General features: G+C 40.6%; 6 protein-coding genes, 1 long non-coding RNA gene and 1 pseudogene across 10 annotated transcripts; 2 read left to right on the top strand and 6 right to left on the bottom strand.

The window, feature by feature from the left end:
* Positions 1-23,792: 23,792 nt before the first annotated feature.
* LOC139014606 (insulin-induced gene 2 protein-like) lies at positions 23,793-24,139 on the bottom strand (annotated as a pseudogene).
* A 1,079-nt stretch (positions 24,140-25,218) lies between these two features.
* Positions 25,219-25,737, bottom strand: CETN1 (centrin 1). The gene has a single exon (XM_070421562.1). It carries the CDS (start codon positions 25,735-25,737, stop codon positions 25,219-25,221), a length of 519 nt encoding a protein of 172 aa, XP_070277663.1.
* Positions 25,738-74,733: 48,996 nt separating this feature from the next.
* COLEC12 (collectin subfamily member 12) lies at positions 74,734-251,386 on the top strand. The gene is made up of 10 exons (XM_070420537.1): positions 74,734-74,891; positions 93,297-93,347; positions 215,487-215,609; positions 222,878-222,976; positions 224,210-225,256; positions 232,181-232,669; positions 233,527-233,663; positions 235,782-235,891; positions 242,889-243,034; positions 249,928-251,386. The coding sequence occupies exons 1-10, from the start codon at positions 74,885-74,887 to the stop codon at positions 249,945-249,947; spliced, it is 2,229 nt and encodes a 742-aa protein (XP_070276638.1). The 5' UTR covers positions 74,734-74,884; the 3' UTR covers positions 249,948-251,386.
* On the bottom strand, positions 229,838-287,052 carry LOC139013987 (uncharacterized). Of its 2 annotated transcripts, none has more exons than XR_011472177.1 (4): positions 286,902-287,052; positions 278,722-278,838; positions 236,597-236,781; positions 229,838-233,957 (listed from the first exon to the last, which is right to left on the bottom strand). It is a non-coding gene; the product is annotated as an uncharacterized lncRNA (long non-coding RNA). The 2 variants fall into 2 exon arrangements; XR_011472176.1 differs by lacking the exon at positions 286,902-287,052 and adding an exon at positions 286,533-286,585.
* On the top strand, positions 286,672-318,047 carry THOC1 (THO complex subunit 1). Its single transcript, XM_070420538.1, has 21 exons — positions 286,672-286,744; positions 289,170-289,243; positions 289,336-289,396; positions 290,586-290,652; positions 295,832-295,950; positions 296,377-296,425; positions 296,823-296,918; positions 297,637-297,719; positions 300,050-300,123; positions 304,024-304,132; positions 305,400-305,531; positions 306,149-306,249; positions 307,887-307,953; positions 308,152-308,202; positions 308,286-308,356; positions 308,997-309,092; positions 309,637-309,702; positions 313,303-313,386; positions 316,327-316,474; positions 317,220-317,295; positions 317,646-318,047. Exons 1-21 carry the CDS (start codon positions 286,691-286,693, stop codon positions 317,939-317,941), a joined length of 1,974 nt encoding a protein of 657 aa, XP_070276639.1. The 5' UTR covers positions 286,672-286,690; the 3' UTR covers positions 317,942-318,047.
* On the bottom strand, positions 317,872-366,288 carry USP14 (ubiquitin specific peptidase 14). Of its 2 annotated transcripts, none has more exons than XM_070420539.1 (16): positions 366,063-366,288; positions 361,982-362,127; positions 357,256-357,288; positions 352,050-352,154; positions 351,264-351,367; positions 342,299-342,357; positions 337,385-337,515; positions 335,943-336,023; positions 335,326-335,411; positions 334,569-334,683; positions 328,374-328,439; positions 328,126-328,218; positions 326,895-327,023; positions 322,334-322,394; positions 321,855-321,962; positions 317,872-320,982 (listed from the first exon to the last, which is right to left on the bottom strand). In XM_070420539.1, exons 1-16 carry the CDS (start codon positions 366,076-366,078, stop codon positions 320,831-320,833), a joined length of 1,485 nt encoding a protein of 494 aa, XP_070276640.1. In that variant the 5' UTR covers positions 366,079-366,288; the 3' UTR covers positions 317,872-320,830. The 2 variants fall into 2 exon arrangements, with proteins under 2 accessions (XP_070276640.1, XP_070276641.1); XM_070420540.1 differs by lacking the exon at positions 366,063-366,288 and adding an exon at positions 365,727-365,804.
* A 15,336-nt stretch (positions 366,289-381,624) lies between these two features.
* ROCK1 (Rho associated coiled-coil containing protein kinase 1) lies at positions 381,625-519,585 on the bottom strand. 2 transcript variants are annotated; one of them, XM_070420534.1, is made up of 33 exons: positions 519,193-519,585; positions 491,479-491,560; positions 474,586-474,686; positions 473,638-473,775; positions 470,533-470,708; positions 469,602-469,686; positions 466,539-466,683; positions 465,847-465,985; positions 464,281-464,372; positions 461,327-461,486; positions 457,317-457,377; positions 452,021-452,109; positions 449,403-449,451; positions 443,340-443,475; positions 438,822-438,913; positions 438,035-438,281; positions 428,269-428,375; positions 426,682-426,832; positions 420,001-420,161; positions 418,472-418,656; positions 416,844-416,913; positions 415,761-415,855; positions 406,507-406,672; positions 405,369-405,462; positions 404,246-404,334; positions 401,417-401,605; positions 399,316-399,475; positions 391,414-391,484; positions 391,123-391,211; positions 386,648-386,726; positions 386,226-386,487; positions 384,285-384,492; positions 381,625-383,114 (listed from the first exon to the last, which is right to left on the bottom strand). In XM_070420534.1, exons 1-33 carry the CDS (start codon positions 519,283-519,285, stop codon positions 383,111-383,113), a joined length of 4,065 nt encoding a protein of 1,354 aa, XP_070276635.1. In that variant the 5' UTR covers positions 519,286-519,585; the 3' UTR covers positions 381,625-383,110. The 2 variants fall into 2 exon arrangements, 1 of the variants encoding a protein (XP_070276635.1); XR_011472175.1 differs by lacking the exons at positions 381,625-383,114; positions 384,285-384,492; positions 386,226-386,487; positions 386,648-386,726 and adding an exon at positions 391,933-391,981 and having other exon boundaries at positions 391,126-391,211; positions 519,193-519,578.
* A 17,843-nt stretch (positions 519,586-537,428) lies between these two features.
* PLP2 (proteolipid protein 2) lies at positions 537,429-537,880 on the bottom strand. The gene is given in 2 exon segments (XM_070419510.1): positions 537,429-537,451; positions 537,454-537,880. Coding segments are annotated over 2 exon segments (450 nt in total).
* Positions 537,881-543,556: the final 5,676 nt, after the last annotated feature.

The following is a 543,556-nucleotide window of genomic DNA, read 5'->3' as shown; positions in this document are numbered from 1 at the left end:
TTATGAAACAAAGCAGCCGCACACATTTTCTCATAGTTATAAAACCCATCAATATATAAATCATTCATAGTTACATGTTTTTCTTCTTAGATAATAAATTTCCTTTTAGATTTAATTTCATATACATTAATTATAAACACTTAAAATGCAAATGGTTAAAACTTTACAAAGGAAAGTTAAGTGAATTAAAACAACTGTATGCTTTAATAAAGTTAAACCTATAAAACGTTAGATTACCTTAATTCTTCCCAAACACACACAAAAACCTTCCATTATTTAGTCAACATTAGGAATGTCTTTTAAATATATAATAATAAAATAACATCAGTACTAGTAGTTAAAAAGTTATCATATTTTACATACATCTACATCTATTATTTGAACTCTTCTCTTTCTATTATGACCCTATTTAGCAAATGAAACTTTTAAATATATTTACCACTAACTTTGCAGTATCTCTCCAGTGAGGTTACCACCAACTCCTTGAAGGACCTTCACTTTTCTCTAATTAATTTTCATCCGTGTCAGGGATTTAGCCTTGTTCTATGAATTTGATGACACAGTTTTTAATCCTATTAACCTAACATTTTGAGATTAAGAATATGGTTTAAAATTTGGTAGGACTTAGAAAGAAACGCTAGAGGGCGCACTGTGCACACGATCAGGAACAATGACCTCAAGTTACTTTATTTACACAAATGTTTTGGTAGGACTCATTAAAGCCATAAAAATATTTTTTTAGTTTGAAATTTATGATATGTATATTCCTATATAGACAAACAAATTTACTTTATTGGAAGCATAAGCAACAATATGAAAGAGAGTATGTAAACTCTTAGATAAGACACTGAAGATTATTTAGTTGTTTGGCATTTTTGGATTAGATGCAAACACATTTTAACTAGATAAAGTAAAAATTTAGCACATAAAAATGCAAGAGGCCCTGGCTGGTTTGGCTCAGTGAATAGAGTGTCAGTCTGCGGACTGAAAGGTCCCAGGTTCGATTCTGGTCAAGGGCATGTACCTTGGTTGTGGGCACATCCCTGGTGGGAGGTGTGCAGGAGGCAGCTGATCGATGTTTCTGGCTCTTTATCCCTCTCCTTTCCTCTCTGTACAAAATCAATAACATATATTTTAAAAAAATAAATTAGTTTAAAAAAATGCAATAGGTAAGTATTTCAGCCTCTCTACAATTTGGTAATTGATTAGCTGAACTGATAATGTGACGTCTTAGTAATTCATTTAAAAACAACTTAGTTGTTAGTCACCATAGCCAGGTATAGACTCTACAGCGATGGGTCCCTCTGGCTACTGAAATGTGAAGATTGTCTTGGGCCCCTATGAAGGTTCTGAGGGATTAGCCAATCCATAGTGATTACGTGCCCAGTACTTTCTAAGCGGGTTAAGTTGACAGTTCTGAACCGGTCTACCTGCTTTTTGAGGTCCCTGAGAAGTTGGTCCCTGTGTTTGAGCAATCTGTAGTCTGGAGTTTATGTCTGCTCCACTTGGGCACTGGGATGGGCAATTACAGGACACACACAGAGGCCAGCTCACACCCCATTTCGGCTGTTTTAGTTGGAAACCTCTTACTGCTATTAGCGAAGAGATCAGCTCAAAGCAAAACTTGAACTATGACTTTAAGTAACCTTATTGAGCAACAACAATTCACATCTATAAATAGAGGTGTTCTGTCCTGAGAGATGACCTGATGGCCAATGTAGGAAGCAGCCCTGTAGGTATTTTTCTCAGGAAGAGAGAACACTGTTCGGGAAAGGTCAGTGATAGAAGACTATCCAGCTCTACACTGACCCTGAGGACTCTTTTCAGTAGTTTGCTGTTGTCCAAGTTTGGGCCTACTTGAGGTCATTCATGGCTGACATCTGCACACTCTTTTTCAGCAAACCCACATTTTGTTGAAAATGGGGTCATTTAGGCAATTCAGTGGCTCGCTCTCTACTGGCAGGCAGACTTTTTCTGTAATCCATGTTCCCCCTTTATTTTATTTTATTTTAAGCTATATATATGTGTATATATATATATATATATATATATATATATATATATTATTGATTTCAGAGAAGAAGGGAGAGGGAGAGAGAGAAACAGCAATGATGAGAGAGACTCATTGATTGGCTGCCTCCTGCACGCCCCCTACTGGGGATCGAGCCCACAACCCAGGCATGTGCTCTGATTGGGAGTCAAACCCTGGACCTCTTGGTTCACAGGTCGATGCTCAATCCACTGAGCCACCACAGCCGGCGGGATGATAGCTTGAAGTTCAAAGCTCAGCATGATCTGTACAGATGTCTGCCACACCCAGTTCCCTCATCAGCGTATCATTTTTTGTTCGTTTATGTAAATAAAAGCACATGCTGACACATTCCTCCCCCCACCCCTGCAGGTCTGTATTTTGCTTCTCGCTTGGCCTCCTGCTCTGAAGACCTTCACAGCAGCACGCAGCTCGCTCTTGCTCTCGCTCTCACTCAGAGCTGCCTGGTGTCCCAGCAGCCCGGGCGCAATAACCCAGGCCCACCCCGCTCTGCCCTGCGGGCTCTGCCCCGGGAGCCATGGTATATGTAGGTCGCTGTGCAGGTGGCCGGTGTGACCGAGTTACCGAGCTGGGGCTGCGGGCCAGCTCCCTGTGTCTCCCTACCTGTGGGGACAAGACAGATCCCTCCCCGATGCTGCTGCTTCCACACCCACCTTGGGGTGCAGCACCTGCTCCCAGCCCAGGCGAGTCCAGTGCCTCGGGTCTGCGGGCGGTGCGCTCATCTGCGGGGTGAGAAATGGAGTGTTAGTCTCAGTTGCATTCCTGTTGTTGGGAACGAAGAAGAGCCACTGGACTGTGTGTTCGTGGAAGAACAATCCGGACCTCTGGTCCAACATCCACCCGAACACCCAGCACCGGCTTTGGGAGGCGCCTGGTGAGAACGCCTGGCGCACCGACCTCCCCTCCGCCTCGGGGGCTCCCTCTGGATGAGGCGGAAGCGCACAGCACGAGGAGACCCGCTGAGGCCGGCTTATCTGCTCCTGTTTGGTGTCTGATGCGTGGCCCAGGGGGCTTGGCCGATGCCGGCAAAGTGAGCTAGTCAGGCTCAGCCAGGGCGATCCAGGGGCGCCGTCTCAGCACCCGGGCCCCTCCCTGCCCAGGCCGGCGTCCCTCTCCTCTGAGCGGGGTCCCGTGGGCGGCCTGCTAGCCGTGAAGACCCTAGAGTCTTTGTGTGGCCCCAACCTCAGCCCCTGTGCTCCCAACCACCTTTGTGGCAGCCACAGGCCCCTGCTCTCCTCAGGGGTGACCTCGCCCAGGGCGCAGGCTGCCTCTGCTGGCGGAAGCCTGAGGGTTGGAATTACACAAACATTTTTTTTTTTCTGTTCATCAGATTATTTATTCACTTGATTTTTAGATTCACTTGTTGATAGATGTGTATTTGTTGTTCATAATTTGTATCTTTACCTTTTTCTTCTTCTTCCTCTTCTTAAAGGATACCTTTCAGCATTTGGTATAATACTGGTTTGGTGGTGATGAACTCCTTTAGCTTTTCCTTATCTGTGAAACTCTTTATCTGACCTTCAATTCTGAATGATAGCTTTGCTGGATAAAGTAATCTTGGTTGTAGGTTCTTGGTATTCATCACTTTGAATATTTCTTGCCACTCACTTCTGGCCCACAAAGTTTCTGTTGAGAAATCAGCTGACAGTCGTATGGGTACTCCCTTGTAGGTAACTGACTGTCTTTCTCTTGCTGCTTTTAAGATTCTCTCTTTGTCTTTTGCTCTTGGCATTTTAATTATGATGTGTCTTGGTGTGGTCCTCTTTGGATTCCTTTTGTTTGGGATTCTCTGCGCTTCCTGGACCTGTAAGTCTATTTCTTTCACCAGGTAGGGGAAGTTTTCTGTCATTATTTCTTCAAATAGGTTTTCAGTATCTTGCTCTCTCTCTTCTTCTGGCACCCCTATAATTTGGATGTTGGTACGCTTGAAGCTGTCCCAGAGGCTCCTTACACTATCTTCGTATTTTTGGATTCTTTTTGCTTTTCCGGTTGGATGTTTAATGCTTCTTCGTATTTCAAATCTTTGACTTGATTCTTGCGATCCTCTGGTCTGCTGTTGGGAGTCTGTGTAATATTCTTTATTTCAGTCAGTGTATGCTTAATTTCTAATTGGTCCTTTATCACAACCTCGAGGGTCTCATTAGATTTCTTGAGGGTCTCATTAAGTTTATCAGCGGTTTCTAGAAAATTCTTGAAAAACCTTAAAAGTGCAGTTTTGAACTCTATATCCAGTAGTTTGCTTTCCTCCATTTCTGTCATTTGTGTCCTGTTTCTTTGTCTCCGCATTTTTTTATGCTTCACTGTGTTGATAGAGTGGCTTTCTGTGCTAGGTGTCCTATAGGGCCCAGTGGCTCAGCCTCCCCAGTTACCTGAGGTAGACACTCTTGGTGCACTCCCTTGTGGGCTTTGTGCACAGTCTTGTTGTAGTTAAGCCTTGATTGTTGTAGGTAACACTGGGAGGAATTGACCTCCAGGCCAATTGGCTGTGAGAATCAGCTGTGTCTGCAGTGGGAGAACTTCTGTGCTGGAGACACCCCTCCGGGGAAAGACTTGCTTCAATGGGGCTTTGGTGCTCATTGAGTCTGCCCCCTGAGTGTGTCCTTTATGGATCGAAGGAGCTGCAATCTGGATGGTCCCACTCTGACCACCAGGCACACTGGCTCCTGGATCTGTAGGGAGGTGCTAATCTAGCCTCTGCCTGAGGCTATCCAGCAGGAGCCAGCTTTGACTCAATGCAAGTTGGCCTGGGGCCTTGGGCCAGCTGCAGTTTGTTAGGTAATTATCAGATTGCAAAGGGCCAGGCCTTTCATATGCAAAAGCCTCCATGCATGGCTTGGGCGGGGCGGGGTCCCAGGGGATCCACAGGGCGGAGCGAGCAGTTATGGCTGCTCTCGGTCCTGCCCTCAGAGGCCCTGCTTCTCAGTGTCCCGGCAATCGCTGCAAGCACCCCCTAGAGAAAGCTGCCTTCGAGTTCCGACCGATGCCAGACAGTCCCGTTTCTCCCGTATGAGTCTGGGTCCCCAGAGACTCGCCCAGAGACTCGCCTGGAACTGGAGCTCAGAGCTTGAGACTCCCTCCCAATTGAAAAAGACAACCGTGTCCTCAGCCACCAGCCCTCTCCGCGTGTGCCTCTGTACCTCTGTATTTTACTTCTGCACCGCACCTCCTCTGAGTCTCGGTATGCTTTTCTCTTTCCTTCTAGTTGTAGAATTTCCTCTCATCCAGCCTTCCTGTGGTTCTGGATGATATCCGTTCCGTCTTTTAGTTGTATTTTTGAAGTGGTTGTGCGAGGCAGCAATCTCCGGTGTTTACCTATGCCGCCATCTTGGTTTTCTCTTACACAAACATTTTTAATGAAAGCAAAATGGGGCAATGGGGTCTCGGCCATCGGGGATGGAGCTCAGGAGAGGCAGGGCGGGCGCTATGCCTGTGTCATGGCAACTACAGCAGCCTGGCGGCAGGGGGGAGGGGCTGGCCTTGGGGGGCCTGCGAGGAGCCCAGGCTGCCGGCTCCATCCCTGGGCAGGAGTGGAGGCTCTGGCCCAGCTGGTTCTGCAAACACCTCGAGGGCAGGCACCTGGCGGCTCCCAGAGCCTCCTCAGCATAATTACTTAATCACACCGAGCAAGTGAGCCCTGTGAGCCATGAGCCCCTGGGGACTCCCGCCTTGTATATGGCTCTGCACTGACTCCCTCACTGAATGTCCATCTCCATGTGCACTTTATCCAACTTCCAAGCTGGCGCACATCTCACTGCTGCCCCGTGCCTCTGTGGCTTTCATGTTGTTCTGCTTTGGGAGCAGAAAAGACACCCGGGCATGAGAAACACAGATCTTCCCATCGGGAATCTCCACGTTGGCATTGCCCGTCCTCTGTCTCAGGTCCGGACAGGGTCCTCCTACGCTTTCCAGCAGAGACAGGGCTCGTGGGCGGCCTCGAGGGAAGAGGGAGGGACCAGGGAGCTGTGAGCCCTGAGAGCCTCGCATGTGTGACGAGCAGTCTTCCCCGGGGGAGGCAGCTGGAGAATGTCCTAAGGACTCATTCACTGCCCGCCAGCCTGGAGTGCCGAGGTCAAAGGTGAGGAGTGATTGTGAAACTATGAAAACTCTTGGCTCTAGGCCTGCTTCCCAGCCCTCTGTCCAGAGTCTGTGTGGGCTGTCCCCTGAATGGGCGCTCACAGATCTCCCTGCCCGGCTCTGCCTCTCGGTCACAATGATCGTGGCCGTCATGAATATATGGCAGACCTGTTCCCAATGCCTTCCATGTATTAGCTTATTGCATCCTCACCACAGCCCTGTTCCCACTCACGTTTTACATGTCAGAAGCCTGAGCAGGGAGGGAGCCCCCAGGGCCATGGGGGGAGGGTGTTGGGCGCTGGGATTTAGACACAGGCAGGGGGGCTCCACAGGCCTTGCTCTTAATCACACCCTAAGCAGCCTCTCCACCCAGATCACTAGTTATAGCTGCTCTCTCTGAGTTCATTCACCCATCCAGCATCTAGCATTCATCTGCCCATCCACCCACCCAACCATCCATCCATCTGCCCATCCACCCACCCACCCAACCACCCATTCATCCATCCACCTACCCACCCATCCACCAACCCATCTATCTATCCATCCATCCATCCATCCACCCACCCATCCATCTATTCATCCATCCATCCACCCACCCATCTATCTATCCATCATCCGTCATCCACCCACTCATCCATCGACCCACTCATCCATCCGTCCATCTGTCCATCCATCCACTCACCTATAGATTTATTATGAACAGATAGTATACGGGTTACTGGGTAGGCTGAAGTCCACATTTGGCAAAGGAAGGAGACACACAGTTTTGCTTGTATTAACACATGTTAGACTGCACGGGTGGAGATGCGTGGACGGGAGGCTGGGGTCTGGTCAGCATCTTCGGCTGCGGGAGGGTGCTCCCCCAGCACCTTCATTGTGGGCCTCACTATGGACCCTCCTCTGGCCGTCCCAGTTGTCATCTCTCCTCTTCTCTCTGCACTTTACCGGGAGGCCCTCTTCTGGCCCCCGATGTTCACCTTAGTTCTAAACAACGCTGCATTTTTGCCGAGTCATCAACTTCATTTATGGGGGAAACTAATTGGGTTTTCTGGGACAAATGACCCAGACCAGAGGGACAGAGGGGTTGATGGCACTGACTGGTGAAATGATCACTGAACACATCCGGTCCTCCACACGCTTGGCAGCTGCTCGGGGGCAGGTGAAACTCACTGCGGGACGAGGCTCTGTGGCCCATGTGACCAGGAACCCAATCGTGTTACCACCAGCGGGAATTCAAACGTCAGCACTGGCTGTTGCCAGGAGACGGCGTGAGGGCCAGTGCGCAGGCTCTGTGCTCCCATCGGTGCAAAAGGAAGCAAACCAGCTCTGACGGATAGATAATCAGCGTGGTGGCCGGGTTTTCAACAGCCAATGAATGCAGCCTCAAGGATGAGTCTGTAGAGCCACGCTTGCCGCTCAGGTCTTGTTCCTGCATTTGATCTGCCTGAGCCTCTGTGAAGTGTCACCCACAGGACGCAGTTGGCGGCCAAAAAAAATCTCACGAGAGAAATAAAAGCATAATCTTGACTTTCCTTCAGATTTGAAGACAAAGACACTATTTACAGCATCTGTGTCACATTACTGTCCAGGGATCCTCCTTCTCCGCCCCGGTCAGAGCTTGGTCAGCAGCAGGGCTTTCTGAGCAGTAACAGCTGATGTTTGTTAAGTGCGTGACAGCTGTTCATGCTGCGCTCCCATATCCACGACCTTCCTGACCCCCGTGGTCCATGTTCCCCCTTTAAATGTAATTTCTGAGAACAGAACTTTATTGCTAGCTGGTACTGATTACTTTTTAAAATATCTTGAAGCTTTTAAAAAGAAATAATTCCTTCCTCTAATTATTTCATCTGTTTTCACAGCTGTCATTTTGTACTTAAGATTAAGCAATACTTCCTACAAGTCCAGTTACTTTCATAATTATGACATCATGGCATTCAAGATTTAAGTGGATTATAAAATATTATAAATATCTAGTTGGTAACTAAGGAGACCTAGAAGCAAGGCCATCCCAGTGAAGAAAGAAGGCAGCGGAAAAAGGCGTGTGGTATCAGCTGAGAAATAGAGGAGTCAGACAGATGGACTCCATAATGTCAGGCTAAGCTGCTAAGTTCAGCCTTGAGCAGAGTTTCTTAGGTGTGTGGCATAATGGACTTGCTAATAAGTCACCTCTGATTAGATTTGCTCCCCCCCCCCCCCCCCCCCCCCCACACACACACACTTTGCTTTAGGCCTAGCCAGACAACCTCTGGGCTTCGCCTTGGGACACTTCCTTGGCAGGAAGAATGGGCTGAGCCTGTTTGCCCACCCAACTTGCTGCAGGCCCCGATGGCTGGGCCACATATTTATTTCTTTCCCAATATTTGCTGAGGGTCTGCTATGTGCCAGGCGCTTAGATGACAGTATACAGCTGCTTAGTCCTCGTCCTGACCTTTTCCCCCTTGCCCCACCCGTAGATGTTTCTATTCTCCAGGGTTTTGTTCTTGGGGGCAATGCCAAGGTACCCTCGGTGGGTGATGTGACACATAGCTACCCTTCTACTGGCTGTCTCTCTGACCACATGGCCCACAGGGATTTCATTCAAAGTTCCAATCCAGCCTTTTCTCCTCAAGCTCATCCTGCCATGATCTCTCCGTCACCAGACCCAGGCATTTGGGAATCATCCGATCCAGTGGCCAACTAAGCAGACTGCCAGACGATGCATTGTATCTGGGTCCGTGGAATGTAAAGGCCCGTGAGAGTTCATGGCTTTAGAAGTGCTGAGCTTTGTTATTGAGCAAGCTAGTGCATGTAGAAATCAGCAGACCATTAGAGTGAACGACTGAAATGATATATCATTAAAAATCACGTTTTCCCTTAAATTCTGGCTACATTATTATGACCCTGGCAAATGTCTCAATTTGGCTCTCGATCTCCATGCAACATGATGGAAAAAAAATAGCATACACATTTGATAATAACTGTAGCCTATCCAAATAACTATAGGGGAGTAAATCCTTCTATCAGTTGCACAGTAACATTTCACTCTCTCTTTCTGATCCATATTGGCCAAGTAGTTGCAAGTCCAAATTAAATAACAAAATACAAACAGGAGCATATAAATAATATCAGAATATATGACTTGACTTGTTGAATTTATCCAAGCAAATCAGAGTTTTTCTATATGGAAAAAAAATTCCTCTTGTATACTGACTCTACAGATTTTTGGAATAAGAGACAATACACCTAGAATATTATAATGGGAAAAATTATAGACATACCTTTTTAAAAATTTTATAAGCAATGTTGAGTGAAAGACACCAGATACAACATATACGATGATTCCATTTTTGTAAGTCAAAAGTCAGCAAAACTAAACTAAACATATTGTTGCATACATAAATTGTAAAACCATTTTTTAAAGAGGAGGGAAGTATTACCACAAAGTCAGGAGAGTAGTTATATTTGGGGGGAGGCAGGGGGCAAGAGGGTACACACAGGAAGATTCTGGAGTACTGGCAGTAGCTTTTCTGAATCTGGTTTGTGATTACATAGATGTTTGCTTTATCCATTAAAAGGCACACCTGTTTTATGTTATCTTTTATAAAATTTTATAAAAGTTATATTTTATAAAATTTTAAAGAATGGAGGACCTGTACTACCAAATGTTAATGCTAATTAAGGCCATAATGATTAAAAAGTGTGGGGAAAACAAAATAGGTCTGAGACGCCAAAGACACCTATGAATATTCTTTGGCAGCATTACAAATCAGTGGGGAAATAGTGGTTTATAATACTAAACCAATTGATCAACTTTTAGCAAAAATTAAAATTAAACCTCACTTCACACAATATCCCCAAATCAATTTGAGGTGGATCAAAATTTCCTTTTGAATTAAAGATAAGTATAAAAGTGAAACAATTTTAACGTGTTAGGAGAAAATAAGGATAAATAAGTATCCATCTTTGGAGTGGGGAAAGCACACCTGTAAAGGTCGAATCCTAAAGAACACTTCTACATCGAAACACCATGAACTCTATTAAAAGGCAAATCACACACCAAAACAATAACGACATAACAACAAAAGATGGGCATCTTAATTTATAAAGAACTTATAAACCAATAAAAATCACAAATCCTCCGAGAATATAGAAGATTTGAATATGCAATGCCACCCCCAAAAATATATATATAAAAGGTCAGTAAACATAAAAAACACTCAACCTTCATTAAGTAATCAAAGAAACCCCAATTTTACAGATAATCCTTTTCTGCAACTATTTAATTTGCAAAGATTCTGAACAGCAATTTTCAATATCGTTGTTTGATATATTGCTAGTGGGGATGTAAAAGGACGCAATCTTTGTGATGAGTGATATATATCAAGATTCTCAAAAACTTACCTTTCACCTAGCAATTTCACTTCTAGAAAAAGATCTGGAAACAAGTCATTTTGTACAGATGTGATCATCTTTTAAGATGTTGATAGCATCATAGTTTACAGTTATAATTAACAATAAAACTGTTAAACACTCAGTTGATTTTAAAATGGCACACCCATAAAATGCAATAGTCTGCAGCTATTTAAAATGCAAAATATTTAATATGAGAAAATGTTTACAATATATAGACCAGACTATGAGTTAATGTATAGTGTGCTTATGCTACTGAAAATATGAATGGATAGCTATGCATAGAAAAAATATGTAAAATATTTTACACATATACCCAGGTGTTCACAGAACCTCTCTCTGGGTAGCAGAATTACAGGGATTGTGTGTGTATGCATGTGAACCCTTCCACATTATCCAACTTTCCAGACATAACATGTATTATTTCATTCTCTAACAAAAGCACATCAAATAATCTTATGTTGTGAAATCATTTAATATTCATTTTGCAAACTAAACATAATGAAATTGTTAGCTCAGTATAGTTTTAATTTGCTTTTCTGGGGGTAAGGGGGGCACGATCTGGAACTGAGCTTTTACTCTCCATGTTCATCTGACCTAAATGTATTTTCCATCAAATTACAGATATGAAAACTCTCTTTTAAAGTAAGTTAAATTTAATTAAGCACCAGTAAAACATCACCATTAGAAATTTGAAATTGCTCTAATTAAAATTTCATTCTTGCTTTCAACAGTGTTTAAAGGCTCCAACATATTTAAGAAATCTTTGATAACATAAGGGTTAATTTCTCTGGAGACAATCATATAGTCCTGTAAATATGTACATATATAGACTGAGGTTTCTGCAGCCTTCATCTGTATGCTTCTGTGGGGGTGGGGAGGAAGAAAACAATGTATTGGCAATAATTCAATTGTAGCTTAAGAACAAACACCCCCCCCCCCCCCACTCGCCACTGAACTGAACCTACCGTCTGTTAAGAGCAATGAACTCAAGTCAGTCAAGCATAAGAACAGCTACTCTCATCAGTCATCTTAGACTTTCCTGTAATTCATGTTACTCTGGGCAAAGCTGGTCATTTGGAAAGACCATCTACTCTCCAACATCAACTAAAAGTACGGAATTAAACACAGTTTTCGGCTGAACAGGTTGGCACCCCCGATCCCTGCGTTGTTCAAGGCTCAGTTGTACCCCTTATTCATACCCGGAAGAAAGATAACATTCTTCCACGGACAGACGGAAGAAAACAGTGAAGCATTTTTCCACGAGTGTCTTCCTCCGTGTTTCCCATCCAATATCTCAATAGCGCCATGCAAACATGCATAGAATCCTTTAGACTGCTCCGTGCAGTACTCGAAAGAAGGGGGAACTATATCGCCCTAACTCATAGGTGATGCCTGGGACAACGAAATATTTCACTGTCATAAAAGCTATTTGATAGAGGTAAAAAGAAGGGGGAAAGCAGTTCCCTGCCTTCATTCTTCTTAGAGAAAACAATGCCCTTTACTGTATACTAAAATATCAGACAACACACAACATACTGCAAAACTTTAACACAATGTGCATAAACACGGTGTTCAAATAGTAAACTTTCCCAGTACATGCAAGTAATCTTCTGAAAGATGAACTGTTTCATAGCTACTGTTGTGGAACTTTATAGAGTTCTTCCCCTCAGCATCTGACACTGATCTTGGCACTTGGTAGAAAGTCTGGTGAAGAAACGGCATCTCAATCAGGAGAGGACCCCATGCCCACCTTCAGAATTCACCCCCAGAGGACGGACGGGCACCTGCAGCCCTTACTTCTCGGGACTTCCTCCAAGTCTCCCCTTCTGGACGCCGGCCCTTAATACGCATCTTAACGTGCAGTTTGGGGGCTAAGTTGTGTGCTGCGAGCGTGGCTTGCATCGCCCCGTCGCTGTTCCTGCTGTTGCTGACCTGCCGAAGGCTCTTCTACAAGGAGCAGCTGTGCAGGTGGGCGGTGCAGCGCAGGAGCCGAGCTGCTGCCGGGCGGTCCTCGGCCGCCGCTCACACTTGCCTCTGGGAGCCGGGACCCTCTGCTCCGCTGGGGACGCCGTTCACCAGGTGAAGGGGGCGCTTGGGTGTTGAACTGGCGGGTGGGGGCGCTGGGCTCACACGTCCAGCACCTCCTGGTCAAGAGGCTTCCTCCGCGGCCCACTGGGAAGGCCTGTGCGGTTCGGGCCTCGTGTTTTCTTCTCAAGGGTGTCCACCGGGGTCTGCAGCTGTGGCCCCTGGGAACCTCGGAGAGAAGGGACTGTCGGAGCTGGAGGAACCCCCTCCCGCCTGCCTGGTGCTCGCTGGGGACACGCTGGGGGACGCTCTCTGGCTTCGTGGGGAGGTCACTGTGTCCCAGCCTGGAGCGCCCCTCCCTCACCTCTGTGACTAGAACGCACAAGTCCCTCTGTGAGGCTGTTTAATTAAAAATAAAATAAAATAAAATAAAATAAAATAATATATATATTTAGAGAGAGAGAGAGGAAGGGAGTGGGAGATAGAAACATCAGTGATGAGAATCATTGATTAGTTGCCTCCTGCCGGCCCCCTACTGGGGATCCAGCAGAAACCCGGGCATGTGCCCTGACCCGGAATCCAACCGTGATCTCCTGGTTCACAGGTCGCTGCTCACACTCAGCCCCAGGGCTGGGCCGAAGGAGGTGGTTTTAGAGACACGATCTTATCTACAGACCAGCCAAGAACTCTCTATCGAGTACAGTGGGGCACTGACTTACGAGTGTCCCGACTAACCAGTTTTTTGAGATACCAGCTGTCTCTCAGCTGATTTTTTTGCATTGAGTTGATAGAGTAATTTGAGTTAAGGAACGAGCTCGGTCTCGGAACGAATTAAACTCGTAAGTCAAGGCCCCACTGTATCTGGTCAGAACCCTGGCCCTTATCTGTGCCCAGGTCACCTGCAAGGACTCAAGCACATCTTGTAGATAGATCAAGTTGCTTACCAAAGCTCTTTGGGTCATTGCCATTTTTTTTTTTGGTAAGGGAACATTTATTGGGTAAATTATAGGGGAAGAAAAATAATTCCTAGAAGAAATGGGCTTAGGAAACAAGTGATAAGAGGTAAAGGAAGGGCCCTTGGAGTTTGGAAGGAGGAAGCTAATGGGAAGGTGCCTGGGGCCAGGAGGAGGAGGGGGAGGGGAAAGGCAGGGGGCTCCCAGGAGGGATAGTACCCCAAATTTTTATCTGAAAAGTAGATAAGAAATTAGTAAAATTTTGATGTTGGACAAGTTGTTAGCCAAAAAGTCACAGAAGTGTCATTTAAAAAAAAATCGGAATTGTGAATTGATATGTTTTTTTACTGCAGGTGAAAGTGAATAATTTTTTAAATAATGTGTCTATATTAAAAAATATATAAAAATTACTGGAGAAGCTGCACCTGCCACATTTCCAGCAGAGCCGAACATGTTGGTTAAGGAGACGGATACCATCTGAAGCAAGGCTTCCATTACAATGACACCAGGCTCAAGAAGACCAATAGAACTCACATCCATACAAGCTCAAAGGAGGCACCAGGGCATAAAACATGGAAGGAGAGATGAACCCTTTGCGTGGCAACGCTGCAGGGCATATGCTAAAGCCAGGCGCAGTGGACAGAGCAAGGAACATAATTTAAAAAGTGGGTGGCAGCCATCTTTTTTATGGAATGCATTTCAAGAAGAAGGGTGAGTACGAAACAATAAGATACTTTGAGAGATCACATTCACATAAATTATTTGACAGTATATTGTTTTGATTGTTCTATTGTATCAGTGATTGTCAATCTCTTACTATGCCTAATTTATAAAGGGAGGGGTTGCAATAGTGTCCTCTTGTGGACATTTTGAGATCTGCACCCTAGTAAGGGGAGAGTTGCAATAGTGCCCTCTTGTGGACACTCTGACAACAGCACCCTGGTAAGGGAGGAGTTGTAATAGTGCCCTCTTGTGGACATTGCTAAGTGAGAAAATGGTGAACAACTGAAATCCTTCTGCAGCAAGTCTATCCGCAAACTTTTGGCTAAACTATAGAAACTCGATATGCAATAAAACGACCTGGTTCTTGAACCAGATAAACTCTTTTTATTAGTGAGAAGCATCATAAAGATACTGATTTATGTGTCTTTTGTGTAAGTATTGGAAATTTTCAGCCAGTATATACTATTTATAATTTACGAGAGATTTTAGAAAAAAATTGGCAAATGGATTGCTTTGAATATTAGTAGGGAAGGCTAATGCTACTGAAGCAAATTAAAAAAAAAATCCAACTGGTGACTATAGTAACAACACGCAAGTGATAATAGGCCAAACAACAGCTTGCATATTAGAGGAATGAATAAATCAGTCACCAAACTTAAGATTTGCCCATGTGATATGATCTAATGGAAATAGTTTAATACTTATGATTAAAATCATTAATTTCTTTAAATTAAAATTTTTTTCAATTACATTGGTATACAATAGTGATTAGACATTTATATAACTTATGAAGTTATCACCCCCATAAATCTAGTATCCATCCGACACCTACATAGTTATTACAGTATTATTGTCTATATTCCCTATGCTGTACTTTACATCTCTGTGACTGTTTTTATAACTGGCAATTTGTCATCTTAATCCCATCCCCTTTTTCACCTTTTCCTCAACCCCTTCCCATCTGGCAATCATCAATTTGTTCTCTATATCTATGAGAAATCATTATTAATTTCTATGATTAAAGCAGTCACTGACATTTTGGGTGTTAAAAATAAATCATTTAAACAATTTGAAATACCAACAGTTTTTAAAGTTTTAAAAAATGTACCTAAGCATCTTCAGTCAACATCAGGCACCCTGTTAGACATTTGACCTAGAGTCTCATTTAATCCTCTCAACTTTGTGATACGAGTATTACCAACCTCGTTTTACAGATAAATAAAACAAGGGTCAGAGAAATTAAACAATTTGCCCAAGGTCACAAAACTTTTCTTCTCTTTGCTAAAGAAAACCAGAAGTCTATCTAAGCTAGATCTTTTTGTTTTCTCTACTACATCAGATAATTACCTTAAAAAAATAACAAAATTAGCCCTAGCCAGTTTAGCTCAGTGGATAGAGTGCCAGCGTGTTCGGAGCCTGTCAAGGGCACATGCTCAGGTTGCTGGCTTGATCTCCAGTAGGGAGCATGCAGGAGGTGGCCTATCACTGATTCTCTCTCATCATTGATGTTTCTATCTCCCTCTCCCTTCCTCTCTGAAATCAATAAAAAATATACATATTTTTTTAAAGTTAAAAAACCCACAAAATTACTTAAAGACATGTATAAAATAGTATTCTGGTAATGGTATTATTTTGTTTCTCTCTCTAAATTTGTTGAATTTTGCTAATTAAGAGTGAAGTTAAATAAGAAACCTTATACAGCATTATAAGATCTATAATGATGCTTTTTGTGTATTGTAGAGGTACTTGCTAATGTTACTTGTTTTGCTAATTTGGTCATATATTTCAATTTCTGAAAAAATTGCCAAAAGTTGTTAAAAGGGAACAATGGGCATATTTTTAAAGTTTAGTAAATCAAAACAACATGGGCACATGCTAAAGATTAATTTAGGATCATTTACATATATGGCATCCAACAAAGAAAGAGGTGCTTTTTTTTAAGTGTAGAAAAAGGAATGCAACCTATTTCTTGCAAGGGCATATGAGTGGATCTCATATCCTCACACATGGCTTTGTTTTCAAATTCTTGAAAGTGCAGAAATTCTTTTAATTTAAAGGTGAGGCCATGGAAAATCTGGAACAGCTGTAGAAAACTGTAGAGGAACGCAGTGCCACAGCCACTTTTTCAGCTTGCGACACCACCCCAGGGAGATCTGACCCTTTACTCACCACTGTTCTAAATTATCAAAGAGAGGCACCCCTGTCCCCGTTGCTACAAGCGAGATGCTTCCATGAAATTGTCTCATCAGTTGATCCGCCTAAAGCAGTGGTTCTCAACCTTGGCTGCACATTAGAATCACCTGGGAATCTTTTTAAAATCCTGATTTCTGGGCCTCATCCTCCGGAAATTCTGTTTCTTTGTTACTAATGTTGTGGCCCCACCCCATAACAAAGGAACAGAATTTCCGGAGGATGAGGCCCAGAAATCAGGATTTTAAAAAGATTCCCAGGTGATTCTAATGTGTAGCCAAGGTTGAGAACCACTGGCCTAAAGGATGCTGGGTGTAGAGAGGAACTCAGGCAACCATTTGGACTCAGGAGCGACTCCAGGCTGCCCAAGGAAGAAGGCTCAGAAACGGGCTCAGTTCTGCTCATTGGACAGTAAGACTGAAACAGCCGCATCTCAACACGCTATCCAAGGGACCTGGCAAAACATATCGCCATGACTTCCTTCAAGGTCACGCCAAGTTTAAGTGATTTTTACTGCCCCACATTCCAACGTGTCCTTCCCTATCGATTCACTTCCCCTGGTAGTTCATCATTCTATAGTTATGGCATTTTTATTAGGTAACAACATCTCATCTCTTTTCAGTAATTGCGCTGCTACATTATTTTTGGAAACTTCCACCAGGCACTGAGGGGTTTCCATCAATGTTGAGGGAGGAGTTTGAAAATCCTGTTCTCAAAAGAGACAGGTTAAAAAAAAAAAAAGTAATCTTATTAGGATTTCTGTTTGCAATGTCCAGAGACAAGTTCCAGGGGGAGAAAAGCAGATAACGGAACATTGCGTTGTCCACGGGTAAGACCAGTGCATTGAAAGTAGGTTAAGCTGCTGGAGTAATCCGCTTTCTTAGCCATAAATAGTGGACACAGCTATTTGTTTAATCAAGATCAGTGGACCAGGACTGTGGATTGAAACCACTGGGCTGAGAACGCCAGAAACTATCTGAGCTTTGATACCTGCGAGTGATTGTTTTTTTGCCTGGGGTGGGGGTGGCGGTGGTGGTGGTGTGTGTGTTGCCAATACTTTCATAGGGTTCTCTCCCTAAACCTACCTCTCCCTCCGGGCTGTTTTGATAAGGAGAAGAAATAGTGTGGAATAGCTGTGGAGGTCCCTGGGTTTTGCAGCAGCCTCTGAAGTAGCCGCCAGTGTTTGTGTGTTTCCCCCCAAGAACGGAGTGTTGGGGGAGGGAGGGAGGGGGGGCTTGCTCTGCCCACTCTAGAGAGGCTACACGTCCACGGGGTCCACCCTGCCTGACCCCTCGGGAGAAGCGGGCGGGAGCAGTGACCACAGACATTTCTTCCCCACCCCCCTCCCCAGGGACGCCACCCCCAGGGGGCAGCACTCGTCTGCGCTGGATGCGCGCGAGTGCTGCCCCCTGGAGGCACCTGTGCCGCTCACTGGCCCTCAGCCCCGTGAGCTCAGCATCAGTCCGCACCCCAGGGGAGAGCCGGCCTGTCCAGGTGTCCAGGTGCGAAGGGCGCAGCGCTCCTTCGGCTCCAGCCAAAAGCTGACCATTGCCAAGGAGTGTGGGCCTCATGTGGAAAAACATCCCGTTTTCTAAAAGAAGCTAGAAACCGTGATTCTTGTATGAAATGCCTGATTTTTCAAAACTGGCAACCTAACTCAGTTAAAGAAAGACAAACAAAACAACAGGTGATGTAGACAATTCCTTGTGCAAATGAGAGAAAAGGACCCCTCTGAGCGGGTCCAGCGGGGTGTGTGTGGGGGTGGGGGTGGGGAGGGGGGCAGCCAGAGCCTGTGTGCCAGCCCGTGCGCCTCCTTGCTGCTCCCCGGGCGGCGCTGGCCTAACGGAGCGCGTCCTGGCTCAGCGTCAGCCTCTGCTGCTCGCCGGCTGGGCGCTGCCTGCAGGGACCCGGGGTGCACGGCGCAGGCCGCCTCCTGCAGCCGCCCAGTGAGTCATGTAGCCGCCAGGCTACAAGCCAGACCCTGCCCCGGGGCCTCCGGCTCACACACCCTGGATGATGGAAGCGGCAGCTCGAGAGCAGAAAAGCCAACACCAATTGCAAGCCGACCCTTGCTAAGGGCCCGTAACGTTTAAAAAGGTTCCCACTCTTACTCTCCAGCCTCCTCTGCATGGCGGACCTTGGAGCAGTGGGCAAGTTTAGACGGTCTTTTCCTGAGGTTTTTTCACTTTATATGTGAGAAGGATTTACTTATTTATCTACTTTTATCTTTTTGTTTTTGTTTTTGGTACGCTTCATGTATTTTGTTTTAAAAGCTTACCTGTACTGGTCTACTTTGTGTCAGATCGCTTTATAGAAATTATTTCTAATTCTGCCCTGGCCAGTGGCTCAGTTGGTTGAAGTGTCATCCTATACACCAAAAGGTTGTGGGTTCGATTCCCAGTCAGGGCACATACATAGGTTGTGGGTTCGATCCCTGGTCAGGGTGTGTGGGGGGATACAACCAATCTCTCTCTCTCTCTCTCTCTCTCTCTCTCTCTCTCTCTCTCTCTCTCCAATAAAAATATATCCTTGGATGAAGTAAAAAATTATTTTTAATTCTGGCAACATACTGACAAGGTAATAAAATCCCCCCTAATTTGTAGAGAAAGATTCTAAGATTCAGAGAAGTAATTTCCCCCAAACCAGCTAGGAAACGGCTCTGTGCTGGGCCTCAAACCTAGGCCTGTCTCACCAGGAAGCGGTTGCCGCCCTAAGATGATATGATGACTGTTACTTCTCCCTGAGCTGGCAGAGCTCTGTCTTTTCTCCTGAATACAAGAAAATACCCTATGGGGTGCCTTCTCCTCCCCGCTTTTTATTTCTTGGTAAATGCGAGAACAGTTGTTTTACAAAGTGAAAGATGGGTCTGTGCAGCTCTAACGTTGAAGATGACAGCACCAGATGTACATATCCCAGTGAGTGTTGTTCCCTCACAACACCGGTTGCCTTGGTGATTAGATGCTTCTTCCAACAATGCTCACTCAGAGGTCGTCCGTCACTACCTTTCCGGTGCCTCTTTTGGAGGTGCCTTCATAGCCAGTTTACACACCATTCACAGAAATTAGGCTCATTCTTTCAGTGGCATTTGCTGTTTGAAACCTCAAATGATAATATCCAGCTTCTCCAGCCACTCTGTTCATAAGCTTTGAGCACAAATAAATTGAGGCGATTTCCAAAAATGAATCCCAGTCTCAATGAAGTTAAGACTTGCCTCCAGAAGAATATGCTGGAGGTTTTTAGATTGTCTACGCAAAAGGAGTTCCAAATATTCTGAGTCCAGAAGCACCATCGGTAAGTGTGTGACCTTTGAAGGGGACACACGCACTGTACCGGACAGGTCCTGACAAGTTGTTTAAACTAAATAGGGTGTTAGGATGGTGGATAGTATTTAAGCTTTGAGTCTGGACTCAAGAGCCAGAGAGATTGGGTTCAAATCTTCCCTTCCCCACTTGCTAGCTATGTAGCCATGCATCAATTCCTTAATCTCTCCATGCCTCAGCTTTCTCTTCTATGAAATGGAGACAGCAATAGAATAGGTAGAAGCTCCTAGAACAGTGGGTGGTATGGAGTAAGTGCTATTTAAATGTTGGCTATATATTAAAATCACACATATCACCTTTATCATCACCCTGAATTGTAAACATATTAGGCAAGATCAATAATAAGTCAGGCACGTTTTCTATAAGTAATCATCATCAACTGTAGTAATAAAATATCCTTATGTTGGAAAAGTAATTTTGTTTGGTTGTTAAAATCAAAATGAAATCTGTGAGTCTAAAGGCTCTCTCTCTAAATACGTTTCATTTTATTTTACATCCAAGAAGCCCATATGAAAATAGAGATGCCTGGTATGGCATCCCAACATCAAAAACCTGAAATACCTGTGGCATCTTGGGAAAATATTAATCCAATCCATACCTCTGCACATTTATGATAGGAACATAACCAACATCAAAATGAAAAGGGAACCCACTGTATGGGAGAATGTATATTTGGCAATGATACATTTGATAAAGGGTTAATTTCCAAATTAATATAGAGTATTCATACAACTCAACAAAAGGAAGACAAACAATCCAATTAAAAAATGGGCAAAGGACCTAAATAGACACTTCCCCGAAGAGGACATACAGAAGACCAAGAGACATGAAAAAATGCTCAAAGTCACTACTCATTAGAGAGGTGCAAATTAAAACGACATGCGGTATCACCTCACACCTGTCAGAATGGCTACCATCAACAAATCAACAAATAACAATGCTGGTGAGGATGTGGAGAAAAGGGAATCCTAGTGCACTACTGGTGCCTTCACCACCCTATTGTCTGTATCTATGGGTTATGCATATATGCATACAAGTTCTTTGGTTGATTACCTCCCACCCACCCACCCACTCCAGCCTTCCCTCTGAAATTCAACAGTCTTCTGAAATTCCATGCTTCTATGTCTCCAGATTTATTTTAGTTCAACAGTTTATTTTGTTCATTAGATTCCACATATGAGTGAGATCAAGTGATACTTGTCTTTCTCTGACTGGCTTATTTCGCTTAGCATAATACTCTCCAGGTCCCTCCAAGCTGTCCAAAGAGTAAGAGATCCCTCTTTTTTACTGCTGCATAGTATTCCATGGTATAAATGTATTACAGCTTTTTAAACAATATACTTCTAAATAGCCCATAGGTCAAAGAAGTCTCGAAAAAAATTAAAACATATTTGGAACTAAATAAAAATGCAAGCACTACCTATCAAAATGTGTGGGATACAACGAGAGCAGTGTTTAGAGGGAAATTTATAGCATTAAATGCATATATTAGAGAAGAAGAAAGACCTAAAAGAAATCATGTAATCTGCCTCCTTAGGAAACTGAAAAAAGAAACGATATATCTGGGATCAGGTCTTGCTAGAGGGCCCAAGTAAGCTGCATGAGGAGGAGGCACCCCATGCCATCCACCAAGTTGTGCCAGAGCTTCGTCCTCAGCTCATACGTACGACCACATGGGTAGTGGGTCCCCTAGGAGCAGCTGTTGGAGGAGTAAAAAGGCTGACTTGATTCCAGGATGGGTCACCTTGGCATATAATGGACGACAGAGGGGGACCAGCGAGAGCAGTGAAGGGGGAAATCTTCCATGTGCAGAAGTTTTGGTAGTGCACTTGGTTATCCACTTTGTATGGAAAGAGTAGTGGCCTGGGATTGGAATATATATGGACTCAGACAGTGGTGACCAACCAGAATGTTAAGAATAAAATTCCCTTTGCTGTCCTTGGCCCTATTGGGGCATTTGCTTTCTTGATAGTAATACAGCTCTAATACTCTAATATTTTCATCCTTGGCCCTGTGCGCCTCTCTTTCTCATCTGTCCCATTTATCATTAGAAATCAAGGGCTTATCACTGAGGTCCCTCCATAGTCCCATGAGCTTCTTTGGTCTATTTCCTGCTTCTTTATTGGGACCACTTGTAATAACCCAGTGAAAGTTACTTTTAGTTATTCCCAAGCTTTATAGCTATGTTTCCTCATTGGCAAAAATGTGTCTATAAATTCCCTCTGAAGTCTTATAAAAATATTTTTTTAATTGATTTCAGAGAGGAAGGGAGAGAGAGATAGAAACACTACCGATGAGAGAGAATCATTGATTGGCTGCCTCCTTCATGCCCCCTCCAGGGGATCAAGCCGGCAACCTGGGCATGTGTCCCGACCTGGAATTTAACTATGATCTCCTGGTTTATAGATCGATGCTCAACCTCTAAGCAACACTGACTAGGAACTCTGACTTTTTTTGTGTTCTGCCTTTGTAAAGACTAGGATACATGTCTGACCCAGCCAGACATGTATGATTAACTTCTCTTAAAATTCAAAGGTCTAGACCTGCTCTAGTCATTTCCCCTCTCCCCTATACCTTCTGTCCCCCAGAGTATAAGCTAACTGAGAAGCAAGACTAATCGTGCAGTAAGAGTTTCTTCCTTAGCTGTGAGTGGGACAGAAGTATTCCGGAGCCCCCTTCCTTTGTGTGGGGTGGGTTGCACCCTCAGGGGAACTCTTAGGTACCAGGCTGCAGCCTCCATGGTTAACCCCAGGTGTTTGAGCAGCCTGACGGCAGGTTCCTGATGTTCATTTCTATCTTCTGAGGGGCCAGGTGCCAGGCCAGTCCAGCCCAGCTGGCTGAGGCTCTGACCCTTACTCCTAGTTTCTGCCGACTTTCTTTGTTTGGGGTATTTCTACCTTGATCCATATGTGCATTTGGGGGCCAAAACTGGTCAACAGGATGCCAGAAACTCCCTGCTTTCCAGAATGCCACACTCCTCTTGCTCTCAGATCAGGCCCTTCACACCGATGCTGGCCCAAATGGTACACGAATTCTCTACAACTGCACCCGAGTTCACACTAAGACCTTGAACCTGAACTATTAGCATTTGCAGCCTGGGGGAGTTCCCTGCCTGGTGCCAGCCGCCTCAGCAAGATTCTCACAGTGAATGCCCACATGTCCATCACTTAGCTAGTCCTCCTGCTTTGACAAATTAGTCCCCGTTAATGAGAATTAAGTCCAGAGTAGCAGCTCCCTGATTAGATTCCCCACCCTCTGAAGGGTAAAATTGCTGGCAAAACAAGTGACAAATTCTCTAGAATTTCAGCATTTATCTTAACGGGACTTTGAGGATTTAATTTAGGTCTAGTTGTGACAAAAATACCTTGCCTATTTAATAGTTTTGCTGTGCATTATCAAAAATTAGTCTAGGCCTCCATCTCAACATATAGGGTGTCCCCCCAAAATGTATACACACATTTTGAATAATTATAAAAGCAGTGTTTATTAAAATACATTTTATTTTCAAAATTGAGCTATTGGCTGTTAAAGTGTGTATACATTTTTGGGGGACACCCTCTGTGGGTGTATATATATATATAAAATTTTCCCATAATTATATTATTTAAATTTTCCCTGACTTCAGATTTATAGATATTCAAAAGGGTAGGTATCTTCTTTCAAAGCAAGAAAGGTTTAATTATTAACAGAAAACAAATAATATTAACACATACTCAAGCCACAGTGAAATAGTTTCCTGGGATTATAAAACAGAGAACTACTTATATGCCAGACATTCTGACATCAACTATATACCAAAGGTGGAAAAATATCAGGTATCAAGAACCAATGTAGTCTAAGAATTAGCAGGTAGATAATGGCTTGTAATAAAGCAGTAATTAAATGACTACAGTTATGTTATAGTCGTTAACAACTAAACACTTGTTGATCTTTCCAAGGACAGATAAATACCTTAAAATGTATTCTATTTTTTTTTAGAATTTTCTAAACTAAGATCTTACATTTATAAATATTTACTCAAAATCACTAGCTAACTTATACAAAAAAAATATATTTTTGCCTTCTTCATTCCTGATGAGATTTTTCTGCGATAACTTTACATTCAGACATTGCCAGTTGTCGACCAATATTTCCCATTGTTATGCCTCCAGCAAAAAATATACATGGTAACCAAGAGCAAACATAGAGAAAATCTGGAGAAACATATTGATAAACACCATTATAGACTAGCAGTTGAGAGACCAAGGTTGCCAAGAAAGCAATTCCTACTCCAAGGCCAAAACGAGTTCGAGATCTATCAAAAGTCCACCACAGTCCAATGGAGAGTGCAGCCAGTGTGAGAACTGTATGTTATCAAAGTCCCCTTTAGCGCTGGCATGATTTATACCAACAAAGGCGGCTACACATCGCATTACACTGGAGCACTCTCTCTTTTTTATTTTTTTTAAATTTCTTTCTTGATTAAGGTATTACATATGTGTCCTTATTCCCCCATTACCTCACCCCCCACCCCCTCGCTCATGCCCTCACCCCCCTGTTGTCTGTGTCCATTGGTTAGGCTTATATGCATGCATACAAGTCCTTTGGTTGATCTCTCCCCCTTACCTCCACCCTCCCCTACCTTACCTCTGAGGTTTGACGGTCTTTTAAATTTATGTGGTTCTCCTAGATGCCTGTCAATGCAGGGGTATAATAACCCAGTCACCGCAGAAATCCCCCGCCTCCACCATCTTCTAAAATCATTAGCTAGCTTAATCTCTTCAGTAAATTACACCTCACTTGGGCCGATATTAAATTTTACTTTTATTCTGTGGCCCACGGATACATTCTGGCTCTGGACAATCCACAGTGGATGATTGACACACAAATGAAGAACCATTTGCATGTGATGCAGTCTGGGAAGAGTCTAAGTTGTACAACCTAGCACCACCTAAAGGCAAGCCTATAGTTCAGAACAGTGACTTTCCTGAGCTCAGTAAGTGGCTGAACTGATTTCCTTCAAATCAGTACTCAGTTCAGTGAGAAGCAATGGCTAGGATACCTACTGGCTGATTCCCCCTCATCATGCTGGAACAATGACTAGAATTTAAGGAATAATATGTGAAGTGAGATCATTTAAGACCACCAAAGAACTGACAAGGGAACCGCATGGCTGTTTGTCCCCAGAAGCCACCCTGGGTTCAGTTTCGATGGACGTCCACCAAAGCAGAGCCAATGGTGGGCAGACTGAAGATTCGGGCCCCCCTGTTTAAAAACTTCAACCTAAAGCACCCCAGGCCTGCTCTCGAGAATGAAGAAACAAAACTCACATTGAAAGCATCTTTAAAATTCTATACTTGAGCCAAACATTTGGGAATAGAAACATCTAGACAAATTGGAGGCAAGAGGGGGGATCGAGCTCTCTTCTAACTCAGGGTTTCACAAAGCAGAAGCAGGGAGCCCAGCAGGTCAGCAGGTTCTCCGCGCGGGCGTGAGGGGGAAACCGCTGGCTTTAATAGAGGTTGGTCTTCTGCATGATGCGAAGGAACTCTTCCTCGTTCACTTCGCCGTCTCCATCCCGGTCCGCTTCGTTGATCATTTCCTGCAGCTCCTCGTCGTTGAGGTTTTCCCCCAGCTCGTTGGCCACGCGCTTCAGGTTTCTGAAAGAGATCTTCCCGGTTTCATCATCGTCAAAGAGCCGGAAAGCCCTCAGAATTTCTTCTTTGGTGTCTTTCTCGGCCATCTTTTGCGTCATCACGGCCAAGAAGTCGTCGAAGCTGATTCTCCCGGTGCCTTCCTTGTCCACCTCGGAGACCATCTTCTTCATCTCTTCCTTCTTGGGCTCGAAGCCCAGCGCTCTCATGGCCACTTTCAGCTCCTTCACGTCGATGGTCCCACTCCCATCGGCATCGAAGAGGTCAAACGCTTCGCGAACTTCTTGCTTCTGGTCCTCAGTGAGCTCGGGCTTCGGGCCCGCCTTTTTCTTCTGGCTGGTAGAGGCCACACTTGGCTTCCTAACGCTGGAGGCCATCGTCCGTCCGGCAGCGGTTACCTTTTTAACGGTGGTCCCCCTGCTCGCGCCCGGGCGCCCCCCACCTGGAGCGCGGGCGCGGCCCGGCCTCATTCGTTCCCAAACCCTGTCCCTGCGCTCTCCCGGGAGGCCCTGCTCACCAGCCTTCCGTGGCTGCGAGATCTTATTTCGCTCTAACCCACAGCTCCCTGAGTGATTACCCCGTTTCCACCAGCGGAGACCCGCTCTGGCACGGGCTGCCTGTCGCCACAGTTGTCCTCCATAGCGCACTGGCACTTGCTCGTCTTTCCAGGCCATTTGTCAGAATCTGCAGAACCAGGTGTATAGGGTTATTGAGAGTCCTCCCTCCTTTTCCATGCTAGTTAAAAAAAAAAAAAAAGCCCTCTTGGTCTGAGACTACTCGAGGGTAAATTTAGGATAATCAAGATTGGGTTTGATCCCTTGGCATTAAATGTGGGGGAAGAAGGCGGAGAGAATATTAAAAGTCACACCATGTGTTGCAATGGACATAAATGGAAAACAGATAAAATGGAAAAAGTTATGTATAAAATTTGTAGAAGTTTGTCTCCTGACATTACGCTCCACAATAATAACACTTCACTGGTTTATTTGGCACACACTGGAATAGGAAATGTAATATCCAACTGCGTGATTTACTCCCCGTGTTTCAATTTTATATACTCAGTGTAATTGCACTCGAATAGTGGTCATAATTTCATTCACTAGGCTTTTGATTTGCAGAGACGGGTTGGAATACTGCATTCTGGTATTCAGGCATTTTAAAAAAACCCTCTAGCAGCACATTACTCTCACTGTTTATCATCCAATCATGTCGGGCTGAAACCCACTCTCTGATTGCCCTGCTTGGCAGTGGACACGGGCAGATGATGCAGAGCAGGTTGGGACTCAAAATTGCCTCCTGAGAATGGAGAGGCAAGAGGAAACTGGAAGCCTTTTAAATAAAAAGAAAGGAAAAAAGTAAGCCCATAAAGGAATTGCCTTTAGAATTGCTCTATATTTCTTTAACTTTTATTAACAGTTAAAAAAAAAAAGGTGACTTTTTTTGCATTATTAAAAAAAATCTCAATTTATCTCTACTTAACCTGTTACAAGAGGGCATTTTCAAGAATTGTTGTTGCTGTTGTTGTTGTTGTTTTTAACAGTTTTTGTATCACCAGCATCTAGAAGAGTGCTTGACATATACTAGGCAAATTAATAAATATTTTTTGAATACATGAATGAAAATTAATGTTGGTCTTAAAATACTTCTGATTTGTCAAAATAAACAAAAGTCCCCAAAGATTTAATTATGCTAGGAGTATTTTATAAATTTTGTGTTGTTCTTATTTTTTAAACTTTAAAAAATTATATTTTTATTGATTTCAAAGAGGAAGGGAGAGGAGAAAGAGATAGAAACATCAATGATGAGAGAGAATCATTCATCAGTTGCCCACTGCACGTCCCCTACTAGGGATCGAGCCTGCAACTCGGGCATTTGCCCTGACTGGAATCGAACCGTGACCAGGTCCTGGTTCATAGGTCGACACTCAACCATTGAGCCACGCCAGCTGGGCTGTGTTGTTTTTATTTATTTTATTTTGAGAGACTGTGTTATTTTTAAATGAGTGACCAGATTTTGTTTACATGGCATGCTTAATTAGCCAGGTCTGACTACCTGCCCTAGCCCATATGTGACTTAATGGACAGAGGGCCTGGGCACAGGATTTCTAAAGGTCAAAGAATTTTACTTAGAATCCTCACCCCCACCCCCAGCACTTGTTACAGAGGTGTTAATGCAGAGTGGACTTGGGCAAGTAGGCACTCCAGCTGCCGATTTTCCAACACTGCCAATCCTGCTGCTTTCTTGACCAGGTCAAAAAACCTGGGATCTTATCCTAAACCCATGCTTTATTACCTCTGTGCCCTTGAGAAAGTCAGTGAACCTCCCAGACTCAGTTGAAGCATCTGCAAAGTGGGTATAATAATACAGCTTCCTGTGCATGTTCAGGGAGCTACTCCAGGGACAGTCCTCTAGTGGGTCAAAAAGGATGGGAAATTGTTAGTTGAAGCTGAATTCCTCCCAGACATTGTTCATTTCTTTTGACACTGCTCCTTGCCCAAATTCAAGCCAAGCTATGCTGTGTTGGGAAAAAAACTGAAGGATAGAGGCTGCCTTATACAGAGTTACATTTGGGACAAGCTGAGCTCTAAGCACAATGGTTGTCATGGTTTCCAGATGTGTGCAATCAACAGTCACAACGTAGGGCCACCAAGAGCTCCCTTTTTTGGAAAAAGCGCTCTCAATCAGAGTCGGCTCTTGGTGGAGAGTTACTTTATGTTCATGATCTGTCATCTGGTGTAAAAAGGGAGGAAAATTTACATTGATTGCATGCCTAGGATTGAACTTGCTCCTCACATTTGCTGTCCTTTTTCATCGTTGCCATCATTTCCCATTTTGCAGATGGAAAAAAAAAAAAGAGGCCAAGGAGAGGTTTGTAACATATCCAACGGTACTCGGCCAATAAATGGTCACTCTGGGATTTAAACCTTGGCCTGTCTGAGTCCAATGCTGAGGCTTTGTGTGCATCATGCTGCCTTCTCCAAAAGTTGATACTATTACCAAAATGTAGTATCACTGGGAGGATGTGATACTGACTTCCTTCCCTAAACCTAACAAGAATTTAATATCTTGCCTAGAAATGTTTTAACAAGATTTTGTAGGATCTCAGACAGGGTCCCATTCTGGGGCAATTCATGGAGAGAGAGAGCAGTATGTGTGGCATTTACGTTCGTTCATCTTTAAATCTGCTTCACGTCATTCCCTGCTTTCAGCGCCAGGTATAAGTTTAGTGGCAAACGGTCTGGGCAAAGTGCACTTAATTGGCATTAGTGAGAGTCTATATTGCAGTGTGAAAATCAGTTTAATTGTTTTAATGTCACTTTTCAAGTTCTAATAAGACTGATAAAGTAAATGAGATGTCCTGGAAAAATCGATGGATAGGAACAATTTTGTTTCGTTTTGTCTTGTTTCTTGCACTTAAAATTCTTCGTACAAGAATGTCCTAGGTAATATACCAAATCAGCAGTTGATTATCTGAGAGGAGGGAAAAGAGATGGTTGTTTAAATCTGGTCATGGAAGCTTAACAGCTGGGAGGGAGGAAAAAAGAGGTGCTGGAATTTCACAACAGGGTCTGGGGTCAGCTGAGACGGAGAGAAAGGACCCATACAGTTTGCTTATTCTCATTGTTTGGTTTTCTATTTGACTTGCATGGCATGAAAAATGCGAGCCTCGAGAGCCTTTTAAAATTTAAGTTGCACTCAGCAAATTCAGCAAATTCCAGGTACCACCCAAGGCAGAAAACATGCATAATAAAGTTTCTTTATTGCTACCTACTTACTTTCCAACACATGTAGAACAGAGAACATACAAATGCTTGACACTTCTACTAAGCAGGACAACTGTGCCAGGGTGGTGGAGGGGTGACCCCCCAACCAACAATAACAGAACGAAACGATTTATTCTTGAATATGTGAAGCCATTTACAAGAACTGGACTGAGCAGCAAGCGTTTTACAATCCCGGTGGTCTTTGAGTGAGATTATGAAGTTCAGTACAGTGACTCAGCCCAGGACTTTTTGGCAAGCCCAGGAACAGACTTAAGTGTCCAGCCAAGGGCTACATAATTTCTCATTCCACAAACCCCAGAAATAAAGAAATACTCCTCTCAGATATAAAAGCAGACTGTGTTTTAGAAAAGAACTTACCAGAATCGCACTCTGCTTCCCAAACTTTCACCCAAATACTCCTGGTAGGAAAGGAGATCTAAAGCACTTCCTTGGGACCTAGAGAAACATTTGGAAAAAGCCCCTAACAGCATGAACTGTCTTTATAAGCCCGTGTTTTCTCTTTAAAAAAATGAATTGTTCTGCTCTGTCGCACATTTGCTGGTTTTATGATGGTTTCGAATGACTGACCATTGAGCAAATTTAATTCCCTTGGAAAAAAAACGCACTGTGCGTATGTTGTGACTTTACGTGTATCCCGAGGACGTGACCAGAGGTTAGCAGCACTTACATTCTTTAGAAAACTCGATCTAATGTGGAGCTTGAGGTGAAAATAAATAAATAAATAGATAGATAGATAGATAGATAGATAGATAGATAGATAGCAGCGATGTTCTCCTCCCCACCCAACCAAGTTCCTCTCCCCTTATCCACCATTTGGATTTGGGAGTCAAAGAAGCGAGAGGAAGGACCGGAGGAGCAGAGAAAGGAAGGTGAATGGATCTCCGGAGCATTTTGAACGTGAGAGGTGAAGGGAAAAGAAATGCATCCCACAAAAGAACGACTGCGTGCTCATCCCAGAGCCTAAATTAGCCAAGGAAGCTGCATGTTAAGAGTGTGTTTAAGGATTGCTTTGATGGAAACAAACGGAGAAAAGACACAATCTATGTTGATACAAATTCAAAGCAGAACCTCGCAGGATTTATGATCCAGCAGTTCACCACGCTGTAAGAAACGTGCAGAGGGCCCACCGAGTGCAGGCGTACAGAAGAAAATGCAGAACCAAGAGGCCTGGGAGTGGCTTACCTGGATTTTTAAAGTATCTCAGAGGCTAAGCTACTGGTTTACTCTTGGGTCCACCTTCTTTCATTCCCTAAGAGACTTCAGCTTCTAAAGCTGACTCCTCTGTTAAACTGAGGAAAATTTTCCGCTCACTGAAGGTGGAAAGGTCAAAAGCCCTCAGGGGCGTTAGTAACACAGAATGAGCCAAGTAAGCTGCATGTTAAGAGTGTATTTAAGGATTAGCAGAAACCTTGAGAGTTTGTGCCCTTTTAAAATACATTGAAATTCAAATTAAAAAACAAAACAAACAAATGTGCAGGCCCAAGAAAACAGATCTTGTGGAAAACAGGTCAGGCAGAACTTGGCCTGTGGGCTGCATGTTCTTAACTCCAGCCCTTGTATTGGCCACTTCTTCTACTGGGGTTCAGATAGCAAGGATACATTTTAGAGAGAATGACATTTTAGAGAGAATGACAGAGCCAGAGGGAGAACTGAATTCTAGCCCAAAGTCTCATCATGCCTAGTGCCTTTTTTCTTAATATATTTTTATTGATTTCATAGATGAAGCGAGAGGGAGAGAGAGATAGAAACGTCAATGATGAGAGAGAATCATTGATCGGCTGCCTCCTGCACACCCCCTACTGGGGATTGAGCCCACAACCAGGGCATATGCCCTTAACCAGAATCGAACCTGGGACCTTTCAGTCTGCAGGCCAATGCTCTATCCACTGAGCCAAACCAGCTAGGACATGCCTAGTGCCTTTAGCACAGCACAAATATCTTAGTGACAGATAGAGCAAGCTATAGAGACAGCCCCCAGGGGAAAGTGAACTACTGCAGATACAGCAATTATTTTGTTTAGTTTGCTCCCCCAAACCAGCTTGGAAGGAGAGGAGCCCTCTCTGCTCACCATGTCACTGTGTCCTTTTCACCAGCGCCCCTTTGGGCCTAGAGAGCCCCTGTGATTGGCAGTGAGGATACAGTCTTGGAGGCTTCCCCTGAGGTCCTGTGCACGGAGGGATCTGTGTAGCCGGGACTCCGACTTCCTGTCGCAACAGCCCTCTCCTCCCCAGCTCGTTGGGAACTGGGGAAACCAACGGAAAATGACAGTGATGTATGCCTTTTATGAAGAAAGGACTTGCATTAACAAAACATTCTAAGAAGTGGATTTCAAATAAAAAGCAGTTCCATGACTGCAATGTACATTTAAAAATAAGCTTCTGAGCTAAATTACAGTTCTACTGCATTTCAAAGTTTAGCAGTTGTGTCAGCAAACAAAACATCAAAAGAAACCAGTAGGTCATGTTCATCTCTTCTGAAGCAGCAGCTAGAAATCCCTTCTTCAACACGTAACCGTATTACAGCTCCCTCCTGCTAAGCCTGCAAATAGGAAAGGGGGTGCAATTAGGGCCGGAGGAGCCGATGTCGCTCTCATCCTGTCCAACTGGCACCTGACCATCCCCATGGAGGCTTCTCATGAAGACGTGGGTTAAACATCTTTTGAAACTCAGTGGGTTCAGCACCCAGAATTGCTGGCCTTTCTACTTTCCATCATGTTCCCCATTTGCTACTTTGCATCTGCAAAGCCCTTTCCAAATTCCTTTGGTTTCTGGATCATCCTTATCTGAAATCCATGTTCTTTTGTTTTTTCCCTTTGGCAACACTCAGGATTCCTTTTGCCCTGAATGCTGTGCATGACACAGAGCTTCGAATGGGAAACTGGGTCATTTCTTGTGCTATTGTTTTCAATTACACCTCATACACAGTGTTTCCTGCCAGGGTGATCTCAGGCCCCATGGCATCAGTGGGAGCCCATAGTTTGTTCATTTTAAAGTTCCCCACGTCCTCTAAGAACAGATTTCATACAGGCGCTTTGAAAAATAATATTTTAAGGATAACAGATGGGAATGAGGCAAGGGGGGAAAGAGGAAGCAAGTGAGCTCTCAGATATAAACTCACACTTCAAACTCATCTACCAAGTTCAATTGAAAAAGGCGGGAGGATATGCATGTCACCACTGACCTGTCTCTGTGAATTTATCAACAATTGTGAGTAGTTGGTGAGTCCTAAGGAAGTGACAGACCGTATTTAGACTCTTTCTGCGTTAAAAGTGAACATCCTAAGTTCCCAACACAGTCGAATTTTAGAAACTAAAGCATAAACAATATATTTTATGCTTACATATTTTATTCTAAATGAAGGAAAGGATGCTTTAGAATTTGATTCATCAAGGATTAATTTAGAATATACAAAAACAAATACATTTGAATTCAGTATGTGGGCACTCCAGAAATTTACAAGGCTAGGATTAATGCCTAGATGAATGTAATAAGATTAAGAGCATTTTCAGGAATTGTATTCATTATCTTAGTAGAAAGCAGTTGTGGGGGTTCAGAATGAGTCTCCCCAAAAGGTGCCACTCTGGCATGCAAATTATTTCTAGCTGAAATAACCTGGCCTTCCCTTTTACTGCCTAAAAGAATTTAAAACGGAGGGCCTGCTCCAGGAAGGGAGCTGTCATCATAGGTAACTATAGTCTAATCTGAAATAGGTACAGTAGACAGGAAGGAACCTAGCAAAGCCCATTTGATCAGAGTCCTCTCTGTGTCCCATTTTTTTCAAGAAGGCCCAGCAAACATTTATTTACTAAACATTAACTCTTTCATCCCCTTGTAAATTTGCCTTACTTCCTTGAAGTCCTAGACTCCTGCTTCCCCTTCCTGGTCCTGAATGACATATATACCTCATTTTGCCTCACTGTCTTTGGAATTTTTATGCTAACATATTAAAACTTGATCCCCCCCCCCCCCCCCCGCCTGTTAATCTGCCTTATGTTATTTTAATAATTGTACCAGTCGGAGGAACGAAGAGGGAAAGGGGAAGGTTTCCCCATCCCCAACACTGCTCACGGTTTTTCCTGACTGTGTTCATTCCACCTCTGCCAGCACCTATGGCAGCCCCGATGAGGGGAGATATTGCAGCTATACAGCACATTTTAATCTGAAATGAGGTGTCTAAATGATGCTGGTGGTATCTATATATATAAAAGCCTAAGCAACCGTCCGACCATCCGACTGGTAGCTGTGACACACAATGACCACCAGGGGGCAGACACTCAACACAGGAGCGGCCAAGCTGCCATGACTTGGCAGCTGTGGTTCTTGGGTGACGCATCTGGAACCAGAGAGGAGGGAGCCTGATTCCGGGGTGCGTCACCTGAGAACTGTCCTCTCGCAATCCACAATCCGAGACCCCTCAGGGGATGTCGGAGAGCCGGTTTCAGCCCGATCCCCACAGGCCAGGCTGAGGAACCCCACCTGAGCAGGAATCCATGCACAGGGCCTCTAGGGTGCATATATAGGTTTAGAACCATATGACCCATGTGCACAGAGCACAAGTGTGGTGGTGGGGAGGCCTGAGAGTGACTCAGAGCCTTTGAATGTCAGCCCCACTAGCTACAGGATCTCAGACAAGCTAAGCTTCAAATTCCTATAAAATGGGTGGAAAAGCAGTTAGTTCATAGGGTTGCAGTGATGACTTTTAATGAGATAAACCATGTATTTAATACTACACCTGGCCCTCTGGAAATGCTCAGTAAATTTAGTTCTTTATGGTTTGCAAAGCACTTCAGTAGACACATACTATCTGTTCCACATCACAGAAAGCCTACAATGTTCATTTCATTATTACCATTTTATCAGTGAAGCAACCCAGGTCAGAGACTCAGCTGTTTTCCTGTTCACACAGCAAGCGGCAGAGCAAGGACTCAACCCGTCTTCCGATCTCCACTCCAATGCTCTCCCTGTATGGTCCCCCCTTTTAAGCATAAAGTAGGGGCACTTATTTTAGACCTTTTAAGTCCCAGAGAATATCAAAGCTTAAGGCTTTATTTATTTCGATTTAGGCTAACAGGTAAAACCTGGGTTACTGAGCCAAACCGACCTGGGTTCAAATCCCAGCTCCGGTACTTTCAGGTTGTGCAACTTTGGACAAGTTGCCCCACTTCTCTGTACCGATCTCCTCCTTCATGGTGTGGCACAATCTTCCCATTGGTCACTATATGCATTTTGAAGGAACATTCTACTGTATTTAAGGCTCTGTCAAGTTTAGTCACTTATTAGCTATTAGCTATAAAATTTAATTATTTCATGGGTGTATTTTATATGTAGGCTATTTCAGTTCTCCTTAAGAATTGGTGTGATACATTGATATAAATTAATCGTACTTGTATTAAAGTACCATCTTTGCATTGCTTCAGCTTAAAACATACTTTTCCAAGGCAAGAATATGTCTACTTAATAAAGTATTTAGAGGAGCCATGTTTCAGTGCCCATGCCACCCAGTTAACTCAATGATTCAGTACCAAATTGCTGGACCTTTCTTTGGTGTCATGGACTGAGCCGCATGGTGGTGTCGTTTTCAAAGTGATTGTCATGGCTTTCAACTGATTCCTGACACCTACAATTTTTATTCACTGTCTAAAAAATCTCTCCAGTTTGATGTTTACAAAGGTATAATTACCAGACTTTCCTTTGGTATTTGTTTTTAAAAACAGCTGGTTAACAAGTGTACAGTCCAAGCTCACCTGGCTAATCAGATAGTTCCAGGCACCAAGCTCCTTTGATATAATTGCTCCAGCCACCCCAGGCTGTTTGCCCTTGGTATGTGGTCTGAGACAGCTCCCACCACAGGCATCTTAGCCAGCAGGATGGGAGAGGTATCATGCCCCTCATAAGCACCATTTCAAGTCCTCTCAGCCCTACCTAATCACTACTATGAGGCCCAGAGTTGTGCAGGTTTTGCCAGTTTACACAGTTGCATCCTGGTAGTACCTCACCTTGGCCCAGGCTCCAAGCCTCTCGCTTTTTCTTATGGGACTTCTTAGACATTACAACAAGTACAACCCAATAGTGTAGGAGACTTTTGACCAATGACTTTGACCAGTGGCAGATGAATATCAATGGATATCCCCCCCTTCGGTCTCCTCATCAGAAGATCCTATGGAATTGAGCACCAGTCACCTATAACAGTGCCAACTCAGTAACTTATTCTTTTTTTTTTTAAATATTTTACTGATTTTTCACAGAGAGAAAGGGAGAGAGATAGAGAGCTAGAAACATCGATGAGAGAGAAACATTGATCAGCTGCCTCCTGCACACCTCCCACTGGAGATGTGCCCGCAACCAAGGCACATGCCCTTGACCGGAATCGAACCTGGGACCTTTCAGTCCGCAGGCCGACGCTCTATCCACTGAGCCAAACCGGTTAACGGCCAGTAACTTATTCTTGTATTGGCTCTCCCTCCTTCCTTGTGACACTCTTCTATATCACCCTTACTCCTGCCCCCTGGAATCACTTCCCAAATAAACATACAGTCAGGCTTTAACTTCAGATTCTACTCCCAGGGGAGCCCAACCTGAGAGAGGAGAGCAGAAAAGAGTTCCATCCCTTCTGCTCACATCCATTAACCACATGTAGCTGCAAGGGAGGCTAACAAGTGAATTCTTTATTCTGGGTGGCCACACGACAAGTTCAAAAATCTATTATTATGGATGAAGACTCTGCACATGACTCATGTGCCTATTCCTCTTAGTTAGACAAATGTGAGTTTGCAAAATACATCTTGGAGAAACCAGAGGTTATGACCACTGAACTAAGAGACCTGAGTTTTTGTCCCTATTCTTCAACTTATTTTCTGTGTGAACGTGGGCAAGTTGCTTACGTCTTCTGCACCTATATTTCCTCATTTGTACAATGGGGATAGTAATAGCTCCCTTTTCTGGGTGTCTGTGAGAAAACTGAGATTGCAGTCAGGAAATCGCTTTACGACATATAAAAGATGATGTAAATATAGGTTGGTTTTGGTTACTGTATAAGTGTAAAAAATAAGCCAGTGATGAGATGATTCGTTCTGTTCTGTTACTATAGTACCAGACAGATACACCTGCCTGTGATGTAATCCAGTTCACCCCATCGGTGGGTGAACGCGCCAGGCCCACCATCCTGGGAACGATGGCCAGCATCCTGTGAACATTTGCTGCTTAAAAGTTTGTGCTGACGTGTGCTCTTGCAGATGATCTCTCTTCATTTCATCATGATTTCTTTCTCTTCCAAAGTTCATCTACTTCTGGAGTTTATCCTTTTAAAAATAAGTCTAACGAGAAGAAAGGAGATGGTGGGGGGGAGTGACTCATGATTCTTGTTATATGAACCTGAGGGACAAAACTGCATTCTCTCTCCCCATCAATAACCTAAACTTTCAAACATGTAGGAATAGTTAAGGATTCCTTCTGGACTATTTTAAGGAGCAAATTTATTAGTTCTGTAGCATCTCGTAATCCTGAGGTATTTAGGAAAACGGCATTCTTTGGATTCTGGAACCCTGGCTGTTTCCTTGAGCTACTTCAAACAACACAGCTTGTGCTGACAGGGCACTCTGTGGGCCAGCAGTGTTGTTGAATTGTAAGTAAATAATCTTGAAACAAATCCGTGGTTGACACACTGTCATATTATGTTTACTGCTCCAGAGGGGGGATTTATTCTGAGGATATTGAAAAATTCCATTGCTGTTTGAGGGAAGTGACAATCAGAATCACCCATAAATTAAAGTGACTGCCCTCTGTACATAGATATGGTCCAAAACATTGCACACACACGAAAATGTCATAAGCGAAATAGAACAGTGCTGGATAAAAATATATAACGTTGCTAAATAAAAACAGATACGGTGGATCTGACAGATGTTTAAATTGCCAAGTTTGGCTTCAGCTAGCATCGTGCTTCTCCCAGGACGAATAAACATGGGAGTCCTGAAGTAGAGCAGAAGAAGTAACTGCAGTTCAGCTGCATCCTGCTTTGTTTTAGCATAGATTTCATGATGCGATTTAGGTTGCTTTTTAAAAATGGTATAATGTCTAATGAGCCAGATATTTCTCTTTTTCCGCAAGAAGAGCATTCATATTTCTAAAAACCAGGACCTTCTTTGCCATCTCCATGTCCCCCATGCCTGGTCCACTCTGGGGTTGGCCTGGTGGGTGTTGGTGAGAGCAGCTGTTTATGAAGTAGGGACAGATACTCAGGTGCGGTAGCCATCAACCACAGTCCTTTATTTCAGCAGAAACTTCTCTAGGCTAACTCATGTAAGTCACAGCAGCATGTAATTACAGAAAATCAAGAACAAAACTAAGATTAAACTACAATATCCCCCTGTGCACATAAGAGCCTCCCTCTGACACCTTCTACAATCTTTTAAATAGGAAGCATGTTCTTCTTTGTGATGATTTTTCCTATGTATAATGATGGTCTTAGAGATATGAAGAATAAGTAGGTTCTTCCACCATGTGGGATATTCAGCAGAGGGACAGTTCAGCAGGTGGAATGAGCCAGAGCACTGCAAACAATCACCACACTGAGGACGCTGCCTCTATAAACAGGGGAGGAAGGGCTCCCCTCGCCCTGCAGGTCACAGAGAGTCTTTAGAGGAGGCCCTTCTCCAGCCCATCTGACGGAGTGACTGCGAATCGTCCAGGAGGACAGATGAGCAGCAAACTTGTAGGTAGAGGAAATAACACGTGCAAAGAATGGAAGCAAGAAAGTGAACAGCGAGTTCAGAGCCTCTTCTGCCTTCGTGGCATCCCCCAAGGGCTCCCAGACTGCGAGAGGGCTTAGGCCGGGCTGAGGGACCCTGCTGAGTGCACGAATTTCATGCACTGGGCCTCTAGTATTAGAAAAAACACCATGATTGAACTAAAGGGAGAGAGGGAGAGGAAAATAAAGAGGCAAAAAGGGAGAGAGGACGCTACCAGTATCTTCTTCCCTCCAGTTTCCCTGAAATTTGGGCTAATCATTTTCTACACACATCTCTCTCTCTCTCTCTCTCTCTCTCTCTCTCTCTCTCTCTGTGTGTTTTTACCATATGTAAATTTGAACCTTTAAACAATTTTTTTGCCTATTTGTGAACTTTTCATATAAATAGAATCACACTGAAATATTCTTCTGTGACTTTTTCTACTTCAATGTGATTTTTTTGAGATTCATCCCTGTTGATGCAGATTTACTTGTGTAGATCACTCATTTTCACTGCATTATAGTATTTCATATGAATCTACCATAATTTATTTATCTATTCTATTATTGGTGGACATTTGGCTTGCTTTTAGTGTCCTTCCCCCCCGCCAAATGCTCCTAAGAATATTAATGTACTGGTCCTTAGTGTATATGTTCAAGAATTTCTAAGAGTAAATTGCTTATGTATGCATATTCATGTATGCAAATTTGTTTTCTAAAGGAGTGTATCATTTTATATCCCTACTAGCTCTTTACAGTAGTTCCTACCATACTATGTCTTGTCTGACTTTTGAATTTTTGTCCTTTGGTACATTTAATGTTTTTCCCTGATTGATAATGGGTAAGCATCTTTTTATATGATTATGGGCCATTTGTGTTTTCTCTTTTATGAATATCTGGTTTTGCATATTATTATTTTTGGTCTTTTTCTTGATGATTCATAGGAATTCTTTACATATTTTGGGTACTAAAGCTTATTCATATATAGAATGTCTGCAAAGAAGGCTGCCAGCAATTTCCCATCTCTGCAGGCGCACAATATCTTCATCAAGAGCTAGGGTCTATGCCCTGGTCAGTTTGGCTCAGTGGTTAGAGCATCGGCCCGTGGACCAAAGGGTCGCTGGTTTGATTCCCAATTAAGGGCACATACATGGGTTGCAGGTTTGATCCCTGACCCTGGTGAGGGTGCATGTAGGAGGCAACCAATTGATGTGTCTCTCTCATGTCAATGTTTTTCTCTCACTCTCTCTTGGTCTCTTTCTCCCTCTCCCTCTCTTTTCCTCCCTCTCTTCCACTATCTCTAAAATAACCAATGGAAAAAATATCCTCAGGTGAGGATTAACAAAAACAAAACAAAAACAAAGCACAAAAAAGAGCTAGGGTCTATAGCTTCTCTTCCTCTTGGATCTGAGCTGATCCCATGTCTTGCTTTGATCAGAAGAATGCAGCAGGAGTGATGTCATGTGACCTCCGGGCTTAGGCCTTCTAGAGGCCTTGCTGCTTCCATTTGCTCCTCTTGGAAGCCAGCTGCCATATGGAAAATTCTGGCTATCCTTCTGGAGAGGGGCCATATAGAGAGAGAGGCTTTACAAGAGACTGTGTAGGAAAAGAGGCCCAGGCAGCCCTTAGCCGTTCCAACCGCCTCAACTCATACGCTGTACATATGATGAAGTTGCCTTGGAAGTTCCAGCCCCAGCCAAGCTCCCAGCTGGATGCACGTGTGACCTCAGCTGATGCCTCTGAAAGCAGAAGAGTTGCCCATCTGAGCTCAGCCCAAAATTCCTGACCCACAGAGTCATGGGCAATAAAATAATTGTTTCCAGGCAGCAAGTTTTGGAGTAGTTTGTTACACAACAGATAATAGAAACAATTTATTGTATATGGTTCTAAAAATCTTTTCCCATTTTCTGGCTTTTTACTCTCTTTATAATATCTTTTGATTATCAAAGGTTTTAACTTACACTATAGTTGAATTTTTCAATATTTTCTTTTATTGTTATTGTTTTTTATGTCTCATGTGAGAAATCTGTTCCTACTTTAAGTTACTATATTTTTTACTGAGAGTTCTAAAGTTCTATCTTTCACATTTAAGTTCCATAGTATATGTTGAATGGGGTTAAGTAGGGGTACACTTTCATTTTTACCCCCAATGGATAATTGTTTCAGTATTATCTATTGAATGGCTTATCAGTTTCCCATGTATGATGGTCTGTGGTTGGCCCCTGCAGCTTTATAATAAGTCTTGATCTCTGGTAGGGAAAAATTCTTTTCTTTTTCATGAATGTATTAGCTGTATTCTTTTTTTAAAAAACATGGACACATTTTTACTATACTTAATCAGGTTATTCAAAATAAACCCTTTCTTTTCTTTGCTGTTTCATTTATTTATTCATTTATTCATCCAGTAACAGTTTATTATATTCATTGCTCCTTCTTTTGGCTATATTCTTGGCTATTTGGTCTTTTTTTAAAAAATATTTTTATTGATTTTTTATAGAGAGGAAGGGAGAGAGATAGAGAGCTAGAAACTTCGATGAGAGAGAGACATCGATCAGCTGCCACCTGCACACCTCCCACTGGGGATGTGCCCACAACCAAGGTACATGCCCTTGACCGGAATCAAACCTGGGACCTTTCAGTCCACAGGCTGATGCTCTATCCACTGAGCTAAACCGGTTATGGCTGGCTATTTGGTCTTATAAATTTTAGTATCATCTTATTAAATTCCATCATAAATCCTCTTTGGGATTTAGATTGGATTTTCATTGACTCCATGAGTTATTTGGGAAGAGGGATTAGTCTTTAAATATTGAATCTTTTTATCTACAAACATCTTATTTTTTCATTTAAAAAGTATTACTTAATGTATTTGCTAAGTTTTATGATATTTTACATATAAGTCTTACACCTCTCTTGTTGGACTTATTCCTAGGTATCTTATATTTTTTGTTAATGCTAATGGTAGTTTTTTCTTTTATTTGAATATTCTATTAATAGCTGATGAAAGGAAATGCAGTTGGCTTGGTATATTGATTTAGTTTTTGGGAATCTTGAAAATCTTATTCTAATTCTAATAATGTATAAATTACTTTAGATCTGCCAAAACCGGTTTGGCTCAGTGGATAGAGCATCGGTCTGCGGACTGAAAGGTCCCGGGTTCCATTCCAGTCAAGGGCATGTACCTTGGTTGCGGGCACATCCCCAGTGGGAGATGTGCAGGAGGCAGCTGATCGATGTTTCTCTCTCATCGATGTTTCTAACTCTCTATCTCTCTCCCTTCCTCTCTGTGAAAAATCAATAAAATATATTTTAAAAAAAATTACTTTAGATCTTCTATGTAAACAATATCATCTCTGAATGACAGCTTTATTTTCCCCTTTCTAACCCTTATCTTATCTTATCTTTATTTTTTAGTCATTCTCCCCAGAGATTTAACATTCATTTCAGTCTTTTCTAATAACGATTTTTTTTGTTTTGTTGATCCTCTTTAGTATGTCTTCCCTCCCCCATTAATTTCTTCTATCTTTATTATTTTCTTCCTTCCACTTTTTTTCCCCTGCTACTCTTTTTAACTTCTTAAGCAACATGCTTAGTTCACAAATTTTCAGCCTTCATTTTTTTATTAATATAAGCATTTAAGGCTACAAGATTTGTCTATATCCCTTTAGAATATTTTAATATTTAATAATTAATAGTATTAATATTTTAAACATTTGTTAATGTTAAGCAACATTTGTTTTCACTTTAGTGAGACATTAAATACACTTCATATTAAAATTTTATTTTAATAGCTTATGATAAAACTACTTAAAAATCTGGTTCTAAGTTCAATTTACTTCTATACTTGATTTTAATTACATTTATAACTAAAAAAGATACCTCACAAAAATATATAAATACAGCCCTAATCGGTTTGGCTCAGTGGATAGAGTGTCAGCCTGCGGACTCTAGGGTCCCAGGTTCGATTCCGGTCAAGGGCATGTACCTTGGTTGCGGGCACATCCCCAGTAGGGGGTGTGCAGGAGGCAGCTGATTGGTGTTTCTCTCTCATTGATGTTTCTAACTCTCTATCCCTCTCCCTTCCTCTCTGTAAAAAATCAATAAAATATATTTAAAAATATATATAAATACAAAAATGAAAGATGTGTATTATTACATATACTTACAAATGATGATTTTTGTGTTTTTTTGTCTTGTTTTGCTTTGTTTTAGTTCAAGCACCAATTATGCAAGCTTTTGTTAATATTTGATTAGAAAATACCCATCTTTCCTGATCTAAGAATGAATTTATGCTTTTGACAAATGGTTTAAAAACCATTGACAATCTTCATTTATAAGAGTTAAGAAATAATCTTTTCCTAAGTCTAAGTAGGCAGATAAAAGAGCTCTAAGGGATGAGACACATTTTTTAGTTACAAAAGTTACATAATGGTGGAAAGATTTCTAAACTTACTCTGCAGAGACGATTATTCCATGTTTGTTTTTCATCTTTGACATAAAACATTTTACTAAGTTTCGGTTCAGCTGAAGCCTCTTACTACCTTATGGTATTCTATTACATTTAATCTTAATCACAAATTTTTTATGTCAAAGATCTTGATAGTGGATCATTTAAAATTTTTATTTATTATTATTACATATTTTAAACACACAAGCAGGTAAAAAATTGAGATGAATGTCTACCATCCCTTTATTTATTGATTTTTATTTGAAAATGTTTTTGTTAATCCTCGCCCAAGGGTATTTTCCATTGATTTTTAGAGAGAGAGAAAGGGAGGGGGCGAGACAGAGAAACATCAATGTGAGAGAGACAGAGGCCCGAGATACAGGCCCTCGATCAGAATCAAACTCGGGACTCTTCAGTTCTCGGGCTGATGTTCCATCCACTGAGCCAAACTGGCTAGGGTCCGTCCCTTTATCTTTGACCCAGGTGGTCACATACCTAAGTAACTAAGCATTTTATTGTCACTGCAATGCAGGACACACATAGTAGGCACTCTATAGGTCATGGATGGTTGCATAGAAGGAAGGCCTTAATTGTTTGGCTTCTATAGACTGTAATCTGAAGGGAGGGACAGTTTCTTATCTCTGTATGCTAAGTATCTAGCATAATGCCAGCACGTAGTAGGTGCTAAATATTTTTTGAAAAGAAAGGAAGAAAGGAAATGAAGGAAGAGGAAAGTAGAGGGGAAGAATTGTGTATGTTCTGATCTGGATGCCTCAGTTAAAAGGAATGCTTATTGGCCAGTTTAACTTTGACCTTATTTAAAGCCGTTTCAGAGCTTATTTTTAATGAGAGCCTTCAAATAAGATTCCCAGGATAGCAATTACCTCTCTCTATGTGAAAATGTTTTCCCAAGGGATAGAGGAACTAGTGAATTCTATTTTCATAGAGTCTCAAGGCTACTCCTAATAGCCTATGGATTGGAAAATATTTCTTTGTCTTTGATGTTATTCTTTTACTATCTCTTAAAAGATAAAAAGCCAGCAGAGGTTTGTGGCTAGATTTTTACTCCTCCCACCTCAACCCTGGAAGTGTGCGGTGGGGTAGATGATGTAGTAAAACTGCCAGTCACTCAGAAGTGAAAGGGAATAAAGCCTGGCAAATAGTGGCTGCTAACACTCAGCGCTGCGTGTTCAGATGGGAGGTGCACGCTCTCACACCACACTTCACCTCATGCCAGGTTGTTCAATCAATGCCCCTGACAAAGCTACATGGTTACCTGCCGTGAGACTCTAATACTTTTAGAAACCAACCTACCGTGAACTCCTGCTGCGAAAGTATCCAAATAATTAAAAACATTCCTTTATCAAAGGACTCTCCTGACAGTGGAATCCATAACTTCAGCAGCTTTTCTTTTCAAAACATGTAGATGAAAGAGATGGTTGTGTTTTACGAAGCACCGACAACTTCTTCTTCTTCTTCTTCTTCTTCTTCTTCTTTTAATGAGGCCAAACATTGCTTGAAACCTTACTTGATGAGAATCTTAATAATCATAGATGGGGGCACCCAGCTTTGGGATAAGACGTAAAGTCTTTCTCCAAGAAGAAGGAATGGTATAACTGTGCTACATGAGATGTTTGTATTTTTTTGTTTGGATCTTGAGGAGCAGTTTTTGTTTACACAGGAAGTCACTGGGCAGGAAATCTCAGCAGTAGGTTTTGGGCTCAGATCTCTGAAGATTAGGGAGAAGGGAAACAGAAGTGCCTGAATGTGCTCTCGCACACAACATCGTCATGTCTTATTCATTGTGGAGGAAATGCAAACAGGCTCAAGAAAGCCCTAAGATTTAAGACGGGACACATCTGGAAGGAGAGGTCAAGAGGAGGATATGACGAAGTTCAAGTGAGGGAAATACCACCCTCTGAACATTTTTCCCCCCTTTATTGATTAAGATATTACAAGTGTGTCCTTATCCCCCCAGTGTCGCCTCATCCCCCCAATCCTGCCCTCACCCTCACCTCCTGTTGTCCACATCCATCGCTTATGCTTATATGCATGCATACAAGTCCTTTGGTTGATCTCCCCTCTTCACCCCCATCCTCCCCTACCTTCCCTCTGAGTGAATTTTTTTTTTTTTAAATGACAACCATTGCAACAGCAATAGCTTCTAAGATTGAAGCTATTGAAATTCACCCAGACAGGTCCAGATGGTCTGAAGTCCTCTCAGAATGAAAGGGCCCTGCTGCGGGTTTAGAGATGTTACTGGTGAGATTAGCATGCTTCTGCAGATATCAGAAAGAGCAGATATCAGATATCAGTAATGTTTTATCCCTGGCTTGTCACCCACAGTGAAAACTGGATGACCTGGAGAAGGGATGTTGTCATGGCAACAGAAAGAGATAGTCATCAGAGAACCTGGAAAAGGAAGCTTCTGTTTAGCACACCAAGGAGTCCTGGGTTGTGTGGCAAGTTGTTCTTGTAGCAGAGCAGAATATCCAGCTAGATGAAGACCTCACTCTGCGTTATAATCCTCCATTCTCCAAGCAAATTTGCAAGGAAAGGTCAGGGAGCCAAGTATGATGCTCTCCACGGCAAACACATGTGTTACCATAATTGAGAGATGTGTTACGGTTTATAAATTAATTTTCTCAAGTTTGGCTACTATAGACTTTCATTTTCCAGGCTCCGACATCCCTGAATGAACTGGTTAGAGCAAGGTTTTGAACCAAAAGATAAAATCTGAGACCCAGCCTCCAGGCCTCAGTGACTTCATGACCTCAGCTGCTTATAAGACCCCCAACTATGCCAGGCACAGCTCTGACTCCAGCCACCTCGAGTGCCCAGGAAGGACTAAGGGACCATATTTTAAAGCCAGAAAGATTACTCAGTTCATCATCAATTCTCTACTTCGTGTCTTTTCTGACCTTGGATTTCAGCATTCAGCATTGGTACCATGAATATCCCACCTTCTGTTAGTCTAATTTACCACTCACCTTATGAGGCATTTTACTGTTTATAAAGCCTTTCACATTTACAATCTCATTTGGCCAACGCAACCCCAAGAACTAGGTAGTATTATCCCCATTTCATGGATGAGAAAAATGAGGCTCAGAGAAGCAAGGTTACTTGGCATGATCACTCAGCTAGTGGGCAGTGGAGCCTACATGAATGCAGACATTCTGGCTTTATTTCTGTTATGATATGTTGGCTGTATCCTTAAACCACTGATAGACAAACCATTTTTTTTAGCTTTATATTCCTGTGAAAATATTTAAACATATACTTCAAATATACATATTTATCTTATATATTATCTTATATATTTATCAAATATACATGTTAACTTATCTAGAAATTATAAAATGTATGACAATGTTATATGTTAAGTACATGATAGAACACAAAAAACAGACATTTTTAGAGTAAAAAAATGAAATAAATTAAGTTTTAAAAATAATTTATTTTATTTCTTAATTAAGAAAATGAATTTTGCTCTCACTATAATTATTAATAATGTTAATTTGTAGGGAGCTGTGATAGTCAAAGCTTTAGTATTTATAAAAGTCTTTATTACTTAGTGATTTTCAAGTCCGGTCTTCAAGTCAATATATTTTGACACTCTAAAATATAAATTCTTTATTTTGGACTGATTTTAGATTTACAAAATTGCTTAGATAGTGCAGAGTGTGTATAATGCCCCCCCACCCCCAATCCCCTACTAACATCTTACAGTGTTGTAATACATTTGTCAAAGCTTAGAAACTGACATGGGTGCATTATTGTTAAGTAAACTCCAGTCTTATTTGGAATTCACCACTTCGATGTTCTCTTTCTGCTCCAGGATCCAATCCAGGGTCCCACATTGCATCCAGTTGTGTCTCCCAGTCTCCTCTAGTCTATGACAGCTTCTCAGTCTTTCCTTGTTTTTCATGACCTTGACAGCCTCCAGAAGTAGCAGCCAAGAAGCCTGTAGAATGCCCCTCAATCTGTTTGTCTGATGTTTTTCTCATGATTAGGCTGGGTCGATTTTTGGGGAACAAATACTGTAGACGTAAAGTGCCCCTCTCATTATGTCATGTCGAGGGTACATGATCGCCATGGACATCACAGGGAATGTTAGCCATCACTTCGTTAAGGCAGTGTTTGCCAAGTTTCTCCTCTATAGAGTTACTATTTTTCCTACTCAGTGCTTTGGAGGAGAATCACTAAGTCCAGCCCACCCTTATGTCAGAGATATGGGCTGGGAATTAAGTTCTACCTCCTGGAGGATTAGTGTCTACATTCATTGTCTGGAATTCTTCCATGAAAGAGATTTGTCTCTTCTTCTCCCATTTATTTATATCATTGACTCATGAATATTTATTTTATAGTTTGGGTTGGAATCCAATACTATGCTATTTATTTTGTTCAAAGTTTTGCCCATTGGGAATTATTTTAGGTTGTCTCTTCTGTCCCTTTGAGATGCCACCATACTTTTGTTTGGGGGGGGGGCAATTTATTAATTTCTGGTACTATAAGATGGTCCAGGTTTATCTTGTACCTTCCCTGCCCCAGCCCTGGAAGGCCTGGTTCCTTTTTTTTTGGAAATCATTGTGTGCTCATTGCTATTGAGATGTCATTTCTTCTAGGCCAGTGTTTGGCAAACTCATTAGTCAACAGAGCCTAATATCAACAGTACAACGACTGAAATTTCTTTTGAGAGCCAAATTTTTTAAACTTAAACTATATAGGTAGGTACATTGTTATTAACTTAATTAGGGTACTCCTAAGGCTTAGGAAGAGCCACACTCAAGGGGCCAAAGAGCCGCACGTGGCTCGCGAACCGCAGTTTGCGACCACTGTTCTAGGCCCATTCAGTAGACAGAACTAGGTTACATACAGATCTATAGAATAACTCATGTTTCCATACTTGCTTTTTAACAGACAACATACACTAAAATAGAAGAATTGCATCATTAACTAAATTTTCTAAGCATGATACCTAATTTTTAATTGTATCCACCAGTTATACAAAGCTTTTTGTCCCAATTCATCTAGTAAACTAAATATTCCCTGGTGTTAATTGGTTGGTTCTTACAAACTAAAAAGTGTTGCATTTCTATATTGTGCATTCTAAAGTGGATTCAAAACTGACTGAACCCTTAAAAAGAAGCTAGAAATTCTCCTTCCAAATTTTTAAAAAGTGCAAATAACACAGTTTTTATATATGACACATATAAATTTTGGCAACAGAATTCTATAATCATGGAAATACTTGCAGGCATCCATTTCACAGTGCTTTTCCCATAGCACAAATTTCATTCAGACAATATTTACTTTCTCACTCATTGGGAACATGTCACCTTTATCATGAAGTGACAGAGTAAGAGTATTTTATTTATTTATCTTTTTTTTTTATCATGGTAAAACATATGTAACATAAGAGTTACCACTTCAACCATTTATAAGTATACAGGTTAGTGGTAATATCCACATTGTTGTGCAACCATCACCGTCCATTTCCAGAATGCTTCATCTTATAAACCTGTACTTATTAAACAACTAGAGGCCCGATGCACGAAATTCTTGCACTGGGGTGGGGGAGTGTCCCTCAGCCCAGCCTGCACTCTCTTGCAATCTGGGACCCTTTGCTCCTAACCGCCCGCCTGCTCGCTCCTAACCGCCCACCTGCTCACTTCTTACCACTTGGCCGCTCTTTAGCGCTGCTGTGGAGGCAGGAGAGGCTCCTGCCACCGCTGCTGCGCTCGCCAGCCATGAGCCCGGCTTCTGGCTGAGTGGCACACCCACTGTGGGAACGCACTGACCACCAGGGGGCAGCTCCTACGTTGAGCGTCTGCACCCTGGTGGTCAGTGTGCGTCATAGCGACTGGTTGTTCCGGTCATTCTGCCATAAAGGTCGCTGGGTTTTTATACATACAGACAATCCCCCATTTCCCTCTACCCCCAGCCCTCTAAGAAAGCACCATTTTACTTTCTGTCTCTATGAATTTGACTACTCTAAGTACCTCATATAAATTGAATCAATAATTGTCCTTTTGTGTCTGACATTTCACTTAGCTTAATATCTCCAAGATTCATCCATATTGTAACATGTGCCAGAATTTCCTTTCTTGTTTCAGGCTGAATAATATTCCATTGTATGCATGTGTCACATTCTCTTTATCTATTCATCTGTCTATGGACATTTAACTTGTTTGTCACTGTTTGGCTATTATAAATAATGCTGCTATGAACATGGGTATACAAACACTGTTTGAGTCCCTGCTTTTACTTCTTTTGGGGATACACCCAAATTTGGAAATTCTATGTTTAATTTTGTGAAGACCTCCAGACTGGTTTCCATAGTGGCTGCACTATTTTACATTTCCACCTGCAATGTACAAGAATTCCAATTTCTCCACATCCTCACCAACACTTGTTATTTTCTGTTTTTGTTTTTAATAATAGTCATCCTAATGGGTGTGAAGTGGTGTCTCATTCTGGTTTTGATTTACATTTCCCTAGAGATTACTGATGTTGAGCATCTTTTCATATGCTTATTAAAGACTATGTCTATTCAAGTCCTTTGCTCATTTTTTAAGTAGGTTGTTTGTTTTTGCTATTGAGCTGTAAGAGTTCTTTACATATTTTGGATTTTCATACCTTATTTTATATATATACTCTGTTATTTTATTGGTTGCCTTTTCACTCTGTTGAGAGTATCCTTTGATGCAAAAATGTTAAATTTTTATAAGGTACAATTTTCTTATATTTGCTCTTGTTTTCCATGCTTTTGGTGTCATATCCAAGAAATCATTGCCAAAACTAATGTCATAAAGAATTCTCCCATGTTTTCTTCTAAAAGTTTTATAATGTTTAGGTCTTCATTTTATTTTTAATTAATTTTTGTATATGGTGTAAGGTAAAGGTCCAACTTAAAAGTACTTACTTTAAAAATACAATGTTAAGTAGCAAGTTACTGACAGCTATTTCTCACGACAGTAAACTTGAAACTGTTTTGTTAAAAAACATGTAGAACTTAGCTTCACATTTAACAATTCTTTTTTAAAACATTTTTAAATTACAGTTGACATTCAATATTATATTAGTTTCAGGTGTACACCCCAGTGATTAGACAGATAACTTACTAAGCGATCATCCCAGTAAATCTTGTATCCATCTGACACCATACGTAGTTATTAGAATCTTATTGACTATATTCCCGATGCTATACTTTACATTCCCATGACTATTCTGTAACAACCAAATTGTACTTCTAAATCCCTTCACCTTTTTCATCCATACCTCTAGCCCCCCTCCCATCTGGCAACCATCAAAATGTTCTTTGTACCTATGAGTCTGTTTCTATTCTGCTTATTCATTTGAATTTTAGATTCAGTTGTTGATAGATATGTATTTATTGCCATCTTATATTTCATATTTTTTATCTTTTTTTTTTTCTTCTTAAGGAAGACACTTTAACATTTTGTGTAATACTGGTTTGGTGGTGATGAACTCCTTTAGCTTTTGTCTGGGAAGCTCTTTATCTGTCCTTCAATTCTAAATGATAGCTTTGCTGGGTAGAGTCATCTGGTTGTAGGTCCTTACTTTTCATCACTTTGAACACTTCTGGTCAATCCATTCAGGCCTGCAAAGTGTCTGTTGAGAAATCAGCTGACAGTCCTATGGGAGCTCCCTTGTAGGTAATTAACTGCTTTTCCCTTGCTGCTTTTAAAATTTTCTTTGTCTTTAACCCTTTACATTTTATTTGTGATGTGTCCTGGTGTGAGCCTCTTTGGGTTCATATTGTTTGGGACTCTCTGCACTTCCTGGATTCGTATGTCTATTTTCTTCATGATGTTAGGGAAGTTTTCCATCATTTTTTTCTGAAATAGGTTTTCAATTTCTTGTTCTTTCTCTTCTCCTTCCAGCACCTCCATGATGCAAATGTTGGTACACTTGAAGTTGTCCCAGAGACTTCTTACACTGTCCGCATTTTTTGGATTCTTTTTGCTGTTCTGATTTGGTGTTTTTGCTTCCTTGGATATTCCAAACCACTGTTCTGGTTCTTGGCTTCATCTACTGTACTGTTGATTCCCTATAAATTATTCTTCATATCAGTTAGTGTATCCTTCACTTCTGATTGGTTCTTTTTTTTGTAAACATAGTGTATATGAACCTAACAAACTGTTGGAATACAGGTTCCGGTGGTAGTTTATATTAAATATTGGGATATCTTATTTTTTCTTATTTTTAAAACAGAATTTTAATATAGTTGGAGAGCTTATTTTTTTCTTCTCACACGCCAAAGTACTGCTGCTCTAGATGGCACAGAAGAGAGTAGGGGGGGTGATAGCCTGAGTCTGACTTTCAGTTTGCTTGTCCTGCCCTCTCCACCTTGGACAATTGTCACAACTGCACTGGAGGATGGGCAGATGAGTCCCAGGCCTCCCTCCCCTGGAACCGCAAGGGGTTAATGGGGCCTGAGTGATTAATGGAATTGGTGGTAGTGCTGCCCTCCCAGTTGGCACTACCACCAATTCCATTAATCACTCAGGTCCTATTAACCCCTTAGGTTCCCAAACCCTCAGCCCAAAACAGCTTGCTGGGAGTTCATCTATTTGCTTAACCTTCCCATAAATAAATATAGAAGACTCCGAGTTCTGGGGGCACCTGTCAGGATTTACAGTAGGAATTTGTTCACTGAAATTGCCCTTGGGATTGGCCTCTCCTTGTCAGTGTTGATAAGCATTCAAAAATTGCTAGGTGTTTTTGATTAATTGACATAAGTAGAAAGCTCTCCTGCTGGAACCTATGTATAGTATTTTGGCTGTCTATATATGTGACAAAATAGTGACAAGCCTTCTTATGGAACTCATTAGCAATAGCCCATGCAGAAAACTGCACAGTCAGAACGATGGCTACTTCTGTGTGTGCTGCTACGTATATGTGTTCAATGACATTTTTGAATCTGAGCAGGCTTGGAATTATTCTATTGTCATGCCTCTAGGCCTGCTTATACTTCATTTAAAGGACAGCCAGTTTTAGATAGTTTAGTGCAAGCATATTTATTTAAACTGTCAGACAATCCATTGACTCATGCTGGATTTTCCTCAAACACTCTTGGTACTTTTCTTATACTAGGATCTGCCAGGACACATATCAACACCCTTTCCCCCCCGGAACAATGCTGACACTCTTCTGGCTGAAAAAAATAACTTTTCTCATTTTGACTTACTCAGTTGGCAGATCCACCACATCTACAGGCCAACTCAAATAGAAAAGAGAAAGGGGGCACATGGAAAGTATAAGGGGATAAGAATTGTTTTCTAATTAATCAAGATACGCATATCAGCACTTCAGATTTTACCCCTAAAATAGCACTGTGCTCCACAGACTGACATGTGGGGCTCCAACCAGGAAACTAAGCCTTCCTATAACAGCAAAGAAAAAGATGTTGATGTAAAAGTGCAAAATAAGTTGAGATCTTAGGTATTGCTCTCTACTATGAATGCACTCTGGTGGGTTAAATACTACATTGATTCACAAAAATCTATTTTCAAACCTGTTATTACCTATGTGGAGATCATTTTCCCATGTGTTTTCTGATAAAAGTCACGTTCAATAATACAAGGAAGATACGTGAAGCACAGACACTTCCGTTTCATACATGATACACATAAGCAAAAAGGTAGAGGTCTGATCCGTTCAGGCTGGGGGATCAGGAACAATTTTGGGGAAGAGGGTACATGTGGGCTGGGGCTTGAAAGAAAGAAAGGTGGAAGGAGGGCATTCAAGGATGAAGCAGTGCTTTGGGCAATAATGAGGGGAGCAGGTAAAGAGGCGCAGAGAGTCGAGAACAGCCCATACGACTGACTGACCAGGCTGCCTGGAATGTGGGGTGTGTAAAAAAGTCTAAGAAGGATTGTTGGAACCAGTAGGCAGCTGCCCTTCGTGTGGGGGTCCATTGTAGGTTTTTGAGTAAAGGAGTGAAGTGTATTTCTACCATTAGGACAGAGGGTCCTAGTATCATGGCTCCTCTGAGGCCGAAGAGAGACCAATCTGACATGAAGAACCTCAGGAAACTTAGTGTTGATTTTATGGAGTTAGGCAGAGGCAAGGCAACATTCCAAGTTTAACTCTGAGAAGTGCATTTTGACAGAGCATCATATATAATACCATCTTATTTTCTAAAGGCACATTTTAAAATTTGCTCTCTGTTTATCTTCTCGTCATCATGAAAAGTCATAGGAGCATTGTCAAGAGAGGCAAGCCTGTCAGCATGACCTTCCCCCAGTTAGGAGATGTTTATCTTTGTGTCATCCAGTAACATTTAATTCTTGGGGACACTTGTCTTCCCACTTTCACTACCTGAACATTGTCAAATCCAGTTTGGAACCAAGTATCCCTAACATCTTGGCACCAAGGCCATTGCTTGGTTCTATACATGTTTCTCCCAATTTCAGCTTTAGTAGATCGGATCCCAAGCAAAATCACATAAATATGCCTTACTGAACAGGGAAATAGGAAAGCAACAGCATACTAAGATGAAATTGATTATGCATCAACACCTGCTAGCTCTATCCATTGATATTCTGGATATTGTGGCATCTTCTTAACATCCATTCCCCCTGCTCTTGGTAACCAATCCAATTTTATTTAAATAGCCACCTAAATATAGGAATGTACTTTATTTATTTTTTTAAATATATATATATATATATATATATATATATATATATATATATACACATATATATATATTTTATTTCAGAGAAGAAGGGAGAGGGAGAGAGAGTTAGAAACATCAATTATGAGAGAGAATCATCGATCGGCTGCCTCCTGCATGCTCCCCACTGGAGATTGAGCCAGCAACCCAGGCATGTGCCCTGACCAGGAATCGAACTGTGACCTCCTGGTTCATAGGTTGACACTCAACCACTGAACCATGCCGGCTGGACTATAGGTGTGTGCTTTAGAAGAAAAAAATTGCACCTTTGCATTGAATAACTGAGTGTGTGGCTCATCTTATCATATAATCTCAGCCTCTGGCCATCACTCCTAACCAAGGATTGTCACAGGGGCCTATTTTGGGTAATAGAAAGTGAGGAAAGCTTTGCTTGGGTCTTCAGAGGCACTTCTGAAAGAATTAGATGCATCAACAATGATGGGAAAGCCAGGAGGAAACTGAACCTTATGGGAAACGATAGTTTTAGATACGATGATTTTTTATTCTCTCATTAAACAAATATTGCATCACCATTATGTGCTGGGAGTCATGTTTCTGCCTTTACTACACACAGACCGACCAGCCGGAAGCCTAGCACACAAATAGATAATGGCAATACAAAGTGGTGAGGGAAGTTCATCATGATGTGCACAGTGTATTGAGAGAGAACCCATAACTGAAGGTGTCGGGGAAGGTTACTGGCTACTAGAATGAACCTGAAAGCAGGGTTGGGTGGGCAGGACAGAAGGGGCGCTGAAGGTACGTGGGACTACATGAGCCAATGCATGAGGTACTCACCTGAGGCATAAGGAGTTAAGATGTTTAGAAGCAGAGGTGCTTAGCTGAGCCAGCCTCTGCAGGCGCTTATCAAGCAGGTAAGTGACCATCCTTGATGATTTTACCAATGGAAGTGTCTAGACCAGTGGTTCTCAACCTGTGGGTCGCGACCCCTTTGGGGGTCAAACGACCCTTTCACAGGGGTCGCCTAAGACCATCGGAAAACACATATATGATTACATATTGTTTTTGTGATTAATCACTATGCTTTCATTATGTTCAATTTGTAACAATGAAATTGGGGGTCACCACAACATGAGGAACTGTATTAAAGGGTCGCGGCATTAGGAAGGTTGAGAATCACTGGTCTAGACAAATAACTCAGACCTCCAAAATCACATGCTTTTCTTCTAGGGGAAAAGAGTTTTAGGTGGGGAAAAAGAAATAGCTCCTACTGTGTGTCAAAAAGTGTGTTAGATGTTTTACATATTTTGTCTCATTTAATAATCATAACAATCCCCATTATTAAAAATATGCATTTGAAATTCTGACAGGTTAAATCATTTTCCTAAGGTCACACAGCTAGCAAGTGGTGGGTCAGGGATCCGAAGCTAGGTCATCCTGGCTTCAAAGCTCATCTTAGTTTTGCTTATGTAGAATCAGCTTGAAACTTTGGTTTGAATGAAACCACTTGGTATTAATTATAAGAAGGAGAAATTGGCAAATGCTATTTTAAATGCTTTGAACAATTCTCTGGAGAGCACATTTAATACCCAAAGGCAAAGCAAAAATGTATATTAATAAGAACACAACCATTCAAAAGGCAATTGTTCACCACGAGTTCCAAAAAGAATAAAAGGAGGGGAGTTCAATTTCCCCAATTTTTCATGCCAAGTGCTCAGACTCCAAGTTTCCCTCACTGCTCTTTCTTCACCTCTTCTCCTTACACGTTACACATTCACGTTCTACGTTACAGCTTCATTCCACAAGATGTAAGTGGTATTTATAGGAAATGCTGATCACTGCCAACAAGTGAATACTCACATTAAACACGATTTAAAACAACCTTCTCTCCAGTTGTTTATAATAACCTCTTGGAAGTTTGAAATTAAAATCTGTAACCCATCCAGCCTTTTTCCCGCCTCGTATGTTACATAAAGCCAAGAACTTACCCTTGAACATACTTCATCTTCCTGGCCCACCACCCTGACATGCTCTGTAGCTAATTATCTCAATCCCTAAATATTAGTCCTTTCTCTTGTCTTCTCTGGTTTCCTGGACATGATTCACCCTCCCTGGGTATTTCATTGTTTATGTCAATGAACAAACTCTTTGTCCCTTGAACAGACTCTTTTCTCTTTCCTTGCTCTATTTTCCCTCAACACCTTTTCAGCAAAATGTGCATAGAACTTATCTTCTTGCATAAGCAGAGATGCAAAAGTTGAGAGATTCTAACCTCCTCATGAAAAAGACAAAGCCATGGAGACCCAGAGACATGGTGAGATTTACCTCAGTTCACACAGCCAGAAAGAAGCTGAAGCAAATCAAGAAGGTAGGACCTTGGATTCTAGTTCAAGGCCCATGCACCACCCTGCACCATCACCACCAATTCACATCCAGCTACTTGTCAGTTTGGTATCAGAATATATCTGCCCAAAGAGGAGAGTAGGTTCCACTTTCATTTTTCAAGTGACACATAGCATCGTGGAGGTCCATGGTGGTTTGTACCATGACCCAAACGCTGCCCGTGTGCTCGTTATTCTGCAACAAGGGCTTCTAAACCAGGCTGTCTTCCCAGAGCTGTCCTTGCCAAGCTGTTCACCAGTGTGTGCCATCCCTCTTCCCAGTACATTTTAAGGGGACAAGGTTTTAGCCTAAACATTTCAGAGAGAAAATTATAAAGGCACCGTTTGTGAGGGTGGGTGGGCTGGGTGGGCCTTCGAAGGCAGGGCCCAGAATTGCTACACTATGCAAATATTTTATTGTGGAGGATCTGGGAGAAATGTGGCAAAAAAAAAAAAAAATTGCTTTATTCCAATTGTCTTAAGATTCTTTGAGGCTTTTGGAATGAATAGCAAACCACTCAGAAAAAGGAACCACGAGAGGCAGGGTTTTCTTTAACGTGGCATGCAACACTACACAAAGCTACCTTCACGACACTTTGGGACACTTATGTCCCGACTCCTGCCCTGTGTGGACATAGTCTCCTCTGGGCCTTTTATAGCCGGAAATGCTTGTATGTACTTGGAAACAGAGGGTGAGCGTATTGACATCCAAGGAGGTGGTGCTGGTACAGAAGGAAAGGCTCCAGCTCCTGGGTTTGCTAGACCAGGACGTCCAAAACTCAACCAGGAGGAATCAGAAAATCTGAATAGGCCAATAACAACTAATGAAATGAAAGCAGCAATCAAAAAACTCTCAGCATAGATTTACAGGGGAGTTTTACCAAACATCCAAAGAAGATCTAACACCTATCCTCCTCAAACTATTCCAAAATGTCCAAAAGGAAGGAACACTTCCAAGCTCTTTTTATGAACCCAGCATTATCCTAATTCCAAGGCCAGATGAAGACACTACAAAGAAAGAAAAGTACACGCCAATATCCCTGATGAACATAGATGCTAAAATCCTCAACATCATATTAGCAAATAGGATCCAGCAATACATTGAAAAGATCATACACCATGACCAAGTGGGATTTATTCTGGGGGCGCAAGGCTGGCACAATATTTACAAAGCAATAAATGTGATATATAACATAAACAAAATGAAGGATTAAAATCACATGATCATATCAATAGATGCAGAAGCATTTGACAAAATCCAACACCCCCTCTTTTTTTTAAATAAAAACTCTCAGCAAAGTAGGAATAGAAAGCCTCAACATAATAAAGGCCAGATATGACAAACTTACAACCAACATCATACTCAATGGGCAAAAATGAAAAGTGTTTCCCTTAAGAACAGCAACAAGACAGGGTTGTCCACTTTCACCACGCTTATTCAACATAGTACTGGAAGTTGTAGCCACCTGGCTTAATGCCTGAGCTTATTCCCATATGGGAAAGTGGTTTGCAAAGTGCAGAACTTTCTGTCTAAAGTGTAACTGTAATCAGATGATGGCGAGGAACGTCAGGTGTCGGGGACCTGGGTGTTAATTCTTGCTCTGGTTGTATAATAACAGGAGACAATCGCGTAAGCTCCTCGGGCTTGTTGACTCATGGCAAAATGCAGAGTTTGCCTAAGTCTTTTCTAAAGACACTTCCAAAATGAAAATTCTATTATGTTAGAAAATAATCTTTACATTCTACTCTTGTTTTTAGTTTTTCTCATATAATGAAAAGACTGAGCCTTTGACTTTATGGGCTATATGTGAGGGAGAGTGGCCATGTGGGAGGGAGTGTTGGGAAGCATGAGGGAGAAGGAGAGGAGGGTGGGGAAAAAGGGAGAGGGAATTAAAAAGGGGAAGTGATAATACAACGGAATAATATATTGGAAAAACATACCGCCCAGAATTGAAGACCCCTGATTACATGTTCTGAGAAGACAGGAACCCCACATGTGCAGTGGATACGATGCCTTGACAAGCCCTGCTTTGGTTGTGGGTGAATCAGACTTAACTTCCCCCTACCCTCATCTATACCAAGAGCTTTTTCGGCATGCCGAGACCTGATTTTGGTAAAGTCTTTGTTTTTTCAATTTGTTTCTCTGAGAGAGAGAGAAGGGGGGGGGGGGGAATGACGTTTATCTATTTTAGATACAGTGGCTTTGATGAGTGAAAAACTTGTTGGGAATAATTACAGTCAAATCCACATTGAACTACGAACAATTTTCTACTGAAATAGATTTCTTTGTACTGTTCCTAATTAAAGTTCTGTCTCCTGGGATTTAGCTTCAAAGTTTGTATTTTCTCCTTGTGGATGCCGAAACATCATGTTATGATTAGTAGCTGGAAAGTAAAAGATCTGACTGAATCTAGCTGGGTCCTCACAGGCGATGGACAGTAGGACATCAGAGATGACACTATTTGGTTAGGAAGTTCAGACAAACCAGTGCATTCATGCAAATGCAAGAAAAGGGGAAGGAAGGAAGGAAGGAAGGAAGGAAGGAAGGAAGGAAGGAAGGAAGGAAGGAAGGAAGGAAGGAAGGAAGGAAAGGAAGGAAGGAAGGAAGGAAGGAAAGTGGGAGGGAGGGAGGGAGGGAAAGAAAAGCAAAGAAAAGAAAAGAAAAGAAAAGAGAAAAGAAAAGAAAAGAGAAAAAGCTATTCTTTGGAAGTGGGATTTTTGTCATGGAAACTGTTTTCCTTTTCTGGATTATTTGTTTTGAACATTGTCAATGTTTAAGATTCAGTTCATTTTAGTTTTGTAACGAACTTTGCATAGTTGGTACTTAGTTTCCTATTAATGCTCTCAATCATGGGAATGTGACTACATTGTAGGTTTCTGATTCTCAGGGGCTGTATTTCAAAGCCCTGAGTTTTCTGCTGAAAATCCTGCTCAGAAGGACTGACTTTGACGCCTCATTTTGCCATTTAGTCATTAAGGCAGCGTTCTGAAGCTTGACTAATTTTAGGCATGTTTAAATGACTTTAATCTTGTATTATTCTAGTGTATAACTCACTAAAGATAATTAGACAGGTTTTATTACTAATGGCCTTCTTTCAGATGACAGAAGGGGAAGGATTCTGCATACGGACAAAGTGCAAAATGAGCTTAAATCTCTTCGAACATCATCACCTCTGCAGAGACTTCTGGACTCTCCAGGGAAACTGTACCCTTCTTTTCTCCCCTCGTCAGTGCCGCTTGCACTACGTTGAGACAATTTGGTATCTGTCTGTTTCCACACAGGACAGTCAAATCCCCTAGGGGCTTTCTAGCTATCCTCAGCATCTAAACACTGTCTCTCACAAAATGGATCATCAAGAAAAATGCATTAGTGTGTTGAAGGAATGAGTGACTCCTGACGATGAGTGACTATTATCTGAGTCAACTTTCTCCATACGAGATTTGTCTAGCAGTCTTTGTTTTATCTCTAGCTTGATCTGTGATCAGTGAATAAAATAATGACGTCATTTGAAGTTATGCTTAGGCACACCTTTTATCTGATAACCAAGATTTCATCCTGTTGAACCATAGCGAATTTAATAAACATCATCACTCTTCCTTATCCAACTAAAATGATGCTTTGAATGATGCTTTTCTTCAAAAGTCGGCAACAGTGTTTCGAGTCTTGCCTTCCGGTTCTTTTCACAATATGATTTGTGTTTTTGCTTCTTTGGTATGTGGTGGCTCCAACTGTGAAGATTTATATTGCCAAGGTTGCTCCAACTTCGCCATCTGATCAACCAGGCAGGACGTATGTCAGGACCAGGGTCACAAAAGTGGCAGAGGGTTTGATGTCATGTCAGGGAACTCACCTGAGAGTGAAATTTGGTTTGCATCTCTAAGCAGATTTGTGTAGGAGAAAATGGGAGCTGACCGTTGGGGAGAAGCAGTGGGTCATAGAATCAGGCAGATCTAGACTCAGCGCTGAAAGGAATCACTGAGTCCACCCAAGCACTGACCCCTCTAAAGCGTTCCCCCGCTGGGCTTGTGATGAGTAGTAGCCTGACAGCCAGAGCCGAGACCAAGCGCTAAGGTTAGCTAGCCCTTGAAAGGGTAAGCAGCTGATCAGAAACCAGTTCTCCAAGGGACATATTATTGCCCTGATTTTACACTTGAAGAATGCGAGATTCAGGGAGGTTGAGCAATTTGCCCAATGCCACTAGGCTGATCAACAGCATAACTGGGATTCAGATTCCGGCGTGCATGACGCCAACGCTCATGCTCTGACCCCTGAGCTAGTGACGCTGAGCAGCTCCCTCCTCCTAGGGCCACCCACTTTAGAAGCATGTGTAATTTATTGTTTTACACAGCCCTTTTATTCAAATAGTTATTTTATTCAAATAGCACCTTTGTTGAAAGATAGCCAACAGAATATCGAGACACTAGTAGTTATACCTGAATCATTTTGAATGTACCACCCCAAATTTTATATTTATAAATGCTCAGCAAACACATGAAAGACACCTCTTTATGCTGCGAACAACCAAAGTCACTGTATTAGAAGATCCAGAAACTTCATAAATGATTGCCAAAGAGGATTTCAACTAAATGAATATCCATTCTTTTAAAGAGGTAAGAAAATATGATTATTTACACATTCTTAAGATAGTCACTTTATCAAAAAGATTACAAAACACTGTTGAAGGGGCTGAAAAAAATGTTTCAAATGATTTTTAGCAACAACAAATTTTATCCTATATAATAAAAGCCTAATATGCAAAGTGTCTGGTCAACCAGTTGGCCATTCAATCAATCAAAGCATAATATGCTAATGATATACTAAGGCCACTCAACCACTTGCTATGATGTGCACTGACCACTAGGGGGCAGACGCTCCAACTGGTAGGTTAGCTTGCTGCTGGGGTCTGGCTGATCCGGACTGGGGGAGAGGAGCTGGACACGCCTTGGAGCCCTCCCGTGGTCTCTCCCCAGCTGGCCAACCTCCTGCGTCCCTCCCCAGCCCTGACCATGCACCAGTGGGGTCCCTTGGCCTGGCCTGTGCCCTTGCACAATCCCGGACCCCTTCGGGAATATCAGAGAGCCGGTGTCAGCCCGATCCCACAAGCCAGGCTGAGGGACCCACTGGTGCATGAATTCGTGCACCGGGTCTCTAGTTAATTTATTAAAAAACATGAATAAGAAAAGAAAGAGGGAGAAAGGACTGTTTTGTTTTAAAAAAATTCAGAAAAATTTCCAGACTTAAAAAAACTTTAATGAGAAAATATCCCTCTCTCTCTAACACACACACACACACACACACACACACACAGATTCTTTTAAACATTTTCACATTTTTGGATATGAGTTGAAGTTGGAAATAATACACATTTAATTAGGGAAAATTACGTGACTATATTCTAGTAATCTTATAGTTTTATAGCCAACAGAACTAAAATTGCATTCAGGGCTAAAGATAAAAGCCAGCAGAATTTAAATTTTATTTTTAGAAGAAAGTCAGTGCATATAAAGACTAATAAAACACTCCTAATGAGCACCGAAGTTTTCTATCTTAGAATATTCACCCTCAAATATCAAACAGATCTCAACCATCTTTGAGAACAATGGAGGGAACACAGTCAAATCCATCCATTCTGGCAATTCACACCAGCCACCTGAAATTCTCCAGTTCACATCATTTCTCCTACTCAGCAAGGAAACTGGAGCACTGCTGTCTACAGTCACTGCACCTGCTTCCAACAAACCCCCATGGGGATCCTGCTGCTCAGACAAAGTGGAGAAGTGTAAAAGCAAACACTCCAAGGTCAGACAGTCATGAGTTTGAGTTGTAGTTCTGACCCTAATCACCTGTGGGTCCTTGAATAAGCTACTAAACCTCTCAGAGCCTCAGTTTTCTCATCTGTAGAATGGTAATAAATCCCTGGCCAGTGTGGTTCAGTTGGTTGTCATCCTATGCACCCAGAGATCGCCGGTTTGATTCCCAGTCAGGGCACATGCCCAGGCTGTGGGCTTGATTCCCAGTAGGAGGCAGCCAATCAATGTTTCTCTCTCTCTAAAATAATATATAAAAACATAATTTAAATGGGAATAATAATAATCATACTCACAAAGCAGTCAGCAAATTGTTTGCTCAATTATATAATCAATTAATGTTAGATAGCTACCCTTTTTATTTCTAGAAGGAAAGACCCTAGAAGAGTGTGTGTCTTTATTTTTCACACTAAGCAAAGTGTGAATTCAGCCCAGAGAAGTGACTGGGTGCAGGTTAACTGGCTGTATTCTGGCAGCCCTCGGTAGCTTGGTGGTAACTGTAGACACTGCCTGGGCTGGATCTGAGTTTGGGAAGGAATGGGGTTGGTGAAGGCCAGTTCGTCCTCACTGACCTACGTTATCAGTGGGTTGGCATTTGCTTTTTCCACGGAAGATGCCTCATTTCCTTTATAGGAGTTTGCTTTGTAATTGCTCAGTGCTTCTCTGGCTCATGCTTCCTGAGTGTTTTCCATCAGCACTTACACATAGCATTTTTCTTGCTTAATTGCTTCCCCCAAACGCTAAGATCCCACTGTGTCTTGTAACTACTGTGTGCTTGATTCCTAAAACATGAATGTTTGCTGAATGAATGGCAAAGTTTAGTAGGCCATGAACGACTTGAACCAACTTTCAGTTTGCTTAGATTGCGTGCTACTTACAGGTGCTTGAAATCTCCAGCACAAACCTGAAAAGTTTGGGGCAGCCAAGCCAGGGAGAAATTGAAATACAATTTCTGATTTCTAAAATAGTTCAATTGTACCACATTAACTAAGATCTCCATTGATGAGGTTTCAAAAATCTTTAAAATAATAACAATAACATAAATCCAAACAACTGCAAATAAAAGATTCTCATTGGAATTAAACTATAATTGGGTACTTTCAATAAAAATACAAATACTACATTAAAGTATTAAAAGTAATTGTGTGCAATATATGCTTGAAGTAAGGTACATTTACCTGATAGTCTTCTTTTACCTTTTGTTTTTAGTCTAAAGCAACAGCAACAAAACAAAAACCCAGAATAAACTAGAAACATTTATTAAAGCAACCATCAATTATACTACCATTATATTTTCAGGCCTCAAACATTTAAAGATTTACTGATGTTAGCTATAAATAGTAATTTACGTGTGAATTATAGTTAAAATACACATTCAAGGCATAACAATGGCAGAATGATGAACCTGATAGAACTCTTACAGGTCATCCAATCTAACTCCTTCATTCATCAATGAGAAAGCAGAAGACCTAATGGGAAAAAAAGGTTTATGTGCATTTAATTAAAAAAATTTCGCCCTCTAGTGTTAACTACAACAATTAAGGCTTGGCTAGAACAAGACTGTGCACAGAGACCACAAAGGGGTGCACCAAGAAAGCATAAAAGATGCGGAGACAAAAAAACATGACAGAAATGGAGGATATGGAGCTAAGAATCGCAATTTTGAGGGCTTGCCATAAATTTGTGCAGAGCCTCACGAAAACTAATGAGACCCTCGATGCTACGATAAAGAAATTAGAAAGTAAGCATACACGGACTGAAATAAAGAATATTATACCCAATAGCAGACCAGAGGAGCACAATAATCAAACCAAAGATTCCACAAAAAACACCCAATTGGAAAAGCAAAATGAAAAAAGAATCCGAAAGTGTGAAGATAGTGTAAGGAGCCTCTGGGACAGCTTTAAGCGGTCTAATATCAGAATTATTGGAGTGCCAGAAGATGAGAGACAGCAAGATATTGAAAACCTATTTCAAGAAATAATGGCAGAAAACTTCCCCCATCTGGAGAAAGAAATGGACTTACAGGTCCAAGAAGCGCAGAGAACCCCAAACAAAAGGAATCCAAAGAGGACCACACCAAGACACATCATCATTAAAATGCCAAGAGCAAAAGACAAAGAGAAAATCTTAAAAGCAGCAAGAGAAAGAGGCTCAATTACCTACAAGGGAATACCCATACGACTGTCAGCTGATTTCTCAACAGAAACTTTGCAGGCCAGAAGGGAATGGCAAGAAATATTCAAAGTGCTGAATACCAAGAACCTACAACCAAGATTACTTTATCCAGCAAAGCTATCATTCAGAATTGAAGGTCAGATAAAGAGCTTCACAGATAAGGAAAAGCTAAAGGAGTTCATCACCGCCAAACCAGTATTATATGAAATGCTGAAAGGTATCCTTTAAGAAGAGGAAGTAGAAGAAAAAGGTAAAGATACAAATTATGAACAACAAACATGCATCTATCAACAAATGAATCTAAGAATCAAGTGAATAAATAACCTGATGTACAGAATGAACTGGTGATTATAATAGAATCAGGGACATAGAAAGGGAATAGAATGACTATTCTTGGGGGGAAAAGGGGTGTGGGAGATGCGGGAAGTGACTGGACAAAAATCATGCACCTATGGATGAACACAGTGGGTGGGGAGTGAGGGTGGAGGGTGGGGTGGGAGCTGGAAGGAGGGGAGTTATGGGGGGAAAAAAGAGGAACAAATGTAATAATCTGAACAATAAAGATTTAATTAAAAAAAAAAAAGGAAAAAAAAAATTTCAACAAGCATTCTTTGGGTGCATACTATATGTCAGATTTCGTGTTAGATATTAAAAAATAAAATGTTATTTGTTCTCAAGGAGGTTGCAGCCTAGTTGGGAAAACAAATGTATGCAAACAATGCCAGTTAGAGGCAAGGAAGAACACGCCACCCACCATAAGTCCAGAGTAAAGGTGTGAATATACAATTCTATTCCAGGGAAGTGAAGAATGTACACAGACAAAGATAAGATCACCTCTCAGAACAAGAATTCATTCCAAATGAAATTAAATAAATGCGATAATCTTTTAAAAAAAATCTTTAAGCTAAGTATCAGGATTGTTCACAAAGCTAAATGAAGGCATCATAGACATACTAACAGTATGAACTATTATAACACAGATAAATGAAAATAGGTAAATATGAAGAAGAAAATTAGAAATCTTGAAACTGTACAATGTATTCATTCAAATTTATAGAAGTCATTAGAAGAGACAATTCCTATGTGGATACAAGAAACTAAAGAATTAGTTTAAGTGAGGAATTCACCCAGAATCCAATGCAGAGAGACAAATACACAAATAATATGTGTTATTTAGAAATATGCAGGTAGAGAGACTTCAATGTAAATCAAGTAGACATTCCAAAAGAACAGAATTAACAGAATTTGAGAGAAAGCAATATTCAAAGAGATAAATGGCTGAGAATTTTCCAGAAGAGCAACAAGAGATGAGTTCTTACATTGGAAGTACACTGCTGGTACCAAGCAGGTAAATACAAATAATTTTGTACCTAAACACTATAATTGAAACCACAGAATCTAAAGGATAAATAGAAAATTCAAAGATCCTGTCAGAAAATACAGAGCAAAGGTGAAGAAATAGCAATTAGACTGATATCAAACTTGTTTTCAGCAACAATATATATATGTCAGAAGCTAAATTGTTGAGAGAGAATACTTAGCAAATTAAAATTCTATGATAAGTGGAGACAGCAAGTAGAGTAGGAAGAAGTCTGCTTCCCTTCAGTACTCATGTGATGGAAATTACATAAATATAGTAGGAAATACATAAATATAGTAGCTACCAGACACCCCAAAAGAATAACAAATATCTACCACAATTCTTAATTCAACCAATGGCAAAAAGTAAGAAAATTACAGATAAGTTAGTATTCAATTCACAAGACTGGAAAAGCAACAGAGTTAAACCAAGGAAAGGAAAAGAAGAAAATAATAAAGGTAAGAGCAGAAGCAGAATAGAGAAAGAAAACAAAATAAAAATATATATAGACGAGCAACGCCAAAGCTGTTTCTCTGCAACAGGCAAACTTCTAGCAGCTAGAAGGTACCACTAAGACCAGGAACAAGAAGAGGTACAAATACGGAGATGAGATTTTTAATAACCATAAGCGGCCATTACGAACTTCCCGCCAGTAAACTTGACATTGTACATGAAAGGGAAAGGTTTTGGAACGTCTATTAAGCAATCGTATATTTGTGTCTTGAGCTCAGAAAAGTCCAGGCAGGAAACAGAGGTCATCAAAAACGCACCGTTGTTCAAGTCTTGGGAGCAGGGCTGATGGCAGAATCCTTCCGAGCATCGTTCTTTTGAAGCAAGGTAGATACGTGAGAGGTGTCACAGTGAAGACCAAAGGAGTGACGGAGTTAGTGGGAGAATCAGAGAGATGTGACGACGCCTTTCGGAGGAGGAGAGAGGTTCAAAAGTTGTGTGGTCAATAGAAGAGAAGTTCGATGAACCAAGGAAGGCGTGAGTGCAAAGTACCCATTGGATCTGGCCGTTTCAATGGCTTGAATGACCTTAGTTATAGCCGGGCCAGCGCCACCGTGTGGCAGCAGACATGTAGCGGATGTTTAAAGAAGAAACAGATTCTACCTAGACCCTGCAAGTGTAGAGGACTTCAGGAGCTTGGCTCTGATGAAAAGTGAAGGAAGTAAAAGAGGAGTCGACAGGAAGAGAGAGAGAGAGGAGGGAAAGAAGCAATAATAGATGGGGGTGGGGTTTGAGAACAGGTGGAAGGGGAGCGCTGAATGGCAGATAAGATATCTTGTCCTGTAACAACAGAGGGAAGTGGTGCAGCCAGGTGCTGAGAGATAAGTTGTAGCAGGCACAAAAACAGGGGAGTGTGCAGGAACTTGGAGGGGATTCCTGCCGGATAACCTCTGTTTTTCTGTGGAGAGGAGATAAGGTCATCTGCTGAGGGTAAGGGGGTGGGTGTCAAGCAGGGTCCTTGAGAGAAAGGTCAGAAGTAGCTGGTAGAAAAAAATGGGGAAATGGGCTGCCCAGAGCACATACAAGGGCTTTGAGGGACGTGTTGGGTGCCAGCAGAGCTATGATCTGGGCTGGGACCAGGCCCCTGGGTGCTCACTGGAGGGCATTTTCCTTACAGCACATTAAAATCTAAGGTTCTAATATGTTGTAAAGACTTTCACAGATTTCATTAGCCATACTTTCTGCATAGAAGAGATTAAATAGAATTTAGTTATAAAATTCAGTCTCAAGTTTTTCATTCAGCCAAACTGCAGTTACTGGAAAATCATATTCAATTTGAGATGTGCTTGTTTTGAATACATTCAAAAGGATCTTAACCTTGATTGTCTTGGTCTTTAAAAGTTATGGAACTCTTCTGTGCTTTAGCTTCCATTATATTGTATATACTAAATATTTTAATTGTGTATGATTGGAAATCCACAACTTTTTAAATTTATAGAACAGATAAACTTAATGGGCCATGTGAGAATTTCACTAAGCATAAAAGCAATTAACAATGAACAGCTTTCAAATTCAGCAAAATGTCTATGAAAATAAAAGATCATATTTAATAAATTATTTGTAGTTCTGTTGCTCTTATTTTTAAATTCTTGCCCAAGGATATGTTTATTGATTTTAGAGAGAAAGGAAGGGGAGGAGGAGCGAGAGATATCAATGTGAGAGAGAAACATCAGTTGCCTCCTGTACGTGTCCTGATCTGGAATCAAATATGAAACCTAAGTATATGCCCTGACTAGAAACTGAACTGGCAATCTTTGTGGTGTATAGGATGATGCTCCAACCAACTGAGCCATCTAGCCAGGTCCTGGTGCTCTTTATTTTTAAGTAAATCTCTTAAGATATTGATGTATACTATTCGGATGTGCTAAGAAAGCACATTCAAGGTAAAGAAAAATTTTTAACTCAAGAAAAATGTATTGTCTCAATGAAAGATATAAATAACGAAAGTGGAAGGAATTACTGGATCTTAACCTTAAATAAAAATGTAGTGTAAGGTATTTGTGGGAGTCAATAACTCCAATGAAAATGGCTAGTTATTTATAAGAAGTAAGGAGTAAAATTAAATTCTGCCAGTCTTGAAACACTATAATATCAACAGAGAGTACCACATAGGAATAAAACTATACTGTGAGACCTCACCAATCTTGATCCACTTATTTGGAATTTGTAACAATTTTGACAAAAGCTTAACAACAATTTACCTTTTCACCATTATTAATCAAATTATAATATAAACAATATTTATAAAGTTAATGTTTAAATTACTTTAGAGAACAAATTATGTTCAAGCACTATACTTATTAACAATGTACATGTGAATTATAAATATTTTAATCTATCCTTGAGGTCGTTCTCTTTAGGATATCTACTATTTTTGTTCTTCTTTGATTTTAAAAATTAAACCGTCTCTTTAAATTAATTTTACTACTCTTCCCTACTCAGCCAAATGGTTACTTCATATAAAATAATTGACAAAAGGTATTTTACCTATGTTCAATTTGGTCTTCTATTTTACTTTAAAAAGCAAAATGAAAGATAATAAATTAACTAATTAGGAGAAAAATTAGTGCAATTTACTGAGCTTCTCCTAAGTGGTAGGTAATGTGTGAGATATTTTAAATTATTATCTCTAATATCTCTTCAAATATTGTAAGATAGTTATTTTTGCCCTTATTCCTCAGATGAAATCGATACTCAAAGTTAAGTGATTTTTCTGAAGTCCCAAGTATTTTCTGAACCTAATAAATAAGATAATGTGTATCAAGGGCTAAGCATAAGGTCTAGAACATAGAAAAACAATAAATATCAGCTATGGCTATTGTTATTACTATAAGGAAGAGCTCATTTTAAAGGTAGGTGAGGATTGATGAACATAAAACAGCTCCTCTATCTTTTGGATCTGTTTTAATTGCATTTGAATATTAATTCATTTATTCATTCAACAAACATTTACTGAATGTTTACTATGTACCAGGAATGTGAAACATGGACAAAGGTATACTTTTGAAGTAGTCCAATATTTTAAAAAGTGATCAGACACAAGTAAATATATATATATGTATATATATATATGTATATAAATATATATACAAATCAGTGATCAGCTACAAATATATATATTTGTATATTGTATGCATATTTGTATATATATATATATATATATATATATATATATATATATATTTGTAGCTGATGACTGTGAAGGTTGGAAATTCAGACCTATTTTGGATGGAGATATCTACACATATTATATCTCTATCCAAAATAGGTCTGAATTTCCTATGTTCACTTTTTCTATGTGTTTATTCTGTACTTAAATAGTATTTATATGTATTTCATGTTAGAGCTTTTGAGCTGAAAGAGACCTTGGAAATGATTCAATCTAAAAACCTTTCATTTTACAGTAAGAATACTTGGGTCTAGAGTTGTTAGAGGCCCATCCTAAATCAAACAGGTACCTAATAACAGAGTCAAATTCTACTGATCACCAGACTGTGATTTTGTTCACATGAACACACTTCATTTTCACCAGAACAAATGAATGAGAAAAAAAGGAAAGATGACACCGAAGCAAATCCCTCTCATCTGTGTTACTACAAAAGACACATATTAGGGCAAAAAATCCTATATAATAAAACCCTAATATGCAAATTGACCAAATGGCGGAACGACCAGTTGCTATGATGCTCACTGACCACCAGGGGGAAGATGCTCAATGGAGGAGCTGTTCCCCCTGGTGGTCAGTGTGCTCCCACAGGAGGAGCGCTGCTCAGCCAGAAGCCGGGCTCATGGCTGGCGAGCGCAGTGGCAGTGGTGGGAGCCTCTCCCGCCTCCACTGCAGGCAGGTGGTAAGGAGCAAGGGGTCCTGGACTGTGAGAGGGATGTCTGACTGCCTGCATAAAAACCTTTTAAATGTAGGCCCATAGTCCAAAATGTCCAGGTGTTATATATCTGAAGCCTAATAGGAAAACAATCATGGACATTTTGGAGTTGGAACAGAATAACTGGTCATCTTCCCAGGTCACGATGAGAAAATTTTGGCTTACCCATTGACTTTCCCGGGTCCCCAAGCTGAGACTGAGGGGACACATTTTCTATATGCTTATTGGCCATTTTTCTTGGCCCTTGCCTTTTCACTGAATGTAAGAAGGGGTTCTAGAAACAGTCCTGAGCCTGGTGGCCTTGTAGTAGGTAAAGGGGAAGCAGAGTTTGGCACCCCAAAATATGCCTTTGAGGATATTGACTATTTTAGCTGTGTTTTGTTTTTGTTTTTTAAAAAGAAAGACTCAGGAAGAACCTTTGACCTTCCACATAACTGCCTAAAAGGAATTTAGATAGAGGACCTGCTCCTGGAAGGGAGCTATCATCATAGATAACTATAGTATATGAAGTAGTGTGTGATAGACAGGGAGGAATTGCGCAAGGCCCATTTGATCAAAGTTCTCTGTGTCCCATTGTTAAAGATGGCCCAGCAAACATTAATTTACCAAAAATGTGCTCTTCTATCTCCATGAGACTTGCCTTCCTGCCCTTTGAAGTTGCAAACCACCACCACCCCTTAGCTCATGGAGGCATATAAGCTTTAACTGCCCAATTTGTCATCAGGTCTCATATTCTAATGGAACTCCTGCATGTACACATGTAATATATCTTAGTCATTTTCTTTTGCTAATCTATCTCGGATCAATTTGATTTTTAGTCCAGCCAGAAAAACTCAGAAAGGTGGAAGGAAATTTTATTTTCCCACTGCCATATGGACTAGAGGAAAAATTTCAGACTGATGCTCTGAATTGTGAAACATTAAATGGAATTAAATACTGGCTTTTTGGACAAACAGGGAAAGCAGCTCTCAATCAGGGACCTCTTTCAAAAAGTTTGTTTAAAAACTAAAGAAATAGAAACACTGACAAGACCTATAAGCTTTTAAAGCAGGGGTCCTCAAACTATGGCCCACGGGCCACATGCAAATACAAATATTGTATTTGTTCCCGTTTTGTTTTGTTACTTCAAAATAAGATATGTGCAGTGTGCATAGAAATTTGTTCATAGTTTTTTTTTTAAACTATAGTCCGGCCCTCCAACGGTCTGAGGGGCAGTGACTGGCCCCCTGTTTAAAAAGTTTGAGGACCCCTGTTTTAAAGACCTAAAAGCTATTTCTTTATCTCCCCCCTCCCCCCCAAAAAAACCTTTTCATGCAGATCTCAAGCATAATTACAGCTCAGAGAATGGAGACATAGCATCTGGTGTCCAGTACAAAACCATTAGTCTTGTTATGGGATCATAACATTTTAGTGGACTTGCTTAACAGCAATGGGTTACTCTGGCAAACCAGGTTTATTCTTTGTCAAGTGTAGAAGAGAATATGAAGTGACTCAGATGACCAAGCCGTAGAAGCCAATATTCTTCTCAAAAAAACAAGCTCACTCTCCTGCCGTACGCAAAGTTGACTTTCAGAGCATGGGGTATCATCTATGGATGGCTGTCCTAAGGGGGTGGTCCATGCATTTCGCTTTCCCTGCTCTGCATTTAGGTGCCTCTTCCCAATGTTAATCCCTCTTCCATTTATTCAGTCTTTCATTGACTATTAATTGCTAGAAGCTGTGCTTGCAAAGATGAAGACATGGCACTTCTCTTAAGAAGCTCATAGTCTACCGTGATGATTTCTAAGTTTAGTGAGCACGAAAATCAGCTGAGGAAGCATCCCCAGCCGCTCCCTGAAAGATTCTAATTCGGATCTCTGAGGCAAGCCCAACAATCTTCTCTTTCTGAAGACACCCATGAGTGATTCTGACATAAATGGCTCCCAGACTCTGTTGTTCAACCCACGGGTCTGGAGGGACAGTGAGCATTTCCCATGTTCATTGGAATCTCAACCATCCTTCAGGGCCAAGTCTAAATGAAGCTTCCCCAGTTAGAAGTTCTCACCTTCTTTCCTTCTCTAGCACTTTATCTGTATCTCTCTTGTGCCATCTTTATTGCACATCCTCTCTGAAATGCCTTGTCTTACCTACCAGGCTCTTGGATGGAGAACTGTCTGACTCATTGTGTGGGTTGCGTTCATGCACAAAAGTTTTAAATTCTTATGAAATCCAATGTATCTATTTCTTCTCTTGTTGACTGTGGTTTTGGTGTCATATTTTTGGGTGGAAAACACGGCTCCCCTTTAGGATTAGGACTGAGGAAAAGGGAGGAGGGGAGGTCAATTGGGCTTTCCCACCAGTAAAAAGGTAGTGCTTAGCACAAGGTTGGAGTGAGTATTGAATGAGACGATGTTACCCCAGGTTTTAAAAAGTAATGTGAATGCAGGGCCTGCTTCTGCTGCTGGAGGTAGGAAGGCTTGATTATGACCTGGAGGCCCTGGAGCCCATTTCCACTGATGAGTTCAAGGCATCTTTGCAGCTTTGACTCAGTCATTTCGAACCATACATTCTCCTCTTCTTTGCCTTTCACTTGTCTACTGGAGCCCCAGCTCAGGCCCCAACTCCTCCCAGAGCTCTTGACTAGAGAAATCTTGGTTAGTTGGTCTGCTTGTAACCACAACCTTCAGCCCTGTATACTCCAGAGAGGGCTCAGAGGAGGTGCCAGGCCGTTACCTTTGGGACCCAGTGGCATTAAGTACCTTCACATCATTGCACAACCATCACCACCATCCAGCACTCCCTTCATCTTGCAGATATGAAAATTTGTGCCTATTTTGTTTATCCAATCATCCACTGGTGGACACTTTGGTTGTTTTCACGTATTAGCTATTGTGGATAATGATGCTATGAACATAGGTATACAAACACCTACTCAAGTCCCTGTTTTAATTATTTTGGACATATATCCAGAAGCAGTATTGCTGAATCATATAGTAATCCTATGTTTAATTTTTTTGAGAAACCACCATATTGTTTTGTGCCACACCGGCACAGCCAAGGGTGATCCCGAGTCGGGGGTGAAAGGATTAAGGAAAGACAGACAAGAGAATAATAGCTGGGTCTCGGTGGGACGCTGCCTCCCTGATGAGGAGACAACGACAGCGCCCACAAGCCAGCGCCCACAAGCCGTGTCTTTATTTTATAGCAGATGTCACAAGGCAAAGTAGGGGCGTGATCACGTTGTTTACAGCATTCTCGTGAGTTTCAACCTCACTTAACTACATGCACCCGAACTCTATCACAAGGCACGTGGGGCTACGTGTTTGGACCATAGGTTCAAGCTTACAACCACAGCCGTTGGCTATAATTGTGCTGGGAGGGCCCTGCCCTCCAGCTGGGACTTGCACGTGGCAATGAGAGGACCCTGTCCTTTTATTAGTTCGAGGCTTAAACCTGGCCAAAACAACGTAACCGCACTCCACACTGTTTTCCACAGTGGTTGCATTATTTTATACGTCTACCAGCAATGCTCAAAGGTTCTAATTTCTTCACATCTTTGCCAGCACTTCTTTTCTGTGGTTTTTAATTTTTTATTATTTTTTATAATAGTCATTCTAATAGGTGTAAAGTGGTATCTCATTATAGTTTTTTTAAAGCATAACCTTTATTATTATTGATTAAGAAATCAGGTGGGGTTTTTTCCATTGATTTTGAGAGAGTGGAAGGGAAGGGGACAGAGAGAGAAACATTGATATTAGAGAGACACGTCGATTGGTTGCCTCCCACACAAACCCTGACCAGGGTAGGGGATCGAGCCTGCAAACAAGGTACGTGTCCTTAACGGGAATCGAACTCAGAACTCTTCAGTCCTCCCGGTGACGCTCTACCCACTGAGCCAAACCAGCTAGGGCTCATTATAGTTTTGATTTGCATTTCTCTAATGATTAGTGATGTTGAGCACTTTTTATATGTTTATTGCCCATTTGTGTATCTTCTTTTGGAGAAGTTTCTATTTGAGTCTTTGCCCATGTTTAAATTGAGTTGTTTGTTTTATTGTTGAGTTATAGGAGTTCTTTATATATTCTACATATTAACTCCTTATCAGATATATGGTTTGCACATATTTTCTGTAGGTTTCTGAGAATATTTGCAAACCCCATTCTGTGGGTTGCCTTTTCACTCTGTTGATAGTATCCATTCATTCACAAAAGTTTTTAATTTTGATGAAATCCAAGGTATCTATTTTTTCTTTTGTTGGCTGTGTTTTTGGAGCCAAAATTCTCTCCACTTTTCAAAGAAACTGATGGACTTACTCCATCCTGATATTGGTTAGTAAGCTCTGGGCTGAGAACCCATATCCCCGGCTCCCTTCAGGGACTCTGCCAGGCAAGGCAGGTATCTTAGTGAGAGCTGGAGCAAGTCTCAGAGTAACCTTCAGGGACCCTGTGGTTTCATCAATCGCTAAAGTGAAAAGGAAAAAAAAAAAGTGCCAGTTTTTGTATTTTTTCTTTGCCAGTCATGTACAAGTTTTCCCCTAATGTTCAAAAAAGAGAGCTTCTGGAATGGACAGTCTGTGAAATATTTTAGAATGTATTCATTTCTGGGCACTGCCTTTTACTAGAGCAAAGAGTTTCCTGTTTAGAAATGAATCAATGGGTTGGTTACACCGCGTTACCAAGCCCTTAGGAGAGGAAATCTGTAAAACTGTAGCCAGAATTGTAGTGCTTTTCGTGAAGTTACTAATACCTGGTAACCTTTCATTTATCTCATAGCTGTTGAAGAAAGTTCCTCTGCACCCCCCTCCTCACAGCTCCACTCACCACTTCGTTTATGTTTTAAAGCAATAACGCAATGGGTTTGCATGGTGGTGGTGGTGGTGGTGGGGGGGGGGTTCTAAAAGAAAAGATAACATGATGGGCCACAATGAAAGGAATTTGCCATGAAGCCAGATCCCTTTCCTAGTAAAACAGGGTCGACGGTGGTAAGGATGACTTTTCCAGCCGAGGGGAGTGTGGTGCGTGTTTTGGTCTCTGCCTCTGCCTCTCTCCTGGAAGGTTCAAGAGTCGTAATTCTGCTCCGAGTTCTGCAGGGACCGCGTTTAAATGCCTTCGGATTTAGGGACAGCCCTGCCCGGGTGACAGCGAGCACGCTCCTCCGCAGCTGCCCTGTCTCCTTCGGTCAGCGAGCGGACTGGAACTTTGAACCCCGAGGACGTCCCCCCCCCCCCCCCCCCCCGGGTTAACCCTCCCTGCCCCAGAGCCATTTGGGGACAACCACATCCTGCCACCCCCGTGCCACTGCTGTCCCCCAACTCTCTCTCTCTCCACATCCTGGGTAGATTGGGGTCTAGAAATAAGCTCAGGAGCAGCACCTTCCACGCACACCGAGCGGGAGCACCAGACGGCCCAGGAGCCTTCGCTCCGCCGCGGGTCCAAGGGAAAAAGAACCCGGGAGAGCGAGGGCGAGGAGAGGCGAGGCGAGAGAGTGACTGGGCAGGAGCGACTGCAGGCACGAGGGCGGGGCGGGGCGGGCGCGAGGGGGGCGCGGGCGCGGGGGCCGGCGCGCCCCGGCGGGCCAGGGGGAGGGGCGCTGGCGGGCGCGGCGCCTCCCGCCCGGGGTGAGCGGCGCGCGCGGCGGCCCCGCGGCACAGAGCGCCGAGCAGGGAGCGCGGCCGGCGGGGGAGGGCTCGGGCGCAGACGGCCGACGCGCGGCGCGGCTGCCATGGGCGCGCAGTGACCGCTGCTCAGCGCGAACTTTCTTGGCCGCGCGGAGCTCCCAGGCTGGCGGTGCGTCTCCTCCGTCACCATGAAAGGTAGGGCGGCGGCGAGGCGGGGGCGCGGGCTGCGGACGGCGCTGGAAGGGGAGAAGGTGCGTCCCTGCACGCACTTTTCTCGGGGTCGGGGCGGGAGAAGAGCGGGCGCCGGGTTCCTGCGTGCACACTGGGGGCGCTTCGACCTCCGGGGTTGGGGCTTGGGAAGCGTACAAGTATTCCCCGTCCCATCGTGTCTCTTCGAATTAGTCTGAAGCCCGAAGTCGTTGTTTACGGATTCCAGTTCCCAACTTTTTAATTGAAAAAAGATGCCGAGGAGAGTTGGAGGCATCATCCGTCTCTCGAGTCCGCTTTCCGCTCTGGGGCGCTCCCCGCTCCCCGGGGTCCGTTTTCCTCCCCGGGGTGGCCGCGTCTCCATCCCAGAAGCCGGTGGCTGTGCGGCGGGCCGGGTGTTTTCTCCGTGACTCGGGGATGTTCTCGGGGCGCCCTCCCCACATCTGGCAGTGATTAGGTGCCCGCGGAGTTCAGCTGGCTCGCCAAGTGCGTTTGGCATCTTTCTCCACCAGACCCACCGCCTGGAAAATAACTGCCCTCGGTGATTCCGCGTCCCTTCCATGTGCCCACTTGTGGAGTTGGCGTGCCCACGTGTGCTCAGGGGTGACACGCACCATCCCGTTCATCGTCCCCTGGGCGGTGTCCAATGCAGGCAGGTCTAGGGAGCGACAGATGGGATGTGCCTTTAAACAGAATCACCAGGGGAAAGGGCTTTGCAGAGCACCCCTCAGTGCAGTAGAAACAAGATTTGTCAGCAGGACCCTGATTTGTTTGTGAGAGAAATAATGACAACGGAGGCACCAAAGGGAATCATTTGGGGCGAGGCCGGCGTGGTGTATGCACGAGACTCGAGTTCCTGGTTTTGTGCTCGGATAACACGTGTCAGTCCCTGCGTGGGCTGGGCTGGTGCGAGGGGGTTGGGTGCGAAATGCCATCCGACCCGCGGTGACCGAGTTTCCAGCCACCCGCGACCCCGCGATGCGATCGCTGTCTGAGGGAGGTGCCCAGGGAGCCCCACGCGCTCCAGACGTAACTTCTGGCTCTAAGTTGCTCTGAAAGGCAGTTCTTGCTAAACACTCCAGAGCGGTATGATCGACCAGTTACCTCTCCTTCCGAGGCGGTACGTCTCCAAATCCGGAGACCCCGGGAAGGGCTGGGGCGGGGGCCACAGAGCACCAGGTACGGAGTGGCCCCCTGGAGGGGAAGAGAGACAAAAGATTATGGTACAGCTCTCTGGCTAGAGAATTTCAAAACGCAGTGTGTGTTCTTCCTCTCTCCCTCTCAGTTTCTCTTCTCTCATTTACATTTTAGGAAACACACAGTTTCTTAGCTAGCACTGACGAGAGGATCCTTGCAGAAAGGAGAGAGGACACCTGGCTCAAAGTGACTCTGGGGCTCCCTTACCCTCATTTGAGCCAGAAGTTAGTCTTCTCGTTGCTGGTCACTGAAGCCAGTAGTTTTTGAATCCTTGGAAAGATACACTAGCCGCTCACTCCTTAATGGTGCCTAGGTATTAACTCCCAGGTGGACTCTTAAGTCCTGAAGACGGTGTTTTTGACTGGGTAATGACTTTTTGCACTTTGGGTACTTTTCATCGTAATTTCAAGTCTGTAATAGAAAACACCTAAAAATTCTAAACATGTTTTTGTGATAGTTACACTGCCTTCTGGATCAGCTTGCAGACCTCCCAGGAGAAGGCTCTTGCTTACCCCCTGTGGTCTGGCCACTGCCTCAGTGGGGGAGGGGGAGTCATGGACGGATGAATCCCTAGTTAGACTTGCCACTTTGAACCCCTCTTTAAAAATGAAATGTTCTGTAAGAGGTTCGCTTACCAACTATTGCCATATAGTTTTCATTCATTTGTCTGTTTGTTGAGGTGGGGAGTAGAGGGGACAGTAATAGTTTTTTTTTAGTACCTACTAAATGTATGATACCCTCTATAAGCACTCTATCAGTTAATCCTCTCAGCGACCCTGTGAGGTAGTAGGTATTTTAACCCTCACATTTTAGATGTGGAAACTGAGTCCAGAAGAAATAAGATCTGGCATTGAGAAGGATGGTAGTAGGCCTTCTCTTTAGATGCCTACATCTAAAGACAAGCGTTGCCAGTTTCCCGGTATTGCTTGGAAAGACGTAGGACACCAGATAGGCTAGACGAGAATCTCGGATAACTAAACAGCCAAGTAACCCTACGTTGGTGCAGCAGCCAGGACGGGGTGGAGACAAGAAATTGGCCACAAGCCTTCTGAAGCCAAGCACAGAGTGCCTTTCTAGCCAAAAGGGAAAGCCGCCTTTACCAAGTGGAATTATTTTGACAGTTTGCCATAGGTAAACAACCCAAAAATTTCCTTGGTTTTGTGATTAATGGTGCATAGGTATTAACTCATTATGCTTCAGAAAGGCAGTGTTTCCTTAGACTTTGATTTTCCTGAATGACAGGTGTCAATGACAAGCCTTGCAAATTCTTAAAATTAAAATATTAAGTGAAAACATTATTTTTTTAAAAAAATATATTTTTTATTGATTTCAGAGAGGAAGGAAGAGGGAGAGAGAGATAGAAACATCAATGATGAGAGAGAATCATTGATTGGCTGCCTCCCGCACGCCCCCCACTGGGGATTGAGCCCGCAACCCAGGCATGTGCCCTTGACTGGAATCGAACCTGGGACCCTTCAGTCTGCAGGCCAATGCTCTATCCACTGAGCCAAACTGGCTAGGGCAGTGAAAACACTCTTTAGCCAAATAGAAAATTAGTGGACATCTTAGAAATTATAGAAGTTTATTCCAAGGCAAAAATTTAGCTCTTGTGTGCACCAGATGCCTTTTTATAAGGTACCTATTTGACTTTATAATTCTCTTGTTTAGATCTTAGACATGGCCTTTGTAGTAACCCAGGCTTCTGGAATGTAATTCCCTATCTGCTATGAGCCACAGCGCCACCTATCCATTGCATTCAGCAAATATCTGTCTCTGTTCTCTTTCCTCCATCCCTGGAGTCACAAGTACCAAAATAATGACATCATTATATATTTTCCAGAAGAAAATTACTTACCCCGTTGCTGCAATACTTGAAGTCTTCCAAACTGATTAAAACATGTAGTTGGTTTTAATTTGCTTCCAATTTTATTTTCAATTAGCTGTACTGTACCATAAATCTCATAGTTTTGGATAAATATTCACATTTTTTAAAGAAGGAATCTGACTCCTCTAGAGTTAGGTGTGTCATTACTAAATTACATTTTTGGTTCTAAAAGTTGGGAATGTTGGTGAGTTTCAATGCAGCAGCACTTGTTGCCTAAGAGACGGCTGAAAACAACCGCCAGCACATGGGACCACAGAAGTCCAAAACACTGTCATAATTTAACACAGGGAGGAGGTTGGCGCCATCAAAACACAGTGTTCAGCTGCTTATTTTTGTGCTTTTTATACAAAACTTTCTGAAATACTATTTGGCAATAATACTTTTACTAAATACTTTTAGTAAACTTCTACTTTCTGTTGTGTTTTGGGACTCCTTGCTTTTCTAGTGTCTCTTAAATTTTTTTTTTAAATTTCAGTTTATGTTCAGTATTATTCGGTATTAGTTCCAGGTGTACAGCATAGAGGTTAGACAATCATATATTTTACAAAGTGATTCTCCCCCCCCCCCCCCCCCCCCGATATTTTCAATACCCACCTGGCACCATACTTAGTTATTACAGTACTAGTGGCCCAGTGCACAAATTCATGCACGGATGGGGTCTAGCTGGCAGGCCCCAATAGGGGCAGATTGGGGTCAGGCCTGTCGGGAGAAGGAGATGGTAGGAGATTGGCCGGCTGGTCTGCCCCAATCGGGGCCCAATCAGGGCTGAGCTGGCTGGGTAGAGGGGCTGTGAGCGATTGGCCGGCAGGCCCCAGCCCCGATTGGGGTGCGGGGGCTGATCGGGGGCCAGTGGCCTGGGGAAGGGGCCATGGGTGGTTGGCTGGCTGGCTCTGCCCCTGATTGGGGTGGGGGGGGCCGATCTGGGGTAAGGCCGGGTGGGGGAGGTCCTGCAGGAGGTTGGCTGGCTGACCCCACCCCCTATTGGGGTGGGGGGATGATCAGGGGTGGGGTTGGCTGGGGGCAGGGGCTGCGGCCAATCGGGGTGGGGCGGGGCCGGCTGAGGGGAGAGGCCACAGGAGGTTGGCTGGCTGCAGTGGGCGTCATAGCGACTGGTCGCTCTGGTCATTATGGCGTTATGGTCTATAAGTATATAAGTATACTTATAGATTATAAGTATATAATCTATACTTATTGCAAAGTATAGATTCTTTTCTGTGGTCTCCTGTGCAGTTTCTCAAGATTGTTCCCATGCCCCCTGTTCACTATGGCTTATCCACCGAAAATGGTGTGCATGGGGAAAGCTGGCAGATGATAGCTTCCAAGCTATATCATAACTAGGTGTCTCATTTTCTGATTAATGCTTGTTCTCATTAAAACATTATTTCAAAACAGTTGATGCAACTACTGCCAAAGCAAGTTAAATGGCCCCTGAAATATTAGTTTTCAAATGGGAAGACTGACATTTAAGTTTTGTGATAGAAAAGGTATATTTTGTCTTGAGTCATCCCAGCATGGGATGACTTTTTATATATATAGATTATATATATAGATTATATATATATAGATTTTTATATATATAGATTATTAACTATACTCCCTATGCTGCACTTTACATCCCCATGACTATTCTGTAACTACCAATTTGTAATTCTGAATCCCTTTACCTTTTCACCCAGTTTCCCAACCTTCTTCCTTTCCCAGTGTCTCTTTAAGATTTCTTGTCCTTAATTGGGATAAGCAAACAAGTGTGTACGGGCTGACTGCATTTAACATGGGAAGATTCATGTTTTCTGAAGGGAAATGAAAACAAAATGAGGCCTTTTCCCCTTCACTGATTGGGAATTGGGGCTGCCCTTCCTCTGGAATGCAAATTTACAATTACAATCTAATTATACTTTTGACTTTCCATTAGTTTGGGGATGCTTGACATTCTTAAGCTGAGGTTTAATTATTGCAAAGTATAGATTCTTTTCTGTGGTCTCCTGTGCAGTTTCTCAAGATTGTTCCCATGCCCCCTGTTCACTATGTGGCTTATCCACCGAAAATGGTGTGCATGGGGAAAGCTGGCAGATGATAGCTTCCAAGCTATATCGTAACTAGGTGTCTCATTTTCTGATTAATGCTTGTTCTCATTAAAACATTATTTCAAAACAGTTGATGCAACTACTGCCAAAGCAAGTTAAATGGCCCCTGAAATACTAGTTTTCAAATGGGAAAACTGACATTTAAGTTTTGTGATAGAAAAGGTATATTTTGTCTTGAGTCATCCCAGCATGTGAGTGATCTCTCAGGGGGGCAAGTCTCTGACACACACGGCTCCCCGTGGTGGGAAGAAGGGTGAAGCTCCAGAAGAGGAAGCCCAGAGTGGTAGCAGAGCCCAGCCTTCCTGCTGGCAGTATAGGGTGAGGATGCTTTGGAGCTTCAGCTGTTGAATCAGAGTGAAAGGAGTCACGCAGTTTGGGGACTGGGGACAGTATTCTAGGTCTTTGAAGTAATCATCCCGCGAAGAGCAGCTACCCCCACTGTGGGGTAGGCTCCACCAGCTGGTCCTACACTTTCCATCTTAAAAAAAATCCTCACCAGAGAATATATTTATTGGAGAGAGAGAGAGAGAGAGAGAGAGATGAGAGAGAAACATTGATCAGTTGCCTCTCATACATGTCCCAACCCGGGATTGAACCCACTACCTAGGTATGTGCCCTGACCAGGATTTGGACATACAACCTTTTTTGAAATGTAGAACAACGCTCCAACCAACTGAGCCACCCGGCTGGGGCTGCCTCTTCCATCTTTTGCTAGTCTGCCACTCCGAAGGCACAGCCTCTCTCAACTTCTGGAGTTCCTGTCTATGGCTTTGAGGCAGGGAACAGGGATGAGGTTGATCTGAACTGGGGTTTGTGCTTACAAGCAACTTTTTAGGTATGACTGATGGGCCACTTAATATCTGCACTTGTTATTTTTTCCTTTAATAATAGCTAACATTATTGATTACTTGCCATGACAGGCTTTATTATTTCCTCTATTGTACAGATAGGAAAACGTAGGCTCAGAGAGCTTGAGTTAGCTGTTTCAGGGTACTTAACTAGTTAGTAGGGAGATTGGTATTCAAACTCAGACAGTCTAAGTCCAGAATCCACTTGTTACACCTCTAGCCTAGTCTCCCTCTTAGCAACACCATAATGATTCACTCGATCAACACACAGTGAAGTATCTACTGTGTGCTACATTCTGCTAGATCTGAGTGAGCAAGATAGAGAAGCTTCTACTGTCTGGATTCAGATCTATAATAACCTGACATCAGCGGTCTGAAGAAATTGATGTGCTCTTCAGCCAGTCACTAGGGGAGACTCTCTAGTTGGGAGTTCTTGCAAAGATAAAGCAGATTCCAGGGTTGCTGCTGGATGTAGCATTCATCTCCTGGGAGGTTTTGCTATGGCTGATTGGATGAATGTGGATGGCCCACTGAGGCCATCAACTCTAAAAACAGCCCCTGCAAGATCCTTGCTGACAGGTTTACAATGAGACAAGAAACATTCTCAGAAGTGCCATTTTTTTTCCACTATGAAGTGCCATTTTTAAGAACAGACTGTAACCACCAGTAGGTGATCAGTAAAATAGAATAATCCTATATAATAAAAGGCTAATATGCAAATCAACTAGACAGCAGAATGACCGGTCGCTATGATGCACACTGACCACCAGGGGGCAAATGCTCAACACAGGAGCTGCCCCCTGGTGGTCAGTGCGCTCCCACAGGGGGAGCACCACTCAGCCAGAAGCCAGGCTGAGGGCTGGCAAGCACAGCAGCGGTGGTGGGAGCCTCTCCTGCCTCCGCAGCAGTGCTAAGGATGTCCAACTGCCAGCTTAGGCCCGCTACCCCAGGGAGCAGGCCTAAGCCATCAGTTGGACATTCCCCGAGGGCTCCTGGACTGCAAGAGGGCACAGGCCGGGCTGAAGGACCCCCCGAGTGCATGAATTTCGTGCACCGGGCCTCTAGTATAGCGTAATATAATATAATATAATATTATATTATAATATAATTAATATAATATAATATATAAACATCTTAAATAAGGGGCAGGGAGGTTTAGGCACTCTTAATAGAAAGTGCTATCTTTATTGCTAACAACAGTTCCTAAGCAACCATTCAAACCTTGAGGGAGGTAACTTTTCATCAAGCAGTTATTTGATTTCTTTAAGAGAATGATATTTGAAGAGCCCAAACCAACATAGTACCTTAAAAAGGTCTTGCCAATTGCTTAAGGGACCTTCGTAATTACATAGCAGTGAAAGCCAATGTAAGCAGAAACTAGTAATCCCAAATTAAGTTTCCAAAGATATGCTTAGAGTTCTTTTAACCCCTGAATTTACTATAATTATTCAATCAACACTCTTAAAAATAGAAAAGAAATGTGTTCTTCAATATGGGAGATTTAATAAATTTATTGTACTTGGATGTATTAAACATGACTCTCTGTGCTTCCTGAATGGTTTGGGACTATAACTCAGTATCACATGAAGTCATATTCAGTAGCCTAAGTTGGACTTTTGACGTTCTGCGTGAAAAACTAACTTGTTGGTTCTGTGGAAGTAGCCAAACTTCTTTGGGCCTCAGTCACTTCCTTGTGACATAGAAATGTTAGGAAACTAGTTGATATTTATATAGCAGTTTATTATTCAAAGGTAAAAATTGTCCAACTTTAGAGTTGAAAATATTACTTTAAAATATAACCATTTCATAAAATGTAATTATATGTACTGATTCCAGGAGTTGAATCCGGTGATTTTAATGTGATGGCAAAGAGTGTGGGCTCTGAATCCAGAGGGTCTGGTGACCACGTGCAAATTACTTAACCACTGGGGCCCCCAGGGTCCTCATCTGTCAAATGGAAGAATAATGGCATCTACCAGATAGAGCTGTTTTGAGGATTAAATAGGTTAGTGTAGATCAATTGTTTAGAATGGTATCTAGCACTTAATGGGAACTCAAGGCATTTCAGTTGACCTGCTGTTTCCCTCAGGGAGTAATATAGTTGCCAACTATGAACCATTTATGGTAAGTTTACCATGAAAACAAAAGTTCAGTTTTGAAATGAAAGTAATTTTCAAATGACAAATGTGCTAAAACTGACCGCAGGGACAGGAAGAGCTGTGCTCTCAGTGGAGGACAGTGTTAAAATTGGTCCATCTCCAGTTGCCGTCACTGGTGTTATTGCCATTTTTTCTAATATAGTAAAAAATCAGCCCTACTGAAAACGCAGGGACCATATTTATAGTGAGGTTTGTCACTCTAGTGAAATGGTACAATTTTCTCCTTTGTTATGATAGTGGTATAACATTGGTAAATATATGTAAATACATTTAATACAGCTAGGAGCATTAGTTTTCCAGGAGCACTGTTATTCAGGTGCCTACTAATGATGACATAATATTTTTATAGATTTGTATCTCACATCCCGTGTCCACCTTTATCCAGTTAGGATATGACATCAAGGAATTAAAACATCAGACAAATTTGTCTCTAGATAAATGTTAGGACAGATTTATGTATATGTTTTCTTAACCACTTGGCATCATGTGGTTATTTAGTTGGTATTGTGCATTTCCCATCAACCTGTCACCTTACTATTTTATTTATCATTTATAATTGGGCCACCAGGCCCTAACTAGCTTCCATTTATTCTTTATCCAGGATGTTATTTAAATATCTCCAAATGTTTACTGTGTGTATAGCCTCTGAAGGAACTTGCAGGCTGGTAGGCAAGATGAGATTTATGCATAAACAACTGGAATCCAACGTAAAAGTCAAAAGTCCTATTTGAGGTTTAGGCAAACGTAGCTGGTGGAACCAGGAAGAGAGGGCAGCCTGGCTGAAGACAGGGTTATTCTCATTTGGAGGGGAGATTTGAGCTGATTCATTAGCTTGAATTATATTTCACATTTCAGGTTACATTACTCTAATAGTAATTTGATAGACATGAAAGGGGCAGGTGGTGCATCAGAGCCACCCTGAAACTGTCAAGCATGACATTTCAGCGTGGGAAATGAGAGAAAACCCAACTCAAAGTTTTCTCAAACTCTGTCTACTAAGCTCTATTTTGGTCCATCATTTGTAATTAATTACAGTATATTGCTTTGGCATATTTGTTTGGATAAACTAAATGTAAAGTTAAGTGATTTCAAAACAAAACAGATGTATAAGTTTTGTGGGTGTTTTTTTTTCTTTTTTTAAACAAAGGCCACTTGTTTTTTTCTGTGCCTCCAGAGAAATGGATGGCATTGGTTTTTCTTGCCAAATGACCCGTGTCCCTTCAAGGGCCCTTGTAAAATTTGAGGTGAGTGTTCAAGTCCTCATCTTGACTCTCTTGTTATTAGCCTGACCAACATGATTGGATGAGAAGGTCCTTCATTGAAGAAAGGGAGGTCCATCGCCTCCCCTGTAGTTACACATGAAGGATGGATGTAGGGGTCAAGGTTTTGAGTGTCCTATTTGTTTCTTTTTAAGTGTTGAAGTTGGCTGCTGGGGGAAGTTTGGTTTAGTCCCCACTACCAATTTGGAATAAAAGTAACAAACAGTCCTCCTCAATTTTGATGGACCGTAACAGAAGGAAAAAGATACTATATCTCTCTTTGTCCTAAAAACAAGAATCTGCTATTTTCACAAGCATCAGAATTACAAATTATGCCAGAATATGGAGTCATTTTATGTCTTTATAATTTTGACTTAAAAAACACCCAAAAAGTAATCCCATTGCAAAACATGAAACTCAGAAAGTAGTTGAGTAATTAACATAAGTCCCTTGGAATATTTGAAATAATCTACACTTATTTAAATGGTTACAGATTCCTTTATCCATTTAGGATGGAGCTGTTGAATGGGAGACAGGCCCTATGAAAAATATCCTGAACCTCATGTATTTTATTACATGCACTGACTCATTCACTGGCAGAATATGTCTATGGCCCAGAGATGCCAGTGGGGTAGCATGAGGTTTTATATGTGTAAAGCTGTAAAACCAGGACAGGTATTATCAATACTGCCCTTAGGGTTAAATCAAGGTTAAAGTGTGTCTGTCTTCAGTTTTTACAGCCCCAAGTACATTGAGGTAAATTTTCTTCAATATCACATAGGTATTTCGGTGTCAGTTAGCTACGGCCCAAATTGAACCCACCCTACATATTTCTCTTCCCTGCTTGTTGCCCTCCCCCAAATGCTAACCTCAGACTGGAGCTCTGTGTCTTTTGAAACTAGACGACTAAAGTAGTCCTTACGCAAACCTAAAGCTATTCTGTATTTCACGGACATTCAAGTTCTGGGATATTTATTTTGGACTTTAAAGCACAGCAGCTGCTATCTCTACCTCTGCCCCCTTATTTAACACACACACACACACACACGCCCTCATATTTATTGTCAGGTGCTTCCATTTACCAATACACTTTTCCATCCCAACAACATGTGATGGGAATTATTAGTCCCATCTTATAGGAGACTGAGAGGCAGATGTGAGCTTATGTTGTCAGTACAAGGTAGACCCATTCTTCAAACCCAGGTCTTTAAGTTCCAAAGCCCAAGCTTTAGCATTACATCAGCATCTGGCCTTAGAAGAAAATTCCTCCAAAATAGCATGGCAGCATCTGAAGTGATCCCTGAAATATTTAGCAATCCTGTGATTGTGGGGGCCACAGTTCCCACAGACAACCACCTGAAAGCGACTCCATGGGACACTGGCCAGCGGAGAGTGGCTGTAGACTCGGGGATCCAGATTGCACTGAGCATGTGGCCCTAGGGGTCCAGGGGCACCTTCTTCCCTCCTCACCAAGAGGCCTTCCACAATAGGTAGTGGTGGTGGGGACAGATGGGGGGCAGCTTGCAGGAATGCTCATAGCAGAGGGTGTCCACGGGCTGGTTGGAAGCAGTGATATATTTGAGCAGTGGATGGGAATGTACTGTTTTGTTCTGACAGTGATGACTAGACAAGAGCTGGAGCTGCCTCAAGGTAGAAACAGTAGAGAGTAGCTGGTGGACATGTGCACATGGATGGCAGCACTGAGCTCAGCTGGGAAGAGAGGTCTCCATTCAGTCTAACCTCTGTCCAGGGTCCTTCATCTTGGCTTCTGAAAAAGTCTGAACGTGTTCTGTTCACTTTGGCATGTGTCGGAACCTGCTTTGTGCCTGGTCCTTAAGGCTGGAGGTCCCGACTTGTTACTCTGTTGCGTCAGGCTGAATTCCGTGCACTGGCCCTTTGGAGAGCAGGAAGCCTTCTCTGCTCATCAGCGTGTGTTGGACCTGGGCGCTTTCCTTTGCCTACCTTTTATCTTCCATTCACATTACCTTGTTTTGTTTGCTTTACTTTATTTTTTATCAAAGTTAGAGATGTGCATAGTTTAAAGAGTCCAATAATATCACAGATTTATTATGAAAAACAGTAGTTTCCTGCCCAGCCCTCCATCATTTCATCATTTACCATTCCCCAGAGACAACCCCTTGAGAACATTTTTGGCATTTCTTTTTTTTTACATTTACTTTTCTTTCCATTATCTACTGATGCCTAATAAACCAGCCCCAACCCCGTGGCTTAAAACAACAGCTGTTTATTTTTTCATGATTTTGCGATTCGGGTCAGGCTCGGGAGGACGGCTGGCTTCTGCTTCCCAAGGTGTTGCCCGGGCGGGACGGCCTCACTCCCATGGAGGGAGCGTCAGCGGGGTGGACAGAAGGCTGAGGGCTCCCTGCTCTTTATCTCCTTCCTTTAACAGTCCCTCATCCTCCAGGGGTCCTCTCTCTCCAGGCGGCCTCTAGTCCAGCAGGGTAGACAGCCGCTTGCCAAGGGAGCGGAAACAAGCTGGAAGGCCGCTCAAGCATAGGCTCCAAGGTCACCCACTCTGGCACATTCTATCAGCCAAAGCAAGTCACAGGGCCCTTCCAGGTTGAAAAGGAGTGGAAATGGACTTACAGGTAGAGGGATGGAAATAATTGTTGGTAGCCCTTCATGCAGGCATTCTCCCAGGACCCATATCATGACCCATAAGTGATATGCTTCTGGTACGCTTCATCATCATTATTATTATTATTATTATTATTTTAGTTTTAGGCATTATATATTGACTTCCCTTTAGAGCAGATGAGAATTTAGTCCTTTCACCCTCCATCTAATGGACACCTGTTGCCCTCCATCATCCCAATATAATTGTGTCCCAATCTTGATTGGCTTAGTATTCAGTGTTTGCCTTATTACAATGATGTAAATGCTATTCACAGCAGACTCGTATTTCTTTCTTGTGTAACTTTGTTTCCCCTGGCGTTAATAATCCTCTTATTTTGTTTGTTTAGTTTCCTATGTATGTATATATCATCATTCATCCCAAATCGCTTTCCTAAATTGCTGTGCAATGTGTTCAAACACATTGGGTATTCTCCCATTTTCATCTTCTTGAAGAAATTTTTTCTGGAGCCTTATGACCTACTCAGAATTAGGGTTAAGATTAGGGTACATATATGCGCGCGCACACACATACACACACACCCCTTTCTAGCTTTGTTCCTATTTTAATGGAATGCATTCTCCAACAACTTTCTGAAAACAGTGTGCATGAGAGGTACATTTTTGGAAAATCTGTAAGTCTGGAAAGTTTTTTCTGTTATCTACTCATTTAATTGAGATATTTCTATGTTGGAAATAATTTAGCCTTGGAATTTTGAAGACACTGATCTATTTTCTCTTAGCTCCAGTTTGCTGTTGAGACACGTGAAGCCGTTCTTTTTGTTTATTTATTTTTATTCTGTGGTAATCTTTCTTTTTTCTGTCTGGAAGCCTTTAGGGTTTTCTTTTTGTCCTTGTTGTGAAATGTTACAATGACGTGCCTTGGAGGAGATCTCTTTCCTTTCTCTGTGCTGGAAAGTGATGGGCCCTTTCATTCTGGAGAACCATGTCTTTCAATACTGGAAAATGTTCGATTATTCCTGCGATGGTTTTCTCCCTTGTTCCTTTTTCTGTTACTTGAATATAAGATAAGACCCACCTGAATTGATTCTCTAATTTTTTCTTGTCTTTACTCTTTTCTAGTTATTTGTCTTTTTTTTTCTTTCTGGAATATTTCAACTTTATCTCCCAACTCTTAAGTTTTCGTTTCTGTAATCATATTTTTTATTTCTGAAAGTTTTTCTTTTTCTCCGATGGTTCCTTTTAATTTTTTTAAATTAAATGTATTTGGGTGGCAATGCTTAATAAGATTATATAGGTTTCAAGTGCACAATTCTATGATACATTATCTGTATATTGCATTGTGTGCCCACCACCCAAAGTCAAATCTTTTTCACTCATATGTGGGTTATAAGACTGAAAGCAGCAAATGAACAAACAAGATAAACAAAAAAACTTATAGACACAGACAACAATATGATAGTTACCAGAGAGAAGGAGGTAGTGGAGTTAGAAAAGGGTAAATGGTGATGGATGATGGTTCCTTTTTATAGCACCCTGTTATTATTTTAAGGATATTTTATTTTCTCTTATCTCCATAAAGATATTAATGGTAAGATTTGTGTGTGTGTGTGTGTGTGTGTGTGAAATCCCTTGCCATTTAGTAGGCACTCCTCATTTCTCCCCAAGTCCCCAGCCCTAGGAAACCTTTAATCTGCTTGTTGACTCTATGAATCCACCTAATGTAGAGATTTCATATAAATGGAGTAATACAATATGTGGTCTTTTGTGACTGACCTCTTTCACTTAGCATAATGTTTTCAAGTTTCCTCCATGTTGTAGCACATAGCGGTATTCCACTCATTTTAATTGCTGAATAATATTCCATTGTATGGATATACCACAATTTATCCATTCATTAGTTCATGAGCTTTTGGGCTGTTTCCCCTTTTTTTACAATAATGAATAATGCTGCTATAAACATTCATGTACAAAAGTGGGTGTGGACACACGTTTTCATTTGGATGTATACCCAGGAGTGGAATTCCTGGATCATATGGTATCTCTGTGTTTAGCATTTTTGAGGAAGACTGTTTTCCAAAGTGGCTATGCCATTTTGCATTCCCACAAACAGGGTGGGAGGGTTCTAATTTTTCATATCTTCACCAACACTTATTATCTATTTTATAATAGTCAATTCCTTCTTAAATATATGTTCAACCAGTCCTCCAATTTTAGCCTCCTTTCAGAGTTATTTGGGTCCCTTTTCAGAATTCTATGGTATAAATCATTGCTTCTTGGCTTTCTCTGTTGCTAGTAAAAGGTTTAGTTTCTTGGGTCTGTGTGGTCATTACTACCACCGTGTGGAGGGACCCACAGGCTAGGTTTTAGTCTTGGCCTGGCTACTCACAGGCTGTAAGACCTTGGGTCAAATTATGTTAACTTCTCTGAGCCTCAGTTTTCTCATCTGTAAAACAGAGAAACACAATGAATGGGAAGTACCTGATATTCAGTAGTTGTTGACTAAATATTCATTCTCTTATCTTCCCCAAACATGGTGGTCATTCAAAAAAAGAAAGAGTTCATCTCTGTCCATCAAGAATTCATCAGTTAGTGGGAGAGATAGACATAAGAATAATTCTAACCTGCTTAATTTTCAACAACTATTGAATGCCTGTAATGTCCCATTAATGTACTAGTTGCTGAGGGTTACAATGTGACAAATTTTCTGTTTTCAAATGGCTTCCCATCTGGTGGAGTCAAAACCAGAGTTGAAATAGAAGGCAGACAGTTAACTGCTGTCACACTGATGGAAAGGAAGTATAAAGGAAGGAGAGGTGATGTCTGACTGTAGGGATATTGCACAGCTTGGCCCACAATAAAATAAAAATCACATTTTGAAATAGGCAAGCCATAGCTAATAGGTATTAAAGTGAAAATGCTGAAGTACATCTGTGGAAGCCAAGAAAGTCCCTGCTTGTAGACATAACTCAAATCACACACATTTTGTTATTAGTATGTGAAGGTTACCTCTTTGCTGCAGACAAACTATCAGAGCAGGGATCAAGTTCTGATCATTACACAACTTAGAGGCCTTAAATCTTAGCCCAGACCTTGCTCATGTAGGAGTCACGTGGCATAGGTTGTGTCAGAGACAGATTTTGAAAAGTGGCAAGTTGCTAAAATGACTGCATATTCTCTAGGGAGAATATCCTTATTTGAATATATCACCTTTGCAGGCCCCCCGTTGCTATAAAGACAACGCGGGACACACGTAGCTTAGGCCTACACAGTGTGAGGAAAAGATTTCGAGAACAGAAAATAACACTGCACATAACATTAGGCTGTTTGTCTTCTTCAGACCTGTCTGTCAGCCATTGTGGGCCCCGTCATTGCCTTTTGCCTTCTAAAACGCCCAGGCATTAGGAACGCCTGACTTCGAATTCTCCCTCCTGTGGCTCTTGTAGCCTGAGGAGGGTTCTCCACACATCACAGGCCCCATCAGCTCTTGCCTCTCCCTCATTCTCAATTCCCCAAATGCCCAGCTCCATCACCAGCCTGACCTGGCTGTTTATCAGCTGAACAGCTGGGAAAATTTGGCAGCAGGGCTCTGGGGGGACACCTATGCTGATAAACTCTTATACCAAGTGTTACCTGCCCAACTCTACTGCTTTTAAGGATATTGAAAGCATGGAGTAAACCAAACAAGTTTTGTTTATCTTTCTCTCTCTTAGCACTTCTCAGAGTCTCTAATAATTCAAAATCCATTATGAATCTCTAAAAAAAAGGATATAGTGTGCAATGTTTCCCAGTTCTCTTTTTCACTTCAAAAAAAAAAAAATTAAGAAAAACCGATTTAAGACACTTCTCTATGAGACCTTCCCGATAACCCCAGTCAGACATTATTTGTGGTACTTTACTTGTACCCCTTATGTCTCATGTAATTTTCTACCTAATTTTAGAGTCGGATGAGAGAGAAATTTGTATTCTTTTAGTGGCTGCCATGAAAATTCCTAATTCTTTAGGGATGAGGATTAAGACAAGAAGCAGAAGATCCTACTCTAGTTCTATGAGGGGGTCGTCTGTAAGGCCTTTGTTTTCTTGCACCCCCTAATGAGTTTGGGCATGTTAATTTGGAAGGCAGAGCTGGAATGCTTTAATAACAAAAGTATGAGGCATTTGAAGTTCCCAGGGAAACTGCAGGAAGGAGAGAGGAGTCAGTCAGACTAAATGCTGCATGGGAAAAAGATCAGAGAGGAAAAAGGAAACAAACAAACAAACAAACTAATGGTGGGCCTGCTGAAAAGAAGCTTTGGAGGAGGGCAGAAATGTCTAATGGGAAATTCGATGCTATTTTTATTGGGAATGCAGCACAAACTGCTCTTTGGTTCCCACTGTGAAATCTTCAGTGGTGCCTCCTTGGCCCACACGGTTTGCGTGTGAGTAGGTTCTTTTGCAGACTTGGCACAGCAGCGGAGGGGCTGGAGCTGGCAGGGGAAGCTGACGTGTGGGTGGCATCGGCCTTCACTTACGTTCATGTCTCATCAGCTCCCCCAGGCTGTAAGCCTTTATTGAATGAATGAATGAGTAAATGCATGGCTTTCTAAGCAGAAGCAGCAGATAAGGATTTCTCTTTAACTGAGACTAGACCCAGCTGCTCAGCCATTAATAGGATAGAATTACTTAGTAAAGTAGGGGATTAATATGTATTTTGTGGAACTAACCAATTACTGGGTCAGTGAGAAAGGTGCTGTTCTCTTGGTTGTAAGCATGTTCTTCCCTGTAGAACAGTGGTTCTCAACCTTGGCTGCACATTAGAATCACCTGGGAATCTTTTTAAAATCCTGATTTCTGGGCCTTATCCTCCGGAAATTCTGTTTCTTTGTTATGGGATGGGACCACAACATTAGTAACAAAGAAACAGAATTTCCGGAGGATGAGGCCCAGAAATCAGGATTTTAAAAAGATTCCCAGGTGATTCTAATGTGCAGCCAAGGTTGAGAACCACTGCTGTAGAAAGAACTAAAGCTTTAATCTTTAACATCAGAAGACTACTTTAATTATGAACACCTGGCCTTCAAGAGTCCAAACACCTCACCCCTGTAATTTGATAAGGAAACAAAGGAAAATACAAAGTTAATTCCTCTCTTACATGTGTTTTCATGGCATTTTATAACAAACCAGTGTTCTGAGGTTCTCCACATTGTATTGCAGATAGCGTACATCTTTGGTTTCTCCACAACACTTCAAGGTTCAGATATAGCCAGGCCCTATGTCCTGTTTGGGGGCTGAATAGATGATCACAGAGGCTTTATTTTCTCCCTACGTGCCTCTCTTCCTTGAAAGCCTTTCGGCTTCTTGATGGAAGGGACCATGTCTCACTCACTTCTGAAGCCCCACTGCCTGGCAGCCTCTGGTTCATAGTAAGTGCTGAATCAATGCTTTTGAACTGAATTGCATGTGGGGAGAAAGCTGGGTGCAGTAATGGTGACCAATTCAAGAATAATTGGAAAGGCCTAGTCTTGACACCTTTGTTTGTCATCAAAAGTGACCTTTAATTGCACAATTAATTGCCGGCACCTACACCTGGTAGAACTAGAAAAGGAGACGTTCTTTACTGATGTGACAAGGAATTGCATCATGTTCACAGTAGAAAGGGGACTTAGGCTTCTTTGGTAGAAAGCTTGACTGGCATAACATCTCTCTCGTTTCCACAGCGGCTCTGAATTTAGGAATTTCCACAGCCGGTCTACCTTTTGAAATGCATTTACTGGGAAACCACTTGTCAGTCCCAGTTATCCAATGGAAAGGGAGTGGGGAGGGATTTGGTTGTCATTGCAGGAGTCAGGCTGGGCTCCTGAGATGCCACAGTTGGTAGAAGAGATGACCACAGAGCCCAGCCAGCGTCGGAAAGGGAGGGCTATAGGCTCAATCATTGGAATATAACTTAACTCTTCGGATTTATTCATTTAGTCATTCATTCAACAAAATTTGTTAAGCCCCTGCTCTGTGACAGGCACCATTCTAAGGATAGGGGATTCATTTTTGAAGCAAGACAGAAAAAGTTTCTGCTTACAGGACTCATGATCACACACACACACACACACACACACACACACACGAGGATATCAGAGAGTAATAAGATAGGATGGTGTGACGGAGTGGCAGGGTGGTGGTTGGGAAAGGCATCTCAGAAGTGTCATCATAAGGAACAGGAGGAAGACCCTGTGTTCTTTCTCAGAAAACATGGTGCGTTCCAGGAGCGGAGGGAAAGCCACTGTGATTAAGGGGCGGGGGAGCAGGTGGAGTCGCACAGTTGAGCCCTGCACTGACCCTGCACCTCTGGGCCTCACCAGGCTTAACGCTGTGTTTTTTCTTCTCCTGCAGACGACTTTGCAGAGGAGGAGGAGATGCAGTCCTTCGGTTACAAGAGGTTTGGTGAGTTCTGACACCGTTTTTTCCTTCTCTGTGCTTGATCTGGGATACAGTAAGACCATTGCTGGACCCTTGACACATGAGTGTGGGTGGCTCTGAGGCCCCATGTTGGTTGGAAGTTGAGTTTCTGTATAACAGGCGGATGATTTCTCACAACGCTGAGGGCAGTGGAGCAGGAGCTGTGCTCAGGCATGGAACGCTTATGGGGTTCAATGGGTACAAACCCGCTGGCGTAAAAGGCAAAACATGGTGGGAAAGGTAAACCAGTGACAAGACAGGAGCAAAAATACATGGAATTTCTGTTTCAATTTTAGAAAACATCTTCCATTTTTCCTCAGGCCCCATGCTCATAACTCAGTCAATGTTAGTAGACAGTGAGAAGACTTTTTCTAGAAACCCAACTAAACACATGTGCTCTGTGGTAGGCTGGATTATGGCCCCCCAAAATGTCCACACCCTAATCCCTGAAACCTGAATGCTACCTTGTATGGCAGCACGTGCTTTGCAATGTGATATAGTTAAAGAACTTGAGATGGGGAGGTTATTCTGGGTTACCTGGGTGAGCTCGCAATGCAATCCAAGTGTCCTTATAATAGAGATGGAGAGGGAGATCTGACTACCTAGAGGAGAAGGCATATGATGATGAAAGCAGAGATTGGAGTGATGTGCTCTGAAGGCAGAGGACGGTGCCATAAGCCAAGGAGCGCAGATGGCCACTAGCTGAAGTGGCGAAGTGACACAGGTGAAGCTGAAAAAGGCAAGGAAATGGATTTTCTGTCCAGAGCCTCTGGAGAGAGCACAGCCCTGCCAACATCTTCATTTCAGCCAACTGAAGCTGACTTCAGACCGTGGCCCCTAAAATTCTAAGAGAAGACATTTGTGTTCTTTTAAGATGCCACATTGGTGGTAATCTGTCGAAGCAGCTCTGGGGGACTAATATGCGCTCCTCTGCCTCGGAATCTGCCGATGCGGGGGCCCTTCTCTCTCCGACCAGGCTTCTCGTATTTGGCAGTTTGGCTATGAACTGCCAGTGAACATTGCAGAATTCCAAAGGTACTTCAAGGGAACTGAGGTTTTCTGTCCATCTTGTTTCTGTGCCTTGGGCAGAGGAAATGAAGAAGGTTGGAGGAGAAAAAGAATGTGTGTGTGTGTGTGTGTGTGTGTGTGTTAGAGACAGAGAGAGACATACACACACACAGAGACACAATATGAAGGAGAATGAATCTACTTCCTGTTGCTTAACAAACATCCTTGCTGGACTTTGATAAAAGTTAACAACCCCCAGCTGCTCTGGCTCCCTCACTGCTTTAGCATTTTTCCTTCTGGACACACACTTCTGCATTTCTTTCCGGGGAAAACTAGGGCTTTAAAATGGGAGTACAGAGGTGCCAAGCCCATAGCTCCTCCATTCATGTGCTGGCAGAGTGGCTTATGCTCAGCCCCCCTGCCTTCCTCCACAGTACACAGTTCTGTGTCTACACAATTACATATTTCTGGATAGGTACCCTGTGTTCTGCTTTCTGATGGTGGGTTCACTGAAGGTGGCAGCAGGAGTGGAAATGAAACCAGGAATTATAGAGGGAAGGAAAACAAAAACAAAAATGAAAGGCAGAAATAAAGAGGAAAATCAAGCTTGTCAAAATAAGGCAAAATAAATGTTGACATGCTTACATATCTTGGAAATCAGTAGATTTCAGATCTGTAGTTGGAAATCAGTAGAAATATGAAGAACCAAGAGAAAAGTTTGCTTTAAAAAAGAGTGACCTTTAGAGAAATGTTATTTAAAATTTGATGACCATGTAACTAAGCTAGGTGGGTGGGGATTCGGTGAAAAAAACAACAAACTCACAAAAAATAGTAAGTTGCTGAAAGAATTTAATGTGTGGTGGTTAAATTATGTGTGGAAATCACACGGTGATGACTCAGAGGAGACATGATAACTTAAAATATTTGACAACATAAACAGAGAGGAGTGAAAGGATGATACCAAGTGGTACAGGTAGGAGAAAGGGATGAAATTAAAATGGGAAACCTTGGAATAGGCTGTGAAAGAGATGTTCTGATGTTGAGAATTCTTGGATTCAGCTTTTAGGTAAAGTGATGGATATCCAGTCTAGGGATAGATTAGATTTTTGGAGATGGAAGGGCCTTTGAGATTATTTAAATCAGCCTTTAATTTTACAGATAAGGAAGGTGAGGCCCAGAAAGATTTTCTTCTCAAGCAGATTAGCAGGAGCTCGATTGGATGCTGGGTCTTCTAACTCCCAGGCTAGAGTAGTTTGGGGGAAGGGTCCAGCAGTAAGGTTGATGTGACCTGTCAACTTCTATGTCCTAGAAGGGTCCCTGTAGTTCCAGAAATCTTAACATAGGCTGGACACCCAATATGGCCCCACCAGGGAGGTCTTGTCACCTTTGTAGGACCTACGACTCTGGACCTGGTTTTATAGAAGATAAATGGGTTTTCATTTCCTAAGAAATGGCCAGAGCTGGTCATTAAAAGCAGCAGAACCCAAGAGCCCATTCCTTCAGGTATAGTCAACCTTAATCATTAAAGGGGGACAAAGTTGGTGTGAGGGGTGGTAGGAGAGACGGGCCAGTCCTGTAGGCTCTGCTCCTACTTACTCTTGTGATTGGAAAGTCACTTCAACTCTGTGGGCCTCAGATGCTGCCCAGTGAGCAGTGACACCTGCCAAGGTAGATAAGTCTACCTCACAGGCCTTTGGTGAGACTAAGAGAAATACCAGATGGACAAGTGCTTTGAGGGGGCAGCACTATAAAAAGAAAGGTGACATGATCACTCTCCTGAGATTTGGCACTGTCACCACTTTGGACATTTTGGCACAGCTACTGCTGAACTTCAGAGTGTGTGTGTCAGGTCTGAAACCTCATTCCTGAAGACATGTAAAGGTGTGATTTACCTCTGAATATGGTAATATCGATGGCTTTTATTTCTGCAAAAGTAGACTGGATAACATAGAGGGTTTAATTATTGTCTCATTTTCCATATGTCTCATTTATGCAAATACAATGATGAATTTAGGCTCCAGATGAACCAGAGGTTACTTATCCCCAGGACAAAGGGGCCACTGTTTTAGCAAATTGTGACCTGGTAGCTTGTTTCCAAGGTTATTCATATATAGTTATTTAGAAGCATTTACTACATAGTCAAGGCTGTTTACGTAACAATATTGTACTTTTGGCCAGGTGGTTCAGTTGGTTAGAGCATTGTCCCGTACACCAAAAGGTTGTGGGTTCAATTCCTAGTTAGGGCACATACCTAGGTTGCGGGTTCGATTTCTGGTCAGGTCATGTACTATATAGAAGGCAACTGATCAATGTTTCTCTCTCACATTGAAAAAGAGAGAAACATTGATGTTTCTCTCTCTCCCTTCCTCTGTCTCTCAAATCAATAAAATGATAATGTGTTTCTTCAAATTCAATACAATCTATATATATAAAAGGCTAATATGCAAAGTGTCCCCTCAGGAGTTTGATGGGGAGACCAGGAGTTTGATTACTCGCTATGACATAAGCTGACCACCAGGGGGTGGCATGGAACGAAGGAAGACCCCTGCTGGCAGCAGCTGGAAGGAAGGAAGGCTCTGGCCAGCAGCAGGAAGGCCCCAAATTGGCCCTGATCGCCGGCCAGGCTTAGGGACCCTACCTGTGTATGAATTTTGTGCACCGGGCCTCTAGGATTACAATAAAGAGCAAAAGGGGTGATCTCCAGTGACCTAGTGTGGTGTGATATTATTTCAGAACCGTCATCCCTTGTCTATTCCAGGATTCATTATTGCACTTCGGTCTGAACCAGGTCTTCTCTTTTTCTTCAGCCTCTTTATGTGTCATGCTTGTTAACCTCTTTCCCAAAGTTCTAGGCATGTGTCTGAAGAAGAGATAGAGTTAAATCTGATGGGTTTACCATTTATTATCTCCTCTGACCAAAGCTTTGATGAGGGAAATTTTGAAAGGTTAATGAAGTGAGCATTTTCAACATTTAATCAGGCTCTGAGGGTCAACGTTTCTTGGCCTCAGTATGCAGAGCTAATTAATTTGGGATGTAGCTATAGTTACAGTGTGGCTGAGATCATGCTCTGGAACATGAGGTGCCAGTATATTAATTTTTATGTTCTATAGATAGAATATGATATTTACTACAATGATATCCTTCTGCTTATTTCCCAGTTACTGTAGTTCTCAAAAATAGCACACGTGGCTCTTGGGAATGATTATAACGACTCCAGTTCACGTTTGTGTATCACTTTTATTTTACCAAAGGACTTACAAACGTATTTTTCCTTCACAACAACCCCATGAGGCTAGCAGGCCAGGTGTCATCTTTCCCACTTGATGGCTGCTTTTCATCTTTTCTGGGGGCAGTGGTTAAGTGTGTGGACGCTGGAACCAGGTATGTGGTTTTGGATCTGAGTTCCAGCACTCATCAACTCTGACCCTGGGCACATTGTTGTTTAGAATTGTAAAGTCTCAGTGTGGAGTCTCTGGAGGGTGGGTGGGTGGGAAGTAATCAACCAAGGACGTTGTATGCATATATGCATGACCGGTGGACACAGACTACAGGGTGGTGAGGGCCTGAGGGGTGGGGCCAGGGAGCAGGATCGGGCTGGAGAGGGTTAATGGGGGGGAAAGGCGAGACATAGGTAATACTTTCAACAATAAAGAACTATTTTTAAAAATAATAAAAATAATAATAAATAAATAAAATTGTAAAATCTCAATTTCCTCACTTACAAAATTTGGGTCATAATAGGCCTACTCCCTAGGGGTGTTATGGAATTAAGGGTGATATTGGATCAGTACAGGACCTGCACATGTGGCATCCCACAGGTGTTGCCCGTTACTCTGATATTAGGCTCTTCCCTCTTCAACTGTTTGATCCTGCTGCTTGAACATGGTGTCTAGGATTCAGTACGTCCCTGGAACCTTCTTATTTCCAGCAGCCTCATGGATTCTTGTTCCGTCACACTCCCTGCTTTACTGCTGCGAACTGAGAGAGGCAAGGAGGCCTGGGGACAGTGGCTGTCTGCCCCAGCCCCATGGTGGGCAGTGTTGATATAATGACAAGCGCCACCCTGGATGTCCTGGGCCCTCCCTCTGGAGTCTGCTTGCCCCTTTCTCTGCCGCGGGGGTGGGGACGGACTACCTTTATTTCACTGGTTGCATGAGGGTCTCGGTGTCTTGTGTTATCTTTGGGAAAGAATAGGATGTCCAGAGTCATACCGATGGAGGAGCAGGAGATACTTGGTTCGGCCTGTGACAAGCATGGGTAGATGTGAGCAGCTGGAAACATTTGTTGTTTGTGTTTGACACGGTTGCTTCCTTGGGGCTCAGCTATAGGGAGTATTTATAGTTATGAGAGAAAAATAATCTGAAAAATTGCAAACCGTGAAACAGCAACAAGTAAAAGGAAGTATTCTGTATAGAGTAGAATTCATCTTTTGTAAAAACGAAGTGGAAAAATTGTAAGAGAACTGCTGAAAAATTATTTAGGGGTGATAGCCAAAGAAGGGTCTCCAATGCCTTTCTCTAAGTGTATCCTTGAATAGTTTTGTTTATTCACAACTTCACAGGCCTCCCTGAACCAATAGTTTCAAACAAGCTGGGCTTTTTCTTTTCCCTTTCTTCCCTTGGATAATAATTTCAGATTAATAAGAATATTTTTTTAAATATATATTTTATTGATTTTTTTCACAGAGAGGAAGGGAGAGGGATAGAGAGTTAGAAACATTGATGAGAGAGAAACATCAATCAGCTGCCTCCTGCACACTCCCCACTGGGGGTGTGCCCGCAACCAAGGTACATGCCCTTGACCGAAATCGAATCTGGGACCCCTTGGTCCGCAGGCTGACGTTCTATCCACTGAGCCAAACCGGTTAGGGCAATAAGAATATCTTTTTAACAGTTTAACCTGCATAGTGCTGGGCATCCGGAAGCAGCCTGAGACATCTGTATTGAAGTAGAGCCCAGCCCTGTTCCAGAACCCTTCCCCCCGCAACACACACACACATACACACACAAACACACACACACCTTACCCTTTATCCCCTCCTTCCAAACCCATCCTCCATACCAGTGACAAAGATAAAATCATTGAGCTGTTTCTTGCTTAAGCAGTGGTTCTCAACCTTCCTAATGCTGCGACCCTTTGATACAGTTCCTTATGTTGTGGTGACCCCCAATTTCATTGTTACAAATTGAACATAATTAAAGCATAGTGATTAATCACAAAACAATATGTAATTACATATGTGTTTTCCGATGGTCTTAGGCGACCCCTGTGAAAGGGTGGTTCGACCCCCAAAGGGGTCACGACCCACAGGTTGAGAACCACTGGTTTAGAGGAACTGAATGTCTAACGGTGTAGAGGACTACTTGGGCTTCTGAGAAGTAGCAGCACGGATATGCTTAGCCAAATAGCTAGAAAGAAAGGTTCTTTGTTAGGCACATGGTGAGTTTCTGCTTTCAGTGCAGAGAGGATTGAAGAGTTTACCAAGAGGATGCTGAACTGTCTTTGGGAAGCTGCTCAAGATAAACACTTGGATGCCTCAACTTGTGGTTGTTTGGGCTTGGGGACCAGGCTGCCTGTCTCTCCTCTCCTGGGACCCGTCCCAGAAGGCTGGCTTCATCTCTGGGTTTGGAGAAGGCGCCGCTTTGAAGTTATCCACCTCCAACTACAAAGGAGAGCTGCACGCATTCCTCTCGCCACAGCCCTTCAAGACTGACACCAGCAGAGTTCACCCCTTTCTCTGATAAGAATGCCAGGAATTTCCATCATTTCCTGTGGGGAAGGACTAAATAAGCCCAGCGTGAGGCTGTCCTTTCAGCAGCACCTTTCCCAAACATCTCTAGATGGAAAGGGTACAGCATCAGGCAGAGGACTGACCCTGGGCAGATAAATTAGAGGCAGGGAATGAGGGTCTGATTTGGTGCCTCAGTGGGATTTCTTTGAAATGTTCAAAGCCATTGGCATCTTTTAGTGGGGGGGTTTTGTGTATGTGGCTGTGCAAATCCTAATGGAATTGGTATTTCTGGTTCTATAAGAATTTCATGTCACATGGCATGCAGAGAAGTAGATGCAAAAGAGATTCTCAGGCAGAATCACCTTGCAGGGGGTTTGCAGAAAAACAAGTAGGCAGGGCTCCTGAGACCTGAGAAGGGGAGTTCTCCGGCCATCACTTTCCTTTAAATAATTAGAGGATGTTTCCCGATTTTTTAAAAAATATATTTTATTGATTTTTTACAGAGAGGAAGGGGAGAGAGATAGAGAGCCAGAAACATCGATCAGCTGCCTCCTGCACATCTCCCACTGGGGATGTGCCCGCAACCCAGGTACATGCCCTTGACCGGAATCGAACCTGGGACCCTTCAGTCCGCAGGCCGACGCTCTATCCACTGAGCCAAACCGGTTTCGGCTGTTTCCCGATTTTTAACATTATAAATGCTAAAGCGATATTCACAATCTCCCTTGACAACAGTGTTTCATTTTTCCCCATCAAGAACTTCTCATTGTTAAGTCAGATGCTCCCTGCCTAGTCTTTCTTGCTCATCAGTAAAAATTTGTTCACCACCACATTCCCATGGGACTATGGTTTTTTTTTTTGTTTGTTTGTTTTTTTTACCATTTTCATGTGGAAGAAACCATTAAGCATCCTTTCTGTGCTAGGCAGTTTCCCACTCATTAGTTCCCTTCATTCTCCCAGAAATCCTTTGAGGTGGGAATTACCTGCCGTTTGCAAATGAGGGGACTGAAGCTGACCAGGCTGAGTGGCCAACGTGGCCAACGTTTGATTCAACTTCACCTCAGTCCCCATTGTTCTTTCAACTTCACCTCAGTCCCCATTGTTCTTTCCACTCGGCCCATGACTGAGAGGCACACAGACATGTTCTTCCTCAGAGCATCCCAAAGTTTTGATGGGAAAAATCAATGATTATAGATGTATGTGGGTTAACTCAACAGTTGCTTATACATGGTCTTATATTTCATTATTTCAAAATATGTGTAGATTGAACACTTGAGCCCTGAATTTTCAACCATTTCAAATATAATCCCCAGCCCCACCCCCACCCCTGCCTTCCCTGGTTTTCATTCACTTACACATCCTGGTAAGAGTGTGGGATGGAGAAGAAGGGCAATCATTTGGTTTTCCTACAATTCGGTTAAAGCTGAGTGTATTTTGTTTTTATTTTTGGAAAAATTAAAGAAAAATATCTCCTTGGCCATTTTCTTGTTACGGCAGCATGAAGACATTAGGTTGTTTCCAGCGTTTGGTCACTGGGGGTAGGATGGGAAAGAGTTATTCCTTCTGCTAGCAACTCCAAGCAACTTAAAACAGATGAACTTGGAAAGTTTCCTTGAAACATTTGAGTTGTTCATTTGGAGGCTCCCTGGGAATGGGAAAGATGTCCTAGAGCCATGGGTTTTGAGGGAAGACCAGGGTCCTCAACACAATTGTGAACTAGAGTCTCTTTTTCTCTCTCACATTGCCTGTTGGTGCCCTTGATGTTGCGGATGGTGGCTGGTTAGGAAGCAAGGATTTAGAATGGAATAGTCCCAGTTCACATGCTGGCTTAGCCCTTTACCAGCAAGATACCCAATGTCTATAAGCCTCACTTTGCTCATCTGTGAAATGGGAATGGAAATAATACCTTCTTTACAGGGCACATGGATTATAAAACCTGTAAGTTATATATATGAGGGGCCAGGTTATAGTAGGTTTGCACTCAACCATGGCTGTAATTAAACTGCTGACTATTCTCTCTTTTCTCTTCCCTTCCCCAAGCCTCATTTCCCTGGGTTGGTGTTGCCTCAGTGCTTCCTTTATGCTCTCTGATCCTTCCCACCTTCTGTCCTCCCTTCATCAAAATCTTACTGCCCTCACTCCTGTATTCTCTGTTCTGCATCCAGGCATAATCAATATCAAAAGAGTCTATTTTATTTTATTTTCTTCCTCTCCTTCCTTCCTTCCTTTCTTCCTTCCTTCCTTCCTTCCTTCCTTCCTTTTTTAAAATATATTTTTATTGATTTCAGAGAGGAAGGGAAAGGGAGAGAGAGATATAAACATGATTGATGAGAGAGAATCATTGATCTGCTGCCTCCTGTATGCCCCCTACTGGGGATCGGGCCCGCAACCTGGGCATGTGCCCTTGACCAGAATCAAACCTGGGACCCTTCAGTCTACAGGCCAACACTCTATCCACATGCTGTTCACATGCTGGCTTAGCCCTTTACCAGCAAGATACCCAATGTCTATAAGCCTCACTTTGCTCATCTGTGAAATGGGAATGGAAATAATACCTTCTTTACAGGGCACATGGATTATAAAACATGAGCCAAACAGGCCAGAGCCTTCCTTCCTTTCTTTAATTTAAAGGTTTGGTGACCACCAGCCAAGAATACATATTAAGGAAGGGAACATACACTGGGGGCTAAGAGCAGCTTCCATGGAGAAGTGGCATAGCATCCTCTTGGCTAAGAGAATGTACGCTGAAGCTGGGCTGCCTGGATTCAGTTTCCAGCTTTGCCACTTACTGGTGAGATAGCCTTAAACTTTCTGGTGCCTCAGCGTCCTTGTCTAAAGGATGGGGGTAATGACATACTTGTATGGATATTGTGAAACTGAACGAGTTCATACTTAGAGCAGTTCCTTGCACAAAAAAGAACTAGATAAATGTATGCATTATGAAAAGTGACATAAGTGGTCACAAGGTGGCTATAGCAGTTCCATAGCAGGTGCATGAAAGACAGTCTTTGTTTCAGTGTGTTTTTGGGAGCAAGAAAACTTTCCCAGAAGGCCTTCAATAGGCTTTCCCTCGCATGTCATTGGCCGACATTGAACCACTGTCTTTTCCTAAATCTTTATGGACAAAGGGAAAATGCTGGCTCTGGTTGGCTTGGGAGAAATGTTTAGGGTAGAATATATAGTGAGGAATTAAGCACTCTGACCACTGTTATTATGTATAACTTAATACCCATAATATATCCTATCTATACTAATAAAAGGGTAATATGCAAATGGGTCACGATGCCCTCACAGTAACAACCAAACAGCAGGCTGCATGGGGCGACTAGGTTGGCAGAGGGGTTAGTGAGGGACAACCAAACGACTGAACAGCAGGCTGCGTGGGACGACCAGGCCGGCAGGGGGGTTAGTGAGGGGCGACCAAGTGACTGAACAGCAGGCTGCGTGGGACGACCAGGCCGGCAGTGGGGCAGTGAGGGGCGACCAGGCCAGTGGACATCCCTCGAGGGGTTCCAGATTGGAGAGGGTGCAGGCTGGGCTAAGGGGACCCCCTCCGTGCACGAATTTTGTGCACTGGGCCTCTAGTCCGGTAATTGGAAACTGTGGCTTGTGAGCCACATGCAGCTCTTTGGCCCCTTGAGTGTGGCTCTTCCTAAGCCTTAGGAGTACCCTAATTAAGTTAATAACAGTGTACCTACCTATATAGTTTAAGTTTAAAAAATTTGGCTCTCAAAAGAAATTTCAGTCGTTGTACTGTTGATATTTGGCTCTGTTGTCTAATGAGTTTGCCGACCACTGCTCTAGTCTATAATAATAAGAGCATAATATGCTAATTAGACTGGCATCCTTCTGGACGACCTTCCAGATGAAGCCGGGGCTTGGAGGGAAGCCTGGGTCCAGGGTGCTGGAGGGAAGCCAGGGCCGGCAGCTGGGGGAAGGAGGCCTACTCTTGCACGAATTTTGTGCATTGGGCCTCTAGTAATATAATAAGTACATATTATATATAATATTATACATATTTATAATTTTTTATATATTTTTTTATATTTATAATTTAATGTTAAATTAGACAATGATTATTTATTATTAAATAACAATATAATTCAATTATAATAAAATCTAATATATTTATAATTTTTCCACTTATAAAATTTCATGTTTTATGTAACAATTGAAAAGTTTAGTTTATTCATACAATAATTACAACTTTACATTTAAATGATTTGTAATTTTGTTACAAGTGGAGCTACAAGCCTGGCCAGCCAGCGTGGCTCAGTGGTTGAGCTCAGTCCAGGAACTAAGAGGTCACAGGTTCGATTCCTAGTCAGGGCACATGCCCCAGTTGCGGGCTCGATAACCAGTAGAGGTCGTGCAGGAGGCAGCCAATCAATGATTCTCTCTCATCATTGATGTTTCTATCTCTCTCCCCCTTCCTCTCTGAAATCAATAAAAAAATTAACCGCCCCCCCCCCCCCCAAATAAATAGCACTACAAGGCGTTGGAGTCTCCAGAATCTAGAGTGCTTAGTTTTTGACAGTTTATAACAAGAGAAAACTTCAAAAACAAGAAATCAGTATGATAGTGAAGGGAATGAATAGATGAATAAAAAAAGTTATTTTGCTTTCATAGAACTTAGTATTCTCAATAGTGTTAAGTAGATTTTTAAGAACAACTTTTTACAGAAGAGGAACTTAGAAAAAAAATGGAGAAAGTCCCAAATCTTAGTGAATACAATTCTTGCTACAGGAAATATGGTATTTCGAAATTGGTCTCCTGTTCTGAGTCATAACTATGAACACTTTCTGCCTCTCTGGATATTTCATTTTTATACATTTTTGAAAACTGACATTTGGCCCTGATTAAAACAAGCTTCTCTTTTTATACATGAGGATAGTATTTGGGGTGTGTGTGAATATTTCCATACAGATCAATTTCTTCACACACTGCAGAAGATGGAGGCCTTTAGACTTGTCAGGAAAACAAGGGAGAATAGAACTAGAAGTCTGCAAAAGTTCTGTCAGAAATCCCGACTGCATTCTTATTCTAAATGCCTAAAGATGCCCTCTAGTCTCTAATATATGAAATAAGCTTTCTAACACACCATTTTTGTTCTGTGAAGCAGGAAAATGCATAAAATCATTGCTGACATTTTAGAGTTTGAGTCTTTAAGCGCAAGCATTCCAAGAAGTATAAATGAGAGAGAATCATATTCTTCCCCTTTGAGTTTTATTTTGTATGTGTAAGAGAAAGTCCTAATTGCCCTAGCTGGTTTGGCTCAGTGGATAGAGCATTGGCCTGCAGACTGAAGGGGCCTAGGTTCGATTCCGGTCAAGGGCACGTACCTCGATTGCAGGCTTGATCCCTGGCCCTGGTCAGGCTGCGTTTCTCTGTCTCTCCCCCTCCCTTCCACTATCTCTAAAAAAATCAATGAAAAAAATATCCTTGGGTGAGGATTAACCAACAAAAGGAGAGGAAATCCTCATCATATCTCATATTTAGTACTCTACTGGGGCCATTTGATAAGGAATATCAAGATGTCATGATTGCTCTACCTCACGTGTTATATAGAAGTCTTACTGTTGAATTGCTTTTGGAAATAATTGAGGGGAAGTAGGAATACTTACCATTCTTTTTTTTAAACATATGTTTTATTGATTTTTTACAGAGAGGAAGGCAGAGGGATATGAGTTAGAAATGTTGATGAGAGAGAAACATCTATGAGCTGCCTACTGCACATCCCCTACTGGGGATGTGCCCACAACCAAGATACATGCCCTTGACCGGAATCGAACCTGAGACCCTTGAGTCCGCAGGCTGACGCTCTATCCACTGAGCCAAACCGGTTAGGGTGGAATACTTACCATTCTTGTGAGCATTTACTGACTACCTTCCATGTGCCATGAACTGGGGTACAAAGATGAATAAAACAATATCCTTGATCTTGACTATTTTATTTACTACCCTTTTTATTTTACAACTAGAGGCCCGGTGCACAAAAATTTGTGCACTGGGGGGGGGGCGTCCCTCAGCCCGGCCTGTGCCCTCTCTCACAGTCTAAGACCCCTCGGGGGATGACCACCTGCTGGCTTAGGCCTGCTCCCCGGGGGATTGGGCCTAAGCTGGCAATCAGACATCCCTCTGGCAGCCCGGCAGCCCTTGGGGGATGTCCACTTGCCAGCAGAAAGCAGACCTAAGCTGCAGTCGGACATCCTTAGCGCTGCTGAGGAGGCAGGAGAGGCTCCCACCACTACCGCTGTACTGGCAGCCATCAGCCTGGCTTGTGGCTGAGCAGAGCTCCCCCATGTGGGAGCGCACTGACCACCAGAGGGCAACTTCTGCATTGAGCGTCTGCCCCCTGGTGGTCAGTGTGTGTCATAGTGACCAGTCATTCCCAGTCTTTCTGCTGTTAGGGTCAGTTTGCATATTACCCTTTTATTATATAGGATAGAGGCCTGGTGCATGGGTGGGGGCCGGCTGGTTTGCCCTGAAGGGTGTGCTGGATCAAGGTGGGGGTCCCGCAAGGGGGTGCCTGGCCAGCCTGGGTGAGGGGCTGATGGCTATTTGCAGCTGGCTACACCCCCTTCAGGGTGGGGGTCCCCACTGGGGTGCCTGGCCAGTCTGGGTGAGGGGCTGAGGGCCGTTTTCAGGCTGGCCTGCGACTAAAGCTCCCAGCCTCTCCTTTTTTTCTTTTTTTTTTTTATTCTGGGATTTATTTACCTTCTATAATTGAAACTCTGTTGCCGTCTTGCTCGCTCTAGCTCTGAGGCCATGGCTGGCTGAAAGCAGGTATCTGGGGTTTGTTTAGCTTCTATAATTGAAACTTTGTTGCTTTTGGAGCTGTTGCTTTTGGAGCTCAGAGCTGGGCCGTGGCAGGCAGGGAACCTTGGCTTCCTCCATCACTGGAGCAAGCAAGCCTCCTGCTCACTTCAGCTGCGTGGCTGCCGACCGCCATCTTTGTTGGCAGTTAATTTGTATATCTCACTGATTAGCCAATGGGAAGCATAACGGAGGTATGGTTAATTATCCTTTTTGTCTTTTATTAGATAGGATTAATTTTTCAAAAATTTTCTGGAAAACAAAAGGTATAAAAATTCTTATGAAAACAAAAATTTTCCCCTAAAAATGCCCATACAAGGAATAGCCAAGTTCATAAGCCTTGTCAAAGGCTTCCCCCCAAACATCATAAGTATATATAGAATAGAAGACTGCCATTTTGGGGATGGGAGTGATATGAAATAGGGTGTTAGAGTCACATGTAAATTCTGCAGATGGGAGTGGAAAAGAGAGTAAAACAGATGGGCAACAGGGGGGAAGTCCATTGGCCCAGGGAAAAGGTGAATGAAGTATTAATGGGAATTTGGGGAAGAGATTCAAGCAAGGAATATCAGCCTTAAACAGTGCCTTTTTCTTGGGAAATGTATACACTTTGTGAGGTTTGCTGAAGCAAGCAAGACTCCTGGGAAAATGTCATTCTTACTCAATGCAATGTGAAAATGATGTGACATTTATTAACCATCCATAATTTGTTGGGCATCATGCACAGTAAAGAAGGGAGGTGTGGCCTTTTGCTTTTGGGAATTTCAGATTTAATGAAAAGCAGAGTTTTCCAACAGTGGTGCATTTGCGTAAAAGAAAAATATCAACCAACCCTACATATTGCTTCCCCGCCCACCCGCAGAATTTCAAAAGGCACAATAGAGGGCACCATATGCCAGATTGAGTGTGAGCCACCTCTTCTGACTCCAGTGGTGTTAAATTCAGTAGTGGCAAAACTTCAGTGGTTTTGGGTAAGGTTGGGACTCTCCTTTGCACCCTCCTCTCACCGTCTGTGCAAATGAAGACGGTATAGATGCAGTCCCTTTCCCTTGCCCCACAGGAAAGGTTCAGGACAAGATGTGAGAATTTGTTTGATATAAGCCCGTGAAATAAGGTTGGAAGGTTATTTCTTTCTCCGAATGCTGCTCATGCCATCCAACCACAGCTGCTCCTAAACTGCGGCCATGTGAATCTGCTCTACTAATTAACAGCAGCTAGCTATGTTCATTTCAAACACAATTCAAAAAGTGAGTAATAAAATAATTTGGTTCAGAAGCCTTCACTCTTTGTTCCACTTTTGATAGATCAACATGCACCTCCTGTAAACAAGGAAGCCTGTGAATGAGGATCTCAGAGGGCCCAAGTGACCTCAAACACGAGCATTGCACCACTAAACCTTCATTCATTGTGGAAGGAGGGATAACAAAACTATCTCTGTTAGAAGGGCACTGTGAGGATGAATTAATGGAAGTGAAGTGCTTAGCACAATGCCTGGCACTTACAAGTACTCTATAAATGCTCATTATTAATCAAGAGAAAAAGATGAAGAAAGAGAACTAATTTTTCTTAAAATTCAGTACTTAATTTGAGCTCTTTCCCTCCTTGTCCATATAGGTATGTGTGTGTGTATACTCTATATGGGCACATGCAACACTTGAAATGTGTATTTGAAGATGTCTGAATTGGAAGCGTGAAGATCAGAAGTGTAGTCTTTCTTTGGTGCATATTAACTAACTAGCAGTGTTAATTTTGCAGAATGGCATAAACTCTGTTGGTCTCATAAGCGCCCTTCTGCAAACTAAAGGGGTTGGAGAAGATGATTTCAAGGACTTCTCTAGGTCATGCATTGTTAAGGGTTTGCATCTACAATGTGATCCAAGGCTCTATTCTGCTACTACTTTCAATTAAATATATATATGTTTTTACTCTTTCTCTTACTTTAACAACTCAGAATAAATATAATAAAGATTTTAGTACCCTCATTCCAGATATATTTTCCATGTTTCTGATAAAAAATTTAGTTGGCAAAAATTGGCAGATGGAAAACTCTCTTCTCATTAATTTTGTTCAAGATATTAGTGATCTCATGACTCGTAGTTTTCATTTGGTTATATTTTCCTTCTTTCATGTAACCTCAGAGGCATTGAAGCGTTTTCTAAGCTTACGTGTTTTGAACTCACTTTATTCTAGATTTCTACACTCAAATATGGAAGATTCTGTTCCCTCCAAGCTTTATAAAACCAGTGGGTAATTATTCAAATACATGTGTCTGCATATTTAATAAAAAGCATAATGTTTCCATTAATAATCTCAAGAAAATTTGGCAGTTTCTCTCAATTCAGTGATCTGTTTATATTTATCAGATTATGAAATTTTCCTTTGTGCTCCTCTTGTTAATGCAGGACATATTGAATGAAAACAAATCCACTAGCTACCAACAAAGGAAAAAAATCACTTTAGCTTCGCCCTTTATTGAGAAGAAGACTCATTGGGAGCTGTGATTTTCTCACCTTGGGTTAATTACCAAGTATTAGATTCTACACGAAATAAAATGAAATAAAATAAAAGAGTTGCCAAAACCGGTTTGGCTCAGTGGACAGAGTGTTGGCCTGTGGACTGAAGGGTCCCGGGTTCGATTCTGGTCAAGGGCATGTACCTGAGTTGCGGGCACACCCCCAGTGGGAGATGTGCAGGAGGCAGCTGATCGATGTTTCTCTCTCATCGATGTTTCTGACTCTCTATCTCTCTCCCTTCCTTTCTGTAAAAAATCAATAAAATATATTAATAAAAAAAAAAGAGTGCCCAGTGGTCTTCTGTGTTTTAGGGCTTTTTCCTTCCTCTAAGATTGTGGTTATGTAAAGTGGAAACAGTTTTTAAAAGCTTGTGAGTTAGTCCTATTCCCAGCTGGGAAATTATTAGGTCAACTCCTTCCTTCTCTGCCTTTTTGTAAATAGTTAGCCTCACTTTGAAAATTGTGAATGAGTCAGCAGTAGAATGTAGGGAAGACGAAAGGAAGGACAGACCAAAGAGTGGGGTTTTTTTCCATATGTGTAATTGCAAACACCCAGAAAAGGTGGATTGTCATAAATTGAAAGTCTTTTTTTTTTTCTTGCTGAGCACTTGGGGTGGATGTAGGTACTCCCACAGTTGGAGAGAGCTGAAAATTTTGGAGTTCCTGGGGTGCAAAAGGAAGGAAGAGGAAAGAAAAGAAATAGGGGAGGGAAAGAGAGAGAAGACTGGAAGTTGAAGAAGGTTCAGCAGTTTCGGGGGTTGGGGGTGTGAGGCAATCCAACTTCATTTTCTAGGATTATAGGAAATGAGCAAACCCTTGCATCTTTATAATTACTTACTTTTTAAAAATGTATTTATCCTGCCATGGTATAAGTTCAGTGCAGACAGAGATAGTGTCTCTTTTGTTCACCATTGCACCTAGGATAGTTCCTCAGCTCAACAAATATTTAAGAAAGGAAGAGTAGTATGTTTGTATGCTTCTAATGTATGTTCTCCTCCTTATCTTAAATCTTACTAAAGCTCATGCCCTGGAAGGCTTCTCACCTCAAGTGCCTGTGTGCAGTTGAAGAACATTTTCTGAATTTGAATTCAGGGGAGACAGGGGCCCAGGCTCCAAATCAAACAGTTAATCACAGCACAGACTGAATAAGAAGGACAAGGATACACTAGAGCAGTGGTTCTCAACCTTCCTAATGCCATGACCCTTTAATACAGTTCCTCATGTTGTGGTGACCCCCAATTTCATAAGTTCTGCGCGTGGGCCACGAAGTTTCAATCACACTGTACATGTGCGCCCACACGTGGTATTTTGTGGAAGAGCCACAGTCAAGGGGGCAAAGAGCCGCATGTGGCTCTCGAGCCTCAGTTTGCCGACCACTGCCCTAGGGGAAATTTTAGGAAGGATGGTGGTTACTAATAGTCATCTGCACTTCAAGGTGATTGCCTCCCTCCTAAAATCTAGCGGCAATTAGTGAAGTTGTTTTTAAGAGATTTGTCTTTCAGAGATTAGAAAGGTTGCAGGCACCGTGGAACCTGAGATTGGGGAAGAAAAGTTTCTAGATGTGAGGTAGGAGCTCAGAAAGGAGAGTGTGAAACACAAACTTTCCAGAATTAACTATTTAGTTTAGGCCTGTGCCTGTCTCCCTCTCTTCCCAGAAAGCAAGAGAGAAGGAGCCATCTTTAAAGGGCTGGAGGGAGCATTTGATGTCAGGGGAAACTGTCTTCAAATGTAGGTCCCCAGAGTCACAGGAGGCTCCAGATCCTACTGCACAGAGCCAGAGGTGGACGGGCTCCCCTGGGCTAAGCCCCCTGGGCCCCCACTGGGAAGAAGGACTCCTCAGCCACATTCTGTGGAAAGGGTTAGCTTTCACTAGGAATAGAAGTGAGCTCTTATCATTTGTGTGAGTCTTGGGCCTTAGATGAGGGCTCCCTGAATAAAATACAACACCTGATATGAACCTATCTCACACCCCTCTGCTAGACCCTGGTCTTGAACTTGGCACCTGTATTTATGGATCTCACAGATCTGACATGGGAAGAAAGACATCAATATATTCATACTATAGTTGGAAAGATGCTTGAAAGGAAATAGAGGATATACTAGTATAGAAGACCAGATTCTGAAGTCATTAATTCTGCCGAGAGGGGAGGAACCTGTGATCAGAGAAATCAATAGAGAAGGATGATTGTTTAAGTGAGGGGCATGAAAATGAGGAGTCCCCAGGCAGTCAGTAGGAGAGAGTCTCAAGGCAGGAAAGAAACAGAAGGAAGATAGAACCTTGGGATTGAGGAACATGAAGTGTCTGTCTTCGTAGGGAAATGGACTGAGGTCTGTACCTAGGAGGGAAACGCATATGTACCCACAAACAGAGGTGACACCCCAGCTCTGGGATCCAGTATCCAGTGACAGTCATTAAAGGCTATGCCTGTTGGGCACCTACTATGTGCTGGGTGCTGTGGAGGATTCAAACTATAAATCTGGTCCTTACGATCGGGATGTTACAGCCAAAAGTTACTCACATGAAACAATAGCAAGCCATCCAAGTCAGTAGAGACGTGTGAAGACAAGAAGGAATCAGGAAAGAAAAGGGGAAACCATCGCAGTGGTCAGGGGCCCTGGGTGAGGAGAGGTAGAAATAAGCTCAAGAGTGGGTGTGGGGATGGGGAGAAAAGGCCCCCAGAGAGGGAACCAGAAAACCTTCCCGCCTGGAGCTGCGGGTGTATGATAAGTAGTGGGGGGTGAGGCCAGGTTAGGGAGCTGAAAGCGAGGCAAAAGAATTTAGACTTGATTTGATTAAAATAACCGGACTTGGAAAGTGTTTTAACAGAGCAGTCTGTGTGGCAACAGCAGTATTGAGAGCGTCTGATGTGGTGGGACAAATAGTGTTATAGAGAGAGTAGAAGTTAGGAACAGGAGAAGAGAGCCGTAGCTGTCATCAGGGAATAAGCTGATAATGGACTTGTGACAACGGGAATGAAGTGAGAGAGATACTCTAATCTGTGACTCCAAGATGTCTCCGACTCTCACTGGGGTCACTGATAGCATCTGCCACTGAGATTCAGAGGTCAGCCAGGCCAGTAGCAGAGCCACAGCGGGGCCCTGACAGCGCCCAGCACCCCCAGAGGAATCCAGGCCCATGCAGTGTTCACGACACATGCCCCCAGCTATAACTGCATTGAGACGATTAGGCAACTAATTGTTTTTCTGTGTGTGTGGTTAATTACTTTCCTAATTTTAATAGATCTTTTGGTGGTTGGTTATTGCCAAATGTCTTAAATATCACCATGTATATAGTCAGGCACAAAAAATAGCACTTTCTACTAATCAGCTGTCACTTCAGGGTGTGACAGTGTGATGTTGGAAGTATTTTTGATTTGGGGGAAAATAAAACGACGACAAACCAAGCCTAAAACAAAACATTGTAAAAACAGTATGAAACAAATCAATGAGGATGATACTCTGCCAAGAGTACGTTGCTTTCTGGAAGAGCTGATGCTGAAAGCCAGCGCTGAGGTGGGCAGCTCATTTGGGGAACCGAGGAGGAGGAAGTGGTGAGCAGGGCAGTGGGATGGCAGGAGCAAGCGAGGCCTCTCCGTTTGAGCCTGTGCTGCTGCAGAAGCTGCCGCCCTCTCCCCAGGACAGCCCTCTCCCACCCACCCTCCTGAAAGCACAGCTATGGGAGGAGCTGGCTCTTCCGTTGCTGCTGAGGAGGCTACAATCCAAGATGTTGCACTTTCCTTCATAAACTCTGGCTAGGGAGACATTAGCCTGGGGCTTCTCTGCTTAGCCTTTTTCCAATAGAAGAAACATACAGGCTTCAACATTTCAGTCATTGTTTACATTGGATGGAAGCATATATTCGTGTATATGTGGTCACATCTCAATCTCATGTGTGTGGCATGCAGGGGTCTCAGATGTCAGGCAGCATCAGTTATTTTTTTTATATAACAGCTTTATTGAGGTATAACTCACATATCAAACATTCCACCGATTTGAAGTACACAATTTGATGAGTTTTTCGTGTGTTCAGAGTTGTGCAGCCATCACCACAATTAATTCTAGAACATTTTCACCACCCCAGAAAGAAACTTTGTACCCTTTAGCTGTCACTCTCTATTTCCCTCCAACTACCGCCTACCCCTCCCCCTCTCTACCAGCAATCACAAAGTCACAAAGCTGACTTACTTGTCTCTATGGATTCCCCGGTCCTGGACATTGCGTATAAATGGAATCATATAATATTCTTTTGTGTCCGTCGTGCTTCACATAGCATAATGTCCTCGGGGCTCATCCATGTTGTAGCATGTGTCAACACTTTACTCCATTTTATTGTCAAATAAAATTACATTGTGTGGATATACCACATTTTATTTATCCACTCATCAATTGATCGGCGTTTGGGTTGTTTCTACTTTTTGGTTATTATGCATAATGCTGTGAACGTTTATGTACCAGTGTTTGTGTAATTGTATATTTGCACTTCTCTTGGGCGTCTATACAGAAGTGGAATTGCTGGGTCATGTGGCAACTCTATGTTTAAGCTTTTGTAGTATTGTCGGACCTCTCCTTCATTATTGAGTATCCCCATTTCCTTTATTCTAAAAGGGGGAAAAATCAGCTTGAATTGTGTTGCTATCATACAAGGGTGATGTGTATTAGCTAAAAGGAATAGAATTGAAATGACTTTAGAGTGTTTTTAGATGTGGTGTCATTTCTTTACATCTCAATATATGTCATTTCACTATACTTCGTTTGGTACCATGTGGAAAAGAAGTCCTGGTTAACATTTCTATTCTCCCCCTTCTCCTAAATCCCCATTTAAGTTAGTGAGTGTGTAGCCAGTGCAATGCTCTACCTGAACTTTGTGTGGCAGCTTCCACCTGAACGTGGCTTCTGAGCCCTTGACAATGTGGCTGGTTCAAACTGAGATATGCTAGAAGTCTAAACTCCACCCAGAGCTGGAAGACGTAATATGAAAGAAAGAATAGAAAATATCTCATAATAATGTTTATATTGATTGCATGTTGAGATAAAAGTATTTGGGGCTTATTGGGTTAAATAAAATATATTATTAAAAATAACTTCCCTTGTTTGCTTATTTTTTACTTTTTTTAAATGTGGAAGCTAGAAAATTTAAAATTACGTATGTGGCTTATATTATGTTTCTATTGGACAGTGCTGTTATATACTATCTTCAAGGCTTATTTTTTGAACTACTGGGAAAGAAAAAAGTTAAATATCCTTTGGGTGAACTCAGATGATTATTAGCAAATCTTTTTATAACTGAAGAAAGACACCTCGTTGAGAACTGAGTCAAATGAGTGCCAGTCAGCTTTCAGCAGTAGGGCCTTGACTGACCAACCAGTCAACCTTCCTTCAAAGTTAATTCATCACCCACCCAACAACATAAGACAAAGCCTTAACAGAAGCATGCCTGCAGAAACATCAAAGCAAAGTTGAGTGGTAACTGGGTACAGCTCCTTCATGACCCTCCTTGCAATGGGCTGGCCTGAGACAATGCCCCTCTCTGCTGTGTAACTCAGGACTACAAACTAGAGAAGAAAAGATGAGGCAACATTTGTGGCAGACTATTTGGGAGATGTTGGGGGAGGTTGGTCACCAGGTTGTCCTTCAACAGATATGTGAATACCATTTAATCATAAATAGAGAAAGGTGGCCCCGGGCGTCTCATCTGCCCTTTATATTGAAGATCAATGTTCAGATGACCAGGAAAGCTAGGTGGAAGGCATAACGTACTTTGGCAATCCTCTTTTGTAAAACACACATTTTTGTACTGGTGTTTTTCATCTCAAATATCTGGAAATAAGGTTACCACTAGTGGTTTCATGATTCAAAACAGAACAGACCTGTATTTTGGCAGCATCCCCAGGTAACATAATTTAGCTTGACTCCGGACCTTACGAAAGATAAATTCCTGAATTCCACTCCAGTGGGAAGGAAACTTCTTTCCCTTTGGCTGCGGCTTTCACTGATGCATAAAATGAAACTTGGGGCAGCAGTTGAGGGGGGCCTCAAGAGGTGAGACAAAGTCCATAAAACCTTAGGGCATGTAGTGAATAAAGAATCCTGATCTCTCCTGTGGCCCATCCCAAGTGACCATGGAAGAAGAAGAAAAATTGGTAGGAGACAGCCAGGATTTTATTCTCGGGCAACAGTGGAGAGACTTCATATGTGTTTAAATGACATCTCTTGTCAAAAAAATTTTTACTATTTTATGGATACTGCTTACTTGAGCTCACTGCCAACTCAAAATAGCTGAGTATTTTCTTCTTTCTCTTGAGGCGTTCTTAAGTGAAAGATTCGGCAGGCTAATCAATCATCACTCATCACTTGCCCGTTTTAAAGGGGAACCTCAGGGCAGTCCTTCTGGGAAATACCGAGAGGTCATTACGGTTTACTGAGCAGCAGGATAATTAAGAGAGAACAGTCCAACAAACCAATTCGTGTGTTGAACACATGTTCTATTGGATTTCCAGTTTGATTTCAGGGCCAACCTTATAAGCAATGATTCTTTTCTGAGAAGGTCTTCCACATCCCTTTTTCCTTCTATACCCTGCTTCCTCATGGCTGAGAAACATGGGAGAGTTAGGGAGTTGTAACCTGGTCCCAGCTGTACTTCCACCATGAAGCTTCCAGAAGGTGGAGAAAGGAGTAAACAAAATTGTACCAGCACATGGATGATACTTGCTGCCCTGGGTGTGCAGAGAAAGCTGGCCCAGGCTTTCCTAGCCTGGACTTCATCTTAGCAGAGTTTTAAGGTAGGTAGATCTATCTTAACGCCCCTCACGTCTCCACTCAGGTTTTATATACTGCGCCCCATCTGTCTCTTCTAGGTATCCAGCCCCTTAACCCCTTTGAGCTTTCCCAGTGAGAAAAGCTGTTTGCTTTATGATTTCACTTATAAATTCATTCAGCACATATGTACCAGGCCCTGTGCATGTTCCCTCCTCCCAGTGGTCATTCATTCAAAAGTAGAACTTTGAGAGAGGGTGCTGCTTAATCCTAGAGAAGGACACATAACCAGTGACTTGCTAGACTTAGTGCAGATTGACAGACAGAGTCAGTTTTGTTGACGTCCTTCTGATCTCAAGGATAATCCCCTTCCTGTCCCCCTCCCCGCTCCACACTCACATCTTCTCAATTGTTTGGATAAGTTCAAGATAGGAAGGATTTTCCTGCCCATACCTAAGAGCCATCCTGTCCCTAAAAAGTCCAAGTTCCTCATTAGAGTAGGGGTGACCCAATGCTATCCACCAGTTATTTAGATAGCAAGTAAGAACTCTCTGAGTACCCACTGTGTGAAGTGAGAACTCCATCAGATGCAGTGGTGGAGCAGAGAGGAAATTGGGAGAAATGCATTCATCTGGAAAAGAGAAGTCTTGGGGAGTGATCATATGGGGAGAGAATCTGGGATTATAAATTCTGCTAGACAGGAATTTAGATGGAAAAGGTAAGGAGGGACTTTTTAACAGGAGGAACTGACACCAGGCCACCCCATAAGGGAGTTATCATCAGCTCCTAGGTCCTGAGCTGCCACCCATTCACAGAAGTGAGGGCTTGCCTTCAGAAAGTTGGCCCGACAGTCAAGGAATGATTAGCTTTGGCTAGAGGAGAGGCCCAGCCTGGATAATTCCCCCCTGGCCCCCTCCCCAGGCCACACTCACATCTTCTCAATCGTTTGGATGAGTCTGCAAGACAGGAGAATGGCTCTAAATTACCAGAAATCTGTGTCTGTTCACACAGAAGACTCGATCCAGTAGCGGTTAAAACGATCCTTGCTTTCTTAACATGAAAAACAAAAAATATGTCCTCAGTGGGATGTTTTAAGGATAAGTTAGGAAACCGATGATAAGGTTTGGGGTCCTGACAAGGTCGTCTGAGAGCATTCTTAAAAATTATTCATTTTATAGATAAGGAAACAGAGCAGTAAAATAGCTGGAAATGGGACCGCCCATAAAAGGTCACAAGTGAGCTGAACATTTTTCTCCTTTTTTGACTCTTGGGCTTGATGTTTATCTGACATCCATGGTCCTCCTCTGGTCTGCACTCTTTTTGGCAGGGCCCAGTTGGTCCCTCGGCCACAGAGAAAATGTGGTGCCTCTGGCAAACCACATATTTATGTAGCCTTAGACATATTTACGTAACTCCGTCAGAAGAACTTTGAAAGATAAATTTCCAATTCTGCAAACTTTACTGTAACTTTTGAAAACGACCTATATCCTGCCAGTAAGATATGCCATCCCCTTAATCATAAGCTCTAAACAGTCAAGGATCCCGTTTTTGTTGGCAGGGATGTTTCAAAATGCTGAATGAGGAGGGCTTGTTTTCATTCTACTCCACTTGGTGTAGAATGCTGAGAATAGCAAAAAGTAGGAAACAGCTGAGAAAGCCCACAACTGTAAGGACCAGCAAGGTCTTCATGGAAGAGCCGAGTCCACTTCATTTACACCTTATTTTAAGTAAACACACACTGAGCTTTATGGGCATCCATTTCCCCACAGCTCAGCAAATTCCACCAAAGGATGTTACAGATCCTAAGAGTTGCCCCACCTTTCTTTCAGAGATGAGGACTTTTAAGCAACATAATTCTAGTCCGCTTTCTGAATATGTATGCCTCAACTAAACACTGTACTTGGCTCCATCAGCATGAGCATGTGACATAGACATTCTTCAAGGTAGGGTTTAAAACATCTGCAGCCTAGAAATCAGCAGAGTTCCCCGATGGGGGGCAGGGGGAGGGTGTTAAATCCAGAGTGTGCTGATCTGTTTCCTGTCTTTGTTATGATTTCTTCACTGTAACTGAATATCCGTTGGCGCTGCAGTGACTGGCTACTCTGGTGCAGCTGTGTCAGCAGGCCAAGGACTGTTGGCTTAGGGGGCTCCATTTGCGTTTACACAGCTAGCTTCCATAATCCCCATCAGCCCTATTAATTCACAGGGTAAGCCACTCCTTGTCTGCAGATCAGCGGGCCTCGGTACAGTCCGTGCTGTTAAATATAATCTAATTAAGGGTCATTAAGAGGAAGAGCAGTCACCTCGCTGCACTGATCCTTGCCAAGGGAAAACTCACGAGGATACCAGCAAACCACCATCCTATCCAAGCGCCCAGGGAAACTCTGCTGAAAGCAGTGATATTTAAGAACTTGAGGGCGGTTCCAGGCTCATCCTGGGAGAAGCAGAATGACTAACCATTTGACCAGAGAGAGGGGAGCTGCAGTCTCAGGGTTGTGCAGTACGTGGGCATGGCCGCATCCATCTTCCCTACCACCTGTATTTTATTTTTACTTTCTGGCTGGAAAGCTGATCTTGCCATCCCAACAGCCTTTGATCCTCATGTGTGATCTCTCCAGAAGCAAAACAGTGAGCAGCCGACGGGTGACCACTGCCCACAGCCCACAGCTCAGTCCGTATCTGCTCTTCGTTGGAAGAGAAAATGTGCCTTTTGGAAATCTTGAAGATTACAATAGTTTATTCTCAAAACACTACGTAAGCCGCCAGTGGGTTTCCAGTAAGCTGTGAGAGCATTTAACCCAGAGTGGGTTTGTGACCTTAAGCTGACGTGTGGGAAGGCTCCAGTGAAGTGTGGCGAACAGATCATTGGTAACTCAGAAGTCATTCTGCTGTTTCCGGTGCTGCAGGGAGAGCCTGGGCAATATTGAGTATTTCTCCAGAGGAGGTTTCTGAGTAGCTTTCCCCTCTTTGTGCAAAGCTATGTTGTGAGCCTGGCTTATGAGCACAAGTTGCTCACCATTGGTTCAAACTCCCCAAGGGTTTCTGCCACTCTTAAACCAGCAAGGGATTTGTGTTTTGTATGAAGTGTGTAGAACTAAGTCGCGTGCACTATGCAAATCAATAATGTTTTATTTCATTAAGACTTGAACACAGAGTAACACAGCATTGTAGTTCTGCCTTGAGAATTGGAACCGAGCACTGCTGCAGTGGGCCCACCTCTATGAGACGGGGTAAATGGGGAAGTCAGATGGTTTTCCTCAATTCTGTGGCTAGTTCAATTCAGAAAAGTAGTAAAATGCTCCATATGATGTATTGCAAGGCCCCTCTTAACCCAATCAGCCTTCAGCCACGTGCTCTGTAATCCCACCTGAGGGCTGACATATGGTCTAATTTCACACCCTACTCGGATGTGCCTCATACACTTAGGTATTGTGTCATTTAAAATAGGTTGCACTATTTTTATAACATTATAGCATACAGTGCCTTTCATTTCTATTTACCTTCCACTGTAGCTACCACACAGTCATGGAATGGGAAACAGTGATTTTCAACGTTGCTTCTGCCTCGCTCACAAGCACCATCTGAAGGATGTGTGGTCTGTGATCATAAAAGGTGGCCCTGCTGGTGGGGAGAGGGAGGGTGTTTGGACGTCAGTAAGATCAGGAACATTTGTGATCTTCAAGTATGATTCTAGCCAACATGTATCCTTCATCTCTTTGAAAATAAAACTCAAAATTCTGAGTAGAGGAAGCCCATTCTGGCCAATCTCATTGGCTTAACATTGACTTATTCAGACATTCATTGAGTATCTGTTGTATGCCAGACTTTGTTTTAGACTCTGGGAATACAGTAGAGAACAGGATAGAAACTATCTGTCCTCAAGCAGATGAGGGAGATAGATAGTAAACTTAAAAAATTCAAATCGTAATAGGTGCTCTGGAGAAAAACCAGGACAGGGACTAGGGAGTGATGGAGGTTCATGGCTGTTTTAGATAGGATGGTTGGGAAAGGCCTCTAGGAGGAAGCGACATTGGAACAGAGACAGGAATAGTGATGGATGCTGTGATTTGGAGAAAATGTTACAGCCTGAGGGTATCATAAGTAAAAAGTCCCTGAGTTGGGAACAGCCTGGTGTGGTCCAAGAACAGAACTAAGACAGATGTTACTAGACTAGAATGAAAAGGAAATGGAGGAGATGTGATCAAGAACGGGAGGGGCTAGCCCTGGCCAGTTTGGAGCGTAGGTCTGTGGACCAAAGAGTCGTGGGTTCCATTACTGGTCAAGGGCATGTGCAGGTTCCATCCCCAGCCTGCTTGGGGTGCATACAGGAGGCAACCAATGGATGTTTCTCTCTCTCTCATTCTCTCCCCCCCCCCCCCTTCCTCCCTTCTACTCTCTTTAAAAGTCAATAAAAAAAAAAAAAACTTGACTGAGGATTTAAAAAAAAAAAAGAATGGGAGTGGCTAGAACACGTTCAGACCTGTGGGCCATGGGGAGGACTGTGGAGTATATGGAAAGCCTTTGTGGGGTTCAAGTAGAGAAGTGACATCTTCTGACTATCTCATAATGACTCCTCTTTGGGAAAGTGATTATGGGGTATGGAGGTTGGGAAGGCAAGTGTGGAAATGGAGAACTATAGGAGCCTGTGTCAGTGGACTAGGTGGGAGGTGATGGTGTCTTTGACTAGAATGGTAGTCCTGGAGATGATGAGAAGCCATAGGAATTGGGGTGTATGTTATAGGCTGACTGAGCCTGCTGATATGGGTGGAAGGAAAAGAGTGGGGTGAAGGATGTTTAAGTCTTTGGTCTAAGCATCTTGGTGAACAGTGGTACATTTATTGACACTGGGAAGCCTACAAGGGGAGCATATTTTGAATATTGTATTAAACCTGTCAATTTTTAGATACTTATTCTACATTGCATGCGTCTGGAGCTCATTGGGGAGGTTGTGACCGCAGATAAAAATTGGGAGCCTCAGTGTAAAGCCAAGTGATGAGGTGCAGTTATATTAGAACAGAATGTACTAGTAGCTAGAGAAGATGAGGGCTAAGGACTGCACCCTGGAGATTATTTACAGTTTGAGAAGATGAGGAAGAAGTAAGCATTCTATTCTGCAGAGTTCAGCACATGACGCTGCTAATACATACCCATTTCCTCACTACCAGCACACAGCTCTGTGCTCTTTATGTGTGCCAGGGAGCAGAGGAAGGCGGGACAGGGCCTGATAATTTTCCTCCTCCTCCTTCTTACTGATCTTCCTCATTTCCCTCTTCTTCCTCCCTCTTTCTTCTTATTCTTTCCCCCTCCTTTTTCCTTTCTTGATTATTATCCAAATTCTAGAGTTCCCCAACCTGGCCAGGAGTGGATTGTGTTTTTGTGTCTCCTAGCACATTCCTGTCTTTGCTGATCTCTAGATCAAGTGACATTGATCATATGACAGTAATTCAGAATTCTTGCTTGCTACATTCACTGCCCCTTCTTAGTAAGGGAAGTTGGACTGGTTGGAGGTGGGGGAGAAGAAAAATAAACCACCAAACCCCAGAAACCTCTCTTTGTTGTTCAAAAGTTCTGAGTATCAGAAGATGGATTTGGCAGAGTATAATACAAAAGAACTCTACTTTCCTGCTGGTTTTCGGGATGATGTCTTTTGCTTACATTCCTTCAACTTGTAGAATATTCACTTCAAATTCCCATGGGTTAGGACTTCTAACATTGCGTCCCTGAATGGCACTGTTTAGTGGGATAAAGTCATCATCCTTACCTCCCTCTGCAGCAGCCCCATTCTCCCTTAGGGGCTCATGCGGCAGGAGGAACAGATGTAAAGTTCAGTAGAGAAACCCAAGGCAAAAACAAAACAAACCAGATATTAGTAGAACACAGTAATTTTTAAAAACTAGCAAATCTGCAAGTCAGTCCTAGAGATCCGATCTTTGGGTCCTGGCTTGGATTGGGGACATTTTTGGTTTTGTCTTCAGCACTCACACAAAATTCTGCCAGAACCAACACCTGGAAGCAAAATATTTCTTAAGATTTTTAAGAAATTTTCTTTGATGGTGGTGGTTGTGAGGAGGAGGAGGAACATGTTGAAGAGAAGCAATAACCAAAGCTTTAAAGGAATAAAAGATGGTAATGATGCTGATGATAACTAAAAGTGTTTAGTGAGCATTTACATATGCCAGGCACTATGCTATACTTTACCTGCCTATCTCAACTAATCCTTACTATAATTCTTCAAAGGAGGAACTAAAGGGAGGGATCAGATTTAATTGAAGGGGAAGCTGAGGTTTCAAGAGGTTGTATAAATTGCCCAATGTTACAGGCTAGTAGATGGGAGAAATTTAAAACCAAGTATGTCTGATTTACCCAAGCTCCTAAATTGAATCATATATACTGGAAGCAATAGTGTACAATTCAAGGTTTTTTTCTAACAGTCTCTGAGTGTTGATGCCAGTGACATTTGTTCACTCAATGATACCTATTTTTAACACTAGATTACGCATACTGGGGACAATCAAAGATATGCAACATTATTCTTTTTCTCAACTTAAGTGAGAGAACACATAATCTTAAAATAAAAATTGAGAATAGTATAAGGCAGTATATAATGAAGTGCCTAATGAGATATATAGACAAATATTACAGATGCTCCAGGGAGAGTAAGACACTGTGTATTGCTAAGGTCAAGGTGATATCTCTCTTCTATAATATAAGTATATTTTAAACTAATGGTGTATAAAACTTTATCTTCAGTACTATTTAAGATGTACCTTCTACCAAAATGAAAACTTTGTTTATACAATCCCATTCTCAGAAATTCTCTTGTAACATTTGTCTCAATAGGGCATTTATCTCTAAATCCATGGAAGACCTCAAATGATATTGTTTTGCTGTTGTGTATATAATGCAATTTCCTGAATGAGTTCAATGATTAGCATTTACCGAGTGTCTTCTATATGATGGGCTCTGTGTGAGATCAATGGGATTCCAAGATGAATGAGAAGCAGTGCATGTAGTTCAGGAGCTCAGGAGGTAGGAGCACATATATGAGAAGGGCAAGACTGGATGGTGAGAGACCAGTGAAGAGTCTATTGCAACAGCCCATACGGTAAGGGCCTATATTCTTAACCTAAAGGTATTAGCTGGAGGGATTGAGAGATGCTGATAAAATCAATAAATACTAAGGAGGTAAAATAAATAGGGTTGAGTGTTGATGCATTTCAGAGGAAAGTGAAGTGTCAAAGATAACCAAAACTTCTTACTGGATCATTGGTGGTGGTGTCACCAGCTCACTTTTATTTTTTGGGGGGAGGGATTATGTTATATACATGTTGAATTTGAGGTACTTGTTCTGAGTTGAATTGTGTCCACCCAAAAGATGTTGAATTCCTAACCCCCAGTATGATCTTATTTGGAAATAGGATCTTTGGAGATGATCAAGTTAAGATGAGGTTCTTAGGGTGGGCCCTAATCCAATATGAATGTTGTCCTTATAATGAGGGGAAATTTAGACACAGAAGACACACAGAGAACGTCCTGTGAAGATGAAGGCAGAGATTGGGGTGATTAGCAGAAGCCAGGGAATATCAAAGATGGCCAGAAAACCACAGAAGCCAGGGAACACATGGAGGAGAGTCTCCATCACAGCCCGCAGAAGGAGCCAGCCTTGCAGACACTTTGATGGTGGACTTCTGGCATCCAGAACTGTGAGAGAATAAGTTTGTGTTTCTTAAGTCACTCAGGTTTTGGTACTTTGTTACAGCAGCAGCCCTGGGTAACGAACACAGATTTTGGTATCCCAAAGTGTGGTGTGTGGCAGCAAATACCTAAAAATGTGGAAGTGGCTTTGGAATTGGGTAATGGATAGAAGTTGGAAGATTTTGGAGGTGCATGCTAGAGAAAGCCTAGATTGCCTTGAAGAGACTGTTGCTAGAAATTTGGGCATTAATCACAGTTTTGGTGTGAGCTCAGAAAAAAAGAGAGGAGAGCAGTAAGCGAAAGCTTCTGTCATCTTAGAGAATGCATATGTCATGAACAGCATGTTGCAGACATAAGAATGTTAAAGGCCATTCTGATGAGGTCTCAGACAGAAATGAGGAACATGTTTGAACTGGAGGAAAGGTGACCCTTGTAATGAAGTGGCAGAATTGGCTGACTGTGCTCTGTTGAATGGAAAGTAGCCTTGGAAGTGATAAGCTTGGATATTTAGCTGGTGAAATTTCTAAGAAAATGTTGAAAGCACAGCCTAGTTTTCTCTTTGCTGCTTATAGTCAAATGTAAGAGGACAGAAGTAAATGGAAGAAATAATTGTTATGCAAAAAAAGAAACAGAACTTGAAGATTTGGGAAATTCTCAGCCTATTTATATTGAAAAAAAAAAAGAGAAACTGCACTCTGGAGAGAACCCCCAGGGTGTGGCTGGACAGCTATTTACCAAGCACAGGCCTGGGGGGGTGGGGGGCGGTGGGCGGGGCCACCTCCTGAGTTCCAGAGGTCTTGGCCATTATCCTGGGCTCAGGGAGTGGGCTGCCATCCTGGTGGGCCTGGAAGACAAAACATCAATCCATAAAGGATCCTTATGAGAACGCCTTTCGTTGTATTTAGTGCCCATCCAGACAGTTCAGGATAATCTCATCTCAAAATCCTTAACTTAATCACCCCTGCAAAGACTCTTTTTCTAAGTAAGGTAACACTAATTCTTTTTGTTTGTAAATATACTGAGTATAAAATATTCCTTCAATAAAAATAGCTTTAAAAAAACTATAGAATTTATTCCTCTGTACAATATAACAAGAAGCATTGCTTTATTTTTACTAGATTTAGGTACAGCATGCCTAAATTTCAATTACGTATTTAAAAAATCTTTTAAACGCATTAAAAAAGGGGGTTTGTAATTGTGTAATCTGGAAACAGAATTTGTTAAAAAAAGATTTTCCCCACAAATTTCTTTTGATTACTTTTATTTATTTAATTGTTGTAATTTATGCTTATTTTTGCCCATTAACGACCTAATTGGCCTCACAGACATCTCAGTTTATTAAAAGTTCACCATTAGTTGAATATTATCTCCCATTTGGATTCCACAGGAATTTGGATCATAATTGTGAAGTTTGGGGTGGTGTGTGTGTGTGGGGGGGTGTTGTTGGGCTGCCCATATATTATGAAAAAACATAGAGCGCAGAGACAAATTATATTTCAAGTTCATTTAGTTTGACATAGCAGAGTCTGCACGTAAGCATTCATTCACCACATACCCATTGAGGTTTTTAGGAAGTCAGTCTGTTTACTCTGCATCTTAAGTCAAGGGTCCTATTTTTACACAAGGTTTGCCAAACCGAGCTCTACTACAGCAGTGTTTTGCCAACACAAAGGTTACAGGATCAGGCCCTCTGTGAGAATTCATTTGCCAAAGCCAGTGGTGTTTTATCTAGACAACCCCAAACTCCCCAGTTCATTTTGGAAACTCCATTGTTTTTATCCCATGATGACGATAAAGTGGTTAAAAGAAAGAGATGCAGACAGGCTCCAGCGAAAGACAAACTCTGTGGCCGCCACTTGGGTAATTTGGAAGCGGCAGAGTTACTGTGCTTTTTGTTTTGTTTTGTTTTGTTTTTTTTGCTGTTTTTTTTTATTTTTTTTGTTTTATTTTGTTTTGTTTTTATCAGTTATTGTTTTCAGTCACAGCAGTGCTGCATTTCACATTGAGCTTTTCAGATACATATTTTTATGCACATTATTTCTAAAAATCAGATTCTCCCTGACCCGCCCCCCCTCCCCCCCCCAAATTACATTTTATCTTAACTACTGGCTATTTTTGAAAAGAGTCCTAAAAAAAAACTTGGTAATTATCAATAATGAAGGTTGGAGTTTTTCCTCCCTGTATGACTACATTATAGTTATGTTTTGCTAGAGGGAAAAAAGTGATCTGTAGCCTTATACTTAGTAAAAATTAGAGAGGACAGTACCTGCATTTACAGTTTTACCTGTATGTTTACTACGTATTTGTAAAAGATGCAAGCACTAGAAGCTGCTTCTTCATAATGTTAAGTGTATGTGGAGGGGTGAATTTCATGAAAGGAGAAACTGGGATGAGTCCCCCCCCCCCCCCCACTTCTGACAGTGGCTTATGAAGAGCAGGATACCAGACTTTCAGCAGGCGGGGGTCACGCTCTGCTGTTTTTCCTGGAGTGCCTCTATGCTGGGTGGATCTGTTTCATTTGGTCTGGCGAAGTCATCAGATTCTATTAGAGAAGCCAGACTGGGTGGCCTCCATTCAGGACACCAGGCAAGAGCTGTGGGTGAATTTCCAGAAGTGGTTGCTTGGCTCTACCTCTGTGAGAAATGGAGAAGGTTCATGCTGCCCTGGGGGAAGGGATGGGGTGGAGGCGGCCGGGAAGGGGCAGGGATATGTCATTGCCTTCTGACAAGTCAGATCCTGCTCAGAGGAGCAAGGTCTCACCCCATGTAGGAAGGTGCCACAGGGACAAGTGTCTCTTAGATAGTACAACCATGATGGACCCTGAATTATGTGTAGAAAAAGAGGATTTACTTAAAGATACCCTTTTTGTTGCTTAACAAAGGCTCTATGCCAAGGAGAACATCTGAATGGATGTGTCATCTGCACAATGTGAACAGTTTGTCATAGGGAGGGTGTCAATATGTGACTTCTGACTTAAAGGCCATGTACTTCCCAGGAGAAGGTCACTCCCTTCAATCACATGAGCCAGAGGAACCCATAAATAATCAGCATCTTGACCATGGGAAGATAAGCCAATACAAATAGTCAAGAATATCAATGATGGTAACCTGTCAAAGACTGACAGCTGTCAGAGGGGAGGAGGCTTAGGGGGGCTGGATGAAAGAGGTCAAGGGATTAAGAAAAAAAAAATATATATATATATATATATAACAAATAGACGCAGACAGTAGTATAGAGATAGCCAGAGGGAAAGAGGGGTGGAGGGTCCATTGAGGTGGGCAAAGGTGGGCAAAATGGGAGCAGAAAGAAACTTTGCTTGGGGTGATGGGCACACAATGTAGTGTGCAGATGATGTTTTATTGAGTTGTACACTTGAAACCTGTATGGTTTTGGGAACCAATGTCACTGGGAGCCTTATAGTCTGAAGATAAATGGGTAAAATAACGCAGGATGGTTAGGGAAAGGTCAAATAGAATATGTGAATGCAATAAGTGCCTTTTTTATTGTTTTTAGGAGTGTGCAGTAATACAAATGAATGGCTAACAATGTTACAATGTGCATTACGATCAACTGGACTTGCTCTAATAAGACAATAATTTGCAGCCTACCTGGTGTGGCTCAGTGGTTGAGCCTCGACCCATGAACCATGAGGTCACAGTTTGATTTCTGGTCAAAGCACATGCCTGGATTGTGGGCTGGATCACCAGTAGGGGGTGTGCAGCAGGCAGCCCATCAATGATTCTCATCATTGATGTTTCTATCCCTCCTTCTCCCTTCCTCCTTCTGAAATCAATTAAAAAATATATATATATATATTTTTTTTAAAAGACAATAATTTGCAATTAACAAATAGTTTCTGCAAATAGTGCTAAAATTTTGAAAGGTTTGGAAGTTTTTAGAAAAGAAGTGAATATTATATTTTTTGCATTTTGCATTTGAACTTATTCACAAAACTTGTTTACATAGATAAAAACGTAAGTGTCAGAACATTCTGACAGTTCCTCAAAAGGTTGAACATAGAATTTTCACATGACCCAGCAATAGGTATGAATGAAAATGTGTCCACATAAAACTTGCACATGAAATGTCCATAGCAGCATAATAGCCAAAAAGTGGAAACAACCTACATGTTACTAATGGATTATTCAGCTATAAAAAACAGTACTGGTGCATGCTTCAATATGGGTGAACCTTGAAAGTATGTTAAACAAAAGAAACCAAACACAAAATGATTCTATTCATACAAAATGTCGTAACAGACAAATCTACAGAGGCAGAAAGTAGATTAGTGGTAGCTAGGGGTTGGGCAGTACAGCAGCTGGAGGATTCTAATGGGTGTTTGGTTTCTTTCTGGGGTGATGAAACATCCTCCAACGGATGATAGTGATGGTTGCACCGCTCTGAATATTCTAAAAACCATTGAATTTAACACTTTAAGTGGGTGAACTGTATGGTATGTGAATATAACTCCATAAAGCTAGTTCTGTTAAAAAAAAGATAAATGTCAGTCCATCTCTATCAGAATTTTCATGGATGTGAATAATTGGCATTCAGATGAATATTTTACAAGGTAATGTAGGTGGCATCTGCAAGTTAAAAGGAACAAGGCTGAGAAATGGTAGCTATAACCTAGGAGAGACTGATAATGTTTTTTCCAGGGCACTTTGGAATCCCCACTAAATGGAACCTGCTGACGCATGCTTTGTGCCGCATAGAAGAACAAGTGCATATTCTCGGGCTCTCTGGCATGCGTTCCATTCTGCGTTCCACCTGAGAAATATTGCCCTTGTCAGGTTTGATTACTTTATTATATGTTCACCTCAGAGTGCAAACATCCTGTGGGAAAACCATTTCCAACTAGAGGAAACGAACTATGAATGTGGTAAGGAGAGGGTAATGAGTCAGATATGGCCTCTGTTTAAAAATAATATGTAAGAACAAATATCTTAATAAACAAAAGCAGCTTAAACCAACAAAGTAAAAACAAAAGATAACACATCTGGGAGGAGGTATTTTCCTAGATGTAGAAAAGCGCTGTGCATGGTCCCCTTTCTCAAACCTTGCATACCACCTAGGGAACTGCCGTCACCGTCACCGTGGGTTTGAGACCCAGTGACATGATTTCAGGATATTGTTTCTGACAACTCTAAATTTCTTGCTTTAAGGTAGTATGGAAATATTATTTGTTAATCTCATTTATATATAGATAAGTATTTTTCAAATAAAAGTTGTTTTCCCATTGGGGGAAAGATAGTTTTCTTGACTTTCATACCTATACTTATATTTTAACCTCTTCTTTCCCCTCTGAATTCCGTTCCCCACTCTCTCCCTCCCTCCATAAAAAACAAAAAAACGAAACAAAAATATTGCTCCAAAGAAAGTTAAGAGTGTCAGGATTGGAAGCCACTTCTCTGAATATCATCTCTCAAAAATAAATTATTTTTTTTACATGAAATGTAAATATGGTCTTAGATTTTCTATCTGCAGGCTTTATTAACTGTACAGATGGTATATTACTTTTAGGTTTGGCTGCAGTTATGTCAGCACATTCACCTGCCACAGCTTTTTCACTGGACCAGCCTCTAGCTATAGATTCTAGACTCCACCCCCGCAGTGACCTCCAAAATGCAGCATAAACGTCTTTGCTTGGTTTTTATCTGAAAAAGTGAAAGACATTTCAGACGTAATACTGTTTAACATATGGTTAAACACAGTGTGTATATATAATTTATAAATAAAATACATATACTTAGGACACTTGCTTATTACTTTTTTTCTGATAATGGTGTTTGATCAAAGGGTTTGATGCGCACTCTTTTTTCTTTGCCTTCTCTTTCCCATCACAGCCCTTATCCTTAGGCTCGAGCTCCACGATTCAATTTTATTGGCTCCCCTTCCCCTCACCCTGTACCATTAGGCTGAGAGAATACAGGCACAGATCTGGAGCCAAGGATACCTTAGCGTTCACAAACTAACACATTCCCATGAAAACCTGTGAGGACAGCCACACCTCCAGAGCCAACTATTCTTAACCACTATTTCAATAGAACGCCCAAGAGGATAGTTAAACAAAAAGTGAGAGTGGTTTTGCTTACTAACCAAGAGACGTGAAAATGAAATACAAGGTAATTGAATTTCTTTTGAGTTGACCTTTGGTTTCTTTCAGCCATGAGAAAATCGATGTATCCATTTCTCCAGATTTGGAGATTTTAATCAATAATTTAACTTCAATCTGAAGATACTTGAAGTTAGCTAAATATTCATGAAGTACATACTGTGTTTTAGGTGCTGTGGGGAAAAATCAGAAAAGTACTTGTTCTTCAAGAGCTTTCAGGTCAATGATGAGAACTCATTTAAAAAAGAGCTTACAAAGCAGTTGGAAAGAGAATATGCATATACAGAATATATATACACACATACATACAGGGAGGGGCAAAAGTAGGTTTACAGTCGGGAGTATGAGAGTTTATTCTTGTATTATCATTTATTTATTACTGTATTATTTATTCATATTACAACTATAAACCTACTTTTTTATCCCTGCATATATATATATATACACACACACACGCACACGCACACACACACATAGAAAATTACTGAACAATCAGGATTGCATATGAGACAACCTTGATTTATCAGTGAAAAGAGGTGACTCTTCCACCAGCAGGTAATGACAAAATAAACTCTTGTATTGACTTTCAGCTTTCAGAGAGGTGGCTCTAGGATTGTGTAGAGGAGCTGGTATTAAAGGTCCTAGGAGCTTGGAGAAAGCAGTGGTCACTCTGGGCTGGAGTGCTCAGGAAAGTGTCATAAGCAAGATGAGACTTGAACTCACGTTGGAGAAGCAGTATATTTAAGAGCAAAGGGCAGGAACGCACAAAGCAGTAACTAAGCCTTCCTTCCTGAAGGGTGCTGAGTGCTGGATCTGTGCTAAGCATTGGTGTGGGTTTTCTTATTCCGTTCTTCCAGGCCTAGTTATTTGCCCAAGGTCATGGCAGTCAAGTCCCAGAGGTAGACTTCTGCCTATAATCCTATCCATGAGGCCAGGATTCTGTCCTTGATGGGGACAGGGGAATTGTTGGACATCAGCCTAGAAGAAGTCTGGAAGCTGTCACATAATGGAAGGCATACTACAACCTCTGTTTTAAAAGCATTAGCTCTGTTGCAGTTTATAAAATGGATTCCCGATTCGAATCTTTGTATTGAAAGAAAGATTTGAGTCAGGAATACTTGTGAGATGATCTATTGCTAGTTTGAGGTAAGCAGGAAGAGGTGATGATAAGATTTCCAGATAGAAGTATCTATAGAGTTGGACTCATTCATAAGGAATTCAGGAGAGAAGTCAGGACTGAAGATAAAGATTCAAATGCCTTTTACATAGGCATCATAATTAAATACATGAATTTATAACCTGTCTCTGATGGAAATATGTGGAAATGGAAAATCAGAGAGCTACACTTTAAATACAGAGGAAAGAAAGTGGCAGCTTACCTTTTCTTTTTTTTTTTTTTTAACATATTTTTATTGATTTCAGAGAGGGAGGGAGTGGGAGGGAGAGCTAGAAACATCATGATGAGAGAATCATTGATCAGCTGCCTCCTGCACCCCCCACACCAGGGATTGAGCCTGCAACCTGGGCATGTGCCCTACCTGAGAATCAAACTGTGACCTCCTGATTCATAGGTCGACACTCAACTACTGAGCCTCTGTGGCCGGGCAGCAGCCTACCTGTCACTTTGTAATCTCTTCTTCCCTTTCTGTGTCAGTCTCAGACCTACTCCTCAGACGCCCCCAGCATTGAAGAATACAGCATTGGCATACAGGCTCAGAATCCCTTTTCATTCCCCAGTGATGGTCATCGGAAACAATATTTTTTATTAGATTCTAGAACTTCATTTTAAGAGAGTGAAGTGATAGAAGAGATTAGAATGCTGGAAGAGACTTCAGACACTTAACCACTACTCCTAGTTCAAGACTATATTTAAGCATTACATTTCTCTGCCACTTTACCCTCTCTCCTGGACCTCCAACTCAGTGGTCGCCAACCTTTCGGACCTCACAGACCACAGTGGTCCACGGACCACCGGTTGGTGACCACTGCTCCAGCAGATGTGGGTGCCTCCTTTTTTGGTGCTCCAGTACCACTCACCCCATTCTTTTATTATGGCATTCATTGTATCCAATTATAATGTTTGTAATACTCTGTTCTGTAGACTCTGGCAACTTGAGGGGAGAGATTTTGGACTCATTCATCTTCATCCTCGTACCTGACACAGATAGATGTTTAAGAAATGTTTGTTACCTAATTGTTCTTCCAACCCCCTAAGGTATTTTATTTTTCTTACAAAGCTGGGTAAGGAGCATCCCTAGTTTTAAACCTATTGATTGAAATGAAATTGTTCTTCTGAATCTGATACGACTTTTAGAGCATTTGACCAATTACATTAACCCAAGAGATATTGTTGGATGTTTTCCTGTTAACAACTACAACTATATAAAGAAAAATATTCTTATTATTTGTCCCAAAGTGAGCTTTTATTGGGGCATGTTCACTGGCAAAAGGAAAATAAAAACATGAGGCAGAGTAGGCACCACTTTGGTTGGTGTATGCATATGGACAGTGTCCTCTTGTGTCCATTCCCAAGAATGCCCTAAGCTACAGTCTGTACCCTGCGGAGGACAAGGACTGTGTCTCCTTTGCTCACTATTACATACACAGAGTCATGTAGTATGACAAACACTTCTAAATGAGCCCTGAATGATTAAGTCCAGTGTTTCCCAAAGTATGTTCCTTCAAAATAATCTTCAAAGATGGTCCTTAAAAAATGCCCTTCGATCCTGTCAGTGTAGAAAAAGCTACATGGATAGCCTTCTGTGGAGACGCACAACATACGTTGCACATCAGAATGTGTGTGGCATTTTAAAGTGAAGCCCCCACTGTAGGGGGCCTGTTTAACTTAGTCTAATCCACCATTTTCCAGAAGCATTATGTAATTGTGAGTAATTTAACCTTTCTAAAACTCAGGTATTTGATATGTACAATAGTGATGGTAAAATCTATGGTGTATAACTCAAGAAATGTTGGAAAGATCCAATGTGAAAATGCTTTTATGTACAACTCTATTCAAATGAAGGTATTAGTACTGTTCCCTAATTATTATTAGGAACTGCATGTGCTGTTCTCCAAATAGATGAATTTATGATATGTGAATTATACCTCAAATAAGATAGAGAGATGGTAGGTAGGTAGGTAGGTAGATAGAAAGATAGAATTGGAAAAGTGGAGGGGAAAAGAATTTATGCTTGTAGAGACCATGAGGTTTAGAAAATTTGAATTGTTGTGGCTATTAGAATGTGATTCTCTCATCTCTGTGTTCCAGGTTTTCTCTCCCTTACTAGCCTAGATACCTCTTTGCACTCATTTGCTAATTTATTTATTCATCCATTTGTCCAATAAATACTTAGTAAACCTTGAAGATGATGTACCATTTTTTTAAAAAAATATATTTTATTGATTTTTTACAGAGAGGAAGGGAGAGGGATAGAGAGTTAGAAACATCAATGAGAGAGAAACATCGATCAGCTGCCTCCTGCACACTCCCTACTGGGGATGTGCCCGCAACCAAGGTACATGCCCTTGACCGGAATTGAACTTGGGACCCTTGAGTCCGCAGGCCGACGCTCTATCCACTGAGCCAAACCGGTTAGGGCTGATGTACCATTTTGATTAGTATAGACATATGAACAGTGAATATGAAGAAAACAAAATATTTCTTAAGTTGTTCATGGTTTTGAGGAAAAGGCATACATAGAAACAACTAATTATAAAACAGTGAAGAATGTACCAGTGTGGATGTATGTACAAAGAATGCGGGGATAAGGGTTAATTCCTCAGAGCAAGGGCATTGTCAGAGGAGGGTAGAGAAGTTTGAGTGGGTCTTGAAAATGTTTCCCAGAAAGATGAGGCAGCCAGTTAGGGCAGCCAGTTCCTATCCAAAATTATTATTCCTGCAACCTTTATTGTTCCGTCCTGCCAGTTGCTCCCTAACTTGCCATAATCATGGCTACATCGCCTAACTCTGAAGTTCTTTTTTTTCTTCTGTGGCTATTCAAAGAGATTCAATGAAAGTTTGTAGATGTGTGGTGATTGGGACTTTATGGAATGAAAACTTTTGATCTTCAATTGCATCTCCCTTTTTTCATAAAGTGCAGCTAAAGTCGATATATAAATCTTTAAAGTATTGAAAGTAAAATGACAAATGTTCACTTCAGATTTTAATATGTTTAAACATAATAAATAGTTGACCGAAATGCAGAGTATATTAAAATTTGGAATGAATTTTAGCTTCATGATATAGTACCACTTTATATTTAAGGCTAAGCTATCAACATAGAAGAAAAGTTAGGAAAAGTAAATTATTAATTCATCTTTCAGCCTGGGTTGTAATAGCATGAGGTCCATGCTGGCACTCCAACTTTACAACATCTGAAACCACTCATGTATACTTTTTTACATTCAATAGTATCTCTATGACCAAATTAATTCCTTTTTACATTATTTAAGAATATGGCTTTTATATTACAATCTAGCACATATGTCATCTTATCCCCTTTATAATTGTTTTAAAAGTTAAACTCAAAATATATCCAAGAGTTCAAAGTTAAAGTATAAGTGACTATATACATGTAACATATGTGTATAGAGTATATTTCTTCAGAAATATGTGTGCTATGGGATGATAGTTCAAGTTTTAAGTTCTACTTTCCTTAGTCTGTTTTATTAGTTGCCAGAGAAATATTAGGGATTTTTAAAAACCCAATTTGTAGCTCTAACAGTCCATGAGATGAATTAATAGATGCAAAAGATCTTAGAAAAGTATCTGGCATCTGGTAAAGGCTCAGTAAAAATGTAAGCTATTGTCATTACTATTATTTTTCCAAAGACTTTTCTTTTAACTCAAATACTGTCACATGAAGTATCACCATCTGGGTTGACTCAAGCCACTTATCCAAATCAGAATAAAACTTTTAGCCCTGGAGTCATTTCCTGTCCTTTCTAATTGTACTTGGGAATATACCAAAGAGAGATAACTCAACCAGCTATCAACTGAGCAAATGATTGCAAGTTCCTCATTCCATGTGTGTGTGCATATACCACCATCACAATGAAAACCAACTTGAGAGTATGAGACAAAAGAGACTATGGAAATAGACTTGAAAAAAAGAATCCAGTTTAAGCAGAGAGTCATGGGACAGGTCAAAATGGGCAGGGAAAAGAATTTTAGAGAAATGAAAATGCTGTGCAGGTGGCCACCCTGAAGCTAATTTAACTTGGGTCATCTATGATCTCTTCCAGCTGTGAACATGTGCATTGTGGCCCACTGGTCCAGATGTTCTTCCTTGGTCTTTATGTTGCATAGCACATAAAATTGAAACAGGATTGGAATTTAATTCTAGGCCTTTCACAGTCCTATCATCAATATTTAATGGAGCTGTTCTCTGAAAATATAGAGTCTTGATAAGAAAGGCCCTGGTTTGGGCCAAGACAACCTACCATATCATCTAATTTCTCCGAAGTGACTGCTGTCTCCCTTCCTCCACTGCCCTACTACCCCCATCTCTGATTTTATTCTCCTCAGAGAATTGTTTCTCATTTTAGAAGCTCCTAGGTCATGTAATTGTGTGGTTATTTCTAGTTATGAGCTAGAAATCTCTGAAAAACACATGTTGTATCACTTACCTTTTATGGCAAAATTAATTAATTGGTAGTATTTATTGAGTAATGTGCTAGGTATTTCAACATTGGTGACTCCCTCAGCCATGTGAGGGATACAAATAAAATATAAAACATAGACCTTGGCCTCAGGGAATTTGCAGTCAGATTGTGGAGGAAAGGTGAACACATGTAAGAGCATCGAAAAACAATACAAACTCTTCCAAAGCTGTTTAGAGGAAAACAACATGCCTCCGTGTAATATCCACCGCTGGTTGTGACTTTAGGTTCAGGCAACTCCCAGATAGGCTGGAAGTTAGGCCTGAAAATACCAACTGAACACAGAGGAGACCTATGTAATTGTCTAGAGCAGTGGTCGGCAAATTCACTAGTCAACAGAGCCAAATATCAACAGTACAACGATTGAAATTTCTTTTGAGAGCCAGATTTTTTAAACTTAAACTATATAGGTAGGTACATTGTTATTAACTTAATTAGGGTACTCCTAAGGCTTAGGAAGAACCACACTCAAGGGGCCAAAGAGCCACATGTGGCTCGCGAGCCTCAGTTTGCTGACCACGGGTTTAGAGCAAAACTACATTTATAGTGTAGGATCCCAAATCTCAATTCATTCTTTTTTCTTTTATTACCTGAAAAATAAATATATCTAGTGAAGAAAGACCCCTTTCTCAAGCTAGTCTCTGGCAGAGCAGAATTGTAATCATTAAGTAGGGCTCTTTCATGCAGTCAAGTAACTTAACCAAGAAGCGGTGTTCCAACAAAGAGTTGATGGCTAGCTGGACGTTACATGTTTTGTAGTAATAGTCTGGCTGGCATAACTATGCACATTAGTCACGGATTCTGACTTAAATTCTCTCCAGGGACAACACACACACATAGAATACCAAAGAAAGGTGAACAGTTATTAATAATAGCTGACTTTAAAAAATCCAACTAGAGTCTTTTGCGGACATTTGCTGTGAGTAGCAGATGAAGAGTCTAGACTTAAGTCCAAATTTCTGTTATTTGTTATAAATAAGAGTGCAGAGTTCCAGGAAATTCTTCAGACTGACCCATCAAAATAATAGTCATTATATTTCAACATTTTTGCATGTTGAAAACAAATGAGTTTCTTCAACTTATGTGTAGAAGGTTACTCAATATATGCAATATTCAGATTTTGTATCATTAGGGGATTTTTTTTAAAGGAGGCAAAATTATACATATAAAGTAAATGTACTTAACTTCTCATCCTTTCTCTAATTAGAAGTTCAACTCAGTAACATTTTAGTGAACATTAATAGAGTGTTCATTATGTGCGAGAGAGTGTGCCAGGTGCTAAAATCTTTTTTTAAAATATATTTTATTGATTTTTTACAGAGAGGAAGGGAAAGGGATAGAGAGTTAGAAACATCAATGAGAGAGAAACATCGATCAGCTGCCTCCTGCACACTCCCCACTGGGGATGTGCCCACAACCAAGGTACATGCCCTTGACCGGAATCGAACCTGGGACCCTTGAGTCTGCAGGCCGATGCTCTATCCACTGAGCCTAACCGGTTAGGGCTGGTGCTAAAATCTTTAAGAAGCTCAGAATCCACTTAGGGAAGTATAAGTAAAGAGAATTATAATATCAAGAATAAGTGCTAAGTCAATATAAAAAAAGCTGCTAGTTAAATCAAAACTACAATGAGACACCATCACACACCTGTTAGAATGGCTGTTATTCAAAAGACAAGTACTAACAAGTGTTGGAGAGGTTGTGGGAAAAAAGGAACCCTCCTTCACTGCTGGTGGGAATGTAAACTGGTATAACCACTATGGAAAACAGTATGGAGGTTCCTCAAAAGATTAAGAATAGAGTTACCATACGACCCAGATACCCCTCTTCTGAGTATCTACCTGAGAAATTTGAAAACATTTATTCGCAAAGACATATGCACCCTTTTGTCCATTGCTGCATTATTCATGGTGGCCAAGACATGGAAATAACCAAAGTAACCTTCAATAGATAATTGGATAGAGAAGATGTGGTACATATATAATGGAATACTACTCAGTCATAAGAAAGATGAAATATTGCCATTTGCAACAACATGGATGGACCTTGAGAATATTATGCTAAGTGAAATAAGACAGAAAAAGTTAAGAATCATATGATTTCACTCATATGTGGCATATAAATCTGAAAGCAACAAATGAATGAACAAACAAGACAAACAAACAAAAACTCATAGACACAGACAGCAGTGTGATGGTTACCAGAGGGAATGGAAGGGGTAGTAAAGGGTAAAGGAGGTCAAGTATATGGTGATAGAAGATGATTTGACTTTGGGTGGTAGGCACACAATGCAATATGAAGATCATGTATCATAGAAATGTATACTTGAAACCTACATAATCTTATTAATGTCACCCCAATAAATTTAATAAAAATCAAAAAAGCTGCTAGTCAAGATTAGGGAAGTCAATGAGACAATAGGATTGACATTCAAAGCTGAGCAAATGATATGAGCATCGGCCTTGGAAAAGGAGCCCAATAGTGCATTTCTTCTGGGAATGGCAAGTGGTTGGGCTCACTTGAGGGATGTGTACATGGCTAGTATGAGAGATGAAGCCGGAAAAAATTGTTTACACCAAATCAGTGGGGAGCAGTGGGGATGATGTTTGCATTAAGAGCCATCTGAAGGAGTCTATAGGGAATGGGTAGCCACTGTGTGATTGTGGGGGAGAGTGGGCTTCAAATGTGAGCTTTGGGAAGATAATTCTGTTGGCAGTATGAGTAGGGAAGTGATTAGAGAGAGGAGGTATCTGAAATAAGGATTTGAGTTTGACAATACATTGCATCATGGCAGGAGATGGTGGCCGTTTGAGCTGATCAGGGCAGTGACAAAGACCTGTCTTGATGGCCAGAAGAGGCCTCGTAGAGGAAGAATGGGCCATGTGTGGCTGCTCAGATAATATAGAAAATGGGAGATAGAAACACAGACAGCAATCCAGATCTAGTTCATAGTTGGTTATGGAGATTTGTCATGAAAATACTGTGTACTGCATTTATATTTCTGGATCATTCTCAGTCATTATTGGTTTATATTTTTAAAAAATGTCGGCAGTTTTAAATGTTGTGTATGTTCTTTGTTTCTTGCATTTTCAAATGATACTTTGAACCACTTTTCAGTTTTTGGCATATTTCACAGTAGTTTGTTATCAGTAGAAAGCATATATTCTAATAATTTTTATTCTTTTTTCCCAGCCTATGAGTGTAGTTTAATGATTTATGGATAATATTTCAGAGGTGATCTATTATTAGTAATAATAACTATGGCCTCATATTTGTTGTAATGACTCCTTTGGGATATGAGTTTGATTTTTGTAGTAGACTTTGCAAGGTACTTAGTTCTCCTCTTCTCCTTTCTTTTCTCTCTTAATTATATTTAGAAGATTTCCTGCTGTCATAAGCAGTTCTCTTCTTCAGCATTTTAATAAGCAGGACAGACCCAGATTTGATCAGACCAGGCCTGTAAAGTCTTTTGTTGTCTTCTCTAAGTGGTGACTCCTAGAACTGATTGGCTTCTGGGCTGAACAACTACTTGACTTCAGGGCCTCCTGGGAATGCCAGAATCTTCTAAGAAACCAGTTGTTCCGTTACCACAAGAGTCTCAGAGGAGAAACTGGCAGCAGCCCTCAAAGAGCCTTCAGACTATATTACGTTTCTTGGGCCCATATCAGTCCTGCCTTAAATGAAGCTGCAAGCATCTTGGTTGGGGTAGGAAACCAAAGGACAGGCAGCCTTTCTGAAGTGCTGAATTTCCAAGTACAAGGAAGAAGGTGCTCCTCCTTGGAACTGAATGTTAAATTTGAAAAATGAACCTTGGCTGGTGTTTCTCAGTAGTTACAGCATTGGCCCACCCACCAAAGGGTCACAAGTTCAAGGGCATATACCTGGGTTGCAGGTTCTATCCCTGACCCTGGTCAGGTGCCTGTGGGAGGCAACCAATCAATGTATCTTTCTCACATAAATGTTTTTTTTTCCTCTCTCTTTCCCTCCCCTCCTTCCCTTCCTTCCACTTTCTCAAAAAAAAAATCAGTGGAAAAAATATCCTCTGGTGAGGATTAACAACAACAAACATTTTTGAAAATTATCTGAGCGCAGCCAGTTCTGCTGTCATGCAACAAACCGCCTCCCTAAAAGCCATCACACTGTGCAAAGCCATATGTGGTGAAAACCATGGGCTTATGGGAAAGGGGGCACTAAACTGAAAAACAGTGCCAGTAACATATGTTAAATAAGAGATAAGGTCTTGCCAAAACCTGTTTGGCTCAGTGGATAGAGCGTCGGCCTGTGGACTGAAAGGTCCCAGGTTCGATTCCGGTCAAGGGCATGTACCTGGGTTGTGGGCACATCCCCAGTAGGAGATGTGCAAGAAGCAGCTGATCGATGTCTCTCTCTCTCTCATCGATGTTTCTAACTCTCTATCTCTCTCCCTTCTTCTCTGTAAAAAATCAATAAAATATATTTAAAAAAAAAAGAGATAAGGTCTTAATAAACATGTCAGCACAGTTTTACATGTTAAATAGTTAAGCAATATATAGATACTATAATAAACATGGCACTTCATTCTGAAAAGTTTACTTGAGGAGGGAAGCACCAGAAGGTACTCAACTTGTGAGTTTTTGTGAAGGGATGGAAGGAAGGTTATATCTGAAATCAGATTGGAAAGTTCTAAAGCCAGAGTAGGTGGGTGTGGCTCATAGCACACAGTGAACTGATGTAGCTGGTTGGTATTTCAAGTTCATGTATGTTTTGTGAATTCTAGCATGGCTCAGTTCAGGTGGATGACGTTTTCTGTATTCACTGTTTGTTCTGGAAGAAATGGTGCATAGGCAAAAAATGAAATTCATGTTATGCTCAAATTGTTCCCTAACCTATCAAATGGGTTGGAAGGAACTTATATTTTCAAAACAAGCAATATAGCAGAACTGACTGTAATCTTACTATTTATTTATTTATTTTTACCCTTTTAAAATCTTTATTATTGAGAGTATTACAGATGTGCTCCCTCTTTCCCCCCTTGCTCCCCACTACCTGCTTCCCACTCCACCCCAGGCCTTCACCACTCTATTGTTTGTGTTCATGGGCAATGCATATATGCATATAAGTTCTTTGGTTAATCTCTTCCTACCCCCCCCCCCCCCCCCGAGATTTGTCAGTCTGTTCCATGTTTCCATGCCTCTGGCTCTGTTTTATTCTTAAGTTTATTTTGTTCATTAGATTCCACATATAAGTGAAATCATGTGGTATTCGTCTTATTTAGCTTAGCATAATCATCTCCAGGTCCCTCCATACTGTCTCAAAGGGTACTAGATCCTTCTTTTTTACAGCTGCATAGTATTCCATTGTGTAACTGTACCACAGTTTTTTATCCATTTGTCAACTGATGGGCACTTGGGCTGTGACCCTTTATTTTTTACTTAAGGACACTGAGATCCAGGGTAAATGAGGTTTGTTGCCAGGATAGTAGCTGAGCTGAGTGTGGATTCCTGGACACCAGTCTCCTTTTGCAGTAGGAATATCCACCATACTCTGGTGCCTCTCTTGCTATATTTTATAAATCCCTGGTATTATTATTGTTATTGCTGATAACATTATTTTAGTACTTAATTTCTAAAACTGATTTGAGAGAGAGCAAGAGGGAGAGAGAAAATATCAACTTGCTATTCCACTTAATTATGCATTCATTGATTGCTCCTTGTGTGTGCCCTGACTGGCAATCAAACTTGCAACTTTGACATATTGGGACAACATTCTAACCAACTGATCTACCCTGGCAGGGGCTAGTACTTAATTGTTTTAATGTAGGTTCCAGAACTAGCTCTTTAGTGTAGATACCAGCACTTAACCTAGTATCTGGAACTGAATAAATATTTGTTAGTAAATGAATGAATAAGTTAATGAAGTTAGTGAATGGACATAACTTTATACTCCTCAAGACTTCTTGGGTTGGTTTGGAATTTAGTAAAGTGATTAAGAGTATAGGGTTATTACAGACCACAGGCAATTTATCTAACCTCCCTATATAATTCCAGTATCTCATTGGGTTCTTGTAAGACTTGTTTGCATATATATATATCAGTATGTATACACACACACACACACACACACACACACACCCTTGGCAGAGTGTTAGCATATCACCATCATCATCATCACCATCGCCACTACTGTTGCTGCTTTTCCAACATACCCCTCTGTATATTGGAACCACAGACAATGAATGTGAAAGGAGCCCTGGTACTTTCCCTGAGTTCTGGCTCAGTTTTCATAACTACTTACTGGACATCTCCACCAACATATGTAAAAAGACTTCAAACTCAACATGTCCAAAATCAAACTCGTTGTCTTGCAGTGCGCCCCTCCTCGTGAATTCCCATTGTCCTCAATGCCATCACTATTTACCCATGCTAGAACCTGTTGCTCTTTGCTTTCTCCTTCCTCTTCCACATTTCATGGGTCATTTATTTATTCAACTATGATTTTATTGGGAGCTAACAATATGCCAGGTACTCTCCAAAGTGCTTCAAGAAATAAACAAACCTGACCAGGTGGCTTAGTTGGTGGGAGCATCATCCCTGTACCCCCAAAGGTTGCGGGTTCGATCCCAGGTCAGGGCACCTAAGGGAGGCAACCGATACATGTTTCCTTCTCTCTCTCTCTCTCTCTCTCTCTCTCTCTCTCTCTCTCTCTCTCCCCCCCTCTCCCCCCTCCCTCCCTCCCTTCCTCTCACCCTCCCACTCTCTCTCTCTAAAATAAATAAAAATGTCTCCTTGAGTGAGGATTAATAAAAGAAGAAAAAGAAACATAGATAAGATGATCCTTGTCCTGAATAATCTTCACTGTACTAGTATTATAAGACAGATGCAAACTGTGAGGTGACTGATCCAAATCTCACATCAGTAGGCCAGGTCACAATAAAATATGTTGATCAGCTATAAGAGGCCACATGGTATGGCCATAGTTCCTATATGTTGCCACCCACTTAAATTCAAAGTGGGCAGCCATTTACATGCAGTTGATGAAGGTTATAAGCAAGGGGTTGTTGTATATTTTTAAAAATTTGGCCCCTTGGGTTAACAAAACATATTTGTCAGGAAAACTAGTTTTATTACTCATTATATTCTTCACTTGGGGTCCTAAAAATGTTCTCTCACATGATAAAAACTTTACAGTAAAAAGTTTCTCCTCTTTCTTAGAATAGTCAGTTCTTCAGTTGGATTTATGTCAGTATGATGATTATTTTTTGTAGTGCTGTAGAGGTAGGTTGAAAATAATTTAAAATGAACTTTTCAATTAAAAATTCTTTTTATAGGCTAGCTTGAGTTTATAAATTTAGCTTTGTTCATTAATACTCATATTCTTAGTTGTTTGTGCAAATAAAACCTTAGAGATTTTTAATTCACTATAAGTGAAAGAGAGGATTCTTTTTCAAAATGTAATAAATTATTCTATTTATTATAATAAATAAAATTTTAATGAATGTATAATTAATTATAAGAAACAAATTTATAGTTAAGAAAGTAGGAAAGAACTCTGGAAAACATAATTTTTCAAAATAGAGATATTTAATGGGCAAAATTATCTAGGTACAGAGTCTGCAGTTCTCCAAAGGATTTATTTATTCTTTCACCAAATATTTATTGAGCAACTTGCATGTGCCAGGCCTTATTCTAGAAGCAGGGGATGCAGCGGTGAGCAAAAAAGAGTGCTTCCCTGAAGCAGTTTACATTCTATTGGGAGAGGCAGAAAATGGAGGAATAAACAATAAACCTATGATGTCAGGCAATGGTGAGAACTTTGAATTAAAATTAGGGCAATAAGGCTTAGAGAGTGAAGGGTGCTAGATAAGATAGATGGGGTTGTGGGGGATCTCACATAGATTGCAGGGCTTCTGCCTTCTTGGTTCTTCATTGGGATGTCATTAATTCACACAGCCTCGAATTAGACATTCAAATCCACATCTACCATCATGCAGTCCAGCTTTCCCTTTCACTTTGGTGCATATTCTTTGCTGGCTGGTGTTGGTAATGAATTGCATGAGAAAATAGCTTGCATTGTTTACTATCAAATCAGCCAGCTATAGAAATGGTTTAGTATAGTACACATTGTTCTAACACTAATTTAAATACTTTGACATCTGTGTCATTACCATGGAGAAGGCCAAATGCTTTTGTTAAGAAAACACACACAAACACATACAGAGCATATGGTTAACTAACATCATCTTGACATGAGCAAATTTTTAGTCTCAAATTCTGTGGCCTCATGATCTCAGAGGGATTTTCCTCCTTACTGTTCAGGAAAAATTACTCCCCACTGCATTTTAAAGAATTAAAAGTCTCACTAGTATGTTATGAATATTCACTCTGGCCTGTTAAAAAAATTATAATTACCTCCAAAAAGGGAGATTTAATGACCTTTGACATTTTTAAAGTAAAACTTTCCATCTGGTTAAAAAATACCTTTTTTAAAAATTCCTTTACTCTGTTTGTGTTCCCTAGTAAATGTTACATTCATCCCTTAGAGAATCCGCTCTAGGGCCAGTTCATCTTGGCCTGATGTAACTGAATCCAAAGGGAGAAAAACTTGAAGTTAATGGAATCTTAATGGAAAGCCATTATATTATATTTGGTGTCTTAATGATTATTCTCTCAAACTATATTGGTTTATAGTTTTTAGTTTAAGTCTCAAAAAAGACACAGTTTTTAGTTATTGAATTAAATGCAATGCTGTGTCATTTTGGGAACAATTATTTAAAGTAATTTTTTAAATGAATTCCATCAGACATGTGTCTATGCAAATCAATTGGATATAATTTCTAATCAGTTGCTTTTTTAGCCATAAGAGCAGATTGCTGAGAAGTCTATGGTATGTGTTGTGATCCATTTGATGCAGTTACTCACTTTTGGCCCTGTAACAAAAAGATGTGATTTCTTTACTCTCTGAAAATGGGAGAACTGGAAATCAACCTCTTTGGCTTGTTCTGGAAAGATATGGAAGGTATGAATTTTATTGCTTAGGTTATTTTTTATTTTATTTTTGAAATTCAATGCAAGATTTGTAATAATTTTTTAAAGTTTTATAGTGTAGTTTTTAAAAGTTTTTTTTCCATTTAATTGAGGTATAATTGACAAAATTGTAAGGTGTTTAGTGTACAATGTGACAGTTTGATTAAATGTGCATTGAGAAAGGATTCCACCATTGGCCTAGGCCAGTCCATGGAGAGACACAAAGATGAATCAGACAAGATCTTTCCCCTCTGGGGATTAATAATTACATAGATAAAGGCTTGGCATCCTTTTAGTCCCAGCCATAGAGTTTCACTTTTCTTCCAAAAGGGCTGCTCAGGGATCCATTGAAGAAGCTTTTAAAAGGCTGGGCCTGAGAGAACAGGACAGCTCTACCCAGCACTTCCACCTGCGTGTACTGGATTCTGGCTTCTTTACCAGTTTTAAAATGGTATCACCACCCCCCCCCCCCCACCACCACCCCTTTGAGGCCCAGGTTTAATGACAAAGGGCAGGGGCCCACATATGATGCTTACCTGTCTCATGCACACTGTCTTTGTTAGCATGTGGACACAGCTAGATTTGTCCTCCTTTTCACCCTTCTGTCCACCCAATCTTTCTTACTTTACAGACAAGAACCAGAAAGGTTAAGTGCTTAAGGTCATATTGCTTGTCAGTAGCTGAGCCAGGGCAAGAATGCACATCTTGTAACTGTGGGGCCAGTGCTGTTTCCAAACACCATCTTCCCTTGGCTTCTTGCACTGTGTGTGGGAGACAGAAAATATACAGTGCACCCCAAATTGTCTGTCAGTGAGATATTGATCAACATCACAAAGGAGAACGATTTGAACATCATAGTGTGTGAACCACAGACTGCCATCCTCAGCTGCTTGAGAATGGCTCACATGGCCACCTCTGTCAGGGACCTTGTTGCCCTAGCGAATTATTTAGTTTCAGATAGCATAGATCCCAAGAAAAAGTCAACAGCGATGGCCTCAGAGAGAAGCAAGAATGAAGTGTTCTCTCCCTTACTGACGGTGGGACCTTGAGTAAGTTATTTAAACTTTCTGAATCTCTGTCTTCTTATCTAGAAAATGGGGATAATAAGAGAGCCTACCTTATGATTGTGAGAATGAAATGTATGAAAAGCCCTTAGTCAAGGCTTATAGTTAAGTGCCCAAGAAATGTTAGTTGTTGTTAAAGGATAATTATTTTAAAAGGTAAACTCATGACTGCCACACAAATATCAAATGAACCTGTGTCAAGGATTTATGTAATTCATTAATTAATGAAAGAAGCAGTAAGATCTTACAGCTAGTTCAACGGAGAATCCAAAGGGCAGGCATATCCATAGGAAATCAGGAATGATGACTGAATTGGCTAAGTAAATGCAAAGCTGGCTTCTTCCACAAGGAGAGGGAAATCAATTGCGCTTCCAGTGGACAAAGTTTCTTTGCATGTCTGTGGGCAAGAGTCATTTACATTGCTTCAGTCTACAAATTACAAGTTGCAAAATAGTCTGAAGACTACAAAACACACAAGACCTCATAGAATCAGGTATCCTAGAACAGGTGTGCTAGGCACCTTGTTTTTCATTGATAACTCCCATCAATTATTCTGATCCATTTCAAAAAATTTCACAGTTACTTCTCACACAGTTTTTATTACTGATGATTCTTTTTTGTATCCTATGTGACCTTGAACAAGTCACATACCACTTTTGTGCCTCCATTTTCTTAGTTGTAAGTCAGTGTATTTAAGATTCACTGCACGAGGTTATCGTGAGAATTAGGTAAGGTGATATGAAGGAAAGTACTTTGTAAAACAGAAAATGCTTTACCGGAATGAGATGTGATTATGTTATTGCTCTCAGCTTAAATTTTGGTTCATTTTTCTTTAAAAAGAAATCATAGAACAGGATGGAGTGGTGAGTGCTTTAACTCACCAGGTCATTATTACTCCAAGTTGTAAATCACATGGAGAAGTCTTTAACTGAGTAACAGTGATTTATGGCATTACTGCTAATCCAAAAGCACTTCTCCAATATTCACCCACATGTCCTGATGGCTCCAGAGAGAAGTAAGTGATGTCAGGAATGGTAATGTTGATGACCATGGGGGCCGTGTCCCTAATTAAACCTGTAAGGACTGTATTTTACTCTCCTCAACCTCTCCCCCCAGCGCTGTCATCCCAGAATCTCCCCCTGGTTATCACATAAAAAGAGACTCATTTAACCAGCCTGTGGAGACTCTAAGGAATTTGCAGGAATTGGGAAGGGAAATCTTTGGCCCAGCACACTCCTTTCCTGGCCCAGTTCTGGGTTTTGTAATTGAGAAGGGATAAGGAGAGTTTGGATTGAGTCCAGGACATGACACGGAAAGCATTGAGAGGAGATGAAGGAGCCCTGAGTGGGAGGGGCTGGGACCGCTAGCCTGGAAATAAGAAGATGGGGGCATGAGTCTAAGTATGGACAGATGCTTCCACAGAGGCCCGATTTCCACCAAGGCTGGTACAGGAGAAATTAACTTCCACAACAGCTCAAGGATTTTGTTATGGACACTGACGAGCTTTCTGCCTAATGTGGTGAATATTATGACACATTGATGAAGATTGCATTAAGTTCTTCTTTAGAGATTTTGAAGAACGAAAATGGGTCTCTCTTAACCTGAAATATTACAGATTTTGCCCCTCAAAAGGCAGAATCCTGATTCTGATTTGAAAAAGGAAAAAAAAAAACTGAGACAAGGGAACCACACCTTGATTGTCCTACCTTGTTTGTTATGAGTGAGGGAGCTTGAGTAACTGAGCTGGCCTCCCTGCTTACCTCGTCTCATTCCCTGTGCCCTGTGAGGGGTCCCCTACATACCCTGCTTATCTGTGACAACGTTTGCTACACTGTCTGCTAGTTGTTGGTGATTTACTGCCTCTCCTTAGGCTGAGCTTCTCAAAGACAGAGCCCTGGTTTTCATCTGCATGTCCCCAGCCCCTGGCAGAAGACCTGACACACAGTAGGGCTCAACAGGTATATGTTGAATGAGTACATTGATGAATGACTCCTTGGCAGGCTGAGGTCAGGTCAGCAGAAACCTCAATGCCAGAGACACTGACAGGAACCCCATTTAAAAGCTGGGTGAGCAGGCCAACCTTTGGGCTTGAGCGCTGTTGAACTGTTCACCATAACATGGTAAAGGAAGCCTGAGTCCAGATTTCAGCATTCATAGTGAGACTATTTTCAGCTTTCTCAGAGACAGCATCTGTAAATAATCAGGCAGAAGCCTTTTATAAAATAACATAGAAAAACCTCAAAGACTATTCTAAGGCTGCAACATTTAAACAAGATTTTTAACCCAGGGGAAGGCCAAGATCAACATGGAGCTTCCTGCACATAAAAGCCTGGAATTTCATAGCAGTGTGGGGGCAAAAGCTATGACCGCATTTCCCCCCTTTCTGAATTATATACTGCTTAATGTTCATTTGAGCAGAGGGCCGGGATGGAGACGGGCCTGTGGGTTACGTTAGTCCTGCTACAACCTTCACTCCTTCTGTAATACAGTATCCATGGTGACGGTGGTGGGGCGGGAGGAGTCACCAGGCTGGCTGGACTGATGGAAGGCAAAAGGTCACTTGTAGGTCATGCCATGATTTAAGTATTCAGTGTAATTTACAACTGGGCTTTCACTCTACATAGAAAAATGATCAGGGACATTTGTTGTATAATTTTTCTCTCACTAGAAGATGCTGTTCTTAAAATTGAGTTAGTGGCAGCTATAAAAGCCCATCTGTAGCACATTCCAAAGTCACTTTCTTTTTCTTCCCAATTGGAAAAAGGAGCAAAAGAATGTCTTCTGCCCTAACCGGTTTGGCTCAGTGGATAGAGCCTCGGCCTGAGGACTGAAGGGTCCCAGGTTCAATTCCGGTCAAGGGCATGTACCTTGGTTGTGGGCACATCCCCAGTAGGCGGTGAGCAAGGAGGCAGCGGGTCGATGTTTCTCTCTCATCGATGTTTCTAACTCTCTATCCCTCTCCCTTCCTCTCTGTAAAAAAAAAAAATCAGTAATGGACACTGATGTTTCTAACTCTCTATCCCTCTCCCTTCCTCTCTGTAAAAAAAATCAGTAATGGACATTATATATATAATGTCTTCTACTAAGACGAGAGGGAAAGGATGGCACTAAAGCTTGTTAACAAGTGAACTCTTCAGCTCTCAACCTGCATAACTATCTCCTGGGGAGGAGAGACGGGTCTCTAGGGTCACTTCTTGCCCTGTTCCTGAACCAGGGGCCACATCAGCACATTCTGACTGAGCCAGTCTCAGTTATAAACGGTGGAAAACAGAGCTCCCAAACTGTTCTTACATCAAGCCAGCCCTGTGTGTGTGTGGCCAGTCTGATGTGAAAGCTGCCCAAAATTTCTCAAGTTACTTTGAAAAGTCACTTCTTAAGGTTCTTCTGGGGAGACATGCATTGATACCGAGTTGTTATGTCTTGTTACCTGGGAAGGCTGATATTTGAAAACTATTATTATAGCACCTGATAGTTTATACAATTTTAAAAACTGTTTATAACCAAAAGGATTTTTGAGGTTATTTTCTAAGAAAAATAATTGTATTTGGAAAAATAGCACATGTGTTTATTTTAATGTATTTTGGACTTGAGAGTAAGGCTACATCTTCATTTTTGTACTCCTACTTAGCACAGTGTCTGGAAGATGGTCTACTGTAGGCCAAATAAATATTTTTTGAATGAATGAGTGAGAAGAATATTTACAAAGCAACAGCCGCTGGGATGGCTGGCTGTGAGTGCAATGGTGTCTTCTTTTTGAAAACTCTGATAAATTTGTATAAACAAAAAGATCAGAGTGAGAACTTAAAAAGAACATTTAGTATAATTTTCAATAATGTATACTTCTTAACCTCATGACTTCCCTATCTAAAACAGTACATGAACACACACCACAACATCTCCATGGTACATACTTAGAATATAATACATAGGCTGTGTGTGTATAAGTGTGTGCACATATATATGCATTTTTATTTTTTTAAGCTATGGAAAATATAGATTACTAATAGTAGTTCTCTCTAGAGAGTGAAGTAAAATCATGAAATATAAAGGGAACTTTCACATTTTACCTTACATATTTCTCTTTTTTGAAATGTTCTTATAGTGAGTATGCTTTGTAGATCTCCAATTCTTAACACAGCATCTGACACTTAGTAAACATTCAGTCAATGTTAAACACATAGGTGAATCAGTCAATAGAGTGGCATACAAATTATACTAAAAAAATTGGCTTTGAAAGAGTTAGAGGTGGAATGATGATAAGAAAACTGAACTGAAGATTTAGGAAAAAGAGAACATCATCTAGATCTCTCACTCGAAGAGGCCATTAGAAATAAAGGAATAGTTTTGGGTTGCCATTGCCAAACTGCATATTCTTCACTTTTAAAAACAAAACTGTGCCAAACTAGCTGCTTAACTGCCATTGGTAAGTAACACAGTCCTAATCGTACATGTCCTTATGGGTTTATTTCTTGCTTGAAAAAAAAGTCCAGTGGCCTGATAAGAAGGCCACTACCCTGGTGACCTGCTCACCTGATAGGGCTGGACAGGCATGTGGGCTGGAAGGCCTTTGTACTCACAGCCATATTCAGGCAACAGATGGTTTGCTAGATCATCTGAAGAACTAATGAGACCATTCTGGAAAGGAGACAGCAATCTGGTGGCTCAATCACCAGTGAATTGCCTGCGTTGACCAGATAGACTAGTGATGGCGAACCTTTTGAGCTCGGCGTGTCAGCATTTTGAAAAACCCTAACTTAACTCTGGTGCTGTGTCACATGTAGAAATTTTTTGGTATTTGCAATCATAGTAAAACAAAGACTTATATTTTTGGTATTTATTTTATATATTTAAATGCCATTTAACAAAGAAAAATCAACCAAAAAATGAGTTTGTGTGTCACCTCTGACATGTGTGTCATAGGTTCGCCATCACTGAAATAGACCTTCCCTGTAGCTTCATGTCCAAAAATTGACATGATGAGAGAGAATTTTTAACCCCAGTCCAGCTGTTATGACCCAAATGCATGAAACCCTTTCTTGGTCCCTTATGAAGGAAATGAGTTGACGATATTTAAAATGCTTGAACGGCAGCTTGGCGTCTATTTGAAGAAGCTGGTAGAAAAATCCCAGTGGCTACCGTAGGCAATCAGGAATAACTTCAGTATTTTGATCAAGTGACGAAAGTGCTACTCAGCTTAGTCTGGGTGGCAGAGTTCTTTTAAATGTGGCCACAGCACAGACTTCTATGCATTACTCATGCTGTGAAGTAGGTGATTTAAGCCACTGACTTCCTAAATTAAAGGCACCAAAAGGCAGACATGTAATTCTTTTAATTACACCTCCAAATTTCTCCTACATTCCACTGAGTCATTCATGTTTGCCTCCTGCTTCAGCAGCCTACCAGCAGGAGACAAACAGAAGATCTGTAAAGGGATGAAAGACCTCAATTCATTTGTTTTCTCTATAGTCTTTCTCAGAGAAAAATAAAGACACTGTGCTTGCACGTTTAGAAGATATAAAACCTGACTTCTGCTCATAGTAGAGAATCATAAAGCATTTTAAGATAGTAGTGAGTGCCCGGCCTGTGTGGCTCAGTGGTTAAGTGTGGACCTATGAACCTGTGGACCTAGGAGGCCATGGTTCGATTCCCAGTCAGGACACATGCCACGGTTGTGGGCTTGATCCCCAGTGGAGGGCATGCAGGAGGTAGCCAATAAATGATTCTCTCTCATCATTGATGTTTCTATCTCTCCCTCTCCCTTCCTCTCTGAAATTACTAAAAATATATATGGGGTGGGGGGTGGTAAAAGAAAGCTAAAAAGAAAAAGATAGAAGTGGGTCACACCTTTGTATATTTTTTGCCATCTGCTTCCTGCTAACATGGATGATTAATAATCCATATTTGGTTTATATCACCAGGCAAGAAGGTTGAATTTTATCTTGTATTTCTATTGAAGTATATGCTTATCACCTTTTTTAACGTAGTTTTCCTAACTCAGCAATAGAGACAGGCTTCACTTTCAGAAGCTATGTAGCCCATTACAACTTAAACCTTTGTATGCTTTCTAAAACTACACAACCATTTCGATATTTTATTTATAAGAACTAACTGAAGTGGGTGCTTAGAAAGCCACACAACTTTTCTTCTGCTAGACTACAGGAGAAACAGAATTTGGGGATTAAGTAGCTGAGATTCTCTTTTCCTGTGCTTCCTCGCCTCTTTTCCTTGATAAAGAGATGAGATGACATCTCTGTCCTCCCTTCACAGTACAGGTTTTCTGGGTAGTTTTCTAACCATGATGGGAGACTTGCTGACCCCTCTGCACTTGCAAACCAGGCTGCAGACATGAGGGCTCCGGTCAGGACGCAGAGAAAAGCCTCTGTATACTCCCACGGTCAGTAAACGAGCCTCACCTGACCCACCCCAAATCCCCACCAGCTAGTGTTGACTTCAGCTAAGTCTTTGAACATATAACCCTTTGAGCGGTGGTCTAAGAATGCCCACGTTGGCTATGGTATGGTCAAACAAGGCCATAGCCTTTATTGGGATTTCGGTGGGGAAAGGCAAGGCATGACAGAATAGTTTAGGATCCACTAGTTTGAATAATTTCAGAGGGCTTTGGGCTATAGGGTGATCTCCAGTTGCCTGGTACCTGGTCCTGGGATGATAAAGATAGAGAAATATTGCCTCCTGGGGTGTAAGGACCAGATAGAGGAGGTCTGGAATGGTTAGATTGCATCTTAAAGGCATGCGCACAGCAGGTCCCTTTGCTATCTAAGAATTGGCCAGCCCCAGGAGGGGCAGTCTCTCTCCAGCTAGAAAGGTTTTTTTAAGATGTCAAAACATCATAATATACAGACAATTTAAAGTATGTACAATGCAAATGAGTTTAGCATATTTGTTTGTCTGAATCTTTTAAAATGATCTCTTGTGGAGTTGCACAGTTATTTGCCAAATGTGTTCTAGAAGTAATTTGTCTTTAGTGGTCTCCATGATTTTGAATAAATGGTACTGTATTTATACAGTCTTTAAGTTATCATCTAATAGTGAGTTTAACCTGGATCTTGGGGGTAATCCAGAATCTCTTACCCTCACCCCAAAACTTTTTGAGGGTTTCTATTAGAGTTTTAGACTTTTTCTGTTGTATTATGCAGAAGAGATTTAGCCTCTATAGATTTTGTTGCTTTACAAAACTTAACGAGGCTTTCCCCTATTTCAGTGTACTTGGAACTACTGAGAAATCATTCCAATTTGCCATAATTTCTCAGACACTAACTAGCAGCTAGCCATAGGAAAATGTTTTCCTGTTCTGACACTGTAGCAACTTTGGGCTGAAATTTTATTTCAGTGACACAGTCTTATAAATTTCCATAAATATTTTATCATTTCATGTTTGGGTGATTTTCTAGTTGTTTATTGCTGAGAAACCAACTACTCTAAAATGTTGTGGCTTAAAGCAGTTTATTATTCTTATATCTCTGGAGCCTGTGAGTTAAGGTTTCAGACAGTAGGTACAGCTCACCTCTGCACTACCATCCTGGGGCTCGGCTGGGGTGACAGAAATTGCTGAGAACTAGAAGGCCCTATGGGTAGATAAGCAACTCTCTCCTATTGTCTCTCCAAATGACCAGCGTGGGCTTCTTCATAACATGGAAGCCTCAGGGTAGCAAGACTTCTTACATAGTGGCTCAGGGCTCCACGAACAAGTCTTCAAGAGTCAGGAGGTAGAACTCCAAGGCTTAGCTTGGAAGTTGGCATGGCAACTTCCTTTCTGCCATATTCTGTTGGTAATGTTTTCAGGGACACCCTTACCCCGACCCCGAAGATTCAAGGGAAGGGATTATAAACTTAACCTCTCAGTGGGAGGAATGCAAAGAATCTGTGGTCATTTTTAATTTACCACAGGCATTTAGCATATCTACAAAAAGGGGATTATTTTTATCTCACCCTGCACTTTCCTTGAAAAGGTAGATATTCAACTGAAGTTCATTTCAGAGTTCTTTCCATATAAAGATTGTTGATGGCAAACTTTTGATGGAAAAATTTTGACCTCAAACTCAAATTATGACTCCACAATGATCTAAAACAGCGATTCTCAACCTGTGGGTCGCGACCCCTTTGGGGGTCGAACGGCCCTTTCACAGGGGTCGCTTAAGACCATCGGAAAACACATATAATTACATATTGTTTACAGTAGCAAAATTACAGTTATGAAGTAGCAACGAAAATAATTTTATGGTTGGGGGTCACCACAACATGAGGAACTGTATTAAAGGGTCACGGCATTAGAAAGGTTGAGAACCACTGATCTAAAAATATGAGGATATGCAAATGTGTATTTCTACATTTATTAGATCTTCTCCAAAGAATTTTCAGATTCATGCAACCCTCATTTTATTGCACCTCATTCTATTAAGATTCACAGATATTGCATTTTTTTACAAATTGAAGGCAGGCCCCTCCACTGTCAAAAAATATGACTGGCTTTATTGCGATACTCGCTTTATTTGCAATGTGCTGGCGCCAAACCTGCCATATCTCTGAGGAATGCTTGTATAATATCTGATCCCTACATCAACTCTTGGGTATTATTATCTTTGTTCTGTCAGTGAGGAAGCTGAGGCTCTGAATGGTTAAGTGTCCCAGATCACATGGCTACTAATGGTGGCAGAGGTCAGAGCAGAATAGATTAGCTGTATATTTCCAGGGATGGCCTCCATGAATTCCTTACTATAAGGTGAATTCCTTAATATAAGCTGAAGATCATGATAGACTTTTAAAACATAATCGTTATTTTGGATGTTTATCTCCTACAGGTGTTTGTGTGGATCTTTTACTTTCAAGGTATTTTCACACCTATTACTTTGTTCCACCTGCTGATTTCATGAGAGAGAGGTATTGTTAACAGCACCATTTTTCAGATGGGGAAACAGAAGTACAGAGAGGTTAAGTAAGTTGCTTAAGGATCACATGGCTAACTGGTATTGCTGGTGCCCAAGCCCAGAACTTCAAACTCAGAACCCTGTGATTCTTGCTGTCTGACCCTTCTCCCCCATTTCTTCATCCCCAGCCCCCAGTTTCTTGGCCTTGAAAGTTCAGAACTGCATACAAATGGCTTGGTTATATAGGGTAGGACCCATCTTCTTCAGGGACAAAAATGGGGGCCTCAGAAGACTGAATAAGCCAGAGTGGTTGGAGAAAGGAAAAAGGTCAGGGTAGCGCCGGCATCATTAGAGGAAATGGGGAACACTCTAATCGCAGGAAGTTTCAGCTCTGTCTCCAGGGACAACTAATATACTGTTAGGATTTCTCCTGATGCATGTGAAATCAGTTGCTACAGCAATGGCCAATGTTTCATGGAACTTGCTGACAGCAACAGACCTTAGAAATGAAATTTCTCCTTTTTAAATCATGCTTCTGATGGTGATAGTAATGAACTTGGCTCCAGCATTTCAGCACCTCTACCATGTTTGCTTTCCACCATCACTTCTTCCTGGCCAGAAAGTAGGGCAAGAACGGTCTCTGCTCACGTCACTGGACAGACATGTTGACAATGGCCTTGGGAACATGGCTCATCTGTGGCCATGTTCTGGGGGAAGGGGAGCCAGGCTGATGGTGAAGAGGACAGGCAATAATTTGGGCAGATCAAAATCTCACATCTGTAGATGTCGCAAAAACCAGGAAAAATTATTTGGAGTTTTGTTGAGGCAGAAGCCACATTAAGAAATTCTTTCATTTTTCCATTTAGATGTAAGCAGTATCTCTGCTATTGGCTACAGGACACATTTCCTAGCTCCACATTCCTTCCCCACTTCCACGCTGGCCCGCTTTTTCCTCTCAAGCTCCTTCTTGCATTAGAACCTTTGCACTAACTACTCTCTGTCTCCAGTGTTCTTGGTATGACTGACTGCTTGTCACTCAGATCTCCATTTAATAATCACCCCCTGCCTTCCCTGAGGACCCAATCTGAAAGCAGCCACTTTGATTCTCTGCATAGTACTGATAACTGTCTGATAGTTTTATGTTACTTTATTTGTTTAGTGTATGTCTCCTCTTTACCCCTTTATGCCCATGTCAGAGGCAAATCTACAGGGGTAGGGACCTTGTCTAGGTCGGGAACCATTATAACCCTTAGAACAATGGCTGGTCCAGGTGCTCAACAAATATATATAAAATGAATAAATCACTCTTAGGGACTGCCGTTCTTTAAACCTGGCATGCTTTCTCACACAGCCATGCTCTTGTACGTTCTGAACCCTCTGCCTGGAATTTCTTCCCCCCTCCCTCTTCCTCTTTTTCTACCCCCTCTCTCCCCCTTAGTTTGCCAAACTTCATCTCATGCTGTCCAGAATGCACGGCAAGACAGATCTCCTCTTTAATATTACTTTTTTAAAAAAACACTTTTTAAGTACAGAGACCTATCAGACCTCAATGTCCCCTGGAACTGGTGCTTCCCCGCCACCCCTCCAGAGACGCACCTGAACAGTGTACCTGCCTTGTGAGGGAGCACAGTCGGGCCTAGAAGAGTCTCCAAGTCTCATCGTGTGGATGGAAACTTGATCTGAACTCCCTGCTCTTGGTGGAAGAGGTTCCCCACCAGAGAGGAGGCACAGACACCACCTTCAATAAGTGGTGGGATTTCTCTATAAAAACGAGACATTTAACCTAAATGTTGAGAGAACATTTAGAGAGGCCTGGCAGTGACTGGCCTATACATCTCTCCTGGCCTGACTCATCTTTGTCTTCTTTCTTTCCTCCACATCAGATAATCTCATAGAACCCAGTTCTGTTTAATGTTTCAATCACCTACAACAGTCAGCATGTGATAAGTACTTCACTAGATGTTCCTGGCTGGTCTTTGCTGTTTTCAGTTTGCTCTTGCATTTTGATGGAACAGTTCCCAAACTGAAATTTTTTGTGGTTCAACACACGTAACATGTCAGGCTTGAATTTCGATCTGTTGGGCCTTTGGGTTTCTTGAAGAAAATAGAAACTGGAGGATCCAGACAAAGAGGTTTAAAAGTCATCTCTCCACAAATATTTCACCCCCATCTACTAGCATGATGATAATTCATTTGAGGGCAGTGAAAATCAGTAGCCTGACCAGGAACTAGTGCTATTGATTCTCATTTCTCATTTGTTTTACTTCAGTCTGACTTACTTTAAGCCTAACATATTTGATACCACAGGATTGAATAATTGAAGAAAGACAGACATGAATTGCATTGTAATTTGGTTCATATGTCACTGTGACAGGCAACTAAATGAACCTCATGTTATTGTACATTTAGTCAGAAAAGCTGTGCATTTATTCAATTCCTCTTAGTTCCCAACAAGCCAGTTCCTTTTCTCTGGTGGCACAGACCTGCTTGCCAGTGCCTTAAGGAGCTTCTAGATGTCTAAATTCAGAAGCCTTTACATTTCAAAGAAGCACCAGATAAGATAGCCCCAGTGTATGTGTAGGACAAGAGAGGCAGCTTGTACAAATAAGTCACTTCCATGGATATCTATTATAGGGGATACAAAGATTAGTATAAGACAGTCCTACAAATAATTTTAATTCAGTTAGCCACAAAATATAAGAGTATGTTGCGCAAATGTTTGGCAGTGCAGAGAAGGTCTGGGACAGGGGTGGTAGGGCTAGGCCTAACTTTGTGGCTGGAGAGTACAATTCACAGCCAGGAATTATAGTGATTTAGCTACTCTCTTCTCTCTAGGTCAGTATCAGAATATCACAACAATATGAGGAAAAGGCAGCAGTGCCAGAAGATAGAAAACCTAGGTAGCAGCTCTCGTTCTGCTATTTACTAATTTTCTGACTTTGGGTTGTTTGGTCATTTAGCTTTCTTGAGAGCCTTAGATGCCTTGTCCATAAAATGGAGATGGCAGTAATACATCACACAGAATCATTGCTATGATCAAGTAACATAATGAAATATAAGTGTTAATAAACTGTAAACCTTCATGCCAATGACTATTGCCCTCATCTTGTCTCTACAGTGTATGTCATTCTAGAGGAATTATCATAAGTAATCACTTTGTTCCAAGGTTGTACAAATACATGTTGAATTCAACCTTTGAAAATCAAGGCTACTCTCTCATCTTTGTGACAGTAGCTTTACTAGGTGCAAAGCAGCGAAATAATCTATGTGAAATATCCTGTGCTCAGATAATGAAGTAGTTTCTGCATTCCCTCCTAGGGAACTAGAGGGTAGTGAGTACATCTGTTTGCTGCGGCCTGCAGGCTGGATATCTGGGTCCAAGACTGGAGGTCAGAGTCCCAGGTCTCAAGTCTGTTCTTGGGCAAGTCGTTCCACTTCTAGACCTCCAATTCCCAAATTCAGATTAAGAAATCAAACAAGTTGATAGTTAAGGACTCTTCTATCTTTTTTTTTTTTTTTTTTTTTTGCTAAAAGTATTACAAAGCGTATTACATATGTGTGTCCCCCCCCCCCCGCCCTTGACAATCCCCTGCCCTCCCCTACCCCCCAGTGTCTTATTTCCATTAGTTATGCCTATATGCATACATACAAGTCCTTCGGTTGATCTCTTACTCCCCTCCCTCCTGCCCCCCCAACCCTCTCTGGCCTTCCCACTGCAGTTTGACAATCAGTTTGAGGCAGCTCTGCCTCTGTATCTATTATTGTTCAAAAGTTTGTAATGGTCTTTATTATCCATGAATGAGTGAGATCATGTGGTATTTTTCCTTCATTGACTGGCTTATTTCACTTAGCATAATGCTCTCCAGTTCCATCCATGCTGTTGCAAATGGTAAGAGTTCCTTCTTTTTTACAGCAGCATAGTATTCCATCGTGTAGATGTACCACCGTTTTCTAATCCATTCATCTACTGATGGGCACTTAGGCTGTTTCCAGATCTTAGCTATGGTGAATTGTGCTGCTATGAACATATGGGTGCACATATCCTTTCTGATTGGTGTTTCTGGTTTCTTGGGATATATTCCTAGAAGTGGGATCACAGGGTCAAATGGGAGTTCCATTTCCAGCTTTTTAAGGAAACTCCATACTGTCTTCCATAGTGGCTGCACCAGTCTGCATTCCCACCAGCAGTGCACAAGTGTTCCTTTTTCTCCACATCCTCTCCAGCACTTGTCGTTTGTTGATTTGTTGATGATAGCCATTCTGACAGGTGTGAGATGGTACCTCATTGTTGTTTTGATTTGCATCTCTCGGATGATTAGTGACTTTGAGCATGTTTTCATATGTCTCTTGGCTTTCTGAATGTCCTTTTTTGAAAGGTGTCTATTTAGATCCTTTGCCCATTTTTTGATTGGATTGTTTATCTTCTTTTTGTTAAGTTGTATGAGTTCCCTATAAATGTTGGAGATTAGGCCCTTATCAGATATGACATTGGCAAATATGTTTTCCCACGCAGTGGGTTTTCTTGTTGTTTTGTTGATGGTTTCTTTTGCTGTGCAGAAGCTTTTTATTTTGATGTAGTCCCATTTGTTCATTTTCTCTTTAGTTTCAACTGCCCTAGGAGCTGTATCAGTGAAGAAATTGCTTCTGCATATGTCTGAGATTTTGTTGCCTTTGGATTCTTCTAGAATTTTTATGGTTTCCTGTCGTACATTTAAGTCCTTTATCCATTTTGAGTTTATTCTTGTGTATGGTGTAAGTTGGTGGTCTAGTTTCATTTTCTTGCATATATCTGTCCAATTTTCCCAACACCATTTATTGAAGAGACTATCTTGGCTCCATTGTATGTTCTTGCCTCCTTTGTCAAATATTAATTGACCATATTGGTTCGGGCTAATTTCTGGACTCTCTATTCTATTCCACTGATCTATATGTCTGTTCTTGTGCCAGTACCAGGCAGTTTTGAGAACAGTGGCTTTGTAATTACAGTTTGATATCTGACATTGAGATCCCACCTACTTTGTTCTTTCTCAGGATCGCTGCAGCTATTTGGGGTCTTTTTTTATTCCAGGTGAATTTTTGGAGAGTTCATTCTAGATCTTTGAAGTAGGCCATTGGTATTTTAATGGGAAGTGCGTTGAATTTATAGATTGCTTTGGGTAGTATGGACATTTTAATGATGTTGATTCTACCAATCCAAGAACATGGTATGTTCTTCCATCTGTTTATGTCTTCCTCTATCTCTTTTTTCAACGTCCTGTAGTTTTCTGAGTAGAGGTCTTTTACCTCTTTAGTTAAGTTTATTCCTAGGTATATTAATTTTTTTGGTGCGATGGTAAATGGGATTGTTTTTATAATCTCTCTTTCTGAAATTTCACTATTGGTGTATAGAAATGCCTCAGATTTCTTGGGGTTAATTTTGTATCCTGCTACATTGCCAAATTCATGTATTAAGCCTAGTAGTTTTTTGATGGAGTCTCTAGGGTTTTGTATGTATAATATCATGTCATCTGCAAATAAGGACAGTTTTACTTCCTCTTTTCCAATTTGGATGCCTTTTATTTCTTCTTCTTGTCTAATTGCAATGGCTAATACTTCCAGGACTATGTTGAACAGGAGTGGTGAGAGTGGGCATCCCTGTCTTGTTCCTGTTCTTAGGGGAAATGGTGTTAGTTTTTGTCCATTTGAGGACTCTTCTATCTTTAAAGGCTTGTGTTTCCATAAGAGCTTGGTTTCAGCTTGCTTGTTTTATTTTGCTTACTTTCTTTTACTAGTTTGCAAGACCCCTCTGGAGCATTCAATTAAAATTTGTTTTGAAATCATTGTACATTCATTCAGATGCAGTTGAAAGAAATAATACAGAGTGATCCTGTGTGCCCTTTACCCAGTTTCCTCCAATGGTAAAATCTTGCAGAACTATATATAGTACGATATCACCACCAGGATATTGGCATTGGTAGAATCAAGATACAAAAAATTGTTTAATATCACAAGGTTCCTGCATGTTTTCCTTATATAGAGAGCTTCACTAACTTCCCTCCCCTCCACCTTCTCTAATCTCTTGCCCATTTCTATCTTTTTGTCATTTAAGAATGTTGTATAAATGAAATGTTGTATTTCTTGGTTGTCTTTTCCCTCCGGACTGAATATGATTTTTATGGGTGAGCAGTATTCCCTGGCACAGATACATCACAATTTGTTTTGCCATTCATCCATTGAAGGACATCTGGGTTGTTTCCAGTTTGAGCGTATTATGAATAAAGCTAATGTAGACATTTGTGCACAGATTTTTGGGTGAACATACATCTTCCTCTCTCTAGGATAAATGCCCAGGACTACAATTATTGCTGGGGGATAGAATTGTTGTATGTTTAGCTGTTTAAGAAATTGCCAGACGATTTGGCTGCACCATTTTACACTCCCACCAGCAATGTAGGAGTGATCTGGTTTCTCCATGTCCTCACCAGCATTTGGTGGTGTTACTATTTTTATTTTATTTTAGCTATTCTGATAGGTGTATGGTGGTTTTAATTTTATTACTCGAATGATGATGATGTTAGATATCTTTTCATTTGCTTATTTGCCATCTGTCTATCTTCTTTGGTGACATGTCTCTTCATGTCTTTGCCCATGCTCTAATTGGATCACTTGATATTTTTGCTGTTGAGTTTTTTAAAGAACTTTGGCAGAGAAGGGGAGGGCACTGCCTCATTGCTGCTTAGGCGGAGACCAAAGTCCAGGTCCCCCACTTGGCCTTCACTGACACTTGAGGGGTGTCATTATTGCTAGTTATCATCATGCTCCCTATTAAGCATCATTTCTGGGCAGGGGTGCAAGTTCCAGCTCTCCACCTGGTCTCATTTAACACCGCAGTGGGGTTGGCCTTGTTATTGCTAGGTTGTGGTGAAAGTCCTGATTCTCCACTAGGCGTTCTCTGACACCACCCCAGTGCGGATGTTGAGTCACCTCATTACAGCTTTATGAGGGTGGACCTCTAGGCTCCCCACCTCGGCTTTGCTGGCACGGGTGGAAGTTGGTTCACAATTTTTCGTGTGGCATTTGGCTGTAGCACAGCATTATTTATTTAAAAGTTGATTATCTTGTTAGGCTGCCTCTTCCCTTGAGAGAGCATGCTTTGGGGGATACTTTTTTCATCTTTTGTCTGTACCCAGGTTGCTGGCTTCTTCAAGTCTAAGTGTGGGATACATGAGACAAAAAGAAATAAGAACAACTCACCGTGTTGTTTCATGGGTCCTGAGATCTCTAGCTCGTCTGCATTCTTCTCTTCACCTTTCAGAGTCTCATGTTTGTTCTAGATCTGATGTCCAGGGTTTTAGTTATACTTAGCAGAGAAATGAGGGAAAGTGTGTCCACTTCCTGGAAATGGAAGTCCTGGAGCTTTCATTTTAATCAGCTTGGTTTTATAGGCTCAAGGTTTTATGAACATGAGGCACCGCTTAAACCAGAAGGACACCAAACCACCTGCAGGAAACATTTGTTTTTAGGATTTATGTAAGAGGAAAAGTGTCTACCATATGCTTGGCACTTTATGCATAATTTCACCTAATCCTCAGAATAACATTACAGAGAGGGTGTTATTAACCCTGATTTACAGAGGTGAGAACTGAAGTTTCAGAGAAATTAAGTAACTTGTTCCAGATCACACAGCTAGTAATTGGCAGAGCCAGGATTTGAGGCCAGTTGTGCCCACATTTTTCTCCTACCACATGCTTCAGTCATCTTGTGAGCTCAGCTAGCACAGAGATTGTCTTTCCTGCTTCTTTTGCACGTTCATAACTAGTAAATCCCATGCCACTCCAAATCAATTTTAAGTCAGGCAAAATTTATTCATTTTTTTTCTTTTTTTAGTTATGTGTAGACATGTAGTTATAACTGCACAGAGGGAAGCCTATACTTACAGTAGGAAATGAATGACTACCTTTTGGAGCAAATTAGTGAACGAGTCCACAATGTTACTATGTTCAGTATTCCTATATAAAGTGTGCCCATGACATAATAGGCTGATTCCATAAGTGAATAAATACATACAAAATTGTAAGTAAAGCAACTCTTTGGCACTCTTTCTAAGAACACTTGTATTTTGGGGGACGGAGGCATAGCTTTTAGAGCCTAAACATTTATCTGCAGGCATAATATCCAGATAATATTCTTTCAGTTGTGAAAAACGTTGACCTATGTAAGATTAATAAGCTGATAATTGTGTACCACAATGATGTCTGGAGTCAGGCATTTTAACCCCTATTTTAGAGTGAAATAAGTTGTGGCAAAATTATTCCTTAAGGATTTCTGTTCACATGAATGAGTTTAGACCTATTTACTGTCTCTGAAATTTGATTTAACCTTAAATATCTTTTCTTCTTCTCTTTTAATTTTCCCATTTTTTCGTTTTATTGATATTTGACAATACTTGAATTCCTTGGAGAGTTTCAACTTTGAGACATCTATGAATAATTCAAGTTTAATCCTTCATTCACTCCTTTCCACATTCAAAATATGACAACTTATTTTCTGTTTATGAACTACATGAATTTTTGGTACAAGATAGTGATTAAAAGAAAGACAGCTACGGGCTGCGGACTGAAGGGTCCCAGGTTCGATTCCGGTCAAGGGCATGTACCTTGGTTGTGGGCACATACCCAGTAGGGAGTGTGCAGGAGGCAGCTGATTGATGATTCTCTCTCATCGATGTTTCTACCTCTCTATCCCTCTCCCTTCCTCTCTGTAAAAAAATCAATAAAAATATTTTAAAAAAAGAAAGATAGCTAAATGAAGTTCAGTATGAGATATATTATTTATTGAAAACATACATAGGGTTACATGTAAAATGAGAGTGTTTCTGATTCTCAAATTTTATTTTATTTTTTTTGTTTTTTTGTTAATCCTCAACTGAGGATATTTTTCCATTGATTTTTTTTTTGGGGGGGGGGGGAGAGTGGAAGAGAGGGGGAAAGACAGAGAGAAATATCAATGTGAGAGAAACACATGGATTGGTTTGCCTCTGACCAGGGCCAGGGTCCAGGCCCGAGGAGCCTGCAGTGAAGGTACATGCCCTTGATCGGGATCAAACCCCGGACCTTTTGGTCTGCAGGCCGAGGCTCTATCCACTGAGCCAAACCCGCTATGACTATGGTTCTCAAATTTTAATACTACTTGATGCCTGCAGCGTTTGGAGGAAGAGACCGACATTTGCTGGTATTCCATCAGGGGTGCAACACTGTACTGACCTTTTAATAAATTTCCAAGCCAAGCATGTAAAAGTCTCGGCCGGCGGTCCACACGCCTTGTTTAAATGCGGCCGGCCACCCGGGAGTTCGATATGTTTGCGCCAGTTTGGTTCAGTGGATAGAGCGTCCGCCTGCAGACTGAAGGGACCTGGTGTTGATTCCAGTCAAGGGCATGTACCTCAGTTGCAGGCTTGTGTGGGAGGCGACCAATCTATGTGTCTCTCTCACATCGATGTTTCTCTGTCTCTCACTCTCTCTTCTGCTCTCTCTAAAAATCAATGGAAAAATATTCTCAGGTGAGGATTAACAACAAAAAAACCTACAAAAAATTCATTTTCTAGGTTAACATCAGCAACCAACTCCTCTGTTCATCATTATTTGTCTGGACATCTGAACATTTATTGTATTCTTTCCTTCTAGTCCAGAGCTTCTCAATTTTAACTACACTTCAGAATCATCTGGGGAGCTTTTAAAGCATAAGTCAGGCTCTACCCTACAAAGATTCTGCTAATTGGCCTGGGATGGGGCCCAGGAAGCTATTTTTAAAGTCCCGAGGTGATTCTGATGTGTAGCCAGGATTGATACATTGCAGTCTCATTGCTTCCTCTAATCTCTGACATCATTCCTGATTTCATAATTTTATGTGTCAACTTGACTGGGCCATGGGTGCCCAGACAGTTGGTCAAATACTATTCTGAGTGTGTTTGTGCGGGCATTTCTGGATGAGATTACCACATAAATCAGTAGATTGCATAAAGCAGATTGCCCTCCCTAATGTGGGTGGGCCTCCTAGAATTCATTGAAGACCTGAGTAGAACAAAAAGGCTGACCCTTCCTCCAGTAAGGCCCTCCTGTTCCTGCTTGTTTTAGCTGAGACATTGGTTTTTTTTCCTGCCTTCAGACTCAGTTGAAATATTGTCTCTCCTTGGATCTTAAGCCTGCTGACTTTTGGACTAAAACTAAACTTTTGGCTCTTCTGGGTCTCCAGCTTGCTAAATGCAGGTCTTGGGACTTCTCAGTCTCCAAAATTCTGTGAGCCAATTCCTATACATCCTATTGGTTCTGTTCCTCTGGAGAACTCTAACTCATATACTCCCTTTTAAATTAAGACTTTTAGAAACCATTTCTGTTTCTGACGTTTTTCATATTTTATGTCCCTAGAGACAACACAAGGAAAGTTCTTTGAAAGGAGTTTGGATGGACATCTCTCAGATTGCATCTCAACATTAATGCAGGGCAGATGTGGCTCAGTCAGATGGCCAAAACTAAACTTGAGGTCTAGAGTCCAGCACTGAGTAGGGAAGTGACTACTCAGAGAGACAAGAGAAAGATGAACCAAAGACAGGGGCAAGCCAGTCCTGAGAGCATTAAAGGCCAGGCCAGTGTCCCATTCTAGTCCAAGGGGCACGCAGGGAGCCAGAGAAGAGGGCAAAGCCAAAGGATCAGAAGCCCAACTGAGGTAGCCAGAAGAGAATGGGATGGGGTGGGGTGAGAGAGATGGGAAGATAAACCAGAAGTCCCCATTGTTGCATATCAGTGAATCATTGGTATTGGCCATACATGGATCAGCCTGAGTGAAAGGCCTGTGTAGGGGTAGCTAATTTTGCATTCAATTTATACAGCCTCATCCTTAGTCCCATTTTTATATGTGGCTCCATCCTGTCTTTTGAACATTTTGTTTTATTTGGTAACATGAGTTCATGACTTGGTCAAAAAAGCCTTGGTTTACAACACCATAAACCAGTTCCCCATAAATTTCTATCACACTGGTAATATCTTTAAACATATGAAATGGTACTTTGGGATTCTGTGTTGTTAGAGTAAATTTTAACTTATTTTAGTGTCTTGTAAATAGCAGGGAAAGGAATAATATTTCTGTTTTATCATTTTTTTGCTACATTTTTTCTAACTTTGAAAAACAATTGCCAATAAACAAACAAAGCCACAGGAATTATTCCAGCTCAAGAGAATAAACAGATTTTGTGGAATCAAAAGAAGTCACCAAAGTTCATCTAGCAGTGCTTTCTTTCATCACTATGGTACAGACAGCACTGGTACGTAGTTACCCTGGTATGCTGGTGCTGCCAGGCGCGAAGATGAAGGCATCAGAATTTCCATTTCATGCTAATTTTCAGGTGGTTTTGCTATTCTCATTTGCTCTTAAACAAACAAACAAACAAACAAACAAACCAGGAATACATTTGGGAGAAAAAGGAAGATGCCCTGGGTTGAATCTTGGAGTTCTTCCAATTCCAGAAGCAAAAGAAAACCTCTCCCTTACATACCATAGGCATGTGAGAACAGAATGGGGACATCCCTGTTCCAGGTTCACTTGGCTTCAGGTGCCCACTGACCTGGTGAAATGGGCTGCAGAGACCAGGGTGGGCATTGTAGATTGGAAAGGATAACTTTTCTCTGACTTTTGCTCAAACCAGATAGTTTCCTCCACTCTCCACGTTGGTTAGATAATGGCAATACAACTGTAATAATTAACTCCATTTCTTTTAGGTTGAAAGGAATTAGATGGATGTGTTTTCTGTCAAAGCCTTCTTTTCAGAAGACTGGATGGTAAAATGTCACTGAAAGGAAAACAATTGCCACCAACAAAACACTGTTTGCTTAGTGTACTGTTCTTTTACGCATGTACTAGTGAGTGGGTATTGATAGTGTTAGCACACCCAGTGCTGTCTGCATTCTGGGAACTGAAGGGGGTGGTGGTGGCCCATGGGCACTGCTAGCCTGGATTTTTCCATTCTGGCCATCACAGTCTTGTCTTTATGGTCACCTCATGTCCACCTAATTCATATATCTCTTTATAACAAATCCCAGAAGGTTTGTTGTTTTTTAGCCCAGGGTCGGTATGAAGACAACAAAGGGATTTCGTGGGAGTGATAAAAAGACACCCTGTGACCAGTAAGGACTTTATACAGTTTTCCGTTTCCCATGAACACCCGCTAAACCATAATGAAGATAAAGTGGGTTCAGCTGTTTTGTTACCAGTCTGTCTCATGAAGGACTTGATGCCCTTCGCCAGTGGAGCTCTGGTCCAGTCGGTGTCCTTTCTATCACATCTTGTCCCGCTTGGTCTGGTTTGCACTTCTTGCTTCAGGGTCTTTCCTAAGCTGGTCACAGAGCTCTTCGTCCTTGTCTCTTAAAGTCTAGTCCTTAAGAACCAAATATTTAAAAGTCCTCTCAGTAGGACTAACATTCTTCTGAGAGCCAACATGGGAAGACAAAAACCTCTTTGGAAGGTCAGAGAAATTTAACCCTTGAAGGAGAAGTGAATATAGACGGCTCAGTGTCAGGAGCATGGACACCTTCGGACAAGTCCTGTGAAACACTTTAGACCAGGGGTCCTCAAACTACGGCCGGAGGGCCACATGCAAATACAAATATTGTATTTGTTCCCGTTTTGTTTTTTTACTTCAAAATAAGATATGTGCAGTGTGCATAGGAATTTGTTCATAGTTTTTTTTTAAACTATAGTCCGGCCCTCCAATGGTCTGAGGGACAGTGAACTGGCCCCCTGTTTAAAAAGTTTGAGGACCCCTGCTTTAGACCATCTCCCAAACCTTTAATCCAGGCCATGGCTGCGTAACAAATTTGTGCCCAATGTATGTGCTTCCTGCTTCTGCGCACATGCCTGACCCACAGAGAGGCTCCCAAACATACACCTGCAAACAAGGAACAAGCTTCCATTGCCGCCCAGGTTGGGTGGTAGGTAGGTTCGTTATACCAACCTTAGAGATAGCCCTAACTCAGCTGCTGCTAAAACCCTTTATCACGTGAAGGTTGAATATTTCCCAGGGCAAGACTTCTGGATCTTTCAGATCTCTGCCAGATTTCCTAACTGCAGTAGAGGAGACCAGGGAAATGACCTCCTCACCTCACTTCTGGTTAGCCTTTGTGCCATCTGCCACGGTGAACTGTCATAAGTCCCCTCTTTTATACCGTTATATGGCAGTTTGGCTCTATCATCGTCTGCTAGGATATAATTCTGAGTAGAATAAATTATAGAATCACACAAATGAGAACTGGAAGTTGGTTCTAAAGCAGTGGTTCTCAACCTTGGCTGCACATTAGAATCACCTGGGAATCTTTTTAAAATCCTGATTTCTGGGCCTCATCCTCCAGAAATTCTTTTTCTTTGTTACTAATGTTGTGGCCCCACCCCGTAACAAAGAAACAGAATTTCCGGAGGATGAGGCCCAGAAATCAGGATTTTAAAAAGATTCCCAGGTGATTCTAATGTGCAGCCAAGGTTGAGAACCACTGTTCTAAAGGCTGTTGAATATACCCAAACACTCAATGCACAGGTGAGGAAACCATCAACTGTGGTAATGCCACAGTTTGACTCAGAGTGTTTGAATTGCGCCTTCTGGTGCACAGCTCTTTCTAATGTCTTAGAATGGAGGTCTTTGTCAGAGCCTGTTAGCTCCTCTACAAGCTTCCCCTCAGGCCCTCTCAGACCTCGGAGTTCCAGGTTATCCTGTAGCACAGCTTGTTTTCAGCCTTCCTGTCCTTCCCTGGGCCCTGAAGAAATAGGGCTTGAAGCCTGATATGAAGTCTCATGTAACACATTGTGGCCCCTGCCACATCCCTAAGAATTCTATTAAACCAAATGTTTGAGCACATTCCCTTGAGGTACAGTAAGTCCTCAGTTAACATTGTCAATAGGTTCTTGGAAACTGTGACTAAGCAAAACGATGTAGAAGGAAACCAATTTTACTATAGGCTAATTGATAGAAACAAGAGATCAGTAACTATAGCATATTTCTGGTCACAGAAGCATCACCAAAATTCTAAATAAAGACCCCAAACACTTATAATATTAAACATTGAAATAAATGTGAGTCATACATACATTTAAGAAACATTAATAAAAACAAGATAATGAATTTTCAACCTGCTTATTCCAGTTCAGGGTCACAGGTGGTAGGACCCTATCCTGGCATCTCAGGGCACAAGGAGGAACCCGCCCTGGACAGGACACCCTTCTGTCACAGGGCCACTCACACACACCCACACTCACCCAGACTGGGACAATAGAGACACCAGTTAACCTCACGTGCACGTCTTTGGGGTGTAGGAGGAAACCAGAGTACTTGGAGAAAACCCACGCAGACGTGGGTTCAACATGCAGGCTCCACATAGACAGTGGCCTTGGCCAGGAATCTTTTTTTTTTTTTTTTTGTCATCAACATAATAACGAAAATGACATTGAACAAAGGGACCTTATTAGAAGACCTGCTGTACTTGGGAGAGTATCTCTAAGGGATAAAACTGCCCAACTTCATAAACAGGAACACTGAGATGCCAAGAGGATGCATTGTGGATCTCAGGCCAGTGCTGGCACTGGTCCTGCCTATCCACCCAGAGGCTTTGAGCCCAAGACAATCACAGAACACTGAGGACAAGTCCTTGGTAACAACCAGAAAGTATATTTTTTGTTGATGATAATTGTACTTTCATGAGCAACTAAGGAGCCAAGGACTGTTTGGCTTTTTGAAAACCTGGTCTGTTTCCCTTGGAATTAGGGTTAAATCCCTGTAAGGAAGCCAAGGTAACTGCTTTGCTTTGAGTAACAAGAGTTGCTGGAGATGTTACAGAGGAATTATTTAAAAGACCGGCCAATATGGACAGTTACAGATCTGAGGCACTGGTATGCAAATAAAAATATTTGGTTTTGCTCATGAATAACTAATTTTGGACACCTAAATACTAGCAGGTTGAAGCAAGCCTGAATGCAGATAGTAATGAAAATGGTATATGCAGTTCCTAAGTGAGAATTACTAGGTCATGATCAGAAGGCGTTCATGTGTTACATTCCATTAGCCCTTCCGTGGCTCTAACGAGATTAATGTTCCCATGTAGATAAGTCCCAAGGAAATAAAATTCCACTTACTAATCTAGTCTTGGTTTCACTAGGGGTAAAGAATGCATCTAAACAAAATAAGGAAGGAAAATTTCTTTTCCAGGAAGCTCAAACCATATGTTCCCAGATGCTGCCTTGCTCCAAAACTAAAGGAAAGAGGATTTGGGCTACTTCTTAAAAAACAGCAACAACAACAAAAACTTCTAAAATTGTTATTTCTTAAAACAGAACAACAAACTCTCCAAAATAGTAAATGTTACCAGAACAATAATAAATATTGGCACAAGTGCCCATCGTTAGAAACACGTCAGTCATGTCTTAAATTGCACAACCGACAGCCCTGCGCGCAGGCGTTTCTGCGATGATTGAAGACACATTCCGGCGGTTATAAACATCCATCACAGATTCAAGTATGCATCCCAGGATTCCAGAACCACAGCCTGCCAGTTGTTGACAATTGGTGACATACCAAGTATTACGGAGACCTCTGCGAGATCTCTGGGTTTGCACGATACAGCTGAAATACTACTCAGTGTAAGAAAGTACCTGGGGTGAAGTAACCCTCCAGGAAGCCTAATAAAAAAGAAAGGAAATGTGCCATTTCAAGCAAAAATTGCTTTCCTGACGCATGGTCAAATCATACATGAAACACAAGGGCCTCTCCATGCCGGAGGAGTAAAGCTCACTTCCCCTGCACCCCCGGGACTCCCTTTCCCCTTAAGTTTTATTACACGTTTAAGTATACATTACTGGTCATTCCAAGTGCGTGAACTTATGGCAGACAAAACGGATCTGTTTACACTGTAAACTGTTGAACGCACAATTGGCATGATGGAGACTAAAAGTTGCTTCGCTTTTAGAGGGCACCGGCGCTTCACTATCCAGTACCCAGCGATGTCCCAGATTTTCCCTGGACCTTTCCCATCTTCTAGATACCCACTGGCCACTGTCTGCAGTTTCATTCTCACTAGCACTACCGAGACACAGAGGGAGTTGGAAAGGGTGAGCCGTTTATACTAAGAGGAAGCTGGAAGTCCTTGCTGAAGCTGTGTCCTGGGCTTGTCTATAGACTCTGGCACCCTTTAACAAGGGCTGACTAAGGATTGAGCCAAGGAGGGGGTTTGTTATAGGCTGAGCTAGTCCCAAGCGAACTGTGAAACAGATGGATATTAATCTCCCCAGTGCTCCACCATGATGCTCACACACCTCTACCCTGGTCCGGAGTGGGGACCAAATCCTTGCAAGCACTCAGCATCTGCCTGAAGTTAAAAGCTCTAAGAGCATGAAGTACAGCTCTGCCCTACAGCATCTGCATTCTAACCAGAATTAAAACTCAAGCGAACAACCTGCCAGAGAGACGCAGAGAGAGCTCCAAACGAAGGCAGAGACCATGTGTGTCCAACTCCCGTGTATCCCCAGGGCCTGACCCTTAGGAGGAGCTCAATTAATTTTTGCTAAATGGATGTGTAAATTAGTGGATGCCATGACATGGGATGGCAGAGCGTGGCCTGCCACTGGGCTGGTTTGATAAGACAGGACTCCAGCTAGCAGAAGCAGCCCACGCAGGGGGGCAGAATGCCCACCAGGGAGTGAGGAGAAGTGCCCTTTCGAGTGAGCCACTCCCCTGGCCACTTCCCTGCCCTACACACCAGGTCTCTAATGCTGGTGGTCCCCCCTCACCCCCCCCGCCAATCATCTGAAGTTAGGTCCATCAAGTAGCTGCTTGGCCTGAGACAAGCAGGATAGAAAATGTTTTCAACCTCAGAATCCATGGTGCATAATCTGGGATGGCAATTCAGGTTTGGGCTTTTGGTTGGTTGTTTTTAATTTTTTTATAATTTGTATTTATTGTTGAAAGTATTACAGATGTCCCCTTCCCCTACCCCTCATTGACCCTCTCCACCCCACTCCTACGTCCTCCCCAGGCCCTCACCACACTATTGTCTGTGTCCATGGGTTATGCATATATGCATATAAATTCTTTGGTTAATCTCTTCCCTCCCCTCTCTTCCTTCTGAAATACATCAATCTGTTACATGCTTCAATGTGTCTAGGTCTGTTTTGTTCATCAGTTTATTTTGTTCATTAGATTCCACATTTAAGTGAGATCATGTGATACTTGTCTTTCTCTGACTGGCTTGTTTCACTTAGCATAATAATTTTCAGGTTCCTTCATGCTGTCTCCAAGGGTATGAGATCCTTCTTTTTTATTGCTGCATAGTATTCCATGGTATAAATGTACCACGGCTTTTTTATCCACTTGTCTACTGATGGGCACTTGGGCTGTTTCCAGGTCTGAGCTATTGTAAATAGCACTGCTTTGAACATAGGAGTGCATATATTCTTTCTGATTGTTGTTTTAAGCTTCTTAGGATATATTCCTAGAAGTGGGATCACTGAGTCAAATATTTTTAATGTTTTTTAAATGTTTTGAAGAAACTCCATACTGTTTTCCATAGTGGTTGTACCAGTCTACATTCCCACCAACAGTGGACAAGGATTCCTTTTTCTTCACACCAGCACTCATTGTTAATTGATTTATTGATGATAACCATTCTGGCAGGTGTGACGTGGTTTTAATTTGCATCTCTCTGATGATTAATGATGTTGAGCATTATTTCATGTCACTTGGCCATCTGTATGTCCTCCTTGGAAAAGTGTTTATTCAGGCTGTCTGCCCATTTTTAAATTGGATTATTTGTCTTCCTTTTGTTGAGTTGTATGAGTACTTTATATATTTTGGAAATTAACCCCTTATCAGATATATCATTGGCAAATACATTTCCCCATACGGAGGGTTCCCTTTTCATTTTTATGCTTGTTTCCTTTGCTGTGCAGAAGCTTTTCAGCTTGATGTAGTCCCATTTGTTTATTTTTCCACTGAGCCACACTGGCAAGGTCTATTGGTTGATTCTGACTAGGGGATCGAAACTGCAAACTTGGCATATCACGACAGCGCTCTAACCAATTGAGCTACCTGGCCAGGGCACTTTGTAAAGATACATATTTTTATTGATTTCAGAGAGAAAGGGAGATGGGGAGAGAGATAGAAACATCAGTGATGAGAGAGAATAATTGATTGGCTGCCTCCTACATGCCCCTTACTGGGGATTGAACCCACAACCCGGGCATGTGCCCTGACCGGGAATTGAACCATGACCTCCTGGTCCATATGTTGATGCTCAACCACTGAGCCACACTAACCAGGCAGACCAGGGCATTGCTTTGCTTTTCATAAGCAGCGCCTTGCATTGCTGGTAAAGTAGCCTAGTGGCCCTGACATGCTGAAACGCTTGGCATTTTTCTGGGCCTATTCTTTTGTCTTAAATTGGTAACAAGATCAGAGGAATTTGGGTATGTTTAGGTTAGGACTTAGGTCTGAATACCACATATAGACCAGCTTTTAATTCCTTCTTTCCTTCTTGTATTAAAGTCCATGGGCACTTAGAATCAGTATATAAATGCCCCCAAATAGCACAAAAGGAGGCAGCATGTGGGACTTGAAGTCAAACCTTTTGGCTCAGATTCCTCCCCAGGAAAACTGGAGACTTCATATGTTTCAATCCATACTTTCAGCTGGCTCCGACGTTAGTTTTCTTTATATATTTTTAATATAATTATTGCCTTTAAACTTCATTATGGATGCCACTGAGTCAAATAGTTCTGTGTATAAGCTTAGAGTTAATTTATGGTGAACCAGCTCATCTAACTCTTCCACAGTTTGAATCTTCTTTTCCCATGGTGAGATTTTCCTGTAACTGGCCCAGCTACAGTCAGCTGCCCACCCTTTCCCTAACCCCTTCCCAATACCAGAGCTGCTTCTGCCTCAGAGAGAGGCTCACGCACAGAGAGGAGACCTGAGTCAGAAGGGCTGGTTGTTTCCAAGCATCAGAGAAAAGTCTTCGCTGGCAACACCTGAGAAATCTGCTGACGTGTTCTCACCATAGAGGTGGGTGGAAAGGGGAATTTGCTGCTAGCTCCTTTCATCTTGATGGTAGTTGCTTGTCTTGGATAAAGTAGCAACATTCCTCTAAAACTAGAAATTGTGACCCTTGAGATTGAAAATGTATGTAGCAGCTCTAAATTTCTCAAACCCAGAATGAGGTGACAAAATCAATTTACTGAAGTGTTAAGATTGTAGATATTGCTGGATGAGCAGCAGCGTGGGCTAATGGCAGGGGCAGCACATCCCTCTCCCAGCGTCCCCACGCGTCCCTGAAGTGCCTGGGGAGGAAAGAGTCTGCTGTTTTGTTTTGTTTTTTAATCCTAAAAAGTTAGGTATATGGCCTTTGGAGGCATTTAAGGTATTTGGGCATATTTAGTGTCTGTAACTTCTCTTTTCTTGTTAGAAAGTGCTCTAAAGGAGAAATGATATAGGTGTGGAATCAGCTGTGAAACTATAATTTTTCTGGCAGCCCTGAAACCCTCCATATTTTTTTCCTGGCAGGGTAACATGGTGTTAACCCTAAATGAACGAATGGGTCGGTCTTCAGTCTTTTGTCTCCACGTTCTCAAATTCAAAGTCGGGGAATATTCTGTGCCTGGTTTCTTATACTGGTTAAGTGAATTTGCCAGTTGTGTTATCTAGTTTTAACCTTCACAAAATGGACACGTGGCTTTAAAAGACTCCTCGCAGCGGTCGCCAACCACTGGTGGTCCGTGAGGTCCGAAAGTTTGGTGACCGCTGCTCTAAAGAAACCTTGGATTAAAGGCAGTGCTCTAACAATGCAGTCCCTAAGAAAACCAAACAGACTAAAATGGAAGAGGCAGCACTTCTGCTACTTCTATGCAAAACGTTTGCCGACCACATTACAAGGTTACAGTATTACAAGGTAGAAACAGTGACAATCTAATTTGATGTGCTAAGCAGTTGGCCAAAAAAACTCAAAATTAAAAAAATACCCTCAAAATTATTGAAATGTCACTGGGGAGAATGGATGAAAACTTACATGTAAAATTGTTATGATAAATCTCACTCTATATTTTGTGTCTTGAACTACTTAGCAATGATAGTATCCTTTGTAGATAATATATATGTTAACGAAGAATAAATAAGGAAATTGGAGGATATATGTTCAAATGCCTGGACCTCACTGCTCTAAGGAAATGGTATCTACTAAGGTTGGTCAAAGGTTGGTGGCATGTTCAAAGGTCGGGGGTTCGAAGGTGGCATGTTCCGAGGACAGGCCTGCCTGCAAACAAAGTCTGAGGAGCGATGGAGGCTAATGATGTGAAGTAAAGAACCTAGAGGACAAACTGTACAAACTGGGAGGAGAATGGGGGGTCTCCCTGTCTTTTCAGAGAGATGCAGAACTTAGGGAATACCCCAGGAAAATGGACACAATCTCACCAAAGGAAAAGTTTCACCTCAGAGCTGGTTCTAGAGCAGTCCGAGTATTACATGGTCATCTGCCAGAGGCCCACTGGGTATAGAAAACTCAGGCCCGCCTCTCCGTCCAGCCCTCCGGGTGGTTCGGCCTTCAGAGAACACAGGCAGAGGTGCATGGCAGGTTTTGATTTGAACCTTTAGCCTCTTGCATTTAATCATCCTGGTGTAGCCTTTTCCCGTTAAGGTTAACAAACTTAGAGTGTCCGTCGCTTTTCAGGGTTTCTGGGAAGGGGAGGGCCTGTGAGCTCTTGCCAGTGGTGCAGATTCTGCTCTGTACAAAGGCTCCCAGAAGAGCCGGTCCTACTGGCTGTGCACCTTTCACTGACTCGTGCAAAGCACCTACATGGCCATCACCTGCTGTGAATTTTGGCAGAATACAGTGGGGCCTTGACTCAGGAGTGTCCCAACTAACGATTTTTTGAGATACCAGCTGTCTCTTGGCCGATTTTTTGCATTGAGTTGATAGAGTAATTTGAGTTAACGAGCTCCTTAACGAGCTCGGTCTCAGAACGAATTAAACTCGTAAGTCAAGGCCCCACTGTAGAGCCAAAAGCAGAAGAAAAAAAAAGATTCAACAGACAAAATGCCAATTCTGATGAATTTTCACTTTCACCTGGGAGTGTGGCTTTGTGTAGGCCCAGGTAAGGTAGGTTCATGTGCATTCACTTTCAGTGTTGTGAGAGAAACGGCTTGAAATCAGATTAGGTGATGGAGAGAAGCCCAATGTGGAAAATGTGTTGCAATCACCAAGATCCATCCCAGAGACGGCAGGGATTTAAAGAAGAAAGAGCACGTCCATTTTATTTGTGAGCAAGACTTCTTGAGTTGTTGTACAAGTGCTGTTTGGTTCCAGAAATTAACAAGCCATGTGTCTCTCACTCATTACCTGCTGTCACTCCTTCCCAAACACACTGGCTTTTGGGTCTCACGTGCCCTAGCGGAAGAAGGAGAAGCGTTGGTTGTGACTCAGGCTGGGAAGTGACAAGAGAGCTCACTGGAGGCGGAAAGGGCTGTCATTTCCCTTCCCAAAAGTGGGAGCAAAGTCATCAAACCAAGCAGCTCTGAGAGCCCCGACCAGCTCCTTGGCATTTGGCCGCGCTCTCCATCGCAGTGTGCTCTGGGCTGCAGAGGGCCTGTAAATTGCACAGTAATGGCTGGCTCCTCAGCAGAAATAAACATGTGCTTTGAGTTTTCCAAATGAGTCAGACGCACGCTGCGAGATAAATGCTGATAGCAAGCAGATGTGACGTGCTTTGCGAGAAGGGTAGACAGGGGACCGTGTACTGGCATCATCCACACTCTTCAAGACGATAGCCTGACACTTAATGGGGTCTGGTCCCTTAACAAGAAACATTGGGTGGTGGGTGATCCCCCCCACCCCCCGCCTTCTTTTTTTCTCTAAGAGGAATCTACATTTTTAAGCCTTAAATGTAAACGTGTCCTGGCTCCAATTTGTCGGCTGACTCTAATCGCCTCGGAACTTATATAAACTCTAGGTGAGTAATTTCCCCAAGTACAGTGCCCCCTTGGAATGTGTGTGCTGTGAACTCAGATTAAACTTTTAACCTCACATTTTTCTGGGAAGGATTATTATCCGTGTTTTTATTGTTTAAAAAAGGCAATCAGAAACCGAAATATGTCTAGTGCTCTTTCCGCGGTTGAGTTGGTACTTGTTCAGGAGCCTTTCCCTTGTGCTGTACATGCTTGAGGATTATGGACATACTTGGGCCCCCAAAAATGGGGTGTTGTGCCAGAATTGAAACTAAAGGCACCAACACTCTTGTCTTCCTTGTGACACAACTGAATTGTGAACTGTTTGTAGGGCCCCGTGTTCTCCCAACGCAACTGCAGAAATCCTGAGTATCTTTGTGGATTCGCGCCATGTCCCACTTGCCAAGTAACATACATAACGTGTTCGTCAGCAGAGCAGGAGGTCTGAGTCCTAGATTTCTGCTACGTTCTTCCATGCTTGGCTTTCATTCACCTCATCTTCTTCCAGCAATTGGGTAAACAGATGCCAGGCTCTCTGAGAGTGTTTGCCGAAGCAATCCCAGATGCCAAGCTTGAAGATATAACATCTCTTTGCAACCTTAGTCCCTGGACCCATTAATCACTGGCTGTTAGCTGAGTGTGTTAGCCCTTCATTTCAAGGTGTTTTTGTTGTTGTTTTATTGAGTTGGCATCCGTGTGGAAACAAGTGGACTAGCTTATCCTCCCAGGAGCTTCTGGTTGTTTGTACTTAGTTTGTGGTGATGACTATGAGAGGCAGCTGGCTTGGTCTCCTGGGAAGAACAGTGGGCTGGGAGTCAAGTATATTGGTTCTGCTGCCAGCTTATTGTGTAGCCTTGGGCAAGTCAGCATATCAGACAGGGCCTCCGCTTATGCATTTGTAAAATGAAGGTGTTGGATTCAATGGTCTTCCTGTTGAAACATTAATACATAGTCCCATTAGTTTTACTGTAAGGCTTCAAAGGAACACCAAAGCAAGAGGAAAAAATAGGAAACCTTCAGGGTAGAAAGTAACTGCTTACCATATTGAACATTGCTCTACAATGCCCTTTTAATATGTTTTGGTGCGACATTCTGCTGTAGACACTGCGATACTACTTTCACGTTCTATTTCATCATCTAATGGGGATTTTGGATTCTTAGACAAATGAGAAACACACTGCCTGTCAGTGAAAGAACAAGAGAGAATGCGGGAGCATCGTTTTCACCCCAGTTTCGGGAAATTGATTGGACAGTTGGTTTCTGGTGTTCACTTTCCTCAGCGCTCACATGCATGTTCACACTCCCATACCCCCAGATGCCTCCCACCCTCCACTTTCTGGGTCCCTCTTCTCTGTCCTGTGGAGTCACAAAACTGAGTCAGGTGCACCTTGCTATGTTTCTGACTTCATTTGATTGGTTTTCTGGTATTAGCCTCATCGATGGCAAACAGCTGGAATTGGCCACATACCAAATGCCAGAGGCAAATATTGGGGGTGGGGAGAACATCTCAGTCTTCCTGTCTTCAGAAGGAAGGCTGAGGGTTGGGGTCTACTCTGAGGAAGCACTGCTATGGCCCAGTAACCCAAATGCTGGAAGACACCTCACCTGCACGTATGCCTCCAGCAACCACTGCCAGGCAGCCCATGCAAATACTGAAATGCATTTTGTTATCAACCTTGGTAACAAGCATCCCAAAGGTCCCGAGTGTAGTGCTAGAACAGATGTATTCATTTACTCATTAATTTTACAGCCTTATTGAGCATCTATTGTAGACATCCCTAGAACTGTTGTTAGGCACTGCAGATACAAAGATAAATGCAAATGGCAGTGCCTTCAAGGAGTTTCTGACCTGGCAAAGGACACAAATGTGTACATAGTCTGTTAGAATGTAAGTGCTACACTGGTGATATGAGGAACAGAGACGGGAACTATTAGTTCTGGGAGGATTTCACTTGGCTAAGAAACAGGCAAAGGGTGCTCCAGGCAGAGGGATCTGCATAGGCTAATACAGAGCATCATGAAAGCCAGTGGCAGGGTCACGGCATGATGAGGGTCAGTGTGACTGGCTCACAGATTCATGACAGAAACTGTCAAAAGACAAGGCTGAAAGGGCAGATTGGGATCCGGAAGAGCCTTATGCCAAGCTGGTGAGTTAAATACACATTTGTTCTCCAAAGATTCCGGGGAGTTTACAACGACACACAATACATAAAGAAAGAGTTAAAGTGCAGGAGATATAAGGGATGAAAACTAATATGAGACCATGACCAGTGTTTTGTTCCTGTACAGTCTATGTACAGTTAGTTCTTAGAAGAGGTATGAAAAATGGACTCTGAGCTTACCAGATGCCAAAGCAAAAAGGGAAATGTGAACCTCGTTGTGCCCATGTGAAAGAAATAATAAGTGGCTTCGGAGAAAGAGGCTTTTGCTGGAACTAAGAGCCAAGGGAAATTTCTCTGCTGATTCTCATCAAAGGCTCGCTGTGGGGATATGGTAGAGATATCAACAATATCCCCACACTTGCAATTTTTATAGAACTGTTTCTTGTAATATCTTCAGTGCTAGCCAATGGCATACTGCCAAGGTGTAATTCAGTAAAAGCAACTCTACACGGGGCCAGAGCAATTCAGCCTAAGCCTGCTGCTCTTTTGATTGTTTGGCTTGATGGGCAGATACAATTTAGGGTATCTAGAGGAGTAGAAGTTTTTCATATCTTTTAGGCAGTCATCTATGAATATTACTTCTTACAACGGGACTCTTAAAAAGTATTAGACAGCAGGCAGTGAACTTGAACTTCTGCTCATTGGCAGAGACCTCAGGAACAAAGGAGTTTGAACTTTGAGTTATGTAACAAAGAAAAAATAACTTTTCCAAACATGTTTTCTCATGGGAGGAAAGTAATTGGTCATCCTGGACTTATAGTGCAATCCCGTGGCTCAGCTCAAACCGACCTGGAATTAGAGCCGGGTTGTGAAGGAGAGTTTCCTGACTTGACTGCACTTTTCTTACTTTGAGCTTTAGTTGAAGGTGGGTGTATAAAGAGCCCGCACATCAGACAAGGAAAGCTGTGAGGGCCGAGCATCTTTTGAGATTTGGCCCTTTTCCTTAGCAGCAGCAGCTACTGTGTGAAGCAGACACCTAGGTCCAAAGGCTGGTATATATGCATTTGTTTGGTTCGGTGTTTTGTCTCAGAAGGCTTGTGGTATTCACCATTTAGCACCCAAGTGAAAAGAGTGTATAAATTTTTCTAAACATAAATAACAAACCCCACATATGTATACAACATTGTATGATTTGTAAAATACGTTCCCATCTAATATCTCATTTGAATTGCATAAAAACCTTGAGCAGAACTGGTATAATTATTCCCTCATACAGATGAGAAAACTAAGGCTTAAGCAAGTTGGCATGGGCATGGGGTGGAAGAGCAAGGATCATAACCTAGGTCTTTTGATGTAAGTACAGTTGTTTTTCTACCTTTTCAGGCTCACCTGACTTACCCAAAGGAATAGTGAATTGTAGGTCATGATAACCAGGCTCAGCAGCCACCAGGCTTCAGTAGTGCCTGTTGGAAAAAGAATTCCAAACACTGCAGGTATGCAATGCTCCCTACAGTTAATTTAGGAGGAAAATTGGTTCCTTAGGCAGAAATACTACAGTGGTGCATCTGTGGGAAGACGAGCACTCTCTGGTTCCTGGACCCCATAGATGACTCAAGTATACACTAGCCAGAAACAATCCAAGGATTTGTTCTTTCAGCCCTCTGTTTACCAAACAAACAAAGTGTGTTGCCACATATGAGTGTGTGGACAGGCAAGATTAGTTCACAAACATTTTAGAAACTTCAAAAATCTCACCTGTTGATACTCAATGACCAAATCTTCCCAAAGGTACTTACTCACTGTAAATATAAGGATAAACTTGAACTCTACATGTTGTAATCATTGCTTTTCTGAGTACCCTACTTAAGTAAAAATAAACTATTGCCACTTCCGTCTACTTTTTCATGAACATCTAACGTGATAATTCATATCTAGTTACTTTTGTGTGCATTGAAGAATTTGTGGGTATAGACTGTTTTCTCTTGGTTCCCGCTGAAAATGCAAAAACAGAAGGTAAAATTCTGACGTTGATGCCACCGCTGGCACAATGCACTACATTGTAAACTAGTGTTCCCAAAGACAGGACTCTCCTCCAGATCAGCAAGAGTACTGATAACCAGAGCCACAGGCGCTCAAAGGAGATGATCTCAACATAGCACCAATATCCCCAATTTATAGCCAGGGAGGAGATTCCAGACCTCAGTATCGTAGGAAGACCTGGTAACGCAATACATGTTGTGTATCCATTAAAAAACTGAGATACTTCTGATACAGTTACTTGGCAAAGGTTCCCCAAAGTAGTCTATCCCCAAGTCCATCAGAGCAAAATGTCCCAGAATGTTCTTTCCTGTTCTCTTCTCTGGGCACACACATTAACACTCCCCCCTTTCCAGCTGGCACCTGCATGCACTCCTAAAATAAGAGAATAGATCATATCCAAAGTCTCTTCCAGTTCAAAACATTGGGAGTTTACAGAGACTGGGTCTCTGAGATGAAAGTCACTACACACCAAAAGCCTTCTTCTCGCCAACCTCCCCAAGGGTTAGAGTTTATGTGAAGTCAGTGGGAACAAGACCCTCTGACAGCCAAACCTGAGACTGGTTTGGAAACCCCATTGTTTAGAAATGGCTTTGCAATAAAACTAGAAATTCAGGTTAGAAAAAAGAGTGAACCAGTTCCCTATCGACACACAGCTGCCCACAGCCAGCTGCAGTTACTTTGGCTGTGGGGACGATGTGTGTCCCACCAGTATAGCAGGAAGGAGTGTCTCATGTGGTCTGCTGCTAAGCTGTGAAAGGGCATTAGGAAAACAGACTTCTTAACTCCTGTGCACCAAAGGAGTCATTGCCTCCGTTATCTTTTTAATCTTTGAAGAAAAGAGTCATTTGCTGAATGATGCTTAGTGCCTTGAAATACTGAATGGAACACATTTAAAAAATCTGAGCCCCAGAGAGTAGTTTCTGCTTTGAAAGATTCTAATCAAGTTTCTCATTTGTCTCTTTTTCAAAAACAGCTCAGAGGCAGTGAGTCATAAGCCATCTCTGCTTCCATTACAAACCAACAATTGGGCAGCAGGACTGGCTTTTCTTCCCAGATTTTGGGAGCACCTGTGGCCCATTCTTGGAAATGCAGGTGTGATTGGGAGCAGCGTAGTGCTTAGACAAAGCACTTAAGGATCCTGGGAATGACTTAAAGTTGAGATGCAGCCTGTTCATTATGAGTGTGAAAGTGTGTTTGCTCAACGTTTTGTTTTTATTTTTGCTATTAATGTTAAAGAAAATATTCCATCCCTGGCCAGATGATTCGGTTGGTTGGAGCGTCGTCCTGTACACCAAAGGTTGTGGGTTTGATTCCCAGTCAGGGCACATACCTAGGTTGCAAGCTCAATCCCTGGTCAGGGGGTGTATGGGAGGCAGCCAATGGATGTCTCTTTCTCCCTCCCCCTTCCCCTTCCTTTCCCCTATCCCCCTCCTCTTCTTACCCCTCTCCTCTCCCCCTTTCTCCTTTCCTTCTCTCCTTCTCCCTCCCTATCTATCCTTTCCTCTCTCTCTGAAAATCAATAAAAACATATCCTTGGGTGAGGATTTAAAAAATTCCATCAGGATCTTATCATTGGCCTTTCACTTAGAACAAAGGCTACTCCTTAGGAAGCTGTAGGATGAGGTTTGTGGATACTATGGCAGAAAATGAATTTGCATTTGTGGCCGGATCTGTGAGTGTGATTTTGACCACAAATGATATTTCCACATCCATTGGTCAGACTCAGGGGTTAGCAATTTCTCAGAAGTGCTGAGCCAAGTTTCCAGTGCTGTTCTTCAGGCTTCAGTCTGTGGGTAGCATCCAGTGAGCTTGATTCTCTCAGGGAGCAGGGGGAGGGGCAAAGGATGAGTATTCTGAATTTGTGGAGGGAGACCAGGGTTGACCTTATTTGTGACCTGGTGGTTGACTTTAAGAAGCCCAAGGGACTTGCTGTTACAGTATCTTGGAGAGCTTCCATTTTAGTGTGTGTGTGTGTGTGTGTGTGTGTGTGTGTGTATGTGTATATATATATATACACACACACATATATAGAGCAATATCTCATTTTTTTTAATTGCTGCCTACTAATCTATAGCATGGCTGTGTGTGTGACAGAGAGCTATGTATATACTTTGCCTTTCAAACATTCTTTCCTAATGCCCCTGAAATAACTTTCTTTCCAACGTTACATTGGCTGTTAAAGTCTATCAATAAATTCAGTTATCAATAAGCTCATCTTCTCTGTTGTTAATACCCTTGGGAGAGTTGTGGTGAGTTGTTCCATCTTCACACTAGGTTGTGAATGGTGCAGTCCGGTTGCTTTCCTTCTGACATCTGGCTTACACGCTCCAGGAGATGGATTGTCTGCTGTAAGAGGAAGAGGTATTTGGTACCAAGGAGAATTGGAAAGAGGGGCACCAAAGTAAGGAGCTTCTGTCAGCTGGCAGGCTTGTGAGCACAGCTGAGGCAGGGAAAGGGTGTTCAGGAGGAAAAAGAGCAATGGAGGCAGGAGGACTCCAAAGATAAATCTTCTATGTTGAAAATGTAAACAGTTGACCCTGGTTTGGAGAGGGAAGGTGTATGCTCTCTCCCAGGCTTGAAAGAAAGGGAGTGATGGTAGGTGAGAATTTTATAAGAACAATCAGTTATTGCAATTGCTGATGTATCTACTCCTCTTCAAGTGTCCCTGGGAATCAGATTGTGTGGCAGAAGCTGGCTTTAATGTCACATTAATCCATTGGTAACCCATCATTGCCAGGAATACCTTCAGTTGTTTCCCCAACATGCTCTCTGGTTAATCCATGTCTGTGACATACTAGCTCTCAGACATGCATGGCCACAGCCAGCTAATGAAATGGCCTCAATGTATTAAAACTGGGGTTTACAAATTTCATTGGATGTGAGGTTGACATTTGGGGAGACCCCCAAACCCACACACACAAAAAATGGAATAAATCTTTTCATAAAGACCTGGGTGGATGCCCACTCCTACTTGGAAGCCACCTGAGCATACACAGTAATGATGGCACCATGCTAATTAAGCCATTGCTGATGATCCAGTTAGGCCAGTGGTTCTCAACCTCGGCTGCACATTAGAATCACCTGGGAATCTTTTTAAAATCCTGATTTCTGGGCCTCATCCTCCAGAAATTCTTTCTCTTTGTTACTAATGTTGTGGCCCCACCCCATAACAAAGAAACAGAATTTCCGGAGGATGAGGCCCAGAAATCAGGATTTTAAACAGATTCCCAGGTGATTCTAATGTGCAGCCGAGGTTGAGAACCACTAGTTTAAAAGGAGGCGATATATGACTAGAATAAAATAGTATAATATATAGTTTACTGTGTCTTGCCATTGTGGAAGCCAAAGGCTACTAACAGCCTTAAAAATTCCCATTTAAGTTTGATTTTTTTCAAGGTCCAATTATGTAGATAGCTTATTACCAAATTCTTTTTGTTCTTATCCCTTCAGTTGAGACTGCTTTACAGTTCATTAGCCCCTTGACTAGAAGGTAGAAATGAGACAAGGGGGAACTCACATCTGTCTGCCTAGCTGCAGATCTGGTCAACTATTTTGTGAGGAAGATCCTGAAACTATTGGCTAAAACAGACCTTTGTGTTCCCCATGGATGACATTTTCCTTTGATTTCCCTGATCCCCAATATTGGAAAGAGCTGAACTGAATACTTCTTGATCGTGTAAAAAGTAAAGTCAGCAGGATCCTGCTTTATATGACATTGACTTTGGCACATGTAAGGAAAAACACTGATAAACCCAACAGGTTAGTGAAGCTTTTTAAAACTACACATGGTTGCCGAAACCGGTTTGGCTCAGTGGATTGAGCGTAGGCCTGCGGACTGGAAGGTCCCGGGTTCGATTCCGGTCAAGGGCATGTGCCTGGGTTGCGGGCACATCCCCAGTTGGAGGTGTGCAGGAGGCAGCTGATCGATGTTTCTCTTTCATCGATGTTTCTGACTCTCTCTCTCTCTCTCCCTTCCTCTCTGTAAAAAATCAATAAAATATATTTAAAAAAAAAAAACTACACATGGTTTATATACAATGGTTACACTCATCAAAACAATATTTATTTAACTGTAAATGCTGTAACACAGATTCTGAATTTTCCTAGAGCATATTATTTTTAAGGGCTATGAAAATGCACAGTTGTATAGGTTGTGTCTGAATTGATGAATGTACAGTGAGAGCTTGACCAATTCTCAAATATTACATGGGAAAATATCACTGAGGGATTGCACTATGGCATGGAAACCTTCAAACATTTCTTAAGTGGAGAGAAGGAAATCACAATATTTTACTGGTAGACGTTTCATTATGAGGCTTAGAATAGAGGCAGAATTTTCTGTGCCTCTTGTGGTGAAGCATGGATTGGGGAGTGGGTGTGATGAGAAAGAGGGGATGAGAGGATAAAGAAAAGCAAGAGAAAAGGCAATAAGGGTGCTGTAGCCTCTGCTAATATTTTGGTTTTTCTAAGGCATTCCCAGTCATTGCCATATGATAAATTCCTCAGTGCGTTCTTTACTTTCTTGTCCTGATGCAAGAGAACACCAGCTTAAAGCAGGACATACCTTATCCCCCTTGGAAAAAGAAATAACAAATAATTAAGACCACGGCTCACAGGGACCCAAGTTTATTGGCAATAAAAGGCAGCTGTGCTGACAACTCTACCAATTAATCTGCCAAAAGTGAGCATGTCACTGTGTTAGAAAACAGGACTGGAAACATCTAGGGATCTATATAAAGCCTAGTCTTAAAGGACATGGGCAGCAGCATGGAACCACTCATCAGCACATGAAGTAGACTTCTACATTCTGTGCCTAGAAAAACTCCTTATCACGTGGAGCACCCCTCAGGCCTGGCCTGGCCTCTTCCAGAGGCTCTGACTCCTTAGAAAATGCCAGTAGGAACAGAAAAAAAATGTGAGATATTGAATATTTTGAGCACTTCAGGCACTTTCAGGTATGTTATTTCACTGGATCTTCACAATTACACTAGTAGGGAAGTATAGATATCTTAGTTTCCACAGGTGGGGAAACAGAGGCACAGAGCTTCTAGATTCAGGTCTCCCTGGTTCCCATATCCATTTTGCCATAACAACACGCACTTCCACATGAAGCATCAAGAAATCCTTGTTCAAGACCTGGCTGTCATGAATTGATGGTGTGACTTTGGGCAAGCCACTCAACTTCTCTGGATCTCAGCTTTGTATCTGAAAAAATGAGAGGTTTTCTTACAAAACTAAGCATACTCTGATCATAACATCCAGCAATTTTGCTCCATAGAATTGATCCAAAGAAGCTGAAAATTTATGTCCACACAAAAACCTCACACAGATGTTCATAGCAGCTTTATTCATAATTGCCAAAACTTGAAAGCAACTGATATGTTCTTCAATAGTGAATAAAGTGTAGTACATCCAGATAGTGGAATATTACTCAGCCATCAAGCCATAAAAAGACATGGAGGAACCTTACATGTATATTACTAAGTAAAAGAAGCCATTCAGAAAAGGCCACATGCCAGTACTGTATGATTCCAACTGCATTACATTCTGGAAAAGGCAAAACTATGGAAACAGTAAAAAGGTCAGTGGTTGCCAAGGGTTATGAGGGGAGCAGAGGGATGATCAGTTAAAGCACAGAGGATTTTTAGATCTTTGAAACCACTCTGCGTGATACTATAATAGTGGACATATATCACACATTTGTCCAAACCCATAGAATATGACCCCAAGAATGAACTCTAATGGGAACTAGGACTGTGGGTGATTATGATATGTCAATGTAGTGCATCAGTTGTAAGAAATGTACCACTGTGGTGGTGGGGGAATTTGATAATGGGGAGGCTATGCTTGTGTGGGAGCAGGAAATATATGGGAAGTCTCTGTACCTTCCCCTCAATTTTGCTGTGCACCTAAAACTTCTCTAAAAAAAATTCGTCTTAATTTAAGTTTTTGTAGAATAAGAGGATAGAAACTCTAAGGTCTCTATCGAAGTGCTTCTCCAACTTTAGTGAGCATAGGAATCACCTAAGGATCTTGTTGAAATGTGGACTCTGATTCAGTAGGTCTGGGAGAGGCCTGCATCTAACAAGCTCCCAGGTGCTGCTGTTGCTGCAGGTGCCAACAGCATTCTGAGCACCGAGGTCTTACCACAGCATTATTTCGGGGATTCTAGCATGGCGGCTCCCATAGCTTAGCCTTCCAGTCATCACTACACACCTGCATTTGATGAAGTGCCTGGTTGGTACTCAGTAGTGTTAGATACACTGGATCTAGTTAGTACAAAAAAAAAAAGTGGCTCAAAAGGTCACGGTGGAAGGGAAGTCCTGCAGTTCCCTGAAGGAATGGGCCCTCTCCCACACCCCCACCCACAGCAGGTTCCTTGGTAATCTTCACTTTCTCCACTGGTGGGCTTATCCACCCTAACTTCACCCCCACTCATTCTGACGGACAACCCAAAATGAGATCAGCCTTAAAGGATATCTGGTAAATACCATTAGGAAGCATGTTACTCTTCCAAAGATTTTATTTGTTTTCCAGATTAAATCACATCCTCCCCACGTACATACATTATGACATATACTGTTTCTTCCTCCACTCCAACACCCCTCTTAGCTCCAGTAACCCATAGCTGACTGTGGGAGCATTTTATTAGCTGACTGCGGTAGCTTCATGCATATTTCCTTGTGCTGTGAAAGTTACTGCTCTTAGGAATGGTTGCAGAGGCCAGAGGCCCGACTTTCATTATCTCTATGGGGAAACATATTCATAAGCTCAAGACAAAAAAATATGGCCTCAATCCAACATTTTTTTTATTCCTGTATTTTTTAATTCCATTTTAAACCACTTGTTTAGAATTGGATCTAATTAGAGTATTCCAGAAATAAGGGATTACTGTGTTGAACCTATAAAGAAGTGGATGCAATTTTTTGAACCTGATCTTTAACGCCCAGTAGGACAACACTATGTATTTTTGTACAACTGTCGAGGGTCAAAGGCAGCCCCAGACATTTGACCTAGATAAACAGATTACCATACACTTCATCTGAAAATATAGGGATAATTAACTTGGACAACCATGTAAACAGCGGGGGTCTCCTCCGGAGTGTCTGCCTTAAATCGGCAGATAGCCTCCTGCAGAGCTGCCACAGCGAGGCCACTCGGTAAAGCTGCTTTTTACAGCTGTAGTATTTCGAGTTGTCCTAATGAACTGTGTGGTATGTGGAAAGAACTTTTGGACATTTCAGTGTTCTTGGGCTTATTCCTGTGTCCTAGCTCACTCAAGTTTATCCATTTGGTAAGGTTTATAATGGATTTGTTCTCCTGATCTAAACAAAGTTTTTTCTTCATTGTGCAAAATTGGTCATATAGTCCATTAGCCCCTGGAATCAAAGGCACCTGGAATCACAGTTATACCAGACCTGAAAGGTCATCCAGCCTAACCCCCGTCCAGTGTCTGATTTTCCTTTAAACACTTTCTGCCCAAAGCTGGCCCCAGGCTAGTCTGTGCTCACAGGCATCCAGCTATGAGTTGGAAGTTCCCTCAAGGCCTCCAAGCCTTTGAATTCTCCTTGTAAGAAAGTCCTTCCTGGGATTGAGCAGAAATCTGTTTCTCTCTAGTTCCCACCCTTTGATGTCACATGACGGAGCGTCGGGTACTTTAAGTACCATTTATTCTCCCCAGAGTCTCCTCTTCTCCATATCCTTCGCCAGCGCCCCTATGTCGGAGAGCAGACTCTTCACTCTCCTGGTCACTGTTCTTTGAACAGGCTCCTGCTTCTCTGCAGCCTTCCTCAGGTGAGTGGTCCAGAGCTGGTACCATCCTCCAGGTGGCACGGGGCCAGCCTTCTAGAGCAGTCGTTTCCAACCTTGGCACATTGGCATCGCCTGGATGATGCCCGGGCCCCACATTCAGAGATTCTGATTTCATTGACCTGGGGTGTGGTCCGATCATCAAGGTTTTTAAAACCTTCTGGGGTATATCAAATGAAGCCGAGGTGAGAACCACTATTCCTTTACCAATCAGAGGCATCGATGGCTGCACGAGCTCAGGGTAGAGAAGGAATGAGAATAGGGGGAGAAGGTGCAACCTGTTGTTGAATTGGTGGGTCTCTCCGTAAGCTGGAACTCATACTTGTTTCTTGGCTTTTAGGTTTTGGTCTTGAATTTTGTTACATTGATACAAAACGAGTACAATCATAATTTTAAGTTTCACGGCTGAGCCAGCTGAGCTCATGTTATGTTTCATGTTTTATCATATTCCTGGCAGATATTTTGTTTTGCTCTCTGGGATGTTATGATGAGGCTTTCAGGGCGTTGGGATGTGGGAGGATGCACATCTCTCTCCTGAGATACCACTCCCTCCCCAGCCCCATCACACTGCATGTTATACATGGAGTTATGGGTCACTAACTCAAATTGAACTTGCTGCTCAAACTCCTACGTCTTTTCCCCCCTCATGCTACTCATAGGCCATTACTCCAGTCACATACAGTGGTGGGCAGAAGTAGGTCTACAGTTGTTCATATGGAAAATAATATAAGTAATATTAATACAAGAATAAACTCTGTCTTTTGCATTCTCACAACTATAAACCTACTTTTGCCCCCTCCTGTCCTTTGCTAAATACTTTTTTAAACTCACCTTTAATACTGATAAAGGCTGGTTGGGAGGAGGAGTGGTTAGCTGTGCCACAGCAATGAGCTTCCCAATCGACTCCAGAATTAGCTGGGAATTCCCACAAGTTTCACAGGCAATGCTAGAAAACTACAGTTCCCATGTGGACACTGTCATAAAACATACGTATACCCCCAGACACCCCCAGAAAGGAATTGCATTTGAAAAGGAGGGAAACAGGAGGAACTACAATACATTGGACCAATATGTGCCACATTCGCTGTGTTCATTGTATATGCATAATCTTATTTAACCTATACAATAATCTGTGATATGGGCGTAATTATGCCCAAATTACAGATGAGAAAACTGGTGTTCAGAGAGGCTAAGCACTAATAAGTGGGTGTCAGGACGGAAATGTGGGTCATTCTTTTTCTACCACCACATACTGGTAAGGCAAGGAAGGCCCTTCATCCATTGGAATTTTATCATATTGGGTTCCCTCCCAAGTTCCAGCCTTTCCAAGTATTTCTGAATTCCATTTCATGCATTTGCTAAGTTAGGAGAACCTACTCAATTTGGATGAGATGCAGAACACTTAGAAGATTTCCTTCCTTTGAGCAATTTACTGTATAAAGTAGATAGACCATATACTTGTGAAACTAATTGATCCTATATTCTCCATTCTGTGCACAAAAAGTAGAAAGAAAAAGGGATTTTCTTCTTCTCCAGTGTGTCTGAATGATTTGTATACGTAACTTGGAACAGGAAAGGTGATTTGTAAGGCAGATATTTGATCATTTAAAGATATATTTTGCCCTAGAAAGACTTTATATTCTGGCCATCTGCAATGCCTATTTAACCCACAGTGTGCCTGCCCTGTGGTAATGAAAATACTGTTCCAGCTCCATTGTGAATGTGCTATAGAGTGTAGCAGTGCAGTCCTAATTCCTAGCAAGGCTCCTGTCTCCGCCATGGTGGCAGGAGCTGTGTTTAGATCTCTAGAAGATCACAGACCGGCTATGCTTGTTTAACATGCCCAGATGAGTTCTTGACATTTGTAAGTTCAGCAGTTATTTTCCTGATGAGAGGTGAACCGTTTTAATGGAACACAAGCTACACCAAATTTCAGAACTTCGTGGTTCTGTATCATGACACATTTGAGATTTAGATATCCCCTTCTCCTGTCAGTTTCGTGCCAGACTTATTGGGAGCAAAACTATGTCTCAATACAATGGACCATTTCAAAAATTCTCTCCTACATAAATAGCCACTTCTGCACGTTTCTGCACACGCTTTGAAATGCGAGGGGGCCCTTCCTGCACTTACCTGACTTGCTCTGAATCTGATTTCGCTGCCTTTGCCATTTATGAAAGTCTCAGCTCCTTATCTCAGCACCCTGGACATGCTGTGGCTCTTTGGGAATTTAAATGGAATTTGATTTCATTTAAAATGGAATTCAAGTTGATGGAAATGACGTGTGACTGTTTTATATACAACCACGAGGCAGGGGCCGTTTTCCTGGGAGGCTGGAGGGGGACCAGGTGTGAGACTGCACAAGACCCCGAGCCTTTCTCGCTCTGCTCTCACTCACTTTGATCTGCTCTCCTCTCTCGTGCAAACATATATATTCTATCTGAGTTGAAAGCTGAGATTTGCGCATACGAAGTCTCTAAGCATTTGAAGGCATTCATTTCCAAGTTTCCAACTTGATTTCTGATATACCACGCACTTCATTCCCTCACATCCATCCCAACCTCGGGGCCCTGGTCAGAAACTTTGCAGCAGGGTCCACACTAGAACCCACAACCCTAGAGATGCAGGAGGGGTGTGTGTGTGTATGTATACACATGTAGAATTCAAATGAACCTGAATAGTCTGCATACGTTTAGGGTACTTCCTGTGCTCTAGGTACTGATGACAAAAAGATGAAACGATACAGTTCTGGTGTCTATTATGAAAGATAATTCATGTGATGGGATGGCATTCAAGTGCAGAAGGAGAAGGAACCCCTTAGAAGTCAGGCTCCACAGAGGAGCTAGAGTTTTGAGATGGTTTATGGAAGATGAGTAACATTTGGGCAGGCAGGCAGGCAGGCAAGCTGGGGAGGGTATTCCAGGCCGAGGGAAACACACGCACACACGGGGGAAGTGAGACCGTGTGTGCTCTGGAGGACACAAGCGCTGAAGTCTGAGCTAAGGGGAAGGGGGGGGGGGGGGCGGTGAGGGTCCCATCCTACAGGCTTCAGTGCGACACGATGGAGTCTCTGTTTTGTACTCTTGGCAGTGGGAAGTTACTGACAGATTTCAGGCTGGGGAAAAGACATGGCCAGACGTGCTGGGCATCGAAGCTGAGTCATACATGCTAAAAATAATCCAAATCAGAGGGAAGTAGGATTCTTTCTTCATCGTCGGAAAAGAAATAAACAAAGCTCTTACCCCAGCTTCGAGTAGAAATCTTTGCTTTTTCCTCCGGAAGTACAGCTCCATCTTCTCCTTTGTGGTTTCTGTGCTGGAGCTTTCTCAATCTGGTCTTGCAAGCAAAGGTAGCAGATGGCTCTCGTCCTGTCCTGGGCGCCGTCGCAGGCATGCTCGCCTGTCGGGTTTGATGAATGAACTCCTCCCTTGTGCATCTGACCTTTGCATCGCCACCTTCCCAACTGTGTGGCTCGAGACTCTCAGTCGGACCATCCTGCATGGAGGTTCACGAGCCCCCTCGGGAGCAGACCACTTCTCTTAAATCACTTGTCAGAGGCACTGAGAGGCCGCTACTTAGTGGAACATTAGAAACAGTGTTAGTATTTTGAACTCTGACCTGAACAAGTTGTGATCACTCTGAAGTTGAGTCTTCCTCTTCAGCCCTTTGTTCCTTTTATTTCTTCCCTTTTCCCTCCTGGTTTCCTCTATTTCCTTCACTTTTCCAAAATGTGTAGGTTGCATGGACCTGGGTGGGAGTAAGTGAACTTTTCTGCTAATAACTTTTTCTAACGAAGATCGAGTGTTGTGACGAAAAGGTTGGACAATCCACCCAGCTCTAGTTTACCGAACAGGGTGACCCCCGGCTTGGGAGTTTGCACCATGTCCCACTCAGATGTCACCCGTGGGCATTCAGGGTTCTTTCTGGTGGCTTCGAGGTAAAGTTCTCGAGGGCATTCGTGGAAAGAAAGAGCGTGAGGAAGTAGAACCACCCAGAATGAAAGGAACAGCAGAGGAGAGCAGGCATGTGGGGGAAGAAAGAAAGGTAAGAATCAAAAGGGTAGCAATCTAAGAGTGAAAAGGAAAAGGGAAAATCTGTGGGGAAGAAGTCCACAGTGTCAGAAGAGTCCTGAGAGAACAAGACAGAATATGGTTCTCTTTGGGACTCAGAATTTCCCCACAAAGGGCAATGGCAACTGCTCCCAGGCAGGAGCGAGTCATATACAACCTAGGCCAGTGATGGCGAACCTTTTGAGCTTGGCGTGTCAGCATTTTGAAAAACCCTAGCTTAACTCTGGTGCCATGTCACATATAGAATTTTTTTTGATATTTGCAACCATAGTAAAACAAAGACATATTTTTGATATTTATTTTATTTATTTAAATGCCATTTAACAAAGAAAAATCAACAAAAAAAAATGAGTTCGCGTGTCACCTCTGACACGCGTGCCATAGGTTCGCCATCACTGACCTAGGCAATCATCGCAAAGACTTCAGTGGCAAGTTCCTGGAGGGCAGGACCTGGGTGCCGCTGGCCTTGTTCTTCCTCCCTGATGCCCTTCAGGACTCGCTGCTGGTCATCGGGCTGAGGGGCCAGTGGCAATGGCCTCTGCGTGTTTTGGTTCACAAAGCAGTAAAACACTTGGGGTTTTTACGTAGCTTCACAGGAATGAAAGAGTATTCTCCAAGCCCTGGCACTTGTCCCTGCAGCTACTCTCCCTGAACAGTGGAGCAACTTAAAATAGCCGTTCTACTTTTATAACAGTTTTGTTTTTAATTCAGAACGGGGCGTGTTGTCCATCTCCTGGTGTCCCATCAGCCCTGTGTGGCCAGGCTACCACGAAGCAGGGTGCCCTCCAGGAACAGCGCCAGGCAGTGAAAGCTCTGTGTCAACAGTGGAAAGTGTGTTGGATATTCCACCCACAAGTAATTGCTGTGGTATTTTTAAATGTTTCTGTCGGGATTTAGGCAGGGCTGATAGTCAGCTGTGGAGCACCGTGGTATCACCGTTCTGATTGACCAGTGCTCATGCCAGAACATTTATTAAATATTTAGAATGTCAGCCCTGGGTATGGGGTTTGGGCTGAAGTTGTACGCAATCATATATTCTCTTTTTTTTGGCTCAACTGGTATTTGGGATATGGGGTGTTTTCACAGCTAAATTAAACCACAGCGCTCTCAGCAGGGAAGGAGTCCAGGCCCCGCCCACCCACTCACCCACTTTTCCCAACCCTACTCCTCACCAGGCTCAAGCACAGGAGTGGGGGCTCACACATGCCCAGCTTGGGGTGCCCCTTGACTCCACACCCCCCCGCCCCGGGATTGCTCACTGGCTTTCCTGTCTTTCTTTGGAAGGCAGTGCTCCAAGTTCAGTCTCTAACGAAACACAGGATTAAAGCCTTTTGAAATAAAAAATGGGTTTTCAAAGCAATGGCCAAGGGTTCCCTCCACTACAGTATGGGTCCAAAAGCCCAGCCCAGCACACATCTCCCAGAGGCTCGGGAAAGTGCATTTCCTTTGTGCAACAAGCCTGTGCAGTCTTGGATGCTGAGGAGCAAGCTTTGCTGGGGGGAGGGGGGGCGGGGGGAAGAGGGGGCTTCCCTGCCGAGGGAGAGACTGCAGAACACGGGTTCGCCCACTCCTGGAATACTGTAGCATGCATTGTCGGTCCAGCTAGGCCATCCGAGCTTGCCGGGGGTCTGGTCTAACTCTTTAGGAGTTTGGCTCTTTAGGAGTTTGGGCCACCAGCCCGACGGATGGGCATCAGACCCCTTGGGCTCACACGCGCCGAGTGCATCGTGAGCTGGTTGCTCGCCTGCATCTGGAAGCCATTAGCACTGAAATGGTTTCAGGCACTTGCTGTGCACTCGGTGTTGCAGGAGGCCAGCCCAGCCCAGCCCGGTCCTAGGAGCCAGGAGCCTCTTGCTTCCTGTTGGATTTCCAGTTTAAAACCCAGTGAAGCCCTGCCTCCCAGGCTCCCCCTGGGTCCCCTTCTCTCCCTTCCCTTTCCTGCCCTTTTGGACCCCGAGAGCAATGACACTTGCGGGGAGATCCTGGCACCTCGCCTTGCTTCATTTCTTGTCCACTTTATAGGTTTGAAGGGAACGGGCTGTAAATAAGTCACTTTTTAAAAAGCCCCCAGGAATGGGGTTGCATTTGACACTCTCTGCTGTGTGCATTTTGTAAAACGGAATGTCTCAGAAGAGTCCTCAGAGGAACTCGGGACTCACGCCCCTAGCCCAGCACTTTTCAGCAGGTGTGCTGCAAGAACTTTTAAAACATGCAATACCTGCCTACTTAGGGCAGGGCCTCTTTCCCCTTAGATTGTCAAATAAAAAAAAATGACAACACAACAATAGCCATCCGGTGTGAACAAATCAAAACTATACCTATTTTTTTTGTTAGATCAGCAAAATATATATTTTTTCGTGTGCCTCAGAATTTTAGTCATTAGTTTAAGTGTGCCATCAAACGAAGGTTGAAAATTGCTACATCTAAAGTCATGATAACTACATCGTAATAGTTGTTACCAGTGGTACCTGGTAATGTGCTAGGAGCAGTACTGGCCTTTCTCCAATCCTGACAGTAGCCATGCCAACAAGGACGCTGAGTCTGGGCGAGTTAGGCAGCTGATAAAGGAAGCATTGGATTCTCGAGGGAGTCTTCCCAATCCCCAAGCCCACCCTCTTTCTGCTCCACAAGCTTGTGGCCTAGTTTAGGCCCAGGTAAGGTGGAAGCCCCCGGAGGACAGAGGAGCAAAGGAGGAGCACACATCTGCGGTTCACACTGGAGAGTCCAGGCATGGGTTTTTCTAAGGAAGCAAAATGATCTTTTGAAAGGAAACTCACGCAGTCTGTCAGCTTCTTGCCAACTCAACTGCAGTACAACCTGCCAAAAACAGCCAAACCTTGTTTTGGGTATGAAAGCAGCTGTTATAATAAACTCCTTTGCTCTACCTCTTCTTCCTGTTATGGTGGAATGACTGTTTAAATGTCACCCATACACGGATTTTCTGGGGTCATGAAAACATTTTTTTTTAATTGGCAGGCTCTATTACATTTTTTGGTGAAGTTAGGAAGTAAACAGAATGCCACACGCCATTTCAGATTCATACAGTATAAAGGTCTCTGGGTTCTGGAGGCTTTATTCCTTACCCCCTACTCCTTGGGCCTGGGCCTTCTTGGGCTTTGAGCTTGTTCCAGAATGATTGGATCTCTGCCTCTTCTACCCCAGGACTTCCTAGCAGAGTGGGGGGACTGAGTGCACAGCATATAGAGTCAGATCTGAGTTCGAATCCTGGTTCTTCCAACCATTAATGTTGTAAGCTTCAGTAAGTTACTCTGAGCCTCAGTCTCCTAATCTGTAGAATTGGCACAATAACTACTCATTAGGTTTGTCATGAAGTTTAAAACAAAAATAAAAAAGAGCAAATATTTACATAATTGTTATTATATGCCATGTGCTGTTAGGTGTTTTGCATGTATAACTCTCAACGTACAAGGTACTTGCATGCAGTACCTCTCCTTGTGAGGAAGGTACTATGTCCTATCTAGCCCCTGGGGATACAGTAGTGAGTGCAACTGATAAAAATATCTGCTTGAAACTCACATTCTTGCTGAGAGAGGCTAAAAGATAAGTAAAATATAGTAAATGCTGACAAGTGCTATGGAAAAAAATAAAATAAGAAAGGGGGATGGCTAATGGGAGGGAGGTGTTACATTTTTTCAAAAGAATGATCAGGGAACGCCTCTTTGACAAGGTGGCATTAGAGTAAAGACCTGGGGAAAAGTGAGGGATCCATGAGAGTATCTATAGAAGAGAGACCTAGGCAGAGGAAACAACAAGTGCAAAAATCCTGGGGCCGTGTGTCTGCTGAGGTCAAGGTACAGCAAGGAGGCTGGTGTGGTTGGAGTAGAAGGAGAAAAGGGAAGAGGAAATGAGGTCAGGGTTGGGGGCTTTTTGTCTCAGTGAGATGAGAAGCTACCAGAAGAGCTTTGAGCAGAGGAGGGACATGATCAAGATGGAGCCAAACGTGTAGGAAGGACATTCTGATCTGTTCACTACAGCTGCTGCTCCCGCTGTTGGTTCCCACAGGGACAGTTGCCAACTTTTTGAGACTGTTTAAGTAGGACATTTCTTAACGGGACATCTGGGCTTTCACTGTCAACATTGTACTTGTTGATTTTAACAACAGATGAACTTTTCCCCAACTTCCCCTGCCTCTGCATCCCGCCTCCTCCCTTCTGGATGAGTCTGAATTTTGCTGCCTCTCTGAATTGTATTGTCTTGATGATGCTACTTAACTCGCTGTATAGATGACTGTGGGCTACACTCACGATTCATAATGTGTTGCTGTGTGGAATTAATTACTGGGACCAGGGACTAACAGATACATATTGCGTGGTCCAGGCAACCAGGAGAACCAATGGAGAGGAAGAGTGGTAGATGAGATGTTTGTCAATGGAATTGCCCCCTCAATGTGACAACCAGAGAACTTACTAGCACCTATAAATTCTTTTGGCAAAGGATATCTTTATACTTCCTGTGAGAGGCGAAGAATCACGACTTCTGTGAGTGGTTTCTGGGGCCCATGGATCTCCTAAAGTCGTGTCCAAATGTATGTCTGGTACAGTTTTTTGGAGAGAGGTCAAAGCTTTGATGTTGCTTGTTTTTTTAATGGCTTCATCACAATTGCAGGCCATATTTGGATAACCTGTGTGCAAGCATGTGAAAATGTGTACATTTCAAAAAGGGGTTAAAGGGATCTTTTACTTTCCTACTATTAAGAATCTGTATTATTTATATCTGACAAATATTACTTATGGTGTGCCCAAGATAGAAATACAAATTACGGTCTTTTAAAAGGTGTAGGATGTACTTTTGAGTACATCAAGGTGCACTATCGCTCCAGGTCTGTTTTGCCTCCTTGCTCAGTATCTCAGTCACCAAGAATTCACCCGCTGTATTAGATCATCTATTCTCATATGCTCCGCATTGCCTTTGAAACACCTCCAATTCTAGCAATGCTTTACAGACCTGCACATGAGCCAAGTGGTTTAAAACAACAACCTAGGCTGCAGGTATTTGGCCGCCCCCCGACTCCCAATCCCCTTGGATCCTTCATGGAATAGGCCCCACATGCAAGACGAGGTCCAAGCTCCGAAGGGGGAAGAAGAAAAGAACTTAACGGGGAAGTGTAGTGTAGTGACCTCTCAGCAGTACAATGATAGAAACACATGTTCCTTCAAGTCAAGCTGGCACATACTGGCACCCTCTGGTCCCAGAGGCAGGGGGAGCGCCCGGCGCATCTGTTGGTTGGTGCTCCCCTGCAGATGTCCCGGAAGCACACCAGGTGGAACTCGGTGGGGGCGCTGCTTCCCTGGCACCAGAGCTCTACCACAGAAGTCGCTTCCACCCCATTCAGAGAAGCCCTCAGGGTTTCTTAGCTGGGACTCAGAGAAATCTACAGAAGGATTTGTCGAGAATGACTGATCCCACGCCCTGGAATGCAAACCCTGCACAGTTTATGGCACATAATTATATACAATAAACTATAAAGGACATACGGTGGGTTTTGATATCAGGTTCCAGTTCCTCCTCACTAAGGAACTGGTGAAAACCCTTCATCAGTGTGGCTGAGGAAATCGTTCTGGTCTTGTCTGAATCCGTTGCCGTATGTCCACACTGCCCTTTCCCCCGCTGTCTAGTCTCCCTGGAGATGTCTGCTTCTCAGGACAGAGTCAGAAGCATCAACATGCCTCTTATTTACCACCGTGGAGGGGGAAACGTGTCACCGTCAGAAACATGACACCAGCTTATATTCGATAAGTAGATAAGATCAGCAACATAATTATGGGACAAAAATCTGTTCATTCTTCAGTTGCATAGAAAATTGTGTTCGTCATCAAGATGGAAATTTTAAAAGAGAAAAGTGTCCTCGCTATTGATTCAGTCTGTGTTCCTGTCCGACCACCACTGCCAACACTTCCGTTTTGCTCCCTGGTCCCAGGAGAGCCGTCGTCTGTGCTCCTCTCTAACTTGAATATACTGTTAAAAATAAACAGGCATATTAAGGATTATGAGTTTATTTTGAACAAAAACCTATCCCAACCTGGCAGCAGGAAACCAGAAGAGGTTAGGAGCACTCTACCAACAGGAGCCCAGGAAGACTTCTATAGAGCAAGGGTGGGAGCAAAGAAAGGCATGATTGATTGGCTATCTTAAGGCCTAGTTGGCTGTTTCTAATAGGTTGTCCTTAAGTTTCGATTTTGTAACTTTGAAGCATTTACCGGGTTGGGTTTTGGGTTGCTTATATAGGCCTCCAACGCGTTAGAGCCACCTGAGTCTCATGGCCTCCTTGTTTCATTAATTTAACAATACCAGTCTCCCAGAGGGATTCATTCTTTTTCTACAGAGCAGTAAACTCTTGTTTCCTTTAAAGATGGGAGGAGGTTTAACCTCTTTTGCCAAAGCCTTTTCCTTCTGGAAGATGAGACTAAAAAATGGATCCCCTATTAATAAGGCATCAATACACTTCCTGTGTCACAACATTACATGTCCCCTTGGCAGAAAATAGTTTGAGGTATAGTATACTTTTTATATATATTATTGAATTCAGAGAGGAAGGGAGAAGGAGAAAGAAATAGAAACATCAAGGATGAGAATCATTGATCACCTGCTCCTGCACGCCCCACACTGGGGATTGAGCCTAAGCTCAGGCATCTGCCTGACCAGGAATGGAACCCTGACCTCCTGGATCATAGGTCCATGCTCAACCACTGAGCTACATTGTCCGGGCTTAACTGCCCAACATTGTGGGAATGTATCACCCAGTGTCAGTAAATAGCACTTCCCGGTGCACCCTACAAAATGATGTAGGTAGGAAACTATTTTGCACCTCCTTCTGTACCAGTTTAAGGGTTTGAATGGTCTGCTCCCAGCTGTGGCCCAGGGACTTCTGAATCCTGGCACTTGACTCAATAGAAATGAGGCAGTGCAGTAAAAATAGAGTCAGTTTGGTATCTTTAATTTATTACCTATTTTTGTTTCATGAGGACAGGTGGAGGGAAGGGAGTTGAGATTGGGGAAGAACTCTGAAATACATCGACCAAAGAAAAGTTCTTTCATTGTTCAAAGTGCCCCAAGTGGCTGGGTGTCTGACAGAGGGGTGGAGCCGTAGTTGCTTGATTTTTACCCTAGGTGTCCAAGTAATTTTATATGACCTTTGTGCTCCAGTTTACTTTCCCTTTACTCTCTCAAACCTGCTCTTTAATACTAACAGAAATAATCCACATCCCAGGGAGCAAAGCACAGACACTCCCCCTCGAACCTCCCAGCTTGTTAGGACACAAATGACTCAATGGTAGGACCCTTCCTTATGGTCTATGCATGAGGCCTATTGTTTATTTTCATTTCCCTGTTGCCACAGCTCTCCCCTTTCTCCTATTCTTTCTAGATAATCACAAATCTTTGCTCTTTTCCTTTAAAAAAATTTCTTTTTTTATTATTTCTATTCCCTACCCTGTGGTCCTTTCCATCTTACCCTGGCCTATACAGCAGAAGCCTTTGAAAGAAGGAGCCCTCGCTGAGCCCCAGGGCCCACCCAGAGCCCTGCCTTTTCCAGCTCCACTTAAATAAACATTTCTTTTAGATGATTTGTGCCCAGTTGTGATGTCTGTCTGGGAAGTAAGCAGGAGTGGAACCAGACGGCTCTTCCCACCAAGCTCAAAGCCAAGAAGAGTTACTTGTATGCAGTAGTCCTATAGATGACATTCAGTAAATATATATTCGCATGGTCATTTGGGGCTGTGCATACCCTAATAAATTAGTGCTTCTAATTTTATAAGCACTGTCATAACCACGGTTGTAAGTAGGATTTTTCCTTTTACTGTAGTGTATGTTCCTTTGCTTTACTAGGTGTTGTTTATTAGGTGTTGTTTCCCCTAAGTGCTGTATAAAGTGACAGATTGTTCCAGGGCAATAGTAGGTTGTATTTACAGGTGGTTGGTTGTCTTTACTAGCGTTGCTGCTGTAACACAACTGCTTTCTGGCAGGAAGGAACATTGCATAGTAACGAGCTATAAAGTCATTTTATTCCTCATTTAGGAACGGGCATGTTGTGAATCACTGAATCCTCCTTTTTCAGTTCCTCCTCGGTGCAAGCATAATGGGAGGGTGAGGAAATAGCACTGCTGGGGTGTCACCAGTAGGACCTGAGCTTCCGGTGGCTTTCCCAGCAGTGGGATTGAGAAGTTTCACTGTCCCAGAAAAGAAGAGCCCTCCTCTGGCCCCCTTCTAGAAGGGGTGTGTGTCCTTGGTCTGCGGAGCCAACCAAGATCTGCTGGTATCCCATTGTGTAGTGGCCAGTCGAGACAATTACTTCTTAACTGGGAGGGACCTTAGGATATTTTAAAGAATAATAAGCAATGAACTCACAGTTTATTTGAAATTACATACAATATACTAGGAATTGATGCAAACAAATATATACCGCAAATCAGAAATAAAATATATGAGTGACTGCCATTAAGGTGATTGTGATACCAATTCTAAATTCCACCCACACGAGGGCAGTGTAGAAAACCCTGAGCTAGGTGTGGATTCCACAGCGCTGTTAAGGACTTGGCCTAAGCCTCTTCTTTCAGCCTCTTTAACCTGTTTATAACCCTAATTAGGAGCTGTTTGGCCATTTGGGAAATAAGATTCATTTTTCTGAGTATAAAGTACAATTCAGTGGTTTTCCCCTAAGAATTTCATTTTGGGTGAGATTGTGTTTATGGAGATTCTGCATCTCTGATCTCCATTTAATAATAGGCCAGAGCTGATGTGGCAGTTCCGTGCTGTGAAAGGTGAAGTTCAAAAGGCATTCTGCCCCCACTAGTGGCAGTTCAGCTGGTGTGTTTCTAACGTTCTGAAATCAAATCCCCAATTTGATTTCTGAGTCTGTCTCTGGTCTGATTGTAGCTGTCACAGACACTTGTGCATCTCCTGAACATTCAGAGGTTTCTTGCTCCTTTGGACTCTTGGATTTTTTTCTGCCTAGCAGGTTGGTTTTTAATTCCTGCATGATTTTAGGTGGTGTCATTCGCTACTCCTTCCTCTATGGCAGTGGTTCTCAACCTTGGCTGCACATTAGAATCACCTGGGAATCTTTTTAAAATCTTGATTTCTGGGCCTCATCCTCCAGAAATTCTGTTTCTTTGTTATGGGGTGAGGCCACAACATTAGTAACAAAGAAACAGAATTTCCGGAGGATGAGGCCCAGAAATCAGGATTTTAAAAAGATTCCCAGGTGATTCTAATGTGCAGCCAAGGTTGAGAACCATTGCTCTATGGCAGCCGTGGGCAAACTACGGCCCGTTTGAAATGAATAAAACTAAAAAAAAAAAAAAAAGACCGTACCCTTTTATGTAATGATGTTTACTTTGAATTTATATTAGTTCACACAAACACTCCATCCATGCTTTTGTTCCGGCCCTCCGGTCCAGTTTAAGAACCCATTGTGGCCCTCGAGTCAAAAAGTTTGCCCACCCCTGCTCTATGGTGATTCCTCCACCTGAAGCCAAATGTGTCTTTCACAACTTCCTGTCCTTAGGCCAATTCACCTGCGCCCCGCCTCTCACCTTTGCCACGGTACCTTCAGGTGGATGGCAGACCAGGCCAGTCCTTGTATAAGTTGCCTCCATATGAGAAGGAAATTCATTTTCCAGGTGGTTGGCCAGAGTTAAGTCAAACCTGTACCTATGTTATGAAGTTAACAGACAGATGTCACTTGAACCCTAAACATTGTCTGCTTCACTGGGAAGCTAAGATTATCTCACCCCACAGCGATTATGAATTTGAAATTTATTAAGCTTCCGTGAAAGTTTGGAATATCACTAATAAGAAGGCATATGAGATCTCTATAACAGTGTACCTACCTCTCTATAATCTCAATAGGGGAGAGAAGGTCTGTATAGTCTCTACCACATCCAGCGATCCTGAACTTCTCAAGTGATTACTCCATCTGACAGAGCGGTTGTTTGATTTGTTTAAATTGTCTCGGTTCAGTTGGGCCAGATTGGTAAAGTCACTGGACATGGAGCTGTGAAGACATATAAATAATTGGCTCTCACCAGTCAGTGTAAGCTGGCTCCAGCACACCCCCGAGAAATGATGGCAAATTGGGGATTTGACTTTTGACTTAGAAATCCTTTTTTAAAAAAGATCTCTACTGTCTGAAGAAAGTCACTGTGCCTGTGTGTATACAAATGTATGTACTTACCCATCTCTTTATCTAGTTATCTCAGTTTTAAGCAGTTTTCTAAATTTAACTCTGTCATTTATGAACTGTTTACAAAGGCATGGAGGACTTAATATGCAAACATTTTCTCATTTACTTCACATTCAGTTATAATTCATTGCATGCCTTCTGACTTTTTTGTGTAGTAGTTTTCCATTTTTATTTTTCCAGTATCATTTTTTTTTTTACTTCTATAATCATAGCTCTCTGCTCCATGAAGTGATTTCTCTCTGTCCTTTTTCCAGTTTTAATAACAAGTATGAGTAACAAGCTCATGAATGGGCTGCTCTTCACTGAATCTGGAGGCCACACTCTCACTACTGGGCTGTAAAATAGATTCAATCCATTTCCCTTTCTATTTATTTGCCAACTTTTCCTCATTTGGGTCACTTCAAGTCAAGTGACTCATTTCTTACCAAGATTCAGACCTGAGGCTACATTCAGTGCAGAATAGATAATTCCTTGAAAACACCAAGAGTAAAATCCGCCCCCGATCTTGGCTCACTTTTCCCCTTAATTTAAGTGTCCTCAACTATAGCCTTCATGTGATGAGAGTAAAAAACACCTACTTATAAAGGAATGAGGAATGTCTGTTGGGCTGATTGGTATTTTCATTTCCATTGAGGCCCCCCCCCCTTTTTTTTTTCATGAAACCACTAGTTCTGCTGGTTTTTAAAAATCAAGTAGGTATGTGAGAGATAGTGGATTTAGTCTGTTTTGCTAGCACCTGCTCCTCAGCATAATTTCTACATGCCCTGACAACTGTTTCAGTGATAAACAAATACACTATCATTAACTGAGACTTGCCCACCCTGCTCAGCTCAGTAGGGTTCCCATCATCGTATTAGCTGCCCCCAAATGATACTTTTTAAAGCAAGAGCACTCAAGGCAAATGTTGGATTGGGGGTTTGCTTTTCTCATCTTTGCCCTAATACCGTGGTCGGCAAACTGCGGCTCGTGAGCCGCATGCGGCTTTTTGGCCCCTTGAGTGTGGCTCTTCCTAAGCCTTTAGGGGTACCCTAATTAAGTTAACAACAGTGTACCTACCTATATAGTTTAAGTTTAAAAAATTTGGCTCTCGAAAGAAATTTCAATCGTTGTACTGTTGATGTTTGGCTCTGTGGACTAATGAGTTTGCCGACCACTGCCCTAACAGATTTAGCTTTATGAGTGCCGAAGGACACAAAACGTAGCACGCTGCTGTGCTGCTTTAGATCTTGGGGTTTGGTTCAGTCTGGGTCTAGAGGACAGCTTTGCATTCCTTTCATTAATAAATCCCATGGCACTCCCCACCTCCTGCAGTGGAAGCTCTTCCTTTTTGGCCCGGGGTTCTTGATTGTTTGGGAGGAAGGTGTTTCCAGTGTCTGCATTTTGACTGCCAGGCCACTGGGCTGAATGTCTGTCCCAGGACATCCACACTCCGGCCTGCAGGATAGTAAGGTCCACACGTCACTTGTCACCTAGAAAGCTGGACACAAAGTGTAAGAGAAGGTGTGAAATCCCTGCACCTGAGAGGTGGGGGATGCTGGCTGCTTACAGTTTCCATGAGGGAGATTCACTGAGGAAATGACAGCGCACTTTCCCCACTGCAAGGATCTGTGACTTCAGTCAGGGATTTGTTAAACTGCACGACATGCAGAGTATTAGTGCTGGTTTGTTTAGAGAAATGTGAAAGCAATACTGAAGAAAAACACAATTCCAAGACCTATACGAGGTAATGGCCATGAAGATGGCATTTAAATGATCTGAAAACATACAATTAAGCAAAGATTTATGCCATGCAAACCACATAGGTGCTGAAGGCACTCAGGCCCAGCTGGACTTGGGATGAGGCCAATTGATTCATTGAGGCGAGAATTTGTAAAGTTTTTTTTTTTTGTTGGTTTTTATTGAAATAACATTGGCTAATAACATTATATAAATTGAAGGTATACAACATTATTTGATATCTGTATATTCTATTGTGGATCACCACCAAAAGTCTAGTGTCCATCCATTACCATATATTTGACCCACTTTACCCATTTCATTGTCTCTCAACTACTTCCTCTTGGGTAACCTCCATTCTGTTGTCTGTATCTATGAGTTTTTTCTTGTGTTGTTCATATTTTTTAAATCATTTTTTAATTTTTCAATTACAATTGATATTATATTGTATTGTATTATATTATATTATATTATATTATATTATGAATATACCCCTAGTGATTAGATCTGATATAACTTACTAAGTGATCATCCCAATAAATCTCATACCTATCTGAAATCATAGTTATAGGATATTATTGACTATATTCCCTATATTGTACTTTATATCTCCATGAGTATTCTGTTACTACCAATTTATACTTCTTAATCCCTTCACCATTTTCACTCAACACCCCTCCCATCTGGCAATCATCAAAATGTATCTATGAGTCTTTCTGTTCTGCTTGTTCATTTATTCATTTTTTTAGATTCAATTGTTGATATATATATATATATATATATATATATATATATATTTATTGCCATTTTATTCTTATTTTTTATCTTCTTGTTCTTCTTAAAGCAGACCTTTAAAATTTCATGTAATACTGGTTTAGTGGTGATGAATTTCTTTATCTTTTACTTGTCTGGGAAGCTCTTTATTTCTCCTTAAATTTTAAATGATAGCCCTGCTGGGTAAAATAGTCTTGGTTGTAGGTCCTTGCTTTTCATCACTTGGAATATTTTTTATTTTGCCAATCCCTTCTGGCCTGTAAAGTTTTTGTTGAAAAATCAGCTGTCAGCCTTATGTGATCTCCCTTATAGGAACTAACTGCTTTTCTCTTGCTGCTTTTAAGATTCTCTCTTTGTCTTTAACCTTTGGCATTTTAATTGTGATGTGTCGTGGTGTGGATTTCTTTGGATTCATCTTGTTTGGAACTCTGCAATTCCTGGACTTGTAAGTCTATTTCCTTCACCAGGTTAGAGAAGTTTTCCACTTATTTTTTTAAGAAGTTTTCCACTTATTTTGTTTTCAATTTCTTGTGTTCGTTCTTCTCCTTCCAGCACTCCCATGATGTGAATGTTGGTACACTTTAAGTTGTCTCAGAGGCTCCTTAAACTATCCTTATTTTGGGGGGGGGGGGCGGGGGGGGGAGACTCTTTTTTCTTCTTTCTGTTTTGATTGAGTGTTTTTGCTTCCTTATATTCCAAATCATGGTTTTGGTTCTCAGCTTCATCTACTCTACTCTTAGTTCCCTATAAATTATTTTTCATTTCAGTTAGTGTATCCTTCATTTCTGACTGGTTCTATTTTATGGTTTCTATGTCCTTTTTTATGCGATTGAAGGTCTCTCTACATTTATCTATTCTTCCCCTAAGTTAATTAAGCATTCTTGTAACCAGTGTTTTGAACTCTGCATCTAGTAGATTGCTTGTCTCCATTTTGTTTAGTTATTTTTATGGAGTTCTGTTCTGTTCTTTAATTTGGGACATTTCTTTGTCTCCTCATTTTGGCAGCTTCCCTGTGTTTGTTTCTATGTATTAGGCAGAGCTGCTAGGTCTCTCAGGCTTGGTAGAGTGGCCTAATATAGTGTGTGTCCTATAGGGTCCAGTGGCACAGCCTCCTCATCCACCTGTTCTGAGCACTCCAGGTGCTCCCCCTTCCCCCCAAGTGGGCTATGCACACCCTCCTATTGTAGTTGAACTTTGATTGCTATTGGCATGTCAGTGGGAGGGATTTGCCCCCAAGCCAATCTGTTGCAAGGATTGGCTGAGACCACTGACCACCATGGAGTGTCAGCTCTGCAGGGGCCCACACCATACAGCAGGACTTACTTCAGTGGGCTTTGGTGCCTGCTGAGTCTGCCCCTTGAGTGTGTTGCTTATAGAGGTATTTGGTGATGCTTTGATGTGGTTTGAAGCTGTCCACCAGGTGTGTTGGCTCTGTGGCCTCCCAGGAGGTGTGGGTCAAGGTCAGCCACTACCTGTGTTCTTCCTGGATCACCTGGCATGAGCTACAAAATGATCTGTAGATGGCTGCTACTTTTGCTGTGCTTGGAGGTACCCAGGAGAGGCCAAGCTGTGAACCAAGGCCGGCTTCCCCTAGTGCCACATGAGAGGCCACTTAGCAAGAGGTACGAGGTGTACCAAGGCCAGGTGCTGCTTATTTAAGAGATTTTAGGAAAGTCTGAAGCATGAACCAAGACAGGTAATTCATATGGAAAAGCCACTGGAAACAACTTGGGTGGGCCCATGTGTTGGTGGGGCAGGCTCATAGGGAATCACTAGGGCAAGGCGAACAGTGTTAGCCAGGTTGATGGAGACTCATATATGTCACCCACCTGCCTGCTCTGTGTAGGGATAGCTCTTTAAAGGGACAATGGCCTCTGTCAGTACTTCTATCTGGAAGAAAGCTGCTCACCTCCACCCCCACCCCACACTTCAGTTCCTCCCCGTATGTCCCCTATGCCTTTCAAGCTGCTCCCCCAGTGCTGGAACTCAGAGGGAGTGCACCTGAGTAAGTCTGTGCACAGGCCCTTTAAGAAGAATCCCTAGGACTCCAGCAGTCCTCCATCTCACTCAGCCACAATCCCCACTGATTTTATAGTCAGAAGTCATAGGACTTCTCTTCCTGGCTCTAGAACCCTGGGCTGGGGGGCCTGGTGTGGGGTTGGAACCTCTCGATCCTCAGGGAGGACCTCCGCAGCTGATATATCCCTCCCATTTTTTATCTGCCACACATGGGTGTGGTGCCAGCCCTTTCACATCTTCCCCATTCCTACCTGTCTCGGCGTGGTTGCTTCTTTATATCCTTAGTTGTAGGATTTTTGTTCAACTAGATTTCAGGCAGTTCTGAATGATGGTTGTTCTATATTTTAGTTGTGTGTTTGTTTGTTTTTTTACGTGGTTGTGGGAGGATGTGAGTACCGTATTTACCTATTCCACCATCATCTTGACTGGATTAATATTTTACATTTTTGTTTCATATCTTACGTCTGAGTAAAATCATGAAGTTTTTGTCCTTTTCTGTCTGACTTATTTCACTTAGCATACCACCCTCAAGAGCCATCTATGTTGTTACAGATGTTAATATTTTATCTTTTTTTATGGCTGAAGAGTATGCCATTATGTGTGTGAGTGGTGAGGATATGTGTGTGTGTGTGTGGCATTTTCTTTATCCATTCATTCTTTGAATGATACATTAAAAAATATAAGAGATAACAAGTGTTGGCAAGGATGTGGATAAAAAGGAACCCTTGTGCACTGTTGTTTGGAATGTAAAGTGATATAACCACTGTGGAAAACAGTATGGAGCTTCCTCAAAAAATTAAGACTAGAACTCCCATATGATCTAGCAATTCCTTTTAAACCACTTTCAGACCACCTTATTTAAAATGCCATCAATCTCTCCCATATGCCCTTTTTCCTATTCCTTGCTTTATTTTTCTCCATAGCATTTATCACCTTCTAACATATTAAAATATCTTCCCTCTGGAATATACGTTCCATTAGGGCAGAGATTTTTATCTGTTTTGTTCACTATTGCATCCAGTGTCTGGTACATAGTAGGTTCTCCATACTTAATTTTTACATAAATGAATAAATGGGATGTAGCAAGAAAAAAGCATAGTCCCCTAGCTGGTTTGGCTCAGTAGATAGAGCGTTGGCCTGTGGACTGTAGGGTCCCAGGTTTGATTCTAGCCACAAGGGTACACGCCCGGGTTGTGGGCTCGATCCCCAGTGGGGGCGTGCAGGAGGCAGCTGATCAATGATTCTCATCATTGATGTTTCTATCTCTCTCTCCCTTCCTCTCTGAACTCAATAAAAATATATTAAAATTTAAAAGAAGAAAAAAGCATAGTGAAGTGGGCAATGTTTGGGGTCTAAGTAACTCTGGTGGGCAATCCAGCAAAATGGGGGCTGGCCCATGTGTGAGTGGGTGGATGATGGGGTTCATTGGGCTACAGTTTCCTCTCTGGGAAGATGGATGTTGGCAGAGATGACAGTTGATACTCCTCCTGGTCCCGAGGTTCCAAGAACCTGCATGGTCAGAGGATGCTAGCTGTTGAGCATCTCAGAATCTACTTTGAGCCACCAAGAGCTGATACTATGGCAGTAAAGAATGACTGTGGATTTCTGAACCATGGGTCAAGCTGATATTTGTAAAAAGAATTGGTTTGCCAATGTACTCAAACAAGGTTATTTTTAAAGGGGGTAAAGAGGGTAGAAATAAATTAAATATTTATTACCATTTCATGAGTCCTTCTTTCATGTCCTTCCTTTCCACTCACTTATCTCACTCAACTCCTGCAGACTTGAAGCACCAGCAAGTGTTCGGGTCCCCTGATGAAGGAACCATTAGAGACTGGCTTCTGAGGCTCCTATTTCTGCTCACTAGAACTTCAGAAGAAAACTCAGTAGGGACAACCAGCTGGTTTTGGTTTCCAGCTTACAGTGAGCAAGGCCCCTGTATGTCCCATAGTTGCCTTGACATTGTAAAGCTACCTTCATCCCGCAGCCTATCCCATTCCAAAAATCCCATCCCCAAGGGGGGATGATTTCTCTGAGGGGCTCAAAGACCTTACCAGCCAAATCTCCAAGCCAGTCCTGACCTCTCACAGAGATAATGAGTATTTATTAGGATGGAATTAACTTGCTGCTAAAATATGTCATCGTAGAATAGTAAGAGAGAAATTACAGCCTGTAGTAATAGTTAACTTACTGGAACTGAGTTCTATTGTTTTTTTCTGTCAACATTTGAAATAATGTTTCTTCCCCCCTTTATTTTGACAGAACACTCCTACAAGTCTAACCTGTCAGCTGTCTATGGTTTGTCTTGTTAGGCATCCTTAATCTTGCTTTGTTCTGCTTTCCGTTTCTGGAAGTCAATAAGCTTGGAGAAGCAACGTGTGATAAATCTGGGTTCAACTCCCAACCCAGCCACTCACTGGCTTGTGTACTCAATCTCTTTGACCATCACTTTCCTAAAATCTATAAAATTAGGGCTAGTTCCTACTTTGCAGGGTTATTAAAGGAATTGTAAGTAACCAGGAGAGGGTGCCTTGCACATACCAGGTCCTTAGTTAATGGCAGTCTTCCCCAGCAATCCCCCTTTGCATTTGCAGAAATAGGAAACTCTCACCCACTAGCCAAATGTCCATTGGCCTTCCTCCAAATACCTGTGAAGTACAAGTGTCCCTCTCAATTAGACAGCGGCCTCTGATGGCCCACGCTGGAGCTGAAGGTTCAGGAGTCCTTTTAATGAAAAGGTTCAGTGCCTAATCATAGAAGGACATTGTTTGGCAGTGCCAGATAATGAAGTGGTCAGGGTTGCTGAGAGAATCATCAGGCTTGTTGAGAGCTCTCTGTGCCCACAGAATAACACGAATAGGAAGAGGGCCAAGAGGAAGGGGCTAGCGGGGAGAGACAAATGTGAGAGATGTGATGGTTCAGCTCCCCAGTGAGCAAGATTTCTTTCCTCAGAATTGAAAGCATTTGTGTACAGTTCATATAATAAAGGATTCATTATTATAAAAACCACAAGGAGAAAATAATGGCGTTCTTCTGAGACGGTATGTGTACTGGCAGACACTCTTAGTTCTGAGTGGCATCATTACATCTGGCTTTTGCCTACAATTCCTTTTTAGTAGGGAGGGTACAAATTATAAACGTTAAACAGGTAATACACACTTTTTAAACATTAAAACCAACCCAAAAAACCATAAACTATATCCTTGGTACATGTGCACCTTATTACTATAAGCTTAGAATGAATGCTGAAGATTTCAAACTCATAAAACTCTCTTCTAAATATTTTTTTCTGATTTGAGCACATCTCTCTGAATAGAGATGCTGTGAGGCTTTATTTTGCACAGAAAGCTATTTCATTAACAATTCTTGTCCTGCTTTTGCTTTTATGATTCTCCACATTGTTTGGGAAACTTGGCATAATAAGGCATCCAGGGCTGGGAGTTGTATTTGGGGATCTAAATTACTCATTAATAAAAAACAACAACATTTTTTAACTAACTAAATTCATATCTCATCATTTAGTAAATGGCCTTTATAATAAGGAAAAACTTAACAAAGTGTTTTATGTGTTTAACTTTGTTCTAGTGCTATTGTGTAACATCCAAATAACTAACCAGGATGTTAACTCTTAACGTTTTGTTGCTTTTGAGGGCATTCTAATTATAGAAATGTATTTGAATCATCAGCTTTACTGTTATAGCCAAATCATTCTCATGGGTTTATGGGAATATATGCCACCAGGCAGTAGATTAATAACTATGAAAAAACCACATGAAAAGGTCACTGCAAATCTCAGATCAAAGCCTGTGTTTTTCTGGATTTTGTAGTTTACCAGCTTACTGAAGTTTATCTTCGGTAACATGATCTTTATGGCAACATCACTGAGCTCTAGACACTTGTGATAATTCAAACAGCCAGAAGTGCCCCACACTTGCCCATAATGCCAGCCTTAGCGTAACAAGCATGTGTCCGTTTGAACAGATAAGCCTTCCTTTGGTGATGTACACGGCAGAAAAATACGATAATGAAGGAAACTCTTTTGTTCTCCTAAAAGGTTGGAAAAACAGACTGGATTGGAGCCTGGACCACAGCACTTGGGAGGGCTCTTTATGGAGAACCACAGCAGAAAGGAATGCTCCTTGCTGGGGAATTCTTCTGGCCATCTGCACTGTCATTCCTGCAGTGTTTCAATTATTCTCTCCAACCAGCTAACAGTCCCTGATCTGTGTGTCTCCTCCTCGCCGCCGCCCCCTCCCCCACCCCCCCACCCCCCCCCACGCTACCACCACCAGTCTTCTTACTCTAAACCTGGGCTAGAAACAGGGCCACAGGGCCACACAGGGGACTTTGAATTTGGGCACTGGGGACCGTATTGTCAGCTATTCTGGACTTCCGTAGAACACACAAGGAGTTAACCAGAGTGATTTTGGCTTCACTTGGCCCCGAACTTTTTTTGTATAATAAAGACTTGGACACGGGAAAATACATTCAGAATGTGAGCCAAGAATTAAGTTCAATGGGAGGTAGTTCAAGAGGGATAACCAGTGGAAAGGCATGGAACCTTCAGGCACATTCTGCCTGTGGCCTGCTGAATTACAAATGTGCTGTTTGGGCCAGGTTTTTTTTATAACCTAGATCTCTTGGTGGTAAGGGGCAAAACTGCTTCACTTCCTGCACTAGAGCCTTATCCGCAGCACTCTGCAGATCCTTTCCCTTGCCCTTCCTACCCCACCCCCTCCAGCGGCAACAGAGTCCCCAGTCTCTGGAAAGTAATGCTAAGAAAACAAACACTACAAAGGCTGCTAACAGGGGGATATCTCTCTTGAATGTTTTTTTGTGACCATCTAGGTTCAAGGAGGAGGAGTCCCCCAGCTACGTGAGCCAGCAGGGTCTCTTTGTAGTAGGCATTCCTACATCGCCCCAGCGGAGGGCAGAGAGGGAAAGATAAAACAGAATTCTTATTAAAAATAAGTCTGGGAGGGGGGAGAAAAAACAAGACAGAAAAAGTGTGTCAAGTGGAAAGGGAGGTCAGATGGTGCCATCTGATATTGATTAAATGCTGATACAGTCAGCAATGCGAAGTGCACATTGTGAGGAAGTGACTGTTCTTCAGAATGTGAAGCAGTGACAGCTGGCTGGGAGTGGATGTGTACACACTGCCGCGTGTACAAGACGTCCAGTGGAACACAGAGTGAGCGCACATGGCCAGGAGAGAGGAGGACACCCCTGCATTGGGAGTAGCTTCTGATTCTGCTGTACCTCACCGGCCTCACTTTCCCCATCAGTAACACAATGTCGCTTAACCAGATGCCCTCGAAGCAACCTTCTAGTCCCAGACCTTATTCTCTACCATAATCTCTACTCTGATTAAATCTCCTGAGGTTCTTCTGATAGAACATAAGAAATAGCGCTGGAGAGGTGTAAAGAACCCACCATGGTCCTAAAATCCAAAAGGAATGAAACACCCCCGTCAACCATAAAATTACCTCCCAGCCTTTTCGCACTCCCGTGGCATCCGTGTCTGATATCCTTCTGGGTTTTATAGTTGCTACTGAAGCAAGTTTATTGTTTCTGAACATGAAATGTGGTATGTTCATGGGTCTACCTGTACTTCTCCCTCCCCCAATTCCAAAAATATATTCACTCTAACTGGATGTGAGGAGTCGGTTTCATTTTAAACTGCCAGGTTAGGAAGAGCCTAAGAGCTGATGGGTGTGTGTGTATTCATCCTTTAGTGCAGGATAAGCTGTTGAAAGTTTTTGTTGTTGTTTTCTTTTCAGCATTGTCATGGGGATAGCGGTATTTCAGTATAGGTGAGGCTGATTCCAGTGGGAGTGAGAGGGGAAGCTTCTGCTGAGATGGAAGAATCTCACCCTAGGATGGTGGCAGTGGAAATGGAGAGGAAAGACTGACCAGAGAGAGGCACCATAGTGTAGTGGAGAGGTCATGGCTTTTGGAGTTAGACTCAGGTTTGAATCCTGGTTGTAATGTCTATGGGATGTTATTTCGGCCCTCACTACCATTCCTCCTTGAAGGGTTATTATGTGGATTAAAGACACTGTATGTCAAGTACCTGATACAATGTAAGCAGTGAATGAACATCAGTTAGCTGTAGATGAGATGATCATGATAAAAATATCCCACAGAAAGATTAGCAGGGCCCAGTGACTGATTGAACTAGAGATTAAGTAAAAGAGAAGACTTCAGGGTATCTTTGAGTTTAAGCACCTGGAGGGATGAGATTACTAGTTTTTAGAATGGATGGAAATAAGAAAGTTAGGTGAAAGTTTGAGATATGGTTTTGCAGGGCTAGTACCAAGGTTGGTTTTGGACATGAGAGGTGGTGCTGAGACCTCCAGGTGGCAATTAAAAGAGGATGGAAAGGAAAATATGTAAAAGAAATGGGAAAACTGCGATGCAAAGAAACTGATTTACTCTAGATCTGTTTGAACAATGAGTCTGATTTTACAGCTTCACCTTCAAGGAATTGGTTAACCAAAGGTTGATCCAGTGTGGTCATCTTCTAAACTAGACCTCTGCTCTTCGAAGTGTGTTTCTCTAACCAGGCATCACCTGGATCTTATGTAGAATCTTACCTCCTACCTCAGACCTGCTGAATCAGGCCTGCATTGGAACAGTGGGATTCATAAGCACTTTACGGTTTGATTGAGAAGCACTGTCCTACAGTACGGTCCTCAGGCCAGCAGTATCAGCATCCCCTGGGAACATGTTAGAAGTCCAGATTCTCAGGTGCCTTCTCAGACGCCTGCATTAGAAATGCAGTGTTTTAACGAACTGCTCACGTGAGTCTGATGCACCCGAGTTTGAGAGTCACTGCTCTGAGTCCTGGGACAGATTGAGCCCCCGCCCCCCCCCCCCCCTTGGGTCTCTGGCCCAGAACAATGGCGGGATTGGTTAAACCCTGAAAGTTAAATTTGAATCATTGCTCTATGCTGTTTCTCTCATCATTTTGCATTAAACACAGCTGAAGAACTCTTTTCACTGAAGCAGGGCACTATGGGTAAAATTACAAACCCAAGGAGAGAAACTTCGGTTGTGGCTTAATCCTCACGACCTATCTATCAAAAGTTATTGAGCACAGTTACGGAAGACGAGCCCTTTATGTGCGGTTGCTCCTGGGGGACGCTGTTAGTAGACACATAGGAAAACAGGTCGGGGAAAGAAGGAATCTGCTGGTGCTCCTTACAATGTGATTTTCACATTAAAATGTCCACCTTCTTTGTCTTCTGTGTTTCTAATCAATCCGATGGGAAGTTCCCTGTTACGGGTTTCTGGAGTCACTTGCAGAAGTGATGATGGTTTCTCATTTAGATTAGAATATTTTTCAAAAAGTTCAACTGTGAGCAGTCAAAATTTACCTCTTCTCATAAAAAAGATCTTTTTCTAGTTATTTCGTAATTCATATTTAAATAACTGTGATAACTTATATAAGGGTCTGTGTCTGTTTACTGTATATGTGTAATATGTAAAAATGGTTATATATTGAGCATTTTAATCTTAAAATTAACTATGTTTTCTGCTATAGGTTATAGTACCTTTAGAGCTAGTGGCATGATAGTACACCAGTTCAAGGGCAGGGGTGGGATCATAATTTGTAGTGCTTGCCAATTTCCATGGTGTAAATATTCCCTCCAAGACTGATTTCAAGCTACCAAGAGTTTAACAATCAGCTCCTCAAATTCCTAAAAATTTAGCAAGAGCAAACCAGTAGCAACTAGTTCTAGCGTACCACTGAAACAAACATCTTCAAAAGACAAGTCACTTTTTTTTTTTTTTTTGGTTGGTTGAGTTTGAATTGCTATAGGTATTTGGGTATTTTAAATCTTTTGTCATGTAGAGATTTTTATTTAAATTATAATCATAATTATCAGAGTGGAATTTGGTTCAAAACTATTCTATGAGACAAAGTTATGTGTTATTTTCAAGTCATATTAAATACAGTTATAACAGCATGGTGATATTTAAAGTGCTTGTAGTGCTAAAGAGGTATGTTTAATTTTAAAATACCACTCATCCTGTAGTAAGGCATATGTAAAAAATTATTTTTAATCTTAATATTTAAACCAGAATGTACAAAGATACTTTTCTAAATGATGTTTTTGGTCATTATTATTAAAATTTGACCTCTCTTACAGGTATTCAGGAAGGAACACAATGTACCAAATGTAAAAACAACTGGGCACTGAAGTTTTCTATCATATTATTATACATTTTGTGTGCCTTGCTAACAATCACAGTGGCCATTCTGGGATACAAAGGTAAGTATTCTTTCCTTTTTCTTCCAAATAGTAAGTTTTCCTTCATTAACATGATAAAAACCCATGTTTACCAGTATGAAGTATTTCATGAGTACAACTCAGATGCAAAACTAAGCAACATCCTAAGTTCCTCCTGTGTGTCTTCAGCTTCTTGGAGCTGTGGGATCTGGAAGGAGAGAGTAGTAATTCCTTTTGACTCATTTTAGCAATAACAATGATGTCCCTCTCTGAATTATAAAGATTTTTCCTCTTTGTTGTTTTTTCCTACCTATTTCCAGCTACTCCCTCTTCCTCTATCAGTTTCATCTTATCTCTGAATCCAGTGGGAACTCTGGAGTCAGCACACAGGAAAACTGTATTGAAGAAGAGAAGCCAAACACAAGATCTCCAGAGATAGGACTTATTTCACCCAGGGATTGGCCAAGTAATTCCCCTTTTCTCTCCTCAGCACATTTACTGTGGTCACTGTTGTTTGTATAGCGCCATAAAAATATTGCCCTGTGGAAATTAAACACTGAGACCGCACCGCCCCTCAATTATACTTCATGGGACGTTGGGCAGTCTTTCAATGTGCCTGATTTAAGGTCACTGGAGGCTTTTTGCCTGAATCCTCCAGACCTGCAGACGAAGTGGGTTTCCCCTTCCCAAACCCCATACCCAGTCCAGACACCACAGGTAGAAGGTGTCATGATACAGAACCACGAAGTACATAAACGCTTTTATAGAAAACAGCCATGGAAGCCTTCCCGTCAAAGACACGTGAGACAGATATGGGGTCTGCTGATCTTCAAAACCTTCACTCATCCACCATCTCAGCCTTCCCTCAGGAGTGACAGGTTAACAGTGGAGAATCCACACATTCCCTCTCATTTCCTTGGCCTGTAGACTTGGCCTAGGAAGAGAAAGATTCAATGTAAACTCTCTCCAATTTGTACTCCTCCCACCTCTCTACCAGTGTTTAGTGGTTTCCTGAGAAAACAGTGTATTGGAAGGAGAATGGGTTTTGGTCCTAGATCAATTATTGATTTTGCCATTTGTGATACAATTATGAGTGTTTGTGAATGCTGACTGTCGTGCCAAGCATAATGCTAAGTCCTCTGCATAGCTGTGTAACCTGGGTATAAATCGTAACCTCTTAGAGTTTCCGATTTCTTATATGTAAACCGGCAGTTACAATGCCACCTTTTAAGGTGACTGAGATGAGCAAAGGTGATGTAATTAAACCACCTGTCCTATAGCCAGTCCCAATAGATAAGTGGCTGTATTCCTCTGTTCCTTCTTTCTTTATGACTGCATTTATACAGCTGTAGCCATTAATATGGTACAGTATGTTAAAAATACATAGTGTAGTCAGAAGTCCCCACCTCTAGGGACATATTCATGGAAAAGTTAGGTGCTTCCTGTAGTATGTTGCTGATGAATTTGAGCAATGGCAATTTGGAAAATCACCAGGTCATTGTATCCATTTGTGATGAGTTACTCTACCCTAGGATTAACCAAGTGATTAAGTGCAAGGACTGGATGAGGTGAAGGAGGAGACCAAGAGGGGGACAGGAGGGTTTTTATGTCCTAAGTAATTCAGACTGTCCTCCTTACTAGGTTATTTATTCCTCACTTCTCCATGACTTTTGCCAGCAAACCCAGATAAAGGAGGAATTTGGAATCAAACAGCCATTTAATGAATGGCTTTAGGGCTCAGTACTGTGTGATATGAAAGTAAACATTTTCTGCTTGAAAGGGAGATGAGAAAGGTTTGAAGAGCTTGTCACCATATGGTATTTTGTAATTTTTACTTCTGCAAGGAAATACGGTCTAGGGTCTTTATGCCTTCAGAATTACATAGGAAGATCCAAAGGAGAGGCTTTCTTCTTCTTTTTCTCTTTTCTTTTTAAAGCACACGTATTTTCTGCATTATAACATTGGAAAGCCCTTGTCAGCTCTGGTTTGCTTTGTGTGTTGGTCCATTTGCCTGGAAAACCTTTTCTCTGCTCTCCACCTAAATGGCTCCTTCCTCCCCTTCATGTCTCACACATCCTGGGAGAAGCCCCTGAGGGCTGAGTTAGGTGCCCTCCTGTTTGTTCCTATAGCATCTTTTATTTACTTTAGCCCCTGCCACACCGTATCATTATGGCCAGTGGGCTTGTCTGTCTTGCCACCCCAACTGTAAGTTCCATGAAGAAAAGAGACTACCTTTTATTTGATATATCTCCCACCAGCGCCTAGCCTCATGGTACTTCATAGGAACCCGATGAAGTTTACTGAATGAATTAATGAGAGCATGGACGGTGAATGAATTGTGGAGCAGAGTTGACTTCTGTTAAGGCAATCAGTCAATGCCCAAGGACCTCTAAGCCAGTCTGCTCTTAGGGAATTGCGGCAATTTGAAGCCCTACCTACAAACCTGAAACCCTGGGGACTGGCTTGGCCTGCTCTGGAGGCTGTGGTCTGACCAGGATGAAGGGGGAAGAGACAGAGGGAGCGAGAGAAGTGGAGGCAAAGTGACCACCGTCTGGCTGGTCTTTTACCTCCTTCAAGGCCCTTATCCCTCAGGCCTCTACTGACAAAAATAAGATAAAACAGCATGCGATTCTGGTTTCCAAGCACAGCCTTGATGAACTAAAATGTTGATGTTTTCCAGATGTGTTTTCTCTTGTACAGTGAATCCTCTTTCTTGCTGATAAGATGCTGGTGACTCCACACTGTAAAAGGCAGAAAGATAAGACTTGGTTTTCCTTTCACAGATCTCCCTTTGAAGTCTAGAGAAACTCAATTTTTTTAAAAAAGAAAGAAAGAAAAAATATTCAGTGAAAGAAGATATTTCTCTGAAGGAGGATTTGAAAAGAAAGAAAATAGAAACTCCTTATTTGTCAGAGTTAGCAAAGACAACTCCATGGTTTCCTGAAAATGTTCTTTACTTCTTCTGTATGTCACTGACACAGCTGCCAGTTAGGACGTCACTTAAGTTCCTTCTAGAGAATCTGCTGAGCCAGTCAGAGGACTGCTGAGTCACCCACACAGGTCTGCACAGTGACTGTGACCATGAGGCTCGTCAGCTGCTTTCCAGAAAGCAAGTTCTTGGACGGTTACAGCATGGTCCTCTGCCCTGTGCTTTCTATCACCCATCAATGGAGCTTCTGTGGCAGAAGCCAGCTCTTAAGTTCATAGGTCATGTTTCTTCCAGAACATTCCCTGAATCCTATTCATTTGTCCTGCCCAGAAGGCATCCATCTGAAGGTAACAAAGAGATAAAGAAAGAGGATAGAAATCTGAGTCTCTTTCAATAAGGCTCTCCTTTAATTCAACGTTCCTATTGTAGAATGTCTACCTTGCTAAGCGCTGCCCAAGTAGCAGTGACAAAGTAGACTTTCAAAATGTGCATCAAATGTGCACACTGTAGCTGTTGTTAGAGTCTAGGATAATACCCTACAACCAGATTTTCTTTATTTTTGTAATGAAACTGAAATAGTGTTCAAAATAGAAATGTCTTAATTGCATTCGAGGAAGTGTAGTTGGTATTACTGGGAAGTCACAGGTACCAATGTCGGGGGTGGGAGGGGGTTTCCCCTCAGTACCACAGTCAGTTTGGTGTAGACTCTCGTGAGCACCAGGCAGGAGCTGTGCTCTGCTCTTGTTCCCTGTCCTCAGACTGGGCCATGAGCTTGTCTTCTCACTGTCTACACTATGTCACATACATAGCGATGCTTAGTAAACATCTGAGGATGATGACTATAAAGAGAAGACAAACAAGACATAATCTTTCCCTTCCAGGGATTTTTTCTTGGAGAAAACCATATTTAGGGAAAAGAAATACTAAATCAGAGGCAATGTGGACTTACAGAGAAAGCAGGGATTGTGGAGTTAGATCTCCTAGCCACTTAGTCACTTACTCGCTGTGTGACTCTGGGCAAGTCACTGAATATATCTGAGCCTTAATTTCTTCATCTGTAAAATAGAAGTTGTGGATTAACTGCAGAGATGGTGCAGTGCATCTTGCAAAGGATAGGCACTCAGTAAATGGAGGCTGTTATTATTGCCATTCAGATAAAAAAATCAATTGGTATGGTATGGAATCAAATAACCAGGGAAGGCTTAGCACAATGGGGTGACAAGATTTGGAGTGGACCTTAAAAGATGGGTGAAATCAAGACAAGGGAAAAGGAGGTTAGTGGCCCAAGCCAAAGGATGATACTATAATCCTTTTGTAGAAAAGGTATTATTGTCAGATTATCCTAGAGAATTAGGCTTTGGGTACTTGAAGAAGGACAACTCTCCAGCTATAACACTAAAGGCCTGATGATCTGAAGAAAAATTCTCTGTCAAGAAACAATCTCCCATAAAGGGGAGCCCATGAAAAATCAGACTGCTGGTAACCCTTCTATGCTTCATGTTTGTTTTCTCCTATGAGAACAGTCTACAAGCTGAGGTCTACAGCTCTAGACTCGGAGTTTCTAGGGTGAGAAAGGATGGGTCTGCCATTCTTAGACTTTGTGCTACTAAGTTGGGAGTGAAAACCAATGAAAATGCTGTGCGCTGTGACAGCAAGTGTAGGTTCTGGATCTCCATCAGCATAGTGTTTTTATGCAGAAGCAAGCTGCCAGCTTTGCAACTCCAGAGTTTGTAGGAGCTTTATACCCAGATCCTGTTTTTAAACACAGGCACATGCCCCAGTGCATGGAACCAGTTCATTAGCACTTGTGTGTAGGGCAAGTCACTTCCTTGCTGCACCGAAGAGAAAATTAACAGGTTTTGTTTTTAATGAATATATATTTTTATGCTACGGAAGTCTGCATTATCTGTCTGTGACAGTTCTGTGTTTCTTAAAACTAAAATGGAAGTAAAATTGGAGAGGCTAGAAAATGACTGCCTGTCAGCATATTTAGAGGTTTCTTTGGCTTCCAGGAAAAAAGGGCAGGACTTAAGATCCTGTGTGTGGTTTGAGGACAGACGGAGGCATATGTTTTGATTTGAGGATCAGAACTGAACCTAAACTTACAAACATTCCCTATTTTTTAACAGTTTAGCTTTGCTAAAATGCAGAGGAAACATTTTGTTGTTCAGAGTTTCCAGGGATTAGGAGTATGGATGCCCATCAGGCAACCCTAAGGTGCAGATTATCATAACTATACCTCTCTGTCCATATAGTCATTTAAAAAAAACAATAATTATTCAACTAGATGTCATACTCATTGCCAGTGCTGAGGCTTTCGGGGTTTGGGTGGTTTGTACATTTGTTTGCATGACCTCCAGCTCAGCGAGTTTTTCACAAGCCTCAGCAGTCAGCAGGCAGAAACTCATTTATTTAAATAAATGGCATAAGTAAATATGAGTTGGACACCTATAAGTACCGCACATTGAGCTAAGAGCTGGAGATAAAACTGAATACAAATGTTCCTGACTTAAAGGATCTTGCAGTAAACAAGCCAGGACAACACAGTCAAGTAAGTTCTGTAATAAGCAAGGGACTGCTGGCCAAGAAAATTCAGCAGAGCTCTCCCACAGGCAGTGAGCTGAGTCTTGAAGAGCAAGTAGGTCTTAGCTTGGTGAAGAGGCCAGGGAAGAACATTCTAGGTGGAATGAAGGACACGTGGGAAGGCTAGGGTGAGAAAGAGCATTTTGGTGCAGTGTACACATGTCATTATGGCCAGACTGTAGAAGCTTAAGGGCAGCTCAACAGGCTTCTCCAGGGAAGGTGCCAGGAGGCAGGGGGCCGCTTCACACTAGGTCATTCAGACACATGGGACTGTACTTCCACTTCCTGATAGACACCAGGAGAATCCTCTCACACAATCATGTGTGGGTGGAAACTTGATGAATAAAATGAACTAGACCCATTGGCTCACAATTAATATACAAAGGATAGTCATGATTTAAAAAATAAAGTTTTTTTTAAAAATACATTTTTATTGATTTTAGAGAGGAAGGGAGAGGGATAGAAAGATAGAAACATCAATGATGAGAATCATTGATCGGCTACCTCCTGCATGCCCCCTACTGGGGATCGAGCCCGAAACCCAGGCATGTGCCCTTGGCCGGAATCGAACCTGGGACCCTTCAGTACGCAGGCCGACGCTCTATCCACTGAGCAAACCGGCTAGGGCTAAAGTTGTTATTTTAAAAAGCTATTGAGGGCAAGAAGGATGGACTTCATCTTAACTTGCTAGATGTTGGATCTCACAAGTGTCCCTTACAGAGAAATCCTTTCTTATTAGACGTTACAGAAAGATAAACTTGTATTCATAACCGTAGAGAGTTACTGCTTCCTGAGAAAGAATAATAACAGGAGCTTTTATTTAACACTGCATCAATAACTCCCTATCATGTGTCATGAAGAGAATGCTTTTTAAAAGGTCTTCTTTGTAAACTTGGGCATCTAAATGGGAATTGATAAAGTACAGATTCACTCGTCACTAAAGGGAAGCAGATTTTCAGGTCTCAGTGGTGGAACTCAAGACAGAAAGTGGCAAAAACTCTGGATTTTGCATCTCGTCTATAAAGACTTTGTATATAAATGAGCTAGGTGTTCTTTGCCATGAAATCTCCTACTTCTTGAGTCCTACTGCCAGAGGTGGTTGGGAGTATGATGAGTAATGATCCCAGTGTTATGGAAATTAAAGGTGCTCCTCGACTTATGAAGATCAAGTTACATCCGGATAAGCCCATCAAAAGTTGGAAATGCATTTAATACGCCTTATCTACTTTACATCTGCTCAGACCACTTATATCAGCTTACACTTGGGCAAAATCCTCTAACACAATGAATACACTGTGCAGTATTGGTTGTTTACCCTGGAGATTTCATGGCTGGCTGGGAGCTATAGCAGTATCATGAGATATCTTATCACATATTGCTGGCCCAGGAAAGACCAAAATTCTAAGTACAGTTTCTACTGAGTGCATACACTTTTGCACCATCATAGAGTCAGAGACCATCTATATAGGAAACAATCTAGGTAGAGGACTTGTATAATACATAAAAATTTACAAATCAGTTTCAAACAACTTCTAAAACTACGACAGCAATACCGGAGCATGAGAAGAATTAAAATCATACAATTCTCAGGCATACCAGTAAATTGCCACTGGGTTTTAAGATAAGTAACTCACTTATTTTTCTGAAAGAATGGCTTTTTCCACATACAGTATTTGATTTCATTTATACTCTTTGTTTCAGTCTGTTTTCTTTATTCTGTAATGAAATGCTCTTGTCAAAACTGAAAAATAAAATTTAAGCAGATATGTGTACTAATGAATTGATTTCCAAATCTTAGTTGTAGAGAAAATGGACAATGTTACAGGAGGCATGGAGACATCTCGCCAAACCTATGATGACAAGCTCACAGCAGTGGAAAGTGACCTGAAAAAATTAGGTAATCTGTTTGAGAGTGAACCACAAAGTCAAATCCCCTGACTCTACTTTGTATAAATTACTACAGCTTTTTAGAATGATGCTACTATAAACTCACATTCACCCGAAAGGACATGAAATTTTTGTGTTGTGTGTTGAATCTTTCCTCATGATTTAATTCAGACTTTTTTTTAAAAAATATATTTTATTAATTTTTACATAGAGGAAGGGAGAGGGACAGAGAGTTAGAAACATCGATCAGCTGCCTCCTGCACACCCCCTACTGGGGACGTGCCCGCAACCAAGGTACATGCCCTTGACCGGAATCGAACCTGGGACTCTTCAGTCCGCAGGCCGACGCTCTATCCACTGAGCCAAGCCGGTTAGGGCTAATTCAGACTTTTAATTTTAAAAATAAGGACCAATTTTGGAGTTGAATCCCCCAAAGAACACTATTATGTGCCCAAAATATCTGAAGGCCAATCCTGATCAGAAAGAACCACAAATACAAAGCTCATTTATAAAATGCTCAGTAAATTCCTATTTGAATCATAGAAGAATCTCTGCATTGAAGAATTACAGGGATTGATTTTAAAAATAAATGATTCTAACCTATTGTATCCTTTGATTTTTGTTTTCATTTTTAAAAAAGAGATTTTGGTGACTTTAACAAACATTAGGTTATTCCCTTCTGACACCCTGCCTGATGGTTTGGAGCAGTGGTTCTCAACCTGTGGGTCGCGACCCCGTTGGGGGGTCGAACGACCCTTTCACAGGGGTCGCCTAAGACCATCGGAAAACACATATAATTACATATTGTTTTTGTGATTAATCACTATGCTTTAATTATGTTCAATTTGTAACAATGAAATTGGGGGTCACCACAAAATGAGGAACTGTATTAAAGGGTCGTGGCATTAGGAAGGTTGAGAACCACTGGTCTAGAGTCAGGTAAATACTCATTCCCTTTTTGAAAAAAGAGGTTAGTCTTGGTCTCAGCACCCTTTCCAGTTCCCCAGGACCCAATTTTAATATATTTGTGGTTACACTTGAGACCCATATAATTTTATTTACCAATGTCACCCCAATACATTTAATTTTAAAAATAGATATGTGGATTTTACTAATGCAGAGCAGTCTGCGTATACCACAGATTTCATATCTAAACCACAAGTTAAGTCTCTTTAGAATCTTTGACCTCACCTGAACACTTCTCCGTATCACCAATCTAAGTAACAAACATATCTTATTCCAGGAGACCAAACTGGGAAGAAAGCTATAAGCACCAATTCAGAACTCTCCACCTTCAGATCAGACATTCTGGATCTTCAACAACAGCTTCGTGACATTACAGAAAAGACCAGCAAGAACAAAGATAGGCTGGAGAAGTTACAGGCAAGTGGGGATGCACTGGTGGACAGGCAGAGTCAACTGAAAGAAACTTTGGAGAATAACTCTTTCTTCATCACCACTGTAAACAAAACCCTGCAGGCGTATAATGGCTATGTTACGAATCTGCAACAAGACACCAGTGTGCTGCAGGGCAATCTGCAGAGTCAAATGTATTCTCATAATGTGGTCATTATGAACCTCAACAACCTAAACTTGACTCAAGTGCAGCAGAGGAGCCTCATCACTAACCTGCAGCAGTCTGTGGATGACACGAGCCAGGCTATCCAACGAATCAAAAACGACTTCCAAAATCTGCAGCAGGTTTTTCTTCAAGCCAAGAAGGACACCGATTGGTTGAAGGAGAAAGTCCACAGCTTGCAGATGCTGGCTGCCAATAACTCTGCCTTGGCCAAAGCCAACAATGACACCCTGGAGGATATGAACAGCCAGCTCAGCTCATTCACAGGTCAGATGGACAACATCACCACGGCCTCACAAGCCAACGAGCAGAACCTGAAAGACCTGCAGGACATACACAAGGACGCGGAGAACAGAACAGCCATCAAGTTCAGCCAGCTGGAGGAACGCTTCCAGCTCTTTGAAACAGATATTGTAAACATCATTAGCAACATCAGTTACACAGCCCACCACCTGCGGACGCTGACCAGCAATCTGAATGAAGTCAGGACCACTTGCACAGATACCCTGACCAAACACACGGATGACCTGACCTCCTTGAATAACACACTGGCCAATATCCGTTTGGATTCTGTTTCTCTCAGGATGCAACAAGATACGATGAGATCGAGATTAGACACTGAAGTAGCGAACTTATCAGTGATTATGGAAGAAATGAAGCTCGTGGACTCCAAACACGGTCAGCTCATCAAGAATTTTACAATACTACAAGGTGAGTGAAAATTCTGAATTTATTTTTGTACCAGTTATCTATTGCTGTATAACAAATTACTCGAAAACTTGGCAATTTAAAACAAGGAACATTTATTTTCTCATAGTTTCTGAGGATCAGGAATTCAAGAGCAGCTTGACCAAGTGGTTCTGGGTCGGTATCTGTCATGAGGTTGTAGTCAGGGTATTGGCCAGGGCTGCAGTTGTCTGGAGCCATAACTGGGCCTGGAGAACCTGCTTCCAAGACGGCTCACATGACACTTGGTAGGAGGCCCTCGTTCCTCACTATGGGAAACGCTTGAGTGTCCCCACATGGTAGCTGGTTGCCTCCAGAGCAAGTGACCCAAGAGAAAGAGAAAGAAAAAAGCCACAATGCTTTTTATGATCTAGCCTCAGAAGTCACTGACCATCACTTCTCCCATATTCCGTTCTTCAGGAATGAGTGACTCAGCCCAACCTTCACTCGGGGGGGTGGGGGTGGGGGGGGCGAATTAAATTCCATTTCTTGAGAAGAGGTGTAACTAAGAACTTGTGGACAATGCTCAAAGGTGCTCCATCAAATATTTCTTGAGTAGAAGATTGGTTAATTTGGATTTTATTAGTGCCTAGCTATTTCAATGATATTATAAACTGGACTTCTTTGGAAGCAAGATTAATTCTTTTAGGTCACACAGTTATCATTAAGAGATTCCTATTTCCACTGACAGAAACATGCATGGATGGCCATCCCAGCAAAGATTTGAGAAGAGATTATTAAGAGGATAATTTGTGAGCTTTCAGGGATGCAGCAATCATTAGAATGCAATCACTAAGAAGGCAGGCGAACCTAACATTTCTTCACATTAATAGGCTTATTAGCTTGATTAGAGTAGTGCAATGAAAAATAGCATGCCTGTATTTCACCAAGAACAAGATAGAGGCTCTGCCCTCTCTATGGACCACCCAGCGCCTTTCCCCATACCCTTCCTTCAGGCGCGTTTTCCTTGCCTGCCTCTCTTCTAAGCTCCAAGGGCTCTTCTGTTGCCTCTGTAACTTGTTTCCTGAGCCCATTTCTTCTACTGCTCACTTCTACCTCTTACAAAAACAAGTAACAAGATGGAGAAATAGGTGCTGGATTATAGCACCGTTAGATGTATTTATTAGTTGTATTTTCTGTGCTGCATAGCAAAACACTACAAACTCAGAAGCTTATAACACCCATTTCTTATCTCAGTGTCCATGGGTTCGGTATCTGGTTAGGTGGGTCCTTTGCTTAGGGTCTGACCAGGCTGCAGTCTTATGGAGGAGCTACAGTTTCATCCAAGGCTTACCTGGGGAAAGATCCATTTCCACACTCCCTCAGGTTCTTGGCAGAATTTATCTCCAAGTCAGATTGAGGTTCCTGGGTGTTTTTTTTGGGGGGGGGGAGGGGTGCATCAGCCAGAGACTACTCTCAGTGCCTAGAGGCTACCACATTCCATGTGACTGACTACCTGAAAACATTGCAGTTTCTTCAAAGCCAGCAACAGTGTCTGTCTCCCTCCAATCTGCTCAGATGGAGTCTTAAACAGTGTAACCTAGTCAGGGAAGTGACATCCCATCACCTTTGCCATATTCTGTTGATTAGAAGCAAGTCACAGGTTCCACATTCAAGGGGGAGGGATTACATAAGGGCACAAGTCATTGGGGGTCACCCCAGGGTGTGTCTGCCACACTGGTTGAATGAAAATAAAGAGTGATAGTTAATGGGCCCCTGTGCGCCTGGAGGCAGGTCTGGATGGCAGATGGCAGGGTCCTGTTCAACAGCTTTGTCAGTGACTAGTGTGAGGATGTGGATGACCTGGTAATCCAATACTTGTTGACATGAAACTGTATATACTAACTAATGGATGATAGAATCATAATTCAAAATGATCTGGAAGGACGGAAATGTAAAACAATGCCAGCAAAATGAAATAGGGAACATGTGTAAAGTTCTGCTTGTAGATGGAACCAAACACAAATGTTAATGGGTAGCATGGCTTAGAGGAAGTATGCATGGAAAGCAAGGGGGTTTTCATTGACAGTAAGCAACAAATGTGTCTACCAGGGAAGCTAATGTGATCTTTGACTATATTAAATAAATGTGATATCCAGAATGAGGGAGATGAAACTCCATTCAGTATGGCAAGACCACCCCTGGAGGATATGGTATACTTTGCAGAGCCCCTTTTAAGAGGGACATTCATAGACCAGCATGCTTAGAAAAGGAACCATGAGCTGTAAGGAAGGATTGAGGGACCTGGGAATTTTAATCTATAAGAGAGGCTGCTTAATGGGGAACAAGGCAGCTATCTGCATGATTTAAAAGGCTAGCATGTGGAAGGGATTTTCTTCTTTTTAAAAAATATGTTTTTATTGATTTCTGAGAAAGGAAGGACGAGGGAGAGAGAAAACATAGATCGGCTGCCTTCTGCATGGCCCCACTGGGGATGGAGCCTGTAACCTGGGCATGCGCCCTGACCGGGAATCGAACTGGTGACCTCCTGGTGCATGGGTCGATGCTCAACCACTGAGCAACACAGGCTGGGCATGTGAAAGGGGTTTTAAATGACATCCGAGGAGCTCCAGAGGGTGAAACCAAAACTAGTGGGTATTCACTAAAGGAAGACAAATGTTGGTTTTATATGATGTTCCTTATAAAAATTGGTGATGCCTGAAAATGTAATGGTTTCTCTGAGCAACAGGAGTGCCTGAACTCTAGAGGGGCTGGACAATTGTAGGTGGGAGTCATATGAATAAGGGGTGGGCTTTCAAATGATAGGAAAGTTCTTCCATGTTTGATCTATTTGTTTTTCTATTTCTCAACCTAAATTCAGAATGAGGGAACATCTCAGCAGATGTGCAACCTCATAAAATATGAATTTTCTAAATAGCTCTTGGAATTGTAATACCTTTAGACAGTTTTGTCTTGGTATCTGGATATTTATTTTCTACTTATAAATTTCATAGTTTTATTATTCCATTAGTTTGTTAGCTTGTCTTCTACAAGGAAATTTCTGGCATATTTAATAGCATGACTTGTCAGCTAAGGAGGTATAGAAAAGCTCCTAGTTGAATAGTCAGACCCTAGCTTTAAATTAGCTAATGTTTCTGTTATTTTGATTATTTTTATCAGCTAATATTAAGTATGAGTGTACTGAGTGCTTTATACAAATCATCCCTCACAATGCACACTCAGGGGGGAAGTTCACATCACATCCTGAGCTATTCCTCGGCAAGCTGTGGAACTGTGTAAGTTGCATCCTCCTAGTACATCTGCTCTTCTGAGCGAGGCATGAGAGTTAGTGGGTGAGAACAGGAGCTCTGGAATCGGATAGACCTGGGTACAAGTACCAAGTTCCTCATCCTCTCTGTGCCTCTATTTCCCCACCTGTGTCTACCTTTTAGACTCAGGAGGTCTTAATGCAATAATGTCAATAAAGCACTGACAGGGGGCTAGCTAATATTCATACCCAAGTTCAGTTCCTATCCAAGATTCCCCTTCTACTGTAGCACCAGCCAACATATCACAGTAGAAAACAGTAGTTTTATGTGCACAAAGAATAAAATTGTACAGACAGGGTTAACATTGATTTGGGTCCAATTACTCCTGGCTCTCTGGTGCCCAGTCCTGGAATCAGTCTCAGGTGTCACCAACAGTCAGCTTCCACTCATTTTTAAATCCATGTTTATTGAGTGTCTGTGATATGCCAGTCACACTCCTGAGCACTTGGATCAATTGTCTGCTTTCCTTGTTACATCTCTTTACGCTAAGAATTATCAGCACTCCCATTGCAGGGGAGGGAACGGAGGCCTAGAGAGCCTGAGTAACTTAAGGTCAAGGAGCTAGTAAATGGCAGACTGTGCTAAACTCAAGTCTGTCTAGCTCCCAGGCCCTTGCCTCCAATGACACCTGCTGCCCTGTGATGACTCAGAACAGATGACCTATTCAGGGAGGTTGAGATGCAAGAGTTTATTTTCAGGAGAGCAATTGATTAAGGCTTCAGTAAGGGATTGGCATTTGAGCTAAACCTTGGAAGACGCACAGGAAGGCTGCAGGAGAGGGGACAAAGCAAAGTGGACCAGGCAGGAGGCCTCGGTTCCTCTCCTGGCTGACCCCACCACTTCTTGATACACTTCCTCAGAAGACTGCTTGTCCGGGATCCTGGAGAACAGGCTTTGAAGGCATAGAAGCAGACTGGCCAATTGGTGAGGAGCAGTAGTTTAAATGTCCCTCCTCTATAGACAGGGAGCTCCCATGACTCTCCAGAAGCCTGTCTTAAACATGAGGTTGAGAAGCAATTTATTCTTCAGAATAATTGCCAAATGATACCTATTAAATTTCCTTTTGTTTTTTAATATATATTTTTGTTGATTTCAGAGAGGAAGTGAGAGGGAGAGACAGACACATCAATGATGAGAAAGAATCATTGATTGGCTGCCTCCTGCACGCCCCCCTACTGGGGATTGAGCCCACAACCTGGGCATGTGCCCTTGACCAGCGTCTAACCCAGACCCTTCAGTCCACAGGCCAACGCTCTATCCACTGAGCCAAACCAGCTAGGGCAAATTTCCTTTTAATATGTGCATTCCATTTCACCTCAGTGAGGCAGAATGACTTTTTCATGTTGTAGGTGTTTAATACATGTTTGATTAATTTAATTACAAAATAGATTTTTAAGTGAGAAGATAAGTCAGATTATATTACTTTTCCTCTGTTCTTCCAAGCTTACCACTCATGGTTCTAAAATTGAGTCTCCAAGATTTTTGCTGGCACTAGGAACTAAAGTGGTTTCTCTGCCTTCTGTTAAGCACCAGCAGTCATGTTGGAAAACCAATTGGAAAGTTGTCTCAGGGATAGGCCTGCAGTTTGGTCGCAAAACAGAAACAGCACAGTGATTTAAAGTCTCTGTCCTCTTTGAACTGCTTGGTTCCAGGATTCCGGTGTTCCAGGCTCCCAGCTGGAGTCTGGAGAACACGAGGTTTTGCTGGTAGTGCAAACATGGGCTGCTCAGGGTTCATATTCAGGCATTCCAGGAGCTTGTGATGGCTTTACCAGCAGCATGGGTATCCTGGCATTTCAGATCCTGAGCCAGGGAGCAGGGAGCCACCCACTTGGCCTTGAAAGCAAATCTCAGCTTTGCTCCTGTGTGGGACATCACACATGCCTCCCCATGTAGCGCAACCATTCTCTCGACTGAGCTCAAGTTATTACTGCACAAGCTCATAAATACTCCCACATCATTTATCCCAGTGTTTTCGGTTTTAAGGCACTAAAGGTAGCTTATATTTTATTTCATTTTATTTTCACTTCAACCACCACCCAATAAAAGTTTCAAGTAAGACCTAAAAACCTGGGATCATCCAGATGCTAATAAAACAATACTAGCATCCCAGGTCCTGGAGGAAGATATATCCCTGGCATTAATAATCTTTTAACGGGGATCCAGCACTGACTTTTAACATGGGTTTGGCTCTTTTTCTCAGTCATTTCTTTAAAAGAAATAGCAAGTTTTTAAGTTTTAATGAGCCAAGTATTGTCTTAATGAGCAAAGTATATGAATGATTAATCCCCTTACGTATGGGACACCTACAGTACATTTTCAAAGCCCAGCCTCTGAAGGCAGACCCAGCTTCCTGCTGTAGCTCTGTGATGGGTTTCCTAAGGCTGAGCAGCAGAGGATGGAGACATTGGTGACTGTGTGCATGCTAGGATTTTACCCACAGCCATAAATATTAAACCTTATCTTAGACAGATAACCTATTTGTGATGGATATAGTGCTTCAAACGAAAAAAATCGGTTTTTATTCTAACCTTGATTTGAACAAAGAGCTTGGCGCCTCTGGCCCTGAGTTTTCCTCAGATGTGCTGTGGGAATTATATGTCATAAAGGTCAGGTGGCATAACGGATGTGCAGGTGCCTTGAAAACTGTCATTCACTATACAGAATCTTGGCGTATTTGAATGAAGTTCCCTATCAACCCTGAGAACTTAAGACAGTCCTATGTAAAGTGAGCTGCTTTATGAGATGAGCAGGTATTTGCCTCCCCACCCTGCCCCCTGCCTTTTTCAGGGAGAATTGCTGTTTCCTTTTTTTGGTAGAAAAAAAGTATTTTTTTCTTCTCTTCCCTGCCAATTCAGTGGTCCACCTATTTTTCCCCTCTAGCCCACCTTCCCTATTTGCATTATTAGAATAACAATCCGGAAAAAGTGAAACTGACCCTCCCTAGGCCTGGTCCCGAGAGCACTTTCCCACCAGGACCTCCTGTCTCTCTGAGCTGGTCCATGATGAGCAAGGCTCACCCTAAGGACAGCAGTGTCGCTGCAGCACCGGTGAAAAGGACAGGAACGCCAGGTGGGATGCAACAGAGGAAGAGCCTCTCTCTGGTTATCAGGACAGTACCTCTCAACACTTGATAGCATTTTTCTTTCTAGATCAACTATTTAGGTACCACAATACCTTCTATGGTGCTTGTCATATAACAGCTCATTAATAAATAGTTGTCCAATAAGTGAATAAAAGAGGAAGTAAGTGGGAGGGAATCTTGATCCCAAGCTGCCCAGTTTTTGCTGGTGACAAATGGTCCCAGTGGACTAGGAGAACCCAGTTCGATGGTGGGAGTCGTGTTGATGCTGCTGCATGAAGTTGTCCCTTCCCCCACAACATCAGTGGGTACTAGAAAGTTGTGTGCCAGTAAGAGCTACTCTAAATGCTTGGAGAGGGAGGGGTGGGCTTAGAAAGAAACATTTCTGTTAAAAAGAAAAAAATACTGTCAATAGTATGGTAAAACAATAAGCAATCCTTAATGTATATATTTTGTATGTCTAGATTTTTTTTAAATTGGAGGTTTTATAAAAGGGTGAAATTTTCACTATCACTTACAATGGATTTCATGTTGTACCATTTATATTTTTATGTTTTAGGTCCTCCTGGTCCCAGGGGTCCGAAAGGTGACAGAGGCGCGCAGGGCCCCCCTGGTCCCACTGGCAACAAGGGACAGAAGGGAGAGAAAGGGGAGCCTGGTCCGCCCGGCCCTGCTGGTGAGAGGGGCCCAATTGGGCCGGTCGGCCCCCCTGGAGAGCGAGGCAGCAAAGGCTCCAAAGGCTCTCAGGGCGCCAAAGGCTCCCGTGGGTCTCCAGGGAAGCCCGGCCCTCAAGGACCCAGTGGGGACCCAGGCCCACAAGGCCCACCAGGCAAGGACGGACTCCCTGGCCCCCAGGGCCCTCCTGGCTTCCAGGGACTGCAAGGCACCGTGGGGGAGCCCGGGGTGCCTGGACCGCGGGGGCTGCCGGGCTTGCCTGGGGTGCCAGGCATGCCAGGCCCTAAGGGCCCCCCTGGCCCTCCAGGCCCATCAGGAGCAGCAGTGCCCCTGGCCCTGCAGAACGAGCCAACCACAGCACCTGAGGCCAATGGTAAGTCTGAGCCCTCCCTGGCACCAGGGGACGGGCAGTGTGTGTGCTCATGGCTAGGCTGGCCCCAGTGTGCCCTCCATGCTCCCCCCACACCCGTGGGGGAGGCACTGGGCTCTGCTGCTCTCACAGGTGCGTGTAAACATGACAGGTTCTCTAGCCCTTGTTTAACTGAGTCGGCCCTCAGGGACAAACCTGTCCCCAGACATTTCCTTCATGAAAGTCCAAGGCTGGCCTCTCCTGACCCATCCTGTCCTCACTTTATGCCCTTCACCTGAGGACAGACGTCCCTCACTTAACATGCAGGTGGAACTTTGTGTTACTGAAGCCCAGATTTCATGGCTTCTGAGAAGGTATTATGGTGACTTCTAGCCCTTTTCATAATTAAACCTTTGGTAAATTCTTAAATGCTGGGTTTGCACCCAAGCCAATTTTTCCTCTCCTTGGACCCACACCCAATTTCACTTGATTTCCTTCAGTACCACTCGGGTCATCTTTGCTGTTCTGTGAGCCCGATTAGGTTCCGGGTTCTCCCATGCAGTTGTCTATAGGTTCCATATGACTCCAGACTGACGGTGACCATCTGTGCCTGCACTGCCTTTGGTTGTTGTTTCTGTCATTGTAAGGACTAATCTGAATGCAAAAGAACAAAGCACAGATATTTTCCAGATTATGTAGTTTTAACCATAATTGCAGCTCCCTGTACTTGTCTTTGCTCCCAGCATGTCCGGGCTCCACACACGGACACGGGGCTGCTCCAGGCCTGCGCGGGAAGCAGGGCCTCTTGCACACAGCTGAAGAAGGCATGGTGCTTTTCCTGTTTTGTTTTTAATCAGTGTTGTGAACCTTTGTACTCCTAGGCTGCCCGCCTCACTGGAAGAACTTCACAGACAAATGCTACTATTTTTCGGTCGAGAAAGAAATTTTTGAGGATGCAAAACTTTTCTGTGAAGACAAGTCTTCACATCTCGTTTTCATAAACACAAGAGAGGAACAGGTATGTTTGTAGCATACTTAGAGTTGGGGAAAACTATAATTTAGGGATAGTTTACATTTGGAAATTGCATGCTTATTGGGGAGTCAAAGATATCAAGAATTCGTGGTCGTATAAAAACAGAAGGCTGTATTATGGAGATTTGGGCTTTATCCAGTGACAAGAAGCATTCCTGGCATGGGAATTGTATCCTCCTGCTTCCACCTGGAAGATTGCTGGTACAGCCTGGGAGACGTGTGGCTCCTCCTGGTGGCTGTCAAGAGCAGTAACGCAGAAGAGAAGCCTGCGGGCTGGCACCTGAGGAGAGAGGGGCAACGAGGCATGAGCACCATAGGGGTAGAGTGAGGTGTAAGGGACCAGACGTGTGGCCCCAGCAGGGTCAGAAAGAGCAGAAAAGTCCATAGGCACAGAGCCCACACGAGCTAGTGATGGTGAGCACTCCGTAGGCCCTTACTGTGTGCCAGGCACCGTTGCAAGCCATTTTCTCCTTTAAACTTTATGACCCTACTGAGGTTCCACGAGGTTTAAATGGTTTAATCATGGATGACAGATAATGCAGAGCTGAGCCTGAAAGTGAGGTCCATCTGGCAATGCCGATGCTCTTTCTTCGGTGCCACACTGTTCCAGTGGCCTCCTTCCTTTTCCCTAAGTATCTCCAGCAAACACAACCCAGAAAATAGATGCTTCCCCTAGTAACTGACTGGGAATGAGCATATAATCAGGTACCAGGGCTTTAGGATATACAGAGCTGGGCCCAATCCCAGCTCAGCCACTTATCTTTATGACGTAGGTTGTTGTAAGGCATAAAGACACTTTGCATGTGACATACTGGATGTGGCACCTGGCCCAGGGAAAGAGCTCCATGATGCCATGGCTGTTGCTATTGTAGACAAACACAGGAGGGGTGGGTGGTTGAAGGGGATGGAGCTGGCTGAACTCACTGAGTGGTCTGGGTGAGTTAGAGGAGGAAGAGCACCGCTGAAATATTACTTATGAGTTTACTAGGGCTCCAGTGCATGAATTCGTGCACCTTGAAAGGAACCGTTGGGCTGTGAGGCTGCAGTGGGCACAGGGGCGGTCTCAGCCCATTCTCCGAGCCCCTGCCTGGCCCCTCCTGCACGGCCCCTAGTCTGCTGGCAGCCCCGCTCCTGCCACGCGCCGACAGCGCCATACCCGCTGGCGGTGCGGAGCAATTGGGGCTGGCACCGTCAGCAGGTGCAAGCGGCAGTGGCTGCTGCCCTGATCGCCCCTCAGGAGCAGGGGGAGGTGGAGAAGCCCTTAGGGGCAATCGGGGCCGGCAGCCACCACTCATACCCGCTGACAGCGCCGGCAGCGGGTGGGAGCACAGCGCATGGGAGCAAAGAATTTTCAGTAACCATGAGAGGCTCGCCCCAATGACAGCGACCAGTGTGGTCTGGCACCCCTGCTCGCTCCCCCTGGTGGTCAGCACATGTCATAGCGAACAGTTCCGCCATTCAGTCTATTTGCATATTAGCCTTTTATTATCCTATATAATAAAAGGCTAATATGCAAATTGTCCCCTCGACCAGGAATTCAACCAGGAAGCAGGGCCAGCCAGCCAACCGCCCACGGCCCCTCCCCCCGCTGGCCTGGCCCCATCGGCCCTGATTGGAGCAGGCCAGCCGGACCCCACCTGTGCACAAATTTGTGCACTGGGCCTCTAGTATGGGATAAGAGGAAAACTGTCAAAGCCCCCAAGACAGTGCCAAACAAAAGTACAATAAAAAGGAGTACAGTGCCCTAACCGGTTTGGCTCAGTGGATAGAGCATCAGCCTGTGGACTCAAGGATCCCAGGTTTGATTCTGGTCAAGGGCATGTACCTTGGTTGCGGGCACATCCCCACTAGGGAGTGTGCAGGAGGCAGCTGGTTGATGTTTCTCTCTCATCAATGTTTCTAACTCTCTATCCCTCTCCCCACTCTCTGTAAAAAATCAATAAATTTTTTTTTTTTTTTTTTAAAAGGAGTACAGCAAAAGCAGAGTAATGTGCTGACACACATCCTCTTTTAAATTGTCCTTATTTTCTAAATGTTGGGGGAGAAACCCCACAGACATCTGTTCCAAGAAATACTAATGCACCGTCTCTGGTTTATTGCTCAGCAATGGATAAAAAAGCAGATGGTGGGGAGAGAGAGCCATTGGATCGGCCTCACGGATTCGGAGCATGAAAACGAATGGAAGTGGCTGGATGGGACGTCCCTAGAGTATAAGTGAGTGCTCAGAAACTTCCAGCTCGGTGGTCAGACTCGCACTGTTCTGTTTTTCACCTCTTGCCTGACTTCCTACAATTTCTTCCTTAACAACTCTATGTCCTAGACACTCCGCACACTGAGGTTCCTGGTACCAGTTGTGCATTTCTATGAAGGGAAATTGTAGTTGGGATGATGTATGCTATAAAGTAGGATTTTTCTTTTTGTGGAGTGAACTTTTTTCATTTCTATGAAAGAAAATCAGACTCACAAAAACCACGTATGTGACTGAAGTGTTCTCTTTAAATGCTGCCATGAAGGAGAAGGGAGCCCAGACGACCTCAGGCACATTCAGAGTTCACCCCTAATCTGGTTGGGCTTCTGTCCAGAGCATGATTATGAACTGCAAGTTTTACGGGAAGTTCAGGTGTACTTTAAACAAAGGTGTTTGTGGGGTAACCGTCTCCTAAAGGTTTGAAGATTCCCTCGTGTGGTCCGATGTGACTTGGGTTCTCCGAAGAATGCAAGCATGTCACAGCACCTTCTCAGAGCTCCTAGGCCCAGCAGCCTACCCCAGGTGTCCACCGTACCCAATCCTGCCCTAAGGTCTGATGATAACTTTGTGCCAATTTAAATTTCACTTCTTCCTAGTCCTGCCTTGCCTCTAATGGATGTGGAAATATACAATAAACTGTACTAAATGGAGCAGAATTTCTAAAAACCCACCTCTGAATCCTTTCCTTTGCTGGAGACAGAGAAGACAGGCCCGTGGGTGTGCATAGGGGTGAGGGCATCTCAGCTTCAGGAGCATGTCCCGAGCGTGGAGGAGACTGCAGCATCCATGGCACCAGCAGAGGAGAAAGCAAGGGCGCTTCCGGTCTCAGGCGGTGTCACGGGCATTGAGGCCAGACCTGGAGGAGTCGAGGAGCAGGAGTGGGTCAGAGGTGGTGGAGAGGCCACAGGTACATGGGCTGACAGAGGCTTCTCTGTACTTTTAAGTCATCCATGTGAAAATCACGATTGGAAGATACAGATGACCAGAATAGGGCCATGTCTTTAAAAAAAAAAGTGAGGGCCCAAAAGTCTAGGTGGAAAATTTGAAGATTTTAGGTCGGCTGAAGATGAGCCTCGGCCTGGCCTGACAGATATCCTGTCTGCTCGTCTCTGCACCTGTCCTTGTGGAGGGGAAGTGGCACCACACCCTGGTCCCCGGGAACGTGGCCGTCAGCCGGAGGAGAGTGCCCAGCATGGCTGACGTGCGCTTCAGGAAACTCAAACGGTTGAGAGTTGGCATCTAAAATCGGAGCAGCGCAGGGCTGGAGGTGGTGTGGGAAGCAGTGGTGATTAAAGGAAAGGATGAATCTGACTGACAGGTAAGAATGCCAAAACCTTTTTTTTTAAAGGAGCCCAAGGGGTGCTGAAAAAATACCAGTCTCCCCCACTTTTCTCACAGCCATAAATGCAAAAAAGGTCTGGGTTAGACTCACTAAGAAATTCAATCTTAAGCCTTCCTCCAAGAAAAAAACCAACGGATTGGCGCATATGGAACGGGTTGAGGAGAGACATTACTGTCTACGCCAGCTCTCCCAAGGCGGGACTTTCCGCCTTGTCCCCAGACTCCAGCGAGAATTACATGATTTGGAAGGAGAGCAACAGCTTTCGTACCTGGGACCCGAGGTACCAAAAGATTACATCACCAGACACCTTCCCGGGACCCTGTCCCCAGCCACCCTGGAACCCCCGCTGCGAGCTTTGGCTCTGCATCCCCAGCCACAGCACTGACTGCCCTTCTCATTTTCCACCCAAAGGAACACACATATGTGTAAAAACCCCCAGGATCAAGTTTTAAAAGCAAGAATAAACTAGGCAGACATAGCATGAGGCCTCAACACTGGATGCTAATTTAACTTGACATAGAATAATAAACATTGCACAAACTAGAAAGAGAGCCAGTGCCGCTAGGGGAGAGCGCACATGCCCCGGAGCCAATGGTTGGGCTCCAGGCCTTGACCGAGCACTCTCAGCTGTGCGACCTTGTGCGAGCTACTCAACCACGCGAAACCTCATGTCCTCATATAGAAAGGAGTATCACAGAAGGACCTACATAGGTATTGTGAATATTAAATGAGATAATACACATAAAGCATTTAGTACAGTACTTGGCCCATGGGGAGAGCTCAAGAAATGTCACCTGCTAGCACTGGTATTGTCATAATCCCAAGTATTTTCATGCTAGTCAGTAATAGCAGAATACTACTACATAGCATTTATATATTATACATTGTCCTGATTGAGATGCCACACACAGTAGCCCAGGTATCAGACTAAGTTTGGAAAGAAGACAGAATGTTCTCTGCCATGCCTTGGCATAGGGGCTGGGTGTCAGGCTCTCAGAGGTCTCCCCGAACACTTCTCACCTTTACCCTCTAGACCAGTGGTTCTCAACCTTCTGGCCCTTTAAATACAGTTCCTCATGTTGTGACCCAACCATAAAATTATTTTCATTGCTACTTCATAACTGTAATGTTGCTACTGTTATGAATCGTAATGTAAATATCTGATATGCAGGATGGTCTTAGGTGACCCCTGTGAAAGGGCCGTTTGACCGCCAAAGGGGTTGCGACCCACAGGTTGAGAACCGCTGCTCTAGACCCTGGCTCGCCTGCCACAGGTTTCCTCTTACCTTTTTTACATACATTCACATGCCCTTTTGAAATTGTCTCAGGGTATTGTGGTTTCTGTTAAAGAGGAAATAGACAAGGGATAAAAGGCTCTCTCCTCTGCCTCTTGAAACCTCCATGTTTTATGCTGATAGCTGATTGAGAAGGACAGTGCTGGAATACACAGACAAAAGTAACAGTCACATGGAGTGGATGCCACAGGCTGAGCGACACACAAATCTGAGCTAAAGGTTTATTTCCTATACAGCATATGACCTGACTCACTGACTTAGGACCAGCTATTGAGGAAAAGGACGGCATGAGCTACAGTATCTGCGACGTCTCGGAGCAGTGCCCAAGACAGGGTCCCAGATGCTTCAGGTCCACACACCAGTAAAATTCCAAAAGGAAGACTGGAGGTTGACAAACACTGCCACGATTTTATTTGCCAACTATGGACGTGGGTTTTAAAAATCACTTATCAACAAATCTCAGCACAGAAAAAAAAAGAAACCTACAGTCTTTTTCAATAAAAGACTGCTGACCATCACACACACACACACACACACAGTCCTTATTTTGCTCCTTTCACCACAAGCCTGTGAAAACTCCATTCCTGCCAGCACCAGCCCCCGACTAGTGATTGGCCAAGGTCCCATGGTAACAGTGATTATCCCAGAGCACCCTGTGAGCCAGCCTCCACGCTGGCCTGCGGGATCCTTTCCAGAGTGTGTGGCCAGCAGTATGAGCGAGAGGTGGTATTCTTCCACTTACGTAAGAAAACCTGACTTCCAGGACCACAATCCAGAAGACATATGTACCAACCCTAAGTGTGGCCATAGCAAAGAGCAGGCTTCAAAGGATATTTCAACATTCTCCTCTCAGTAACCGACAGATCTAGTAGAAAAACCAGAAGGGATATAGTAGACACTACCAACTAACGTAACTTCATGCACATTTTGGAACATTTCACCCAGTAACTACAAGTATACATGCATTTCAAGTACATATGGGACGTTCACCAAGATAAACTATATGCTGGGCCCTCAAGTGTTGATAAATTTAAAAGCAGTGGAATTAGGCAGAGTATTTTCTCTAACCAAAGCAAAATTAAATTAGAAATGGAGAACAAAAAAGCTATAAAATTCCCAAATATTTGGAAATTACAGGACACACTTCTAAATAATCTATGAATCAAAGAAGAAATCACAAAAGAAATTTCAAGTGTTCCAAACAAAATGAAAGTTTGTAAACATATCAAGTTTTTTGGGGATGCAGCTAACAATTTTAAAAGGGCATTTATAGCTTTAAAACACTTAGAAAAAATATTTTAAGTTGAAAAATCAATTATCTGAGCTTCTACTTTCAGAGGTTAAAAGAAGAAGAAGAGCAATTAATTCCACAGTAAGTGGAAGGAAGGAAACAAAGACCGGAAAGAATGAAACAGAAAACGTACAAACCAGAGAGGATCCGTGAGCCAGGAGCATGTCAAAGCCAATCTTTCCACTCTTGAGGGAACAAATGCAGGCATGTCCTTTGACAGAAGTGTCACTGTTAATGGAGGCTGAGTTAGCACAGGGGAGTCAGACACAAGTGGGATGTGCAGACTCTATCCACTTGTTCAGCGCAGTACTGTAAAATAGCCTTTTAAGGCCTTGCCTGCCCACCCGACTTGCCATTGCCCACCTAGATCAATCACCAGAGGTGTGATATTCTTCCTGAAGGTTTCCTGAAACACACTGAATCTCCTTTATTCTTGCCCACTTCTTGGTCCCCTGCACAGGACATCACTTGGTGGAAACATGCTGTCAAGTTACGAGTGACAGCTTTCATCTCAACATCACAAAGATAAAACATACCTGCCTTTCTGTCTACAGACTGCTCCAAACAACTTTATATAATAGAGGGCCAAAGAATGGTGGGCACCAGAAGGGAACACTCAGTGCCATCTAACTCAGCAATAACTCACTCATGCTTCATGTTTCTACCAGAGTGGCACTGGCTCAGGCCACTAGAGAGAAGTCTTCCACTGAACAGACCCCTATAACAGGAGAAAATTCTACAGCAAAGAAATACTCACCAGCAAGATTTTTCCTATTTTGAAGCCAGGCTCTTACCAGCAGAAGTTTTTTGGCCACGAAGCCTCAATCAATCTTGCGGTCAATAAGAAAGTTACTAAGTTGGAAGGGGCAATTCCCAAGATTGGGACTTTGTGTTTTATCTCCAATATGGTCAGCCCAGAATCCTGGGGGAAGGTCACACCCACAAACGGATGTGCTTGTGTTTCCAATTCACTGGAACAGTGAGTCCGAGTGCTTCCGAGGTCCCTGGTGTACTAACAATATGCTATCCAACCACTTCTGTGACATGTGTATTATACTAGGATATAGTATGGGATGCAGGGATTTTTCAGCTTAGGCCTCTGCCATTCTTTTCCCATTCTGTGTCTCCCTCCCCTCCCCTGCCCCCCCATCCTTCCCTCTCTGTAATTAGGTCCTTTGGTGGGGATTTTTTTTTTTTAAAGCATCCACGTGGAAGTCAACTATTTTCCCTCCCAACTTCATCTCTCTCTGGCATCTGGCAGCCTTAAGTTTTTAATTCATTTGTTTCTTGCCTGCTATGTGAGTTCTCTGAGGGCTGGGGCTCTGTCTATTCTCTATTTTGCTATGTTGCCATCACCTAGAATTATCCCTGACCTCATAGTAGGTGCTCTGTGGATATGTATTGTGTGAAAATGTGAATGAATTCATATTTTTAACTCTCCCTTCTATGACCTTGTTTTTAATCTCATCAGTTGATGGTTTTATCTAAATTACCTTTTCATCACTAGATTTAAGTAAGGTCACTCATTTTTTTTTTTAATCCCAGAATATACATTTGATGTGGGAAAGTCTTCTATTTTGTTGCCTTATCCTTTAACTATAATTTTCAATTGTCCTTTCCCACTGCCCTCTGATTTTGCTGGTTTTATTGTCAAAAGATGTGGGACAATTGGGCTCTATCCTCGGGTGGCCCTAGGACACTGTGGTTGATGGAATAATGAGTCATAGTTTATGGGAAGCACTCCTGCTGCAGATGTTCTTCCCGACCCTCCGTGTGAGGCAAGCTTGTCCTCTCAGGCAGTGACCACAGGCTGCTGTACAAGACCTGCTTCTTAGAGAAAATTTACCTTTCGAGTTTTTAGTCTTGATAGCACATCTAACTTACTGCATGAAAACAGAGTAAAGAAGAGCAAAACTTGGCAAAGTGGTGATTTGAGCAGCGGCATCCAAGTTAATAAGCCCCAAGTGAACTCATCCTAAAGAAAACTTGTTTTTAAGAATCTCTCTTCCAAAAAAGGCAGTGAAATGTCTGAGTCATTTTCAGTAAGATTAAATTACTGTTTCTTTCTAAAGCAACCAACGATCTAAAACTTAGCCACACAACCATAACCAAGTGTCTATAATTATAGGCTCTTGTAAATGTATATCAAGGGCCTCTCACTTTCTCTGCCTGACTCATTGACTTAGAGAGGCAAGGTATCAAAATGTACAAGGATCCCTCTAGGTTCTCACAAGAGAGTGTGTGTGTGTGTGTGTGTGTATCATATACTCAGAGTGCAGATAAATTCATGCACAAATATTTACGTGTCCAGAAGTCAGCATTGCAGTACACAAGACCATCTTCATTCATCTAACTGTGTTGAAGGAGGATTTACTCTCAGCATTGTGATGAAGTAGCTCAATGAGTTGATTTCATTCAGACAAAGAAAACAACCTTGTAGGGAGATGCTGCAATACACACTATAGGCACATCTCGGTTCCAGACCACAATAAAGCAAGTCATAATCTTTTTGCTGGGGGAGGCTCTTGCCTTCAATTTGTAAAAATATATATATATCTGAAGCATCATAAAACAGAGCACTATAAAATAAAGTATAGCTGTACTCTGCAAAACAGCTGATTCTTATTCTGAATAAGAGTTATGCATGCGCCCTGGCCAGGTGGCTCAGTTAGTTGGAGGGTTGTCCTTTGCACTAGAAAGATTGTGGGTTCAATTCCCGGTCAGGCAATTGGTTGCAGGTTTGAACAGGAGGCAACCAATCGATGCCTCTCTCTCTCTTTCTCTTTCCCTCCCACCCTCCCTTCCTGCCTTCCTCTCTCTCTCAAAAAAAATATTTTTTTAAAATCAGTAAACACATCCTTGGGTGAGGATAAAAAAAGAGTATGCATGGATTTTTAAACAATGCATTTTCATTCTAAGACAAATGACATGCTTCAGTTTTTGGGTTTTGTTTTTTTATATTTCCCTGCTGCTTTGGGGGAAAGAAAACTTCTACATGACTTTAAAATAACATTCAATTTCTGTTTTGTTAAAAGAAATTGGAAAGCTGGACAGCCAGATGACTGGGGCCATGGCCATGGGCCAGGAGAAGACTGTGCTGGGCTAATTTACGCTGGGCAGTGGAACGATTTCCAGTGTGAAGACATCAATAACTTCATATGTGAAAAAGACAGGGAGACAGGTAAGCAGTAGAGGGAACTGAAGAGGGAGCTGCAGAGGTTATATCCTATTAAAGGGCAAGAGGGCTCTGAATCCAGTCCTGGTTTTGCCACTGAGGAATAATAATAGCATCCTCTCAATGAGGTTGTTGTGAGGAGGCGATAATAAAGGTGCCTAATGTAGAGAAAGTACTCAATAAATGTTAGACTAACTAGCCTAGGTTACACTGTCAGACATTTGTTCTTTAACATATGGCACCAGTATTACATTCTTTTCATAGAGTTCCATACACAGTTCAGGTAGCCAAGCATTTAATTCCACCTGTATTTATTTAGCATTTACTATGGGCAAGATGCTGTAGTAGATAATGGAGAGATATAGTCAGTGCCCCTTATAAGTTAATAAGCCAAAGAGGCTTTTAGAGATTTTTTCCATTTCAAAAGTACTTATCTAAAGCTTCACTTAATACATGACCTTCTTTAGAATGTGTTCTCTTAATTTTTTTCATCACAACTAGATTTAAAAATTTTAGGGAGAAGGAGTGAACCTAATAGTTACGGGATTTCTTTTGGAGGTGATGAAAATGTTCTAAATTGTACAACTTTGTGAATATGATAGAAACCACGTTGATTGTATACTTTAAATGATATGTGAAGTGTATCTTATTAAGCCTTTATTTTTTAAAAAAAGTTGGAAGACCTTGGAGGGCAGGCACTATCTTTGCACTCTCCCTCTGCCATGCTGCAGAGAATCAGTATATTTCTAAAGGGTGCCCCAGTTTTTTGCAGCTGCTGCCCAGGGGACATGCCTTGATCACCTACTTCTAGAGCTTGCATTCCTCAGTTCCCATGGGCCAGTAACAGAGACACAGTTCTCGGCCAGCTACCACCCCCAGGGCACAGCACACACAGCAGAATGAATTACACCCCAAGTGTTTCTGTGAAAGAAACCTATTTGCTTGTCCTGGAGCTTCAGCAAGGGGGGCAAGGCTTCTGGTTTGGCACACGTCTAGGGGACTTCTGAGGCCAGTGGACTCCATCTTTGCACACTTACTCTGCCTCATTCCAGGTAATCAGTATCTCCTAGAAAGAAGCTTGTACACTCATCTGGTGCCCTGACCACTGCGACAACTGCTCAGGAGACACTTCTAGTTCACCCAGCTCTGGTTGCCAGAGGAACAAACACTTGTGGTCCTACTGTATACATTTACATATCTTAAAAGCAGCTGCCTGAAGATCTGGCTTCCAATCAGTCCAAATCTGGGTGCTGACTGAGATCCTCTCCTTGGGTACCTCTCCTTTGGATCTGCCTCAATTACTGGGGGACTAATTATAAAATAGGCTACTTGGACAATCAAGAGCTAGGGCAGGGTTCAACGACAAGGTTCATCTCCTACACAAGGCTACTCCCTCAAGACTGGAAAAGGTGGCACTTTAATGTATAGAAACCAAAATGGGGAATCAAGGTAAATGAAGAAAAGAAATATGTTCCAAAAAAAGAACAAGATAAAACCTCAAAAAGTCCTCAATGAAATGGAGATAACTAATATAAGAAAGTGTCAAATAGAAGTCACAGAGCTGAAGAATACAATAACTGCAATGAAAAATATACCTGTGGGATTCAACAGTATACTAGATGAAGCAGAGGAAAGGATCAGTGAACTGAGAGAGGGCAGTGGAGGTCGCTAACTCAATCAACAAAGAAAGAATTTCAAAAAGTGAAGATAGCTTAAAGGAATTATGAGACGTCCAGCGGATCAACATTCACATTATAGAAGGTCCCAGAAGAAAAAGCAAAAGATAAGCTTATTTGAAGAAATAATGATTGAAAATGTCTATAACTTAGGGAAGAAATGTCCATAAGCTGGATCAGACATCTAATCCAGGAAACCAGAGCACTCCAAATAAGAGGAACCCAAAGAGACCTGAAGCAGGTTTCTTAAAATATCAAAAGTTAAAGGAGAAAATATTAAAATTTGCAAGAGAAAAACTACTTGTTGCATACAAGGAAACTCCTAAGAGACTATCAGCAGATTTTTTTTTCAACAGAAACTTGGCAGGCCAGAAGAGTGGCACAATATATTCAAGTGCTGAAATAAAAAACATCCAACCAAGAACACTACTTGGCAAGTTGTCCTTCAGAATTAAAAGAGATTAAAAAATTTTCCAGAAAAGCAAAACCTAAAGGAGTCCATCATCACTAGACTAGTCTTATAAAAAATGTTAAGCTGAAAATAAAAGTAACAGGGTAACAGATGAACATGTAAATTTCACGGGTAAAGGTGAATATAGTAAAATTCAGAATAATCTCATTTTGTAAAGATGGTACATTAATCATTATAGAGCTAGTATGAAGTTTGAAAGAGAAAAGTAGTAAAAATAACTGATAATTTGTTAAGGGATAAGCAATAGAAAAAGATATTCATTGTGACATCAAAAACAAAAAATGGTGGGGGAAGAATAAAAGTGTAGAGCTGTAGAATGTGCTCAAACTTAAATTGTTTTTAACTTAAAATAGAGTGTTATAAATATAAGCTGTTATACATAAGCCTCATGGTAACTACAAAGCAAAAACCTATAGTAGATACATAGAAAAAAAGAGAGAGAGAGAGAGAAAGGAATCTAAGCATACCACTAATGAAATTCATCAAATCACAAAGGAAGAAAGCAAGAGAAAAAAGAGAGAAGAAAGGAACAGAGGAATTACAAAACCAACAGGAAACAAATGGCAATAAGTACATTCTTATCAATAATTACTTTAAATGTAAATGGACTAAATTCTCCAATCAAAAGACATAGTGGCCCAGCCGGTGTTGTTCAGTGGTTTATAGAGCATTGACCTATAAACCAGGAGGTCACAATTCAATTCCTGGTCAGGACACATGCCCAGGTTTTAGGCTCGATCCCCAGTAGGAGGCGTGCAGGAAGCAGCCAATGATTCTCTCTGATCATTGATGTTTCTATCTCTCCCTCTTCCTCTCTGAAATCAGTAAAATATCTTTTAAAAACTTTTTTAATATATGAGTGGCTAGATAAAAATACAATCTATGTGCTCCCTACAAGAGATTCACTTCAATGAAGGACACACAGACTGAAAGTGAAAGGATAGAAAAAGATATTCTATGCAAATGGAAACCAAAAGAAGTTGGGGTACCTATATGTATATGAGGCAAATAGACTTTAAAGATTTTTTAAAATTGATTTTTAGAGAGAGAGAAACATTGATGCAAGAACAAACGGAATGGAGCCCACAACCCAGGCATATGCTCTGACCAGGAATCTAACCAGCAACCCTACGGTGCGTGGGATGACACCCAACCAACTGAGCCATACTGGCAGGGCAGGCAAAATAGACTTTAAAACAAAAACTGTAATAAGACCAGGTCATTACATAATGATAAAGAAGTTAATATAAGAGGATAAACATTTGTAAGTATTTATGCACACAACACATTATATTTGAAGCACCAAAATATGTAGAGCAAATATTAACAGAACTAAAGAGAGAAATAAATAACATTACATTGATAACAGAGGACTTTAATGGATAAATCATCCAGATAGATCAGTGGTTCTCAACCTTCCTTATGCCGCGACCCTTTAATACAGTTCCTCATGTTGTGGTGACCCCCAACCACAAAATTATTTTCATTGCTACTTCATAACTGTAATTTTGCTACTGTTATGAATCGTAATGTAAATATCTGATATGCAGGATGTATTTTCATTGTTACAAATTGAACATAATTAAAGCATAGTGATTAATCACAAAAACAATATGTAATTATATGTGTGTTTTCCAGTGGTCTTAGGTGACCCCTGTGAAAGGGTCGTTTGATCCCCAAAGGTGTCGCAACCCACAGGCTGAGAACCGCTGAGATAGACAATTAGGAAGGAAACATTGGCCTTAAACAACACATTAGACCAAATGGACTTAACAGATATATACTTAACATTCCACCCAAAAGCAACAGAATACATATTCTTCTCAAGTATATATGGGACACTGTCCAGGATATATCTTATGTTAGTCCACAAAACAAGTCTTAATAAGTTTAAGAAGACTGAAATATCAAACATCTCTTCTGACCACAAGGATATGAAACTAGCAATGAGTTACAAGAAGAAAACTGGAACATTCACAAATATATGGCGATTAAACAGTATGCTACTGCACTACAAATGGGTCAAATAAGAAATCAAAAGAATAAAATATCTTGAGCCTGGCCAGTATTCTCAGTGGTTAGAGATCAGCCGAAACACACAAGGGTCACAGGTTCGATTCTGGTCAAGGGCATGTACCTGGTTTACAGGTTCACTCCCTGCCCAGTCGGAGCGAAGGCAGAAGGCCACCAATGGATGTGTTTCTCTCACATCAATGTTTCTCTCTCTCCCCTTTCCTCCCTCCCTTCCACTCTCTCTGAAAAGCAATGGAAAAAATATCCTCAGGTGAGGATTATTAGCAACACAACAAGAATACCTTGAGACAAATGAAAATGGAAACACAATATACCAAAACTTATGAGATTCAGCAAAAGCAGTTCTAAGAGGGAATTTCATAGCAATAAATGGCTACATCAAGAAACAAGAGAAATCTCAAATAACCTAACTTTACACCTCCAGGAATTAGAAAAAGAACAAATGATGCCCCAAATTGATAGAGGTAAGGAAATAAAGGTAAGAGCAGAAATAAATGAAATGGAGACTAAAACGGCAATAGAAAAGATTGATGAAACCAAGAGCTGGTATTTGAATTTTTTAAATGACAAACCTTTCGTTAGACTCGCAAAAAAAAAAAAAAAAAAAAAGATGGCCACACAAATATAATCTGAAATGAAAGAGGGGATATTACGACTCATACCAGAGGAATAAAAAGGATCATAAGAGACTACTATGAACATTTATACACCAACAAATTGGACAACATAGAAGAAATAAGTTCCTAGAAACATAACCTATCAAAACTGAATCATGAAAAAATAGAATCCAAATAGATCAATTGTTAGTAAGGAGGTAGAATCAGTATTCAGAAGCCTCCCAACAAACAAAATCCAGGACTAGATGGCTTCACTGATAAATTCCACCACCAGATATTTAAAGAACTATAAGATAACTGCTGAATGAAATTGAAGAAGACACAAATAAATAGCAAAATATTCTGTAATTATGGATTGGAAGAATTAATACTGTTAAAATATCCATACATACCAAAGGAATCTATAGATTCAGTGCAATTCCCATCAAAATCCCACTGGCAGCCATAACCAGTTTGGCTCAGTGGATGGAGCATCGGCCTGTGGACTGAAGGGTCCCAGGTTCGATTCCAGTCAAGGGCATGTACCTTGGTTGCGGGCACATCCCCAGTAGGAGGTGTGCAGGAGGCAGCTGATCGATGTTTCTCTCTCATCGATGTTTCTAACTCTCCATCCCTCTCCCTTCCTCTCTGTAAAAAATCAATAAAATATATATTTAAAAAAAATCCCACTGGCATTTTTCACAAAAATACAACAAACAATACTAAAATGTGTATAGAACCACAAAAGACCCCATGTAGCCAAAGTAATCTTGTGAAAGAAAAAAAAAAAGGCTGGAGGCATCACACTTCCTGATTTCAAACTATATTACAAAACTATAGTAATCAAAACAGTATGGTGTTGGCACAAAAACAAACAATAGCCCGGTCGGTGTGGCTCAGTGGTTGAGCATCGATCCAGAAACCAAGAGGTCACTGGTTTGATTCCTGGTCAAGGCACATGCCCAGGTTTTGGGCTCGATCCCAAATAGGGGCATGCAGGAGGCAGCAGATCAATGATTCTCTCTTATCATTGATGTTTCTATCTCTCTTTCCCTCTTCCTTCCTCTCTCTAAAAATCTATAAAAACTTATTTTAAAAAAACAGAATAGATCAATGGAACAAAATAGAAAACCCAAAAATAAACCCATGCATTTATGGCCAATTAATTTATGACAAAGGAGCCAAGAATATACAATGGGGAAAGGACCATCTCTTCAGTAAATGGTGCAGAAAACTGGACAGCCATATGCAAAAGAATAAAACTGGACCACTATCTTATACACAAAAATTAACTCAAACTGACTTAAAGACTTAAATTTAAGACCTGAAACCATAAAACTCCTAGAAAAAAAACAGGCAATAAACTCCTTGACATCTGTCTTGGCAATAACTTTTTGGATTTTACACCAAAAGAAAAGGCAACAAAAGCAAAAATAAACAAGTGGGACTATTTCAAACTAAAAAGCCTCTGGCATAGCAAAGGAAACCATTAACAAAATGAACATGCAACCTACTGAATGGGAGAAGATTTTGCAAATCATAGATCTGGTTGGGGACTAGTATCCAAAATATATTTTTAAAAAAACACAAAAAACTCATACAACTCTAGCAAAAAAAAGTGTCTAATTTAAAAATGGCAGATGATCTGAATACTTTCCCAAAGACATACAGATGGCCAACAGGCACATTAAAAGATGCTCAACATCAGTAATCATCAGGGAAATGCAAATCAAAATCACAATAACACCTCATACCTATTAGAATGGTCATTATAAAAAGAAAAAAAGTGTTAGAGAAGAACACAAATATCTAAACAAGAGACTACAATACAGTAGCAAGTGACAAGCTTACCCATGTTTGTTTGTTTCCCTTGTTTGGTCATTTGGGATTTGAGTTGGGACTACACTTCCCCAGAATAGGCTGCTTCAAAATGAATCTTACCTTTTACTTCACCTGAATAAGAACTGCTAGGCATTTCTTTGAAAAAATAAACATTATTAAATTATGTATTTTGGAATCTTTCCTAAAAAAAAAAAAACACGTTCTTTTTTTTAAAATTATACATTAATGTTATTCTTTTAAAAAAAAAAACTAACACCCATCCTTTTCCCTCTCTTTTAGTACTATCATCTGCATTATAATGGACTGTGATAATAACATGAACAAATTTTCGGACAGTTCTCAAAGGCAAAGGATACTTCCTTCTGATTGTATCACCTGCTCACCAGATTGGAAAAAGCACTGAAAACCAATTCCTGAAAAAATTGACAGCTAATGTTCTTTACCATTTGCCATTACTCAAGGACTTTGGAACTAAAATGTTCCCCCAGTATGAGATATTGATTTTTAGTATGGACTGAATCACATAGATTTATCAGCCAGTAACTGTACAGTGTATGCAAATCATATCTTCCAAAACATGGAATGCTCCAATTATAAAAAGATTATCGTTGATTGATGAACTTTAGGAAGAACTTACACATATACTGTGTAAACAGTACCTGACATTTCTAAAATCCCAAATGTAGGAAAAATATGCAGACATAGAGATATAGAGGCCAACTCTTAATAATATGAAATATACTTAAAGAGCTTTTAAAACTGTATTTTTGTACAAAATATGTGCCTTTTTTACAATTTTTTTCCTTTTTATTTTTGTCATCGTTGCCATTTTACCAATATAATACATGGAGCCAAAGAAAACAATATGGTACTAATAAAAACTCATAGGGTTTCTTGTCAGATTTAATTTTACCCAATGGCAAAGAATCTTTTAGTTGTGGTTTTAAAAAAATAATTAAATGTGTGTGTGTACATATATATTTTTAAACGTTATCATTTCCTCAGAGGAGTCAATCATGTGAAATATCTAGAAATACCCTTACAGATTTTGCCAGTGTAGTTAAGCCTGAGCACATACATGGCTCAGTCAAGTGGGCTGTGCATTGAGCCCATCACCAACCAACACTCTTGCTGTGTGCCTGGCCAAACCCAGAGCTTAACTCAGGATGTGCCTCTCCTCATTTTGGTGGGGCCGGGGGTGGCGGAGAGGCATCTGTTGGGAAGAGTAAAGCACCTGAATCTGGTTGTCTCTAGAAGATCCTGGTTTATGGCTGAGGTATGAATATACTTGGTTTTAGACCCATGCCAGAGCTGATACTGACTGTCAAGAATGCATGGCATCACATCAGCCAAAGGCAGAGATGCTAGAAAGATGGGGACAGCCACGTGCTACCTGGAAAGTTTGTTTTAAGTCAGGTTCTAAAAATTACATAATTCGAAAAAAATAAAAATTACGTAATTCCAAGGCACATGCATGATGAAATGCAAGAATAAACTTTTGGCCACTTTGAACTTTTGCAAAGAACCTTTCCTCTGAGCCTATCTTCCATCTACTCCTTGATTTGCCATTGAAAAGTCTAACATCAACTGTGCTTAAAATAAGCACCAGATATAACTGATGCTCAATGGTAAGATTTCCATCCAACAGATTCCCTCTCCTCCCCTCCCAAGCTCCCCAGGCAGTGCTGCTACCCATTCCAAATACAATGGTAAAAGAATAAAGACAATTTGACTTTCACATCTGCTGCGCGGACTGTGTTGCCTTGCTCCTGGTCCCCATTCGTGCTGTCTCTGCAGCACGGAAAGGACATCTCCTCAGCACCTTTATGCCCTGCTGTCCTGTGCATGTGGCCTGGACAGGCTGGCAGGACCAATCATCGTCTGGGCCCTGCATCTTCAGGCTCACAGACTCAACTCAATCCTCTTTTTCATCAGAAGCAACTTGAAATTAAATGTCTGATGCTGTCATCAGAAAAGAATAGTGCCAGCTCCAGCACTACCCCAGCCCTAATGACTTATCGAGTGTTTATCATTTGTCTGCCACTGAATGGAGGGCTTCAATCAGATGACCTCAAGTCATCCTCCCGGCAGTCCAATGAAGTAGGACTTCCTACATTCCCCATTTTACAGAGAAAGGAGGGGCTCAGGGAGGTGACGTGATTTTAAGTACCAAGATCCTTCTTAATAGGCTCAGTGAATAAAATCAGATGAATATCGCACATTATAAGAAGCCTCGTGTACGTTACTCCTTTAGATATTAAGCTATTTACACAACAGGTTTCTATTCACCTACTCACAACTCATACTCTTTGGGGAAAAAAGTTTTAGTGACTATGATAAGGTTTTCAGGCATTTGGCTTGCTACATGCTATGAGCAGATGGAAAACATTTTTCTTTTCAAATGGCTCTCGAAAGAATGAATGCACAATTGGAGGGGGGACGGGTGGGAGGCGTGGACCTTTTTTTTCCTCTTCAATAATCAATGTTCATCAGCTCTTCCCCTATCCTTCCAATTTGTAGTAGAGTTTAAGCTAAATAAGACAACCAAATAGCAACAGCTGCTCCCATTTAAAAAAACAAAAAACAAAAAAACCCCCACAGATGTTTAAAAGCTCTATAAATCAGGTACCACTACCAAGCATATGTATTTTGCCTCCAATCACAAAGCTGATCTCTTCTTAAAAAGTAAGCATGTTATTTATGACTCACACAAAAATAATATTAGTTTAAATATATTTATTACTTTCACAGACATTATCTTTTCTAATCTTGGTGCAAAACCGAAAGTCCTTACTCTAGAAAATAGGAAACGGAGGTTAAGATTTGCCTGTTGCTCACATTGCTGTCATAGCTGTTTTCAAAAATTCAAATCCGATCAGGTTCCTCATTCTTCCATCCCTAAATCCAAGTCCATCCTACCCTTTACCCCCAGCTTACAATCTTCCACAGGAGGACATCCATGCAGGGGCCATAAGGCCCTTGGCGACCAGGTTCCCAGACACATCTCTCACCTTTCTCCCAGCTGCAACTCCACTTGCCCTCACCAAGCACCAGAACAGCCTTACAGTCCACCTGCACTTTCCTCCATGCTCTTTCGTACCCCATACTTTACCTGGATTTCCTCTCCTACCCTTTTTACCTGGAAAGTACCTCCTTTAAGACTGAGTTCAAGCATCACTTCTTGCCTGAATCCTTTCTCAACAAAACACCCTAAAGGTAGAGCTGGTTCCTTCTTCCAGGCCAAATGCTATGTACAAGTGCTCGAGGCAATATGAAAGAAAACTCTGTACTGCATTAGAAAACCTACAAGTTAGCTGAGAAGCCTAAAAATTACTGAATTAAGAAGAAAGGTGAATGTGGCCAGTCAATTCTGAAATATTAAAAGAACTGAAGAATGAGAAAAGTCATGAGAAAGGAAGGAATTTATGTTGATATTAGTTGGTTATTTCATAGCCAAGATATTGAATGTATGTATAATACACATATTACTCCATCAAAATGAATGGGAGATTGAGTGAAAAGAATCAGGTGGTAAAACAGATTTCATTCTATTGACCAGCATATAGCCAAGTCAGGGAAAAGCTCTAGAAACCGTTTCTAAATGGCAGTGGAATAGAATCTCTTTTCTTCCTGTTATACTCAACAGATTTAGAAGTACAGGCAAACTCAAGCTTTTTAACAAGATGTTTCTTTGTACAATAGCAACATTTTCCTGGGAAGATTCCCTTAATGGCATGGCATTATATCCCTTTTATAAATCATAAAGCAGATGTTGAAAAGTTTTTGCTCCACCTATTCATCCTTTTTCCTTTCCTAGATATCCTTGTTCAAATAAGCACATATTGCCCCATAGGCAAAAGTCCAGAGAAAGACAGGTTTTTGGAAAACCTATGTTACTTTGCCAGAGGCAGAGCCCTTGGTTTTCAAATTTTCAATGAATGAGTTTATGAATGAACTATCTCAGTCCAGCCCTGTCTACCATGGCCAGGATTGTGTCCCAGTCTCCAGCCTTCCTCCAAGGACTTATTAGCCCTAAATCTGCAAAGCAGGGATAACCCGTGCAACTTAGGCAGGAGTCAGCTGCCAGTGAGGAGACTCCTGCCAACAGCTCATCCAAAGAGGTCATTAAGTGGGCTTAGCCAAAGGGTCTCCCTTTAGTCCTCTTGGCCAGGAATGGAGAATTGTCCTTTGGCCAGTCTTCCAAACTTTGGTGCCAGGGTCTGCTGTATTCTTTAATCATTGCTCATTGCCATGCCCCGTAAAATCATGCCTGGAAGCTGCAGGGAATTAGAAGATTCTTAAAATCAATGGCTGTGCCCTGGAGCAAAGGAGCTAGGCCAGGCCCCACATAACCAAGCACAAAGTGCTGACTGTATAGTAGTTATGAGAGCACCTACTATGGGTTAGGAACATGACATATTCTATCTCCAATCCCTATGTAAAGAAACTGAAAACCAGACAACTTAAGTAATTTTTCCAAGAACTGAGATTTGAACCCATGGCCATCTAGCTCCCACCCCGCCATGCTGTCTCCTATGCTCCAACAGTGATCTTCCTTGTCAGCCTGGGCTGCTTGCATTGTATTTTGTTCTTTGTCACAAGAAATTGGCTGAGTTACCAAGATGACCTCTTTCCTAAGAGAATCAGGGAACTGATGGAGGAATCCCAATTTGCACACTTTAGATAAAATTACTAAACCCTTAGTTGTCAATGAGCAAAGAGGCCAAAGACAACTTGGTGCCCAATGCCACGAAGTCCAAAGAGATAGTTTGCAGAAACCACCTAGATTCTAGAGATGCTGGACTTCACAGTTTTCTGATATAACTAGAGGCCCGGTGCATGAATGTGTGCACCAGTGGGGTCCCTCGGCCTGGCCTGTGGGATCGGGCCAAAACCAGCTCTCCGACATCCCCTGCGGGGTCCCAGATTGCGAGAGGGCGCAGGCCAGGCTGAAGGACCCCACCGGTGCATGATCAGGGCCAGGGAGGGACATGGGAGGTTGGTCAGCTGGGGAGGGATCACAGGAGGGCTCCAGGACATGTCTGGCCCATCTTGCTCAGTCCCGATCAGCCGGACCCTCAGCAGCAAGCTAACCTACCAGTCGGAGTGTCTGCCTCCTGGTGGTCAGTGCATGTCATAGCAAGCGGTTGAGTGGCCTTAGCATATCATTAGCATATTTCACTTTGATTGGTTGAACAGACAACCGGACACTTAGCATATTAGGCTTTTATTATATAAGATTAGTGTCAAATAAGAGATGGGCTTTGGAGCCAAATTTTCTTATTTTCTTCAAATCCGTACCTTCCTCCACCCAGGTATCTTATGTAATGTAAAGTACTGTATATTCTTGCTGACATTCTAGTCTTTAGAACCTTCCTCTACTGCACACCCAAGAATAAAATGCTGCAAGGACACACCACTCCTGGGGAGCTCTTCACAATCAGCAATACCTCAGTGGTACATCTGGCCCTAGGATCAGGACTTCTGAGCATGCATGGACAGAGCACAGCCCTGTCAGAGGTAACCCATGAGCCCATCATCCAAAAAACTGTCTTCATTCTTATCTTACTGGGCTTCTCTACAGCATTTGAAACTGCTGAAACTGCAAACTCCTTTCGCCACTCCAGTGTTTGTTTTAGAATCAGGCAGACCTGGAGCTGACCCAGTTAGGAGCCCCGCATCCTCCACTCTCTCCAGTGTGGTGTTGAGCCAACTGGTCAACCTCTCAGGACCTCGGTTTCCTCATAGGTGAGGATGCACAAAGGATACTTTGGAGATGCTATCCAAGGTTTCTCCTTCTGATTCCTTGTGCCCTTTCCCTTGCCTTCATCATTCAGACAAAGAAACAAACAGAATCCTAAACTGATCTGTATTGAATGTGATCTTAAGCTTTTCATAATATTTATCTCTAGGGGAAAAAATGAACAAACTAAACGAAAGCAGTTTTCCATAAACACTGTTCTTAGGGAAAAGGCAAATATGCTGAAATCAAAGAAATAACTGCTCACCTGTGAGTTTTAAAATTAGGCTTTTTTGGAGCCTAGAATGGAGACAATATATTGAAAACAAAGCAATTTTTTTGCTGCAGCAGGCAGGGGGCTTAAGAGAGAAAAATGAGAGAGACAATGGTGAACTCTTAAGGGATTAGGATCTAGACCAGTGGCTCCCAACATGGGGCACACACCCCACAGGGGGGCAATTTGATTTTTAAGGGAGACAATTTGAGAATGAGTTATTAACAGTGAATTTTAAAAGTTCTTATGGTTCTAGGGGCCTCATATACAGTATATAAATATATATTGTGACATATTTATGCCCTTTTATTATATGTTTTGAAACTTTATTTGCTACTTTTTCATATCATTTCATACTATTACTAGAGACCCGGTGCATGAAATTCGTGCACGAGTATGGTCCTTAGGCTGGGCCGGCAATCAGGACTGATCGGGGCCTTTGGGCTGCTGGCCAGGGCCTTCCTTCGTTCCGTGACACGCCCTGGTGGTCAGCACATGTCATAGCAAGAGGTCGAACTCCTGGTCGGTTGAACTCCCGAGGGGACAATTTGCATATTAGCCTTTTATTATATAGGATTTTTTTTTTAACAATTTCTTAGTGATTTCTTCCTCAGTACTTCAACTGTCCTTTCATTCTTTTATTTTTCTCTTTCATGGATGCAATGTTCTTTGGAAGCTTGTTTAGACCAAGTTAATGGCCTTTTAGCCTTCCTCCATGTGAATAGGAGTTCACTTTTTGAATATATAGTTATTATTATTTCACACCCTGGCAGTCCAGGGGGAGGGGGGCATTAGGATTTTAGAGATGCTTTGGTAGGGCAATGGCCAAAAAAAGGTTGGGAACCACTAACCTAGATAATTCTGCAGAGTTTATACTATGAGCTGAAAAACAGGAAAAAAAAAATGTAAGATGACATAAACAGATTTTTTTCTCCTTAAAAAAAGACAAAGAGGAATTCATCAACTGTGGGAAAAAGGGACAGCAGGGCTATAGCCAACATTTAGGTCCCAAAGAAGTACCCCCTCCACTTATCAAAAACCTTGGACAAAGGGGAGAGAGAAAGCCCAGATAATCTTACAGGGTATCCAGGGCCAAAGAGACCACTGCCTGGCTCAGAATTCAAGTCTTATGAAGAAGACTCATGTCCAGCTTGGCACCAGAGGAGCAGCCTAACAATGGCTGAGGGAACTTCCTGGTCAGGTGACCCTCAGGGCAGCTTCATAGAACCATAAGCAAAAGGTTCCTGAGTTCCTGGACAAACAGGTAAGTGACTGAGCAGGAGCCATAGTCCCAGAGCAGCCAGGGTGTGAAACGAGGAGGAGGAGGGTATGATCCCACAGACATGACAGGAAACCACGAGGACCATGCAGACTAGAAAAGACAAACTTCTACTCAGGAAAATGCCGCAAGGACAGAGCCGGTGTCCACCTCTCCCCTCAAGACGGTATTTAAGCCAGTGACCCAAAAACTTAGCTCACCTCCAAAGACAAGGGGTGAAGGAGAGGAGTGGGGGGAAACTTGCATTCATTGGGTTTAAAACTGTACTAGTGAGATTTAAGTCCAGAAGTAACTGAGCTACCTTGAGTTGACAAAATAACTTTCTACTCTCTATGGAAATTGGCATGTCCTGACTATGGAAGAAATGTACATATCTGGAAAGCTGAATATTCTAACTACAGAATTTAAACTTGCCAAATGTAAAATGGGTGTGCTAATACCCATCTCACAGAATTACTGCCAGTTTTAAGTGAGTCCAATACAAAAAGCACCTAGCACAGTGTCTGCCTCATAAGATGCAGGGAAAGATCTGAAGTCCATTTCCTTCCTGCTTCTCTCTGGTTCAGCTCAGGATATAACAGGGTTTTGGTCATCCCAGACAATCATATGGCCCAGGAGAGTGCATGATCAGTTTTATGTATAGATAAAAGTGGTAGTTCCTACAGAAGCAGGGTTGGCTCCACCCACAGAGAAGATGGGACCCCAAGTAGAAAGCAGGGAAGTAGTGTTTTGTTTTTTTTAAAATATATATTTTATTGATTTTTTACAGGGAGGAAGGGAGAGGAACAGAGAGTTAGAAACATTGATGAGAGAGAAACATCGATCAGCTGCCTCCTGCACACTTCCTACTGGGGATGTGCCTGCAACCAAGGTACATGCCCTTGACCGGAATCGAACCTGGGACCCTTCAGTCCGCAGGCCGACGCTCTATCCACTGAGCCAAACCGGTTAGGACGGAAGTAGTGTTTTTTAAAAAGCTGGGCTGTTAAGTAACTCAACCCACCTAGGGACTTTGTAGTCTATGAGTCAAGACTCAGGGAATTACTGAATGTCCTCTCCAGCACTGTATTTGGAAGAGATTTCAGGAAGAAGGGAGCAGGGAGTGGTTTATGTTTTTCCATGCTTATTCTAGACAAGAAGTCAGCATACTACAGCCTATGGGCCACATATGGCCCACTGTCTATTTTTATAAAGTTTTATTGGAACACAGCTGTGCTCACTGGTTTATGTGCTGTCTGTGGCTGCTTTTGAACTACAAGGGCAGAGCTGAAAATATTGACTATCTGTTTCTTTACAGAAATTTGCCAAACCCTGTACTAGACAGTAATAACTTATCCGTCTATAGTGCTTAGAAAGTATGTCATACATATAATTTCATTTATCTCAGAAAAACATCTCAATGGATGAGTATATTTCATCAGTCAGAGTATCGCAGTGTCACTATGTTTCCTACTTTACAAAATGAAGAAGCTAAGGCTCAAGGTGTTAATGGACTTGGCACTGAGTAGCAGAAGGGTCCTCAAACCCAGCACTGTTTCCATCCCACTGTCCCGCCACTCTCCCTATAAGAACAATGTCCTTAATGTGACCTGATAGAAGTCTGAAGGGCACACAGAACCATCCTGAGGAGCTTTAAAAGCAAGGTCATACTTTCAACAACCTCTCTTGTAAGAGGTCTCCAACAATAGCACCAATCATCAGAAATGTTCCCCTGGGGCTACCCTTAGAAGTGCAAAGCATGTGGAAGCAGGTGTGGCTCAGTGGTTGAGCATTGAGCCATGAACCAGGAGGTCACAGTTTGATTCTGGTCAGGGCACATGCCCGCTTTGGGGCCTCGATCCCCAGTAGGGACATGCAGGAGGTAGACTATCAATGAATCTCTCACATCATTGATGTTTCTATTCCTCTCTCTCTCTCTCACCTTTTCTCTCTGAAATCAATAAAAACATATCTTTTTTAAAAGTGCTCACCCAATCCAAGGCCACATGAAGGTCCATGCCAATGGATATAAGGTTGATGGCCATGACCTTGAGGTCATGCAACATGTGTCCCAAGCTGCAAAAGAAAATACCTTACTTACATCACCCCAGACACGTTATAAAAATAGCACGTCAAGGTATGGTTGTCAAAAAGGTTAAGAACATAATTCTCATAGAAATATACACTGAGTGGCCAGATTATTATGACCGGCCAGATTATTATGACCCCCCCCTCAGTACTTCGTTGGGCCACCTTTTGCCTTCAATACTGCAGCGATTCTTCTTGGCATTGATTCCACGAGATGTTGAAAGGTGATGCGAGGAATCTGACACCATGCCTGATGAATAGCATTGTCCAGTTCTGTGAGATTTGATGGTTTTGGAACCAGCTGCCTGATGGCTCTTTTAACTTCGTCCCACAAATGCTCAATTAGATTGAGATCTGGTGATTGTGGGGCCACCTAAGCAAGGTAAAGTCTCCCTCATGTTCTTGAAACCACTCCTGCACAATACGTGCACCATGGCATGGCGCATTGTCTTGTTGGAAGAAGCCATCTCCATTGGGATACGCCATCAACATGATAGGATGAACTTGATCAGCAACGATACTTAGGTATGTTGTGCTATTCAGACGTTTAAAATGGTCTGGCCCTCTAGCAACTTCAGCGCGAAATTATAGCTAATTTGCCTACAAATGTCAGGTGATCATAATAATCTGGCCTCTCAGTGTATAGCGGGCACATGTTATTAATGAAGAAACTAGCAGGATGGAAAAACTGGTTCAAAGAAGTACACAAGTCATGAGTGTATATATAGTCAGTAAAAAAACAAAAAGTTGCTGGCATGAATGTTTATAGCAGCTTTATTCATAATTCCAAAAACTGGAAGCAACAAAGATGTCCTTCAGCAAGTGAATGGGTAAACTGTGGTACACCCATGCATGGAATATTATTCAGTGACAAAAGAAATGCACTGTCAAGCCACAAAAAAAAAACACGGAGGAAACTTAAATGCATATTGCTAAGTAAAAGACTACATACTATATGATTCCAATTATATGACACTAGAGGCCTAGTGCACAAAATTTGTGCGCGGGGTGGGGGGTGGGGGGGGACAGTCCCTCAGTCCAGATTGCGAGATGGTGCAGGCCAGGCCAAGGGACCCCACCAGTGTATGATCGGGGTCAGGGAGGGACATGGGAGGTTGGCCAGCTGGGGAGAGACCGTGGGATAGCTCCAGGGCGTGCCCGGCCCTTCTCACTTAGTCCTGATCGGCTGGACCCCAGCTGCAAGCTAATCTATTGGTCAGAGTGTCTGCCCCCTGGTGGTCAGTGCATGTCATAGAGACTGGTCGACTGTCTTCCCCCTGGTGGTCAGTGCATGTCATAGCGAGTGGCTGAGCAGCCTTAGCCTATCTACACTAATCTACACTAATAAAAGAGAAACATGGTAATTAGCGTACGACCACTACCCTTCCCATTGGCTAATCAGCATATCCTTATGCAAATTAACTGTCAGCCAAGATGGCGGCCGGCAGCCAGGCAGCTGGAAGCGAACATGAGGCTTGCTTGCTCCAGGGACTGCAGACTCCAACGTTCCCCGCCTGACTTGCCGGCCTCTGAGTTGAAACTCTAAGCAACTATGTACTATGTTGCAAATGTAGAAGCTAAACAAAACTCCAGAAACCAGCTTTCAGCCTGCCAGGATCTCAGAACTGAAGTTATACCATGTTTCGATTATAGAACGGCAAACAAACCAGATACGAAGCCTCAGAGCTAGAGCCAGAGCTAAAGCTGGCCCAGAATAAAATTTAAAAAAGAGAAAAAAAAGGAGCAGTTGGGAGTTTCAGTCAACAACCACCAGCCTGAAAGCAGCCCTCAGCCCCTCACCCAGACTGGCCAGGCACCCCAGTGGGGACCCCCACCCTGAAGGGTGTGTGACCAGCTGCAAACAGCCATCATCCCCTCATCCAGGCTGGCCAGGCACCCCAGTGGGAACCCCCACCCTGATCCAGGACACCCTTCAGGGCAAACCAGCCAGTCCCCAGGCCTCTATCCTATATAGTAAAAGGGTAATATGCCTCCCGGCACTGGGATCAGCGGAGCCGCAAGGCCTCTTGGCACCAGATCAGCGTGACAGGGGGCAGCGCCCAAACCCCCTGATCGCCCTGCAGCTCTGTGTGTGACAGGGGGCGGGGCCACAACCTCCCTATCTGCCCTGCTCTGTTCGTGACAGGGGAAGGCACCCCAACCCCCTGATGGGCCCTGCTCTGTGGGTGATAGAGGGCGGCGCCCCAACCCCCTGATCCGCCCTGCTCTGTGCATGACAGGGGGCGGTGCCCTAACTCCCCTATCGGCCCTACTCTGTGCGTGACAGGGGGGAGCTCCCCAACCCCCTGATTGGCCCTGCTATGTGCGTGACAGGGGGGTGGCGCCGCAACCTCCCCATCGACCCTGCCTTGAGTATGACAGGGGGTGGTGCCCCAACCCCCCAATCGGCCCTACCATGAGCGTGACTGAGGGTGGCATCGCAACCTCCCAATCTGCCCTGCTCTGTGCATGACAGGGGGTGGCACCCCAACTCCCCAGTCAGCCCTGCTCTGAGCCCGACCAGGGGCTGCACCTAGGGATTGGGCCTGCCCTCTGCCACCCAGGAGCAGGCCTAAGCCAGCAGGTCGTTATCTCCTGAGGGGTCCCAGACTGCAAGAGGGCACAGGCTGGGCTGAGGGACCCCCCCTCCCCCACCGAGTGCACAAATTTTTGTACACCGGGCCTCTAGTCATTAGCATATTACACTTTGATTGGTTGAATGGCCGACCGGACACTTAGCATATTAGGCTTTTATTATATAGGAAGGAGGATTCTGGAGAAGGCAAAACTTCAGAAACAGTAAAAAGGTCAGTGGTTTCCAGGAGAGAAGGGAGAGGAGACAGACTATAGGTGAAGGATAGAGGATTTTTACGACAGTAAAACTGTTTGAAACTGTAATGGCAGATACATGACATTACACATTTGTCAAAACCCTTATACACTTATATGCATAGCTCATGGACACAGACAATAGGGTGGTGAAGGCTTGTGGGGATGGGGGCTAGATGGAGGGGGGTAAAGTGGAGAAAATGAGAGACATCTGTAATACTGTCAACAATAAATATATATATAATTTGTACCTATGTGTGGTGATGGACGTTAACTAGGCTTATGGTGGTAATCAATTTGCAATGTACACAAATAATCAAATCATTATGTTCTACATCTGAAACAAATATAATATTATGTCAATATCTTAGTTAAAATGTTTTTTAAATAATGCTGAGCAAAATAAGCCAGATACAAAAGAGCACATGTTGAATGATTCCATTTATATAATGTTAGAAAATAGGCAAAACTAATCTGTGATGTTCGAAGCCAGGATAAGGGTAACTCTAGGGTGGGGGAAGTAGCAACTGGAAGGGGATACAGGGGAGGGCTTCTGATGGCTCTTAATGTCCTGTTTATCTATCTGGGTATTAGTTTCAAGGATGTGTTCACTGCAAGAATTCATTAAACTATATATTAATGATTTGTGTACTTTGATAGGTGTGTTACACTTTAATAAAAAATATTACATGAGCTAAAAAAAAAACACAACACCCATAGAACTTTACAGCACAGAGTGAATGTTAATGTGTGCAAAATTTTCAAAAGTCACTTAAGATTGGCGGGTCTAGGAAGGAAGGCAAACTATGATGTGAGAATCTGTATTATTAATGTACTAGAGGCCCACTTCATGAATTCGTATATGGGTGGGGTCCCTCGGCCTGGCCAGCGATCAGGGCTGATTGGGGGGGCTGGCCTGCGGGGGGAGGGACCACGGGAGGTTGGCCCCAGCAGCAAGCTAACCAACGCCGATTCCGAGAGGAATCGGGCTCCCTCCTCCCTCCTGTCTGGGTCCGGGGGCGGGTGAACCAGATTCAGGGCTGTCAGGGCCCCAGCAGCAAGGTTTGGGTCAGTGCACATCATAGCTACTGGCTGGTCGTTCGGTCATAATGGTCGCTTAGGCTGTTTTATTTATATATATTAGAGCAACTTCACTGAAGAGGGAAGGGGAAGGGTGCTGGCCTAAGTAGCTTTGGAAATGACTGGAGTCTGCATGACTGAAGGCAAAGGAATCAAACTGCACTCTAGCAGATAATATGGGTTCCCATCAGGGCACAGATTAACAATTCTGATACTACTCAGCATATATCCTGGAACTGAATAAGGAAGTGGATGGTGGCTGGTGGGATACAGGCTTCTCACTCTTGAAGAGAGGATTTATAGGTAAGAAAGGGGAGGAGGCCAGAATGATCCAGGTGATTAGAGTTGGCGACATTGGTAAGAACTTATATTTATCTTAATACTAGAGGCCCAGTGCACAAAATTCGTGCACAGAAGGGGGGTGTCCCTCAGCCCGGCCTGCACCCTCTCACAATCCGGGACCCCTCAGGGGATGTCTGACTGCCAGTTCAGTTGGACATCCCTCTCACAATCCGGGACTGCTGGCTCCTAACCGCTCACCTACCTGCCTGCCTGCCTCATCGTCCCTAACACTCTACCTGCCTGCCTCATCGCCCCTAACCACTCTACCTGCCTGCCTCATCATCCCTAACCACTTGCCTGCTTGCCTGATTGCCCCTGACCACTTGCCTGCCTGCCTCATCGCCCCTAACCACTTGCCTGCCTGACTCATCACCCCTGACCACTCACCTGCCTGCCTCATTGCCCCTAACCCCTCTGCCTGCCTGCCTGCCTAATCACCCCTAACTGTTCGCCTGCCTGCCTGATTGCCCCTAACCACCTCTGCCTCGGTCCCCGTGCTGGCGGCTTTGTCCAGAAGGGCATCCAGGAGGTCATTCAGCTGCCCAGTCTAATTAGCATATTATGCTTTTATTATTATAGACTAGAGGCCCGGTGCACAAAAATTTGTGCACTTGCGGGGAAAGGGGGGTGGTTCCTCAGCCCAGCCTGTACCCTCTCGCAGTCTGGGACCCCTCGGGAGATAATGACCTGCTGGCTTAGGCCCGCTTCCGGGTGAGAGAGGGCAGGCCCAATCCCTAGGTGCAGCCCCTGGTCAGGCTCAGAGCAGGGCTGATTGGGGAGTTGGGGCGCCGCCCCCTGTCATGCACAGAGCAGGGTGGATCGGGAGGTTGCAATGCCACCCTCAGTCACGCTCATGGTAGGGCCGATTGGGGGGTTGGGGCACCGCCCCCTGTCATACTCAAGGCAGGGTTGATGAGGAGGTTGTGGCGCCACCCCCTGTCACGCACAGAGCAGGGCCCATTAGGGGTGTTGGGGCTCCGTACCCTGTCACGCACAGAGCAGGGCCCATCAGGGGGTTGAGGAGCTCCCCGCTGTCACTCACAGAGTAGGGCCAATAGGGGAGTTGGGGCACCGCCCCCTGTCACACACAGAGCAGGGCGGATCAGGGGGTTGGGGCGCTGCACCCTGTCACACTCAGGGCAGGGCCAATGGGGAGGTTATGGCTCTACCCTGTCACACACAGACCAAGGCCCGTGGAGGGGGGTTGGGGCACCACCCTCTATCACCCACAGAGCAGAGCCGATCAGGGGGTTGGTGCGCTGCACCCTGTCAAACACAGAGCCGCAGGGCAATCAGGGGATTGGGGAGCTCCCCCCTATCAGGCACAGAGCAGGGCTGATCATGGGGTTGGGGTGCCTTCCCCTGTCATAAACAGAGCAGGGCGGATAGGGAGGTTGTGGCCCCGCCCCCTGTCACACACAGAGCCGCAGGGCGATCAGGGGTTTGGGCGCTGCCCCGTCATGCTGATCCTGGTGCCGGGAGCCTTGCTGCTCCGCTGATCCCGGTGCCGGGAGGCATGTTACCCTTTTACTATATAGAATAGAGGCCTGGTGCATGGGTAGGGGCCGGATGGTTTGCCCTGAAGGGTGTCCTGGATCAGGGTGGGGGTCCCCACTGGGGTGCCTGGCCAGTCTGGGTGAGGGGCTGAGGGCTGTTTTCCGGAAGCGAGCGACTGAAGCTTCCAACTGCTCCTTGTTTTCTTTCTTTTTTTTTTTATTCTGGGCCAGCTTTAGCTCTGAGGCCTCACTGCTGAAAACATCAATACAATGTTGCTAAAGCCCAGCTGAATGAAAGCTGGTTTCTGGGGTTTTGTTTAGCTTCTTATTTGCAACATAGTACATAGTTGCTTAGAGTTGCAACTCAGAGGCCGGCAAGTGAGGCGGGGAACGTTGGAGTCCGCAGCAAGCAACCTCATGTTCGCTTCCAGCTGCCTGGCTGCCAGCCGCCATCTTGGCTGACAGTTAATTTGCATATACTCACTGATTAACCAATGAAAAGGGTAGCGGTCGTACGCTAATTACCATGTTTCTCTTTTATTAGTGTAGATGGTTATAGATGGTTACATATAGAACTATTCAAAGACAGTGTACACACAGAGGGGTTAATATATGCACATAAATTTCTGTGCTCTCTTCTGAGAGGGCCTAAGAGAAACAACTCCCAACTAGAAACAAATATACCCAGCGTGCAGTATCCAGGAATCCATATAAATATGATACAAATAAGTGACTGAATTAATAAGTGGAGAGAAGAGACAAATCTCCCATGAAGAAGTCCAAATAATTTATGTGGCTCCTCCACCTCCAAGGAGGGGGAGCAAAACTCCTTAGGAATGGATTACATACAGTGACTTCCTCTCAAAGACAACAGAGTGGAAAGGGAGAAGAAAAAAGTAAGTTTATAGTGGAGAAACCTGACAAATGCTGCCTCAGCCAGGTGATCAAGGCCAATATTAGTAATCATAACATGTACCCTCTTGATATGATGTAATGAAATAGGACTTCACTTCTATGGTCTGTTTCCCAAAAGCCCAGTAAGCCAGTTTAATCATGCAGAAAACATTGGACGCACTCCCTTAGAGGGACATCCTACAAAATATCTGACCAGTGCTCTCAAAGCTAACACGGTCATCAAAAACAAAAAAAAACTGCCACAGCCAAGGGGAGCGTAGGAGACCTGACCACTACATGTAATGTGGTATTTATTCTGGATGGGAACCTGGGACAGAAAAAAGACATTGGGTCAAAACTAAGGGAATGTGAATAAAATATGGACTTTGGGTATTAATAATGTATCAATACTGGTTCACTAATTATAAAACATGTACCATATTAATGTAAAATGTTAAAAATAAGGGAAACTGGGTGTAAGGTATCAGGGAATCAATCCTCTGTACTATCTTCTCAATTTTTCCGTAAATTTTAAGTTGTTCTAAAGAACAAAGTATTAAAAAAAGCTTGCTAGATTAGATATAAAACTATACTACAGAACAATAAGGGCCAAGACCTTTGGAGTTGTCTCTTTGGCCAGAAAGCAATCATATGTCCCTCTGCTCAATAAAAATCATTAGCAGCTTATCAATTATCTTCATTAACATCTATCTTGACAGAGTGTGAGTCATAATCAACATAAGTTGTCAAAGTTTCATTCCCCTAGAGGATGGCCCTTAGATGGGTTTGTTGGCTTCAATGTGATAGGATAACATCTACATGGATATACAGTCATCCTCCTGATTTCCAACTTTTGGATAATTTTATCTTAACAGACATGACCTGTATCTCTTACGTTTTCTTCACAGAAATCATCACCACTGGATATATCCATGGTACTTAACATATAAGACTGTGGCATCTTATAAACCCATCACTAACAAGCCACCAAATATTGATCAAGTTATAAATCCTATATAATAAAAGGTTAATATGCAAATAGACCGAATGGCGGAACAACCAAACAACCGGTCGCTATGACGTGTGCTGACCACCAGGGGGCACGCACAGAACATAGCGGGCATCAGCAGCAGGCGGCAGAGTGCGGAACATGGCGGGCGTCGGCCGCAGCTGGATGGTGGAGCAGGTGAGCGAGGGCGCCAGACCAAGGCGGGGCACTGGTCGCTGTCATCAGGGCGAGCCTCTGGTGGTTACTGAAAATTATCTACTCCCACGTGCCACGGTCCCACCTGGCACTCACACTTGCTGCTGGCACCAGCCCCGCTCACACCCACTCCCAGAGCCACTGCTCGCACCCACTGCCGGTGCCTGGCGCTGGCCCCCATCGCTCGGCACCATCAGCTGGTGGCCCCCGATCGCCCCTCAGGGCTTCCCCACCTCCTCCTGCTCCTGAGGGGTGACTGGAGCAGCAGCCACCGCTTGCACCCAATGATAGAGCCAGCCCCAATCGCTTCACGGCGGGAGCCGGGCCGTCAGTAGACGAGACCAGGGGCTGCGGCAAGAGGGGCTGGGTGGGGGTGCGGGGGATGGGCCGAGACCTCCCCTGTGCCCACTGCAGCCTCATGGACCACAGTTCCTTTCAAGGTGCACAAATTCATACACTGCGCCCCTAGTAAATTTCATATTTGGCACAACTAGAATACTTACAGTTACAGAAATGTTCAAAAGATGAAACAGAGGTGAGAAGGTTGTAATAATAATGTAAAGCTATGTGAAACTTACTGTAAGGAAGTAAAATGTCTACTTCTATTGGGTCAATAAAGATAACATTTATGCTAATTTAAACATGTAAGTGAAAGGCCAGGGCAGTGATAAGGTCTTCTCAAACAAAACATTGGCATGAAAAGCTGTTGGGTGAATGAGGCAATTACCATGCATGCTTTCTTAGACACCACAAAAAAGTGTTAAACTTTAGCAGTGATCACATGATAATTTATTGTTTGCTTTTTTAACTGTTGTTTTGAGTATTTCAATCTCTTCAAGTATGTCACAAAAGTTCTAGCACACAAGAATGGGTTGAAAGTCACTGAGCCAGACTGTCAAAACATCAAAGCTAAGAGAAAGCAAAAAAAGATGGAACCAGAGAGAAAGATTGATAGATTTCTGACCCTATATGAAAAGTCTCTACTTCACACAATTAGGCACAAGGCAAAAAACCAAACAAACAAAAACACCACACAAAACAAAAACCCAATTCTGTTCTGGGCCCATCCATGTCTGTGATTACATTTGAAGAAGATAACTCCTATGTCGGAGAATTCATCTCCCACCAGCTGATCCCAGAAGAGAGAAAAGAAGGGACAGACAAGCCCTGGTTAGTAGGGCTCAGTCTTGTACATTAAAAGGTGACACGTTTGCCCTAGCCAGTTCTGCTCAATGGATAGAGCTTCACCCCTCAGACTGAAGGGTCCTGGGTTCGATTCTAGTCAAGGGTACCTCGGTTGCAGGCCCAATCCCCAGCCCTGGTTGGGGCACATGCAGGAGGCAACCAAGCAATGTGTCTCTCTGATGTGTCTCTCTCACATCGATGTTACTCTTTCTCTGTCTCTCCTCCTTTCCACTCTCTCTAAAATTCAGTGGAAAAATATCCTCGAGTGAGAATTAAAAAACATGGCGGGTACCATCCCTGGTCAGGGCATGTTTGGGAGGCAACTGACTGATGTTCCTCTCACATTGATGTCTTTCTCTCCCCTCCTCTCTAAAAATCAATTTTTAAAAATATTTTTAAAAAAGAAAGGGTGGAAGAAAAGCCCTTTTTCCCCCTACCTGAGCCTTAGACCACTGTCAACGCTGTAATTATATTACCCTTGCTGTTTATTTTGGTAATTTACCGGGGTAAGGTACATTGGATAATTTAAAAACTAAATTCAGTCAGTCACTTGCAAAAACATTCAACTGACTTATGTGTGGACCAGTAAAGTGTGAAAGTCACACAGCATCCAAATTGTAGCCATGTGTGATTTGGCTTTTTTATTTTGGGGAAAGAAAATGGTTAAGCCTTAAGCGATTATATTTCTCTCTGTCGCTCTCACTCTGAGGGAATAATGAGTTCCTGCTGGTGACACAGTGGCTTGGGGAGGCAAGCAGCGAGGTGGTTTGGTGCATGTCCAAAGCTGTGTGTGTGCCTTTACCATGAGACCTGGTTCTGTGTGAGGGACAGTTAGTGAACTTTGCTGAAACAGGGGCTGGGAGTGCCACGTGTTAACATACAGACTTTCCCCTGAGAGTCCTAAGCCCTTCTCAAACAGCTCGAGCACCCTTACGACTCCTATAGTCAACCACATAGGGCCTCCCTACTAGGTTCCAGATCCTGTGCCAGGTGCTGGGGATCTTTCTCGAGTTCCTTGGAAAGCAGTTCCCAAGATAAAGGTTTCATTTCCCTCCTGCACCACCCATTCTAGATTTCACTCACCCTTGGCCAGTACTCCAGGCAGCTGAGGCTGCCTGCCTAATGGGCTGACCCAGACCTCAGCCCTGAGTCCTTAGCTATCTTGGCCTTATCAAGCCATGGCTGTTGAAGGGGCCCATTTACCATTATCCCTGGCATGGAAGCATCAAGAGACACCAGGAGATGCCCAAGTGAGTCCTCTAGGCTCCAGTCCACTCCTCCATGCTTTCATTATGTAGAGCAACCCTACTCCTTGTGGTCATTATGGTCAATTTTGTCCACTAATGTAGTTCTCTCACTGACATGAAAAGCCTAAAATGACCTGGCAATAGTCACAGCTTCAAGTTCAATGACTGCCTGGTGTTAGGAACCAGGACCTTTAATATGACAGAGCCTAGAGCTGCAAGCTTGAGAAGCAGTGACTGTGAGAGGATCCACACCAACTTCTACCCCTTGGTTCCTGTATTGGGGACATAGCAGCATAGCCACTGCCTCCGTGCATATACTGCACACTGGAGGACAGCACCCTAACACTAAAGGCCATTACCCCAAGGCTCGCACCCTAGCTGAACCTTCAATAGTCTTTCCACTGTCCCTTTAGACTAGCTACTCCTGGGTGATTCGATATCTAGTGAGACCAGTGGCTCTTGTGTTCACGTGCCCACTGCCACAATGCTGTGCAGGATGCCACTTCAATAGGTCAGGAATTCTGTGAGCCTGTGGATGGTGGGTACTAATAGATATGTGGTCAGGCAGGTATCAATTTTGGTGAAGACAAACTGAAATTGAAATCACTCTGCCACCAAGTGGGTGGTCTGGTTTCCTCAAGGCTCATCATTAGCTGTCCCCATCCAGAAGATTTGACATCTTGTCTACCTCAGTGTTGAGCGCTTCCTTTGCAGTGGGAGTTCTCTGGTGGGCATTGATGTAAGATACACAAACTATGTGCCCACAACCACAAGTTCATCATCATGCCGCTTCCCCAGGTTACCTTATCACAGACCTTCCAATCTGGTTCCTTGCGAGCCCTTACCAAGCAGCCAAGCCATTCACCCTTGTCCCAGAATTCATATCTATCTCTATCTCAGGCCACTTTTCCCTCTTTATAAAGTGAGCCACCAATTACACTGTTTGCAACTCTGTCCACTGAAATAATTACTCTAATTCTGTCAAGGTCACTCTGAGAGGGGCTATAATATGGCAGCTGTCCATTTCCAGCCAGCACCAAGATTCCGTAATCTTTCTCATCCACTGTGCTGGAAAATGGATGGTAGGTGGCTGGTTAACTTTCCTGCTGCAGTAAGTTCAGGGCAAAGATGTGATATGAGTGAGGATCTTTGGCACTTAAGTCTGTGTTTTTCCTTGACAACTCTCCCTGCCAAACCAGAGGGGAATGCATGCCCAGTGGGTGGTCACTACTACTGTAGCAACAGGCCAGAACATGACACCCTCTGCAGAGCAGATCAGAAAAATATCCGTGTGCCAGACCCCACTTTTGGGGGCATACTTTAGGCTGCGGCTATTATTACCAGCTTGAATGCCATTGCTAGAGAAAAATGAAAAAACCACAATTTGGTTTAAGCCAATCCTGGCTCCCAAATTGTGTTCCAGCCCTCTGATTGGCATGCCTAGGAGAACAGAAAACTTAAGAAATCTGCAAGAGGTCTGCCTTGTGTTGATCTTTTTCAGGGATTTAGAAACTGCTGGATGCTTGGATGTATTGAGTGACTAATTTCCCTTCCTTTTTTCTAAAAGCTCACATGGTAAGCATTTATTTCTTAAAAAAATGCCAAAAGGATCATTTTTGTCAGAGTTGAAATATTATTTTAAAATGTAAAATAAAGTCCCGATAGCAAATATTATCAATGTAGGCACTTGAATCTACATACAGCAACTTCAGAAGTATCGCCTTCTTTTGGTTTCAGGGTTTGAGAATGAGAGAGACAGAGAGGGGAGAGGGGAGAGGGGAAGAATTTTCAAATGTTTCTGAAGTGTTTATTTTTCTCTGAGATTCAGGTTTGCTTACTGGATGAGAACGGTCAATCCAGGACAGTTGGCAGCTCAGGTAAAAATGTGCCTACGATTTGTTTTTAGTTGTGTTGTAATACCTTTCAAGCCAAGGTTGCAGATTGGCAGTGCCCTGGAGAAGGGAGTGAACTGGGTAGCACCCACACCTCCCTTTAGGGAGGCCTCCATCCGAGCCTGGAGCAGGGCCACAATGAAACTGACCCGCTACTCTGTGCTACACTGAGTCAGAGCAGCACCCTCAGCACCCGTCTTCACTAGAGCCTCCTCTGGATAGGCCTGTCTAGGGGCAGATACAGATTTGCTAAATGGTGTTTGTGTGTGTCCTAGGAAGTATCTTTGTCAAATCCATAATTTAGGTTGTTAGAATGGTGATAAAACAGTATGGGAACCACTACCTGTTTTTACCATTTAGTGAAGGTGTAGGCCTTTTATTCCAGAAAAGTGCTGATCAAAAGTAAGGTATTCTGTCTTACGAAGTAGTGTGTAGTTAACCTGAAATTTAAAAAAAATATATATATATTTTCCAAAAGTAACAAATTATATTTCAAGAGAAACAGTTAAGTGCCTTGTGTATTATGAAACTCCTTTGATTAGTAAGTCACATTATTTAAGGGCTGTTGGAAGACCAACCTCTTACTGTACAAACTGCCAATTGATCATTTGGGAAAGGAATTGAAGGGTCAGGAAGAGCTTTTTATCACACTAATGCATAAAGACACACAAAGCATGATCCAGATATGAAAAGGGGCCAGCACATTTAGCAGATGCCATTCATGGCTGAGCTGAGAAGGCTGCTGCTTGGGAGTTCTAATAACAAAGAAAATAATGGGGAATGGGTTGGGGGAAACACTGCCCAGGGTGAAACACCATGGGAGACAAGAAGGATATGGGAGAATTATGGCTCCAGGAAAAAAAAAAAAAGAAAAGAAAAACAGGATGCAAAAAGATTCCATTTTTCTAGCTTCTACCCTACCCTCCCCATCCTGAAAATATGAATCCAACTAGACAACATAGTTGACTACAAAAATCCACTCTTTTCATTACGGTTATAGTTATAAGAGAATATATTAATTTGAATAATACTAGCTGCTAATAATAAACAGCCCTCAAAAAAGTACACACTTGCTGAAAGCCCATGGAAATTTATCTCTTTCCAAAACCTATAATTCAGTGTGAGGCTCTCTTCCACAAAGCAAGAAAGGAACCCAGACTCCTTCTGTTTTGTGGCTGTGTCATTTCCTAGGGCCTTGTCCTCTTCTGCATCAAAACACTGGAAGGGGGAGAAGTATAAAGAGGGCACAACTGCCTCTTAAAAACCCTGGCTCAAAAGTGACACGTAAAATACTATTCACAAATCATTGGCTAGAAAAATCACGGGCATAGTTACAGTCTATGCCTACCTATAAGGGTGCAAGAAACATCGTCTCCCTCTGTGCCCAAGAAAAAGAAGAAATGGATTTTTTGGTGAACAGCTAGCCATCTACTTGAAAGCAGATAAATGCTTTATTCATCTTTGCATGAGTGAGTGCCCCTGATGTGCATGGCAGGTTTGTGATAAGTAAACGTTAGTGAAATAAATGAATGCTGGAGTGACTAGGGATAGCATACTACTGCTACTAACTTATTGAGAACTTGCACCTTTCTAAGTTATTTACACATCTTATTTAACCCTCAAAGTTTTGTGTACTTTTACAGATAAGGAAACTGAGGCACAGAGATTAAGCAACTTACTGAAAGTCATTTATCTGTTAAGTGGCAAAGCTGGATTTGGATTTCAGATGCTTCATTCTTACCACTACGTTTTGCTACCTCCCAGAATGTAACTTTTAATCACAACTTTTATTCATGCACACAAGAAACCAGCTTTTAGAATTTTACAACACAAAGTTTAGCATAGTATAGTGTATCTCAAATTGGATTCCAGAAAGGGGTTCATTGAGATCACTAGGACAATTTTTAAGTTTTAAGTTTCCACTTTAATGATAACCTTTAAAAAATGCTGAAGCTTAGACGATATGCAAATTTATGTATGGAAAAAAGAATATTATTTTAATTTTCTATAACTAAACTTAATTTCTAACTTGGAGTCTACAATTACACCAGGAGGACAACCTCAGATTCCTAGCTCCCTCGCCCCACATCTCCAGGGTTTTGTCACAATTCCATGGCCTTTCACTGAGCCCAAAAAACCAAGCATGGGAGGTTCTGTGGGAGGAAGTCCTAACAAATAGCCATGGAGATGTGCCCCCTTCACCCTCCCACACCTCCCCCCCCCCAACCCCCCAGTTTCACGCCACTGCCTCCCACTGGCCAAATCCAAGCAGAAGCCAAAAGGCATGAGACTGGATGATGCAATTCATATGACCATCCTCCAAGGGCACAGATTTGGATTGAGAAGAATGAAGAGTATAAATGGAAGATAATCAGCACACTGAGGAAAAGAAAGCCAGAAACGGCTTTCATCTGAAGGCTTAGGGAACAGAAATCAAGAAAGCTTGCAAACAATCTCTGCTTTTCTGACCAACCAGATCTCTCCCATAAGGTCACGGGCCTAGAGCCCAAGAACCTGCTTGAATGGTCTGGGTAGGAGGAAAGGGTAAGGCTGGAGAGGGCCAACACAGGGAGAAATCAATGAACAATATCTGGAAATACTATCTCAGCAATATAAGCACATTTTGAATCATCTGGACGACCACCTTACAAGCTATTATTGCCACAAAATTTCAGGGCCTGCATTTACATTTAAAAATGTATTAACCCCAAGCATTTATTTGTTCATTAACTCCTACATTCAATAAAGATTTATTGAGTACCTACCACGTGCCAGGCAATGTTCTAGACACCAAGAACACAACAGTGAAAAAGGCAAAGGGCCCACCTTCAAGGAGTAGACATTCCAGTAATATAGTTCCTTTTTACTATTATGGGCTAATGAACAGAGGTGGGATTTCATAATAAAATAATCATTTGGGCCAAGAGAAGTCTAAATTGTATCACAATATGCTGTACAAATCTGGGATTTTCACAGTTCAAAGAGAAAATAATAATGTGGAAATGAAATCATCACATAGCAGTTAGAAATACCAAAGTAAAAAGAATCAATACTGTGTTTATACTGTCTCCATTTTATTTCAACAAAGTCATACTAATTGTCCATTATTAATGTTATTTGAGGACTTAATTTGTGTATTTGCTTTTAGTTCTACAGTTATATCAATATCATAAGGCATGCTTATGTCATACATCTAGTTTTATGCTTGTTCACTTAAGAAACATTAAAATAATTTTAGTCAACACAAGGGGTCTATGTCGGACTTGATGCTATTCAAATCTCAGCTTCCCCACCTACTAGCAGGTTATTTGATCTGTATCGTTCTTGATCTCTGCCTCTATGAAATAATGAAAATATTAACACATCTTAGGGACTGTACCAGGAACTAAATGAGATAATGTGAAAGATTGTCTGGCACTTAGCATATGCATAGAAAATACTAAGTCCCTTCCCTTTCTCATAACATTTGGAGAATGGGTGATAAAAAGAAAATATTTAAAATGGGAAACTAATAAAGCCATATCTTTAAAGAACTCCTTCCTCTCAAGAAAATGAAGCCATAATTTAGCCTGGAAATTTCCAGAGTCTCAACAACTAAAAAAAACTGTTCAAAATGCAAATAAAAAAGAGGAAGAAACCATCTATACCAGTGATGGCAAACCTATGACACGCGTGTCAGAGGTGACACGCGAACTCATTTTTTTGGTTGATTTTTCTTTGTTAAATGGCATTTTTTTATTATTATTATTTTTTAAAATATATTTTATTGATTTTTTACAGAGAGGAAGGGAGAGAGATAGAGAGTTAGAAACATCGATGAGAGAGAAACATCGACCAGCTGCCTCCTGCATATCTCCCACTGGAGATGTGCCCGCAACCCAGGTACATGCCCTTGACCGGAATCGAACCTGGGACCTTTCAGTCCGCAGGCCGACGCTCTATCCACTGAGCCAAACCGGTTTCGGCTGTTAAATGGCATTTAAATATATAAAATAAATATCAAAAATATAAGTCTTTGTTTTACTATGGTTGCAAATATCAAAAAATTTCTATATGTGACACGGCACCAGAGTTAAGTTAGGGTTTTTCAAAATGCTGACACGCCAAGCTCAAATGGTTCGCCATCACTGATCTATACTAATAAAAGGGTAATGTGCTAATTAGACCAGAGACCTTCCGGGAGACCTTCCAGACATCCTTCCGGACAAAGCCATGATGGCGGGGCAGAGACAGTTAAGGGCGATCAGGCCAGGAGGGGAGGGCAGTTGGGGGTGATCAGGCCAGTGGGGAGGGGGCAGTTGGGAGCAAGCAGGCCGGCAAGAGGGGGCAGTTGGGGGCGAGCAGGCTGACAGGCAGAGTGGTTAGGGGCGATCAGGCAGGCAGGCAGCTGAGCGGTTATAAGCCAGCAGTCCCGGATGGCGAGAGGGATGTCCCCCGAGGGGTCCCAGATTGGAGAGGGTGTAGGCCGGGCTGAGGGACACCGCCCGAACCCCAGGCACGAATTTCGTGCACCGGGCCACTAGTAGCTAAATAAGAAGGCTATGCTTGCCCTGGCTGGGTGGCTCAGTTGGTTGAAGCACTGTCCTGTACACCAAAAGATTGCAGATTCAATTCCTGCTCAGGTCACATAACTGAGTTGTAGGTTCAATCTCCAGTCAGGGAGCATGCAGGAGGCAACCAATTGATATTTCTCTCTCACACAGAAGTTTCTCTCTCTCTCTCTCTCTCTCTCTCTCTCTCTCTCTCTTCCCTCTCTCTTCCTCTCCCTAAAATCATTAAAAACATGTGCTTGGGTGAGGATTTTTTTAAAAAAATGCTCATTCTACAAATCTAAGTGGAGAGTCTAGTCTAGCTCCCAGTTTGAGAAAGAAATGAAATGCTGAAGTTATAATCTCTCAAAATTTCTGTTCCCACATAGCATGCTCAAACAGCTATAAGCTACTTTAAGAAAAGAATTTTATGAAAAGAATGTTGCTTCTCTATTATTTGCCCATCCTGAATACCCCAATCCTCCCTATAGTGATTTGGGAAGGGGCTATTGCTCCTTACTTACAAGGCCTTTACATTGGTCTTTACATTTGCAAAGACTCAAAGTTCATTTCCAGTCTCGCCTTTAAGTACAGCTGCCTATTTAATTTGTCAACCCAGGTAATGATTTTCTGCTCTCTTGACCCTACAACTCCCTATAACTTGGGAGGTCTGTCTTGAAATGTTAGTTACTGCTTCAGTCAGTTCTCTCCCTGTGTCCCCCTCTCTCCTTTTCTCTCTCTCTCTCTCTCTCTCTCCCTCCTCCCTCCCTCCCTCTCCTTCTCTCTCTCTCTCTCTCTCTCTCTCTCTCTCTCTCTCTCTCTCTCTCCTAGTGACTTATCCTGGGGTCAAAGGAGATGGACTTATTTTGTTCCTTTTGGAAGGAACAATCACTGCCTTGTTGGGTTTCAAGCTAAAAATGGATTTCTGCCCTGCACAGAGCAAGTTCTTCCAGTATAGCATCAGCATTACCTCCCCAATCTTCTGCTACACTACCACACACACATTCTAAGGAAAACTACTCAGGACTGTGACCCTATAACTCTGCACAAGGGCAAAAACACAACTGAACAGATTGGGGAGGGTCAACCTGGATTTGACCAGTTAGAGCAAGTGAGAAAGACATTTCAGAAGAAGCAAAAATGTATGACATAAAAGGAAGCAAGAGTAGTTCAGTGTGACTGCAGAGTGTTTGGCTGTGAGGAGAGGCAAGATGAGAGAAGTGTAATATATAGCTATGACTTTGGAGTCAAATACATTCAAGTTCAATCACAGTTGTATGAAGGATTTTTGTTGTTGTTGATCCTTATCTGAGGATATTTTTCCCATTGATTTTTTTTTCTTGAAAGAGTAGAAGAGAGGGGGAGGGAGAGGTGGGGAGGGGAGAAAGAGAGAGAGACAGAGAGAAATATCAATGTGAAAGAGACACATTGATTGGTTGCCTCCCTCACACACTGAGACCACGGCCAGGGATAGAACCTGCAACCCAGGTACATGCCCTTGACCAGGAATCAAAACCACAACCCTTTGGTGGGAGAGCCCATACTTTAACCACTTAGCCACAACTGGCCAGGGCTCTGAGTCTTGGTTTCCTCATTTGCATACAATATTTCAAAAAGTAAGGAACAATCATAATATCATGTATATAAAGAGTGGAAAATAATAATGACATATAATGTAAGCTTAGCATATAGTAGCTGGTCTAAATATAAATATATTAATATACAAGGCTGGCAGGGCCACATTATGAATATTTTAGAACATGAAGGTAAAATTCAATTAGGTCTTAAAAGCTACTTGGAGCCACTGAAGGATTTTTAGCTGGGAATGAATTGATCAGATTTCTGTTCTCATTAAGGCAGACATTCAAGTATAAGGCAGTGTGCAAAGCACTGTGGGGAAGGTATCTGAATAAAAATGCTATCCTAGTCTCCAATTCATTGCCATCAGCACTGACAATTTAGTGTAGGTCTGGTGCTGACTTCCAAACAGGAACTCCTCACTACTTTCCATTTAAAAGTGGGTGGAAGGAACCTGGAGTCGGGTAAAGAAACATTGTAGTGGAAAGTCTACCTGGAACCAAGTGGCAGAGCCTTCTTCTAGCCTTGAGAGCAAAGTGCTTCATTTTCTTCTAAGAGTATTAAAAATTATACATGCTAAATGAGGGTCACAAAACCTCATGAAATAATCATAACTTAGAAATTCCCCCTGATGTAAGTATGCATCACTGATTTTTCAAACTGTTATAAATAGCCAAGGAACTCCTCAAAAGAAAAACACCAAAGATGAGCATTTCTGCCTCCTATAGCACACAGCTGTTGAGTTGCTCAGAATTAATGAAAATGAAGTATTCTAACACAACACTATACTAGTACATACCATTTTCTGTAATAACTTACTTACAATTTCCATTGACTAAGGCAGCTGAAGATCAGTACCAGAATCCAAATCAGATAGGAATACATTCAAACACAAAAAAGCTCTCATTTTGTCTGTTTTTCCACTGTGCTACTTTACAGGAAATATTTCCATGCAAATGCTGACCTCTTGTGGTAAGAACCAATTACTTCGAAAAGCTATCATTTCAATGGAATGTAAGGTAATTTGTGTTATGGCTGGAAAGAAACGAAATGATCATATTTTAATCATTTGGGGGGGGGGGGGACTCATTCACAAAATGCTTTTTCCTTGGCAATCCCAAGAACTTTCTCTTTCCTCCACAAGATTTCATATTCCTTTTGGAAATTACAAATCGTATTCACTTCAACCAGTGAAAGAGATTTATTCCCACTGGAAAAAAGTACAGCTATTTTTTAAATTTTCACTGCCTTACACATTCATCAGTTTAATACTTAAGACTATATTCATTATCTGACCTGTCATTTCAGTATTACCAACAGTACTGAAATAAACATTCTTGAACATGTCTCTACATACACGTGTTAAGAAATCCTCTAGTGTTTATACCCTAAAATAGAATTGTTGGATTGAAGAGTATTATACATCGTCAACATTACCAGAATGCCACATTCTTTTCCCAAATGGTTGTGCCAGATGACATTTCCATCAGCTCCGTATACAAGCTTCATCTCCTCACCAACATTCATTCATCAGGCTTTTGAATTCATGCCAATCTTATAGATGAGAAAACAATATCTCAGTATTAATGCATTATCCTGATTGAGATTAGGCATCTTTTTGTGTTTACTCTTCTGCATGAGTTTCCTGTTAAATGTCTTTTGCCAGTTATTTTGGAGCCACTTTTAACTGATTTATAGAAGTGTTTAATATATTCTAGATCAGGGGTGGGCAAACTTTTTGACTCGAGGGCCACAATGGGTTCTTAAACTGGACCGGAGGGCCGGAACAAAAGCATGAATGGAGTGTTTGTGTGAACTAATATAAATTCAAAGTAAACATCATTACATAAAAGGGTACGGTCTTTTTTTTTTTTTTTTTTTAGTTTTATTCATTTCTAACAGCCGGATCCGGCCCGCTGGCCGTAGTTTGCCCACGGCTGTTCTAGATACTAATCACTGGTTATATGAGTTGTAAATATCTTCTATCACTCCAAATCTCATCTTTCCAATTTTATTATGTCTTTTGGTCAGCTAAAGTTAATTTTAATGTAGCCAAAATTATCAATCCTTTCCTTTGTTTTTCAAATTTTGTTTCAGAAATCCCTCCCTATTGTAAAGTAATTAAGAAATAATCTAAATAATTTAGTTTTTCATTTCATACTATGTCTTTAATCCTGGAAATTTTTGACATGAAAGATCTATTATTTTTTTATTTTATTTTTTTGCCATACCGAGGACAACCAATTGTCCCAGGATGATTATACACTCTCCCATTTCCTACTGACTGTGAGTCACAATGTCTTATGTGATACAATAAAATATAAAGTTTCTACATAGTGGGAAGCTTTGGGGGCTCCCTATTCTCCTTCATTAGTCTATCTTTCCCCAAACCATAACTATAGGATCTTAATTGCTATTGTTATAAGTTTATATCTGGCAGGGCAAATTTAAATCTTTTTTCCAGTGTTGAGGTATAATTGACAAAAATTATATATATTTAAGGTGTATGATGTGCTGTTTTGATATATACATTTTGAAATCATTATCACAATCAAACTAATAACATATCACCTCATACAGTTACTTTGTTATGAGAACACCTAAGGGCCTTCTTTATTAACATATTTCAAGTACACAATATAGTATTATCTATATAATCCTATATAATAAAGAGTTAATATGCAAATGGTTGTCACACCCTCGTGCCATCATGCCATCATGCCATAATGACTCAGACACTCAACACTGGGGAGAGAGTAATAGGGACTAGCCATGCACAAATGAGCCGTGAGAGAGGAATGAGGACCAGCCAGGCTGCAGCCTGGGAGAGAGACAAGCCACCCGCCCCACGGTCCCGGGTGCCAGCAGCTGTGCCTACGCCTCTGGCCTGAAGGACAAGCTGCACGCCCCATGGTCCCAGATGCCAGCAGCTGCACCTGTGGCCCGGGAGAGGGACAAGCTGCCCACCCTGCAGTCCCGGGCACCAGTGGCTGCAGCCTGGGTGAAGCCGCCCGCCCATGGTCCCCTGTGGCTGCAGCTGGCCCAGGTCCTGGGTGCCTGCAGCCGGCCAGAGGGAGGGAAGCCCGGGTCCCGGGTGCGGGGTGAGGCAGAGGTGGTTAGGGGAGATCAGGCCAGCAGGGGGGCAGTTAGGGGCGATCAGGCTGGTAGGGGAGCAGTTAGGGGCAATCAGGCAGGCAGGCAGAGGTGGTTAGGGGCGATTCAGACAGGCAGGCAAGTGGTTAGGAGCCAGCGGTCCCGGATTGCGAGAGGCAGTTGAACATCCCCCAAGGGGTCCTGGATTGGAGAAGGTGCAGGCCAAGCTGAGGGACCCCCCCACCCCGCATGAATTTCGTGCACCGAGCCTCTAGTCTACACTAATAAAAGAGGAACATGCAAATTGGTGTCACTCCGCTACCCTTCCCATTGGCTAATCAGGGCAATATGCAAATTAAATGCCAGCTAAGATGGCGGCCGGCAGCCAGGCAGCTTGAAGCTAACAGAATGCTTGCTTGCTTCAGTGACGGAGGACTTCAACGTTCCCCGCCTGCCGCTGCCGGCCTCTGAGCTTGCAGTTTGAAACATTGTTACAAATATAGAAGCTAAACAAAACCCCAGAAACCTGCATTCAGCCAGCCGGGATCTCAGAGCTGGAGTTGAAACAGTGTCTCAATTATAGAACCCAAACAAACCAGATACCTGCTTTCAGCAGCTGAGGCCTAAGAGCTGGAGCCAAGCCTCAGAGCTAAAGCTGGCCCAGAATAAAAAAGAAAAAAAGAAAAAGGAGCAGTTGGGAGCTTCAGTCACCCACCAGCCTGAAAACAGCCCTCAGCCCCTCACCCAGACTGGCCAGGCACCCCAGTGGGGACCCCCACCCTGAAGGGGGTGTGACCAGATGCAAACAGCCATCATCCCCTCATCCAGGCTGGCCAGGCACCCCAGTGGGGACGCCCACCCTAATCCAGGACACCCTTCAGGGCAAACCAGCCGGCCCCCACCTGTGCACCAGGCCTCTATGCTATATAGTATAAGGGTAATATGCCCCCCAGCACCGGGATCAGCGGAGACGTGAGGCCTCCCGGCACCGGGATCAGCGTGACAGGGGGCAGTGCCCAAACCCCCTGATCGCCCTGCGGCTCTGTGTGACAGGGGGCGGGGCCACAACCTCCCTATCCGCCCTGCTCTGTTCGTGACAGGGGAAGGCGCCCCAACCCCCACACCCCCCCCCCCCCAGGCCCTGCTCTGTGTGTGATGGGGTAGAGCCATAACCTCCCCATCGGCCCTGCCCTGAGTGTGACAGTGGCGGCGCCCCAACCCCCTGATCGGCCCTGCTCTGTGGGTGATAGAGGGCGGTGCCCCAACCCCCTGATCCGCCCTGCTCTGTGTGTGACAGGGGGGAGCTCCCCAACCCCCTGATCGGCCCTGCTCTGTGGGTGATAGAGGGCGGTGCCCCAACCCCCTGATCCGCCCTGCTCTGTGTGTGACAGGGGGCGGTGCCCCAACTCCCCTATCAGCCCTACTCTGTGTGTGACAGGGGGGAGCTCCCCAACCCCCTGATCGGCCCTGCTCTGTGCGTCACAGGGGGGAGCTCCCCAACCCTCTGATCGGCCCTGCTCTGTGACAGGGGGCAGCGCTCCAACCCCCCTGATGGGCCCTGCTCTGTGCATGACAGGGGGCAGATGCTTAATGCAGGAGCTGACCCCTGGTGAGTCCAGCAGCCACATTTTCCAGCTGCAGAACATTTTAGAGACTTAGTGCTGGCCAGGTCTGGTCATAATCCAATTGCTTTGTCTATTACAAGAATGGGGTGGCAGGGGGTGGGAATGGCAAGTAAGGAGTGGGAAATATGTGAGCGGAATGAACAGCCTTAACCTTCACTTATAAACATAAACACATAATGAAATATCACCAGTCACATGAAGGAAATCAGATGCTCCAGAGTGAAAGCAAGTTGACCAATGAAAGCAAATGACTCTCCTCTGAAACACTTTATGCAAAATGTAGAAAACTTAAAAACAAACTTTGTGTCCCACCAGATTCCAGAAGACTGTAGTGTGCAGTAGAAGAGACTACAACTCCAGAGAGGTACATGCTCCTGAAGAATCTGGCTCTTTCCTTTTTTCCACTGCTCTCCATCTTGCTCTCCTCCCTAACACGTCATTGCACATGCTGTTCCTTCTACCTGGAATGTTCTTTCTTGCCTTCCCCTCCCAAGCCCCACCCTCACAAATGTACAATTAATTCCCTTTCTATTCTTTAAGTTTTAACTTAAATAGCACTTCCTCAGAGAGGTCTTTTCTGGCAGAGAGAAACTCATGGATTGCAGAGAACATACTGGGTGAGAGGGGGATTAAGGGACTGGGTGAAAAAGGTGGAGGGATTAAGAAGTAAAAATTGGCAGGTTTGATTTTTTTTTTTAACATCACAGGGATGTAAAACACAGCACAGGGAATATAGTCAATAGTGTTGTAATAACTATGTATGGTGCCAGGTGAGTACTATGCTTGTTGGGAGGATCACTTCATAAATTATGTAACTGCGTACACCTGAAACTAATATGGTGTTGAATGTCAACTGTAATTGAAAAAAATAAATACTGCCTAAAGCATTCTCTACCTTAGTTTCTCATTCCTTTGATTTTGAATGACCTTAGGGCTAAGTTAAGTAAGCACTGTTCACCTCAGATTCTTCTGTAATCTGGGAATAAAAAGTACCTACCTCATAAGGTTGCTGGGAGGATTAAATGAGTTCATATTTGTAAAGCACATAGAATTCAAGTACACATTCAAGCATTCAATAGATGTTAGCTATTACTTCCACCATGGCAGTTATCATATAGTAAAATTTATGTTTTTATTTACTTTAAAAAAAAATCTGCTCTCCCACAGAATAAAAGGTGCATGAGCATAATAGCACTACTGTTTTATTCACAGTGCCAGATTATATATACACTAGAGGCCCGGTGCACGAAATTCGTGCACTGGGGTGGGGGCATCCCTCAGCCCGACCTGCACCCTCTCCAATCTGGGAGTCCTCAGAGGATGTCCTATTGACAGCTTGGGCCCATTCCCCATGGTTCTCTGCTCTCTGTGGGGCCTGCCTGGTCCACACCACAGCGACGGCCAAGCAGGCCCTGCTGGGTGCTGCCTGTGGGCCGCGCTTGCTTGCTCATGGGTCGCCACAGCGACGGCCAAGTGGGCCCTGCTGGGTGCTGCCTGTGGGCCACACTTGCCTGCTCGCGGGTCGCCGCAGCAACGGCCAAGCGGGCCCTGCTGGGTGCTGCCTGCGGGTGCACTTGCCTGCTGGACTCACGTTGCCAGGGTGACACCGCCAGCATCCTGCCCCGGCCACTATGGGCGCCGCCATCTTTGTCGCAGAGTGATGGAGTGGCAGTTAATTTGCATATTATTCTTTTATTAGCTAGGATTAAACCAAGAAAGTACTTTCTGAAAATAAATAAGAATACCCTAGGACAGTGTGGTGGCCATGAAAAAGCTCCCTCAGATCTTCTGCTGTGGGCATGACAACAGCAGCCCAGCTACTGTCCTCTGGATCCATCACATTTGCAGAGGCCAGGCTTTCTAAGGCTGCTTCTAGTCAATGACTGCGCAAGACAGAGTAGCAGACCCATTCTGGCAAACTGCAGAGGACTCCCCAGTGGCAAAGTCAAACCTTCCTTGGAGCTGCGTTTCAGGCAAGTTTCCTACCCAACCCTCTTTCCTTTCAGAGGGGTCAGCTGCATTGTGGTCTACAAGTTCTCCCTGCCTGCCCCGGCTCCCTCCAAAACAAACCTCTTGCACATCTAATCCTGTGTTGATGTCTGCTTCTTGGTATACCCAACTAACACAATCAGGATCTCCAGAAACAAATCTTGAGGTGAGAATTTGTGAGCAAATGACTGAAGGTGGTCTCAAAAGAAACCAGTAAGGGGAAGAGAGAACATTAATACAGTGTGGTTCCAACTTGACTGTTCAGCCTTCTTTCCGTCTGGAACCCAATGTTAAACAGCTATCTTTCACTATGCTTTCTCCCTTCCACACCTCTGCTCATTCCATTCTCTCCCTTGGGAATGTCTTTCCCATTCACCCTTTCCCACTACCTATGTCTGTTGGGATTCTTCTGGGTCCAGCTCTTATGCTATCTTCTCCAAGAAGGCTCCTTGACCACCTCACAGGGTAGCGATTTCTCTCTCCTTTGACCTCTTACAGCAGCTATTATCTAAGTTACTTGTGAAAGAAATTGTATACATACTATAATTGTTTCTTTTATGTCAACCAAACTAAGAGCTCCTCAAAACAGGAATTAAGCCCTAACCGGTTTGGCTCAGTGGATAGAGCGTCAGCCTATGGACTCAAGGGTCCCAGGTTTGATTCCGGTCGAGGGCATGTACCTTGGCTTCGGGCACACCCCCAGTAGGGAGTGTGCTGGAGGCAGCTGACCGATGTTTCTCTTTCATCGATGTTTCTAACTCTCTATCCCTCTCCCTTCCTCTCTGTAAAAAATCAATAAAATATATTTTTTTAAAAAGAGTAAAAAACAAACAAACAGGAATTAAGCTTTATTATTTTGTTCATGTATCATCTATTCTTCTTTCCATGAACACTGTCCATGGTGTACAACGTACCCAACAAATGTGTGCTGAGTAATAGAATTCTAAGTGACTGGGCTTTGATGGGTAAGTCAATAAACTCCAGCTCTTCTTATGCTTGGATTTTTGTAAAAAAAAAACAAACCAAAAACACAACAATTGTTTTTCTCTATCAGGTCGTAGTTGTGCGCTAGATAGTTAATGATCACCTGTAATATAATTTGTGGTGAGCCGGCACGGCCATGGCATACTCAGCCCCAGGACGCCCTATGTGCCATGCCAGCTCAGCCAGGTTCAGTGACCCTGAGAGGGGGCGGTGAAGGATGGAGAAAAGACAAACAAGAGAATGAAAGCTGGGTCTCGGTGGGATGCTGCTTCTCTGATGAGGAGACAGTGGCGACACCCACAAGCCGTGTCTTTATTTTATAGCTGATGCCACGAGGGAAAGTAAGGGCATGGTCAAGATGTTTACAACAGTCTCGTGAGTTTCGATCCTACTCAATTACATGCACCTGAACTCTATCAAGCCCATATCACTCAGACACGTGGGGCCACGTGTTCGGACCATAGGTTCAAGCTTACAGCTATAGCTCTTGGCTATAATTGTGCTGGGAAGGCTTTGGCTGCGACTTGCACGTGGCAATAAAAGGACTGTGCCCTCTCCTCAGTCCGAGGCTTGAACCTGTCCAAAACACTGTAGCTGCGCCCCACAATAATTCCCTTACAACAGCTACCTAGTAAATCAGTTAATACCAGTTTATTTTGCCAATTTTGAGATTTGTTATACAATTAAACCTGAATGATTTTGTTGATTCTAAAAAAAAAAAAAAAAGACTGCAATGCTCCAGGTAGCCGTCACTTTTCACAATTCCCACTTACAGGCAACACTCTGCAAAGTTACCTTTTCGTTGGCTTCCTGTATTCCCGTTAGAGGCCAATGAAGCTTAGGTGAAGCACACCTAACTTTCTTCTTTTAGGGGAATAAGAACTGGCAGAAATTTCTTCGCATTTGGGTCAATACAAAATTTATCTCCCACGGCGTAATCCCAACTCAGAAAGTTACTGCTACTTGGCTTCTCCTTGGCCAAGCCTCTCCAGGGAGAGGAGACAAGGGAGGGAACAGGGGACAGGGCTTTGCAAGAGGCGCCTCTACCCTGCAGGCAGCGCCACCCATTCTCCTGCAGCACAGAATCCTGCCTGAATCCCTACACCGCTATGCAAGCCACACTTGCATTATTTTACTAGCGCTTCTCAAGAGCCCCGCGACACAGACGATATTTCCATGATCACGGGAGAGTGAGCTGCTGATGAGCTACAGCTGCCCGTGACCTAACTCCACGGCCGGCCGATGCGTAAGTCCGGACTGAGACGCCTCCTTCCGCGGCGATGACTGCGGCCGCGGCCCCTACTTCCCCCGGAGCTTTCCCGGATCCCCCGCCGGCCTCGCGTTCTCCGGCAGCGGGACCTCCCTGCGCGGCCCACGGAGCCGTAACCAGCCGGGCCTCCCCAAACCCGAAAAGCCGCCCCGGTGCGCGCCGCGGCCCGTTCCCCGCCCGGCTGCGCGGAGCTGACAGGGCGCGGCCGCCCACACGCCGTCACCCCAAGGGCTACCCCCGAACCCGGACTTGGCCTGGAGCGGCTGCCTCCGTCTCCCAGCGCCCACCTGAACTCCGTCACCACGGACGCTCCCAGTCGCCAGCCGCCCCGCCCCTCGGCCTGCGGGCCGCTCTAGCCGCACGCGGAGCCGGCCGTCTCGCTGCTCCCGCCCCGACGTCATCGGCCTGCGCCGCAGCGCGGTGGCGGGCACGCGCAGCCGAGAAGATGTCTCCGACGCCGCCGCTCTTCAGTTTACCCGAAGCGCGGACGCGGTTTACGGTGAGCGGGCGGCAGGCGGGTGGGAGCTGGGCCCGGCGCTGCACTTTGCCCTCCTCTCCCTGAGATTATTGGGATTTTACCCCGGGGTGAAGGGGGGTACGCCGCAGCGTAGGCTTTCGACCCCGTCGGGGGCTGGGACGGGGGGGACGCGCCTTACCTGCCTCTTCTGCACCTTTGCTGCCCGCTTCGGCCACCCCGCCGGCCGGACCCAGGACCCCGGGTTCCGGGCGCCCAGCGGGAAGGGCTCCTCCGCGGACGGAGACCCGCACGGTCCAGCTCCTCCGCGGCGCGCGCTGAGCCGGACCTGTGTCTCCGGAACTGGCAGGGATGCTGCTGGGAGGGGAGGCCCGCAGCGGCTTTAACCCAAAGGCTGGCTCCCGCCCCGCCTCCTCGCTGCCAGGTGGTCCCGGCCGCTGACTCAGCACCTGTAACCCTCCGCACCTGTAACCCTCCGCATCCCCCTCCCCTGGGAGGGATGGAGAGAGTTTCCGTGGGAAAGGAAGCGTGGCCAGAGGTCATCTTGTTCTCACACGTTGGGGAAGAGTCCTTTTCGCGTTTGAGAAACAGCTTATGTGAGCTTACGTAACTCTTAACACTGTTCATTAGACTAACTTTTACGATCCCTCGTAGATGAGGTAGAAACTCAGACAAACCTCCCTCATCCGCCCCCCACCCCCAAAAGTGAAGTGATTTACTAAAGTGGTGGTTTTTTTCCTGGTTTCAAACCCAGTCCTACTCTTTTTATGTTGTTCATACATCCCCAGCATGAAGAATCCTGTTTGACTGAATTTGTCCTTAGCGTTTGCGCCAGTGTTTCAAGGCATGATTTAACTACTTAGGGATTTAACAATGCCTGTGTACTTACAGTGATGCCAGAATGAACATTCTATGGAAGGAAATTGATTTTTTTTTGTAGTAAGAATTTTTCTTGCGTGCAGGTTATTATTGCTTCTTTACCATCTGGTATGGGGTTTGTTTCTTTTTACCAGAGTAGATCTTGTTTATGTCATCAGGAATATTTTCTTTCTGTGCATTTTGCTCTAATCTGTGGTGCTTTGAAATTCTGCTAAGACTAATTGTTAGGAATATCCAAGATCATCACAGTAGCCCTGGAAAGGACCACTGAATTGGAGATCGTCTCTAGGATAGTGCTTCTTCAGCCTCCGTGTGTGGTGGAATCACCTACAGCAGTGGTTCTCAACCTTGGCTGCACATTAGAATCAGCTGGGAATCTTTTTAAAATCCCGATTTCTGGGCCTCATCCTCCGGAAATTCTGTTTCTTTGTTATGGGGTGGGGCCACAACATTAGTAACAAAGAAACAGAATTTCCGGAGGATCAGGCCCAGAAATCCGGATTTTAAAAAGATTCCCAGGTGATTCTAATGTGCAGCCAAGGTTGAGAACCACTGATAGAACAACCCTCGTATTTAACTGGTGAGGAAAATGAAGCATTAAGGGATTTGACCAAGATGACAGCCTGATCTTGGCAGAGTCAGGAATGGACATTTCCAGTATAAATCTAATTCCTGTGAGGTTAATACGATGACTTTTTAAGTGTATGTGAATTTTCACAGAAGGAATGACTTGGCAATATTTTTGTCTTTAAATTATGACTACTTTAAGACAATCAATCAGCAGGTATGTATTCAGTGTTTACCGTAGTGAGAGACTGCTGAGTAAGCTCCCTAGAGATGACAGGACTTGAGATGGGTCCTGAAGAATGGATAGAATTTGCTTGGACAGGTGAGAAAAACAACATGAATGCATGAATACACTAGAGTGCACTTGATAGAAAATTATGGGGGGAAATGGCTAGACCTTAGTAGAGACTTGTGTTAGGAGGAGTAGGAAGTAAGACTGGATAGATTAAATGGGATATCATAGGACCTTGAGAGGAGAGATAAAACTTCAAAACCAGAATCTGTAAATAAGGAGCCATTGGAAACTTTAAAAATAAACAATAGCCCTAGCCGGTTTGGCTCAGTGGATAGAGCCTGCGGACTGAAGGGTCCCAGGGTCGATTCTGGTCAAGGGCATGTACCTTGATTGGGGCACATCCCCAGTAGGGGGTGTGCAGGAGGCAGCCGATTGATGTTTCTAACTCTCTATCCCTCTCCCTCCCTGTAAAAAATCAATAAAATATATTTTAAAATAAATATAATATTCTCATGAATGTAGTATTTAAAGAGATGATAGGAAGGAAAAACTGGAATGAGAAAATCAATCTAGAAAGATCTTGCCAGGTTTAAAGTAATGAGAGTCTATCAGAAGTGGCATTTGAATAAGAATTACTGATAGAATGACTGATAGGTAATTTTTCCCAGTTACAAACATTTTTTAGTTAGACATATTACTAATGAATGACATGTTTTTCAGTAAATAAGCAAAAATCTTTTCAATTATTTGCTATTTTTATTTTTCTAGAAGTCTACCAGAGAAGCTCTGAACAACAAAAATATCAAGTCATTGTTGAATACCTTCAGCCAGTTACCTGGAAGGTAAGGCATTGATATCCCTAAAATACATTGCCTAAATCTTTATACTTACCCTGAGCTGTTTTAAAAATGCAAGTATATTTTGTTTTTAATAGTGAAAATGAAAAAAAATGTACCCTTGACCAAGCTTTCAGAGGTGTTCTAGAAGAAGAAATTGTAAGTATAACTTTATTAAGATTTTGCTGGCAAATTAATTAGGTCATTTAAAATTTGCTTTTATTCTTAGAATGAATATTTAAATATGATTGCTTTTTCTAGAGTGAGCTTGCTACTTTGTGAAAGCTGCCTTGATAATAGTATAGGAGTAATGTAATAATTAAGGCTTTTGGCAGCACAGGTGCAGTATAAGGGTTTGGTTTAATAGATGAAGAGAGCCTTCTCCAGGTGAATAGTATGGGAGAAGTTGATACTAGGTCTCCCTGAGCAAGAACTGGGATTTGAAGTTAGGTCTCTCATTTTGCTGTATGGACAGTGTGACACATTTTGTCGTTGCACAAGAAGTCCAGTCCAAGGATGTTCAGCATGGGAACTGGGGTTCCATGCTCTCATTTTCTTATGTCATCCTTCTCATCAACATAAAAGAATAACTAGCGCTTGTTTAACTTCGGTTGATAAATTTACTCTAAATATGAAAAATCTGAATTTATTTTACATTAGTGAATAATAAAAAAAAGTTTATTCTTGGTTAAGTGAAGGTTAGGTCCCAAGAAGGTAGATCTTTTTCTTGTGGCAATAATAGTGTCCTTTTCTGCATCACAATTCACTCTTTCCTCTTCTTTAGACCTACTCATTTACCTTTTGTGAGGCACCAGGCACCTTACTTTGCTTTTCTGGGCCTCAGTTTCTTTGTATGAAAGCAAATGACATTCTTTCAAAGTTGTTGTGTAAAATGACAGTTAATGAACACACAATAAATGCTGGATTTTATGATGTTATCAAACCTAGGTACTGCTTCCCTTCTATTAAAACCTTCCCTCAGACATATTGATATACCAGTACAATTCATTCCTCTGGCTCTGCCTTTGCCTTTGATTGAGTTATGGCATCAGCACTTCTGTGCTTGATTAGCTTACAGGCTTAATCATGCTAATGAAACCATTTTTGTAAGACCATTGGATTTTAAGTGAATTGCCTATTTATTATTTACTTAATATACTTCTAGATTAGTAATTCTGTTACTACCCATTTTTTGTATTTTCATCTGAAAAATAATTTTATCTTCTATAAGAAATAGCTGTATCCCATATTTGTGATAATCAGTTTAATGTCAGGGTATGTTTTTATTGTTAGCAAATTAGTCTGAACTCTGGCTCCTAAATTAAATTGTTTTCTCCTCTGTTGGTAGATAAATCACTCATCGTGTGAAAATGTTTTAGCTATTATTTCTCTTGCTATTGGGGGAGTAACTGAAGGTAAGTATGGGTTTTATTTTTTAAGTAATCTGGGACACGATATGCTTTATTTAAAACTTATTCTCAGCCCTGGCCAGGTTGTTCAGTTGGTTGGAGCATCATCCCATATGCCAAAAGGTTTCAGGTTTGATTCCCGGTCAGAGCACGTACCTAGGTTGCAGCTTTGATCCCCAGTAGCTCAGGGGCATACGGAAGGCAACCGATCCATATTTCTCTCACATTGATGTCTGTCTCTGTCTGTTTCTCCTTCCCTCCCTCTCTCCCTTCCTTTCTTCCTCTCTCTCTCTAAAATCAGTAAACATATCCTCTAGTGAGGGTTAAAAACAAACATATTCATCCCTACCTCTCCATCTATCTGATACTGTTCATTTTTCAAATTCCGCTTACCACCTTTACCAAGAAGTTAAACCAATGAAAGTAGCTCACCTTTATTTTTCATCTCTAGTATGTAGCACACATTTTAGTACTTTCTTTGTTCTCCAGTTGTTTCATTCACTCGTTAAATACTGTATTTTTCCGTGTATAAGATGCTATTTTTTTCTAAAATCGTTAAACTGAAAATCGAGGGGCGTCATACATGGAAGTCAGCCGAGGAGGGGTATATAGCTGCCCATACCTTGTCAAACAGGCTTCCTCCAATCATGAGCCTTATTGTTACCGACATCAGCTGATGCCGTAATTGGAGGTGGAGTGAAGACAGATGCAACAGGGACCGAGTTCTGAGCCCATAAAGATGTCAAAAAATAAAAAGATATATACCTATAAGCAGTTGTCTTGCTCTGAAAAATTCAAACTAAATGTAATCAGCTGTGCAAAAGAGCATGGCAATAGAGCTACAGAGAGACAATTTGGACTGCCTCCCACTGAGTGTATGATCAGACAGTAGAGAAAACAGGAAGAGCAACTCCTTAGGATGCCAAAAAAGGAGAAGGCCCTAAGAGGAAAACCAGCAAAATGTTTAAAATACTGATTTCTTAATTTTGGATTGGAAAACCTAGGGGGCGTCTTATATATGGAAAAATACGGTATTTTCTGAGCATCTACTATGTGCCTGGTACTAAGCTAGGACTTGGAGATTCAGTGGTGAATAAAACATTCTCTGACTGCAAGGAGCCTTGTAGCTAATGGAGGAAACAGGGTAAATGTCTTACTGTGGTGTAATTACTGCGGTTGAAGTAGGAATGAAATCTGGTTGAAATACTCGAAACTTCAGTGTCTAAAGGAATCAGGAAGGTCTTAGAAAGGGAGCTGTCGCATGAGAGCTGGGAAGTGAGGAATGATGAATTTGTCAGGCAGAAACAGATGGGATAGTTATATGTAAGGGCCCACTTCAGCATGGCTGAAGAACTGCAGCAGGGGAGTGAGAGGATGAGGAACACGGTAAGGAGAGACACAGGAAGCATAAGTTACTGTCTTCTGTGAAGTGCTTTGTATACCAGGCTAAAGAGGAGCTATGGACGAAGAGTTGGGTTGGGAGAGACTGCTGGCAGGGAAAACTAGATAGGGGACTCAAAATGGGACAGTGGCAGGGGAGGTAGTTTCAGGAGATTTTTTTTTTTTTTAATATATTTTATTGATTTTTTATAGAGAGGAAGGGAGAGAGATAGAGAGTCAGAAACATTGATGAGAGAGAAACATCGATCAGCTGCCTCCTGCACACCCCCTACTGGTGATGCGCCCGCAACCAAGGTACATGCCCTAGACCGGAACCGAACCCGGGACCCTTCAGTCCGCAGGCCGACGCTCTATCCACCGAGCCAAACCGGTTTCGGCTCAGGAGATTTTTTTAAAAAGGCTTAGTAAGTATACAGTGCCTAATACATAGGAGCTCGTTAAATATTTACAGAAAGAATCAATGAAAAAATAGTTGATTGGCACTCTTTAACTGATCTGGTTAAAATTTTTCTTTAATTTAGGTAATTTATGTGAAATGCCTTTTAATGTATAAAGCATTAGTCACATTATTATTTTGATATTTATTCCTACAAAAACTGGAATATACATGGTAAAAGTGACCTAGTGTAGTGGCAAGCTATTTTGTGAACTCAGCATAATTCTTAAATTCTGACTTTTCATATTAAACTTTTACATAAAATGCTTATTTATTCACTTATTCATTCAGCATACTTTAGTGAGTTCTAAAATGGAGTGTTCCTTGCCTAGCTCCTCTCAGTTAGCAGCATCTGCTTAGTTCATTGAGTACATTGATATGGTACTCTTGTAGACTAGCAACGTTTTTAACACTGGAAGTTGTACAAAGTCTATATTTAGAACTTTTACTTTATTTGAGAAAGGTGAGGACTTATGACTTTAGTTAAACTATAAATAAATGCTTTTTTAATTTTAGTTTGATGGGGAAAATTCCTCCTTGAAAGAGAATATAGTATTGTTTATGTATGTGACACATTTTCAAATTGTCCATAGTTTATTAAATTCAACTCAGCAAATATTTATTGAGTTTCTGGTCAGTGTCAGACACTTTTATTAATATATACAAAATTGCCTACCCTTTGAAAACTCATAGGACACATAAGATTAACAGGATATAATAAGTGTTATAATTTATGTCCAGTGTACTTCAGAAACAGATGAGGTGGGCTGCTCAAAGGTATAAGGGTTTTTGTTGTTTTCGTTTAGATCAGCAGTTCTCAACCTGTGGGTCGAGACCCTTCACAGGGGTCGCCTAAGACCATCAGAAAACATATATAATTACATATTGTTTTTGTGATTAATCACTATGCTCTAATTATTTTTTAATTTGTAACAATGAAAATACATCCTGTATATCAGATATTTACATTACGATTCATAACAGTAGCAAAATTACAGTTATGAAGTAGCAACGAAAATAATTTTATGGTTGGGGGTCACCACAACATGAGGAACTGTATTAAAGGGTCGCAGCATTAGGAAGGTTGAGAACCACTGGCTTAGATACACTGTATACTCTATACAGTGGGGCCTTGACTTACGAGTGTCCCGACTAACGAGTTTTTCGAGATACCTGCCATCTCTCGGCCGATTTTTTGCTTTGAGTTGCGAGCTAAAATTCGGGTTACGAGCCAGCTTCAGATACCCCACCGCTAGTTGCACAGCGAATGTCACAGTGAATGCCACAACATCAGCCCAGCATCACGTATCTCACTCGTTCACAATTGATTTGACATACGAGTAATTTGATTTACGAGCTCCGTCACGGAACTAATTAAACTCGTAAGTCAAGGCCCCACTGTATTTTGAAAGATTAAGTAAGAATTTACCACATGGTAGGAGGAGGACTATTTAGTCAGAAAAGACATTGTAAACAAAATCATGGAAGTATGAACATAGCAAGTTGTTTAGGAACTAAAAAGAGGGTATCTATCTGTGGCCAAGGTTAAAGTGAAACAAAGAGGCCCATGTAGAGGCTGGGACATAGGTTGTGAAAGTTCTGGGGGATCATGTATATAACCCACCTCATCAGAATAACCAGAGATCTTTATTTTAAATTGAGTTTTACTGAATCAGAATCTTACAGGAATCTTAAGTTCTATAATTATCAAATGTGAGTTAAGTTATGCCAAACTACACTGCAATTAAGGGCAGGGAGTATGCCCTTCAAATCTCTTGGATGTACAAGGCATACATATAGTATTACAGAATCTAAGTGTTAAGGGACTTGAGAGGTCATCTAGTCCAGTCTCATCTCTGGCTTCCTACCTTCCCTCTATAACAGTGGTTCTCAACCTTGGCTGCACATTAGGATCACCTGGGAATCTTTTTAAAATCCTGATTTCTGGGCCTGATCCTCCGGAAATTCTGTTTCTTTGTTACTAATGTTGTGGCCCCACCCCATAACAAAGAAACAGAATTTCCAGAGGATGAGGCCCAGAAATTAGGATTTTAAAGAGATTTCCAGGTGATTCTAATGTGCAGCCAAGGTTGAGAACCACTGCTCTATAACATCCCTGGCAGGTGATCATTCAGTCTCTACACTCATTGATGGAGCTAAGTATTTTATTTCTGTTAGGTAGTTTTGATTATCAGATTTCCCCTGTATTGAGTTGAAATCGGCTGCCTTACGCCACCCACTGACTCTAGGCAGTATCCCTCACGTCACATTCCAGGTGTGATCTTACCAGTGCACAGCAGAGCTGGAAATACTGCCTTCTTTTTCTGAATATACTATATTAATGCATTGTGTTGGGCTTACAGTAATATTTATTTTATCCATTTTTATTTTTATTTATTTTACATGCCATGCTTAGGTGGCTACTCTCTTAAACATTTAACAAGTGTTAGTAATTATATTACCTTAAAATAGAAGACAGAAATAGCAGAGAGATAAAAGTATTTTTAGCTAGACTAAATGACCTTTTCTTAAAATAATTTATTGCTTTACTTTAACAATGTTGAATTTAGAAATAAACAACTTTACTGTTCTGTCCCCTAAAACAATACATACTATTGTTTTAAATGTTCAATAATAATTGAAATCAATATCAAACCTTATCTTTTTAAAAATAATCTTTTCAAGTCTCAAAGACACTTTAGCAACATTGCAGAACAGTTAGAAATGAGAAAAAGTAAAAATACTAGTCACAATTCCTCTACATTAAAAACTACCATTCATTTTGGTATGTGGTTTTAGTTTTGCTAGTCTTTTAAAATTTTTATTGTTGTAACTATAGTATACATACAGTTTTGAATCCTGCCTTTTTCACTTAATTATTCCAGGTTATAGTGACCATAACCACCATTTTTAATTGGCTGCATTATATTCTTTTGAATACCTTAGTGGTGAAGAAAACAGACTATGAAGCCAGACTTCCTGGGTTCATATCCCAGCTCTACCACTTACTGGCTCTATGATCTTGGGCAAGTTATTTAACTTCTCTGTATCTCAGTTTTACCATTCTGTAAACTGGAGAGAATAATATCTACCTAATAGGGTTAAATGTGTTAATGTGCCTGACATACAGTAAATGCTCTAGACGTCTTATCATCATCATTACTGAGTGCACATACCAAAACTTAAGTATGTCCTGTTTGGGAACTTTTAGGTTCCTCTCATTTCTTGTCTGTTAAAGACTTTTTAGGATTGACAAAGTGTACCTTTAAGATATTCTTCAGAGTGATTTTCATGTGCCATTTTATTCAACAGTATTTTAAACTTTTTTCCCTTCAATTTGGCATAAAGGTATTTGCACCGCGTCTACACCTTTTGTATTGTTGGGAGATGTTTTGGATTGTCTCCCTTTGGATCAATGTGACACAATATTCACTTTTGTGGAAAAAAATGTTGCTACTTGGAAATCAGTAAGTGCCTTAGATTCTTTTTCTACTAACATTATCTTTCTATTGATCCAGAATTGTGAGGGTAGATTTTATTGCTTGTATTTCTAATACTGCTAATTGCTAAAAAGTTTGTTCCTATGAAAGAATTATGTATTCTGCTCTCTTGGGAGAGGCAAGTAAGAGTCATTTATGGAGAAAAAGTTGAAGTACTTAGTAATAACAACTTGAAAATGTATGCTTTCACATGTTTAAAACTGTTTTGGTATCATGTTTTATATAAGAAAGTATTTTTATTTCATTGAAAACGTTATTTGCCTAGAAAAAGCAAAAGTGGCATAGTAGATTCTCAGTGCATGTTAGTATTCTTTAATATTTTACTTCCTGTGACTTATTGAAGGATGTGCAGCAACTTCTGAACTATAGTAATTATTTCTGTCTTAATTTCAGAATACATTCTATTCTGCTGGGAAAAATTATTTACTACGTATGTGCAATGGTAGGTAATTCAGTGGTAAATGATTGTTTTTTAATATGTAAATATGGCCAGAAAAGCAGGTGGTTCAATTAACCACAAGTAATAAAATTTATTAAATAGACTAGCATCTTCATTTTTAAATAAATCTGATTTATTAAAACTGATCAATGACTTTAAATTAAATTGTTTCTGTTGTGTATTGAAAAAAAAAAGGTAAAGCTTATCTTGCCCATGTTAAACTTATTTTATTTCTAATTGTTTTTATTTCTAATTGTTGCATTTTTGTGACAGTTTCTACCCCCATCTTGACAACTGCTGCTTTAGGAAAATACTCTTAACAAACTGATTAAAAACTTGGGTATGAATGTTAAAGAAGAATGATCTCTTCTGAGTAACCTTTATTTCCATATATTATTAGATCTCTTAAGAAGATTATCAAAATCCCAGAACACAGTTTTCTGTGGACGAATTCAACTCTTTTTGGCCAGGCTTTTCCCTTTATCTGAGAAATCTGGTAAGCTTTTTTACATTAAACATGCTTTGTAGGAAAGTCTTTTCCAGTTTTTAATGGATTAGAATCTGTCGTGATAACAAGAAATGATTCTAACATAACAAGAGACACCATTGTTGCTCTTATCACTTAGGAAATTCCAAGCAATTTGAGAGCTGTGAGCCAGGAACTGAGGATGAAAACCAGATATATTTCTTATAATCACAGAATCACACTGTCTCTCTCTCTGTATATATATTTTTCAATAACCCACAGCAAAAACCATGAGATTATACTAATATTCTGAGTTTATCTGCCACCAGTAGTCCTGCTTATGTATAACTTCTTTCTCTGAGAGTGAGAAACCTGGCTCATTAACTACAATATATTTCCCATAAATATTGTTATACACTCTCACTTTTTGATTAATACAATTTTTTATCTATGATTCAGCAAAATTATAAATTGTTACATAATGCATTATATAAAATTGTTTTTAAATATTCATGAATAATAAGGATCAACTATATTGTATATAGAATTCTGTGTGCTCTAAAGGCATCTTTAAGAAATGAATTTTAAAATAATTTGAACATACAAGTGTGGTGTTGTTTTAAACTTGAGCTTTTTCTTAATTATGGATTTATTCTTGTATATGTTTTAGTTATATGACAAACTTACATTCTTAAAAGTTTAGGTGTTCGGTGGATTTGCTGTGAAATCTTTTTTTTTTTTTTAATAGGTCTTAATTTGCAGAGTCAGTTTAATCTGGAAAATGTCACTGTTTTCAATACCAATGAGCAGGAAAGCACCTTGGGTCAGAAGGTGAGGCTGATATGAAATCTAACAGAACATGTTTATGTTTGTTATTGAAGTAACTTATGAATGGGTCTTCTAAGTCATCAAAAATTTAAAAACCTTTATTTCCAATTTATAGGAATAATATGTATTATCTGTTAAAAATGCAAACAAAATAGAAATATTTAAAATAGTATAGCTACCCCATAATCCTAGGCCCAAAAGATAACCACTCTTAACATTCTCTGGCTAACCTCGTAAGACTTTTTGTATAAATGTAGTTTTATTCCAAAAATGAAGTCACACACTACATACTGTTCTGAAATTCACTTTCTTCTTTTCAAGTAGTAAAAAAAATGGATGCATTTTTGCATCAGTATGTTTATATGTATATCAGTGTTCATGGCTTTTGATAAATCTTTTGATGTATAACAATCTTGACAGTGGCATTTAGATAATGTCTAAAAGTGAAAAATTGTTAACAGCATTATAGTGAAAAATATTGCTATATTATACAGGTGTATCTGTAAGATGAAGTTTAATAAGTGAAATTGCTATGTCTAAATAATACATATATCAGATTTTGATGGATGTTGCCCAGTTACTTACTCAAAGAGGGTTTAATCATTGATACTATCACCAGTGGCACATAGAGAATGCCTGCCCATTTTCGCACAACCTCACAGCAATCCTGGGAATTACCAACTTTTAAAAATCTTTGCTTAATTGTTGTGTACTTAAAAAGTAAGTCGTCTTTATTTTAACTTATTTCCTTGGTTAATAAAATCGAGGAATTCAAACTGATTGTCGGACTGCAGTGGGAAGGCCAGGGAGGGTTGGGGGACAGGAGGGAGGGGAGTAAGAGATCAACCGAAGGACTTGTATGCACCCATATAACCATAACTAATGGACATAAGACACTGGGGGGTAAGGGAGGGCAGGGGCTTGTCAAGGGCGGGGGGGAAAAAAGGACACTTATGTAATACCCTTTGTAATACTTTAAGCGAAAAAAAATAAATAAATAAAATAAAATAAAATCGAGGAACTTACTGTTTGTTGATTGGAATTTACTTCTGTGCTGGTTTGAAGCCTTGAGGAAGAGAATTGCCTATTTTTGCCATTTGCCCAATTTACTGTGAAATGTCTTTTTCTTACTGATGTGTAAAAACTCATTATATAGAATATTTTATATAGAATATTAATTCATTGCCTACCATATGTTGATAGAATTTTTCTCAGTTTATACTTTTACTTGTAACTTTATGGAGTCTTTGCTGTATAGAACTTTTTTATTTGGTTATAATATTAACATTTGTTGGTCTTTGTTTTATTATTTCTGGCCTTGTGTCATGCTTAAAGCTTCTCCTCCATAAGATTCAACCCCTTTGTTTTCTTCTGGTGCATTTAAGGTTTTGTTGCTTCCTTTTAACCCAGAAGACATACTAGAGCTTAAAATAAATTGAGTTATTTTATTTTTTTTCCAAATAATAAGCCAGTTATCTCAGAACCATTTGTTAAATAATCCATTGTTTGCCCACTGATTTTTTAAGATTATGATATATCCAGAAGACAGTCCAGAGTTGGGAAATTCCTGGTCATTCAGCACCTCCTCTTCATTTAGAAGCCAGTTAAAAGTTTTAAAAATTATTAATTAGATAAAACTAATATCTCACTGTAGATTAATGACTACTTTATGTAATTTATTACTTAAAGTATAAAACCATTATCAGTTTGGAAGTGATGTTGGCTTTGCTTAAGGTTTTTTCAAATCTTGTCCTTCACCTTTATATATCTTTTAGGTACTTCTTGGACTATTCCATGTGAACTTATTTTGAATTTTCAATATAGAGCTGGACACACAGCATATCCTGTCGTGTTCCCAGATTAATAAGTGTTCTGTGTAGGAATTAGGGAGGATTTCCATAGTCAAATTGAAGTTGGAAATTAAAAACTACTTAAGTTCACTTTATTTACTACAGTTCTTAGAATCCTTAATATACTAATGGTTTTCTCAATTCTCTAAAAGGTTGTTGTATATATTTCCAAAAGGTATTTTGCCATACATTCTTTATTCCCAGAGAGACTCTACTGACTATGTTTGGAGAAATAGTGGTTTAAAACTTCACGTTGTTTTCATAGCTATCCTATATCATTGTCATACTGGTCTTGAGTTCTCAGATCCCTGTTGCATAAAATTCACATTGCCTTAAAGATTAACTATAGGTCTAGATAGTTACTATGACTAGACTTTTCTACTAATGATTTTCTAGCATTGTGTGAATGACATTCCAGTATTTACCTTCTGCCTGACAACTGCTTCACAACAGGCTGTACTGTTTTGTTTTGTTTTAACTTAGCACGCTGAAGATAGAGAAGAAGGAATGGATGTAGAAGAAGGTGAAATGGGTGATGATGAAGCTCCAACAACTTGGTGAGTTTTTAGTCCAGATTTCTTGATTTACAAAGTTAATACCTTAATGACTTACCGAGTTCTAGAGAGAGAATGTAGACAAAGATGAAGGAAATCATGCTTGTAGATTTATTTGTAACTTTCATGTAAATTACTTAAAACTATAAATTCCAATTACTACTGGGCTGTATCCAATAGTTTCTAAATTGTGTGTGCAGACGGTTCATTGTTTACACAGCCTATTTTATACATGTTCATAACATTTAAAAGACCAAGCATAAGCAACCTAGGTCCTCTTCCCCTTCTCCCTCCATTCAGCTTTGTGGACTCAATACCTGTGGATATTGAGCCTGATTATTTAATGAAATAGGAGAGATAAGAAAGTTCCTTTCTCTCTCCTCCTCCCTTCTGCTCCCCTTCTGTCACTGTCTCTTATTTCATCCTCTATAACCCTATGCTTTCCCTCCAGATAATTTATTTTTAGTACTGGTTAGAAGCAATGAGGAAGCGAAACATGAAGTTATACAGGAACACTTTCACTAGCATTCTTTAAAATAGTTATCATCATCAGTTGCAATTGAAAGATTTCCTGAAGATCTAGAAAGGGTTTCTATATCTGTACAGGGAGATATATTCCTTTAATCCCAAATTTCAAATTCAAACACATAGCCCCAAGGAACGTTGAAAGTAGCATAGCTCCAGGCATAATTCCTGTATTTACTACTGATATAATCTGGAACAAACTATTAACCTGCCAGCAACTCAGTTTCAGAGTATTTAAAAATGTAGTGATGCCATCTATCTGCTTCAGTTATTGCGATTAAATGAGATGCTATTTGGAAGTGATCTGTTATCCTCATTACGACTGTATGTATTGGTGTTGCATAGAGTGATATATGTAAAGCACTTAGCACAGTATTTATTCAGTGTCCTGTAGCCATTATATATAGTGTTTTGTCTTTTGGATTTTTTTTGAGACTTATTTGTTCATGTGCATTACGGATAGAGTAGGCTTTTTTTATGAAGTGTATGGAACTATACAAATGTTAAATATTGTATTGTTTCATAAATACAAATAATTTATATAGCTGTTTCTTATTCCATTTTACTTTCACATTTTGGGAAATGTTCTGTGGCCTTTTTTTCTTTTTAATTTGACCCAGAGAAAACCCATACCTATAATCTTATTTTGTAAACCATTAATGTTGCTTTAATTATAGAAGGAAGTTGATGTTCAGATAATTGTTTTCCTGTTTTCAGGGTTGATACTAGGAAAGAGCTTAGAAAAAGCAAAAGTTAACACGCCCATTAGATTCTTTGGAATATCGCTGGTTCTTGACAAAACTTTTGGCAGAGGCTAGATTTTTGTCAATTAAAAGTTGTCAGTATTCTTCATTATTGATTTGAAGCAAGATCCACATGCTTGAGATATTAGCAGTTACTCTAGCAGTTAACATTATTTTATCAAAATTAGCTAAACTTGCTAAATTATTTACCTAACTTTACACATAATCCAAAACCATTGTAATCTGGGTGAGTATATAAGCATTGGAGGCCCAGTGCACAAATTTGTGCACCACTGGGGTCTCTTGGCCTGGCCTGCGGGATCGGGCCGAAACCAGCTCTCCGACATCCCCCAAGGGATCTCAGATTGCCAGATGGTGCAGGCCAGGCTGAGGGACCCCACCAGTGCACAATAGGGGCCTGGGAGGGACACAGGAGGGAGGTTGGCCAGCCAGGGAGGAACCACAGGAGGGCTCCAGGGCGTGTCTGGCCAGTCTTGCTCAGTCTTGATCGACCGGACCCCAGCAGCAAGCTAACCTACCGCTCAGAGCATCTGCCCCCTGATGGTCAGTGCACATCATAGTGAGCAGTTGAATGGCCTTAGCATATCATTAGCCTATTACGTTTTGATTGGTTGAGCGGTCGACCGGACACTTAGCATATTAGGCTTTTATTATATACAACTAGGGGACCAGTGTACAAGTTCGTGCACCTTGAAAGGAACTGTGGGCCACGAGGCTGCTGTGAGCACAGGGGTGGGTCTCAGCCCATCCTCCGAGTCTCCGCCCGGCCCCTCCCACCGCGGCCCCCGGTACCCTGTCTGCCGGCAGTCCCGCTCCCACCACCACCACTCCCACTCGCTGATGGCACCAGCCCCACTTGCACCCATTGGTGGCGCGGAGTGATTGGGGCCAGCGCCAGCAGTGGGTGCGAGCGTGGCCAGTGCCGTCAGTGGGTGCGAGGGGCGACCAGGCAGCGGGTGTGAGCACCCAGCGGACCATGGCACACAGGAGCAAAGAATTTTCAATAACCACCAGAGGCTCGCCCCAATGACAGTGACCAGCACACCGCCTTGGTCTGGCACCCCGCTCACCTGCTCCACTATCACGCTGCAGCCAATGCCCGCCATGTTCCATACACTGCCGCCTGCTGCTGACACCTGCCATGTTCCGCATGTGCCCCCTGGTGTTCAGCGCATGTCATAGTGATCGGTTGTTCTGCCATTCGGTCTATTTGCATGTTAGGGTTTTATATAGAGAGAACTTCAAGTATCTTTTATAAAATAAAATGCATGGACTTTGTGACTGCTGTTTTTTTGCAAATCATGGACTTTTTCAATTATTTCCAAGTTCACAGCTTTTTTCCAGGCAGCTAAGTTGTCAGAAGTGTGAATGAAAGATGTAATGTGTTACTATTGTGATTTTCGATGTGTGTGTTGTTTTTGAAGTGTTATTCCAATTGATGTCAATTCAAACTAATAAAATTATTCTTTAAATGGATATTTTATGATACTGCAGTTTGTCTTCTTAACCATATGAATTAAATTCCTGTGGTGAGCTTCTTTATCAAATGTGCTACCATATGTTTTACTAAAATACTTTTCCCCTTGTTTTTTCTTAGGTCACTAATATAACTTTTCAGACTTCTGAAACTAAATTTTACACTAGCAAATTATGTTATACTTTTTTACTCTTTCTTATTTTATATACAAAGAAACTAAGACATTTTTTAGTCTTTTAAACATTAGTTCCCCCCTCCCAAAAAAACTTTTTAGTAGATGTTAAAAATTATACTCACTTGATTTTACTATAATTTTTTCAAAAGCATTATAATATGTCTCTGATACTCCCTAGTCATTAGGAAAGGTAGTTTTTGATATATCCATCCTAAAGATGAAGAGTGGAAGGTTAACTTGCTGTCATTCGGCAGAATAGAGATGGCAGGACTCTTAAGATCATGGGACTGTGTGGCTCACCAAACCTATGTTCTGTTTCCCATATTAAATTGCAGTCTTACTTAGAATATTTGTATGGGCATAAAGCTTAGAGGAAAACTAACTATAATCCATTGGTTCAATTAAGGTTTATTTAGAAAGAATGAAGTACACAATTGTGATTACAGAAAAAATTAATTTTATAGCAATAATATTGAACATTTTTATAGATATTTGGGATGTGCAGTATTTAATATCTCAAGCAGTTTTTACATATGGATTATACTAAAAGGCTTCATTGCTGTTTTAAATGATGTAGAGGCTTTTGTTAAAAAAACAATCTCATGGATTTAAAAAGTCTGAAATGTTTGTTTTAACATTAAAGTTAAAACATGCTATAGTATAATGATTGCTTATAAATTTAAAATTTATAAGTGTGTATTGATATTAGATTTGTACTAGTAACATAATCTTGCATCCGATCAAAATTCAAGGATTCCATCACTATAGATAAAGGGGGGTCTACTTATTAATTTCATTCGAAATTATTTATGATATAAGTATTTATGAATGTGCACTTTTCTGGGGAAACAGACCACAGTTTTCACCAACTTCTTAAAAGAGTTTGTGACCCAAGAAAAGTTAAAAGCATTTAGATATTTTTAAGAGAACTTAAATTATTTATATATCATTTATTTTATTAGCTCCATTCCAATTGATTACAACCTGTATCGAAAATTCTGGTCACTTCAGGATTACTTCAGGAACCCTGTGCAATGCTATGAGAAGATTTCATGGAAAACTTTTCTCAAGGTGGGTCGCCAATCCCAGACTACCAAAAATCCAATATTTTATAACTAATGGCAGAGCCAAATCTTGACTCTGTCCAGAATACTTTTCACTATATAATTATACTGCTTCCTTTTTAAAAATTATTTATTGATTTGAGAAAGAGACATTGATTTGTTGTCCCATTTCTTCATGTATTCATTGATTGTTTATATGTATCCTGATTGAGGATTGAAACCACTACTTTGGTAGTGGGCTGTAACCAACTGAGTTACTGAGCCAGGGCTACCTCTTATGTTTTTGTATCTATTTCATAATATACAGAAGCTAAATTGTAGATACTTAAACATGATTACAAATGATGAGAATTTAAAAGTCAGTAATTTTTATAACGTAGTATTATCAACATGAATTGATAAATTTTTGCAGAATACATTCTGTCTGTACTTTGCACAAAATTATTTCAGCTTTTTTGTTAGATTGGTGTCTGCTAATTATGGCCTTGGACCAGATCCAGGCTACTGCCTATTTTTGTGAACAAAGTTTTATTGGCACACAACCACACTCATTTGTTCATTATCTGTGGCTATGATAGCAGATGAGTACTTGCAACTGAGACCATAAGAGCTATATATATAACCTAAAATACTTATTTTACTCTCTGACCCTTTACAGAAAAAATTTAAGCCCTGTTTTATAAGAATTCTCTCTATTTTTTTTTCTTGACTACTTACAGATCAGTTGTCCCTTTTTTAATCAAAATCTAAGGTCAATAGCTCTTAAAAATGGGATGGTATATGTTCTGTGTTATTTTTAACAGTTTTTATTTTAGACGCATTTTTTTTTGACCAACATTTCAATTCAGGTTAAATGATGAGTGAGGAATCATCTGGAATTGCCCCTCAACTGGATAGGGTGTGACATCATTGTTTCATTTTGTCACAGTCTTTAGCACAGAAATGGTTAAGAGTTTCCATAGCTGGCTAAATAGCTAATTTCACTGGTAAATTTCTATATACTCTAAAAGCATTCCTTTCTTTGCTTGCCCCTTACACACACTGCATAAGAAATCACATTTCATCAAGAGGAGTTTATTCCTACTTTTACAGTACCATAAATCTACAAAATAGTTTTACCCTCGTGTTTTGCTATCATAATTTTCTTAATTTGCCTTACCACATGCATGTATGGTAACTGGGAATGAATCCTAGATATTCTGATACAGAAAAGCACTAAATAAATTATTGGGCAACAATGGCAAGTTTAACTAATTGATATTTTTACTTTGCAGTACTCAGAAGAAGTTCTGGCTGTTTTCAAGAGTTATAAATTAGATGATACTCAGGCCTCAAGAAAAAAGATGGAAGAATTAAAAACAGGAGGAGAACATGTATATTTTGCAAAATTTTTAACAAGTGAAAAGGTATAACTCTCACTAAGCATAATAAAAATATTTTTTTTCTATTTAATTGATACACTTTTTAAGTTCAATAGAAATGTTTCTTACTTTTGGTTAAAGCTGACAAATGTTAGTTTTAGAATCCTATTTCTTCTTTGTACAAGTAAGACTAATTTGGCTTTTATGATGAAAGAGGTTGTTCTGCATTAAGTCTGTTTTGTAGACTTATTTTATAATAAATGCATGTGCCCTGACTGGGAATCAAACCAGCAACCTTTTGATGCAAGGACTCTCAACCAGCTGAGCCACTCCAGCAGGGCTCTTTCACCACTATATCTTTATATGTGGGAAAGTGGCAGCCTTTTGCTTTTTTATATTTCTGCCTTTATTCTGACTTCAGGACCATAAATATAACAGTGCTATCCACTGACACAAATATGTCATGACATAAATTGATAGAAATCTAAATGAAGCTTTTGCCACTCTGTCCTGGGGCTTTTGCAGTAATGCCTCGTGTGCGGTAATGCCTTCAGCAAATGTTTTTTTAATTGAAATCTTTCATTTCTGTAACAACATAACCTGTACCTTTAGGCAAAATTTTAATTTAATGTGTTTTGTGTATATGCTTGTTTTTCGAGTAGTTGATGGATTTACAACTGAGTGACAGTAACTTTCGCCGACACATCCTACTGCAGTATCTCATTTTATTCCAATATCTCAAGGGACAGGTGAAATTCAAAAGGTAAGTATAAATTAATAAATGGATAGTAGTTTATAAACCACAAAGAGAAGGACTTGATCTATTTTTCTTATGTATTGGGCTCATTTTATGTATAACAGTCACATCCCTAAAACATTTCTTTTGCAGCAACATTAGATAATTGAGCTTTTATTTAGACTGGATGTTAGGATATTTGTTTTAGAGAAAAGATGTAAATACTTGTAAAGAAGTATTATATTGCCAGGGTAGTTGTGTAAAGACATGGCTTTTCTGCCTGCTGGTTTCAGATCCCACTTTCATTACTCACTAGCGGCAGTTCAGCTCTTTCTGACTTGTAATTTTAAGATAACACATATCAAGCACTCAGAAATGTTCTTTCTTATCCTTCTGTTTGTTGTGGAGATTTGGTATAGCATAGAGAAAGATCGAGGGCTTTTTGAAGCCTGACCTAGATTTGAATTCAAGCTGTATGGCCTTGGGCAAATCATTGAACCGATAAAGTCTGTTTAACATGCACACCTTCTCATTCTGAGAATTAAATGAGTAATGCATGTAAAGTGTTCAGATCTCGGCACATGGTAGTCTATTAATATTTATCGATTGGCCATAAAGCACCTAATACATAGTGAGAGCTGAACTAATGCCAACTATTAATAATTTGGGTCTGCTTTCTGCCTTCTTTAGGGCTTGGGGTTTTTATTCACTATATTTGGGATGCATTTTAAAAGAATGCAGCATGCTCTATCTGAATGTGCATCATTTAGAGCACAAATGGGGATCCTTTTTCTGCCAAGGGCCAATTTGGATATGTATAACATCATTCACAGGCCATACAAAATTATCAACTTAAAAATTAGCTGCTATATTTGGTCAAACATGTAATTAACTTACCCTAATGCCTTGGCAGCGCCAGACCAAATGATTTTGTGGGCCTTATACGGCCCGAAGGCCAGATGCTCCCCACCCCTGATGTAGAAGAATAGGTTAATACAGTGATTCCCAAAGTGGGCGCTACCGCCCCCCTGGTGGGCGCTGCAAGGATCCAGGGGGGCGGTGATGGCCACAGGTGCATTTGTTTTAACTTTTTTTGTATTACCTTTCTATTCTGAGTTCAATAAATAGTTTCATAATTTCAAACTTCAATGTTTCTAATTTACACCTTTCTTTACTATATTTTACGAAAAAGGTAGAAACATTAATACATATATCTTTCTGTTTAATTGCTATTAAAATTTTTAAAAAATTAATTTCCAGGGGGCGCTGAGTAATATTTTTTCTGGAAAGGGGGCGGTAGGCCAAATAAGTTTGGGAACCACTGGGTTAATAGCTCTCAAATATTAACCTTAAACCCCACATTAAACTTATTATTTTAGGAAACATTCACTACTCTGTTTATATTTAATCAAATTAATTGAATGTTTTAGTCTCCTCTATACTTTCATGTCTTCAATTCTAACCATCTTGAGGATGAAGTGCAAGAAGTTTCTCATGTAATTATCTCATTTGTGATTGTTCTTGTCTTGGTAATTTTTAACACTTTTTATATTATAGTTTTTCTGTTACATGTCTTGTGTTTTTTCAAAAAGAATATAAACCTTAAAATTGAATGTACATTGAATCTGTTTACTCAAGCATGCTTTTATTGCTTTGTTCCGTAGTTCAAACTATGTTTTAACTGATGAGCAGTCACTCTGGATTGAAGATACTACAAAATCAGTTTATCAAGTAAGTTCAACACGCAACAAACCCATGATTGAACAAAATGGAAATTTAGAATTTTCTTTGTTTCAGCCCCAAATAGGAAAATAAGGATAAAGTTAAGCTCAGGTACAAGACCACAAACACTTCCTGGTTCTCTGCCTACAAACCACTCCTATGATGCAGAAAGTTGTTGAAAGCTTAGTATATTCTTTCTAATCACAGCTGCTATCTGAAAACCCACCCGATGGAGAAAGATTTTCAAAGATGGTAGAGGTATGTGTTTTATATTTAGTTTTCTTAGCACCAAAGAAAATTTTAGAAGCTCCCATTATGCAAATGTAACTTGTTTTTCTCAGCATATATTAAACACTGAAGAAAACTGGAACTCATGGAAAAATGAAGGCTGCCCAAGTTTTGTGAAAGAAAGGTAAATATATACTGAAGCAATATGAGAAATATTAAAATATAATTTGATGTGATTCTATTATGTAGAGATATGTGTCTATGTATTTCATATAAAAAATGTAAGTTAAGCCCAGGCCAATATGACTCAGTGGTAGACCGTTGGCCCTTAGACCGAGGGATCACAGGTTTGATTCCTGGCCAAGGGCACGTACCTGGGTTACAGGTTTGATAGCTGGCCCCAGTTGGGGAGCATATGGGAAGAAACCAATCAATGTGTGTCTCCCTCACATCCATGTTTCTCTCTCTCCCCCTCCCTTCCACTTTCTCTAAAATCAATGGAAAAAAATATACTTGGATGAGGGTTTAAAAAAAAAGTTGAGCTCAATAATAATAAAACCACTCCAATTTATTTTATGTGAAATTTTCATCTCAAATTTCTTGTAATTAAGCTCCCAGAACAAATTGATGTATTAATTATCGAAAAAAATTTGTATACCCACTTATTATTTGTACCATGGTGTGGCATTTTTGTCTTTTATCTGATGGGTGTTCTATAATAATATGAAGCTTTCATCTTTTTAAGAAAACAATGTTTTCTTTTACATTAAACACTTCCATTTCTGTTGTCCATTTGTAATTCCAGTATGTTTTGTTCACCACAGAACATCAGATACTAAGCCAACGAGAGCAGTACGAAAGAGAACAGCACCGGAGGACTTCCTGGGGAAAGGACCCAACAAAAAGATTCTGATGGGAAAGTAGGTTATCCTGTCTTCATATGTAGAATGTTACTAGTTATTTTTTAATTTTGAAGATGTTACTATAAGAACTCTCCAGTTTTTGTGTTTGTCTAGTTTTTTAAGTGTTTGGTATATACATAGGTGACTAAAGCAAAATACCCCCTATCAATCTACACGCCCATTATGTGGTTCATGCAAGTACACATACTAGTACTTCCATTATGTCTCCTGCTTTAAAAATCCAAGGCTGTAGGCTATGACATTTTTACCACATCACAGAGAATACATTTGCATTGATCCAGCTCATTTCTAGTTGTTGCAAAATACCACAGTCCTTTCCATTACCTTCTAGTTAACTGCAAATTGCTTTATATTGTGCTTGAATATTTTTAGAAAAAAAGTATTGTCATTCAATATATGCTCATATAGAAAATTTGCTAAATACCAAAAATTAGTGAAGATATTTAAAACTCCACTACTTAACTTTAAGTATTTTTATAACTTTAGACATATCAGGATGGTGTCCATTAAAAATGTATTTGTTTATGTGTCTATTTTTCAGTGAGGAGTTAACAAGGCTTTGGAATCTCTGCCCTGATAATATGGAAGCTTGTAAATCAGACACAAGGCAAGTTTCAAATGTTTCACATCAAGTATTGCTTTTCTCAAATGTTGAGTAGAATGGCCTTTTGTCAGCTATCAGGAGAGTTCAAAAAATTGGGGTTGACTTTGGCACAATAATTTTAGAAATCACAAGAAAGTAAGAATTCGCAAAAATAGAAGGAACTACAAACCAAGGTATGACCTAATTCTGTGGTTGCTTCTAGCTAAGGGGCAGTACAGATGATTCCCACTTTTGGGAACAGGGAACTTGGGTCTTAACAGCCACAAAAGGACAGAAGGTAAGGCCTTGGGCCTGCATGAATTTGTAACTGAGTTCCCCTGAATAGAGCTGAGCCCCTTGACACACTACATTTTCTGTAAAAGAAGGGCAGAGTGGGAGATGGGGAGACTTGCCCACTGGTATAGGAAACAAGAAAGCTTGTCCATTACGATCTAGGCTGTGGGCAAAAAGGAAAATGTATTCCTGATAAATTATAACAAGTCTGCTGCCATGCGCTCTTACTTGTAAATATATCCTGCAAGCAGTGTAAAGGAACCCTGGGCTTTCTGGAGGTCACATCTTCAACCTAAGCCAAGGATCCTGCAGATAAAAATCTGAATTTCACCATCCAGACTTAACAGAACATTCAAGAAGACCATTCACCATGAGTAAGAGTCAGCAGACAGAACAAGCCACAGAAATTAACCCTTTGCGGTTGTATTAAATTTGGACATGGGTGTCATACTGGTCAGAATTAATTTCCATTGAAAGAGCAGTGATACATAACATGCAAGATTATGAAGGATAAACAAGATTTATTAATTCTTTTTTGGAACTACGTCACTACTAGTAGAATCACTACAAACGTTATCACTTTCTACGTCAGAGTCAGTATTCAAGGTGCCAAAATAAAACTCTTCATCGTTACTTTCAGATTCGCAGTATACTTCTCTCGGTAACTTTCTTTTTGCCATTTTGGAGTATTATTTTGAAATATCTTAACAAGCTAGAATGCCTAATTACAGTTAAACGTAATTTGTAAAGCTTTATTTGAAATTCTGCGAAGTATCTCCGAAGCTTGTCGATTTCTTCACTCTCAAAAGGCGACTGACTCGCCACAGTGTTTTGCATGGCGAGTGTGGAACGACCGTTTGTTTATATTGAGTTTCGGTATCTCCGATTTGTCGGGGCAATGTTTTGGTTCGTGACAAGGTCGCTTAGACACTTAAGAGCTTTCAGAGAAATTATGAACTGATACAGGAATGAATAGAGTTAAGATTCGTACGGTTCCTTGCTGTGGTGGCTGAGAGCAGACATATGACCGGAACGGTAAAAAAGCTCTGGTGGCTGAGAGTAGACAAACGACCGCAAAGGGTTAAACATCAGATTAAGGCTTACAATAAGTATATTTAAGATAATTAAAGATATAAAAGAAACATGACATGATCTAGTCATTGAAATTACAAAATAGGCAGGTAAAAATAGCAGGCTTGACACAGGTGAAATAGAATTAATGATTTAAAAAATCACCCAGAAAGCAGTACAGAGGGATCAAGAATTAAAAAATATGAAAAAGTCAAGAACCACAGAATGAGAAGGTCCAACAGACTTCTAATAGAAGGAGGAAATAAGAGAATGGGGAAGAAGCAGTAATCAAGGACATGACAGAATTTTTGTTTTAGGACCAAGAATTAGCATAAATTCTCAGGTTCATGTGGTACAGATTTAAGTGGGATAAACACAATAAATCCTTATCTCTACACATTGTAATAAAGTCACCAGAGAGAAAAACCAGACCGCCTTCAAAGGAGCAAAAAATCAGGCTGATGGCAGACTTCAAGACCAAAAGGAACCATAGACAGTGGAATAACTTCAAGGTGTTGAAAGCATGGACTCCGAATTCTGTATAATAAGTTAAAGAGTGGGTCGGTTAGTCAAGAGAGAAAGTTACTTTCAGATTAAAACTGAGAATCTGTCATCAGCAGTCTTTAAAAACCTGTCAGAAAGAAGTTTAACCCCAAAACAATGTGAAGTTGCAAGGATTGCTATGCAGAGACATTAGTAAATATGATTAAGTCTCATCAGATTCATTGTATAAAGCAGTAATATTACTAATTGGGGGTATTTTAAAAAGGTGGAACTAACATACTTGATGAAAAGTGACCTTAATATAAGGAGTGATCGGGTAAGGGAGGCCAGGGGATTGTCAAGGACGGGGGGGGGGGGGGGGGGGGGTGGAATGACACATATGTAATACCCTTTGTAATACTTTTAGCAATAAAAAAATATAAGCAGTGATCAGAATGAATGTTACAGGTGAAGATAGAGATAATAACTAGACTTCAAGTAAAGCATGCTTGCTAAGTATGTAAAAGAAACAAGTTGAGGAAAAAGTAAATATAGAAAATTCAAGCAAATAAAATATAAATCAGGTTTGTAGGCAGGTACAAGCTGAATTCCATTAATTGAAAATTTGAAAAGATTCAAAACAACATATACTTAATTTTTTTTTTTAAAAAAAAGCAGCACATGAATGATAAACACCAAGTTCTAAAGAATGGCTACCTCTGGGGGGAGAAGAAGAGATGAAGGAGGGGTGCATGGGCGCACTCAGCTGTATTTGTAGCATTTGAAAGTCTTAAAGCAGATGAGGCAAAAACCTGCAGTGTTCATTACAAAACTAGCAAATGGTTTCAAACATTGATGAATGATGTTCTGGTTGGAATTTTAGTGTGAACCCTGCTTTATCTAGTGTGATGTGTAGAAGAGGGATGGTAAACTCACAAGCAACCTTACAGGCCTTTAATGTTCACCAGTTACAGGGCATCTTACATTCTAGTAAGTCATTAGATTTTATGCTTGGTTTTTCTTCAGAGAGCTCATTTTTCTCATTTTAGTAAAAAGATGTCTTCTGGTCAGATCCTTAGATCTTATTTGACTCTGTCTCAAGTTTTTATTTCTGAAGACAAATTCAAGAAGATGTGATTAAAAACCAGCTATGTGCCCTAGCTGGTTTGGCTCAGTAGATAAGAGCATCGGCCTGCGGACTGAAGGGTCAGGGGCTCAATTCGGGTCAAGGGCACATGCCCGGGTTGTGGGCTCAATCCCCAGTAGGGGGCATGCAGGAGGCAGCCGATCAATGATTCTCTTTCATCATTGATGTTTGTCTCCCTCTCCCTCTCTGAAATCAATAAAAAAATTTTTTTAAAAAGCCATGTTACCATGGCAGCAATCTAAAAAGCTCAAAGTTCTTGAAATCTTAGTATGTCTGGTTATTTTCGGTTTAATTCTGGTTTAAAGGGAAAACATCCATGTGTGGACATAATGTGAAAATTTCCTGCTTGCTGGAGAAATTCAAATGCTAGTAAACCCCTGGCTGCCCTCTGTGACTAGTAACATCAGCGTACATTATTGTACGATACAGTGTGTGTCACATTTCATAATACAGTGTTTCACTACATAGTACATAGTGGGTAAAGGCCACACTGCCCTCTTTTTTGTCCCTAGAAGTTTAACTTGTTTTGAGTCATTTATCTCCTTAAAATTTTGATTTCCTAAATAATCTAACTGTAAGTCAAGTGTGAATAACATTAGGATCCTCACTAGTTATTTTTTAACATCCAGAGAATATATGCCAACTTTGGAGGAATTCTTTGAAGAAGCCATTGAACAGGCAGACCCGGAAAGCATGGTTGAAAATGAATATAAGTAAGTAATGTTTCTCATGAGCTAATTTTCTCCAATTCTTTTCCTTAGGAATTTTATGTATACTAGAATGCTAATAAGGGAGACAGTTGATAGAGTGGTACTTTTCCTCTTAGGTGAGTTTATGTACCAAGTTCACATTATGACACTTCTGATTTCAATGACTATTCCCATCAACTTAACATCAAGATTATTTCAAAAAAAATCAGAAAAATCCCTCTTGAACCTACATCTCTCTCCAGATATCACCTATTTTCCCTGTTTCCCTTCAAATCAGTCAGGCATACCTCATTTTATTGACTTCACTTTATTACACTTCACAAATGTCAGGTTTTTTACAAATTGAAGGCAAAATCCTTTATGAGCAAAAAAAATTACAACTCGCTTTATTGCAGTGGTCTGGAACCAAACCCACAGTATCTGCAAGGTGAGAGGTATGCTTGTATCTCCCATTGTCCTCAGCCCATTCCTGTCGGGCTGTCTCTGGCTGTCATATAGCTCTTATCAAGGTCACTTTTTTTTTTTTTTTAACCCCTCAGCAGAATTCCCTAGTTGATTGGTCTTGTTAGATAACATTTTCTTCTCTCAACAGCCATCTAACTATAGCTCCCACTGTTATCGTTTTGTCTAATTGCTTTTCAGTCTCCATTGCTGGCTCCCCAATCCTCTGCCTAACTTAAAATTTTGGAGTAGCTTCAGGACTCAGTCTCAGGTTCTTCAACTAAATCCACAGCTCCATGATTTTGAATAGGCCTTATTGCACTGACTTAAGGGCTAGAGCCCTCTTGTCAGACTGCTTAGGTTCCAATCCTGGGACTCTACCACTTAACTTGCTAGGCTACGAGGACTAATTAAACCCTTCTGTTTGTTTCCTTGTCTATTAATAGGAATGGTACCCACTTCACAGGGTTATTCTGAGGATTAAGATGATTTGCTTTGAACCATGCATGACGTAGTTAGCACTGCAAAAAGAAGGCTATGACCAATTCTGGACAATTTTTCATGCATTAGCCAGTGATCTTTAAATTCACAAGTCAAATCTGTTGCTACCTATTAAAATTAAGATGAAGCCCTACCTGGTTTGGCTCAGTGGATAGAGCGTCAGCCTGCGGACTGAAGGGTCCCAGGTTCGATTCTGGTCAAGGGCACATGCCTAGGTTGCGGGCTTGATCCCCAGTAGGGGACGTGCAGGAGGCAGCCAATCAATGATTCTCTCTCATTGATGTTTCTCTCTCTCTCTTTCCCTCTCCCTTCCTCTCTGAAATCAATATAGACATAAAAATAAATAAATAAATAAATAAAATTAAGATGAAGTCTTACTAACAAGCCTCCTTTATCTGATTTGCACCTACCTTTCTACCTCTCCAGTCACATCATCTTTATTTTCTCTCTGCTCAAACCATACCAGCCCTGTTTCCATTCAACTCAAAAGATACTTCCACCTCAGGACCTTTGTACTTGATGTTCATTTGCTTGAAACTTCCCTCATGACAATCCCATGGCTTGCTCTCTCACTTAAACTCTCATCTTAAATACTGAGCAGTTTTCCCTGACCAAGTCTTCTCCTTTCCCTTAATGCAGCCCTGTTAATTTCATAGTACATATCACCATCTGAATTTGTCATTTTTTTCTCATCCTTACCACTACCTGAAATTGTCTTAACCCTTGTATTTACCAATAATGATGCTTCGGAACAGATTCATTTACTATGTCAGTTACTTCCTAAGCACTTACCTTATATAACTCTTTAGGTAGAAATTGTTGTTTCAGCTAGTAAATGGCAAAGCCAGGAAAATCACTGTGACCTCAGGGGCCCTGATCTCCATGACTCCTGAGTGCCCAGCTCAACAAGTATTTGTTGAATGAATATTGATTTATTATTGTTAGGTAAGACTAGGTAGAGTGATAGCCCTCTAAGATTAGTTTAAGAATCTGGATGATATGGATCTCTAGAGAATAATTTTGTATGTATAATTGACAGAATGCTTAAAAGATTCAAATTATCTAAACAGAAATGTGTCAGAGAAAAGTAACTATTTTGGCAAAGCCTCATAGCATGATGTTAACTTGGTAAGGGTCCCCACCGTCTAGGAGTAGGTTTGCAGGTGCCAGCATGCCTCAAAGGTAATGAGGCTCCAAGTAAACGAGGTTGCTACTCAACAACTTGGGGAGGGAGGGTATTTCCAACTGACTTGCAAAAAACTCATAAATGGGGGGGGGGGGGGGGATTGTGCTCTGGATTCTGCAGCTTGCCTGTTTCAGGAACACTGTCTTTAGAATTTCCCTGAGGTTTCCATCTCTCACCTTACTGGATACCACCTATTACCACTTTGCTTCCTTACGGAACAGTTCATGGGTTGGTTCTATTCTTGGCATCATTGCTTACTCTCTTGACTATTGGATATTTCCCTTTTCGTTTTGGAGCCATTTTTATCCCATCAGGTTGGTTCTGAGCAAATTAAAGTTTAGGCATTGTATAAATAGGAAACCAAGCATCGATTAAATTAATGATTGGAACTTAGTGTTGAACTTAAGTTCTGGAACTCACACCTATAGGTGGCATCATGCTGGCGGATATCAACTCACTAAAACATGTTGAACCTATTATGAATTCATTTTCCCCCCTAAATAACTAGATTATTTCTGTCCTGCATATACAACATCTAGCCAGTACTGCACATACTGACTTTTTTAAATTAAGTAAAATGCATACAAACTTTTTAAATGTGCTTGCTGGCGTGACCTCCCTCTTCAGACTCTGTTGGTTTCTAATATAAGTGACCTGCACACTGAGGTTCTTTGGGAATACGATCAGAGTGAAAAGAATGGTGCCTTCAGCTACTTATCTTAGAGTTATAGAGTTTCACCTGGTGAGTTACATTAACTAGAAGGGAATATAGAAATAAATTACTATAAAGTTATAAGACCAACATCTTTTTATAGGGCTGTGAACAATTCAAATTATGGTTGGAGAGCCCTGAGACTGTTAGCACGGAGAAGCCCTCACTTCTTCCAGCCAACCAACCAGCAGTTCAAAAGTTTGCCAGAATATCTTGAAAACATGGTAATAAAGCTAGCAAAGGAATTACCAGTAAGTATTATAAATCTATTTTTTTCATTTCCTTTAGTTGATGTTATTTTCTTTAAAACTGCTATCGTTTGAACAGAGCTGAATTTAGAGTTGTGGGGGAAAATCCACCAACTTCCATGTTTTAGAATGAAAAGAAAGGCATTTGAGGATACATTTCATAGGAAGTACATAACTAATAAACTTTTAATAATTTTTATAGCACGTGTATAACTTAATCTAAGTCTATAATACTTCTGGAGAAACTGTTATCGTTTTTCCTGTTTGTTGGTGCATTATATTCAAAGACAGGGTAGTAGTAGGCAACTTGGCCTTACTACTCTGGCTCTCCTTTTCAATACAATTTTCTCATTGTATACAATATGATACTAATAACTGTGTGCATAAAAGCTAATAAAATCACTCAAAAAATGTTAAGGACATAGGTGCTCAACCCTGGTCTTCCTTAGACTATTGTTACTATATGCTAGGTATGTGAAAATCATTTTAACATCTTTTACTGACTCCCTTCTTCCCAGGTTGGGAGAGTAAGGGGAGTCTTTCCAACTTTCAGATCTTCCCCATCCACCCCTTCTCCAGGTTAACACTGTTCTTCTACTTGTCATATTTAACATTCACATTTAACACCCTCAGGGGTAAAGTTCTGGGTCCTATACTTGGAATGTCACAATCAGCTTGTCTAAACAAATGAATCCCAAGTTACTTTAGAAGTTGGCATTCTTTTAAACATTCTCCTTACTCATTTTAGCCTCCTTCTGAAGAAATAAAAACAGGTGAGGATGAAGATGAGGAAGATAATGATGCTTTACTGAAGGAAAATGAAAGTAAGAATTGAATTTTCTTGGCTATTTTACAAAGATTGTGGTTCTTTGTTGAGAGGTACGTTATTTAATTTGATCTACTTCTCAACTTCTACCATGTATCTCAGCTGCTTCTTATAGTAAGGAATTTAAAGCACTGCTTGACAATAACTTAAAATTGATTTCCCAATGGTCATAAGAACAGTATTCAATCCATGGAAAAATATAAAAAGGAACTGTTTTACTTTCAAAATAAAGGTTATTAAAGGGGATTAATATTTCGGTGGCCCCATATCTTCCCATTTCTGTTGTATACTTTGAATTGTAGATGTCCTCATACTTGGTACATAATTTACATTTCTTGTGTTTTCTAGGCCCTGATGCTCGCCGAGACAAACCTGTAACAGGGGAACAAATAGAGATATTTGCCAACAAATTGGGTGAACAATGGAAGATTCTGGCTCCCTACTTGGAAATGAAAGACTCGGAAATTAGACAGATTGAGTGTGATAGTGAAGACATGAAGATGAGAGCTAGGCAGTTACTAGTTGCCTGGCAAGATCAAGAGGGAGTCCATGCAACGCCTGAGAGTCTGATTAATGCACTGAATAAGTCTGGATTAAGTGACCTTGCAGAAAGTCTAACTAATGACAATGAGACAAATAGTTAGCTTTTTTTTTTTTTATTAAAACTGTGATAAGATTTTGTTACCAAGCAGCATTTGTTAAGAGGTCCACTGGTTTTGGTAAACAATAAACATTTTTATAACAGTTGTACAGTTGGCTGGTATTCCAAGAACAAAACACATATTGGCTCTTGATAACTGACCTCAGTCAGGTCTTGGGAGGAGGGAGTAGGAGGTTGGAAAAATGGCCAAAGTGACATGACCTTAAGGTCACAACATATTTTTGTTAAAATGTGTTAAGTCAATAAGTGATATTTAGAGGCATGGTGTTTCTTAAAATACACTATGCCAAATTAGTTTCTGCATGCCGTTAGCAGTTATGAAATTTAACTTGCTATTCTGAAAATCCCAAAATAAGACTTTCTGAATCCATATGGCTGCTCTAGTTTCATGCTTTAAAACAGAGGATCAGCAAACAATGGTCCGTTTACCACTTGGTTTTATAAGTAAAATTTAATCACACATCCATACTGATTTTTTAAGTTTTGTCTATGGCTTCTTTCCTGCTACAACGGCAAATTAAGTAGTTGCAACAAAAAAGTTATAGTCTGCAAAGCTTAAAGTATTTACTATCTGGCTCACTACAGAAAATGTTTGCTGACCCCCAACTTTAAAAGAAATGGGGTGAAGTCTAAAACCTAGTTCCTTTAGCCTTATAAAAATTAACCTCTCAAGTCATTAAAATAGGGATGCATTGCTCAGGGATTGTTGTGAAGTTCAAATGAGATGTCTGTGAAAGCACCCTGTAAACAGCAAAGCACTAGGTAGGTAGTAATGGTTGGAGACAGAACTATCTCTTCTTCCTGTCCCCACATAAGCATTATCCTTTAGGGGTCTAAGATTGTTATCATTGTTTTGAATCCAGAACAACAACTACTAAATGCACATTATACAATAAATGTTCTTGCTTGGGCTTAACTTCACTAGCTAGTCCAACAATATACAGCACAACTCTAGTATCAAAAGGGCGTCGTGTTAGTGGCACAGCATATAAGGCACACTCAGGAGTCAAGACCTTTTCTTGCTTACTCTCAAAGACCCTACATGCAAGGCTGAACTCTAAAACAGCCTTATTAGTTTCAAACAACACTGGTATAAGTCTAATTTCTTATACTTAAAATATCTTTGGAATAATGCTTTTTGGATCAAATAAAATGAAATAAAGTTTTTTTTTATAATGACAAGGAATTACAATTTAAAAATTCTAATTCTATAGAAGGTTTATATACTTTGTTCTAAATCTACCTCACCTGATCTCTAGTAGCTACAGCATCCTGCAAATCAGAAAAAATTTAAATTTTAATTGCTAAATTATGTACTCAAAATTGTTCAGGCCAAATATAACAGTGAATAAAAACACTGCAGAATTACAAGCAGCATACCAATATATAAAAAACATCACAATTCTTATGGTCTCATTTTCCCCATCCTATTCTGCACCCTCCCTCAAAGCAAAGGAAGTACTGATTGCCAATAATTCAAGTAATTAGAGATTAGCTGAAGAAGCTATATACAAATAAAGTTTCCCTGAAATACTTATTTTATGTCCCCTAGAGTTCTCACAAACTCAAAAATAGCCACTATTCTTAAGGAATCTACTGGTTATCAGTGCTGTCTGTGCTCTGCAGAGCATTAAAACGAGAGTAAGCAAAGATGAGATTTCATGATAATCCCCAAAACTTAATTATAAATACCCAACTCAAAATCAGAGACAAATTTGGTAATAATCTATCCTTTCTCTAACAATCAAGGCTCCTAAGACAAAGATGAGGAACTGACTAATTAGAATATATTAAACCTACTACATTGAAATACCTCATACTCTTGGTACTCCAATCACCACTAGAAAAATCATTGATATTAAGCTGTGAAATAGACATTAAGATTTTTGGGAACTGACAGAAGTATAAAAATAACTGAGCCAAAGGACAGATCTGACTGATAAATGCTGCATTCAGCATCCAAAAAACTCCATTGCTCTTAGAACTTTGTATTTCTTTTTAAACAATATAATACTAACAGGCAAAGATAACGTTTTTAAATGGATGCTTAACAGCAGAGTAAAACTAACCATCAGGGTTAACATATTGGAACTTCAGCCAACTCAACAGACAAGACTTGAGGTCAAAAACTGTTAATCCCTCTTTTTCTTTTTTTTTATTAAATATCCCTATTTTCTAAAAATAAGCAACCAGAGCCTGTCAACATCCTTTAAAGGTTGATTACTACAAAGCCATTGCAGAGTTAAATGTACAAACCATAGTACATCAGAGAGACAGTAATAAATGTATAATCAAATGTACTATTGATCACAATTTATTTTAAAGTCATGAAAAGCCAGCAACAATCAGGCTGGACAAATACTTGATTGTATCCATGTTTCCATGGGCTATGTGGACAGCAGCACTGAGAGCACAATGAGAGCAACACTTACTTCCTTTCCATCTTCCTGGCAGAATTTGTTAGATAAGGCAAAGGAAATTACCTGTGGTTTGAACCATGCAAGAACAACAAAACAGTAATAGGTGTGCAATAAACATTTCATTGCTGAATATTGAGCTGAAAAAGGCAGGGAAAATTATCACAGAAGATAATGGTTGAAAGGCATTTCAACTCAGAATTTTAAAAAATTAATGCAAGAAATAAGCTTTTAAAAAATTTCTTCCTGTCACCTTTATACAGAGCAGCACAGTCCAAAGGCTTCTCTTCTCTACAATATTTTACGTTGACACACAGAGTGGTCTGCTTCTGCCCTTTGTTCCATATGAGGGAAAACAAAACCACTTATATATCTTCCTCTAAAGCTCTGGATTATAGAAATGATCAACAAGTAACATTTATTTCACACCTAAGCATAAATAGCTAAAATGAAGATTACTGTTCACTTTCCTCTTCCATTATTTCAACTCTGCGAGGCCCATAGAGTAAAACATAAGCTATATGCCAGTCTCCACCACCAGAAAGCCGCAAGATATCTTCTGGTGTCACAATGCTGACCTTATCATCATCAAACTTAATCCATTCATCTAAAGAACGAGAGGAAAATGAAATTAAAATCATTCACAATTTTTTCAGAGTTCCATTTCAAAAAAGGTACTTTATGCACAGCAGTATTCCATCTACCATAACAACAGTTCTCAAAGCATGATCCAGGGACTACTCAGGTTCAAAACCATTTCAGGAGTTCCATGAAGGTTACGACTATTCTCATAACACTACTAAAGCATTAAGTACCTTTCCCCCCTCATTCTCTCAAGTGTACTTTGGAATTTTCCTGAGGCTACACAACGTATGATAAAGCAAAAGACAATGCAGAAATAATTAGGAGAGTCTAGCTGTCTCCTATTAAAGACTTATAAAAATGTAAATCAATACCATTTCTTGCCACTTTTTTTTGTTTGGGAAAAAATTATGATTTTCATTTTTTAAATATTATTTATGTAATTGGTTTATTACTGTCAGTTTTGAATAAATAAATTTCTCAGTTTTAATTTCTATTATAGTAAAGAAACAATCCTCATAAACAAAATGAGAAGGTTCTCAATATAAGAGTGTAAAAGGCCCTAACCGATTTGGCTCAGCGGATAGAGCGTCGGCCTGGGGACTGAAGGGTCCCAGGTTCAATTCCAGTCTAGGGCATGTACCTGGGTTGCGGGCACATCCCCAGTAGAGGGCGTGCAAGAGGCAGCTGAATCGATGTTTCTCTCTCATCGATGTTTCTAACTATCTCTCTCCCTCTCCCTTCCTCTCTGTAAAAAAATCAATAAAATATATTTTTAAAAAAAAAAGTGTAAAAGGATTCTGAAACTGAAAAGTTTGAGAACCACTGTTATAAAATTTATATTAAACAAACTATTAAAATAGTATGTAACAACTGAAAAAAAAATAGAATCTTTACCTTCTTTTCTTTTCACCCATGATACATAATGACCTGAAGAGCTAGACCTTCCCTGATGTGTTAACACTGCTTGTAAATCATAGTATCCACAATTATTGGAGCCAATGTCTAAAGGAAGATATAAATTCAATAATATTAGACAAATAAACAGACATGTGCTTTCTAAAACCAAATAACAAGCAAGAACTATGTTTTGAAGTTTAGCCTAGAGAAGCACTATTCTACTATTAGAATCCAGTAAGATACTATCCAAAATTAAGGCTTCATGAAAGATGTTTTAAGAAGTATCATTCATAGAAGTTTATGCTAAAAAGAGTGATTTTTACTGTATGTCATATTGAGATAAATTAGATTTCAAGAACCCTGACTTTTTTTAAAGCATGATAACTAAAAAAAAAAGTTATGTGACTAGACGATAATCTTACCTTAACACACACACACACACACACACACCACAATTGAAATAAAGATTCACTTACCATCAGCAAAAGAAAAGGGTTCATACTTAACGTCTTTCTGGGGACTACTCTTTTTGTCACTCTGAAGGGAAAAAAATGTTTAATTTTAGACCATGATATCAGAAATAAAATTTGCATTCTCAATGAGAGTACGTTTCCCCAGTATCTGAAAGTAGCGTGCCTATGAAATCTTTCAAAAGCCAAACTGGCATATATAAAGTGAAGAGTATCCCCTGCTTTCAGAAAGTTCACATTATTCCACTTTACTTTTACAAAAAGCAAAAGACCTACGTAAGTATGGTAATGGCTTTTTTCATAAAAGCAAAATTCCTCTTCAGATTTCTTTCAGTTTGCTAAAACGGGTAGGTCTTTCATAAAAGTGAAGTTGTGTAACGAGAACTTGTGGAAAGTGGTGAATACCTATATTCATTTCCACGAATATTTACTGTCCACTTATATGCGGTTTGTAACACAGTTCAAACCAGCACTGTTCAGTGTCAACTGGTGGCTGGGAATGTCTATGCAGAGGACCAACTTAAGTTACACATGAGGCAAAACAAAGACAAAATCTAGTCTGCCTTACAAATTACTAAAATGATATAACTACAGTTAACATAAAATTGGAAACCCAAAGGTCCTACATTTTAATAATATAAAATCTTGTATGTATTAATAATATAAAATCTTGTATGTATTAATAACCCTCTGACTATAGGATCAATGTTAAACCACTAAAGCTAGAGAGTGTACCAATGAATATAGTAATACAGATGAACAGTGCTCTAGGGTAGTAAAGGAAAACCCAATTTTATAATTTTATTTTACCAAAATACTATCAAACCATGTAAGTGGGAAAAAAAGAAAAGAAAAAGCTGCCTCAAAATAACAGAAATTAAATTACTGCAATTAATATTCAATCTATTGAGCCAAGGTCACCTGCCACTTTGGCCCAAATAAACAAATATTTAATTCAGCAAATATTTACCTATATTAAAAGAAGCATGGTTTACTACTTTAGACAAGGATCTTTAAAGTGGGAACTTCCCGCATCAACCCATTTCCATGTGCAATACAAAAAAATTAAACAACCTATATAGGCATAGGAGCACAAAATTCTTGAAAACTCTAATAGAAATGAAGACAATGCAAGCAGTTTAAATATAGCTAGAGTAACAAGAAATCAAAGGACACTACAACAAAAAAGTACAATTAGGCCAACCATTCCTTTTCATATACAGCTGACCCTTGAATAACATAGGTTTGAATTGTGCAGGTCCACTTATATGCAGTTTGTTTTCAATTGGCCCACACAGTTCAAACGAGCACTGTTCAGTGTCAACTGGTGGTTGGGAATGTGTATGCAGAGGACCAACTTAAGTTACACATGCATTTTTTACTATACTCCTAACCTCCAAACTGGTTCAAGAGTCAACTGTATATAATGTAATACCTACAGCAACCCAAAAAAAGCTATGCAAAGAAATACATTTTAAATATATCAGACATAAATCAATCTAGAATTCTAAAAAAATGTTCAGTCCCTGGCCAGTGTTGCTCAGTTGGTTGGGAGTTATCCATGCACCAATAGTTGCTGGTTCGATTCCCAGTCAGGGCACATCCCGGGTTGCAGGCTCGATAACCTGTAGGGGGTATGCAGGAGGCAGCTGATCCATGCTTCTCTCTCTCTCTCTCTCCCCTCCCCTTCCTCTCTAAAGATCAATTAAAAATCTTAAAAAGAAAATGTGCATGTAATCTATAAGACAAGACAAAAATGAGAATACTGAAGAAAATATAAAATAGATTTAAACACTAACATATCAATAATAACATAAATGTAAATTATTGTACATAAAAGGGGTTAACAAAGTAGATTAAAAACATGATCCAACTATACACGATCAATAAGATCTATAGGAAACTCTTCAAATATAACAGTATGGGAAACTTTAAAGTAAAAGAATAAAAAAAAGATCATGCAAACAGTAACAAAAAGAAAGCATCAGTGGCAATATTAATCAGATAAAGTAGAGTTCAGAGCAAAAAAAAAAACTACGAGGGACAGAGAGGAATATTGCATAATGAAAGGTTCACTCCACCATGACAAAAAAAAAATCCTAAATGTATATGCACCAATTAACAGCACTATAAAGCATGCAAAGCAAAAGCTGATAGAACTGCTGAAACCGGTTTGGCTCAGTGGATAGAGCGTCGGACTGCGGACTGAAAGGTTCCAGGTTCGATTCCGGTCAAGGGCATGTACCTGGGTTGCGGGCACATCCCCAGTAGGAGATGTGCAGGAGGCGGCTGATCGATGTTTCTCTCTCATCGATGTTCTAACTCTCTATCTCTCTCTCTCTCCCTTCCTCTCTGTAAAAAAAAAAATCAATAAAATATATTTTTTAAAAAAAAGCTGACAGAACTGAATAGGGAAACACACAATTGCACAATTTTAGTTGAGGACTTCACTGCTCCACAGTCAACAACTGATAGAACTAGACAGAAAAACAGCCAGGTTACAAAAAACCGCAACACCATTAACCAACTGGATCTAACCAGTATCTATAGAACGCTCCACTCAACAACAGAATGCACATTCTTTTCAAGTGTCCAAGCTGGATCACATCCTAAAGCATCTAATGCAAGCCTCAACATATTTTTAAAAATGTAAATATCACAAGTATGTTCTTCACTACAATGGAATCAAACTAGAATCTATAATAGATAGCAGAAAATTTTTCTAACATCTAGAAAGTCAACAAGATAGTTCTAAATAATTCAAGATCAAAGAGAAGTCTGAAGGGCAATACATGAAAAAAAATACAAGGAACAGAATGAAAATGAAAGTACAATATAATGAACTTTGAAGGACATATTGAAAGCACTGCTGAGAGAGAAATTTATAGCCCTAAATGCTTATGTTAGAAAATAGAGAAAAGTTTGAAATAAAAACTAAGCTCCCCTACCTTAAGAATAAGAGCAAAATAAACACAAAGCAAGCAGAAAAAAGGAGTGTAAGAGTAGAAATTCATTAAATTAGGCCAAGAAAGATCTTTCAGAGAAGAAGGGAGAGAGAGATAAAAACATCAATGATGAGAGAGAACCACTAATTAGCTGCCTCCTGTATGCCCCATACTAGGGATTGAGCACGCAACCCGGGCTTGTGCTCTGACTAGGAATTGAACTGTGACTTCCTTCACAGTGTGGCTGGGTGATTGAGGTTGACACTCAACCACCAAGTCACAGCGGCTGGGTGAATTTAAAATCTGACATATTATAATATCACACTGAAAATCTTTATTAACAGGAAATATCTTTTTCATTTTGAAAAAAAAATCAAATATATAGTAACTCAGGTATACTTTATATAAACCCAAAATAACAATCTGTTAAATACAAAGTTGATATGGTTATAATTTTAGCAGTAACAAGCATATCAGCAGCAGTTAGTTTTCTCAGTGGGCATGAATGAGTCAATCAACATTTTATACCACCACTTCCACACACAAAAATGGAGATAATTCCATGCCTTGCAAGGAAAATAATAAAATACTCTGAAAATCTAGGTTTTCTATATATGCTGTGAGGAGATATATAGAAAAGAAATATAAGCTGCAGTTTATAGGAGAAAAGAAATTAAGCTTATCTATACATATAAAACCCTAATATGCAAATAGACTGAATGGCAGAACAACCGAACAACCAGTCTCTATGACGTGCACTGGCCACAAGGGGGGTGCGTGTGAAACATGGCAGGCGTCAGCAGCAGGTGGCAGAGCACGGAACATGGTGGGCGTCGGCCACAGCGGGATGGTGGAGCAGGTGAGCGGGGCGCCAGACCAAGGTGGGGCACCAGTCACTGTCATCGGGGCAAACCTCTGGTGGTTACTGAAAATTCTTTGCACCTCCCACCCAGCACTCACACCCACTGCTGGCGCTGGTCCCACTCGCACCCACAGTTGATGCTGGAGCTGCTGCTCGTACCCACTGCCAGCGCGCAGCACCGGTCCCGATCCCTTGGTGCCGTCAGCGGGTGGGAGAGGCGACTGCTGGCTCCAATCCCCCTTGAGGGCTTCTCCGCCTCCCCCTTCTCCTGAGGGGCAATCGGGGCAGCAGCCGCCACTCGAACCTGCTGATGGTGCTGGCCCCGCTTGCACCCATTGCTGGCGCAGGTCCCAATCGCTCCACGCCGCCAGCAGGTGCGAGCGGGGCTGGCAGTGGCAGAAGCAGGGCCACCGGCAGACAGGGGACCGGGGGCCACTGCAGGAGGAGTCGAGCAGGGGCAGGAAGGATGGGCCGAGACCTGCCCCTGTGCCCACTGCAGCCTTGTGGTCAACAATTCCTTTCAGGGTGCATGAATTCGTGCACTGGGCCCGTAGTTCTACTATAAAGAACACTTTACCATAACTAAAGTTCTTTTTCATATGCTAAAATACACCTAAGACTTTAAAGGCTTACACCAATATATGTGGGATTTGTATATGAGCTAAATAAAATACAGGCTCATCCATTTCTACAATAACAATACAAAGTAATTGTTGAAGATTAAAATATTAAGATTAAAAAATCAGCGATAAGAACCTACTGTCTTTGTCTGCTGATTCACTTTTTTATCTTCTAGATCCTTGAATTTTGATCGAAAAGAGATCATTTTCTCTTGAAGTTCTGGTGTACATAGTTCATACACATCCAACATGAGAGGAAATTTAACATCCTATATACAAATCAAAAAGAAAAAAAAAATGTGTAGACAGACTTACCAAGGTAGTTATTTAAAATATCTATCACACTTTTAAAGTAGTGCTTTCATAATTTAAATAAAGTTGAAAATAAAATCTGTAAAAACTACTTGGAAATCTTTGCAGTTAGAAACATCATAGTGCTTATTTTCAATCTGGTAGTAACTTCAAGGTAAGATAAATTTTACACTTTTTTTCCATTAAACATTTTAACCCATGAAACTGACCACAGAGGAGTTACCAAATTTCATATAACAAAGAAGCATTTTAGAAATATTAAACCAGTTGTTGTGAAAATAACGGAGATCATCAGAGGAGTCAATTTACAAATGGGGTCACTTCTGGCTATAATTTGAAATACAATTTCACATAGAAACAATAGTGATATAGTTCAGTAACTAATATTAACATATGAAGTGAACACTAGTAGATACTGCAACTATAGTCAACCTTCTAACATAACACTAAGTATATGTGAAAATGTATTATGACTTTCAGCTCAACAGGCTAGATCAGGAACTCTGGATATATAGCAGAGCTACAGTTCAGTGAAACAGCTACATCATATGGCTGGCTCCTACATCAACCGATTTCAATGTAAGTACTCTTTGGGCACCAATAATTTAACATTCTCTTCACCTGAATGAAAGAAACTGTCCAGAACAGAGTGCAGTGTGTTATACTGCACCGGAGCCCACCCCCAGCCCTAAACCTACAAGGATAAGGATCTCTGATCTAGTGCAGTGTTTCTGGGAAATGGAGGGCATCCATCAGAATTCTCTAGGAATCTTTTTTAAAATGTACTACCTTAGGCCCCACTTAATCAGAATCTGGGGGGTGGGAAAAAGCCAGACATGTATATGATTTAAAATAAAGAAAACAATAGGTAATTCCAATGCATATCTTGGTTAAAAACCACTTGGCTATTGTTAATAACTTCCCTATTTGTAATATTTTAAAGAAAATTTATCCCTAAAGTACTAAGGAAACCTACTGTAAGTTATGAATTGTCTTGTAAGTTAGGAATTGCCTTCAAAGAATAACTTTTTGTTACACTGAAAATTTTGTTACACTAACCTTAAGAACTTTAGCATTCACAGATTCCTTCTCTTTATAAAAAAATCGAACCATCTGAATAGTCAAGTAAGCAGGTAGCCGGCTGATCTTGGACTGAGAAGAAAAAATAGAAAGAAATCATATTACATGAATATGCCACACAAGTTTTTAGTTTGTTGGTCTGGTAAAAACAAAGACTGGGCAACAGTAATAAAGTGGAAAACTCTTAACAAAACGGAATTCTATTTCAAAAGGAACGAACAACTTACAGATTTGATGTACAAAGCATTTCTTTGCAATGTTGGAGACTGTTTAGTGATTTCTTCCTGAAGTCGCTGAAAAAAAAAACATAATAGAAGACCAAACATTAGTTTTAAAAAATTATTTTTTCCACAATATAGAATCACACCTTTAATTCTTTAATAGACAATGGGTTTATACCACTGAGAAATAATCTGAATGAAGACAATGTGGGAAGATGTTTATTTTTAGATATGGTTCAGTTTTTAAAAAGCATCAGAAAGCATAAAAAAATTTATACTTGTGTGAACTCATTGGAATGTAAAAATGTATACTGGTGTGAACTCGTTGAAATATAAAACATAATGTTTAAAGTTTTAAAACTATAACCCAAATGTTATTCAGATTCTGAGAGTCTATACTGCATTTTACATAGTCTTTTTTTTAATTAAATCTTTATTGTTCAGATCATTACAGTTGTTCCTCTTTTTTATCCCGCATAGCTCCCCTCCACCGGGTTCCCAACCCCCCTCTGCATTAGCACCCCGCCCGCCCCCCCCCCCCCGTCCTCATCCATAGGTGTATGATTTATTTCTAGTCTCTTCCCACACCCCCCACACCTCGTCCCCCCTGAGAATTGTCAGTCCACTCCCTTTCTATGCCCCTGATTCTATTATATTCACCAGTTTATTCTGTTCATCAGATTATTTATTCACTTGACTTTTAGATTCACTTGTTGATAGGTATGTATTTGTTGTTCATAATTTTCATCTTTACCTTTTTCTTCTTCCTCTTCTTAAAGAATACCTTTCAGCATTTCATATAATACTGGTGTGGTGGTGATGAACTCCTTTAACTTTTTCTTATCTGTGAAGCTCTTTATCTGATCTTCAATTCTGAATGATAGCTTTGCTGGGTAAAGTAATCTTGGTTGTAGGGTCTTGCTATTATTCATCACTTTGAATATTTCTTGCCACTCCCTTCAGGCCTGTGTAGTTTCTATTGAGAAATCAGCTGACAACCTTATGGGTACTCCCTTGTAGGTAACTGTTTTTCTCTCGCTGCTTTTAAGATTCTCTTTGTTTTTTGCTCTTGGCATTTTAATGATGATGTGTTTTGGTGTGGTCCTCTTTGGATTCCTTTTGTTTGGGATTCTCTGCACTTCCTGGACTTGTAAGTCTATTTCTTTCACCAGGTAGGGGAAGTTTTCTGTCATTATTTCTTGAAATAGGTTTTCAATATCTTGCTCTCTCTCTTCTTCTGGCACCTCCATAATTCAGATGTTGGTACGCTTGAAGTTGTCCCAGAGGCTCCTTACACTATCTTCATATTGTTGGATTCTTTTTTCTTTTTGTTTTTCCAGTTGGCTGTTTTTTGCTTCTTCGTATTTCAAATCTTTGACTTGATTCTTGGGATCCTCTAGTCTGCTGTTGGATCTCTGTATAATATTCTTTATTTCAGTCAGTGTATGCTTAATTTCTAGTTGGTCCTTTTTCATATCCTCGAGGGTCTCACTAAATTTATTGGCCGTTTCTATAAAATTCTTGAAAAACCTTATAACCGTGGTTTTGAACTCTATATCCAGTAGTTTGCTTTCTCTGTTTCTGTCACTTGTGACCTGTTTCTTTGTCTCCGCATTTTTTATGCTTCCGTGTTGATAGTGGCTTTGTTTGCTAGGTGTCCTATAGGGCCCAGAGCTCAGCCTCCCCAATTACCTGAGGTGGACACTCTTGGTGCACCCCTTTGTGGGCTCTGTGCACAGTCTTGTTGTAGTTAAGCCTTGATTGTTTTTGGTATCACTGGGAGGAATTGACCTCCAGGCCAATTGTCTGTATCAGCTGTGTCTACAGTGGGAGAACTTCTGTGCTGGAGACACCCTTATGGGGCAAGACTTGCTTCAGTGGGGCTTTGGTGCTCACTGAGTCTGCCCCCTGAGTGTGTCCCTTATGGATCTGAGGAGTTGTAATCTGGATGGTCCCACTCTGACCACTGGGTACACAGGCACTTGGATCTCTGAGGAGGTGCTAATTTAGCCTCTGCCTTAGGATACCCAGCAGGAGCTATGGAGAGATCTGCAGATTCCTCTTCTTTGTTTGGGGTTTGGAGGTGCCCAGATGAGGCCCAGCTGTGAAGCAATGCAAGGTGCTGTGGGGCCTTGGGCCTTCTTTTGGATGTTCTGGGTCTCTCTGACCCAGCTGCAGTTTATTAGGTAATTTTATATTGCAAACACCAGGCCATTCATATGCAAAAGCCTCTGTGCACAGCTTGGGTGGGGCGGGGTCTCAGGGAATCAACAGGGCGGAGCAAACAGCTATGGCTGATCCTCAGTCCTACCCTAAGAGGCCCCAGGTCTCAGTGTCCCATGGTAATCGCTGCAAGCACCTCTTAGAGAAAGCCGCCCTTGAGTTCCGCCCGATGCCAGACAGTCCAGTTTCTCCCCATATGAGTCTGGGTCCCCAGAGATGCGCCAGGAAGTGGAATTCAGAGCAGTCTGCAGCTTGTGATTCCCTCCTAACTGAAAAAACTGCGTCCTCAGTTGCCAGCCCTTTCCGCGTGCGCCTCCGTACCCCTGTACTTTACTTCCGAGCCTCCTCTGAGGCTCAGTGTGCTTTTCTCTTTCCTCCTAGTTGTAGAATTTCCACTCAGCCAGCCTTCCTGTGGTTCTGGATGATGTCCGTTTTGTCTTTTAGTTGTATTTTTGAAGTGGTTGTGCGAGGCAGCAATTTCAGGTGTTTACCTATGCCGCCATCTTGGTTTCTCCATAAATTCTTTTAGGGCATTCCTCTACTTATGATTTCAAAGAAACCCTATTAATCTAGCCAATGTGGGAAAGCCTTTGTCCATTAAGCATATCTTAATGATCATATCTACTTTTTAGAGCCTGTGTGACACTGGAAAAGGTAGTTATCCCCTCTGGGCATTACTTGTAAATGGTGATAATAGTACCTATGTGATTGTCTCATCATTGATATTTCTATCTCTCCCTCTCCCTTCCTCTCTTAAGTCAATAAAAAAAATACTAAAAAAAGTTAGCACTAAAAGGGGGAATAAATGGTGATGGAAGAAGACCTGACTTGTGGTGGCAAACACACAATACAATACACAGATGATATATTAAAGAAATGTATGTATAAAACCTATATAATTTCATTAATCAACTAGTGGCCCAGTGCACAAATTCATGCACATTGAGAGGAAATTAATTAGAAGAAATATTTTAATGTCACTATTCATCCTTTTTCTATAGAAGTGTCAACCAAATTCACAATCAACAATGACAGATCGCAACACACACGTACTACTGGCACCAACGAGAGCTTTATATGTATCGCACATGCGCAAGTCAACTTAGCCTTTTGTATATATAGAATAAACATGTTTAATTAGACCTGCTTTCTGATGTAGCTAAACTTTTTCCAGCCCAGTGAAGCACTCCAACTTCTTTCACATAATTGTCGGCAACACAGCAGTAAATATCAACACGAAGCAGATTATTACAGATCACGCAGGGAGAACAAAGGGTAAAATATTTAACTGCAGCAGTGTTTGACTTTATTCTGAGCAGTGAGAAAACCTGAAGTCATTTTCAAGGTCCAACATTTTTTACTTCTTTTCAGTTGGGTCAAGTTTCTAAGCTTTCTAAATCTCCGTTTACGGTTAATGAATGTTTGCACCTGGCTCTAAAGCAAGTTGTGTTCCTGGACTGAAGAAACTGCAAGGAAGCTAGTTGCTAGGGAGAGGAAGCCGGACAATGCCGTGTGACATCATCACCCAGTGCCCACGGCCATCATTTCCAGGCTGGACTGGGCTGTGGGCTGCATTTTGCGCCATGGGGTCTCAGCAGAGTTGGCTGCGATTTGGTGGGTTTCACTCCAGGGTGGTGGCAGGGCCTGTGTCCCATTTGGGGGAAACCAAGTATTGCTTTGTGGGCGCCAGGTCCACAGTGCCATTTCTCTGTAAATGACCAGTGTGCATCAACGGCAGCTCCTGCATTGAGCGTCTGCCCTCTGGGGGTCAGTGCACGTCTTTGCAACCGGTCGTATGGTTGGACACCTAGCCTATTAGCCTTTTATATATATAGAAGATGTCACCCCAATAAGTTCATTTTAAAAAGTAAAATGAGTCCTAGCCAGTGGATAGAGCATTGGCCTGTGAACTGAAGGGTCCCGGGTTTGATTCTGGTCGAGGGCACATGCCCAGGTTGCAGGCTCCAACCCCACTGGGGGTGTGCAGGGGGCAGCAGATCAATGATTCTCTCTCCTAATTGATGTTTCTGTCTCTTTCTCCCTCTCCCTTCCTCTCTGAAATCAATAAAAATATATTTTTTTAAAAAGTAAAATGAAATTGGGAAAAAAAATAACACTACTAATGTGCTCTACTTTCAAGAATATAAATATATAAGAAATCACAGAGTTAAAACAATTTACTGTTAATGTTTAGTTTAAGCATGTTATACTTGTTTAAAAAAATTTTTTTTAAGTTTGGTTTTTAAAAGTTACAGCTGGTGTGGCTTGCTGATTGAATGCTGACCTATGAACCAGAAGGTCATGGTTTGATTCCTAGTCAGGGCACATGCCTGGGTTTTGGACTCAATCCCCAATAGGGGGCGTGCAGAAGGTAGCCAATCAATGATTCTCTCATCATTGATGTTTTATCACTCTCTCCCTCTCCATTCCTCTCTCTAAAATCAATTAAAAAAACATGTGAATCACATTACAAAAGTTATCACTGCAGAGTAGCTTCTGAACATTTAATCAAGTTTATTCAGCAACAAAAAGGTAATAAAATGTGAGGCCAAATTACTTAAATGATTAAAATCATCTATAATCTAACACATTAAAATGATCCAATAATCAGAATGATCTAAAAATTATAATATAAATTTAAAATCTCATGTATACCTGTTTTTCAAGAAAGCATATCTATTGCCATGTTATTCATCAGATAATAAGCTATACCCATTATCACCAATACAAAGTTCCAAGTATATTTCGTTTTTACAGAATTTCATAAAATTTTAAAGAAAAGATCATCCTGGAGAATCCCTGACATACATTCTATTCCACACTCTCCAATTAATACTTATACTTCATGTTTTGAAGCCCTGAAACTTGCACATTGTAAGTGGTTATAGGACTCTTGGTGGTTAGCTAGTATTTGTAATGCTTTTAAAACTAACTTTTCTCAAAAGACATTATGCCTCACAACTCTCCTCCCAATACCAGAGGGCAAAGAATATCACTATTTATCTATCTACTTATGTTTAAATTTACTAACCCTCCCCTAACCCATTTTACCCCAAACTATAAATGGGAGCTCCCTGACAACAAATTATCTTATCAAGATACCTACCCCAATTCACTACCTATCCTACAAAAAGATGTGCATATTCCCCAAATCACATCAAATTAACAAATTGGCAAGCAAACCATTATATTTTATCAATCTGCTCACTATAGTGCATTCCTTAGTATGGCACTAGGCAAAGAATACTAAGTTCTTGTTCTGGATCTGTCACAAACCAAACTAAGTCACCTAAATTCTAGGACCTCAACTGCAATACTAGTGCAATGGCAGAATGACTCTATGTCCTGATCTGCACAGTACAATCCCAGTTTATACCTCATAATTATTAAAATACCCTCATTATTACACCCTCAGAGCCTTCCTGCAAGCCTCTGGCTCCATTTTTGCCAACCAATCAATACATAACCTTGTTTTATGTGTTTCTGTATAATGATCCCGTACTTAATATACACTGTTAATCATTAACATGGAATTCAGTCACAACTACACTAAAACTCATCCCTGAATGAAATTTATCTAAGAAACTTAATTTTCTCAAGGTATGTCACAGCCCTCTGCCCTCTTGCACTTAAAACATGAGACAGCACTTCAGCACTATGTCTGAAGGCCATTTTAAATAGCAAAATCAATAAGGACAAAAATGCAAAACATGTGGCACTAAAAAAGGATTGCAAAGACACTTGTTTATAGTATGAGAGCTGAAATGAGAAGTCAAGAGCATCACCTTTCTGGACCTCAGGTAGTAGTACAGTGTGTTTTTCAGGCAACTCAAAATTTTTGCCACACTAAGCATGTCTTCAAATGACTGTGAAAACACCACAAGTATTGATGCTGGGTCACAAATAAATTTTAGCAAGTAGGTGCATTTGCAAATGCAGAATCCATAAATAATGATGATCAACTCCAATTGTTCTTACCAATTTAAGTCCTGTAAAAAGATACTTGACTTCTTGATTGATAAAACAGCTAAGCTGAAGCTGATTTTCTTTTCCTTTAGTGACTTCTTCTTCTTCAGATTCTGTGCATCTCATGCTTTCCAAAGTAAGATAAGGAAAATGGCTAATGCTATTAAAATTAATAGTATCATTCATTAGCATTTAAAACATTTTGGTCTTCCAATAGAGATTTCAACATATTTTAAAATGCTAATTCACTTACCAACAATATTCAGTAATGAATGTAAGAAAAGGATAAATATTAAACAAACATAAGTTGCTATTTACACGGTCTTAAAATGGTCTTAATAACCAAAAGATACATAAAGAGAAATATTTTCTAATTTTCTACTCATCAGCTAGAAAATAATAATTCCCTAAATTCATGTTTTATGAATTGGTTCAATCTCATGTATATAACTGATGCACTCTATTGCATACAATTAAAAATTCCCTTTGAGGCAAATTAATGAAGTTGACTATGTTAAAGATGCTCATAAGAAAAAAATAATGAATATCCTTAAAGTATATACACTTATCTAACCTTTAAGATCACTCCAATGGGTATACTTCTCCAAATTTCCTATTTCCATGACATGTTTTAGACATAAAAACCTCTAAAGAATTTTCCTTCCATCCCACCCTCCACTCCAATCAGCCAAGGTATTTATAGCAATTCACTTCATACACTTCTAGTAAGTTCTGAGTAGTTTATACATATCTTGGCTCATAAGGATACGTAGTTTCAAATTCAACTCCAAAGTATTGGTCAATTAAACTTTTCTTTTTAGAAGGTGTCACTGCTGATGCAGATGAAGAATCTGTCTGCAAAAATTAAAATCATGTATTTATTAATATATATTACCTTCCACACAATCCAGTTTAGTAATATATATGTTAAGTTTTTTAAAATGTAATCCCTTTCTACACAATCCTTCTACTGCTCAAAAAATATTGCCAAAATCTTGATGCACGATATCAATTGTTTAATACAATACATTGAATTCAAGTGTCAAATGCAAGCTTCCAAATTCCAACTATAGATTGACCATCTAAAATATTTAAGTACATGTCTATCTATTAAGATGAATTTATTTCAAGCCTTTAGAGTGGGGATGAATCAAAGTACAATGAAAATCTGTAATCACAAATATATTTCAACTAGAAGCCCAGCGCGCAGCCCTGCCTATCGCCACTTGTAGCTCGTGCCCCGCCCTCTGCTGCTCGTAGCTCTCCACAGCGAGTAGCTCGAGTAGCTCGAGTAGCTCATACACCGCCCGCCGCGAGAGCCACTGCTCGTTTGGTCATGACTCTGTTATGGCATCACAACCACAGGCCTTTTATGATATAGATTACCTCTTTTACAGAATCATCCTCTATGGCTTCCAATTTCTGTTGCAATACTCGCATCATTTGTATCCAACATTCATTAGCATCCTGTAATTTTTAGAATGACATAGTAAGTAATCCTGGCTGTGACAGTGCTTGGTCTATAGAATCCTCCCAAAATAATTCGTATTCTTAGGGAAGAAGAAAGTTACTTTTTTCTTTAAAAATGTTAAGCCAAAGTCATTATTTTATGATCTTCAAAACAACAAAAATTCCAAGGTATTTTTTTTCAGTCATTCAAGACATGTTTACTGAATTCCTAATTATGCTAAACATTGTTCTAGACACTAGGAATACATAGCAGTAAATAAAATAAAGTTCAAATGGGAAACACAGATAAAAAATATATAACATACATTTAAGTTCAGAGAAGAGTTATAGGGGGGGAGGGGGCGGAGTAATACAGGAGCAAAAAATGATTGATGCAAGGAAAGCGTGCTATTTCACTACGACAGTCAAAGAAAGTCTCTCTGATGCCCTGACATTGGAGTCATGAGACCTGAAGGTAAGGAGGAAAGTCATGCACTGAGAGCCAAAGGGAACAAGAGCTAAGGCCCTGCAGAACAAGGGTACATGGAGGATTTAAAAAGTAGCAAGGAAGCCCTGTTGGTGTGGTCAGTGGTTGAGCGTCGAACCATGAACCAGGAAGTCGTGCAGTTGGATTCCTGGTCAGAGCATGTCTGGGTTGTGGCCTCAATCGATCCTCAGTAGGGGGCGTGCAGGAGGCAGCCAATCAATGATTCTCTCTCATCATTGATATTTCTATCTCTCTCTGTAATCAATAAAAACATACTTTTTAAAAAAATAGCAAGGAAGCCAGTACCTGGAGAGAAGCAAGGAAGACAGTGGCATCTGATGAGTTCAGAAAGGTAGCCAGAGGCTAGATTATTTAGGATTTAGATTTTTTTTTTTTTAATATTTTATTGATTTTTTACAGAGAGGGAGAGAGGTAGAGAGTCAGAAACATCGATGAGAGAGAAACATCGATCAGCTGCCTCCTGCACATCCCCCACTGGAGATGTGCCCGCAACCCAGGTACATGCCCTTGACCGGATTCGAACCTGGGACCTTTCAGTCCGCAGGCCGACGCTCTATCCACTGAGCCAAACCGGTTTCGGCAGGATTTAGATTATTTAGGGATAGAAAATCACTAGGAAGCACTGAACGCGAGACCAACATAATCTTATTTACATTTTAAAAGGCCTCTGGGGACTATATGGAGAAATATTGCAAAGAAACAAAAAAAGAGCAAGAGGATCAGTTAACAGAATATTGCATCACACCAGGCAAGACATAATAGAAATAGATGATTTATATTTGTATTTCCAAATATATTTCAATAAGTGTAAGTGTAGGAAACCTAAGATTTACATTTATAAAATGAAAACCAAGAACCTTGACCTGATTACCTGTTGAAGATACTGTCCTTGTTCGCCCTTCTCTGCAAACTGTGGAAAAGCCATGTGCAAAAACTGCAGTAGAATAATAGGTGGAATACTAGAAGAAGTTTTATCCATGGAATCAAACAAATCTCTAAGAGCTTAAAAACAAAGCAACAGTACCTTAGTAAGAGTGGCATATTTAACACATGCTACTGTAAATTAATTTTCAATTGCTATAAACAAAAAACTGCTTAATAACAATAACTTTTATGTACATCTATTCCGTTTGCAATTGTTAGATTCCTAATAAGAAAAAGATTGGTTTTCAAATCTTAATGAACTCACCAGAATTTACACTGCAGTCACTAGCTATAAACAACTTCTGAGCCCTGCCCCTCTTTCCTTGCCAGCTGCTGTTTTCCCAAACAAAGCAGGGTATATATTAATTCGATACAAATACATATAACTTCTGTCTAGAGATCAAAAAGGTATAATGTTACTGTTCTGCCACTATGCCGTTATCAAGCCATCAGGCCTTCACTCCTGACTCACTTCCCTTTACTTGGTTCCCATCTACTGAAATCCTGAATATTGAAATCAGGCTCTTTAAACAACATTACTTCCTGACTGTACTGAACAACTTAAAAAAACAAACTAATTTTCCTTCTTCAAAATCTTTCCTGTTTATCCCCTCTCAACATCATGAATCCCATAGTCATGGACTCAGCCCTGGCTTCTGGAGGTCAGAATACTTTTCCTTTGTTGATTTCTTATCTATCACTTTGTCCTTACTTCATGTACAGCAAAACCCTAATCTAGCTTATCTTGACTTGTTAATTAAAATGTGAATGTTATCTATTATTGTTATAGAAACTGAAACCCAGTAAATACTACATTTCAGCACATAGCAAGCACTCAATAAAATATTCCTGAATAAATCAATTAAACATAATGCTTAAAAAGTATTTTTGGTTCCAGCCATTGTGGCTGTGTTTGAGCATTGACCTATGAACCAAGAGGTCACAGTTTCATTCTTAGTCCCGGCACATGCCCTGGTTGCAGGCTCAATCTCTGATAAGGGGCATGCAGGAGGCAGCCGATCGATGATTCTCTCTAATCATTGATGTTTCTCTCTCTCTCTTCCTCTCCATTCCTCTCTAAAATCAATAAATATATTTTTTTGGAGGGAGGGCTGAAATTTAAGCATCACTACTAAGCTATTTTTAAAATAAAAAATTCTAAACTGTAATAACACTTTAAAGCACACACTGCTAAAAAAAGATGGTTTAAGATTTAATATGTACTATGAAGAAATTATTTAATATATATCATCTCAAAATATTTCCTTTGTTTGAAAAAGGTCAAAGATCATAATGAGATACTACTTCACACACCTAGTACACTATACATTAAAGCGACTAATGAGCCCTCATCGCTTTGCTCAGTGGTTAGAGCACTGGCCCGCAGACTGAAGGGTCTCGGGTTCGATTCTGGTGAAGGGCACATAACTCAGTTGCAGGCTCGATCCCTGGCACCCACCATGGCGCATGCAGGAGGCAACCAATCAATGTGTCTCTCACATTTATGTTTCTTTCTCTCTGTCTCTCCCCCTCCCTTCCTCTCTCTCTAAAAATCAATGAAAAAAATATCCTCAGGAGGTTTAACCAAAAAAATAAATAAGAGAGACTAATGAGATATAACAACTAAATGTAATGTATACTCTAAACTGGCTCCTGAAGCAAAAAAGAAAAACAACTTTAGAATGGGCAATACTGGGTCAATTGGCAAAAGTTAAATAAAGTCTGTATTTTAGAATATTATATCAGTGCTAAACTCCCAGATTTTAAAAACCATCCTGTAGTTATGAATGTCTTTATTTTTTGGAAATACATACTGAAACATATATATTTCAGTTATATATATATATATATGCCTAAGCGACAGTTATGACCAGATGACCCGATGACCAGAAAACTGGCTGGTAGCTATGACACGCACTGACCACCAGGGGGCAGCTCCTGCATTAAGTGTCTGCCCCCTGGTGGTCAGTGCACTCTCACAGCCAACCTCCCGTGGACGGCCAACCTCCCACAGCCCCTCCCCACCAGCTGGCCAGCCCCAATCAGTACTGGGTGAGACAGCCCCGATGGGCCCTCATCACTGGCCAGGCCGAGGGACCCCACCAATGCACGAATTCGTGCCCCGGGCCTCTAGTTCAGGAATAAAAGACATGATGTGTGCAATAATGTGTGCAACTTACTCTCAGAAAAAAAAGAATACGCATTATAGACAATAATAAACCAGACGTGACAAAAAATTAGTAATTGGTGAATTCTTGCAACTTTTCTGTAAATTTAAATTTAGTTCAAAATAAAAAAGTTTAAAAAGTCAAGAAGCGCCGAAACCGGTTTGGCTCAGTGGATAGAGCGTCGGCCTGCGGACTGAGGGGTCCCAGGTTTGATTCCGGTCAAGGGCATGTACCTGGGTTGCGGGCACATCCCTAGTAGGAGATGTGCAGGAGGCAGCTGATTGATGTTTCTCTCTCATCGATGTTTCTAACTCTCTATCTCTCTCCCTTCCGCTCTGTAAAAAATCAATTAAAAAAATCAATTAAAAAAAAAAGTCAAGAAGCAAAAAGTAAAGAACAGTATTTTTCATCTCATCAATACTATAAGCCTCCTATCTATATATATAAAAAGAGGTAATATGCAAATTAGGCCGGGACGCTATAATGGGCCACGACGGGACATGAGGAGTTGCATGCGCAGGTGAGGCCCAGAGTGGAGAGGAAACAGAGACGGGGGCCTGCGTGGCGGCTCCGGTGGCCCGGAGCGGACACAGGTGGGGGGGGGGGGGTGGCCTGGAGCGGAAGTAAGGTGCTGGTCCCAGCTGCCCGTGGCGCCCATCCGGCCTGACTCCCCTGGTGGCCCACAGGGTGCCTCCTCGCATGATTTCAATCGTGCACTGGGCCTCTAGTATATGATAATGGACAAGTTGCTGAAATTCTGAGTTACTCTCAGATATCAAGTACATAAGCCATCAAATGAACTAGATAAAAGTGATCATATTTTCTCATTACAAACTTCATTTCAAAAAACAAATCTACTTTTAGGAAAGAGGTTAGAGGAAATCTCTCTAACTCCAAATGACCCAAAAGAACTTACTGTTAATAGTATTAAAAATTAAGGGTTGATCATAATGAGATACTACTTCACACACCTAGAATGGCTATAATCAAGACAAAAAAATATCAAGCATTATGAAGAATGATGATAGCAAGCAATATCAAGAATGCAGAGAAACTGGAACCCTCATACATGCTGAAAGGAATGTAAAATGATGCTGTTGCTTTGGAAAAGTCTGGCAGTTCCTCAAAAGGTTAAGTATAGTTACCATATAACCCAGTAATTACACTCCTAGAGATTTACCCAAAATGACAACATATGTCCACACAAAAACTTATACACAGAATGTTCCACAATTTTTGTAAAAGTCAAAAAGTAGAAACCATCCAAATGTCATTCAATGATGAAAGGATAAATAAAATATGGTATATCCAATCAATGGAACCTTATTCAGCAATAAAAAGGAATGAAGTACTGATACATGCTATAATGTGGATGAACCTTGAAATCATTCTAAGTGAAAGTAGTCAAAAAAGAGCATATATTGTGTAATTCCATTTATATCAAAAGTCCAGAATAAATCTACAGAGACTGTAGCTAATTAGTGGCTGCATAGGGCTGGGAGTGGTGAACGGAAAACAGGGTGACTACTAAAAGCTAGAGTTTCTTTTGGAGTGATGAAAATGTTCTAAAATTGATTTTGGTGTCGGTTGCACAACTCTGTAAATATACTAAAAAGCAATGAATTGTACACTTTAAATGGGTGAATTGTATAGTACATGAATATCTCAATAAAGTGGTTACAAAAAAAAAGTATGCCTATAAAACCCCTATTAACCTAGCCCAGTGATGGCGAACCTATGACACCCGTGTCAGAGATGACACGTGAACTTATTTTTTTGGTTGATTTTTCTTTGTTAAATGGCATTTAAATATATAAAATAAATATCAAAAATATGTCTTTGTTTTACTATGGTTGCAAATATCAAAAAATTTCTCTATGTGACACGGCACCAGAGTTAAGTTAGGGTTTTTCAAAATGCTGACACACCGAGCTCAAAAGGTTTGCCATCACTGACCTAGCCCAATGATTTAAGAGGGTATCCATTTTGCCTTGCTCGATGTGACTCTGTTGGATGAGTATTGTCCCATGCACCAAAAGGCCAACGTCACCCACTAAATTCCTGGTCAGGGCACACTTCTGAGTTGTGGGTTGGTTCCCCAGTTAGGGGGCGGGGCGTGTAGGAGGCTGCCTATTGATGTTTCTCTAACACATTGATATTTCTCTCTCTCGCTCTCCCTCTCTCTAAAATCAATTAAAAAAACAAAAAAAACAAAAAAAACAAGAGGGCACTCATTTTGTCAAGTTGTCCCAAAATGAGACGGGGATACATGGCCTCATGTAAGGAAGAAATAAGTTATTTCTATCATTTAAGAATTTCCATGTCTCCTCATTCCTCATACACCACTTCCTTACACTAATACCCACCAGGATTCTCTTTTATAATGATCACATCAACCATAATAAAACCTATCCCTGGATATCCCTAAAGCTATATTATACTAATAAACCTAAAGCCAAAATTATAATTTAATCCAAAGATTGGTTTCCAAAAAATTCTCATATCACTGGTTTATAATTTGGATGATAAAATAAATCCCCAGATGTTTACAGTAAGTAGACCAATTTTAATGAGGTAATGCTTTAGAAAACACATTTTGTAAATTGAAAGGCACTAAACAAACTGTGAATAAAAATAACATTTACTGAATATTATATTCTCTCTTAAAAAATATATATTTTTAAGATACTGACCTGCAGTAATGTATTGTGCTGAAGCCATTTCCCCTGAAGCTCTCAAGGCACCAGCATACCTAGGGACATTAAGGCAGAATTAAATAATTAGGATTCAATTCATTCTCAAACTCAAATGGGAAGAAACCAGTTAAAAGGACTTATATGACACACTCAACTGCAAGATTCTCAGAGTTGCTTCCACCTTTCTATTTTCATCTCTCTGGTCTTGTTCCTTTAAGCCTTATATGAGCAAAAACGGAGTACCAAAAAAAAAGGGAATTTAAATGAATAAAGTCACTTTAAATTCTTTCCCCTTGTCCAGCTCATCTATACCAAACATTTTCTGAAAACAGTGTAAAGCGAAAAGTATAAATTAACTATGACGAAGAAAATAAAACTTCAAAATAATGAAGAAAAAAGACATTAAATAAAAATCATTAAATAAAAATCAATTTACTTATATTCAAAACTAAGTCACTTAAATTTCAAGTCAGTTTGCTCACCTATAAAATGAGGGGTTTCTATTAAATGATTTCTAAATGCACTTTTAGCTCTAAATTGTTACCTTATAGTAGTACAAAAAACTGGCTTTCCAAAGGAAATATTCAAACCACAGTATTTACTAACACATTATCTTTTATGACAAAAGATCAGAAATTATCATTCAGATAATATTCAAACATTAGGGTTAGGAAAGAGATTGCATATTCACTATGATCAAAACTATGCTTACTAGCCGAAACCGGTTTGGCTCAGTGGATAGAGCGTCGGCCTGCGGACTGAAAGGTTCCAGGTTCGATTCCGGTCAAGGGCATGTACCTGGGTTGCGGGCACATCCCCAGTGGGAGATGTGCAGGAGGCAGCTGGTCGATGTTTCTCTCTCATCGATGTTTCTAACTCTCTATCTCTCTCCCTTCCTCTCTGTAGAAAATCAATAAAATATATTTAAAAAAAAAAAAAAAAACTATGCTTACTTAATATATATATATCTACTAAAATGAAAAAGAGTGATATCACCCAAGACTGGCAAGAATGTGGAGCAACCAGAACTACTGACACAATCAATAATATGGATGACTCTCAGAAACTATGCTCGAGTAAACTAAGTCAAAACAAAACAAAAGCAAAAAAAAAAAAAGTACATTCTGTGCATTTAAGGTTCAGAATGCACGACGGTGGAAGGGGATGAGGACACAATGGAAAAGGCATAAGAAAACTTTATAGGATGGTGAAAATGGTCTATAATTTCATTGTAAAATAGGTTATAGAGAATTTGCATTTATCAAAACTGATCACACTGAACATTTAAAATGCATGCCTTTCACTAGATTTTTTTAAATTGAAATATAATCTACAACAAAAATTCTATGCTTATGTAAATAGAAAGGTCACAGAAAATATCGTTAAATTAAATTCAACTGAATAGTTTAGTTTTTTTCTTTTTTTCATTTATTTAGATCTGTTGGAAACAGAGAATAGAAATATCACACGTTAATTTAATACTATCCCCTAAAAACTCTCACTATTACAGGAAAACATAGTTCCTACTTTAGATAAAACTATCTAATAAGCCAAATAACATTAATAATGAACTTTACAAAGAAAAACTGTTAGAAAATAGAGAGGAGCCGAAACCGGTTTGGCTCAGTGGATAGAGCATCGGCCTTCGGACTGAAAGGTCTCAGGTTCGATTCCGGCTAAGGGCATGTACCTGGGTTGCGGGCACATCCCCAGTGGGAGATGTGCAGGAGGCAGCTGATCGATGTTTCTCTCTCATCGATGTTTCTAACTCTCTATCTCTCTCCCTTCCTCTCTGTAAAAAATCAATAAAATATATTTAAAAAAAAAAAGAAGAAAGAAAATAGAGAGGAACTGACAGAAATACTAAAGGGTTTAAAAGATAGGAATACTGAGTTTTACAGACAAAAGAACCAAGAGTCTTTGTCAAGTCAATAAATAAGTATTTAATTATGATATAAAAAATTTAAATTTAATTAAGTTAGCTTAATGTCTATTATACTTTATCACCTACAAAAAGAGGTTGTCTTAACTTTTCTATCTGTGAAATATTCAGAACAAGCAATCATACCTCAGATCAACCTAAACATTCATGAAAAGAAGAAGACTGAATAACTATTTGGTAACATATACATAAATGGTATATTATATAGCACGAACATGAATGAACTACAACTGTAAATACACACCATGGATAAACCAAACATAATGAGCTAGACTCAAATAAACACAATATACCAGTATGTATTTTTGTTCATAAACAGTTCAAAATAGTCAAGTAAGTCAGGTTAGTATTAACTTTAGAAAGAAGGTTGGAGTAGTGATTAGGAAGGGATAGATCAGGGGGTTTAGGGAGTACTAACAGGGATCTGTTTATCTGTATTGGTTACATGGATGTGTTCATTCTGGGATAATTCATGTGTATACTTTTCTGGATATTATAATTCAATAATTAAAAATAAACTTTGGGCCAGAAATAAGAGATTGTATAGTAAGTATTATTTTTAAAAAATATCTAAACAGCATTTTCTAATTATTTATATGTACAACTAGAGGCCGGGTGCACAAAAATTTGTGCACTGGGGGGGGGGGGGGGGGGGAGGGGGTCCCTCAGCCCGGCCTGTGCCCTCTCACAGTCTGGGACCCCTCGGGAGATAACGACCTGCTGGCTTAGGCCTGCTCCTGGGTGGCAGAGGGCAGGCCCAATCCCTAGGTGCAGCCCCTGGTCGGGCTCAGAGCAGGGCCGATTGGGGAGTTGGGGCGCCGCCCCGTCATGCACAGAGCAGGGCGGATCAGGAGGTTGCGATGCCACCCTCAGTCACACTCAGGGTAGGGCCGATTGGGGGGTTGGGGCACCACCCGTCACACTCAAGGCAGGGTCAATGGGGAGGTTGCGGCGCTACCCCGTCACGCACAGAGCAGGGCCGATCAGGGGGTTGGGGCGCTGCCCGCTGTCACTCACAGAGCAGGGCCGATCAGGGGGGTTGGGGCTCCGTACCCTGTAACACACAGAGCAGGGCCGATCAGGGGGTTGAGGAGCTCCCTCCTGTCACGCACAGAGCAGGGCCCATCAGGGGGTTGGGGAGCTCCCCCCTGTCACTCACAGAGTAGGGCCGATAGGGGAGTTGGGGCACCGCCCCATCACACACAGAGCAGGGCGGAGAGGGAGGTTGTGGCCCCGCCCCCTGTCACACACAGAGCCGCAGGGCGATCAGGGGGTTTGGGCGCTGCCCCCTGTCACGCTGATCCCGGTGCCGGGAGGCCTCGCGGCTCTGCTGATCCCAGAGCTGGGAGGCATATTACCCTTTCACTATATAGGATAGAGGCATGGTGCATGGGTAAGGGCTGGCTGGTTTGCCCTGAAGGGGGTCCTGGATCAGGGTGGGGGTCCCCACTGGGGTTCCTGGCCAGCCTGGGTGAGGGGCTGATGGATGTTTGCAGCTGGTCACACCCCCTTCAGGGTGGGGGTCCCTACTGGGGTGCCTGGCCAGCCTGGGTGAGGGGCTGAGGCCCGTTTTCAGGCTGGCGGGTCACTGAAGCTCCCAACCGCTCTTTTTCTTTTTTTTTTTTATTCTGGGCCAGCTTTAGCTCTGAGGCTCGGCTCCAGCTATGAGACCTCCGCTGCTGAAAGCAGGGATCTGGCCTTTGTTTACCTTCTGTATTTGAAACAATGTTGCGGTCCTGCTGGCTGAAGCCTGGCTGACTAAAGCAGGTTTCTGGGGTTTGGTTTAGCTTCTATATCTGTTACAATGTTGCTTACAGAGCAGCTGAGAGGCCGGCAAGGCAGGCGGGGAAGCTTGGCTTCCTCCATCACTGAAGCAAGCAAGCCTCCCTGTTCGGTTCAAGCTGCCTGGCTGCCGGCCGCCATCTTGGCTGGCAGTTAATTTGCATATCGCCCTGATTAGCCAATGGGAAGGGTAGCGGAGGTACGGCTAATTACCATGTTTCTCTTTTATTAAATAGGATAGAGGCCCGATGCACGAAATTCATGCAAGAGTAGGCCTTCCTTTCCCCAGCTGCCAGCACCAGCTTCCCTGTGGCACCCAGGACCCGGGCTTCCCTCCAGCCCCAGGCAGGCACTCGGGATCGGGCTTCTCTCGAAGACCCAGCTTCATCCGGGAGGTCGTCTGGAAGGACATCTGGTCTAATGAGCATATTACGCTTTTATTAACCTATATAATAAAGAGCTAATATGCAAATGGTCATCACGCCCTTGTGCCTGAATTGCTCAGACACTCAACACTGGGGAGAAAGGAATGGGGACCTGCCAGGCACAAATGAGCTCGCGAGAGAGGAATGGGGACCAGCCAGGCACAACTGAGCTCACGAGAGAGGATGGAGACCAGCCAGGCTATGGCCTGGGAGAGGGACAAGCCGCACATCCCACAGTCCCAGGCACCAGCGGCTGCAGCCCAGGAAAGGACAAACTGCCCACCCCGCGGTCCCGGGTGCCTAGGGCTGCAGCCTGGGTGAAGCCACCTACCCACGGTCCCCTGCTGCTGTGGCCGGCCCAGGCAAAGCTGGCTCGGGTCCTGGGTGTCTGCGGCTGGCCAGAGGGAGGGAAGCCCGGTCCCAGGTGCCTGAAACCGGCCAGAGGAGGGAATCCTGGGTCCCACGTGCGGGGCGAGACAGAGGTGGTTAGGGGAGATCAGGACAGTAGGGGAGCAGTTAGGGGCGATTAGGCTGGTAGGGGAGCACTTAGGGGCAATCAGGCAGGCAGAGGTGGTTAAGGGCGATCAGGCAGGCAGAGGGGTTAGGGGTGACCAGGCAGGCAGGCCGGCGATTAGGAGCCAGCGGTCCCGGATTGTGAGAGGCAGTCGGACATCCCCCAAGGGGTACCAGAATGGAGAGGGTGCAGGCCGGGCTGAGGGATACCCCCCTCCCCGCCCCGCGCACCGGGCCTGTAGTTATAGATATAAATAAGTGACTCAGGCATGCAACTTAAAAAGTTAGAAAACAGTAAAACAAGCAAAATAAATTAAATAAATAAATAAATAAAGTAAAACAAGCCTAAAAAAGTAGAAGAAATTAATACAAACAAAAGTAGGATGAATCAGACAATTGAAATAACTGAGTGAATAAATCTAATAGCTGATTCTGTGAAAAACAGAATACATTAGCCTCTGGCAAGATAATCAAGGGAGGAAAAGAAAATATTTAACAAATAAAATGGAACCTCAGTTCTCAAACTTAATTTGTTCTGGAAAGCTGTTCAAGAAGTGATTTGTTCAAAAACTGAATCATTTTTTCCCATTAGAAAAATCCATTCCAGACCTCAAAACCACAAAGTACAAAAATATTCACGGCACAGTTTTCTGAGATGTTAACAATTCGAGGTTTAGTGGTAAAGTGATTCATACTTCCCACTCTCTCCTTTGTCGCCCAAGAGACTGGTTACTGATCATACAGGTATTAGCATGAAGGGGTTGTCGGGTAGAGAACCGAAATTTTGTCTGACTACCAAGACTTTTTCACTGAACAACTTGATCGAGAACAGAATTATTTGAGGTGGGAGACTTTGAGAACCGAGGTTTGACTTAAATAAAAATGGGGGGGCCGAACCAGGTTGGCTCAGTGGATAGAGCGTCGGCCTGCGGACTCAGGGGTCCCAGGTTCGGTTCCGGTCAAAGGCATGTACCTTGGTTGCAGGCACATCCCCACTGGGGGGCGTGCAGGAGGCAGCTGATCGATGTTTCTCTCTCATTGATGTTTCTGGCTCTCTATCCCTTTCCCTTCTTCTCTGTAAAAAATCAATAAAATATATTTTTTTAAAAAATAGGGGGAAAACACCCTTATGCTAAAATAGTTTAAAGACATAAGGACAAATTCGTAGTAAAACATAAATTACCAAAACTGACTCTGAAAGACACAAAGAGAGACCTAACGGGTTTGGCTCAGTGGATAGAGCGTCGGCCTGCAGACTAAAGGGTCCCAGGTTCGATTCCCATCAAGGGCATGTACTCTGGTTGCAGACACATCCCCAGTAAGGGGTGCGCAGGAGGCAGCTGATCGATGTTTCTCTCTCATCGATGTTTCTAACTCTCTATCCCTCTCCCTTCCTCTCTGTAAAAAATCAATAAAATATATTTTTAAAAAAATAATAATAAAAAATAAAAGACACAAAAAGTATACATTGAATATGAAGAAGAGAAGGTTCGATCCAGCCAATTTTATGAGTAAATTCTATCAAGAAAATATCATTCTTACACATATTTAAAAATGTGTGGAGAAATAACTGTTATTTCTGTTTTGATGGGAAAAGGGAGTAGAAAGAAAGTACATTCAAGAAAAATAGACTGGATTGATTGAAGAGGCAGTAAGGGCCAAGAAAATCTGGTTGCTTGATGTAAATTGTAATGTGGGAGTTCTAAAACAGTGGAGAAATAACTAGGCCTCTGAAGAAAAATAAGTAACATTTCCCATCAAAACAGATCTGAAACAGTACCTGTTTACTTGATCATCATTCTCAATTTGATTGTAAGTGCCTAAAGACAGGTAATGTGTGTTGTTCACTGATAATACATCAGTTGCACTCTAGGCAACTTCATATAAATATGTGACAAGTATTCACTTCAGAGAAAGATAGAAAACCTTCAGTTACTCTCAGGTTTCTGTGTATCCCTACTTTCTCTTCTCTAATGCTCAGTTCTATGAAAGCATTTCACAAGCCACTAAGGAAATAAAAAAATTAACATTCATGAAGCTAGGAATCCAAATTGCAGTTTAGAATTGTATCATACATTAAGAACTGCAATGTATATATGAAGACAGTTGTAATAAATTGTCAGAAGATATATATATATATATATATATATATATATTTCTTAATCCTCATGTGAGAATATGTTTTTTATTGATTTTTTTTTAGAGAGAAGAGAGAAAAGAGAAGAGAGGAGAGAGAAGAAAGAAGGAAGAAGAAAGAGAGAGAGAGAGAGAGAGAGAGAGAGTGTCAATGTGAGAGAGAACCATCAATCGGCTGTCTCCTGTAACATACCCAACCAGGGATGGAACCCACAACTTTTGGTATACAGGACTACACTATAACCAACTGTTTGACCTGGAGAGAGTCATATTTTGAACATTTAGATTCATTGAAGAGAAGAGACCCTCATTTATAGATTATTTCAAAGGTTCTCAAAACATGCATAACTGTTTACTTTTTTCTTATGTATAGTGATATAAAAACAAAATTTTATTTCTTTTTAAAACCATTACTCACTGGCACAGTCATACAAATCAATGAATTTATTTCTAGACTAGAACTGAATGTCCAGAATTAAATCTTATTTATTACACCCATTATGATCAATTGATTTTCAACAAAGATGCTGGGAAAATTCAACGGGGAAAGATTAGTTTTTTCAACAAATAGTACTACAGGAACTGGATATTCACATGCAAAGGAATGGGATGGGACATCTACCTCCCATCACACATAAAAGTTAAGTAAACATGGATCACAAACCTAAATGTAAGAGCTAAAACTATGTAACTCTTAATAAAAACAACAGGAATAAATCTTTGTGACCTAGGATTAGCAATGGTTTCTTACATGACACTACACAAAAAAAAAACACAAGCAACAAAAGAAAAAATACTGAACTACATCAAAATTTAAAACATTTAACCAATATTAACCCAATGAACTTATTTTTAAAAAGAAAAAATTAAAACTTTTATGCTATAAGCAAAATCATCAAGAGTTAAAAAAAATCACCAAATGAAAAAAAACATTTGCAATTTATCTATTTGAAAAAGTATTTGTATACAGAATACATAAAGACAAACCACTTAAACATTGGCAAATAATTTGATCAAACATTTCTCCAGAGAAGATGTACAAATGGCCAATAAGCACTTGTGAAAATGTTACAACTCATTAGGTAAATGCAAATGAGAAGCACCATGATATATCCTTTCACCCTCAGGATGCCTATAATCAAAAACATACAATAACAAGATTGGCATGGAGGTGGAGAAATTGGAACTCTCTTACATTGCTGGTGAGGTAGTAAAATGGTGAAGCCACTTTGGAAAACAGTCTGGCAGTTCCTCAAAATGTTGTTTAACATAGAGTTACTATATGAACAAGCAATACACTCATACCCAAGAGAAATGAAATCAACTCACCTGTACAACTTGTGATCGCATGTTTACAGCTGCATTATTCATAATAGCTAAAAAAAAAAGTGGAAACAGCCCGGCCAGCATGGCTCAGTGGTTGAGCGTTGACCTATGAACCAGGAGGTCATGGTTCAATTCCTCGTCAAGGGGATATGCCTAGGTTTCAGGCTCAATCCCCAGTAAGGGGCATGCAGGAGGCAGCCAGTCAATGATTCTCTCTCATCACTGATGTTTCTATCTCTCTCTCCCTCTCCCTTCCTCTCTGAAATAAATAAAAAATATTTTTAAAGTGGAAACAATCCAAATGTCCACAACTGATGAATGGATAAACATATGTGGTATAGCCATTCAATTGAATATTATTCAGCTATACAAAGGAATGAAGTGCTAATACATAACATGAATGATCTAGAAAATAATATAAGTAAAAGAAGGCAGATAGAAAAAGACCACATATTATATGATCCCACTTGTATAAAATGTCCAGAAAGACAAATCTATAAGACAAAAAGTAGATAAATGATTGCCTAGAGTTGCAGGTGGGAAGTGTGTAAGAAGTGATTGCTAATGAGTATGAGGTTTCTTTAGGGTGGGGTGGGTGGGGAATATTCTGAAATTAGAAGTAGTGATTGTTGCACAACCTTGTGAATATAATAAAGACAATTTAATTGAACATTTTAAATGAATGAATTATCTCATAAATGAATTATATCTCAATATGGATGCTAAATAGACACAGACACACACACACACACACACACACACACACAAACAACAACACTACACAAATGTGAACCTCTGTTACCTAAAGAAGACTTAAAACATTTCTCTTTTGTCTTACCTTTTAAGAGCATCTTTGAGTTCAGGCACAGAACGAATACACTGAACTGTAGCATTCATGTAACAAGTGTTACCCAGGTTTGTCAATCCACATGGTAACTCCATCTGATAAGAGAAATCATTTTTATAAAATGACATAGCATATATAAATCACTAAAGTTCACACTTTAAAGTAAAATTTCCAACTTATACTAATGTATATTCCACTTTTACCCTAACGTAACATGTTTTATTTCCCCAACTAAAATTTTTCCTTGCATCATACTAACAGTTATTCTCTGTTTTAATTCCTTTCTTGAAAATATTAAAAGGACAAAAGGATAGTCATATCAATCCTGTCCTCTTCCAGGCTTATCATTAAAACAGGATGACGAAATATACATAGAAATACTTACAAAAAAAGGAATGGTACTACATAAATGTGGGTGGTAAAACTAATAACAACATTTGACAAGTGTATGTTGGCCAGTTTCTAAACCAACATTGCATTTAAATTGAGGATTAATTGTATGTATTTTCAACATGGAAGGTTTTAAGAATTTAAATGTCCCAGCATTTAAACTACTTAATCTCTTTGAGCCTGTTTCCCCATAAAAATAATAGTAAACACTTAAATAGTGCTGACTACCTGCCAGACTTATATTATAGATATTAACTGCCTTTATAATGAATAAATCTTGATATTGACTGTTAAATCTTCAAAGCATTCATGTGCTACTTTCTGAAAGGCACCTTAGTAACTGTACTTCTGCAAAGTAGTGGTTGTATAAAATGTGGTTTGTCTTACAGCAGATGCTAACTGTTCTTCTGTCATATCTTCTACGAAGACAGTTTTAGCTGAGGGTTCCTCAGGAAGTGCATCTGCTGATCCCATCATTAGTAGAGTTATTCCCTGTTTAAAAAAAATTTAATTTCATAAAATGCTCAAAAGTTGATCATTTTTATGTTCGATGAAAGAAGCCAGACATAGCAAAACACATACTACATGTTTCTATTTGCCAGAAAAGGTAAATTTATACAGATACAAAGTAGATTAGCAGTTGTTAGGACTGAAGGTGGGAAGGAGTGACTTTAAATAGACGTGCATTTCTTTCAAGGTAATGGAAATATCCTAAAATTAGACTGTGGAGAAGATTTCACAACTCTGTAAATATACTAAAAATTACTGAGTTATCAAAAAAAAATTAAGTACAAAATGTCTGCTTCCAGCCAGAGGTAGTCAGCTTATTGGCAAAAAGACACAAGGAAACTTTTTAGAGTGATGGAACTTCTGTATCTTGATTGTGGTGTGGTTAAATAACTATACAAAATTAACCAAATTCATCAAACTATACAATAAAAAAAGGTAAACTTTGCTCTGTAAAAATTATAAATCAATAAAGCTAAATGAAAAAATACTATCATAAACAAAGTTGAGAATGTTTACATACTGCAGAGGAGGGAATTCTTCAAATGATCATTAATATTTAGTGGCACAATTTCTTCCCATAACAAATAAATTAAGCACTGATAGGATTTTTTCTATAAATATCTATTATGTAACTGTAACAATTATTTACATTTGAATAAAAATATTGAGAACATTGAAAACTCCATTACTGGAAAACATCAAACCAAACATATAAGTTCAAAATACTCAATTTTATAATTCCACACATTATTAACCTAACTGAATACTTATATTCAATACATATGCAACATTCTATACAACAAAAGACCAATGAAGACACTGTCACCCTAAATCTCATAATCCTGAAATGTGAACAAAATCTTACTCAATATCTTAACTGGAAGATATTAACACATGAAACAAAGAAAAGGGTACAGAGGTTTAATTTTTACTTAAAACTTATTATAAGATAATAGCAAAGCAGTACTAAGCCATCACTAAAAAATCTTTTTCCAAAGACAACTATCTCAAGAAAACCAAGTATTTAAAGAATATATTAGCAACAGCCAGTTAGAAAATACAATAAAAAAGAAAGAATACCAACAAATATCTAAGAGAAAACATAACAAGAAATATGTAATAAGAATATAACCATGGCCCGGCCAGCATGGCTCAGTGGTTGTGCTGACCTATGAACCAGGAGGTCACATTTTGATTACCGGTCAGGATACATGCCCAGGTTCCGGGCTCGATCCCCAGTGTGGGACATGTAGGAGTCAGCCGATCAATGATCGGCTCTCCCTCTCCCTTCCTCACTGAAATCAATCTATCTATCTATCTATCTATCATTTATCTATCTATCTATCTATCTATCTATCTATCTATCTATCTATCTATATATCACCATAAAGATTATAACCATAAAGCTCTAGTTATGGATATAAGAAAACACCTAAGTAAATTGAAGGACATGACAGGTTTCTGGTCTGGAAAAACTATTATAAAAACATGATTCCAAATTATTATCCAAGTTTAATGAAATTCCTGTTTGAACTATAAAATCTTTATTTATTAGAAACTATAAAATCTTTAATTCATATAGAAAATTCATACCCATGACAATAGCTAAGAAATCACAATTTGCCAATACCAAGGGGAAAAGGAGAGAAAGAAAACACAGCAGTACAGATTCTAGAATTAAACATATAGTATGCCAATTAATTTAACAACTTAAATTTAATGTACCAATTTCTTAAAAGAGGCCAACTACCAAAACTGATGTGAAAGAAAATATAGTATCTGATAGTCCTTCATTTATTTAAAGACACTAAATTCTTTTTTTTTTTTTTTTTTTTTTTTTTTTTTTTTTTTTTTTTTACTGTTCATCAGATTATTTATTCACTTGATTCTTAAATTCACTTGTTGATAGATGCATGTTTGTTGTTCATAATTTGTATCTTTACCTTTTTCTTCTTCTTCCTCTTCTTAAAGGATACCTTTCAGTATTTCATATAATACTGGTTTGGTGGTGATGAACTCCTTTAGCTTTTCCTTATCTGTGAAGCTCTTTATCTGACCTTCACTTCTGAATGATAGCTTTGCTGGATAAAGTAATCTTGGTTGTAGGTTCTTGACATTCAACACTGAATATTTCTTGCCATTCCCTTCTGGCCTGCAAAGTTTCTGTTGAGAAATCAGCTGACAGTCGTATGGGTATTCCCTTGTAGGTAACTGACTTTCTTTCTCTTGCTGCTTTTAAGATTCTCTCTTTGTCTTTTGCTCTTGGCATTTTAATTATGATGTGTCTTGGTGTGGTCCTCTTTGGATTCCTTTTGTTTGGGGTTCTCTGCGCTTCCTGGACTTGGAAGTCTATTTCTTTTACCAGGTAGGGGAAGTTTTCTGTCATTATTTCTTCAAATAGGTTTTCAATATCTTGCTCTCTCTCTTCTTCTGGCACCCCTATAATTCGGATGTTGGTACGCTTGAAGCTGTCCCAGAGGCTCCTTACACTATCTTTGTATTTTTGGATTGTTTTTTCATTTTGCTTTTCCAGTTGGGTGTTTTTCGCTTCTTCGTATTTCAAATCTTTGACTTGATTCTTGCGCTCCTCTGGTCTGCTGTTGGGAGTCTGTATAATATTCTTTATTTCAGTCAGTGTATGCTTAATTTCTAGTTGGTTCTTTATCACAACATCGAGGGTCTCATTAGATTTCTTGAGGATCTCACTATATTTATCGGCGGTCTCACCAGTCTTTTCGAGGTCCTTACTAAATTTATTGGCGGCTTCTAGACAGTTCTTGAGAGACCTTAAAAGAGTGGTTTTGAACTCTATATCCTCTATTTCTGATATTTGTGTACTGTTTCTTTGTCTCCGCATTTTTTATGCTTTCTTGGTGCACCCCCTAGTGGTCTTTGTGCACAGTCTTGTTGTAGTTAAGCCTTGATTGTTGTAGGTAATACTCGGGGGGGGGATTTGACCTCCAGTCCAACTGGCTGTGAGAATCAGCTGTGTCTGCAGTGGGAGAATTTCTGTCCTCTAGGGAGGTGCTAATCTAGCCTTTGCCTGAAGCTATCCGGCAAACGCCTCTGTGCAGGGCTTGGGCTGGGCAGGTCCCACGAGATCAACAGGGCGGGCAGAGCGAGCAGTTATGGCTGCTCTCAGTCCTGTCCCCAGAGGCTCTGCTTCTCAGTGTACCAGCAACTGCTGCAAACCTCGGAGAGAAAGCTGCCCTCGAGTTCCGACCAATGCCAGACAGTCCCGCTTCTCCTGTATGAGTCTGGGTCCCTAGAGACTCGCCCGGATCTGGAGTTCAGAGCCTGAGACTCCCTCCTGATTGAAAACGACAACCGCGCCCTCAGCTGCCAGCCCACTCCGCGCGCACCTCCGCACCTTAGTATTTGACTTCCGCACTGCGCCTCCTCTGAGTCTCAGTATGCTTTTCTCTTTCCTTCTAGTTGTAGAATTTCCCCTCAGCCAGCCTTCCTGTGGTTCTGGGTGATGTCCGTTCCGTCTTTTAGTTGTATTTTTGAAGTGGTTGTGCGAGGCAGCAATCTCCGGTGTTTACCTATGCCGCCATCTTGGTTCTCCAGGAACTGTATTTAAAGGGCCAGAAGGTTGAGAACCACTGACCTAAGGCCACATGGCAGGTAAGTGGCAGAGCTGAGCTGTAGACCCAGGCTGAGTGCCAACCAAGCCCAGGTGTTAACCCCCACCTCCCAGTATCGAGGCTTGGTCCCAGCCCCTGGGAACCTGTTGCCTAAACCTTAGGTTGCATTCTTGCTGGGGTCCAACCCCAGCAGGTCCAGGGGTCCCCAAAGGTGTGGACGGAGTCGACGAAGAAGGAATGACATGGAAACTGGGTTCAGTTCATCAGCATAGTGAGGTTCTCCCTCCAGGATCTCCAGCGAAGTTCTGGTCAGGATCTCCAGCGAAGTTCTGGTGCCATGTTCTCTCGCTAGGTTCTCCAGCCAGGTTCTCCAGGTTCTCCAGCCAGGTTCAGTCACCAGGTTCTTTTGCCATGTTCTGTCTAGGTTCTCCAGTGAAGTTCTGTAGCCAGGTTCTGTCCAGGATCTTTTGCCATGTTCTCTGGCTAGGTTCTGGTTAGGATCTGACCAAGACACTAAATTCTTAATTAAAAGTCTTCCCACTGTATGAGAAAACATTTGCCAATGATCCATCTGATAAGGATTTAATTTCCAAAATATGGAAGGAACTCATACCTCAACACCAGGAAGACAAACAATTCAATTAAAAAAGGAACCAAGGACCTAAATAGATACTTCTCCAAAGAGAATACAGATGGCCAATAGACACATGAAAAAATGTTCAAAGTCGCTAATCATCAGAGATGCAAAATAAATTTCAGTGAGTTATCTGACCTTACACCTGCCAGAACAGCAACCATAAATTAATCAACAAAGTGCTGGTGAGTATGTGGATGAAAATATACTATATTTTTATAATCTAGCCATGAACATTGGAAAACTCATTTTTAAGTATCATTTTCAACAACTAAGAAACATTAAGTTCCATGAATCTAACAAAAACCATGCAAAACCTCTATGCTGAAATGAAAAACTACAAAGCTCTGCTAAGAGAATAATATAAAGACTTAAACAAATGAAGTAGACCATATTTAAGGATTTTAATACTCAATACTGTTATGAGGTGCATTCTCCCCAAATTGAACTACAAATTCAATGTAATCTCAAACAAAATTCCAGGAGTCCATTTGTAGAAATTGACAGACTTCTCTAAAATTATACAAAAATTCAAAGGAGCTAAAACAGTCTCAAAGAAGAAAAGGTTGGAGAACTTACACTATCTTATTTTCAGACTTATAAAGCTTTAATAATCAAGAATACGGTAGTGGTGTAAGTTTAATCTAATATATAGTATATGAAACAAGAGGCCAAAAACAGACATACAATTAATTTTCAAGAAAGTTTCCAACACAAGTCAATGGAAAGAGAAAAGTATTTTCAACAGCTGTGGCTGGAACAACTCGATGTACACATGGAAAAAAGGACATTTGGAATATATTTTTAAATAATAATTAGGAAATTGCATTATAATAAATAGTGTTCTTAGGATTATACTTACATTTTTTATTTTGATGTTTCCCCAATCGTCATCCTGTTTTAAAGACAAAAAAAACTTTTAATCACCCCTGTACAATCCAAGCATATTCTAATAATCAACTAACTATAAGCTACTCAAAATATAATTTTTTCTGTCAGATTTTATTTAAATTATTGTAATCAAAGTGTTTTTTTTTTAAAAACACATGCAATCCTAAAGATACTAAGTCTATCAATTGCTTAAACTACATAAGACACAATCTAAGATAGTAAACCTGGCAGCACCAAAAGTACTAAAAGACACCTGATTGATGACAAATGAAAGATGCTAATTTTTGCATGTTCGTTGCATGTTTGGAATCAACAGAGCCAATATCTACCTTAGGTGACAAGACTGAAGAGTAATATGAAATAAGGTCTGCATAATTAGGGTAATTACAGAATTTGTCATTCAAATCAGGAGACTCTTGATAAAATGGTATTGAAAATGGTTCCAGGAGAGTAAACAGGACCACCCAATACAAAGTAACTCTTAATAATACTTGCTCTGTCCAATGTTTCTTAAGTACAAAATTTCACATCTACGAAACAATTAAACAATACTTTTACTTGAATATGTTCAATTAAATCAAGATTTTTTTTCTTGATACCGTGAGTGGTTCACAGATATTTTGGCTTACTAAAGCTATGCCCTTCCCTATACAGGATAAAGTCAGTTCTGTATTACTCCTTTTTTTTGAAGAAGGTAGCAGGCACTCAATCTGCTTCCTTTTGGGGGAGTCACTAATTACTTCTCCAGACACCCTGCTTCAAAGTTGCACATTAACTTCCTAAAGACTCTGCTCACCCGGCCCAGGTGGGTCAGTGGTGGAGCATCGCCCTATGAACTAGATCACGGTTTGACTCCTGGTTGGGACACATGCCGGAATTGGTGGGCTCAATTTCCAGTAGGGGCCGATCGATGATCCTCTCTCATCATTGATGCTTATATCTCTCTCCCTCTCCCTTCCTCTCTCTGAAATCAATAACAACATATTAAAAAAAAAAAAAAGACTTCTCAGTTTAAGGGCTACTTCTGCTAATTGTAAGTAATAATAACTATATATGCCCCCTCAGAGCACTTACCCCAGGTCACAAGAGCTGGGAGATGAACCCAAATCTACTTGACTTGTACATCATATTCCCTATTGGTATCTTTACTTTATCTTACTTAAAGCTCTCTGATGCTATTTCCTCATTTATAAAATATATAAAATACAATTATTTTCATCATTTTTAAAATATATACAGATGAGAATTTTTTTTAAATAATAAAAGCCTAACACAAACTAAGTATTCAGTAAGTGATAGTTATTTAGTAGTCAATTTCATTTAATTCGCATTTTTCTATAATTCCCTACGGGACACCATCAGTTCAGACATGTCTTGTTTTACTACCTTTGCTTTATTGCACTTTACAGATATTGTGATTTTTACAAGACCCTCTTACAGCAAAAATGTGAAGGCTCAGAAAATTATCATTTTTTAGCAATAAAGTATTTTTAATTAAGGTATATACATTGTTTTCCTAGACATAATGCTATTGCACACTTAATAGACTTTACTGCAGTGGTTTGGAACCAAACCTGCAATATCTCTGAGGTATACCTGCACACAGCTCAGCAGAAATTAGGTTAGCCTATATCAGCCGTGGGCAAACTACGGCCCGCGGGCCGGATCTGGCCGGTTTTAAATGAATAAAACTAAAAAAAAAAAAAAGACCGTACCCTTTTATGTAACGATGTTTACTTTGAATTTATATTAGTTCACACAAACACTCCATCCATGCTTTTGTTCCGGCCCTCCGGTCCAGTTGAAGAACCCATTGTGGCCCTCGAGTCAAAAAGTTTGCCCACCCCTGGCCTATATAGTAAAAGGCTAATATGCAAATCAACCGAACGATGGAACAACCAGTCGCTATGACCCGCACTGACCACCGGGGGCAGATGTTCAACACAGGAGCTGCCCCCTGGTGGACAGTGCACTCCCACAGGGGGAGCACTGCTCAGGCAGAAGTCAGGCTCACAGCTGGTGAGCACAGCAGCGGCAGCAGGAACCTCTCCCACCTCTGTGCCAGCACTAAGGATGTCCAACTGACGGCTTTCGCCCACTCCAGTGAAGCGGGCCTAAGCCATCAGTCGGACATCCCCCGAGGGCTCCCTGACTGCAAGAGGGCACAGGCCAGGCTGAGGGACCCCCCGAGTGCACGAATTTAGTATAACTAAAAGTTCATACTGCAACTTGGAGGAGAAATAATGTTTCTTCACCAACATCTGTTTTACTGCCCACCTAACAGGGATAGCCAGCCCTTAGCATTTCATATCTAACTCTTGAAGTATGTTTTAAAAACTATACTTATACAGTATTATAAATAACAATGAAGAAAATACCTTTGCATCTTTTTTCGTGGCCCTTCATCAATGATGCTAGTAAGCTTAGACTCTTAACTATAGTCAATGTGATCATTCCAAAGGAAGTTGAAAAAATTGAATTCTCTATTTTTTTAAACAAAATTTTTTCTCTCCCACCTCCAGACAGGTTTTAGATAGCAATTACTCTTAAAAGAATGAAGTTCTTTTTTAGTGGGTTGGATGCAAGAAAGGCCACAGGAAAAAAATTAACAGTTTTCTAGTATTTTAAAATCAGGGCTTGACCTGAGTCCCATGACCCACAGAGGTATTCATTAATATAGTGCATTTGAAAATAAAAAATTTAGTGATGCTTTTATAATATAACTAGAGGCCCGGTGCACAAAAATTTGTGCACTGGGGGGGGGGGGGTCCCTCAGCCCGGCCTGTGCCCTCTCACAGTCTGGGACCCCTCGGGAGACAACGACCTGCTGGCTTAGGCCTGCTCCTGGGTGGCAGAGGGCAGGCCCAATCCCTAGGTGCAGCCCCTAGTCGGGCTCAGAGCAGGGCCGATTGGGGAGTTGGGGCGCCGCCCCGTCATGCACAGAGCAGGGCAGATTGGGAGGTTGCGATGCCACCCTCAGTCACACTCAGGGTAGGGCCGATTGGGGGGTTGGGGCACCGCCCCCTGACACACTCAAGGCAGGGTTGATGGGGAGGTTGCGGCGCCACCCCGTCACGCACAGAGCAGGGCCCATCAGGGGGGTTGGGGCTCCATACCCTGTCACTCACAGAGCAGGGTCGATCAGGGGATTGAGGAGCTCCCTCCTGTCACGCACAGAGCAGGGCCCATCAGGGGGGTTGGGGAGCTACCCCCTGTCACGCACAGAGCAGGGCCCATCAGGGGGTTGGGGAGCTCCCCCCTGTCACACACAGAGCAGGGCGGATCAGGGGGTTGGGGCGCCGCCACTCTCACACTCAGGGCAGGGCCGATGGGGAGGTTATGGCTCTACCCCGTCACACACAGAGCAGGGCCCGTAAGGGTAGGGGGGGTTGGGGCGTCACACCCTGTCACACACAGAGCCACAGGGCGATCAGGGGGTTGGGGAGCTCCCCCCTATCAGGCACAGAGCAGGGCTGATCAGGGGCTTGGGGCGCCTTCCCCTGTCACGAACAGAGCAGGGCGGAGAGGGAGTTTGTGGCCCCGCCCCCTGTCACACACAGAGTGGCAGGGCGATCAGGGGTTTGGGCGCTGCCCCCTGTCACGCTGATCCCGGTGCCGGGAGGCCTCGCGGCTCCGCTGATCCCGGTGCTGGGAGGCATATTACCCTTTTACTATATAGGATAGAGGCCTGGTGCATGGGTGGGGGCTGGCTGGTTTGCCCTGAAGGGTGTCCTGGATCAGGGTGGGGGTCCCCACTGGGGTTCCTGGCCAGCCTGGGTGAGGGGCTGATGGGTGTTTGCAGCTGGTCACACCCCCTTCAGGGTGGGGGTCCCCACTGGGGTGCCTGGCCAGTCTGGGTGAGGGCCTGAGGGCCATTTTCAGGCTGGTGGGTGACTGAAGCTCCCAACCGCTCCTTTTTTTCTTTTTTTTTTTTATTCTGGGCCAAGGCCTCTGCTGCTGAAAGCAGGTATCTGGTTTGTTTCAGTTCTATAATCAAAACACTGTATCATCTCCAGCTCTGAGATCCCGGCCGGCTGAAAGCTGGTTTTTGGGGTTTTGTTTAGCTTCTATATTTGTTACAATGTTTCAAACTGCCAGCTCAGAGGCCGGCAAGGCAGGCGGGGAAGCTTGGCTTCCTCCATCACTGAAGCAAGCAAGCCTCATGTTCGCTTCCAGCTGCCTGGCTGCCGGCCGCCATCTTGGCTGACAGTTAATTTGCATATCGCCCTGATTAGCCAATGGGAAGGGTAGCGGTCATACGCTAATTACCATGTTTCTCTTTTATTAGATAGGATGTTTGAAATGGCTACAATGTTCCTCCTTAAACTATTATGAATAAAATAGTTATAATCCCATAACTATATATTCACCAAATAAAAAAACCTCATATGCTACATTTCAATAATTATATAATAACCCTATATAATAAAAGGCTAATATGCAAATTGACCAAATGGCCTAAAGACTGGTCGCTATGACACTCACTGACTACAGGGGGAGGAGAAGGAGGAGTGCCGCTCAGCCAGAAGCCGAGCGCAGCAGCGGTGGCAGGAGCCTCTCCCACCTCTGCGGCAGCACTAAGGGCTCCGCAGGGCTCCTGGGCTGCAAGAGGGACCCATGCCCCCGCCCCAAGTGCATGAATTTCATGCACCAGACACCTCTAGTATTATATAATGAAAATATGGACTAAGTTTTACCTTCAATGTTCCTCCTTTCACCATAACTTTCTGTCTGGATGGCTGGACTCCAGTCAGTGCAAAAAGCTGAGCCTTGAACACCATTGGAGGTTCATCAGTATTCAATTCTACACCTTCAAATTTCTCTTTTCCCCACTTCACGGTAACTGAAAACAAAACCATAATTTATTGTTTTCATTTACAAAATAACAGGACTTCAGATTGAGAAGAAAGCTAGTTCTTGAGGCCAAACTATGTCATTCATCTTTTTATGTTCATAATGCCTATACTAAATCAGAAGTGACCTGAATGCAGTAGATCCTGAACAAAATTTAACTAGATCTAATCCAACTTCTCATTTGATAAATAAGGAAACCAACAGTTAAGAGAAGTTGGTTGACTTACTAATGTCAAAAAGACTAGTTAGTAAATATTCAAGTCTTCGGAATCTTCTATCAATAATTTCTGCAAAATATGATCACAATGAAATATTTCCCAGAATAAGGTTCACAGACTTCAAAATGTATTTAATTAAGCAGTCATTAAAATCTACATACTGTTGGAGAAAGAGAGGTTTTTGAAAGATGATTGGAGAGAAAAAAAATTGGGAGAAAAAGCGTATTTAAAACAAGTTAAGGAATACAGATTCTGAATTCTAAGAATTGAAAAGTGTGGTTCCTGAGCACAAGATGGTCAAATATTAAAAATTATATATTTCTTTGGTTATATAAAGATATAATTAAGTCACTAAAAAATATTGAAATCCTACTTCACAGCCATTCAAATAGCTATTTAGAAAATAATGTGGTGAAAATTGGAACCGTTGTTATTGCTAATGAGACCATAAGGTATGGCAGTACCTAACAAAATTAAACATAGAATTACCATATGATCCAGTAATTCTACTTCTAGGTGTATACCGAAAAGTATGCAAAGCAGGGACTGAAACTGATATTTTATACCCATGTTCATAGCAGCATTATTCACAATAGCCAAAAGATGGGAGCAACCCAAGTGTCCATCAGATAAATGGGTGAACAAAATATGGCATATATCCACAATGAATATTATCTGCCTTAAAAAGTAATGAAATTCTTACACACTGTACAACAGGGGTCCTCAAACTACGGCCCGCGGGCCACATGCGGCCCGCCGAAAACACTTATCCGGCCCACCGGGTGTTTTTGCTACCGCTGCCTGTTGCTTAGCAGCCGACTAGTTTTTTTTTAAACTATAGTCCGGCCCTCCAATGGTCTGAGAGACAGTGAACTGGCCCCCTGATTAAAGAGTTTGAGGAGCCCTGCTGTACAACATGGATAAATCTTGAAGACATTATATACTAAGCAAAATAAGGCAGACACAAAAGTACTATTATTGTATGATTCCACTTATATGAGGTACCTAGAGTGGTCAAATTCAGAGGCAGAAAGTAGAATCGAGGAAATGGAAAAAGGGAGTATATTGTTCAATGAAACAGTTTCAGTTTAGAAACATGAAAAAGTTTGGGAAGTGGTTAGTGATGATGACTACACAACAATGTGAATGTACTGAATGCCAAAAACTGTACACTTAAAAATGATTAAAATAGTACATTTTATGTTACATATACTTCACCATAATAAAAAAAACTTCAATCAACCAATAAAAAATTTTCAATTAACCTCATAAAATAGCTAATTTTTGAAATATGTAAAAATAAACACTCAAGGATATAGTTTGTTTCCACTAAAAACTTTATACCTATTTAAAACGAGACTCTCACAACTATCAGCTACCTGATTTCCAACTACTAAAATCATAATATGAAAAACTGACCCTGACTCCAAATACTAATTCTTTCATCAGTTCAATTAATGTATTCAGCATTCATTCAATGATAAGTCCAGTAACAAGCATTAGGGAAGACTCTATGAATTTATTTATAGTCTAACAAGGGAGAAATGGAGAAGAAAAGGTTAAGATAAATAATATAAGTATTATAAATGCTACAGGAGTACAGAAGAATGCTTCCTGAGCAAGGAAGAATTCCCTGGAGGAAGTGATAACTGTGTTTTCACTATCAATTTTTTATCACTATCAAGCTAAGACTCAAAGATAAATTAGGTGTTAGCCAGAAAAAAGAAAAACATTCCTGGAAAAGACAAGAAAAACATAAAGCAGCATGGTATATAATCCCCAGAGTGAAGCAGAATCAGCTGAAACTGGAAGCTGGCCAGGGATCAAGTCAAGGAAGATAACATAAGTTATGCTAAAACATACAGGCTTTATGTCATAGAAAATGTGCAATCTCTGAAAGGCTTTCATAAAGGCAACTTTGGTCTGGTTTGAACATGAGATGATGCTAGCAGCAGCAGGGAAATTGAAGAGGGTACAACTGTAAACACTGAGATAAGCTAAAAACATAACAGCACAAGCAAAATACAGGACTTAGCCAGAACAATATGGAAGAGGAACCTATCTGAAATGTACTTAGCTGTGTCACATGGGCAAGTTACTTAAACTTTTTTGCTAACCCATAAAGGAGAATTATACCAGTATCTCAGGATTATGTTGCAGATTGAAACAAAGCTACATGTACAAAAATACTAGCTTTGTACCAGGCACACAGGTGGTCACTGAGTTTTATGGCACTTACCTTAACTATATAAAAATCTGGATATTTAATTTCCTAACAAAAAGTATGAAACAGTACTTAAAATGTTCTCGTTTTAATATAGGGCTTTTTGCAGAACCTGAAAATAGAGATTCTCAATATAGAGATGTCAAAGGAAGAAACCTTAGAAATCGACTTCAATTCCCCCATTTTGGAAATAAGGAAAAGTTTGATCAAATATTAAAGAAGGAACTCGGTTTTTAAGATCGACAGTTTGGTGAATATAGGCATATTTTTAGGGGAACAAAAGAGAGGGGTTGGTTTTGTTGTGTGTGTTTAAGTATTAGCCTACGGTGGGATTTATCAACATTAGTGCTCTCTCAACTCTACATTGCATAAATGTAATATTTCAAGTATCATTCTACTGTTAAATTATTGTGGAATTATCCTACTGCTAATAATTACAGAAACAGCTTGAGCAATCACTATTAAAGCATCCCATTGAAGAATCTAGATCAAGAATCCACCTCGATATTAAACGGTACTTTTCTGTTGCATGTCATTCTTTGAAAATGCTGAATCTTCAATTAGAGGAATTATGATTGTCAGGTATGGCCAACGAATCGCACACATCCATAGCCAACTGAAGCCACCACCTACATCTTAGCTGCCATTTTGAATCAGATTAGGAAACAGGAAGGTCCATTAATTAAAAACTTGACCACCGGCCAACCCCCTAACCTAGACTACCATCAGGCAACAATCCGTCAAACGCCAACCAAAAGCAAACGATGCCCGCGGACAGGTGCACTGCACTCATCTGCCTCCCAGAGCTAACACCATGCTTCGGACTTCGAAACTCAGTACGTTTGATGAAGTAAAAACGAAGTACACACACACACACACACACACACACACACGCACACACGCACACACACACTCTAAATCCCAATCTGCTTTGGAACTAAACAGAAACTGGTACCAAAGAGGGGGTCTTGCAGCGGCAGCCCAAGGGGTAAGCGAAGGGAAACCCCGGTCCCTCCATCCCTCCCCGGCTTCAGACTCCCTCCGTGCGCCCCTTGCACAGCCACCCCCCAGGAGCACCAGGACACCGCCCCCCCCCACCCCCCCCGCACCCCGAGCCCGGCCCGGGGCCCGAGGACACACCCTCACCTGTCCCCGCCCGCGAGGACAGCGACAGAAACTATTCTGCAGAGTCACGGCTCCCGGAGGCCGGCGCGCCGGCTTCCCCATCTCCACTCCCGCTCCCACCCCACCCACCAGGCGGCCCTGGACAGACAGCGCCCCCGCGCGTGGCCGGGCGCGACCGGCACGGAGAGAGAGGCCAGCGCCGCTCCACGCCGCCGCCACCCCCGCCCACGGCTCCCCGCTCCCTTCCCGTCCCCTCCCCCGCCCCTGCTCAGCCGGGCGTCCGCCCCGCAGGCCAGGCCTCCTGACAGGCCTAGCGCCGGCGAGGAGCGCGGGGCCGGAGGCGAGAGGGGAGCTCACCGGAGTAGAGCGGCATGGCGGGGGGTGCGGGGAGGAGGCGGCGGCACGGGGAGGCTGCGCCTGGCAAGGGCGGCGAAGGGAAAGGGACACGAAGAAGCTGTGGCAGCGGGCGAGAGGGCGGCGCGGGGTTGGCGGCAGCTCGGGTGCGACAGGAGCCTCATTCAAACCGGCCACTAGCGATGACGCAGCAACACGCAGTTCGCCCGCCGAGCTGGAGGCGGCGAGGACCGGGGCGGCGAGGCGGGGCCTGGAGGGTGGAGGGCCGGCGCGGTGGGGAGGGAGCCGGGATTGGCGGAGGCCGGCGAGACGGCGGGCGCGGCGCGTGGGCTCGCGGCCCCTGCGCCACTCGGCGGGGCGCCTGCGCACTGCACGCCCCCGCCCCCGCCCGCCAGCCACGTGGGCTTGGCCCCGCCCAGCCTTGCCGCTGGTGCAGTGGGAACTTGGTGTTCCTGCGGCTTCTTAAAAAAGTCTTTCCCCCCCTTTTACCAAACGGTGGGTCAGTAGAAGCCGGGGATTCTTGTTGTGCATGTAGCCAGTGGTAGAGCTGAGAGAGCCCTTGCTCCACCCCTCAAATCGGTCTGTTTACTTATTAATGAAAACAGCTAGTCCTCCCTTTAAGGATTTTTGTGGCAAAAATACAGTGTATGACCAAGTTTGTTTTAAGCACACCCCTCCCCCTTTGGTGCAACTAACTTCTAGCCTCATTGGGGGACATAGGGATCTGAATTTAAGACAAATGGGGCAAAGTGAGGGTGTGGAGTGATGCTAATAACTGAAAGCGTAAAAGAAAATGTACATAGCTGGCCTGCCTCAATGTCAGCGCGAGTTATTGATGATAGCAACTTTGCCCCACATACCATACGCTGCCAAGCCTGGTCTACATGTGTCTAATGGATAGAATCTTCTGCTTAAGGTTGACTTCTTTAAATAATTAATATATTGGTAATATCTTAACCTGAATGTAAATAAATAAATAAATGTAAAAAAATACTATCAGAAAGTGAATTACCTACGGTTTATTGCGTAGAATGCCCCCTCCTCATCTGGTCAACAGAAGTTGTATCCAACTTTAAAGTCTCCATTTAATGCTCTCATATACATTTAAAGCCTACTCCTGCAAGTCTACTCCTGCAATTATCCTTTTCTATCAAGTAGCATTACATTGTAGCTGTTTGCTTCTCTTATTTAATAAGTCTATATTGAGTGCAAGATCCTCAACACAGAAACTGTGGATACAAAGATGAATCAAACAAAACTTCTGCCTTCATAAGACTGAGAATCTACTAGGCGTACTGAAATATGCGCACACTAACTACTGAATTAGTCAAAGCTCTTGGCTATAAACAACAGAAACCAGAGAAGAAATTGATTGGTGGAATGTAGGGTAAGCTAACAGAATCAATAGGAAATGCAGCAAACCAAGCTTAGATATTGTATAGGAACCAAGGGATATGGGCAGCAGGGAACAGGGACAAAGTCATGTCACAGGAACCATCTGGCCACTCCTGCCTTCACCTCCATGAGTGATTTCTAATTCTGTGTCTACTTCATACCCTCAAGATTCCATAGACCAAACAAGAATATATAATTGGCCAATGATGAGGAAAGGAATGCCTGGCTCTGCTTCCCACTCAGACATATAGGGGAATGGGGCATGGGCTGCCCAAAATAGAAGGGCTATGTATTAGTTTCCTATGGCTACTGCAACAATTACTATAAACTTAGTGGCCTGAAACAACACAAATTTATCATTTTACAGTTCTGGCCTACAGAAGTCCAAGAATGGTCTTAACCTTAAGGTGTTGGCAAGACTGCACTCTTTCTAGAGGCTCTATGTAGAGTTCATTCCTTACCTATTTCCAGAACCTAGAGGCTGCCACATTCCTTGTCTCATGGCCCATTCCAGCAATGGCACTACTCCAGCCTCTGCTTCCATCCTCACAGCTCCTGCACGGACTCTGATTCTTTGTCTCCATCTTGATTACATTTGGCCCCACCTGGGTAATCCAGGATATTCTTCTCACCTTAAATTCATACTTGATTATATCTGCAAAGACCCTTTGCATAGAAGGTGGTATATTCACAGGTTCAAGAGATTAGGACATGGGCATCTTTGGAGTAACATTATTCTGCCATGGGTATAAAAAAAAGACAAAAAAGAGAAACAGGGGACTCTTTCCCCCTCCCCACATGGGAGTCTGTACTTGTTCTTCAATAAATTTCCACCTTTGCTATTAAAAAACAAAACAAAACAGCAAAGCCATGGCTAGTTTGGCTCAGTGGATAGAGCGTCAGACTGCAGACTGAAGGGTCCTGGGTTCGATACTGATCAAGGGCATATGCAGAGGTTGCAGGTTTGATCCCCAGTAGGGGGCGTGCAGGAGGCAGCCAATCAATGATTCTCTCATCATTGATGAGAGAATATAATAGTTATATTCCAAACTATTTAAATATGTGTAAATATGTATAATATTTTATGTGTAATCTATATTATAAAAAGCCAGTGGCCAGAAAGCCGGAACACTGGAATGAACAAACGCCCGGTCACCAGGAGGTCCATTGATGGGTCTCCTGCCATGGTGGGTCTCAGTCTCGCTGTGCGGCGGGAGTCTGGGTCCTGCTGGCATGACAGGTCTGGGTCTTGCACGATTTCGCGCGCTGGGCCTCTAGTATATTATATTTTCAAATTGTGGGTAGGGAGGGGGCCTGGAACAGTGCTTCACCTATAAAATGTGTTCAATAAGCATTTCCTAAATAAATGCATAACTTAATTTTCAGTCAAGAGATAAGGCAAATTATATTAGGGTGAATGCTATGCTGCTATAACAGACATCAAAATTCAATTGCTAAAAAGTTGTGGATGAGTGAGGGAGAGCAATGGCTCTGCTACATGAGGTCATTCAAAGGCCAACATTCCCTAAAGCAGTTCTTTTCAAGTTTAATGTGAATGAATGCCCTAACCGGTTTTGCTCAGTGGATAGAGCATCAGCCTGCGGACTCAAGGGTCCTGGGTTCGATTCCGCTCAAGGTCATGTACCTTGGTTGTGGGCACATCCCCAGTGGGGGGTGTGCAGGAGGCAGCTGATTGATGTTTCTCTCTCATCGATGTTTCTAACTCTCTATCCCTCTCCCTTCCTCTCTGTAAAAGAATCAATAAAATATATTTTAAAAAAAAAAGTTTAATGTGAATGTGAATCACCTAGGGCAGTGATGGCAAACCTTTTGAGCTCAGAGTGTCAGCATTTTGAAAAACCCTAACATAACTCTGGTGCCATGTCACATATAGAAATTTTTTGATATTTGCAACCATAGTAAAACAAAGATGTATATTTTTGATATTTACTTTATATATTTAAATGCCATTTAACAAAGAAAAATCAACCAAAAAAATGAGTTCACGTGTCACCTCTGACACGCATGTCATAGGTTCGCCATCACTGACCTAGGACCTTGTTAAAATTCAGATTCTGAATCAGTAGGTCTGGGATGATGTCTAAGATACCAAGCTCTCAGGAAAGCACCCTTTTTGTTTTGTTTTTTTTAAGAAAAATCCTCACCTGAGGATATTTTTTCCATTGATTTTTAAAGAGAGTGGGAGGGAGAGGGAGAGACAGAAACATTGAGGTGAGAGAGACATTAATTGGTTGCCTCATTACCACCCCCCTCCCCCCTCTAGAGCCCAGAGCCCAGAGCCTGCAACCAAGCTACATGCCCTTGACCAGAATTGAACCCTGGACCCTCCAGTCCGAAGTCCTAAACTCTATCCACTGAGCCAAACTGACCAGGGCAAAAATCACCCTTTTGAGCAGCAAGTCATTAAGGGAGTTGGTTGAAGATGGGCTGCAGGACCAACTGGGTTTTAGCCCCCAGGAAGAAGAAATAGAAGGGAGGGAATTACAGGGTAGCATTTTTCTTTTCAGCAAAAGGAATGGAAAGGATAGGATGTGAAACAAATCACTTCCATTCACAGTTCATTGCATGGAAGTCCAGGAAATGTGGTCTCTAACAGGGCAGAGGGATTCAAGCTTAAACTCTATTTTATGCAAGAGGGAGGCAATAGATTTTGGTGGAAAATCAGCTGTCTCAGCCAAGCAAATGTTGGACTCTTGTAAGTAATGTTCAAGCTCATAAAGTTTTCCTAACATAAGTGACAACACTCCTGGTTGCTTAGAGGGTTGTGTGTGTGTGTGTGTGTGTGTGTGTGTGTTTGATCTGTAAAAGGAAAATTATAATATCTGTTCCTGGGTCCTTTCAATGTTCTAAAATTTAAATAGCTAGATGAGTGCATATATGTCAGGAATAATGACCAAATAGAGCTTATCTAGAGCAGAATGAATACCAGGTACACATATATGTTTAAACATCTACCTTCTAGGCTAAATTATATTCCAGAAGTTCTAATTAATGAACCCAAAACAGAAGTAAATGATTTGTAATTCTCACCCTCAAAAAATTTCTTTCAGAAACAAAAATTTCCACAATTGGACAGAAATAAAATGTTCTGGCCTAATATTTTCCTATCTATACTAACTTATACTTCAATTAAATTCAATGATGCTTGAATTACTGTGCTTTTTTGCTTTCCATTTTTGTTCCCCGACCCCTACCTTAGAATCAAGTTCTTCCCATTTTCTCTCCACTTACATCTCACCTCCATGACACATTTCTACCTTACAAACAACAAATTTGTCTGTCTCTTTAAGGAATTGCTTTTTTTGGTCATTTATTTAACATTTAATATTTACTGTCTTTTTTATATATGTATATAGTAGATATATTTTATTTTTTCATCTAAACTATGAAAATTCTTTGTGCCTCCTTCAGAAATATTTCATGGTTAATTGAATTAGACAATTTCAGGACTATGCTGTTCTCTGAAGAACTTTTATAATTTTAATTAGATCACTATGTGTATTATCTACTTCATATCTTGTTCATTTCTGTATCTGCTAGGCCTGCACAGGCCCAGCGTGAAGTAAATACCCTATCTATTTGCTGAATAATGGATGGCTGGTGTTGGTGATAGGAATTCAAAGAAAAAGAAATGGAAGCAAGTGGAAGGCAGTTGGGGGCAGGAAGATCTTAGAGAGGAATAAAAAGCAAAACAGTTATTTATTGATTGCCTATTCATGGACCCTGGATGCAGGAGCTCATAGTTAGCCAGAAAATGTAGAAAAATAGAATAATAATTAATAACTATGCATGTGAAGGATGGGAAGGAGATCAGCTAGAATAGAGCAGAGGATATGTGCAGGCTGTGGCAATAGATAATGTAGGAGGGCTAATGTGTGACATGATTATAGAGTCTGAGTACCAGGATAAAAAATGTAGGAGTTTTCTATCTTCGTGAAGTCTCTAGACATCACCTACAAGAAAAGTAATACTGACATTTCCATGTGCTAGACTTTTCCAGATGATGTCTCATTCCAAAGCAAACATCTAAGTCAAGAATTCTTTTATAGGGATCCCAGTGAGTCAAGGCAGAAAGGCCATTTTATGTTCTCTACTTTTAAAATTAGAGAAAAGTAATACATGTACAAGGTTTAAAATGCAAACAGTAACAGGAAGGTATTTAAAGAAAAAGCTATCTCTCCCCATCCCAGCCCCAATCCCACTTCTCACAGGCAGTTGACTTGCACCCTTTGTGATTTAGGGCTCCTGGTGATCACCTTCATAATTCTAAATAATATTCTTATAACCCTATTTGTTAATTTATCAAGTTACACAATATCTATTGAATCCCATTGTAAAATATGAGGCTGTAGCTTATTATGGGGTCTCTTTCTCCCCTTTCCATTCCTGCTTCTCCCAACTGGTGTGGACCAGTGGTTGAGCATCGACCTATGAACCAGGAGGTCATGTTTTGATTTCTGGTCTGGGCATATGCCTGGGTTGTGGGCTTGGTCCCCAGTGTGGGGCGTGTAGGAGGTAGACAATTAATTATCCTCTCTAATCATTGATGTTTCTATCTCTCTCTCCCTAAAATCAATAAAAAATTAAAATATTATCCAGTTTCATTGTTATATGTCTGGGTATGTATTTTATTTTAATTTATCCTTCTCATTACTAGAGGTAAGCTTTCGAACTAAGGACTTCATTTTTAATATTGCCTAATCTCTCTTTTGGAATTGATATATTGAAAATCTGTATTACCAGTTTCCAGATTTAACAAAAATTCTTAAGTTTTGCCTAATTGCCTCATTTGCCCTTCCCTCTTTTTCTTTGCTCAAGAGCCTCAGTTAAGTATCTCTAAAAATATATGGATTCTCCTAGCCAGTTTGGCTCAGTGGATAGAGTGTCAGCTTGTGGACTGAAGGGTCCCTGGTTCGATTCCGATTAAGGGCACATGCCTGAGTTGCAACTCAATCTCCAGTGGGGGGCGTGCAGGAGGCAGCCGATCAATGATTCTCATCATTGATGTTTCTATCTCTCTCTCCCTCTCCTTTTCTCTCTGAAATCAATAAAAATATATATTTAAAAATATATATATGGATTATTTTCTTATATAACCACAATATCATTATCGCATCTAAATGTTCTTTTGTCTGTTTTGTTTTGTTTTCTAGATTCAGGATCCATATGAGATTCATATATTACAATGGGTTGTTATGACACCTAAGTCTTTTAAAATAAAGCAGCTTTCCCTTCTCCTTTCCTTCCTTTATTTTCATGCCATTGATCTTTAGAAAAGCCAGGTAACTTGTTTCATACTATAAAATGTCCTGTATTCTAGAGTTGTTGGTTTGCCATTTTTTGGACATCATTAAAATTGTTTTTTTCGACTCCCCATCCTATCTAATAATAGACAAACATGGTAATTAACTGTACCTTCGACACACTTCCCATTGGCTAATCAGGGCGATATGCAAATGAACTGCCAACCAAGATGGCGGCCGGCAGCCAGGCAGCTTAAGTGAACAGGCGGCTTGCTTGCTCCAGTGATGGAGGAAGCCAAGGTTCCCCGCCTGCCGCCGCCCAGCTCTGAGCTCTGGAAGCAACAATGTTTCAATTATAGAAGCTAAACAAACCCCAGAAACCTGCTTTCAGCCAGCTGGTCCTCAGAGCTGGAGTTGCAACAGTGTTTCAATTATAGTAGTTAAATAAATCCCAGATACCTGCTTTCAGCAGCCGAGGTCTCAGAGCTGGAGCCGAGCCTCAGAGCTAAAGCCAGCTCTCAGTTCCAGTGACAGCCATAGAAGGTAAATAAATCCCAGAATAAAAAACAAAAAAAGAAAAAAAGGAGAGGTTGGGAGCTTCAGTCACCTGCCAGCCTGAAAACTGCCCTCAGCCCCTCACCCAGACTGGCCAGGCACCCCAGTGGGGACCCCCACCCTGAAGGGGGTGTGACCAACTGCAAACAGCCATCATCCCCTCATCCAGGCTGGCCAGGCACCCCAGCGGGACCCCGCCGCCCCCCCCCCCCCCGATCCGGGACACCATTCAGGGCAAACCAGCCAGCCCCCACCCGTGCACCAGGCCTCTATCCTATATAGTAAAAGGGTAATATGCAAATTGACCCTAACAGCAGAATGACTGGGAATGACTGGTCACTATGACACACACTGACCACCAGGGGGCAGACGCTCAATGCAGGAGCTGCCCTCTGGTGGTCAGGGCACTCTCACATGGGGAGCTCTGCTCAGCCACAAGCCAGGCTGATGACTGCCAGTACAGCGGTGGTGGTGGGAGCCTCTCTCGCCTCCTCAGCAGCGCTAAGGATGTCCAACTGCAGTTTAGCCTGCTCCCCGCTGACAAGTGGACATCCCCTGAGGGCTGTCGGGCTGCCGGGCTCCCAGGCTCCCAGAGGGATGTCTGATTGCCATCTTAGGCCCAATCCCCCGGGGAGCGGGCCTAAGCCAGCAGGTGGTCATCCCCTGAGGGGTCCCAGACTGCGAGAGGGCACAGGCTGGCTGAGGGACCCCCCCCCCCCCCGAGTGCACAAATATTTGTGCACCGGGCCTCTAGTATACCTTATAAAAGAAATTAGCTCATGCAATTATGGAGGCAGAGAATTCCCAAGATCCATAGCCACCAAGTTGGAAACTCAGGAGAGCTGATGGCATAAATTTCATTTGAAAGTTAGCAGGCTTGTGATCTAGAAGAGTTGATATTTCAGTTTGAGTCTGAAGGCCAGGAAAGACCAATGTCCCAGCTCACGCAGCTAGCCAGGAGGAGTTCCTTCTTACTCAGTCTTTTTGTTCTATTCAGGTCTTCAACTCATTGCATGAGGCCCATGCACATTCGAGAAGGCAACCTGCATTTCTCAGTCTACAGATTCAATGTTGATCTCATGCAGAAACATCCTCACTGAATGTTTGGCCAGATGTCTAGGCATCCTATGGCCCAGTTAAGCTGACACATAAAATTAATCATCACTACTGGTATAACAAAAATCATGACACACTTAATCAGAGGAATCACCTTGATTGATAGTCAAAACAGAACACAATAGCAGAAGGGAAGTTCCTCCCACTCCTATCCCCCAAAATTAGGATGCTGAAACAAAAAAGGAAAATAGATGTTGGATGACAAAACCATAAATAACCCCTATAATGTCTTTAGCCTTGCCATCAAGAGACTAGAATGACTCCAAACCTTCACTAATACTGTACAAAATCATGTAAAATTGGTCAAAAATATGTTGCATTCAAAGATATTGATATTAGGCAAGTCTAACAGTACCATTAATATGGAATGAGTGAGACATTCTTGAATCACTTTCAACCTCAGCTCCTGATCCTGTATTACTCCCCTTTAATTATGTAAACAATTTCTTTAAAACTATATTTTTATTGATATCAGAGAGAAAGGGAGAGGGAGAGAGAAACAGAAACATCAGTGATGAGAATCATGGATTGGTTGCCTCCTGCACACCCCCCCACTGGAGATTGAGCCTGCAACCTGGGCATGTGCTCAGACCGGGAAAAAGTTATACTAAATTGAAGGAAATAGAGAAGGTAAATCAAACCACTTTCAGTAAAACCTGGGTATTTATTTGAGGTGATCATGTATAAAAGCTTTGATTTGTTGGCCAAAGAAAAAGAAAATAATTGTGGTATGATACATCATTGTTTCCCAATAATTCTTGCCTTTGTTTATCAGAATATTATGTATTCTTGCTTCCTTGATGGCAGGCTTGGCCTTATGACTTGCTCTGGCCATGAGATGTGAATGTAAGTGATGTGGGTCATGTCTAGGCAGAAGCCTTTAGAGTTAGCTCCTGAGTCACTATGTTCTGTTTTCCTTTGCCATGATCAGTGGTAACACAAACAGAGGCTGCTCCATCAGCTGGGTTGCTAGAGTGAATAGCACGTGGAACAAAGCTACAGCTGAGGGAGAAAAACCTTTGATTCCATAAACCACTGAGATTTAGGGGATTAGTTGATACTACTGCACAATCCAGCCTCTCCTGACTAACGCTGTATGGTGACTAAGCAAAACTGTAGTAAGGTGCTTAAACAGACCCTAAAGATTCTAAACCACATTCTTAAAGGCTTGTTCTACATATGTAACATAGAGTGGAGGTAATGGTAATGTAATTATGACTAAGACTGAGGCTAGCATTGTATTGATGCAAAAAGTCATGCAATGATTTTTCCCCTCCAAGTTTTCCTAAAACTGATTGTCAACTGTATTACTTAACAGTAGAAAAATATGCTGAAATAGTGCCAAAATCATAAAGGAGCTGCATATATAAAAATTCAGCAACAGGAAGTTACATCAAGCCAGAAGTGATTTTATGTGAAAGAAGTTATAATTGAAATAAGAAATTATGATTTCTAAAAGTGAGGCTGATGTTTGGGTGGAAGCTGTGAAGTCCTGAGACAAAAAATAAGTGGTTATAAAAATTCCATTAGAAATTGGAAAAACGGTTACAAATACCCTCTAGACAGAAGGTAATATCTGAAGCAATTATAATAAATTGTGTTTGTAATTAGGTGTAAAATCTAATTGTAATTACACTCTAGATTCTAAAAGAATGTACTGAACGCATGTAATTAATACACTCGAGGCCAATAAAAATAGAGATAACTATTTCAAGGGGCATTATAAAGGATGAATTACTGATTGTGGGCAATTTTATGTGCCATGTTCTGAAGTAGGGATGTAAAAAAGCAAATATTATCTTCATTATGAAATAATGAAAATGTACAATATAATATGTATCCAACTGAACAATAAATCTAGAGATAAATGTTAGCAAATAAAGTTCCTGTTAAATGATGTATCATAAAGGAGAAATAATTGTTAGGGCGCATAATGCTCATAATTTACTTAATAGTTCCTTCGTGAAGTGTAGTCAATTAATGAAGTTTTCAATCCAGTGAAAATAAATGACACCCATCACTGTATTTGTGTTACTTTGCATTTGATGAATTTTCCTTTATGTTTATATCTTGGCCTACTATATAGCTTAGAAACCCAATAGGCATTTTTCCATACCATGGCAATGAAGTCCAAGTTTTTCCCCCTAAATAATAGGCTACAACATGTGAAACTTAGCAAAGTCTAGTAAGGAAAGAATCAAGATTTAATTTATGACTATTTTCCTTCAAAGCTGGGTTAACTATAATATCCCAGATGGAAAATTGATATTTATAGCTGTGTGATCTAGAACAGAGTATAAAACATTTTAAAGTGTCTCCTCATCTATAAACTAGGGATGGTAATACCTATTTCATACAGTTATTAGTGAGAATTAAATGATACTTTTATAAAGCTCAATGAAGTCATGTTATCTTTGAAACATGCTTGATAGTTTCAAGATCTTGAGGTATCTCATGGTAATAATGCAGTAAATAAAATCTTTTTGAGTTTTTCATTTTTTTTCTTTTGGTAGTTATATACTTGACCTCATTTATCCCTAATTTCAGACGGTCCTTCTTGTGGTTAACTGAAATGTTTTGAATGAGTATTGGGTCTGAGTTGAGTTAGCAAATGTGTTACAGGTATATCAGGGCTTACATCACATCGAATCAATGACATCTTGACCAGATGTAATGAGGAGAAGATCTAAGAAGCATCTAGCCAAAGGAGAAGATCCAGAATATTCCCTTTTACTCAGCTAGGCTAATATTATTTTTGTTGTTGCTGCTGTTAATCCTCACCAAGGATATTTTTTCCACTGAGTTTTAGACAGAGTGGGAGGGAAGGAGGAAGAGGGGGAGAGGGAAGCAGGGAGGGAGAAACATTTATGTGAGAGAGACATCAATTGGTTGTCTTCCATAGGCACCCCAATTGAGGCTGGGGATCGAACCTGCAACCCAGGCACATGCCCTATACCATTTAGCTTACTGGTCAGGGCTTAAAAATACATTTTTGTTGTAAGTTGTAGACTTATCTTAATTAGTCTAAATAAATGCTAGATTCCACCCTGATAGAGATGCAAATAAACTATTGTATCCAATTTAATGGCCAAATCAGCCTATATAGTAACTTTTGAAAATCTACAAGGGCCCTGGCTGGTAGCTCAATTGGTTGGACTGTTGTTTTGGGCTCAACTCCCAGTCAGGGTACATATCTAGGTTTCGGGTTCAGTCCCTGGGTGTGCATGGAAGGCACCCATTGATGTTCCTCTCTCTCTAAAAATCACTAAACATATCCTTGGGTGGGGTGAAAAAATAAAAAAGAAAACCTACAAGGAACTATATGTATAGGATTAAACAACTATTACTCTATTCAAGAATTTTGAATTATATGGTCTATTTCTAACCATTTTCATCCCCCCCCCCCCCCCCCCCGGCCCCAATATCTCTAGTATCTCAAAGTACTTTATGGGAAACAATAGCTTGAGAAAAATGTCATATTTTAGTTGTGATATAACAATTCATTACCATTTAAAAAACAGGCTTTGTATGTGTAAAGTAGAATTAGTATTCATTATCTCCTATCCTCACAAAAATCCAAGTTATATATGCTTTGGAAATAATTCATTAGCAAACACACTGAACTGTTAATATTGGTTATTAAGGAACTGGTATGGTGGGGTGGGGTTTAGGGCAGCCTTCAATTACCATTTGTACTTTTGCAATTCTTCAATTTCTTACAATGAGCATAGAGCTTGTTATAAAAAAATTTTTTTAAAGTAGAAAAGAGTGGGGGCCCTAGATGTGTAGCTCAGTTGGTTAGAGGGTTATCCTGCTATGCCAAGGTTTCAGGTTCAATCCCTGGTCGGGGCACATACAAGAAGCAACCAATGAATGCATAAATAAATGGAGCAACTAACTGATATTTCTCTCTCTCCCCCCTCAAATCAATATATAAAAACTTTAAAAAGGATTAAAGCACTGAGTACAGCTTTATGAACACATTATTATTCAACCAGGAAGTGATCTGTTTAGTAAAAATCATAGATATAAAACAATGTGATTAACATTTCCAAGTGTAAATTAAAAAGAAAGGTTTTGTTCAGCCTCAGGACTGAAAGGTCCTGGGTTCGATTCTGGTCAAGGGCACATGCCCTGGTTGTGAGCTCGATCCCCAGTGGGGGTGTACAAGAGGCAGCCAATCAATGATTCTCTCTCAACATTGATGTTTCTCTCTCTGTCTCCCTTTGACTCTAAAATCAATAAAAAATATATATCCTGCCCTGACCAGTTTGGCTCAGCGGCTAGAGCATCAGCCTGTGGACTGAAGAGTCCCAGGTTCGATTCCGGTCAAGGGCATATGCCTTGGTTGCAGGCACATCCCCAGTAGGGGGTGTGCAGGAGGCAGCTGATGGATGTTTCTCTCTCATGGATGTTCCTAACTCTCTATCCCTCTCCCTTCCTCTCTGTAAAAAATCAATAAAAAAAAAAATATAGCCTATATAATAAAGCAGAAATATGCAAATTGACCATCATGCCCTTGCACGAGAATGCCACCCCCATGTGGTCACAAGATGGCCACCCAATGTCGTCACAAGATGGTCACCACAAGATGGCCAGCAGGGGAGGGCAGTTGTGGGTGACCAGGCCAGCAGCGGAAGGCAGTTGGGGGAGATCAGGCCAGCAGGGGAGGACAGTTGGGGGCAATCGGGCCGGCAGGGGAGCAGTTAGGTGTCGATCAGGCTGGTAGGGGAGTGGTTAGGGGGCGATCAGGCTGGCAGACAGGAGCGGTTAGGGGCAATCAGGCAGGCAGGCAAGCGATTGGGAGCCAGCAGTCCCGGATTGTAAGAGGGATCCCAGATTGGAGAGGGTGCAGGCTGGGCTGAGGGACACCCCCCGCCCCAATGCATGAATTTCGTGCACCGGGCCTCTAGTATATTCTTTTAAAAAAAGAAAGGCTTTGCCCTTGCTGGTTAGGCTCAGTGGATAGAGTGTCAACCTGTGGACTGAACAGTCCTAGGTTCAATTCCAGACATGCCCAGATAGTGGGCTCAATCTCCAGTAGGGGGCATGCAGGAGGTAGCCGACCAATGATTATCTCTCATTGATGTTGCAATCTCTCCCTCTCCCTTCCTCTCTGAAATCAATAAAAAGTATATATGTATTATTTTTAAAAAGGCTAAAATCTCATTAGGTCCTCAGAGTATACCCATTTACTTTAGTAATTTTATGTGAAAATGCTCTACCTAAAAAAATTATTTACCTGTATGTAGGTCTTTAATTTTTCTGAATGTTTCATAATTTTCTTAGTGGGTATTGTACACATCTTTCAGTGAATTTTGTTTATTTTATTGTAAATGGTAGCATTAAAAAGTTTCCCTTTCCAATTGTTGCCAGTAAACAGGAAAACAACGTAATTCTGTATATTATTTTGTATCCAGAGGCCTTTGAAAATTCACTTAATTCTAGCACTTTGTGACTTCTTTTAGACTTCTACATACACTATTATGACATTTGCAAATATGTCAGTTTTATTTCTATGCAGTGACTTACTATACTCATAAACTGGAAAACAAAACTGTAAACATGTCAATTCCCCCCAGACTGATCTACAGATTGAATGCAAACCCAATTATAAGCCTAGAAGTCTTTTTCTTTCTTTGGTAGAAATTATGTTTTGAAAACTTATATAGGAATGTAAAATGCAAGAATAGTCAAGTCAATCTGGAAGAAATATGAAGTTAGAGAACTTAATACTACAGATATAAAATCTTATAAAGCTACAGTAATTAAAACAGTGTGATATTGGCAAGGATAGAGAAATAGATTCGTCACCTGATTTATGATTCAGGATGAATTGTCTTTTTGATAGATACTGCAGGATCAATTGGATATACACATGGAGAAAAACAAACAAAAAAACCTTTAACCTCTACATCACACATACATACAAATGAATTCCATATGGATTGTAGATCTAAATGTGCAAGTTTAAACAATAACGTTTCCAGAAACTAACACAGAATCATTTTCATGACCCTGCAGAATAGAAAGATTTTTAAACAGGACACAAACTGGCCGGGCAGCTCAACTGGTGAGACCATTGTCCCAATATGCCAAGGTTATGTGTTTGATCCCAGGTTGGAGCACATATAAGAAGCAACCAATGAATGTATAACAAACGTGGAACAACACATTGATGTTTTTCTCTCTCTCTCTCTAAAAATTAATAAAAAATACATTTTACTTTAGTACATTAGGTGAATGGTTCTAAGAGGATGGTTAAGGACACTGTCAAGAAAATGAAGAGTCTGAGATTTAACTGTACTTGCAAACAGAAGTTAGCCTGCCAACATTTCATGGATCCTGGCAAAAGACATGAGACTCCTGGATCACAGCCAAACAACTTTAGACTAACAGTACAAGCAGCATGAGCTTCATGTTCTTGTCAGTTCCCCTTGCCCCACAAGTCCCATGGGAGCAGTGCAAAGTGGCTCAGGTAGGTGCCTGAACATACCGTGGGTTTACATCACAGCTGAGGAACCCCAAGTTTAGGGTACCTGAATCTTTTGTAAAGAATTCAAGCAAATCTGCCCAACTTTTGCAGATCTGGAGGGAACACTAATATACCGGACGGTACACATACTTGCCTTCCTCTCGCCGAGACACAATATCTTCCACGGTTGTTCACTATGAAGAACTCCTTGGAAAAGATTCTGGAAAAAAGGCTGCCAGAGCCTCTCTCTGCCCATTCGATACGAGAAATGTAAGAGATACAGGTAAAATGGTTTCCCAATAGACCAGGGATGGGGAATGTCTGGCCCAAGAGCCATAAAAGGCCTGCCAAGTCATTTGATCTGGCCCTGCCAAGGCATTAGGGTGAGTTAATTAAATGTTTGACCAAATACAGCATGCTAATTTTTCAGTTGATAATTTTGTATGGCCTGTGAATGGTATTATAAATATCCATATGGCCCTTGGCAGAAATAAGGTTCCCTACCCCTGCAAAGACATTAGTCAACTTTTCATTTCAACTGTAGCCATTCTTCTTTTAGAACCCAAAGATGTTCTATCTTTTAAAAACTCACTTTAATCTAATTGTGGAATTGAACAAACATTTGTACGTAGTCAGAAACTAATTTATAGCATGATTTCTTTTCATTTCAGACAGGAGAAATCACCATACAGTCATTATTAAAGGTATCTATCCATAAATTACTTTTATTTCTCATTAAATGAGCACAGAGTCATTAGCATATTAATAACAGATATGTTTATTATTACATATCCATCAGTGCGGCTTTCAATACCACTTGAAACATGCATATCATCCTAGAGACGAATCAGTTTTCCAGTGCTTATTTGATACACATTACTGCAAAGCCATTATAAATTACTGAGGAGGTATTTGGTTAAAAAAATAAACAATAAATCATACTGCCCATACAAATCTACTCTTGCTATTGCACAAGAGTTTATCAGTATTTATCTGGTAATGCCTATGTTAACTGGAAAACATCACAGATGTATTGCCATAATTTTCTTTTATATTGGTGCAACCTTCTACATGTTTTGCAGTTTTATAAAGTCATTCATTATTTTAGCAGGTAGTTTGATGCAAAGATTGTACTTAATTTATGAAAGTCCAACAAACCTCTAAATATTTAAAATTAAACCAAATATCAATGAAAAACTCACTGACACATAATTTTTTGAAAATATGTTTTGTGAAACTTCTATATTTAGACATGGCAGTAAAATAATTCTCTCAAATTAAGGCACTAAAAGCTCAATGCAACGCCCATTGAAGTGTTCTAAGAATAATTTACATTTCAAACAGTGCATACATTTCTTATATGTTTGTTAACTTAATGTCTTTATCACTTAAAACCACAAAGAAATACATTATACAATTACGGAAATGATGTACCCCACAAAATGTTTTTAAACTTGGTTCTTTTTTACAGTTAGTTCCTAAAGTCTCTAGTAGTAAAATAACTCAATATGGCTTGGCAAAAATGCATAGATTAAGTGTAATATTTTTTGCCTTCTCCCATTCACCAATCTACAGATTTGCTGAAACACATACAGTATTTTGTAAAGCAAAATGTAAGATACTTATTCTCCATTTAAGTCCATCACGGCAATCAACAATAAGGCTTTTAGATTCTACAGTGAGGGCACTGAAGTCAAGTGAAGTCACTGCTTTCTTAAAATAGTTTTGTATAGTCTTGCAAGAGCACAAAAACTGAAGTCATTAAAAAAAATTGCAGTTGTCTCATTTTGAGATATTTTCTTTACTCCTTCCATGAGCTGATCTTGATAGTGATGGCCATTCCACTTAAAAGTGAAAGTCCCTTCCTCTCACTCATCCGAGGAAACTGTGTTCTATCATGATTGACAGGCATTTTCTTAGAAATTCAAAAAGGCAGCACCTTTTAAATATATATATATATATATATATATCTAGCTAAGCTTTTCACCAATTGTATTTGCATTACATAGTAATAATTAATCTAATCTACCTGTAGGCAAACCCGCAATAAAAAAAAAACCCACAAAAAACAAAAACAAAACCCTTGGTGTGCTTTTGTGCCAAAGCATGGACAGAATAACAGCAATCTTAACCCTGAAGCCTGTGATATTGTGTCAAAGGAACAGCCTGTCTGTTCTGCATGGTTAAAGGAGCCTGGTTTATCAGGTAGCATCCCACACGATTCCACAAGGTGCTAGATCACACGGTTAACTGTTGGTGGGGAAAAAAGAAAAACTATAATTTAAAAAATGTACTCAGTTGTAGGGAAAGGTAAATTACATTAGTTTTATATCTAATAACTAACACACAAAACTTGAAAAACAAGAAAATGGAAAAATACACTTAATATTATCTCCTTTTTGCTTCTACTTTATTTCAAACATATATATTTCACACACATATATGCATATACTAGTATGTGTGTGTGTGTGTGTGTATATGCATATATACACACACACACACACACACACACACACACACACATTTTACAAAGCAATAAAAAGCAATAAAAATCAATTTTAAATAATTTTAGATCTAGCTTTTAGCCTATACAGGAGGTGATTGATACAGGATTCTACAGAGAGGCAAATCTGTGATAGGTCTCACTTTTAGAGTCAAATGTTCCTCTTAATATAGGGACTACATTCCAGCAAAAGTTGGCATTTGGTACAGGAGAAAAAGCATGGGCTTTAGAATTAGATGAAAATGGGTTCCAATCCAGACTATGCTACTAGTTAGCTGTGTGATCTTGTTCAAGTTATCTAATTCCTTTGAGTCTCATTTACTCATGTCAAAATGAGAACTTACTGAGAAGTTTATTTGTAACATCAGAGTCACTGATAATACCAAATAATTTGTGATGAAAAAAAACACCACTATGTCAATATAGTTAAAAATAAAAAATGAGCAAAGTTTTATATAAATCTGTTTACATTATTAAAGGGATAAACCACAAGATTTTTAAAACATTATGGGCTATGGGTGGGAAGTAATCAACCAAGAACCTGTATGCATATATGCATGGCCCATGGCCACAGGTAATAGGGCAGTGAGGGCCTGGGGGATGGGAGGGAGGTAGAGAGGGAGGCTGGGGGTGAGCTGGAGGGGGTCAATGGGGGAATAAAGGGGACATATGTAATACTTTCAACAATAAAGAATTATTAAAACAAAACAAAAACCATTATGGGCTAAATATGTACCATGTATACCAACCAATGACAAAATTTGTCATGGAAGTAAATCAATATGATATATAGAAATATTCTAACAGGAATCAGTTAAACTAATTATAAAATCATTTCTAGTCATATATAAATACCTAGCTACATATGATACTCATCACTTTCACACTGTTAAAAAGGTAAGCATTTCAATCCTTACCTAGTTTTTCCAGATGTATTTTTGACCACTTTCCGGAAAGACTGATTTGCAGTGGATCTTGTAGAAAGTGTTCGAGGGGATGCACGAACAAAACCAGACGGTGGATTCTTAGGTATCTTTTTCACTAAATGAGTTACCCATTTCTTTTGTTCATCCTGAGAACATGCTAACAACAGCATATCTCTTGCTGATGTTACATCATAACTTACTATGATAAGAAAAAAAAGAGTAGAATTAAAGTCATATAAAATCTAAAAAAAGCCCTATTAAATGCATAATTTTCTAAGTTCTTAAAATCTGAAAAGATTTACTATGTATGCTTGCCAAAACCGGTTTGAATCAGTGGATGGAGCGTCGGCCTGCGGACTGAAAGGTCCCAGGTTCGATTCCGGTCAAGGGCATGTACCTTGGTTGCGGGCACATCTCCAGTGGGAGATGTGCAGGAGGCGGCTGATCGATGTTTCTCTCTTATCGATGTTTCTAACTCTCTATCTCTCTCCCTTCCTCACTGTAAAAAATCAATAAAATATATTTAAAAAAAAAAAGATTTACTATGTATGTTTAGTTAAGCTTGGACAGTATCCCTTTCCTCTTAATATAATTAAGGCTAAAATTTAAAAAGAAAACACTAGTTATAAACTAGTAAGAAAAACAAAGTAAAACCAGAAACACAATAAATGCATTAGGGAAACAAATAAATGTATATTTAGAACACAAGTTTCTTATCTTAAAATACCTATATTCTGTATTATTTCCCTCTAGCTACCTCTGGTAAAATAGATATTTTGTCTATGATACAGCATACTGGTCCAGGCAGTGAAAACCAGATAAAAAGAAAACAAATCAGGCCTGGCTGCATGGCTCAGTGGTTGAGCGTCAACTTATAAACCAGGAGGTCACAGTCAGATTCCTGGTCAGGGCAAATGATATGCCTGGGTTTTGGGCTCGATCCCCAGTGTGGGGCGTGCAGGAGGCAGCTAATCAATGATTATCTCTCATCATTGATGTTTCTCTCTCTCCCTCTCACTTCCTTTCTGAATCAATAAAAAAAAGAAAATACGTCAGAGATAAAAATTCAAGGGGGGCAGGAGGGATATAGTGGAACTCACCTATAGCTCTTCTCTCCAATTTATAACTTTTTTTCTTTTTACAAATGGGTGATTCTCTTTTAAAGACATTATGTTCAAAGCCAAATCTATAACTGTAAAATGACTGCTGTATGTTGCTCCACCAGTGTGAAAATGTTACTTCTTATAACCTTTTTTCTTAAATGTGAGCATTCTGTATTTATTTAAAGGATCCAGACCAATGGAGGTAGAAACTACCTTGCAACAAAGGTTCTTTAGACATATATTTCACAGCTTATACTCCTTTCAACTTGGTATAGAAATGCTACACTTGAAAAAGTTACTGGGATGTAATTCTCTAATTTGTTTTATGTGTGTGTGTTTCTTGTTTTTTTTTTTAATATATTTTTATTGATTTCAGAGAGGAAGGAAGAGGGAGAGGTAGAAACATCAATGATGAGAATCATTGATTGGCTGCCTCCTGCACGCTCCCTACTGGGGACTAAGCCCACAATCCTGGCATGTGCCCTTGACTGGAATCGAACCTGGGACCTTTCTGTCCACAGGCCTGCGCTCTATCCACTGAGCCAAACCGGCTAGGGCTCTAATTTGTTTTTTTTTTTTAAATATATTTATTGATTTTTTACAGAGAGGAAGGGAGAGAGATAGAGAGCTAGAAACATCGATGAGAGAGAAACATCGATCAGCTGCCTTCTGCACATCTCCTACTGGGGATATGCCCACAACCAAGGTACATGCCCCTGACCGGAATCGAACCTGGGACCCTTCAGTCCGCAGGCCGACGCTCTATCCACTGAGTCAAACCGGTGTCGGCTCTAATTTGTTTTAAGTTGTAAAATATTTCACGCCTTACCTTTACATGGAGAAATTAAGTCCTCTTTCTTATCTAAGTGATCTCTGTGGCACTTAACATGGCATCTTCGACATTCTAGGGCAGGGGGTGGCTTAAAAACATGCCAGAGAGGTTTGGCACAGGCCTCACAGTTGGCGGGAAAGTGGTAGAGTGTAGGAATGAACTCATGGCCTTTGTGATTCTGAAAATTAGTTTTTTCAGCTTGTTGTACTGGTTCCATCTCTACATCTTTTCTACATTCACCTTCATTTGCATAAAGTATCTATTCAGGAATGGTAAAAGAAAGAAGATAAAAAAGATTTGTATCTGTACATACAAATTTCAAATGTATAAAAGCATTGGTGAATATATATTTACCTCAAAAAATATATTTAGTATTTAGGTAAAAAGATCTTCTGAAATTATAATTTCATTATTTTTACCTGAAATATTTTAGGAATTTCTTCAGTTTCAGCTCTGTACACATCTCCTTGGGTTACAGGTCGAACATGAAACAATTTACTAAAATGGAAACAAATATGATATAGACCATCATAAAAACTCATTTACAGTGAAAAGTATAAATAAACATTTCTTGAAGAGAAATTAGTCATTAGAAAAATATAACTTAAAATCACTGTATCATTATACACCTATAAGAATTTGAAAAATAAAAATACTAACAAATCAAATGCTGATGAGGATGCAGAGAAACTAGATCACTCATGCAATTGTGGTAGAAAAGTAAAATTGCAGAGCCACTCTGGAAAAGAGGGTGGCCACTCCTGGGTCTTTACTCCAAAGAAAAATTTATTATCTATGTGAAAATCTATATAGGAATGTTCACAGGAGCTTTATCTACAAAGGCCAAAAACTGGAAACAACCCAAATGAATGGTTAAACAAATGGTGGTACATTCAAACCATGGAATACTAAACTACTTTATTCAACAACTGAAAGAAAAAACTACAACTTGGATGGATCTCAGAGGAATTATACTGAGTGAAAGAAAACAATCCTGAAGTTTATATAGTATTTTATTCCATTTATGTAACATCCTTGCAATGATGAAATTATAGAGATGGAGAACATATTAGTGATTGCCAGGAAATAGGAAGGGATGGAAAAAAGGAGCTTCTTGTGACTATGAAAGGGTAACATGAGGAATCCCTGTGATGGAACTGTTCTGTATATTGACTGTTGTGATGGTCCTAAGAATCTATGCATGTGATAAGGGCATACAGATTAAAAAGAAAGAAGTAAAACTATTATTATTTGGAGATGACATGATTGTATATATAGAAAACCCCTGTGGAATAAAAAAAACCTTTAAAAATAAGTGAATAACAAGATTAGAGGATTCAAGATCAATATATAAAAATAAATAGTGTTGGAATAACCAGATACTCATATGGAAAAAAAACAACAACCAGATATTCACGGGAAAAAACTAACTTCAACCAGTACCTCTTAAATTTTAGATCAATCTTAACTTAATTGTAAAACCTAGAACAATAAATTTCCTAGAAGGAGACAAAGAACACCTTCAACCATCTTTGGGCAGAAAAAAATTTCTTGGACAGATTATAAAACACAATAATTCTTTTAAAAAACTTGCTATATGGTCTCTGTTAAAAGGTACTGTAAAAGACAAGAACAGGCAAGCTAAGCACAGGGAAATATTTATACTACATATTTCTATCACTGAATTTGTATCCATAATATATACAGAACTACAGATCAATATTAAAAAGACAAGCAACCTAATTAAAAAATGGGCAAAAGCCTTGGGAACACATAAGAAAATATATACAAAAGGCCAATAAAAACATAAAAAGATTCTTGGCATAATCAGTCATGAAAAAAATACAAATTAAAACAATGAGATAGCATTTATACCAATTAGAACAGAAAAAAATCAAAGACTGACAACACCAAATGTTGGTGAGGATGTGGAGCAACTGAAACCCATACTACTGGTAAGTATAATGTAGTGTAAACATTTTTGAAAACTATTTGGTACATTTTTTAAAAGATTAAACACAGGTCTACTCTATGACACAGAATTCCACTCTTAAAAGTTCCTAAGAGGAATTTTCATAGCAGTCTAATTTCTAATAGTCCCAAACTGGAAGCAACCCAGATGTCTGTCAACAGAACAATGGATGAAAAAACTCAGATAGATTCTTTCAACAGAATATTACTCAGCAATAAAAAACAAAACAAAACAGAAATTGCTACACATAGTAAAACACTATGCTGAGTGAAAAGAGCCAGACAGAAAGGAGTATACACTGTATAATTCCATGTATATTGTAGAATAGGCAAAATTAATTTTAGTGATAGAATTCAGATTTTTAAAATGTTTTTTATTAATTTTTAGAGAGGAAGGAAGAGGGATAGAAACATCAATGAGAAACATCATTGATTGGCTGCCTCCTGCACACCCCCTACTGGAGATTGAGCCCACAACCTGGGCATGTGCCCTGACTGAGAATCCAATCAGAAACCTCTTGGTTCATGGGTTGATGAGAGAGAGAAAGAGAGAGAGAAATACATCAATGTAAGGGAGAAACATTGATCCGCTGCCTCCTACATCCTCACGCATTAGGGATAGAGCCCACGACCTGGGCATGTGCCCTGACCAGGAATTGAACAGGTGACCTTTTGGTGCATGGGACTATGCTCAACTGTTTGAGTGACACTGGCTAAGGCCAGATTTTTTTTCTTCTGAGAAGGGGCAAAGGTGAGATTTCTAGGATGATAGAAATGTTTGTTTTTATCTTGTCCTGAGTGGTGATTACATGGGTGTTTATAAAAGTCACTGAACAGGACATTTAAGATGTATGCATTTTAATATATGAAAATCATACCTCAATAAAAAGGTAAAACAAAAATGACCTCTCATTGATCTAAAAAGTATTTAACTTAGTTGAAAGATGATGCCTCTTATATTGTTTATGTATTACTCCATTTAAGTGGTCATTTAAATTTCCATAACTAATGCTTTTTTAAAAAAAGTAGGAAATGAAGTATCAGTACTCTGGTATTTGATCAGTTCTTTTATATTCTGAGTATAAATGGCTCCACACATGTTTAATTCCAATGGCAATACTTCATTTTAAGTTTATGTTTTTTTAATACATCAACTACACTTTAAATTTACATTTTGTTGCATATGTTTTACCTTTAGTCTTTAAACTTAAATACGGAACTGTCTTAATCTATGAAGCCAGCATTACCCTAATCCCCAAACCAGATAAAGACACTATAAAGAAAGAGAATTACAGGCCAATATCCCTGAAGAACATAGATGCCAAAATCCTCAACAAAATTCTAGCAAATCAGATCCAGCATTACATTAGAAAGATTATACACCTATACCAAGTGGGATTTATTCCAGGGATGCAAGGATGGTACAATATCCGCCAATCAATAAATGTGATACATCACATAAATAAATTGAGAGATAAAAATCACAGTCATATCAATTGACGCAGAGAAAGCATTTGACAAAATCTAACATCCTTTTTTGATAAAAAGCCTCAGCAAAGTAGGAATAGAGGGATCATACCTCAACATAATAAAAGTCTTATATGACAAACCTACAGCCAACATCATTACTCAATGGGTAAAACCATTTCACGTAAGAACAGGAACAAGACAGGGATGCCCACTCTCATCGCTCCTTTTAGACATAGTACTGGAAGTGCTAGCCATAGTGATTAGACAAGAAGAAGAAATAAAAGGCATCCAAATTGGAAAAGAAAAAGTAAAACTGTCATTACTCACAGATGACATGATATTGTACATAGAAAACCCTAAAGACTCCATCAAAAAACTACTAGACCTAATAAATGAATTCAGCAATGTAGCAAGATACAAAATTAACACCCAGAAATCTATGACTTTTTTATACACCAATAACGAACTTACAGAAAGAGAAACTAAAAAAAAAAAAAAATCCCATTTACCATTGTAACAAAGAAAATTAAGATACCTAGGAATAAACTTAACTAAGGAGGTAAAAGACCTGTACTCAGAAAAATACAGGACATTGAAAACAGAGATAGAGAAAGACATAAACAAATGGAGGATACACCATGTTCACGGATTGGTAGACTCAACATCATTAAAATGTCCATACTACCCAAAGCAATCTATAGATTCAATGCAATCCCCAGTAAAATATCAACAGCATATTTCACAAATCTTCTTTATATAATCTACAGCACCTGTTATAATACAGGAAGCAGTGCTAGGAAATGACTTTAGAATGAATACAAAGAAAAAAAACAAGCTTATTACAGGCCTCTTTGATCTGTTATTAGAAAATAAGAGATACATTTATATTTCCTTTTTAAAACTGATCACATGATCATATACATTTTGAGATGCTTTCTGAACTTAGAACCAATAAACATTGAAATAAAAACTTTACATTAAATCTTACTTTAGAAAAATGTGCCCAGTCTGGGTGGTTTAAATGGCTGGAGCATCTTCCCGTACACCAAAAGGTTGTGGGTTCAATCTCTGGGCAGGGTGTATGGAAAGCAACCAATCAATATTTCTCACATTGATGTTTCTCTCTTTCTCCCTCACTTCCTTTCTCTCTAAAATCAATAAATGTGGGTGATCATTTAAAAAACATATATTGTCTTTAGAATACGTCAGTTATGCAAAATTTTCCCTTTCACATTTTGTTCAAGATTTAATGTAAAGTTATTATTTAAATCTAAGAAAAAGAGAAAAGTGTGTAACATTGTTTCAATAAAATATAAACTAAATTGTAAGTCTAAAAATAATTGATTACATATGTAATACTTTCAACAATAAAGAATTATTAAAAAAATAAAATTAAAATAATTATCATAAATTAACACTCAATTGACTTAAAATTCAATCAAAAGCAACTTACTCTATGTCTAATACCATAGATGGGTTGGATTGCTCCTTATCTTGTTCATCGTTATAAAATAAAATTTTTTTGCTACTGACCACAACATACTGAAATGAGAAAAAAGAGGAAAGAGGTATAAGATCAACATTAACTTGGTTGAAAGTAATAGGCATATCTGCCATTACTGTCTAAATTATATTATATTAATCTAAAATCAATGCTAATAATCGGGCAGTTAATACAAGTTCTACACTTTAAAAGTAAATATATAACAAAATATTAACTGGAAAACAATGAGGCATATGGTACCTGTTTCTTCCAGCCATATCGTTTGATATTTCCTCTATTTGGTACTGAAAGCCAACCTTCAATTCTTGACTCTAAGAGAAAAAGAATATATAATATTCAGTCTTAAATTATAACAAAAGAAAAAGCTATTAACAAGTTGTCTGACAGCATGCAGCACAGGCATCTGAACACAGCTAAATGAATAAGTGCTATAATTTGCTCTTTCATGCTTCAATCACACAAATCAACTTTAATGGCCATACAAAGATTGCAGAAAAAAATTCCAAGCCACTTTCCCCATAAAATTAACATTTAGTACTCAATTACAAAAGTATGAAATAACAACAATAACCTTAAGAGCCAGGCAAGACTGGAATGAACTGTAGCTTAAATGGGATATGATACAGAAGACTATAAATATCATTTAACATTCATATAAAAATACTTAGCAAAAAAAATTATGCAGCAAGTAGAACAAATCAGAGCCATGATTTACACAAGAAAGAGCAAGCAAAAGTACAGAAGTGTCCTATTACTCACAGAAGATAAGAATAGAAGATAAATAAATAAGGAATGCAGGCAGAATCAACTAGATATAAAGAATAAGAGACAAGCATTTTATTTGTTTTCTCAGTACAATATTCTGATAAACTTTTTGGTAAAACACCCATAATAATTTCAATAAAACTGTCCAAATTTAGTTGGTGGGGTACTTAATTCTAGTGGTAAGTCCAATTACAATTCTTAATCAAACTAAAAAAGTACAAAGCCTTTTAACTAATTGTGGTACTAGAATTTAATAAATAGCAAAAGAACACAGAATTCAGTTGGTCAACCTTTAATATTTTAACCAGTTTGTACATACCAGAAATTCTAGACTAATTCTATCAAGGCATTTTATAGTAATTATTATTGCTGTTTAATTATAATTGTTTATTAGAAATATTTGCAAGATGATTCCATTAGAAATGGTTATTTTATACCAGGTTAGATGTAAGTGCATTGAATTGTTCTTATATATCTATTTTATATTTGAAACAACAAAAGAATAGAAAAGTAACCAAATTTAAAAGACAATACGATAATGTGACGGATTATACCATGATCTAATCAGAATATATATATATATATATATATATATATATATATATATATATGTCTATCTTTCCACACAAAAGCTGTAAAAGAGCTCAGGTTTACATTAAAGGTAACAACAATAGGTAACATTCACTGAACATTTATTTTTACCAAGTGCTTTACAAGTAATATCTCATCTAAAAATTTGTATAATCCCATGAATATAGGATATTATATTCCTAGAAATATAGGATAGGATAGGTTCTATCATCTTCCATTTACAAATAAAGAGACTGAGGGTTAGCAAGGGGAACTGACTTGCCTAAGGGTACTCTTATCAGTAAATGTCAAAGCTCTAAGGCTTGCCTCGGCAGTCTGATTTCTGAGCTTATGTTCCTAGAGCACAATACTATTCTGTCCCTTAACAAGCGTTGAAGTTAATGGAATCAGGGTCACGTTGTTGTTCCAACTTCTTCAATGTACTTAATGTCCTTTGCTTCTGTTATTCCCTTGCACTTGTTAAAGTAGAGGAAATAATGAGAAACTTCAGCTCAAAATGATCCTACTCCCAGCTTTTTTCTTAGTTGCTGTTATTCAGTCCATCAATAATTATTTTGTTTCCTTGGGTAGTTCCTTGGTAAGTTTTGAGAGTGCAGAGACCATAGCCTAACACTTTTATATACCCCACTGCATCTAACATATAGAGTGGGTACTTGATAACTATTTGTTGATTATTTTAGAATTCTGCTTTTTAAAAGTTAGCCAATTAAGTCATTCTCTGTAAATAATGGTTATACTTTAACAACCAAAGGGCAGTTTTATATTAAGTGACATGCAGAAGGCTGGTGATCATTCACAAATATTCTCTTAGAAAAGCAAAGAGTTATTGCTAGGACAATTTTCCTCCAAAGTGCCAAAAATTGGATTCTCATTCCTAAACCTATTTAGTACCAGTAACTCCTCACTGAAAATAAAAGATATGAGAGCCATTGAAATCTTGACATTTATACAAAATTGTATATGCCAAAATACCCCCCTCAGTTATTTTTTTCTATGAGGATAAATGCCAAATATTTATTCTTTCTGGTTCTGAGTTTAGATTAACCCGCCAGTGTTTTCGTTATTATATTTTCAATGAATTAGTACATGTTATAACTTTATCTGTCATTTTAATATTCCTATAGAAATTTTATATACCAAAGTCATTTTATGAATCAAAGCAGCCCAATTTTATATTTGTTGTATTTTAAATGAAGAAATTTAGAGCTCACAAAAGGAACAGAGGATATGTGGTTTTTGCCAATTTAAAACAATAATGTTCTGGAAGAAAATTTTAGTTTTTCCTTCTGGTGAATTCTCTTCAGAGAAACAGTTTAACAAATACACAATATATACTCAGCTATAACAAAAAATACAAACTAGCTTCTCTGTGTCTTTTGTTTAAAAAAAATATGTTATTGATTTCAGAGAGGAAGGGAGAGGAAGAGAGATATAGAAACATCAATGATGAAAGAGAATCATTGATCAGCTGCCTCCTACTGGAGATTGAGCCTGCAACCTAGGCATGTGCCCTGACCAGGGATCCACCTGTGACCTCCTGGTTCATAGGTCGACGCTCAACCACACCAGCCAGCCTATTTCCTTTCTTCTTAGATGCAAGTTAATGTGCCAGCTTTTAATATTATGACCACAATCATGACCACTTGTAATATAAGTGGCAATCTGAAAGTATAATGCAGTCAATTCCATCTTTTACATCACAGACACAGAAATCAGCTTCTCCAGATAAAGAAATGTTGAGGACTTTTAATCTAGGTTATCATCAATAACATACTACAGAAGTACAAAAACAAGTTGGCACCACATTTTCTGTATTTGTAGAGCAACTTTAACTTGCAAAAAAATTAGATGTGCATTACTGCAATATCAGCAATTGACTCCTTTACCCGAACAAGAGAGAGACTAACTATATGTAAATTAATATTTAATATAGCCAATTTAAACATCAAACCTAATCTCTGATGACTACCTAAGTTTACCTGGATAAACCACATACTGCTTAAGAAACAGAACTAGAAAACCATTCCAACATATTTTAACCATATTCAGAAGTGATATTAAAAAAATGAAATCAACCAATGCTTCAGAATTCAGATGCACTGATTATCTTCAAATCACTGGTTATATTTGGACAAAATCACAAACTCTCATATACTCAAATACTTGGAAACACATCAAGAAATCTACCATTTAAAGGTTTAAATTGCACAACTTGAGATCAAGCTGGATAGAAAGAGAATAGTGCAGATAATCAATAAGATATAATGAATATTAATGGAGTGTTGATAGCAAGTGTTTTTCCTAATGCTTCATCTAATTTTATATTCTTAGGTCAATAGTTACAAAACAAGGAAAGACAAAAAGAAAGGAGAGACATTTATTACATTAGTCTTTGTGTCATCTAGACAATAGGCAAACCTTAACCCTAAAGGTAATCTTTATATTTACAGTGTGCTGGGCTACAACCTGTCACAAAAACAAAAGAAAGATAAACACATAAAAGAAAATAAAAGGAGTGCTTTTAAGAACTTCAAAGGGTTATAAGTCAGAGGAGTAATGATTTTTTTCCACGCTTTTACGAATTGGGAACTTAGATTTAATCTAGTTAATGATAAGATGTCCACTAAGATTATAGAAGCTGAAACTTAGATACACATGATAATTAAATAAGACTTTTTATATTAAATGATGAAATCTAAAAGAAATAATTAAAGTCATATATCAGTACATCTACCCAACTACTTAAAAAAGAACATTCTTCGGCCCGAACCAATATGCTCAATTAATATTTGACAAAGGAGGCAAGAACATACAATGGAGCCAAGATAGTCTCTTCAACAAATGGTGTTGGGAAAATTGGACAGATATATGCAAGAAAATGAAACTAGACCACCAACTTACACCATACACAAAAATAAACTCAAAATGGATAAAGGACTTAAATGTACGACAGGAAACCATAAAAATTCTAGAAGAATCCAAGGGCAACAAAATCTCAGACATATACCCAAGCAATTTCTTCACTGATACAGCTCCTAGAGCAGTTGAAACTAAAGAGAAAATGAACAAATGGGACTACATCAAAATAAAAAGCTTCTGCACAACAAAAGAAACCATCAACAAAACAACAAGAAAACCCACTGCGTGGGAAAACATATTTGCCAATGTCATATCTGATAAGGGCCTAATCTCCAAAATTTATAGGGAACTCTTACAACTTAAGAAAAAGAAGATAAACAATCCAATCAAAAAATGGGCAAAGGATCTAAATAGACACCTTTCAAAAGGACATTCAGAAAGCCAAGAGACATATGAAAACATGCTCAAAGTCACTAATCATCCGAGAAATGCAAATCAAAACAACAATGAGGTACCATCTCACACCTGTCAGAATGGCTATCATCAACAAATCAACAAACGACAAGTGCTGGAGAGGATGTGGAGAAAAAGGAACACTTGTGCACTGCTGGTGGGAATGTAGACTGGTGCAGCCACTATGGAAGACAGTATGGAGTTTCCTCAAAAAACTGGAAATGGAACTCCCATTTGACCCTGTGATCCCACTTCTAGGAATATATCCCAAGAAACCAGAAACACCAATCAGAAAGGATATATGCACCTATATGTTCATAGCAGCACAATTCACCATAGCTAAGATCTGGAAACAGCCTAAATGCCCATCAGTAGATGAATGGATTAGAAAACTGTGGTACATCTACACGATGGAATACTATGCTGCTGTAAGAAAGAAGGTACTCTTACCATTTGCAACGGCATGGATGGAGCTGGAGAGCATTATGCTAAGTGAAATAAGCCAGTCAATGAAGGAAAAATACCACATGATCTCACTCATTCATGGATAATAGAGACCATTATAAACTTTTGAACAATAATAGATACAGAGGCAGAGCTGCCTCACACAGATTGTCAAACTGCAGCGGGAAGGCCGGGGAGGGTTGGGGGGCAGGAGGGAGGGGGTTAATAGATCAACTGAAGGGCTTGTATGCATGCATATGAGCATAACCAATGGACATAAGACAGTGGGGGGTAGGGAAAGCCGGGGTATTGTCAAGGGCAGGGGGGAAAAAAAAAAGGACACATATGTAATACCCTTTGTAATGCTTTAAGCAATAAAAAAAAAAAAAGAAAGAAAAAAAAAAAAAGAACATTCTGTCAAACTAAAAATATGATCCATATTTCAAAAGGCTTTTAACTGTTAAGTAAACTATTTCATTTAAAGTCCTTTCTTTTTTTAGTCTATATTTTAAATCCATTTACTAATTTTCTAAAATAAGTAAAATTAATCATTAGTCATTACCTTTGAAAAATCTTACAGATACCTGAATGATATATAGCTCTCTAATATTAAGAATAAAGTAAAAATTCTTTAACAATTCTATCTATATATGTCTGCAAACCTTAAACTTTATTTGCAAGGGACCATTTTTAGGCATCTAGAAAATGGTAGGTTTAATACTGATTTTCAATTTACTAGCAAAATATATAACAGAGAGAGGTAAAATAATACTGATAAAGATTATCCATTAATTTCTATCTTCAATATGAAAATCAAGTGTACAACACTGTAGAGATCTTTATAAGTTTTAAAACTAAGAAAACAGTAATAGAGAAAGAGGCACCTTAGTTTCCTTTTATAGCAATGGGAAAGGCCACCAGTACTTTTAATTTCCCCCCCTCACTCAGTTTGGACTTTAAAATAAAAACAAAATTTCTGAACATACTCAGCTATTTTAAGTAATATACTCAGCGTGGAGCCAGTAGAAACTTTTAAAAATCTCTTTGTTGACTGACTCTGAAGTGCGTTTATTAGGTCTGGATTCTGAAATCTAAATGGATTCCTAACCTAAGTCTGCCAATAAAACCATCTGATGATCCTTTGAGTTTAGCCTTCCTAAATAAGCCAGGATAGAAGATAAAACTCATCACCTTCCTCTTTTTATTTATTTTTCTGAATCCTCATTTGAGGACATGCTTTTCATTGATTTTAGAGAGAGAAAGGGGTAAGGGTAGGGTTGAGGGTGGTAAAAAGGGAGGGAGGGAAGAAGAGAGAGAGAGAGAAACATTGATGAGTTGCCTCCCACACCTGTCTGACCAGGGATTGAACCCACAACCTGGGTATGTGCCCTGACTGGGAATCAAACCTATGACCTTTCAGTTTATAGGATGACACTCCAACCAACTGAGCCATACCAGCCAGGGCTCACCTTCCTCTTTTTTGAAGTCCCCCAAACTCTTCTTTCAATTCAAAACTTCTAAATAGATCAGTCTCTGAAATGTTTAATTTAATGCAAAGAAAACCAAGGCACACATAAGACATTATAAACAAAGTTAAAGGGAAATGAGGGGAATAAAGAAAAAAAAAAAAATAACCCAAACTGGTCAGGATATTTAGCCTACACTAAATTCAGTTCAACAATGGAAAGAATGTACCCAAACACCTCTAAAAGTCAACTCTTATAAATGAATAAGTCCAACTTTAGAAAGATGTTCAAACAACAACTGAAGCTAGAGATTCCTTTTAAATCCAAAGTGGTCCTCTGATAAAAATATGCACCTACAAGTTTCTCAATAGACAGGAGGTTTCAGAGAGCCAAAAATGAGAAAAGAGAAGAAATTTCTTGACCATTGGAATAAGAAATATTCATTCCCTGCTCTATTCTTCCAAGTATCTGATTTTGAGCTAGCAAAGCTACAAAAGAATGGGGACAGTGATTTGTATACCATATAGGTATACAAATAAGAGCTGAATTTCCTTCCCACATTAAGTCCCACTTTCTTGGCCAAGAATGATAACATAAAAATTTTCTAAGTAGTTTATCAAGTTTCTTTTATCAAGTAATATCAGTTAAAATAACATCCTTATAATATCAAACATGTTGCTTCATAAATATCTTTGAATTCATGCATTATTCAGGAAATATACTAATTAAAATATTTTCAAGTTTATGACCATGTAAACCGAACTTCCAAACCTTGATCTAAGAATGTATAGTATGCCAAATGTGTGTGAATGCCTTTAAAATTTGTAATGCATGTTTTAATACACATATATACATATATAATAAATATATAACCTATTTACTTCATTTGTTATTTGACCCAATATGGATATTGATCATCTCTTTTAAAAAGACATGTACGACAGCTTGCACTACATTTAACCCAAGAATGAAGCTGTGTTTATTTTTAAAATGATTCTCCACTGGAGAAAAGAAGACAGAAAAAAGTCTGAAGTCCTAGCTATGCACTTTGTCTTTACTTGACTCCCTGCCTCCTGTCCACATCTTCCAACCTTTTTTATCTATTTCTCTAAATTTTAAACTTAAAGTCTGACTTTAAGAAGCATTAGGGCTGCTGTGGTTCTAATTAAGTACAGTTCTTAGTTTTAGCACAAAAATACAAAAAAAAAAAAATTAAAGAGCTGCTACTCATGAAACATACAGTTCTCTTTAGGAGAGGTGCTGCAGCAGCTTTAACTTTCACCTTGAAGTTAGGCTGTTTAAAATAGGTTCATAAAGTTCTTCAGGTTTCTAATCAGATATAACCTCTCAGATCTATTATAACAGCCTAACATTGCTTATGACTGATTCTATTCCATAAAACGCACTAAGTATACAAATACTAAGAGACTGGCTATCAGAAACAAACTCCTTCTTAAGGATCCATGGAGAAAATGACAAGAGGCGGAATACCAAATGAAAGAAATACACATTAATTCCCATGACATTTAAGCAAATTTGAGTAAAGTAATAGGAATATTCTTACCTGGAAGGTTTCCATCAGTTTCATCAGCACTAGGAAAACTAGCAACACTCGTAGAATCCGAAAGGTCCAGAAGTTTAGCACGCAATTGCTCGATATCACTCTCTTTGCTAGCCAACTGCATCTGAAGCTCATTCCTATGTGTACATTCTTCTACCAATTGCTATTTTTGAAAAATACCAAGATAATATAAACAGTCAAGAATAAATTTCCAACATTAGAAATTAAAAATTAATGGGACTATCAATAAGTAATCTAAAGTGGCAAAACTGAAAAATTTACTGAAAACTTCATGAATGTTTACTATTACAGATTTTGATCTGACTATAAAAATGCAAGTTCTCTTCCTCAGGAGCACATTGTTTGGTTAAGCTCCTTTTCTCCTTGATTTAAATGAGTACTTTTTTAAAATAGAAAGCATCAAAAAACAAACAAAAAAACACTTGTTAGTAGAAAATCCTTTTGGGGGGTTTCAAATGAAATAGTTTAAAGGGTACAGAAAGCTTCTCAGTACAGTAAGATTTTTAAATGAAAGAGCCAATGCTTGGATCTAAATTTAAGACCAGAGACCATGTTCTCAACTTTGTGCTATTAACAATCAAGGACATATCAAAAAATTAAGTTTGACATTCTGATTTCAGAAAAGTGAGTCCTAATTAGAGAAAATAAATACACCAAATATATAAAATATAGCTCCAATAAACCAAACCTATATCCCAATTATAGTCACTACTAGAGGCCCAGTGCAATCAGGGCAAATTGGGGCTGGGCCTATTGGGAGGAGGAGATGGTGGGAGGTTGGCTAGCCAGCCCGCCCTAATCAGGGCCCAATCAGAGCTGGGCAGGATGGGGGAAGGGGCCACAGGCAATTGGCCGGTGGGCCCCGTCCCCAATTGGGGTTGGGGGGCCGATTGGGGGTGGGGCAGGTCATGGGGAGGGCTGTGGATGGTGGGCCGACTGGCCCTGACCCCAAATGGGGCAAGGGGTACCAATTGGGGGGCCAGTGGCCTTGGGAAAGGGGGGGTCGATCTGGGGTGGGGCGGGCCAGGGGGTGGGGCTGCAGGAGGTTGGCCACCCAGCCCCGCCCCCTATTGGGGTGGGGGAGTGCGATCAGGGGCAGGCTGGCCGGAGGGGAGGGTGAGGAGGGGCTGTGGGCCTACTGTGGTGGGGCGGGCTGATAGGGGACAGGGCTGGCCCGGGAGAAGGGAGGGGGTGTTCGGCGGTAGGCCCGCTCTTGATCGGGGTGGGAGAGTTTGATCAGGGGCATGCAGGCAGGGGGTAGGGCCGCAAGGTTGACCAGCCGGCCCCACCCCCTGATCAGGTGGTTCGCTGGCCACAGTGGGCATTAGAGCAACAGGTCGTTATGGTTGTTATGGCCATTACGGTCGCTGGCTTTTTACATATATAGACTAGAGGCCCAGTGCACAAAATTCGTGCACTGGGTGTGTGTGTGGGGTTGTCCCTCAGCCCAGCCTGCACCCTCTCCAATCTGGGACCCCTCAAGGGATGTCTGTCTGCCCTCTCACAATCCGGGACTACTGGCTCCCAACTGCTCGCCTGCCTGCGGTGCCTGCCTGATTGCCCCTAACCGCTTCTGCCTGCCAGCCTGATCACCCTCTAACCACTCCCCTGCGAGCCTGATCGCCCCCAACTGCCCTCCCCTGCCGGCCTGGTTGCCCCCAACTGCCCTCCTCTGCAGGCCTGATCGTCCCCAACTGCCCTCCCCTGCCAGCCATCTAGTGGCGGCCATCTAGTGTCCACATGGGGGTGGCCATCTTGTATGTTGGAGTGATTGTCAATTTGCATATTACCTCTTTATCAGGTGGGATAATACCAACCATATCTCAATTTCAGCCTAAAACCAAAGAGCAGATGCTAATGGGTAAAAATTACTCAAGATATAATGTTTAATAGACACTATAGCATCTTTCTATTTTTTCAAGATCATGGTTCATATTAAGGTAATAATAAATTGTGGAGAGTATAAACCAAAATATGCATTTTTATATGAAAAATCGAATATAAACAAAATAGATAATATGCATATTCAGCAATAATAATTTAAGAAAATAACCCTACATGTGCATACACACACAAACCTTACCGCTTGCATGTCATTCAGTTCCTTCTGATGTTTCACTACCATCTGGTTGAATTTCTCTCTTTCTTGGTTGAGTTCCAGTTGTAGCTTTCGATTTTCCTTTTCTTTCTTCCTCAAATCCTGTGTATTAGCTTTCTTTCTATCAATTTTAAAGTCTTTTCGATTCATTATTTCTGCCAACTTGTTAACAGCCTATTAAAATATTAAAATATTATTAGTAAGAATTTCAGTGTAGCCATCCCATTTAAATTTCCACTGAAAATGTATTTTTTCTTTGAAATCAGGAAGGAGGACTTTTTTGTGCATAAAAATCAGGATAACCTAATGAAAGTTGGGACATGATAATTGGTAGCACAAGTAGCAACAATTATATCTCATTGCTCAAATGTAAAAACCAGATAAGCTTGAAAAAGTCATTTATCATTCAACAATTATCTAGCACTTACTATACTGTATGTAGGTACTCTGCTAGGTACTAGATATAAAGATGGTAAATACAGATATGCACCAAAGGCATTCTAGTCTGGTGGAGGAGCCAGACAAGCAAGCATTTCAGTTGAGTGGTAAGAAGAAAGAGGCATGTAAGGGTACTATAGCAGCAGTACCTAACTGAGAGTTGGAGAAGTAAGGAAGGCTTCCTCAAGGACCTGCATATGTGTCCACACGTTTCTTAAGAGACAAAGAGAAGGTGGATAAGCAAAAATATCGTATGAAGGAGGGGAAGGAAAGATAGCATTACAATCAGAGGAAGCAGTACATGGCAAAAAGGCCCAAGATAGGTTTTTTTCCCCCTTCGACAAGTAGGAAAGTAGGTGATAGGGCAACCTGAGCAGGCCACACTGAGACCCTTTTGAAAGTGAAAGGAAATGTAAATATATATTTGAGGATAACATCTTTTACCAGATGGAAAAAATATATTCAAAAGGAGAACTGTTAAAAGCATGTGAAATTAGCTACAGAAATGATAAAACGTAAGTCATGGTATACTTGTTCCTTAAGTAATGTTAAATAAAAGATTGTCCATTAACATAGAAAAAAAAAGTCCTAACCACTATCATTGCCATGTAGATAAGGTTCCATCTAGGATGAGGAGCTCTCGAATAATTTGTTTAATGCAGTAAAAGCTTACTTCATTAAATTTACAAATGAATATTTGTTTTTTTCTAATCATAAATCTAACATATAAAAAAATCCAATACAGAGATACACTAAAGTGGAAAGCCTTTGTAATAAATATCATCCCCTTAAAGACCATCTCTCCTAAAGCCTTCTCTTTTCTTTTATTCTGCTGGGTATATATCCTTCTAGATGTTTCTCTATGTATATAAGTAGATTACATACATATGTAAACATACTTCATTTATTTTCCTTTGCATTCCACTGTATGGATGTATCATGATTTATTAGCCCTATTCGGTCCAACCTCGAGGATGACTCGACAGACCAGGTGCTAGGAGCAGGTCCAACATCGAGCAATAAGAACATTAAAAAGTTCAACATTCAATCCCGTCAATTAATTTGGACCAGACTGTTTGATTTCCAAAAATAACATTGGACCGCAAAGGGTTAATAGTACACTGATGGGTGATTGGGTTATTTCTATTTTTTCACTCTTAAAGCATATAAATAAACTTTCCCTACGTTCACTGGTGCCAAAGATGAGTATCATCTCATTTAAATCTGCCCATTTGACTGTCAAAAAGATACCTCATTTTAATTTCTATTTCTTTACTATTGTAAAGAACTTTACTGTTTCTTTTTCTCTCAAATGTCCCTTCTTTTTTTCTATTAATCTGTCTTTTTCTTATTTGAAGACGTTCTTTATATATTTACCTATATTTGCCGTAAATATTCTTCCTAGTTTTTTTCCAACTTATGCTGTTTTGGCTCCACAGAACTATATTTTTATGTAATGAATGTCAACCTTTTTCTTTATACTCTGTTTGGTATAAAGGTAAGAAAAACCTCCACTGAAAAATTTTCAGTAGATAATAAGTACATTTTTGGAAGATTAGTTTCAACATAAAGGATTATTAAGAGGGAGAGTGCATTAGTGGTAGAAAATATTTATTTTACAGTAAAAATCATCTGAGGTACACAGTACCTTATAAAGAATTTAAACTATTGGATACCTTTATAAAATGACAGGATATCAAGTTTTAGTGTTAAAAAATCTGATTTAGCTGCAGGATTAAGTACAAAGTATTATATCCACCCCTATAGTTTCTTATTTATTCCCTATTCTTCTCTCTTGGCTTCAATGTTTTCCCTTTATTAAATTTTCCAACTGTAAATTAGAGTCTTCTGTACAAACTAAAACATTCTTTCTAGTCAAATGACTAGACAAACTCGCTTTCTTAACTCAACTGAAATCCTATTTCCTGAATAAATCTTCTTTATTTAATGAAGAAAAACTATTGCATTATTTGTTCCAATGAAAAGCCTGACTCTTATACCCTCATTTTTTTTGGTTTTTTTAATCCTCACCCAAGGATATTTTTTTTCCAATGATTTGCAGAGAAAGTGGAAGGGAAGGAGGAGGAGGGGGGGGAGAGAAAGAGAGAGAGAAACATCCATGTGAGAGAGACATATCTACTGGCTGACTTCCACATGCACCCCTGCTGGGGTTGGGGAATCTGCAATCGAGGTATGTACCCTTGACCGGGAATTGAACCCAAGACTCCTTGGTCCATAGGCGGATGCTCTAACCACTGAGCAAAACCAGTCAGGGATTATACCCTCAGTTTTAAGAAAAAGTGCATAAAAAGCAAATATTAACTTCTGAATATTCAATACTCAAATATAAACATGGAAAAGGCTGAGCACATGTACCTGTGTTTTAAGGGTTCGTTCTGTACTGATATTCTTTTCAAAGGCAGCCTTAAGATTGCTGATCTCCTCCTCTTTCTTCAGTTTATAATCTGTCAACAATTTATATAAAATGTTATTGTATGGCATTAATTACTTTAATTTCTGCACACCAAATCAGCAATGTAATACAAATAAATAATACAATAATCCTATATAATAAAGAGGTAATATGCAAATTAACCCTCACGCCCTTACAAGATGGCTGTCTATGACCAGGCCCGCAGGGGGGTTAGTGAGGGACGACCAAATGACTGAACAGCAGGCTGCGTGGGGTGACCAGGCCGGCAGGAAAGCAGTTGGGGGTGACCAGGCCGGCAGGGAGGGGGCCATTGGGGGTGACCTGGTTGGCAGTGGGGGGCAGTTAGGGGCGACCAGGCAGGCAGCCAGGTGAGCGATTAGGAGCCAGGATTGTGAGAGGGATGTCCAACTACCAGCAAGAATTGGGCCTAGCCAAAACCGGATTGGCTCAGTGGATAGAGCGTCGGCCTGCGGACTGAAAGGTCCCAGGTTCGATTCCGGTCAAGGGCATGTACCTGGGTTGCGGGCACATCCCCAGTGAGAGATGTGCAGGAGGCAGCTGGTCGATGTTTCTCTCTCATCGATGTTTCTAACTCTCTATCTCTCTCCCTTCCTCTCTGTAAAAAATCAATAAAATATATTTAAAAAAAAAAAAAGAATTGGGCCTAAACCAGCAGTCGGACATCCCCTGAGGGGTCCCAGATTGAAGAGGGTGCAGGCTGGGCTGAGGGGACAAATTTTGTGCACCGGGCCTCTAGTTAATGAATAATAATACAAGAATAAACTCTTTCGCATACTCACAACTGTAAAACTACTTTTGCCCACACTGTATATACACTGTGAAAGGATTCCTCTCTTCCCCATTGAGTTAACATATCCATCACCTCACAGATTTACCTTATTTATTTATTTTTTAAGAGTGAGAATATTTAAGTTCTACTAAAATAATTCTTAAGGCTAAAGCAGTTATTAACATATGAAAACAAACATAAATGTAAACAGCTAAAGATTTACTCTGAACTGATTTAATGTTATGCTTAAAAACATTAAAAAAAAACCTACATACCTTCCTCTGATTTCCTCATTTTATCAGTTAGCTCTTCATTTTCTTTTCTTAATAATTCAACATCTTTGGTTAGCATGCTATTCATTTCCTCAAGCTAAACAAAGCACACAAAAGTTTAAGCTATAATCTCTTTGCTAGTCTTATATTTAAAGCAATAAACTTTAAAAAAATACTTTCATTTTTCCCTAAATGAAAACAGATCTGTCATTGCTTAACTATAAATATACCTGGTTTCCAGTTTAAAATATGTAATTTTAATTAAATTAAAATAGTTAAAAACAATTGTTAGCTTCCAAAAATTATTTCAGAGAGTGTGTGTGTGTGTATGCATGCAAATACACATTTGTTTACACATGAATAAAAGGAAAAAAAAGTGTAATGGAAAGAAAACTAGACTGGAAACTAGAAAATTTCCATTTAGTTTTCTAGCTTTGTGATCCTTCTGAGTCTCAGTTCCTTCACCTAAATGATAATGAACATGACAATTTAAAATGTTTGATTGAGCCAGAACCGGTTTGGCACAGTGGATGGAGCGTTGGCCTGCGGACTCAACGGTCCCAGGTTCGATTCCGGTCAGGGGCATGTACCTTGGTTGCAAGCACATCCCCAGTGGGGGGCGTGCAGGAGGCAGCTGATGAATGTTTCTCTCTCATTGATGTTTCTGGCTCTCTATCCCTCTCCCTTCCTGTGAAAAATCAATAAAATATATTTTTTAAAAAATGTTTGATTGATTACTTTTAGACTTTTATTCATCACTCTATGTAGATTATTTAATTTAATCTTCATAAGAATTCTGAAGAATAGTATTATTTCTATTTTATAGATGAAGAATCTGAGGCTTGGAGAAGTTAATCGGTTCCAATGTATGAAAATAATACAACAAATGAACTTAAACTAAGCATTTCTTCACATAAAACATTTTAACATCTATAGCCAAATGGAGAAGAAAAAAAATCCAATACAATGAATACAATTTCAATTCCTAATAATTTTGTTTTGAGTTACATAAACTATTTTATACATGAGTACAGACTGACCACTGTAAACATACATGCACACACACTCACATCCTAAACTTTAAGATGTAACCTATTTTGATTTAAAATTTTAATCATATAAATCTCCTATCACCACTTACCCGACTAACAGTGTGATCTTTATCTGTAATCTCTTGTCTATTTCTTGAAGCAGCTTTCTTGCTTTCTTGGGTCAATTCAAAGTACTGTTCTTCTAAAAGCCCTCGAGCCAACTGCTCAGACTCAGCTTTTGTTTCTGCTAGATCCAGCTGAGTAGCAAGAGTTTCTCTGCAATACATTTATAAGAGAAATGGATACAAATAAACGCTTTACTATTGCACAGTGACTGCCATGAACATTCTTATAGTTGACGAAATCACGTGAGCTGGTATGTCTTCTCTCAAAGGGTGACTGAGCTCAAAATCAACTCTTCTAGAACCTGAGATTTAGCACATCTTACATCCAACTACTATTAGAAAACCTGAGCCATCCTTTTTAATTGGCTTTTTTTAGATAAGGAGGAAGGGAGGGAGGGAGGAAGGCAAAGAAGAGGAGGGAGGGAGGGAGAGAGGGAGAGAGGAGGGAGGGAGGATAGAGAGATACATTGATTAGTCACCTCCCGTATGTGCCCCGACTAGGGATTGAACCCAAAGCCTAGGTAAGTGCCCTGACCAGGAACGAAATCACAACCTTTTGGTGTACAGGATGACACTCCAACCAACTGAGCTACCTGGCCAGGGTAGTAAAGAACTCTTTAATGTTTAATAATCAATAATCTGCTATTGTGCTTAACTAAGAAAAAATAAAGCAATGGCAAGTAGTCTACTTTTGAAAAGGAATTTGTTGTGGATTTGGAATGGAAGGTAGCATGGCACAGGGGAAAAATCACTGGCTTGTAAATCAGGCCAAACCTTAAGCCCTTATCTCTGTTCTTCCCTCACTCCCCCCTTTAATTTTTATTGTTGAAAGTATTACATAGGTCTTCCTTTTCCCCCCATTAACCTCCTCCAGCCCGCTCCCCCTTATCCCTGTTCTATCACTAACTAATTGACAGGGACAATGGATAAGTTCCTTACATTTCCGGAGCTCAACTTAATCAACTCTGTAAAATAAGAGAATTAAACTAAATTATTTTTGAGGTCTCTCCCAGCTCTGAAATTCAATGAGATTATAAAGTCTTATGAAAAGATTTACAAACCACTATAACCTATTCTAGAAAAACTTCTTGAGAATTCCACTTTTAAGTCTTCAGAACTGACATTCAGATCAGGAACAGATCATTTCAGTTTGCCTGATCTTTTTTCCCAAAGAGCCTCTTTTCAATAAGCTATTCTGGTCATGATTGTGCCCTCTGTATATATCAGGCTCAATAAATGTTTGCTAAATGAATGCTTTGGACCTGTTTTCTACTAAGGAAGTGATGCAAATTTGAATTTTCTGTCTCAGGCCTAAGGAGAAAGACATACTGTAATAACTTATATATATATATATATCTTCTTACCTAATGAATAGACAAACATGTAAATTGACCATACCTTCACTATGTTAACCAGCCAATCAGGAGAGTATGCAAATTAACCTAACAAAGACGGCGGTTAATTTGCATACGTAGGCTCCAAAGGGGAAGCGAAGCCTGACAGCCCTGGGGCCGGGGCTGGCGGAGCAGTGAAAGCCTCACAGCCCCGTGGCCGGCGGAGCAGCGAAAGCCTCACAGCCGCGGGGCCAGCAGAGCAGCAAAAGCCTCATGGCCACGGGGCCAGTTCCGGCTGGAACCCGGCCAGAGCGAAGGTCTGGGTGCTGTGTGCCAGAGGAAAACCGGTGGCCAGCAGCCAGGGGAAAGGAAGGTCTATTGCACGAATCTCTTCCTGCAACAGGCCTCTAGTGTGTGTGTGTGTGTGTGTGTGTATTCTTTCATTTCAACAAATATTTATCTGAATGCTAGCATGTGCCAAACACTGTTCAAGGAATTAAGGCATGCAACAGAAATACAATTGCTGGTCTTAGAAAGCATATATTATTAGGGTGATACAATTTACAAAAATGAAGTAATATACAGTATGCCAGAGAAGAATAAAATAAAATAAAAAGATGGAAGAATGTGGTTGCTACATAAAATGTGGTCATTCTTTTGAAGTCCTTTCTGCTCAGATACATTTGAGAAGAGATATGAAATAAGAGAGTAAGCCATGTAGATAGCTGGGAATACAGTGTTTGGACAGAGGAAACATCTAATAACAAATGCCCTAAGGTTGGTCTAAAGGAAGCTAATGTGAGTAGAGTGAGAGATGGGTAAAAAATTGTGAGAAACATAGCAAGAGAAGGGGAATGGTGGAGAGAAGAACAGACATTATAAGGCATTCTAAAACAATATAGGGACTTTGGCTTTTATCCTGTGTTCTATTTTTAAAATTCTGGCTGCTGGACTAAGATCAGATACTAGGGGGGACAATGGCAGAAGCAAGATACCAGTTAGGAAAGTATTGAAATAATCAAGATTAGAAATAATATTTTGGATCATATTGGTAAATGGTACAAATGAATGATCAGATTCTGGACATATTTTTTAGTTATAGTTAGGAGAATTTATTGATGGACTGCATGTAGAATTTTAAAAAAAAGAATCTAGGATGACTTCAAGTTTTTGACTTAAATAAATAGTTATAATAGAATTGCTAATACTGAAATGGAAAGGACAGGGAGGAGCAGGTTGGCAAGGTGAGGGTTATTTTTTCTGGCCATGTTACATGTGAGATGCTTATTAACTACTCAAGTGAAGATGTCAAATAGACAGCTGAATATACAAGCCTGGAATTCAGGGGAGAATATACTAGTACACTGATGCTATTTAAAGTTGTGAGGCTGGATAACAACAAGTTGGGAGTGCACCCTTGGGTCTTCCAAACTTTAAAGGTCTCAGAGATGGGAAGGAACAAAGGAGCAAGGAGGTTGAGAAACAGTAGCCAGTTCAATAGGAGAAAAATACTGGTGATGTCACCAGGTCAAGTGAAGAACTTCTGTCAAGAGAGAAATCAACTATGTTAATTGCTAGTGTTAAATAAGGACTCAGAATTGACTATTGTATTTAACTTTAGGAAGTTCCCTGTGACCTTGAGAAGGGTTATTTTAGCAGAGTGAGTGCAAATATCTGACTGAAGTAAACTCAATGGGGGAAGAGGACCTGAAGAGAAATGGTATGCACCTTTCAGGAAGCTTCCTATAAAAAGAAACAGATAAATGAGAGGATAGCTGGAAATAGATGTAGTTAAAAGAGAGTGGTTTTTGTTTTGTTTTGTTTTTACAGAAAGGAAGGAAGAAGAATAGAGAGTTAGAAACATCCATGAGAGAGAAACATCGATCAGCTGCCTCTTGCACACTCCCTACTGAGGAAGTGCCCGCAACCAAGGTATGTGCCCTTGACCAGAATCGAACCTGAGACCCTTTAGTCCACAGACCGATGCTCTATCCACTGAGCCAAATCAGTTAGGGCGAGGGTGTTGTTGTTTTTTAAGGAGATATTTGTCTGTAGGTTTAAAGAACAACAGGAATGATTATAGAAAGAAAAAATTGACTTAGGAAAGATGAGAGAATTACTGGAGTCATATTTATAAGTAGACAACAACTGATAGTATAAAAGAGCTACCTTTAGGTAAAAGCACATTTTTGGTCATTTACATCAAGTAAAAGGAAGGCAGGAATTAAGAGGTACAGATGTAGATAGGTTAGTAGCAATGGTGGTGAGGGAGAATAGATGTTCTCCAACATCGAGGAAGCAAGACCATTTGCTGAGGATGAGGAAAGGTTGTTGAAGATCTGAGGAGAGATATCAAATAGTTGTCTAGAAGAGTAGGTTAATTAGTATATTAGGTAAAGATAGGAAATATTGCCACTGGTAAACCTATAAATACTAAGGGTGGTTCTGTGCTATTAAATTACAGGCTTCAGATGGATAACGTTCTCATCTGGAGTTACCACTTGACATCAAATTCAGAATAAAATATTGAAGTTATTCTTTAAAATGCCAGAAAACCTATTAATCCCAAATTATATTTCTATATAATTGTGCAAAAGAAAGCAAAGAATGATAAGGTGCTTTAGGATAAAACTATCTGTAACTATTTTCATCCAGGCTTTCTTCACAACTCTCCATAGTGACAGACCTGTCTTTACTGATGTTTAAGGTCAATCTCTTACCTTCCTTCCCCCTATCTCCTTAAAGAACTAGAATAATTCCTGATTCTTCTGGGTTGTAAGACTATAGGCAGGGGCTTTGTTCTTGTTCACTGATATATTCCAAATGCCTATAAAAGTCTCTGGCCCACAGAAAGTGCTCAGAAACTTTGTTTGAATTGAAGAATAGATGTGCAACTTTTCCCACTCTGATTTTCTTCCCATATCTTATTTATATACTAGAGGCCCGGTGACGGATTCATGCACCGGTGGTATCCCTCAGCCTGGCCTGCGCCCTCTCGCAATCCGGGACCCCTTGGGTCAGTCCAACTTCCTCCTAGGACAGTGATGGCAAACCTTTTGAGCTCGGTGTGTCAGCATTTCGAAAAACCCTAACTTAACTCTGGTGCCGAGTCACATATAGAAATTTTTTGATATTTGCAACCATAGTAAAACAAAGATTTATATTTTTGATATTTATTTTATATATTTAAATGCCATTTAACAAAGAAAAATCAACCAAAAAAATGAGTTCACGTCACCTCTGACACGCGTGTCATAGGTTTGCCATCACTGCCATAGGATGTAGTAGTGTGCGAAGCGGCAGGCGGCTGGGGAGGAGCCTGAGCCCAGGCCAGGTGCCGCACTGCTCCCGCTCATCCTGGTTCCGGTGTGCCTGCTGCCTGCCGCTGCTGCAGAGGCGGGAGAGGCTTGCACCTTTGCAGCTGTGCTCAACAGCTATAAGCCCAGCGTATGGCGCCCATAGGTCAGCTGAGTGGTGCTCCTGTTGTGGGAGCTCACTGACCACCAAGGGGCAGCTCCTGCATTGAGCACCTGCCCCCTGGTGGTCAGTGCATATCATTGCAACCGGTCAAACGGTCAACCAGTTGAACAGTCGCTTAGGGTTTTATATATATAGATGCTCGAATTTCTGCTATCTTTAAAAAGAAATGGGTCTTCTTCACACTCTCCTTTAGCTACTGCTCTATCTCCTTGCCTTAACAACCACGTTTTCTTGAATTTTTATTTTAACAAATATTTATTGGGCATCTACAATGTTCTAGTTGCAATTTTAAAAAGGTATTCAGGGAAGGGTTCTTTGTGATGACATTTAGACCAAGATCTGAAGAGGGGAGAGGAACAGGCCATGTAGATAGTCAAAGGAAACTGTTCTAGGGAGAGGGAAGAGCAATCTCAAAGGCTATGAGGCAAGAGTGGAACTGACAGGTTTGCTAAATAGTAAGGTCAATGTGGCTGTTGTCTACACACTGTCTCTACTTCTTCTTTTCCCATTAGTCTCAATCCACCTCAATCAAGTATCTATTCTAATCATTATTTAGGAACTGTTCTCACCAAGGTACCTAACAACCTTAAATATAATGGAAAATTTATTTTTTCTTGACATTTCTGAGTACTTGGCACTTTAAATCATTTTTTATTGAAATATTCTACTCCCCTAGTGTTTGTGATATCCTCTCTGTGGTTTTCTCCTTGTATTACTGGTGACTTCTTACTTTCCCTTCTTCTGCCCAGTACTTAAGAGTACAGGAGCTAGATGTCTGTCCTCTGCCTTTATGTCTTCTAATCATATACTAAGGGGTTACAACTACAGCATGGGGCCAAAAGAGTCCACATAAGTGCCCCCTTACCTCCCTCCAGACATACACACACAAAATACATTTGGGCCAACATTTTGTATAAAAATTGAGATTCTTGGCTTCTCTTAAAAAATCAGATCTTGAAATATTGGATCACTGTTACCAGTGGGAACAAGTGGTGATAACTGGGACATAAACTCTTCATTTTGTTATCATCATTACAACTCACACAATGAATGTACCCATACTTAGATCCAACTAATTTCAACCCAGCTAAATGTATGGTATCATAGGCTCATGAGTTTATAAACTCTGATATACATAATTATCTTAACAAATGTCATCTAAGTGGTTTCAGTATGCAAGGATTGTCAAATCAGCTTCAAGCCCTTATCTTTTCTCTGAGTTCTGAAGCAGTAAACCAACTCTCTGGTATCCATTTCTCTTTGGACATCCCATAGGTACCTCAAACTCAATAGGTATGAAATGGAAATAATATCGTCTCCCCTCTTTTCACAATTTGGTGTTCCTTAACTCTGGGACTAGCATTACCATCAACAAAATTGCTCTGGTCAGAAACTTGAAAGTCGACCTGAAATTTTCCCTAACCTTCATCCCCACTCCCCCAAATCCACAAGTCCTACTGTTTCTACTTTCCTATTTTTCCCCATGCACTTGTCTCTTCTTTTATTGTGAACTTCCACTATTATTTTACATCTAGATTATTTCAATGCTGTATAAGCGTACAACCTATATCCAGTCCAGCTTTGACTCACTCCAACCCATTCTCCACTCTAAAAAGTGGAGCTTTATAAACACCATCTTGTCAATCCCTAGCTTAAAATTTTCATTCATTCATTCATTCATTCATTCATTCAATATTTACTGAATACTTATTCTTTGCAAGACCTTAATCTAGGCGATGTAGATATGCAACAGAGAACAACAGAAACCAAACTTCCCACTCTTCAATGTTTGGTAATTCCAAATGCCTTAGCATGACACACAAGGCACTTCGTAATCTGACTCAGGTTTTTTTCTCTAGTATTACCTGTCACCAACTGTCTCCCTACCTGTAAACTAAGCCATCTGCTGTTGTCCAAATCACAAAATGGCTTTTGCCTATACTTCCCTCTTCCCCATTCCCTGGCAAATCCTTCTTTTTCTTAGTTGTCAACTGGGAAATGTTCTCTGAATCCCACATGGTATGATGAGGTATTTCCCTTCAATATGTTCCAATAGCACTTTGTCATAGTCATCTACATTAATTGTATCTGTCAGCCTAGATTCTGAAGCACTTGAAAATGAAAACCATAACTTACTAATAATTATATCACTGGCATGAAGGACAGTGGTTAGCACAATAGCAATGATAAATATATTTCTATTAAATAGATCAAACAGGGGCAAACATGTCAATCCTCTAAAACAATACAGTACACAGTAGGTTGGGTACTCCTCTATCACAGTGAATGCACACAACCTGGGATTGCATATTACACCGTGAACACCATACAATTGATAGGCCACAGGCTATACTCTATCATAGGAGTCTATCACCGTCACAGGGATTAACCAGGAAACGTAACTCTGTACCTGCTTTAGACTCCACCTAATATGTTAAGGATCTAAGCACTGAATGTCAATATTACTAACGACACAAATAGGAAAATAGACATTATAAAGTCATATATGAGGCAGTCTTGTCCCCTCTAAAGATCAGATTTGAATCTGATTAAACCTCCAGATTAGGAATGTCCAATTAAATTTTCTACAATGATGGAATGTTCTACACTTGTGCTGTCCAATATGGTAGACACTAACCACATGTAGACTATTAAGCACCTGAAATGTGACTAGTACATCTGATGAACTAAAGTTTTAATTTTATTTAAATGGATTAAACTTTAAATTTAAATGGCTACATGTGACTAGTGGCTACCACAGCACAGCTCTGAATTTAACTACTGAATTGTAGGAAACATAGAAAGAGGATGAAAATATTCAATAACTATGGAAATTAAATCAACAAAATCACAACTGAGGAAAAATATATAGGATAAATAATCCATTCTTTCAACAAATAACTGTTAAGATGATACTCTTGTGATGGGAAGGAAAAAAGATATAATTAGAGAGGGGATATAGTGGAATTCTGCGGTGGAGAGCAAAATTCCATCTCTTCCATAGGTGGTAGTTATAATGATATTTGTCATATAATTCATAAAAGTACACGTTTTATTATTGTATGGATGGATTTGTTTTTTCAACGTTAAAGTTAAATTTTTAAAATTTCTTTCAGCTCTAGCTGGTTTGGCTCAGTGGATAGAGTGTTGGCCCTTGGACTGAAGGGTCTCAGGTTTGATTCCTCAGGTCAAAGGCATATACCTGGGTCGCAGGCTTGAATCCCAGCCCCAGCTGTAGGAGGCAACCAATAGATGTGTCTCTTTCACATCAATTTCTCTCTCTCTGTCTCTCCCCATCCCTTCCACTCTCTAAAAAATCAATGGAGAACATCTTCAGGTGAGGATTAACAATAAATGAATGAATAAATAAATAAATAGATAGATAGATAAATTAATTAATTAATTTCAAATGTGGTTATATGAAAAGAGACTATAACGACGTCAGAAAACTAGTTCCTTGCCAAAACCGGTTTGGCTCAGTGGTTAGAGCGTCGGCCTGCGGACTGAAAGGTCCCAGGTTCGATTCTGGTCAAGGGCATGTACCTGGGTTGCGGGCATATCCCCAGTAGGAGATGTGCAGGAGGCAGCTGATCGATGTTTCTCTCTCATCGATGTTTCTAACTCTCTCTCTCCCTTCCTCTCTGTAAAAAAACAATAAAATATATTAAAAAAAAAAAAAAAAAAGAAAACTAGTTCTAGTGTCTGTTCTGACACTAGAGATGAGAAGTAATTACACTTAAGTAGCTTTAAAGGTCTTCTCTTTCTAAGGCACATATGCAATAAAAATTAACCTTCATAATAGGTTAATTTCACATGAGGAAATATTTAACTACCTTTATGTAACATAAAATTACTTGTGAATACAGCATGAACTACTTATATACAGAACAAGGAATCCAATGAACAAAATTAACAGATGAATAAAATAGAACCAGAGTCATGGAAATATGGAAAAGACTGACGAATCTCAAAAGAAACAGGGGAGGGGAGGTGGGAAGAGATTAACCAAAGAACTTACATGCATATATGCATTACCTATTGACACAGACAATAAGGTGGTGAAGGCCTGGGGCAAGATGGGAACTGGGTGTAGGGGGGCAATGGAGGAGAAAAGGGGGATATCTATAATACTCTTAACAATAGATTTAAATAAAATTTTAAAAAAGAGACCCCTGAAAACAAATTACTGTTACAGTTTAGTGAATCTCTGTACAACTGCTACAGTTTTAATGTACAAAATTATCTTTTTCACCATAAAGATAAACTTCAGCATAAATCTAGTTTGATTTGTTTTGAATTAACCCAACATGATTTGCTATATCATCGCCATCAGAATAATGGCACATCTAATTTCTATCTTTAAATTTTAAGTTAAGAATGTTTTGTTGTAATACTGAGTCTTGTTCTAAAGTAAAATAAACATACTTCTCATTTTGTAGTTCCTGTATTTTCTTTAAATTTTCTCTGTTTTTTTCTTCTATTTCTTCCTTAAGTTCCTTTACCTGGGTTTTATAAAGTGTCTGCAAAACAAGTGATAAGAAAAAAAATAAGTGTTATAGTGAGTTAAAAAGAGTTGGTAGTTTCTTATAAAGTTAAATAACTAACAGATGATCCAATAATTCCACTCCCAAGTATTTAAATGGTAGGACACAGTGTGGCAACCAAAAGAAACAAACAAAAAAATTCAGAGGCTTCAATAAAGCCTCAAAGGTGTAAATGCCCATCAATGGTAGAGGCAAAAATAACTTGGCCTGTAACAAATGAATTAGAGTGACTTCTTTGGAGAAAAAGCAAAACAGATGCATAAAATGCATATAGAGCCAAACAGGAAAAATCTCTTGAACAAATGTATGTATGCAGACTACTGTAATATGCCTCCATGAACCACACGTGATAATACAGTCACTCTAAACAACCCGAACTTACTACCAGGTGGACTTCCTACCAGTCTCATATGTAGCTCTAGAGCAGTGGTTCTCAACCTTTCTAATGCCGCGACCCTTTAATACAGTTTCTCATGTTGTGGTGACCCCAACCATAAAATTATTTCCGTTGCTATTTCATAACTGTAATTTTGCTACTGTTAAGAATAGTAATGTAAATATCTGATATGCAGGATGTATTTTCATTGTTACAAACTGAACATAATTAAAGCATAGTGATATAATCACAAAAACAATATGTAATTATATATGTGTTTTACAATGGTCTTAGGTGAGCCCTGTGAAAGGGTCATTTGACCCCCAAAGGGGTCGCGACCCACAGGTTGAGAACCACTGCTCTAGAGTTTGATGGCAATTCTGGAAATAACTGCACAAAAATGGTCATTTCTTTACAACTTAACAGATCACTAAATCAGATTCAGAAATGAAATGTAGAAACAGAGATATAAAAGGGAGAAAACAGCTTCATAATCATTTAAAAAAGTATTACAGTTCACACTAATAATCTAAATATCTTGTATTAAGTCAGGTTTTGAAACAGTCGAATGTTAAAAATGATTCTCACCGAGAAATACTGTTCAGCTTCAAGTTGATCTTGTAGTTCCCGCATCTGTCCTTCATTTCCTCTATATTGTCTTCAGACAAAAGAGAAAATAGTAAACACATGCTCCTATTTATAGCAGACTTTATATTATTTTTTGTTTCATAAAGTTGCTAAAATAAAAAAGGTTTACTAAAATGACCTTTGTTTTACAAAATCATACTTCATTACACAGTATTACTTTAATATTTATATTTGGTTAGACCATACTGTATGGTTCCATTTGCTCCTTATAAAATGATGTTATGCAAAGCAGAGGGAACGCTTTTCTAACGAAGGTCACTTTGGGGAGACTATTAATTATGGATTAATGCAAATTACACAAATAAAAATGATTTTTAAGGTAAATTTTTGTAAAGAAAAGCATTCTTAGGGATACAATTAAAATGTTTTATGTGGTAAGTAAACCATTACAAACAAAGGACGTACAATACTTAATATATAATAACAAATCAGTACTATATATTATGACCAACTGAAAAAAAAAGGCAGGGGGAGGTGGGTAGAAATGAATAATTAGGTAAGGAAAAAGAAGGTAGAAAAGAAACACAGACAACTAACTACATGTATAGAATATATATACACATAAACACAACTGGATAAAGAGGAACAGACTCAAAAAGATAGTGACACAATGTATCCCATAGACAGATTTTCGAAGATGAACAATTCCGTCTGCAGTTGCTAAGTCCTCATGTTACATATTAATAGCTTTGTATTTTTAGCATCTAATAAGGCATATGGTTGATAGAAGGTACATAGTAAATGATCACTGAATGATGAATTAATTTTGGAAGAAAACTACAAAATATATTGCTTGGTGAGAATAGTGGCTCTAAAAGAAAAAAAGAATTTCACCAATATAAATCTAACAAAGTCAAAACTGACAATTTTATCCAAGAATCACTGTGCTTTAAATAAAGCTGGCAAATGAAGATATTATAACATAAATTTGGAGGACATAGATACACATGGTTTGCGTATTAAATTTTTGAAGCATGTCCTTATACAATTTCTGAAAGCAATACTGACACCTTGCTTTGTTCCATTCCAAGTAAGCAGGCACATCAGATCTCAGAACAGAAGGAGAAAAATAGCACTTTGCATTCTGAGATGAACCAAAGGAAGAAAACAAAACAAACAAATACAGAGTCATCATGTCTAATTCTAGTCTTTAAAGTAAACCTTGAACATTTCCTGTAAGGTAGTGAATCCATAATAAAAAGGTCCCATGATATTAGAAATTCAAATGTGAAAAAAGATAACTTTTGTGGATATGAAAATCGTGAGAAAATTGTGGAATTTTTTTCACCATAAACAGACTTACTGTAAAGAAGTAGCTTTAATAATTTCCTTTTTTTCTTCCTTGAAATAACCATTTTTTTATTTAGTAAGTCTGTCCTTCCAAAGACTGAACTCTCCTGTAAAATTTCTTTGCAAGTAAATTACTTTATTTCTAAATGCTTTGTTAAGTCTTCTTTTTACAAATTCTAAGTACATAACCTATACATACATAAAATATCAAACACATAACCAATGCTGAATACAAAAAAAATCAAGGTTTTTTTTAAGAATGCTCTTTTGAGACTTACTTTGTAAGCTGAGCTAATTCAAATTCTAATAATCTCTTTGCTTCCAGTAAAGTATTTATTTCCTGTTTCATCTGCTTTTCTAGACCTTTTAAATTGTCTGCCTCAAATGCTTGAGTCTTCAATTCATTTTGTAACAACAGTCGCTTATTTGATTCCTGCTCCAATTGCAAAGTGAGATTCTTAACCTATGAATGAGAAAAATGATTGGGATCTTAAATCTCTTTAAGCTTATCAGACATTATTTTAAAGACTATAAATCAAATCTCAAGTATTATCATGCCTTACACAAATAGAGAATATCAGCATTCTAAACACTCTCCATTATTCTATGTGTTTATGACTGCAGAATTTACTAAGTCAAATTAATACCCAAGTTTCAGATATGGTATCTTAGGGGAAAATTTTTTGGTTTTTTCTACTCTAACCTGTATGGAAATTTTGGAAAAGAGTATAAAAGCCACTTTTAGGGGGAACTTCCTAAGAGGTACTTACATTTACCTGTTCATTCATAAGTATTATGCTCATCTATAACCATCCAAAGTTTTTGAGGTCTTCCTTAACTACCAGATGTGATTAGTTCAAACTTTCAGCATACATTCTTCCTGCATAGTGACTCTAATAGGTACCTCTAATTTCTCTTCTTTATAGGACATTATATATGCTATTACCAGATGAATTTTCTTTAAAGAATCTTTTCACCCATAGCTCCCATTTTAAATTTAAAAGACTATTAATACTCTTCTCTGGTCAGATCAAGTTCCCTTTTTTTCCTTACTTACTTATCTTTTAAGTACTCAGTAATCTCTCTTTCATTGTTATCTTCATTGATAATGTTCCCTCCACCAACTCAGGCTTCTGACTCTCAAATTATTAAGATTTGAGGTCTTTCTCAACCTTTAAAATAATACTAGTAGTGACATTCTTTCTCTCTTTTGTGAAGATTATTCTGATTTTCCTGATTATTCTGGTCTTCTCTTTCTCCCTTCTCTAACTTACATGTGTAGACTAATTACTTTCATTTTCTAAATAATTTCTAAAATACATATAGTAGCCACAAGAATATAATATCATTTTGTCTTTTTATTTAATTGCTTTATAAATGTGTACCCTGTGGTTTCTGTCAATCTAAGCCAGTCAAGACTACAGTTTAACACCTTTTTGGAATCCTAACAGCAATGCTCCTCTTTGTGATTACAGAATACTTTACAATACGGACAGGTTTTGTTTGTTTGTTTTAAAAGCAGATGGTCAGTTTCTTCAGGGGAAGAGCTATGACAGTTCTACATAGTTGTGCTGTCAGTGCCAAATGATACAGACCCTATGTATGAATGTTTAATAATTACTTGAAGATGAAAATTCTAAGAGCTAGGGATATAGTAGTGACCATATAGCAGTGAACACAGACACATATAGGTTATTTCATTCACGTTTCTTCCATGTTGTTTAAATTATAGAGTCTTTTCAGACATAACATATGATTGTTTCTCTTTTATAAGCTGATCAAAATCAGTATTGTCTATTTTTCTTACTTCATCCTCCATTCTTTCTTTACTTTCAGCCAAATGTTCAAGCTTCTGCTGAGACTGTTTCAGATCAACATCTAGCATGGAACACTGTTTCTCAATTTGAACAACCCTATTTTCAGCCTTTTCTCGAGCTTCTCTCTCTTCCTTCAGCTTTTTTTCCATCTCTGTGAACAAAAAGTTGCAAGCATACATTTAAAGAAAGATATTACTTCATTACTTTTCACTTTCATGGGCTGTATAAAACAAGCTGGTGCCAAAAATCCCTGTTTTTAGCCTGATACTCTAATAAAGCTATTATTTATTAAAGAAGTCCTAGTGTTATTTGAATTATTTATATAGTGGGATCTCTAAAGGAAAAAAGTTGTAAAATATAATAAATAAAATAAAAATTTCTAAATACAGCCTTTACCCAATGATATGAGAGATTATCAGTGCCATTTTCAGACCAGAAGGTGAAAGTATAGCTAAAAAAAAAAAAAAGGAGAACAACAACGGAGTTAGATCAGAAAAATAGGTTGTGGTTATTAATCTGTATCTTGCATTATTCCAAAAAAATTTCAAGATGCTTAAGGCTATGATAAGAATTCTAATGTATGCAACTCAGATAAACTAAATTCCATGGTAGTATAACACCTATTTAAATTTTTATCGGAAGATATTTGCCTACACTGAAGTTCATTTTTTGAGATAATGGTAACTAAGGTTCTAAGAGGTTAACATCGATGAGAGAGAAACATCGATCAGCTGCCTCCTGCACATCTCCCACTGGGGATGTGCCCGCAACCCAGGTACATGCCCTTGACCGGAATCGAACCTGGGACCCCTCAGTCCGCAGGCTGACGCTCTATCCACTGAGCCAAACTGGTTTGGCGAACCCAAAACTTTTTTTAAAAGAATAGTTCTATTGAATTTTAGAGAACGAGGTAAGGAGAGGAGAGAGAGAGAGAGAGAGGCCTCCCACTCTTAAAATGTCTGATTCATTTTGACTTTCATTTTTTACCTCAAGTGACATTAGCTCAGAGAGTCCTTTCCTTGAAAGCCCATCACATTGTGTGTATTTTCACATTGATGATTAGAATCAGTACCTATTTTATTTGCTTATTTCTACCATCAGAATATGATCTCTAAGAGGAAGAGTTCTCCTAAGTCAGGGGTGGGCAACCCCTGGCATGCGTGCCACACATGGCACGCCAGTAACTTTTGCTGGCACACGAAACCCTCTCTTATAATCTTCCATTTACAATTTTTTTCTTAATATTGACTTTTTTATTTGTCAGATAAATTCAGTGTAGGTGCATCTTAGATAAATAAATAATTTTACATAACAAGTTATCTTAAAGACCATAGACATGGATTGACGAGAGAGGGGAAGAGCAATTTCTATGCCTCTGCCTTAACTCTCCCTGCCTTCCTAGATCCGACTAGTGTTTTGGTTTCATCCACATACGCTTATGAATCTTTGTTCTCAGTGATGAATTTTGTTAAGTCTCATAATAGGAGTAGCCCGACGGATGAAAGTAGTAGTTTGTGCATATCTCTGAAGGTCACAAAATATAAACCTGATGTAAAATTGCTGTCATCAATGATGCAGCAGCAAAAGTCCCACTGATAATATCAAACGGAGTCATAAAGTTTTCTGTCGGACTATCAGTGTACATGTATACATTAAAAAATAAATGTATTTTTCATCATCATATACTGTGTTTTTGTCGCTCAAATGAATTTTATTATTTCTTCAAGGTTCTTCACATACATACACCTTAAGAGATATCAAGTAGGTGTAACATGTTCTCAAAAAATTAGGGTTGGCACGCAGAAGAATTTTGAGTCAGAGATTTTGCTGGTTTTGGCACCCACTCACAAAAAGGTTGCCCACCCCTGTCTTAGTCTTATTTTTTCAATGTGCTTGGCCTATAGTAGGCAATAACTAATTGACATATAAAAGTAGTTCAATATAGCTGAAAAATGGGGTACACATAAGAAAGTGTAGAGGCCTAAGATTATAAAGATAGGGTAAGAGCCAACTCAAAGATTCTGTATGTCATGAGGAATTTTCATGTACCTATGAGCAATGAAAAGTCTTTTATAAAAGGGTTTTAAGAAAGACTAAAACAGTAAGATTTGAATTTCATTTTATTTTATTTATTTTTAATATATATTTATTGATTTCAGAGAGGAAGGGAAAGGGAGGAAGAGAGAAATATCAATGATGAAAGAGAATCACTGATCAGCTGCCTCCTGCATGTCCCACATTGAGGATCGAGCCCGCAACCCACATATGTGCCCTGACTAGGAACTGAACCATGACTTCCTGGTTCACAGGTAGATACTCAACTACTGAGTCCTGCCAGCCAGGCAAGATTTGAATTTTAAAAAGATCATTATGACCTAAGTAAGAACAACAGATTGATGGGTATAATGACACTTGGCAGAGTAAAAAGTAAATGTCTATTATAAGAGATCAAGCAAAGTGATGATCTAATCACAAACTAAAAGGAATACAAAAGAGGGACTACATTGTATATACCATTTGGAAGCAGAAATCCTGAATGATTACTAGATTTCTGACTTAGCCTCCTACATGTTAAAAATCATCACCCTCCTTAACCATAACAATATCTCTCATTTATTAAAAGTTTTCTATGTCTAGACATTTTTACATGCCTGTTTCTCATTTAATTTTTTAATTTGTCATGGACTGACTGAAACTAGATTTGTCTGATTCCAAGTCTGGGCTCATAAAAACTATATAACCATTAACCAGGATAGTAAGAATAGGGGATAAGAACAGGTTTGAAAAAAGAAAAAAAGAACAGGTTTGACAGATAATATCTTAAGTTTCCCTTAAACTAAATTTAAGGTGCTAAGTGACACTTGCAGATTGTAATAGATTATGAAGTGAGTAGAAAGTGAAGAAAAAGGGGGAGAATCGAAGATGGCGGCATAGGTAAACACCGGAGATTGCCGCCGTAAACAACCACTTCAAAAATACAACTAAAAGTCGGAACGGACATCAACCAGAACCACAGGAAGGCTGGCTGAGGAGAGACTCTTCAACTAGAAGCAAAAACAACAGCATTCCAACGCTCAGAGGAGGCGTAGTGTGGAAAATTTAAAGGTACGGTGGTGCGGTGGTGAGGTGGTGCGCGCGCAAAGCGGGCTGGCGGCTGAGGGCGCGGTTGTCGTTTTCAATCAGGAGTGAGTCTCAGACTCTGGGCTACAGATCCGGGTGAGTCTCTAGGGACCCAGGCTCAAACGGGAAAAGCGGGACTGTCTGGCTACGGCCCCTCCGAGGTTTGCAGCGGTTGTGGGGACAGAGAGGCAGAGCCCCTGGGGACGGACTGAGAGCGGCCATAGCGGCTCCCTCCCCCCGCCCTGTTGAGCCCGCCCGGCCCAGGCCCTGCGCACAGCCATTTGCCAATTGCCTCAGGCAAAGGCTGCATTAGCGCCTCCCCAGAAGACAGACGTTTTCCGCTCAGCTGATTCCTACAGCCAGTCGGCCTGGTGGTCAAATCCCTCTAGTGTTAACTACAACAATTAAGGCTTGGCTAGAACAAGACTGCGCACAGAGACCACAAGGGGGTGCACCAAGAAAGCATAAAAGATGCGGAGACAAAAAAACATGACAGAAATGGAGGATATGGAGCTAAGAATCGCAATTTTGAGGGCTTGCCATAAATTTGTGCAGAGCCTCACGAAAACTAATGAGACCCTCGATGCTACGATAAAGAAATTAGAAAGTAAGCATACACGGACTGAAATAAAGAATATTATACCCAATAGCAGACCACAGGAGCTCAAGAATCAAACCAAAGATTCGACAAAAAACACCCAATTGGAAAAGCAAAATGAAAAAAGAATCCTAAAGTGTGAAGATAGTGTAAGGAGCCTCTGGGACAGCTTTAAGCGGACTAATATCAGAATTATTGGAGTGCCAGAAGATGAGAGACAGCAAGATATTGAAAACCTATTTCAAGAAATAATGGCAGAAAACTTCCCCCACCTGGAGAAAGAAATGGACTTACAGGTTTAAGAAGCGCAGAGAACCCCAAACAAAAGGAATCCAAAGAGGACCACACCAAGACACATCATCATTAAAATGCCAAGAGCAAAAGACAAAGAGAAAATCTTAAAAGCAGCAAGAGAAAGAGGCTCAATTACCTACAAGGGAATACCCATACGACTGTCAGCTGATTTCTCAACAGAAACTTTGCAGGCCAGAAGGGAATGGTAAGAAATATTCAAACTGCTGAATACCAAGAACCTACAACCAAGATTACTTTATCCAGCAAAGCTATCATTCAGAATTGAAGGTCAGATAAAGAGCTTCACAGACAAGGAAAAGCTAAAGGAGTTCATCACCGCCAAACCAGTATTATATGAAATGCTGAAAGGTATCCTTTAAGAAGAGGAAGAAGAAGAAAAAGGTAAAGATACAAATTATGAACAACAAATATGCATCAACAAATGAATCTAAGAATCAAGTGAATAAATAACCTGATGTACAGAATGAACTGGTGATTATAATAGAATCAGGGACATAGAAAGGGAATGGACTGACTATTCTTGGGGGGAAAAGGGGTGTGGGAGATGCGGGAAGTGACTGGACAAAAATCATGCACCTATGGATGAACACAGTGGGTGGGGAGTGAGGGTGGAGGGTGGGGTGGGAGCTGGAAGGAGGGGAGTTATGGGGGGAAAAAAGAGGAACAAATGTAATAATCTGAACAATAAAGATTTAAAAAAAAAAGACAAAAAAAAAAAGAAAGTGAAGAAAAAGAAGATTCTGGGTTTTTTGTTTTTTTTTTAGAAGTTTGGCTATAAAGAGGTTTATAAAACAGTGGCAACTGAAAAGATCACCAGTTGCTGCAAGGGTTGTCTTTTTTCTTTTCTTTTTTTTAAATGAGGAGAGAGAGAGAGAGAGAGAGAGAGAGAGAGAGACTGACTGACTTATAGCTGTTTTAACAATAAAGGATTCAGTGGAGAGAAAAGGTTGAGGATAAAGAAGAGAAAAAAGAGATACAGTAGTCGCCCCTTATCCACATGGACACACTCCAAACCCCCAGTGGATTCATGAAACTGCAAAACTGCAGTTAGTACCAATTGTTATTTTATAACAATATACTCTAAAAAAAGTTAGGTGAATATGATCTGTATCTCTCAAAATATCTTACTGTACTGTACTCACCTTTTTTTTTTTTAATATATTTTATTGATTCTTTACAGAGAGGAAGGGAGAGGGATAGAGAGTTAGAAACATCGATTAGAGAGAAACACCCATCAGCTGCCTCCTGCATACTCCCCACTGAGTATGTGCCTGCAACCAAGGTACATGCCCTTGACCAGAATCGAAACTGGGACCCCTGAGTCCGCAGGCCGACGCTCTATCCACTGAGCCAAACCGGTTAGGGATCACCCTTTTTCTTGTGATGACATGAAATGTAAAATGCCTATGTTATGAAATGAAGTGAGGTGAATGACATAAGAATTGTGATATAGCATTAGGCTACCACTGAGGAGCTGACAGTATGTAACAAGCACTTTATGGCTGCTTTTTGGCATATCTGAATTGCCAGCATCACTACTCTTGCATTTTGGGGCCATTATTAAGTAAAATATGGGTTACTTGAACACAAGCTACTGCAACTATGACCAATAAGGCTACTTAAGTGACTTAACAGGTAGGGAACAACATGGACACGCTGGATAAAGGGTCCTGGAGGAACAAAGCAGGACACTGAGAGACTTCATCATGATACTCAGAACAGCATGTAATTTAAAACTTATGAATTGTTTATTTCTGTAATTTTCCATTTAATATTTTTGGACTTCAGATGATTACAGGTAACTGAAATGACAGAAAGTGAAACCATGGATAAGGGGAACCTACTGCAGTAAGTTAAAATGAGATAAGAAGAGACGGATCTGAGTACAGCTAGAGCACTATCAGCCCGGACAGGAAAAGGATCACCCTCCTCTAAGATGAGAGGGAAGATACTGAAGATGTGTAAACAGATAGAATAGGTTGATTAAGAGAACTAGATTTTGAAGAATTCACACCTATGCTGTCATGACTTCTTTTTGAAATAGGAGAAAAGTTTACCTAACAGCGGAATAATAAAGAAATGGCACAGGAAGCTCGATAAAAGAAATCAAAGTCTGGAAGAAGGAACTGATGAGTGATATATTAAAAAATTGACAGTTCAAATGATTGGAGATAATGCATTGGGCTAACACTCATCTGAAGAACTATATGAAGTAAAAAAAGTGGCTAGTTGGTCTGATCTAGGGTTATGTTTAGAGGCCTAATACAGTGGAATTACAAAGAAATGAGAAAATTGAGGGTGCAAAGCAAGAAAGCAAATGAATTAACAGACAATAAGTTCCAGAATAAATTGGTTAAAAAAATAAAGAACTGAAAAACTAGGAAAAAACATTGATTTCATTCTATTTTACAGGGAGTAGTGGGTAGTACAGGGTGGTAGAGTGAGGAAACAAGAAGATGAAATTGTGATTTTAAAAAAAGGAAGGTATCCAAAAAAGGGGGGATAACTATCCTCTTCCTAGATCCCTATTTATAATTTTTAATAAGTTGTACTAAAGTAAAATTTTGATTGGAATCAAAATCTTTATAGGTATTATTTAAAAACGTATCATGCAGAAAACATTAAAATGGACACTTACCGTACATTGCAACAGATTTTGCCTCTTCAATAGACTGATGTTTGTCAGTTAAACGAGCTTTGGTTACTTTATGTTCATTTACCTCTTGTTCTAACCGTTGTTGTAATGATTTAAGCTTATAGTTTAAATCTATCTCTAAATTATTCTTTTCCTGTAAATGAGAGTCATATAATACACTGTTCAAAAGACACATTAAATCTTACATTATTAATATCCCACAATAAATAATATATGAATCAACTGGTCTGAAATGGGACAACATATTTCTTAAAAGTTTATTTTTTATACTTTCTTGTATACTTCACATTAGCTATAATGTTTTACTTTTAAAAAAAATATGTTTTTATTGATTTCAGAGAAAGGAGAGAGAAAGAGAGAGAGAGAGAGACATCAACGATGAGAGAGAATCATTGATCTGCTGCCTCCTGCACACCCCCTACTGGGGATCAAGCTAGAAACCTGAGCAGTTGCCCTGACAGGGTATCAAACCCTGACCTCCTAGTTCATGGGTCAATGCTCAATCACTGAGCCACACTGGCCGGGCTATAATGTCTTACTTTTAAAATCACAATAAGCACATAAAATTAAAAGAAAAACATCACCTTTCTTTACCCACAACTTCTTATTTGAATCATTAGCCATGGCTGATGGCAGAGCAAAGTTGTGATGGTGTTTATATTAGAAGGGTTAATTGTTAGGATCAGAGATAAATAGGACAATTCTTCAATTCATAAAAAAATGTTTGCTATCACTTTTTAAAAAACATTTAAATTATCTCTATGTACACTTGTATCTTTATCTAGATTTACATAGTTTTGATGAAAGAACAAGTCAAAATTTATTTCATTTCTGTTTGGGTGCTTCTTCTACTCTTCCTTTTTCATCTTATTTCTCATTTATACAAGGCTCAGACAGGAAAAAACTATTCTGAGTGTCACAAAACATGTACAAAAGACAAGATAACTGGTAGATTTTCTCATCATTTATCTGAGGATCTACTAAACCTACATGTTTACAGCAAGGCATCAAAAATGTGAGTGCTAGATCTGCATATTATCTATTTAATCCTTTTCTTTTTTTTTTTTTTTAGCAAGGTAGGGACAGAGGATAACCAATGACATTTTTTACTAAGAAAATTCTACATGTAAAGGCCAATCACTTTGTGCATTTTCTATTTTGCTAACTCCTACCAACAAAATGAAAAAAGCATACATGGTCTATATACTGAACCTTCATTTTCCTTCTTCATAAGACTAGTAATAAGGTTCAGCACCTTCATTATACTCGTGTACAAAAAAAAGAGGAAAAAAACCCTTCTGTATGAAAAGATATTTCCAAACCAAAGCAATTTGTGATCAGATAATATCAAACAACTAATACTCTTCAAGGGTAAAAACAAAAATAATATGATAAAAGCTCTAATCAAGACACATACCCCTCCCCCGCCCCAACAACCAACCGATCAACCATAAAACTTTTAGAAACATAATATATAAACATTAGGAATAAATGCTATTTTATACAATCACCTTATAATATTTGATACCCAGTAAATACTCTCATAATTGATAATGTTTAATAATTTACCTTTTCTGAATGATTAAGCATGTCTTGAGCCTCTTTTCTTTCTTCTTCTACTCTTTCAAGAGTATGTTTGAGATGCTTCACCTCCTCTTGTAAAGATGTAATTCGAGCTATCGAATGAGAAAAAAGTTCAAGTCACATAGCCATTAAAACAAGTCTTTTTGTTCAGCATGACCATTAAGATAAAAAAGTTTTAAATTTCCTGATCAGACTGAATTGTTATCTTGGTAGTATATACAGTAACTACAATATATAATAAAAACTGTTAATGCTAATTGGAAATCATCTAGTACATATTCTTTATTTCATAAATGGTCAAAGAGATGAACCGTAGCTTGGTCCAGAAATCAAATCCGAGTCTGTATTCAGTGCTCTTTCTACCATATTAAGATTGAGACACTTTAGTTAACTAGGGCAAGTATTTAAGTTGTTTTTATGTGCCAGACATTCTGAAAGTGTTTAATTTTACTCTTAAACTGAATGGAGCCAAACTCAATTTTTATAGAAAACTATATTTTAAGGAATTCAAGCATTCTAACAAAGCTTAGTTTTAATGCACCTGAGATTCATGCCATACAATGGTAGCAACTCATACTTAGTATCTCCTCATAACATGCTTTATGCCTTTAAGGCATTTATTTATTTACTTATTTATTTTTAATATATTTTTATTGATTTCAGAGAGGAAGGGAGAGGGAGAGAGATAGAAACATCAATGATGAGAGACAATCATTGATTGGCTGCCTCCTGCATGCGCGGGGATCCAGCCCTCAACCTGGGTATGTGCCCTTGCTGGAATCAAACCTGGGACCCTTCAGTCTGCAGGCTGACGCTCTATCCACTGAGCCAAACCAGCTAGGGCTTTTAAGGCTTTTAAAACATAAGTATTTAACAATCACAAATTTAATACATGTAGAATTTAACAAATATAATCATATGGTTTAGTTCAAAAGCTAGAATCTATTTTCTTACTTTGTGATTCAAAGTGGTCTAGGATTTGGCAGGGAAATAAATAAGGCACCCTGAAGGACAAGAAAAATTGTGTACTTCTTTAAAAGTTCAGTGTTTAACTTGCTGTACTTTAAGTTTTCACTCTACCTGCTTCCTATGTTTCAGTGTTTCTGAAGTAATTTTTAATGAACAAATGAATATTAAATATTTGGCGCTTGATAATGCTTATCTGCTGAAGAGCAATGAAACAAATTTTATTCTCTCCCCCTCTCTCTCTCTCTCTCTCTCTCTCACACACACACACACACACACACACACATATGTACATGTAGGAGTATGTTCATGTAGGAGAAAAAAACACCTGTCAGTTTCTTTCAAAAGACTGGAAGTTCCTCAAAAGTTAAACATAGAATTACCACATGACTGAGCAATTCTACTACTAGATATATATAACTAAAAGATTTAAAAACAGATACTCCAAGAAATCCTTGTACACAAATGTTCACAGCAGCGTTATTCACAATAGACAAAAGAAGAAATAACCCAATGTCCATCAATAGGTGAATGGCTTAACAAAATATGGTACAGACATACAACAGAATATTTCTCAGCCATAAATGAAGAACTGATACATGCTACAACATGGATAAATCTTAAAAATGTACCAAGTGAAAGAAGCCCAACACAAAAGGTCACATACTGTATGCTGTCATTTATATGAAATATCCGGAACAAGTCAAGTCAGAGAAAGAAAGGAGACTGGTTGCTAAGGGTTAGGGGAGGGGGATTTAGGGAGGGACAGCTTAATGCATACAAGGTATTCTTTTGGAATAATGAAAATATTTGAAACTAAACAGAGGAGGTGATTGCACAACACTGTGAACGTACTAAATGCCTCTGAATTGTACACTTCTAAATGGTTAATTTTTTGTTATATGAATTTCACCTCAATAAAAAAAAAACACATAAAACATAAGCTGTTAGGAATACAAGGGAGCTAGGAGAAAAAAAAGTCAAACCATGGTGTTAACTTTTTAAAAAAATATATGTATTTTGTATTGATTTCAGAGAGGAAGGAGAGAGATAGAGAGCTAGAAACATCAATGATGAGAGAGAATCATTGATCAGCTGCCTCCTGTATGCGCCACACCAGGATTTGAGCCCATAACCTAGCATGTGCCCTGACTGGGAATAGAACCGCCATAGTGTTAATTTCTAAAACATATTTTAAAATTTGACAGATTAAAGACAGAAAGAATAAATGGAGTCTGAGAAAACCAACTGATTAGATTAGAAAATTAATCTATTGTTTTTCTTCCAAAAAACAAAACAAAACCAAAATATATTAGGTAAAAAACCATGACAATTTTCAAATGCCCATTAAAAACTAAAAACAAAACAAAATACATTATGAACAAAGCCAGAAAAAAATTGTGGTAGGTACTGGGTATGTAATAGTTTTTAATTACAATACAATAAATTAGGAAATTAGCAATTACAATGGAATATAAGTATTTCCTACTTTGTTCATTAAAAAATCCCTACAAACATTTATCAATGCAAAAGCAGTCATTACCCACAGCATCCAGGTTACAGTCTCTGAATGCCATATGCTACAAAACGAACGAGGCTTCATTGAAAATGAGTAATTCCAGATCTAGAATAGCAAATGATCCTGGAAAATATGTTATGCATACCAAAAAGAAAAGATGCTATCCAGGACTACTAGACACTGTATAAAATTGAAGATTCCCACTAGCCACAAATGATCATCAATAAGAATATTATAGTGAGCTAATACATTTAAATATATTAAAATTTGTAAGTTCATAAATAGTATATTTTAAAATGTCACTGGTTACCTTTGCAGAATGCTGAGGAAATAACTTACCATTCAGAAAAATAATAAAGAATCAAGTATTTAACTTAACTTTTTTTTATAAGCTGTACCTCAAGATATATACTTGAAAAAATGTTTTTAGTAGTATTTGAGTTAATGAAGGAATGAAGAATGCTAAAAACAGATCATCAGCACTGCAAACTCCTAAAGCAACAAAAGGATCTAAGCAATGATCATCAATGGCTTGTAACATCACAAAAAGAGACAGCCAGACTTTATGTGACTCTTGGCACAAAAATAATATGTCTTAAAAGTATTCTTGCCAGCCCTGGCTGGTTTGGCTCAGTGGACAGAGCATCAGCCTGGGGAATGAAAGGTCCCGGGTTCGATTCCGGTCAAGGAATCGAACATGCACAAAGCGCATATGCCTGGGTTGCGAGCTTGATCCCCAGTAGGGGGCGTGCAGGAGGCAGCCAGTCAATGATTCTCTGTCATCATTGATGTTTCTCTCTCTCCCTCTCCCTTCCTCTCTGAAATCAATAGAGATATATTTTAAAAAATAATAATTAAAAAAAAAAGTATTCTTGCCAAAGTCCTACCTGAAATAGATCAAGCTCCAGAAATACCAGTTCAGTTTAAAGTACTACAAGGACCAGAGCAACATGTTAATTGACAGAATCAAAATTCAGAATGGGAGATAATCAACAGAACAAAAAAACCTGTTTTCTTCAACCAATAGCAACTACAAACAACAAAAAAGGGAGGGGGAACCTATAGATTAAAAAAACAAAACAAACTTAAGGGACATATTATAAATGAAATGTGTAGATCTTAATTGGAACCTAATTCAAGTAAAATACAAAAACAACAACAAATAATGGGACTACAGGAAATAACTCAATGTCCATCAACAGATGAATGGCTTAATAAAAAGGAAGAATCTGAGCACTGACTAGATGTTACAATACTAGATATTATAATATTAAATAATTACCAACTTTTCCCTCAGGTCTGATAATGATATTGTGGTCATGTTTGTTTGTTTTTTCTTTTAAGAATCCTTTATCCTTAGAAGACAGTAAAATATCTACAAATTAAACAATGAGTCGCCCGCAATTTGCTTCAAAATAAATTCAGTGTCAGATGATTGGGAAAGGGGGGTGGGGTATAAATAAAACATGACTGGCTTCTAGATAAAGATTACTGAAACTGAATAATGGGTACCTAGGGTCATTGTATGTTCTCCTATGGTATACGACTGAAATTTCCAACATAAAAAGTGAAACAACCAACTAAACAATAGGATTTTAAAAAAATTTATTCATTATTGATTTTAGAGAAAAGAGAGAGAGAGAGAGAGAGAAAGAAAGACATTGGTGTGAGAAAGATACATCGATTGGTTGACTCCAGTACACACCCCACCTGGGTTGACTGGGATCGAACCCATGACCTTCCAGTGCATGGCCGACACTACAGCGAACTGAGCCACACTGGCTAGGGCTAAACAAGAGGATTTTATAAAATACTTTTTAAAATGGTTAATTAAAAAAATTTGTCTTTTTGCATTTTAATCTGAAGATTCACAAATAAACTTACTACATGAAGAAATTTCATTTGAGTTAAAAATTTCATTCCTCGAGGAGAAACCAAGATGGCGGCAAAGGTAAACACCGAAGTTTGCTGCCTCGCACAACCACTTCAGAAATATAACTAAAAGATGGAACGGACATTATCTAGAACCACAGAAAGGCTGGCTGAGTGGAAATTCTACAACTAGAAGGAAAGAGAAAAGCACACCGAGACTCAGAAGAGGTGCGGTGCGGACGTAAAATACTAAGGTAAAGAGGCGCACATGGAGGGGGCTGGCGGCTGAGGGTGTGGTTGTTGTTTTCAATCGGGAGGGAGTCTCAGGCTCTGAGCTCCAGTTCCGGGAGAGTCTCTAGGGACCCAGACTCATACGGGAGAAGCTGGACTGTCTGGCATCGGTCAGAACTCGAGGGCAGCTTTCTTTCGGAGGTGCTTGCAGCGATTACCAGGACACTGAGAAGCAGACCCTCTGAGGGCAGGACTGAGAGCAGCCATAACTGCAAGCCCCGCCTTGTTGATCCGGTGGGACCTGCCCCACCCAAGCCCTGCAGGGAGGCTTTTGCTGGAAAGCCTCAGGCAAAGGCTAGATTAGCACCTCCCTACAGATCCAGGAGCCAGGAAACCCAGAGGTCAGAGTGGGACCATCCAGTTTGCAGCTTCTTGGACCCTTAAAGGACACACTCAGGGGGCAGACCCAGTGAGCACCAAAGCCCCACTGAAACAAGTCTTGCCCCAGAGGGGTGTCTCCAGCACAGAAGTTCTCCCACTGCAGACACAGCTGATTCTCACAGCCAATTGGCCTGGAGGGCAACTCCTCCCAGTATTAACTACAACAATCAAGGCTTAACTACAACAAGACTGTGCACAAAGCCCACAAGGGGGTGCACCAAGAGTGTCCTCCTCAGGTATTTGGGGAGGCTGAACCACTGGGCCCTAGAGGACACTTAGCACAGAAAAACCACTTTATCAACACAGGGAAGCATAAAAAAAAAAATGCGGAGACAAAGAAACCAGACACAAATGACAGAAATGGAGGAAAGCAAACTACTGGATATAGAGTTCAAAACCACACTTTTAAGGTCTTTCAAGAATTTTCTAGAAACTGCCGATAAACTTAATGAGATGTACAAGAAATCTAATGAGACCCTCGATGTTGTGATAAAGGACCAACTAGAAATTAAGCATACACTGACTGAAATAAAGAACATCATACAGACTCCCAACAGCAGACCAGAGGATCACAAGAATCAAGTCAACAATTTGAAATATGCCGAAACCGGTTTGGCTCAGTGGATAGAGCGTCGGCCTGCGGACTGAGAGGTCCCGGGTTCGATTCCGGTCAAGGGCATGTACCTGGGTTGCGGGCACATCCCCGGTGGGGGATGTGCAAGAGGCAGCTGATCGATGTTTCTCTCTCATCGATGTTTCTAACTCTCTCTATCTCTCTCCCTTCCTCTCTGTGAAAAATCAATAAAATATAAAAAAAAAAAAAAAAAAAAAAAAAAAAAAACAATTTGAAATATGAAGAAGCAAAAAACATCCAACCGGAAAAGCAAAATGAAAAAAGAATCTGAAAATACGAAGATAGTGTAAGGAGCCTCTGGGACAGCTTCAAGCGTACCAACATCTGAATTATAGGGGTGCCAGAAGATGAGAGAGAGCAAGATATTGAAAACCTATTTGAAGAAATAATGACAGAAAACTTCCCCTACCTGGTGAAAGAAATAGACTTCCAAGTCCAGGAAGCACAGAGAACCCCAAACAAAAGAAATCATAATTAAAATGCCAAGAGCAAAAGACATAGAGAGAATCTTAAAGGCAGCAAGAGAAAGAAAGTCAGTTACCTACAAGGGAGTACCCATACGAATGTCAGCTGATTTCTCAACAGAAACTTTGCAGGCCAGAAGGGAGTGGCAAGAAATATTCAAAGTGATGAATGCCAAGAACCTACAACCAAGATTACTTTGTCCAGCAAAGCTGTCATTCAGAATTGAAGGTCAGATAAAGAGCTTCACAGATAAGGAAAAGCTAAAGGAGTTCATTACCACCAAACCAGTATTATATGAAATGCTGAAAGGTATCCTTTAAGAAGAGGAAGAAGAAGAAAAAGGTAAAGATACAAATTATGAACAACAAATACACATCTATCAACAAGTGAATCTAAGAATCAAGTGAATAAATAATCTGATGTGCAGAATGAACTGGTGATTATAATAGACTCAGGGGAATAGAAAAAGAATGGACTGACTATTCTTGGGGGGGGGAAGGGGTGTGGGGGATGCGGGAAGAGACTGAACAAAAATCGTGCACCTATGGATGAGGACAGAGGGTGAGGAGTGAGGGCAGAGAATGGGGTGGGAACTGGGTGGAGGGGAGCTATGGGGGGAAAAAAGAGAAACAAATGTAATAATCTGAACAATAGAGATTTAATAAAATAAAAAAATTCATTCCTCCATGACATTTTGTTCTTTGTCTATTCATTTTATTTAAGCCTATATGGCCTGGACTTTTGGAAACTAATTTTGTCTATAATAGCAGCCTTATCTGTACACTGGTACAGGTGTTGGCAAACTTCAGACCCGTAGTATCTCTACAGACATGAAGCTAAAAATGTTTTGTTGTTTTTTTTTTCTTCATTTTTAAAGGGTTGTAAAAATTAAAAAAGACAAATATGTAACAGAGATCATATGTGGCCCACAAAGACTAAAATATTTACTATCCAATTATATTTGGGAAGCCATTCCCCATACATGTCTACCAGTATACATAAAGGACACTGAATTAGGAAATAATCTTGACTGTGCCAGAAGACCAGTGTCCTAGACTATGAGAAATTTATATTTGAGGGACCTGAAATTTCTTAAACACCATGAAAGATTAATATAAAAATTGTGTTTTTTAAAACTAAAATGCATCTTTTTAAAAATAATTTTTATTTATTGATTTTTTTAGAGAGAGAAAGGGAGAGAGAGAGAGAGAAAGATATCAGTTTGTTGTGCCACTTATTTATGCATTCATTGGTTGATTCTTGTATGTGCCCTGACCAGGGATCAAACCTACAACCTTGGCAGTAGCAGGATGACACTCTAACCAACTGAGCTACCCAGCCAGGGCCAAAATGCATCTTTATATGTATGTTGATTGTGTGCGTTTTTTGATGCATGCCAGCTTTGATTCATTTAAACTAAAAAATTAAATCTCAAAGTAAGCATAGAAAAAAGATAAACCTCAATAAACCATGCCATGAATTTTCCTTAGTAACACTAATATCTAGAAAATAGATTCAATTAAAACCATTGTTGATGAACACATGCATGATGGCCTCTTCTTCAAAGCTCAGTCATATCTGAAAAATCACAGACTTAAAGAATTTTAGAATTTATAGGGGGTCACCTATTTTACTCTCCTTGGTTTATAGATAATAAAGGCCGATGAAATGATTTAGTGACTTTCAAACAGTAAGGCTATATAAAAAAAGGCCTAGAAAAGCAATTTAAATGAGGCTTTTCTAATACATATGAGGTTACTTTCTTGATTATATTTAGATATATTTTAAGCCTGAGAAATAAGATTGCATAACACTCCTCAGCTAAGAACCAATGGGAGATCTTAATTTCCATTTCCAGTCACAAAAATTGACCCTGACCTCTCTCCACAGAATTATAGCTAATCATCAAACCCCATGAGACCCCAAACTATGTTCCCATCCTGTGACTAAGGTTAAAATGGACTATCCCACCCCCAATTTTTCCCTGAGAGATCTGGCAACTTCCATGCATATCTATTTGATTAAGTAATATAGATGCTGTTGCTAATAGGAATAGAAAATAGAAAAATATATGAGAAGTGGGTAGAACCAGGGCATCTTTTTTAAAAACAAACTGAATTTTAATAGCATTGTGAAAATGTTCCTTTATTTACTGTTATACTCAATTTTTCTTTTGACTCACAAAGACTGCTGATATTTCTAGTTCTAACCTTCCCAAGTACCTAATTCTTCATTTGTAATGGGATTCTATTTCTGCAATTGAGTTTCTATTTCTACCAACAATGCATGAGGAATTCCCAGGTTTTAATAGTGATAATCATCTCAGTCTGGATTAGTTCCACTTTGAGTAAGACTTCTGTGAATTAGGCATGTTTTAAAATGATGTTTTCAGTAATCTGGCTATAGAATTGGAAATATCCACATTATCTACCTCACAAGCATGCCCATGAGAGGAAGGAAATTACAATGTGATACAAATGTAGGCATTATCCTGAAAGAGGAAAAATTCTTAACTATTTCTGGTTTCACCGAAGTCATTTTCTTTATGAGGACAACATGATAAAAAATATATTACACTTACAAAGGATCGAGATGGTAAATTTTATGCTTTGAAGCACAATTACAATTAAAAAATTTAGAAAATCACCTTCTATTGATAAGTAAAATGTCTTATATACATACAGTGGAATATGATTCAGCTTTAAAAAGGAAGGCGAGGTATGGAATTTGAGCCCACCAAGTCTGACTTCAGAATCTTTGCCTAATTTATATGTAAATATATTAAATTACATTATGTTAAAGAATACTTTAGTCTCATCACATGAACCTTCAAGGTCGATTGAGGCACTTATTTTTTTTTTTTAATGTTTTTACGGATTTCAGAGAGAGGAAGGGAAAGGGATAGAGATACAGAAACATCGATGAGAGAGAATCATTGGTCGGCTGCCTCCTGCACACCCCCTTCTGGGGACTGAGCCTGCAACCCAGGCCTGTGCTCTGACCATGACCTCCTGGTTCACGGGTCATTGCTTAACCACACTGGCTGAGCCAGTTGAGGCACTTTCTGACTCATCTAACACAGTTTTCCAAATCATATTACCATCCTGATATATATACAAATTTTTGTTTTATTTATTTATTTTTTTTACTGTTTGAATCCCTACGTGACATTGTCATTGTATTTTCATCTTTAGTCACAAGTTACTTCCATTACAATTAAAAAAAATTTTTTTTTCAAAAAAATAAATGAATAAATAAAATAAAAAGGAAGGAAATTCTGACACATGCTAAAGATGGATGAATCTTGAAGTCATTACACTAAGTGGAACATGACAGACACAAAAGGACAAATACTGTATGATTTCACTTTTATGACAGTCAAACTCATAGAGACATAAAGTGGGTTGGTGTTTACCAGCAACTAGGAGGAGTGAATAATGGGGAGCTACTGTTTAAAGGGTATAGAGTTTTAGTTTGGGATGGAAGAAAAGTTATGCAGATGAATAGTCATAATGATTGCACAACAATATGAAAGTACTTTATGCCACTGAACCATACACTTAAAAATGGATAAATGGTAAATTTTGTTACATACATCTTACCACAGTAAAAAAATATATTACCTTGAAGGTCTCCAATCATCTCAGAGTCATGACCTCTGTCTCTTCGTTCAGCCTCCAATGCAGTTTGCAGCTGGTAATACTCCTTATCCGTTTGTGACTTGGAATTCTCTAGAATTCTATTTCTCTCCTGCAATTCTCTGTTCAGGGACTCTAGTTGACTAACTGACTTGCTCATCTCTGTGTGACTTTTCCTTAATCTTACAGCTGTGTCTGATTCTGTCCTAAGTAAGTCATTGGCTTCTTCCAGCTATTAAAAAAAAAGAGAGAGCAAGAAAATAGTTTTATTAAAATACAATCAAACTTATTGATTATAATCTAATAAAGAGGGAATATGCTAATTGACCCTCATGCCATCGCAAAGATGGCAGCACCCACAGCCAATAAGGAGGGAATATGCTAACTGCTGCCACGCCTTCAAAGATGGTGGCGCCCAGTACCCTCAGCCCCGCCGGGGCGCCTGCCTCCAGAGTCCCCCAGTTCCCTTAGCCCCCCAGCCTCCCAGGGCCAGCCTGAGGTGCAGGCAAGCCTTGAATGGTGGCTTCCCAGCCGCGCGGGGCTCCCTGAGGCTCAGGTAACCAGGGCTTCCCGAGGCTTGCGCTGCCGGCAGTGGCAGCAGCAGAGGTATGATGTGGGTGTCGCCTTCCCCTGATCGCTGGATCTCCTCCCACCCCTGAGGGCTCCTGGACTGTGAGAGGGGGCAGACCAGACTGAGGGACCCCCTTCCAGTGCATGAATTTTCATGCACCGGGCCTCTAGTATTTTAATAAACTACGTTCCAAAAACATACCTGCTTTTGTAATTGTGCCAGCTTCTCATTAGCAAGTTGTGAATTCTGACTTACTTTCTTTAAGTCTTCCAACTGATCCTTTAATGTAGAAACTAGTAAATGAAGGAATAAGATGTAGAAATCACAAAGTTTTTATGGAGAAGACATATAAACTCACTTAAACAAAATGAAATTTAATCTTAGGCCATAATAGTCAGCTACGGCAGGTCCATTCCTAAAATGAAATTCCATCTTGGAAGTACTCTTTAACCCTTTTCGGTACAACCTCGAGGCTGACTCGACAGACCAGGCGCTAAGAGCAGGTCCAATGCTGAGCAATAAGAACATTAAAAAGTTCAACATTCAATCCCGTCAATTACTTTGGACCAGACTGTTTGAATTCCAAAAATAACACTGGACCGCAAAGGGTTAAATTCATAAAAAAGTACAGCATCATTTTATAATATAGAATGCAAAAATAGATTTGTTTCTACTGTTATAATATTTCAAATTCTTTTATTCCCTTTAATAAAGTCAATCTATTAGTGAAATGTTAGAGAGTCAGTTTTAATATAATTTATTTTGAATAGTTAAGTGTTTTTAAAATGGTTCAAAACTCCAAAGGTACCAAATGGTATATAGTGTAGAATGAGTTTTCCTACCTCCACATTGTCTCCTAGTCCCTCTGATTCTCCTCCCCAGGCACAACTATTACTAATTTATTTCATATCCTTCCTAAGATAATCTATGTATCCATATCCTAATATATAAAAACAAACATGTAATAACCCTGGTCAGTGTGGCTCAGTTGTTTGGAGCGTCATCCTATACACTGAAAGGTCCAGGGATTCCTGGTCATGGCACGTACCCAGGTTGGGTGTTCAATCCCGAGTTTAGTTGTGTATGGGAGGCAAACAATGGATGTTTCTCTCTCACATCAATGTTTCTCCCTCTTTTTCTCTCCCCCACCCCCCTCCCTTTCCCCCAACCCCTCTCTCTTCCTTTCTCTCTCTAAAATCAATTTAAGAAATTATTTAAAACACACACACATAATATATATACATATATACATACATATACACATATATTTAAGCTATTTAGACGAGCACCCCTGTTTTAGCACTGATCTTACTTTTTTTCCACTTAAAGATACGATTTAGAGATTTTTTATAACATATAAGGAACTACATTGTTCTTTTATAAGATGCATAGTGTTCTATGATACAGCATACCAAACTTTATTATATTATTGATTACATTTATGTTGTTTATAATTTTGCCATTTAAAAAATTGCTACAATGACTAGCCTTGTTTATACATCAGTTTACATTGCGTAAGTGTGTACGTAAAAAAATTCTAAAAGAAAAATCACTGGATCAAAGCATGTAGAAAACTATTTTTTTTAAAATTTATGTTCATTAATCCTCACCTGAGGATATTTTTTAGAGAGAATGGAAGAGAGGGGGAGAGACAGATAGAGAAACATCAATGTGAGAGAGACACATCAATTAGTTGCCTCTCGCACATGCCCCAACCGAGCAGGGGATCAAACCTGCAAACAAGGTACATGCTCTTGACTGGAATCAAACCCAGGACCCTTTAGTCCTCTGGCCGACCAACACTCTAACCACTGAGCCAAACCAGCTAGGGCTAGAAAGCTATTTAGAAGCACTTACAACACTAACATTAAACATGAAATTCTAGTATATGAGTTCTCTAAGGTAGCTGCTTGCTGGAAGTGCCTAGAGAGCTTAATAAAAATACTGATGCTCAGGCCACATGTCTAGATCAATTAAATTAGACTCTCCGGAGTTTAGGTATCAGTATTTTTTTTAAAGCAGCGGTTCTCAACCTGTGGGGGTCGAACGACCCTTTCACAGGGGTCGCCTAAAACATTTATTTAATTATATACTGTTTTTGTGATTAATCACTATGCTTTAATTATGTTCAATTTGTAACAATGAAATTGGGGGTCACCACAACATGAGGAACTGTATTAAAGGGTTGTGGCATTAGGAAGGTTGAGAACCACTGTTTTAAAGCTTTCCAGGAGATTCCAATATACACACAATGGTGAAAATCACTACATTACCTAAAATATTACTACTGATCTTAATATGCTATATATTTTATCTTGAGATATGGGTATTTATCTCATGAGGTATCTATCATAGGATTATGACTTTAAAAATATATCAGAGGCACTAAAATTAAGAAAAGCTCATGACGGAGAAAACCAAGATGGCGGCATAGGTAAACACGGGAGTTTGCTGCCTCGAACAACCACTTCAAAAATACAACTAAAAGACGGAACGGACATCATCCAGAACCACAGGAAAGCAGGCTGAGTGGAAGTTCTACAACTAGGAGGAAAGAGAAAGACATACCGAGACTCAGAGGAGGCTCAGTGCTGAAGTAAAACACTAAGGTGCGGAGGGCATGCAGAGCAGGCTGGAGGCTGAGGGCGCGGTTGTCGTTTTCAATCAGGAGGGAGTCTCAGGCTCTGAGCTCCAGTTCCGGGCGAGTCTCTCAGGACCCAGACTCATACAGGAGAAGCGGGACTGTCTGGCATCGCTCGGAACCCTAGGGCAGCTTTCTCTCCATGGGGCTTGCAGCGATTACTGGGACACTGAGAAGCAGAGCCTCTGAGGGCAAGTCTGAGAGCAGCCATAACTGCTAGCCCCGTCCTGTTGACCCCATGGGACCCGCCCCGCCCAAGCCCTGCAGGGAGGCTTTTGCTGGAAAGCCTCAGGCAAAGGCTAGATTAGCACCTCCCTAGAGATCCAGGAGCCAGGAAACCCAGAGGTCAGAGTGGGACCATCCACTTTGCAGCTCTGTGGAACCATAAAAGACACACTCAGGGGGCAGACTCAGTGAGCACCAAAGCCCCATCGAAGCAAGTCTAGCCCCAGAGGGGTGTCTCCAGCACAGAAGTTCTCCCACTGCCGACACAGCTGATTCTCACAGCCAATTGGCCTGGAGGGCAATTCCTCACAGTGATAACTACAACAATCAAGGCTTAACTACAAGACTGTGCACAAAGCCCACAAGGGGGTGCACCAAGAGTGTCTACCTCAGGTAATTGGGACACTTAGCACAGAAAGGCACTCTATCGACACAGCGAAGCATAAAAAATGCCGAGACAAAGAAACAGGACACAAACGACAGAATTGGAGGAAAGCAAACTGTTGGATATAGAGTTCAAAACCACACTTTTAAGGTCTTTAAAGAACTGTTTAGAAGCCGCGGATAAATTGAGTAAGGCCCTCGAAAAGACTGGTGAGACCGCCGATAAATGTAGTGAGATCCTCGAAAAGACTGGTAAGACCGCCGATAAATGTAGTGAGATCCTCAAGAAATCTAATGAGATCCTCGATGTTGTGATAAAGGACCAACTAGAAATTAAGCATACACTGACTGAAATAAAGAATATTATACAGACTCCCAACAGCAGACCAGAAGGTCGCAAGGAACAAGTCAAAGATTTGAAATACAAAGAAGCAAAAAACACCCAACCGGAAAAGCAAAATGAAAAAAGAATCCAAAAATATGAAGATAGTGTAAGGAGCCTCTGGGACAGCTTCAAGTGTACCAACATCCGAATTATAGGGGTGCCAGAAGATGAGAGAGAGCAAGATATTGAAAACCTATTTGAAGAAATAATGACAGAAAACTTCCCCTACTTGGTGAAAGGAATAGACTTCCAAGTCCAGGAAGCGCAGAGAACCCCAAACAAAAGGAATCCAAAGAGGACCACACCAAGACACATCATAATTAAAATGCCAAGAGCAAAAGACAAAGAGAGAATCCTAAAAGCAGCAAGAGAAAGAAAATCAGTTACCTACAAGGGAGTACCCATACGAATGTCAGCTGATTTCTCAACAGAAACTTTGCAGGCCAGAAGGGAGTGGCAAGAAATATTCAAAGTGATGAATGCCAAGAACCTACAACCAAGATTACTTTGTCCAGCAAAGCTGTCATTCAGAATTGAAGGTCAGATAAAGAGCTTCACAGATAAGGAAAAGCTAAAGGAGTTCATTACCACCAAACCAGTATTATATGAAGTGCTGAAAGGTATCCTTTAAGAAGAGGAAGAAGAAGAAAAAGGTAAATATACAAATTATGAGCAACAAATACACATCTATCAACAAGTGAATCTAAAAATCAAGTGAATAAATAATCTGATGAACTGGTGATTGTAATAGAATCAGGGACATAGAAAGGGAATAGACTGACTATTCTTGGGGGGCGGGGAGAAGGGGTGTGGGGGTGAGTGAAGAGATTAGATAATAATCGTGCACCTATGGATGAGGACAGTGGGTGGGGAGTGAGGGCAGAGGGTGGGGTTGGAACTGGGTGGAGGGGAGTTATGGTGGAAAAAAAGAGTAATGTAATAATCTGAACAATAAAGATTTAATTAAAAAAAATAAAATAAAAATAAGTACATGGGCAAAAAAAAAAGAAAAGCTCATGACAAAGACCTCAAGGATAGTGTTAGACAGAAACTCCAGTGTTTTTTAAAAGAAGTAATAATTTACCTTCATTTTCTACATTTCTCCTCTTTTCATTTTCCTGTTCTGCTTTTCTTTGGTATTCATTAATTCTATGCTGTAGCAACATTTTCTCTTTCTCAATCTGAGACACGGTAGATTCTAGATTTCTCCTTTGATTCCCCTGAAATTATAATAACAAGAGTTAACATTGCAATACTCCTCATTTGAGAGAATACTGTTCTTAAAAACAAAACACAAAGACTTATGTAATTTTTGCTTCAAATATCAATCAGATAGTACCTCCTAATGACAACTTTCTAGTAACAGAATTAGCTTGCCTTATAAGACAGTGAGAATCCTCTACTTGAACCAGATATGTAACATTTTCAAGGAGTTTTAAAATCCATGCTTATAAAAAACCCATCAGGTTGAATCACTTTATTAGTTTAAGACAACCACAATGCATTATATTACCAACATTTTGATTTATTTACAATCCTACATTTAAGATATAAAATATGGGAGAAACCAAGATGGCGGCATAGGTAAACACCGGAGATTGCTGCAGCAAACAACCACTTCAAAAATACAACTAAAAGACAGAACGGACATCACCCAGAACCACAGGAAGGCTGGCTGAGGAGAGATTCTTCAACTAGAAGGAAAGAGAACAGCATACCGAGGCTCAGAGGAGGCGCAGTGTGGAAAATACAAAAGTACGGAAGTGCGCGTGGAGCCGGCTGGTGACTGAGGGTGCGGATGTCGTTTTCAATCAGGAGGGAGTCTCAGACTCTGAACTCCAGATCAGGGTGAGTCTCTAGGGACTCAGACTCAAACGGGAGAAGCGGGATTGTCTGGCATCAGTTGGAACGTGAGGGCGGCTTTCTCTCCGAGGTTTGCAGCGGTTGCTGGGGTTCTGAGAAGCAAAGCCTCTGGGAACGGGACTGAGAGCAGCCATAACCGCTCCCTCCGCCCACCCTGCTGATCCTGCCCCGCCCAAGCCCTGCGCAGAGCCATTTCCCGGATTGCCTCAGGCAAAGGCTAGATTAGCACCTCTCCAGAGGACAGAAGTTTTCCCACTGCAGATACAGCTGATTCTCACAGCCAGTCGGCCTGGTGGTCAAATCCCTCTAGTATTAACTACTACAATCAAGGCTTAACTAGAACAAGACTGCGCACAAAGACCACTAGGAGATGCACCAAGAAAGCGTAAAAAATGCGGAGACAAAAAAACATGACAGAAATGGAGGATATAGAGCTAAAAAACGCACTTTTGAGGGCTTTCAATAATGTGCTAGAAGCTGCCAACAAACTTGATGAGAGCCTCATGAAATCTAATGAGACCCTCGATGTTGTGATAAAGAACCAACTAGAAATTAAGCATACACTGACTGAAATAAAGAATATTATACAGACACCCAATAGCAGAACAGAGGAGCGCAAGAATCAAGTCAAAGATTTGAAATGCAAAGAAGCAAAAAACACCCAACGGGAAAAGCAAAATGAAAAAAGGATCCGAAAATACGAAGATAGTGTAAGGAGCCTCTGAGACAACTTCAAGCATACCAACATCTGAATTATAGGGGTGACGGAAGATGAGAGACAGCAAGATATTGAAAACCTATTTGAAGAAATAATGGCAGAAAACTTCCCCCACCTGGTGAAAGAAATGGACTTACAGGTCCAAGAAGCGCAGAGAACCCCAAACAAAAGGAATCCAAAGAGGACCACACCAAGACACATCATCATTAAAATGCCAAGAGCAAAAGACAAAGAGAGAGTCTTAAAAGCAGCAAGAGAAAGACAGTCAGTTACCTACAAGGGAATACCCATACGACTATCAGCTGATTTCTCAACAGAAACTTTGCAGGCCAGAAGGGAGTGGCAAGAAATATTCAAAGTGATGAATGCCAAGAACCTATAACCAAGATTACTTTGTCCAGCAAAGCTATCATTCAGAATTGAAGGTCAGATAAAGAGCTTCACAGATAAGGAAAAGCTAAAGGAGTTCATCACCACTAAACCAGTATTAGACGAAATGCTGAAAGGTATCCTTTAAGAAGAGGGAGAAGAAAAAGGTAAAGATACAAATTATGAACAACAAACATGCATCTATCAACAAGTGAATCTAAGAATCAAGTGAATAAATAATCTGATGTGTAGAATGAACTGGTGATTATAATGAATCAGGGACATAGAAAGGGAATGGACTGACTATTCTTGCAGGGGAAAGGGGAGTGGGAGATGCAGGAAGAGACTGGACAAAAATCATGCACCTATGGATGCGGACTGTGGGTGGGGAGTGAGGGCGGAGGGTGGGGCGGGAACTGGGAGGAGGGGAGTTATGGGGGGAAAAAAAAGAGGAACAAATGTAATCTGAACAATAAAGATTTAATTAAAAAAAAAGATATAAAATATGAAAGGGATCAGGTAATAATTACATATTTGATAAATAAATGGTGTAAAGCTCAAATGGCACCAAATGCTACAGTATGTGCAGTAAATTAACCAGTCCCTGTATAGCTACCTTAATCCTTTCCCTATCTCAACAACTTACCTTTTGTAAGATTTTTTTTATGTATCTACCTACTAATGCATACTAAAAAGTAATGAAGGCCCGGCCAGCGTAGCTCAGTGTTTGAGCATTGACCTATGAACCAGGAGGTCACAGTTCGAATCTCAGTCAGGGCTCATGCCCAGGTTGCGGGCTCAGGTCAATCTCCAGTGTGGGTTGTGCAGGAGGCAGCCGATCAATGATTCTCTCTCATCATTGATGTTTCTATCTCTCTATCCCTCTCCCTTCCTCTCTGAAATCAATAAAAAATGTATTTAAAATAAAGTAATGGAGAAGATATCTATTTTAGAAAATGAAACCAAAGGGGAGAGGAAACTTAAAAACTTAGCTTCTGTTTCTGAGTTACTGTTATCAGCATATCGTGCTTTTGATGCCTCACTTTTTATTTTTTTGTTTTATCCTCACCCAAGGTTATTTTTTCTATTGACTTTTTAGAAAGTGGAATGGAGACAGAAGGGGGAGAAAGAAACATTGACAAGAGATAGACACATTGATTGGTTGCCTCTAGCTCTGCCCCAATAGGGCCAGGGATCGAACCTGCAACCAAGGCACATACCCTTGACCAGGAATTGAACCAGAGACCCTTTGGTCCATGGGCTGAAGCTCTAACCACTGAGTAAAACCAACCAGGGCTTCATTTTCTCCACCAGGTTAGGTAAGTTTTTTCAAATTTCTTAGTCTCTCTCTTCTCCTTCCGGCACCCCTATGATTGAATGTTAGTACTACGCTGAAGACCCAGAGGCTCCTTACACTATCTTCATTTCTTTGGATTTTTATTTTTATATTTTATTGATTTTTTACAGAGAGGAAGGGAGAGAGAGACAGAGTTAGAAACATCGACCAGCTGCCTCCTGCACATCTCCTACTGGGGATGTGCCTGCAACCCAGGTACATGCCCTTGACCGGAATGTAACCTGGGACCTTTCAGTCCACAGGCCGACGCTCTATCCACTGAGCCAAACCGGTTACGGCTTTTGGATTTTTTAAAAATTTATTTTTTTGCTGCTCTGATTGGGTGTTTTTTGCTTCCTTATATCCAAAGCTTTGATTTGATTCTCGGCTTCAACTACTCTATTGTTGCTGATTCCCTCTTATTCTTTATTTCAGTTAGTATATCCTTCATTCCTGACAGGTTTTTTGTTATGGTGTCCATATTCTTTTTCATGCTGTTAAATTTCTAAGTTCATTGAGAATCCTTATAACTAGTGTTTTGAAGTCCATAAGTTTGGTACCTATATTTTCTTCTATGTAACTTATTGTTTCGGGTCTTATATTTAGGTTTTTGGTCCATTTTGAATTAATTTTTGTACATGGGGACAAACTGTAATCCAGTTTCATTCGTTTGCATGTGACTCTCCAGTTTTCTGGATCTTATTTAAGTCTTCTATTTAACAGGTATCTTCTGTCACTGTTCTGGTGGGATTAAGAGGTATGCCTCCTTTTCCACTTGATTTTTATTGACAGAGATTGAGGGGGCATGGTCCTCATTACTGCTGGGAGGAAATGGAAGTTCTGGTACACCACTAGGTCTCCACTGATAACACCATGGCTGGGAGCTGGGGGGCAGGCTCGTTATTTCAGTGTTGAAGGTTCAAACTCTACCTGACTTTTTCTGACACCACCCCAGCAGAGTGGGAGGGGTGCCTGTTGCTACTGAGTGGAAGTAAAAACCAAACTCCTCACATGGTTGCCAATGACTCTTAACTGGATGCTAGCAATTCAGATATGCCAAAGGGAAGTCATAAAATGCTTCCTTTAAGTGAAAAGGCAAGCATATATAGGGGAAAAAAAATAGTATACATAGGGTTCAATACTATTGGGTGTTTTAGGCATCCACTAGGCAGTGGTTCTCAACCTTCTGGCCCTTTAAATACAGTGCCTCATGTTGTGACCCAACCATAAAATTATTTTCGTTGCCACTTCATAACTGTAATGTTGCTACTGTTATGAATCATAATGTAAATGTCTGATAAGCAGGATGGTCTTAGGCGACTCCTGTGAAAGGGTCGTTCGACTGCCAAAGGGGTCGTGACCCACAGGTTGAGAACCGCTGCACTAGGGGGTCTTGAAATATATTTCAGCCCTAGCTAGTTTGGCTCAGTGGATAGAGAGTTGGCCTGTGGACTGAAGGGTTCCGGGTTTGATTCTGGTCAAGGGCACATGGCGGGGTTTCGGGCTTGATCCCCAGTAGAAAGTGTGCAGGAGGCAGCCAATCAATAATTCCCTCTCATCATTGATGTTTCTCTCTCTCTCTCCCTCTCCCTTCCTCTCTGAAATTAATAAAAGTATATTAGTCAAACAAACAAAAAAAGGAAATATATTTCAGCAGATAAGGTGGGGACAAATGTATTCTAATATTATAATTAAGATTTCCCTTTCAACCTTGAATTTGGAAGGCTGAATAACTTGAATCTAGCACACTTGAATTTTATTTGTATTTTAGAAATGAAATAAAAAGTGGAAGATATGCAAAAAAGGATTTCTTAAATATTTAGAGTCAAATAAAAAGTACTAGGCTGGATATGCAAAGACCAATGGCAAGTTGATAAAATATTATCTAAATCTCCTCAGATGACTATATGGATACCCAAAGCTACAAAATGAACCTCCCCCCCCCCCCCCAAAAAAAACCCCCACCACTGCCACTATTCCTTAAGAGAAAATTAAGACAACACAAAAACCATAAAAAAGATTACATCTAAATGATAAAGGAAGTCATCAATGAGAGGAAGACTATACAGAGTATATTTCTTTTTAAGGGACCCTTCATACATGAGGTAAAAAGACATTTACAAGTTGACCAAAAGGAAATGTATTACATATTCGCAAACAAACGTATGTATCATGAAATGTTTCACTGATAATAAAAACTGCTTGATAGGTGAACATGGAAAACATAAATAATTTAAAAATCAGCCCTGACCGGTTTGGCTCAGTGGTTACAGAGTTGGCCTGCAGACTGAAGGGTTCCAGGTTCGATTCTGGCCAAGGGCATGTACCTTGGTTGCGGGCACATCCCCAGTGGGGGGAGTGCGGGAGGCAACTGATCGATGTTTCTGACTCCCTGTCCCTCTCCCTTCCTCTCTGTGAAAAATCAATAAAATATATTTTTAAAAAATCAATGTATTTCCCACTTGAGCACATGAAATTATGTTAATGTCAGTCCTTTTAAAATTGTATTTTTTCCTCTTTCCTATTTGTTTCTTTCTGCTATGGCTGCAGATTCAATTTCTGATCTCTTGATTCTTTTGCTCCTTTCTCACTGAGTTTTAACTATTAAGAACAACTGAAGTAAAATTTTTGTGCTAAAACTTCAACACTGTTCTATAATAAAACTATACCAAAATAAACTAAAGTATAATCTAATCTGCATCACTTGAAACTGCAGCTCCAATGTGAGGCTTTCATCGTAATTTTTTGTATTTCAACCTATAAAGTTCAAATGTAATTTTCTCAGAAAACAAAACAATCTGAAAGAGTGGGGGAAACTCTCAAAAAAGAACACTTCTGATTAGAAAGCCAAAAGTACATACCTCTTCATCCAATTCTTTCATTATTTTGTCTATTTTAATGTTTGAAGTTCTGTAAAAACAAAAGCAATGTATATTAAAAATATGCTTATTTTTTATTAACCTTGAGTAGAAACCTACATTTCTCACTTTTCCATTTAATTAAGATTTCTTAACTGTTTTTGTGCTGTGGATCTCTTCGGCAGTCTGGTGAAGCCTATTGCCTTTTTTCAGAATAATATTTTTAGCATAAAATAAAATACAGAGGATTAAAAAAAAGCCAAGATATTGAAATAAAGTCATAAACTTTAAAGAAAATGTATGATTTAGTAACATGTGTGCTTCTTTGTTAACAAAGTAGTAATTCAAAGTAGTAGTGAGCACAAATGATATTTAGAGATAACAATTGTATTATAAGAAAATATTTGTAATTTCTATTGATAATAATTTCACAGCTACTGCAAATAATTGTGGTTTACTGCTGATGTTTATAAAGGAAATGCTGAATTTCACTTGTAAGTTAGAGAAAATATTCACTTTTTCTTATCCAAGTTTAAAGACCTTGAATTCCATCCATGTTGCTTATGTTATATTAGATACTAAATAAAAATTAGCCATTTGCCGAAACCGGTTTGGCTCAGTGGATAGAGCATTGGCCTGCGGACTGAAAGGTCCCAGGTTCGATTCCGGTCAAGGGCATGTACCTGGGTTATGGGCACATCCCCAGTGGGAGATGTGCAGGAGGCAGCTGATCGATGTTTCTCTCTCATCGATGTTTCTAGCTCTCTATCTCTCTCCCTTCCTCTCTGTAAAAAATCAATAAAATATATTTTAAAAAAAATTAGCCATTTATCCTTTAATACAAAATTAAGTAAATGAAGAGAAAGGTAGCATATAAAAATCAGTAATTATACTCACTAACAACTTGAGCAAAAATTTGAGGTAAAGTAAAAGTATATTATCTTTATCACAATTCATTTTCTTTGGCTCTAAACATAATTCTGAGCTTTAAATTTGCATATATAATATTTTACACGAATACTCCCTCAAATACCTCATTCAGCATTTCCAGAACTTAACTTACTCCTTCCTTGCTCTACACCCTTACCCACGATACTAATCTGCTTCTTCTCTAAGTGTCCCTAAGGATACCACCTAGAAATCATCCTTGACTGATCTTCCTCCCGCATTCCCATTTAATTGAGTTAGTAAATGTCATGGGCTGCCAACTAACCAGAGTTCTTTTTAAAAAGGAAATTTGAACCCTGGCTGGTGTTCCCAGTGGTTAGAGCATCGGCCACACACCAAAGGGTTCAATTAGGGTCATACCTGGGTTGCAGGTTCAATCCCTGGCTCTTGTGGAACACATACAGGAGACAACCAATTAATCTGTCTCTTTTCACATGGGTAGATGTTTTTCTCTCTCTCAAAATCAAGGAAAAAATATCCTCTGATGAGGATTAACAACAACAACAAAAGTAAATTTTTTGTGTTTTTACTTCTATTTTTAAGTTGTTTTTTTGTTTGTTTTTGTTCTGTTTTTACTTCTTAGTTTAATAACTTTCAATGTTTTTCCATCACGTTTAGGATAAAAATTGCAAATTTCTTAGCTTGTCATAAACAAAGTCCTTCAAGATCTAGATTCTGCTGACCTTCCTTGCCTCAACCTAGGCTCCCACACACCTCACATTTTCATGTGATTATTGGCCACTCTGGCCATTCTTTTTTCTTTCCCAAATTGATCCTCACCACTATCACTACCACTAGTTTGTCATTTGCCTTTTAATTTTGATTATAGTATTTTTTGGATGCAGGAACTTTTCAATATTTATGTAATAACATCTATTTATCCCCCAAACCCGCTATTTCCATATTTTAAACTTAGAAATTCATTCCAAATCCCGGTATCATTTTATTATTTGCTTATGTTCAAGTGCTTTTATTAAAAAAAAGTTTGTATTATAAGCTTTGCTATTTATTCTATCAGGAATGGTATGCAGTGAGAATTTTACTTGTTTTCTCTTAACCCCAGTCACAAAATTGCCAGTTTTCCCAATTCCATTTGTTGCATACTTTATCTCTATGTTACCTCTGTATTTCACTTATTTAATATATACACTAAAAATATAAGAAAAGTTATTGTTTGTAGTAACTCACCATTATGCTGATATTTAAAATAATCTTTCTACATTTTCATAAATATATACTGTTATCAAATTTAGACTCATAGGAAAAAATTCTGAATTACTGCTCTAAAAAATCATGTCTGTAGCAAAAATTTAATGAATTTTAATCTTCGACAACATTTACATCTTAGAAAGCATCTGATTTAATGTAAACTAATTTGCTCTTTCAGCTACCTAATTAAAATGAGAGAGAAAAGCAATAAATCAGGCACCAAGGGAATCAACACTATGTAGTTTTTTAATAAGGCCATGAGGAGCAAATATAGTTTATATTCTGAGGAAAAGGCAACTATAACTAATGCCAACATACATATTACTTTCCAATTCTAACCAAGACATTCTTCATTGACTGTCTATTAGCACCTTACTTCTACTTTCAAGTGTTTACAGAGTGCAAATTTTAAGTAAGCTTCAATATACAACTTTTAATGTAATAAACATATAGTTTATTCTCACCTGCACTTCTGCTCCATTTCATCTTTTAATTGCATTTCATTATGCAGTTGTTCTTCCAGCTTATAAATTGTTTTTTGCAAACTCTCCTGCTTTAATTGAAAACAAAATAAAACTCATTCTACTAAGAGCATTCATAGAGATTTTTAAAATGGAACGTTTAAGTTACCATTTTACACTGTTTACTTCCCTCTCCCCCCCACACACCTACACATATGTAAGGCACTGTGGCAGGCATTAGTAAAAGAAAAACAAAAAAGATTTGGTCAACAGTTAAATACTGGGGCATAGGAGAATGAGAGGGTGAAAAAGAACCTACAGTAAACCATGGACACATAAAAAATATTACAATATAATGTAGTAAGTAATAATAAAATTATATATAAAATGTTATGAAGGAGAGAAGAGGTCACATCCAATTCTTCCAGGAAGATGTAAAGTTTGAGGTGAGACCTACAAAATGAAAGATATTTACTAAGCAGAGAAGGTAATAGAAGGAAGGCATTTTAGCCTTCCAAAACTAGAGAGGCAGGAGAAAATATGATATATTTGGGAATTAGAAAGAATTAAGTATATGCAGAGCACATAACATAACAGAATGAATCACCTAAAATTGAAAAAGTGAGTGGGACCATGATTCTTGTATGCAAAAGTAGGCATTTTGAAAAGGGAAATGACATAGTACTGACATTTTAGAAAGATCACTTCAGTAATAGTAAGGTGAATAGATTAGAGGGTAGAAAAATTTTAGACAAAGCAACCAGTTCCAGTATTTTCAGGTCTGATATAATGCAGAGGCTGTAGAAAGGAGAGGAGAAAATGGATAACGGTGTCAATTGGAAGGTAGAATTTATAGCCTAACAACTGATTAGAAATAAGAACAGAGTGCCATTACCAACGATAAGTAACGTAATAACAACTGCTGGGGAAGAAATGGAGAGAGAAGAACTGTGCGTTAAGCTTTGACCTAGGTTGAGGTGCCTAAGAGATGTGCAGGAAGAGAAGTCCAGTCAGAGAGAGAGAGGGAGAAGAAGAGAGAGGATTAAATAAGCCTGGAGCTCAGAGGAACAAGCTGAACATGTATGAGATTACCTGAAAATTAAAATGAACAGAGAGTCAAGATCAGAACCACCCTGAGAAACAGCCACACTAATAAAAGACAAACATACAAATTGACCGTACCTTCGCTACACCTTAAGCCATGCCCACCAGTCAAATCAGAGCAACTACATGCAAATTAACCCAACCAAGATGGCAGCCGACAGCCACGGAGCTGGAGCAAGCAGGAAGCTTAGTTGCCCCAATGATGGAGGAAGCCAAGCTTCCCAGCTGCTGCAACCGGCTCTGAGCTCCACTCAAAGCAACAAAGTTTCAATTATAGAAGATAAATAAACCCCAGATACCTGCTTTCAGCTGGCCGTGGCCACGGAGCTGGAGCGAGCAGGAGTGGGTTGCCCCTGGCCATGGAGGAAGGCAAGCTTCCCTCCTGCCTGCCCTGGCCTGCTCTGAGCTCCTCTCAAGGATACAAAGTTTCAATTATAGAAGGTAAATAAAGCTCAGAATAAAAAAAGAAAAAGAAAAAAAAGGAGAGGCTGGGAGCTTCCATCGCCGGGGGGGCTTGGCCAGCCTGAAAATGAACCTCAGCCCCTCACCCAGACTGTCCAGGGACCCCCCACCCTAAAGGGGGTGTGGCCAGCCTGAAAACAGCCATCAGCCCCTCACGCAGGCTGGACAGGCACCCCAGCGGGACCCCCACCCTGATCCAGCACACCCTTCAGGGCAAACCAGCCGGCCCCCACCCACTCTATCCTATATAATAAAAGGGTAATATGCAAACTGACCCTAACAGCAGAACGACTGGGAATGACTGGTCACTATGACACACACTGACCACCAGGGGGCAGATGATCAATGCAGAAGCTGCCCCCTGGTGGTCAGTGCACTCCCACAGGGGGAGTTCTGCTCAGTCACAAGCCAGGCTGATGGCTGCCAGTACAGCAGTGGTGGTGGGAGCCTCTCCCGCCTCCTCAGCAGCGCTAAGGATGTCCGATTGCAGCTTAGGCCTGCTCCCTGCTGGCAAATGGACATCCCCCGAGGGCTGCTGAGCTGCCAGAGGGATGTCTGACTGCCAGCTTGGGCCTGATCCCCCAAGGAGCGGGCCTAAGCTAGCAGGTGGACATCCTCCGAGGGGTCCCAGACTGCAAGAGGGCATAGGCCGGGCTGAGGAACACCCCGAGTGCACAAATTTTTGTGCACCGGGCCTCTAGTTTAATAATAAAGGGGAGGGAGGGAAGAAGCAAAGGACATAGGGAAGAGGAAGAGAACCTGCAAAGTGGACTGAAAATAAAATCCAAAGAGGCAGGAAGAAAACAAAAAGAAAAGAAAGAATGGGAACATGAAAAAGTTATAAACTCTGCAAGTTCTAAGGAGAAGGAATTAGTACAAATATAGCAAAAAAGAAAAACAGATATGGAATGAAAATTATTCATTGTATTTGACTATCGCAAAGCTATTCATTAGCATTTCTGCTAGAAGGCTTTCAAGGAAGAGTTGAAAATTAATTGCCTTTCGTCTTTAGTTCTAGGCTAACAGAAATAGTAGGCATGCCAATGTTTTCTTCTCCTCTGTGATCTCACCAGAGCAAAAGACGTGGCAGCCACTGAAAGAACGTATGGCAATCAGCACTGAGTAAGATCAGCCCCCCAAAACATGATTCCATTGAATATTCTTTGAAGTCCTGATGTACCACTAATCCTACAGATAAGTAATACACTGAGAAGTGGGTTACAGAAGCTCCTTACTGTCACTTTCCCCAGGTTAAAGGTGTTTAAATTTTAAAGATTACACAGCTCTTGTTAACTATATAACTTAGCAAATAGCTCTACTAGGATGAAAATTTAAGAAAGATGACTCGAACAGTTAACAGGTGCTCACATAGTTCATTTCCCTTCTTCTCACTTTCCCTTCCCATCACATGTTCTCCTACAGTTAAGAGTTAATGTATCAAGGAGAAAGAGGAGAATTATATCAACTTATAAAAAAATGATTGCTATCCACTCCCCTCCTCAGAATTATGTAGGCTATAGTACACAGAGTTCAAAAAATGCTCTAGGGGTGGCCAGATCATTATTTCTGATATTTATAAGAAAAGTCTGGTTTACCCAAAAGGACCTTCTCAAATGTAGCTAAGTAAGATTTTTACTTTAACCTCTATCTCCTGAATATGAGCTATATGAAACAGAAAGGACTCATGTCTCTAATAGTTACTTCCAGTCATTTTCAGTGGACAAACCAGTAGTCATTCTCCATTTGCCCCTTCTCCCTTCTCTCATTGAAGATCCATCCTCTGTCCCTTTTTGCCTTGAAATCTACACACTGAATTACCTGTGTTTTTTCTGTTGCCCTATAATTTTAAGGTTATTTCAGTGTATGGGGAACACCAGCAGGAAATCAGAAGGTGGGAGAAATAAAGTACTATTCATTCTCCCCACACGCTTCTTACATTGCTGTGGTTCTAGCAATGTTCTATATTCTATGTTTCTCTTTCATGATTCTACTAGAGGCCTGGTGCATGACATTCGTGCACTGGGAGGGAGGGTCCCTGAGCCCGGCCTGCGCCCTCTTGCAGTCCAGGACCCCTCGGGGGATGTCCAACTGCCGGCTTAAACTGTGGGGAGTGGGCCTAAACCAGCAGTCGAACCCGCTCCCCACAGTTTAAGCCGGAGGTCAGACATCCCCCAAGGGGTCCTTAGCACTGCTGCAGAGGCAGGAGAGGCTCCCGCCACAGCCACTGTGCTCACCAGCCATAAGCCTGGGTTCTGGCTGAGCGGTGCTCCCCCTGTGAGAGCACACTGACCACCAGGGGACAGCTCGTGTTGAGTGTCTGCCCTCTGGTGATCAGTGTGCGTCATAGGGACCAGTTGTTCTGTCAATTTGCATATTAGGGTTTTATTATATTGGACTAGAGGTCCAGTGCATGACATTTGTGCATAGGTAGGGTTCCTAGGCCTTGCTGGCGATCAGGGCTGATCAGGGCCTTCCTTCCCCCAGCTGCTGGCTGGGGCCTTCGTTCTGCGCTGCCCCCTAGTGGTCAGCACATGTCACAGCGAGTGGTCAAACTCCTGGTTGGTAGAACTCCCGAGCAGACAATTTGCATATTAGCCTTTTATTATTTAGGATGCTTTCTCAGTGCTATGGTAACAAGATTTGTCTCTCTTTGGCCCTTCAGACTAGGGGAAATGGCATCTCATTGTTAATCATTGGGTGCTTTAGCACTATTTATTTATTGCTCCTCTTGACTCTGCTTATACCATTGTTAATAGTCCCTTTATTAAACTACCTTCATTTAACAAGTGAATAGACAAAATGTGGCTTATACATATCATAGAACATATTCAACCTTAAAAATGAATAAAACTCCGTTACATGCTACAAAGGACCTGAGGGCATTAGGCTAAGTGAAATAAACCAATCCCAAAAAGTTAAGTATTATATGATTCCACTTATATAAGGTACCTAACGTAGTCAAATTCATAGAGATAGAAAGTAGAATAATAATTAACTAAGGGCATAGAGAGGGGACAATGGGGAGTTTAAAGGGTAGAAAATTTAAGTCTGGGATGAAGAAAAGGTTATGAAAATGGATGGTGGTGATGGTTGTACAACAGTGTGAAAGTGCTTAATGCCACTGAACTATACACTTAAAAACTGGTTAAAATGGTAAATTTTGTGTTATGTATATTACCACACAAAATTCTCTTCATGTAAATCTTTCGAATGTGCCATCTCTTTTCCTATTAAGACTCTTACTGATACATTGATTTATCATAAATTCTTAACTCCAAGGGATTAGGAAGACCATGAATGTCTATCTGTGTAGCAATTTATAGTTTATTAACTGCCTCCACAGGTAATAGCCCATTTGATATTTAGGCAAGAAATCAAACTAGAGAGTAGACAGTAAGTAAAAAGTGCTATAAAAATTTAAGTTCAGCCCTGGCTCATTTGGTTGGAGTGTTGTCCCACACACCCAAAGGTGGCAGATTCAATTCCCAGTCAGGGCACATACCAAAGTTGCAGGTTTGATCCCCAGTTTGGGTGTGTATGGGAGGCAACTAGTGTTTCTTTCTCTCTCTTTCTCTCTCTGTCCCCCTCTAAAATATATGAAAAACATATCCTCAGGATTTAAAAAAAAAAATTCAGTTCACTAACTACATATTCAGAATGTTTACTTAATATCATGCACACAAAATACATTATCCACAAGGCAACTTTTTTAAAAGAATAAGAAAATACCTACCAAGCTTTTATCCACATTGGAGCTAGTTCTGTTATCATTAGGATTTGCTGAAGTTAAGTATCTGAAGGAACAAAGATTTTAAAAGTAAACAAAACAAAAAATTCTTAAATGTCTAATAACAATTGATATCAAATACTACATGTTTATTTTTTATTCAGTATTGTATTTGCTCTGTGTGTGTGTGTGTGTATGTGTGTGTGTGTGTGTGTGTGTGTATGTCAGAGAAGAATGGAGAGCGAGAGAAAGAAACATCAATGATGAGAGTCATTGATCGACTGCCTCCTGCACGCCCCACATGGGATCAAGCCTGCAACCCGGGCAAGTGCCCTGACCGGAATTGAACCGAGACCTCCTGGTTCATAGGTTGATGCTCAACCACTGAGTCACGCCAGCTGGGCCTTGCTCTGCTTTTTAAAAATTGAGTACAGGTAAGGTACTAATGCTGCTGCCGCCACTGCCCCTGCTACTTCTTCTGCCATGCTACCAACACTATTATTAATACTTCTATCACCACCACTATAGCCACTGCCTTGGTTAATCAGGACAGCTTTCTCAAAAAGTTTCTGAATAGCTAGAGCCCTTATGGGGCAGTATTAATGTACTAGATATTAATAGTAAAAAAAAAATAGAAGGTAAACAAGTATCTTTAATTACTTTTAAACATATTTAACAGCCCTGGCCAGGTGGTTCAGGTGGTTGGAGTGTCATCTTGTAAACCAAAGGTTGCAAATTTGATTCCTGATCAAAGCACATACCTGGGTTGCTGGTTCAATCCCCAGTAGGAACACATACTGGAGGCAACCAATCAGTATTTCTCTCTCACATCGATGTTTCTCTCTTTCTCTGCCCCCTTCACTAAAGTTGCTAAAAGCAATAAAAATATATCCTTGGGTGAAGATTAAAAAAACACAAAAACAAACAAAAAAAATATATTAATAGTGGTCTAAAACAGCAGGAAAATATGTCACTTCCTATGTTTTCCTTGAAAATTATTCCGATCAACTAGAGAATCAAATAATCAGGAGACAACAGGGACTATGCAGTAGATTGGTAGAGAAAAAGTCCCCTGTGAAAAATGACGAATTCTATATGTAGTACAATTTAATTCCATTGACTATTAAGTAATTCAGAAATTCAGTGTGAGATTCTGCATTATGTAAATAGAAGTATATAGCAATGCCAGTAAAATCTGAATTAGACAGGAGATAACACTTGTTGATCTCTAAGATGTCTTCTAAATTTAATATGCTATTAAACTTAATATGGTAAATTTTGTGTTATTATATACAAGCTGAAGTTGATATTTAGCTTTCTTCAAAATTAATAATGTTTCTTTGAATGCAGCACTGGAAATGTAAGAACACACCGGTATACATCCATTTATTCTTCTACTTCTTGCCTTATTTTCTTTTTCAAGTTTTTTTTGCATATTATATTGTTGCTTTTATAAAGAATCTGGTCATTTAGGTAACTTTTTGTGAAAGAGATGGTAGATGAAATGTAGCTAAAAAAGTTTAAGGCTATTTTTAAATCATTTTAAATTCAGATATACTTTAGCAATAAAGATCTCTGCCCTTAATAATTAAAAGTATGTTTAGGTTTCAGAAGCAACAATTTCAGAAGTTTGCTATTTTATGCCAATAATTCAAAATTATATTTACATATTATATATTACATTAAGGCTAGTCAATAAGCAATCATCCCCTTGACCACTCACATAATACATAATTACCAAAAAATGCTATGTCACTCAATAAGGTAATGCTACTTAAGACCAGAGTTCAATTTCTACTTTTCAGAACCTCGGAAGTTAGTTTGGGATATGTAGCATATGAATACAAGGAAAAACCAGAGAACATAATCAAGTGCATGACAACACTGTACAATGATTATCTAACTCAAAATTAGATAGTATAATGTTTATCTAATTCAAAATTAGCATTGTATAAACCTAAATAAAGTAATTAACTGCTATTATATAAGAAAATCCAAAAAAACATGGAGTCATTGACATCAACATCTCGAGTGTTTCAGACACTAAGCCAGAGAATAACTTATAAAACTGCAAAAAATAAAAAATGAAAGGATACTTCAGCATAAACCACTTTAAAGCTTCTCTGAGTATTTATTTCAGTATAAAAGAGCTATAGTATTATACTCATGGAGGCTTAGGAGGGAAAAAGAATTAAAACATGGAACTTTTCTAAGGGCCAAAACTCAAGTTCTACTTACCTGGTTGGTGATGCAACAAAAAGTATTCAATACTGTTTAACATTTGGGTTATTGGAAAAAATTTCATAAGCCAGGATTAAATTGCCTTCTTGTTTCCTAAACTTTACCTGAATTAGCACTTATTAAAAAAGTTGACTAAAATGACAAGACACTTCACTTTAAAATAAGGTTAGCTTCTAATAAACTCAAATTTAATAATTACTCCAAGCAATTAAAATACCTAATACCACCCTAATGGAGTATCATTTAATTTAAAAAAATGTATTTTTAAACATAAATTTAATAAATAGATTTAACACACCTAGTAAATGTTGCCATATAGCTCACTGTATATTGGTACAGTACTTTGTTCAGATTTCTACTGTGTAGCACTTACCAACCTATATTATACAATCTTATGCATATCCTCACTAGGATGTTAGCATCTCAAGAGAAGGTACTATATCTTATTCATCCTCTCCCTATACCTTGATGCTTAGTACATACTTGATAAAGAGTAAGTTGTCAAACATGTCTGTTGAATGAATGAATAAATAAATGCTCAGCAAAGTGAAATGTTAAATGTTTAACTTATATTTCAAGTCCATTTTAAAACACTAAAGCTAACGTTAGCTCATACTATCCTATGTAATAAAAGGGTAATATGCAAATCGACCATATGGCAGAATAACCAGTCACTATGATGCGCACTGACCACCAGGGGGTGGACACTTAATGCAGGAGCTGCACCCTGGTGGTCAGTGTGCTTCCACAGGGGGAGCGCCACTCAGCCAGAAGCCCAGAAGCCAGGCTCACAGCTGGCGAGCGCAGTGGTGGTGGCAGAAGCCTCTCCTGCCTCCCGGGAGCAATAAGCAGAGAGTGGGCTTAGTGCCTAAGCCAGTGGTCGGCAAACGGCGGCCCCTTCAGTGTGGTTCTTCCACAAAAATACCACGTGCGGGCACGCACGTACAGTGCAATTGAAACTTCATGGCCACACTCAAGGGGCCAAAGAGCCACATGTGGCTTGCGAGCCACAGTTTGTCGACCAATGGCCTAAGCCATCAGTCGGACATCCCCTGAGGGCTCCCAGGCTGAGGGACCCCCGAGTGAACAAATCTCGTGCACCAGGCCTCTAGTTAATAATAAACACTGACTGCTTACTCCATGTAAAGCACTGTTCTAAGTGTATTGCTGTGTTTTGGTTTACTTAACCTTTACAACAACCCTATGAGACTAGTGTTATCATTATTATCATAATCATCATCCCTATTTTTGAAAAAATGGAGGCATAAAAGGTCAAAGTCACTAGCTTAAAGTCACAGGGTCATACATGTTGTAAGATATTATGAATTCATATAGTGGTTTTTGGAAGGAATCACAATTTCAAAGAACTAAAAATTATAGGCCTTTGGTAGTATCAATATAGTGATGATAATGCTAGAAAACTGTATGTTGTTCTAAAATGTTATTATAAAACCAGAACTCCTTGGATAATAATATTAACCATAATATTAGTATTAAAAGAAGCTTTTAACCTATTAATTGCTAAACTTGAAGATATAGAGTATATCATTCAAAAAGGAATTTCTATAAAACAATATTCTGAACATGGATGAGTCTGAAATTAAATATGAAATACTAGAAAAATCATGCATTGCTAAAAATGATATATTATTTTAATGACATTTTATCTCTTTATATACCATTAAATCTATTTTAAAGTTTTTCAGATAGTTTTTGGATACCCTAAGGAAAAAAATACAACACAAATTAGTGCCTATCCCTAAAATCATACTTACCTACGATTGCTATAATATGTAAATCCTACAAAAGGTAATTGATTGCCAACAAAAGCTTTTGGTATAGGGAATGTTTCCTCATCTCCTTTATCTTCTTCCAAGTCATCAAAGTTACTTGTATCAATGTCACTACTTAAGTCAGGTACAACTGGTGCTACAGCTAAAAAATAAAAATAAAATTAGCAAAATTTAACTGTCAACTAGTTGTTGATTCCCTACATTTCTAGTCTATATAATACTAAATAGTGAAAATCTTTAAGTGGTACATGGTATTCCAGAAAACCAAAGGCTTTGAAGTCATACAGACTTAGATATGAATCCTGGCATTGTCATTCACTAGTGTGACCTATAGCCTAGTTATTTAGGTATTTTCAAATTTTCTGCTTTCTGTCTTTAATCCCACTCCTGTCATTTCTTTATTTATAATTCAAATTATTAGGAAAAAGTAACTTTATAAACTTAATACTGTGTACCTATAAATTAAGAGTGAATAAGATCAGAAAGCTCATAGATATCTGCGAAAAATCAAGCTAACTTGTACCCTGCTCCCACACTGCCAAGGAACAGATGGTAAAGACTAATTATCTTATAACTTACATTTAAGTGGTAAAACTATCAAAAGAACTATTATTTGCAAAAGTTAAGCAATTTTGTCAACAAAAATAAGAAAGCTGAAAACAATTAAAACTGTTATATAATTTTTAAAAACTTAGCAGGTCAGAAAGATCAGTTCAGAATAAAAGTATTTTTGGTATTTTAGAGGTGGGAAGTGAAAGGGGTAGGAAGAAGGAAAGAGAAGAAAAGAACAATCAAAGTCTACATACTTTAATTTTTCTTCATTTTTTTTTAAATAACCACAAAATAGGCATTATTAGGTTTAGGAAAAACTATTAAAATGTTTGCAAGTAGGTTAAAGCTAAGTATATGATAGCAAAACCATAAATAACATTAGAGAGCTTTAAAAAATATAGAAATGCTAATACTAACAGAATTATATAATTACAGAAATTCTTTAAATATAAAATTCTTTTGATTTAAGTCAATGAAGTAATTCACTTTACCAGTTTTCAAAACTATAAACAGTTATATTAAAGTGGTACAACAATATTATAAAATGCCATTGGTTTGGACCCCCCAATTCCACTAGACTGAGCTACACAGGTAAAGAACGTTTGCTGACCACTCCTGTTTTCCTAGTGCCTGAAATAAAATAGTGCTCAGCACACAGATGTTCAATATTTGTTGATTAGATTACCTCCCCTTCTAATTAATGATCAGCTTTTCAATACACAAAAGGAAATGATGTCCTTACTTTTTAGAGTCATTTATTGTGTGGTTATTCTAGTTATTAATGCATTGTTTCACTTTGAAAAGGAATTTAAAGCAATACAAAAGACACTGTATTTCTCCACTCCCCTTTTAAATTTTCTTAAGATTTATAAACACATTTGTATGTTTCCAGCCTTCTTAAACATTACTAAGTGTAACTTGAATAAAAACATAGAGCTTTTCAATGCAACCATTCATCACCTCGCTCGCTGCTCATCTCTCTGTCTTGCAAGTTTCTCATGCAACATGAAGGCAACAACCATGTCACATTTACTTGTGAGGAGGATGAAGTTTCTTACTTCCCAGTGTATAAGTATTAATAAGTTCTCTCAAGGTCAAGCTGCTACTATAGCTTGTCCAGGTAACAGGTCATTCAATGTCATTCTGTCTAGCGGTGTAATTTCTTAATTTCCACAAGAATTTATTTCTCCTTTTCTCTTCTCAATTTTATAGCTTAATTTAATACATACATAGTACTCAAACACAATATAACTATTTCTTTTAAAATGTTTGATAACTAAAATACTTCACTAATTTTGGCAAATATACACAATCTATTTCTTCAAATTTAGTAAGATTTTTCTCCCCTGAAAGTCTCAAATAGATAGGCAGTCCTTAAGACAAATACCTAATTTGTAACTGTTCCTAAAATCACACAGCTGAGTTCATTTCCATTATTACTGTTCCTTGGTATTACTATGGTAGGAATGAGGGGCTGTATATAATATCATTTCTTTGACAAATCAAAGGGAAGAAAGTTCCTGAGACTTAAACAGGGGAAAGATAAATTCTTGGCCTCCCAAATCCACAAAGATGATGGGAACTTTGGTGCCATTATCATTTTGATTGAGCTATGTTGAACTAGGTTTTCTGTGAATCATCATATAGTTTTAACTTTTTTAAAAAATATAGAAATGCCCTAAACTGACTGAAAATGAACTTTTTGCATACTACATATTTTTATTTGTGAATTGAAAGCTTCAAGCCTACTGGCATCAAGTATATCATAATTTCTACTAACATCTATATGATAAAAGGCCTGTGGTTGTGATGCCATAACGGTGTCATGACCACAACCGGTCACCAGGAGGAGTCAGTCTGGGTCCTGAGTCCACCCCCAGTATGGTGGGAGTCAGTCTGGGTCCTGTTGGCGCAGCGGGTCTGGGTCTTGCGCGATACCACACGCTGGGAATCTAGTATATTGATAATAGAACCTTATATTTTATGTTAGATTTAAGTAAAAATAAGAGAATACCTTGTATTTTCACAAGAAATATATTTAAATTTAATTAACCTTTTTTTATTGACTCTCCCACAATGAGATATTAATGTCTAAAACAAAGAGCAATTCAACTAAGTTCAAAATCAAATTGTGACTGCTGAGCCCAACTCCATTACATGTATATATTTCATTTTGTTATCTTGAGTGTAATGTAAAAGAAGTAACAGTGCAATTTTCCCAATACTATCAAATAATCTCTCTTTATCTAAGTTAGGACAATACCCATATTGCATCTGTGTATTTTAGATTTTCATTAGCTATACACAATATATTAGCAAGGCAGTTTGAACAGACTACACTACTTTCAAGTATTCACTGTGATATGCAAGAAAAATTAACTTACTGTCTCGAAGTGTTTCCCAAGCCCACTGATCATTTTTGAAGAAGAGATGTCGTTTGATTTCTTCTACACCATTTCGCCCTAATCTCACCTCTCTGAATAAAGAAGGAAGGAGAAAAGTTATTAATAATTTAAGATATTATCATCTGTCTAGAATTTTTTGTGGGCATAATGCCAAATCTGTGCAGGATAAATATAGGTCTAAGTCACCCTAAAATTATACTGACTGTCAGCATAATTTTCAGCTTAAATAAAAAAGTTGAAGGCTGAGAATACGAAAATATTTTTTAAAGAAAACAACACATATTTGTTGATACTACATGATTTCACCCTGCTTCATAAGTGTAATAAATAAAACAGTAAATTTTCTTGATAGCTTTTTAAAACAGTGGTAGTTATACATTTTTTGCAACCAACAACTTTACTTCACACCAGAAGCTAACAAAAATTCAGAAAGGCATTTTAAATTTAAAATTTCCATTTTATAATCTATTAACTATTTCTGACCAATCCAAAACCAATAATAATTAATTATTGACATTACTGTGACACTTAAAGCTTTACTGAGACAAGTTAATGATTCTGGCCTCTTCAGTGAACACATAATGTTTAAAGATGTGCCTTTAGCTGATTTTAAAAGAGGAATGCAGCAACTTTTTTTTCTCTAGTAGTGTACTTATAAACAATAAGAATACCCTGAGTTCCAATTTTTTCAGGAGTTAAAAGGTAAATTGTTTTAGATATATGATACTTTTTAAAGAAGTTTTCAATGACTCTGAGACTGAACTAGGGAACCTCGCCATGATTCTATGGCACACACTAATTCAGAGTACCTATCTCTCTGTATAGTAAGTGTCTCATTTGCTTGTCTATTTCCCCCAAAGGACTATGAAGTAGTGGAGAACAGCGGCTGTGTATCTTGTTCATTTCTATACCCCAAGCACCTAACACACAGCACAACACCTATATTTATATAAAGATGCACTTTATTTCAGAGATGTTAACATGTTTTAAAAAATCTCAGACTCAATAAAATTACCATCATTTTTATACTTAACCCAGTTAAAAATTTAACAATGAAATACAAAGAATCATCTGGTCTAGCCATTAGAAAAGAATTGTATTTCAGTTTCTTCGGTAAAGAAAGTGAGTTGAGCCGGAACCGGTTTGGCTCAGTGGATAGAGCGTCGGCCTGGGGACTGAAAGGTCCCAGGTTCGATTCCGGTCAAAGGTATGTACCTGGGTTGCGGGCACATCCCCAGTAGGAGATGTGCAGGAGGCAGCTGGTCGATGTTTCTCTCTCATCGATGTTTCTAACTCTCTCTCTCTCTCTCCCTTCCTCTCTGTAAAAAATCAATAAAATATATTTAAAAAAAAAAAAAAAGGAAAGTGAGTTGAGACCCAGAAAAGGCATCCAGAAAATCATGAAATTATATTAGGTTTCACTGTCATGAATTATTTTGGGAATGGTAGCATTTTTATTCCAATACTTGAAAATAGGTACTCAGATACAGACCTTTAAAACTGAGCAGCAAAATAAGAAGTAAAATCAATGTTAAGATTATTTACCTATCAGTAAGGAAGGCACAAATAAGATTTTTTGCTTCTTTTGATATATCATTATCATCAGGGAAGGTAAGTGAATTTTTATGGTTCATAATCTTACTGTAAGTTCCAACCAGAGAATCTGCATAAAAAGGTGTATCACCTGAAAAATTGACAAGGAAAATAAAAGCACAACAAGACACATTAAAAAGAAATCAGTTTCAAAGGAAGACTCAATGTTACCTGTTTAAAGATTACTAAATATACATAAACTAAAAACATACACTTTATATATAAAAAGAAATACATAAAGTTGCCTTCATCTTCTAAATCAGCGGTTCTCAACCTGTGGGTGGCGACCCCTTTGGGGGTCGAATGACCCTTTCACAGGGGTTGCCTAAGACCATTGGAAAACACATATATAATTACATATTGTTTTTGTGATTAATCACTATGGTTTAATTATGTTCAATTTTTAACAATGAAATTGGGGGTCACCACAACATGAGGAACTGTGTTAAAGGGTCGAGGCATTAGGAAGGTTGAGAACCACTGTTCTAAATAGTTTTTAAAAACACAAAGGGTTGGATCACTTTGTTTCCTATAAACAAAATCAACACTGCTTAATGTAGTAAGTACTGTAATAGAAGAAAACTAAGTGGTAATATTGGGATAAACAACTATTTCAGAGGTACACAAAATTCTCCTTTACTTACCTACAAGCATTTCATACAAAAATACCCCAACTGACCACCAGTCACATTCTCGTCCATAATAACCATCACCACCTTGAGATTTTAATACTTCAGGGGAAATATAATCAGGTGTTCCAACGGCTGTGTCACATCGTACCATACCTTCCTAAAATGAATTGCAGGTCAAATTTTGGTTAGGATATAAGTCTCAATTATTTAAAATGACATATAATCTGTAGAACTCAAAATTGTTGGGCTATAAAATAGCTTATCAAAATGTAATGAAAATTTAACAAAAATTAACAAATACCTTAATCATATATACTTATTATGTAAACAGTATATTCGTATGTTTGTATACATAAGTGATTTTTATTTTGTGATAATACTCACGAGACACACTGCCAACATTTATTATTTCCCCAGTTGTGCCAATATAATAATCCCATCTTAACCACAGAGAGGGGAAGTATATAAACTAACGCAAATAGACTGAGGGGCCAAAAATACGAATCATTTGATAATATATAAATGCTAATTTAATTATTTTTACTAAAATAGCTGTTCAAGGACAGGAGAGCTCAGGAAGAGGTTAACGGGGTTGGAAGGGGAACCTATGGAATACTTTCAACAACAAAGATTTAAAAAATAAAATAAAATAGCTGTTCAATTTAACAATGCTTGAAACTGAAGAAAACATAAGAATTGAGTATCCTATCTAATAAAAGACAAAAAGGGTAATTGACCGTACCTTCGCTACGCTTCCCATAGGCTAATCAGGGTGATATGCAAATTAACCGCTAACAAAGATGGCGGCCGGCAGCCACGCAGCTGAAGAGAGCAGGAGGCTTGCTTGCTCCAGTGATGGAGGAAGCCAAGGTTCCCCGCCTGCCACGGCCCGGCTCTGAGCTCCGAAAGCAACAAAGTTTCAATTATAGAAGCTAAACAAACCCCAGATACCTGCTTTCAGCAGGCCGTGGCCTCAGAGCTGGAGACAGCTCTCAGCTCCAGTGACAGCAACAAAGTTTCAATTATAGAAGGTAAATAAATTCCAGAATTTAAAAAAAAAAAGAAAAAAAGGAGAGGCTGGGAGCTTCAGTCGCCAGCCAGCCTGAAAACGGCCCTCAGCCCCTCACCCAGACTGGCCAGGCACCCCAGTGGGGACCCCCACCCTAAAGGGGGTATGGCCAGCCTGAAAACAACCATCAGCCCCTCACCCAGGCTGGCCAGGCACCGAAGCGGGACCCCTACCCTGATCCGGGACACCATTCAGGGCAAACCAGCCAGCCCCCACCCGTGCACCAGGCCTCTATCCTATATAGTAAAACGGTAATACGCAAACTGACCCTAACAGCAGAAAAACTGGGAATGACTGGTCACTATGACACACACTGACCACCAGAAGGCAGACGCTCAATGCAAGAGCTGCCCTCCAGTGGTCAGTGCGCTCCCATATGGGGGACCTCTGCTCAGCCACAAGCCAGGCTGATGGCTGCCAGTACAGCGGTGGTGGTGGGAGCCTCTCCTGCCTCCTCAGCAGCGCTAAGGATGTCTGACTGCAGCTTAAGTCTGCTCCCCGCTGGCAAGTGGACATCCCCCAAGGGCTCCCGGGCTCCCAGAGGGATGTGTGATTGCCATCTTAGGCCCAATCCCCCGGGGAGCAGGCCTAAGCCAGCAGGTGATCATCCCCCGAGGGGTCCCAGACTGTGAGAGGGCACAGGCCGGGCTGAGGGAACCCTCCCCCACCAAGTGCACAAATTTTTGTGCACTGGGCCTCTAGTACAAATATAAAATGGGAAAGCAAGGAAAAAGGGCATAACAGTGTTAAGCACAGAGAAAATCTAATAGGCATTTTAACTGTCAAGAACAAACAACTATACATACCTGTTATTTATTTTAGCTGGTATTAATGCAATAGAATTATAATTAAACTAGTGGCCTGGTGCATAAAATTCATGCATGGAAAGGGGGTGTCCCTCAGCCTGGCCTGCACCCTCTCCAATCTGGAACCCCTTGGGGGATGTCCAACTGCCGGTTTAGGATTGGGCCTAAACCGGCAGTTGGACATCCCTCTCGCAATCCAGAACCACTGGCTCCTAACCGCTCACCTGCCAGCCTGCCTGCCTGCCTGGTTGCCCCTAACCACTCTGCCTGCCGGCCTGCTCGCTCCCAACTGGCCTCCCAAACTGGCCTTCTCGCCCCCAACTGCTCCCCCTTGCCAGCCTGATTGCCCCCCCTACCTACCCCCCCCCGCCCCCGCCGGCCTGCTTGTGCCCAACTGCCCCCCTGCTGACCTAATCGCCCCCAACTGCCCCCCCCCGCTGGCCTGCTCACCCCCAACTGCCCTCCCCTCCTGGCCTGATCACCCCTAACCACCTCTGCCTTGGTCCCACCACCATGGCTTTGTCGAGAAGGACGTCTGGAAGTTTCCCGGAAGGTCTTCCGGTCTAGTTAGCATATTAGCCTTGTATTAGTATAGATGTTCACACAAAAGTTCTCATGTAGTGTTTCCTTCTAACCAATAATTTTCCATTTAAAATAATAAATACAACTTCCTGGATATTGTTCTGTGATAAGTTTCAAAGAATATAAATTGTTTCAACTGAAAATAAAGCAACATAACTGCTATTTCAGCTATATATGTTATTATATAAATAGTGAGAACAGGTAACTTTTAAGATTGACTTCCAAAATGTTAATAGGAGGCTAAGTAAAACACTGAAAGGCTAAGTAAAATATTAAAAATACACACGTTATTGAAATCTAATATTTATGCAACTCAAATTTTAACACTGGTGTTAGTATTTAGGGGCTATTTCCATTTCTAGTTACCAGTAGTATACTAGAGAGTTATTATAAAGGATTTAGTAAATCTGACAATCTACACTTACCCTAAATAGAGAGTAAAAAAATAAATCACAAGTTACTAATATGACATTGCAATTATAGCATCTATTTCAACAAATGACACAGGTCACATCAATTCTGTATAAGTTCAGCTATGGTTAATAAATTCTCATAACATTTTCTAAAAAGCATCTTTCTTGAATTAGCAAAAACTAAATTAAAATATAATTATTTAACCTTATTCATCTTCATACAAGTACCAAAATCGGCTAACTTCAAATGTCCAGATTTATCCAGCAGCATGTTATCAGGCTTCACATCTCTGAAGGGGGGGAAATAAAAAGAGCATTTCTGAAATAGATCAGACACTGATAAAAATTATATGAGGCAGTTATTTTAGGCCATTTCTCCTCATTCAATGTAGATATGGCACTTTTGACCTGTATCTGTTCTCTATCCACATGTAGAAATTAAACTTCAGCAAGGAAAGTTCATTATATGTTAATGCCTCAGAAGAAGACATATAACATTCCCTTTCCTTTAAGTAGAGTCTGATTCTTCCAGTGGGGTTGGGGGTAGGATCAAATCATTTGAGAGAATTACCATAAAAAATGTACCATTTAGACATAAAAAGTAATTGAAACACATGTCTCAACACAAGCACATAAATAATTTCAGGACAGGATCTATGTCACTTTCATTTTGTATCCTTGGAACTTAGCATAGCAACTGCATGATGAATTCAAATGGTGTTTGCAGAACAAATAAAATTATTATTCTAACAAATATGCTATATACACTAATTAAAAGCAAATTAATCTGTATTTTAAAAATTTGCATATAAAAGCGAATCAAAAGAAAATATTTTATTAAAAACAAAAATTGTTTAACACTCTGGCACAAACTTCAGAAAACCAGCTTCCAATTTTTACTGCTCAGAACATCAAAAAAAACTACATAATCAGATTAAGGGATAGCAAAAAGTACACTTATATAAACTGAAATGTTAAAACTACAAATTTCAAAGTTTTAAGTTCTGGAATACCACTCATGTCTATAGACAGAGAATAGGTGGATTTAGAATGGGAAATGTTAATTGACCAAAGTTTATGTATTTTCAGCTTCTCTCTTCAACAAATGAGAAAATTTAAAGCATTTTTATCTTTACCTATGAATAAAACCCATGGAATGGATTGCATCCAATGCAAGAACTACTTCTGCAGTATAGAATCGTGCCCATTTTTCAGGCACATCATAGTTGCTCATTAAGTTTACAAGATCTCCACCAGGCATGTATTCCATCACCATGTAGAGATAACGATCATCTTGGAATGCATAAAAAAGCTATACAAATACAAAAAACAATTCATTAAGATTAAGCAAAACTGTTTCATTTAAAAATCTGCAAAAATATTAATAAAATATTTAATTAAAATAGTCAAATGGCAGGACTTGTAATAATCTTTAAAAACAGAAACAAACACAAACATAAACACCACAAAGACCCTTGCATATGCAAAGGAACTGTTAACAGTGATTATTTCTGAGAATTTAGGGGGAGACTTTTTATCTACGTTTCTTTTGTTAAAAACTTTATTGACTGATTTGAGAGAGAGAGAAAAGAAAGGAGGGAAGGAGGGAGAGAGACACTGATTTGTTGTTTCACACATTCATGCACTCATTGGTTGATTCTTATATGTGCCCTGACTGGGGATGAAACCTGCAACAACTTTGGTGTATCAGGACGATGTTCCAAACAACTGAGCAACCCGGCCAGGGAAATATATATGTATCTATACTAACTGAATTTTTCATACTGAGAATTAAAAATTATAATAGTTTCATACAAGTCTCCTAAGCAAAGAAATAGTTTGGTTCTAATTTAACTTGTGCTTTAGTGAGGTTTACTGTTTGATTTATATCAAAATCACAATTCTCAAAAAGTCTCAGCTGTCCCTTATTAGCTGTGTGACTGGGCAATTTACTTAACCTCCCTGAGTCTCTGTCACTATAATCCCTTCAAGAATGTAAGGGGCTGTATCTTGTTTGACTTTTATATTTGCTGCTCAATCAGAATCTGGATGTCTGGCAATCAGTGAGTGCTTAATAAATGTCTAATGAATAAAGCAAAAATTAATCTATAAATTGGGACTGTACCTAATAGGGATTAACTGCCTTTCAGAGTTGTTTTAAAAACTAGTTAATATAAAAAGCACTTAATATATCAGGTGCTCAGTAAATGATAGCAGTCAATAGGAGGAGAAGTAATAACTAATAAAGAAACAGTAAGAGGCAGCAGCTAGACTCAAAGCAGGAAGAGTAAATTCCATTGATATGAAATTGGCAAGAAAGCCAGGCATAAATGTATTTATTATGTAACCAGGATTGAAGTTAGAAAAAAAGAGCAAATTTACAAAAGAACATTTTAGGTAAACATACTGGGCATGTGCCCTGACCAGGAACCTAATTGGCAGCCTCCTGCTGCATACACAGGTTGATGCTCAACCACTGGGCAACACTGGCTGGGCCCCAGATTTAGTTATTTTCATTAAAATATGTATTTTCAGGCCCTAGCCAGTTTGGCTCAGTGGATAGAGTATCGGCCTGCAGACCTAAGGGCCCTGATTTCGAGTCCGGTCAAGGGAATGTACCTGGGTTTCAGGCTCCTCCCCACCCCAGGCCCTGGTCAAGACTCGTGCAGGAGGCAACCAATTAATGTATTTCTCACACATCGATATTTCTCTCTGTCTTTCCCTCTCTCTAAAAATCAATGGAAAAATATCCTCGGGTGAGAATTAAATAAATAAATATATGGGAAAGTAAGAAATTAAGTGGCATTTTATGGCTATCCCAGATATAAATTGGACACCATAACTACAGAAACATTGTTGATATTAGTGGCAGTTTGTTTATAAACAATGTATCAAGAAAAACAAAATTCCAAGCACATAAGTTGTAAATTTAACCCTAAAAGTAACAATGTCATGTGTCTTAACTCTACAGAACAGCAGATATTTTCTGTATTGGTGGTTCCCAACCCAAGGAGACAATAATGTCTGAGCACATTTTGGGTTGTTAAAACCGGTGTGTGGGAGTGGGGAAGAGTGCTACTGGCATTCTCTGGGTAGAAGCCAAGGATGCTGATAAACATCCTATAATGCACAGAATAGGCCACAACAATAAACGATTACCTGGCTCAAAATGTCATATAATACTGAGCCCAGGAAACCATGCTATACACAGCTGATAAAAAAAGAATAGACAGTCAAGTATAAAAGCCTCCTTATGTTAACTTTAAACATTTTCCATACCCTTTTTATCACAATTACTAGGATGCTTAGTTAGGATACGCTTCATTATATACTGTAAATAAATAGATAATAGACAGATAGATTAGATAGATAGATAGATAGATAGATAGATAGATTCCAAAATACATATTAGGAATTAGAAATGGTCTAGCCCAATAGTTTCTCTTTTTTTTTTTTTTAAACCAGAAGAAGACTACTTCTACCATATGAAATCTTACATTAGGATTCTAATATATATATAAGACAGATAAAAAAACAGAGCTGCTGTAGTTAAGGCAGCAATAAAAAAATCTAGAATTATAACTAACCCTAAATTCCTGCTTCTCTTTATGATTTCACCTGCAGTATATCCACTGTTTAAAATAACCAATCTAAGCCAACTTGCATATTTTTAAGGAAGGAAATCGATACCCAAAGATGTAAATAACCTCGCCACAGTTTCATAGACAGGCCATGGGGTGAAGACCAGGACTTATAACTACTGGCTCTTCTTTCCATGGAAAAGCCTAAAGTGAATACAATATTATTTGGAGGCCTTGCAGAACTCACTTTCCCCCTCATTTTTTCCATTCCTTCCTTTCCACAAAATGAGAGTGACAAATAGATGAATAGTTAAATAAATAAAATAAGACCTCATATTTGGGGAAAATAATTTAAATTTCAATATTAAACAAGTATACTTAGAGTATAATAATATATGACTTCCTTCAAATTAAAGCAGATTATTTAAAATTTCTAATATTTAAATTCTACAGAAACAACTGTTTTGCTTCGGCCTTACTTTCCTCATGGAACTGATTCAATAAAACTAAATGTTATGACTTTAAAGATAATGGTATATTAGACAATTCTGTAATTGCCAAAAAATTCTCTATTACTGTTCTGAAAAACAAACTAAGCTTCTCAGATATGTTTAATTAACAAACTACTATAGCAAAAATGAAAGAGTAGTAATATCATACCTGAACAACCCAAGGGCTATTAGCAAAAGCCATGATGTCCCTTTCTTCCCAGAAAAAAGCAGAATCGGATCTCTTTATCATTTCAAATTTGCTGAGAAGCTTCATAGCATATACCTTCCTGGTGGATTTATGCCTTACCTTTAAAATTGAAAATGCAAAATAATAAACTTTTGTGTTAACATTTAAGTTTAAAGCTCAATATTTCCTAGAATAATTTGTTATATGATTTTTAACAACTTGTTAAATAATTTAACATTATTGTTCTAAGCGAGTGATGGTGAACCTTTTAAGCTCAGCATGTCAGTATTTTGAAAAACCCTAACTTAACTCTGGTGCCGTGTCACATATAGAAATTTTTTGATATTTGCAACCATAGTAAAACAAAGACTTATATATTTGATATTTATTTTATATATTTAAATGCCATTTAACAAAGAAAAATCAACCAAAAAAATGAGTTTGTGTGTCACTTCTGACACACGTGTCATAGGTTCGCCATCACTGTTCTAAGCTATTTTATCTTCTCTTCTGCTGAAGTATCTCAATTAGATAATAACAAAACTTTAATTTCCAGAAGCCAGCAATGTTATAAAAAAAATTCTTGATTTTCTCTTTTATAATATATTTCCCCCCCTCCATCTTGCTATGTATGTTGCTTCCTATTTATAGAACTTACTATTCCACAGCATTTTAGATAGTCTAATATTAGGAGTAAAGATTTCTCTTTTAATGCTTGAAACCTTTTTTCTACCCATGAACTCGTGGAGAAAATATTTCACACTATTGAATTTGACTCTAGGCTTTCATATCCTTAGGCAAGAATATCTAAAGCAATTTAAAGCAATAATTTTTTAAATGCTATTTTCCAAAATAACATGTTAAAAAATACAAGTGGATTTTTTAATTTTAAAAAGTTTCTGTTTTTTGAATCATATTAAAATAACCTACCAATTGAACTTCTCCAAATGCACCTCTACCAATCACCTTCACTACTTCATAATCTTCAGCTTTCATTCGTAAATCTCTAATTTTATTTATTGTGTCTTTATCTGTATGAAAAGAAAAGTTCATCATTTTAAATCACTGAAACATTATAACCAACACGGCTTATTTTACATTTAGGCTCTTGAAAAACAATGAAAAACAAAGGAATTCATTGAAATTATTTTGTTACATATAGTATAAAGTTATAAAATAGAGAGATGTTTAATGTACAAAGAATTGATTTAAATAAATTCTGGAATGACTTAACTCTATTGAAATGTTTTCATTAAAATCTGACTTATCAGAACATCTTAGAAAACAATTACACTATAAATATACATTAAGGATAATTACATAATTAGTTATTGGTATTTTAAGTACATATCAAATTTGAATTGAAACCCATGAGTAGATATTTTAGATTAATGACATAAACTTTTCTTTTATCATCAGTTTTGATGATCCTTTAAAAAAGAAACTAATTTAAGATATCAAAGGCAAACATGCTAAACAATCACATACTTGTATGATTACATTTCTCTATTTGAACTTAGACTTTCATTTAAAACAGTGGGAATCACTGTAATTATTTATATAAACCTGTCATGCTACAAACTACAATAATTTACAAATCCCCACTGGATAGATATTCTATTCCTAATTTGGTCATAGATTAAAATAGGGCTATTTTAATCTACATGGTCAACATTGGCATGAGATTACATGGAAAAGCTTCACATTTCAGAGTTGTACAAAATACAGAACAGCTATTAAACTTAAGTTCTAGTTCCTAATAAAAGCTGCATATAATACTCTGTCTTTCTTTGTATTTTTTTACATTTATTTATTTTTTGGTCTTTCTTTTTAAATGCACATTTCAATCCAGTGTTTGTGCTCATTATGACCAATAAGCACATGCAACGGAACGAATTTTCACACAGAGAATAACGTAAGTACACTTAATTTTAAGTTACATATCTACTGCAAGATGCACCAGAAAGATATAGATAGTAAACAATTAATTTACTACCCAAATATTTGTATCTACCATAAGGCTCTACAGTAATAACTGTAGATATATAAAAATAATTTTAAAACAAAGTTCTTATCTTAAAGAGGTCAAACTCTAACAAATGAAACAGAAAAAAACAACAAAAGAACAGCCCGGTTGGTGTTGCTCAATGGTTGAGCATTGACCTATGAACCAGGAGTCAGGGTTCAATTCCTGGTCATGCCACATGTCTGGGTTGCGGGCTCAATCCTCAGTGTGGGGCATGCAGTAGGCAGCCAATCAATGATTGTCTCTCATCACTGATATTTCTATCTGTCTCCCTATCTCTTCCTCTCTAAAATCAATAAAAATTATTTTTTTAAAAATCAAAACAAAACACCCCAAACAATAAGGGAGATAAGCACAGTTTGTGGAGTACTAAAGACACCTAACCCAAGCCTGCCTGGAAGAAAGGTGGCTAAAAAAGGCTTTCTGGAGATAATGACACCTCAAACGAGTCTAAAATGAAGAGCAGTAGTTAGCCAGGTGGGGGAGAAGAAAAGAGAAAATATTATAGGCAGATGGCAATACAAGCAAGGCACAGAGGAACTGTTTATAAGAAGCTCTGTGTTACCAGAGTATCAAGGTTGTGGTAAGGATTAGCAGGAGAGACTGGAAAGACCCAAACTGGTTAAGGAGCTACAACTTACCTGTTGTCATATAATTATTATTTAACCATCAAAAATATTTTTCACAATAACATTTAAAGCATTTCAATACGTAAAACAGATAAAAGAAAGGCCTGAACCAGAATAATCTATAATAATAAAAGCATAGTATGCTAATTAGACTGAACAGCCGAACAACCTTCTGGATGTCATTCTGGACGAAGCCGCTGCAGAGGGGGCTGAGGCAGAGGTGGTTAGGGGTGATCAGACAAGCAGGCAAGCAGTTAGGAGCGATCAGGCAGGCAGGCAGGCAGAGGGGTTAGGGGTGATCAGGCAGGCAGGCAGGCGAGCGGTTAGGAGGCAGTGGTCCCAAATTGCAAGAGGGTGCAGGCCAGGCTGAGGGACACCCCCTCCCCCACCCCGTGCTGAATTTTGTGCACTGGGCCTCTGGTGTATTATATAATAGCCTATGAGGTTTAGAGCCATAAACAGACTATAAATATAAAGTCTGTAGCGTGATCTCAGAAAATATATCTGCTGCAAATTTGTGTGGGAAAAAAGATCTTGCTTCCTGTTTTAATTTCTGAACAGCACAGGAAATTTATAAAGCAGCTTGATATTATTTGTGATTCAAACAAAATTAGGTGTCAAAATGACTTTATTACATTTAAGTTTTGCAGAAAAGTGCTACTTTGCTTTTTAATTTTAAGTTGAATTCAATTAGAAACATTATCAAGTCTGCAGCAAAACCTTATTTCCAAAGTCAGTAAGTTTTCAATGAAAATTCAATGACAGCCAACATTTAAACATTCTTAACTAACTCCCCTTTTCCCCTTATATTCCACATCCTATCTTTCAGTAAAACATGCAGCCTCTACCTTTGAAATATTTCTGGAACCTGATCACTTCTCATCCTCTTCACTACCATGCTGGACCAAGCCACCATCATCTCTTCTTTGGATTATTGCAATGGCTTCTTAACTGATTTCCCTGTGTCTATCCTTGCCTCTCTATAGTCTATTCTTAACACAGGGTGATAGTCTTAAAACACAAGTCAGATCATGTCACTCCTCTGCTCAAAACTCTCTAATGTCTTGCCATCTCACCCAGAGCAAACGTTGAAAGATCTTACAATGGCCTACAAGACTCTACATGACCTAGCCTCCCTATTTCTTTACTTCTCTGACATTAGCCTACAATGCTTTCCCTTGCTTAATCCTCTCCAGCCACAATGGCTTCCTTGCTGCTCCTCAAACATGCCAGGCACACTCCTCTATTAAGACCTTTTGCACTGGCTATTCCTCTGTATGCGATTGTCTTCTTTCAAACATCTGTATGGCCAACTCTCTCAAATACTTTAATTCTTTTCTCAAATTTTACTTTTTCTGTGAGCCCTACACTAGACACACTATCTAAAACTGAAAAATTCTGAGAACTTCCCACTTTCTTATAACATTATATTTTCCCTCATAATAAATACCAACCTCTTTATTTACAGAATTTGTTTCATGCAAAATAAAACTCACAAAATTATAAATTTGGTAAGCCCTTGTTAATTCTCAGACCAATGAACAGGATTGTGGTGAACATCAGACTCACTTACCAATTTCTGGTTATCAACTGTATTGAACCAAGAAGAAAGCTACGATTCAAAGTACTGAGATATTACTGCACAGTAAGCAAGGAATGAAATGGCCAAGACACTAGCTCTTGACAGGGCACTAACAAGCTAATCCATCTCTAAATAATCACAAGTTAGCAGAAGAGGTAGTGCAAAAGGTTGAGGATTTATAGTTTCAGGGTCACGAAAAATTCATAAGGATTTCAAACACATACAGACTCTTCAATCTAACTTTCTAGAAAGCAAATGGATGGTTATTAAGAGTCCTTTTTAAAAACCACACTATATATCCAGTAAATTTTACTTTTGGAAATTTGTCCTAAAGAAATTATATATGGCCGAAACCGGTTTGGCTCAGTGGCTAGAGCGTCGGCCTGCGGACTGAAAGGTCCCAGGTTCGATTCCGGTCAAGGGCATCTATCTGGGTTGTGGGCACATCCCCAGTAGGAGACGTGCAGGAGGCAGCTGATCGATGTTTCTCTCTCATCGATGTTTCTAACTCTCTATCTCTGTCCCTTCCTCTCTGTAAAAAATCAATAAAATATATTTTTTTTAAAAAAGAAATTATATATGATGTGGAACCAAGATTTCTACAATAAATGTTTTTAATGTAAAGATTAAATAATTTAATATTCATACTATGACATATTAGGCAACATTTAAAATTTTGTTGAAGAATAATTACACAGAATATTCAACAGGAAATGTTGAACAAAGAAGTAGAATAAACTGCATGCGGTTTATGAACTCAATTTTTAAAAATTATATTTTTTTTATTCATTTCAGAGAAAGGGAGATGAAGAAAGAGCGATAGAAACATCAATGATAAGAGAGAATCACTGATTGGCTGCCTCCTGCAGGCCCCACACTGGGGATGAAGCCCACAACTGGGCATGTGCCCTGACCGGGAATCGAAACCTTACCTCCTGATTCATAAGTCGATGTTCAACCACTGAGACACTCCGGCCAGGCATATGCATCCATTTTATTAAATGTGTTATCTATATATACTTACTGACATAAAAGAAATTTTGTGAATTGCTTTTGACTAAACACACTGGATAGCTGTCTAAATTCTATTTATTTATATTTGGGTTGTCCTAATATTTTTCTCTAACAACAATATATATTTGCTACGAAAAAAATTCCTGTATATTTGCAGAGCTGTTTTTGCAGGATACATTTCTTTAAGTAAAAGTAATAGGTTATTCTCATGAACATTATTAGTTTTGAAATATACTGTCCAACTGCTCTACAAAATGATTGCATCAATTTCCACTCTTAATACTCACCAATCCTAGATAATATTTTTTATCATTCTGATTCTTATTAAGTTGAAGGTAGGACTAGAATTTTTTTCTAATTTTAAGCCACATTAATATTAATGCATTTGTTCAACTGTCAACTGCTCATTGGTCATTTTTATTTTTTCTCCTTTATACTATACAAGAGGCCCAGTGCACGAAAACTGCACATGGGGGCAGGCGGGGGGGGGGGGGTGGGGGGTGAGGGGATCCCTCAGCCGGGCCTGCGCCCTCTCACAGTCCAGGAGCCATTGGGGGATGTCCGACTGCCGCCACCACTGCTGCGCTCTACCAGCTGTGAGCCCAGCTTCTGGCTGAGCAGCGTACCCCCTGTGGGAGTGCACCAACCACCAGGGGTCAGCTCCTGCATTGAGTGTCTGCCCCCTAGTGGTCAGTGTGCATCATAGCGACCAGTCGTTCGCAGTTCGGTCGATTTGCAGATTAGCCTTTTATTATATAGGATATTATATAGTTACTGTGTCCATTTTTAAAATTATTTGTATTTTTATTAATTAGGGGAATCTCTTCATATATGAGGAATATAATTCTGTTAAGTATGTTGGAATTTTCCCCAGTTTGTTGGTGTACTTTATATAGTTTTTTTTTTAAATCATATATATATATATAGTTTTGATATGCCAAAATCTATCAATGTTTCCTTTTTTCTGCCAAAGTTACTTGGACATTTATAATATCATTTGAGGGCCATATAAAATTATCAACTCAAAAATTACCCTGTTATATTTGGTCAAACATTTAATTAACTTACCCCTAATGCCTTGGCAGGCCAGACCAAATGGTTTTGCAGGCCTTATATGGCCCTGAGGCCAGATGATCCCTACCCCAGCTTTAGTTCCTAGATCTGGTATCCTGCTTTTTTAAAAAAGGCAGTAATGGCCCTGACCAGTTAGCTCAATTAGAGCATCATCCCAATATATCAAGTTTATGGGTTTGATACCCCATTAGAGCACATACAAGAATCAATTAATGAATACATAAATAAGTAGCACAGCAAATCAATGTCTCTCCCCCGCCTTCCTTCTCTTTAAAAAATCAATTAAAATATTTTAAAAAGGTAGTCCCTACTTGAAGACTATAAACATAATACCTATAATTTCAAGTTATTTTTACCTCCTTGGATAAAGACTATAAACATAATACCTGCAATTTCATTTTCTCCTCAAATGGATATCCAATTGCCTCAATACAAATCACTGAATAATCTACCTTTTCCCCACCTTCCTAAGTGCCATATTAAGCTTATGTCAAATTTTCATATTAAAAAAAATATGCTCTCAACTCTCTATGATGACCTACTGGTCTTATGTCCTTCAACAAAGTACTATTTTTCTTATACTTCAGTATCCAATTTGAAGAAATAATCCCAAAATGTTACAATTACAATCCTATCCCCGGAACCCCAAAATAGAAATACATTCACCATAGAAAGCTGAAGTTACCAAACTATGGAAGTCATTTATAGACTTCATAAAAATAATAAAATCAAACATGCTTAAACCCTACTCCATTTTAATGCTTTCTAGCTGGATATATCCCACAATAATGCAGGCTTTTATATGTACCTTAATATTTAGTTGTAAAGAAGAAAGTTTTAATGACACTACCAAATGGTATTTTTACATTTTTCATCAGCTGAGAAGCTTCAAAATGGTAGTGTATACTAATCACAAGATATGGTCAATATAATCTATATTCTCCTAACTCAAGAAATTTATCCTTTTTAAATATAGAAGTAAAAATCTTTCGACCAGGAATTTGACTGCTTCCTATGATGTGCGCTGACCACCAGGGGGCGGCGCGGAACATGGCGGGCGTTGGCGGTGCGGCGCTGGCAGCAGGCGGCCCACCGATGGGCCCTGATGAGATTGGGACCACAGTGGGATGGTGGAGCAGATGAGTGGGCGGTGCCAGGTCAAGGAGGGTGCGAGTGGGAGCCTGATCGCCCGCAGAAGGAGACCAGCAGCGACAGTCGGGGGCGGGATTGTCGCCTGGCTCCCAGGAACTGAGGGAGCTGGGTGGGGAGCCTGGCCCCAACAGATCGCTCTGCAGACAGGATGGTGAAGCAGGTAAGGGGTGGCGCCAGGCCATGACAGGGTGCCAGGCGGGGCTGCAGGGCTGCAAGGCTGGGGACACAAGCTGGGGCTCGACCCCCACAGGCAACCCCTAGGAACCCCATCTGTGCACAGATTCATGCACCAGGCCTCTAGTATTGTGTATAAAAGATAGTTATATAAATTTTGCTGTTTTTAGAATTGTTTCTTATAATTCCTCAAAAAGTGTAAACTTCTAACTACATCTAAAGTCATATCCAAAGTACTAGTATATGAAAACCCTTTTTAATTTTACTACAGGTAATGTAGTACTCATTTCAATATTACAGTACATGATTTTATAATTGTAATGAGACACCTTTAGGAAAAACTAGCCACAAACATTAAAATGAAGAAGGCTCTTCTGCAAGCCATAAAAACTTTTGATCTTTTGTTTAAATTATTATGAAATCTTATTTTAAAATGAGAAAAAAAGTTTTCACTTTTCTATTGAGCAATCTGTACCTTTTGTGCAATGCCACAAAGAGCTAAGGAAACATGGTCAAGTTGTTTTTACTTCCTTGGATGAACACAGATTCACTGATATCAGGAGAACATGCTGAACTGAAAATAATTAATTTCTCTATCATTTTTAAATCAATGAAACCGGCTCTCCGACATCCCCCGAGGGGTTCCGGGTTGTGAGAGGGCACAGGCCAGGCTAAGGGACCTCCCATCTCCTGTGCAGGATTGGGGACAGGGAGGGACGTAGGAGGTTGGCCAGCGGGTAGGGACCGAGTGAGGGCTCCAGGGCATGTCCAGCCCATCTCGCTCAGCCCCAATTGGCCGAACCCCAGCAGCAAGCTAACCTACCAGTCGGAGCATCCGCCTCCTGGTGGTCAGTGCACCTCATACCGACTGGTTGACAGGTCGACTGTCTGCCCCTGGTGGTCAGTGCACATCATAGCAAATGGTTGAGCGGCCTTAGTATATCATTAGCACATTATGCTTTTTAAAAAAAATGTATTTTATTGATTTTTTTACAGAGAGGAAGGGAGAGGGATAGAGAGCTAGAAACATCAATGAAAGAGAAACATCGATCAGCTGCCTCCTACACACTCCCCACCAGGGACATGCCCGCAACCAAGGTACGTGCCCTTGACCGGAATCGAACCTGGGACCCTTGAGTCCGCAGGCCGACGCTCTATCTACTGAGCCAAACCGGCTAGGGCAGCACATTATGCTTCGATTGGTTGAATGGATGACCAGACGACTGGACACTTAGCATATTAGGCTTTTATTATATAGGATATAATTACTTGGAAAATATAATAACTTAGAAAAATAAATAAAAACTTTAGATACAACCCTTTTACAATGACACATGTAATATACCCCTTAATACAGTGATACAATGTTTTACCCTTTACAATAAGAGAATAGAAAGAACTTTATTTTCTACAGCTCAATTGAAATTATTTCGTTCTTATTGTGTGTGGCTTGTTTGTTGATTTATTTGTATGTTTATTTTGATGTGATGATTTTGTATAGTAGGACAGAAATCAATATTTTGAGGAAATTTAAGGAGCAATGATTAAATATATCAACTCTAGGAGAGTGGTTAACTCTGGAAGAGGAAGACATGAGGCTGAAGATTTAGTTGTTACTTAACTTTCTTTTCTTTTTTTTTCTAATTCTCACCTGAGAATATGTTTTTCAGAACAGAAAGGGGGAGGAGAAGAAACATTGATGTGAGAGAGAAAGAGCAATTGGTTGCCTCCCATACACACCTTGACCAGGTATCTAACCCAAAACCCCGTATGTACCCTGACCAGGAATCAAACCCAAGACCCCCTCAGTGGATGGGACAAAGCTTCAACCACCTGAGTCACACCAGCCAGTGCTGTACCTTAACATTTTCTTTAAAATAAAATACCAGAAACAAATAGGGCAAAATGTTAACTATGAGGTTAATTATGATGATCAGTGCTCAGATATCTGATATATATGTAGTAATCAAGAATAATTTTTAAAAAACTAATGATCATGCCCAAACTCTATCAACAAAGAAATACTTTTTAGATCATCTCTAACAAGTCAGCATTTAACCTCAAAAACATTTAACAAATATTTAATGAGTACCTAATATTCAATTGGGTTTAAGAGTAAAAATACAAGTCCCCTGCTCTGATGACATTTACAATCTACTGATGAGGAAGAAGGGGAATATAACAATCAAATAACCACACAAATAAATATAATCTAACTGTGGTAAATGCACAAGATGCCATGAAAATATACAGCCAGCAGCAGGGCACCTGACTAGCCCAATGGGTTAGGAAACTAAAGTGAAGGCTTATTTGAAATTTAAAGGATAAAGACTCCTTTAGCTGGATGGGATTGGAAGGAATTCTAGGAAAGGCAAACAACTTCTAAAAAGTCTGCGGAGGAGATGTCAAGGTACTTTCCAGGAAATAAAGGTACCTTGTATGGCTGCGGTGTAAGCAAACGAGGAGAGTAGTACAGAAAAGAATGTAACTTGAAAGGTCATACAGTGCCACATTAGGAAAATAAAAAAGGCTGGGAGTGAGATGTGATTTATTCAAATCAGCAATTTAAAAATAATTCTCTGGCAGCAATGTGGGAACTAACTGTAAATAGGAAAAAAAGTAAATGTACTAGACAGATTCACTGTGATCATTCAAGTGAGATGATGAAGCTTGAACAAGAGTAGATGTTGTAGTAAACAAAGAGAAGTTCAAGCCTCTGCCTGAAGACTGTCACTGGTCAGAAATCTATATTTATCTGTCTTTTCTTTGGTTACTTATCTGGCAACTCCACTATTCTCCAAAGCTTTTCTAAAGATCCTCAATCACATCAGCATGTTAATTCAAAATTCTAGGTTGTAATCTGCCTAGACCTGGGGGGATAAACTAATTTAAAGTGGCTCAAATTTCTTCTCTTTCCCTAAACTTCAATTCCTTTATTTTTAAAACTTACACAAATGACAACAACAACAAACAAACAGGACACAATGTAATTCTTTTTTATCTAATCCTTTAACCCAAAAGGTCCAACCTGCCATTTCAGTCTTTTCCCTCATCTGTCCTCCTTACCCCTTCCTGCTCATCACAAACCAAGTTCAATTTATAGCAAACTCCTAGTTCCTGAAAGGTATCATGCTACTGATATCAAACAAATGCTGTTTCTTCTCTACCTGAACTGTTCTTCCTCAATTGAGAAATCTAGCCCACCTTTTAAGAATCAACTCAAATGTTACTTTCTGAATTCTCTTATTCCCTTCAAGATCTATGTATCATTACATTCTCTACAAACTTCCACAATTATAAAGGGATTTATAAGTTACTATTTGCTTCTGTGTGTATCTCCCTCCACAAGAGGTAAGAGCTACAGTTTTAAAGAAAAAAGATCTTCATATTTTTAGTGACTGGACATTCAAAAAGTAATCCAATATTAAATGGTCTCACGTAGAGGATTTGTTATTTTCTCATACATCTTAAACTCATAACTCTAAAAAGGGGAAAGTTTGCAGCGGTTCTCAACCTGTGGGTCGTGACCCCTTTGGCGGTCGAACAACCCTTTCATAGGGGTCGCCTAAGACCATCTTGCATATCAGATATTTACATTATGATTCATAACTGTAACTACATTACAGTTATGAAGTAGCAACATAAATAATTTTATGGTTGGGTCACAACATGAGGAACTGTATTTAAAGGGCCAGAAGGTTGAGAACCACTGGTTTAGAGAAAAGAAATTACTTTTACTGTCTTCAGAACTTTTCATAAGAACTTTGGATCATCATGGGCTTTTGGCCTAACACAATTTTTATAGATTAATGCTACTCTTTTGCATTTAAACCTGCATGTGTACTCATACTTAATACAGTCATTCACATCCTTTCCAATCTGACCTGTGTAATAACCTTGGTTTCTTTGGCTGCAACCTTCTTATATTTACCCCTTTTTGAAATATCACCTGTCATTTAGAACAGGGGTCCTCAAACTTTTTAAACAGGGGGCAGTTCACTGTCCCTCAGACTGTTGGAGGGCCGGACTATAGTTTTAAAAAAACAACAATGAACAAATTCCTATGCACACTGCACATATCTTATTTTGAAGTAAAAAAACAAAACGGGAACAAATACAATATTTGTATTTGCATGTGTCCCGTGGGCCGTAGTTTGAGAACCCCTGATTTAGAATCACTATTAATAGGATTTGTCTTTTCAATAAACTGGATTAAATTTCCTAAGGGTGGAACACATGCCTGACTGTGCACAGCATTTCTTCCCTTCAAAGGGATGGTTCTCAACTGAGGGTAATTTTGACCTACCGGGGACATCTGGCCAAGACTTGAGACAGTTTTGGTTGTCACAACTGGGGGGCATGGAGATGGGCAAAAGTATGCTACTGGCTTCTACAAGGAAGAGGCCAGGGATGCTACTAAATATACTACATTGCAAAGACCAGCCCCCAACAAGGAAGACTTATCTGACCCAATATTTCAACAGTGTCCCTGGTCTAATGTAAACTGAGTGCTTTGTCTCAAGGTCCCTATCACCTCCCAAATGCTAAATCAATTCAGCCTTTTGATCACAAAACCAGAATAGCAATTACTCTCATCACTTTCTCAACAATTAAATTATTGGCAAAGCAAGTAAACATTTCATCAATTGTTCTGTATGCTTTTATAAGTGGACAGTAGCAGCTATTTTTTTTCTTTTCTTTTTCTTTTATTATCTAAAGTTTTACATATGTCTCCTTTTTCTCCACTTGACCCCCCCCCCCCACCTCCCCACCACATTCATTCCCACCCCAGGCAAGCCCTCACTGCCTCAGTGTCTATGTCCATTGGTTATGTTAATATGCATGCATACAAGTCCTTTGGTTGCTCTCTACCCTCCTCCCCCTATCATTTGTCTCTAGATCGATCTATTCTTGTACATCAAATTATGTTGATTATTACATCCCACATATGAGTGAGATCATGTGATATTTATCTTTCTCCGATTGGCTTATTTCGCTTAGCATAATGCATTCCAGTTCCATCCAGGCTGTTGCAAATGTTAAAAGTTCCTTCTTTTTTATAGCGGCATAGTATTCCATTGTGTAGATGTACCACAGTTTTTTAATTCACTCATCTGCTGATGGGCAATTAGGCTGTTTCCAAATCTTAGCTATTATAAATTGTGCTGCTATGAACATAGGGGTGCATATATCCTTTCTGATTGGTGTTTCTGGTTTCTTGGGATATAGTCCCAGGAGTGGGATTACTGGGTCAAATGGCAGTTCCATTTTTAACTTTTTGAGGAAACTCCATACTGTCTTCCACAGTGGCTGTACCAGTCTGCATTCCCACCAGCAGTGCACGAGGGTTCCCTTTTCTCCACATCCTTGCCAGCACTTGTCGTTGATTTGTTGATGACAGCCATTCTGACAGGTGTGAGATGGTATCTCATTGTTTTGATTTGCATCTCTCGGATGATTGGTGACTTTGAACGTGTTTTCATGTCTTTTGGCCTTCTGTATGTCCTCTTTCGAAGTGTCTATTTACATCCTTTGACCATTTTTTGATTAGATCGTTTATCTTCCTTTTGTTAAGTTGTACGAGTTCTCTGTAAATTTTGGAGATTAAGCCCTTATCAGAAATATCATTGGCAAATATGTTCTCCCATGCAGTGGGCTTTCTTGTTTTGTTGATGGTTTCTTTTGCTGTGCAGAAGCTTTTTATTTTGATGTAGTCCATCAAAATAAATTTTCTCCTTAGTCTCCACTGTCCTAAGAGCTGTGTCTGTAAAGATATTGCTGCGACATATGTCTACTATTTTGCTGCCTATGGAGTCTTGTAGGATTTTTATGGTTTCCCGTCTTACATTTAAGTCCTTTAGCCATTTTGAGTTTGTTTTTGTGTATGGTGTAAGTTGGGTGACCTAGTTTCATTTTTTTGCATGTATCTGTCCAAATTTCCCAGCACCATTTATTAAAGAGACTGTTTTGGCTCCATTGAATGCTCTTGAGTCCTTTGTCAAATATTAATTGAGCGTAATGGCTTCTGTTGATTTCTGGATTTTCTGTTCTGTTCCATTGGCCTATACGTCTGTTCTTGTGCCAGAACCAGGCAGTTTTGAGAACCGTGGCTTGGTAATATAGCTTGATATCTGGTATTGTGATCCCTCCAACTTTGTTCTTCTTTCTCAGGATTACTGTGGCTATTCGAGGTCTTTTATTATTCCAGATGAATTTTTGGAGAGTTTGTTCTAGATCTTTGAAATATGCCTTTGGTATTTTAATGGGGATTGCATTGAATCTGTAGATTGCTTTGGGTTTTATGGACATTTTAATGATGTTAATTCTACCAATCCATGAACATTGTATGTTCTTCCATTTGCTTATGTCTTCCTCTATCTCTTTTTTCAATGTCCTGAAGTTTTCTGAGTACAGGTCATTTACATCCTTAGTTAAGTTTATTCCTAGGTATCTTAATTTTTTTGGTGCAATGGTAAATGGGATTGTTTTTTTAATTTCTCTTTCTGTGGGTTCATTATTGGTGTATAAAAAGGCCATAGATTTCTGGGTGTTAATTTTGTATCCTGCTACGTTGCCAAATTCATTTATTAGGTCTACTAGATTTTTGATGGAGTCTTTGGAGTTTTCTATGCATAGTATCATGTCATCTGTGAACAGGGAGAGTTTTACTTCTTCTTTTCCAATTTGGATGCCTTTTATTTCTTTTTCTTGTCTGAGCGCTACGGCTAGCACTTACAGTACTATATTGAACAGAAGTGGTGATAGTGGGTATCCCTGTTTTGTTCCTGTTCTTAGGGGAAATGAGTTTAGTTTTTGCCCACTGAATATGATGTTGGCTGTAGGTTTGTCATATAGGCTTCTATTGTGTTGAGGTGTGATTCCTCTATTCTTGCTTTGCTGAGAGTTTTTATCAAGAAAGGGTGTTGGATTCTGTCAAATACTTTTTCTGCATCGATTGCTATGATTATGTGATTTTTGTCTCTCAGTTTGTTTATGTGATGTATATCACATTAATTGATTTGCGGATATTGTACCATCCTTGCATCCCTGGAATAAATCCCACTTGGTCATGGAGTATGATCTTTCTAATGTAATGCTGAATCCAATTTGCTAGAATTTTGTTGAGGATTTTAGCATCTATGTTCATCAAGGATATTAGCTTGTACTCTTTTTTTGTGGTGTCTTTATCTGGTTTTTGGATTAGGGTAATTCTGGCTTCATAGAAAGAGCTTGGAAGTGTGCCTTCCTCTTGAATTTTTTGGAATAATCTGAGGATAGGTTTTAGTTCTTTGAATGCTTGGTAGAACTCCCCTATAAAGCTGTCTGGACCAGGGCTTTTGTTTGCTAGAAGATTTTTGATCACTGCCTCAATTTCTTCAGTAGTTATTGGCCTATTCAGGTTTAGTGATTCTTCTTGATTGAGTTTTGGGAGCTTGTATTTTTCTAAGAATCTGTCCATTTCATCTAGGTTGCCCATTTTGTTGGAATAGAGTTGTTCATAGTATTTTTTCATAATCGTTTGTATTTCTGTGGGATCAGTTGTTACTTCACCTCTTTCATTTCTGATTTTGTTTATTTGGGTCCTCTTTCTTTGCTAGCAGCTGTCTATTAACTACCATAGCTATCATGCTGCTTTTGTAATCGGTATTAGGAAAGATAGATATATATAGATATAGATATAGATATAGATATAGATATAGATATAGATAGATATATATTACACTACCATAAAATATAATTACTGAACTTATTTTTTTTTAAATCCAAACAAATGCTTTCTACCATATTTTTACTCTTAGGTTCATGGGTTTCCTTTTTTAAAAAAAAATATGTTTTTATTTATTTCAGAGAGGGGGAGGGAGAGAAAGATAAACATTGATGATGAGAATCATTAATTGGCTGCCTCCTGCACACCCCCCATTGCGGATTGAGCCTGCAACTTGGGCATGTGCTCTTGACTGCCAATAATACATCTCATTGGGGATTAATATCCAAAATTTATAAAGAACTCAGACAACACTAAACACACAATCCAATTAAAAAATGGACAGAGGACCTGAGTAGATATTTCTCCAAAGAGGACAGACAGATAGATGATCAATAGACATATGAAAAGATGCTCAACATCATGAATTGTCGGAGAAATGCAAATTAAAACCACAATGAGATATCATCTCACACCTGTCAGAATGGCTATCATCAATAAATCTACAAACAAGTGTTGGCAAGGATGTGAAGAAAAGAAAACCCTTGTGTACTGTTGGTGGGAATGCAGACTAGTGCAGCCACTATGTAAAATAGTAAGTATGAAGGGTCCTCAAAAAATTAAAAATGAAACTGCCTTATAAAGCACAAATTTCACTTCTGGGTATACATTCGAAGAAACACAAAAACACTAATTCAAAAGAATATATGCACCTCTATATTCACTGAAGCGTTATTTACAATAGCAAAGATACACCAAGAGCCCATAAATACATGACTGGATAAAGAAGATGTGGTACACATATACAATGGAATGTTATTCGCCCATTAAAAAGAATGAAATCTTTCCATTTTGACAATATGGATGGGAGGATATGCTAAGTGAAATAAGTCAGTCAGAGAAACACAAATACCATGAATTCATGTATTATGTGGAATCTAAAGAACAAAATAAATTAGCAAACAAAACTGAAACAGATTCAGACACAGAGGACAGACTGATGGTTGACAGAGGGAAAAGGGTATAGGGGATTGGGTAAAAAAAGCTAAGAAGATTAAGAAGTACAAATATGTAATTACAAAATAGTCATACGATATAAAGAACAGCATATAGAATACAGTCAATAATATTGTAATAACTATGTATGATGCCAGGTGGGTACAGGAAGTATCAGGGGAATACTTTATAAAGTATATGATATCTAACCACTATGTTGTATACCTGAAACTAATACAAAATAACATTGAATGTAAACTGTAATTGAAAAATAAAATTTAAGAAAAGTTTCAGGAACAAAAAATAAAAATAAAGGCCAGGCTAAAATACACAATACACAGGTTTATCAATTAAAACAGTTTATATTTTCATTTTACCAGTATTTTACTTCTTTTGTGATTACTGATGTTCCTACTTATAAAATGTAACATAGAGGCATACTTAATATTATGAATGAATGTTGCATAGCAAAAGGAGTAACAAATTAAGAAAACAGGTATTCCAATTCTTGCTACCCTAACTCTACAAAGTTACACACTCCCCTTTGTATTAATGAGCATTTATCCTTTGTCTCCCATCAAATAGGAAATGGTCATGTTTCTCCACCTTCTTGGTTATTTTGCCACATCGTTAAGTAGGGAGGTAACCAAATGTAAACAAGGATAAAAATTTCCTGCAATTTCAGTTAAGATGTGAGAAATTTTAAAAAACCTTTATACTTACAAGTGTACAAATGATAAAAGAAATTACAACAAAGTAAAAACGTTTGAATTCTTAGAAAAATAAAACTTTTATAACCAAACATATGTAACCAAAATTGAAAGACAACACAAAAACCAACCCAATCTAAATATATCAATATGTATGGTTTAGGAAACTGAAATAAAGAAATGGAATAGGGAAGATTTTATGATCTAAAATCTTATTATCAAGTTCTTGAAACAATTTCAATAAGTTCTTTAATCAAAATTTTAAATGATCATGTCTAATATTGTCCAAAATAATGTTTTTAGAAAAGAGTATCTGTAAAAATTAAATAAAAGCCCACTTTCACAAAGAAAATTCCTATATCTCAGGTGGGATTTTCATATGTAATCTATTTTTACTTGCAAGTATTTAAAATATAATAGCTAATTCATTTATAACAGAAAAATAGAGAATAAATATAACCTTACTGAAATTTAATGTGCATGTATATACAATATATATATATATATATATATACGCTTATTTTAATATATTTATTTTAGCCTTTTACTTTTCATTCCCTAATCTGCAAAATATTTTATAGATTCTCCTAATAAGCACCCAAACTGACTAATAAAGTTTCTTTCCCATTTCATTCATTTTATGTACAAACTATTGATGAAATAACCAAAGAGTACATAGAAGGGGGGAAAAGGGCTTGAATTATCTAAGTCAAGATTTCATTATATATAATCTGTAATTAACCTCCACAAAAATTACTTACATCTGCTTAAAAAGTTGTCAATATTTTTGTTTTTTCTTAAGGCAGGAAAATCCAAATCATATACCAAAGCATCCAATCCATCCTAAACAAATAAACAAACAAACAGTTAGTTTTCTGGATCACTCTATGAACTTTCCTTTTTTATGAGTAAAGAATAAAATATATCTCTTAATTTGTAATTAGCTCTCTCTCTCTCATACATCTTGAATTCACTTGACACTTTATATAAGGTTACATGAGTACTGGGATAAAAGAACATTTGCTTTTATTTCATATATAGATTTTTCACATTCTAACTCTCCCAGACAGAGGAGCAGCAACATACCACTAATTGGCTACAACTGACTTCAACACATGCCTTTTTCCCCTCATGAGGGCATAACATTTTACTTTTCTCTCTCACTTACTACTGCATTTATCTTTATTTGAGATAGTCATCAAACACAAATGGCCTATCTTTGTGCCTACACATATTTTACAAGTACCTAAATAGTAGTTCCTGAAGTTTAGTGTAAAATAAATTCAGCAATTAGATATACTTTTAATTATAAAAATACTAGGGGCCCAGTGCACGAATTCGTGCACCTTGAAAGGAAGGTGGGCCATGAGGCTGCTCTGGACACAGGGGCAGGTCCTGACCCATCCTCTGCGCCCATCCCCGGCCCCTCCCACCGCGGCCCCCAGTCCCCTGTATGCCTGCAACCCGACTCCCGCTGCCGCTGCTGCTCCCATGCACTGAGGGCACTGGCCCCACTCACACCCACTGACAATGTAGAGCAATTGGGGCTGGCGCCAGCAGCAGGTGCAAGCGGGGCCAGCGCCATCAGTGGGTGTGAGTAGTGGCTGCTGCCCCAATCGCTCCTCAGGAGCAGAAGGAGGTGGAGAAGCCCTCAGGGGTGATCCGGGCCGGCAGCCGCTGCTCACACCCGCTGACAGTGCTGAGCGATCGGGACCAGTGCTGGGCACTGGCAGCGGGTACAAGTGGCGGCTCCAGTGCCAGCTGCGGGTGAAGGCAGGGCTGTCGCTGGCAGTGGGTGCGAGCAGGGCTGGCGCCAGGAGTGGGTGCAAGTGGCGGCTGCCAGCCCTGATCGCCCCTCAGGAGCAGGGGGAGGTGGAGAAGCCCTGAGGGGCGACCAGGGCTGGCAGCTGGTGCTCGCACCCGCTGATGGCGCTGAGTGATCAGGGCCGGCGCTGGGTGCCAGCAGTGGGTGCGAGTGGTGGCTCTGGCACTAGCAGCAGGTGTGAGGGGGGCCAGCACCGGCAGCAGGTGCGAGCACCCTGCAGGACTGCAGCATGTGGGAGCAAAGAATTTCCAGTAACCACCAGAGGCTTGCTCCAATGACAGCGACCGATGCCCAACCTTAGTCTGGTGCCCTCCCATACCTGTTCCACCATCCCATCGCGGCCAATGCCCGCCATGTTCCATGGTCTGCTACCTGTTGCCGACGCCTGCTATATTCTGTGTGTGCCCCTGGTGGTCAACGCACATCATAGTGACCAGTTGTTCGGTTGTTCCGCCGTTCGGTCTATTTGCATATTAGGGTTTTATATATATAGATATTGGGTTTTAATAAGGGTTCTTTTTCTTTCCTTGAAGCACTTTCTAGGGCAGCCATTAGTAAAGGACAAACAGAGGCGTTTACTTTTACTTCTAAGCCAGTGCAGGGCAATGTGAAGGTGTAACAATCAGTTATGTGGGAATGCGATAGGAGGAACATTCCGATAACCCAAGTAATCTTCATTTTATTTAGCTGGAGAAATCTAGTTTGCCCCAGTAGAGCCCCAAAATAAAGAAAGGAGCAGCAAAAGAAGATGCACCTTCTGCAAACCCTGTACAGTCGTGTTCATAAAAGGAGAAAAAAAAATAGAGAATATAGATTTTATACTTTGTGTTAAGCCACAGGTGTGAATCACCCAGTTATTGTAGAATACTTAAAATATTCTCCTACAAAATCAAAAAAACAGAGTCAAAGCTTTAAAATATACCAATGCATGAACTGGAAACTGACAATGGAGAAGAAGGCTAATAATACCAACGTTGTTGACTGCTTGAAGAGATCAACCCGCCCTTATTGTCTTTTCAAAATTCAGAGATTTGTGCATATCTGAAGGAAAAACTGCTCCACTAAAACAAGTTTATCTATCCCTGAGATACATTTATTAGAGTCTTAATAAGCCATTTGAACATTTGTTCATTCTTTTTACAGAAAGAGATGAGAATCTTTATATGAGAACTAGAAGCCTGGTGCATGAAAATCGTGCACTCAGGCAGTGGAGGGGCCTCAGCCCATCCTGCGCCCTCTCGCAGTCTGGGAGCCCTTGCAGAGGTTCTCAACCTGTGGGTTGCGACCCCTGAAAATACATCCTGCATATCAGATATTTACATTACGATTTATAAAAGTAGCAAAATTACAGTTATGAAGTAGCAACAAAAATAATTTTATGGTTGGGGATCACCACAACATGAGGAACTGTATTAAAGGGTTGCAGCATGAGGAAGATTGAGAACCACTGTTAGGGGATGTCCAACTGATGGCCGGCAGTTGAACATCCTTAGCGCTGCCTCAGAGGCAGGAGAGGCTCCCGCCACCGCTGCTGCATTTGCCATCCGTGAGCCTGGTTTCTGGCTGAGTGGCGCTCCTCCTGCATTGAGTGTCTGCCCCCTGGTGGTCAGTGTGCATCATAGTGACTGGTCATTTCACCATTTGGTCGATTTGCATATTAGCCTTTTATTATATAGGATTTTTTTAGAAAGACCAGCTGATGTTTGGTTTGTTCTAAATAGAAAAAAACCAAACCACTAAATATTTGAATTAACTGTTTTCTAGGAAAAGGTAAATTAAAGATGAATATATTTTTTTTACATTTTGACTAGATTTTAAGTTATGCCAGACACCACAGTTAATATCTCATTTTCTTCTACAGTGCCTTAAAAAATAACCTGGACAAGTAGGCATAAAAGGTACAATAAAGCTACAATTTTTATGTTCAATAGCAAAGGCATTACAATATCCTAGAAATAATATTTTTCTTAGACTAGACACTAAGTTTCAATGTATCGTGTCACTCCAAAAAATAATATGGACTACAGGAGAGTGCAAGCACAGTATTCCCGCCCCCCCCCCTGCCCCCTTTTTCCATGGTTTCAGTTACCCATGGTCAACCCTGGTCCAAAAAATATTAAATGAAAAATTCCAAAAATAAACAATTCAAGTTTTAAATTTTGTGTCATTATGAGTAGCACAATGAAATCTCACACCATCCACTCCATCCCGCCAGGGACATGAACCATCCCTTTGTACAGAGTATCTACATGTATATGCCACCATCCCCTTTAATCACTTAGGAACCATCTTGGTTATCAGATCACTGTTGTGGTATCCCTATGCTGGTCTCTTATTTTACTTAATAATGGCTTCAAAGTGTAAGAGCAGTGATGCTGGCAATTCAGATATGACAAAGAGAAGCCATTAAGTGTATGTATGTATAGAAAAAAAAAAGTACATATAGGGTTCAGTACTATCTGCAGTTTCAGGCATCCACTGGGGGTCTAGAATACATTCCCTGTGGATAAGGGGGACTACTATACTATTAGCTACACAAGAACAATTTCAGGCCAAATTATGACATCTTAACGTTGTCTGGGAAATGCAAGTAGGTACAGTACGATAACCTCAATATATCATTATACTTTATGATAACTATTATTTTAAGAACCCCTAACAAACACTTACTTCCAAAGACACATCCAGTTTTAAAAGGTTCAGAACATCTAAATTTATATTAGCTCAGATTATTTTCTAATATCAAATAAAACTTTAAACAGTGAGGGATATATTAAATTTTAGCTCTCTTTGGTAAACATATTTAAAATAATTGCCTCCATTCTTACTCCAAGTAAGATTTTAGAAAAATTACTGAATGTTAGATAGAAAAGAACCTCAAAATTTACCTTAATGCCCTCATTTTATACCCAAGGCAAATAACAACCAGAAATATTAACTGACTTGCCGAATGCCACACAGCTAACTGGTAAGCTGTGAAAGATCAAAATACTAACTCTTAGTCTAGTAGTTAGAGATATAAATAACATGGTCATAAAAACATAATTTTAAAAATCTCATTTTCTTAAAAATGAAATTAGGGACTCGACCAAGATGGCGGCATAGGTAAACACCGGAGACTGCTGCCGCAAACAACCACTTCAAAAATACAACTAAAAGACAGAACGGACATCACCCAGAACCACAGGAAGGCTGGCTGAGGAGAGACTCTTCAACTAGAAGGAAAGACAGCAGTGTCCCGAGGCTCAGAGGAGGCGCAGTGTGGAAAATTTAAAGGTGCGGAGGTGCGCGCGAAAAGCGGGCTGGTGGCTGAGGGCGCAGTTGTCGTTTTTGGTCGGGAGTGAGTCTCAGACTTTGGGCTCCAGATCCAGGCGAGTCTCTAGGGACTCAGACTCAGACGGGAGAAGCAGGATTGTCCGGCATCAGTTGGAACCTAAGGGCAGCTTTCTCTCCAAAGTTTGCAGCGGCTGCCGGGGTTCTGAGAAGCAGAGCTTCAGGGAACGGGACTGAGAGCAGCCATAACTGCTCCCTCCGCCCACCCTGCTGATCCCTTGCGACCCGCCCCGCCCAAGCCCTGAGCAGAGCCATTTGCTGGATCGCCTCAGGCAAAGGCTAGATTAGCACCTCTCCAGAGGACAGAAGTTTTCCCGGGCAGACACAGGTGATTCTCACAGCCAGTCCGCCGGGTGGTCAAATCCCTCTAGTATTAACTACAACAATCAAGGCTTAACTAGAACAAGACTGCGCACAAAGACCACAAGGGGGTGCACCAAGAAAGCATAAAAAATGCGGAGACAAAAAAACATGACAGAAATGGAGGATATGGAGCTAAAAAACGCAATTTTGAGGGCTTGCAATAAACTTGTGGAGAGCCTCACGAAAACTAATGAGACCCTCGATGCTACAATAAAGAAACTAGAAATTAAGCATACACGGACTGAAATAAAGAATATTATACCCAATAGCAGACCAGAGGAGCGCAAGAATCAAGTCAAAGATTTGAAATGCGAAGAAGCAAAAAACACCCAACCGGAAAAGCAAAATGAAAAAAGAATCCGAAAATACGAAGATATTGTAAGGAGCCTCTGGGACACCTTCAAGCGCACTAATATCAGAATAATAGGGGTGCCAGAAGATGAGAGACAGCAAGATATTGAAAACCTATTTCAAGAAATAATGGCAGAAAACTTCCCCCACCTGGTGAAAGAAATGGACTTACAGGTCCAAGAAGCGCAGAGAACCCCAAACAAAAGGAATCCAAAGAGGACCACACCAAGACACATCATCATTAAAATGCCAAGAGCAAAAGACAAAGAGAGAATCTTAAAAGCAGCAAGAGAAAGACAGTCAGTTACCTACAAGGGAATTCCCATACGACTGTCAGCTGATTTCTCAACAGAAACTTTGCAAGCCAGAAGGGAATGGCAAGAAATATTCAAAGTACTGAATACCAAGAACCTACAACCAAGATTACTTTATCCAGCAAAATTATCATTCAGAATTGAAGGTCAGATAAAGAGCTTCACAGATAAGGAAAAGCTAAAGGACTTCATCACCACCAAACCAGTATTATATGAAATGCTGATAGGTATCCTTTAAGAAGAGGAAGAAGAAAAAGGTAAAGATACAAATTGTGAACAACAAACATGCATCTATCAACAAGTGAATCTAAGAATCAAGTGAATAAATAATCTGATGTACAGAATGAACTGGTGATTACAATGAATCAAGGACATAGAAAGGGAATGGACTGACTATTCTTGGGGGGAAAAGGGGAATGGGAGATGCGGGAAGAGACTGGACAAAAATCATGCACCTATGGATGAGGACAGTGGGTGGGGAGTGAGGGCGGAGGGTGGGGTGGGAACTGGGAGGAGGGGAGTTATTGGAAAAAAAAAGAGGAACAAATGTAATCTGTACAATAAAGATTTAATAAAATAAAAAAAATTTTAAAAAAATGAAATTAGGAATAAACATATATATATTTAAACCCAATATGCATTCTTCAAAAATCAATAGAAAATCACCAGTCATTCTTCTAATTATAACAGTAAGTACAGCCTGGCCGGCGTAGCTCAGTGGTTGAGCATCAACCTATGGACCAGAAGGTTACGGTTCAATTCCTGGTTAGGGCATATACCCAGGCTGCAGGCTCAATCGCCGTGTGGGGCATGGAGGAGGCAGCCAATCAATGATTCTCTCTTATCATTGATGTTTTTATTTCTCTCTCCTCTACTTTCCTCTCTGAAATCAATAAAAACATGTTAGAAGAAAAAAAAAAACAGAAAGGACAATGGCTAGAACTCAAAATCCTATGTTTTTTCTACTATACCACAAGCTCAAAATCCTAAATTTTCTCTACTATACTATTACTTCCTCTTCTGCATAACCTTCCCTAAACTACCTATTAAAACTCCTTATTATTATGCCCAGCCGGGTGTAGCTCAATGGTTGAGCGTCGACCCAGGAACCAAGAGGTCGCCGGTTCGACTCCTGGTCAGGTCACATGCCCAGGTTGCAGGCTCGATCCCAAGTGGGGGGCATGCAGGAGGCAGCTGATCAATGATTCTCTCTCATCACTGATGTTTCTATCTCTCTCTCTCCCTCTCCCTTACTCTCTGACATCAATAAAAATATATTTAAAAAAACAACTTCTTATTAGAGTTATTTTTTATTTCAATCTTCACAGCTACATCTCAAGCACCTTGAGCAAGCTATGTTGTAGCTTGCTGGACGGGTAGCATAGTGGATACTGTTGGTATCCTACTCCAATAATTATTTCTACCTTACTAATTTAACCCTAATTTTGTTTCAGCTACTCACCTTCTTTCAAGAGACTATGAGCTTCCAAGGAAGAAGAAATCTTTTCCAGCTCCAAGAGGCTGGTTCTGATTAGTCTAACCCAAGGCAAACATGGAGGCTCATTACTCTTGCCAGTGTTCAGCTTAAAGAGAGGAACATAGTAATAATCTGGTACATGAGACGTGAGGGAAAACCTACAGAAAGGTTTCTGGAAAAAATTCTTCTCTTTTGAAAAGATACATGTAAGATATAGTCGTTCCTTTAACGAAAAATTGTCATGTCTGTATGTGACACCTTAAAGAACAGCAGCCATTTGCATTCTCAAGAGATGTTGGCAGAAAACAAAGCCAAACACAATGAGGACAACAGAGCTAAAGGATGTAAGGAACCTGAGTCCCTGATGTTTGTTGAACCAATGAATTAACCTATTCTATAGCCACTATATCCAGTACATTTTCTTAATACATTTTCCTTATGGCCTAACTCAATTTACATTACATTTTCTATTTCTTGTGACTAAAACCATCCAAACGTAAATACACAGTAAGAGCTCAATAAATGCCATTGCACTGAAACAGCATTAACCAAGGCAATAGGATTTGTTGCAGTTAAAGGGCAAGAGAACTGCCCATTCAATGGTGAGACCAGGGCAAGATGGGGTTGACAAAAAGTATCACTCTGGTAAATGTTCAGATAACAGGACAGAACTATGAAGAATGATTTTTTGAGCCATCCTATCTAATAATAGACAAACATGGTAATTGACCGTACCTTCGCTACACTTCCCATCGGCTAATCAGTGCGATATGCAAATTAACCATAAACAAAGATGGTGGCTAATTTGCATACTTCAGGCAGGGTGGGACATCGGGAGCCACCATCCAGGCCCCCGTGTGTGAACCCAGGAGCTGCCAGAAAGACAGGCTGCAGGCAAGGCGACCCCCCGGGACCGAGGAGCCGCCTTGCCTGCGGCTGTGATCGTGATGGTGATCGGAAAGCCAGGCCGCAGGCAAGGCGTCCTCCTGGAACCCAGGAGCCCGTCGGCAAGGTCTGCAGGCAAAGCAGCGATCAAGCTATGAGGGGGAGGATGGGGGGTGGAAGGAGCTACAGGAGCAGCTCTTGCTGGAGACTGAAGACTCCTGCCAGAGCGAGGAACAAGACTGAAGGCTCCAGCCGCAGCAAAGATTGTGTCCAGAGCGAAGATGGAAGGTGGTGGCCAGAGTGAAGGTCTGGGTCCCGAGTGCCAGAGGAAAACTGGTGCTGGCAGCCACGGGAAAGAAGGCCTATTGCACGAATCTTCGTGCAACAGGCCTCTAGTGTTTAATAATAAAATTAATTCCATGGGCTCAAATATTTGAAACATTAAAAAAATAAAGTAAAAGCTTTTTAAAGAAAAAGACACATGAATATTTGTATGCTACTGTTGGAAAGACAAGTCAAATAATCTTTCTGAGCCTCAGTGTTCTCTTTCGTAAAATGAAGATAACTACCTACAACTCATACTAGATTTATGAGAATTAAATAAGTGAAGAATGTGAAGTGTTTGGTCCCTTAGTCCCACTTCCTTTTTTTTATTTCTTTAACTGACATTTGAAGTTCTGTAAATCTCACTAATGATAGAAACGACATACAGAGAAAACAGCCACTGTAGTTAGTGATGTGGTCATAAAAAATTAAGAGTAGCCCGGGCCAGCATGGATTCATGGTTAGAGCATCAGCCTGTGTACCAGAAGGTCTCAGGTTCAACTCCTAGTCAAGGGCATGTACAGGGGTTGCAGGTTCAATCCCTGCCCCTCCCCCCCATGCACCCATTGGGGTGCATGTGGGAGGCAACCAAATCAATGTGTTTCTCTCATAGGATGTTTCTCTACCTCTCCTCTTCTCTCTTCTCTGTCTCTCTCCCTCCCAGGACCCTTCCACTCTCTAAAAATCAATGGAAAAATATCCTCACTCTTCCAGTGAGCATTAAAAAAAAACAAACAAAAAACAAGAACAACTTAAGAATAAATCTTAGGTCAATATGTTAAACCCTTCCCCACTGTAGTAATTCCATCTATGATTTTTTTTTAAACATGGGGCATCTGACTTTTGCTAGACCACAGAATTTGATCATGCATTTGTTAATGGAAACTAGCTGCCTCCACTAACTGTGTAAGGACACTAGGTGTTTGGACTTACAGTTGTATGAGATGGTATATGGCTTTTCAGTATCATCCATAAGCAAAAATTATATGCCTTTTATCAGAGAAATAGAATGGGCAAGAAGGTATTCTTCTAGCATAATCTAAAACATATAACAACAGTGGCTAAGGGGAGTCAAAACACTGAGGTGGGGGACAAGGACACAGGCTTCCACTTTAATGCAGTGAAGAAGCTACACAAACACAAGGAATGTCTATATGCAGCCATAAACTAGAGCAAGGAATTTGGACTTTTATGCAATACTCCCAAGTTCTGTAAAATAACGACAAATGAGACTTCCCCACTTCCTAAAGTCCATATTATAATACCAGGATTCAGGACCTTAACAGAAATTAACATTCCTCCAAGAGCAAAAACAATTCACAAGGAATGACAGCCAAAGCATGTTGTCCTACGACTTACTTCTTCACTTAATTTTATGATTAAGACATGAAAGAAAGTTACCTTCTACTTTAACAAAATGTCCATCATCTAGCTTAACCATCAATTTAAGATTTGTAGGGGAGAGGACATATAAGACAGGAGCCAATCAATGTCAAAGATTTACAATAATTAAATTATTTAATACTCATGGTTTACTAATGACAGTAGATCAGTCAGAGCAATATATTTTGAAAGAAGCTAATCACACTGGAGAAGTACTTCCACATAAACACACAAAAGTAGGTATATTTAATTATAACATTTTACAAGGACCTCTAAAGAATGAACATTTACATTTCACATTTCTTAAGAAGTACTGGCATTAGGAGAGGGGAAAGCTCCAGTTGTGTTATCTCACAACAGAGCTTAAGCAAAAGGAAAAGCAGGAGCAATTATTCAACTGAACACTGCTGCAAATTCTAGTTCTCTGGATAGTTTTGAATTATAAAAATTAGAGTCCTGTGTAAAATATCATTTAGGATTACATCTACTAGTAATAATACATTTCTTACAAGGTAACCTTACTAGTAAAAGCCTAAGTGGTTGTCACGCCATGATGCCCTCACACCATCATAAGATGGCTTCATGCACAGCAGGCACTCGCAGGTGTGTGGGGCTGGGCTTGAGGCTGCATGCACTGCACAGAGCCTGCCTAGGAACCCCGCCTCTGCGAGGTGAGGCCTGCCTGGGGGTCCTGCCTCCTGGCTCTGCACAACGCAGAAGTGGGACCCCCAACTCCAGCCTACCTCTTTGTGGCAATCCATCGAGGAGCCCCGGATGGGTGAACGGGGCCTACCTCTTTGAGGCAATCGATTGCGGGGCTCCCACACTGTGACAAGGCACAGGCCAGGCTGAGGGACACCACCCCCCTGAGTGCATGAATTTTGTGTACCGGGCCTCTAGTGAGAATATAATGGCACTAGGAAAGGTAAACTATGTATAAAAAAACATTTTTAAGTAAAATTTCAAAATCTAAATGTTTACTATTCTAAACATGAACATGTTTTATGAGAAACTACCAAAAATATCCATTAGTACTATGGCAGCTAAAACCAAGGCTTCCGAAAACCCAAACTACTTCTAAAATAGGCTGACCTTTGGTACTAAAAGACTTCTGTTAAACTTGATGACAGAACATGTACCATTTAAAGAAAATATTTTTGGCACATATAAATCTCTTTGCTGGGTAAAGAGATAAGAAATTTCTCAAGATTAAGCACTAATATGAAAATGAAAACAGAATTTCCTCAGGGAATTTGAACAACTTCTGATGTTAAAAACAATTAAAATTTATTTAACCAGTGTGACATTACTATATATATGACAATGCTTCCTATGACTCATTTTCTCTACATGTATCAACCTCTAAATGGGCACTTTTTTTTTTTTTAAATATATATTTTATTGATTTTTTTACAGAGAGGAAGGGAGAGAGATAGAGAGTTAGAAACATCGATGAAAGAGAAACATCGATCCGCTGCCTCCTGCACATCTCCCACTGGGGATGTGCCCGCAACCCAGGTACATGCCCTTGACCGGAATCGAACCTGGGACCTTTCAGTCCGCAGGCCAACGTTCTATCCACCGAGCCAAACCGGTTTCGGCTAAATGGGCACTTTTGAATCAGTCCCCAACTAAGTTACTTAAGTCTACACTTAGTTGGGGACTGATTCGGAAGTGCCATTGTACATTTTACTAAATATTTAGAATACTCAATTTTTTTGCACTATAATTGTCCTAAAGAACATCGGCATGTATATAGTGCCAAATAGGCCTTCCTCTATCTCTAAAAATCAATTTTAAAATATTGTTTAAAATTCTTAAAATATTATCAAATAGAATTCAGCAATATATAAAAGCAATCGTACACCATAACCAATAAAGATGTAAAAGTTCTTAGTTTCCAAAGATCTATTCCAAAGATTCAATACTTATTCAATATTCAAAAATCAACAAGCAACCAGCATTATTTACAATAGCAAGACATAGAAGCAACCTAAGTGTCCATCAATGGATGAACAGATAAAGAAACTGTGGTATATATACATACAATGGAGTATTATCAGGCCATTAAAAAACAGAAGAATGCCAAAACCGGTTTGGCTCAGTGGATAGAGCGTCGGCCTGCGGACTGAAGGGTCCCGGGTTCGATTCCGGTCAAGGGCATGTACTTGGGTTGCGGGCACATCCCCAGTGGGAGATGTGCAGGAGGCAGCTGATCGATGTTTCTCTCTCATCGATGTTTCTAACTCTCTATCTCTCTCCCTTCCTCTCTGTAAAAAATCAATAAAATATATTTTAAAAATAAATAAATAAATAAATAAATAAAAAAAAATAAAAAACAGAAGAAGAAGGGAATCTTGCCATTTGAGACAACATGGATGGGCCTTGAGGGCATTATACTATGTGAAATAAGTCAAACAGAGAAAGACAAATGCTTTTTATGATCTCTTATATGTGGGATCTAAAACAAATAAATGAAATAATTGATTCCAAAAACCCCCCAAAAATTAAAAAAAAGAAACTTGAACAGTGAGGCAAGAAAGAAGAGCAACAGAAATTATAAATCTATGTTCTTCTCCTTTGAGTTACTTAAAATATTTGACAGTTAAATGCAAAAATAACATTTTCTGATGGGGTTTTTAATGTATAAGACGACTACAACATAAAGGGGAGGGTAAAGGGACCTATATGTGGTAAGGTTTCTATATTCCATATGAAGTACCAGTAGGATTCTAGATAGACTGTGAAAAGCTAATTATGTATATTGAAATTCCTAGAAGAGCAATCACTAAGAAAACTATACAAAAGATATAATCAAGAACACAACAGACAAATTAAAATGGAATACTCAAGAAATTATAAATGAACCAAAAGGAGCCAGAAAAAGAAAACAAAAATGAAAACACAGGGAATAAACACAAAACAAGTAATAAAATGGGAGACTTAAATTCCAATCTATAATGATAAAAGCATAATATGCTGATTAGACCAGACAGCTGAACGAACTTCTGAACGTCATTCCAGACGTCCTTCCAGACGAAGCTGCAGCGGCGGGGGCCAAGGCAGAGGCAGTTAGGAGTGGGCAGGCAGGCAGAGTGGTTAGGGGCGATCAGAGAGGCAGTCGAGTGGTTAGGGGCGATGAGGCAGGCAGGCAGAGGGGTTAGGGATGATGAGGCAGGCAGACAGAGTGGTTAGGGGTGATAAGGCAAGCAGGCAGGTGAGCAGTTAGGAGCCAGCAGTCCTGGATTGCGAGAGGAATGTCCGACTGCCAGCTTAGGCCTGATCCCACAGGAATTGGGCCTAAACCAGCAGTCGGACATCCCCCGAGGGATTGGACATCCCCTGAGGGGTCCTGGATTGCAAGAGGGTGCAGGCTGGGCTGAGGGGGACTCCCCTCCCCCATGCATGAATTTCGTGCACCAGACCTCTAGTGCAGAGGTTCTCAACCTTCTAGCCCTTTAAATAAAGTTCCTCATGTTGTGACCCAACCATAAAATTATTTTTGTTGCTACTTCATAACTGTAATGTTGCTACTGTTATGAATCAAAATGTAAATATTTGATATGCAGGATAGTCTTAGGTGACCCCTGTGAAAGGGTCGTTCGACTGCCAAAGGGGTCGCGACCCACAGGTTGAGAACCGCTGCTCTAGTGTATTAATAATTACATTAAAAGTGAATAGTCTTAGCACACTGATTAAAAGACAAACATAAGCCCTAACCAGTTTGACTCAGCGGATAGAGCGTCGGCCTGCGGACTCAAAGGTCCCAGGTTCAATTCCGGTCAAGGACATGTACCTTGGTTTCGGGCACATCCCCATTGGGGAGTATGCAGGAGGCAGCTGATTGATGTTTCTCTCTCATCGATGTTTCTAACTCTCTATCCCTCTCCCTTCCTCTCTGTAAAAAATCAATAAAATATATTTTTAAAAAAAGACAAACATAAATCCATAACACGTTAATATAAACATCTTGAATACTATTTTTAATTGATAACAATAGCATTATTTTACACTTATACAAATCTCCATTGTCTCATTTAATAGAAGATGGCTGGACTATCAAAGCTATCAATCTGTTGCAATACATTGTCTTGGTTGAGGTAAGAAAATCTGACTTCACATAAATACTTAGTTGGAAAAGAAAAGAGTACATTAACAGCATTTTCAAATATTTGTGGAAGTTGTTTTCCACACCAAACATGACAAGAGGTGTTTCTTAAAGGTCAGTTGCAATATGGAATTTGAAAATGTACATATGAACTTTTTAAAAAATATATTTTTATGTATTTCAGAGAGGAAGGGAGAGGGAGAGAGAGATAGAAACATCAATGATGAGAGAGAATCATTGATTGGCTGCCTCCTGCACACCCCCCACTGGGGACTGAACCTGCAACCTGGGCATGTGCCCTGACCAGGAATCAAACAATGACCTCCTGGTTCATATGTCAACGCTCAACCACTGAGCCACACTGACCTGGCTGTACATATGATCTTTTTGCACCCACTTTGCAACATTAAAATAAATTGGTCTATCTTGCACATTAAGTGGATCTTTTACTCATGGATTATCTTATAACATCATGCATTTGTCAGTTAGAAAAGCTCACTGAAGTATGAACTCTTCCAAAAGTTGACATTTCATCATACAATATTGAAAAATCATATTTAATGTCATTATAAGCCCATGATAAAAGTTTTCAGGCATTAGGAAGCTGTCAAGCTCAGGTAACAGATACAAGTATCCAAAATTCTAATTTTTACCTAAAAACTTTAATTTTCTCACTGACCACAAATATTATCAGTTGTTTTCTAAAAGTCATACTTCAAAATACAGTCAGAATAGGTCGTTCCCAAGTGATACATACATACACATAAGTCATACATAGACATATCCTTCATATCCAAAGGCCATATTACTGATAGTAACAAATAAATGTACAGTTCCGTCATGGTACCATTCATGCCTTAAGCAAGTTTATTTTTCTTTTTTTTTAAGAAGTCCTTTTTTTAAAAAATATATTTTATTGATTTTTTACAGAGAGGAAGAGAGCGGGATAGAGAGTTAGAAACATTGATGAGAAAAAAACAAGATGGCGGCATAGGTAAACACCGGAGTTTGCTGCCTCGAACAACCACTTCAAAAATACAACTAAAAGACGGAACGGACATCACCCAGAACCACAGGAAGGCTGGCTGAGGAGAGATTCTTCAACTAGAAGGAAAGAGAACAGCATACCAAGGCTCAGAGGAGGCGCAGTGTGGAAAATACAAAGGTACGGAGGTGTGCGTGGAGCAGGCTGGTGGTTGAGGGCACGGTTGTCGTTTTCAATTGGGAGGGAGTCTCAGACTCTGAACTCCAGATCCGGGCGAGTCTCTAGGGACTCAGACTCAGACGGGAGAAGCGGGAATGTCTGGCATCGGTCAGAACGTGAGGGCAGCTTTCTCTCCGAGGTTTGCAGCAGTTGCTGGGATTCTGAGAAGCAGAGCCTCTGGGAACGGGACTGAGAGCAGCTATAACTGCTCCCTCCGCCCACCCTATTGATCCCCTGTGACCCGCCCCGCCCAAGCCCTGAGCAGAGCCATTTGCCGGATCGCCTCAGGAAAAGGCTAGATTAGCACCTCTCCAGAGGACAGAAGTTTTCCCACTGCAGACACAGCTGATTCTCACAGCCAGTCGGCCTGGAGGTCAAATCCCTCTAGTATTAACTACAACAATCAAGGCTTAACTAGAACAAGACTGTGCACAAAGACCACTAGGAGATGCACCAAGAAAGCGTAAAAAATGCGGAGACAAAGAAACAGGACAAAACTATCAAGGGAGGATATTGAGTTCAGAACCACACTTTTAAGGTCTCTCAAGAACTGTCTAGAAGCCGCCGATAAACTTATTGAGATCTACAAGAAATCTAATGAGACCCTCGATGCTGTGATAAAGAACCAACTGGAAATTAAGCATACACAGACTGAAATAAAGAATATTATACAGACTCCCAACAGCAGACCAGAGGAGCGCAAGAATCAAGTCAAAGATTTGAAATGCGAAGAAGCAAAAAACATCCAACCGGAAAAGCAAAATGAAAAAGAACCCGAAAATACGAAGATAGTGTAAGGAGCCTCTGGAACAGCTTCAAATGTACCAACATCAGAATTATAGGGGTGCCAGAAGATGAGAGACAGCAAGATATTGAAGACCTATTTCAAGAAATAATGACAGAAAACTTCCCCCACCTGGTGAAAGAAATAGACTTACAGGTCCAGGAAGCGCAGAGAACCCCAAACAAAAGGAATCCAAAGAGGACCACACCAAGACACATCATAATTAAAATGCCAAGAGCAAAAGACAAAGAGAGAATCTTAAAAGCAGCAAGAGAAAGAGACTCAATTACCTACAAGGGAATACCCATACGACTGTCAGCTGGTTTCTCAACAGAAACTTTGCAGGCCAGAAGGGAATGGCAAGAAATATTCAAAGTGCTGAATACCAAGAACCTACAACCAAGATTACTTTATCCAGCAAAGCTATCATTCAGAATTGAAGGTCAGATAAAGAGCTTCACAGATAAGGAAAAGCTAAAGGAGTTCCATCACCACCAAACCAGTATTATATGAAATGCTGAAAGGTATCCTTTAAGAAGAGGAAGAAGAAGAAAAAGGTAAAGATACAAATTATGAACAACAAATATGCAGCTATCAACAAATGAATCTAAGAATCAAGTGAATAAATAATCTGAGGAACAGAATGAACTGTTGATTATAATAGAATCAGGGACATAAAAAGGGAATGGACTGACTATTTTGGGGGGGCGGGGAGGAAGGGGTGTGGGAGATCCGGGAAGAGACTGGACAAAAATCGTGCACCTATGGATGAGGACAGTAGGTGGGGAGTAAGGGCGGAGGGTGGGGTGAGAGCTGGAAGGAGGGGAGTTAAGAGGAACAAATGTAATAATCTGAACAATAAAGATTTAATTAAAAATAAATAAATAAAATAAAATAAAAAGAAACATCGATGAGAGAGAAACATCGATCATCTGCCTCCCAACCAAGGTATATGCCCTTGACCGGAATCGAACCTGGGACCCTTGAGTCCCCAGGCTGACGCTCTATCCACTGAGCCAAACCAGTCAGGGCTAGAAGTCCTTTTTTTTAAAGGTTTATTGAGGTAAATTTACATAAAGTAAAATTCATCCCTTTTTAGGGTTTATTTCTATGAATTTTGTCAAACATATAGTTTACTTATGTAACTACAAACACCACTACCACCGCCACCACAATCAAGATACAGAACAGTTCGACACCCTAAATGTTCCCTCATACTTCTCTGTAGTTAATCCCGCATTCCATGCCCAGCCCCAGATAAATGTTCAGCTCTGTTATATGCCATAAGCCATTTACCAAATACAGGAATATTAATTTTTTAACATTTTCCTAGTTCTCCCATATTTTACTTTATACCTATTTAATGAAATATTACTATTACCTACTGTTAAATTATGTACATGTCATTAATCATAACTATTGTGACTGTTCATTTGATTCTACTTCAAATCACCATGCTTCATAGCTTAGATTGACTACCAACACTCACTTTCCAGATAAGTCAAATCCAGCAAAGATATGCATTAGCAGGCAGCTATTTGAACATTACAATACTCTACAGGTTTGGTCAAAGAACTGGCTGCCATCTCTTATCCAGTCAAGTTCTGGACCACTGCTCCAATCCAATCAATAAACAATCTTTTCCCTACTACTTCAGAGCTAATCTTCCCCCTCTCCATTTTTTACCAATCTCCATACTTTTCAATCAATTTAAATATTTTTCAGTTGGTGCATTCTGTATACAAAGCACCCTCCTAAGTGCTATGGAAACACTTTTCTTTGTGGCATGTTATCTACAACTTTGGTGCTCATTCTACTGTACTATAGACTAAGGTCCTGAAAATCTGCCACTTGCTGGCTATATGCCGTTGGGCAACTCATTTACTTTTTCTAAGGATTCATTTCATTTACAAAGTGAGAAAAATACTTGCCTCACCCAGTCCAAAGTATTGTTGCAAAGATTAAATAAAGTAATGAATGTACAATGTCTAATAAAAATGGGTATTTATTGGCTTTTTGGCATCTCATCGAAAATTCAGATAACAAGGGGGAAAATGCCCCACCTATCTATATATATAAAAGACTAATATGCTAAATGTCCCTCCTACCGTCCGACCAGTTACTATGATGCACACTGACCACCAGGGGGCAGACGCTCAATGCAGGAGCTGCCATGACACACACTGGCCAGGACCACAGACCTGGCGCAGACAAACCAACATTTGGCTTCCCCCAAGTGGGACACAGGTCCCACCACCACCCTGAAGTGACACCCCACCAAATCGCAGTCAATGCTGCCAAGACTCCATGGCGCAAAATGCGGCCCACAGCCCAGCCCAGAAACGGTCACTGTGGGCTCCGGGTAATGACATCACATAGCAACGTCGGGCTTCCTCTCCCTAGCAACTAGCCTCCGTGCAGTTTCTTCACCCCAGGAACACAGGTGGAAACATTTTACACTTTAACCAAATGTCTGTGAAGCATTTCCCGTGCCTTATCTCATTTGAGGCACAGAAGTCCTACAGTAGGTCGATAGGCGACTCGGTGGAATCCTATTTTCTTTTCATTAGCCGGAAAATGGAGGTTTAGAAAGTTTAGAAACTTGACCCAACTGAGAAGTAAGAAATGGTGGACCTTGAAAATGACTTCAGGTTTTGTCACTGTGCAGAATATAGTCAAATACCGCTGCAGTTAAATATTTTATCCTTTAGCTGAAACCAGTTTGGCTCGGTGGATAGAGCATCGGCCTGCGGACTGGAGGGTCCCAGGTTCGATTCCGGTCAAGGGCATGTGCCTGGGTTGCGGGCACATCTCCAGTGGGAGATGTGCAGGAGGCGGCTGGTCGATGTTTCTCTCTCATCGATGTTTCTGGCTCTCTGTCTCTCTCCCTTCCTCTCTGTAAAAAAAATCAATAAAATATATTAAAAAAAAAAAATTTTATCCTTTGTTCTCCCTGCGTGATCTACAATAATAATCTGCTTCATGTTGATATTTACTGCTGTGTTGCTGACAATTACCTGAAAGAGAAGTTGGGGTGCTTCACTGGGCTGGGAAAAGTTTAGCTAAATCAGAAAGCAGGTCTAGTTAAGCAAATTTATTCTATATCTATAAAAGGCTAAGTTGACTCGCACATGAGCAATACATATAAAGCTCTTGCTGGTGTCAACAGCACGCGTGTGTTTCCATCTGTCATTGTCAATCATGAATTTGGTTGGCGCTTCTATTATAGAGAAAGGCAGTGCTAAGGATGTCCAACTGCTGGCTTAGTCGGGGAGCGGACCTAAGCCATCAGCCAGACATCCCCTGAGGGCTCCCGGATTGTGAGAGGGTGCAGGCCAGGCTGCCCGCCGCCCCCCTCCCCCGAGTGCATGAATTTTGTGCACCGGGCCTCTAGTAATAAAAATAAATAAGTAAAGAGGAATAAAAAGGGTGCATAAGGTAGCCTACCTCTTAAAATATGACATAAGTATAAGTTAGCCTTTCCTCTCTCTGAGACATCAAACTTTGGACATTAATTTGAACATCTAACATCCTATTAACTGTTTACAAACTATAATGAAAATATATTCTATTTCACGATCCCAAACTAGGAAGGCAGGTATATTAGAGAAGTAAAATACATCTATACATTTTAAAGGATACACAAATGAGTAATTCAATCATTACTTTCTCTGTTCAAAAAGTACAAACCCCTGGAGTTATGAACATAACTCACAATTGCAAAAAATAGTAAGTGCCAAATTAACAATTAAAAATTAGTTTAGGATGATCTTTCAAGGCTATATAGAACTAGTTCTAAAAAAAAAGCACTTTAAAAAGATGGTTCCTATTCTCAACACAATTTAACTTTTTAGTTCTATTTCTTAAATAAATCAATGATACAACTTTTAAAGTTTTTATCCTAATATATAAAAACCCAGGATCCGTAACGACCAACCGAAGGCTCGACCGAACACCTAAGTCAGTTCTGCGGTCAGTGCTGGGTTGCCGTGGCATTAATTTGACATTAATGTGGATCAGGCCGGAAGAGAGAGGCAGGGTCTGATCCGCAGCCTCCATGGCAGTTGTTGATCAGCCATTACCTCTTTCTCTCTGGGCTTCGCCAGCAGCCGCGCCTCTGTTTCTCTCTGGGCCTCTGCAGGGGCTGCTGATCAGCCCCGCCTCTCTGATTAGGCCCAGAGACGCTGACTGGCATAGAAACCGACAATCAGAATCAAATCTGGGTGAACTATGAGGAGCCAATGGTTGCTTAGGGGGAGGAGCTTTTGACACTGACTGACATAGAAATCGACCAATCAGAACCAATTGGCCAGCAGGGGAAGGTAGTTGGGAGCAAGATCAGGCTGGCAGGGGAAGGCCACTGGGGGTGAGATCAGGCCAGCAGGGGAGGGCAAGTAGGGGGCAACCAGGCCGGCAGGGGAGGGCAGTTGGGGGCAAAATCAGGCCAGCAAGGGAGGGTAGTTGGGGGTGAGATCAGGCTGGCAGGGGAAGGCAGTTAGGGGTGACTAGGCAGGGAGAGGCAGTTAGGGGTGATCAGGGAGGCAGGCAGAGGGGTTAGGGGCCTAAACCGGCAGTCGGACATCCCCCAATGGGTCCCAGATTGGAGAGGGTGCAGGCCAGGCTGAGGGACACCACCCCCCCCCCCCAATCTGTGCATGAATTTCGTGCACCGGGCCACTAGTGGAAGTATAATAAAGATTCAAAGAATTTTTTTTTTTTAGTGCTCACAAGTTTATATTTTTAGATTTAATACAGATTCTTGGGTATTTTCTAAATACACAGTTTTGCAAGTTTACATACATGCCTTAGGACACTTATACGAGATAGGTAAATTACATTTAAAAATTGGTCTTTGTAAAAAAATTTTCCCAAAGAGCTTTTACAAACAGCAGGCAGAAGAAAGTGTTCTATGTTTACAGTGTTAAATGCTGATTCTCCCATTTCATAATGGCCTCAACCACCCCTCTCCTCAACCCAAAATTTTGTTTTCAATAGCCAGTGTACTCCAAATAGAAGTCCCCAATGTCATAAGTCAGGGCTTACTATTGCTTCTCCCTACACAGCCTGGCATACCTAGAGCTTCCCCACTGCTGGGAGGCAGGGCCACAGCAGGAGCAAAGCTTCCTTTACACCCAAAAGGGACTCAGAGAAGCCTGTACCATAGTTAAGTTTAAGGATCTGTGTGACTGAATGGCACAAAAACTGGGGTTCATATCTAGATCTTCATTTAAAAATGAAAATGCCACATTGAGGCTGGGTGTCTGATTTGTAGTCAGGTGATGCAGCAATGACTGCACAGGAGAAGGAAGGGAGGACATGCACCTGGGTACATAGGGGAGATTCACAAAACTTTTAGAGACACAATAGATATCAGCAACTATATGGCTCAACTCTTTATTTTACAAATGGGGGGACTGAAGCCCAGATAAGAAAAAATATTTACTTGGTTACAGAGAGTTAATAGCAAAATAAGGATGTCCCAATGCTCCGAATTTCTAGTCCAATGTTCTTTTTACTAGATAATGCTAATAGCATATTTTTAAAAATAAATATTTTTCCATTATGAAATGCAGTACCATCTGCTCATCTTGTACACAGGTGTGCGGTATCCATCAGATGCTCTCTAAACTTACACTAAATGAATGTATCTATTTTAGTGGGGGTGGGAATGGGGAAGTGAAGCTACTGGATTATCTTCAACACTAGGACTCATTTTGTAGTATTTCCTAATATGTGGGCTTTTCTGTCATTTACCAGAATCTCTAGTTTTTGCCATATATACACAGTATCAAAACTTATAATCTTGAAATAAAACTAAACTGTAAAATAATACAAAATGTAATCTAAACTGAGAATTTACTCTTTGTTCATTATAAAACTTTACATGTGGCTCCTTCTTGATTAAAAACATTTCTGACTCAAGAGATTAATGAATGGCCCAATTCATGTTTCAGCTGTTACTCTGAGCCACCTCTCTATACACCCACAGGATGCTTGTAGTGCAAGAGAGTCTATTTATCGAACACATAGTGAAAGTATAAAAGACACACAGAAAGAGAGCAACAACTAAATTTCCATAAATCAGCTCTCAACTGTTTTTCTTATCAATCTAAACCCTTGGAACAAAGTAGGTATGCTATAAATCATGACTAAATGAATGAAGTCTCCCAAATCCCTTCCTCATGCTACTGAAGTCCATCTAAATGCCTCCATTTTCAGTTACAATTGCTGTGGACACTTCAATTAAGTACAGCTGGATTATGAATTTATGGGAATGGCTTAAGGTACCAGATAAATTACCAACTTCCAGACTAAGCATAATGACTAGCATATAACAATACTATAAATATGACAAAAATAATAGTTAGCAATTAATAAATGCTTACTAGATGCCATATGCTGTGATTGCTTTGTCTATATTATTTAACCCTTAAGACAATCTAGTGCTGTTATCCCCCAGTTTCCTGAAGATAAAACGAGCTTTGAGAGGTTAAAATAACTCATCAAAAATCATCTAGTAAGTACACTGCAGAGTCTACATATGAATTTAAGTTTAGATCCCACACAAAGATTTGCTGAACAAATCAATAGAGTAATTTGTTTTTTAAAAAATTCTTGCAACATATTAACATCAAGACAGACTGGTCCAAACTAACCAGATATGCAACTGATACTGGTAACACCCATTAACTCATAAATTATGAACAATGGCAGGCAAATAGCTTTAAGGCCCAAAGTTTTAATGACTCCAGGTCTTTTCATTCCACTAACAGTACTTTATCCTTAAATGAGATCAATTCAACTGGCAGGACACGCAGAGGGATAAAACAGTAATATAGAATCTGCAATACTAGCCAAAATCTGTTGAAATAATCTAATCTGTGGTTTAGGATTGTCAAAATTAATGTTCAAAACAAAAATTCCAATTTAGCGATGGTGATGATAAAACAGGTTAAGTGCATGGGAGAAAGCTTATTTTGAAATAGGAAGAATCTGAATGATAACATGACATCAAAGTAAAGTTGCCTAGTAGACAGTGGAATATATAGGATTTACGCCCACGCTCCCGCCCCTCCCCCCCCACAAGAAAAGAATGAAAAATAAAGATCTGGATAGCATGGGCATAGAAATAATAGCAGTTGAAGCTGTAAGAATGGATAAACTCACCCCGCTGGCAAAGCTCAGTAGTTGAGCGCAGACCTATGAACCAGGAGGTCACTGTTCCATTCCCAATCAGGGCACATGCCTGGGTTGTGGGCTCAATCCCCAGTAGGGGGCATGCAGGAGGCAGCCGATCAATGGTTCTCTCTCATCATGGATGTTTCTACCTCTCTCTCCCTCTCCCTTCCTCTCTGAAATTAATAAAGACATATTTAAAAAATGGATAAACTCTCCAAGAGAGTGAAGAGAAAGATAAATATTATAGGCCAAAGACTGAGGCTAAGAGGAAAAGAAATCAGCAATGGAAAGATGGAAAACACTAGGTCAAGAAGCCCAAGAAAAGAGAATTTAAAAGAAGGAAAGCTCAAAATGAACACCTGATACTTAGATTTATTTGCCTTCTACATTCCCCCCCAAAAAACTAGCCCTGACTGAGTAGCTTATACACCAACATTGCGGGTTTAATCCCTGGTCAGGGTACATATAAGAATCAACCAATAAAGGCATAAATAAGTGAAACGACAAATTGATGTTTGTTCCTCTCTCTCCCTCCCTCCCTCAAATTCAATAAAAAAAAAATTTTAATTTTTAAAAAGCTAATAAAATATGGTAGCAACAAATATGTACAAAGGGGACAGCAATGTTAGAACACAGTATGCACTGTTCAACTAATATTGGTTCCCTTCCGTCTTTTCTACACACCCCATTGCTACACCTCTACCAGCTAAACAAAAACTTAAAAAATAAGGTCTTAACTAGCATACTACAGGAGTGTGCTAAACGTGCTACAGGCAAGATAACTGTATTTTCAAGAAATGTTAAACTTCAAAACAAATCTACACCTAACCCTCCTACCCACTTATCTTAACTATTGAGAAATTATTAGCAGCCCCAGATAAAAATTCTGAGGTTAAAAAAAAAAAAGTTGAAAAAGGAAAACAGTTCTTGGTAATCACTATACACTATAACATGGACCATTAAATAATAGAATCATTAGGATACTGGAAAGAATCTGACTTACAAAAAACCAAGGCTGAGCAATTTGGATGATCTGGGAAATAAGTAAATAGTTATGATATTATATTAGTATATGCAGACTATTTTAGCACTTTTGATTTGCAATATGAAAAAATGAACTTATCTAGTCCTTAGAATAAATTATGTTTTCAAGAAAAGGCTAGATAACCACTTATCAATGCTCTTTCCAGCTACATTATTTAAAAGTAGTTGAGTAACGAAAAAAGCTATTTGGTGGGTAAGGTCGTTTAAAAGACATTTGCCAGCAAACTCTTCTAGTAATAAATGGTTTAGGAACTTTCACTTCTGAAGAGTGGATCTAGTCAAGGAAGTGGAGAATAAACATAATCTGAGATTACAAAACAACCCCATAGAACTTGAGTACTGCACATGGCACATAATGCATACTCAATAAGTATCACTTGAAAAAATCAACAAAGGCCAAAATAATAGAGAAAGGCAAATGTGGTATTGTCCTGCCCTGGCATGTGTTGTTCAATGGTTAGAGTGTCAGCCTGCTCACGGAAGGGTTGAGAATTCAATTCCCAGTCAAGGGCATGTACCTGGGTTGCAGGTTCCATCCCTGGTCCTGGTCGGGGCACGTGCAAGAGGCAACCAATAGATAGATGGGCATCTCTCATATGAATGTTTCTCTCTTTCTCTCTCTCTCTCTCTCTCTCTCTCTATCTCTCTCTCCCCCACCCCCACTCCTCCCTGCCTCCCTTCCTTCCATTCTCTCTAAAAAGCAATGAAAAAAATATCCTCCAGTAAAGATTAACAAAAAATAAATAAAAAAAAATAAGTGGGTTATTGTCCCTATGATACATGAGATGTCCAAAGTCCAGACAGGGAAGAGTAAGAACAGACTCACAGAAAAAGATAAAATTACCTGATAGGTCATTCTCAACAGTAGAATAAATGAATGACTACTTAATGATAAACATAAAATATCACGCAAAGAAATTCATACTAGCCCAGCCGGGTGTAGCTCAGCAGTAGAGCGTCGACCTAGGAACCAAGAGGTCAGGGCATATGCCCAGGTTGTGGGCTTGATTCCCAGTGGGAGGCATGCAGGAGGCAGCCAATCAATGATTCTCACTCATCATTGATGTATCTCTCTCTCTCTCTCCCTCTCCCTTCCTCTCTGAAATCAATAAAAATATATTTAAAAAAAAAGAAAATCATACTAGACACTACAAAACTGGAAAAAGGATTTTGTCTCCAAATAAAATTTTAATCTTTACAAGTTCAGATTAATATGGTGATAAATCTCAACAGCTATCAATAAACAATTATGAAACTAAACCAAAAAAAGAATGAAGATTATAAGATTACAAGAGGGAAAAATCTGTCTACTGACAACCTTCTTTTTTAAAAAGTTCTTTCAGAAATACCTGGCCATCCTAACTCTAAAAAGCTTTGATTGCCTACCTTCTTGACTCTTCCTTTTGTTCAACTTTCATCTTTACCCTTTTATCATTATATCAGTTTCAATTTGCACCTCTGTACCAATTACTTCCAAATTGTTATCTTTAATTATGAGCTGAGTTTCAAATTGCCAATAGTCTACAAGTCATTTCTTTGTGGTTGTCCAGTTTCCACTCAAACAAAACAAATCTAACATTGAATGTATCTGTTGCCTATTCTTTCTAAGCTATTTCCAAAACTGACTTTGCTTTTCTCACCAGTCTCACTATATAACCCAGGCTCAAAATTTTTAGGATCATCTGACTAGTCTCTCTCTCTCTCTCTCTCTCTCTCTCTCTCAGGTTCCCTCTTCTCCTCCCCAATCCTGTCAATCAAGTTCCAGCAATGCTTCCTTCTCCATTCTAATATCCCAACTTGGGGCTTTAATAATTTCTGGACTATTATAATAATTTTTTTAAATCTCCCCAATCTCACCGCATCTCCAGTCTCTTTCCACATAACCTATCCTGCACACAACCACCAGATTCATTTTTTCATTCATCTTGGCATAGTGTTGTTTACAAATATTCAATGGTCAAAATATCCTAAATTTAAACTCCTTAGCCTAACAATCAAATTCTCCACATTCTAACCCCAATCTATCCTTCCAACTTTATCTTTTGTTCCACCTAAACATGTCATTACCAGTCATGTCTCCACCCTCTACATATTCATACTATTCTCCACTACCCCTATGAATACGCTATCTAAATCCTATCCATCCATCATAAAGCATACCCTGGCTCTCCCAACTCTCAGTGACTGCTCCCTTTCAATACCCAAGAATATATGTTACCTATACCAAACATTTGAAATTTATCATGTATTTTCTCAATCTGTGAAGTGTTTTGCTTGGTTTCTATGTATGTATGTATGTATGTATGTATGTACGTATGTGAGATTAGGTCTGGTTTTCCTAAATAGACTAGAGTTTCAAGGAAAGAGTTCAAGATTTACATTTCCTTGCAGCCTCCACATTTCAATAAATCTCTGAGGTACCCACCAAATGAAGCTATGGCAAGAGGCTAGAAGACAACTAAAATATGAAAACAAAACAAAAAACAAACTACTATACCCTCTCTGCTTCATAGAATAAAGAGATCAAAAAGCAAAGTAAAATCAAATATACTAATATGGAAATTGGATATTAAAAGAATTAGACTTCCTATAAGTTATAGAAATCCTTACTAGAAAGATGTATCCTAATTCCTCCCACTTCTCCCATTCAATAAAAGGTTTTAAATTGTATTAAGCATCAACCCTGCTTTCTGTTTCTCAATCTGAAGAGCATCCACAATGTGGGTGAGTGAGACATTTCAAACATACAACTCACAAGACTCATTTCTATAATCAAGGATTCTTAGAGTAATCTTGAAAGCTTTGGGGGGAAAACTTTCTTGTAAAACCATACACATTTAAAAAAATACACAGGTATGTTGAATAACTAATTGTTAATTTTAAACAATCTACATGATTTTCCTGATTCAAGATGAAATTTTTTATGGTATTATTTCTCTGGATGGCATTATAGTATTTTGTTCACTTAATCTTAATACTTAATATTGTGTACGTCTAACATTAATTCTGAGGAAACTGTAAGTTACTATCCATTTACATACTCCCTGCAATTTTAGAGACTATATGGTTTTGTTTGGACTAAAAGAAAATTATTATATAAGTTTTAGTTTTCAGTAAGGTAAAAGAAGAAACTCACTTACAAAAAAAGTATTACTATTAAAAGAAATTGACAAAACGTAAAAACTCCAATTACTTGATTGTCTATGCTATCAACCACTGAAGGATTTTTAAAATAGGATTTGGGTCTTTCATGTCATAAAATCTTCTTTAAGCAGCACCAAAAAGGGCAGTTATGATAAAATATACGTGTGGTCCTTTTGTAATCAATAATATTGCAATATTGTGATGACCTATCATCAGTTTCCTTGAGTTTTTTAGACTTAACAGTCCAGCAACATGTTCCTTCAGACTCAAGTCACCTGTAACATTTTTGACTCAAATATCACTTCCTCGACATGATTCTCGATTGCCACTTCCACATCTACAAACTAACTCAGGAGCTAAATCATCTTTCCGATGATACTGTCAAACCGATCAGAAAGATTAATATAACTAAGATCGCCATGCAACAAACCGTCTACGTAGTAATAACTTGGACGTGGTTAACTTTTTATATGCTGCCTGCAATAGAGGTTTATGAGTATCTTTTGTGTAATGCTGAACTGAGCCAGAGCTAAGAGTTCAGAGCGGAGTTAGTACGGTCAGTCCAGTGACAAACAGGGCCACACAGCATGAGACCTCAGAGGTGCTCCAAGATTCTTCGGGGGCAAAACACCAGACTTTGCTGTGTTTCCAAGATTACGGATAGCCCGTCACCTTCTTTTGCAGATCACTAGCCTGAAAGCCAGAGGAAGGCAAACGCAATCATCCCAGACAAGCCAAAGAGGACCGTGCTACTCACCAGCAAACAATCAGAATTCACTTCCGACTTGGGATCCCGCAGCAGGTTGTCGATTTTTTCAAACCGCGTCTCAAAACTGTCCCCAGTCGACATGTTGCTGCTGCTGCTGTGACAATACCCCGGCACCGGCACCAGCAGCGGAAAGCAATTTCAAGCAACTTCCTCCGTGGGTGGGTTCGCGGCCGCGGGGCGCAGGAGCCGGAACCTCAGGGTCCCCAGGTGCGCCCAGTTCCCCCTCCTCCTCCCCCTCACTGAGGGGATCTCCGCTCGCCAGACCCCGGGCCCGGGGCAAGTGCGACCCACAGCCGCTCGGACGCCCAAAGTCGCATCCCACCCGGCAGCCCCTCACCACAGCCGACAGTGCCGTCGCCACCGGCCGCGTCGCTCCCGCGAGGTGCTTCAGCCTAGCGGGCCCGAGCCGCCGGCGCCATGGAGGGCTCCCCGTCCCGAGATGGGCAGGAGGGGGGCGAGACGGAGAGGCAGGGTGGAGGCTCCTCCGGGCAGCAGGGGAGGGAAAAGAGGAAAGGCGCAGGCGAGGGTGGGTGCGGAGCTGTGCCAGCTGCTACCGCCGCCGCCGGGGCCACGGGCGGGCCCGCTCCGCGCTCAAGCGTCGTAGGCGGGCTGGCCCCGCATCCCCAGCGCCGCTTGGCCCGGTCCGCCGCCCTGACCCGTGTCGGCCGAGAGCGGGTCCTCGCGGGATAGCCTCACTTTCCTCTTTCGTCCCGTCGCTTCTGGGGCGTCTGCCGCGGTGTCCAGCGGGGCAGGCAGGGCGAGGTCGGCGCCCGATGGAGACTTGGGAAGGCTGGAGAGCGGGCGGTGAGGAAGGCGAGCGTCGGGTCCTGGGGACGGCTGATGGGGGAGCTTCTGGGAGGCGCTGTGGCCCGGGCTGGGGAAAGGGCAAGTGGCGAAGGCGAAAGCCCGGGGGGTGGGGCGAGGGGGGCCGTGAGGGACTAATATGTCCGTCTTCCTGTTTAAACAAACGGAGACCGCCGGCGCGGACTGCGCATGCGGGGCGCGGACGCTCGGAAGGGGAACCGGCGGGGCCCAGCGCGCGCGCGCACGCCGGCGCCTCCACAGAGCCGGACTGGGCGGGGCGGAAGGCGGGGCGCGCCCGGGGCTTTGCGGACCGCCCCGGGCGGCTGGCCACCCGGAGCAGCCGACAGGGCGCGGCGGCCGGCACAGCCCCGGCTTTGGCCGGCTGTGAGGAGCCACGCAGGGCTCCAGGGCGGCTGTGGAGGGCGGGGCGGGGCGGGGCGGACCTCGCAGCCTCGGGCCGGGTCCTGGCCGCTGCCCCAGCTCTGCTTCCTCCCGGCTGCCATCGTCCGGAGAGTTCTGACCAGAAAGAAAGGATGCTTACTGTTATTTTGGAGATAGGGCTTTGGGGTTTTGTTTTCCTTTTTTTTTTTTTTTTGGTGGTGGTTTTTTTTTTAATTTATTTTTGTTTTTAAGGCAAGATGCTTGTTCGCCGGCAGGCCCCAGCAGTTTAGCACCAGCGGGGTTTGGTTTGGGAGCCCTCCGTGAACTCCACAACGTTTCACCAGCCTAGAAGTCGGTGGGAAAATTACCAAGCAAATTAGTGCTCAGTCCTCCTAAGCCGAACGTGTGTGTCAGGGGAGCATTAAAATATTGACAACAGGAAAGAGAGTCAATGGAAGTCAAGCTCAATTTATTATTTTTAAAAACGGGAAATAATCTCAGAAAAAAAAAACCATTAAAGTTATTTTATACTAGTTCTCCCACACCATTAACACTCCCATTGTATTTCTCTTCTTGCTGTGAAATCCTCCCGTTTCGAGTTCAAAACGTTCAGTGAAACAGAATTGTGATTTTAGCAGAGCTTATTAGAACATCAAAACAATAGGCATTTCCTCCCTAATTGAGTTGCTACATTGACTGTGGTGTGAGGGTGAAAGGCTTGTTACTCAATCAGCTGATAAAGTTCTTCGCTGCTTTCAGTAGGAAATCTACCTCTATTTTTAATCAATCTTAGTTTTTAGCTTTAGGTCAAATAGAAAACGTGGATGTTTTACTTAATGCTACAGATGAACCAATTTTCTTTCTGCACAAAAAGCATTGGACAGCATCTGACTAGTCCAACAACTTTATGACGTGAGTCAGAGTTTAAGAAAATGTTATATATATCGTTTGAAAAATGACTATTCTGTTTTCATTTTATTATATACAAGAAATATTTAGATATAAAATCCACTGTATAAATCAAGATAGGAAGTAAGTTCACAAGAATCATATCAAAGACAACCATTAAACAAATACAGGTATTTCATTAAATACTTTTGCAGTGACTTTTCTTGGCTCTGATATTTTAAGCCAGTCATGTGAATTATATTTATTTTTAAGCGTAGGGCTTAAAATAAATCTGGCAGTTGCCCTAAAATTTCTTAAACACTGCTTGTCCTTTTTACCATTTTTAGGTATTTTTAGGAATTTTGTTGTTTTGCAGAGACTATGAGCATTACGTTGCTTTCTATTTGGACATATATGATAAAGTGCAAGTAGTTCATCTATGAGTGGCACTGATAAATATAAGTGGGACTGAAAACCAACCTGACAAAGCTGCTAGAAATATCTGTGGAGTCTATATATTTTACTTATCTATAAGGTTAGACTGATGATTGTAACCCACACTAGTTGTCTTATACCATAAGATAGATGGACTCTATCAATGTTTTGTAATTTCTGAATAAAGTCCTCAGCTATACAGGATAGAATCATATGACATTAAAGTTCCTTCCAACTTTAAAATTCTGTCTAATTGTGACTAATTTCTTCAAAAGTATTGTGGATATTTGAGATTACCCTTAAAATATATATTAAGATCCTAAGTCAAATGCAAAATCCTGATATTATGTATAAATATAATAAAATATTAATTATATATACTGAGTGCTTATCATGTGCTGGGCACTAATCCCTGAATTTTATACATAGTATTTATTAAAACTTTAAAAGAACTCAGCTATGATTATACTTACATCATAGATGGGGAAACTGAGGTGCAGCAAGGTTGGACTTAATTAGGCTAAAGGTTTTTGCTCAAGGTTATGACAACTGAGATTGGAACAGAGGCAGTCTGACTCCAGAGTCCTCATTCGTAGCTGCTGAGTATGCTAACACTATCCAATCCTAATACAATACCATGTATTTCATAATTGTATTATTTACATTAGCACAGATTTTAATGATTCCATGTAAAAGAGGAATTATAAAGTTTGCAATTTGATCGGTATGATTACATTCCCTAGGGAAGGGTGTCAAATGCTTTTAGCATGATTCAGAATAAAAAGGACCTTGACAATGTTCAGCAACAGTGGCTTGACTAGAGCTTCCCAAATACTAGGTCCAAGAACCAGTGTCAGTTATTGATGGAGTTTTCCTTACCTGAACCCAAATAAGAAGAATCTATAATAATAAAAGCATAGTATGCTAATTAGACTGGATGTCCTTCCAGACGAAGCCGGGGCTGCGAGGGAAGCCCAGGTCCTGGGTGCCAGAGAGAAGCCGGTGCTAAAAAATTCAATGTACTTTCCTTTAAGAAGCAAGAGTAATAGTAAATGGTACAGTTTTAATTATTCTTAATTACAAATTTAAAAATTACCAAGTTAACAACTCTATACAAATATATAAATTAAGTTAGTCATACCTTAATTTTTCTGGTTTTGGGAATTCAGACATCTGGAAATGTATAATTTAGATGAGACTCATTCTAGGACCTAATGAAGAGACTGCAGTGCTGAAAGAATTTGAATGAGACAAATTTGGGAGAGATCATGGAAAAACATCAGAAGGATTTGAGTGTAGACTTGTGTATAGTGAAAGACAATTACGTTGAGCATTCCTTTGCTTTTGGTTATTTGGTAGGAAATAGAGTCAGTTTAATGTTTATGGAATTTCTTTCATAAACATTGATGTGGTAGCTAACCTCCAAAGATGGCCCCCAATGAACCATGTCTTCCAGTATTCAGGGCCTGTGGAACTCTCTCCACTGAATCTGGGCTAGGGCCTAATGACCTGCTTTAACCAATAAATGCAGTAAAAATGGCACTGTGCCTGTGTCAGGCCTAAACTTTGAAAGTTTGCCTGGAAACTAACAGTTCAGTGCTCTGGGAAGTCCAACTAAACTAAGATCACTTGGTGTGAGGAAGCCCAAGCTAACTAACCACATGAAGTGGTCACAGAAAAGACAACTGAGGAATCCAGGAGACCCTGGAAACAGAGACTCCAGATTTATGACCCAAGTTGTGCCATTCATTCCAGCAGCCCCTAGCCATTTGAAACACCCCGGATGACACCATGTGGAGCAGAAACAAGTTAATCCCTCCAAGCACTGCCCACACAGCATTAATGAAAAAATAATAAAATGGTTGCTCCTTTGAGCTAGTAACTTTTGGGGTACTTTCTTAGCAAAAGATAACCAAAGCAGTTGAATTTTATGAAAAGAATTATTGATAGTTAAGTATATAGAGAGATACTAGAGGCCCAGTGCACTGGGGTTGGGGGGTCTCTCAGCCCAGCCTGCGCCCTCTTGCAGTCTGGGACCCCTCACTCCTTATCACCCGCCTGCTTGCTGCTCCTTACTGCTCAGCTCACTGCTCCTTAGCACTGCTGCAGAGGCAGGAGAGGCTCCCACCACCACCGCTGCACTCACCAGCCTTGAGCCCAGCTTTTGGCTGAGCAGTGCTCCCCCTGTGGGAGCGCACTGACCACCAGGGGACAGCTCCTGCATTGAGCATCTTCCCCCTGGAGGTCAGTGTGCATCATAGCCACCGGTTGTTCTGGTCATTCCACCGTAACAGTCACTTAAGCTTTTATTATATAGACTAGAGGCCCGGTGCACAAAATTCATGCACGGGTAGGATCCCTAGGCCTGTCCAGCGATCAGGGCTGATCAGGGATGATCAGGTTCCCTGCCTCCCCCTCTCCCTGCCTCCCCACCTCCTACCCTCACTCCCTCAGTGCCCCGCCACCGTCGCTGGTTGCCTGCCATGTTCCGCACTGCCCCCTGATGGTCAGCACACATCATAGCGAGCAAGCGAACTCCCAGTCTCCCGGTCGAACTCCCAAGGGGACACTTTGCATATTAGCCTTTTATATATAGAGATATATTTGGAGTACCTGTTATACTTTTTAATACCACTATAGAAAAAAGCTGTCCACAATGGAGCATTATAAAGGAATGACAAATTAACTCATATTTACTGTCTTCACTTCAACAAAAGAAATGTCAATCTTTTTAAACAAATTAAGGAATGCTTCCAGATTTTCAAATTATTATAGTTATCATATTCCCATATAAACATTTTACCTGTTTTTTAAAATATTTTTTCAATTTAATGCATGCATACTCATGTCTATTCTGTTTAAAAAACATACCAAAAATTTAGGTACATACTGTAACTTGCATATCAATTATAATAATTTAGTGCCATAAATTGCCTGTAATTTCAAAAATGCACACCACAGATGTGTTAAGAATGTAATATGGCTAATTTTCTATAGAAACTTTAGTTAATATTTCCAAGAAACTAAGATGCTTGTTATTTTTAATATAACATTCCAAAAAGGCATTAAATTTTTTAAAATGTAGAACAATTTTACTTGATTCTAAACAATGTTAGTAAACAGAAAGTTGTGAAATTTTAGGTTCATTTCTGGTTTAAGAGGTTGGTTTTATATGATTAATATTTACCCCAAAGTAAGGTATATGTACTTATTTTTCTTTATTGGAGGCAGCCAATCAAAATAAATCGAGTGGAATATGTTCCTTTACGTAGGAGTACCTCTTTCGAAGGGCATTCAAGCTTGAGAGTCAGTGTGTTATGACATTTTTAGATCTGCTACAGCCTTGGTGCCACTCAGGGAGAGCTGGGATTGTGGGCATCTATCAATATTATAGCAAGGAAAAGTGTAGGGCAAGCTGTGAACACAGAGTACCCTTAAGGACTTCTGACTCAGCCTGGAACGCCTTCCTCTAACATCTGTTTTTTATTTCTTAGAAGTTGCTGTTCCATTTAACTGCAAAAATACTTGCATTGACCCTAAAAACAGAATAGAGAAACAGCTTTCTGTAAAACAACTACTTCCCTGCTCTATGCCATTATCATCTCGGGGACCCTATTGTTACCACACTAACATAACCAAGCATGCAAATGATTGATATTAAAATTTATTCCAAGGGTGTGGACTATTATGTTTGTGGACCCCCCCCCCCCCCCCCTTGAGATGATGGGTGTATGATCACAGTAAGAAAGAGAAGCACAGATCAAGGACATGATAACAGATACACATAGTTGGTCACATACTCTCTCATTTTTTGCAACAGCCTCCTATCCAAGTTTTCCCCTCCTACCCAGCACCACTCCACTGAGTCCCAAGGCTAAGTGTGCTTTCTGACCTATTGCTTTTTAGGTTCTTACATCTTCCTCTTTAGGGCCCTTAAACTGGTGAATTGCCTTTTTTGGCAGTGGCTGTTCACCCATTATCTACTTCTCTTTTTTTTTTTTAAATTCATTACAACTTGTATCACCTATTTCAGTCCCAGCTTTAGGACTTCCACAGCAAACACCTGGAAACAGAAAAATGTCTGTTTCTGACATTTCACCATTTCTCCCACCCTTTCATCACTCAAACACCTCCTAAAAGATAACATTTTCCCTAAAATCTCTGTAACTGGAAGAGAGGCATTGATTCTGTTACTCAAGGGGTTCGCTGCTTGGGGTACTCTATTTAAGAATGAGTACCCCCCCTCCAAAAAAAAAGAATCAGATGTGGGTCCAGCTGGCATGTCTCAGTGGTTGAGCATCGACGTATGAACCAGGAGGTCACGGTTCAGTTCCCAGTCAGGGCACATGCTTGGGTCATGGGCTCAATCTCCAGTGTCGGGTGTGCAGGAGGCAGCCGATCGATAATTCTCTCTCATCATTGATGTTTCATCTCTCTCTCCCTCTCCCCATTCCCTTCCTCTCTCAAATCAATAAAAATATATATTTTTAAAAAGAATGAAATGTAGATATTGCAAGATAGTTTTATTTATTTATTTATTTATTTGATAGTTTTATTTACTTGCAGCAAGTACAGGAGACAGGATTCATATCCAAGCTCTGCCTTCCAAAAAAGGAGGTTTAGCCATTGCTTATATATACTCTTTGATTAATTACATGTTGATTTCAGTTAGTTATACTTAATGGGTTGGGTTCCTATCTAGCTCATACTGGTTACAGTTGGTCTACAAAATATTGTGCTGCATTTTAACATTTAGCAAGAATAGCATTTAGTAAGAATGGCCCAGACCTTGAGATCCTTGTCCTATCTAACAATTATCCATGAGATTTTTCACTCTGCGTTCTTGAGGAATAGGGATAAGGTTCAGACTTCTGTAACTGCTTCCTGCTGAACATGGAGAGAATACATCTTTCAGTTAGAGGAGTGAAATTCTCTGGCTGCCTGACTTATGAAAGTCTTGGAGTCCCATAGGTTCTAGGATTCCTGAGAACAAGAGTGTATAAAGAGAGCACTACTCTAACAGGAGGCATCCTATATAATAAAACCCTAATATGCTAATTGACCAAACAGTGGAACAACCGGTTGCTATGATGTGTACTGACCACCAGGGGCAGACACTCAGTGCAGGAGCTGCCCCCTGGTGGTCAGTGTGCTCCCACAGGGGAAGCGCTGCTCAGCCAGAAGCCGGGCTCATGGCTAGCAAGTGCAGTGGCAGTGGTGGGAGCCTCTCCTGCCTCCACTGCAGGGGGGCGGCGGTAAGAAATGAGGAGTCCCAGACTGTGAGAGCCTCGGACTGCAAGAGGGATGTCTGACTGCCAGGGGGATGGGGCCTAAGCCAGCAGGTGGACATCTCCCGAGGGGTTCTGGACTGTGAGAGGGCACAGGCCGGGCTGAGGGACACCCCCACCCCCCAGCCCAGTGCACGAATCTGTGCACCAGGCCTCTAATGTGCCATAAGAGGTGTCACAGAAGCAGGGGGGAAATCAAGGAGATGGAGACCCTGCCACTCATAAACTCACTACAGTGAGGATCTAGTGAACAAAGTGGACTAGAGTGACAGCCTCCCTAAGGACAAAGATGCCAGCAAGGAAGAGAAGGGGAGAGGTGCTGTGATATTTGAATCTTCACTTATGAGCTAGGCCACCAAGCTATGGTTTTTATTCAGGAATCACGTATTGAGCTGCTAATTCTATCCAGGACTTTGAAGGATAGGTAGGATCTGGGCAGGAAGTGACCATGCAGAAAGGGTGAACCCAGTGGATGAAGCACAGCAATCCCAAAGAGATGCCAGAATGACACTTCTACACAATGTTTTCATTTCAATGTCAGTGTCCCATGTTTTCTCAAGCACAGTGATGTTTGTCATGTGGTCCAGTGAAGAGCTATCCCTCATAAGGCACCTTGGCTTGGGGAGGGAGGACAGCTCAGGAGGAAGTCCTGACACGGCCCTCTGCATTCACTCTCTTAGGATAGTGCCCCACAGAAAAGCCCTCCCACCCCCGTGATGGCAGGATGTACTCCCAGGGAAAACAAACCCTGTGTGTGTGTGTGTGTGTGTGTGTGTGTGTGTGTGTGTACACCCATGCACATACACACAGGAGGAAGGTAATGCCAAACATGTGAGGCCACGCTGTTCAGGCCCACACAGCACAAGGCCCTCTATGATCAGACATCCTGTTTGACATCATCCCCTAGTTGCCATCTACATAGCTGCAATTCAGAGATTAAAGCCCTTCTGAAAATGAGGATAAAAGGAGAAAGTACCACTCACAACCTCTTTGTCCCCAAATCCACTGCCCAGTAGGTGCTGGGACGAGCCTTGATGAGCAGACCACCTGGAGTCTATATAACCCACATTTTGCATCTTTCACAGACCGTGGCTCCTTCACTCCTTGTCCCTAGTTTGGAAATAATAGCTCAAGACTGAAAGTGACAACAGGAAATAGCTTCAGACACAGATTGTAATGAAACAAAAGAGAAAAGTAAGGAGAGTGAGAGATGCCATGAGGGACTGCTCACATGAGGCACTGCCTGGCCCACACAAGCAGAATCAACTCCTACTGTTACAGGTCCTGACTTCTCTCAGCCCTCTGGCCTCTGGATTCCTAGAGAAGATGGGCTGAGACGGCCTACCCGAGGCTTGCCCTCCATGCCCAACACAGGTGGGACTGTGAGAGGCAGAGGACAGGCCCAGGCTATCTGGCTTAACAGCTGGCTCACATGCCACATTTCAGATCCAATCAGCTAAAAATAAGGTTCTAGGTGGTATGGTCTCTCTGCACCTGTCTCCCTTCCAGCTCATAACTTAGCAGTGCAGTATTCTGTTCCTAAATTTAAAACAATGGGCTGCTCCACCTTGCTGCTTCCGCAAAAAGGCCAAGTGCCCAGGGTCATCCCATTCCACTGCCGGTCAGCAGATCCCCAATACCATAGGGGTCTGTGCCCAGGCTGAGTAGGGCCACTCCCCAAGGAGAGGACACAACTTAGAAGCACCTTGTCCTACCTGTGGATGTAGAGAATAAGCTCTCTCACCTTGATCTGACCCCCCTCCCAACTACCCCACAACTTTGGAGGAGAGAGAGGGAACTTGTCCTATCTAGCAATCCCTCATACTCTTTTTTGTTTGCAGACAGTATCTCCGCTAGTTGAATTTATAGAAATTTGTTTCTGTTTCTATTCTTGTCATTACTACTTCTACATGCTCTAGTACATAGTCTAGGACAGGGGTGGGCAACCCTTGGCACGTGTGCCAAACATGGCAAGCCAGTACTTTTTTAAAAAATTGTTTTACATTTATTTTTTTAATTAAATCTTTATTGTTTAGATTATTACAGTTGTTCCTCTTCCCCCCTCCATAGCTCTCCTCCACCCAGTTCCCACCCCACCCTCTGCCCTTACCCCTCCCACTGTCCTCATCCATAGGTGTACCATTTTTGTCCAGTCTCTTCCTGCACCCCCACACCCCTTTCTCCCCAAGAATTGTCAGTCCACTCCCTTTCCATGCCTCTGGTTCTATTATATTCACCAGTTTACTCTGTTCATCAGATTTTTTATTCACTTGATTTGTAGATTCACTTGTTGATAGATATGTATTTGCTGTTCATAATTTGTATCTTTACCTTTTTCTTCTTCCTCTTCTTAAAGAATACCTTTCAGTATTTCATATAAGGCTGGTTTGGTGGTGATGAACTCCTTTAGCTTTTTCTTATCTGTGAAGCTCTTTATCTGACCTTCAATTCTGAATGATAGCTTTGCTGGATAAAGTAATCTTGGTTGTAGGTTCTTGGTATTCATCACTTTGAATATTTCTTGCCACTCTCTTCTGGCCTGCATAGTTTCTGTTGAGAAATCAGCTGACAGTTGTATGGGTACTCCCTTGTAGGTAACTGACTGTCTTTCTCTTGCTGCTTTTAAGATTCTCTCTTTGTCTTTTGCTCTTGGCATTTTAATGATGATGTGTCTTGGTGTGGTCCTCTTTGGATTCCTTTTGTTTGGGGTTCTCTGTGCTTCCTGGACTTGTAAGTCTATTTCTTTCACCAGGTAGGGGAAGTTTTCTGTAATTATTTCTTCAAATAGGTTTTCAATATCTTGCCCTCTCTCTTCTTCTGGCACCCCTATAATTTGGATGTTGGTACGCTTGAAGTTGTCCCAGAGGCTCCTTACACTATCTTCATATTTTTGGATTCTTTTTTCTTTTTGCTTTTCCGGTTGGGTATTTTTTGTTTCTTCGTATTTCAAATCTTTGACTTGATCCTTGGGATCCTCTTGTCTGCTGTTGGATCTCTGTATATTATTCTTTATTTCAGTCAGTATATGCTTAATTTTTTCATATCCTCCAGGGTCTCACTAAATTTATCGGCAGTTTCCATAAAGTTCTTGAAAAACCTTAAAAGCGTGGTTTTGAACTCTATATCCAGTCATTTGCTTTCCTCCATTTCTGTCATTTGTGACCTGTTTCTTTGTCTCCGCATTTTTTATGCTTCCCTGTGTTGGTAGAGTGGCTTTGTGTGCTAGGTGTCCTATAGGGCCCAGTGGCTCAGCCTACTCAATTACCTAAGGTGGACACTCTTGGTGCACCCCTTTGTGGGCTTTGTGCACAGTCTTGTTGTAGTTAAGCCTTGATTGTTGTAGTTATCACTGGGATGAATTGACCTCCAGGCCAATTGGCTGTGAGAATCAGCTGTGTCTACAGTGGGAGAACTTCTGTGCTGAAGATACCCTTATGGGGCAAGACTTGCTTCAGTGGGGCTTTGGTGCTCACTGAGTCTGCCCCCTGAGTGTGTCCCTTATGGATGTGAGGAGTTGTATTGTGGATGATCCCGCTCTGACCACTGGGTACACTGGCTCTTGGATCTAAGGAGATGCTAATTTAGCTTCTGCCTGAGGCTACCCAGCAGGAGCTATGAAGATATCTGCAGATTCCCCTTCCTTTTTTGGGGGTTTGGAGGTGCCCAGATGAGGCCCTGCTGTGAAGCAATGCAATGGGGCCTTGGGCCTTCTCTTGGAAGTTCTGGGTTTGTCTGGCCCAGCTGCAATTTGTTAGGTAATTTTCAGGTTGCAAAGGGCCAGGGCATTCATATGCAAAAGCCTCTGCCGCAGCCTGGGTGGGGCGGGGTCTCAGGGAATCAACAGGGCGAAGCAAGCAGCTATGGCTGATCCTCAGCCCTGCCCTAAGGGGTCCCATGTCTCAGTGTCCAGGTAATTGCTGCAAGGACCTCTGAGGGAAAGCCACCCTCAAGTTCTGAGTTCTGCCTGCTGCCAGACAGTCCAGTTTCTCCCCGTATGAGTCCTGGGTCCCCAGAGACTTCCCAGAACCAGAGTTCCAAGCAGTCGGGAGCTTGTGACTCCCTCCCTATTCAAAAAGACAGCCGTGTCCTCAGGTGCCAGCCCTTTTCCGCGCGCGCGCACTTGAGCCTCCGTACCTCTGCACTTTACTTCCGCAGCTCCTCTGAGTCTCAGTGTGCTTTTCTCTTTCCTTCTAGTTGTAGAATTTCCACTCAGCCAGCCTTCCTGTAGTTCTGGATGATGTCCGTTTTGTCTTTTCATTGTATTTTTGAAGTTGTTGTGGGAGGCAGCAATTTCCGGTGTTTACCTATGCCGCCATCTTGGTTTCTCTGGCATGCCAGTAACTTTTGCTGGCAAGCGAAACCCTCTCTTATAATCTTCCATTTACAAATTTTGTGAACATTTGAATGACTTAAATTACAAGGAACTGGCAAGACACTTGATGTTATGTTTGGTTACATAAAGGCTTTTGAAAAGAAACTGGAAGTCTTTTTTTTTTTTTTCCCACATGAGTTTTTTTTTTTTTTATTAAATCTTTATTGTTCAGATTACATTTGTTCCTCTTCCCCCGCCCCCATAACTCCCCTCCTCCCAGTTCCCGCCCCACCCTCCGCCCTCACTCCCCACCCACTGTCCTCATCCATAGGTGCACGATTTTTGTCCAGTCTCTTCCCGCATCTCCCATTCCCCTTTCCCCGCCAAGAATAGTCAGTCCATTCCCTTTCCATGTCCCTGATTCATTATAATCACCAGTTAATTCTGTAAAGAATTGTTTTACATGCTGTGTATACAGTTCTTGTATACTGTTTTTCAGTTTACATAATCAAATAATCATTTTTTTCTTAAACATAAATTTTAATACCTGCATAATATTTCATCCCAGTTGTTTATCATAGCTTATTTATCCATTACTACTCTGTTCATCCTATAAATAGTGTTACTACAAACATTTTTATTCATGAGGTTGTTTTTTTTTTGCTTTGTGTTCCATTTTTGAAACCTTGGCCAAGGATATTTTTCCATTGATTCTTAGAGAGAGTGGAAGAGAGAAGGAAAGACAGAGACAAATATCAATGTGAACACATCAATTGGTTGCCTCCTGCATGAGCCCCAACCAGGGCCTGGCAGGGAGGAGTCTACAACTGAGGTAGGTGCCCTTGACTGGAATCGAACCCAGAACCCTTTGGTCTGCAGTCCGACACTCTCCTCTGAGCCAAACTGGTTAGGGCACTGTTTTTTCTTAAGAAAGAAAAATTACATACATATGTAATTGATTTCAGAGAGGAAGGGAGAGGGAGAGAGAAATGGAAACATCAATGATGAGAATCATTGATCAGCTGCCTCCTGCATTCCCCCTACCGGGGATTGAGCCCGCAACCCGGGCATGTGGTCTGACTGGGAATCGAACCTTAACCTCCTGGTTCACATGTAGATGCTCAACCACTGAGCCACACCAGCTAGTCTGTTACTTTTCTTTTAAAATAAGTTCCTAAGCTGTTGTAATCAGTTATCATTACATATTATTTTTTGGAATAACTTTTCAAGAACCTCCCTATTCCTCTCCATTCCACTGGCATTTAAACTGAAAAATATTTTAAATTTATAACTTAATTTGTAAATAAAATCTTTATGATATTCCATCTTCCCAATAAAAAATTAGTAACTTTTATTCAAAATTTAAAAATATATATGATAATGTTTTATACACTGAGTGGCCAGATTATATGACCACCCCATCAGTACTTTGTTGGGCCACCTTTTGCCTTCAATACTGCAGTGATTCTTCTTGGCATTGACTCCACGAGATGTTGAAAGGTGATTCGAAGAATCTGACACCATGCCTGATGAATAGCACTGTCCGGTTCTGTGAAATTTGATGGTTGTGGAACCAGTTGCCTGATGGCTCTTTTAACTTTGTCCCACAAATGCTCAATTGGATTGAGATCTGGTGATTGTGGGGGCCACCTAAGCAAGGTAAAGTCTCCCTCATGTTCTTGAAACCACTCCTGCACAATACGAGCACCGTGGCATGGCACATTGTCTTGTTGGAAGAAGTCACCTCCATTGGGATATGCCATCAACATGATAGGATGAAGTTGATCAGCAACAATACTTAGGTATGTTGTGCTATTCAGACGTTGTTCCACATGAATTAAAGGGCCCAAATCATGCCAGAAAAACATGCCCCAAACCATAACACTGCCCCACCAGCTTGAAGGGTTGTACTCATGCATGTGGGGTACATGCTTTCATGCTGTTTCCGCCAAATTCTCATTCTGTCATCTGCATGATGCAACTGGAAACGTGATTCATTGGACCACATGACTTTTTTCAAATGCTCAACTGTCCAATCCTTGTGTTCCTGTGTGAATTGGAGACATTTTATCTTGGTAACTGCAGATAGCAAAGGTGTTCAAACAGGCCTTCGGCTTTCCTATCCTATATAATGCAGTGTACGGCTAATTTGCCTACAAATGTCAGGTGGTCATAATAATCTGGCCACTCAGTGTAGATTTTTATCACCTGGGCCACACATATTTCTCACTGTGATTATTTCTGAGTATCCTAAAACCATGATTGCTGTACTGTATAGGAAGTTTGTTTTGATTATTTGATGATTATTGATAGAAGTATTGTTGATTATGATATAGTTATCTTTTACACAGCCATTTTACTGAACTGCTATTTGTGCTTCTATGATTGATTTATTTCACTTAGCATAATACCTTCTAGGCCCATCCACGTTGTCACAGATTGTAAGATTTCATTTTTTTTTAATGGCTGAATAATATTCATACATATATTAGAGGCCTGGTGCACAAAATTCATTCATGGGGGGTAGTCCCCTCAACCCGGCCTGCACCCTCTCCAATCCGGGACATCCCTCTCACAATCCTGGACTACTGGCTCCTAATCACTCACCTGCCTTCCTGCCTAATCACCCCTAACTGCCCCCTCTGCCAGCTTGGTTGCCCCTAACTGCCCCCCCTGCTGGCCTGGTTGCCCCCAACTGCCCCCTGCCAGTCTAGTCGCCCCTCACTGACCCCCCTGCAGGCCTAATTGCCCCCAACTGCACCCCCTTGCTGGCCTGGTTGCCCCTAACTGCCCCCTCCCCCCACCGGCCTGGTCATCTCTTACTGCCTCCCCTGCCGGCCTGGTTGCCCCCAACTGCTCCCCTCTGCCAGCCTGGTCACCCCTAACCTGCTCTCCCCCCGCAAGCCTGGTCACCTCTTACTGCCTCCCCTGCTCCCCTGCTGGCCTGGTCACCCTCAACTGCCTCCCCTGCTGGCCTGGTCACCCCTCACAGACCCTCTGCCAGCCTGGTCACCCCAAGCAGCCTGCTGTTCAGTCATTTGGTTGTCCCTCACTAACCCCCCTGCGGCCTGGTCATAGGCAGCCAGCTTGTGAGGGCATGAGGGTTAATTTGCATATTACCTCTTTATTATATAGGAGATATATATATATATAAAACCACTTTTTTGTCTACTCATCTATTAATGGGCAATTGGGTTGCTTCCACAGCTTGGCTATTATAAACATGCTGCATTAAACATAAGGGTGCATATATTCTTTTGAGTTAGTGTTTGGTGTTTCTTCAGATATTTATCCAGAAGTGGAATCACTGGGTTATAAGGCAGTTCCACTTTTTAGTTTTTTGAGAAACCTCCATCTATGTGTTTAATTTCTATATTTGCTTCCAGTCCTTGTAGAGAATTTTTCTTGAATTTTAATTTTTACTCATTTTGAGTGGTCTAAAGTAAAACCTTAATTTTAAAATGAAGAATACTTAGGTGAGAGCTAGAAAATATCTAAGAATGTCTGTTGTCCTCATACATCAATGATAACATGGATAGATATAGTAGTTTTGATTCACAAATTTTGCCTTAAAAACTTTTTGGATTTACTCCATTATTTTTTAGTCTTCGTGCTACTGGGGAAAAGTAAAAAACCAACCTGTTTTTTTTGCTACTTTATAGGAAACATTTTCTCGTGCAGCTCATGTAGGATTTTTTGAGTATTTATGAAGTTGAAAAATACTAGGATAATACTACTGGTGGATCTCTCGTCTTTTTTTTTTTTCTGGAAGAGGGTACTTTTTAAAAGACTCAGGTATTATATCACCTCAGGAAAATTTTCTTATACTGTATTAATTTATTGTCTATGCTCCATTGATCTTATTTTCTTCTTTTGGAACATCTATTCTCAATACTTAGGATCTCATCTTTGTTCTACTTATGTCTCTCTCTCTTTTTTTCCTATGTTCTTCTACATTTTGGAAAACCTTCTCAAATAAATTTGCCTTCTGAAACACTGATTTTATTTATTTGTTTGTTTGTTTTTCATTGAGAAAGCTGTATCCAGCCTCCAGAATGGATTTTATTTGAGTTACTGCATTTAAATTTTTTGGTTTCCTTGAGGAATTGCCTAGCATGTTTTCATTTCACTTTATTTTCATTTTAATTTGGCCTGCTCTTTTTCTTTTTTTTTTTAATAGCCCATTCATTGTCATAGGCACAGATATTTTTTTAAAAAAGATATAACTTTATCTAATAAAATGAACAAATCTTAGGTGTACAACTCAATGGAATTTTACATATGTATACACTTATGTGAGCACTAACCAAATCAATTATAGAACACTTTCAATACCCCCAAATATTTCCTCATCTTCTCTCCCCATAAATCCATCACTAAGGTTAATCAATATTCTGATTTCTATCACCATAGATTAGGTTTATGTGTTTTAAAATTTCATAGAAATGGAATCACACATTATGTACTCTGTTGTGACACTTTTACTGCTCTGAACCTTCCCTAGGCCCCCAGGCAATCCCTGAAAGGTCCGCAGTATTTCCTATCTAGAGTATGTCAGCTATTTTACAAGCATCAGAGGAAAAGAGATAGAAGGCACCATCACATATGGCGATTGCTAGTGGCTTTCTATGATTTTTTTTTTTTTACCAGTGTAAATCTTAATTGTTAAGAGATCTTATGATACAATCCAATATGAAAAGCAAAAATGGGCTGTGCTAATTAAGAAAAGGAGTAGCACCAGAGAGTCCAGCTACTTCCCAGTACTTTTGGCCCTGAAAGGGCTCTATGGACTGCTTAGAGCTTGGAGTAGCATACATTCTAAATCATTATCCTAGACATCAATAAAGGCTATTTGTGCAAGGCTGAAGAATAATATGAGAAAGGGCATCGAGATATCTCAGCATAACTAGAATGTTTGAGTTCTGACTTCGGGCATTTATTTTAAGGATACACTTGATTGTTGTTGTCTATACTTAGCACTCACTCTTTACCCAGTCCTATCCCAGACAGCTACTGAGGGAGTTCCATTAAACTGTGTGATCTTTAAGACCTCTGTCTTCCATTATGTTAAATTTTTATATCTTCATAAACATCCTTAGAAAATTTTCCTTACATCGAATATTAAGATATGGCTTCCAATTATGACCACGATAGAGTATATCTATTATGGGCTATCTCTCCTCCTGATTACAACTAAAATCTCTGGAGAAAATACACAAAAACAATACCTGAAGGCTATTAAAAGTAAAAAAAATCAGGTCAATTGTGGACTGGAGTCAAAACTTAAAGAAGCAACATATTTGAAAATGAGTTTTCCATTATTTCCCTTTTTTTCTCATATGGCTTTGCCCCAAGAACAGGCCCCAAGTACACAGCTGCTAAGTTAAAACTCTAAAGAAACCTCATATTTTGCACAGAAAAACTGAGAAATAGGTACTCTGTGGGGCAGAGAGTATAGGAGGAATCCAGGAGAGAAGTGAGCTGGAGAAGAAGATGGCTCAATACTGTGTAAGAAACAAGACAAGTCCCCAGTTTACCCTTGAGCTTCATAAACATGGGACAGACCAAATCAGCAAACATTTTGAAACTTGAACTAAGTGTTAAACCACCAACCAGGTCTGAACCAACCTCTTAGAGATGTACATGTTGAACATACCCAAAGCAGCATCAATAAGGTTTAAAAAACTGAACTGAGATTGGAACTGCTGCCCACAGAAAGTAATTTTTTTGGTTCTAACAATCTGTTTATTATTTATTTTTTCCTCCAGTGAACCACCCCCACACAGAGGTGGTTATTTGGAGTGGTATTATAAGCTGGACCCTGGAGTCTGAAATCTCAGGTGCCTTCCTCACTCATTTTGTGGCTTAGGTTGGGGCATAGTCCAGGCAGAATTAGTGTCTCCTTTTGGATACTGCACAATGGGGACTTAGGTGCATCCATAAAGGTGGCCACAATCAGGAGGGTTGATTGGCAGGATGGAAGACAAATTATTCCAATAAAGGCATTTTTTACCTCAATAGGGAGCTAGGAGTTGGCTGGACATGTTATAGGGGTGGAGGAGTTCATTCAATGAAGGAGTTATTTGCAGGTTGCAGAGAGAAATTAAGGGAATTCACTATGCTGGGCCATCTGCAGGTCAGTAGAGGTTGCTGTATGTCTTTACTGCCTCAAGGGGAAAGAGATAGCCGTATCATAGCCAAAGAAGCATACAGCGAATATGCCCATAACCCCTTCGATGGTTGCAGAGCTACTTTCTTTCACAGAAAGGGCAGGAATGGAGGCGATCAGGTAGAGAATCGCTGCTACAAAGCTTCGGAGAAAATCACACCAGGGCCAGCTGATCCAGGGTATGTTGTTTTGCAGGCCACCTGAGTAGATGATAAAGAAGAAAATACCAAGGACCAACTCAGCCACCGACAGGTTGTAGTATTCTGCGCCCCGGAAGCAGCACAGAACCACTATGCAGAATATAATCTCAGCTATCAGGAGAACTGCCTTTTGGGTGCGCAAGAAGTTGGTAAAGGTGGTCCTGAAGCTGGGGGATGAGGTGCGTTGGGGATCCACCATGGTGTCAGCAACAGTCCTTGGGGGGTGCAGAGGATCTGCTCACTTGCTGGCAAGTTTGAGGATGCTGCACACTCCGATGTCTTGCCTGCTGTCTAGAAAGTGATTATAAAAACTTACAGTCTGTAGCTTACTGGGTTGATTACCTGATAAAACAACAACAATAATAATAACATCCCTTAGAAAATTTTAACAGAATTCATGTCTACAAAATTTAATATTCAAAAAGTTTAGGATACAACCCAAAATTACGTAAGCAAAGGACAAGGAGAATGTGACCAATTATCAGGGGAAATGATAATCAACAGATACCAACCCCAAGATGACATAGATATTGAAATTATAAGGCAAAGGCTTTAAAGCAGATACTAAAATAAATTCCATGAGGTAAAGACAAACACACATGAAATAAAATAAGTGGAAAGATGAAAGTTCTTAGCAAAGACATTACATTTTTAAAAAAGAACAAAACTATTGCCCTAACTGATTTGGCTCAGTGGATAGAGCGTCAGCCTGCAGACTGAAAGGTCCCAGGTTCGATTCTGGTCAAGGGCATGTACTTTGGTTGCGTGCACATCCCCAGGAGGGGGTGTGCAGGAGGCAGCTGGTCAATGTTTCTCTCTCATCGATGTTTCTAACTCTCTATCCCTCTCCCTTCCTCTCTGTAAAAAATCAATAAAATATATATTTTTTTAAAAAGAACAAAACTATTGAAACATACATTCTACTGGATGCGCTTAAAGATGACAGAGAAAGGAGTCAGTGAACTTGGAGAAAGATTAATAGAAATTACCCAAATTTGAAGAACAAGAGAAAAAAGATTGTAAGAAACTGAATAGAACTTTAGGGAGGCATGAGACTACATAAAAAAATGTAACACTAATAACAAAAATATTGATGCTGAAAATAATTGGTCATAGGATATTTGGGGAAGCAATGGCTGAAAACTTCCCAAATTTTGGTGAAAGACTTGAAGATTCAAAAAGTTGAATGAAAGTAAAACAGAATAAACTCAAAGAAAATCACATCTAGACACATTATAATCAAACTACTGAAAACTAAATGTAAAAAAAATATATATCTTGGGCAGAGTCCAAGTTGATGGCAGGAAGATGCTGAATTCACCTCCTCCCATAGGCACAGCAAATGTACATCTACATATAAGGAATTCCTTCTGAAGAACAACTGAGGCTGATCAAACAGCTTCTGCACAACAAGTGATAGAGGGACCACATAGAGAAGGGCAGGAGAGATGGAGACAAGGTAACTATTGGCGATGTAGCCCCATGCTGAGTACTCCAGTAGATGGGGAAATCACTGAGGGGCCCATGAAGACTCACCAGCACTGGGGCACAGCAAAAAAAAAAAAAAATTACTTTAGGCTGTACATAAAGGATACCAATCTACTAACCCCACAGTACCTGCCAAATGAATGGGGAACTGTTGGAATTCTCTCCAGGATCAGAAGTGCGGGCAAACACTATGTTCTACGTTCCCCTACCACACTGAAACCATGAACTGGAGCACTTTCCAGGCACTTGAGCTGACTTGCCAACGCTGCCCCAGTGCATCCCAGACTCCTGACACTCACCAGCTTCAGCAGTTTCCCTAAATATGGCCCCAGCACGTCCCAGGAACGCCAGTCCAGCTCCAGTCATTCCGCCAGTCTGGCCCTCGTGTGGAGCACCTGAAACCCCTTGACTATGCCTGCTCCAGCTCTGGGTATCTTTTCAGGGCAGTCCTAGTGTGGAGCACTGTTGGGCTCCCTGACTGCTATCTGCTCCAGCTCCAGCTGGCTTGTCAAAGGTGCCTTGACCCCCTACATAGGGGTCACTCCTTCAAGACCGGGAGAGGTAGCTGTTTTATCTCATTCATAGAAACAAACACATAAAGCCAAATAAAATGAGGAGACAACGGAATATGTTCCAAACAAAAGAACAAGATAAAACTACTTAAGAAACCTAATGATGTTTGCCCGCACTTCTGATCCTGGAGAGAATTCCAACAGCTCCCCATTCATTTGGCAGGTACTGTTAAGAAACATAATTTATGTGCCATAATTGTGGGAGAGATACAACTGGCATTTAGTGGGGAGAGGTCAGAACTATTGCTAAACATTCTACAGTGCACAGGACAGCTGTCCAGAACAAAGAATTATCTGGTTCAAAATATCAGTAGTAGTAAGGTTAAGAGACTTTTCCCTAGAACGAGAGAGAGAGAGAGAGAGAGAGAGAGAGAGAGAGAACAAAAAAGCAATAGATAAAGTAGAATAAACTACCCAAAAGAACAGGGGAACAAAAAAGTAGAACAAGTACAAAACATATAGCAAAGTAATCGGTGATCAAAGTAGTCAAATGGGATTAAAAAATCTCCATGTGGGTCTCAATAAACCCAGTTTAAATATAAGGACTTAGGTAAAAAGTAAAAGAATGGGAAAAGATACACCATGCAAACAAAGATAGAGTGGCTATTTTAATTTCAGAAAGAGTAGACTTTACAGATTTATAAAATAGTCATTTTACCAAGAAGACATACAAACCTAAATGAGTATGCCTCTAATAACAAGCTTTAAATAAAATACATGAAGCAAAAACAAACATTGAAATTTTTAAATAAATTAAAATAATACAAATTATGTTAATTGACCATAATAAAATTATAAATTAACAGCAAAACAATTCCTTTTTAGTTTTGCATGTGAATGTCAAAATGTTTGACCACCAGTTGCTAAAAAAAAACTATTCTTTCATCATTGAATTTCTTTGTCACTTTTGTTGAAAATCAATTAACCATTTTTCTTTGCGTCTATTTCTGAACTCTTTATTGATTCTATTCCATTGATGTAAATGTTTATTTTTACCAGTACTACACTGTCTTGGTAACTGTAGCTTTATAATGAGTTTGAATCAAGTATTCTAAGTGTTCTATTTCAAAGTTGTTTTGGCTGTCATAGGTACTTTGTTTATGGAAATTTTAGAATCAGCTTGCTAATATTTACAAAATACTCTGCTGACATTTTGATTGAGATTGCATAAAATCTATAGATCAATTTAGGGAGAGTTAACATCCTCATAATATTAAGCCTTCACATCCATTAACACTATTCTCCCCATTTATTCGGGTCTTTTTAAAATTTCTTGCATCAATAGCTCATAATTATAGCAATATTTTGTTAGATTGTATCTAAATATTTCATGTTTTATACAATTGTATTGAGTATTCTTTCCATTTCTAATAGCTTTTGCATGTATATAGAAGTCCCACTGATGTTTGTATATGGACCTTGAATCGTGTGACTTTCCTGAATTCACTTATTAGTCCCAGTAGCTCTTTTATATATTCTCAGGGGTTTTCTATGCATTGTCAGCCAATAGAGACAGGTTTATTTATTTATTTTCAATCTGTATTTATTGTACTTCTTTTTATTGTGTTATTGCACTGTTTTGGCCCTTTCGTACAGTGTTGGATAAAAGCAATATAGGTGGACATCCTTCACTTGTACCAGGTCATAGCGGAAAACATTGTCTTCCACCATTATGTTAGTTATAGGTGCTCTCTATTACAATAGGGAAATTTCTTTCTATTCTTGGTTCGATGAGGTTTGTGTGTGTGTTTTTTTTTAAAAAAACTGTTTTTAATTTTTAATTTTAAAATTCAAATATGGATGCTTTTTGGCATCTGTTAAGATGACTATGTGGTTTTTCTCTTTTATTGTTGATATGGTAAATTACATAGTTTTTAAATTGTTAAACCAACATTTCATTTCTTGGATAAACCCCCAATTTATCATGAAGTATTAACTTTTTTATATATTGCTAGATTTACTTTAGTAACATTTAAAAAGTATTTTTGTGTGTCTATGTTTATATTCTCTTTCTTTCTCCTTTTTTCCTCCCTTTTCTTTATTGTTTATTTCACTATCTTGATAATGCTAGACTCATTAATAAGTTGTGAAGGGTTTTTTCCTTTACTATTTTCTGGTAGAGTTTGTGTAGAATTGTTATAATATTTTTAAATGTTGGGTATAACTCACAAGTGAAAGCTGGAGTTTTCTTTGTTGGCAGTTTTAAGACATAAATTCTATTTCTTTTGTACATATTAAGGTTATTCAGGTTCAGTTCCGAAGATGGCGGCGTAGGTAAACGCCGGAGACCGCTGCCGCAAACAACCATTTCAAAAATACAACTAAAAGACTGAACGGACATCACCCAGAACCACAGGAAGGCTGGCTGAAGAGAGACTCTACCACTAGAAGGAAAGAGAACAGCAAATCGAGGCTCAGAGGCGGCGCAGTGTGGAAAATACAAAGGTACCGAGGTGCGCGCGCAAAGCAGGCTGGTGGCTGAGGGCGCGGTTGTCGTTTTCGGTCGGGAGTGAGTCTCAGACTCTGGGCTACAGATCCGGGCGAGTCTCTAGGGACCCAGACTCAAACGGGAGAAGCGGGATTATCCGGCATCAGTTGGAACCTGAGGGCAGCCTTCTCTCCGAGGTTTGCAGCGGCTGCCGGGGTTCTGAGAAGCAGAGCCTCTGGGAACGGGACTGAGCGTGGCCATAACTGCTCCCTCCGCCCGCCCTGTTGAGCCCGCCCCGCCCAAACCCTGCGCACAGCCATTTGCCGATCGCCTCAGGCAAAGGCTGGATTAGCGCCTCCCCAGAAGGCAGACGTTTTCCATACAGCTGATTCCTATAGCCAGTCGGCCTGGCGGTCAAATCCCTCTAGTGTTAACTACAACAATTAAGGCTTGGCTAGAACAAGACTGCGCACAGAGACCACAAGGGGGTGCACCAAGAAAGCATAAAAGATGCGGAGACAAAAAAACATGACAGAAATGGAGGATATGGAGCTAAGAATCGCAATTTTGAGGGCTTGCCATAAATTTGTGCAGAGCCTCACGAAAACTAATGAGACCCTCGATGCTACGATAAAGAAATTAGAAAGTAAGCATACACGGACTGAAATAAAGAATATTATACCCAATAGCAGACCAGAGGAGTACAATAATCAAACCAAAGATTCGACAAAAAACACCCAATTGGAAAAGCAAAATGAAAAAAGAATCCGAAAGTGTGAAGATAGTGTAAGGAGCCTCTGGGACAGCTTTAAGCGGTCTAATATCAGAATTATTGGAGTGCCAGAAGATGAGAGACAGCAAGATATTGAAAACCTATTTCAAGAAATAATGGCAGAAAACTTCCCCCATCTGGAGAAAGAAATGGACTTACAGGTCCAAGAAGCGCAGAGAACCCCAAACAAAAGGAATCCAAAGAGGACCACACCAAGACACATCATCATTAAAATGCCAAGAGCAAAAGACAAAGAGAGAATCTTAAAAGCAGCAAGAGAAAGAGGCTCAATTACCTACAAGGGAATACCCATACGACTGTCAGCTGATTTCTCAACAGAAACTTTGCAGGCCAGAAGGGAATGGCAAGAAATATTCAAAGTGCTGAATACCAAGAACCTACAACCAAGATTACTTTATCCAGCAAAGCTATCATTCAGAATTGAAGGTCAGATAAAGAGCTTCACAGATAAGGAAAAGCTAAAGGAGTTCATCACCGCCAAACCAGTATTATATGAAATGCTGAAAGGTATCCTTTAAGAAGAGGAAGAAGAAGAAATAGGTAAAGATACAAATTATGAACAACAAATATGCATCTATCAACAAATGAATCTAA

This window comes from Myotis yumanensis, unplaced genomic scaffold (assembly GCF_028538775.1).
Source record: "Myotis yumanensis isolate MYYU_CA2020_CCGP unplaced genomic scaffold, mMyoYum1.0.hap1 SCAF_7, whole genome shotgun sequence".
NCBI lineage: Eukaryota > Metazoa > Chordata > Mammalia > Chiroptera > Vespertilionidae > Myotis > Myotis yumanensis.
Note: the sequence above shows the minus strand (reverse complement) of the source record. Positions and strands in the feature narration are given on the sequence as shown.

Excerpts from the sequence above, each read along its gene's own strand:
- THOC1 (XM_070420538.1), top strand. The coding sequence starts at position 286,691 with ATGTCTCCGACGCCGCCGCTCTTCAGTTTACCCGAAGCGCGGACGCGG. Across the intron at positions 297,720-300,049 it reads AAAGCACCTTGGGTCAGAAG|CACGCTGAAGATAGAGAAGA; the intron begins GTGAGGCTGATA and ends GTTTTAACTTAG. Across the intron at positions 300,124-304,023 it reads GATGAAGCTCCAACAACTTG|CTCCATTCCAATTGATTACA; the intron begins GTGAGTTTTTAG and ends TTATTTTATTAG.
- CETN1 (XM_070421562.1), bottom strand. The coding sequence starts at position 25,737 with ATGGCCTCCAGCGTTAGGAAGCCAAGTGTGGCCTCTACCAGCCAGAAG.
- COLEC12 (XM_070420537.1), top strand. Across the intron at positions 215,610-222,877 it reads GGCCATTCTGGGATACAAAG|TTGTAGAGAAAATGGACAAT; the intron begins GTAAGTATTCTT and ends TCCAAATCTTAG. Across the intron at positions 222,977-224,209 it reads AAGTGACCTGAAAAAATTAG|GAGACCAAACTGGGAAGAAA; the intron begins GTAATCTGTTTG and ends ATCTTATTCCAG.
- USP14 (XM_070420539.1), bottom strand. Across the intron at positions 352,155-357,255 it reads GAAACATCAAAATAAAAAAT|GGAATAACTCTACTAATGAT; the intron begins GTAAGTATAATC and ends TTTTTTAAACAG. Across the intron at positions 342,358-351,263 it reads CTCAAAGATGCTCTTAAAAG|GTATGCTGGTGCCTTGAGAG; the intron begins GTAAGACAAAAG and ends TAATGTCCCTAG.
- ROCK1 (XM_070420534.1), bottom strand. The coding sequence starts at position 519,285 with ATGTCGACTGGGGACAGTTTTGAGACGCGGTTTGAAAAAATCGACAAC. Across the intron at positions 449,452-452,020 it reads GAAATGGAGCAGAAGTGCAG|AACTTCAAACATTAAAATAG; the intron begins GTGAGAATAAAC and ends TTGTTTTTACAG. Across the intron at positions 391,485-399,315 it reads AACTGATGGAAACCTTCCAG|AGTCAAGAATTGAAGGTTGG; the intron begins GTAAGAATATTC and ends TTTTTCTCTTAG.